The sequence below is a fragment of the Dermochelys coriacea genome, chromosome 4 (genome assembly GCF_009764565.3).
Source record: "Dermochelys coriacea isolate rDerCor1 chromosome 4, rDerCor1.pri.v4, whole genome shotgun sequence".
In the NCBI taxonomy this organism is placed as follows: Eukaryota; Metazoa; Chordata; order Testudines; family Dermochelyidae; genus Dermochelys; species Dermochelys coriacea.
The window spans coordinates 28165045-28741760 of NC_050071.1; the positions used below are offsets into that span (position 1 = coordinate 28165045).

General features: G+C 43.8%; 11 protein-coding genes and 5 long non-coding RNA genes across 42 annotated transcripts; 7 read left to right on the forward strand and 9 right to left on the reverse strand.

Annotated features, from left to right (window-relative positions):
- The first annotated feature begins 5308 nt into the window (after positions 1–5308).
- On the forward strand, positions 5309–12028 carry LOC122459976. 2 transcript variants are annotated; one of them, XR_006280973.1, is made up of 4 exons: positions 5309–5346; positions 6195–6285; positions 7851–7942; positions 11354–12028. It is a non-coding gene; the product is annotated as an uncharacterized LOC122459976 (long non-coding RNA). The 2 variants fall into 2 exon arrangements; XR_006280972.1 differs by having other exon boundaries at positions 5316–5351.
- A 6981-nt stretch (positions 12029–19009) lies between these two features.
- LOC119855225 lies at positions 19010–36067 on the forward strand. 2 transcript variants are annotated; one of them, XR_005292792.2, is made up of 5 exons: positions 19010–19147; positions 19341–19475; positions 23520–23609; positions 33652–33801; positions 35930–36067. It is a non-coding gene; the product is annotated as an uncharacterized LOC119855225 (long non-coding RNA). The 2 variants fall into 2 exon arrangements; XR_005292791.2 differs by lacking the exon at positions 19341–19475.
- On the reverse strand, positions 34541–55840 carry LOC119855224 (alcohol dehydrogenase 1-like). Its single transcript, XM_038400894.2, has 8 exons — positions 55669–55840; positions 45875–45976; positions 45273–45411; positions 37149–37236; positions 36822–37041; positions 36018–36281; positions 35433–35568; positions 34541–34714 (listed from the first exon to the last, which is right to left on the reverse strand). The coding sequence occupies exons 1-8, from the start codon at positions 55684–55686 to the stop codon at positions 34572–34574; spliced, it is 1110 nt and encodes a 369-aa protein (XP_038256822.2). The 5' UTR covers positions 55687–55840; the 3' UTR covers positions 34541–34571.
- On the forward strand, positions 41634–45277 carry LOC122459902. Its single transcript, XR_006280873.1, has 3 exons — positions 41634–41661; positions 42095–42200; positions 44467–45277. It is a non-coding gene; the product is annotated as an uncharacterized LOC122459902 (long non-coding RNA).
- Positions 55841–88854: 33014 nt separating the features above from the next.
- C4H4orf17 (chromosome 4 C4orf17 homolog) lies at positions 88855–113841 on the forward strand. The gene is made up of 8 exons (XM_038398077.2): positions 88855–89233; positions 105680–105892; positions 106000–106067; positions 107177–107344; positions 108732–108813; positions 111071–111242; positions 112450–112493; positions 113648–113841. The coding sequence occupies exons 1-8, from the start codon at positions 89080–89082 to the stop codon at positions 113839–113841; spliced, it is 1095 nt and encodes a 364-aa protein (XP_038254005.1). The 5' UTR covers positions 88855–89079.
- Positions 113842–118210: 4369 nt separating this feature from the next.
- Positions 118211–137446, reverse strand: TRMT10A (tRNA methyltransferase 10A). 2 transcript variants are annotated; one of them, XM_038399799.2, is made up of 8 exons: positions 137111–137446; positions 130946–131228; positions 129730–129892; positions 127343–127414; positions 126790–126864; positions 124966–125115; positions 123736–123841; positions 118211–119896 (listed from the first exon to the last, which is right to left on the reverse strand). In XM_038399799.2, exons 2-8 carry the CDS (start codon positions 131143–131145, stop codon positions 119727–119729), a joined length of 936 nt encoding a protein of 311 aa, XP_038255727.1. In that variant the 5' UTR covers positions 131146–131228; positions 137111–137446; the 3' UTR covers positions 118211–119726. The 2 variants fall into 2 exon arrangements, with proteins under 2 accessions (XP_038255727.1, XP_043368897.1); XM_043512962.1 differs by having other exon boundaries at positions 130946–131232; positions 137096–137241.
- Positions 137447–140237: 2791 nt separating this feature from the next.
- Positions 140238–158481, reverse strand: LOC122459788. The gene is made up of 5 exons (XR_006280707.1): positions 158230–158481; positions 157052–157095; positions 144337–144432; positions 142073–143293; positions 140238–140358 (listed from the first exon to the last, which is right to left on the reverse strand). It is a non-coding gene; the product is annotated as an uncharacterized LOC122459788 (long non-coding RNA).
- Positions 145564–183593, forward strand: LOC119854753 (microsomal triglyceride transfer protein). Of its 2 annotated transcripts, XM_038399798.2 has the most exons (18): positions 145567–145737; positions 151798–151985; positions 153110–153253; positions 155949–156056; positions 157019–157135; positions 158678–158817; positions 160384–160534; positions 164056–164213; positions 164944–165112; positions 166484–166591; positions 167760–167972; positions 169120–169331; positions 170446–170543; positions 170642–170763; positions 171262–171489; positions 178645–178769; positions 180679–180849; positions 181910–183593. In XM_038399798.2, the coding sequence occupies exons 1-18, from the start codon at positions 145677–145679 to the stop codon at positions 182076–182078; spliced, it is 2682 nt and encodes an 893-aa protein (XP_038255726.1). In that variant the 5' UTR covers positions 145567–145676; the 3' UTR covers positions 182079–183593. The 2 variants fall into 2 exon arrangements, with proteins under 2 accessions (XP_043368896.1, XP_038255726.1); XM_043512961.1 differs by lacking the exons at positions 180679–180849; positions 181910–183593 and adding an exon at positions 180334–180658 and having other exon boundaries at positions 145564–145737.
- Positions 183594–192284: 8691 nt separating this feature from the next.
- C4H4orf54 (chromosome 4 C4orf54 homolog) lies at positions 192285–282838 on the reverse strand. Of its 15 annotated transcripts, none has more exons than XM_043512510.1 (5): positions 211040–219907; positions 205585–205697; positions 200751–200855; positions 193611–193649; positions 192285–193207 (listed from the first exon to the last, which is right to left on the reverse strand). In XM_043512510.1, exon 1 carries the CDS (start codon positions 216015–216017, stop codon positions 211062–211064), a length of 4956 nt encoding a protein of 1651 aa, XP_043368445.1. In that variant the 5' UTR covers positions 216018–219907; the 3' UTR covers positions 192285–193207; positions 193611–193649; positions 200751–200855; positions 205585–205697; positions 211040–211061. The 15 variants fall into 15 exon arrangements, 14 of the variants coding, with proteins under 14 accessions (XP_043368445.1, XP_043368444.1, XP_043368450.1 ...); XM_043512515.1 differs by lacking the exons at positions 192285–193207; positions 193611–193649 and adding exons at positions 198619–198899; positions 201621–201701; XM_043512516.1 differs by lacking the exons at positions 192285–193207; positions 193611–193649 and adding exons at positions 198619–198899; positions 204548–204724.
- A 452-nt stretch (positions 282839–283290) lies between these two features.
- DAPP1 (dual adaptor of phosphotyrosine and 3-phosphoinositides 1) lies at positions 283291–331640 on the forward strand. Its single transcript, XM_038398786.2, has 9 exons — positions 283291–286758; positions 307266–307388; positions 311157–311290; positions 321170–321300; positions 324409–324456; positions 326871–326933; positions 328176–328261; positions 328929–329016; positions 331050–331640. Exons 1-9 carry the CDS (start codon positions 286274–286276, stop codon positions 331098–331100), a joined length of 1209 nt encoding a protein of 402 aa, XP_038254714.2. The 5' UTR covers positions 283291–286273; the 3' UTR covers positions 331101–331640.
- A 2471-nt stretch (positions 331641–334111) lies between these two features.
- Positions 334112–342658, reverse strand: LAMTOR3 (late endosomal/lysosomal adaptor, MAPK and MTOR activator 3). Of its 4 annotated transcripts, none has more exons than XM_043512518.1 (7): positions 342542–342658; positions 339908–339964; positions 338956–338990; positions 338042–338100; positions 336937–337070; positions 335776–335839; positions 334112–334635 (listed from the first exon to the last, which is right to left on the reverse strand). In XM_043512518.1, the coding sequence occupies exons 2-7, from the start codon at positions 339914–339916 to the stop codon at positions 334562–334564; spliced, it is 375 nt and encodes a 124-aa protein (XP_043368453.1). In that variant the 5' UTR covers positions 339917–339964; positions 342542–342658; the 3' UTR covers positions 334112–334561. The 4 variants fall into 4 exon arrangements, with proteins under 4 accessions (XP_043368453.1, XP_038254715.1, XP_038254716.1 ...); XM_038398787.2 differs by having other exon boundaries at positions 342400–342553; XM_038398788.2 differs by lacking the exon at positions 342542–342658 and adding an exon at positions 342348–342496.
- A 10608-nt stretch (positions 342659–353266) lies between these two features.
- Positions 353267–386497, reverse strand: DNAJB14 (DnaJ heat shock protein family (Hsp40) member B14). Of its 4 annotated transcripts, none has more exons than XM_038399240.2 (8): positions 385762–386497; positions 376655–376829; positions 367690–367835; positions 364742–364927; positions 364253–364347; positions 362516–362625; positions 361393–361565; positions 353267–356584 (listed from the first exon to the last, which is right to left on the reverse strand). In XM_038399240.2, the coding sequence occupies exons 1-8, from the start codon at positions 385892–385894 to the stop codon at positions 356460–356462; spliced, it is 1143 nt and encodes a 380-aa protein (XP_038255168.1). In that variant the 5' UTR covers positions 385895–386497; the 3' UTR covers positions 353267–356459. The 4 variants fall into 4 exon arrangements, with proteins under 4 accessions (XP_038255168.1, XP_043368772.1, XP_038255172.1 ...); XM_043512837.1 differs by having other exon boundaries at positions 361389–361565; positions 385762–386316; XM_038399244.2 differs by lacking the exon at positions 376655–376829 and having other exon boundaries at positions 385762–386141.
- Positions 386498–393221: 6724 nt separating this feature from the next.
- LOC119855207 (histone H2A.Z) lies at positions 393222–406161 on the reverse strand. Of its 2 annotated transcripts, XM_038400858.2 has the most exons (6): positions 406114–406161; positions 396842–396955; positions 395534–395611; positions 394780–394893; positions 393811–393940; positions 393222–393637 (listed from the first exon to the last, which is right to left on the reverse strand). In XM_038400858.2, exons 1-6 carry the CDS (start codon positions 406156–406158, stop codon positions 393576–393578), a joined length of 543 nt encoding a protein of 180 aa, XP_038256786.1. In that variant the 5' UTR covers positions 406159–406161; the 3' UTR covers positions 393222–393575. The 2 variants fall into 2 exon arrangements, with proteins under 2 accessions (XP_038256786.1, XP_038256787.1); XM_038400859.2 differs by lacking the exons at positions 396842–396955; positions 406114–406161 and adding an exon at positions 396007–396196.
- Positions 406162–413229: 7068 nt separating this feature from the next.
- Positions 413230–427133, reverse strand: LOC122459952. The gene is made up of 4 exons (XR_006280944.1): positions 426694–427133; positions 422801–422803; positions 417850–417855; positions 413230–413241 (listed from the first exon to the last, which is right to left on the reverse strand). It is a non-coding gene; the product is annotated as an uncharacterized LOC122459952 (long non-coding RNA).
- LOC119855284 (secretory immunoglobulin A-binding protein EsiB-like) lies at positions 417994–434164 on the forward strand. Its single transcript, XM_038401045.2, has 5 exons — positions 417994–418515; positions 428779–428920; positions 429099–429144; positions 430777–430863; positions 432114–434164. The coding sequence occupies exons 1-5, from the start codon at positions 418393–418395 to the stop codon at positions 432208–432210; spliced, it is 495 nt and encodes a 164-aa protein (XP_038256973.1). The 5' UTR covers positions 417994–418392; the 3' UTR covers positions 432211–434164.
- Positions 434165–482197: 48033 nt separating this feature from the next.
- Positions 482198–486441, reverse strand: DDIT4L (DNA damage inducible transcript 4 like). Of its 2 annotated transcripts, none has more exons than XM_038401043.2 (3): positions 486283–486441; positions 485823–485960; positions 482198–484821 (listed from the first exon to the last, which is right to left on the reverse strand). In XM_038401043.2, the coding sequence occupies exons 2-3, from the start codon at positions 485908–485910 to the stop codon at positions 484334–484336; spliced, it is 576 nt and encodes a 191-aa protein (XP_038256971.1). In that variant the 5' UTR covers positions 485911–485960; positions 486283–486441; the 3' UTR covers positions 482198–484333. The 2 variants fall into 2 exon arrangements, with proteins under 2 accessions (XP_038256971.1, XP_038256972.1); XM_038401044.2 differs by lacking the exon at positions 486283–486441 and adding an exon at positions 486063–486210.
- Between the last annotated feature and the right edge of the window lie 90275 nt (positions 486442–576716).

The following is a 576716-nucleotide window of genomic DNA, read 5'->3' on the forward strand; positions in this document are numbered from 1 at the left end:
AAATTCCCACCATGCCGCTTTCTCCATCCTGCAATACCTTCACATCCTGTTACTGTCACACCATCACTTCCAGTCCTGTGTGGCATATTGCACTCTGCCATCTGGCAGACAGAAGCTCGGACCCTACTGAGGTTTACACAACTCATGGGGGTTGTTAATACAGGACACAGGATTCTTCTGTATCTGCAGACCTTGGAGTATTGCTACAACTGGGATTGAGATGAGGAATCTTAATAACTGGATGCTTATGGAAATAGTGGGAAAAATGCTAGGTTGTCATCCTTCATGGAGCAGCTCCACAGTGGACCACCACTTGTGGACTGAAGAAAAAGAGCACCGATCATATTGTAAAGCAGGTTTGGGATGACAAGTAGTGGCCACAGAACTTTTGGAGTCACCAGACCACAGTGGAGATGTGTGCAGAACTCAACCCCAACCTCCAGCACAGGGACACCAGAATCAGAGTTGCACTAATAGTAGAAAAGTGAGTGATGGTTGCCTGCTGGAAGCTTGTAATGCTGGATTGCTATCAGTCTGTGGGCGATCAGTTTTGAGCTGGAAAAGTCCACAGTAGGGGCTATTGTCATCCAAGTGTTTAAGGGCATTAACTACTGCAAGTTGCAGTCCTGCGTAGGAGGAGCTAATGTACAGGAAAAAAAGTGAATGGATTTGCCAGAATGGCATTCCCTAATAGTGGTAGAACAACACATGGCATGAATATCCCTATTCTAGCCCCAGCCCACCTTGCCACCGGGTATCACTAGAAAGGGATACTTTTCCATGGTTAAGGGATAGTGTTTTTTCCCATGGAAAAAACATTAATTGCTCACTGGGGATGCTTCATTAGTATCATTGGGGGCTAGAAAGGGAAATGTGTGTGGTGCTTGCATTTTTAAGAACACAGGATTTTTCAAAAAGTTGCAAACAGGTAGTTCTTCCCTGACTAGTGGATTACCATTGAGGATATAAAAGTGCCAGTGCTCCTTATTCCCCTGGCTAATAAAGCCATACACTGGCCACCTTGAGAGCTCCAAGAAAAGATTCAACTACTGGCTCATCAGGTACAAAATGACTGTTAAGTGGGCATTTGGTTGATTAAAGGACACTGGATAGGATCTTTCCATGAAAAAGAATCCCCCTAGTTATCGGTGCCTGTGGTGCACTGCATAAAATCTGGGGGGGGGGGAGAAGAAAACCTGCTGCCAGGACTGAGGAGGACCAATTGTCTGCTGAATTTGAGTACTCAGACACAAGTGATAGTAGAAGAGGTAGCCATGAAGCTATATAGCTGAGGCAGGGAGGCCTTAAATGACCATTTTAAGTCAGCCACAGTAGTGTTGTCTATTAAATATAGATGGGTCTTTGCCTCCCACTATGAAAGTGGTCCCCAAATGGTGCGGTGTGCCCCCCAGGGCATGGGAGGGTACAGCAGGGGGGGTGCAGTGGGGCTAGTGCCAGCCCCTATGAGGGGTGGAGAGGGAGCACCACCTGGCCCCGCTTTGGCCCCAGCTTTGCTCTAGCCCTGCGGCTGTGGCCCCAGCTGGGGCTCTGCTCCTGTCCCCCAGCTTGGGTCATGGTGGGAGCCTTTCCTGGCCCCCCTCCCCCATGTGTGGCCCCAGCCTTGGCCCCCTTATACCTGTCTGTGCCCCCCCACCCTGGACCCACTTGCAGCCCTGGCTTGGGGGGCTCAGACAAGGGTAAAGGGGGTGTGTGACCCTAAAGAGTTTGGGGACTACTGAATTCTCTATTAGAGTACACCAAGCACTACAGACTCCAGTTCCCAAAAAAATAGAACTTGATTGCATGCAAAGTAGGGAACAAATTAAAGTGTGACACACAGTTAGACAAATAACTTTTATCAGCCCTGTAACAGGGTGAACCACACTTTAAAATCCCAAGTGAAAATGGAAGCAAGCAGTGAACATTTATGCCCATGTATCAAAAACTACAATATAGTTGTGTGCATGTGTGCGCGCGCACACACACACACACACTGTGATTTTTACGTATGTGTAGCTATTCTCCTGTTTGGTATGGAGTAGTGTGGACTCTATAGTGCCAAGTTGGGGGGGAGGGAAGAGAATATATGAAGGGACATGCCCTCACCTTGGTATAGGAGGATGCTAATGAGCTCCCCTGGGCCTGTTCCATGTTAATGAGATGCACTTGCAAGGCTTACTCAGCCTGAAGGGGAAGGGGCTTAAAAAGAGGGAACTTACGACAGGACAGGAAGAGGGTTCTTCCCAGGCACTACTGGCAGCAGAGAAGACAGCCCTGAGGTGCACCCCTCCTGTAGCTGCCCTGACCGATGGTGAAGCAAAACGCCCCAGAAAGAGGGGGAAGATGGTAAATCCCACAAAGGAGCAATATACTCAGACCTGAGCACTTAGAGCTGACTCTAGGGGCTGCCTCAGAGACTGGTCCTTGTTTCAGCCAGACCCTCCCCTCCTGCACAGGGAAAGGAAGAACAGGAGCCAACCCCTGGCTTGGTGGTGGTAGCCCACAGGGAGCTTCCCCAAAGGCTGCCAACTGCAGGAGAAAAGGGAGTACATGATGGACTGGGGGAAAATCCAGGGAGCCATCCTCTGACAGGGAAATATGTTGGAAAGGCTCCTGAGTCTTGGGTCTTTGGGTATGTAGGTCAACAAAGCTCTGCAGCATTTCCATTTGTTGCCTGAGCAAACCTGTTACATTTCCCACTGTCCTTCTCAGTCCTTCTGCCTCTCCTGCAGCAGCTACTCCCCCTGTTCTCAGTCAGATAGCTCTCCAAGCCCCATGCTCATGGACTGAGGCCAGAGTATTGGAAGATCTCACAGAACAAATCCTCCCTAGTTTTTGCCTTTCTCCTCCTGGAGAGAGAGTCATTCAGTAGGCATGGAGGTAGCACTGTTCAAGGCCAGCATGCCAGAAGTTATTGATTAAAATAGACAGATGCACTATTAGATTGACTGTCAGGAGGGACCAGAGAAAAATAAGTCTCAAAATGCCCTTATTCCCACAAATAATTTTAAGAAATACGTGACACTAGGTTTGAAACATCATCTTGTTACAGTGCTGCTCTGCAGCTCAAACCATGTTGAATACAGCCTAGCAGAGAGGAGGTGGTGTTTTTCCGTGACATGGAAGCTACAACGGTTCCATGTCCTTTCCTGGTGTGGGTAGAGGGAAAGTGCAGTGAATACGGGCATTATTTTCACAGGCACTGGTGATTTTGCCCCTCTTGAGGGTGGCAAAGGCACAGAGACCCTAGCTGGGGTCTTGTAGCCCCCAGGCCCACATGCCACCATCCTGTTTACTGCAATGGTGCCAGCCTAACCCATTGCAGAGAGGCATGGGCAGGTGTTCCATTGCAGTGCAAAAGATACCCCACACCACAAAAAAACCCAAAACAAAACACTGCTATCTTAGAAATCTTGAGACTTCTCCATGGAGTTCTCAAGGCAATAGGGACATTCCTATTCAGATAGGCAAACTACTCTACATGGCCCCTACCACCTAGTGCAACAAGCAAAAGAAATTAAAAGCAGATGCTGACTACCTCTGTTCCACCTCTACCAGAGTACAGGCCACTGATCTGTGAATGGACTCTCCTACTATGCTCTGAATTTATTCCCCTAGCCTTTTATTTTGTGACATTATACCAGCAAACCAAACTCAAAACCTTTTCCTCTAAGCCTGCAGATGGAATGAGTGCAATTTTTAAATGGGGAGGAAGAGGGTGGTTGGGGGTGGGGAAAGGGACAGAAAGATGAGGTTTCAGGGAAACAAAGCAAACACCCACCCCACACACACACACACAGAGTAAGGAATAATGCATGTACACACTTAGCCAAGCTCACTTCCCCTTCCTGAGTGAGCATGTCTGCAGTCACTTGGCAAGATTAGCTTGACTGGCAGAGTTGCCATAGTTCTTGGCTTGCAGCATGGTTGCAGTCCCTGGCCACATCATCTTCCTCCTCCTCACTGTCCACAGCAGGGGTCTCCACAATGGGTTCCTCCAAAAAGTGTCTACAGTTGCTTGCAGGGTGCTGGGGCGGCAGGGTCCATTGCCAAGCATGGCATGCATTTCATTGTAAAAGCTGCTTGTCTGAGGGGCAACATCCAATTTCTGGTTCCTTTCTCTTCACCTTGTGGCAGGTCTGGTGAGGTTCCTTCGCTTTTATGTGGCACTGCTGTTCCATCTCGTGTGTTCCCATTGCAGCATCTCCTGTGCCATCTGCACCTAGATGTTGATTGTTTCTACAGCTATGCTTGCACAGCCTTTCCTCCCCACCATGCGAGGAGGTTCATGGCATCTTGCCTGCTCCAGGCAGCCCTGTGTCCAGTAGCTCGGTCCGACAGTGTGTAGAGCTGGCATGGTCAGACGCACGCCACAAAGGTGAGCTGCCAGGTGTGCTCAAAGTGGGCAGTCAGGAAAAAGGCATTTAAAAAAATACACTGGGTTCAAAAGAGGTGGGGGAGCAGACTTCTACTCTGTGGCCCCTGAGCAGTGGGGTTCAATTGTGACTGAATTGTGGGGCCTGGATCACTGTGGGATAGCTGCTGGAGGATAATGAAGTTGACAACCATGCAGTGTCTACACTCACATTGTCTACCAAAAGTAGGTTTGCTGTGGCTTGCTGTTGCTCAGGAGATGGTGTTATTTTGTTGCTATAATGGAGCTTACTTTAGTGGGAGACTAATTTGGTGTTGACACAAGTTATGCAACAGACCATGCATAAGACATACAGGAATGTTACCTGCAGAACGTCAGTGCATGCACAATTTTATTTGAGAATCCAGTGAGAATTCCTGCTTTTCAGCCACATCCAGCACATTTACTGGCATGAGCAATCCTGGCATTTCTATCTTTTTTGGCTGGATTGCAATGGTTTTGCATTAACTGAACTTTTAGCTTCATTAGAGATCCACAGTAACCCCCATTCTGCACAGTGCACTTGCCAAAAAAACACCTAGTACTAAAATGTTGGTCAAGTACTGATAGGAATACTAACAGTGCTAGTGTTTCAGTGATTAAGGCACTAGACTGGGAGTCTAGGGTGACCAAAGGGCAAGTATGAAAAATTGGGATGGGGTGTGTGTGTGGGGGAGAAGAGAATAGGTGCCTATAAGAAAGAGCCCCCAAAAATCAGGACTGTCCCTCATAGGTGCTGACTTCTACTGGTGCCAGTGGGTGCTTGGCCCCCCTCTGCCCCTGCCTGAAATCCCTGCCTCCTCCTGCTGAGCATGCCATGTTTCCACTCCTCCCCCCCGGAGCTTGCTACAGCTGTTTGGCAGCAGCAAGCACTGGGAGGTAGGTAGAGGAGCAGGGACATGGCATGCTCAGGGAAGGAAGTGGAGGAGGTGGTGAGGTGAGGCAGAGTGGGGAGCTTGGCTGCCGGTGGGTGCGGAGCACCCACTAATTTCTCCCTGTGGGTGCTCCAGCCCCAGAGCACCTACAGAATTGGTGCCTATGCTGTCCCTATAAAATCAGGACTTCTGGTCATCCTATGCAAGTCAGGAGACCTGGGTCTGGTGCACATCTCTACCACTCACCTGCTGTGTAATCTTAAAATCACTCACCACCCTATCCTCAGTTTCCCCATCTGTAAAATAAGGATAGGGATTTTTTTTTGTAAAGTTCCTTGAGAGCATGCATAAGCAAAACATCCAGCAACTGCTCAAATATCCATCAGTGATAGCCTCTGACCAGAGGCTGATTAAGAGATTAGGATTTCTTAAACATTTAGGCAACCAGAAATCTTTAAAAAAAAGAACCCTCCTTGCCAAGACATGATATGTCAAAGAGCATACAGTACATCCACAATACAGAATCCTTCAGAGGATAGAAACAACATGAGCAAGAACACAAACTTCATGAGCTCTTGGAGGAGGAAACTACACCTCCTCGGTAGAGAGTGCTTTACCTGCCTCCCAGATAACTGCAGCCTTGCATTTAATAACCTGTGAAAAAAAAATTAAATTATACTTGTGCAAGAGCCTGTAGTCACTAAAAATGACCAGGAATAAATACAAAAATAATGGCATAACATTAATTTCCACTTTGCTGCTCATATGCATCTTTCTAATTTCAGGAATCCAGAACATTTTATTCCAAGCAAAGTTGTCCCTGCTGAGTGACTTTCCCCCTTCTATAGGTTGAGTTTCCTTCGGCTAAGCCGTATTCTGCTACTTATGCTCATTTTGCTTCACAGGGCATTGCCATGGAAAACATTTTCTTCCTAGTATGATCATGCAAAGACCCCAGCTACAGTGGGAGCAGAGCTGCCTGCCTTCTAGAGACTGGTAAGAACTGAAAAATACTGGAGTTTTAAACTGATGCCCTCAAGAGTCAACATTACAGCCGTTAGTCCTGCAAGCCAAATCACAAAATAAAACTGACTAATGCTCAGAAGCAATGTTTGTATTTCTGGAAATGGTTTTTAAAAGGTTCTATTTACACTTGCGTTTGCCTCCCACTTCCCCTCAGCTTGGAATCCCCTTGCTTCAAGGATTTAAAAAGAAATTGTAGCTACTGCTTCAAATATTTGGGGACCAAAGTCTAGCTTCTGTTACTGCAGCTAATGAAATTGCTATACAGACTGAAATAGGGAATGGGGGCAAGAATGGTTGGTCTGATCTAGAACACCCTCAGAAATTGTTGGTGCAAAAATTTCAACTTGAACCTGAACCTTACTGTATTGTTTTGTTAGAAACTAGGAAAAAAGAAGGAGCTAAGATAAAACATCCAAGGGGCAAACAAGGTAAAAGTAGAATAAAAAGACCAATTTAGAGAGACAGTGAGGAAAACTGCTACCAAAGCAGTTTAGTTTTTAAAAATGAATCAACTTTGGCATGGAAGAGATGGAAAATTGTATTGAACTTTTCAGTCCTGTATGGGCAAGAGACTCATGGATTTGATATAGTTTTGCAATGCCAAAAATGGCTTGACCAGCTCCATGAGATTTGCAAAGGAAATGATTAACACTGCATTTTATCTGCTCAGTCATAAGATACATCACTGTCCTTTTCCCCAGGTTGCAGATTGCATGAAAGCCACTATACAGTGGCCACAGCTTTCAAGTTTATTTCAGGTATGCAGTCAAGTGCAATTGCACTTGAAGATAAAAGGAAGTGTTTTCAGAAGAGCAAATATAAGGGCTCTGTTCAACTGGAATGAGAAAGCTTTTGTTCATGCTATTGCACTGTTTCTTCCCCCCTACTCCCCAAATGCCATGCTGACCCAGGGACCTATCCCCTGGCTTTCCGCAAGTCAGCTCCAGAGCTCTTTCCTCCCCCCTCGCCACCTACATCTCTCTCCCTACAGCCAATTTCAAAACCCCAGAACCTCCCCACGGTTCAGCTCCCACCTACTAATCTGTCCCAGGCTCCAATGGCAGCCACCCAGTGCTATAGTCTACTCCTCCCCACTGCCAGGTTCTCCCCCACTACCCCTCTGGATATCCAGAATTCATGTTCTCTTGGCTACAGATACCTATTTGTATATTATAAGATTATAATAGACCCTCAAAATCCCGAATAAGTTTTTACATTCCTAACTGAACCGAGCCCTTCACACCTCAGTCAACCCCACTCTAGGCTGAGGAAGGGACGGGGAAAAAAGCAATGCAATAGCTAGACCACCTATTTGCACGTGGCTATAGGTAGTTTAAAAATATTTGAAGAATGGGATTTTTCTAGCTAGAAGTGTACCTTATGAGTAAAGGACAGAAAGCCTGCCTGGAAAATGGAACCTTATGACCAAGCCAGCTGTTTGACCTTTGAACAAACAGATAGTATTTTCTTATCTTTTAGAACTTTAGTATAAATATTGTATAGAGTTTATAAGTGTGCCCTGCTTATTTTTCCAGAAGTTTGTGTCTCAGCCTCTGTTGGAAAGCTGTCCCAGCTGTGCAGAGACTGCTTCTTTCCACTGAAGAGTCTGACTTTGGCAGGAACCTAGGTACTAATACAGGACTAGATATATTCCCTCATGCTCTCAGTGTGTAACGTATGCTAGGCCAGCCATAGATGGGTCATTCAAACATTGTTCAAATTTTTAGTGCAGAAGGAGAGCACTCTGGGTATTTAGGTGGAGCAAAAAACTCCTTGTGCAGACAAGTTCCACAGAACTTACATAATTACTATCAAGTTGAGTGGTAGCACATTTTATCTTGGTTCAACGGTCTTATTTAAAATGATGGATGAATGGAACCCCAGGCTGGCAGTGGGCTGAGCAGGGCTGGTGGCTGGGACCCCAGCTGTCAGACAGGACCCCAGACTGGCAGGAGCCTGAGCGGCTCAGCCCGCTGCTGGCGCTGCTCAACCCACAGCCAGCCTGGATGGACTCTGCCCAGCAGGGGCTGCGCCACTTAGCCTGAGTGCCCACTGCTGGGCTAGGGTTCTGTCTGCAGCCCCGGGATTCTGTCTCCTGGCCCCTGCCAGCTGGAGTCCTGGCTGCTGGCCCCGCTCAGCCCACGGCCAGTCTGGGGTTCTGTCTGCTGACCCCTGTAAAAGTAAAGTGTATTACTAGCATGTGAAACCTTAAATTGCAGTAAATAAATGAAGACTTCACACACCACTTCTCAAAGGTGGCCAGCCTGATCTAGATCATCCCTGACAGGTGTTTGTCCAACCTGCTCTTAAAAATCCCCAATGAAGAAGTTTCCACAACCTCCCTAGGCAATTTATTCCAGTGGTTAACCACCCTGACAGTTAGGAAGTTTTTTCTAATGTCCAAACTAAACCGCCCTTGCTGCAATTTAAGCCCATTGCTTCTTGGGCAATCAGGATGGATTTGATTTAAATCCTGAGTCAGGAAGACTTGATTTAATCATGGTTTTTTACACAAGTGTATTTTTGTTGGTTGTTATAACCTTAATACATATTCTTCACAACTCAGATGTAGGTGTCATTTTTAGAAGATTATAATTTAAATGATTTATTTTGAGAACTTTTCAAATTAGTTTTATAGCTATATCAGAAAAAAATGAATGATTGGTTATTTCATTTACCAAATGTAGCTGAAGCAGATATTTATGAAGTCATTGGGAGATTTAACCATCATTCATATTTGGAGGATTTTCTTGCCATGCTGTATTAGGAGGAGACCACCACACAGACATTTAAGTTTTAGTTAACTAAAAACCACTGTTTAGTACTCTGGATTTCTCTTCAAACTTTTTTTTTGGGGGGGGTTAAAATAAGGGGTATGTCCCTCGCTTCTCACGTTTATTTCCAGACTTCTCCTTGTCTAGATCTATTCTGCCCCCAACAATCTGTTCATTGAACTTTTTGAAATGTTGCACTTTTAGAGAGGTAAGGGATTGACTCAGTGTACACAAATTTGCAGAGGGACAATAGAGTTGAGGTCTGTTATTTCTCCTCTATATATTTATTTTATAACGTTTTTGCTGTTAACAAGCATGTTACCTCTGGAGACAAATCCAGAGTTTGAGAACTGCAAAACTAAGCATCTCTGAGGGCATCTTCTAGACCGATCACTGAGCTTCATTGGATAGATAGAAAGATGAACCTGAATAATCTATACAGAATCTATACTCATTTACAAAAACGAGTCTTAAACATTACATGAATATATTGTCATACTATAGACTTTATAATCCCTATTCCATGATGAGATATCTTAATTGATCTAAAGAGTTTTAATTATAAAATGCTTCAAGGAAAAATCTGTGTGTGTGTGTGTATATATATATACACACACACACACACACACACACACTTTAATTAAATGATTTTTTTTTTTAATCTACCCTGTCTCCTATCCTCAGGTTAAGGATAATTTTTCTTCCCTCCTTGTTGTATGTCCCCTCTCAGTCTTCTCTTTTCCAGACTAAAGAAACCCAATTCCCACCCCCACCCCCAGTCTTTCCTCATAGGACACATTTTCTGTGTTTTAATCATTTGTTTCTCCTTTTCTGGACTTTCTCCACATTGTTCCTGAAATGTGGTGCCCAGAACTGGACAATACTCCAGTTGAGGCCTAATCAGCACAGAGTAGAGTGGAAGAATTACTTGTGTCTTGCTTACAACACTCCTGCTAATACATCCCAGAATGATGTTCGCTTTTTTGGCAGAGTGACACTGTGGACTTTTATTCAGCTTGTGAGCCACTATGACCCCCAGATCCCTTTCTGCAGTACTCCTTCCTAGGCAGTCATTTCCCATTTTGAAGGTGTGCAACTGATTGTTCCTTTTTAAGTGGAGTACTTTGCATTTGTCCTTATTGAATCTCATCATATTTACTTCAGGCCATTTCTCCAGTTTGTTCAAATCATTTTGAATTTTAATCCTCCAAAGGACTTGCAACCCCCCCCCCCCAGCTTGGTATCATCTGCAAACTTTATTATCTAAATCAGTAAAGATATTGATCAGAACCGATCCCTGTGGGACCCCAGTTATGCTCTTCCAGCCTGATTGAACCACTGATAATTACTCTGGAAATGATTTTCCAACCTAGTATGCACCCATCTTATGGTAGCTCCATGTAGGTTGGATTTCCCTAGTTTATGAGGGATACTGTTTATAATGTATCAGTTACCTAAAACCCAAAAGGAGGATGTATTAAAAAGACTACAGATAAAGTAATCTTTATCCAATTATGCACAAAGGTATACAAGACCTAAGTGAACATGGACCCAAACCAGAGAAGACACTGGACCTGAAACGAAAGGATGGGACTAGGACCAGATCAAGGGATCAGACGAGGTCATGACTATCGTAGAAGGACTTCCCAGTGCCTCACAACATGGTAACTTGGGTCCATTTACCAGTTCCATCTTGTCTGTAAGAAATGTCAAGATGCTATCAGTGACAATAGTTCTGTCTGAAATTGTATAAAATAAGGTGAAAGTTGATTCAGCCTAAATTGAGTTCCCAGCTTTTACAGCCAACAGCATTGAGCCAAATGACTCATGAAAATGACTTTTACAGATAAAGTGGCTCAGTAAAAAAAAAAAAAAAAAAAAAAAAAAATCTTAGCTGATTACATCAAAAGGCAAAGTGCCAGATCTGCAGCTGAGACTGGTTTAGGCTTGTTGCAACTGAGCACTTTTCTGTTCCTACCCCTGCTTTGATGTGTAGGCCATCTTTTTTGTCTTACCATATGGAATAGCATTTGAGTTTAGCGCCTCCTTCCATACTTGTGCCAATTGGCAGCATGGATGGGTGTAAGGGACATAAACATGAGATCTGGTACTTGTAGTCTTCCACCCCCATTCCCACTACATACTGACCTTTTTCTGCCTGACCTTTACCCAATCTGTAAAGCTCCCTGTGCCCCCCCATTTTCACCAGTAGTAGCATGTTGCACTGACCATATCAGAACTGCTTTCTGCCCTGCTCTTCACAGGTGACAATGGATCTTGCTCTGAGAGCAGCCACTTGGCCCACCAACCACATCCAAGTTGGATTACACTGTCCTCTACAGCTTCTCCTGGAATGGCAGGAACAGTCATCTGTACCAAGAAATTTCACTGAGCTGGAGCAGCAGATTCCAGCTAAGGACCAGAACGAACAGAGCACTGATTTTGTAAGCAAGTAGTTTAAATGGGGTGAAGCTTGGGGGCATGCAAGACAAATCAGGCTCCTGAAAGGGGTACAGTAGTCTGGAAATGTTGAGAGCCACTGACCTGGAAAGAGGGCGTCTTCCGCACCATTCAACTATAAAAATGGGAGGTCTGACCCTCAAATGACGAGTCAGTTAATTGCATAGACTATTACTACACTATTAAGGCCTTAACTTGCCTAGCATTGTTGAATCCACAGTATTGCTCACAGCACAATTTTGAGTGGGAGCCCTAGATGGCCACTCAAAATTGTGGCAAAGCAATAATGAAACCTTATTATGCAAAATTAGTTTTCCACGATTTCTCATGTCTTTTCTACAAGCCAGAGAATTTTGAGTTATCCCACAAGTGCAGCCTTATGTACTATAAAAGTGCATCAAATGAGGTCTTGTATGCAAGCCTATGATACACTGGTGATTAATATTTAGGATGTGAGGAATTATGGATAATCATGGATATGCTTTATACTAATTTACCGGCAGCCATCTTTCTGTTGCCAGTCTGAGCTTTATGTAAGCCCCACCTGTTCTCTCATAGGAGGGAGCTTGCTTCCAATTAGTGACCTCCTCAGAGCCTAAATCGCCCCACTATTTGCTGCTTAATTGGACCTGCCTGGCCTAAGTCAATCCTCAGAGGTCCCATGTGGGGAGTAAGTCACATTACAGGGTCAAAAAGTCAATGGAGTTATCCATGACTTAAGGGATCTAAGGGGCCTGGTCTCTCTCTCTCTCAAAAAAAAAAAAATCCACAGAACATTGGGTCCTTCAATCAAGGAGGTTGAAGTGTTTGGGAAGTGAATGCAGTGGATAAACCTGCTTCAGGGAAGATTTTAAGTTGCTGAAGTTAAATTTGTCTTAGAAGTACATTTTTACTTTTGTTTGTCACCCTTTCTAGCTTTTCTCCTTATACTTGGAGTCAAACCTTTGACCTAGTCTTCAGTGCACTTAATTTACTATAAAGCAATTTAGTGCTGTGATCAAGTTGAGTTATTGTTAACCACAATTAATAAGGTATTGCTACCATCTCTTTAAACGAGCAGCAAGCTTAATTTCTGTGAGTGTTCCAAGAGAAGGTGGGCCACTGTAGGGAAACATCTCTGGGGAACTGAGGAGTAGGGGGTTCTGTTTGTTGGTGTCCAGGCAAGGTTTGGACTGGCAGAGTCCTGAAGAGTTTCCTAACAGGACAAACAGGTGCATCAGAGATCTGTCACTCAACTCACCAGTGGCAAAACTCACTTGTTGAGAGAGGTAACATAGTAACTCAATTCTAGGAACCGTGGCATATTGTCACATTGGCAGCTGGTTTGGGGAAAATTCAGAAGTAATAAATGGGTGGTGGAAGGTAGGGGGTGACCTGCATGCTTGTTTGCTGGCCATTAGCATCCAGGTTGGGAGCATAGCATTTACAGCCCCCAGAGATGCAGCACAAGAGTTCACAACCCCTTACTGCTCTGAACCCCCAGAACATCAGACCTCCACCAATATTCCCTCTTGCTCTGGTGATCCATTCAAAATTTTAATATCTAGGGTATTTGAAGTACCATGCACTGTCTCCCTGGATGTGTCTCACATTGCTACATGTTTGAGAGTTTGAACTGTAGGGCTGAAGCCATAGACTTGTCATACCCCATCTCCCTACCCGAGTCCTTCAACTTTCCCTCCTCTCTCCAGGCCCCACTCTGGTCCAACCCAAAAATGGTCCCCAAGCAACACAGTTATAAGTCAATGATTTTATTGATATCTTACAATTATTACAAGTATTATAGCTGAAGCTATGTCAAAAAGACAGACATGAATAGTTGGGCATCTGTACCCATGCATTTTTTGGCCAGCAATGGCCTCAAGCCACAAAAAGGCCCCACTACTTTAAGTGTAAGAGGGCTAAGACCTTACACTGCATTTACAGGGCAGTCATTTTGACTCACATGGGAAAGGTGACCCAAACCCTTCTTAAAAGGTGGTCATTAGACCAAGGGTATGAAAAAAGGCCAGGGCCAAGAGTGGGGAAAGGGAAGAGACCTACATTCTCTCAGTAGCCAGGGGGTCATTTTGCCCAGCAGTTACCTGGGACCCAAGACCAAGAGAAGCTAGACTGGGGGGGTTTAGTGGGTTGGCAGTGTCTCTCCCACTTAGTGGGAGGCCACTCCACCCCTGGGACATCACCTCTTACCAGGAATTCAAGGTTAGGTCCTTAGGTGGGACAGTACAGTCCAACCATCTCAAGGAGCCCAGGCCCATAGGCAGGGCACAGCAAAACAAATAGGATGCTAAATACTAGACTGACTAGCAGACAAACCCAGGCTTCTGAGCTTAAGGGCTGCCACCCCAGGGTGGGACTGGCAGCAGGGTATAGGGAGACCCAGGCCCACCCTATTCCACCAGGTCTCAGCCCAGGGCTCTAACCATGACAGTGTTCCACCACTAGGTCAGCAGGGAGCCAACCAAAACACATTGACCAGCATTCAAGCAGCCACTGAACTATAGTCAGCTCTCCCTGGGCTGCTACTTACTCTCCCCCAATAAGTACTTGCAGATCAGAGTTATCCTTCAGCTCCTCAAGGCATACAGCAAGCAGCAACCCCAGCAGCTCTTCTCTGGAGTCAGTCTCATCCTCAGGCAGGGCACAGTGCAGCTGGAGCTTCAGGCTCAAGAACAGCCTGAAGATACCTGCTCTTTTCCCTAGCTCAGGCTGAACTACATTAGAGGCTCCACCTTTTATTCTTCCTGTCCCACCTCTTAGGTTCCTCCAGGAAGGCTGAGCCCAGCCTGGCTCTGCCCACCAGGGATCAGAGAGTGGTCCCTCCCCCTCCAGCTCAGTGGGAGGCTACTCCATCTCAGTATGGGGGGCGGGGAACTGAACCCTTGTTGCGCAGAGAGGTCAATCACACAGGGCATTTAAAAGGTGTGAAACAGAAAGAGACTGGAGCCCATATTTAAGCATGATCCTTGAGCTACCGATATGTAATGGATACCCAAATCATTTGTTTGGAGGTGAAGGACATTGATCACTATTTACGGGGAGGTCCTTCTACATGGCACTTCTAGCGGGCTTAAACCCACTGAAACAAGTGTTTAGGACCCGAGCCCTTGTTACAGGGGAGCAGAGGCATACATGCAGTGTGTCTCCATCCTTTCTCCGGGGCTTTTTCTTCCCTTCTCTTTTCCTGCCATTTCTTTGGTGCTTCTGTGGTCTTGGCTGTTTGTTGGGTCACCCTCATAGTTATATAAGTATGGTAAAATTATAATCAAGTAGTAGTAAAAATAAAGATAGATATAAGAGTTATATAGGTATTGTAAAAGGTTATGAATATCAGTTCCATGCTGTACTATTATGCTGAATTTCACTCTGTAACAAATGCAAGGCCAAAGTGCTAATTATCTCAGGCCGGTACAAGGACTGAGTTAATAGGCTATGCAAGGAGATGATAAGAATGGCACCGGTACAGGACAAAGAGTCTGTGCTGGAGAGTGATACGAACTCTGAGAAAACAATGATGTTCTTTGAAGCAACACCCTGATGCTCTTCCTCCCCCGCAGGGTCCCCTTATCATGCCTATGTAAATCTTTGTAACCAAAGACGGAAAAACAATGGGATGAAACTTGTTAAACCCAAAAGAGTCATGAGACTGTGTTTTTAAGTCAAAGAATGAATAATGAGTGCATGGAATGAAATGGCTGAAGCAGGTAAATAATTGGTTAGTAAATGGTGCCAACCTAATCCTAAGAATTACAACCTTGGTATCGATGGGCCGAAGAGTATGCAGAGTGGAGATAACTGGATGACTCCCGGAGGGCGAACCGGAATCCACCCAAAACGCATCAAGGAAGAACAAGAAGATAACACCTAGCTGACATGGAGCCATCATGGATGTACCATCTGCTGATTGATGGTCATCTCAATTGTAAATTCAGCACGATGAAGCAATTTCCATAGACTTGTATTGAACCAGAGACCTATAAAGATTGGAGCCCGGTACTGTGTTCTTTGAGTCTGGTTCTGCGACCACCCTCCAGGAGCATCGGATGCGCATCTGACAACGACTCGGCTCCACTCTCGTGTCCAGGCCACCTGGTCAGTGACTTGGCACGAACAACGTCTAGGCTGGTAACTATAACCACCTCTGTGCAGAACGTGTGCGAATGTCTGTGTGTGTGAATGGATCTATATAGAAATTGCATATAGTAATGTTTTGTTGTATTTACAATAAACATGGCGGTTTTTTTGCCTTATCCCTCTTATAAGATCCTATTGGTATTATTTTATTAGTGTAACATGTTTTGTCTTTAGAGTTGCTAGAAAGAGAGCAAGAGAGAAAGACAGAAGATTAGGTGTGGACTGAGTGGATATCATGATTACAAGGTCAATTTAGATTAATCTGACAAGCCTCTCCTGCCTCCTTGAACCCAAACTCCTAATCTTCCGTACCCATCTGTGTACCCTGGGGGAGCAGACTGGCTGGGGCCGGGGGGGAAGCTGCTGGGCTGGAGATCTGCTCCTGCCATCTGCTTTGGGGGTAGAGACCCCCCAACTCTCTGCAATACCTGCCCAGATGGGTTAATCTATAAATTGCGGGGGGCCTGAGACCACTGCACTCTCCTATTGTTCCCCACCCACTCCTCTCTGCCAGGGGCTCTCTGTGCCTCACTTCATCCATCCCTCATGCTGAGACCGCCACCCATCCTGGGGAGCCCCTCCTCTGGCTTGGAGTCAGTCCCCCCCACACACACACAAATCATTGTGGTCTGATCCACTTCTCTGCCCTCCCACACCCAGGGCTGGGAGTCAGTTCTCTCCACATCGCAGGCTGAGACCCCCACTCCTCCCCGCCCTGTGTTCATTCTCCCAGTCTTCCAGCCCTCCCCTGGGACTGTGCCCCTGTCCCCATGCTGGCCCCCGGCTATCCGTCATAGCTGAAGTGGGTCAGGACTCTGATCATGGTGTCAGCACCGTCACCGATCAGCCAGGGGAAACCAGGCTCTCTGCACATCTGGATGGGATGCAGGCCCCACCCCCATTCAGGTCCCTCAGCACCATCATGTTCTGGGGGGACACAGAGAGAGACAGGAGTCTGGACACATGGGTCCCATTCCCTACCACCTCCACTCCCAGGGGCTGGGAGCTGCAGAGCCCCGAGAGGAGTCATTCCAGATGCCCGGGTCCCATTCCCTCCCCCCATCCCCAGGAGCTCCAGAGCCCGCGCGGAGCTCTCCTGGATGTCTGGGTCCCATTCCCTCCTCATGGGGCGGGCAGCACTGTCGTCCCTCTCCCAGGAGAGCTGCCTTGGACACCTGGGTGGCTGGGTCTGTTTCCTTTGCTGTACCCCCCACCCCCACCCCTGGGCCTAGCAGCACTGTGGTTCTGCCATTAGGGGCATCCTCCCGGATGCCTGGGTCCCATTCCATCCCTGTGGAGGCTGGGGCTGGAGGAACATGGTATGGGGGTCAGAGAGATCATAGGGAAAAGGGCATGGGAAGGGTCATAAAGGGTGGCGGAGATATATGGGATTAGGGCGCATAGGGGGCTTGGCGGAGTGGAGGAGGAAGAGGCTGAGGGGGTTATAGCGTGGAGGGGGCTCTTGGGGTTTGGAGGTACTGGGAGGAGAAGTAGGTGTGGAGGGGGGTCTGGGGAAGGGAGAGGGCACTGAGGCATTGCTGGATGGGGTGGGGTGGGGGAGCAGCAGAGGCACCAGGGGGCACTGGGGATGGCAGCAGGGAGCACTACAGGGGTCACTGGGCAACCCACTTGTGCTGGATGCCTGGAATCTGGCAGCAAAGAGCCCCCTGGCAAAGTCCCCAGCTTCTCCAGCCTCCTCATACCCAAACTGGCACCAACTGGTGACTGACACCATGCCTGACCTTCCAGGAGAACAGGGTCACAGCCAGTCCAGAGCATGACATCTGCATGGGTGCCAGCTCCGATCCGGCCCTAGGGCAGGGAGGCAGACTTGTTGGCTCGGGAGTGTGTGTGTATGGGGAGGGAAATAGGACCTGGGGCCTTTCCTCTGTAGGGGACATCAGCTCCAATCCAGACCCCAAGCAGGGGGACTAGCTGGCTCAAGGGGGTGGGGAATGGGACACGGCACCCTGACACCAAGGGATGCTTTGGGGAGAATTTACTGATACACAAAGATGATCCTCTCCTTGTAGGTCCTGTACCCAAGTCTCTGGGTCCCCAACTGGGTTGTACCTGCCCTGGGAAAGAGCTGTGAATGTCACCTCATTCACCCCCTGCCTTTCCCCACCCGAGCCAGGGATAGCGCCCAGCTCCCCTGCTCTCTAGCCCACTAGACCCATTCCCCCTTTGAGAACCAGGAAAAGAAACCGGGCATCCTGGCTGGGTCCGGTACCTGGTCAGTTCCTTCGCTAGGGCCAGGACAGCGTCTCCCGTGGTGTCTCGGACCTGCTGCACCATGGCAATGTCACAGAGCAGCAGGATCTGCAGAGACGCACACTGAGCTGGGGGGCGTGGGCAGCCAGGCAGCATGTTCGCTTCATCAGCGCCTGTTCCCCGGGTAGAGCCCATGACAGACGCACCCCCCACATCCTCCAGAGCCAGGCTGGTCCCTAAAACTCTCCTGTGGAGTCAGGCTGGTCTCAGAACCACTCCCCAGCAAACTGCCCTCCCCCAGCCCACGCCTCAACCAGTGTACTTATCACCCGCGCATTGGCCACTTGGCCTCTCCAAAGCTGTGCACATTAAAGGCACAGACCTTGAAGGCGGCCCAGGCAAGGTGCCTCCTGAGCAGGAACAGGAGCAGGGCGGGAGAGTGCTATAGGAGGGAGAGCCTCAGGCAAGCAGGAGAGGGCCTTATGGGTCAGTGCCTAGGCAGGGAGGGTACAGGAGAACAGCGATCTGGCTCATTGTTGAGTAGGCGGCTGGGACATGGGTGTTTTTGACTGGCAGCTCCCAGGACATTAAGGGGAGAGAACAGCCTGGGCTGTGCTAGAGCCCCTCTTCCCACCCCTATCCCTGTTCAGGCCCTGGGAGTCCTGGTATCTAGCCCCCCACTAGACTCCAATACTCTCCCAGTGCTGGGGATAGAACGTGAGCATCCTGCTTTACATTTCTCCGCCATGAGCTGCGGTGCATTATCCAGCTCTGGCCAGGTTTAAATCAAGATGGGATGTTTTCCTAAGAGATCTGCTCTGGTTCAAGCAGGGATTAATTCAGGGCCTGAGTCAGACAGCGGGACAGATGAGATGATCACAGGGATCCCTTCCGGCTTTGGAATCTACGAGACCCTTGAGCTGTCAGCAGAGGCCCAGGGCAGCTCATTGTAAGGGCTGACACCATAGTCATCATCAGCTGTGGATGACTTGGTAGGAGGAGGAGCCAGGCTGTTCTCCAGGTGGACAGGGAGTTTCACCACCTGCAGCTTATCAGTGGGTAAAGCAGGGTCAGGAAGTTTATTTAAGGACCGGATCTAGGCCGGGCTCCCTCTTATGGGGAGGGCTGTGACAGAGAATCTCCTTCAGAAACTGCTCCAGCTTGCAGCTAGTTTGGGGTTTTCCAAACCCGACTCCCCTCTGCTGGAGGGTGGCAACAGTCTTCTCATTTCCAGCCTCAGCTGATCCCTGGTGAGTTTATCCCTATTGGCTTTTGGGACAGCATTGTCCTGTAGCTTCACTCGCTCTTTCCCATCCCTGGTGTACTTACAGGGAGCAACCACATCCCTGGTTTTAGGCCAAACAAGCCAAACTCTTACAGTCTCCTCTCGGAAGAGTCGCGGGCTGTTTCCCTGAACATTGTAGTTGTCTTGCTCTGTTTTAGTTAGGATTCCAGAGGAGGCCTGGTCCACAGCATTAAAATGTCTCAATAGCTCCTGGAAATACGTGGCTTGGTACGTCAGCTGAGCATCACCTGACAATGCCAAGAGGAGGATGCCCCTGTGGACTCTAAAAAGGGGTGAGCAGAGACAGGGAGGAGGTGGGGGAGCCATATGGGCTTTGCTTGTTTTATCTGAATAGCTGTGACTCATGTGTGTGGTGAGAGTAAAAGTTACTGTGATTAAACTCCTCTTACTTTGCCTGCTGTGCAGTCCCCAAAGGGTTAAATTATAAACCAGAGTGCTCACGGGGATCCCCATATAAACAGCCCCCGCACCCTACCCCAGAGGTGGCTGCATCTCAGCACCGGGCAGGGGGGGGTCCCTGTATAAACAGCTCCTGCACCCCCACCCCAGAGGTATGAGGATTCATACCCACCCCAGAATATGTCTGTATTAACTGTTGTTATGCTGGAAGGTGATAATGGCTCTTTGATCTATAGACAATCGCAGACCTGAGTGTGTGAAGAGCTTTTCTTTCCAGCTAAGCAGAAGGAGCAATTAAATGCCCCTTTGTGTAGAGATAGCTGTGAGCAATGGGAAGCCACCACCCGAGACACTGGGACGCATAGTACAGCCGATCAGAAGCTCAGGGGTGTCTCTGGGATTAGTTGTGGATGCAGGGGCTGAGGGATCAGCTGTGTTCTTGGTAGAAAGTTAAAAGACAGTAGAGGAAGCCAGGCCCCCGGAAGGAAGCAGAGAAACAGCTCCTTTGGGCATGGGGCGGGCTGGAGAAGCAGGCTTGGGTTTCGGAGCAAGGAAAGGGCCTGGGTGGTTTGATTCCCTCGAGGAACAGGACTGTGTGTTCTCCATGAGTAACTTGGATTGTGCCAGATGGAAATAGTTCAGCATAGTCCTGAGTAACAGAAAACCACAGAGGCCAAAGGAGTTACCATAATGTTGCTGATCATGATTATAATCCTCATAATTCCCTGCCGCCCCCCTGGCGCTACCATAATGCTGCTGACAGTGTGCACTCTAAAAAGGGGAGGCAGTTACAGTAATGCAGCTGATAATGTCTACTTCATACTGGGGCACCTCCCAGGTGCTATGATAATGTCGGGGCATGCAAAAGGGGGGACAAGCAGAGGCACGCCCCCTCCCCAATAATTGTCGGGGACACTGAACTCTTCCTGGGGTTGCGGTGGCAGGGAGAGCGAGCTCCTGTTGGACCAGGGTGGGGGGAAGAGCATGCTCCTGCCAGAGTGGTGGGGTGGGGGGCACACAGTGCTCCAACAAAAGGGATCAAAGTTAAATTTCTGTGCATGTCCCTGGATAATGTGCACTTTGTTCTGGGACAGGTGCTCCCATACCAGGGGGTTCCTCCAGGCACTATAAAAAAAAGGGGAGCCCGTGGGCGCAATTGTAGTGCTGCAGCTAATGTGCGCTTCATAATGGCCTGCCTCTCCTCCAAGGTGGTGCTGATAATGGGTACATCATAGGTTCTCTTCCTTGGTTTTGAGCTTCTATGTGCTCCCATAATACTGCTAATCATGCCCATGCCATAAGTGAGCCCTGATTTTGGTCAGCGCTACCGGAGCCCACACAACAATGATCCCAAGCGGCCCAGCTGCACTGGCTCCTGGCTGTCGCTGCCCTCTCCCCCTTCAGCTCTTTCTCTCTCATTGCTGCTCTCAGATCAGCACCCTACAGTTCCCGGGGAGTAGGAGTCACATCACCAGACGAACACAGCCCGCCTGGATGGTATTACTGCTGGAGTCACTAGAGCAGAAAGGGTTCAAGGATGCAGTGAAGCGTCGCTCCCTCAGAAAGCCCAGCAGCTGTTTGCCTCTGGTCTGGATTCTGCTTTTGATTCCTTCTGCGTAACCCCACTTCAGACTGGATATCCCCCACCCCGTCTCTCCCCATTGGGTCATTCTAGTTTCACGGGTGTCTAATCGGAGCACCACCCACCGCCGTATAGCCGGGTCTCTCCACGAGCTGTTCAGGGACCCGAGCGCTTTGCTAAATTGTAACAACATGTTCGGAACCCTGTTGGCGTTTCCATAGTTTTGGGGGTGTTTTTTAATTCACAGAAATAATTCTGCATGAAGAGAGACACTGAGACCAAGGCTAATCTCCTTCCCGGCAAAGCGGTGTCGCATGCCAGAGGAGAGGGCGGCCCTTATTTAAGGGCAAGGGGGTGAGGAGGAGCAAAGACCAGGTTTACTTCAGCAGTGAATGTACCAACCATTTAAGGCCAATGTCCCAGGGTGGCCAGCTTCTTGAAGAGATGCCAGGGTCTGGTCTATCCACGATGAGCTTTTTAAAGAAGGAACCCGCCTGTAATTAACCGCCCATGTGGACGGTGGGCAGTGTAGATAATTTATAGTGTTGAGTGCTTGGCTATGCTTTGGTTTGTTATGAAATATATAGAAGAGCCCAAATAATATAATCAGGTTTATTGCAGAAAGTCAATAATGGTATAGTAAAGGCTGAAAAGTTCAATAAGATACCGTGACAGAAGGCACCCCTGTATTCACGCCCGACACACGATTGTAAAAATCTTTGTACAAAATATGCCTGCTTGGGGTACCATGTGAAAAATAAACCTTGCTCGTCAATAATATCACAGTAAAATGTATGTAGCAACATTATATGTCAAGTTATGAACCTAAGCCAAAATCAATACTATGTGTTTACTGGATATGTCTGGAGAGCGGGCAAACCTGTTTCTCAAACACAAAAGACAAGTTGATATCCCAGGCAGGTGTCATCATCTATCAAGTGCCGTACTAGATTAATGCAGGGGCTTTAGGGGCTGCAGTCCGGGGCCCCGAAGGCCTGCCAGCTGGATGCAGCCCACTGCTTCTTTTCATCCGGCATGCGGAAGTCTCCACGCCGTGGGCCGGACTCTAGTCCCCGAGCCTTGGCGCCCCCACTCAGGCCTGGAGTTGCGAGCACCGGCTCACCAATGTGCCCCTTCAGAACCTAGATGAGGGACGTTCAGGGAATCTCTGTGTGCTGCCCCCAGCACTGGCTCCGCATGTCCCATTGGCCGGGTACCCCAGGAGCAGCCCGAGGTAAGCACCTCCTGGCCGGAGCCTACACCCCAATCCCCTGCCCCAGCCCTGAGCCCACTCCCCCACTCAAAACCCCCAGGGACTCCACAAAATCTAATAGCCCCGGGCCCACAGGAGAGTTAATCGGTCCCTGATTAAGCGGTCATTCTTTGACAAGGAAGCAGGGCAGGAACACACAGATCTGATCTTAGCAAACAACAGTATGAAACCTTTCTCCCACCAAACTCCGTGTCTCCTTGCTCTCAGCTGGAAAGAGATTTTAACCAGGGGTCACGCTCAGGAACATGATTTCCAAAGGGTGACTGAGCTGTAAAAGAGGGGCAAAAACATCCCAAGTTATCTCTTCTTGTCCATCTCTCTCTTTCATCTAAGATGACAAAAAGAAAACAGCTATTGGACATAGGGAGCAGATCTTGCCCTGTAATTTGGTCAGCGATGCTATGGAAAATCTGTGGTAAGAATTTCATCTTGAACCATGTCTAGTTTAAGTTGAGAACTAGGAAGCATTTTATGTTTGTCTTGTAACCATTTCTGACTATAACTTGTACTTTTTAAAAAATCTCTCGTTGTAGTTAAATAAACTTCTTTTGTTCTTTAATCACATTTCATCCAGCATTGTGAATTTTGTGGGGAACACCATTTAAGGTGCCCACACAGAGGCAATGGACCGAATATATTTGGACAGTACAGGACAGACATTTCTGTGGGGAAGACCAGGAGTGCGTCGGGATCACCGCATACATAGTAATGGAGGCTGCCAGAAGCCAGAGAGTGGCCGGTGTTTGCTAACAGGCCGCCGGGGTCAGAATTGCTGGACCAGGGCCGTGGCGATACAAAGACGTTCAGTGTGACCTGCAAGTTGTTTGGCTGTTTGTGAGTGGCCCTGCTTGGAAGCGACAGCAGCAATTGTGAGGCACCCCACGTTGCAGGGGAGGTTGTGTATTTCTAGGATGATTTTACAAGTTGTAAAACTCTTCACGTCACTAAAATCCAGCCCATCCATTGGTTCCAATTCTTCCACTTGTTACTCCTGGGGGAATTCTGCACCACTGTATGTGCACAGAATTTATGTCCCTCACAAATTTCTTTGCTTCCCCACAGAAAAATGACTCTTTGATAAGGAAGCCACAAGAGCGGTCATGCAACCTTCCCCAGCAGTATGTTTTGGTGTCCAGGGCAACCGACAGAGAGGTAAATCGTTGTGGGGCAGGGAGCGGGACTGGGGAAGACCTGGCTGATAGCTCTTACCATGTGCCGGGCTCAGCTGCTAGTCCCATCTGAGCTGGGGAGCATGGGGTATCTGGGGTCATGTGAGACCCACCCCCAGATTTCTCCCCCAACTGCAGGAAGTGCTGCACGCACATTTCCCCACTACCCACCCACCCCCACACTTCCTGCACCCATTGCTCTTCAACTGCAGGAGGAGGGATCATTGTAGAGGGAGCTGCTCCCCCATCTGTCCAACCCCATGCTTCCAGACCCTCTCATACCCAGACCCTCCTGCTGAGCCTCACCCCCCCGCACCCAGAACCCCCCTGACGAGCCCCACTTACCCAGCATCTGCACCCCTCCACTGATTCCCCCACACTCAGACCCCCCGTGCCACCTTTCCAAGGTCTATCAGACCCCCCTTCTGCTGAGCCCCAACCATGTTTCACTTGGACACCCCCTCACCCCGCAGAGTCCCATTACCGTTGCACCCAGAACCCTCCAACAAGCCCCTGTGCATCCAGGCCCGCAACCTCCCCTCCCCCCCCCCCCAGCAGCCAGATCCCCTGCTGAGCCGCCTGTACCCAGATTGCCCCACCCAGAACCCTCTCAACCCACACCTGGATTCCCTCCCGACTAAGTCCCTCTAGACTTGGATCCTGCCTTGCTGAGCCTGCCTGCCCACTGCTGGTGCACCTAGCAAGGCGGGGCAGGGCCCTGGGCTGTATCTGGGCCGGGCCCTGTCCTTGCACTGTGTCAGGATTGGGTGCAGCCTCACCACTGAGTCCCAGGGGGGAGCTGCACAGTGATCTCCAACCTCTATGAAGCCAGTGGCCTGTGCTCCCCAATGCCATGCTGGAGTCTCCACATTTATTTGACAAATAAAATTTGCAGAATTGAGCAGAATTTTAAAATATTGTGCACAGAATTTTTTTTCTTTTGGTGCAGAATGCTCTCAGGAGTAACTTGTTCTGTACCTTTCGTTCTCTGTGTTTGGGATACTAGCATTCCAGGTACTGACCCCAGAAGGTACCTCTGTAATTTGTACCGGGGCAAAATAGAAATGCATTTGGATTTTTGACAAGTGACCTATCTGCTTATGTCACAGGCCAAGCAGTTCTATCGCAACATGTAGCTTACCTCCTTTGCATTGCCTGGGCGTTCAGTTCGGCCTGCCTTCTGGTTACAACACAGAGCCATGCCAGGGCTGCTGCATCTCACTTCCTGGGACCAGGGGGTTACTTGTTTGATGGGTTAAGAAAGGGCTCGGTGGCTAGCCACAAATCCCCGCATTGACTCATTGCCACCGGTCTGGTGTCTGTGACACAAGAATATGTTCATGACAACTGGCAAGGGGGGTGCAGAGGTGTTTTGGGCCAAGGTGCTCAAAGCACCACAGGCCTGGCAGGAGTACTCTGAGAAAAACGAGGCTTACACGCAGCTGTGAGTTATTGGCTTTATTGAAGGTTAGTGATTTACCTGCAATGGGGACTTTAAGCGTTGCAGTTATGGAGGTGGGGAACCCAGCACACCGGAGCTTTGCCTGGGATGGAGTCCAACGGAGGGGCAGGCAGTCAGCATTAATAAGCATTACGCAAAAACAGCTTATGAATATAAAGTTAGGTGCTTTTTAAAGGGAGGATTTTTACTATTTGGCGAAGGGCCATGCAAAGCAGCTGTGTTCTTTAAGAACTATTTTTTACAATAACAAAGCAGCTGTGTCCTTTAAAAACTAACTTTATTTTAAAATAACGAAACAGCTATTTATGTTCCAGAATAACCTTTTGGCTCAAGAAAGCGGAAGTTTTTTGGCTAGGCTGTAACAAAGTTTTTCGCAGTCCCTTACAGTTTTTTTTTTTTTTTGCTTTTTTGAGCGATGCTAAGGACCATGAGGATGCAGTGTGGAGGAAAAACTGCACACAGCACTGGGAGACTAGGCCACGACCGCAAATGCAGCAAAAATATAAGCCAATAAGGCCAATAAGTAGGCCTTGAACAAGATGGGCAGCCCAACCCCATCACGTGAAGAGCCAGGACCAAAGCCAGGTGTTTTTTTGCTGTTGGTGGATTTTTATCGCCAACTGATGGAGTCGTCGTAAATTGGCCTTAATGGAGGGCCTGGTGTTTGTTACATTAAAGCAGCACATACCAACAAACTCCTGGCACGGATGGCTGTGTCGGAGTAACAAGTAATTAATAGCTAGCTTTTTTTGCAGCATTTTTTGGCGTACTTTGCTTAACTTGTGTGAAAAGAGTGCGAGGACTGTAGAGGTTAGGATGATGGCTTTTGTGACAGCACACGCAAGGTGTTTTACAGCCTAATAATTATGCACTATTAACCCAGGAATGCCAATTAACGAAAAAGCAAGGGCTGGAGCTTCGGCCTTGGAGATTAATGTTACGTTGGCTTTACAGGTGGAGTTAAGAGGGATGGTGTCTCTCCAGTGGCGAGCAGAGACTTGTGAAGGATAAGGAAAAATAAGGGGGGGCCACATGGCCAAGGGCGCAGGGGCCCCCTGAACTATTGGCCGGAATGAAAGAATAAGCGGTTCTGCCACATAAGAGAAACCATCCTGTGGGCAATTTTATATGCTTGTATGCAAATGAAACCTTAGTGCATTTATGATAGGTTAATTTTATATTGGTGTGCTTTGCTTTAACGTGCTTGGTATTTATAAAGAATATACAAAAGAAGGCAACAGTTACATTGGCTAGATGAAATGAATATATAGACGCGTTTAGATTATATTGGGTGGGATTTAAAGCATTCAAATTTATATATGTAATAGTTTTATTAATTGTTTTTAGTAAGGAATAGTGCTGGACGAGGATTAGGTCGGTGCAGACACCGATGAAACAGGTTTTTATTACAGCACCTACGGCATATGTACGCGGTAAGCAAAACAATGTTGCATTAACAGCACTTTGGGCTAACACCAACTAGGCATTATGGAGGAGGTGGCAGCTCCTTTAGTGGTGAGGCTCATAAGGAGCGCCGTGACAAGCGGGAGAGTAAGACCATGCGAGGATAGGTGGGGTTTTTTTTTTGGGGAGTATGTATGCCTGTTTTTCCCCCGTGGTAAGGACTACGGCGGCTTGCGATTTTCGCTGTGGTACCGTCTACTGCTCGTTAGCCAATACGTGCTACTTGGTCTTGCTCGGGGCGCTGGTTTCTAGGCCTGCGGGAGATAAAGGAAACAGGTTACACAGGGCTTTTCCTTGCTTCCATTGCAGTGGCTTTGTTGCAGCGCTGATGCAAGAGAGGGCGCCCACCGAGCGGTTTGAATTTAACCAATACGGGGGATAAAATCGTAAGCCTGAAATCAATGATGTGATGAAAAATAAGCATGGTGGCTCACACTGGAGCTGCGACTGGGCGGACCAGGGGTTTACCTCCTGTCTGGGCTGCAGGGCATAAGGGTGTGGTACGTAAAAGGTAATTACGCCTTGCGCGGGATTGATCACACCTGGCGCCTGTATGAGACTCACCCGTAGGTGGGCATGTACAGCAGGGGGAAAGACCAGACACTGGAAGGGCGTCTGGCCACCCAACGAACGATTCTTGAGTAGCCAGACAGCCTGCTCCAGCACCCCAGACCATCCGCAGAGCGTATGGGTGGGGGTGAGGCAAAGGATTTGATTTTTTAAGAGCTTGTTAAGGCGCTTAATAAGGCCGCTCGCTGTAGGCGTATATGGAAGATGGTAGTGCCAGTTCACTGCCACGTCTGCGGCCTAGGTCCATACAGCCTGGGCCATAAAGTGGGTTTTTTGGTTGCTTTGTAGAGTGCGTGGAGTTTTATAGCGGGAGCACAGTTGCTGTAGCGCAGCCAACGTAGTAGCTGCGGCCGTAGCGGCGCTGGGATATACAAATAGCAGGCCAGTATACGTATTCACAGCCGTAAAGGCATATTGCCAGCGCTGCTCTTGAGGCAAGGGGCCAATATAGTTTATTTGCTAATTTTGATAGGGACCTGCAGCCTGAGCAATTTTGCCAGTTGGTCCCGGGAGGGCAATGGGCGCCAAGCGGGAGCAAACCGGACAACTGGCACGAACCGTCCGACAGACCGCTAAGGGCAGGGAGGCGCCTTGGCGGAGGGCCATGATTTGCATTGCTTGGGCTTCTTTGTGGCTTTTTTTAATATGGTATTGTTTTGCTAGCTGCAGGACCTCCCCCCGTGCCATGGCGTTGGCCGCCGCATTTTAGTGGGCCTCGGAGGTTTTAGCCTTTGTGTGGGTGTTTACATGTCGCACGGCCAGAGGGGCCCGTTGGGCATAGCGCAGGAGCTGCTGCCAGAACGCTGCTCCCCACAGGAGTCGGCCTGCAAGTTCCCAACCCTTTACCTCCCACGCAGTTATTTAGGTCCGGAGGCCCTTGTATAATATCCAGCTGTTTGTATAAAGGTAAACCCGTGGTGGGGCGCCCGCAATTGCTAGGGTGGCGGTCTGCAATTCAGCCCACTGGCTGGAGCCGGCCGTCCCCCAAGCCATTGCCACGACATCTGCATAGGGGGCATAGGCTATGGCCCGCCATTGCCTGGCTCCCTGCGCTGTATAGGAGGCTGACCCGTCTGTGAACCATGCATGTTCCTGCTCCTCAGTGGACAGTTGGTTCACCGAGGGGGCCTCCTTTATTGGAGAGGCGGACACGGGGTCTTTTACTGGGGGCAGCTTTTCCGTGAGGGAGGGCACATGCTCGAACGTGACGGCCCCCAGTAACAGGGCATGTGGGGTAGAAAGGGAGGGCCGGTCCAGCAGCATGCGCTGTTGCAGGTAATGCTTCCACTTAAAGTGGGTTGCGCTTTGTGCAACCCCTGTCTGCGTTTGGACTGATTTTGCCCATACCCAGTGCCCCAGGGGAATGGGCATGCGCACGATGACCAGGGTGGGGCCCGTTACGCGCTCAGTATTCTGCAACGCCTAGATGACTGCCAGGATCTGCTTTTTTAGGGGGGTGTATTTGGGTTTAGCCCCTTTTAACGTATGGGACCAGAACCCGATTGGTTTCTTTTGCTGAGCCCCTACCTGCTGCCATAGCCCCCAAGAAGCCACATTTGTCACCGTGGTGACGTCGAGCTCGAAGGGGATCCCAGGCTGTGGAGCGTGGAGCCGAGCATGAGTGAGCAGGGCCTTTTTACACAGGTCAAAGGCAGTTTGATGGCTCCACGGCCATTGCCTTTCGTACTAAGGCCTGCAAAGGCCGCATCAGGAAGGCTAGATGAGGAATGAAGGCACGCCAGAACCCAAGTAGACCGAGGAAAGCATGCAACTTCTTTTTTGTTTGGGGTGGTGGATAACCCTGCACCATTTGTTGCACCTTTTGAGGAATTTGCCGATTTGGTCCCACCCACAAAATACCTAGATAGACTACCGTTTGAGCGGGCCTCTGTATTTTTTTTGCGGGTTTAGAGTTTATTCGCGCGGTTTTAAGCCATTAACAACTGCATGTAACGCATTTGCCACCAGTTCACGGGAGGGGCTGGATACCATCACGTCGTTAATGTAATGGTAACAACGGGTTATGTTTGGCAGCCGTATTTGGGCAAGGTCATCACTCACCAACTGGTGGCAAATAGTTGGGGAGTGCTTCCAGCCCTGTGGCAGAACAAGAAAGTATATTGGTGGGCCTGCCACGAAAAGGCAAACTGCTCCTGACTCTCAGGGGCGATGGCGATAGAAAAGAAGGCATTTGCCAGGTCAATTACGGTGTGCCAGGGCAAGGCAGCTGCTGCGATGTGCTCGATCAGAGTCACCATATCCGGCACGACCGCTGTTAGCGGAGGGGTGACCCTGTTTAACTTACGATAGTTTACTGTTGTATGCTAAGTCCCATCCGGTTTTCGCACTGGCCAAAGGGGGCTATTGTACGGGCTTAAGATGGGCCAAATAATTTTGGCCTTTAACAACGAGCTGATTGTTTGGATGGTTTTTTATTTTTAGGGAGGCGATACTGTTGTTTAGATACTACAGCAATTGGGAGAGGCAACACCACGGGCTCCCAACGAGGGGAGCCCCATAGCATTGTCAAGGCTTGTACCTTCCATACCCGAGGTGCACTTACATACCAGGGATGTTCAAACGCGAAGAGGCCGTACTAGGTATCCACAGAGCGACCCCGCAGGACGTCGATGCCCAGTATGTATTTTCCAATAGCGACCACCAAAACAGTGACCCGGAACGGGGGAGCCTTCCCCAGGGTTAGAGTGACAGTAATCTCATATGCCAGGATCTCCACTCCTCCAAGGCCTTTAATGACAGTGGCTCAGCCCTGGGTCTGTGCGGAGTACAAGATGGTGACCTTAGCGCCCGTATTTATTAACGCCAACACGTGTTGGACTTTTTTCCTTGGCCAGCGAATTGCTAGGGGTACATAGGGGCATTGGTCCTCCGCCTCCCTGCCGTGTGTGGCTGCCGCGACGCATGGAACGGAGGACCTGCCACGCCCTCAATATGGGCGTGGCAGTTTCCACTCGGCTGGCGGAGCAGAGGGCTCCGCGAGCTTGGTTCGCTCCACACTCTTCTCCCCTTTTTCTCCGGCACTACGTTTGGTGGGGGGCAGCTGCATCCACCGCTTGAATAAGTCCGCCGTTGGCTTTTCATTGATTTTCTTGCAAGGGACACCAGCCTGCAAGAGATCTAGCCACAAGGTCTTCCGGGGCACCCGCAACTCCCCTTTCTCCTGTCCCCGACCTTGCTGTCCCTTTGCAGCTCGTTTGGCTCTTGGCCTAGCACCCACCAAGGTGGCCTCCAGTTGCATAAGGGTGGCTGCCAAGTCTCCCACACGCCCATTCTTTGCCATGACGACGGCGAGGACGGAAGGTTTTAACTTATTAGGGGCTAGGCGTAACACTGTGGCTTTAATTTATTTTGTTACCGGTACATTGTTTGTCCCCATCTCCCCGCCCGTGGAGGCAGCCCAGGCCATTCCCAATTGATGGAGGGTTTGCACCCCTTCCGGAACGGTCTTCCAGGGGCGCACCTGTGCCTCCAACTATCCCACCGAGGGGTAGGCCGCCTCCACTGCAACCGCCAGCCAGCGGTACAAAGAGGGGCTTTTGATGTCTTGCCTTCTGGCCTGCGGCCACGGTGGCTTTGCCAATTGTGCACGTACCTGAGAGTCTTGCGATAGGACCCTCAACTGTTGAAATTCATAAGAAAGCAACAAAACCGTATTACCTGCATTGTCCCAGACCCTCACGAGCCACTGCAGGACGCTCTCCCCGGGCTCCTGTCGGAACGTCTTCACAATTTTCTGCAACTCACTCGTTTTAAACATGCGGACAACTTCTGGTTGTAGGGCGCCTCCTTGCACCCGCAACTCCCGGACCGGGCACGCCAGAGCCACGGCAGGGGACTCCTGCCCCCCCCTCGTCCGAGGAGTCCCAAATATTCCCATCCCAAATCTCAGGGTCCCAGGAGGGGGCAGCGGTCACCACACGCATCTGGGCGATGGTGACCGGCTGCTGCCCGTGCCTGAGGCACCTTTTATTCGCTACCCGGCCAACCAACACTTCGCAGCGTCGTTTCAGCTCCTGGGCACGCTCCGCCTGGGAGGTGACAACTTCTTGATCCACTGCCCGGGCCTCCGCCTGCGCCGTGCATTCCTGAGTCTTCCCTTCCAGTGCCCGCTGTAAGTGGAGCACCTCCTCGTCCTGGGCCCGGACGGCGGTCAGCAGGAGCCACCCTAGCTCCCCCATCGCCCACTGCTCCACCCCAGAGCGCCGGTTCGCTCGCAGCCAGTGTAATCCCTCAACCAGCTGCACGGGCGTGACCCCCGCAGCCTGTTGAAACTCCGGCCAATCCGCCAGGGCAGCCCACCCGGCCATAATCCGCGCCACCGGCCCCCAGCGCTCCGTCGAGGGCCATCCTGGTATGCGCTGTAGGGACAGCGACGGCTTCCCCACTTCCCCTACCTTCGGCCAAAGCGGCATCGCTTCTCAGAGGACCCTGCTCGCTGCGCCAAATGTTTGGGGCCAAGGTGCTCGAAGCACCACAGGCCTGTTAGGAGTACTCTGAGAAAAACGAGGCTTACACACAGCTCTGAGTTATTGGCTTTATTGAAGGTTAGTGACTCACCTGCAACGGGGACTCTAAGCGTTGCAGTTACGGAGGGGGCAGACAGTCAGCATTAATAAGCATTACACAAAAACAGCTCATGAATATAAAGTTAGGTGCTTTTTAAAGGGGGGCTTTTTACTATTTGGCGAAGGGCCATGCAAAGCAGCTGTGTTCTTTAAGAACTATTTTTTACAATAACAAAGCAGCTGTGTCCTTTAAAAACTAACTTTATTTTAAAATAACAAAACAGCTATTTATGTTCCAGAATAACCTTTTGGCTCGAGAAAGCTGAAGTTCCCTGGCTAGGCCATAACAAAGTCTTTTGTAGTCCCGTACAAGAGGGGTTACAGAAACCTCCTGAATTTGCTATGAACGTTCTGGTTCTCCCAAAGCATGTCAGGACTTCTCGCCTGAATGCTGGGGACACGCTAGTTATTAATATTGTGGTGAAATGTTGTATAGATACCATGTAAGGAGTTGTATGTACATATACTGAAAATATGTGTTTAAACGCTGAAAGGTGTATGTCTCTGTTGGGATGTAAATGTGGCATTGTAACATAACAGAATGCATGCCTGTTTACATACAAAGTCTATGTAATAAAGAGATGTGAACTCTACAGAAAAGGAGCACACCAGCGAAAGCAAGCCCTAGGGGATTATCCTGCCTTGGAGTAGAGACAATGAAAGTCGGGGGTATACATAGAAGGCACGGAAGACAGCCCTGCACCTGGGCAAGCGACTAGACAGCGTGGGTTGCAGGCAGCCTCCTTTGAAAATGCTGCAGCCGACTTTGGGTGAGAGAAACGTCTTCAGCCAGGAGGTTAACGTGCTAGCTTGTGTCTAGGAAATGTGCTATGATTTTGCTGGTTTCGGTAATGCCTTGTCACCTCTGTTCCTCGTAAGGGTATTCTCATGGTCTGTGGTTAAGCCAAGTGCTGGTCCTGAGTTGAATCTTACAAGCCAGAACATACTGTTTATTGGGGAAAGTGTTCAGGGGCACTGCAGTGGGTGTGCACCTAACCCTGCGTGTAACTAGAAGCTTGGGGGTGGGTGTCAGGGAGCGGCTCGGCAGCAAGACTTCCTCATGCGAAGAGCAGGGGTGGGGGTGGTGGTCAGGCGCCCGCCTGACCCAGGGGAGTGTGGGGGTGCAGGTGCGGGTCCCCGCTCTCGGGGTGTCAGAAAGCCCCCGCCCACTTGTCTTCTGTGCAGCGCGCACCCAGCACGTTGCCCGTCTCCACCTTGTGGCGTCACCTCAAGGAGAAGACGGATGGCTGGGTTCTCCTGACCGCGTGTGCTTTGCACGAGTTCAGGGGTTGTGGAAACAGAGAGGGGACAGGCGCTCGGTTACCGCCGGCCCCATCTGCGGCTGTGCGCGGCTTCCTCCCTCAGGTCGCGGTTGGGCGGGCGGGGGCACAGGCGCAGTTGTCTTTTTTGGTCTGGGTCCGGGCCCTGCTTGGCTCCCTGACCGGCCGCCGGGCTGTGCGGTCCCGGCACTCAGCCGGTCTGGCCGGCGCATGCGCATTTGCGTACAGCGGTCCAGTGGGCGCCTTCCCAGCCAATGGGGAGGCGCGGGCGGGGTACAAAGCCGGAAGCGGCTCCCGCGCCAGAGAGCGGCGGCGGCTCCAGCATCCGGAGCAGGGAAGAGGCTGGCGCGGCGCGGCGCGTGTCCGGCTGCCGGGCCGCTCCCTGCGCTACAGGCCCCGGCCTTTGAGGGGCGAGGCTGTACTGGCGGCGGCGCTACTACAAGTAGAGCAGAGCTAACTTGTTGGGTATTTTTATATATACATGTAGGGTGGGACTGAAGTTGGTGCTGCTGTTCCTCCGTTTCTGACGTATCAAAGTATAGCTTGTGTGTGTGTGTATGTGCCTCGCTACGCTAGTCCAGTTGTATTTAAGACGACTGCTGCTCCTGCCTTTCACTGCTAAACACGAAAGTCTAATCAGATTCTGGTTCCAATTTCTTTCAGGTATCCTTGCGGGGGTGGAGAGGCCAGCTGAAGACCAAATGATGGGGGGGGGTCTCCCAGGGGTTTCCTGTCATGTGCTGCAGTTGGTTCGTGAATTGGAAGTCAAATATAGTGCGAGTTCAAAACACCCAATTGACTCTGCTTTAAAAGGTGTTTTTTTTTATTTTTTTTTTGGTTTTATGCCAGAGGGGCTGCCTGGAGGAAGGAGCATTATTAAATGGAAAGAAGCACTTGGACCTGCTTAAACTTGGGAGCAGTACATTATGGGCAGCTATTGGGGGTGGTGGTGTTGTAAGTTCAGACAACTCTCCCAGAGCATTACCACCTGTCTGAAATGGTTTCTTGGTTATAAGTCATTTGAAGCCGCTCACTTAAAAAGGCTTTACTTCTCAGCGTTGCTAGAAATAGAACCTTATGGTAGTAAACGTGAATATATATTAACTCACCCACAAAAAAACATTAACTGAGAGTTATGATCTCTCAAGGACTTCATTTCTGGATTAAAAACAAACTGGACCAATGTCCAGTGACTTGGTTACCATTCTCAGTCATTAATTAATGCCATACATTGCAATTCTGACAACATAAAGAAATCGCCAATGGAGGGACCTTTCTTTGTAGGATACCCTGGTAGGAAGCAGATTCATTTCATTCTTATTCATGCTGATCCTAAAACACCAGGATAGTGCGAATACTGAAAGAGATAAAAGTCAGGTTAATAACTGATGTTCTAAACATCAGTCTGCAATTGCTAACATTTCACAATACCCACTGCCCACCCCCAACATGGTATTGGCGAAGGAACAATATAGTCCTAACACTGGCTATAACCTCAACTTGGGGGTGGGGGGAGAATATTAATGGAACACTTGTCAGAGCTTGGCTTTGGTATTTACAAGATGAATAAATAAGTGAATGAGTCACCTCTTCCCTGCCCGCAGTAGATCAAATCCTTCATTGATTTTATCGAAAGGCAAAGTGTGGGTTATTAAGGCATCCAGGTTGAATTTTTTCCCCATGTAGTCTGCAACTAGTTTAGGGACAGAATCTTTGCTCTTCCAGCCTGAAAGACAGAAGATAGATAATGTACAATCACCTACTGCCACTGAAATAACAAATGTGAAAAAATAATTTAATGTTGCTGAATATTAACTTGTCAATGTACATTTACTCATGGTAATGCCATGTGCAAACTAATAGGACTCTCTTTTTTTTTAAACAATACTAAGTTGAAAGTATGTTTCGTTCAAATGTCGGCAAATTAATCTTCATAGAATCCAGCCTGTTTCTTTCCTGCCATACAATCCTTCCCCCACTCAATATCATTCTGTTTGACTTTAACTGTGCATCCCTAAGTTTGCAAGCATATATACAAAGTTCAGAATAGCAAATTACTAGGCAATAGTGCGTATACAAGGTTGGTCATTTTAGAATTCAAGTGTGCCATTTTGATAAGTTATTTTGTTTTGACAACTTAGAACTAATGTTTAAGATCCTCAAGGAATTTTACGCAACCTGAATCTTATTTCTATTGGTATGATTTTTCAGATGTACCAACCCTGCCCCCCTGCCAATTCCTATCTCTCTCTACTTTTGCTTCCTGTCTAGTAAGTCTAGCTTAGCTGCCGCCTTAACAAAAGACATCTATAAAAGACAGGGATAAGGACTTAATACTTTACCTTTCAAACACTTTAACAATTTTTCCTTTCTACAGCATGAGTAAGCCAGTGTGCAATATGGATTTAGGCACCTAATTTAGCCAGTTGTTCTCATGTCCATACCTCCAAAAATAGACCCCTTCCAGGTGCGGCCAGTGAAGAGCAGCATAGGATTGTAGGAGATCTGTGATGCTGTCGGAGGCACTCCTACAATCACACTCATTCCGTAGTTCTTGTGGCAGGATGCCAGGGCAGCTGTCTGATTCAAAACAAAATCAGACAAAAACAGTGATCTACTGGCAACATTATGAAATCATCTTCCACTCCAGGCTGTTAATTGGTTCTGTGACTGAAAATATTGTAAAGTCCTTTTGATATCAATGGTATCCGCCCATCTGCCATCTTGAGTTGAGGAGGGACAAAAAGCCTGGTGGAATCAAATATTGATAGGTAAGGGGAGCCAAAGAGGGTAGTGCTGCCTCCTTGGCATCATTCATCACCATTAACACCCAACCTGCAAAGGCTTCTCCATGAAGGATCTGGGTGTGTGCAGATGCCTTCATGCTTCTGCAGATTGGCAAGAGTTGCTTATGGAGTTACATGCTATAATTTTCTTGTAGGAGGCACTCAGCACTTCAAATTGGGTCCCTAGTGAATGGACACAAGTTGATGAACATCATCATCATCTTACATCTTTTGATCACATACCATGGTATCAGTGCGTCCAATGACTTCAAAGGAATAGTCCACACCACTGCCACCAGTCAGCTCCATCAGCACATCTTCAATGGGCTTTGTGAAGTCCTGAGGGTTGATGCACTCGGTGGCTCCTAACTCTTTAGCCTTGGCAAATTTGTCCTTGTTGATGTCAACCCCAATGATCCGGGAAGCACCAGCGGCTTTACAGCCCATGACAACGGAGAGGCCAACTCCTCCCAGACCGAAGACAGCACAGGTAGAACCACGTTCCACCTGCATAATCATAAAATCATCAGATTCTCTTCCATTACATGAGTTATCTTGTAAATATTTCCATTTTAGGCTCTGCTTGTATTGGATACAACACTTGTAAATTGGATGAAAGCATTTTTGCTATTCAAAGTAAAGGTTCCCATTATTGGATTACAACTGGATAAAACCTACCAAAGCATATGTTTGAGAATAAGTTTTTGTTAGAGATGTTCTCAATTTGGGGGTGTTCAGGTCAGGGCTTTGGGCTCAGCCTATTCTGGAGATGAGGCCAGCTGTAAAATCAGATAAAATCATGTGGATTTGGATTCGTAACCCTTCATGACATGAAAGCTGTTGCCACAGAAAACTGTCGAGCCCTGAAGGCTTCACAGATCGGGAGGCACAAAGAGGTGATATTTCTTTGTCATGGTGAAACAGCATGTCAGCAGCAAAGCCAGTTCTCCTGACTCTCAGGCTGAGCCCTTTTTACTGGACTATACAAATAATCAGCACTATCCCAATAACAGAGTTTGTCCTTTAAACACACATGCTAATCCTCACCTTGGCACTGTTGAGGGCAGCCCCGTAACCAGTGGAAAATCCACAGCCGATCAGACACACTTTTTCCGGAGGAGCAACTGCATCAATTTTGGCAACTGATGTCTCGTGCACCACTGTATATTCAGTGAAGGTGCTTGTACTAATAAATTGATGAATCGGTTTTCCTTTGCAGGTAAACCTAGTGGTGCCATCCTTCATTAATCCACAAGCTGAATCAAGGCTATTCAAAAGACAACCAAAAATAAAGGTAAATTTGATAGTTTAAACATGGGCCAGTTTTGCATGAATGATGTCAAAGCATGGGCCCCGAGCCCCCCAGAGACTCACTCATTTTTAGTGCACAGATTGCCCTTGGAGCTTATGCAAGAGCTACACTCTCCACACTGTGGAACAAAGAGCGGGATGACTTTGTCGCCTAGAAATAGAGCAGAGCAGTTATGAAACAAACAGATGGTATCTATCTGCTACTGTGGATGTGCTGGATACAAGGTGTGTGACAAAGCTTTGTTGCCTGTTCATAATTTTTGATGCTGTTTATGAACAATTTAATGACTCATCTACCACATTTCCCCTTTCTGAGCCCTCCTCCTCTGAGTACACTAAGAAGGGATTCCAGAGGAGGAGTCACATATCCAATATTGGGCAATATAAAGTCTAGCTGCTAAAAATAAAAAAAAAATTGTTGTTTTGTTTAAGATGAATCTAGTTATTAATTCCCTCCCAAAACTGTTTAACTCCAAAATGCAACCACTACATTCTGTTGTGACATGAGTCATGGTATGGAAAAGGTTGAGAACTACGGGTGTGGGGGCTTAGAGGTGCTAAATTAAATAGACCTTATAGGGTCTTTTTTAACTCCATACAAAAGACCTGCATTAATAAGAAATGAAGAATTCATTGACCGTGTCCCTGCCTTCACCCATGCAGTCTACTACATTTGAAACCCATTCTCCCTAACCCAGTATGATTTCTTCCCTCCAGTCCCTGCTTCAAGCACTTCCTACATAAAAACTTCAGTGCTCAAAACACATTGATTTCTGTCCCATCCTCATCATCTTGCATTATTTCTTTGTGTATAGTCTGTAAATTCTTCGGGGCAGGAACTTGGTCTTCATACCTATAGAATGTACAGAACCTAGTACGATGTTGGTATTTTATAGATATTATAATAAATAGATGGAGGCAACAGGCCTTTTGGACATTCTCTGAAGCTCTGGGACAGATGGTAATAAGGGTTGGATAATATACCATAGCGTGCGGGGCCTGGGACATAGGCACCGAGTTTCTAATCTGCCAGGGGGTGGATGCGTGCGTGCCCTGCCCCCCACTCCACCCCTTCCCCCAAGGCCCCACCTCTTCCCGCCCTGCCCCTTTCCTGCCAAATTCCTCCCCCTCCCCCTAGTGCACTGCACCCTCGCTCTTCTCTTCATCGCCTGCTGGTAGGGGGCTGCTGGCCTTCTCACCCCACTCGCCTGCCCACCTCTATCAAAGCATGGAGCCCAGGGTGGTCATCTGCAGAAAGGGATTGGGGGGGGGGCGGGATCACAGTGGAGACCTCAACTGGAGTATTGTGTCCAGTTTTGGGTGCTACATTTTGGGAAAGATATGGACAAATTGGAAAAAGTCCAATAAGAGAAACAAAAATGATTAAAGGTTTATTTAGTCTGGAGAAGAGAAGACTGAAAGGAGACATGATAACAGTTTCCAAGCACAGAAAAGGTTGTTACAAGAAGGAGGGAGAAAAAAATGTTTTCATTAACCTCTGAGGATAGGACAAGAAGCAATGGGCTTAAATTGCATCAAGGGCTGTTTAGGTTGGACAATAGAAAAACTTCCTGTCAGGATGGCTAAGCACTGGAATAAATTGCCTAAGCAGATTGTGGAATCTCCGTCATTGGAGATTTTAAAGAGCAGGTTGGACAAACACCTGTCAGGGATGGTCTAAATAATACTTAGTCCTGCCTTGAGTGCAGGGGTTTGGACTACATTTACTAGGCCCTCCACATCCAACTATTATACACATCAGATTAATGGACTATTTGCCCATCACTACCACCCAATGTACAGGGAGTTGATGGATCCAAGATGAACATACCAACACAGATCAGGCCCTAGACTAATACTCCCTTTTGATAGCCTTTCTATAACATTCCCTACCCATTTACTGTTCCGTCATTATTTTGTCCAGACACATGGCAGTATACTCCAAAATTTCAAAAGGTAATCAACCTCTTGCTTTACCAAACTCTCTTAAGGCAAACTTCTTTAGATCATTTAATCACTCATCCTTTCTGCATCTCCACTAAATATATATATTCACCAGACAATCTCAATTAGCAACCAAACAATTCACTCTGATATTTTGTTTAAGTCAAAAGTTCTTGGGCAAACATCAACAAAGAATATCTTAAAGCTTACTGTGGCATTATTGAAGAAAAACCATTCTGGACACTATTGGCTGCCTTTCCAGTAAGTCAGGAGGAAAGGCACTATCTTTAGATGAGCTAATTGATCTCATGGATCTTAATGGATCTTAGGGATAATGGTAGCCTGACAAATGGGAAGGAGGATATAGAGGTAGATATTACCATATCAGAGGTAGAAGCGAAACTGAAACAGCTTAATGGGACTAAATCGGGGGGCCCAGATAATCTTCATCCAAGAATATTAAAGGAATTGGCGCCTGAAATTGCAAGCCCATTAGCAAGAATTTTTAATGAATCTGTAAACTCCGGAGTAGTACCGAATGATTGGAGAATTGCTAATATAGTTCCTATTTTTAAGAAAGGAAAAAAAAAGTGATCCGGGTAACTACAGGCCAATTAGTTTGACATCTGTAGTATGCAAGGTCCTGGAAAAAATTTTGAAGGAGAAATTAGTTAAGGACATTGAAGTCAATGGTAAATGGGACAAAATACAACATGGTTTTACAAAAGGTAGATCGTGCCAAACCAACCTAATCTCCTTTTTTGAAAAAGTAACAGACTTTTTAGATAAAGGAAATGCAGTGGATCTAATTTACCTAGATTTCAGTAAGGCATTTGATACCGTGCCACATGGGGAATTATTAGTTAAATTGGAGAAGATGGGGATCAATATGAACATCAAAAGGTGGATAAGGAATTGGTTAAAGGGGAGACTGCAACGGGTCCTACTGAAAGGCGAACTGTCAGGTTGGAGGGAGGTTACCAGTGGAGTTCCTCAGGGATCGGTTTTGGGACCAATCTTATTTAATCTTTTTATTACTGACCTTGGCACAAAAAGTGGGAGTGTGCTAATAAAGTTTGCAGATGATACAAAGCTGGGAGGTATTGCCAATTCGGAGAAGGATCGGGATATTATACAGGAGGATCTGAATGACCTTGTAAACTGGAGTAATAGTAATAGGATGAAATTTAATAGTGAGAAGTGTAAGGTTATGCATTTAGGGATTAATAACAAGAATTTTAGCTATAAATTGGGGACGCATCAATTAGAAGTAACGGAAGAGGAGAAGGACCTTGGAGTATTGGTTGATCATAGGATGACTATGAGCTGCCAATGTGATATGGCTGTGAAAAAAGCTAATGCGGTTTTGGGATGCATCAGGAGAGGCATTTCCAGTAGGGATAAGGAGGTTTTAGTACCGTTATACAAGGCACTGGTGAGACCTCACCTAGAATACTGTGTGCAGTTCTGGTCTCCCATGTTTAAAAAGGATGAATTCAAACTGGAGCAGGTACAGAGAAGGGCTACTAGGATGATCCGAGGAATGGAAAACTTGTCTTATGAAAGGAGACTTAAGGAGCTTGGCTTGTTTAGCCTAACTAAAAGAAGGTTGAGGGGAGATATGATTGCTCTCTATAAATATATCAGAGGGATAAATATAGGAGAGGGAGAGGAATTATTTAAGCTCAGCACCAATGTGGACACAAGAACAAATGGGTATAAACTGGCCACCAGGAAGTTTAGACTTGAAATCAGACCAAGGTTTCTAACCATCAGAGGAGTGAAGTTTTGGAATAGCCTTCCAAGGGAAGCAGTGGGGGCAAAAGATCTATCTGGTTTTAAGATTCTACTCGATAAGTTTATGGAGGAGATGGTATGATGGGATAATGGGATTTTGGTAAGTAATTGATCTTTAAATATTCATGGTAAATAGGCCAAATCCCCTGAGATGGGATATTAGATGGATGGGATCTGAGTTACTATAGAAAATTCTTTCCTGGGTATCTGGCTGGTGAATCTTGCCCATATGCTCAGGGTTTAGCTGATTGCCATATTTGGGGTTGGGAAGGAATTTTCCTCCAGGGCAGATTGGAGAGGCCCTGGAGGTTTTTCGCCTTCCTCTGTAGCATGGGGCATGGTTGACTTGAGGGAGGCTTCTCTGCTCCTTGAAGTCTTTGAACCATGATTTAAGGACTTCAGTGGCTCAGACATGGGTGGGGTTTTTCATAGGAGTGGGTGGGTGAGATTCTGTGGCCTGCGCTGTGCAGGAGGTCGGACTAGATGATCAGAATGGTCCCTTCTGACCTTAGTATCTATGAATCTATGAATTTATGAATTGATTAGCAGCTGCTAGAGACAGCAAATATTGCATCATCAGGTCCCTTTTGTCAGAAGGAAGCCTTTAAAATGCATCAGATATATATGGGTCCATATTTCCATACTTCCTGATCTAATCGTTAACATTAATTGTACTTTTACATCTTAAAAATGTTCACTAATCTTTGTCTGAAATTCAAGTATTTTTCATGTTTCTAGTCTATACCATGGAACCCATTACAAGAGTTTAATTTGAAGATTTAAAAAACATGAGCATCTGCTTACTTTGCGGAGACGAACAGGGCAAAATCTACATGTGTGTCTCTGGAGTTTTTACATATAAAAACCTAATGCCTTAAAATTGTAGCGAAAGCATTTTTAAATGGGCTACTTCTAATATAATCAAATGTTACCATCTTTTCCAGCAGCTCTGCTTTTGCCAGCCTTAATTCTGGTGTATTGTTGTTGATCTATCTCTGTGTAAAGATATTAATCATTTATAGTACCTTTGAGAATTGATGAGGGATATAAAGAGAACAGACTGTATGATTACAGTCTGATTTGACAAAACAAACTTTATAGGCCTGTTAAATTTTCTTGTAGTTATGTAATATGCTTACAAAGGAAAAAACAAACAAACTACCCACAGCACAAAGGAAGAAAGCTAACAGACCACTGTAGAAAGCGAAGACACTCCCAGAAAGGAATGCCCAAACACCCATTTTAACATCTTATTACACATTTTTCAGAACTTCAAATTCAACAACCAGCACAAACAATCCAAGATGAAACTAAGCTTCTACTCCATTTTTCATTTTACTGAAACTTATTCAAGAACAGAAGATAGTCACAAATGTATCCTTATCAAAATTAAAGTTCTTAATATCAGTTTAACTATGCTACCATAGAACCATAATAAGGGTAGTTAATTACATGTAGATTAGAACATCTGGTTTCATCTTTTTCCAGCTCAGGGAACCTTCTATTATGCTTCACGGATATTTGATGAGGGTATCTGTTTGTCTTTCTGATCAATCAAATTAAAATTCAGCAGCTTCAGACTGACTCACAAATTTACCTTCAATACTTAGAAATGTTCAACAGGTCTTTCTTAACTGTCTGGTAGGTTAGGAGCTCATAGTCACCAATAAGGGTAGTTAAATTACATGAGGATCTGAATTCTTGGTTTTCTCTTTCCAACTCAGTAAACGTTCCCTTGAACAACAGAGATACTTGATGAAAAGGTCTCTGTGTCATGTCATTACAATTCAACAGCTTTAGACTGTTGCACAAATTTGCCTTTAACAATGAAGAAAACCCTGTGCTATGAATTTACTTTAACAATGATATGGGCAAGTTTGGACCTTAGTTATAATCATACCTTCGTACTAAAGAAATGTGAGACCCTCTGCAGAATAAAACCTTACATTCTTAATGCAACTGCAACTACCACAGTACTATAATCCTGGCAAAGTCAGGTCGGAACCTGTACCTGAATTGCTGACAAGGAGTGGAACACAAATCTAGCTCATTGGTGGAGAACTACACAATAGAACTCTAGCAAATAACATTAGGATTAGACACTATTTTACTGCAGTATCTGACAAAAGATTAAAAACTTGCCTCCCCCACCTAGCCCAGTCTCAGCAAACGTCAAAAGATATCAGAGGATCATTTGGATAAACACATGCCGCATAATACCGAACTTTAAATGGAGGCTGTCGGGGCTTTCTAGTGCCCGGCCACCAACTCTTGCTGGTGGCCGCTCTGACAGTTTTTCCTATAATACTTAATTAACTTGAAGAGAAACAAATAAATATGCACATCTAAATCCTTGTAATTTATTTATTGTTAGCTCGTAAGTCTGCTGCTGTGAAAAGTTATTTTTGTACGTTTTTTAATATCACGTTTCACAGCCTCCCAGCTAGCTAACAAGTCTCTCTGCTGTGAAAAGTGTTACTATCCCTTTTCACAGCAGACTTACTCAGCCCCAGCAAGCCTAGTGACAAATAAAGCCCTGGATGGGGAGGTGGATGGATAGGCAGCAGGGGCCAGGTGCGATGAGGGGGGAGGCAGTGGGGAGCCAGAGCCTGAAGCATAGGGCACCAGGAGGGAGCCTGAAGCCCTGTGGCGAGAGCCTGCGACCCAATCATCCCAAGGCTGAAACCCGAGCCCCACCACCCCTGGGAAGGTGGGGAACTCACAACTCCAGGGTTGTGCCCCAGGTATCTCCAGAGGGTGGCAAGGGCCAACCCCTACTGGCAGTCCCAGCAACCAACAGTGGGGCAGCTGCTCCCCCCTCCCCCCCACAATCACTGCCCAGGAGGCTGAGGCTGTGGCCGCAAGAAAAGCCCCCCCAGTGGCCGCATTTGAGAAATGCTGATCTAGGGAAAGAAATCATAGGGAATTAGAAGCTGGAGACAGCAGAAAGCAACCAGTTTTAGATAACTGTGACCTGGACTTAGTAATAAGACTGCTGAAAGAAACTTGCCAGTTTTTGTTGTTACAACCTGATGGAATAGGAGATCGATAGATCTCGTTGCCAGCTGCCCTCTGAACTGCAGTTAGCGCAGACACTTTCCTTTCTTCCTTTGTCTCACAGTCCACCCCACAGGTCTGTGTGCCCAAAGCATCAACAAAATTCCAAAGTAAAAAGTTGTTCTGATGATTTGCCCAAAGGTACAGCCTAGGACTCCACTGAAATCACATGGTAGTTAGAATTCAAAGTATTATGTTTATATCAATTCTCTAGTTGTCACACACTCTATGCCAGGCTCAAAAGAAAAGAAGAAAAGAAAACGTGTTTCTTTGCAGCCAAAACTTGTCCAACAGTTTGCATGCTTATCTGAAGCTTATCCAAAGCAATTTGATCTGGAAATCTGATGGGAATAAGCTTTCTCAGAAGATTTCCTGTCCTTTCTAATTCCAGTAAGAATACAATAGATGCTTTTGCATTACTGAAGCACTTACATTGCCAGGATAGCCAGGAGGTACAGAGACATTGGGGTGGGGGGAGAGAGAATAAGTAAATATTTTAATCTTTAAAAATGGTTTGGATTCAATTCAAGATTCAGATACCGATCTGGTTCATTTAATATTTTATCTTAAACACTCCGTGCAGCCCTCCTCACAGTTCAGAGTCACTGGGAAAAGAGTACAAGCATTGGTGTCTCATCTTGCAGTGTGCAGAGGAAGTTGAGACCCTCCTCCTGGGTTTTATATTTACCAGCTCTATGGCACAGAGAATATGGTGAAAGAACTCTAAATAAATACAATAAACAATGAAATGGTGTTCTTTGAGAGAACAGGCACAGGAACTAAATCTTTTGTTTGGAAGCTGAATTAAGTACATGAATTAAGACACTTTCTGTGCCAGTGTCACTTAATGCTAAGTGTGAAATAAAGTGTGAATTTCAGTATCATCAAAGTCTGATGACCTGGGCCCTGATTGAGCAAGGTATCTGAGCACATGCCTAACAAAATAGTCACACTGAAGTAAATGGCATTATTTATATGCACAAAGGTAGGCACATGTTAAAATTCCTTGCTGAACGGAAACCCTAACGAGGATCTGAATTCAAAATGGTAGCTCACATTTCGTTCCCTTTGAGTGAAATACAAATAAGCACCTCTTTTGAATGCTGTGGAATGGGGAGCACTTTACAGTCGCATAAAACTAGAAGTGAACAGGCAAACATTTTTGAAATAGGAAAAGATCATTTGGGAGTATAGCAAGAAAGACTTAAACAACACATTTCCCCTCCAAAATATCCTTGACAAGGCCCTGTGAAAGTTGAATGTTGGACTACTTGTTTCCTCTGCAATAAAAGAGTTCATACATGTGAGTGTCTTTGATATTGGAGCAGGGTGTGTGAATGCTAGATGAGAACTATTTATCATTGGTTAGTGCTTGATGCTTTCTTATACCTGGTTTCACATAAGTCACCCCTTCTCCAACGCTCTCTACAACACCAGCTGCTTCATGGCCAAGAATTATGGGAAAAGGCACAGCTAATGCACCACTCATAACATGGTCATCCGAGCGACAGATCCCTGTGGCCAAAATCTGCAGGGAAAGCAAGGAATATTTCAATATGTAAGGAACCAATTTTTCAGATTTTACCCGTGTGATATGATATAGAAGTGAAGATGTATTTTGTATTCAGAGAAGTGAGTATAACCAGACATGATCCCTAAGACTGCTTATTTATCACAGCCATGACTCATGACAGAAATCATAACTTTTAGTGTTTTTGCACCACAAGTTATGGCCTTTGTCATCTGCCACACAAGACTCTTTCACCAACAGAAGTTGGTCCAACAGAAGATATTACCTCACCCAGCTTGTCTCTCTAATATTCTGGAACCAACACAGCAGTTTTAAATAGCCTGTGTAATTCAATATGAGTTCATCCGAGTAGTAAGCACTCTGGTGATAATATTTGTAAGATCGAGCCCTACAATTCTATAGCACGAACATAACCGGCACCGCTACAGTATGTAATTTACAAAGTTCATCTTTTTCCTACCTTAATGCGAACTTCTTGTGCCTTTGGCGGGGCAACTTCCACCTCCTCAATGGAAAATGGTTTCTTAGGCTCCCAGGCAACAGCTGCTTTGCATTTAATGACCTATGAAAACAGCAAGGAAAACAAAATGGCATTTGTGTATGTAGCATCTTCCGCAAGGTGCGGCTCAAGCCTCCTCCCTGGCACTTTGTACTTAGAGTGGCTTCTCCCCTCAACTCACCAGGGTTGGGTCTTGGGTTCTTTTTCTGACATGCCTCCACCCAAGGTGACTCTTCACCTTGTCCCTTGGGAAAATGAATAATGCTACCACTGCTGGTAAGCAGTATAAAACCTATGTAACCCCTTGGGGTTTAGAAAGTATGGCCGCTTTAAAACCTTGTCCTGAGGCAGAGGAAGTGCTATTGTTCCAAGAAGAGGAAGTGCTGGTTGTCCAAGGGGGAGAGGGTTGAAAGAGAGGACAGGGACATGTGGGTGTCTGTACAGCAAGCAGACCCTCATATAGAGAAGCAGCTGAGAACCAGCCTGAAGCCTGCGAGAGACAAAGCAGCTGATTTGGGACATCCCAGGATGGAAGCCAGGAGGAGCACCATGCCAGTAAGGAATCACCTCAGAAGGACAAAGCAGAGCTGCACCTAGTATCACTGTCACTCAGACAGACTGTATAGGGCCATGAGTACTGAGGCTTATGAGAATACACTGAGAATATGGAGAAAGGTCCGCCAGTTAAGTGGGAGGGTTGTCGCTCTGTGGAGAGAGCTAGAAGAGGGCACTGGAGGGGTTGTTGGGGAAAGTTTACTGGTGCTGAAGATGCCAGGAACAACCAAGCTTCACTGCTGGACTGGAACTCTGCCAAGTATTCCTGAACTCTGAGTCTGGACACAGTGCTCAGCATCTGTCCTTTTACGTTGTGATAGCACTGGGCTCCTGGATCTTTGTATTGGATATAATCGTTTTCCTTCTCCCCCTATATTTTCCTCCATTCATCCTCCTGTAAATAAATATTTCCCTTTCCTATATTCATTGTACTATTCCACTGTGTGCATCTGTGTGTTTTTAGTGTGCGTGGGGGAAGGGGTTAGAACAAGTGCCCCTGGTGGGGAAGGGAGTTTCCCTGCTGCATTCCTGCAGGCCCCTAATCTTGGCCAGAGCCCGCCGCATGAAGTCTTGGCCACGAGGGCACTACAGTTACACCCAATACACAACACATTAATACAAACCCCAGCAAAGGAATGACACACCCCAAAACAACAATACAACAAAAGAGGACTTTATTAGCTGGAAAATAGGATCTGGGGAAGAAAAAGGTTAGGGTTAACTAAGTATTAAAACATCAGCAAATCAATCAATTATCCACCTCCCAACACTCAAATCTTCGCAACCCTTAAGTCCTTTCCTGGCACCTTCCCCAGCAGATGGTATGCTAGAGATGAATCTGGGGACATGCGCAGCAGCACTGTGAACATTGGCTGGCTTAAACAAAAAGAGTCCTCTCGTCTTTTAAGTTCAGTACAGTTACGTGTCTCTGAATCATACTGGTTTTCTAAATTATATGACCAAAGGCTTAACTACTTGGTCATCTGTCTGTCCATTAGTTGCAATGAGTGGCTGTGGTTAGTTTGGAATTTTTGAGTCATCATCTTCTGCATCCACCATCTGGAGAGTTTTCTGTGTTGATTGTTCTTTCTGAGGAACAAATGGCAGACATTGATTGGTTCTGCTGAACTCTCCGCTGTCAGTCTTGTGTTCTAAAAGTGTTCTTTTGGCCTTTTCATCCAATTTGGCTACTCCCTTCATTTCTGGACGCTTGGGAGATAAATTCTTTTCCGAACCTGAAATAGTAGCTCTGAGTTGTCTTCCCTTCTGGACTTGTGCTGGACTATTTTCAGTAGCCACTATTGGTGTTAATGTGTAACTCAGAAGAGCAAGGAATGGCTCTTCCTGCTGTAGGATTTTCTTGGCTGTCTATACAGATTTCTCAGCCTTTCTATTTGCTTATGGATAATATAGGCTGCTAGTAATAGGATCAAAATTATATTTTGTTTGGAACAACTTAAATTCTGCAGCAGTGAATTGTGGTCTGTGTCTATCACTAGTTGCTCACCAAAGTGAGCAAAAGCTCACTTCACTTTCTCGATAACACTGTGACGTGGTAGGTCTTTCAAGTACATTATTTCTATATACGTGAAAAATAGTCCACGATGACGAGGTAATGATGTCCTCTGAATTCGTATAAATCTGCAGCTAGTCTCTTCCAACATCTGTCTGGTAAATGTCATTTAAGTCCTTGCTGATGCCCAGCCACCACACTGACTGGTTGGCCCGTTCACAACATTTAGTTATTCCTTGATGTTCTTCATGGATGAGGTTTAGGATTTCTCCTCTCATTTCATTTGGAATTGCAATGCAAATCCCTTTAATTATGAGTCCACTTGACTCACTTACTTGTACACGCACTGCAAAGTAATCTCATCACTTCCTTAGTGTCCTTTAGATACTTGAGTCAGCTGCCCCTAATGTAACTTAGAACTTCCTGAAGTTGTATGTCTGTCAAGATTGCTTTTTGTATCTGGAATAGTCTCTCTTCTGACACTGGCCTATATGTGTCCACAGCAGCCACGTATGCTTCTACACCTTCTTTGAGCTCATGGGCAGTTGAGTGTGATGCTGGGTTCCATGACTGAGTGTCTGCTACTACCAATTTTTTCCCAGAAACGTACTTAGCAATTGGATTAAATCTCATTAACCTTAGCAACAGATGGCATTTCAACAGTGCTTGATCCAGATCTTTTCCGTTAATGAGGGTTACAAGTGGTTTATTGTCTGTTATCAGTGTAAACAAATCAAGTTTGCACAGAGATCTGTAAAAGTTCTCATGTGCTTGCCAGGTACTCCTTTTCAATCTGTGCATATCATTTTTCTGTTTCTGTGAGTGTGCAAGAGCAAAATGCAACTGGCTTTCATTCAGAACCATGTTGTTGCAACAATGCACTACCTAGGCCATAGCTGCTTGTATACAGACTGACCATTGTGGGTTTATTAACATTGTTGTACTTGAGAATGGAAGCTGTTGAGATTCTTTTTTCTTTTTGAAGGTAATTTCTTGATTTGGCCCCATGATGGGGAATACCTACCCCACACTGGGCTGGAGGGAGTTAATCCCATGCTATGGGCTGAGGAAGCCATGCCCCTTCACGCCTGCTGGGCATGCTCTGACTGGAACCTCAGTATAAGAGGGAGCAGCTCAGCTCAGTCTGGGCTGACTGCTGACAAGGGTAGATGTGTACCACAGGCTCCTTCTGGGAGAGTGCCAGAGCCACCAGACGCCAGCCAGGTTGGTTCCTCTACTGAACCCCAGTCAACTGCTGAGGCCGATGGAGGGAAGGCAGTTATTGCCGAGGGATCCCCCGGCATTGGGAGAAGGGGTAAGAAGGAAGGTATCAGTTCCCTAAGGCCCTAGGTTGGATGGAACCCAGTGGAGAAGGGAGGGTCCCGGTCTCCCTGCCCTGTCCAACCCACCATGGACACCGCCACCATACAGGGAGGTGAATTGGGCCACCGCCTTACTGTCCTGAACCCTGGGACAGCCCTACTGACTCTGGCCATTGGACCATGCTACCCTGGGAAGGAGAGCAGCTACTTAGACTTTAGCCACTAAGCTTATGGTCCTGAAGCCCAGGCTTGCCTTAAGGAACTTGGGCCACCTGGCCATACTGCCCTAAGGGGCTGATGGGGTATATCTGCCCCTTAACAGGCCACCATAACCAATTTCAGTGGTTTTGTCACTGTAGAAAGGTTTTGTAGGTATCTACCAATGTAATTTATCATCCCCAGTACACATCTCAGTTCTGGTATATTAGTTGGTGCAGTCAATTAAGAACATAAGAACGGCCATACTGGGTCAGACCAAAGATCCATCAAGCCCAGCATCCTGTCCTCTGACAGTGACTAATGGCAGGTGCCCCAAAGGGGATGAACGGACAGGTTATCATCAAGTGATCCATGCCCTGTCACCCAATCCCAGCTTCTGGCAAACAGAGGCTAGGGACACCATTCCTGCCCATCCTGGATAATAGCCATTGATGGACCTATCTTCCATGAATCTATCTAGCAATTCTCTAATTGCTTGTACTTTCTCAGGACTCGGATTGATTTCATCTTTCTTTGTCGATCCCAAAAACTCGATTTGGTGCAGGTGAAAAATGCTTTTTTCATTGTTGAGTTTTAATCCAGATGGACTGATCAAGGCTTAGGACTTTGAGGGTTTTGTGTTCTTCCATCCAAGATCCATGCGTCGTCCATGAAAACTAGAACCCCATTTATGTTAGTTACCAATTCTGCCATCTTTCTTTGGAAATTTTCAAGTGCACTGGTGGTCTGAAAAGTTAATCTTCAAAAGTAAAATCTCCCAAAGGATGTGATAAATGGAGCATTTTCTCAGCTAAAGGAATTTGCCAGAATCTACTCAAGGTATCCAGCTCAGAGAACACTGTAGCTCCTTTCACTTTGGGGAGGAAGTCATCCAGTGGTGGGAGGATACATTTTTCTCTTGTAGCTGCTTCATTAAGTCATTTAAGATCCACACAGATTCATATTTTTTTCTTTTATTTTAATAACTGGTACCATTGAAACACAACATGCTGTTGGGTCAGAGATTTTCTCAATCATACCAATCCATTCCATTCTCTTTAATTCAGTTTCCACTTTATGAAGTAATAGAATCGGAATCCTGTGAGGTGTGTGCACGCTGTATGGGTCAGCATTGTCTCTTGAGGTTATTTGTACTGCAGATCCTTTCTAAAGTCCAATATTTACAAATATTCCATCGAGTTCCTCCACCCATCTCACTAGGCCCAGCATGGCTGCTGGCGTGTAATCATGGCTGAGAAGGCTGCCGGCGTATGATCCATTGATCACATACATTCTGAATGCATAACTTTTGTCTTAGGACTCATCACAGCTGTGTCAGGTGACTTCAGCTCTGGGAGGGGTTAAAGATGATTGTTTCAATAGAAACAGAAGGAAACAACAAAAACAGCTTGGAATAATGGTGACCAAGCTACCAAATAGCACCTAGAAGGGGGGAATAATTAAAAAAAAAAAAAAAAAGTCCTAAAAGAAAACAATCCTAAAAAAAGCAAACAAACGTTTCAGGTAGAGCTGGTGGAAGTTTTTCAAACAAAAAGGTATTTGAAAAACATATATTTAAATTTTTTTGTGCAAAAAATTGTCAATAGTTCAAATATTTCATAAAAAGTGTAAAAAAAATTGAAAAATTGAATGCAAATATTAAATTTACAATTTATTGTTTATCTATTTTCATAAAATGTTACCATTTTAGGGGAAAATTGAAATTAATATTGCAAAAAAAATTGAAAAAATAGTTCCATTTTGAAAGGAAAACAAGTTCAATGGTTTGAATTTTTCCCACACACTACTTTTAGATTTTTCTATCAGGTTTAGTTTCAAGTTTTGATCTAGCTAATAAGGAAAGACTGGTGGGGCTCAGGAAGTGCCATCATATAGCTGTGGTGCAGCTGAGTGCCATACACCTACTGAATGGCTGCTCTTCTCATGCTGGTCTATCAGGAGGACTTTCCAGGCTCCATTTTGCTGACCCTGACGCTACTGAATGGCTAACACATGTGTGATGTCTACCTCAGCCCTTTAACATTTTTCTTTTTTGTTTTGTTTTTTTAATTTGTTTTTCATCTTTATTGTACCTCTTGTGCATTCACTAATAATGAAGCTTCTAGTATCTGCAGTAGATGTGAGTATTTAGTGGAGATACATTAATGTTAAACTATTTTAATGTATGTGCAGTATGTTGAACCATTATAAAGAATGACTGAAGTGGAATGTTTCCCAAGATAACGTATTTTCCTAAAATAAGACCTTCAAGTTAAATCCAGGATTCTTGCTCCTTGAAATATATTTATATTTTAAATTAATTGCATTTACAGGGGTCACTGAATTGCTTATCTGCTGACATATCCAGAACCACATTTCTATAAATGATGAAAATTCATTTGAAAGAAAAATTGACAACCCTCCTCCCCCCGCAAAAAAAGCTTTCCTTTTTAAATTTAATCATTGTCTCTTGTTGGACTTTTAAAAGTGGAGTACTTTAACAGTTTATTCCATTGTAAAAGATTCTACCTGTAGGTGTGACTTTTAAAATGGGAAATGCCACTGGAACCAGGAATCGTTCTCAAAATTATAGCGAGTTTAACAAAAAGGGGAAAAAAACTAGTTTAATTAACACTTTCAAAATGTCAAACTTGTTTTAATTTGAAAGGTTTTGAAATGGATTCTTTGTTTTTATTAAAATCTGTCACAATTTTTTTTAATTTCTGAAGTGTTTACCCAAAGCATTATTCAAATCATCATTAAAAAGTTTATGGAAATTTATCATTTGCTGAAAAGGGGGTTTTCGGCAAATGAAAAATTTTGACTACTACTTTGACACTTCCTATTAAAAAGTCTAAATATCAGAAAGAGATGACATTTTTGAGTGAAAAAAGAACGTTGTCAAAAGATTACATGGAATTTTTTTTAAAAGAACTTTTCAATGAAAAACTTGGTTTGGAAATAGTTACTAGCACCACTAAAAGTAAAATGGACTTTTTAAGCATGCCCACTATAAAAGCTAGCTCAAATAATTATAGAAAACACCACAACATTCAAAAATAAGCAACTTCAGCCCCGATCTCACAAAGATTTAAGCACGTGCTTAACTTTACACACTGTGACTGCTCTCATTGAGTGCACTGGGACGACTCACATGGCACTATATTGCCATTGACATCAGTGGCAGCAGGATCAAGCCTGCAGTCCACCAAGTTAAGCACACACATGTTTTTGCAGGACTGGGCCTTTATATGTAATGCTGCCAAGCTCATGCCAAGGCCTCCCCGAATCCTGACAAATGCACAGCTGAAAACCAGACTGGCTCAGCTGTATGTTAGTGTTGTTAAAAGAGATGTTAAGTTTATAAGAATGTTTTTAGACCTGATGAAATGTTTGCAGGATGTATTGATCTCACTTATAACCTCCATATCCCATGGTATAAAGTTATATTGAGTGTTTGCATTGTAAATCTCCTGCGCAACTCAAACTGAAAAGAAGCATCAATTAATGTAAAGTGCTGGTCTTTCACACAAGAAGGCCCATTGAAACCAAATAAGCTGCTGTGAAACATCAAAAGGCCAAAGACTTTGTTGATTGTGTCCCCTCTCACACATACACCCATGAAGAAGAGTTGAGCAAAAACACTTGTCCCATGAGTTTGAACTCAAAGATATAAAAATCCCTGACCAGAAGGAACTGCATCACTATATTGCTTGGCATTCAGAGAAGGCAATGTTTCTAAACATAAGCTTAGGATCCTCAAGCTGCTTAGCTTGGAGTAGCTCTCAAGAGCATAGAATGCTTGCATCTCACAGCAGCTTCTATTATCTTTTGGAACCTAAGATGTTAACTGATTTGTTCACCTGCTTTAACCTCGTAAATAACATTTCTTTTTTTAGTTAATAAATCTGTCTTTGGTTTATTATAGCATTGGCTATAAGTATTGTCTTTTGGCGTGAGATCTAAGGTGCAATTGACCTCGGGTAAGTGACTGGCCCTTTGGAACTGGGAGTAACCTGAATATTGCTTGTGATTTTTTTTTTTTAAAGTGTAAGGGACTATCTATCACAAAGGCAAGAGTTCCCGAGTGGCAATACAGACTGGGTTACGCCAGGAGACTACTTTGACTCCATGGTTAGGTTGCTGTAGTGCTTGGAGTTCACACTTCTTGGCTGGTGAAATCTAAGTGTAGCACTCCCAACCAATTTGGGGTTTGAGCCCTTCTTCTTTACAGTCCGCCCTGAGGTTGTCACTCATGCTAGTCAGCTATTCCAGCCAGCTTGACAAATGCAAAAGGATTTTATCATCAGAGCAGTGAGAAAATACCAATTTTTGCTTAACAAAAATACAATAGAAGAACATTTCCAATTAGTAATAAATCCTATTATCTGAACAAAAAAAATTAAGTTTGACAAAATAATAGCTGAGTGCAACAAAATAGTCCAGCCCCAGCACATTGACTCAAGATGGGAATGACTGTAATCCTTTATAGGGACAGACTTAATAAAAATGCTCCAAGAGGTCTGCAAATTCATGTCAGACATAAAGATGTCCAACATCAATTTACAGCGGAGATCAAAGATCACATTTTAAAGAGATACAGGACACGAGTGGGGGGGGGGGAAGCAAGCTTGTACATTTTGGTCTTACATAGTATTCCATTTACCATGTGGCGATACGGATTTAACAATCTGTAAAGGGCAAAGTCCTGCATAGTTTATGAATAGAAATGTAGCCCAAACCTCCAAACTATGAATTACGAATTCCTAATGCAAACAAATATATCTGAACCCAATTCTTTCTGTATAAGTACATAAGGCTCCCTCTGAAGAAGTCCCACTGAGTCCAGTGGAAGCCCTAGGCGTGCATTCACCCATTGGATGATTGTAGGAACCATTACAACTCCCAGCACAAGCTGGGGGTCACACAGTCAGATGCTTCAGAACATCTCCTACTTTCTACAAGTCTTGGGGCAAAATTTCTGTTGCAATGTTTTTTTTTCCACCAAATGCATCCGATGAAGTGAGCTGTAGCTCACGAAAGCTTATGCTCAAATAAATTTGTTAGTCTCTAAGGTGCCACAAGTACTCCTTTTCTTTTTGCGAATACAGACTAACACGGCTGCTACTCTGAAACCTGTTGCAATGTAGTAACCGTTCTTTATATACAATCTGGCCGGACATAGAACAAAATAATATAGTCTCAACAGAACTTTCTTAATGAGTGTTTCAGTGATGTATATTCTTCCTTTAGGTGTTTCATCTAGCAGGGCTCATGTTCATCTATCAAAATCCAGTATTCTTATATCAAGGTTTTTTAGTCCCTTTTATTAAATGTAGGAAACCAAATCTATCCATGACATCTACAACAGCATGGAAACTACAAGAGCCTAGTAGAGGTGTAAATACTCATTTTTATTTATCTTTGGTGAAATTATAAATTTTACAAATTAAATATTGAACAGGAAAATATTCAATAAATTATTTTGATCAGTAGATAATATTTACACATTAAGTTTCCCAAAGCAACCATAATTTAGCCCTATTTTGCATATGGTATATATTGCAGTATTTGTTGTTCATTGTCGTTTATTTAAGATACGTATTCAACGTGGTTAAGTTACAAGTGCTGTGCAAACTTTGGTTCTGAATGGACATTTCCACAGCTACATTAGCAAACTTAAGACTACATAAATTTGGTCTTGATTTTTTGTATTTAATTTTTTTAAAAAGGAAGATAAAATAGAAAAACACTATCTATATGCCCACAGCTTAAAGCGCGTTGGGATCTTACATTTAGATCTTTCGTCCTGAATCATTTAATAAGTGCTTAAAAAAAATGAACCTGAAATGTATTCAGCTAAACAACCAGATATGAAATAAATGCACAAACGACAGGATTTCATTTTGATTTTGCTGCTATGCCTTGATAGGGTGTGTTCGAAAAGCAAAGTTCTGCATTTAAACTTTGTTGCTCATTTTCAGCACAGTGCTTATATTCTTGGGCAGCGCAACAAACACTCCATACCATGTTTATGCCAAACATTATTTAAGAGTTTTATGAATTATTAAAATATTAAGAGTCACAAATTTAAAAACAGCAATTCTGTACCAGTTTCTTTATCATCTGCAATGAGGAGAGCTTTCTAAAATAAATTGCTTGCTTACTTTGCCTGAAGTGCTCATGCTGTCTGTCTTTTTCACAGCTTGCTAACGCTAGTTTCTTGCTCCAGAAGTTTAGTCGGCTGTCGAGGATTCCTCTTGCTGATAGTCTGTCCTGCTGGATAAATAGATTAAAAGTTGTTCCTGCAATTTGCTGCGATGAATACGTTACTTGGGGCCTTTTAACCAAGCCTATTTGTGCCCTAACCCCACCCCTCAAACATCCAAAGCACTGAACAGAAAAACTAAACCACTCCTCTAATGAAAATCTACTCTCCGCTGAACTTTTGTAACATTAAACAATTAGAAGTGGGCTGACCTGATAGTATACTGTCTTATTACAGTGCATTTATAAAGTGCCACAAACATACATGGCGATTTACAATAAATAGGGCATGCCAGATAAAGAACAGTGTGCTTGTTCTTATGAGTGGGAGGCAGATGTAAGCCCAGTGAAGTACCAGGCATATAGCTGCACAGGGGAAATCAGAATTCAGATCTCTAGCACCTTTCTCACTCCTGGTCTAGCAAAGGCTTTAATAAGCAGCAACAAGGCAACAACACACTCCTCTCCTTACAGAGATGCAGTGAGCTGGGAAAAGGAAAGCAGGGATTGCTCTCAGGCAACCCAGTCTGACTCCCAGGGTGGTACTGACGAGTACCAAAGGAATCATCGCCAGGCCTTGTCAGCCAGGAGGGGGTCACATAAGTATTTCAAGTGGCTAATAAAGAGTATCTGTCTGGGGAGTGCAATTATGTTGAGTCCGTTTTCCTTTACTGCTTGCCTTGGACTAGTTTGACTAGACCTGCAGAAATCAAGCCCTGTGGAGAAAAGGAATGTCTACAAAACTCTCGATAATGGCTAAAGCAGCAGTCGTGGCACTCCTGTTGCCATTACAAAATATCATCTGATTGTTTCACTGTTATTTTGTTCTCCCTCTTGCTATCTCACGTCATATGCAAATCCCATAAGATCTTTGGGGCAGGAACTGTCTATCACGTGTGTACACTTCTTAATACAATGTGGCCCTGATCCCTGATTGGGGCCTGTAGGTACCATTGTGACACCGACAATAATAATCCTTTACTATACAAGTGGTGGGCCCCCCACCGGAGTAGACCTTTTAAATCATATCAACTCTTGCAGTACAGCCACCTACTCCCTTGCTTTGTAAACCGTAGTTGCTGTCGCTGTCCAGTGGCAAAGATTGGACTTCTTAAAGTTCAAACTGTAAGTTATCAAATTACCCAGGGTTTAAAGCGTTCCTACTTCTAAGGCTCCTGGCCAACTACTAAGAGGTCAGTTAGTTGTAATGTTTGTCATAGATTGCTGTCTACCTTCTATGAAAAGAATGCTGTGTATAAAGGATATGGGGGCAGAGTTAAGGTTGTTTGGAGTTCCTTAATAAAGGTGTGTGAATAATGGATTTTTTGGTTCACTGACAAGTCTGGCGGGAGGAGGAGGGAATCATTTGGAGTCAACCCAGAAATATTCTTCTGATTTTTCCGCAAACTTGTTTCAACTTCTTTGATTTGTTTTTTCAGGTTGAACAAATTTTGTTTGAACCAAAACAAAATGTTTTGTTTCAGTTTTGACCATTTTTAACTGGTTTTGATTTTTAAAATAAAAAGGAAACTTCAAAACCAAAAAAGTTGTTTCAAGCCAAAATACTGAAATGTTTTATTTCAACATTTTTGGAGGTTTGGGTTTTTTTACTTGAACAATTTGGCATTACTTTGTGGAATGTTTCAATGTCACCAAATTTCTATTTTTCCCTGGGGGGAAAAAAAAATCAGCCAAAAAATTTCACCCAGCACTACTCCTTATCATACATACCAGTAGCTACATAATCAGTACTCCTCAACTATTTTTGTGAGTGTCTCCCTTAGCATGGGTATACCCCTGTGTTCCCAGCTGCCATCATTTTTTCTTCCTTGTCTTGTTATTTACTTCCTCTGTATTTCTATCTATTTCTATTTTGATTTCCTCCTCACCATATTTTTCTTCCTCTTCCTTCTCCTCCTGCATTCATGGCTGATCTGAACTTCACAGAAAACAAAGAAAAAACTTTGACAATCTACAATCTGAGCCCTACAACTATGTCCTTGTAATGTCAGCATTGTCAGCACATGAAAATCAAACCATGCCCTCTGCTGTCTCCCTGACATTCATTAACTTATGGTATGGCCACTGAGGAAATAGCAGCAAAGTTCACTATCATGATGATAAACATAAATCAATGATTTAGCCAAAGGTGCTTTGAACTGTTAGGACTTTCTAACTACCCAAAAGTAATTCAGAACGCTCAATAACTCTGTTCAGTAATCCCATAGTTTCTATCTTCACATTTCAGGAACAACTTTGTGATACAAGTGAACAAGTGGAAAAGTTGGTTCCCTAATTTTTTTAAAAAAATAGAATCTAATCACACCCGAACGAGTTTGTGACAGAAGTGGAGTAATCATGTAATATCTAAGATGAATGAGATGCAATAATTTTATCAACAATGCAACCTAATCAATGAAGGAAAGTAACTGTCTAATTATGGTTTATTAGCATTTCCTATATGACAACATCAGCCCAACTTAATAGTGGGCTGTGGAAAGAGCAAACAAGAAAGCAACACAATAGATCTAGATAAAAAGCCTCAGGTACAGACTTGAAAGACAATGGGGCAAGAAGTTAGCTTCAAAGATCCCCCGCTCCAAAATGTTGCAAGCCCTGTTTAGCCAATGTTGGGAATGAAGAGATCAAAAGAACAATTAAAACACACTCCTCAAGAGAAGAAGGGGAAGGTCACTGATCAGAAGCTGCCTAGGGAAACAGGCTGACCCTGAGAAACTCTGTGGAAGAAGAGTAAAGAAGTTTGGCCTTCCCAGATCCAAGCAATGGATTAGAGAAAATCTAGATATGTGTATAGTCTGTTTTATTGTTTTAAGATAGAACAAAAAAATTTGAGAGAACACCTTAATAAATAATACTTTGCTTTAAGGAGGTCATTTGGTCACTATATTGACCACTGGGGAGAACAGAACTGCAGGCAGCAAAGATAAATCAGGCCTGAGGAGCTAATCATGGATTTAATAATTTTATTAAGATGATGTTAAAATAAAAAGAAAACTGTGCAGAGTTTAAGCATAGAACTTTCTGGTTATCATGGAATAAGGTACAGATTATCAAGGGGTGTGAAGTTTGGTTTAGGATCGGGTGGCGTAAGGAATACATAATCCGCAATATCTCTGATTGGGGTAAAAGGTTAACGGGTCAAAGTTCAGACATTGAGATATGGGGGCATGTTGTTCATATAATGGCTGTGTTCAGGTGTGGAGTACGAGTGGATACGATGATGAGGATGGAATTACCCTTATTTGGTGAGATTTAAATGTTCAGTGAGCTTATGGTTCCAGTTCATATGGTCCAACAGAAAAAGTCTCTTGGTCCCTTTCTCCTAGTTGATCCTCGATGTCGTTCCAGCTCACACCTCCTGGTGCTGTCGGTGGCCAGTGATGCGTTCGATGTAGATGTCCCTGGGCCATCGGATGGTGTCCAAGACCATGAGGTGCCGCATGAGCCATGCGTAGTGTCTACCGATCCCACAGGTCCGCAGCACACGCTCATTGCAGGGGTCCCAAGCGCCCAGGGCTCCGGCGATCAGGGCGTCCATCTGCACCTCGTAGCCCTTCGGTCTCAGGGTGTTGGCCAGGGGAGCGTATTTTTCCAGCTTACGAGCTCAGGCTTTGCGGAAGGCCGGGGTCCTGTTCTCAAAGGAGACCGTGACGTCGACGAGGATGATCTTTTTCTGGGCCTCATCGCTGACTACCACATTAGGTCGCAACTGGCTGTCAGTACCGGGGATGGTACAGTTTACAGAGACCTCCCGCAGGCGCGGTGCGATGGCTTTCACCAGGCAGTTCTGGATGGCGTTGTGGCCCAGCTGCCAGGCTCTGGAGTGGGGCTTGCAGCTGCACAGAACATGGGGCAGGGTCTTGCTGGAGTAGCCGCACTTCCTGCAACGCTTGTCTCAGTTCCCATGGTGGACGGCTCCGTTGAGTGGAACGCAGTTAAGCTGGGCACGGTGGAAGAACCGCCAGTTGGCGAAACAGGTGAAGTCGCCCCCGGCGAGGAAGTGGTTGCTGGCATCCCACTTGCTGGTCAGTTCAAAGGCTTTACCCTGGTCTGGTTTATGCTTCAGGGTTTCCATATACAGTGAGTGTGTAGCTGCGTTCAGGGTCCTCGCCAGCATGCCCCTGGTGCTCAGGGTGACTATGGTGTTGCCGTCGGACCTGATCTGCGGCACCAGGACTCCCAGCTCCTGGTGCTCCTCGCACTGCTCCCAGTGGCAGCTGATGCGCTTCCCCAGGCGACACGTGACATTGCGAGCGTGGGACCACAGCGAAGCAGTGTCGCGCCCGTCCCGTCTGAATTCACCATCCAGGGAACCGCTCAGGAAGATGGCGGTGTCTTGGTTGGAGGGGGCTCTGCCGATCCGCTTCTTTGTGGCGTCATGGAGGGCGTTTGCTGCGATGTTCCTTACCATGGCATCAGGACACGTCAGCAGGTGGAAGGCATGGGTGTTCACCATGATGTCACACCGGTCGCTCACGTGGGGGATGTTGGCACCGCCTGCAACCCAGGTCTGGTCTGAGTGAGAGAAATATTCGATTCCACCCCAAGAGATGCGACAGCCCAAAACCTGGGCCTTAATGAAGAAGATTTTAAGAGTCAAGGAAGGGTGCAAGGGGCAGCAGTTAACCCAGCAGTGCTGTTAGTACATGGTCAAGTACCTTTCATCATGGTGCAGTTTGGATTCATGTTGGCTCAGCAAATCTACCCATGCTGAGTGCAAAACAGTTTAGCCAAACTAAAAGAAGGTTGAGGGGAGATATGATTGCTCTCTATAAATATATCAGAGGGATAAATACAAGAGAGGGAGAGGAATTATTTAAGCTCAGCACCAATGTGGACACAAGAACAAATGGGTATAAACTGGCCACCAGGAAGTTTAGACTTGAAATTAGATGAAGGTTTCTAACCATCAGAGGAGTGAAGTTTTGGAATAGCCTTCCAAGGGAAGCAGTGGGGGCAAAAGATCTATCTGGCTTTAAGATTCTACTCAATAAGTTTATGGAGGAGATGGTATGATGGGATAATGTGATTTTGGTAATTAATTGATCTTTAAATATTCAGGGTAAATAGGCCTAATCCCCTGAGATGGGATATTAGATGGATGGGATCTGAGTTACTATAGAAAATTCTTTCCTGGGTATCTGGCTGGTGAATCTTGCCCATATGCTCAGGGTTTAGCTGATCACCATATTTGGGGTCGGGAAGGAATTTTCCTCCAGGGCAGATTGGAGAGGCCCTGGAGGTTTTTCGCCTTCCTCTGTAGCATGGGGCACGGGTCACTTGAGGGAGGATTCTCTGCTCCTTGAAGTCTTTAAACCACGATTTGAGGACTTCAATAGCTCAGACATAGGTGAGGTTTTTCGTAGGAGTGGGTGGGTGAGATTCTGTGGCCTGTGTTGTGCAGGACGTCGGACTAGATGGTCATAATTGTCCCTTCTGACCTTAGTATCTATGAATCTATAAATGCCTCAAGTGATCTCAAATATAAATATTATGTAACAAGAACAGAGGTGTTATTGTGTTTAATTTTTAATTCTATGGTTTTTTTTTAAAAAGCAGTTTGGTCCTTTGGGGCACTGATGAGGTGGAGGGGACTCGCACAAGCCCCTTGGTAACAGCTGGCATTTGGACTTGTGAAAAAGAAGCTGACTGTAGGGGGGTTATTTAAAAGAATGTACTTAACACTATTCCTTGCACAGCATCTTGAAAATGTGAATTGATACAAACCAGTTCCTAAAACTGTAAGGAGGACTATGCAGCTGTGCTCCATGTCCACAGCAGGAAGGTGGGGCTACTGAACATATTTATGTAAAATAAGTCAGCTTAGTTTGTGGTGCACCCCAACACATTATGTCAATAGCCCCGCCTGAAGTCCTTAGGCCAGGCTCAGGCAGAGACATGTGAGCATCAGGGACAGAAGTTGGTTACATTTGGGTGCAAGTGATAAAAAGAGAGTTTGTAACCTGCCCCCAAATTCTAAGCTGGCTTTGCTTGTTAAAATATTCAGTTCTCTCTGCAGACATCTGCTGCAACAGGTGTCCCCACCAGCACAGCTAGGTGACCATGGCAGACACTCCACATTGTCCCTAGGGCTTGCACCAGCTGCTCCAGCATCACACCAGGGAAAGACAAACGGAAACTGCTACTCTCTCCAGCTGAGCCCTATAGCCAACTCTCCTCCAGCTGCCTTTCCTCCCAGACCCAGCTTGGAGTGTGAAGACAAGTCCTGGGAGGAAGGCTTACAGCCCATTCCCCCCAGGAGAGACCCAGTCTCATATCCTGCACACACCAGGTGAGGGAGAGCTCCAGCAGTCAATCAGGAGTAAATGTGGTTTTTAAAATGTTCCTATTTAATACTACATTGTTAAAGCTAAGACTGCCATAAACCAAACATAGTTTTCAAGTTCATGCCTCTAGTTCAGTAAAAGATGGAATGGTATATCAGCAGATAGTTAGTCCACTGACAACAGAATAACTCTCTAACCAGGCTAATAGTACCCTTTCAGTGTTAATTGGAACTCTCTGCAATTTAGCAAGGCTACTCCTTTTAACAACTATTATAATACTAATAACATTAAACCTATCCATTACCATATTCACATTTCTGCCACCTCTTCACTGGGTCTTTACATTACACATTACTGTATTTAAATAGACATCTGCACCAATGGCCTTCTCATGAGATCAATGTAAATAGCATTTTAATAAAGCATTCAAAATTCTCAAAAACTCTCTTTAAAAACCATGCTAAAACCAAAACATAGCTGCAACATCCTTACTAAAATCAATTTTTCCATCGGACTATCTCCACCATCTCTAACTTTTACTCATGCAAACAAACAACTCCCTATACTCTTCTACACTTAGCCTAACAACCTAATTTCTACTTAGGCCTGGTCTAACCTGTGAGAGTAAGTCGACCTAAGTTATGCAACTGCAACTATGTTATTCATGCAGCTGAAATCAACGTAGCTTGGGTCAAAGGGAGAAACTCTCCCGTCAACTTACCTTATGCGTCTCATTCTGCTGGAGTACTGGAGTCAATGGGAGAGCGATCTGCAGTCGATTTAGTGGATCTTCACTAGACCTACTAAAAATCGACCCCCAGTCCATCAATTGCCACATCATCGATCCCTGATAAGTGTAGACATACCCTTAGTTCTTAATGTAACTTATTTTTTGCTACACAGGTGAAAGTTTCCCACCTCAAGAACCAAAGGGGAACACCATTCCCCAACAGATGACCCAACTCATCACCAGATGGGAATCTGCTCCCCATGTGACCAACCTTCCCATGGCCTGCAATGGCAGGACATCCTGCCTGCCTGCGGAATGAGGGATGCAGAGATAAAGGGCTGGAATGTAGAAGAACTAGGGGTCATCAAATGAAATTAATATGCAGCAGGTTTAAAACAAACAAAAGGAAGGATTTCTTCACACAATGCACGGTCAACCTGTGGAACTCCTTGCAAGAGAACGTTGTGATGGCCAAGACTATAACAGGGTTAAAAAAGAATTAGATACATTCCTGGAGGATATGTCCATCAATGGCTATTGGCCAGGATGGTCAGCGATGGTGTCCCTAACCTCCGTTTGCCAGAAGCTGCTAATGGGCGACCAGGGATGGATCACTTGATGATTACCGGTTCTGTTCATTCCCTCTGGGGCACCTGGTATTGGCCACTGTCGCAAGACAGGATACTGGGCTAGATGGACCTTTGGTCTGACCCAGTATGGCTGTTCTTATATTCTTAAGGATTGACAGATTTGGAAGGGAGCAGGGAAGGAAACTGGTGTGTTTTGAGGAAGTGAAGGCATGGTCAAAGGAGATAGAACACTTAGAGGACGCTCCTTGTTAAAATATTGGCAGCACATCACAGGATGCTATAGCACACATCATTTACATAAAACAAAAGTCTTAATGACTAAGAACTCACACAAATAATTCCCCCTTCAGCCGGAACAGCCCCCCCTCCCCCAAATTACCTATCATCTCAAATCAACACGATGACACAATTTACTTTCCTCTGAAAACCTGGGAAAAAATCTTCACTGACAACTGTGAGAAGTTGCTTTGAGTCCTTGTAAAGATTTAGAAAATCTGATCAGGCACCATATCTAGGGGCTGGCGGTTTCTGGCAAACCCTGCAATGAGATGGGCAGCTTCTTGCTCTACAGCAGCCTCCTTAAGAATACTGTCTCATTTCCTTTTCCCTGGCCTTTACATCTCTTCCCCCACTTCCCTCTTCCTCAGACCCTCTGTCTGTTTTTCCAGTTAACTCTTCTCCGAGTCCCTTCATCTTTCTTAGTGCAAAGACACTTACATCCATAGTATGATTTTGCAGGGATTAAAAGTGCTTCCTTGCAGTAACTTGTCCCTGGGTTCTAATTTAGTTAGGACTGGTGCCTCCAACAGATTGCCTCTTCTTTAAGAACCAGTTTATTTAGGAAGAAGGTGGGAAGGATAAAGAATTAGTCTAAACCCTACACAACCAATGAAGCAAATCAGTGACTAATGTGAACAAATTACAACAGCTACTCAGGTTTCAGAGTAGCAGCCGTGTTAGTCTGTATTCACAAAAAGAAAATGCATCCGATGAAGTGAGCTGTAGCTCACGAAAGCTTATGCTCTAATAAATTTGTTAGTTTCTAAGGTGCCACAAGTACTCCTTTTCTTTTAGCAGCTACTGAGGGAGCCGTCTACCCAGCTCCTCTAAATAATGCCATGTGGAGGCAGCAGGGCTAGGCATAAGTCAGGGAGGGTCAGTCATGCATAACCCAACTCAGGTCCCCCTAAGAGCAGTGTGTCTCCATGTCCTCCAGTCTGAAGGTAGATGCCTTAGGTAGCTTCTGTGATAGATTGAACCCCCCCTTCTGGGATGCCACCTGCTCCACTAATCTGGGCTCCCTCTCCCTGTTTTGCTGAATTAGGCTCTCCAGCCTATGGCAGCGCATGCACGCGCACACACACACACTCTCACACACATACACACGCACGCATGCACACACCAGCTGTAGAATCACACAGAGTCTGCAAACAGCTCTCTATGAGAAGGTTCAGCTAGGAAATCGCCCAGCACTCAAGTGCAGCTCTGCTCTGGAAACTACACCCAAAATAATATTGTCTTGCACTGTAGAGAAATCTATAGTGTATGCTCATAAATTTGCCTCCTCCCTCAATATGGAGGAAGATATGCATATGTAAAACTTCTTACCCCTCTCCCCCCATTAGAAATTGCACAAACTGGGTTTAATAATAAACAAAAACAAGTTTATTAACTGTAAAAGGCAGATTTTAAGTGATTGTAAGGGATAGCAAACAGAACAAGGCAGATTATTAAGCAATAAAACAAAACATGCATATGGAGCTTAAGATCTTAAAGAGACTGGTTTCAAGAAATAATTTCTCACCCTAAATGTTGTTTTAGGCAACTTGCAAAGTTTCTGTAGCTTAGAGTTTCAGGTATTTCTCTTTACAGAGACTCCTCTGTCTCAGTCTGGATTCAGCATTTGCCTTTCCCACCACTCAGTTCCTTTGTCTCTTCAGATACTTTCAGCAGTCTTTCTTCTTGGGCAGGAAGGCAAGAGAGAAGGGTCCTGTTTGCCTTACTCCCAGCTTTAAATAAAATTTACATAAGGCGGGAATCTTCTGTTTCCCAGCTTTGACCTTCCCCTCCTTCTAGTGGAAAATTACTAGAGGTTCAAGATGGTGTTTAGTACCAGGTGACAGGACCACCTGACCTAGTAGTGTCACAGGTGTGTCCCAGGACACCTCTCAGGAAGCAGAAAGATTAGTATCATCAAAGTCTTATTGTTTTTTCCTAATGGCCCATCAAAGCTGATGGCCTGTTGTCTGGTGGGTGTCTCCCAAATACACACACAGTTGTAATTGTTACATAGTCAATATTCCTAACTTTAGATACAGAAATGATACAAGCATACAAATTGGATAATCTCATTCAGTAAATTTTAACCTTTCTGATGATACCTTACAAGACCCATCTTGCATAAAATAGATCTTCGACCACATTCATATCATAATATTTCTGTGAAGACTATGGAGTGTCACGCCACAGCCTCATCCCTTTTCTTGACATTAGCTTTTCCAAACAGGGACGCACTGGCAAAAAGAGATGGGATCCCATAAGGAGCTTCCTTTGTGAAGGTCTGCATTGCAATTAAAAACCCACGGTTGGTCCATGCCAGCTGACTTGGGCTTGGACTAAGGGGCTGTTTAACTTCAGCATAGATGTTGAGGCCTGGCCTGCAACCCAAGCTCTGGGACCCTCCCACCTTGCAGGGTCCTAGAGCCCACGCTGCAGCCCAAGCCTGAACATCTACATCTCAGTTAAACAGCCCCTAGCTCTAGCCCAAATCAGCTCGCAGATATTTAATTGCGGTGTAGACATATCATACTCCACTGCAGTGAGGCACCAGCTAAGAGCAGAAGAAACCTGCATTATGTTTCTCTTATGGCCTCTTCTCTCAACTGTGCTCCTCACATTTGTGTGAATCTTACTAGTTTGATTATACTACACTCTCCTGAAACACTCCTTTTTAGGTGTTTGGTTGCTTGCGATTAAAAACCAGAGACAAAATATAGACATGCCTGCCACATAACCACCCTATCAGCCTCCCACCATTTTTGTCCAAGGGAACACACAGTACCAGATTTACAACTTCTAATTTTCTTTGACAGCACGTTCATTTCAGCATATCCAAGGTAAATTTAGCAATATCTGTAAAAAGGAAGAGTGCGCATGCTAAAGATACTTACAATGGCATCTGACCGTGTGTGCAGGTAATCAAAGGTGAACGTTCTCTGCCCTCACCCCTCTGACAGACAGCAGCACGTCTTCCCCTCCCCAGTCGCATCTCATCAGTTCTCAGAGTAGCAGCCGTGTTAGTCTGTATTCGCAAAAAGAAAAGGAGTACTTGTGGCACCTTAGAGACTAACAAATTTAGGTTTCAGAGTAGCAGCCGTGTTAGTCTTTATTCGCAAAAAGAAAAGGAGTACTTGTGGCACCTTAGAGACTAACAAATTTATTAGAGCATAAGCTTTCGTGAGCTACAGCTCACTTCATCGGATGCATTTGGTGGAAAAAACAGAGGAGAGATTTATATACACACACACAGAGAACATGAAACAATGGGTTTATCATACACACTGTAAGGAGAGTGATCACTTAAGATAAGCCATCACCAGCAGCAGGGGGGGGGAAAGGAGGAAAACCTTTCATGGTGACAAGCAAGGTAGGCTAATTCCAGCAGTTAACAAGAATATCAGAGGAACAGTGGGGGGTGGGGTGGGAGGGAGAAATACCATGGGGAAATAGTTTTACTTTGTGTAATGACTCATCCATTCCCAGTCTCTATTCAAGCCTAAGTTAATTGTATCCAGTTTGCAAATTAATTCCAATTCAGCAGTCTCTCGTTGGAGTCTGTTTTTGAAGCTTTTTTGTTGAAGTATAGCCACTCTTAGGTCTGTGATCGAGTGACCAGAGAGATTGAAGTGTTCTCCAACTGGTTTTTGAATGTTATAATTCTTGACATCTGATTTGTGAATTTAGTTGAGCATAAGCTTTCGTGAGCTACAGCTCACTTCATCAGATGCATTTGGTGGAAAATACAGAGGGGAGATTTATATACACACACAGAGAATATGAAACAATGGGTTTTATCATACACACTGTAAGGAGAGTGATCACTTAAGATGAGCCATCACCAGCAGCGGGGGGGAAAGGAGGAAAACCTTTCATGGTGACAAGCAAGGTAGGCTATTTCCAGCAGTAAACAAGAACATCTGTGGAACAGTGGTTTACCCACTTCCTGGGTTTATGCTGTTTGTGTTTAATAAACTTGCATATTTCTTCCAAGATAGAAATTCTTGTGGCTCAAAAAAGGGTTGCTCTTCAGTAATGGTTTTAGGGATTTTTTTTTTTAAATTTAATCTGAAGAACAAGGACCCTACTCTACAAGGCAAGGACAGGAATCCTCAGACACAAGTGATTAGCCATATATTGAAAGTGTGGCCTCTATTCTTAAAGTCAGGTACTAACTTTCAATTATCTTCTCCTACAACCTACTTAGGCCCAAAAAGTTCAGGTTTGGGTTCCCAAAGACAGTGATGGATAGATAAACCTCCAAGAACTCTGAAGTTCACCCACTCTTAGTTTGAGGTGGTATATAAACTGGCTCCTTCCTACCTTTCGCCTCTAATTGCACCAAAGTGCACGTGGCAACATGTTTGCTTATTAGAATGAAGCTCAGGGAGGATATTAAGCAGAAGGTAGACTTCAGGACTTAAATTGAAGCCATGCCAAATTTAAGATGTTGTTTAAAATAGGACAGACTGAGTATGACAGATTATGCAAGTTTTGACAAGACAGTGGAGCTGAATTAAATAAGCACGGAATGGTGAGCATTCATTTTGCGAACATGTAAACAAACAAAACAGTTAACAATGTCTAAAAAGAGCCCAACTGTTCCTCTATGTACTATATACTTGATTACCAGGTGGGAGGTTTATGAGGGAAGCATTTTACTGCTTGTGAACTCAAAAGAATCCATTTTGTATTATCAAAGTGAATCATTTTATTTTAAGAGGTCAGGTAATCAGAGGCAGGATCAAAGCTGATTGTACAGAAATATCCACTTATAAATATCCACTTTATACATAAAGAATTTGAAATTATCTGGACTGAATTGGACAGACAAACCACAGAAGAAAAACAAGGACTCTAAAGAGGAAAGCAGTGTTGAATGAAGCATGAAAGCCTTTAACTGTAAAAGAGTTTAAAAAATAATATTGTTGCGATGCCGACAGGCCAGATGCCAGCTCATGCAAGGTCCCGTGTCTCAAACTGGACACTAACAGATATGTAGCTGGACTCTGTTTGGGTCACTTGGCGGTTAATATTAATAAAATGGGTATTAGAATTCTAAGAAAGTGTTTAGATTTTAGAGTCTAGTGAATGCTTGTGAGTTGCAACAGGCATTATTTTTACTTGTAATATCTGTATTCCATATTGAAATGGAATATTTGAATGGCTGTGGTATGAGCCTCTGTGACGGTATGAATTGCCATACAGGTGAGGGACATTAGTGTGAAGAGTTGCTTTTCTACAGAAATTGTTATGCCCTCCTTCCCAAAAGAGGAGACCCATCGATCCCACACAGCTATGGTTGGATTTTACAACAGGAAACTCCTTACATCTGCATTGAGAAGAGGTCAACAAAAGAACGAATGACTCAGCATTCTGCTTGACTCCTTGTGAAGATGAGTCATGCAGGTGGACTCCTCCCATCAGCCAAGTTTACAGATCACAGCACATGGCAGGAGGGGGATAAAAATTCCAAACCAAAGGAACTAAGGATCATTTTGCTGCTTGGATTCAGGAAAGAAAGGCAGCAAGATGTTTCAAGACATAAGCAACAGATCCCCAGCTTCTTAGCCTGGGTTAGCCATATAGTACAATAGAGCTTGCTGATTGTAGAAGCCTATTTTACCTGTTTAAACCTAAGACTGTAACTTATTCATGTGTCTATGTTTGCTTGCTTAAATCTTGTAAATAACATTCTAATTTCCTTTTCCTATTTAATAAATTTTCATACAGCTTAGTATAGTGTGAAACCTAAAGCACAATTAACCTGACCAGTGACTTTGGGTTAGGAATAACCTGAATATTGCTGTGATTCTTGATGCCAGGGGCCACCTATTACAGAGATATGCTCACCTGGGTGACCAGACAGATTGGAGAATTGAGACTCTGTGTTAAGGCTGTTGAAATACCTTGAGAAGTTTGCCCTTGGTTGATAAAATCTAGGTTTCAACTTCACAACCCATTTGGGATTTGTGCCTCGTTTTTCAATGTTTGTTTGGACTTCCTCCAAGACCTCTTTCCTCTCGGCTTCCCAAGAAGTCAGTTTGACTCCAGCCTTCCCTTACTTCAGTATTTTTATTTGGCATGCTACACCAAATTAAACTTAAACACAGCGGGAATGAATGCAGGGGACATCATAGCTCCCAAAAAGAAAAGGAGTACTTGTGGCACCTTAGAGACTAACAAATTTAAGGTGCCACAAGTACACCTTTCCTTTTTGCGAATACAGACTAACACGGCTGCTACTCTGAAACATAGCTCCCAAGTTACACAGAATTCCTCTCCCTTTATATACATCTCATTGCATTTACTACGCATTACATCAGTCATTTTTGGCTTGGAGACTTTGCAAGAACCAATCCCTGTGCAGCGTGCACTGCCCATGGTTTGACTTCCTCATCTCTACATTCCTAACTTATTTTGTTCCTCGGTATCTAGTTCAGTGCTTTTCAACTTGTGGTCTGCAGACCATCTCTAAGATTTCCGCACCTCCATTTGAAATTTTTTAGGGATCTGCAAATGAAAAAAGGTTGAAAAGCACTGGTCTAGTTCATAGTAAATAGTTCCTTGGGTCTTCTCCCTCTTATGTTAGTTTGTTGACATTCTGTCCCTTTAGCCTACTGATCTTAGACTTAGGGAAGTAAACAGAAAGTTTGTGCTGTCTTCCAAGAAATAAGGCCTCCCTCCACTTGTTCATTTTTCATGTCAGGCCAGGCCACAGCTGTAAGTGTGCCCTGAGGTTGGTACTCAAGCTCCTGCATCACCACCGGAAGCATCAATTATATTTATTTTACTTTTAGAAACTTTCAGTGTCAGCCACAACATCCACAAGGAAGAAAAAAAAAGTCTAACTTACATTCTTTGAGATGAGAAGACGATGGAAAGGGATAGAAGTATGAGCTGGTATTTTTATTATTTGTTTCCAGTAGTGCCCACAATGTGGTAGGTGCTGTACTTTCAGAAGTTTCATTTTGCTACTATCCAGCCTCTTAGCAGAGATATGACGTTTATGGCTTGACCCTAGCAGGATTAGTTTGTAGGGAGGGAGGGACGATTTGCTTAAAGTTTATTTCTACATTCCAATCACTGTATAGTCCTTCTCAAAAACAGATGTACTTATTAACTCTAATTTGTCTAAAGATTCCCCTATGGACATAAGCTGAGAGTTTCTAGTAGTACAAGCCAACATCAACAAACTGAACAATAGAATCACATGATTTTAGTAAGATTACCTAATGAGTTGCAGATTGGAGCTATAGAAAATACCCAAGCAAAAAACTTTAGTCACCAGGAGTTCAACAAGAACAAACTTATCACCTCAGCCAAAAAATAAATTAAGAGGATGTTATAATTTTCTGAACACCTCCACCAATATTAAAATGTTTGGAAATTCCAAGATAAGGTTGCATGTAACAAAATCCCCAAATATGTAAAAGCACCTTTAAAGGTCACCCAAATCATCTTAACTCAGTCGCCTATGTCGCACAAACCTGAGAACCAGAACCTCTGAGACAACCTTATATACCATCATACAGGTTTCTCTCTCTTGATTAGAAAAATGAGACTATTAAACTTTGAATCATGATGAAGGTATGTGATAGCTACCAGAAACCTACCTCTTTGTGGTCATCTGCATCCGATCATGCACTCAGACAAGGATGGGTATGATACACATATTGTAAAATTATTAAGTATATAATCATCCATCTAATGATATTTGTTTGATAACACCTTTAAGTAACTGCTACCTGATCTTCCTTAATACCAGGGAAAGACATTTCTATTTGTTAAGCACTACAGGAGGGGTGACAGTCAGAGGCTAAAGCAGTTTCAAAGAGGTGACAGTGCCAATAACTATTAGGTTTCAGAGTAGCAACCGTGTTAGTCTGTATTCGCAAAAAGAAAAGGAGTACTTGTGGCACCTTAGAGACTAACAAATTTATTAGAGCATAAGCTTTCGTGAGTTACAGCTCACTTCCACCAAATGCATCCGATGAAGTGAACTGTAGCTCATGAAAGCTTATGCTCCAATAAATTTGTTAGTCTTTAAGGTGCCACAAGTACTCCTTTTCTTTTTGCGAATAACCATTAGGAAAGTCTGAAAAAAGTGAACAGAGACGTTTCTAAATACAATGTCTAAGTTTTTGTGCAACTCTGCACATGTTTTCCAGAAAAAAACCCTATCCTGGAAAGAGATGCTATATGGCTAGGGGAATTTGAGGCTGGTTGGTTTATGTTTAGAGAAATTAAAAAGCAAGAGGTCGAGAAACAGACTTATAACAGAGATCTAGATTCAGCCTCACATTGCACCCCTGTGTCAGTACTTCCACCACTAAAATCACCCAAGACACCTATTGGTCTTCTCGTCAGCTGGAATGACAGATGCTCAGCACCTCCCAGGAGCACGCTCAAACTTGTTTTGTTGTTTCTCAGATTATAAACTGTAGGGGAAAGTTTATCGGTCGTCTTTTTCCTGTACATTACAGAGCACACCCTCAGCACTCAGTAAATACAAACATGCACACATAAAGGGCCTGCCTTGTTATTCTAGATAATTTTATGCAGTTTCTTGAATATATAAAAATAAAATTTAAAGAACCTTCTAGAAATTGTGCAGAAAACTGCAGTCAGCTCATGTTGTTGATTAACCTTTTAAACTTGTAACTCAGAAGAGATTCTCCTGTTTTGGCCAAACCAGCCCCTGATACTTGCAAGAGACAGCTGAACTTTAAGGGGCGGGGGGAATTTGAGGCTCTATTCTGCTATCAGTATGAACGTAAATTCCTGGTAAATATTAATGAGAGCATCTGGAGACTATCAGACAAACCCCAAATATGTAATACCTCGCAGAAAAAAGTATACAGTAAAACACGTCAGAAGAGTGAACAAACATAAAGCACTTTCCCTAGATAGCTTTTGGAACAAGTTACAGTATTGTACAAACTGATTTATATAACCTTGCTGAAAGCTAAGTGGGCAAAATCTTCATCCCCACTCCAGCTCTTTAAACAGAGTAAAAAGGCTGGAGCGTTGTCCAGGAGCTCTAAAAGCACATTTCCAGCCCTCCAAGATGTCTAAATTATGCCAGGAACCTCTTCAGCTCCTGGAGCAGCCCAGAATCAGAAGGCGGCTTAAAGCCACCTTATCCTCCACCTTTAGAGCTATGGAGTTCTGCGCTACGCCTCTTGGCGACACAGCATAGAATCTCACCCAGTGACTCAGTTGCCATCTAATGACTGTTCAATAACCTGTGTCGAATGAGTCGACTGTCTCAGTCCCAATCCTGAGAATTAAGGACAATTCAAAAACCACCGCCCCAGGTACAACTATTTGGCACTCTTGCAGATAGACCTATCAACCTGGTCAAGAACTGGGAATGGGTTTGGAGACTGAACTTCCTTCAGACTCCTGAAGATGGTCCTTCTGAGCAATGGATGAGAAACTTCCTTTGGCACTTAACTCTGCAGTACTGTTTGAGAGGCTGAATAGAATAATTAATTTCCAGAGCTTTCAGTTAAGCAGCTTTCACTGTTTCTAAAATCACTTTATAAAACAAATGCAGTTGCAAAATTAGATAAACAGAAATATCATCCAACATCTGAAAGCTTCGCCCCCGCCCACCAACCCGCCCCCCCCCATCGATCATTTCATATTGGCAAAGATCTAGTAGAATGAGCACAGGGCTGGGAGCTTGAAACTAGAGTTCCAGTCCCCTTTTGTCTTACTAATACATTGAAATTTTATAGTATTTTTCAAACATTTAGATATGCTTTTCATACCCTACACCAAGTCCCAACAAGTTCAACACATTCAAACATGGAAGGGTTATAAACTTTTCCTCAAGTTGGCTTTTATCCATCATCTCTATTTGCTTTTTGTCATTGTGTGTACAGTGTACATATTTGTCAATTCAATTTACATAACCACTTACGTATAGATAAAAATGCTTTAAGTCAGCAAACCACGAATGTGATCCAGAAACAAAGTATTTCCTAGAATGTGTAAAAGTAGCATGATTTTTGCTCCTTGGACTAGAGCCAGATGTTCTCTCTTTAAATCTCCTCCTGCATCTTTGTTCGCGAACAGCCTCTCTGCCTGAGCGGTAGGGAGCAGGCTGTGCCAGGGCACTCTGTACTATTGGCATGGCATGGAGTGCTGCTCACTATGCCTCTCTCTCTACAGCACTATCGACATAGGTCAGGGGTTATGGGGACCCTATGGACTCATCCATTTATGGATCCAAAGGCCAATAGCCCATGCACTGCATTCATGCTAGGGTTCTGTTTAGCCCTATGACAATTCCATTTTTGTCCCTTTTTACGATGCCAACTTGGAACTGAAACAGTTTGCCTCCACCTATCACATCAGGCAGGAAACCTTTGGTCCCAACAGAACAATGAATCTGACCACACTACATATTAAAAAACAAACAAACAAACAAAAAAAAAAGACCTGTGCTGATCTTATAATGCTAAGTATGGTATACTTAATTTTTGCCAGGTTCATTTCCTTTGACAAAAAACAACAAGATTTATTTAAAATATAATATATATATATATATATATATATATATATATTGCTTCTCCAGCCAACTGGGAAGAGTTCAGTTTGTTGAAATCACCCAATTGCCTGGCTTCTTTCAGTTAAATTTTATTTAAAAAGTTTTAAAGGGTGCTAATTACTAGAGATGAGCTTTCATGCTGGCTATTGTTATAACCAAGATTGAATGAAACCTTTAATGCTCTGAAATGTTTGCCTACATTCTCCTCAGCCTCTGAGTACTCGTTGGTAAATGAAGCAGAAATGCTGGATATCTCACAAGGAAACACTCTTGAAATTTATAATTTATCCAGACACAAGGTGGATAAGTAATATATATTTATTGGACTAATTTCTGGTGGTGAAAGAGATATGCTTTCAAGCTTACACAGAGCTCCTCTTCAGGTCCAGGACAGGTACTTAGAGATTATGTCTACACTGCAATTAAATACCTATGACTATCCTGTGACAGCAGACTCAGGCTCAGTAAGAGGCTATTTAATTGTGGTGTAGATGCTTTGGGCTCTGGCTGGATCTGGAATGTCTATAAGGCAATTAAACATCCCCTTATCCCTGTGAGCTTGAGTCAGCTGACATGTGCGAGCTCTGGGTTTTTAAATGCAGTGTAAGATGTTGCCCAGCATGAGTTAAGTTATCAAAATGTGACCCCATAGAAATTAAAACCTTGGAAGTCAGCACTTCTATCCTTTACCCATCTCCATCTATTCTTCCTGTCTCTGTTTACATACCCTGGCAACTATTCAAAATTCAACATTTGACACAATAATGCAAATTGTTTTATTGCAGAACTCAGAGCAGAAACAAAACCATGCAATAAACTCAAATATTGTGCATACTATATAAGCTTTTAGTGGTGGCCACTATAACCCTTTTGTAGATTCAACTTGGCTATTGCTTAGTTTGCTGTATAGCTGCTATCGGTAAATCATAGGTTATCAAGTGAAAAAACGGAACTCTATTTTTGTCGCTACCACATTAATGGCAACCCCTCCTCCAAAAAAACAACAACACCCCACCACCAAACAAGAACAGTTTGAAGCCTTTGAGCATTATTCTGATTCAGATAGCCAGGAGTTGGAGCAAGACTGCAGTAAGGTATTTTGTTATAATTGTTTCTTTGGAGATTATATAATATATTGAAGAAATTTGAACTGAATAGTAATAAGGAATCGTGCCACCTATTTGCCAGCCCATTGAACTATACTTGAATTCTGAGAATTTTCAGCTGCATGTTACCTTTTACTTGTAAAGATGATGTACATTCCTTGAGCCTGGTCATTCATGTTCTCTCTCTCTCTCTCTCTCTCTCTCACACACACACACAGAGTTTATTTAGGTGTAAACCTACATTCTCATGCCAGTGCTGAAGCCTTTCCCAAAAAAGATCAATAAAGTGTACATCCATAACATGTAGTACAGAAGATCTGCCTTTGAATTTCCTTGTGTAGTGACAATCTTAAGTAAATCTACACTACAGTGCTACATCGGTGCAGCTGCATGGTGCTACAGGACTGAGAGCATTCTCCCATTGGCATAATTACTCCACTTCCACAAGACGCGGAAGCTACTATGTCAGTGGGAGAGCATCTCCTGATCACATAGCACTGGTGTGGACAGCGCTTAAGTTGATGTAACATGCATCATCCGGGAGTGTGTGTCTTTTTCACACCCCTGAGCAACATAGGTTGGCATCGACTTAAACTGTAGTGTGGACCAGTCCCACCTCTCCCCTGGTAAAACCAGACAATTCAGCATCAGCCCATACTTCACATTCTCCCTTCCCTCCTCACAGCAGTCTCTTGCCTCAGATGGCTTTTTCTGTGTAGAGAGGAACTCAGTAGAGATGCTTCCAATTCCCATTGATTTCTCTATGATCACATCTGCTCTTACTCATGATTGTTCACTTTCACATAGCTCTTGTTCTGTGGCACTGGTCACATATTAGTTCAGCTCTCCTCCCTCACATTTCTGAAGGAGTTACTCAGCATTGTTGGTTCCCACCAGACAGTCTGTTCCATTTAGCCAACCTGCATCTATATATGGTGGGTTCTTCCTGAAAGAAGTGCTGTGATAAATGAAACGGGGGGGGGAAAGGGGGGCGGGGAAGAAGAAGGTAACTCCTTTTAGGGACAATCAGCCAGCTAGCTATAAAATCCCTGTTAGTAGCTGTTCTCTACTTTCCTTACCTGTAAAGAGTTAACAAGTCCATAAGTAAAAGGAAGGGAGGGGCATCTGACCAAAAGAGCCAATGGGGAAGTCTAGAACTTTTTAAAATTGGGAAAAAACTTCCCCTTTGTCTGTCTGTGTTGTTCTCCCGGAGAGCAGAGACAGGGCTGGAACTAAGCTGTAAAAAACTTTGGGTCAGGTATGAAAAATCATCAGATCATACCTAGAAACTCCTTATTTAAAACCCCAGATATGTGAGGAGACCAGGAAATGTCTAGGAAGACATGATTAGGTTTATTTCTTTAAGGCTTGTGGATTCCTCTGTGCGAACCCCAAATGCTTTTGTTTTGCTTGTCACCTTTAAGCTGGACCTCAAGAAAACCATTCTTGATGCTTAATTATTGTATTTGCTCTTCTTAAATCTAACAATAGCCTAAGTTTCCAGATGTATTTTCTTTTTTTGTTTTTAATAAAATTTACCTTTTTTAAAAACAGGATTGGATTTTTGTATCCTAAGAGGTTTGTGCACATGTTGTTTAATTAGCTGGTGGCAACAGCTCATTTCCTTTGTTTTCTTTCTCAGCTCATAGGTGGGGTGAAAGGGCCTGAGGGTACCCTTCAGGAAGGCATTCCCAAGTGCACCTTCCTGGGTTCCCAAAGAGGTTTTTGCACTTGGTGGTGGCAGCATCTACCCATCCAAGGTCAGAGAAAAGCTGTAACCTTGGGAGTTTTAATACTGGTCACTCCAAGCTTGTATTATTTTTAGAATCCTTGCGGCCCCCACCTTCTGCACTCAAAGCGCCAGAGTGGGGAATCAGCCTTGACAAGTGCTATGGCTTATAATGGCCTTATAGGGAAACAGTAACAACAGGCACTTTCAAGTGGCAGCAGGATACCTTTGAGCTCTCTTGGACAGCAATAGCACCAGCTTTAGTAAGTTCTATCCAGCCCCTTTTCTTAGAGCTCATATTTCATTGACTGACAAAATCACACATACTCAAAAACCAGCATGTCTCTTAGTTTCTCCAGGAGCAAGTCTTAAAGGTGTTTTAAAAAAAAAGTCTTCTTTCCTTCTACTTGCCTCATTTCCTTCTCTGCTCTGGCATCCTTTACTATGTGTGTAGTATAGGAGCTATTTTCCAGGGTGATGAGAGTACTTATTATTGTGGAAAAAGTATTGCAGAACGATGGGTTCTTCCATTCTTGAAGTTTCCCATAAAATTCATTTTGCGTGCACATCATGAAATCACAGGGCTTGGAAAATCTACCCCGAAGATATTGCTGTGCATCGAAACACGCTGTGTTTCCAGTCTCCAAAGAAATCAGCTATTTCTCATTCAGTCGTGGGGTATGTCATTTCCCCCTGCAATGGAAAAGATGATATAGCATAATGCTATACAATAGAAAAACAACTTCTGTACCTACCATTAGCAGAGATAAAAGCTACTGTGCCTCAGGATAACCACCTGGTGTATTCCTTAGTTGGGGGACATTACAGCTGTGTGCAACTAGAAGATGTCATAAAAGATACACAGAACACTAGAGAGAAAAGATTCTAGAACTCAGACTTTCAGCAGGTCACAGGACACCTGTCTGCCTGTTACTAAGATGAGCAGTGTACCATAACCACCAAAGAGCCAGAAAGGATAAAAAAGCAAAAGGAATAAGTGAAGTTTTAGAGAGTCAAAAATATCTAATACAACAGAGGAAAGCTTCACCTGCTGTAGAATAAAGCGAGAGGTTCTATTGACCTGGCATTCTGCTGAAAAACCAATCCTCTTGAAAGATTTTCCTCGTCAGGTATTTTGAATTTCTTTATATTAAACCATTTTAGAAAGTTTCAGATGTAGATGCATCCAATGAAGTGAGCTGTAGCTCACAAAAGCTTATGCTCAAATAAATGTGTTAGTCTCTAAGATGCCACAAGTACTCCATTTCTTTTTGGGGATACAGACTAACACGGTTGCTACTCTTAAACCCGTCCGATGTAGATGGATAAGTGTTTATTTAAAATCACCTTTTCCCCCCCTAAATGTTATTGACAAGGTACAGATGAAAACCTGTTATTCTAAGAGACTCATCCAGATAGAAAATTACTGTTGGAGTAAATATTATACATATGTACACACTCTCACACCCAGTTCTCTCTCTAGACAAAGCTAGCATTAAACATTGCAAAATATAATAAGTAAAAGTTTGCAAACATATTATTTATATAGCATAATTAATACTGAGAAGATTTTAAATAATAGAAGACATGATCTTACACTTATTTTGGGGGGGGTGTCTTTTGTTTGCCTCATCAAAAGAAAATATATATTAAATGGTATCAAAAACCCCTTACATTACTTTATTATATTGTTAGACAACATCATTTGATCTATATCCCTGGTAAGAAATAGACAAAAAACATTACCTAAAAAACATGCAAGAGAGACTATTAAAATAGACTTGGGAGAAAGCAGGTATGTTTCATCCAATGATTTTATAGATAAGTTTTGTAAAAAGGATTAAGATAAAGACATGACAGATTGCATAATGACAAACATTATGCCCCTTGGAAAGCAATGACCTTATAAAGCTTTCGGATTTAAAAAAAAAAAGTCTAACCAGAAGTTACTAATTAATAAAACAACAATTCATTGACTAAAACAAAAGCACTCAACACGTTTCAGAAATAAGACATTTCATGATTTAAGCCAGGGGTTCTCATCCTTTTTCTTTCTAAGACTCCTCCCGCAACATGCTATAAAAACTCCATGGCCCCTCTGTGCCACAGTAACTAGTTTTCTGCACAGAAAAGACAGGGCCGGAGTTAGGGGGTAGCAAGCAGAACAGTTGTTTGGGACCCCATGCTGCAGGGGCCCCCGCAAAGCTACATTGCTCAGGCTTCATCTCCGGGTGGCAGGGCCCCTTGCAGTGGGGGCTTTGGCTTTCTACCCTGGGTCCTAATCCCAGCGAGTGTAATGCTGGCCCTGCTTGGCGTCCTCCCTGAAACCTGCTCTTGGCCCCCCACTGATTTAAGTTATTCTTCCCCTAGGCTACTAAGTATTCACGATCCAAAATGATAAATCCACTCTACAAATCAAATCTTCAGGATTTTGAATAGATTACTTTATAATAAGAGAGAAAAGTCTTTTACACTCCAGGAGCAGAGGAGGATGACTGTTGTAAAGCTTGTACCAGAGCCATTGGACAGTATTCTTTATACCAGTAGGAAAATCCATAACTGGGCATTTTTGTAGTTCTAATAACTACTTTTCTATCTCATCAAGATATCTAATGGTCTCATTTTTAAATATGTAGAACAATTAACTTTGCTGCTGCCCTATTGTGTTACTTGATTATATTTAAAGTCAGAGGAGTTGAAAGCTAGGATGACATGCTATTATGATGTAGCCATGTGAAAGAGCTTATTGGTATTTACAGTAGTCTTGTTCCATTCTTGACAAAAGTTACTGGATAAAAATATGCTTGGACAGATTACATTCCAGTTGAAAACGTCTCCTGTGTGGATTAGTACACACTTAAGATAGAAAAATGCTCCATAAGGCATGCTTGTTTGTATTTTTTGTTCTTTTTGTGACTTACTTGAGCAAAGCTTTCAGTCACTAAGCCAGGTTTCAGAGTAGCAGTCGTGTTGGTCTGTATTCGCAAAAAGAAAAGGAGTACTTGTGGCACCTTAGAGACTAACAAATTTATTTGAGCATAAACTTTCGTGAGCTTCAGCTCACTTCATCGTGAGCTCACAAAAACTTATGCTCAAATAAATTTGTTAATCTCTAAGGTGCCAAAAGTACTCCTTTTCTTTTAGTCACTAAGCCCTCATCCTATTATGGGAGAGGGGAAAACTGGACTTGCTAACCATTTCTAGCTCTGGAAAAAAGACACATCAGATTAAGAACATGTGTCATCTTGTATGGGCATTGTAAGATTCAGAGTAAAAAAAATCTTTCTTGGAATATATAAATTAGTAAACCACTCGGCTGCTTTGAATTGTGCTATGGTGCTAGACGTGCCATTGCACAATTTTACTGCAACTGGATTGTCTTTTTTTAAGTCTTCATATGGAGATTAGCCTCAAATCATACACTTAGACAAGTTCAGTACACTATTCATCAGGGATGAACACAGAAAGCTGCAGCTTCATATTTTACATAGTAAATTTGAAGGAAAGCATTTTTTTAAACTAGTGTGCAAATTTATAATTTTTGCAAGAATAAAAATCATAGGGACTACTTACCTCATTTAGATCAGGGGTAAATTAGTAGAATTACACCCATGTGAAATTGCTGTAAAGGGAGATGAAAATCAGGCCCACAAAAGCTACATTAAAAGATTTCAGTGTTAATCTCAACTGTTGGAGAAGATCATCATGAGTCAGATGCCTGTACAATCAAATCTAAAAGAGCACATTTTCAGTAATGCAATAATTAAGTTGATTTTAGCCCTGTGGAAATAATCTGGATATGTGATTGAATGTTAATTCACAAATAATGGAATAAAATCTAGTATTATCTATCACTTTCCTTTTCCCCCTCCCCTTTCTGCTTTTCTGTTAATTTTTCTCCTTCACTTATTAGTTGTGGTCTCTACTGAGGTATTTTAGATAATCTCAGACATTTTACATGAAGAAAAATGTTACAGAACCATTCCACAAGATGGTTTCTGCCCTGCGTAATTTAAAAGATTGCATCTTTCCTAGTGCACCAACCTGGCAGTTCTGATCAGCTGGGACACTCAGGCTAACAGTCCCTAGATTTGTTTGTCTGGGGATAGGATGATCACCATAGAAGGCCTTCAACTCTGGAATTCACTTTCCCTTGTTATCAGACAGAACCCTGAGTTTGTTGACCCTCTGGGCATGTTGCAAAATCTATGTATTCACTCGTGCTTTCCTCAAGGGGATAGGTAGGGTAGGAGAACAACATTTCAAGTGGGGTCTTCCTCAAAAGTGTTCTGCTTTAGTTGATAATATGTGTGAAATCTCCCTGGAAAATATTCTTTCCTCACACACACACACACACAAAAATCAATCAAGTACATGTATTTTCCCCTCCTCACATAAAATTGTCCCATTAGTTCCATACTCGCCCTGTTCCCAAACAATCCGCCATCCAGGCAGTAGCTCTTGACCCATCATACTCATTCCAGAATAAGAGTGTGTCCACACAGGAACATATAGTGGTATAATGGCCTTGTATAGGCAAGCAAAGGAGAACAAGTGTCTTCAGAGCAAATTGGAAGCTTCATAAAACTTAGTGCTGTGTAACTACTTAACATTTGGTTTGTAACACTATTTTAATGTTCTATACAATACATTTTCATCTTATAGCTGTCATCTTATAGCTGTCCCTGCACAATATTTGGTTAAGGTTGATTGCAAAAAAGATAGAAGCTTTTGCTTTGATGCAGTACAACACATCATGGGTTTGGAGGCTTTTTCTTGCAATCAAATCACAGTAATCAAATTAACGACGGTGCAGTTTAACAGGGAGACCTACTGAAATGAAATTGGCTAGCATGCAATTTAGGGCCCAGTTTAACTCCCCTTTAAGTCCATGAGAGTTGGCTCAGGCACCCATTAAGACAAACATTAAGCAATAAGTAACCTTCTGCCCAGAGCATGCCCCATATAGCTGTTTAAAAAACAAAACAAACAAACAAAAACCATTAAATTCCTTTGGATTTAATGTTGCTATTTCACAGGCAACTGTCTCCTTATGGAAGTTCCATTTTAATCAATGGATGTCAAGACCGGAAATGCATCCTAGACCGTTATGTAAGCGAGGCAAGCGTCTGTCCTGTGCAATCTTTTGGCTCGATGAAAGAGGCAGAGTGTTTAGACAGTTACAACAGAGTTTTAATGAATTAAATATTGAAAAACCCTTGCTCTAGTGGATGCTTGCAAGAGGCCAGCATCCCCAGCATTGCACAGGAAGCATATGAAACTGGAATTTGACTCTTGGTCACAGAAACTGCTATTTATACCCATTGGGCACCGATCAGATCACTGTGCAAGTGAACTGAGGTGAAGTTTGTTCAATTTACTCAAATATTCTTAAGGTGCTGCATTAGAGCTGGAAGTCCCAAATATATCGTATCCAAGGTGATAAATTCAGGGCTGAGAGCGAGAGACAGACAGTGTGAGAGTATTATTATGGGGAAGAAATAAGCTGAAGGTAGTGAGTCATAAAGATATCTAAAGCGAGGTAGTGAGTCGTAAATATATTCACTGTACTATCTGAGTTTTAAGCAATAGCAAACTGTAGAATGGTATTTTACCATCCAATCACAATACCATCTACTATTAATAAATATATCAAAATCCTAAGGAAAGGTGGCATTCCACACCCATTACTGCCTGCCCTCTTCTTCCCACACACAACTCAACAACAAATCCAGTCTCCCCTCTCCATCATTTCCTCCTATAAAGAAGTGTCCCTCTTTCTGCAAAGGTGTGTGCAGGAATGAATGGTGGACATGTGGGCAGAGACTTTGCATGTATAGAAGAGCAGTTCAGTGCTGGCTAGTGGTAACTGACCAAAGAGGTTCCAAGACTATTATGACATCTCCTAGAAGTGGAGCCTTAGGGTGTGTCTACACTACGAAATTAGGTCGAATTTATAGAAGTCGGTTTTGTAAAAAGCATTTTTATACAGTCGATTGTGTGTGTGTGTCCACACAAATGCTCTAAGTGCATGTAATCGGCGGAGTGTGTCCACAGTACTGAGGCAACCGTCGACTTCCAGAGCATTGCACTGTGGGTGGCTATCCCACAGTTCCTGCAGTCTCTGCTGCCCATTTGAATTCTGGGTAGAAATCCCAGTGCCTGATGGGGCTAAAACATTGTCACGGGTGGTTCTGGGTACATATCATCAGGTCCCCGTTCCCTCCCTCCCTCCCTCCCTCCATGAAAGCAAGGGCAGACAATTGTTTTGCGCCTTTTTTCTTGAGTTACCTGTACAGACGCCATACCACGGCAAGCATGGAGCCTGCTCAGCTAACCATCACCGAATGTCTCCTGGGTGCTGGCAGACGTGATACTGCATTGCTACACAGCAGCAGTTTATTGCCTTTTGACAGCAGATAGTGCAGTATGACTGGTAGCCGTCGTCGACCTAGTCCTGGGTGCTCTTTTAACTGGGAGCCTGGGCAAACGTGGGAGTGACTCAGCCAGGTCATTTCCCTTGTTTCGTCTCATGGCGATTGAGTCCTACCGGCAATGCACTGTCTTTTAATCTGCAGCTAGCAGAAGACGATGGCCGGTAGTCATACTGCCGTCTTCTGCTGAGCACCCAGGAGATGACGATGGCTAGTGGTCGTACTGCACAGTCTGCTGCCAGCAAGATGTATAAAGATAGATGAAGTGGCTCAAAACAAGAAATAGACCAGATATGTTTTGTATTTATTTTCTCCTCCCTCCTTCCCTCTGTGAAATCAACGGCCTGCTAAACCCAGTTTTAAGTTCTATCCTTGAGGTTTTGAGTTCTATCCTTGAAGGGGCCATTCAGTTTCTCGCAAAGTCACCCCCTTTGTTGATTTTAATTCCCTGTAAGCCAATCCTGTAAGCCATGTCATCAGTAGGCCCTCCCTCAGGGCAATGGAAGACAATCATTCCACGCCGTTTTTCTGTGCAGCCGCCATACCACAGCAAGCATGGAGCCCGCTCAGATCACTTTGGCAATTAGGAGCACATTAAACACCACACGCATTACCCGGCAGTATATACAGCACCAGAGCCTGGCAAAGTGATACCGGGCGAGTAGGCAACGTCAGCGCGGTGATGAGGACATGGACACAGACTTCTCTCAAAGCACGGACCCTGCCAATGTGGGCATCATGGTGCTAATGGGGCAGGCTCATGCGGTGGAACACTGATTCTGGGCCAGGGAAACAAGTTCAGACTGGTGGCACCACATAATGTTGCGGGTCTGGGATGATTCCCAGTGGCTGCGAAAGTTTTGCATGCGTAAGGGCACTTTCATGGAACTTTGTGACTTGCTTTCCCCTGCCCTGAAGCGCAAGAATACCAAGAGGAGAGCAGCCCTGACAGTTGAGAAGTGAGTGGCAATAGCCCTGTGGAAGCTTGTAACGCCAGACAGCTACCGGTCAGTTGGGAATCAATTTGGAGTGGGCAAATCTACTGTGGGGGCTGCTGTGATGCAAGTAGCCAACGCAATCAAAGATCTGCTGATATCAAGGGTAGTGACCCTGGGAAATGTGCAGGTCATAGTGGATGGCTTTGCTGCAATGAGATTCCCTAACTGTGGTGGGGCAATAGACGGAACCTATCTTGGCACCGGAGCACCAAGCCAGTGAGTACATAAACAGTAAGGGGTACTTTTCAATAGTGATGCAAGCACCGGTGGATAACAAGGGACGTTTCACCAACATCAACTTGGGATGGCCGGGAAAGGTACACGACGCTCGCATTTTCAGGAACTCTAGTCTGTTTCAAAAGCTGCAGGAAGGGACTTTCTTCCCAGACCAGAAAATAACTGTTGGGGATGTTGAAATGCCTATAGTTATCCTTGGGGACCCAGCCTACCCCTTAATGCCATGGCTCATGAAGCCATACACACACAGGCAGCCTGGAGAGTAGTCAGGAGCTGTTCAACTACAGGCTGAGCAAGTGCAGAATGGTGGTAGAATGTGCATTTGGACGTTTAAAAGCATGCTGGCGCAGTTTACTGACTCAGTTAGACCTCAGTGAAACCAATATTCCCATTGTTATTACTGCTTGCTGTGCGCTCCACAATATCTGTGAGAGTAAGGGGGAGACGTTTATGGCGGGGTGGGAGGTTGAGGCAAATCGCCTGGCTGCTGGTTATGCACAGCCAGACACCAGGGCGGTTAGAAGAGCACAGGAGGGCACGGTGCACATCAGAGAAGCTTTGAAAACCAGTTTTATGACTGACCAGGCTACCGTGTGAAAGTTCTGTTTGTTTCTCCTTGATGAAACCCCCTGCCCCTTGGTTCACTCTACTTCCCTGTAAACTAACCACCTCCCCTCCTCCCTTCGATCACTGCTTGCAGAGGCAATAAAGTCATTGTTGCTTCACATTCATGCATTCTTTATTAATTCAATCACACAAATAGGGGGATAACTACCAAGGTAGCCCGAGAGCAGTGGTGGAGGAGAGAAGCACCGGGAGGGGTGGTGAAGGAGGGAAGGACAAGGCCACACAGCACTTTCAATAAGTTTTAAACTTTTAATGTCAGCCTTCTGTTGCTAATCCCCTGGGGTAGAGTGGCTGGGTGGCCAGAAGCCCCACCATCGCATTCTTGGTTGTCTGGGTGAGGAGGCTATGGAACTTGCGGAAGAGGGCGGTTGGTTACACAGGGGCTGTAGCGGCGGTTTGTGCTCCTGCTGACTTTCCTGCAGCTCAACCATACACTGGAGCATATTAGTTTGATCCTCCAGCAGCCTCAGCATTGAATCCTGCCTCCTCTCATCACGCTGCCGCCATCTTTTAGCTTCAGTCCTCTCTTCAGCCCGCCACTTACTCTCTTCAGCCTGCCCCCTCTCCTCCTGGTTATTTTGTGCTTTCTTGCACTCTGACATTGTCTGCCTCCACGCATTAGTCTGTGCTCTGTCAGTGTGGGAGGACAGCATGAGCTCAGAGAACATTTCATCGTGAGTGCGTTTTTTTCACCTTCTAATCTTCACTAGCCCCTGGGAAGGAGAAGATCCTGTGATCCTTGAAACGCATGCAGCTGGTGGAGAAAAAAAAGGGACAGTGGTATTTAAAAAGACACATTTTATAGAACAATAGGTACACTCTTCCACGGTAAACCTTGCTGTTAACATTACATACATAGCACATGTGCTTTCATTCCAAGGTTGCATTTTGCCTCCCCTCAGCGCATGGCTAGCCCCTCCCCATGGTTAAAAGTGTGGAACATTTTTGTTCAGCCACAGGCAAACAGCCCAGCAGGAACGGGCACCTCTGAATATCCCCTTAAGAAAAGCACCCTATTTCAACCAGGTGACCATGAATGAGATCACTCTCCTGAGGATAACACAGAGATAAAGAACGGATGTTGTTTGAACGCCAGCAAACATGCACTGCAATGCTTTGTTCTACAGTGATTCTCAAGTACGTGCTACTGGCCTGGAGTGGTAAAGTGTCCTACCATGGTGGATGGAATAAGGCTGCCCTCCCCAGAAACCTTTTGCAAAGGTTTTGAGAGTATATCCAGGAGAGCCATGAATGCCAGGGCAAATTAATCATTAAACATGCTTGCTTTTAAACCATGTATAGTAGTTTAAAAAGGTACACTCACCAGAGGTCCCTTCTCCGCCTGGTGGGTCTGGGAGGCAGCCTTGGGTGGGTTCCGGGAGTACTGGCTCCAGGTCCAGGGTGAGAAACTGTTCCTGGCTGTTGGGAAAACGGGTTTCTCCGCTTGCTTGCTGTGAACTATCTACAACCTCCTCCTCATCATCATCTTCCTTGTCCCCAAAACCTGCTTCCATGTTGCCTCCATCTCCATTGAAGGAGTCAAACAACATGGCTTGGGTAGTGGTGGCTGAACCCCCTAAAATGGCATGCAGCTCATCATAAAAGCGGCATGTTTTGGGCTCTGACCAGGAGTGGCCGTTCGCCTCTCTGGTTTTCTGGTAGGCTTGCCTCAGCTCCTTAAGTTTCACGCGGCACTGCTCCGAGTCCCTGTTATGGCCTCTGTCCTTTGTGCCCTGGGAGATTTTCACAAATGTTTTGGCATTTCAAAATCTGGAACGTAGTTCTGATAGCACGGATTCCTTTCCCCATACAGCAATCAGATCCCGTACCTCCCATTCGGTCCATGCTGGAGCTCTTTTGCAATTCTGGGACTCCATCATGGTCACCTGCAGCTTGCCATGCTGGCTAAACAGGAAATTGAAATTCAAAAGTTCACAGGCCTTTTCCTGTCTATCTGGCCATTGCATCTGAGTTGAGAGTGCTGTCCAGAGCTGTCAAGGTTCCTTCCCCACTCTGAATTCTAGGGTACGGATGTGGGGACCTGCATGAAAAGCTCCTAAGCTTACTTTTACCAGCTTAGGTTAAAACTTCCCCAAGGTACAAACTATTTTTACCTTTTGCCTTTGGACTTTCGCTGCCACCACCAAACGTCTAACCTGTATTATTATTATTAGGAAAGAGTCCGTTTGGAAACATCTTTCCCCCCAAAATCCTCCCAAACATTAACTCCCCCCTTTCTGGGGAAGGTTTGATAAAAATCCTCACCAATTTGGATAAATGACCACAGACCCAAACCCTTGGATCTTAAGAACAATGAAAAAGCATTCAGTTTCTTAAAAGAAGAATTTTAATAGAAGAAAAAGTAAAAAGAATCACCTCTATAAAATCAGGATGGTAAATACCTTGCAGGATAATTAGATTCAAAACATAGAGAATCCCTCTAGGCAAAATCTTAAGTTACAAAAAGACACAAAAACAGGAATATCCATTCCATTCAGCACAGCTTATTTTCTCAGCCATTTAAACAAACAGAATCTAACGCATATCTAACTAGATCACTTACTAAGTTCTAAGACTCCAATTCTGTTCTGTCCCCGGCAAAAGCATCACACAGACAGACCCAGACCCTTTGTTTCTCCCCCGCTCCAGCTTTGAAAGTATCTTGTCTCTTCATTGGTAATTGTGGTCAGGTGCCAGCAAGGTTATCCTAGCTTCTTAACCCTTTACAGGTGAAAGGGTTTTTCCTCTGGCTAGGAGGGATTTTAAAGGTGTTTACCCTTCCCTTTATATTTATGACAAGAGCGGTCACAATGGAGCACTCTGGGATAGCTCCCGCAGGCCAGTACCATCTAATTGTGTTCATAGTATCCCAAATTCAACCCAGCAAGGCCGATTTCAGCGCTAATCCCCTTGTTGAGGGTGAAGTAAGGAAATCGATTTTAAGAGCCCTTTAAGTCGAAAAAAAGGGCTTCGTCATGTGGATGGGTGCAGGGTTAAATTGATTTAATGCTGCTAAATTCGACCTCAACTTCTAGTGTAGACCAGGTGTTCTGGGCCAAGGTGTTCGAAGCACCACAGGCCTGACAGGAGTACTCTGAAAAAACGAGGCTTACACACAGCTGTGAGTTATTGGCTTTACTGTAAGTTAGTGACCCACCCGCAATGGGGACTCCCAGGTTGCAGTCACGGAGGTGGGGAACCCAGCACACCGGAGCTCTGACTGGTATGGAGTCCGATGGAGGGGCAGACGGCCAGCATTAATAAGCATTAAACAAAAACAGCTCATGAATATAGAATTAGGTACTTTCCAAAAGGCGTTTTCTGCTACCTGGCAAAGGGCCATGTGAAGCAATTGTAACCGGCCGATGGCCAGTTCTAGCTGGGTTTCTATGTCCTACAATAACCTATCAGCACGAGAAAGCATAAGTTCCCTAGCTAGACCGTAACAAAGTCTTCTGCAGTCCCCTACATCAGGGCTTAGACAGTCTCCGATTGAGCCTGTGCCTGCTTAAGGTGCCCCAGAAGGAATGTTGAAGAGACAGTAACAAAATGTAAAACAGTCACAAGAAAAACCAGTAGCAATTCAAGTGTTCTGCTCCCTTCATGTCCATGACTATTGTTATTCTGTACTTCCAGCATTTGCCCGCTGCTGATGAGACACTGTCAGAACCCGGTACCCCAAGAGTCGCTGTGGGGAGAATAGCAAAGTTACATCATGAATATCAATTTCAAACAACAGCCTCAGCCTCAGTTCAACTACAGAGTAATAACACAGGGAAGTCTGAGTGATACTCCTTTTGGAAAAGCAAGTGGAACTTATTTTCTCTCCAGACACATCCCACATCCCAGGGCAGTCTGCCATATTCAAGGTAAAGCATCCTCCTAGAGACACAACCACATCCGGCCTGATTCTCCTGAAAAGAAAATGTGTGTGTTTTAGGTCTTTCTTTAAAAAAAAAAAAATTACTCAGCAGCAAACATGAAAAATCTTTCACGTTTGTTTCCAGTTTCACAAGAAAAAACGTACCCCAAGTGTAACTGTAGGTGCCAGAATGAGAGGAAAGGAGATGGAGAGAGGAGGAGATACTGAAAGTCAGATCATCTAAAAATGTCTCAGACTGGGTTTGCAGGCCTGGCATTTAGAATTTGGTCCTGCAATTGGAACTTAATTAACAAATCTGTGGATACTGATTCATGAACCATATTAGAACCTAACATTCTTCTATAGTACTTGAGAGACGATACAACTAACATGAGTCAGCTTTTCTTTTCTTTTTTAAAATCCCTACAGTCAAAAGGATGGTATGGTCCGACTCTGAATTAGAGCTGGGTCAGAAAATTTCAGCACAAAAGGAAATTATTTTTTTTAAATGTTGCAATGCTCCCCCACCTGCTTTTCTGACCAGCTCCATTGTTGAACACACACTTGTGGAATAAAAAGGTGTCATTTTTCCATAATCCCTTCTTCAAAGATAGCCTTGTTTAGAGTGAGAGTCTGTCATCAATTAACAGTGTACTAAACTGCTAAGCCACAACTGACATTCTAGGGCACCTACTTTCCATTTAGAAAGTTACCCACTTTAACAGCGAAGGTTAATTTAAGGGAGAGATTTTCAAAGGCACAAATGACAATTAGGTGCCTGTCTCCCATTGTCCCTACTAACGAAATTGCTTTCTTTTAATAGGGCAAAACCACCCAGGCTCTACTAGCACCTGCTGGAGAGGAATGTGCCCCTGCATGTTCCATAGCACAGGTAGAAAGGCATTGAGGTCTCCTATAGTGCAGTAATGAAGACCCAGGCCCTTTTGGGCGGCAGAATGCAATCTACCCTATCTTGTCATTCCAAGACATGTTCAAAATCCTGGGATTCCTTCCTCCAGACACCCGAATGGATGGAAATGGCTAAGTCTTCACTGTAGAGTTAATCCTGGCTCTTATCTGGGTTTTAACCCAAACCTCTCTACTGTCCACACAGAAAAACCTTTTACCCAGACTCTTAGGTGCTTTAAGCCAGGGTTAGTTTACCCAGCTGGGGGGTACAGATTAGAGCCCAGGATCCACTTTAACTGAGGATGAAACCCACCAGTTTTGCAGTGAACACGCAGGATAAAATCACTTGAGTACTGATAGTCTTCCAGTGCCTTCTCACACTTACCCCTGCCCCCAGCAAGACAGGCAAGTTCTCTCACAACTGACTGGGAAACAATCCTAGAGTATCTCAGTACAAAGAACCATGGGATTTGCCTCAGAAGTCCTAGTGACAGTAGGGGGGCAGCACAAGTGAGGATGCAGTAACTCAAGTATGGCTTAGCAAGGGGGATGCTCAAACCCCGGCTGGGCTAACCTGGGTGCCAGTCAGGGTATGTCTACACCGCAATAACAAAAAAACCCCACACACACCCCCCAAAACGGCAGTGAGTCTCATAGCCTGGTTTCAGAGTAGCAGCCATGTTAGTCTGTATTCGCAAAAAGAAAAAGGAGGACTTGTGGCACCTTAGAGACTAACAAGCTTATTTGAGCATAAGCTTTCGTGAGCTACAGCTCACTTCATCAGATGCATTTGGTGGAAAATACAGAGAGGAGATTGATATACACACACAGAGAACATGAAACAATGGGTTTTATCCTACACACTGTAAGGAGAGCGATCACTTAAGATGAGCCATCACCAGCAGCAGGGGGGGAGGGAGGAAAACCTTTCATGGTGACAAGCAAGGTAGGCTATTTCCAGCAGTTAACAAGAACATCTAAGGAACAGTGGGGGGGGGGGAGAAATAACATGGGGAAATAGTTTTACTTTGTGTAATGACTCATCCATTCCCAGTCTCTATTCAAGCCTAAGTTAATTGTATCCAGTTTGCGAATTAATTCCAATTCAGCAGTCTCTCCTTGGAGTCTGTTTTTGAAGCTTTTTTGTTGAAGAATAGCCACCCTCAGGTTTGTAATCGAGTGACCAGAGAGATTGAAGTGTTCTCCAACTGGTTTTTGAATGTTATAATTCTTGACGTCTGATTTGTGTCCATTTATTCTTTTACGTAGAGACTGTCCAGTTTGACCAATGTACATGGCAGAGGGGCATTGCTGGCACATGATGGCATATATCACATTGGTAGATGCGCAGGTGAACGAGCTTCTGATAGTGTGGCTGATGTGATTAGACCCTATGACGGTGTCCCCTGAATAGATATGTGGGCAGAGTTGGCAACGGGCTTTGTTGCAAGGATAGGTTCCTGGGTTAATGGTTCTGTTGTGTGGTGGCTGGTGAGTCTTTGCTTCAGATTGGGGGGCTGTCTGTAAGCAAGGACTGGCCTGTCTCCCAAGATCTGTGAGAGTGATGGGTCGTCCTTCAGGATGGGTTGTAGATCCTTGATGATGCGTTGGAGAGGTTTTAGTTGGGGGCTGAAGGTGATGGCTAGTGGCGTTCTGTTATTTTCTTTGTTGGGCCTGTCCTGTAGTAGGTGACTTCTGGGTATTCTTCTGGCTCTGTAATCTGTTTCTTCACTTCAGCAGGTGGGTATTGTAGTTGTAGGAATGCATGAGAGAGATCTTGTAGGTGTTTGTCTCTGTCTGAGAAGTTGGAGCAAATGCGGTTATATCGTAGAGCTTGGCTGTAGACAATGGATCGAGTGGTATGATCTGGATGAAAGCTAGAGGCATGTAGGTAGGAATAGAGGTCAGTAGGTTTCCGATATAGGGTGGTGTTTATGTGACCATCGCTTATTAGCACCGTAGTGTCCAGGAAGTGGATCTCTTGTGTGGACTGATCCAGGCTGAGGTTGATGGTGGGATGGAAATTGTTGAAATTATGGTGGAATTCCTCAAGGGCTTCTTTTCCATGGGTCCAGATGATGAAGATGTCATCAATGTAGCGCAAGTAGAGTAGGGGCATTAGGGGACGAGAGCTGAGGAAGCGTAGCCTGGGTTATCTGACTCAGGCTTGCACAATGGGGCTAAAAATAACAGTGTAGATATTCCGGTTAGGCTGGTCCCTGGACTCTGAGACCCTCCCTCCTCACGAGGTTTCAGAGCGTGGGCTCCAGCCGGAGCAGAAATGACTGTGTTATTTTATATTCAAGTAATCCGCTCATAATTCATAGCTAGCAATTTAACAATAGTCTTTATTGGATACATAGTTAATATATATACAGAGCATCTTAGCTCAGGTCAGCCTAACCTCTAACCTAAAACCCACAGCCTCTTCCAGCTGTCAGCTCCCACACCTTGGAAATTCTAGCCATTCTCTTAAAGCCACAGTAACACCACGTCTCACTTCCTTAGCACAAATGTATTTGTATATATAACAGAATTTTCTAAACAGCTTTTTATAAATCTTTGAAAAGGTCTCCTTTGACTTTATTGCAGTCAATGATAGGAGATCATATTGTGGTGGGTATAGATGTTATCAGTGTAAGAAAGAGACTGTTAGAGGAGTCAGATCTAAATCTGGAAAAAGCAATGAGAATTTGCCAGACTGCCTTCTCCATCTGTCAGTTCCCACACCCTGAAGATTCTGTTCATTCCCTTAAAGCCACAGTAACACCACCACATCTATACTGCTATTTTGAGCCCTGTAGCACAAGCCTTGAGAGCCCATCAGTTGACCCAGGCTCTGCGGCTATGGCTTTTTTTTTTTTTTGCAGCATAGACATACCCTCACTGTGCAGTGAAGACCTACTCTGACTTTGAACATTTGATGCTACAACTCCATTCAGAGAACAAAAATTAAAAGGCAACTCCTGTAACTATGCCTGCATATGCAGACTAAGGACCAATTTCTGCTCTCAGTTATACATGTGTAAATCTGAAGTTCATTCCATTGTGTTCTGTACAAGGCAAATTTACAACATTGTAATTGACAGCAGAATCTGGACCTATTTCACCTTCCTAGTGTGTTTTACTATTCTCTCTGAAGAAGAAAACATTTTCATTTTTTTAAAAGCAGTTACCAAGCTCAACTCAAATGTAAATGAGCAGGCAACAATAAATGGTAGCTGCGAGGACCCACCAGCAATAGTCTAGATGTAACATGATTACCGTGGAACTGTAGGCTCTGAGAAATCCGATTTAGGCTATGTCCACACTATCACGTTAGGTCGACCTAAGCTACGCAACTCCAGCTACGTGAATAACGTAGCTGGAGTCGACATAGTTTCAGTCAACTACTGCAGGGTCCACACTACGCTGGGTCGACGGGAGACATTCTCTCGTCGACTTACCTTAGTCTTCTCGTTCGGGGTAGAGTACTGGCGTTAACTGGGGAGTGATCTGCAGTCAATTTGGCGGGTCTTCACTGGACCAACTGAATCAGCCTGGGTGAATTGATCCCTGGAGCGTCAATCTGGGGGATAGTGTAGACACAGCCTTAGGAAGCACATCTCCTCCCACCTTGTATTTGGCACAGCCCTGCACAGCATATTGAGAAAAAATCCCCTTATATAACTACCAACATGTTATAGCTTCTCGCCATCACTTAAATAACTCTCACCCTCCCCAGTAGTAGCCATATGTTTCAGTATAGTTTGTAAAGCCAGCTCAATGGTCTAGATATAGTGCGCTACACACTGCCCCACATGAGCCCTGGGTGTGATTATCATTCCTACTCCTTTCTTTCCTGAATCAGCAGATACAAGGACGGAAGCCCCTAAAGGCCCTGAGAAAGGAACGGCTCCATGTCACTTAGCAAATGAACAAAATGGCCCTGAAATTTGGGTCCAGATATAAAACTTCCTTAAAATTCAGGGGCAGCTGTTTCTGGGGGTTTTTTTTACAGTCCTTACCATTTGCTGGGCTCTGGAAGGAGTCCCTATGCAATCCCCCTCCTCCAGAAATATAGTGGTGGTCATGATGCAGGGTCCTGGGAAAGGCTGACTGTGACTGATGGAGCTATCTGGATATTCAGTTTAGAATTCTGTATCAAACTTCCCACTTTTGTGTAATTTCTGTATAAATACACTGTGTTGGTGGTATGGGGGGAGTGGTGGGAATGCTCACACATGGCCAAGTACCTATTGCCAAGGTATATTGTGAGTCACTAAGGGAAACAAAAACCAGTCTCAAATTGGTTATTAGAGAAGCATTAAGATTAGTGGATGTAGGACTGGAGGGAGTAATTATGGAGCACTTGGCTTACATATCTTTTGCAATGAGGACTGAAGGGTGAAGCAGCTCAAACTGGTTTTGAAAGATACAAGAAATAGTGTTACCTATTATGTATCTGGAATGGAGGCTTTTGAAAGAATAAGAGGAACCCAATTGCCTTTGGCCTGGTCTACACTACGAAGTTAGGGTGACAAAAGTCACCTTGTGTTGACCGATTTGTGCATGCATCTGTCCAGTGGTCCTGGGAGTGGCTCAAGGTAGGAGTATCAACCGCAGGGCAGACTGTTAGGGAACAGGGCACAAACCCCAAATTGGTTGTGAGTTCCTTACTCAGATTTCACCAACCAATTATCAAGTGTGGACTCCTCAGGCACTATAACAGCCTTAACATGGAGTCACAGACAGTCCCCTGGGGTATTCCAATCTATTTTGACACCGAGGTGAGCATACTTTGGTGAAAGGTCACAGCAATATTTAGGTTACTCCCAGTCCCAAAGGATCAGTCACTTACCCTTGGTCAATTGTACCTTAGATCTCACGACAAAGACAACACTTGTAGCCAATCCTATAGTGAACTATATAAAGATTTATTAACAAGGAAAAGGAAACGAGAGTTATTTACAAGGTTAAAGCAGGTAAACACATATACACATAAAAGAGTTCCAGTCTTAAGTTTCAAAAGGTAATAGAAGCTACTATAATAGGCAAGCTCTAGATGTCCTTTAGTGCTAACCCACGCCCAGCACTGGGGATCGTTTGCTTATGCTTTGTCATTCTTGTTCCTCAGAGTCCAAGCAGCATGAAAGATACGGTTTCTCCTTGTTAGCACTTTTTATTCCTTCCCCCTTTCTGCTTCAAGTTGAGCAGTTGGGAGGAATTCAGTTGCACGTTTCCTCTTCCTGGGAGATTTCAGGAAGAGAAGCAAACAACAAAGTCTTTGGTCCTTTAATGTTCTGCAGCGGTTTGTCTGGTGTTGATGGGCCTTCTTTCGTTGGCCAGGAGAGAACATCTTCTGTGGCAAACTAGTATTTCACACTTGGTAATGCTTTTCTCCTGACTGGTGATTTACAGATACAGAGCAAACACTTAAACTTTACCTTATAACATGGGATACAGATATTATAAGTGAGATTAGTGCATGCAGCAACTTACAAGCATTCCATAAAGTCCAACACAACACATTTTATAACTCTAATACCTATTTTAACACTACCACCACACAGGTGAGCCAAATTGGCTTGAGCAATGTATTTGTCAGTGTTCAGTTGAAGCCTATGAGCCTTGGGATGGGCTGGTCTGCCATCATCAGAGTGTCCACACAAATTTGTCTCTGGCCAACCTAACTGCACCATTATGGTGACAAATTAAAACCACCTCCCCAAACGGCATGGAACCGTGCAATGCATGGGCAGTGCAAACATAGACACTTCCTGACCTGTATCTACCCTAACAGTCCTCCAACGGCTGCCTCACAATGCCCTGCGACAGTGACCACTCTGGTCACAATTGTAAACTCCACTGCCCAGGGGACATGAAGCCCAGAAACCACAACCCTCTTTTTAGCCCCCCTCCCCACTCCGTCCCCATGTATTTTTGAAACATCTTTTCCTGGTTACCTACCTTGGTGAGCGCAACTAGCAGCTCTCCGGTGTGCGCAGCTGCCCAATGACTATGCTGGCTCCAGGCACGAGACACACTCCTGCCTGGAGTAGACAGGAGATATTGGATTTCCTGGGCCAGTGGGAAGAAGAGGCTGTGCAAGCACAGCTATGGACCAGTCACAGAGACATGGACATCTATGAAAAAATTCCCTGGGGATTCAGGGAAGGGGTATGACAGGGATCAGTAGTAGTGCCCCGTGAAAGTCAAGGAACTGTGGCAGGCATACCACAAGGCCAGGGAGAGCAACAATTGATTTGGTGCTGAGCTGCAGACCTGCCACTTTTATGAGTGGCATGCCATACTTTAATGGAAACCTCATCAGCACCCCGCAGACCACTCTGAATACCTCAGAGGAGCTCGAGACAGACCACCTGCCATGAACGGGAAGGAAGAGGGAGATGCGGTAGGGGGTTCCAGCCATGACTATTTGAGACTCCAACACAATCTAGCCAATCCCGCCAGGGGAGTTCAGACAAGCCTGATGAAGGGAAAGGGACTTCGGGTAAGCATCTGCATGGCTTTTTCCTTTAAAATTTAAATTTAAAGATGGCGCTCAGCCCATCCCCAAGCACTCAAGACACAGGTATCAACTTTTCATAGATCCATAGTTATTACAGAGCACTCCCACGTCAGTCACAACAGCATTCTTAAAATTCCCACCAGGAGGAGGATTTCCCCCCCCATATATCATGCACACATACTGCAAATTATATTTTAAATATATTCTGAGGTTTATTTTTTTTAAATTGGTATTTCCAAGTGTCTTTGTGGTGCCTGCCATGGTTCCTCTGCTTTCGCATGGCACTGCTGCTGATCTCTGTCATACTCCTTTCACCTGTGCAATTTTTTCATAGATATCCCCGTTATTGAAAAGTGCCATTGTGTTGCCAGAGCACTGGTATCCAGTTTCTAGAAAAAGGAAACTGGTCCTGTTCTTCTCTTGTGCATTATCAGCACCTTACGGATTGAGGTGAATGTATAGTGCATGCGCCAATTCCTCCTGTAATTCACTGTGATCACTTTAATAAGTTTGAGTTTAGTTCAGCAACAGCCATTCTGTTCTTTCTCGGAGCAATGACAGGGTTAACCAGGGGCCAGCCAGTCTTCAGAAAGGAAAGTTTATATTCAGAACAAAAGCATGACACAGAAAACATGCCATAAAACAACAAACAGCTTACATGCTCACTACCAAGTAACACCTATCAACCACACAGAACCCTAGTAGGTCTCAAAGTCCTTTAAACCCACTGGTGGGGTTTGTCCTTCTAGGTCACAGTGTCCTATTAATTCTTGCATCAAATGAGAGTGAACCCGCCTCTGTATCAGGCTGGATTTTATACAATTCTCAGTTCTTTGTTTGCTGGGCCCCTTGAGCCTGGTCAAATCAGTAGATGCAATTCCCCCTAGGGTGTGTTACTTCTCCAGACATGTGTATCTGTCTAGAGCAGAGGTTCTCAAACTCTGGTCCATGGATCACCAGTGGTCCGTGAGCTCCATTCAAGTGATCTGCGGATAGTTCCCTCTAAGGTGCGCACCTGGGCGGCCTCACACAAGAGAATGAAAGGCCACCCACCCAATGAGTGGAGCCGCGCAGGTCTGGCTCCACTAATTAGGTAGCTGGACCCTGGAGAAGACACACATGTAAGGTGAGGTGGTGGCCTTGGGGGGAATAGGGGATAGGTGGGAGGGGGCAGTGGAGTGAGAAGAGGGAGTAGGGGGAATTTAGGACATGCAGGGCTGAGGCGGCCAGGGAAAGAGGCGACTTTCCACAGCTCCAGGGCTGCGGCTGCCAGGGAGAGATGGCCCTCCTTCACAGCCCCAGCTCGGGGGCTGCTGTGGCAGGGGAGAGAGGAAGAGATTTCTCCTCCCCCCCCGGCCTACTTCCCAGCCCCAGCTCATGGGCTGCTGTGGCGGGGGAGAGAGGGCACACCCATCACATTAGAAAGGTAAGAGTATCGATATTAAAATATAAGTTGTGTAATTTTTTTTGTTCTACAAATAAAAGCAATTAAGGTTTTTTTATGTAGTGCTTTTATACAAAGTGGTTTACAATAATTAGCTAACAGTACAAACAACATTTGGAAAGATCATTAAGTGGTCCACCGAGACCCTCAGCAATTTTCAAGTGGTCCACGAAAAAAAAGTTTGAGAACCACTGGTCTACAGATTTGCAATAAATTAACCTCAGTGATTTTAATTCCTGATAGTTCATTCATGCTAGATGATTTCCCCACAGTCTTGATTTGTCTTTGATTGTCTGGTTTAAAAAAAAAAAAGAATCAATCCATTCACATCTGGGAGGTAACCATACAAAGGGTAAAGCAGTAGGAATGGAAACAGGCACACATTTTTCATAAGAAAATATATGAGAAGTTTCCCAGTTCTCCACAAAATAAGCCTACTGTTTTTGCTGTAATCTTGATAAAAAGTGTGCTTACTTTTTTAATTTATTTTTTACTATGGAAAAATATTTTTCATTCTTTGGTAATTAAAAACCCTAGCTGAAGGGACTTGCTCCTACATTTACTTGACAGTCACCTTCTGGCAGAGAACAAACATGGGAAATTTCAGCCCAAAAGACACACATTTCGGAATGTTGTAAGTTTAACACATGGAATTAAAATGAAAACTGCTCTGAAGCCCTAAAATCTATAAGGCCCTGATCTTGAAAATAATTACAGACTTGCTCAACTTTAATCACACGCATAGTCCCAGTGAAGTCAACTTTGAAGTGTGCATGGGTTTAAAAGATTGGGAGATCAGCTGCATTAGGGACACACAGGAGGAAGACAATAAGACTAGTGTGGTCTTGATCTCCAAGTTACCTTATGTAGCGGTGACTCCACATTCCCAGTCCCGAATTTTCCCAAAACTGTCTGACCTGAGGGGGCCAGGCTTCTTCTGAAACACTCAGAGAAATAATAAGATTTGTTTGCTGCTTTGAAGAGATAAAAGCATATGGCAGCTTATTAACTTTACTGGGATAAATACACACCCAAGCACAGCACTGAGTTGGTTTATTGCAAAGATAAAATATATTTATTAACAAAAGGGCACAGGGTTAAGTGATACCAAGTAGAAGGAATAAAGTTAGAAAGGGTTACAAAGAAAAGTAAAAATACACACATTCTAATGGCTAAGACCTAACTTAATAAGCTAGTCTTTGTTCAAGGTCCTTACCATTCTTCCTTTTCCAGAGACATCAATCCCCATGGTTGAAGGACTACCTTTCTCAGCTTGCAAAAGCACTGGCCCCTTGTGTCTGTCCAGTAATAGATGCCAAGATGGCTTCTCCTCTCTATATATATCTTCCTGAACTTACTGTTTTGTTCCAAGGCTCAGGTCACCTCATGCTGTTCTTCTCTTCCTGTGGACTTCCCATCCCCCTGCTGATTTGTACATAAATGAAGCTTCCCATTATTGGTCACACCTTGCTTAATTTCACTGGAGACAGGTAGATAGGAATTCTCTGAATCTGCACAGAGATAAGCAGGGCACACAAGTTGTTGAAATAAGTTTATAAAAGAAAAACAGATGTGCCCGATGGCAGCTGAAAGATAAAAAAATAGACCCATTAATTAGAAAGCCCTATACTGTAACTGTTGCATCCCTCATCCAAGGAGAGGAGGCCTGCAGGCAGGCCCATGGTTAATACTTAGCTGTCTATTAACATTTGCTATCTATTAATCCCTGTTAAGTAAATTTGAATTGCTCTATCGGACAGTTGTCCTGAGGGGAAAGACATGACATCATCATCATCACTTGATTACCAGTTGACTACCTCTGCCCTCTACTGGAATAGATCATATCTATTATCCAAATGTTTAAACGTTAGTTCCCTCTGCCAGCTGTGTTAGTAGTAGCTTCTTTAGCTACATAAGCAGAGACTTGGTTTGAAGGGTCACAAGCTGAACTGTGGAAAACCTGCTGATTTAGGTTTGTCTGTTTTGGGGGGGGAACTATAACAGGTGGTTTCTGTTTAACCAGGCTTGGCCTCGAAGGGCTATACTTGGGGTTTTGGTTTCATACCAACTTAAAAACATAAGGGAATCCAGAGCAAATCTCAGTGGGTTGTAAGGGCTTGTCTACATGAGGGGAAAAGTCTGCAGTAGCTAGCGCGGAATATCTAGTGCATACCTAGTGCACCCTCTGCATTAGCTCACAGTGTGGACACACTTATTTCTCACCTTCATTCACAGTAGCTTAATGATTTAGGAGTACATTAAGCTAAGCCACCCAAGAGCACTCAGTGTGCTTTAAATTCACTCCCTAGCTTACTGTGCACTAACTTTCCCATGCAGACAAGCTCCAAGAGTGGCCTGCTAAGAGAAACTGCCCAGAGCAACACACAGAACTATTAGAGATGCAGAGAAAACTTGCACAGAGCCTGCCAATCCTGCCAGCATTATCAAGCAATATAAATATAAATACCTCCTTTCTTCACCTGGAAAGGGCTGGATGCAAAACTTATCAAAGCATCTCTTTCAAGCATCAGTTAGAAGGGTCATTTCTCAAAGGACATGAGGTGTCCACTCCCCACAAGGGCTGTGCACACACCTTCTGCAGCATTCTTGGTCTCTGCCAGAGCAGGTTGCGAGGGGCCAAGCAGAGGACCCAGAGTCATGATTAAGGCCTATTCGATTAGCATAAGAGTCATGGAGATGATGGCACTCTCCTTTCTGTGCAGCACATATTCTGGACTGTGTACATTCTCCTTTTCACAGGCACTAAATTCACTCCACACAAAAATCAATGAGTTTTGACAGCTGCAGTGGCACAGGAGCTAGCAAACAGAGCTGTAAACCGGGGAGTTTGTACTGTGGTGCTTGTTTGGGGTTTGTTTTTGCTGGGGGGGGGGGGTGGTTTGGTGTGGTTTGTGTTTCCCAGATTAACAGGACTTAGGTGGGAAGGCTATGACAGATACGGAGGCAGCAGTGGGAGTGACTCGTGTAGTGGAAGACACGATGAGGATGACTGGATGTGGAAGCTGTGGTATGTACATGATCCTGGAGGGGGGACCTGATAAGAGTTTATTCTGCATGAAATGCCGCCTGATAGAGCTGATGGAGGAAAAGATCCGAGGTCTGGAGATGCAGGTGGAAAGTCTGGTTGAGTTTAGGAAGGGGTTTGAGCAGATGATGGAGCAAAGACATGAGGTATCTGAAGGGAAAAGCTCAGACTTACAGATGGAAGCAGGGCTGGGGAATTTTGAGGGGAGACTGGGTGAGGAAAGTGGTCAGTGGAAGCATGTGACTAAAAGAACGAGGCAGAGGAAAAGACGGGCTAGTGAAGGAGAAATAGAGCTTAGGAACAGGTTTGCAGAGTTGGAAAACGAAGAAGGGGCTCAGCAGGTAGTTGCTGAAGGTGGAAGGGCAAGGAAGAAGAGAAGAGAGGTAGTCCTATAGGAAAAGGGGAAGAGTCAAGGGAGATTACACCAAATATGAGCCCCAGGAGGATACAGGATGGGTTGAAGAGGATTATAAGGGAAAATAGGAATGGAAAGAACTTACAGCCAGAGGGAACAGGGGAGAGACTGGAGAATAGCACCGTCACCAGGAAAAGGCAGGTCTATGTGATCGGGGACTCTTTATTGAGAAGAATAGACAGGCCTGTAACTAGAGCTGATCCAGAGAATAGAAGGGTGTGCTGTCTTCCAGGTGCTAAGATACGGGATGTAGACCTGAGGTGGAAAAGGATCCTAAAAGGAGCGGGAAAGAATCCCCTCATTATCCTGCATGTGGGAACAAATGATACGGCTAGATTCTTGCTGGAAAGTATTAAGGGAGACTATGCTAGGCTGGGGAAGACGCTTAAGGAAATCGAGGCTCAGGTGATCTTCAGTGGGATTCTGCCTGTTCCTACAGAAGGGCAACAAAGGTGTGACAAGATTATGACTATCAACAGATGGCTTAGGCAGTGGTGCTATAAGGAGGGCTTTGAGATGTATGGCCACTGGGAAGCATTCATGGACAGAGGACAGTTCTCTCGGGATGGACTTCATCTGAGTAGGGAAGGAAATAGACTTCTAGGGTGGAGGCTGGCACAACTGATAAAGAGAGCTTTAAACTAGGAATTTGGGGGAGAAGGTTCGGAGATGTACAGGTAATCTCCACGCCAGATTTTAGCATTGAGAGGGAAGAGGATGAAGTAAGAAAAGATACAGCCGTGGGTAGGAGAATGTATATAAGGAGCAAGGGCAGTGTGGATACCGGTCTAATAGGTTATACTGGCTGTAGAATGACTGTGCCTAATAGGGTACAAAATGTGAGCGAGGCCAAACAGCAAAAATTAAGATGTTTGTACACCAATGCGAGGAGCCTAGGTAACAAAATGGAGGAACTAGAGCTACTGGTGCAGGAAGTGAAACCAGATATTATAGGGATAACAGAAACATGGTGGAATAGTAGTCATGACTGGACTACAGGTATTGAAGGGTATGTGCTCTTTAGGAAAGACAGAAATAAAGGTAAAGGTGGTGGAGTAGCATTGTATATCCATGATGAGGTAGAATGTAAAGAAATAAGAAGCGATGCAATGGATAAGACAGAGTCCGTCTGGGCAAAAATTACATTGGGGAAGAAAACTAGTAGAGCCTCTCCTACAATAGTGCTTGGGGTGTGCTATAGACCGCCGGGATCTAATTTGGATATGGACAGAGCCCTTTTTAATAAAGTAAATATTAATGGAAACTGCGTGATAATGGGAGACTTTAACTTCCCAGATATAGACTGGAGGACCAGTGCTAGTAATAATAATAGGGCTCAGATTTTCCTAGATGCGATAGCTGATGGATTCCTTCATCAAGTAGTTGCTGAACCCACGAGAGGGGATGCCATTTTAGATTTGGTTTTGGTGAGTAGTGAGGACCTCATAGAAGAAATGGTTGTAGGGGATAATCTTGGTATAAGTGATCATGAGCTAATTCAGTTCAAACTGAACGGAAGGATTAACAAAAATAAATCTGCAACTAGGGTTTTTGATTTCAAAAGGGCTGACTTTCAAAAATTAAGGAAATTAGTTAGGGAAGTGGATTGGACTGAAAAACTTATGGATCTAAAGGTAGAGGAGGCCTGGGATTACTTTAAATCAAAGTTGCAGAAGCTATCGGAAGCCTGTATCCCAAGAAAGGGGAAAAACTTCATAGGCAGGAGTTGTAGACCAAGCTGGATGAGCAAGCATCTTAGAGAGGTGATTAAGAAGAAGCAGAAAGCATACAGGGAGTGGAAGACTAGAGGAATCAGCAAGGAAAGCTACCTTATTGAGGTCAGACTATGTAGGGATAAAGTGAGACAGGCTAAAAGTCGAGTAGAGTTGGACCTTGCAAAGGGAATTAAAACCAATAGTAAAAAGTTCTATAGCCATATAAATTAGAAGAAAACTAAGAAAGAAGTGGGGCCGCTAAACACTGAGGATGGAATGGAGGTTAAAGATAATCTAGGCACGGCCCAATATCTAAACAAATACTTTGCCTCAGTCTTTAATAAGGCTAAAGAGGGTCTTGGGGATAATGGTAGTATGACAAATGGGAATGAGAATATGGAGGTAGAAGCGAAACTCAAACATCTTAATGGGACTAAATCGGGGGGCCCAGATAATCTCCATCCAAGAATATTAAAGGAATTGGCACCTGAAATTGCAAGCCCATTAGCAAGAATTTTTAATGAATCTGTAAACTCAGGAGTTGTACCGAATGATTGGAGAATTGCTAATATAGTTCCTATTTTTAAGAAAGAAAAAAAGTGATCCGGGTAACTACAGGCCAGTTTGACATCTGTAGTATGCAAGGTCCTGGAAAAAATTTTGAAGGAGAAATTAGTTAAGGACATTGAAGTCAATGGTAAATGGGACAAAATACAACATGGTTTTACAGAAGGTAGATCATGCCAAACCAACCTGATCTCCTTCTTTGAGAAAGTAACAGATTTTTTAGACAAAGGAAACGCAGTGGATCTAATCTACCTAGATTTCAGTAAGGCGTTTGATACCGTGCCACATGGGGAATTATTAGTTAAATTGGAAAAGATGGGGATCAATATGAACATCAAAAGGTGGATAAGGAATTGGTTAAAGGAGAGACTACAACAGGTCCTACTGAAAGGAGAACTGTCAGGCTGGAGGAAGTTCAGTGGAGTTCCTCAGGGATCAGTTTTGGGACTAATCTTTTTATTACTGACCTCGGCACAAAAAGTGGGAGTGTGCTCATAAAGTTTGCAGATGATACAAAGCTGGGAGGTATTGCCAATTCAGAGAAGGATCGGGATATTATACAGGAGGATCTGGATGACCTTGTAAACTGGAGTAATAGTAATAGGATGAAATTTAATAGTGAGAAGTTTAAGGTTATGCATTTAGGGATTAATAACAAGAATTTTAGTTATAAGCCGAGGATGCATCAATTAGAAGTAACGGAAGAGGAGAAGGACCTTGGAGTATTGGTTGATCATAGGATGACTATGAGCTGCCAATGTGATATGGCTGTGAAAAAAGCTAATGCGGTTGTGGGATGCATCAGGAGAGGTATTTCCAGTAGGGATAAGGAGGTTTTAGTACCATTATACAAGACACTGGTGAGACCTCACCTGGAATACTGTGTGCAGTTCTGGTCTCCCATGCTTAAAAAGGATGAATTCATACTGGAGCAGGTACAGAGAAGGGCTATTAGGATGATCCGAGGAATGGAAAACTTGTCTTATGAAAGGAGACTTAAGGAGCTTGGCTTGTTTAGCCTAACTAAAAGAAGGTTGAGGGGAGATATGATTGCTCTCTAGAAATATATCAGAGGGATAAATACAGGAGAGGGAGAGGAATTATTTAAGCTCAGCACCAATGTGGACACAAGAACAAATGGGTATAAACTGGCCACCAGGAAGTTTAGACTTGAAATTAGACGAAGGTTTCTAACCATCAGAGGAGTGAAGTTTTGGAATAGTCTTCCAAGGGAAGCAGTGGAGGCAAAAGATCTATCTGGTTTTAGGATTCTACTTGATAAGTTTATGGAGGAGATGGTATGATGGGATAATGTGATTTTGGTAATTAATTGATCTTTAAATATTCAGGGTAAATAGGCCTAATCCCCTGAGATGGGATAGTAGATGGATGGGATCTGAGTTACTACAGAAAATTCTTTCCTGGGTATCTGGCTGGTGAATCTTGCCCATATGCTCAGGATTTAGCTGATCGCCATATTTGGGGTCGGGAAGGAATTTTCCTCCAGGGCAGATTGGAAGAGGCCCTGGAGGTTTTTCGCCTTCCTCTGTAGCATGGGGCACGGGTCTCTTGAGGGAGGATTCTCTACTCCTTGAAGTCTTTAAACTGCGATTTGAGGACTTCAATAGCTCAGACATAGGTGAGGTTTTTCATAGGAGTGGGTGGGTGAGATTCTGTGGCCTGTGTTGTGCAGGAGGTTGGACTTGATGATCAGAATGGTCCCTTCTGACCTTAGTATCTATGAGCTGCAGCCTCCACCCACCCAGCAGAGGCCCTAACCCTGAGCTGGTCTGCAGAAGATTGTTTATGGTGATAAAGTTTGCATCTGTATTCTCCTCTCCTCCAGGGTTAAATAATGCACCTATCTGCGTTGTGAGAGATGCAGGGAGTCTTTCAAGACCACACCAGGCTGCCAGCAAAATCCTAAACCCACAGCGAGAATATGATCAGCAACATAGGTTAAGTGGGCAAGGCATGGGCACGCCATCTTCTAGCAGCATTACACTAAGCCTCCAGGCTTATCCACACATTGGGAAAGGTCCATCAAGACCAAGTTCACGTGAGTAGCCATGATTTTGCCAACTCCACAGACGGGTTAAAATTGAATTTTATTGTCTTGATTTCAAGATAAGCTAACTGAAAACATATTTCTGTATTAATTTCCAGAGCCTGGGAGAGAAGAAATGGCTGAGTTCTCTAAAAGGACAAGAGACTCCCTTGCTTTACTGAGAAAGGTAAAGAAAGATTTGCAGTTATTCATAGCAGCTCTGTGCCCTCAGCACCTAGGTACTGTACATCCACTCATAGCTCTCATACTGCCAGGGAGAGCAACTGTACATCACAGACTGTGGCCTTTAAAATATTACAAGGACCCAAAATAAGGGATCACAAACATCAAGCAAGTAGAGGAGGGAACTTTTAAATGATGTGGTTTCATCTCTAATATATAACTTCTAATGTCTAACTTTTCATTCTTCAGCATTTTTATGTCAATAATTTAAACTAATTAAGAGTCTGAGCATGTGCTGCATTATATACAAGAGGTCAGTTTTTTTTTTTTTTCCCCAGCCATGCTCAATAATCCGCTACAGTTAACAATTCAATTTGTTATACTTTGCACTTAGAGCACCTTTCTTCTAAGATCCCCAAAGCACTTTACAAACACAACATCCTGTTAAGTGCAATATTACATCCATTTTTTTTCACCGATTGGTAAACTGAAATACAGAGAAGTTAAGTGACTCACCCAACACTATATAGGGTCAGAGCTGGGAACACAACCCAGGAGTCCTGATCCCCTGTCACCAGTTCACTTAAAGTGTTTTTTCAACTCCCTGCTTTTTCCAGAGTTTATAACTCTCCCATAACAGGTACTTGAAGGCAAAACTTTGCCGACAATGACTCACATCCACAGATTTTCTTTTTGAATAAGAAAAATCCAGATTTAAGGATTATGACCTATATCCACAGAGCTCTTTAGGGGTCTAAACCACAGTTTTAGGCACCTAAGTCCAAATCTTAGGCACCACTCTGATCCACAAAATCCCTGCTTGGCTGCCTCAACTTACTCAACAAAGTCCCTTTGTGGATCTGGGTCTATGGCATCAACATCTGGACATATTGGGGCACTGCACCTATTGTGACCAGGGATTGGAGACGAAATTAAAGTATTTCTCCTTTTTTGTGGTCCTGTTGCATGGAATCCCTAACAGTTTTAGCGATGGTTTCTGCTCCCATTGAAGTCAATGGTAAAATAATCATTGGCTTCTAGGAACCCAAGATTGGGTACTTCTTCTTTAAGCCTTTAATTGCTGAATCCTTGCATACCTTACTTTCTACTTAGGAAGATCCTTTGAAAAAACAACCAACTCGTCCTCTGACTGCAGCTGGCCATGAGATCCATCCTTCTTCTCTTACCCATCCCTCTTCTCCAGCCTGTTTTATGCATTACAAGCCAGAAGTCAGAGAGAATATAAACTATGTTCCAAACTATCTGGATCAGGAAATAAAAGTAAGATATAAGTGGTAACCTTTTGTGTTATGTTTCAGAATAGCAGCCATGTTGGTCTGTATCTGCAAAAAGAAAAGGAGTACTTGTCGCACCTTAGAGACTAAGAAATTTATTAGAGCATAAGCTTTCGTGAGCCGCAGCTCACAAAAGCTTATGCTCCAATAAATTTGTTAGTCTCTAAGGTGCCACAAGTACTCCTTTTCCTTTTGTGTTATGTTTCCATTTCCCAGAAGGGGGCGTATGGAGGTTTCAATTCTTGCTGCCTGTATCTAGCTGACCTGTTAATTTGTATTCAGAGGTTATTTTGGGAGTTCCTAGGGAGCTGCCCCTGCCAGACTGGAAGCCTCAGACAGTATTCCTATTGGAAATGTCAGAAATGGATGGAGCAGAGTAGTAGTTACCTGATCTGCAATCAGTGCTCTCTGCAATGCCATGTACATGGCATACTCCCCAAAGCTCCAGTTCCCCTGCAGTGCTGTATAGACGGTGCTCTCCTCATTGCACAGTATGAATGTCTGTCTACTAGGGCTGCACAAAACTGTGCAATTTCATTCGTTCAAATTCATTGCACAACTAAAATTTTGCACAGTTTCACAACTGAACTGAAACAGGCAGAAATTGTAAACAGTTTAGTGCTATAGGGCTGTCAACTAACTGCAGTTAACACAAGCGATTAACGCAAAACAAATTAACTAGATTAAAAATACTTGTGATTAATCGCAGTGTTAAACAAGAGAATACCAATTTAAATTTATTATAAATATTTTGGGATGCTTTTCTACATTTTTAAATGTATTGATTTCAATTACAACACAGAATACAAAGTGTGTAGTACTCACTTTATATTATTTTGATAAATATTTGCTCTGTAAAAAAAGAAAAAATTGTATTTTTCAGTTCACCTCATAAGTATTGTAGTGCCATCTCTTTATTGTGAAAGTGTAACTTACAAACGTAGATTTTTTTTTTAAACATAATTGCATTCAAAAACAAAACAGGGTAAAACTTTAGCCCCTAGAAGTCGAACCATGAAGGGGCATATGAATGTTTAGCATATCAGGCATGTAAATACCATGCAATGCTGGTTACAGCAGTGCCACAGGAATGTCTGTTCTCACTTTCAGGTGATACTGTAAATAAAAAGTGGGCAGCATTATCTCCTGTAAATAGAAACTTGTTTGTCTTACCGATTGGCTGAAAAAAGCAGGACTGAGTGGACTTGTAAATTGGTATTCTATTATCGTTTAACAGTGTGATTAAAACTGCAATTAATTTAGACTTCTTTAAATCTCGCAGTTATTTTTTTAATCGTTTGACTGACCTACTATAAAACTGTCTGGCATATTTGCACCCATTTTTAGTCATAATTGTACTGCCTTTCTTCCAGGTCTTGGAAAAACTCCGTGACATTCTACAGACAGACTCCCTTGCAGAGATCCAAGAGTGGCTGTCAAGGGCAAGTATAAGAGGTAAAATGTGCGTGTGTATTAAAATAATAATTGACATATCATAGTAACCTAGATAGCTGCATTACTGTCCTTTCTTATGGTCTCACCAAATGCAACCCCACAGGTGTCAGGCCTTTACATCTTGTGGGTGGAACTCCACATTCCACACACTCTCAGACCAGGACTTGGGTTACAGCTCCCTGGTTTCTAACTGTGACTAATTCAGCAAGTCCAACTGGGGTTACGCTCTGCAAGGATTTCTCTTTGGGAGCCTAAGACAGCACACATTTGCAATGAGACAGACACAGCTTCTTCAAAACAGAACATCATTTCTTTTGCTTAAAAGGTACACAGTGCTTAGAGAAACAGACTTAAAACAACAAAGACCTAAATGCATTTTCCCTTCCTTAAGCTTAGCCACTCTATCCATAGTGTAGGAGCGTCTGGCTTCCTTCACATCTCTTACATGGGAGAAACACCCTAACCTGCTTGCGGCCTTCTTCCTCTGGCTCTGAGTGAGTTCTCCCATCTGTCAGCTTTTCCATTGACACATCCTGACCAGCTTCCATCAGCTCACCCCTCAGAAAAAATTCTGCCAGAGGCACTTTTTTAAACCAGTGAGGGTCTTTTGATCTGAGGCTTAGCCTTGGGAAGAGTAAACCATCCTAGCCTGAATTGAGCCAGCCAGGCAAATTCTCCACCAACTGGTAGTCCAGTCATTATTATTTTCACTTTCTTGAAGATGGGTATGGGAGAGACTGTCTTATTTGTATCATTGTTTCACTTCTCCTGTTCATTTCTGCAACCATCCCTTTACAGACTCATTTGATTTAGCTTTATGCATTCAGTAAGGAAGCAATACAAAATTGAACAGGGAAACTGAGTCACGCAATATAAACAACACACATTTCCCCAGTTAATCAAGGTCATTTTTCTGCTTTCCCTTACACTCATGCAATACCTTTGGAGTTCCTACTGAATTGAATTAGTGAGACTGCAAAGATGAACATGAGGGCAGAATCTGGTTAAGTGTGGTTGGACTAGGGATAGCAGTTTTGATGACTAGGGTATCATTGACAGCATGCCCTTCCCACAGCAGTCTTGGTTGAATTATTCTTTTTGAAAGGTACATCCTTCCTAAGAAGGATCATATCTCAATAATGGCAGTTGAAGTTGATCTGTAAGTGGGGAAAGGCCCCTGAAACATACTGCTCAAAGCAAAAAACCACACCAGCGGGAAAGTGTGTATATTACATTGCTACAGTACCGATTCACAAGTGCTCAAAGCACTCATTCTTTGGCTTTAGCCTCAGCACTTGCTTAACGCACACTGTTATGCCAGCACAATGACTACCAGTCATGTGTTGTTACTACTCACGGATAGTTATCATAGGGTATGGACGATCATAATACCATCCAACTTCTTTATTTAGCCAACGCTGCTATAAATTGATTTAATTCTGCTTTTAGGGACTTCTCACCTGGAAGTGCCCACTCAGGGAACTTGGCTAGGAATGCTAGCTAGACATAGGCCTAAATCAGAGGTGCAAACTTTTTGGTAGAAAATATAATTAATGAGCCTCCCCAGGCATTATTCCATTACATTTCCAGATCTATCCTGAAAAGGTTAGGTCTCCAACAGGCATGCTACACTCAGCTTAGCGGAGTCAGTGATCTCTAGTGGTGTTCCAAATTCAAGTTAATAAACAGACTAATCAACTCGGCTTTGGTGCTGGGCAGTATGGCTCCAGTTATCAAAGGGGCTTGAATGAGCAAGATGCCCAATGGCTATTGGAAGGGAGAGAGTTATGTAAGCTATGAGTTTAAAGAAACAAAATAGCAAGTGGTATAGTTTTTCAACTCTGCTAAACATTTCAACCCACTTCATATTTTTGTAGAAAAATTCTACCTAACCAATTTGGAGGCAGATATGAACTTTGCCCATCCTCTTCTCCCTACAGTGTTAAAGTTGGATATACAGTGGAAACCTCACAATCTTAACCACAGAGCAACTACTGTCATTGTATAACTGGAAATCCCTTTCCAGCATTTTTAACTGAAAAAAATCCAACAATTATAGTTTGTTAATAAAAACAGTCTAGCAGTCATGAACTATAAAAAAATGAAGCTGTGCATATTTACATACAATTCAGATTTCTATTAGAAGTTATCCAATTGATTTAATATAGCCTTTAATGAAATTTTCCATTTTCTTCAATTTCTTTTTAAAGCAACCTCTTTCAAAGAAAGTTTTTTCTGATGGTTTTTGGTGTTTCAGAGAAAGAGTTTGTATCAAATTTGATTCGCTCAGAGATGACTAGCAGGGACTTGCTGAATTATCGGCAAAATACACCAAAAGAAAGTGCAGTGGAGAACTTGAATGTCCATGATACAATGAAGTCTTCCCATGTCCCTTGGACAGAACCAAGGGAAGAAGTGAAAAAGTTCAGGTAAAGTCTGTTTTAATATTGGTAGAATCAGGGATTTATTAAACTCAAAAAGTTAGGAGTTCATGTTCATTGTAGGAGAAGGATTAAAATTTTGAATGATTTTCTGAAACTTACCTAGAGCGCTGATGTCTGCAAATTTAAGCTGCAAATCTTGAGAGAACAATTTTTCTCTCTTCTAGTCCTGGCAGAAATATTGCCAAGAACAGAAGTATTGAAATGTTACCACAGAGGCGGATTCTGATATCAATTAGAAATAAAAGCCTAGGCCTGCAAACACTTACGAATGTGCTTAAAATGTATGCATTGGGGTAGCTCCACTGAAGGCTGACTGCTCACAGGTGAAGTTACTTTTGTGCCTATTTGCAAGATTGGGGCCTAAAATAGTAAACAAAAAGAACTCACAATTGGTCAGGCATTTCACAATTGCCCCAAAACATTCAATTTGAATTTGGCTCACTCCATGCTAATTAGAATGGAGAAAACACGTTTTCATATTGAGCAGAGTTGGTTTTTTTTTGTTTTAAAAGCTTAAAAGGGTTTGTAACTTTTTCATGCTTTGGCAAGGTACTATATGAAGCTCTGCAAGAGATATTTGAAATGTTCCTATTTCAAAACTCACCTAAATCGAGATCATTTACCTGGGGCAAAGGATTATTCTGCTGCTAAATCCTGAAAGTCTTTTTTTCTCATTGTTGCCCACAGTCATCAGTAACAAATAAATGAGGTGTTGGGGAAGAGATATGACTTTTACTACCAGAGGTGAGCCTGGGCTATGAATCTTCAGTGTGTAATATGTTCTGTACATATGTTGCTGACTAGGCCTGTAGACCTAGGAGCTGTTTTGTTTGTATTATTCAATTGTTCTTTAAAGAAATTAACTCACCAAGTCAGACTGGTTTTTGGAAGAAACTTTTCATGCAGAAAAGTCAGAGAATTTAGAATAGAAATGAAGAATGGAATTATATTTAAAAATGTTAATGGTGAAAACCTTGGTTTTGTGATTGAAGCTTGTCAGCTAGAGCTTGAATAGAAAATGTTGCTAGCTAGAAGAGATTTCATTCTTGGGTACACAATTATACAACTGGAGCAGTGCCAAACTTTACAGGTGCCAAAGAACCCTTTAAGCCATTGCTGCATACTGCAGCTCACAAAAAATCTTTGCTGTTTCTTTTTTTATGGCTTTATAAGCTCTCCCTGTTCTATTCAGGCCTTCAAGTAAAGCATCAGAAGCAAGTAAAGGAACGGAACAAGGTAGGTGATGGAAATTCTAAATTCTAAGACGCTATACAGCTAGAAACGTAGTCAATGCCATAGTGCAGATGTATTGCACTTTGAGATTTTGTATGCAAGATCCTTGAAAATTTTAAACAGTTTAGAGTCTATTTCTACACCAGAATGAAGAGAATTCAATGGCAGTATGAAAAATACAGCAATATGTAAAGTTCATTGGGAGTTAGATTTCTGAGAATCTCTGCTTTTTATTACCACCACTGATTCAGCCTATCTAGGCAGAACATTCATGTATCACTTTCCCCAGAGACTATACCACAGTAACAAAGCAGTACAAAGTATACTTATTTGCAGCTGCTGACAATCACTTCAACTACCACCATGAGGTTTGACCTTTCTGTAAAAATTCTCCTGATTTCTTCCTCCAAACAGTCAAAACCTCCTGCTATTCTTCAGACATATGCCAAACTCTTCCTGTCAACTAGTTTTTGGATTCCACTTTGCCTTTCACCATCGACCAGCACATCTTCCTCGTTGTCCCTAGCCATCCCTCACCCTCTAAATAAAACACGCTTTCCTAGTTAGTCTCCCTCAGCTATCAAAGACACACTTGCAGCCTTTACCCAGACAGCTTCACCTCCCTCAGACCATCATCTTCCATGTGTCCTACATCAGGAGTGCAGTAAAGGTTAACAAAACAGCACAAGCTGAGAAACCCCCAACAGTCTCAATAAGGAAACTACCCCTTCTACAAGAAAGTGGCAGTCTGAGTTGTTTATGGGATCATGAGATTGTGCTAGCAGTAACCTGTATTAGCACACTAGGATATCGTCAGTTTGACCCAAAAAACAGGGGGAGAGGGGGTACACTCTCTTTACACTGGTTCAAAAGTACGACTGCACTATCATTCTACAGTGAGTGAAAGTACATAGTTTATAATAGCTGTGGGAGGAGACTTTACATGGGAAAGATGAGAAGGGAAACCAGGGAAGGAATTTTGTAATTTCTCAGAGACCAACAATTTTATCTTATCAAAGAGTCATCCAGTTGGAGACCCTCCATGCTACTATTTTCATACTACTACCAGAAAAGTGGTAAAAGCCAAAACAAACATTGAAAAACAAAGCCTAAGCTTAGTGTGGTATAGAGCTTTATTGTTCAAAAATATTTTCCAGAAAGGGGGAGAGATGGTCATTTATCCTCAAGAGGGGAAAGATTTACAATCCCAATTTCCGAAAATGTACACAGAGGAAGGTCCTCCAGCTCCCAAGGAACGAGCCACAGTCCTTCCTTAGCGCTCCGACAGAAGCCCCACCTCCGCTACAGCAAGTTACCCATTGATCAGAGACATCTTACTGCCAGAGAATAACTTCCTCTTCAAAGCTTCTGAAACAGCACAATTGTTCCCTTCAAGTATTACCATATGTACTATTAGCAACAATAATTAAAAGCATACCTAAAGCTGGCTCCCCCTTTAAAAACAAACAAACTTGTGTTAATTTCATTTAGTCCCTAAGTGTTTCATCAAAAACTACTGAAAAGTACATACAGAACGACTTCTCCGGAAACTTTTGGATATGCTCTTCATTCAAAATGCCTATACAAGTAAGGTTAAGAGAACTGTAAATAAAACAAGTTTCATCTACCCTGCAAGACTCTTAATACAGGCACTTCATCTTTAAGGAAACCTAAATTTGCTATTAACTTGGAACATCAAGTGAAGAGAATATCCACTGATGTTATGCTTTCTAGCCTCTCTGAAATGATGCACTGTACAGCAACTGGGCAGTACTATATTACATCTTGATGATTACAACTTTAGCTGTGGGTGGAGTTGTAACCCACAGAACTAATCTTTTTCTCTGCATTCTAGAGTAGAGCATATGACAGGATAGCAACTTGATCAAAAAACTCAGACAACAAGTTTAAGTTTGGCAGCTGACTTGCCCCTAACAAGTATGTGCACGTATACACACATTTGTGCACAGGAGTCAGGCCCACAAATAGACACATTGTGTGTGGATACACCAACTGCTCATGTAATTATAGAGGTACATGGGCACATGTATGTTTTGCAGGGTGCAAGTCATGCACCAGGTTTTGAAAAGCTGACCCTAAATTTTCAATCCTAGTTCACTAGAAAAGACATGACTGCAGGTAGAATGACATACTCTTTTTTCAGAAAACAAGCAATTATCTAGATCAATTCCTCTCACAATAGCTGAGAAGTGTCATGTATTTAACACTGGGGGTGGGGGGAAAGGGGAATGCGGGGAAAGAAAGGACAGACAAAAATGCCCAACAAAACCAACTAAATAAACCCAAGATCACAGAAATGGTGGCAAGCACAGCTTATTTAAAACTGGAACCATTTATTGAAATCTTACCTTAACCCATCCTTTTTGGCATGTTTGGATAAGAGAGGTCACACCTGTTTTTGGTTATGCAAAAAACAAACCCCAATCAATCAAGTTTTGCAAAACAAAATAAAAAACGTGACCCCTACTTTTTGGCCAAATACAGTTTATAGTTCCACAGTAAGATTATTCAGCTATGTCTCGGGACATGCTCCTTCATGAAGTGTGGCAATTTTGGAAAATTTTACTAATGCTGTGCCATGCCATTTCAGGGAAATTTAAGCTGATAACTAACAATATTTCGAATTCCCTTCTGCAAGTTCTCATCCTGACCGAAAATCATTTCTATCTGTTATTATAGCATGGTGCCCATTCATACTTGTCAGAGCAAAAAAGAGTGCATTAAGAACTAAGCAGCAACCTCAGCTCTAAGATCTTGTGTAGTCATATTGTGAACATGCAAATCCTGTCAGTTCACTATAAAAGATCTAGGCCAGAGGTTCTCAACCTTTGGGCTGCGGCCCCCTGGTTAACAAAACTGAATGGTTACATGATGCTATCGCTTGCTCCTTGTTTGCACCTACTAAGTCACATTGAAAAGAAAGGACATAATTTAAAATACTTTAAATTAATACTAATTTTCCATGTAAGCAATTGCTATTGTTGCTCCAGCAGCATTATTCTACAGTGAATGGGAGGATAGGTGTCTTGAATGTGACAGTTGATCCATGCAGCTCACTACTGTTAAGATGCAGTACATACCAGGAAAAAGTTTGAGTACCATGAACTAAAGGACAATAGGGCAAGTTAAGGATGCAGGGAAAACAACTGACGTCTCTTGATTGAATTGATACATTATTTCATTACTTACCTTTGTTCTTTAAATTAAATGATACCAAGTCAGTTTGAAGAACAAGCCCAATCTAACCGAGTATGAGAGTCCTTACTGAACAAATGATGGCAACAATGCTAATGTGTCCTTTCAACAGCATGCTTAACTTTCCTCTGAAACTGCTTGTGGTAGCTTATTGAGCAAATATATTAGAGAGGGAAGTGTGTTGGTTTACAAAGACAACTACAATCAACAACATTTTCTAAGAGTTTTTTCCCCAATACCATCTGTAACTTACTGCATTTGCATAATGACACAAAGCTAGTCTCCCCCCATTCTCTCTCACTGAAGATAAGTTGCAAGATATGTACACTCACACGTTTAGCATAAGTGCTCCAATAAATATATTTAACAGGTCAAATAGTCCTTTAACATATTAGTGACAAGCCATTGCACATAATCTAATTTTTGATTGATCCTAATAAAAATGCTTTATGATTAAATTTTCCTAAGCTAAATAAAGTGTGCACATCTTCCAATTCCCCCTTTCACTCCATGCCCTTGAGCACCTGCTCTTTTAGTTACTTAGCTTCCCTTCAAAAAGACAGTACACAGCAGTGATGGAGACTCCCATGACTATTCTTGTGAGGTTGTCACATTTCATCCTACTGTAATAAAATGAGATGGCCTATCTTCAAACTATCACTGTCCCTGACACTAACAGTTGAGTCTGCAGTCTTCAGGATCCTATCTGCTGTGATTGAAACGGCTCAAATTTAAAAATTTTATTAAAGCTAATGTTAAAAAAATTATATAATAAATAGGTTAAGAAAAGAGTATCTGTACATCTGTTCATAGTGCTTAGATTATCCACAAATACAAAGCTTGTTTTTAAAAGTCATATGATACATAGAGTACATAATCAGCAATAACCCAACTTTAGGTCAATAGATTTAACAATACCATTTAGATATTAGAATCCAAATACAGTACTCAGCTACATCACTCATGAAAAGTTGTACAGAGATTTGGTTGCGGAAAACAAAATATATCAATGAGTGGAGATTGTCCCGCAGTAATTGAGAATTTTGCTACATTAGTTTAAAACACTCACATTCACATCAAGCATTTTTAAACACTTCATGAAGTGCTCAGGTTGCAATTTATACTCCATCGCTCTTGGAAGCTATTCCCATGTTATTGGAAACTTGGCTGATTTATTAAACGTACAATCTTTGCGATGCACAACACACACAAATAGCTATGAGTTATGTACTCTTTACTGTCCTTACTAAAGGACAAGTTTTCAAGAGCTTCACTCTTCAAAAACGTGAGCGCAGAGCTCTGCCGGCTGGGTAGAAGTTCAACGTAATTTCAATAAACCGTTAAGAGGGAAGCAGATAAAGAGTAATAAATAAGTAGGAATAATGTTGAATACTATTAAGTGGACTATAAACAGTGAATTAAAGTTAAATTTTATGTCAAAATGAATGTGGGAGATATAGTGTCCTGTGATAAACACCACCTAAATATCTGGAGAAAGGGGAAAAAAACAACAAAAACAAAAAGACTGATTACCTTTTGCCACCACTCTTGATATTGCCTCAGAGAGGCATCAGGATTGCACAACTCAACTGATATTACTTATGGTATAACATCAACAATATACTCAGCCTTCGAAAAGAAACAAAACCAAGATGTCCCTGCCCCAAAGTGCATGTCGTTTAAAATACTGACAAAGGAGAAGATATGATGCATCGGGAGAGAGAGGAACGAGTCAAGTTAAACTGATCCGGCTCATGTGTAGATCATGGCGCCTTACAACTGCCAACCGAGCTGAAAAATTAGGTTGCTTGTCTTAAAAAGTGCAAATTTGAAGTTAATGGGAAGTTGAGAGTCACATCTCCTCTCCAAAATGAATCACTTTGCCCATGACAGAAGTCCTGAATGTTTCATTTTGTGTTGCTCTGTTTCATTGATCAAGAGAATCCTACTTGCAAATGACCGATTTGCACATTATGCAACTCATTATTTAAAAAAAATGGTAATGAGGAGTGCTTTATAACCACTTTCAAATCATTATATTTGACACAGTAAGACATGGTGATATGTTAGTGGGGGAAAAAAAAAAAAAAAAAAGAGAGAAACCAAATGAGAGGCAGTGGCTAACACACACTAGAGAGGAAAACGTAAGTGTGTAATATGTTGAAACAAAGACATGAATATATTTCAAAGTTATCCGCAGAAGATGATGTAAAGTGTCCATTTCAGAGCTTCTTTGGGTTAAAAAAAATGAATTCTTGCTTAATATGTAATCACACCAGTAAAGAGACAAGAGAATATATTTTGTTGTTAAAGAACAAAAAACGTAACTTCCACCATACCAAAAAGTAGTTCTGGTCAATAGAACAATGCAGAAGAACTACCTTTTAGAGTTGTGGAATTAAATTCCACATGAATAAATTGCAGCATTTAATTTTAATGTGCTCAAATCTGAGAAGGAAACAAGACACGTGGTAGAATTAGAGAATCTTAACTGAAACTTCAAATGCTTAGATCAGATTTAATGAATACTATGTGCAGCAGTATGCAATACCTCAATTGTAATATATACACTTTGTACCTTTGCTATTTTATACATTTGTTTATTAACAGAGGAAACTGGTACTGGCATTTCATTTCTTTGGCTCTTCAAACAAAACAAGACAATGCTTTTGTCCCAAAGTTTCTCCCGGTTCAGAGACAAAATTTAACATATTTCTCTTGGCATATCTACACAATAAACCCACCACAGTATTTTATTTGAGCAACAAACTGTTGTCCACGAACTAAGGCAGATGAATCTTCACTGTAGTTTATCAGATGGCTGCCTAAAGAGTTCTCAAAATTAATTTATATTAAAAGAAGCATTAAAAATGACCACACTGAACATGTCAAATCATAATTTGCTTGTTGCCAACCCTGTAAAACTATAGGCCACATATACATCTACACATATTCCAGTTCAACTCCCAGTCTGAAAGTGGTGACAGTGGAGGGAGGACAGGATCTGGATACACAGCTAGTTACATCTATATTACCTGTTCAAAACCAGCCCACGCCACAAGTGACCAGAAGTTGCTATCATCCAAAAGCTCTTGGGGAGTCTACTGATGATTGCAGAATTGCTCTCAGTAGATACTTGTCCACATCCCAAAAGCTACCCTATAACTGGCTCCCTTCTGGATAGTCCCTGCAGAAAGGGATGAGAGAATGGCTCCTCTAGTGTGAAAGGACACCTTCTGCCCCGCAAGGCTGTCTTTTGGCCTGCTTCAGGAGTATTGAAATGGCTATTTTAAAAATTTAGTTAGAACAGAGAGCTTCAGTTCAACAGGTAAGAAGAGTAACTCTTTTTGAAATACTCACAGCCCTGCCAGAGAAGGCAGGTGTGCTGTGATGGAGGATGTTTTTTAAAAAATTATGTCTTAAAGTGTCCAAAGCAGGCCCAGAGCACAGTTCTTGGCTCCCAATGTTTTTTCAGCGACTATAAGACCATTCTTTGTTCAGAAAAGCCCCCAATGACAGTGAAGTTATGCACACTTTGCAACAGGCAATGCCAGAAGGAGCTTTCAGATTCATTAACCTTTGACACTCATTGCTTTCAAGACATAATATAGGATAGGAGTGGGTAAAGAATAATAATAAAATATCAAGGGTACATACACAAAATAGGGACAGTTACTAACACATTAATTATTAGCTTCCATCACAAGCTTCAAGAAAATAAAATAAAACTGTTCTGTATGTATAAAATAAAATATTTCAAAAGGAAAATAAATATTAGCTTCCATAACAAAATAAGTTCTGCATTTGCCATTAATTTACTTTATAAAAAGCTAAAAAAAAGGAAGTATTTTCAAGGTAAAAATAACATTTATCTTTACCACTCCTTTCCAAGCGTAGCCATTTAAACAATTAAATACCACTAGTTAGATAGATGAAACCTCTGAGAACAATCTAACTCATGTCTTATTTCTATCCCTTGTGACACATGCACTTTACATTCCTGCCCACTTCCACAGTTGCTTAGTCGCTGTCTGAGCTATTATCTTCACCAGCTTCTTTTTCACGCAGCTCACATTTGGATGAGTCATTGGCTTCGCCCAGAGGACTGGCCCCTTTCCGCGGTGGCAAGATGCTGAAAAATGCTTCCTTCCAGTTTCTCTTCTCCAGATAAGAGAGGATTATCTCAAACACTGCAACCAAGAGAGACTCCAGCTCTTCAATAGTGAAGTAACTGAATTTCTGACAGGAACAGAGACTAATTTTTAAAGAACACACATTTAAAAACAAAAGCCAACTGTTGCAAGGATCTTACCTCTTCCCGCAACAATGTGAAGTAAATAAAGCCCTCCAGATTACACAAAAAATGCAGTACTGCTGCAGCAGTCAGTTCTTGTATGAGCTTTCCCTCTGCCCCCAAAATAAGTATGCTTTGAAAATTATTTAGAACAGCCTTACAAAGTCATGGAGATACACCCAACCCAGGCATACAATGTACTTGCTTCCTTTTACTACACTAAAGAATGGTGAAGAAAAGATAATTACCCAAACAAAAATAGTTGTCATCTCTTCCACCCACCCACTCACCGCACTCTGACAATGGAAAAATGGGACCACCACAGTTATGCCACACTGATTTAGTTGTATTTGTTTTTAAATAAAAGGACACAAGTTAATGTAGGCCCTAAATTTGACCTGCCTTGTTATAATATTTTATAATTATTCTATATGTAGTATGCTTGAACTTCTTAGTGCTTTATAAGCAGTTAAATCCTCACAATGATCCTCCAAACAGACAAGTAAATATCTACATTTTACAGAGAGGGAAATGGAGGAAAGTTGCTTAACTTCTGCCTAATGCTGAAAGGTACACAGCATCCAAGCCAGCAGTTCCTAGCTCACAGTCTTGATAGAGAGAGTGGTCTCAATACAGCTGCCAGAACTAGAAAGAATATTCAGACGTGGAGGGAAATTTCAAACAACATTTTCCAATATTACAAAGTACTAGTCTTAGAATGTTGCATTTAACTGAAGGAAACAAAGTTACTTATCCATATAATCATCTTTCGACTATGCCCAATACTGCATTTTAGATCCAAAAGATGAGAATCTTTTAAATCGTAAACCAAGTACAGTAAAAGCTGTTTTACCTGGCACTTCACCAACCAGAAAGCTCTACAAACCAGTATTTCTGATCTTCACTGAAATTCTGGTTTATAGTACAATTGGCGTGGAGCTGGCAGGGGGTTGGGGTACAGGAGGGGCTGTGGAGCACAGACTCTGGGAGGGAGTTTGGGTGCGGGAGGGAGTACCAGATCCATGGGCTGCTCACCTTGGGCAGCTCCCCGCAAGCGGCCACCTGTCCCAGCTGCTTCTAGGCAGAAGTGCAGCAGGTTGCTCTGTGTGCTGCCCCTGCCCCGAGCACTATCAACGCAACTCCCATTGGCTGGGAATCTGTGCACTGCCCCCCTCCCATGCCCCAGAGCCCACGCTAAAAATCCTCCATGAGATCTAATTATATCCCAAATGTAAATTTAACAATGTTCTTGTCCATCTTCCACCACCTGGGGGTTCTATTTAATTAAAATGCTTGAGAGAATGGTAACCCTACTAAAATGTTTATGGTATGGATCTATCCCTCTTCATGCCCCCCTGAGACAGTAGGAAGAGTGCCCAGCCTGTGGGACCTGGTACTATAACTTTCATTTCCAAGAACAGCAGAGTTAGAACCAAACAGGTGTTTCACTGTGCAATAGCACATAGTGAAATAAATGCAAATATATATTTATAGTAAAAAAAAAACCCACAAAAATATCCCTTACATTATACATACAGATACAGAATGGGGTGGCCCAATTCTGCCATCCTTATTCATGTCAAGTTGTACTTTGCATGCAAGTATTCCTGTTAAAATTGGGCCAAATAATATTAAGGTTGCAAAATGTGCAAGGGATTGAATTACAATAGTTAAAGGCACCCAACATGTTGAATTTCCTGTTTTTTGTGCCTAAAATCCTCAACAAGGATATTGCATTAACATTGGATTTTAATAGAAGTATTTTACGTGTTTAGTGCTTTTCAATTATTGTTCTCAAAATGCTTTACAATGGCAAATAAACATAAAAAAAATCCCATTTTACAGATAGATACAAAAAGAGTCAGAGAGGCTAAGAGACTTGCCCAAAAACACACAGTGGATCAGCAGAAGAGTCAGGAATAGAACTGCGATCTGACTCCCAGCCTAGAAGATAGCTCCCAGAAATTATACTAGAGCAGGGGTGGGCAAACTTTTTGGCCCAAGTGCCACATCTGTGTAGGGAAATTGTATGGCGGGCCATGAATGCTCACAAAACTGGGGATTGGGGTGTGGGAGGGGGTGAGGGCTTTGGGGTGGGGCCAGAAATGAGGAGTTCAGGATGTGGGAGGGGACTCTGGGCTGAGGCAGAGGGTTGGAGTGCAGGGAAGGTGAGGGCTCTGGCTGGTGGGCCTGAGGGGTTCAGAAGGTGGGAGAAGGATCAGGAGTAGTGCAGGAGGTTGGAGCATGGGAGTGGGTCCGGGGTGCAGGCTCTGGGGGGTGCTTACCTCAAGCAGCTCCCAGAAGCAGCGGCATGTCCCTCCTCCGGCTCCTATGTGGAGACACAGCCAGGTGGCTGTGTGCGCTACCCTGTCCATGGGCGCCACCCCTGCAGCTCCCATTGGCTGTGGTTCCCGGCTAATGGGAGCTGTGGGGGCAGCGCTTGAGGCGGGGGCAGCATGTGGAGCCCCCTGGCTGCCCCTGTGCGTAGGACCAGGAGAGGGGACATGCTGCTGCTTCTGGGAGCCGCACAGAGCGGGTCAAGGCCCGGAACCTGCTCCCTGGTGGGAGCTCGAGGGCCAGATTAAAACATCTGGAGGGCAGATGCAGCCCTGGGCCGTAGTTTGCCCACCCCTGTACTAGAGGTCAGTATATGACTGTTGCAGGAGAACTACCATAATGGACCCAACTAATATCCTGCAGTTTTTTATGGATAATATGTGGAACCCTGTTCTCTACCTTGTGATACAAAATTTAAAGCTACAGTTGTGTGTGTGTGAAAGGTTTCCAATATTTGGGTTTTGGTAATACTTAAGCTTAATCATTAACTAGTGACTTAAGATTCAAAAGTTATAGCTGATTCTCTGCTAAATTTATGATGCTCATCCAATCTCAGAATTGCCAGTGGATGTACATGCCATTGCATACATCATCCTCATCTGATAATATTTAAGAGAATAAATACTTTTAGCAACAACAATAAAACCAAACTTAGACATTTTCAATAAAATAAGAGAAGGTAGAAGAAATTCAAATGGTGCAAAATAAAGACACACAAAATAGTAAAACCAAATTTAAAAAAGGTTGAGCAGCAACCATATTGCATATGCTTATATTTAAATCTAACTAATTATTTAAAGGTCGCAGGTGTCCTGAAAGAAACTGAAAGACTAAGGGCTTTTTTTAAAAAAAAAAAAGATTAGGTAGAGAGCGTGGTTGTATAGCTCAATCTAACAGACTCCGAAAACCAAGTACACACATTCTGGGCTCTTGCTAAATGCCAATGCAAAAGAATCAGGGAGAGGAAACAGAATATTGCTACTAGCAAGTTGAATAAATTGTGCAACTATCCACCACGAAATCAATGCACACCAAAACTGTGAAACAGTGGCAGTTTTTCATCCCTTGCATTTATCTTTTAAAGGGAATAGAAACACAAAGGTAAATCCTAATATTCTGGTCCTTTGACCGTTTTCAAGGAGGGAATTTAGCCACTGTGGATAGGATTTTCAAGAGTGGCATGTTTTCCATAGGACAACTCAATGGGACTTAAGTTCCTAAGTCACTCAGGCACGGTTGGAAAAAAAATCTCACTTTTATAAAGATTAAAGGCATCCAGCCTACTGAAATAAGAATTAGGTCTTTATACTCTGACGTACTTTTGAAGATTCATATAATTTGATATTGCTGACACATTCTGTAACATTTTCATTTTTATTTTTCAAACTCCTGACTTACCATGATTAACTGCCAGTACTTTCCGGCTGTTCATTTTCACAAAATTTCCAAGAGGAAGCTGCGCATGACCAATTCCCTGTTCTAGTGCTTTTTTGTAAGTAATCCCCTGCAGCAAAGACACCCCCCAAAAAAGTTAACCAAGAATCACGATTTTTGATCAGACTGTACAATACAAATGAGCTTTCTACCACTGGGAAAGAAAGACAAAATGAATATGATAATTACTGTTTTCAGGCAGGGATTTTGCAAGCAGCGTCATACTGTTGCAACTCAAGACAAAGTGGGAAGTACAGTCTGTTTTAAGGGAGTGTTTGTGTTGAACACAGTAAGAAATAATACAAATTATTCAGATTTGTATCTTGTTTAGCAAACACTCAAACTCAGTTTTACCTGAGCTGTTTGTTTGTTTATTTTTTTTAAAAGAGATGCCACAGAGTAGTGTTTTTTTGTTTTCTTTTAAATTCCAGTACTACTTTAATGCTTATGAAAAAGTAAGGAATTGGTACTGCAGGGACTACATTCGGCAAGCAAATAGAGCCCCATTTAGTTCTCAGCCTTTGACAGTAGCTCAATCTGCTTTGTTCTGAAGAATCAATTGCCAAGACAAAATTTATCCCCCCAAATTTTTTTATGACCCATGAACTATTAAATAGGTTAAAGGGCATTAGTTCAGTACACTATCCAAAGGAAATAATTTTTAATAGTGCTCTAACCCTTCCAGTAACAGTCTAACTGACATGCCAATTGCACAGAGTACAATGTCATGTCCAGGCATGGAACTAGAACCCAGAGGCAAATGTGTTCCTTGATTAGGCCATACTGACAAACCAAGTTATTAAAGAAGGATGTCCAAGATCCATTACATGTACAATCATGACAATTTCATTTACACATGCAAGTGAATAACTGAATACACATAATCCAAAGATCTCTTTCAGAAAATCTGGCCTTCAGTGGGTACAACAGAAGATCAAATCTATAATGATCCATGTTTAAATTTAAAGTAAAAGATAAAATCAAAACATACATTTAAAAAAAAACAAATCAGCAAAAAGTCACTACATACAACCACCTCTAGAACAACGTTTTGGTTTTTAAGAGTTTTATTGCACAAAATCAACCAATATGTTTTTTAAATAAGTATCCGTTTTTGCTGATTTGCATGTGCTCAGTAATAACATTGAATTAGATGCGGAAAGAACAGCTTTAAAGAAAGTAATATCTGTCTACCTTGTGGTGATTGTGATCCACCAGACCTCCAATTACATAGGCTTTAGTCTCATCTAGTTCATTCAGCACGTCAGGGGAGTCTGATGTAAGATACACAAGGTCTTCCTTCTTCATTAGTTCATTATAATGCTCTGATGAAACATGGATATCCTTTGAGATACAAAGAAGTTCAAAGGTTACACATGCTATTGAATAATGCTTGGCCAGGCTAAACACCAGCAGAAGTACCCATGGAGCAGCGTGTCCATGCTGCCCATGCCAAATCAAATACAGTTTTGTCCCATATCCACTGTACTGCTTTCCAAGTACTGAACCCACAGTTCCCAGCACAGCTCTCTGAAGCAGTGGCTTGTGAGAAGTTTAAGGCCTTCTGCAATTCCTCTGGACTCTCAGAAGAGGTCAAACACTTGTGACTCCCTGCGGACCTAAATCACTTCCAAGACCTTTTTTCGAAAGGGAAGCCAGAATAAATGAATCATAGAATATCAGGGTTGGAAGGGACCTCAGGAAGTCATCTAGTCCAACCCTGTGCTCAAAGCAGGACCAATCCCCAATTTTTGCCCCAGGTCCCTAAATGGCCCCCTCAAGGATTGAGCTCACAACCCTGGGTTTAGCAGGCCAGTGATCAAACCACTAAGCTATCCCTCCCCCCAATGCTCAGCTATTGCTTGGCAAGAAAGGTTTCTGCTGCAGCTTTTAAAAAGCAGTTACCAGGACTTGTGTGATGGAACTGGTCTATAATTTATGAATACAGTTTGTTGACCAAGTTACTGTATGAATATATTGGGTTAGTTTAATAGGTGCTGTAAGAAAAATCAAGCAGGAAGGAAAGAATAGCTCAAGATATGCCACTTCTCTGCAAACGCTCAAGTGTTGTTAAGAAAGAATGCCAGGATAGGAAAAAGATCACGTACAGATTTATCACATGGTTTAAAAATGATCACTTTCAAGAAAGGGAGTAGTTGTGTGGGTGAATCAGACCCAGCAGACTAGACAGACACCCCTAGTGGGGGATATCTGAAGAAGTTAGGGCCACCCAGACTACCATCAGGGAACGGTAAGCCTCTAGGTAAGACAGACATACATGTAGATCATATGTTATTTTAAAATCATTTTATAGCCCCAAACTAACAGGCCAGTCATGGGTGTTTTATTGCAGTGTAGACATACCCAAAGAGATTTGCTCAAGGTCACACAACATTTGACAGAGCTGAGTAAGGAATTCTGACTTCCTCCTAGGCAATCCTTCCTCATGCAGATAATTAAAACAACATAGGAACATTATTAAAGAAAAAAGAGTTACAAGGATAAGAAACCCAGTATGTCAGCAATCTTACTGAATGTGCCATTCTTGACAATACTGGCGTTATTTTCTGAAGCCAGGCAAGATAGTATGGGCCAGCTCCCTAGCACTTCACCTCTGGAAACCAGAATCTAGTCTGGATCAAGGCATAACAGATGTATTTAGTTTCACGGTTAGTCAATACAATCTGACAATAAAAAGCCAGGAATAGCAAGAATCAAGGAGTGGAAGCATTACAAGTCAGCACAGAGATGCATCAGCAATATTAACTGAAGAAATGCCAACTTATACAAAGCTAGTCTCATGTCAGAACAGTCACTCATATGAATACTAAATTCACTCAAAGTCACTTGAAGTCATTAAGAGCTAAACTAACACCACTTTTTTGATGTCTTGATAAAATATAGTACATGGAAAAGATACAAGCCAAAGAAACTGTAGTAATCTTTGAATGAATATTAAGACTGTATTTTTCTTGGGAAATTTCAGAGTCACAGAATTGCTTAATTTTCTGTCATTACCTTCCAGTTGACCCATCCTTTGTCATTTTCATCCATGTTGTTCTTCAGCTGGCCTCCATGACTGGTCAAGTAAAACTTAAGAGGGATACAAAAAAAAAAGTGCAAAATACCCAAATTCAAGATGCTGATTTGTCACCACAAATGCTTTATCAGACAAGCTTTTTATTCTGAAGTGTTAACTAAAACTCACTTTCATTAATTTACCAGAGGAATCTGGCACTAAGAATATTTTTTTAATGGTCAGTACAAAGGGTTAAGGACTAATCATTTTTTGCCTTATGGCCTGCAGAAAGAAAAGTGCACATCCAAAAGCTATTTATACTGACATTCACATGCCTTTTCATCTATGTAGGTATTTTTATGGTGGTCACTATCAGGAAGGTAGTGTTAGCATTCCTTTAATACAGGAATGACAGAAATATGATCAAATTAAGTTATTTTTTTCATTTTACTAAAATTATACTCTCTTTTGGGCAAGGACTGCCTCTTCTACATGCTCTGTACTTCACTAAGCATGGCCAGTGCTCAAATATAGACAGTTGTTGTAACATACCAGTACAGGATGTAATGCTTTACGGTTTTCTGCATAACATCTCTGAATTTGCTTGTGAAGCTTCTTGACATCCTGTATGTAACACAATTTGTTTTTATACAGTCCTTCAGACAGATCACCACAAAATGCTTTACCAAGAGTCAGTCAGAAGCTAGAGAGAGAGAAAGGAAGCTTTTAACCAGCAAAATAGATTCCTGAGCAGGAGAGCATCAGACCCTTCCAGAGAAAAGGAGAATGACAGCTGTAAGGGAATTATGTACACACACAAATATATGCATCTCCCATAGAGTACATATTTAACCACTATTACAATAATTGTGACTCGAGCCACATTATTATTCAGTCACTCATTGACTTATTACATAGAACATACAATCTGTAACTCAATAATAATAAGTGTAACTACTTCCAGGAACAGAATAGACCCCTTTATCATGCATATTTTAACTATAAAAACACCCTTTCACACCCACACAACACACCCCAGGGAAATTTACTTTTTTTTTTTTGTTATTATTTCAAACAAATCATGGATATGAAGTTCATCAATACAATGTTTTTATGTAACTGAAATAAAAACAATGTTTAGACTATCCAACAAAGGACAAACAAAAAACAAACAATGACCTCCCTTTAACCAACCATACCATGAAACAATCAAACACTCCAGACCTTCCACCTATAATCCGTCAGCTTCCATAAATACCTGAGAAAAACTACGGGCTTTGCATGCAAAGGAAGGAAGTGCATTCGAGAGTCTAGAAACTTTTATAGAAAATGCCCTACCAGCAGCAACCTCTCATGTATCTCAAAGGAGTACCTCTGATCTCACTCGTGACAGTATGACAAAGAGAAATGCCTCAGGTAACTGGGTTCCAACCCATTTAGGACTTTAATAGGTTCATACAATCACTTTGAACTCTACCCAGAAACCTACTGGACAACAGTGACACTGAGTACTAGTGTTATATGCTCCCTGTATTACACTCTAGCTGCCTATGTATTTTGCGCTAGTTTGAATTTGAGTGTTTCAACGTGCAGCCTCACCAGTGTAATTTAGTTTAGTCTTGGTTTAGTCTTGACTCATTACTCAGACTGTAAATTCTTCAGGGTAGAGACCGTCCTTAGGGTCTGTATTTGTACAGCACCTACCACAATAGGGTCCTGGTCCATGACAGGGCTCCTAAGTGCTATAATAATACAAATAATAGAGACAGATTATGATAGAAAGGCTTGCATCAAAAAAGAAAAGGGCACACTCTTCCTGCCAGATGTAGGTAAAAAAAAATATGCCTTTTTGTCTACAGCTGCTGTGTAGTCAACAAGTGGTACAGTAAAACTCAAATGTCACTAGGACCATCCCTAGAGGGGTGCAGGGCCCGGGACATAGGTGCCAAGTTTCTATCTGCCAGGGGGTTCTTCCCCTGGCTCTGCCCAGGCCCCGTCCCCACTCCACCCCTTTCCCCCGAGGCCCCATCTGCCCTCTTCCACCCCCTCCCCAGAGCATGCTGAGCCCTCGCTCCCCACCCCGCCAGCGCCTCCAGACGCTGAAAGGGCCATAGACACTGGGAGGGAGGAAGAGCCGCTGATCAGCGGGGCCCGCAGGTGGGCAGGAAGCGCTGGAGGGGTTGGGGGAGGTTGGTAGGGGGGCTCCTCTTCGCTCCTCCGCCTCACTTCCCCACGAAGTGCGAAGCCCAGGGCAGTTGCCTCAATTTGCTATACCCTAGGGACGGCTCTGGATGCCACCTGGCTTACAAATGGTGGAGACATTCCCTTGGAGTATAGGGGGTGCCGTTTCTACTTCTCCTTATTCCATACCCCTACCCACCAAAATCATTCCAATCTTTTCTTTATTATCCAGAAGCCAGTTCAACTTCATCCATTCTGAGATTTCATAAAAACTCTAAATTACTTGTTCTATTGGCCCATACAGCTCTGATGTGACTGAAACAGAGCTGAGTATCACCATAATACTGAACATGCTGTATACTATGTGTTCTCACTAACTCTGCTAGGGGCCTCAAACATATGTGGAACGGGGGGGGAGGAAAGAGAGGAAAGACCTCTGCAGTACCCCTCAGAAGAGCTCTTGGAGCATGAGAAAATTTAGTGGCTGATACCAGGGACAAGGTTCTACTTTCTATTCTGGAATCAAGTCAATTTACAAGAACTGATCTCCAGGAAGATGACTGCTATTTTTTAGCAAGTTTACATAGCAGTACTATTTTGAAATCTGACAGATTTAAGAAACAAACATATAAGCTATCCCTCCTGCACCAAGACAAAGATTATTTCATTTTCATCTGCCCATAAATTCTTCCACTCTCAGATCATGCCATATTGGTATCAGAGAATCCATTTGCTTCCAATAGCAAAATTTCATTTACCTTTAATACCATCAAGTTGTCAAAACTGCAGTCTATAATAAGACGAAGAGTACTAGGAACAACATCCCTACGTATACGCTTCCTGTCACTCCCTTCATTGTTAGATTCCAACTGATACTGACGCTCCAGTTTTCTTTTCTGGCGTTTCTCTTTTCGTCTCTGCCTAAAAAATTATAAACAGTTGAAAAATAAGGATTGCTAGGTCTGTACAGCTGGTTAGATGTTCTGCATGGTGCAGATGTTAGGAGATTAAATATACTTTATCGAAAAGTTCAAATAAGAGATAGTGTGAGGCTGCCCCGGTTTCTTGGGTAGTAGTGTAGCAATGGAGACAAGCTCAGAAACAACCCATGGCTCATTTTTCTCTGTTTGTAGAATAGTGAGAAAACCTGTAATACTAGGTGTGCGATCCAGAGCTAACACACACCACTGGAAAGCATCCCATCTATTTAAAGGGGACTTGGATCAGGTCCTATACAACCACTGTGGACAAAAGAGCCAGTTAGGGGTCTCAGTGAAACAATATATGTTACACTCCAGATTCTAACATATCTTTTCAGTGGTTTAGGAAGTATGCTACAGTGTGAGAGATGGGAAGGTCAGCCCAAGATCAAGGCAGGAAACTAAGGCTCAAGAATTTCATTCTGAATAGCCACTGTCTTGGGAAGGTACCAATTGGGGTAACACCAGGGGTTCAGCTTGATCTAGAAGAGCCCATGCTTTGATACCCCTTTCCTTATCCCCAAAACAAATTCCTACCATCACGTCATACTAAAAGATAAGAAACCACTCTGATTGTGACAGCATCCTGTATTATCAAAAAGAGGAGACTCTCACTGATTCCTGGTTCTAGCCTCGCTCATCAGGCTACAGGGGCTGGCAGTAATAGAGGGGCAGCACCCTCAGCCAGTTCAGAAAGTAGAAATAATCTCTCTCTTTGCTCAGAAACCACCATTTTGGCCAATTAGTGCAGAGTATTGGCAGGTTTACCCTCCTGACATCCTCAATCTGCTGAGAAACAGTCGCTGAATCACAGACCATCATCTAAAATAATTTCTCCCTGGTGCTCTAACAGAGAAGCCCAGCATGTTTCACATACATCACATTTGAACCAACACTGACTTTAATTCTCTTAAAATTCTGCTCACATACATAATCATTAAAATTAAATACTGGATTGGAATCAGCAACATAGGAGACATAATTCAAATCACACCTGCGTAAATCTCTTTGCTCTTCCCATTGTTTCTGCTTCATTAGCTTCTTCATTTGTCTCTTTGACATAACTCCAATGCTCTCTGCCTTGTCCGATTCTGGCTCCCCTTTCTTGACTTGATTGTCATTTGAATTAATCTTTTCTTCCACATCAGGAAGGTCTGTGGGTAATGGATTTTCTGCTGGCATTTCTGATGACATTTGCTTTCCGATGGCTTTAGTGGATCTTGTCTAAAGAAGCTTGAATTTGTAGAGTAAGTCTTTTTTTTCCTCCAAGACTGTTTCTGCAAGAAATAGAAGACAGAATAGTTCAGAAATACCTACTTCAGATTAGTATCACCTTAAACCTACTGTAAATGGGGGAGGGGGCAACGACAAACAAGAACCGTAGACAGGCTTTTCCCCAATTCTAAGCCTTGGTCTGTGCCTCAACAAGCAACTAATGCACAAGAGCAAGTAGTAACAAATATAACTGTAGTATTCAATACTTTTCTAGAAAATCAGCTCTCAGCAACAGATGACATACTACGTATTTAAAGATTTATTTTAAACCCAGAGGGGGACACAGATTGACAGAGCCAGAAGAGTACCCAGAAGTCACCTACTACAGGACAGGCCCAACAAAGAAAACAACAGAACGCCACTAGCCATCACCTTCAGCCCCCAACTAAAACCTCTCCAACGCATCATCAAGGATCTACAACCTATCCTGAAGGACGAGCCATCGCTCTCTCAGATCTTGGGAGATAGACCAGTCCTTGCTTACAAACAGCCCCCCAATCTGAAGCAAATACTCACCAGCAACCACACACCACACAACAGAACCACTAACCCAGGAACCTATCCTTGCAACAAAGCCCGTTGCCAACTCTGTCCACATATCTATTCAGGGGATACCATCATAGGGCCTAATCACATCAGCCACACTATCAGAGGCTCGTTCACCTGCGCATCTACCAATGTGATATATGCCATCATGTGCCAGCAATGCCCCTCTGCCATGTACATTGGCCAAACTGGACAGTCTCTACGTAAAAGAATGAATGGACACAAATCAGACGTCAAGAATTATAACATTCAAAAACCAGTTGGAGAACACTTCAATCTCTCTGGTCACTCGATCACAGACCTAAGAGTGGCTATACTTCAACAAAAAAGCTTCAAAAACAGACTCCAAGGAGAGACTGCTGAATTGGAATTAATTTGCAAACTGGATACAATTAACTTAGGCTTGAATAGAGACTGGGAATGGATGAGTCATTACACAAAGTAAAACTATTTCCCCATGTTTCAGAGTAGCAGCCGTGTTAGTCTGTATTCGCAAAAAGAAAAGGAGTACTTGTGGCACCTTAGAGACTAACAAATTTATTAGAGCATAAGCTTTCGTGAGCTACAGCTCACTTCATCGGATGCATTTTTTTTCCACCAAATGCATCCGATGAAGTGAGCTGTAGCTCACGAAAGCTTATGCTCTAATAAATTCGTTAGTCTCTAAGGTGCCACAAGTACTCCTTTTCTATTTCCCCATGGTATTTCTCCTCCCCACCCCACCCCCCACTGTTCCTCTGATATTCTTGTTAACTGCTGGAATTAGCCTACCTGCTTGTCACCATGGAAGGTTTTCCTCCTTTCCCCCCCCCTGCTGTTGGTGATGGCTTATCTTAAGTGATCACTCTCCTTACAGTAAAAAGAAAAGGAGTACCGGTGGCACCTTAGAGACTAACAAATTTATTAGAGCATAAGCTTTCGTGAGCTACAGCTCACTTCATCGGATGCATTTGGTGGAAAAAACAGAGGAGAGATTTATATACACACACACAGAGAACATGAAACAATGGGTTTATCATACACACTGTAAGGAGAGTGATCACTTAAGATAAGCCATCACCAGCGGGGGGGGGGGGGGGGGGGAAAAGCTTTCATGGTGACAAGCAAGGTAGGCTAATTCCAGCAGTTAACAAGAATATCAGAGGAACAGTGGGGGGTGGGGTGGGAGGGAGAAATACCATGGGGAAATAGTTTTACTTTGTGTAATGACTCATCCATTCCCAGTCTCTATTCAAGCCTAAATTAATTGTATCCAGTTTGCAAATTAATTCCAATTCAGCAGTCTCTCCTTGGAGTCTGTTTTTGAAGCTTTTTTTGTTGAAGTATAGCCACTCTAAGATCTGTGATCGAGTGACCAGAGAGATTGAAGTGTTCTCCAACTGGTTTTTGAATGTTATAATTCTTGACGTCTGATTTATGTCTATTCATTCTTTTACGTAGAGACTGTCCAGTTTGGCCAATGTACATGGCAGAGGGGCATTGCTGGCACATGATGGCATATATCACATTGGTAGATGCGCAGGTGAACGAGCCTCTGATAGTGTGGCTGATGTGATTAGGCCCTATGATGGTATCCCCTGAATAGATATGTGGACAGAGTTGGCAACGGGCTTTGTTGCAAGGATAGGTTCCTGGGTTAGTGGTTCTGTTGTGTGGTGTGTGGTTGCTGGTGAGTATTTGCTTCAGATTGGGGGGCTGTCTGTAAGCAAGGACTGGTCTGTCTCCCAAGATCTGTGAGAGTGATGGCTCGTCCTTCAGGATAGGTTGTAGATCCTTGATGATGCGTTGGAGAGGTTTTAGTTGGGGGCTGAAGGTGATGGCTAGTGGCGTTCTGTTGTTTTCTTTGTTGGGCCTGTCCTGTAGTAGGTGACTTCTGGGTACTCTTCTGGCTCTGTCAATCTGTTTCTTCACTTCAGCAGGTGGGTATTGTAGTTGTAGGAATGCATGAGAGAGATCTTGTAGGTGTTTGTCTCTGTCTGAGGGGTTGGAGCAAATGCGGTTATATCGTAGCGCTTGGCTGTAGACAATGGATCGAGTGGTATGATCTGGATGAAAGCTAGAGGCATGTAGGTAGGAATAGCGGTCAGTAGGTTTCCGATATAGGGTGGTGGTTATGTGACCATCGCTTATTAGCACCGTAGTGTCCAGGAAGTGGATCTCTTGTGTGGACTGGTCCAGGCTGAGGTTGATGGTGGGATGGAAATTGTTGAAATCATGGTGGAATTCCTCAAGAGCTTCTTTTCCATGGGTCCAGATGATGAAGATGTCATCAATGTAGCGCAAGTAGAGTAGGGGCATTAGGGGACGAGAGCTGAGGAAGCGTTGTTCTAAGTCAGCCATAAAAATGTTGGCATACTGTGGGGCCATGCGGGTACCCATCGCAGTGCCGCTGATTTGAAGGTATACATTGTCACCAAATGTGAAATAGTTATGGGTCAGGACAAAGTCACAAAGTTCTGCCACCAGGTTAGCTGTGACAGTATCGGGGATACTGTTCCTGACGGCTTGTAGTCCATCTTTGTGTGGAATGTTGGTGTAGAGGGCTTCTACATCCATAGTGGCTAGGATGGTGTTTTTAGGAAGATCACCAATGGACTGTAGTTTCCTCAGGAAATCGGTGGTGTCTCGAAGATAGCTGGGAGTGCTGGTAACGAAGGGCCTGAGGAGGGAGTCTACATAGCCAGACAATCCTGCTGTCAGGGTGCCAATGCCTGAGATGATGGGGCGTCCAGGATTTCCAGGTTTATGGATCTTGGGTAGCAGATAGAATACCCCAGGTCGGGGCTCCAGGGGTGTGTCTGTGCGGATTTGTTCTTGTGCTTTTTCAGGGAGTTTCTTGAGCAAATGCTGTAGTTTCTTTTGGTAACTCTCAGTGGGATCAGAGGGTAATGGCTTGTAGAAAGTGGTGTTGGAGAGCTGCCTAGTAGCCTCTTGTTCATACTCCGACCTATTCATGATGACGACAGCACCTCCTTTGTCAGCCTTTTTGATTATGATGTCAGAGTTGTTTCTGAGGCTGTGGATGGCACTGTGTTCTGCATGGCTGAGGTTATGGGGTAAGCGATGCTGCTTTTCCACAATTTCAGCTCGTGCACGTCGGCGGAAGCAGTCTATGTAGAAATCCAGGCTGCTGTTTCGACCTTCAGGAGGAGTCCACCCACAATCCTTCTTTTTGTAGTGTTGGCAGGAAGGTCTCTGTAGGTTAATATGTTGGTCAGAGGTGTGTTGGAAATATTCCTTGAGTCTGAGACGTCGAAAATAGGATTCTAGGTCACCACAGAACTGTATCATGTTCATGGGGGTGGAGGGGCAAAAGGAGAGGCCCCGAGATAGGACAGATTCTTCTGCTGGGCTAAGAGTATAGTTGGATAGATTAACAATATTGCTGGGTGGGTTACGGGAACCATTGTTGTGGCCCCTTGTGGCATGTAGTAGTTTAGATAGCTTAGTGTCCTTTTTCTTTTGTAGAGAAGCAAAGTGTGTTTTGTAAATGGCTTGTCTAGTTTTTGTAAAGTCCAGCCACGAGGAAGTTTGTGTGGAAGGTTGGTTCTTTATGAGAGCTCATTCTTAATCTTTCCCTGTTTGCTGTAGAGGATGTTGATCAGGTGGTTCCGCAGTTTCTTTGAGAGTGTGTGGCACAAGCTGTCAGCATAGTCTGTGTGGTATGTAGATTGTAATGGATTTTTTACCTTCAGTCCTTTCGGTATGATGTCATCTGTTTGCATTTGGAGAGGAAGATGATGTCTGTCTGTATCTGTGCGAGTTTTTTCATGAAGTTGACAGATTTCCACTCTATACGGCTAAATTCAGTGCCTTGCATAATCACAGGTTGTGTTAGTCTGTATTCGCAAAAAGAAAAGGAGTACTTGTGGCACCTTAGAGACTAACAAATTTATTAGAGCATAAGCTTTCGTGAGCTACAGCTCACTTCATCGGATGCATTTGGTGGAAAAAACAGAGGGGAGATTTATATACACACACACACACAGAGAACATGAAACAATGGGTTTATCATACACACTGTAAGGAGAGTGATCACTTAAGATAAGCCATCACTTATCTTAAGTGATCACTCTCCTTACAGTGTGTATGATAAACCCATTGTTTCATGTTCTCTGTGTGTGTGTGTGTATATAAATCTCCCCTCTGTTTTTTCCACCAAATGCATCCGATGAAGTGAGCTGTAGCTCACGAAAGCTTATGCTCTAATAAATTTGTTAGTCTCTAAGGTGCCACAAGTACTCCTTTTCTTTTTGCGAATACAGACTAACACGGCTGCTACTCTGAAGCCTAAATATGCTATGTTATGATTTGATTCATTTAAGTTCTGTGACCACCTATCAAAATTGAGTTCAAAATGACTCCCAAATGCATGTGCAGGAGAAAGAATATCAGGAGGACAGAATTCTGAAAGCATGACTCAGATGTTTGCTTGTTTGTTTTTACATAAAGTTCTTTGTTGTTTAGACAGCCTATTTACTGCAGATTTCCCAAAGCTATCACGTTCAATACACACTTTTACCTCTTCATTTTTTTAAAAAAAAGAATTAAACGTAGTTGCATATAGTTCTTAGTGGGAAGTCCCTCATAATTTTTTTGGTTTTCCAATCCCGTTATCTTATTTTTTTTTTTAAGTGTTTTTCTTTTCCCCTAACCTGTTGCTGTGTAAATCCTGCAGACAAATAGAGGCCTACACCAGACCCACAGTATAGGGGAAAAGAGTTAAATTAACTACCACGCATACACAGTACCCTGAAAGGCACAAAGTAAAACAGAACGAAGTAGAGAACGTTTTTCTACTCTTTCAGTTATCCTAACGTCAGAGATTAATTATAAACAGAAGTTAAAATTAATTCAGACTCAAGTTTGATTTTAAGAGACCCGGGTGGTGGGGGGCGGGGCGGGGCGGGGCGGGCAAGAGAGATTTTAAAAAGACAGAAAATCTTCTCTGGCTCTGGGGAACGCATTGGCTGCTTAGTGAAGGGGCGAACCAGAGACAGAGCTCAGCTCCTGGCGCAGGAGGTGGGGCACCAGCCGTTTCGGATCGAAGGCCGCACCCAGGGCTGAGCCCCAGGCCAGGGGAGCGCGCCACAGCGCCAGCAGGGGAAAGGCGCCGCCGAGCTCCTGCAGCCCGACTGGGGACAGTCGCTGTTCTTCCCACCGCGGCGACCAGGGAGCCCCCGCACCGCTCTGCGGAGAGCGCGGGGCCCCCCGGCCCGGGAGCCCGCAGGCCGAGCGGCTGCCGGGGCTGATGACTCGTGCTGGGGGAATCCCGTCCCGCCCCCTGGCTCAGCGCTGACTCACGAGCACCCACAGGGGCCGGGCGCCCCGCACTTACCCGCGCGCGACTGCAGCGGGGCTCCCGCCTCCAACGGCCAGGACCGTTTCCAAAGCCCGCCCCCCACTCAGCCGCGGCACCGGCGACTCGCGCAGTAACCGGAACCGCGTCGCCCAGCTGACGTCATCGGCCCGCGCCGCCGCCTGCGGGTCTATCGCGGCGGGGCGGGCCAGCTGCAGCGTCGGAGGGGAGCCAGTACACACACCCGGGGCAACGGCCTCGCCCCCGGCCGCCCCTGAGGTGCGGCCCCGGGTGGGGGGGGGCGCGTGTTCTGCAGACCTAGCCGGGGTGAATCTCCCCCGACTGTCTGGTTTGCCGCAGGCGCCTAGGGCCCCTCTCCAGAGACGACACACAGGGCCACCGCGAGAAGAGCCCCAGCCTTCGCGGCTTGTGAATTAAACCTCCCCCCTCCCCCCCCCCCCCCGCGCGCCCCGCGCCTCAGGAGGCAGCGCCCCCGCTCTGCCCGCAGCGCGCGCGCCCAGCCTGGCCCCGGGGCCGAGAGTCGGGCCTGGCCCCGGGGCCGAGCCGACCTGCGGCAGCCTGCAAGGTGGAGGCCCAACAACTGGAACAGCTCCGAGCTGACACCAGCACAAACCAGGCTGGCCAATCTACAGCGAAACAATTCCCATAGTCATCGCCAGCGTCACCCCTGTCCTCACAGGAAGCTCCCCAATACAGTGAAGGAGGTTTCAGAGTAGCAGCCGTGTTAGTCTGTATTCGCAAAAAGAAAAGGAGGACTTGTGGCACCTTAGAGACTAAAATTTATTAGAGCATAAGCTTTTGTGAGCTACAGCTCACTTCAAATGCATCCGATGAAGTGAGCTGTAGCTCACGAAAGCTTATGCTCTAATAAATTTGTTAGTCTCTAAGGTGCCACAAGTACTCCTTTTCTTTTTGACCACGGAGTGTTTCTGAAACCCCTTTTTATGAAACTCATGTCTCTCATGATGACGCTATGTGGGGGGAGAAATGTCTAAGAATATCATGCCATTGTTATTGGCAGAATTTGAAAACCTATTTAAAATGACAGTTGGCAGCATAAGAAGAGAGATGTACTCATCATTTAGCTTGTTATGTACCCTGGGACTGTTACATAAATTAACATGTTTTACAATACCACTCCTTTTCCTAATGTAGAAAAAGCCTTAATCATCTTTCCTCAAAAGCAGGGTGGGGGGTCTCTTGATTCAGGGGCTTAGTAACTGGACAGGAAGCCTTTCACATTTACTATATAGGTTATTTTTCTACCAGATTAAAATGGCGAACAACAACTATTACCTTCTAATGGTTGATGGGTGGTTTAAGTGTAATACAGCCATAGGGAAGTTGATCCTGCCATTGTCGAGCCTGTAATTGTTTTGTGGATAGTTGGAGATTTTCAAATGGCAGTTTTGTCACTGACATTTCCTGCATGCTAGTTATTTGAAGTGTGCTTCTGCTCTAAGAAGTCAACTGTTCTGCGTGCCCCCCTGCCTAAGTCTAGAGGAGAATGAAAAGATAGCAGCAACTCTCTCTCAGTTATACCACTATCACAAACAAATTACTGAAAAGTCAATAGCTGTGTCCTGCTATTTTGGGGATGCCATCCCAGTAATGGAAAATTTATCTACACGCTTACCCGAAGTTTCTTCCTCTGCATCTGGTTCACCTGTGCTTGACTGGCAGGACTGACTGGACTGCAGTGGACTCAAAAACAAGTCCTGTTTTGCTGCGCAGCTGGATCCCCCAGTTGCCTGTGCCCCATCTTCCTCTTCCACCTCCTCCTCCTCCTTCTCACTGTTCATGGCAGGGGCTTGGGACTCGGGCTCCTCCGAGATATCCACAGTGATGTGTGTGGACTGGTAGTGGAGTCTCCTCCAAGATGGCATGCAGCTTGTTTTAAGAGTGGTAGATCTGCAGCTTGGCACTGTATTGATTGTTGGCATCCCTGAGCTGCCCTTCTGGTATGCCTGCCGCAACTTCTTGGCTTTCATGCAGTGCTGCTGCTGGTGCCTATTGCACCCCTTCTCGTGCATCACCCAAGCAATCTGCTCAGAGATGTCCACATTTCTACAGCTTGTTCGGAGCTTTACCTGCATAGCATCTTCTCCCCATGCACCCAGGAGATCCACTATCTCCTGTGTACTTCAGACATGATTGCTTCATTGGGCAGTTGCATTCAACAATGGAGAGCTGCTAGGTGTGCTTGCCAAGCTGGGCAGTCAGGAAAAGGAATTTTTAAAATTCACATTTAAGGAGGAGGGGTTGAGCTTCCGCTCTATGGGGCCTCTGGGCAGTGGAGTTCACAATGGTGACCACAGCGGTCAGTTTGGGGTATTGTGGGACAGCTGCTAGAGGACTGTTAGGGTCAACACCGTGTCTATACTTGTGCTGTATTGACCATAGTACATTGACCATGGCTCGATGTCATTCATGGAGGTGGTGTTACTATGTTGGCATAACAGGGCACTTACATCGTTGGGAGACAAATTTTAGTATAGACATATGCATGATGAGGTCAACACAAGGCACCCTTATGTCAACATAACTTTGTAGTGTAGACCAGCTCTAAGGCCAGAACTGGGCACTGCAATTGCAATTTAGACTTCACTCCTACAAATATTTATGCTTATGAGTAGTCCCACTGAAGTCAAGCAGACTACTCACAAGCATAAGTGTTTGGAGGAGGTAAGTTAACAATTCTGTTGAGAATGGGCAAGAAATAATAGACTTCAGTTTATTCTCTCTTAGCTGTGTTGGCTCTACAGGCCCAAGAGGAGTGAAAAGTAAAGAAAACGTTTTTATCTGCTGGTTTTAGTGACCTGACTGAGTGCACACGGGGTAAGAAAGTGTTCAATTTATAAAAAGAAAAGGAGTACTTGTGGCACCTTAGAGACTAACAAATTTATTAGAGCATAAGCTTTCGTGAGCTACAGCTCACTTCATCGGATGCATCCGATGAAGTGAGCTGTAGCTCACGAAAGCTTATGCTCTAATAAATTTGTTAGTCTCTAAGGTGCCACAAGTACTCCTTTTCTTTTTGCGAATACAGACTAACACGGCTGCTACTCTGAAACCTGTCGTTCTTCAGAGAAGAACCATAGTTTTAAAAAATCAATTACATAGCCATTTCACCCCTTTAAAAAGTGTTACACTATTCACATTTCACATTCAACTGGCATTATCACTTAAGTCTAAAGACTGCAGTGCCATTGCCCAATTGGAGTTGAAGTACACTATGCACTTCTTATCTTTCCCAACCAGACAATCTGCTGGAAGAATAGGAGTACTTGTGGCACCTTAGAGACTAACAAATTTATTAGAGCATAAGCTTTCGTGAGCTACAGCTCACTTCATCGGATGCATTTGGTGAAAAAACAGAGGGGAGATTTATATACACACACAGAGAACATGAAACAATGGGTTTATCATACACACTGTGAGGAGAGTGATCACTTAAGATAAGCCATCACCAGCAGCAGGGGGGGGGAAAGGAGGAAAACCTTTCATGGTGACAAGCAAGGTATTTCCAGCAGTTAACAAGAATATCTGAGGAACGGTGGAGTGGGGGGGAGAAATAACATGGGGAAATAGTTTTACTTTGTGTAATGACTCATCCATTCCCAGTCTCTATTCAAGCCTAAGTTAATTGTATCCAGTTTGCAAATTAATTCCAATTCAGCAGTCTCTCCTTGGAGTCTGTTTTTGAAGCTTTTTTGTTGAAGGATAGCCACTCTTAGGTCTGTAATCGAGTGACCAGAGAGATTGAAGTGTACTCCAACTGGTTTTTGAATGTTATAATTCTTGACGTCTGATTTGTGTCCATTCATTCTTTTACATAGAGACTGTCCAGTTTGGCCAATGTACATGGCAGAGGGGCATTGCTGGCACATGATGGCATATATCACATTGGTAGATGCGCAGGTGAACGAGCCTCTGATAGTGTGGCTGATGTGATTAGGCCCTATGATGGTATCCCCTGAATAGATATGTGGACAGAGTTGGCAATGGGCTTTGTTGCAAGGATAGGTCACATATCTATTCAGGGGACACCATCATAGGGCCTAATCACATCAGCCACACTATCAGAGGCTCGTTCACCTGCGCAGCTACCAATGTGATATATGCCATCATGTGCCAGCAATGCCCCTCTGCCATGTACATTGGCCAAACTGGACAGTCTCTATGTAAAAGAATGAATGGACACAAATCAGACGTCAAGAATTATAACATTCAAAAACCAGTTGGAGAACACTTCAGTCTCTCTGGTCACTCGATTACAGACCTAAGAGTGGCTATCCTTCAACAAAAAAGCTTCAAAAACAGACTCCAAGGAGAGACTGCTGAATTGGAATTAATTTGCAAACTGGATACAATTAACTTAGGCTTGAATAGAGACTGGGAATGGATGAGTCATTACACAAAGTAAAACTATTTCCCCATGTTATTTCTCCCCCCCACGCCACCCCCCACAGTTCCTCAGATATTCTTAGAGCATAAGCTTTCGTGAGCTACAGATCACTTCATCGGATGCATCCGATGAAGTGAGCTGTAGCTCACGAAAGCTTATGCTCTAATAAATTTGTTAGTCTCTAAGGTGCCACAAGTACTCCTTTTCTTTTTGCGAATACAGACTAACACAGCTGCTACTATGAAACCTGTCAGATATTCTTGTTAACTGCTGGAAATAGCCTACCTTGCTTGTCACCATGAAAGGTTTTCCTCCTTCCCCCCCCCCCTGCTGCTGCTGATGGCTTATCTTAAGTGATCACTCTCTGTACAGTGTGTATGATAAACCCATTGTTTCATGTTCTCTGTGTGTGTATATAAATCTCCCCTCTGTTTTTTCCACCAAATGCATCCGATGAAGTGAGCTGTAGCTCACGAAAGCTTATGCTCTAATAAATTTGTTAGTCTCTAAGGTGCCACAAGTACTCCTTTTCTTTTTGCAAATACAGACTAACACGGCTGCTACTCTGAAACCTGCTGGAAGAATGCCGCAGTAGAACTGGAGATTATTCTGGAGTTCAGAGTGTGTGAAATGTGACATAAATACACTTTCGTGACAGTATAGATGGTGACACTTTCCCAGCTCCGTTACTGAGACATGCGAAGGCAGCAAACACATCAGTCTGTGGAACCATAGTATCTTTTTCATGTATATTAATGCTTATCTCAAGTTTCATTGGTTCCAGATATACACTGCGTTTCAGTCACAGTGTTGGTTTCAGATTTATTTCTGCTATATTAGAAGTCACAAAACACTGTGGTATCCATGGTAAGACATTTACCTTTAGCTGGTACACAAATTCCTCCATATGTAGAAATTTTAATATTTGATTTTCTTGGGGCCCCATATATCTGGATTACTATAAAAAAACACCTGGATTTACATTTGCTTATGCTAGTGTCTATTTTAAACCTCACCATATTTCTATTTATATCTAGATTTACATACTAGAATCACACAAGTTCAATTACATCACAGTCTCAATAAAGAATCCTTCATTTTCACTTGGTCATTAAAGGGCTGCAGTTTGGTTGCTGACAAAGCCCATTTGTTTTCGTTTGGTTCTCTTTCTTTCTTTTTGTGTTTTGTTTAAAAAAAAAACAGTAGCATTCAACTCTTTTTTTTCTTAGGAGCGTGAAGATCCTCAAATGTTTTGATTAGCAAAACATTCTCCTCCCCGCTACACACACTTTCTGATTTTCCAGGATGGCAGCATTTTGGATCCAAACCTATGTTTCTTTAAATGGCAGTAGTAGGGCAATGAAACTATTCTGGTCTAAAATCTGTCACAATGCCAGTGGTGATAGGGTACACTGATGACCCAAACAGTTGCAAATAGCTCAAAATCAGTGCTAGACTAAGTATTCTGATAGAGTTCAATGTGAACCTTGAAGATGTTCATTTAAAAAGTGAGTTTGCGTGAACAAAAGTACACTGAATACAAAAAGTATCAACAACAAAATCAAAAAATAAATTAAGCAAAAATGTAAGAGGCAAACTAAACACAGGAGCAACAAAAAACCAGCAGCCCAATGATATTATGCAATAATAAGAACATCTATAGAGAAGGTGATGTTGCAAGGCAAGTTGCAAAACAATGAGAGAGAAACAAAATTAACTGGAGACAGGTTTGTACACAGAAACCAGTCTCTGGGTAAGGTTTGATAGCAGAGGTTCTTCTATGTTATCTCACGCTGAGAACAACAAAACAGAAAAGTACAAACCATACGGGGTGTGTAGCCATATTTCCTCAGAGCTTCGTACCCTGGATTCTGGTTGACATAACCACCTACTTTCACTCCTCTGAAGCATTGTCTATAAAATTACCCATTGTAACACCCTTTGCCATCAAGGTGTATAGCTAAATCAGTGTGGTTTGTTCTTGGCAACCCTTGCAACTACAACATGTTCAGTCAAACTAGTTCATTATTATGACAACAAGTAATTCACCGAATGCAGACATGGTTTTAGAGTGACCCCCTTCTTTTAAGATTTTGATTGGGATAGATTAGGGAAAAATTAAAATTTCACTCCATCTTTTGTGAAGAACAGCAAGATTATTTCACTGAACTCAAATGAGCAAAAGGAGTGTCATAAGTTTTATTAGGTAATAAGTTTATTGTTTGGACTCTGGAATATAGGTGACAACAGTAGTACTTTAACCCTGGAACAAATGCCAGCAGGGCTTAACTGAGGTGTACATTAAATGGCCAGTCCTGTACTCACTGAGTTCAGCTGTAAATACTTCCACTGATTTCAGTGGGTGCAGGATTTACCCCTAAAAGTCAGTTCTGATGTTAATTCCCTTGACCTCAGTGGATTTACTCCTGATTTGTACCCAGTATAATTGAGATTAGAATTAAGCCCTCTGTTTTTGAGTAGAACACACACACACACTATCTACCAATAGAGGTACAGTGTCCAGATCCTTGGCTTGTGTAAATTGCCATAGCTCCATTGACTTCACAGGATATAAACTGATTTACACCATCTGACGATTTGGCTCCTAATGTTTTAAGTGTTTAAAAGACACTCTTCTTTACTTTATTTTGAGGATGGACAAGATGTATGAAATATATTTCTTGATTAAATTCCAAAGATGTAAAAAATATGCAAAAAGCTGATAAGGCATTTCCACAGAAAAAACAACAGACATAACTCTCCTTTGGAGACAAAATTCCTCAACATTTCCAGCCCAGATTCTACATCTCCATGCTCTCACCAGCCATAAAATTACCTGTGCAAGGTGACAGATTATTCAGTTTCCAAAGAGTACAGCAGTTTGCAAAGTTCTATGCTTTCCAAGCAATAGAGAACACACCGGGAATATCAGCTGCAATCGAGAAATAGGCATATGTTATGCAACTCTTGTAATGCAAGAGTATATCACATAGAAGGTATAATATAAATTAAAGCTACCACAGGAAACATATAACCAGCTGGCAGCCTTGCACCAGACTTGCAAAGAAAGCTCCACTCAAACCTATTTCAAATTTGTACCCTAGGAAACAATTTCTGCCTTCAGTTACATACATGAAATATTGTTGATTGCACTGGATTTGCTCAGGTGTAACTAAAGGCAGAATTTGACTCTAAACATCAAAATAAACGTTTATATTCCCTACAAGGGAAAGGCCCATGTAGGGACTAGGAAACATTAGAAATTGAAAATCAGTTTCCACCTATCTTCTAAGCCACGGGTTCTCAAACTGGGGGTCAGGACCCCTCAGGGGGTTGTGAGGTTTTTACATGCAAGCAGTCAGCCTCCACCCCAAACCCCGCTTTGCATCCAGCATTTCTAATGGTGTTAAATATATAAAAAAAGTGTTTTTCATTTATAAGGGGGGGTCGCAATCAGAGGCTTGGTATGTGATGGGGCCATCAGTACAAAAGTTTGAGAATCACTGTTCTAAGCTGAGATGAGTGGTTGTCCTCTTTCAGAATGTGAAGTAGGCTTGACCCTCCAAAGCCACTAGTGTACTGAAAATCTGCAGGGAAATCTGGGATCTTGGGAAATCCATCGAACATTAGGACTCTTGTAAGGAGAACCAGTCCTACTCTTTGGCCCCACATTCCTTAAGGAAATGTGTTGCTATGGTCTCCACATAAGCCTCTGTCTGCCTCAATCTTCCCACCCTTGCATTGGGGTTGAGGAGTGTTTCATGCCACAGATGTGGAAGTAACATAAGGCCATCATTATCTTGGTTTAAGCCTGGTGGTTTAAGGGAGGCAATGGCTCATTCCACTCACCCTCTCGAAAATAGAGCATTGACTCTGCAGACTTGGGGAAGAGGAGATTGTACAGGCTGAATCTGATTAGTATTCAAAAATGAAAACTGAGGTGAACAATAAAATAGGTAAAAGCCCCAATTACCTCAGTTGTTAATGATTAACTGGAAGACCATCAATGAACTTAGTACCCGCGTGTGGAATTTGGAATCTGACCTTTACTACATCTAGATAAACACAGTTGCAGATTCAGAGGCTCTTTTTGCAAACTTCACTCCCATCTGAAGAGTTCACTTCTTGGTAGCTTTAACATTTAATGCTATAGTTAAGAGCTCAGAAGAGTCAAACATGATTCTTCTTACTGTGCTTTTCCTCTGCATCTTTTCCACATACTCCGCCTCTGTTAAAGGTAGGTCTCAGCTGGTTTTTTTTATTAATCTTTTGTGGTAGCAGTGATGAATGTACAGTGGATATTTTTTACATAAGAAAGGAAGATCTTATACTAAAGAGGTTCTCGAGGAGTAGAATTTTTAAATGGATTTACTAAATGAAAATAAATACGCAGCACAAGCACTTGTAATGTTAGTTTCACCCTAGTTTATAGAAGGCAAAGGGGTCAAGGGCATGTGGCACTGGCCTAGAAGTCAGAAGACCTGGCTTCTAGTCTTGGCATTACCAGTGACCTGGGGCAAGTCATTTTACCTCTTCGCTTCCCAGTTGTTAAATGGGGCTAATACTACTTATCCTCCTTTGTAAAGCATTTTGAGATCTACAGATTTAAAAATGCCATATAAGAGCAAAGTACTACTATAATTTCCATTTTAGGCTCAATCCTGCAAGGGGTTGAACACTGACCCTGATCCAGCAAAGCACACAAAAGTAGTTCCTTTGACTTCAAGGGCGCTACTCACATTCTTAAAGTTAAGCACTTGTTTAAGAGCTTTGATGGATCAGAGCCAGAGTGCTCAGCTCTAAATAACTGAGCCCTATGTGCTTTTTCCAGCTTCCATTAAAATCAATAAAAAGACTCCCATTAACTTGAACGAGAGTTGGAGCTGGATCTGCTCTCAGGGTGAAATTCTGTGTGCCCACATAAAATGGTTTTATGCAGGTCTCCTGCACAAGAGTCAGGGGTACAAAATCCATACAAGGGACTCCTCTGCAGCCCCTCTGCACGCTTCAGTGTCACCAGCCTATGGGATAGAAGTTGTCCTCACACAATGCCTATGGGGGGATATTCTGCCACTGTTTGTAAATGATGGATTAAATTTACAAGACTTTTAGGCCAAAGCAATCAACATTTTGGGTGAAAATGATGCAAGAGCATTCTGTTCTATGAGTCTGTACTTTGAGGGCCATATTCTTAAACCTCAAATAAATGGTAACTAATATAGTTTTATGCAGATACCCTACATCCATATTAATTAACCGTCCAATATTAGGCCACGCTGTAGGGTAGCCTGTGGAATGGGCTAGTTGTTACTGCCCCTCCCTGTCCCTCATATAGAGAATCTAGGCCATTGGATCTGTGCAAGCACAGACCAAGTGCTGCTCCTCCAGCTCACTGCCAGGTGGGCCCCATTGTGCTCTTCCACACCAGTAAATGTGGAACCAGCACAGAGCCCACCTCCTCAGTTTGCAATGGGTGCAGAGGCTCCCTGTGCATCTTCTCTGCTCACCTTTTCCCTCACAGGAGTGGCAAAGCACAGACAGGGCTCATCAGACAATCCCTCTACCAGTAGGTGAATTCACCATGCTGCCAAAACGATCTTATTATATAACTACTCAACTAACATGCTGTACCTCTAGTATTTGCTATTCTCAGCTTCTGAGATAATGTTATTTTAGCCAAGCTACCCCAATGTAAAGTAATATGGAATAAAAATACTTAGCACTTTACATCTCCAACATGCTGTACAAACATTAACTCATTCAGTAGTTCTCAAAACAGCCCCGGGAGAAATCATTATTTCCATTGCACAGATGGGGAAGCTGAAACTCAGAGAGGTTAAGTGATTTTCCCAAGGCCAGAGGGCGAATCAACAGCAGAGCTGGGATTAGAATTCAGTTCTTGGCTCTCAGTCCACCAGACTGTGCTGCCTCTTTAAAATACTTATGGAGTATTCTTTACATTCAGGTCAGTCGGATAATTGCACACGATACATTTCTAGCTTTGGCTACATTTTTAAAATGTTTTCAAATAAATAGATGGCTTTCGTTTTTTTTAAAGGTATCCAATATCATAAGAACTGGCAAATGTAATTTATGGTCTTAGAGCCAGTTAGTGGTTAGCAATGCACATGTGCATGCCAAATGTATTAATAAAAGGCACAGGATTTGACAGCTGTCTCTGCTCATGCAGTGTAACCTTCTGTATTATACACTATCATAATTTAATTATAGAATTGGCATGTTACCCTTAATGACAGACGCTTAACATTACTAGTCCAACTACGTGTTATGCACCCCACCTTGAAAGCGACACAGTTCACACAGGCATTTCTGACCCCAACACAGCATAGCAGAATGCTGTCTCTGGGTCCAGTCCTGGTCCCCTTTAAGTCAGTGAGGGTTTTGCCATTGACTGCAATGGAAATAGGATCAAAGGAATAAACATCACAACGTTATGTAGGACTGACAGTACAGTATAGATCTCCGAAAGGCAGCATAATACTAAGTCTCTCATTTTTGAGAGAGGTTTCTATTGGCTAGGAACAGAAATGCAGCATAACCTTCTATATTATACATCATCATGATTTAATTATTTACCTAAACAGTACTGCTATTTTTCTTACGATGGAAATAGTATGTGTATTTTGTAAAAGCTAGCTTGGGTATTGGTTTTGCGCATAACATCATGCAGTCCACATAAAACACAGCTGCTAATATCTTTTTTGCCTGTTAATCTAGCCACGTTACCCTCCTGCCCCTTTAATTTCTGCTGGCTTCCCCTTTTCTACTGCAATAAGTTCATGCTTCTCATGATTGCCCCCTTCCCTACTTGCCCTCCCTAGTCTCTTAGTCTTATCACATCTTCCCACCACAACTCCTCTTCGGCCTTGTGACCTGTGTGTCTGCTTCTCCAACAACTGTCTGTACTTTCTTCCATGCTGCCTCCTATGCATGGAATGCCCTTGCAAAGCTGGTGCATAAAGCCATTCTCCTCCCCACATTTCAGTCCCTCCCAGACACTCATTGCTTCCATGACTACCAGGAGAAACTAGCTGGTGAAGTTGTTTGCGTATCTATTTCCTGCATGAGTGAACTGCTCCTCTGGATGTGGAGGGTATCCAGAGTAGGGCGGGGAGGGCACAAAGGGAATATTAAATGAAAACTATTATAGAAAAATACACATGGGCTGAATTGTGGAGGAAGGGTGGGGAAAGGGGATTGTAGGGAGCTTAAATTTAAGAAAAATGTAAAAAGAGAACAAACAATCCTATGCTGTGACTAACAAGACCAATCTATCGTCACCCTGATTATTTTACTCACATATCCTTTCCCCCACCCTTCATGTCTTTGCCTTTTTAGAGTGAATGCCCTCAGGGGTAAGTACAGCATCATCTTTTGTGGTTAGAAAGCACCTAGCACACTGCACTACCCCACTCTCAATAAATATTAAATACTCAACAGTGTAATTGGTACTAAGTTACAGTACACTTAAAACAAGTCATGGGACTTCAGCAAAGATTTATTTCCAGGAATTGGGGTCTGTTGCTGATAGGTGTTGACAAGCTTTTATGCCACTGATGTTGATGGGAGCAGAGGGTGCTCAGCACGTCACAGGAAGCACTCGCAGACCCTTACAGGAGCAGGCCCTTTATTTTTAAAGCACTTATTTTTAAAGAAAACCTCTGGCCTACAAGGAAGTGCTTCCCAGCATCATTACTGTAGCCAGAAAACGAGACGACAGCCCCAACTTTCAGCTCTAGGTAGTAGTTCTCAACATCAGGGACTGCAAAATCTCAGGGCCAGATCCTCAGCTGGTGCAAATCAGTGTTGTTCTATTGAACTTCTATGGTGCTATGCCAATTTACAGTGGCTAAAGATCTGGCTCTTTGAGGGTACAGCCTCCCTTCGAGAAGTATGTTTCGGTTCCCTTCGACTCTACCTTAGCATGCTATTGACTATCACATCTGAAAAAATTTGACCAAAAAAAGGGAGTGGAAAGTGCCTTGAGAGATTTTTTTTTTTTAACTTATGAAATTAACTTGATTTTTAAAAAAAGAAATCCATCCTGTCATGGTGGATCTCCAACACGCATCTAATCAAAGGAAGAATTTAAACTTTTACCTGCCATTTGAACAAACAAATACTTTGCATTTTTTCTTGATTAGATGTATTGAAACTTTTATTTGGCCAAGTCATATCAAATGGTGCAAGACATTATACAAATTGGGAAACCCTGGTACTGTCAATTCTCTGACAGGAACACAGAACACACTGACTGAGTTCCAGTGGTTTGAGAATCTGTCTGAGGTGGTGTGGTGGATTTTCCTTTTCTGTGTTTGCCAAGAGACTTACTCATCCCTCCTGTAGAAAACAATGCTACCTTGTCTGGTTGAACTGTGTTGCAGAGATTTGAATGCAGCTTCTTCAGTTTAAATGTCTGATCCTGCACCCACTGAAGTCCATGGCAAGGCTCCCATTGGTGTAGGATTGGAGCCGAGTAAGACTCTGCTCTTTAGTTACAAATAGAACATCCAAATAGAAAAAACAAATAGTTTTTTCCACCAAATGCATCCGATGAAGTGAGCTGTAGCTCACGAAAGCTTATGCTCTAATAAATTTGTTAGTCTCTAAGGTGCCACAAGTACTCCTTTTCTTTTTGTAAATAGAACATCAAATCATTATAACAAAGTAATTTGGAGGGCAAGGGGGAGGAGGGATCTCATTTTTGTTGTTAGTTTACTTTGTGCCTTTGGCAGCCAGAGGCGCTGAAACTGGGGGTGCTGCCCCACCCCTAGGCTTGAAGTGGTTTCTGTTATATCCAGGGTTTACAGTTTGGTTCAATGGCTCTTAACACCCCCACAATACAAATTGTTCCAGCACCCCTGTTGGCAGCAATTTGTATGTAGTCAGTCAGTTTCACGTCCCATCTCCACCACCAGCCTCTATAGGATGAGTGAATTAGTCAATACTCCCTTGTACACAAGAGACCTTTATAACCATTAACAAGAGAGGAGAAAAACCCTTGTAAACATTTATTTAAAGGGAATTTTATACATTTATTTCAGGGCATAGTATTTAAAGGATTTGCTACAAGAAATTTTTTTTTTTAAAGTCAGTTAAAAAATTCCAATTGATAGCATTCTCTTAACAACAAACACTTTAAGGGTCAAATGGTATAACTGTTCCACGTGCTGCAATTAAAGTGAGTGAAACCTCCCTGCAGTGAGACTCTCAAATCAGGCCCGTAGAGCCAAAGCTAGCTCCCACTTCTGAGGCTGGAGAGGGATCCTCGACAGTGGAACTGGGGTGTGATGTGTCCCGCTGCCGTAGCAGTGCAGAGGAGAAGGGGGGAAGGGAGGAGGGAATAGGGCATTGGGCACTCTGGGCAAGGTTAGCTGAGATGGTGGAAAAAACCCTTGAGCCTTGTCTACACACTCCAGCTTCCGCTTACATAAGCAATAGCAGAGCTGAACTGTGGGGGAATAATGTGTGTCATTTTTGCTGGTGCAGAAGCGCTGGAAGTATCAATGGGAGCACACCTATGGCAGGGGGTGCCCTAAATTAGATGCCTAATTTGAAAGCTGCGTCTGTGATTTTATTTTATTTATTTATTGGGGTGGGGGGATGTGTCTTTTAAAATACATTGTGTGGTCTAAGTGTAACAAAATCAAGTGATAACTCCCAGAGACATGTATTTTATTTGAAGAAAATGGGTTTACTGCTCTGAGTGAAAAAAGCAACCCCGCTGCTTTCTACTGATCTTCATTACTTTCATTTGTGTCATCCCTTGGATGGAGTCTCAATACAGTGACTACAGGCAAGGTCCTGAAAGATGAGGAGTGATTCCTAATATAGGGTGAGTGCCTTCAACTTCCATTAACTCCCATGGGAGATCAGGGCACTCAGCACTTCTCAGGTTGCCAAACAGATTGCTTTCTAGTGATAGAAAATTCTTTATATTCTGAGCTCACTCTGCATTCATTTTTAAAAAAAAAATCTATCCAAAGGGAAGAATTGGAACTTAAGCCAAATCTTCTAATATCTCTGTGTAAAGTTATAAAGATTTTTATGGACATTCTTGTCTAATTGCCAAACTCACAAAAGCAGTCCCATCAAAGTCAATGCAACTCAGTAAAGGTTGCAGGATCAGACATTGAATCCCTTGTTAGAGAAAAGGTCTTTAGTTCTTCTAAAGCTGATTCTACATGTTTGAGAGAGAAAATGATAGATCATTTGGGTCTGTGGTGATTGCTAAAATGATGCCATGTGCATTTTTCATCTCATTTTTTCCACACAGGGCACACTACAGGACCAAGAATAAATAATGATAAGCTATACAAATTCACCTATTCAACAGAAGTGCTTATCGATAGGGTTAAAGGATTACCAGAGGATAGCGCGGGCTACCGGATTTCATCCGGTGTGGATGTCAACTTAGTATGGAGAAACCCCAACAATGATGATGACCAGTTGATCAAAATTATGGTAGGAGTTTTCAAAAACATATAAAAGCAGACAAATTACTTTAAGAACCCACCTTTTTCAGTAGTCTAATTCCCGTTGTGTGCTGCTTTGTGACATATATGGTAAATTAAAGGGTTTATGAAAATTGGGATGAATTACTCAAACAAAGAGATTGTTATACATCTACAAGCCAGAAATCTGTCACCTGCTGAAACAATGTATCTGAGGCAAAGGCCAGGCCCTGCACGGTTCTGAGCACCTCCTGTTGCTACAGAGAACATCCACGTGAGGACAAGATCATCTAATAGGTCCATTCCACCTCTAAGTTTTGACTCTATGACAAGTCCTCCATTATGTCTATGTAATATATGTAATATTTTGGCACCATGTAATGTTTTGTTTACTGGAGTGGTTATATTTTGCTGGAGTGATGCTCAGATTCTAAACAAAACTCCATCCAAACTAAAAATAAAGAGTTTTCCAAGATCTGTCTGTTTATACAAAAAAAGATCCAACTGCCTTATCGAATAGCCATTATGTATGACCCTGTTGTAAACATTATTAAGAGTCACAAATATTCTAGTAAATTCTGTTTAACTGTCAGCATAGGCAGATTGATCTTGAAGAAATGTTTCCTGTTGGGGTACAATTCTTTTTAGAAGATGAGCATATCAACATGCCATCCTATCTGAGTTCCATGAACAAAAATTAGTTTGTAGGTTCAGTAGCTGCCTACAGAATATAAATTCACTGTTTGGTACCAAAACATTATAGGCCAGATTAACACAACAGCTCTGCACCCAACAGCTTCCATTTAGGCACTGACATGAGCTGGCCAGATTGTCAGACTTGCTCAGCATCCAGCAGCACTTATTGAGAACAATGAGATTTGCTAGGTACTTTTAAAAATCTAGCCATTTCAGTTAGGTGCCTTCATCTGATCTGAGCTGTTCTGAAAAAAAATCTTTCTTCAGTGGTGGGTTCTGATTCTCTTTTGAAAATCTGCCCTACATCTGTCTCTCAGATACCATGGAAGGCAAATAACAGAATGAAAAGACCTTTTAGGTGATTTTATCCATTCATCCTCCTGCCAATGCACGATTGCTCCCTATGTTTTTTTTTTTTTTTTGCTTTTACTTTTCTAGCTAAAAGATGTTAAGATTGAACATGTGAATGAACGTCCAGCAGCAAAAAACATCTTTAAAGGGAAACACTCAGAGAATATAATTGGAAAAGAATATCTGTCAGCTTTACAAAGGCCTGTAGTTCTCCAATGGACCCGTGGAAAGGTAAGTCCCTGTCTTTTAAAGTTCATGCATATTCCTTGGGGAAGCCCTGAACAAGTCATTTCTTGTTGGCATGAAAACATTTAGTAATTTGTTGTCTCTTCAGAGTTACTAATACACCATCCTGTCTTATTTTTGTACATGAAATATATTCATTTTGGGCTAGACTACGACTTGCCCTTATTTGGGTGCATTGTGGTGAGAACATAAGGAACCTTATCAGCTCCTGGCTTCTTGTGTTATGAGAGTGCTCTATGTCTGTATATATGTAAATTGTTCATTGGGAAGGTGCCAGGAGATGTCACTCAAGAATATGTAGCATAGTTCCGAGGTAGGACCAATAAAACTGGCTTTTTTTTTTGCATTGCAGATAGCTTCCTCTGTGCAGCTCTTTACACCAGCTCTTACTACCTAGCAAAGGGGCCAGCCAAAACTAGTCCCTGCTTTCTCTGTGCACATCTGGGGACATGCAATTATATCTGGGGATATGCAAAGAGGGCCAGGAGAAAGCAAAGCCATGGCTGCACCCACTCCAGCCCACAGACCTGCTGGGCATAGCACAGCAGAGAGAGCAGGCCATGGCATCCCAGAGGAACAGAGAAGGGAAGGTAGATTGGGGAGTTATCAGTATACTGGCAGTAACTGAAGCTGCAAAACTGAATGATATTGTGCAATGATAAGGGATGAAATCCTTGTTCTACTGAAATCAATAGAAGTTTTGTCACTGATTTCACTGGGGCCAGGATTTCACCCAAGAGGTAGAGGGAGAAGAGATATTATTTACCATGAAGGTAGACAATACTGAGTCTAGTCTGGAGCAATGTTAATCATTCCAGTGAGTACTTGAGTATATCCATACTGGCTATAGCAGTGTTAGTGCAAATTATTATAGTCAGATAAGTTCATCAGGTAGGATATCCAAAACCCTGAATCTTCAATGATTTCAATGAGATGTAGGCTCCCGACTGCCTAATTCATTTTTGAAAATGTGGCCTAGGTTGTAAGTCACGTGTTTATGAAAATTTTATCTGAGATCACCATCCAACACAGCACTCGTGTCAGATCATCATGTAGAGAGCCTCCACTGGTTACAAAATAATTAGATACAATATCCTGAGACTGAAAATCTGAAATCTTCTGTGTTGTTCCTGTACTGTGGGTTTTTCATCAAGAATCAGGGGGAAAAAAAGTGTTTCCTCTCCCACTGGCAATGGGCTGGATTGTCATTTTACAACTTGTCCCCAGTAAAGGGCAGCACATAGCTACACTGCCACAGGAACAGCTCAGAGAACCCGTTGTGACTCAGAGAGAGCTCCCATTTACTCAGGGGAAGGAATAAGTTACTTGAGTATGACTAACTTAGTTTCATGGAGCAGCTTAGTTTCCTTTCATGGAGCAGCCTAGTTTCCGCACTGTGTCCAGCCAACTACTCTGGCCAATGATGGGAAGGGTGGAGCCAAGATTACTCTCACTCTCTCTCTATTCCCTTCCCACCCACTGGCTCACAGCAGAATGTATCAGGGAAGTAGCCCCTGCTCTCCCAACTGCAGCCAGTGACAAACCTGCCTTGTGCTGAGCTGAGGGGTCACTCCTTTTCAGCCCTCTGCAAACTTGACTAAGGGCTGTGACAATCTAACCCCAAAAGATCTTCACCTACTGCTGTAAACAGATTCTGAGCACATACACTGGCTGTCAGTTTGGCCTTCCCGGATGCAGATGCCACTGGGCCTGCTCAGTAAGTTTCAAATTTAGCCTTGTCATTAGTTTTACAAAACATAAAAAGGAACAGGATGGCACTGGCTCTCCACTGTATGCATCTCTAAACCATGACTAAAGTATCAGAATAGCACAATCTGAATACCTCTGCTCCCAATACACTGCAAATATGTTGGCAGATGCAACTCTCCTACTAGAGGCTGAGATGTTGTTTTCCATATAGCGCTTTCTATAATCTCTTTTTCTTGCCAACTAGTATGTTACTCTATCCCCGTCACAATGACAAGATCTCCTCTTCCATGCCTGTTCCCTCTAATGCTGCAACACTGCACAGATAACATTGATTACATTTAGTTTCTAGGAAGACGGGCAGTATAAAAGCTCCTTAAATGCAGATTGAAGGTGCAAAGTCTTGTGTTACTAGAGAAAAAGCTCAGACAGGACAGTCTTCCCTTGTGGTTCAAAGATTGGCGCATGCTTGACACGTCATTTAAGTCTCTCCAACTCTGATTTAGTTATGATTCATTCTGACATATTGTAACTGGTGGTTAAAGTGCAATGGGTACTAGATGTATGCGGGGAGGGAATGGGGTGCGAAGGGAGGGATTACTATGGGATGTGATAGTTTTGGCCACATCTTTGAGAGAATAATGCTGTAGAGGACGCATTTTAACCTGCATGTAAGAGTGAACCACTTGTGATCTTATATTTAGTTTTCCATTTCTCTTCTAAATTCTCTCTCATTAGCACACAGGAATTCCTCTCAAGTGAGGTCTTTTTAGTTTTTGCAGGAGGCTTCAGTTATGGGCTGGATCCTGCAGTCAGTGGGGTTTTGCTTAAGAAAAAACTACAGGATAAAGTCAAATAAGCTCAGTTTCCTGAGCTGAACTCTAGAAACTGGAAGGAAGTTTGCAGGGGATCACGTGGTGTTTCTCTGATTTAATCAGATGTATAGATTTACTGTTTGTTTTTGTTTCCACAGGTTAAAAACTTCTACTCCTATAAAAATGAACCTGCAGTTATTCAAAATCTCAAGAGAGGTCTGGCTAGTCTATTTCAGATACAGCTGCACTCTGGTGCTGCCAGGGAGGTACTGTACTACAACAGCAATATAGAGATAATCAGATTGATAGAGTCCAGTTTGATAGAGTCCTGAATGCATGTATGTGGTTCCCATTGACTTCACAAGTATTTAAAGGTCAGGACAGAATTTGGCCTTTTGTTTAAACTTGAACTTGTGATTGAAAAGTTCATTGGTGGAGCCTTTGGTTACACTGTGTTTGGCTACATTCAAAGTTGCAGACGTTTAACTTCATAAGATTTAAAAACTAATTTAGTGAAACCAGAGCTACCCCTGTGTGGACATACTTAATTTGATTTAAAAGTCTCTTGTTTCAATTTTATTTAATTCACTAAAGAATCAACTTAAACTAAATCAACATAAGTGAGGTTTAAATAGAATTAAGAGGGTTAGCAATGGTTTAAGTACATCGGTTTAAAATAATACATTGAGCTAAGCTCATGAAACTTGGAACATGGACAAGGCCGGAGTCTTGCCAAAATTCACTCCAGCACAGGCAAATGCAGTGCCATCATCATCAACTGTTTAGAAAATTCACATTTGTTAAATTAATGTTTACTTTGCTTCATATGCCGCTAATAAAAAATAATTTCTGCCCATCCAAGAGAAAGTACTTTTTGCATAAGTTAAAAACAAACAAAAATAAAACTAGCAGCCTCTCTTACCCCCCCAAACTAGAAAATAATGAATCCAAAATGAAAATCAACCTCAGACAGTACACCACCTCTCACACAAGTACCCAAGAGTTAAGAAAACATGATCTTTGGAGTGCACCCTACAGCACAACAGATTAATTCGAGTAATTGCCCCTGGACATGTTGTTAAGACTCCTGCAGGTTGCAAATACTGCAAGTCTGCCATCCAGTAAAGACAGTGTACGTGTATGAGAGGGAAAAAACAAACCTCAAAAACATGACAACAAATGAGAAATGGGTGACACTGAAAATAGTTTTTCTTTTTCCTTTTTCAAGGTGGATGTCTCTGGGAAATGCAATGCTACTTACCATGCTCGAGAAAGTCAAGTGACTAAAATTAAAGCCCTGGGCACCTGTGAAATCGAAAAGACAGGATTTACAAGCCATAATGAGGTACAGTGTGGTTCATTTTTGAAAAAATAAATAAAAGAATCAGCATGTCAGATTCTAACATGTCAGCATGTCTAAAATTAAAAGAGCCAGTTCTGAGCCACAGTTTATTTGACGTTTGCCCATATGTAGTGGTAGATATGTGTGACCAATGGAAGTCATTTTAATGTTTATTATTTGTTTTACCTTAAAATACATTCTGATTATATCCTCTTTACTTACTCTCATTTATTCCCTTCCTTGCATTGTAGAGCGCATGCTACAGCTGCATGTTTCATGCAGGAGACTTCCTAGTATATGCTTTACCGCAAAATACTGTGTGCATTACCAACAAATGAAAACGTGGGGGTAGATCCTCAACCGTGTAAAATGCCATAGTTCAACTGAAGTCAATGGAATTAGAACATGTATACATGCTGGTGATCTGATCCAGGATGTATTTTACTTGCAGTGTCTATGGAGACTTCCAGGATGTCCGGTCTTCTTTGTGGTTTTAATTAATATGTGTTTCTTTCTATGTGGGTAAAGTTTCTATATATTTGCAATGCTAGTAATAATTGTAAACCCTTCCCCAGCTATTATATATGTGTTTAGTACATACTGCAGATGTAGGGCCATATCCCGATATGGCACTTTGGTGGCATAGGGAGGTAGTAAATTTGGCCTAACTGCACAGCTGGTTCCCCTGGCATGACAAAGGAGGTATGGTATGGATGTGGCCACAAAGCATCTGTGCCCTAGTGATCCATGGCTAGCATAAATGCCCCCTTTGGGCTCTTACTACTGAGTGAAACTTAGAGCCATGCTAAGGGTACTCAGGCTAACCCAAGAGCCCAAACTAATCCTTGTCCGCTGTAGAGATCCATAAAGCACAAAGGTGGTATACAGCCATCTTTGCCCTACTCCTTCTTGGCTCCTGCACCGAGGGCAGTGCGGCTGGGCCTAAGCATTGAGCGCCTAGTATTTCAAGCTTACCACAAAGAATTCAAGTTGTTTATGAACAGGTCATTAGAGTAGATAGCTAGTTTCTTTTCCACAATATGTTCTAGATATGGAAGGCCAACAATGTTGGGCCAGATCCTGCAACACCAACTCACATGCGGAAATCTGACTCCTAGGAGTTGTCCCACTGATTTTCTCGAGAATCTTGTTTTCTGGTGGTTGCCTTTAAAAAAAAAAAGAAAAAACCTTGATCTACGAATTATTGAGTGTCTTTTCAGCAATATTCAATTCCCTAGCCCCCCGTTTCTCTCCCCACCACCCTCTGTGAGGAAGGGAAGCATTATTGCAATTTGCCAATGAAAAATTTGAGAGGCATAATGGTGAAGTGATTGGCTCATGGTTACAGATAAGGAGCTCATGTCAGAAATGAAATGAGAACTCTGGAGATCTTGGCTCCCAGTCCTGGTCTTAGATCTCTTTCCTACATCGGTGGGACGGGCCCAGTCCCACATTCCTCAACAGGTCCTTAGTTCAATTAGAGTTTTGCCTTGGGTTTGGACTGTAGGATATGGCCTTATTTTCTTGTTTGTTATTATTTTTCAGCTTTTAGATGTCAGTACAAAAGTCACATCTGCTACAATTTATGTCCTAGAAGACAGCTTTATTAAATCTGTGAGAGCAGAAGAGAATCATGTTTTGTCTCTGAATTTCCGGCAAACAACAAATGCCAAAATAGTTTCCAAGTAAGGTGGCTAATTTGATTTAACTGTTAAATCCAACTAATAATGGCTGGGTAGAAATAATTAATTATATGTATTTTAGATGTTTACTTAACCTTATAATTAAAAATAGAAAACCATTGACTAGTGTATATATTTAGTGTATGTAACTATACTTTGCAGTCACTTCTGTCATCATTCTCTCTCCGTCACTATTTCCTATTGTTTGTTATACACACTTGTGGTGTCTTGTCTTAAATTAGGGCTCATGTCTGCAAACACGTGTATTTTATTCATGCATGCAGTGCCATTGACTGCAATGAGACTGCTTGTGTGAGTAAAGTGTCTGCATGATCATGGCCTAAGACCATAAACTCTTCAGAAAGGATTTCTGTCCAACCTATATGTTTGTGGAGTACCTAGTTCAATGGGGTGCAAATGTACTATCATGCCGCAAATAATAAATAATGAAATAATAATAGTTGGAGCTGGTCAGACCATTTTGAAAAATTCAGAGTGTCCATGAATTTTTTTTTTTTAAAGAGTGCTGATTTTTTTGGCTAATGATATTTTTTCAGTTTTTGATCACATTCTTAATGGAGGTATTAAGCCATAACAACATTCTATTTTGGAGTCATTCCATTTCTGCATCCTCTCATTTCTTTAGTAGAATTTTTAACAGACATTGACCCAAGCTGCAAGATGCAGCTCCACATCTAGACTTCCAGCATCTGAAAGTTCAGAGGTGTTTGGATCATGGCCTGTTATACAGATCGGGATGAACTGCAAAATTTGGAACAATGTCTGAGTCCAGACACCCAAATCCCCACCAGAGTTTGGAGGCATTCATATTCAGTGAATTGGTTCAGGAACATTTTTAGGGTTTGTCTACTAAGACTTAGTGTGCAGCAAACCAAGGTGCGAATGTACAGCTCACTAGCCTGCTGCACACAAAGTCACCATGTGGACCCTGCTGCTGCACACTGAAAGATCCACAGTGAGCATTGACATACTGCTGTTTGGGTGGCAGGGTCCATGTGGACAGTTAGTGCACAACCAGCTAGTGCACGGTAGATTTGCATCGCAGCTTGCAGTGCACTAAGTCTCCATATAGACAAGCCCTTAGCATTATGGTATAAGCATAACATGGTTTCAAGAAAGCAGGGCATTTGCCATTTCAGTAGTCAGAAGTTTCTTATACAGAAGCACATGAAATATTTCAGAGTAAAGACCCTGCTTTAAATTATCTGGCAGTAAGCTATTTTTACACCTACAAGTTCTGGAAGGCTGTTTCCCATATGTTATGGAGCTGAATCCCAGAAAATAGCCTAATATTTGGACACCTTATTAATTAGACAGATCAATTTCCTCCATTTTCTTACAGCAACACCTGCACTAGTGTTAAATCCTCCTGATAGCTTAAAATGGAAAAAAGATTTAGAGTGGTTTCCTATAACTTCCCAAATGAGAAATTCATTGATTCTATGATTCACATTAATGGGATAATATATTTCTTTCTCTACATGATTCATTTATTTCTTCAAAACACATTCCGATTTAACAGTGTTTTTTCAATGTGTGGCTGTGCAGGCAGAAATTGGAACTGAAGTCAACAGAAGCTGGCCCTGGCGTGATTGCTGGGAAGCAGGTTGCCAGCGTTATCAAGACTTTGGACCCTAATTATATAGCAGTTCCACTAGTGGCAGAGCCAGTCAAGACTGAATGCAAAAACTGTCCCTCAGTAAGTAAACACACTGTTAGAGACTTAAATTCAAGGAGGTGAGTAGAACCACCTTGAAAGAAATTTCTATCCAACAAATATGCCAAAGAAAGATGTGTAATATATCATTATAAATGCCACAGGAATTCCCCCCAACTTCTGAACATTATGGTAGTGCTGTAGTGAGTCAACATCCAAGCATGAGTTGAGTTTTGCACTTAAAGTGGAATTAAACCCTTTTGTTTTCTATGAATAATATCATGTATCTCCCTCTAAACTTACAGCACATATTCTTAACAATAGTTAATGAAGTTTCTGAGAACTTACAAGTAAATTCTTAAATTTATTAATTAGAATCACTTTAAAATAAAATGGGCCTTTTTATATATATTTTTTTGAAAGTCTAACCTTTCTTCCCACTCCCTCGAGCAAAACAATCTTGCTTTTTGAGATATGACTTACACACTAGCAAAATCTAAGATAAAAGCTACTTTAAAAAAGTGTATTGATATTGTCAACAAATATTTTAACTGATATTATGAAAACTGATTTTTTTTCAGTGAACTGATACCCTAGAATTTAGAAGTTATGATTCTAAAAACTTTTTGATGTGAAAGGTATGGCTCCAATTCAGCAAGATACTGAAGTATGTGCATCATTTTAAGCACTTTTATTGGTCTATTCATGCAGTTAAAATACCTTTCTGTCCGGCAGCCTGTGTAAATTATTTGGCAGTAAAAACATGCTGTAATGTTGTGTTTTTTCCTAGAGTGTGTATAGCTGCACAGAAGTTAAAAAAAACATAAGTTGGGGAAATCTGAAACAGAAGGGATATCGCATGAGTAGTAAAGAAGTTCTGAAGGGGTGGGTACATCAATGGGAGGCAAACAGCTGAGAAAGAGAGGTGCCCTCCTTCCCCATGGGGTTCTGCTTATGAATGTTTACACTGAACAGTTTCTCACTTCTTATTGTGAGAGCTGAGGTCAAATTGTCTGGATCTCAGTTTGTCATAATAGTTGTTCAGATAATTTCCAGGCCAAATTAAAAATTATTGGGTATCTTTACAGAGCACTGCATGAGGAATGAGGCATGACATTCTCACAATAAACCTAGGGGAATGCTGACAATGGAGTCCTGCTTTCCTGCTGTATTCTACTGTAACTGCTATACAAAGACTGGGTCTATAAATAGAACACTACATCCAGAACAGCACATCATAATATTTAGTACTTCCATGTCATAATATACATTAATACCATACATTAGTGTGCCACACACCTTTACATTGTCAAAGGCCTTCACAAACATTACCTAGCTCACTTAGGTGTGGTTAGGATTAGTAACCATTATCTCCATTTTACAAGTAGGAAACCTAGATACAGAGAAAGGAAGGCCAACATTTTTAAACTTGGAAGCTTAAAGTTAAGCATGTAAATCCATATTTAGGCACCTCACATAAGTCGCTTGATTTTCAGAAGTGCTGAGCAATCATTGTTCTTATATAAATGGGTGCTCAACATTTCTGGGAATCAAACCATTTATTAAGATGGCTACTTTAGTCACGCACATTTGAAAATTTTGGCTTAAGGAACTTTCCTCAGACTAAAGAATAAATCAGCGTCAGAGTTGAAATTTGAAGCTGCTTCTCATGTAGTTTAACTATTAACTTGTCAACACATAAAAATAGTAACTGCATTATAATTTTTCTTTACCCATTTTACATGATTTCTAACTGCAACAGGTGAAGCATTTCCTGGCAATTAATGACCAGATGAATTCGAGACCCCAAGTTCTTGGGGCCTAGCCTCCTCAAACTGGTCAGCTGCCGGAAGATGCAAAAGAATCATTATAGCTGGATGAATGTTAAAAGATGATTTAGAGTAATCTAGTGTAATGCAAAAGACATTGACTGTCTAGAGCACACCAACCAAAGTGTGTCACTCACCACAAAAATCCATTTATCTGTGATGTATATCTATTCATTTTCAGCTTACAATGGCAATATTGACCTTAATGCTGGGCATCAGTGACCAGCTGAGATTAACAGCCCCAGGCCATCTGTGCCCCAGGCCATCAATTCCTCCCAGATGGTCATTAATCCCCAGGAAATATCCAGTGCCTCTGTCATTGTTGCCTAATTACTGTCTGTTACAGTTCATGGAAATTACACTCTCTACCACTGAAATGATATTTCTGTTTGCAGGCAGGTTCAAGTGCTCTAGTTTAATACAAACCCTATGAAGATAGAATATTTTAGCAAAGATTGAACTGGTATTGATGTGATTTCCCGCTTTGGAGAACTGCAATAAACACTGCTGCAAAGAACAGATGAGTTTTCACCAAGGAATGTCCTAGATAATACTAGATAACAGAAGTGGAGGCAGGTGATAGAACAGAGAAAAGGTCAAAATACCTGTACAGATTTCTTACAAAGGGTGTCCGAAAGAAAGTAACCCTCTCAACCTCTAGATTTCTTAATGTGGAACATGGGCTTCTAAAATACAGCAATGGGAAGTCTGGAAATGTATAAAATTGATGCAGAGAGCTTAGCTGGATTGAAAAAAGGGATTGGATATTTATGTCACTAACAGGAACATCCAGAGGTACAATAGTAAGGATTTAAAAAAAAGAGAGAGAGAGGATGACAACAATTGGATGGGATATAAATCCTCACAATTCAAGACACAAACTAATCTCTAACCACAGAAGGAAGGAAGAAACTTTTCTTTTGGACATATTATCCCACAATTGCTACTGCAGGGTTTCATGCCCCTCCTGCTCAAGTATCTTGTACTTCCCACCTTTGTGCACAGGACACTTGACTAGAGGAACCATTGGTCTGATTTAGTATGGCAATTCTTGTGTACCTGTAGTGCTGGTGCATCACTTTTGACTGACTCTTTATCTTGGCCTAAATTTCACCCCCTTTCCCTTCCACAACTGTTGTGCAGCATGCTGTGTCCCACTTGATTGCTATCCACCACAGCAGAGGTAGATGTATTTCAGTGGTATAGTTTGTGGAGCACTTTAAAGATACTTTGGGATGAACTGCTATATACATGTAAAATATTAATGATTCAACAACTGAAAGCATGCAAAAGTATCCTGTTTCCAATACTCTGCTAACTACCATTTTATAGAGGAGCCACAAATTGCTACCCCTCTTCACCATACACAACTGTAGAAGACAGAAAAGGGAAAGTCTTACGGGGGCATATGCAAAGGCTTCTTAAAAAAGTGCCACCTTCTAAAAATAATTTCATTGTGGCATTTCACATTTCTTTCTATAGTGAAGTTTCAGGAAAACTAGAGCCAAATCATATGAACACTATATTTACAGAGGCTGCTGAGACCCGGAAAAGTTTTAAGGAACACATGGTACCATAGCAGAGGCATATTAAGTGATATCTATCTAAGGAATCTCCAGTTTATGAGATTTCAACTAGTATAAACTATACTCAACATATCTATCATGGGACTGATTTCTGAGAATTGAGACCAGTGCGCAAGATTTGACATCAATTTGTTTAATTATTTTGCAGATTTCTGAGCACTGGCAGGCTATCAGGAAACAATTGGAACCTGAAAACCTTTCCAAAGCTGAAGCAACAAGAAGTTTTTTGTCCTTTATTCAGAACCTCAGGGAAGCTACAAAAGAGGAGATACTTCAAATTCTTAGAAGTGAAAGAAATGCAGTACTGTAAGTCACCAAGAGCAACCTTTTATGGTCTAATAAAGGGTTTACAAAACAGAAAAAATGTGGGGTGGGTACACAGGAGGGAGTAATTCATACACATACATGTGTAGTCATATTAGGGATATGCTAGACCTGTAATAGTTAACACTTTTCTGTCTACACGGAAGGGGAAGTTTTTGTATGGTAGTGTTTGCTTCTGAAATAACATGTTCTTGCAGTTTATTATTCAGCCCCTAGATGCCTCTGGCAACTGTATAGCATCCCAGACTGTGTGGTCTCTGGTAAACAACAGAATCAAAGCTGGAACTCAAGCTGAGTGGAAACCCCTTCACCTGCAGTTATAGCTCTTTTCTTTTTGCAGACACACTTTTCCTTTTTCAGATTTAAACTTGTGGATTTTAAAACACTCGGAACACTTCTAAGTCATACTCACTTTTGTCATACTCTTCCTCTGTATTGACATAAAACAAAATATAATCTACGTGTATGGATACCCCTTGCTGTCCTTCAACTATCTTGCTCTGGAAGATTTCAGGAGCACTGGTTTTGCTAAAAATGTAAATGCTGAAAGCAGTAGCAGCCAAAAAGAGTAATAAATTTTACCTGTGATTTACTTGCCATGATAAGACCTGTCAATAGCCCAACCTCTTCATTTCTGTAAATAGCAGTGTCTTTTCAATACATTGCCTAACACACTTCAATAACGTGTTAATTTCCACTCCTCCCTTTACAGTCCTCAGCTGGTGGATGCTGTAACCTCTGCTCAGACCCCAGCCTCACTGGAGGCCATGCTGGAGTTCCTGGACTTTAAGAATGGAAGCAGCTCTGTTCTGCAGGAGCGGTTCCTATACGCCTGTGGATTTGCTTCCCACCCCAATGAGTTGCTACTGAAATCTTTAATTGTAAGCCAAAATGGCAGAAAAAACACAAGCTAATTTATTACTCAAAGAGCCTAAGCCATGCTGAGAGGGGAGGGAAGGGGCGTTGTCCAAGCACCTCACAACTTTGAGGTGTGCACATTCTGCTGCAGGTTATGGCTCATACAGTACCCACAATGCATAGGATTTCAGATGCAGAACCTATATCTACTTTGTAAAATGTCACCTCTGCTTACACCATAGAAAACCTATTACATAACAGTATGCAGATACATCCCCAGTTCTCCTAGAGTGGGGTGGGCAAACTTTTTGGCCCGAGGGCCACATCTGGGTATAGAAATTATATGGCGGGCCATGAATGCTCATGAAATTGGGGTTGGGGTGCGCGAGGGGGTGAGGGCTCTGGCTGGGGGTGCGGGCTCTGGGGTGGGGCCAGAAATGAGGCATTCAGGGTGCAGGAGGGGAGTCTGAGGTAGGGCAGTGAGGGTGGAGTGTGGGGAGTGCGGGCTCTGGAGTGGGGCTGGGGATAAGGGGTTTGGGGTGTAAGAAGGTGCTCCAGCCTGGGACTGAGGGGTTTGGAGGGTGGGAGGGGGATCAGGGCTGGGGCACAGGGTTGGAGTGTTGGGGGGTGGCTCAGGGTTGCAGGCTGAGGGCAGCACTTACCTCAAGTGGCCCCAGAAGCAGTGGCATGTCCCCCATCCGGCTCCTACATGGAGGTGCAGCCAAACAGCTCTGTTGCATGCTGCCCAGTCCACAGGTGCCACCCCTAAAGCTCCCATTGGCTGTGGTTCCCGGCCAATGGGAGCTGTGGGGGTGGCACTTGGGGTGGGGGCAGTGTGCAAAGCAGAGCCTGCACCTGCCCCTTTGCATAGGAGCAGGAGGAGGGACATGCTGCTGCTTCCAACAGCTGCATAGAGTGGCCCTCAACCCTGCTCCCAGGCTGGAGCGGGGAAAGCCCCAGACCTCGCTCCCCACCAGGAACTCAAGGGACGGATTAAAACAGCTGGCAGGCCATAGTTTGCCCACCCCAGTCCTAGAGACTACCAGATCAAGCAACATTTTACACATTGTTCTTGTTAGTATACCAATTCAGAGATGAAATATATAAGAGCTAAGTATTTCTATTATCTGTTGATATCAGGCTTTAAACATCAGCTTCATAAGGAACTGCTGGGCCAGATATTCTGAATGAAACTTAAAAGGAAAAAAACTACATTTGGTTATTACACCCGACAGCAGAGCAGTACTCTGCTGAGTACAAGTGCGATCCTGTGAGGCAGTGAGCACCCTCCTCTCCTAGGGAAGTCAACAGGAGTGAAGGGCTCTCAGCACATTGCAGGATTTGTACCATTTTATTTAGATGTGAAGGCTAACAGTGTTCCCTTTCAATACCAGAATAGATTCCAGGGCCAGATTGGAAATAGTGAAATCAGAGAAACTGTTACCATCATCGTTGGTGCACTCATCAAAAAGCTGTGTGACAAAGGAGGCTGCAAACTTCCAGTAAGTATTTGCTGTTTTTATACTGGCCAAATTCTGACATTGGATGCACATGCACAACCCCTGCTGAAAGTATTGGGAGACTCATTAGGGTGACCAGAGAGCAAGTGTGAAAAATTGGGATGGGGGTTGGAGCCTATATAAGACAAAGCCCCAAATATCGGGACTGTTCCTATAAAATCGGGACACCTGGTCACCCTTAAACTCATGCAATCATCCCTCAGAATTTGCCCTCAGGTTTTAAACATAGCTTACAGACACCTACCTTTAATGTGATGGACAGACTTCCTTTAGAACAGGTTTTATTTTGTGCCCTGGGGGTCAGATTCTGGTCTCAGTTACATCTGTTGGGAATGCAGATAACTCTAACAACTCCTGATTTACACTAGGGTAACTAACATCAGACCTCTCTCTAATCCCAAATGCCTGTATGTTCCGAGCCTGGCAGTAGACATGGTGCTTTTGTCTGGTTTTGCAGAAGTTTTTGGTATCCCCTGAAAACTTTGTGCAGTCAGGGTCTACCTAAAACATGGAAACAACTTAGATTACAAATTCACTTGAGCAGGAATATTGGTCCAAGTGCTGGACTGTATCTAATCTGTGCTCAGGGAGCTCCTAGGACTGATTCTATGCCATTCTATGGGTCGTGACAAGAAGTATAGCACCCTGAGGGAAAAGGAACCCTCAACTGGCCAGATCTGCTGGATGTATGACTCCTTTGCACTGCTGAAGAGCATCCAGCCAGCACCCAAGGATTTACACCTTTTATTTTTCTGTTAAGTGCCATGCATTCCTATACCACTGTGTGAATAGGCAAGAAAGAACATTTCCCGTGTCATTTTTTTCTGTCACAATTATTTAAATTGTGTCTGTTGGCCTCAGCAGTGGAGTCTGTAAGTTCCTTGAACCAACACGTGCATGCTGAGTGAGTGGCATGTTTAGGGCTCATGCATCGGGGCATGCCTGTAGATTCAAAGAAGTTTTCAGTATGCAGCTGAAAAGTCGTAACTTTGCTAAATGTGACCAACTATGTTTTCAACCAGACAAAAGTTTCAGGACCCAGTACTGCGGCTCCTACTCACATGGGCATTGACCACGCTTAGCACCTTGCAGGAAGTGCTTAGCACCTCGGAGGATCAAGTCTTAAATGTGGCATCTATTTTCTTTTCAGGCTGTTGTGCGAGCTAAGAAGCTGCTCCTAGGAGGATTAGACAGGGCAAAGAAAGAGGATGATGTGAAGATGTACCTGCTGGCAATGAAGAACGCCCTTCTGCCTGAAGCAATTCCACTGCTGCTAAAATATGCTGAGTCAGGAGAAGGGCCCATCAGTAACATTGCTGCCACTGCTCTGCAGAGATATGGCATCTCTTTCATCACCAGTGAGGTGAGAAGATTTACTGCAAGGAAAAAGTACAAGAGAGGACATTTAAAATCAAATGTAAATTAAGTGGAGCCCATTCTTCATGTCTCACCCCATTTCAATTTACACTAGATATTTTTTCTTTCAATAAATGGTCTTTTATACCCTCTCATGGTGTAGCCAGAAAACTGTTCATGGGAGTTCTACACCTCTCTCTCTTCCCATTGAGCAGTAACTAGAATTAATCTGTGGCTCTAGAGTCACATGCAATAATTATGGTACAGCATGTGGAGATCCTGGCTCTGATCTGAACTCCATTCACAGACGTGCTCACTTTGCTGTGTGGCACACAAGAGACGTTAGAGGGAATGCTGAACATGTGAATCAGAGTAAACAGGATCCTTCCTTGCCCCCCAAGTAGCTAAGGAAAATGGATGGCAAGGAGGAGAGAGAGGTATCTCTGTCTTCCTTCCCAGCAGCCAGGAAAGGGATAGGTTAAGAGGAATACTGAGAGATTATGGCAAATGGAACTACAGAAGATTACCCCAGAGCGAGATCCAGACATCATTGCATTGCACTGTGTACTTCTGTTGCTGTTCTGCACCAACCACTGCTGACCTTGCGTTGCCATGATGCAATTTCACAACGCAACCATCTCAGTCCATCAGCAGGCCATGACTGCTTCGCTCTCTCTCACTCCATTAGTTAGGAAGTAGCTCTGCAGCCCTTCATGGTAAGATGCCTCAATAGCAGACAATCCTTAGCTTGTGGGAAATGTATGATTATTTTTAAGAAACCTCTTCTCTTAACCATTTACAGAAATCTCCTTAGCCATTGTCAGCATTGTATTAATTCTCCTCCACTATGTTCTGGCCAACAATCTTGCTGTCAGTGCTAATGTGTAAGGCTGCGTATGAGCTATTGTTGAGAACATAATGGTTGTGCCATTTCCTTGCACAATCACTGTACTACTAGTGTTTAATGTGTAAAGTGACACAGGGAGCATAAAAAGCACTATATTAAAACATACTTGAATATATTAGCTATGGACCTAGGCAGCATTCAGGCTATGTGTTTGCATCTCTGACTTCATAAATTAGTATGATTCCAAGCTGTACATTTTCTATGGATACCTGTGATTTATTAGGTGAATATTCTGTTTTCTGATTAGGTGAAGGAAACCATGAACAGAATTTATCACCAGAATCATAAAATTTATGAAAAGACCCTCAGAACCACTGCAGCTGCCATCATATTCAGCAGTAACCCATCCTACATGGAAGTGAAAAACCTCTTGCTTTCTATTGGAGAACTGCCATTGGAAATGAACAAGTACATGCTCTCATTAGTCCAAGATATACTTCATTTTGAAATGCCTGCAAGGTACATTATGTTTAATATACGTGTATATATATATATACACACACACACACACAAATGTACAGGCATACACAGATATAAACCAACAGTTTTTTACTCATTGCTCTCCATACTAATGTGACATGGGATAAAAACAAAGGGTATTCAGTTAATAGCTAAATAACGTGTAGTTTTAAAGAGATCATAAGTGGGCACATGCTCATCTTTCTATTTTTGGCTACTGTCATTTTAAAATAAATCCATATATTCCAGTGGCAGACACTGAATGCCTGACAGGAGATTTTCAAAGGCACAAATGGTGCCTAGCTCCCTGCTGATTTTTGATGAGTTAGGTGCTTTCCTGCCAATTGTGCCTTTGAAAATCTGCCCACCTGGTCTTCATTCTTGATGTTCGATGGAGCTTATGTTTTGTGTTTCCAGAAAGTGAAGCTCTTTGAAAAGTTGCAGCATTAAAAGAAAATCATTGAAATATTTTTCATTCTAGACTGTTAGTTTTCAAATAAAACCATTTTAATTGGTAACCTTCTTACAACCAAACCCAGATCTGTGGCCAAGACCTTATAAAAGTATCTCAACAATTAAGCCAGGTATTTAACAAAAAATCTTCCAGTCGTAATCTTTTACATTTCTGTTATTGAATATCAATTTATATAGACAGATTAAAAATCTTACATTCAAAAGAACATTGAAGGTGCAAAGTGAAGCACCAAAAAGTCAGATACCACCTGTTCTGTGGATAGGAACTTTACTCCCCAGGGGTTTGTCCATCTAGGACCTTAAAATTCTTTCAAGAAAGAAAGGAAATAAACAACATTGGGTGGAATTTTCAAAAGTGCCTAAGCGATTCAATGGGACTTGTGCTCCTAAATCTCTTAGGCAGTTTCTGAAATACCATTTCTTATCCCTTATCTATTTATCTTCAGGTTTTAGGAACTGATGATCCAAAGCCCAGTGAAGTCAATTAAAAGACTCCCGTTGACTTCAGTAGGCTTTGAGTCAGGCATAGAGTAGTTTGTGCAAAGCTAAATCTTCTCTTTCCCAATAGACTGACAGTCTTAATGTTCTCATGGAAGACAGTGTAGTAGCAAATTATTTCTGTTTTTTTTAAATAATGCAGCAAAATGATTCGTAAAGTTCTGAAGGACATGGTTGTTCATAACTATGATCGTTTCTCCAAGACTGGGTCTTCTTCTGCCTATTCTGGCTATGTGACACGTATGTAACCAGAAAAATAGCTTTTTAAGCCTGTTTATATTGCCGGTCACTTGACTTAGTTGCAATTTAGTTAATATTTGGTGTCTTTGTCTATTAAGGTAGTCCTGATGCATCATCCACATACAGCCTTGACATCCTCTACTCAGGCTCTGGGATTTTAAGAAGTAGTAACATGAACATCTTTCTTTTCAATAAAAATGCTCAACTTCATGCCAGCCAGGTAACTGCCATGCACTATGTAAACACTGAGCTAGCATATGGGCCTGTTCCTGCAGCCTTTAAACTAATGCATCTCCCATTGAAAACCATGGGGGTTTGTGCATTTAAGGACTATTGGGTCAGGTAGAGAATATGCCAATAACAGAAAAAAACTGCTGACAATGAGGCAAATGTATTATACAAAAGAAAGGCAATTCCTTATATAACAGATCCAAAGTTTTACTTCTAGGGAAAGACTATATAGTCTACCTGCTAGGCGCAAATTCCACCCACATCTAATTAATGGCAATAGCTGCTATGAGACTACTTTACTGTCTGTTTCTCCTACTGCTTTGAAACACTGTTATATTTTGATCAGATGCTTTTTTCACCGAAAGTAAAATTTTAAAAAAATTAAGTTAACTTTAAATTTCAACTCTTGTGTACTACAAATCTTGTAACGTTTAAAATTCCAGATTGGGTGCTTTGTCATGGATAGTGTCTCACTTTTGCCTTTTAGGTTGTGATTGAAGCTCAAGGCCTAGAAGCCATAATAGCTGCATCTGCTGATGAAGGCGAGGAAAACCTGGAGTCCTTTGCTGGCATGTCAGCAATCTTGTTTGATGTTCAACTCAGGCCTGTTACCTTTTTCCAGGGGTATGGAGATTTAATGTCTAAAATGTTCTCGGCAACTGGAGATCCTATGAATGTGGTGAAAGGACTTATCCTTCTGACAGATTACTCACAGGTACTAATATCTCATTCTAAACTTTTTCTGTCTCTCGGGCGGACACACACACACACACACACACACACACACACACTCTCTTAGTCCTGCTCCTCCAGACACATTAAATTAATCTGACTGTTTGCTCCACTTATTTGATACTGAAAAGTCTATAGGACTTTGCTTACTTTTCAATCAAAAGGGAAATAATATATTGCATTAAATCAGAAGACAGGAAACAGCCTGGATAGAAGAAAAAGAGTTAAGATAAAGGCTGCAAATACATATCACTCTAAAAAACCACTTTACTACTATAAAAAACAAACCAGTTCCCTGCGCAAAAACCCTGCAGTTTCCCAACATATACTCTCTAGCCAGTTATTTTGTAATGTACAGTTCCTATTATAGTGGTGGGGTCACCAACAGCCATCTGTTTTTATAGCTCAGAAGTTGTCCAGTGATCTGAGACCCATCTTGTTCATCTTGTCAAATGCTCAGCTAAGTTACCCAGGCTTGCATGCACCATGTGATCTTCCTTAACTGTTCACTTTACAAGCTTAGTGCTAGCATTGTTCAGAATTTACTGTGAATGCACAGAGTGCAATTTTCAAAGGCTCATAAGTCGGTGACATCAAAATGATCTGTCATCGAAAGTCTAAAAGGCTCTTCTCAGTAAACATTCTTCCCTCAACCAAATTGGCACCAGCGATGCTAAAAAAAAAAAAAAGTTACAAGGTTTTTTCTTTGTGTGTGATGGGGCGAGTGTTTTTCACTGTCCTTGTACAAGCCACTGAGTTATATTTGGTCAAACTTTCCCAAACAACTCCTCTTCAAGTGGAAATCACCAAAGGTGAATGGTTCAGACATTATAACCATCTGAAAACAGGGATTTAAAGTTGAAGCTATTATACAACTTTAGATGTAGTTGTCACTCCTGTGCTGACGATAGCACTGCAGATAATCTTTGCATCTTTAACCAACACTATATGCACTAAACCTAGCTTCAGATGTCGAACAACCATGCATCTGAGTAGCACAAATCTATACACTTAACCTAGAGCGAAGAGGCAGCACGTGGACTGTTTTTTATGTTCTGCTCAAACACAGATATGTGGAACTGGGAGATCTACTGGTAGAACTCAACCTATAGAAGAACTGTAGGCTCCAATTTTATCCCAAAGCAGTATTGTATTGGATTACTGGGCAAGCATGGTACAAACAGCTCCCAGTGCAAAAGTTCAGAGAGGCTCCAGCCGTGGAGCTTCTCACTTCATAGAATCTCATTTATCTCCCTTACTTTTTGGTGGAGGAGAATGTCAAACTGTTCAAAGACAGTCTGACTAACATTGTACCCTTAACAGTACCAACCAGAAATGATCCTGAGCACCAAGTCTTCTCAGGAGAGGATTGGCATTTTCATTTGAAATCAAGCACAGCCACTTTTAAATGGTTCTGTCAGCTAAGAGTTTCACATCCAGTGCACAAACTGTGAAATAAAGTTCACTGAGAAAACTGGTTGGGTTCTAACAAGATTACATGCCAGAGGTCCAGCTAACAGAGAGCGTGTCAGTGACTTATTTTACAAACCTGGCAGGTGGGAAACATGATCAGACCTTTATGTTCTCAAGCTCAGATCACATAAGGGCGGTGTTTCCAGAACTAAATCTTTCCAACTGCTGTGCATGCACAAAGCTCCCTAAATATTCTGGCAGAATCACTTGGCTAGGCACCCTGAGAACTCTGCCAGCCAGTGGATTCTGGACTCCTTAACTTCAGACAACCTAGTAAGAGTGCAGAGCACACCAGTGTTGGAACTGCATGCCATCCCTCACAACAGCAGGGCATATCATTTTAGGTCAGTCACTGAAATTCAGGAAGCCTTGGCAATGGAAGCTCTGTAACAGCACAGTGAGCAGATGGGATCACTCTCTGCTTTCTCTTCTGTGTCACTGACAGCACAGTTGCTGCAAGCAAGCTAGGTTCCAGGTAGCAGATGCCTCAATTGATCCTTCCTAGCCAGGAAATCACTGGTTCCTTTTAAGCCCCATCCACACAGGATCCTCAACTGGTTTACAACACTGTTCAAAAAAAAAAAAAAAAAGAAAGCTTCAGGCTAAACTTTTTTTTTGCCTCAGTACAGCTGGTCAGTGTGTATGGCACTGACTGAGATTAGTTTTAACAATCATGTTTAAGATTAGAAACAGCCTTAACATTGGTTTGCTACTTCCATATAAGCGTTATACTATACTGCGTTATAAACATTTTCACCTGAAGTGCCTTTGAACTGTGCTTAGAACTAGAACTCTATCAGGAAACAATGTAAACAGAAGTGTAGATGGAGCCTTAATTGAATGGTAAGAATGGCATTTAAGAATCTAGATCTGAGAGAGGAAAAGAGTCACTCCCTGCACTTGTGCTGATGCCATTTCACCAATAGCCATGATTCACGTAGCTTCTTACCCATAGTTTTTGCTTCCCTGGTTTTTGTTTCCTTGGCCAGCATGGAGAGTGGCACACAACTGTATGGCTTTATAAAAGAGTTTAAAAAACCATCCTGGCCAATAGTATGGCTTTATAAAAGAGTTTATAACATTATTCATCCTTCTCTACAGTGCCCAGTTACCTGCTAGCCCCACCCACAGTGAGTCATGGTTTGGGGCAATATTGTTTCAGCACAGACAGGAACAAATGTGTAACAGTAAAGGATGTAGATAGCACAGTTGCTATCCTATTTATAGGAGGATGACTTGAAAGCTGAAAGGAGGAATTTAAAACTGGCCAATTAAACTTTTGAAAATTAATTTCAGAATATTCTATTTTACAGGGACTCTTGAAACAGTATATTCTGGGGGTTTTTTTAAAGTCCTTCAGAACTGTTATAAAGGGCTTTCTGCTCTTTTGTTCATCTTTATATGGATCACTTCAAGTAGTAATTGCTCCTCTGCTAACTGACTAAACAGGTGAAAAGTGAAACTGACTATACACAAAGTGTTGTCAAATATACAACATAAAAATACCTGGAAAAATAGTTTTCTTTCACTAGCTCCTTTCAGCTGTAGTAGTCATTACTATAGTCAACAGCATTCTCAGACAGATGTGAATTCTAAGTTGATGATGTCCCTTTACACTACTGCTCCTGCCCACTACCCATGATGCAGTGTTTTTGTGAGAGAGGATATTCCAAAAATCCACAAACAAATATCCCCAGGGTGCACTATGCATCTATTACCACCTTTCCCAACTTGGTTCAAAGGTTAAGAGTGACAGTGTGGCAAATCATAGTCCCCTTCATAAAAGAAACGCCTCTCATAGAATTATTTTTGAGCCCCCAAAGACACCTGCATTAATGCTCCTGGATGTAGGAACAATATTTCTTCTTGGTATCGCACCTGCCAGAAGAGCAGAGAAACTAAATATTTTATGAGGTCCAAGCAGCCATTTGAAAACCAGACCCCCCAAAATAAGTGCCTTTTTCAGCCCTGCTGTTTGTGTTCCATTCCAGGAGTGTAGTACGTAGTGGGGCTTTATTGAAATGTGGTCTATTTCAGCATTTTGAATCAGTGCCAAGACATTGATCCCAGTTTTTCATATCATGTCTTCTGTTACAAAGGACGCTGTTAAGCTTTAAATAGAAAGGCAAAGGAAAGGAGCGCCTCTAAAAGGCCAACTCCATTGACTTTAATCGGATTTGCACATGTTTAACTGAGGATAGAATTCAGCCCTGGAGCAAGTAATGGATGATCAGGTCAACTTTGTCTTCAAGTCTCATAAAAACATTAAACAAAGAGACATGGGTGTTCATAATATATTCTTTGAATTTTAATGGCAAGTTTTAACTTAACTATTGCAGCCTCTGATGTCCTAAATAATCATATCCACAGTAACTGTTAAATTTAATAATTCAGTCTTTGCAAATTGATTCCTCATTCAAATACTTAAGTGCAATTTGACATGCATCTCAAAAAATCTGCTGCCCTGTTTGTGCACAAATGACTTTCAGAATGCATGCTATTACACGCTCACATACATTCAGTTATAGTCCAATCTGGTTCTAATTTTTAAAAGAGAGGCATGGAATGTCTCCAGATCCAAATAAGCCAGGCATTTTTAATTAGCTACCATGGGTGAAATCTGGGACCATTAAAATCAATGGCAAAATTCCCTTTCATTTCAGGGGGGCCAGGATTTCACACGACTTTAACTAGATAACAAGAAAACAGGACAACAACATGTGATCCGGCTAGTGAGGGGCATCCTTGTTTATAAGCTACATCCAAGCCCACTGCATTCTTAGATTAAATCTCCAGCCCACTCCAGTTGCAACTGACTGCCAAGTGACAAGCCGATTGAACTCTGCTACACAGAATGATTCAGACCTTAAAAGGTGAAGTAACCAGATACAGTCACCACATTTCTCCAGGCTCCATACACTGTGAGGGGGAGGTTTTAAGACCCTCCCCCCATCAACCTCTTTAAGCACCAGCCCCTGCTGATTGAGTTGGGGAGGGAACCTACAAGCTTGCTCCGCAGGAGACAGCAGGGCTGCTGAGCAGCTAGCAAGGGAAGGACATAGAGAGATCCCTCTGTCCAACCTAGGAATGCAAGGATGGTAGAAGCATCAAGCACTCCTGCATGCTGCAGTAATACAGGGAACAATATAGAAGCAGAGATACTGGCAGAGGGAGGGACCCAGGTGGGGAGGAGGGAGGACAAGTATCCCCATCCCAAAGAGCCCTGGTCACAGGGGAAACGGAGAAAGAGAGCAGCAGATTTCACTAAGAATAGACACCAGCTTGTGTGTACATCCTCCACTGACCAGCCCCTCACACACACACACCACTAGCACTGCTCAGTGTGAGGGAATTCATCTCACTAGGACAACAGGGGTGAAAGATGGGCTGGCCAGCCACAGGCGCCTCTTCCCTCAACAGTGAGGGGAGACAGGCCCTCTGCCTGAATGGAGGGGAATGGGAAGCCAGGTCCCATTGTATTGAAAGTGGCTGCTCCCATTCTCATTTCTCCTGTGACTGTTCTCCGGGCAGAGTGCCCATCTGCCCATGCCCCACACCTGCTATTTTCTTCAGGTGCAAAGGGAACATAGGCTCCTGCCCCCACCATTAGTGCTGGTGTTTTTGGAGGAGGGTGTAGCTTGATCCTGCTTCTTCAAGCCTCAGAAAGAATGGAGGAGGCTATGGTCTTTATACCCAACCCAGTGGATTCTGACTATGTCTACACTGCAATAAAACACCTGCGGCTAGCCTGTGTTAGCTGACTAAAGCTCATGGGGCTTGGGCTGTGGGGCTATAAAATTGCAGTGTAGACATTCGGGCTGCAATTTTATAACTCCACAGCCCGAGCCAACTGATGTGGGCCAGCCACAGGTGAGTTATTGCAGTGTAGACGTTCCTTCAGATGCCTGGCTGCTGCTTTCTGCTGCCACAAGGGAGGCCTAGGCTGCCTGTCAGACATCACTAGCCAGAGAGAGGTGTTCTGAGGGCCATTTTTAAAAATTAAAAATTTTACTGGGCAATCACTATCTTCTCCCAAGTGAGGCTCAGAGTGCTGCTTTAATTCACTAATTCTACATCAGGTAGAAAATCATCCTTTTTAGAGCTCAAAAGACCAGCAAAACCATTTTTTGCTGGAAAATGCAAGTCCCTCAAAATCAGCCTGCTTTGCAAAATCCCTATTGATTTCACCCACATTTTGTTCTGGTGAAAACAAAACCATTTGACAATATCAAAATGTCCCATTTTGACATTTTTCAGAATAAACCTTTTGGGGTTGTTTTTTTTGTGAAATATTTTAATGTATTTTTTTAAAAAGTATAAAACAAAACAAAACATTTTGATGGATCCAACTCCCCCCCCCGCCACCCAAATTTACCTTATTGGAGAATTTTGAAATTTTTGTGTTTCATTCCAATTCAAAATGAAGCCCAAATTTAAAAATCCTTCATGAAATGTAATTATCCTCTGCACAGCTCTAATCATCTTAACTCTACAGAAGGTGAACTGAGGAGAGAGAGATTAAAAATCTTATCCAAAGTCCACTGAAGTCAATTAGAGTCTTTTTATTGATTTCAGTGGGCTCTGGATCAGGCCCTAGGGGACTTGACCAAGGCCACAGAGGGAGTCAGTGTCAGAGCCAGGGTTAGATGTGGGGGTTCCTGTCTCCCTGGTCTGTGCTCAGTGCACTAAGCGGTACCTCTCTCTCCACCAGTGGTGTTCCATGGACCTTAGCTTGATTTACTGATTAGTGCCAGCCACTGACACTGCGAAGTTGGGGGTGGGAGTGGGGGGATTATGGCCTAAATCACCCTTTTTCAAACTGAAATATACTTTTAAAAAAATGAATTAGACTGTCTAGTTTTCAGGTGAGTGGGGCAGTTATATAAGGCAAATCAGATTACCCAGTGGTGTGAACTTTAAAAACTTGGCTGACTCTCAAAATTCAAACTTAATGAGCTGCTGTGAGGCTGAGCGATTATCACTTCCGAAACTGACTCCAGGCAATGCATTTCCAGTCCAGCTGTAAAGGTTTCAAGCAACCATAAGCATGCCCAATGCTGGCAAAAAGTGCACTGACAGCAAAATATCAAAGGCAATTTGTATTTGTGGTAGCCACCTGATTGTTCAGATCAAATCCTTCCACTACGGTTCTGTATCATTCTCGATGGTCCTGCTGGCAACAGTGAGTATTTTATTGCCATTATGGGGCAAGATTCTGCACTGGGTACTCCCAACTGGCAGGGTCCTCCAAGACAAACTAAGAGTGAGAGTAAACCAGAATTCCTCTGTGGTTTTCCTGGGAAGTGCAGGCCTGTGTGGTAGCTCTGTCACACTTTGCAAGAAGGGGGCAGGATGCTCCCTGTTCTGCACCTGACCAGTAATGCTGTATCGTGGGTGGAGGGGGAGGAAGGACACGCTTGGGATCCCAATCTCATCTCCTTTTCATGAGAGCAAGAGGCTATGCTCCACAGTGCAGGGGCAAGAGCAGAGGCTATGCTCCACAGTGAAGTTCTGTCCATCCCCATCCACAAGGATGGAAGAGGATAGAGGGAGCTCCATGTGCTTTCTCCCCACTTGAACAGTCCTCAAAGAAAAAAGAAAACGAGCACTATTTTGATCTGCATTTAGCAAAATGGAGTGTGATCTGTGCTTTTTATGCTTTCAGGTCATTCAGTTACAGTCTGGGCTGAAGGCCAGTGCAGAGTTCCAGGGTGGTCTGGCCATTGACATTTCAGGTGGAATGGAGTTCAGTCTTTGGTACAGAGAATCCAAAACCAGTGTTAAGAACCGGTGAGATACTTACGGTGCACGCTGTAACCTTATACTCTGAAATACGAAAAATGTAAAATGAGCTGGTCTATTTTGAGGCTTTCAATACAGAAGCAACCTTGCATTTTCTTTAAAATTAAGGGACAGTTATATTAAACGCCTTTTAAAATTAGATTCGCATTTCAGGGGGAAAATAATGTGGCAATATGTATGTTGTCTGTTTGAAAATGCCAGTGAAAGAAAAGATATAAAAACAAATCACCTTTAACCTGTTACAGAAAATCGGAATGAATGTTATTGCTTCAAAGGCTACATTCTGCCCTCTTTTAGACTGAGACAGCTCCACCAGTCTCCATGAGATTATATCAGTGGATCTGAGAACTGAACTTGACCCCAGGTCTTCAAAGTGCTATAAATACACTGGGTAAATTTTTCCAAGGCACCTACATGATTTAGGAACCTATGTCCCATTTTCAAAAATGACAGGTACTTAAGCCTCATTGAAAGTCAGTGGGAGTTAGGCCCTTAGGTGCCTAAATTACTTTTGAAAATGTTACCTCCCTAATTAATTAGTTAATTCTCACCTGTGAAATAATTACCATCACTTTAAAGTGAGGAAAAGAGGCAAAGAGATCAAGTAATTTACCCAATATACAGCAAATCAGTGTCAGAATAAGGATTAAAATGCAGGAGTTCCTTGCTTCCAAACTCATGTCTAACCTGATAGATTATGCTGCCTCTTTAGAACTTGAGAGTGGATTTGATATTACTGGATCTGTAGCTTGAAGCAGTACTGCAGAAGTGACTCACTCAATCTTGACCAGAAGTAAGGATGTGGCCTCTCTTGGGAGAATTACATCTTTAGCCCTCTGAATGGAAACTGGAATTATGAGATGCTGGTCTCTAAAGGGGGTAGAAAAGGTGTCTGCCCATGCAAGGTGCCAAGCATCTCCTGTAGGATGCTGAACACCCTCATATTGTGTTGACTTCCATGGGCATTTTGGATGTATGAGAAATGCATGATGAAGCCCAGAAGGGATGGTGTTTGAGAGAAGAGGGAAAATGGGCAAGGTTGTAAATGTTAACTTATGATTTACTGAACAAGATCTAAACACAGCTTGCTTTCGGGTGGTGTTTTACATTCATGAAATTAATAATGACTGTCATCAATAATAGATTTAGGCTCACCTTACTGATTTTACCAGCTTTGAATGGCAAGGATCCCTCTCCTAGATAGTGAGTGAAGCTTACCCATCCATATAGTATGGTTCTTGACTGGAGACCAATAAAGCAATTACAAAATAGATGTCAGCACTCTCAAAGACAACCCCGAAACAGAGACTTCCTAGTGTAAGTGGGTGCATCTCCACTGGTCCCATTTCCACCAGGTCTGAGTTTCACTTCCCGGCAATGATGTTTTGTAAGTTCTTAAAGCCCTGGACAGCTTTGTCAAAAATGCCAGTGAGCAAAGACTTTGGGTCTGATTTGCTATAGACACCTGGTATGGTCATTTGCACCAGAACAAAGTGAGTATAAAATACTACCAAATCAACAGGATAGTATTTTACATCTCTCTTTTTCTCAGGTCGATAACTAAAGGAGGCCCTTTGAGAAATCAACCCTGGACATCACAACAGCCTACATACCATGCTTTTGCAGCAAGCGCTAGTCATAAAGGATGCATGTTCCAAAAAGCGTATAATTCACCCAACATTAATGGTTGTTTTCTTCTCTCTGCGTGTGTGTGTGCGTGCACATGTGCACAATCCCCAGTGGTGTCAACTGAAGTTCTCTAGCTACACTTACATAAGAACAAACTCTAAGAGAATAGTCAGTATTATACTGTCAAGTGTTAGGACTATTTGCAGTTTAACCTCCTGTTTGTTTCTGAGCCCTGTTAATAATAAATTCTAATATCTGAATCTACTAGGGGAGCCATGGTGGTAGCTGGTAACATCTTTGTCGATTCCTTCTTTGTGAAGGCTGGTATGGAAACCAGTTTTGAAATAGAGGCAACACTAAACTTCATCTCCACAGTGCAGTTTTCAGAATATCCATTTTTAGTTTGCATGCAGATGGACAAAATTGAATCTCCATTCAGGTAAGAAATAAAAACACTATCTGAGATTTCTAATTAACCATTTGGGGACTCCAAAACTTTTTTCCCTTCCATGTGTTCTGTGTTCACAAACATGAGGGATTAAAAACAGAGACTAGATTTTAGCATAGTACAAGCAAGTGCAGTGCAAGATCACTCTCACACACAAATGTCTCTGCTAATGCCATTCACCCCAATGTACAACATGCCAGAAATATGGATAAATGTTTAGTAGAGACTTTGACAACCACCACTGCACTTGTTATGATTTCTCATTTTTGTTAGATTTTCCACCCAGCTTTTAGAAGTAAAAACCAAGTGAAATAACCTACTAAATTATCCTAACATGTCATCATTATAGATGGTGAAAAAACCTGAGAGTCAAACAAAGAAGCACCACCAGCAATGTCTATTCTCTGTTCATTAGGCCAATGACGGTGCAAGTGCTTAGCTGTAAAGGACTTGAACCTGCAAGGTTGCCTTTATGACATACTGCTTCCTGATGCTTGTGAAATGAGCCAGAATATTTAGTGCTCAGCTCAATTATAATGCTCTATAATAGATACAGTACTTCAATATGTTTGGAAATATTTTTTGGACTACAGTCAATTTTCCACCTTGAAATTTAAAATAACTATACAATAAAGTAAAAGATGTTTTCCAATGGCCAAGTGGTAGCACTGCATTCCCATGTAAGAGGCCTAGGTTTGCTTTTCGGTCTTGGTCCAGATCTGCTAAGAATTGAGAATGGTCTGGTGACACCATTCTCTGTCCCTGTGAGAAAGGCTTCCATTCAGTGCTTCTTGGCCAGAGGGAAATGTGTACAATGATTGGCCCAATAGATGGGAATTTCCTAAAGCTCTCCCAGGAATCCCATCTCTCTGAAAATATGGTATTAATTGTACTGATAGATATGCATGCTGATTATATATACAAACCACTAGTCCCAATTGAAACCAATCAATCAGGCATGGATGTGGTATGCCCCTACCTAGATTCACATGTGTGGGTGCAGATTTTATATCAGTTTTGCTATACTAGATAACAATGTTGTGCTTTGCAGGCAATATGTGACTAAATATGAAAGCCTGCCATCTGGCAAACTGTACACCTCTCGGAAAGGAAAAGTCAAACTGCTGGCAGGTTCTGAATACCCTCTCCATCAAGAGAACTCCAACATGTGCAGAAAGGTTTTCAGCACTCAGTCGGACTCCTCTGACAGCTGGTTTTGAAATGGGCACCTGTTCTTTCATTTTACTGAATCCATGGCCCCCTGAGTGACTTAGGCGTCCATGTACTGTACTAGCTCAGCCCCTGGTCCTGCACTGTTGAAATCAATGGGAAGTTTGTCATTGAATTCCAACAGGCCCAGGATCAAACTCTTATGTGCAGAGTGTTTACATATTTACGTATATTTAAGACTTTTGTAAAAAGCTAAGAAAAAAACAAAAACAAAACAATTTGGAGGCAACCCATTCACTCCCCCTCAGGAGGTATGATTTGCAATTTTTTTTTTCAATAGCAGAAAGACATTCATATTTTTTTCAAAGTGGGAATACAGAAGCCCATGCTTCTGATTTTCAGTAAGAACAATTATGCTGTAGAAAGAATGATTATTTATAAATACATTTAGAGGCAGCCATTTGTTAAAAAACTAACCAGTTCTCATTTAAATACACAGCAGCAGCATTCTAAGAAGAACCATTAATTCTTGGTTGCTTACGGCTGTCTGTCTGTTTAATCAAAAGCAGGGTGTATTTTTACAATTTTTTTAGAGCCTTAGTCTTATAAGTATTATCTGTTTTTTTTATGGAGTGCTATGGTTAGACATGTTTGATTAAAAATTTAGGATGACATTTTCAAGAGTGCTCCGCATTTGCCTAACTCTTCTCTCACTGACATAAATTGAAAATGCCTATTGACTTCAATGGAAGCAAAGTTAAGCCAATGCTGATCATGTTTGAAGAGCCCACTCTGAAACTTCATGTAACTATGGGGCATCAAAGCACGCACATTTCTAGAGATGAGCACTCACTGTAGCAACAGTGTGAAATATGATTAGTTTTAAAGTCTTGAAAATGAGTTGTGAATGCACCACCTAGCAGGTCCTGTAACGACAGAGAAAATTCTAGTATTCTCCTCTATGGGAGATGACTTATTTAGACTAAAAGAGGAGCCTAAGTTATCATTACTCACACAAGTAGTTCTATTGAAATCAACAGTACTATTCAGGGCAGTAAGGATCATTTGTGTGAGTAAGGGTTTTAGAGGATCAGGACCAACCTTGGCTGGAAAAAACCCTGTATTTATTAATCATTTTGCAGTTATTACAATGTAATAAACAAACAAATATCTCCCATCACTGAACACATTACTTTCCCATTTTTTTTGATCCCTCAAGTGATCCACATTATTTGTAATTCCATGCGACAGGGTGTCTAGTGTAAGTGCTGGGCTCAAATAACCTAGGATAAGTTGCATTTCAGAAAATGAAATCTGGCAGAAAAAGCTTTTGGATTGTCTCACATATGCACACCCCCAACCCCAAAATCCTTATCCTGATATAAAACTGCCAGTCTGTTCAACGCAAACAGCTAATCTGTTTGTTTTAGGACTATAAACTGGAACTTATGGGTTGATTACTGTATTTCCCAAATACACCTTTGATGCAAAAGCACATTTTTTGCCAGAGCCTAAAAATAAAATGGGGCAAAATAAAATAAACAAAAATCCTTCTTTCACTCTTGGTTTTGGTTTGTTATTTTTGTGTTTTGGGTCGTTTTATTCTCTAAGGGGTGGTACTTGGGGGACACTCACCTCTTCAGTTCCTTCTGCTTCTGCTGCTGCATGCAGTACGGCAGGCCCTTTCCTGCTCCTGGCACCCTTTGTAGATTGTCAGCCTTGCTTGGCGGGTCTTCAGTTGCTCAGTCCTCCAGCCAGGTGTCACAATCAAAATGCACCCCTTCCAGGGTAGCAAAGCATCCAACTAGCTACCCTCATGAGGGTCTTCAGCCCTAGCTCTTGGGCTTTCAAATTCAGCCCCTCGCTCGGGCTTCCAAACAAGCCCTGTTCTCTTCTTGGGGTTTATACCACTTTGCCAGTAGTGGAAATCGGGCCTGCCAACTACTCCTGATTCCAATCCAGGGACCTTATAAATAGCAGCCATGTACTGCTCACTTAAATTCCTTATTGCTACTTTCCTGGGACTCTTCCCACCTGCCCCTTTATCTTCACCCCTCGCCTCAGTTAAAGTTCTTAGGTCCTCTCTCCCAGCCTAAGCAAACACAGCCAGAACCAAACTCTGGTTAATTTTCAAGTCTTTTCTCCAAAGAGGAGCACTGTTCCCCACCCCTCTGATCCTGATGGCCCTGCAGCTCCTTTTATCTCAGCCTCTGGGTGTTTCCATGAGCCTTCTCTAGGCAGGCCCAGACGACTCACCTTTGCTGCTCCTTTCCTGGGGTGGGGGGTAGTAGGACCATCGGGCCTCCAGCAGATGTCCACAAAAGCCAGGTGCATCCCATCACAGGGAGAAATGCTGCCCTTCTGTCCATAGCCAAGTAGTCTCTCCCTGAAGTGGAACTGGTGAGATTCTGTGATGCAAAGGAGGAGCATTACTGGAGAAGGAAGGGCAGATAAAGAATGTACACTCTATGTATGGAACTCAACTCTGCACCTAAGAGATAATCAAGCCAAAATCCTGTTTCACCCCCCACAGAAGCCATTTGGGCCTCTTGCACAGCCACATAATCCACTATGCCCTACAAGATCCACTAGGCCCTATTCTGAGGGTGGGGAATCATACCTCTCCCGCGATGCAGAATGCTGAAAGCCTGTCTTCATTCCTTACCAGCAAAGACATTATAAGGCTTGCATTGGGATGTCACAGTTATTATAGCGATAATGTCACACTGGAAACACAGATATATCACTTCATTCAGGATTCAAACAGAAAGATAAGTTAGTTTGTGAATGGGAACAATCTTCAACACCAGCATGAGAAATCTTGAAAGATACTAGCAAAATCAATTACAATTGGTATGAATGTTATTTTCCCAGTATGCTAATGTCAACTGGAACTTGACTTGAGCTGAATTCAATTTGAACAGATGCAAATCACATTCCTGTGCTACATACTGAATATCTGGTGATAATTTTTTAAAAGTTGCAAGTAAAGTCAAATTAGCGGAAAAAAAACCAAACACAACCCACAGGTATTCATAATAAGGGTTGTGACCAGCTTCCATTTTATAGCCCTGTTTTAGTTCCATTACATCTTTGGCTTGGAAAATTGGTTTGGTCTGAAAATTGGCATGGTTACTCTGAAGGTCAAGAAGATGGAGTCTGGAAAGTTTAAAGAAATTTTGTGAAACTATTTTACACTGTAAGTTTGTGGCAGTGCTGGAAACAGAGATCTTATCTCTGGAGTCGTAGCCCCATCCCTAATCCACTAGAACACAAAACCTTTTATATCAGTGGTTTCCAACCTTTTTCATTTGCGGACCCCTACGAATTTTCAAATATAGGTGTGGACCCCTTTGGAAATCTTAGACATAATCTGTGGACCCCCAGAGGTCTGCAGACCACAGGTTGAAAACCACAGCCTTAAACAAATTGCTTCAACCAGTTGTGTAATTGGGATATTAAATGTACTCACCTTTGTAAAGTGGTTAGCAATCCAGAGATGAAAATGCACTATGTGGTCAGTGGAGTAATTTTGCCAGCAAAGCTGTGGGGGAGACAGATCCTTGCTGTACCGTGAGACTCCTCAGGGTCTCCCAGTCATACACACTCCCTCTTTCTTTCCTGCAACTCCCTACCAATAAGGCTCTGAATACCTCCTCCCCAAACATTCTTTCTCTCTTCCACCAAACCCCCACTCCCAAACCTACTGCTTCCCACATACCCAAGACTCTCCCAAGCTGTCTCCCAGCTCAGCTTCCCTTCTCAAGGCTCTCTCCAAGTCTGTGCCCTCCTGCCAGCTCTTCTGCCTCCAGTGTCTCTTCTGAGACTTCCCACCCACAGCTCCCCTCCCACAAGGTACCCCTTTAAGCCTGGGTCTTTTTCTTAAGACCGCCACTGGGGTTGTGTCTCCTCACAAGTCCCCTCCCCAAGGGCTCCCTCAAGTCTTGGACCCCCAACTCAAAACATCCCTTGAAGCTGTGTCCTTTCCCCAACTCCCCTCCCAAACGTCCCCTAGAGCATGGATTCCTGCCCCCAAACACCCCCAGCTATAAAAGAGCTAGGTATTAATCATGAATATTGTGACTCCACAAGATCCCACCCCCAATACTGTGTACAGTCCAGTGCCCATCCGCTACAGTTCCAATTCCCCTATCAGGCCTGAACCTCCTTCACAGAGGAAGAGCTGCTAAGACTCAGTGTCTTCTCCAGAACCAACAGGGACAGAACGACCCCTGAGAGCAAGAGGCTGTAGCTGCTTCTTTACTCAGCTGATCAACTGGTAAGGTGCAGTGAAAGTTCTGAGCTGCACTAAGCTACAGCCTCTGACTACTCCCTCCTCTTCCACCTGCTCTCCCCTCCAACTAGGGCTGAAAATTGGTTGTAAGTAGTATAGTGTCATTTCCTCCCCAAGCTCAAAGTTGAGATGGAAATGTCCCTTGTCCCTCCCTTAAAATGACACCCGTGACTATGACCTAGTACAGGCATTCTCAGTCTGGGTATCACAACCCTTCCTGCCCTTCCCATATTGCTAAGAGGGAGGAGGATCCCAGGTAGATCAGAGGAGGACCTCATGAAGTTTCGGAATGTCCAAAGGGAGTCTCAGTATGGAAAAGGTTGAGGACCTAGTATATTAGGCATTAGTGGCAGCACCACACGAGGTAGGTCTGACACTTAAGTTGTTATAATTTTACCACTTTTAACCAGGAATCAGAATGTAGTTTGGCTGTGTTGCGTATGCATGGCTAAATTAGCTACCCAGTGAAACAGCATCCTGGCAGGTGTGACTGAATGAGACAGTGCTCTGCAAGAGCTAATATTATTGTGGCCAGTGTTGCTCACTCCTTGAACTTAATTATCTTGTGAATCATCCATCCCATTTATTCAAAATTTACTACACTGGGTCTTTATGTCCTACCAAAAAAACCCCAAAAACAAAAAAAATCCAAACCCCGAGATATTAAAAAACCCCATTAAATTCCCAAACACAAAATTTCAGCGTAATGACTTGTTTAGGTTGCTAAATGATTATACAAAGATACTATCAAATCATTTATAAAACCCAAGCAACTAAATGCAAATAAATTAATAATATATATACACATTAATGATGCAGCTTAAGCAGCCTCAAATGCAAATCCATACAGGACACATCCCATAAATCACTGACATTATTATTATTATTATTATACATTTTTCCTATTAAATCATCTCTTCAGCATTTCTCAAGAAACCATCATTATAAATGTTAATTGCAAAGAAATTGTCCTGTCAACTGATAAATATTTTAACTGATAAAGTTCCATAATTTACAGTATTCCATAAAGGAAAATATTTAGATACCAATATCAAGATTAAAATAATATATTAAAATCCCAATAATCCAGGGGGCAGAGTTAAGGCTTTTGTGTTGTGACGAGAAAAGCTTTTCTTTTATAAGAATAATGCATTTATTACGTGGACAGTGTAAGTTTTAGGTTGTGCTTACCTACTCACTTCCCTGGTTTTAAGTGCTTTGATTTTGTAAATGATGCGTCAGGTAACTACACTGCTATATTAGCAATCTTAATTGTTTTTAGGTAACGGGTTTTTTATTTCAATGTCTTCTTATTGCTATTTATTATTATATGCAGTGTTATAGCCATGGTGGTCCCAGACCTGAAGAAGAGCTCTGAGTAAGCTCGAAAACTTGTCTCTCACCAACACAAGTTAGTTCAATAAAAGCTATTACCTCACCCACCTTGTCTCTCTACTATTTGTGTATTGCAGCACCTACAGATCAAATATGAGATCAGAGTGCTGTTGTGCTATGTATTCACACAAAGACACACACACACACACACACATACTGTGATCAGCACAGGCAGACACCACCACCCACTTAGAGTGCCACTGACTTCTCAATGCAGGCTAGGAGCCTTAAGTGCTCCAGGCCATACTGGATGTCTGCGGCAGGTGTCCCAGACCAATGCCTAAACTACATGACCAGCCTCCCTCTCAAATGTATAATATACAACTGTTAAGAACTTTTCCCATGCCCAGAGTTGGGGCACACGCTTGTAGGATTGGGCCCTTTGTATGGAAATGTAGCATAACACATGTCCTTTAAAAAAAAAAAAAGTAACACTATTATAAAATGTTTTACGATTGTACAGGATCACCTCACTATTGCCACACAGTTGGAGAGCAAGGTACCCCAAACTACAATAACGCTAAGTTTTTCTATCCTCCATAAGAACATGCACAAGTTTGTTTACCACGAGTAAGTGAGTCCCCCAAAGACACACATATGATTGGGCTTTTTAAAAAAAATTACTCATCTTGCACTAGCATAGACTGAGAAAATCTATGTAACTGCATTATTAAAAATAAGTCCTTTCAGATGGAACAACTGTCTCACTAGGTCAAGTTTTAGACTTCAACAACTTGGAGAGTGTCCCTTGAAATTAAATCAAATGGAGCTGTCAGCAAAAGAAAGCCTCTGAGGCCAGAGTTACTCCAAAAGTGATAAATGTCCTAATGGATACTACATGGTATCATTCCAGTGCACTTGTTTCTGAAGATATTTTACCCTAACAGCTGGACATAATGGGAATTCCTAAAGGGTTTTAGCCCAACAGCTGGGTAATAGAAAGTAATGGCTTACTTACACTGACTCCATAGTTACAGAAACAACAAAACTGACAATCTTCTAAAAATAAGGTGAACATAATACACTGCCTAAGCCCGCATGTGAAATAAAAACATACTTAGTTACAATCAAAGCAAACATTTTCTACACTTATCAAATAATTTGGGGCTAGAAGATGATTTTTTAATTAGCTTATTTTTATTAAGCCTTTGAAATAGTTACAAATCATCATTTTTCCAAATGACAAAATGTGGAAGTTAATAATACATTATTTCCTCTACGCAGAATTGTATGCATGAAGTATCAATTACTATTAAGGAAAGTCCACAAAAGAGACAACTATAAACACAGCTAGTCAGGAAAAAAAACAACAAACCATGATTAAATAGATTTTTTTAAACCATCTCCTTAACATTCGAGTCTATATTTAAAAGCTATTTCTCATATAAAAACAAACACCTTGATAAAGGCTTTTCACCCCAGGCCTGATAGTACCTTCATGTACACATGGTGGAATACCAAAAAAAACCATTAGTTTGGCAGGCACAGTTTCTTTAGAGGGAAACTCTACATTGCATGAAATGAACATTTTAAAGGCCATGTGAACTGCTTAAAAAAATCAGGTGATCTACTACTTTTTGGTGTATGTCACATCACAAATATACACATAAAACAAATTAATATATTATTATACAGAAATAAAAATGTTTTTCAAGGAAGTTCTCTATTGAGGCAATAGGGTAACTCTTCCTCATGTGACCAGAGTCTCCACTGATATAAATTAGCATAGCTCCACTGATCGGATTTCACTGGGCCAGATCTTAAAGTGGTATAAAATTGCATAGCTCTACTGATGTCAATAAGCTATGCCAATGAACCCCAGCCGAGCGTCTAGCCCAGGAGTAGAAAGCCTAGAATTTCCCTGGCATTGTCTGGTGGAAATGTCATGTTGTGCAAGCTTATTTGAAACAAGAGGGCACGCAAGTGATGGTTAGAACCTGGGGTTAGGGGTCAAGACTTGTGGGTCTATTTCTGGCTCTGCCATTGATTCAGTGTGTGGCTGACATAAATGTAAAACGTGTCCCTTAGTTTTCAAAGCTGTCAACTAATTACAGATGCCCAGCTTGAAATTTGAGACACGTAGGGTTTGATTTTCAGTGGTGCTGAGAGGCCACAGCTCCCATGGAAATCAGCTGAAGTTGCAGGTGATCTATACCTCTGGGGAAAAAAATCAGAGCTTAGCTGTATCAAGTTGGCCACCTAAGAGTAGTGGACTTAAAAAAAAAAGAAAAGGTCTAATTAGCCCAATAAAGACCAAATAATGCCATTATTTGCATCCATGCAACCCAAAGACGTGAGTTTTCAGAAGGGAGGTGAATTAAGTGAGATTGAACAGATGTAAATGAAGGCAGAATTTAAACATCAATCTCTCAGAAGTCTTGTGCACGCCTCTCACGGTCTCTTTTCTTCTTTATATTCTTAAATCCCTCTCCTTTTAATGGACAGTTGGCATCGTTGTCGCTCGTTCTACAGTTAGCAAGATTACTGAGCTGCCTTTCCAAAGACCAGCTCCACGTTTTCTATGTAAATCAGCTAACCAGAAGCACCCAAACTACACTACCATCACCTCCCCGGCACACCCCCCACTCCTCCATGGCTTCAATTCTGTTGTTTTACTTCTCACAATTCCAAATGAAGCATCTTTCATTTCAAGGTGAAAATTTTGAAGCTACTTTCAAGTAAATGAATTTAAGCAGCTCAAGAATTGCGTAAGTTACTTCAAGTGCAATTTTGAAAAATACACAGGTGGTTCACACTGAGATCTCTTTCTTTTTTCAAATAAACTTTTCTTTCTAATAGATCTTTTTATGGATCAGCCCTAATGGCACCACTCTTTCACCAACACTAAATTCACTTTAATAAGATATATAGATAGATAGATAGATAGATAGATAGATAGATAGATAGATAGATAGATAGATAGATAGATAGATTTATACAATTTTTGCTTATTTCTCTATCTAGTCATTGGAATCCTTATTAACTGATCATTTGAAATTAATCAGTGACAGATAGAAATTCATTATGACTGATTCATTACGATTGATGGGAATCGGTCTAAACATTATTACTTTTATAATTATTGTGTATGCAATGCCAAAATGGTGCACAGTGCAATACAGTGCAATACAGACAAGTAAATGATAAATGTCCCTGTCGCAAAGAGCTAACAGTATAAATTCTGTCCTCACTGACATAAATGTAAAAACAGGAGTTACACAGTGAAAATCAATAGAGTTACGTAGGTGTAAAAACAGTATGAGCACAGAATAGACTTCAGTTAAAAATTCTCAATCTGGGGGTCAGTAAGAGGTCCAGATGGTGTTACAACCACCCCCTTTTCCTTTATGGTTAGCTAGGAGCAGGATCACAAATCCTTTTTCCTGTGATATATACATGTTTTTTTAAATTTAAGTGATTTTAGTGTTGGTGAAAGATGCTAGATTAACACACCTATAGCCATGCAAAAAAAAACAATTAAAAACACTTAGCCAAATTTTCCAAGTAATACATTATTACCTACGAAGTCAATTGTAACTTGCTGAAAGCATGTGATATATAGAGATCAAATCTGCTTTCACTAATCCCTCAACACACAGTGCTTTTCAGGATCCATAAACGCTTATTATAACATGTGTATTGCAAGATCCGTGTATCTTAGAAGGCAGGAGGATTCGCACAGATTGTAAAAAAATAAAAACAAAAAAAAAGCAGTATGGCTGATTTAGGCCCCAGTTCAGCTAGTTACTTAAGCATGTGCCAAACTTTAACCACGTGAGTTGCCCCATTGATGTCAATGGGGATCTGAATGAACATAGGGATTTGCCCATGCATAACATATTGTAGGATCAAGGCCTACTTTGGTAATTAGGTGATAGATGCCTTAGACCAGGGGTTGGCAAACTTTTTGGGCCGAGGACCACATCTGGGTGGGGAAATTGTATGCAGGGCCGGCACAGGGGGGTTGGGGTGCGGGAGGGGGTGCGGAATGCAGGAATGGGCTCAGGGCATGGGATTGGGGCAGAGGAGGGGTGCAAGGTATAGGAGGGGGCTCAGGGAAGGGGTGCAGAGGGGTGTGGACTGCAGGAGGGAGCTCAGGGCAGTGGGCTGGGGTGCAGGAGGGGTGCGGAGTGTGACAGGGGGCTCAGGGCAGGGAGTTGGGGTGCAGGAGGAGTGCAAGGTGCAGGGAGTTGGGGGGCAAACTTACCTAAAGCAGCTCCGGGGTGCAGCAGCGCGCACCAGGGCCAGAGCAGGCCCTCTGCCTGCCTGTCCTGGCCCCAGGCAGTGCCGCTCCGGGAAGCGACCGGCACCACCTCCCTGCGCAGCCCCCGGGGGGGGGGGAGCACAGGGCTCCAGCGCTGCCCTTGCTGCGCCTCCAGGTACCTCCCCCAAAGCTCCCACTGGCCGTGGTTCCTGTTCCTGGCCAATGGGAGCTGCAGGGGCAGTCCCTGGAGGCAAGGGCAACGGACAGAGCCCTCTGCTCCCCAGTCGCAGGGACATGGTGCCGGCCGCTTCTGAGAGTGGTGCGGGGCCTGCGGCACCACGGGGGGCAATCCCTTGGGCCGGATCCAGCCTGCAGGCCATAGTTTGCCCACCCGTGCCTTAGACATATTAGAACTAGGTGGATTAGATATATAGGTCTTGTCAGACAAATTATTTACTCAATTATGATAATCCAGTTTTTTGGCAGTTATAAAATATATTGCTTCCAAAACCATACAATACTTCCTTGCTTACATTATGCCCTGATTGTTTGCTTGGAACAGACATCAGGCAGTTACCTCCTATTTCATTTCTGGTTTCATTTTTATCCTTTTGACAGACAGGTATAACACCTCTATATTTTCAGTCGTTCAGTACCTCTGTCACCATCTTCATTTGTTAAGAAATTATTCAGAGATTCCAGGATTTCCTCTACTAGTCCCTCAAAAATCACAGATACATTTCATCAGGGTCTATACTTTGTATAAATCTGTTTTTAATTTTGCCAGAAATTCTTGAATTTTTGTTCCATCACATTCTCCAGGTATAAGATTCTATGCTCTACAATCTCATTTGGCTGGAAAATTGTGCTCTTTGGGAATGATTGGAAGATCAGTCAAGTGCAACTTATACTTCCAATCTTTCTTTAGTAGAGACTTCAATTTAAAAGAGTTTCAAATTTTAAATTATTTTAAGATGAGGTAGAGAAAGTATTGTACAGTTTTCATTGAAATTGCTCTAAGATTTCCAGAAACTTTCTCCAGGAGAAATCTCAGGGCTTCTTCTCAATCTAAACATCTCTGAATAGTCTGTGCCTTTGTACAGCTGCACACTTGCTCCTTTTGAGCAGAGTCTGTGGCTCTAATCTCTCTTGATTCTTCTCCTACAGCTCAGGCCATTCTGTCTCCCCTATGGTGGCTCTTGGTGTAAACCCTGTCAGACTCCCTCAGGACTTTGTCCTGGAACCACAAAGGGACTTCAGCATTACAACACCCAGCATCATGATGCCTAGAAAATCATAGGAACAACACTGTGATCCACAAAGCCTGAGTTAGGTGCCTAGGGTGCCTGTACAATGAATGGAAAGAGATAAGCACCTTAGAATGGGATCCACAAAAGCCAGTATGCTAAGTGGGGAACCACCTATGCTAGCCAATGGGAGATCCCAATGAAAGGGGGTCTGAGCTCAGCCCTCTCACGGAGACAGTTCCCCAAGTCCAGGCTACAGGAAGGCACCTTTCTCTGTTTAGTGATCCATGAATGGGAAACCTTCTCCGGGAGTAGGCAGCTTAGAGGCCTAAGCTATTCTTGTAGGAATGAATTAGACACCTGTCTCACTCCACACAAATCCGGCTGCAGGAGATGGTGGTGCCCATGATATACCTAGTAGCCCAGTGGTTAGAGCACTCACCTGACATATGAGAAACCCAGGTTTAGCTCCCCTTTCTACCTGGAAGGAAAAAAGAATCTGAATAAGGGTCTCACACTTAACATTAGAACGGCCCTACTGGGTCAGACCAAAGGTCCATCTAGCCCAGTATCCTGTCTTCCAACAGTGGCCAATGCAGGTGCCCCAGAGGGAACGAACAGAGCAGTAATCATCGAGTGATGCAGCCCCTGTCGCCAATGCTCAGCTTCTGGCAAACAGAGGCTAAGGGCCCCATCCCTGCGCACCCTGGCTAATAGCCATTGATGTACCTATCCACCATGAACTTATCTAGTTTTTTTTAACCCTGTTATACTTCTCAGGGAGGTGCTCAAACCACTGAGCTATGGGTATTCTTATGTGGGGCACCCTTCATCTCTCCTGCTAAAGTTGTTTCACTGGAGATAAATAATGAAAGAGTGATTTGAGCAGGGGGACTAGCCTGGGGGTCTCCCACTCCCCAAATAGGAGCCCTAGCCACTGGACTATAAAGTCATTCTCACTCCCTCTCTGGCCAATGACTGCGCCACTGCTGCTATATTAAATAGTCATTGGCCAGAGAGGGAGTGAGAATGCCTATCAGATCAGGCTATGCACTCAAGATCATGGGCGAGCACTCATCTTCTGTCGATCCATGGATTATTCTGGGGCTTAGGCAGGAGATAGGCATCCAGATGCCCAGAGCAAGGCAGCAGTGTATATGCCCAGAGGCAAAAACGTAGGTGCCTACAGCATTCGGCAGGAGGTTTGTGGATCACAGTGAAGCCTAAAACTGGGACTTGGGTTTAGATGTTAAATCCCCCCCCGCCACTCTATATGATCCCTGCGCAACCTTGTCTGTGGCTCACATGGCTCCAAGCAGTTATTTCTGTAACAAAGATTCACAAATTTCTCTGTCCATCCTGACCTTCCCCCTTCAATCCAGACACATATCTGTTTTTTTTAAGTATGAGGTGGGATATCTCGCACAAGCTGGCTAATACTGAACTAACTTTTCTTCACTGGTCCTCTCCCTGCCTTCTCCATCACTATTCTATTCAAGTTGTTATACAAGTTCATCACCAGAGGATCTGAGCACCAGTGCATTAAATGACATGACTAAGATCACATCTGGTTTCTTCTTGCTCTAATCTTCTCTCCAGGGGGAGAATTGTGTGCGCAATGGAGTGTTTTGGTGACGGTGGGAGATTCTTGTTTTCAGTTAACACCATTTTCCCCAGCAGCCAGGGTGACAACTCTGCTTTTTCCTCCCTATGCATCCATGTTGTCACCAAATTTCACTGGTTATTTTCTCCACATTTAAAAAAAAAATCTGACCCTGCCTTTCTGTCCCTCTGGATAAAATGTTTGTCCATTCCTTGATTATCTACTAGCCTTGAAATGCAAATCTCTCCCCTCTTTGATATCCCTGATTCCCATTCTCACTCCTCTCCAATCTCTCCAAGTTGCTGTAATTAAAATAAACTTCTGTGCCTGATGTTAGGACAGCATCATCCCTCTTTTAAACCTTCAACCAGCTTCTTCTCACTTTCCATATTAAACTTGAGTTTCTCATCTTCAGCACTCTGCAGGACTCCCTTTGTTTATAGCTCTGATTTCTTTTTTTGTCTTAAATCCCCCTCTGAGTGCTTCTTCTCTCAATAACTCCGGCTTCACTACTCCCCTGAAATCCTCCTCCCATTTTCATCTTCATACCCTCTTCCATCCTGCCGTATATGTTTGGAACCCCTTCCCATTCTTGGTAGGTGGACAAGGATACAACCATTACTTTGTTCAAATTACCTAAAACTTATTCCTTCCACAAAGCTCTCCCATACTAACCTAAAAATGTTGTCACCTTCCCCACTAAACAAGAAAAGATGGTTCACTCGAAGACAGAACCATTTCCCTAGGCCTTCCAATACATTGTACCTCAGCTTTGTGCTGTCAGCTTAGATTTTAAACTGTTTAGGGCAGGGACCATATCTTTCCTTGTGTCTCTTACAAAAGCACTCTGCCTGTTATTGGCATTTAACAAACACCACACTAAAATGTCCCATGGTTTAATCCAAATGCCGGTTAGGACTCAAAATTCCCAAGAACCCAAAACGTGAAAGATTAATATTTTAATCAACAAGCCACCTGGACCAAAAGTCACCATTAAATTGTACTTGTTCCAAGAAAGAAACAGTGCTGCTATTTTTCATTCTTTTAATGTGAATCTTGTAATATGAGATATTTGACTTAAAGTCCCAGATCCTGGAGACAACTGATTAGGTGAGAATATCAGCTTTCATTAAAAAAAAAATGGTTTCAAGCCCCCATGGTTACAAGAAAAGTTTGAAAATATGACCCATGTGCACCCTAAAACAAAACAAAAAGGAAAATAAAAATACCTTTTTTTAAATAAAGTCTCATGAATTTTAAACTAGCCTAATAATTTTTTGGTTCCTGACTCATTTTTTAACATTTGGGTTGGCAATACTGGAAAACTGCCCAACTTCCTTTGGGATATGCTGAACACAATGGAAGATTTAGCCCACTGATAATTCAAGCAATACCGCTATATGCCAGCAAACTGATATGACTTATGATCCTGGCCCAAAATTAGACAACTGCAACAACAGAGAATGACTGGAAAATAATTATGAATTTCACTAATCTGTGTATATAAAGAGGATATGTCATAAAGAGAGAAACTGACATGGTTCTTGTGATATCCAAAATCATATGTCAAATTTAATCAAAAACAATTTAAGGGATTTTTTGGGGGATGAGGGGAAAGGGGTTGAAGCGATTTTTTTTAATCACCTGCCTTTCAACTGTATTATGGTTTGAGATAAACCTACTCATTACTAGTTAATCTGGAATGATTTTAGAAAACAACCTTCTAAAACTCCATTGCTAACTTTCTAATAACTGTTTAAATTTACCACATGCTGCTGCTGGGTGACCTGCATAAAACCAGGCTGTCATCTTGTCTCTTGCCCTCTCAATTCAAAACGTACTTCCTTTATCATTCAGTGAAAGACATTTAAGGGATTGGGAGGTTTTTGTAAATGGGCTGCTTTAAGCGAGATATCGTTGTTACTTATTTCCTTTGATAGAAATACGCACAATTATTATCCCTTACCCTCTCCCATTCTAATTCTGTACGTGCCTGCCACTTTTTCAATTACACAGTCATTCTTTCATTCAGACACAGTTTACTTGCTATATGTAAGAACAGGTTTGGGCTTGATTTCCTTTCAAACTAGTGTAACTTCACAGATGTCAATGCAGCTACACCAGTAAAAAACAGGTGGGAGAAGACAATTCAGCCCGTTAGCTTTTTTTAAAAAATTCAAGGTAGGAAGCATTTGTACTTTAAAAGCTCTCCTAAAAGGCAAATGTTTAAAGAAGAGCACTGTAGCTGCTTGACAAAGAGTGATGTAGCATGCTAAACAGGAACAAGCAGAGAGCCCCAAATTTGCCAGGTGCCCAGTGCCCTGAACACCTATGAAAACCAATGTACCCCTCACCGGACTAGGGCCGTGGAGCATATCATACACTCTAGCTCCTTTAAAGGGGGACTTGGAGCACTGTATGTTTACACTGCAATTAGATACCCATGGCTGGCACGTGCCAGCTGACTCAGGCTTAGGGGCTGTTTAATCGTGGTGTAGACGTCTGGGCTCGGGCTGCAGCCTGAGCTCTGGAACCCTCCTGCCTTCTGGGGTCCTAGAGCCTTGACTCTAGGCCAAGCCAGAACATCTACACTGCAATTAAACAGCCTCTTAGTCAGAGCCCTGTGAGCCTCGGCCAACCAGGGGTTTTTAATTGCGGTGTAGACATAGCCTTAGACCTCAATCTCTCTCCTACAGAAGTTAATGGGACAATGCCAACTGACTTCAATGGGAGCTGAATCAGGCTCCTGATGACATACAGCAGGAGTTTTAGAATCCTGCGGTGCCCATGAAAGAATAAGAGTCTTTTCGCTGCTCATTTAGGGCCTGATCCAGTATTCATTGAAGTCAATGGCAAAGTTCACACAGACATTAATGGTTCAGGATAAGGACCTTATTAGCTTGGCTCTGTGGAAACCTAGGCAGAGTTTTTCTAAGGCCATCAGTCAGTGCTTTTCATACTCTATTATAATGGAGTATTTTATCTTAGGACCTGATCGGGCACAACTGAAGTCAATTGGAGTTTTGTTACGGACTTCAATGGGCACCAGAGATCTGCCCCTTGCTGTTCTCCTGATTACTTAAATAAATAAATAGCACAGTATTTTCTACTTGATTTATATCCGGATCAAAAACCAGGGAAGTGCCTCAACGGACCAAATTTTGCCCTGACTTATGCCACTTACACCTCTTCTAAAGTCAGTGGGATTGTATAGAAAATAACTGGCCCAAAATAATACTGTTCGCACCAAATATCTTTTCCACTGAAAAAAAAAACAAAAACGTTTTTTTCAATGCAGAAGGAGCCTCAGACTGCTGATGGGGAGAAATGACATCTTGTAGCATAGGAGCCTTTGCAGCACCTTGCAGAATTGGGTCCATAGGGATGCTGGATACTTTGCTGTAGAGCAGATTTTCTCCAACTTATACTGCAAATCACTTCATAAGAAAATGATCCTTTCATAGATCCCACCTATCTGATGCCCCCAATAATTATGTGGCTCTCAAAATATCTGAACCTGTGGACTACAAGGAAAGTAGACAGCTGGTTGGCCCATGAACCACATTATTGGAACCAATGCTGTAAAGTCGCACCCTAATTCAAATCACTGAGGAGTTCAGACAGGACAATCATGTTCTGAATTTGCTTATTCCTATGTAGCTTTTATATTCTTACACAGCATTTTGAGATACAAATTAAAAGTTCTTTTGAAAAGTACATTTTGGGGCTTGCTACATAGTGTAAACTTTCCTTTGGTTATTTGGTATTTTACATGTTAAGTAATGTCATGGTATTATTATGGACAAATGCATTCAATTTCACAAAAACAAGGTCAAACAGTTTATGCTTGTTTGCAGTGTGTCTTTTACTGGAAAATACATTTCATTTGTCATAACATTCAAAAAAAAACATACGCTTGCCAATGAATTACAAACTTTGGTATTCAACGGTTTCAAACAATCCATTCTCACATGATTCACATCTAATGAAATTTTCTCTTTGTGCAACACACAGTTAGTGCAATTCTCAGAGCTGTTTTGTTGTATTTTTTGTCCTTAAATTCCAAGCTCACAGCATTCTGTAACGTGATCACTTCAGACTTCAGCTAGGAACTTGCCACAATGTTGTCTAGGTTGAAAGCAATTTAAAGAGTCAAATTCTCTCCATTTATACATCTTCTCTTTTTCCACTGGCAGTAATCCATTGTCATTACAAAACCTTCACAACACTCTGACTTTATCATTTAGTGTAACCCACTATGATCTAATCAAACATACCACTCACATTCTCTTCAACAATCATTGTCTTTACTTCATATTTGTGCTGTTCAATGTCTTAATACTGATGCATCTTCCCCCTCCCCCCCGCAAAAAAAAAAAAAAAAAAGGATCATCTTCCACATCAAGCATGTTTTAAAGTATTGTATGCATTCTCAGGTAGCCACGAGTTTATGGTAACTTCTAAGAAAAGGAATGACACTTTGGCCATCACCACTACATAGTAAACTCATCTTCAAATGCAGACAGAAATAAACACACAACCCATAAATATATTTTAAATTAATTATTCACCAAAGGGAATATATATCAATAATTCTAAGAGAGTGAAATTTACCCCCCCTGCGCTGCAGATTAACACAAGGTCTATGCCTCTCGAGTCCCATTTAAGCCTTCAAGCAGGACGTGATTCAAAATCCACTGAAATCAACAGGACTTTTTATGTTGACGTCAGAGGGCTTTGGATCGGGCCCACAGAGCTTATGTGAACTTGAGCAGTGCCTGGGTTTTGTGCTGATTCTCTACAGGGGGTGAATTTCACCCATAAGGGACTATGACCACAATATGAAACATACAATACTAGCAGCTTGTGAACCCTGACGCAGAGGGCTTGATTCTAATCCAAGATATGTGGTTATACATAACCACATTAGCTTGATAAATTCACCATTGGGTATGCATGCATAAGCACCACATTGCAAGATTTTTCTAGCTATTCTTTGCAGCAATGTATGCCTGTATATTTCATGTTAGACTCAAGCCTGGAATACTACTTGTATACAGATAATGTTAAGGATCTGGGGCTCCATCTGGCAGGATGCTGAGAGTTCTGGCTCCTACGAGGCAAAGCACTGAAGCACATGCTTAACTTTAAACATGTCAGTAGTTCCACTGAAGTCAGTGGAGCTCGTCAAGTGCTTAAGGGTAAGGACATACTCAAGTGCTTTGCTGGATCAGGACCAAAGCATACAACACCTCGCATAACTGACCCTTTAAGCAAACATGTAGTCTGTTTAGTATTAAACAGACAAAATTAAGCAAACACTGTTTCAATCTTAATGTCAAACATTCTACTGAAGAGATTTCCCCTGAGAAAACAGATAATTGTTGATACTGATTCATGTTACTGCTTTAATTTTTTACAGGCAGTTTAACAAAAACAATTACTACAAATATTTTTTTTCCAACAACATATGTTGAAATACAGGGCACCTTTTTTTTCTTTCAAGTACACAGGGCAAAACTGTAAACCCTAAGAGTTTTGTGTGTGCAAACCTACGTCTTGTAAACTGTAATGTGAAACTCCTCTCTGAGCACCGTTATAGAAAAAGGTATGATGTCGCTAATATTTTTAAATGCAGATGCTAGTATTATAGTGTACCATACACATATTTGTGTGACTATGGTCAATCTACTTTGGTATCTATACTGTCCTGCAGTCTGAAGTACTGTCTGTTTCATATAACACAGAAATCCTATTTGTACCATATATAGACTTTTATCATTATCATTTATGAAAACAGCAAAGATGCATTCAATTTCTTTAAGAGGCACTTGAACAGAAAAGCAAAATTCTGATAAAAATGTAAAGCTTATAAATCTAGGCAGTATTATTGAGGAACACAGGGATGAACTTTACATGCTATATATTCTAGCTGTGCACTTGGAAATTCTTAAAGTGTTAAAACATTATTTCTTTCACCTGATTTCCACAATGATGTAGGTAAATGAGAACAGCATATGTTAAATCACTCACTATCTGTATACTTGCAGTGCATTTCATCCTGAGGATAATTTCAATTTGTGCCTGCAAACAAATAAATTCTGGTGAAATAAAATCACATGTGTACTTCAAGACAATTGTAGCTGATTTTTTTTATATTTTATACCTCATCAGTGGAAATAAAACTGTAAATTAAATCCTAAGATTTTCCTTAAATGTGACAAACACTCAAATAGACAAATGTATTAAAATAAAACATTATTTAAGCAGGTTTTTTGCTTGTTTGTTTTTACTTCAAGAAAGGTCATTTTTAAAACTTTCATATTAGTCTCAACATTTTTATATAAAGTTTAGGTTCTTATTCACTGAAAACTCCCATTGACTTCACTGGCAGTTTTGCCAGAGTAAAGAATGCAAGGTACAGCCCAAAATGATTTGGACAGAACCATCTACTCCTGTACTGCCTTTATTATATCACTGGTAATTATTAAAGTGGGGATTATTATATCACTGGTAATTATTAAAGTGGGGATTTTAGGGCTCAAACTAGCTGAAAGAGGCATATGTCGCTTCTGATCCATAAAAGCAGTGTGAACCTTCTGGGTTCTGTGCTTCCTAACTTGAATTTTTCTTCTTCTGTGGAAATGTACTCTTTTCAATAGCTGCAGAACACTTCAGTAGGTATTAGCTATATCACACCTATCTCCAGAGTAGGGTCTATGACTATCATGTCATATAAGGAAATAAGAGGATTTCTCAGAGCATGCTCAGGGAACACTATATAGAGAACTGAAACTCCCAAACACCTGCACACACCTATTTCGCATAATTCAGATTCCCTATTCCTACCTAAATGATAAGCCATTGTGCTGTGCGCTGGAGTGTTATTGCGGGCTATCTGTGACACTTGTGTTTGGAGCAACTCAAGCACTGTGGATTGTTAGAGCACACAGTTGAATGAAAGTCAAAGACCTGATCTATACTTAAAAGTTACGACAGCATAGCTATGTCAATCAGAGGTGTGAAAAAGCCCACACCTCTGACAGACGATGCTGTGCCAACAAAACCCCCAGAATAGACACAGCTATGTGGACAGAAGAAGGCTTCTGTCAACTTCGCTAACGTCATTCAGGGAGGTGATGTTCCTACACCGACGGAAAAAACTTGGTTGGCGTAGACTATTTCTACACTAGAAGGCTATGCCAGCATAGCTATGCTGACACTGAGAGTGTCTAGACTACAGAGCCTAAGTCTCTCTCCTGCAAATTGCTAGTTTCCCCAAGAAGAGGGACCACTTCCACAGACATCTTAAAGGAATGAGTTCTCTAGGGAATGAACTTGGAGAAGTTCTGCATTTGAGTTCTTGCTAGGCTGACAGGTCCATTCTTAAAAGTCAGTCCAAGTGAGTCGCTCATGTCACCATTGGCCTATTCATCTGAAAGAAATTCTCCTAGGAAAATCCCTGAGCAAGTTCAATGGAATCCCCAACCACATTTTCAGGAGTCTAATTTCCATATACTATATGGCAGGGATTTATTGTGTGGCAGGGATGCACGTTTCATTCTGTGGACCAGTTTGTGAGAGAGAGATTTTCTCATAGCATCTCTCCTCCCAATCTCCTATTGTTTCAATTTGAAAACATTTTGTTGTAGAGACCATTTGTGATCCATGGACTGTAGTGCAGGAACTATTACTGTATGGCCCTCAGGCCATGCAGAGTCACAGCTCTTGTTGGCTAGTTTCACAAATGAACCTGTGAGCTACAGAAAAGAATGAAGAGAGCAGCAATTAAACAAATGGACATGGGGAAAATAGGTTCAGAACCACGAAGTCATTTTTAAAACTTTAAACATGTACTACAGTGGAGCAGTCGCCAAACCATAGTTATGGTTACATTATATATAGGTAGGACATCAGAGGAAAAAACTCCAAAGCTTGTGAAGCAGAACTATTTTGACCTACAGCTGGAATAATTCCAACTTACTGAATGGCCACAGGTAGTTGGAGAGGATGACGGTTACAAAGGAAGCAAGAATCAGGCATTCTGGGAGGCAAATTTATTTGCATGAGCTTCCCAGCTATCTATCAGCTCCACAATTTTTGGCAACTGAGCTGTTAGATTTTATTTTATTAGGGCTTCAATGGAAGGCAGATCTTACTTCTGAATAGGTCAGTGTTTCACAGAGTCAAAAGCCAGAGCCTTTCCAGGCTTGCATGGTCAGAAGGCTCCAGATATTTTCTTCTGCAGAAAGTCATAAATAAGAAATTTGGGTATTAAATATATTGTATTTTTGAACAGGTTTCCTCCATTGATCAAATTCAACTGCAGTATGTTTAAATATGGAAAACAATATTTTATATTAAAATATGTCAAATGACTTTAAATGAATTTAGGGACAAATCCCACATTCCTTACTTATAGCCTGATCCTATTTCCCCTGAAGTCAATAGCAGTTTAGCCACTGACTTCAATGGGAGCAAGACTGGGTTATTTCTCCTTACTCTGGGAAAACCCCTTTGAAATTAATGGGAATTTTACTTAAGGAAGGACTGAGTAAAGAAGAAGGCAAGATCTGACTTGTTGAATTTTGACAACCTGTCAACTTTTTTTTAAGATGGTTACATTTATAAGTATTCAAAACCAAATATCCTCCTTTACTCAACTGAAGAACCTGAAACAAATCTCGCCCAAGCTCTTGTCTATACAAACACTAAAAGTTCCCTAAGATGCTTTGACCTACTCCCATTTCAAAACAGGATAGATCAAAGAGCACAATGGAAACTTTAGTCTGCAGCAATAGTCTCCACACGAACACTTAACGTACGACAGGCTAGCACAAGGTAGATTTCCCAGCTTGCCATGAACTAAATATTCGTATAGATATATACCTTCAAATAAAAAGTTTGCTTTCTCTTACACTTGAGAAGTCTCAAGCCTTTCTGATGTTTTAAAGTTACACTCATTTTTAGTTCTTACTAACCAGTAAAGCAAAACTTTATTTCATATCTTTCATATAAAGATAAATAGGTTATAGTTCTAAACATCTAGCTAACTAGCCGTGAGTATTTTAGAACAGCACATAATATAAAAGAGTTTTCTAAAAGTAAAAAAGATAAAGATAATTACCTTTAAAAAATGACAATTTAGCAAAAGAGTATTTTCATGTTTGTGTTCTAAAGAACTGAAAGTTTATTTGATCTCAAAATTGGTTCTGAGGCTCCTCAAACATTCATTTTCTAAAATCTATGATTTATGAACAATTTAGGACTTCTGGGTACCAAAGCTTTGGAATCTAAGAATATTACTGACCAGCAACTGAAACTACTGTGTATGTAGTTAGAACTGGCAAAGATAAGGTTGTCCCCTACAATACTTGGGTGTTTTGGTTTAAATTTCTACCATATTCTCTGAACAGCACAGCATTTTACTAAAAAACAAAATGTTATTTTTCTTTCATACACAAATCAAGACCAGGTACAGATTGGAGGTTGTTTACAGTTAACAACAGACTGTTTGTAAGATGAGGGCAAATTTTGGAACCAATATGAGAAAACTGCGTATCTGGATAAACTCTATACACACACATATTCTTTTTATTTTTATTTTTAAATGGCATCAATGGAAGACATGCTGTGCCCTTGAGAAAGCTTTAAATTAGCTACTATAGGCCCCATCTTGCATTCCTTGCCCTCCCATTGATTTGAATGGGAACTTTGTGAGGGCATTCAATACACGAGCTGGTCATTGATTAAAATCAAATGTAACGTAGACCTACCATCATGTGAACAGTTCTCTTTTAATAAGACAAATTCATCATCAGTATAACTCCATCAGCTTCAGCAGAGTTATAACAGGCCCATTTCTGACTAGCCATATATTGTATTTTTCACCCATCAGAAAGAAATAATTTCTTAAGCAAATATATTGTTAATTTGGGCCTCAGATAAGTCTGCTGTATAATGGACACAAAAGAACACAACACTGAATAAACAACATTACAAAGTTCTTTTGTAGTGTGGATCACTGAGATTAAATAAATTTTGAACAAAGTTACAAAGTTTTAACAAAAGATTGCAGTCTTAAAGAGAAATAAATGCTATCCTCTCCTTTAAAATTGGGGTCTAAAAAGATTACATTCAATTTCTGGCTGCCTAGTATTTAAAAACTGCCATGATTAAGGCAACTTGTTATGTCAAACACAGTACAAAAGAGCAAATAAAAAATGACAGCAATCAAAACAAGTTTTGTGATAGTTTCACAACCAAGTTTGAAGCCATGCCAAAAATACACACTAACGATAACCTAAAGACTACATATCCATATGATTGCTATTCAAAGTGCACACCTATAATGTTATAAATTAGAGGCCTGGTCCTGCTCTCACTGAAGTCTATGGCAAGACTCCCATTGACTTCAATGGGAGAAGATTTAGGGCCTCTGTTTTGTAAATTATACAGCTACATTATATATTCATAACAAATTCCGAGTACCTGTAAAAAGATACATTTTGATCCAAACTTAAAATCATGTCACATTTACACACTTGTTTTTACAAGAACAGCAGAGTAGTATTAACACTACTCAGTAAGTTGTTTTGTTTTTTTTTGTAAAGGTAAAAGAAACGGAAGTATGTGAACAATTTTAGCATTTTCACTTTGCCATAAGAGTAGAGGTATGTATAATGTCTGCTTGGCTTCAGTATAAAAAGGAACAATTTTACAGAAAATAATGCAATAATCCAGCCTGCTTTGCATAATTAAATGTATACATACACCAAAAATGGGGGTATTGAGGAGAAAACAAGAAACTTACACACTTGTTTTGTATGAAGCAAAAAAAGAGAAACTGTGGAAGCAGTTTTTAAGGATGAATGCCTAGTGTTACCACGTTTCAGATTAAAGGAGGATAATTCTTCTTCCTTGTTCCTGTAAAAATACACCAATAAAAGAAATTAAGTTTTTAGAACATTGTACAGGTTTACATTAGAAATTCTTAAATTAAATTAATCACTAATTTAAGTACTCGATAGTATTGCAGAACAATTAATAACATTTCACTTCATTATTACAATAATATTACTGCCAATTTCTTAATCTGTTGCCAATATCAAATAATAGTGTCTAGAAGATTCAATGCTTTGCTGAATTGTGATCTCACAGCTTTTGCTAGATCAGGGCTAGATCAGGCACCTTGCACAGTTGAACTCTAAATGCAGAACTTTTAAGTGTAGGTTGATTTCTTAGGCTTAATAAAGTGCATCATCATGTGCACGGAATAGTTCCATAATTAAAGAAAGTCAGACTTTTAAAAATGTGACCATTTCATTTGGTAATTAAAAGTGCTTACATGGGTAGAGAAAACACAACTCATTTATAGACTGAGCAGTTATAAGCCAGGTTTCGACTCACATCAAAGATATATAACCAAGTTAAAACCCTCTAAGAATATTAAATGTAAACAGGCCTGCTGAAGGGGTGGGGGGAAGGGAGCAAAGGGGCAATTGTACAGGAGCTGCCATGCTAGTGATCTCTGGGAGTCCCAGGTATGGGCAGTGGGTGAACCCCCAGCTCGGGGAGGCTAGCCCCTGGTCCAGACCATCCTTTCTGCCTGAGTGAGGCCCCACCTTTCTCACTGGAGTTTCACCCCCCCCCACACACCTCCCAGGCCACCCAGGTGCTGCCAGCCCCGGAACAGTTTTACTTTTCTTTAAATCTATTTAAATCTTTAAATCTTTAAATTCTTTAAATCTTTTAAAGAGTCCAATCCAGCAATGAACTGTATACAAGCAGGCAGAACTCCATGACCTCATGCAGGTGCATTGGGTCCACCCATAACAAATTCATTGCAAGACAGGAGCTTTTGTTCACGATAATCTCACAGGAACTTGAAATCAAACGGCTCTCCTTCCAATGTCGGTCTTTTCTATGTAGCAAACAGGTTTTCCCCACCTCATCCCACCCAGCATGTATTCCAAAGGAGATGAAAATATTAATTTTTATTTACCTATTTGTATGTGCACCAGCATAACTAATGCCAGGGAAGCAGGGAGCTTTAATTAACTGCTGCTATAGAAATAGAGGAACCCTAACAACTAAGAACTATTTTATCAGCAAGCTCACAAAAGGGGTCATTCATTTTTGGGGGGTGGAATAAATAGCAGGCTATATCTGAGGGATAAAGCAATGTATTTCTTGATATATGCTATATACTAAGAATCTAAAAAATATTCAGCAAGGTTGCACTTTAACCAGATAGCTGACTAAGGGCCCAGTAGTGCATGCAAACACTTTCTACCAGGTCTACTCGTATTGAAGTTAACAGAACTACGCACAGTAGCAAACACACACAACAGGAACAAACATTTGCAAGATCAGGCCCTAAAATAAGACAATCACAACTAACAGGAACATACAAAGAAACAAGACAAAGTGAATCAAGTCACATTGACCCTCTCAAAGATACCAGTTTCTGGTATCTATCAGTCCTTGGCTCAGTGACACAGTTAGCAGAGGAGGATCTGAGGAAGAAGGAAAATGATATGCTAGCAGAGAGAGGGAGAGAAAGAGATGGGAAGAAAGAAAAATAAGGAATGGAAAAAGGGAATCAAGAACACTCATACACAAGCTTTTAGGTTAGTAAATTATGTTATTTCTCTGTGAGAAGAGAAGCTAAAAAGAAAACGCCTGAAAATCCATGGCTAGCTCATGAGATTTGGCACTTATTTCAGTTCACTTTAGGCTCTGTAAAAAAGTTCTGCACTCAAACACTTTACAAATGGAATTGGAAGCAGAGTGAAATTAATTAGCAATGAACAGTCCTAGTAGGTTTCAGATGCAGAACTATTGAGTGCACTACTACTGTGTCTACTGTCCTGGGCTGGGCAGGGAAAACAAAAACAGAAAAGTAAAAGAAAAGTAGACAAATCAAAGAGAAAGGAAAGGAAAGTAAGAGAAAGAGAGGGAGGGAGAGAGAGAAAATGAGAAAAGCGAAAGAGGTAAAAGTGGAAGAAGAGAGAAAATAAACATAAAAAGATGCAGGGAAAGATACACAGAAAAAGGATGATAGTAGGAGACACAATGAAAGAACAGGGAAGTGGAAAATGAGGTCAACATTCAGAAAGGAGAACAGGGCAACAGTTTATGGTTGCAATATTGTCTCACAATTTTTTCACTGAAAATAATTTAGGTGAACAAAGCTTGAAGATTAACTAAAATGTGTCTTGTGGTATGTGACTAAGTAATAAAAACTATTTCTTTCAGTTAGTTTTTTGCTTTAAGTCAGGTGTTGAGAAAAAAGCATCCCATGCTGTATCACCTGTCTGATGTTTACCTCAGTTCCACATCCTTAAGGATAGATACCTTTCTTCCCATTTTAGAAGAAAAACCAAGTAGATGAAATTTTAGGCCTAACCAATTTAACAGCATTCTTTTGAGTATAAAAAACTCCAGTGAGTTGCTGTGAACTCCTGAATTATTTTATGTATCAAATTTACTATCAGACATTTTGTGTCGCCCATATTTTGAGCATATGATGTATCTTTCATGCTGCACTCATAGGAATAAATGTTCAGTGTGATGCAAAGGGAAATGGATGCAATATGCCCATCACTATCAAGGGGCATATGGACTACTGTGCTCAAAGCATATCCTTCGGTCAGAAACATTTGTTTAGATAACCAAATAGATAACTAAACAAATAGTAGAATAACCCACTAAATTTGGACACAAATAACATGAGAAAAAAGGTGAACTTTTTGCTTCTCAGAGTAATAAAAAAAGACATTTGAAAAATGTATTCTTTTCTTTTGTACAGTTACAATTACAATACTGTGCCCCTAATATAACATATACAAACACGTCTTTTTTTTTAAATAACTCATATCTGCACAGTAATCTAAGGAATAAATTACTCTCCACAATCCTTTGCACCAGTGACTTGAGATCTTTTCTAAAGAGGAAAGAGGTGAAACAAAGGAGAGGAAAAGATGTGTACCATTTTCCCAGATGAAAAATTCATGCTAGGATTAGCTAGATTAGCATTAGATAATGGTCAACCTAAACAATGGATTGTGACTCCACCAAGTGATGTTTGGCTACCTCTTGGTGAATCCAATAATTAACACTGGAAAAAATTCAATTTAAATGTAGAACAAAATAAAATGATTTACAAACAATTACAAACAAAGGAATGCTGGATGCACAAGGCACCTAACCTAAGGCAAGTTTTAGTCAACTGGAGACCAATTATTCAATTCTTGTAATTTTTTGTACTCCCATGGATTAAAACACAAAAAAGGACCCAAATAAATAAATAAATAAAAGAACTAGATTAGTTCATGGAGAATAGGTCCATCAATAGGTATTAGCCAGGACAGGCAGGGATGGTGTCCCTAGCCTCTGTTTGCAAGAGGCTGGGAATGAGCGACAGGGAATGGATCACTTGATGATTACCTGTTCTGTTCATTCCCTCTGGGGCACCTGGCATTAGCCACTGTCAGAAGACAGAATATTGGGCTAGATGGACCTTTGGTCTGACCCAGTATGGCCATTCTTATGACAACACAAAACAGGGGAAAGAAAAAATTAGAAACAAATGTGGGACTAAACAAAGCAGATAGCAAATCAGGGCTAAACCTAAAACTTTGGGAATTTATTAAAAAGATTGACAAGAGCACTGTGCACAACTGTCACACATATTCTTGGTAAAGTAAAGATTCCCAACTGTTTTTCTGTTACTTTCTAGAGCCAAACAAACACCACAAATCCCAAACTCAATTGCTTAATATTTACATTTGTTTTGTAATGAAATGTAAACTGGCCTTTGATAATGATGTTCATTGTTTTTTTTAGAATTGCCACCCATCCCCACAATTAAAAGGCTAAGCTGTTTTGCAGCCTGACTTCTGCATTTGTTGAACACTGTACTCAGTCCCATCTTCCCTCTTGTGTGATACATCTAACCTCCCTGAACATTCAAGCAATGTCTACATCGAAGGTTTGCCCTGGTTACAGTCATCTGTGGCCAGACACTGGTGTGACTGCACAGAGGCAAACTCTTCAGAATAGATAGGTTAAGCTGTGATTTTCCCTGGTATAACATTACCCATGCTTGAAATGGAGACAAATTGAAGTTGTGCGAAAAACAGTTTGTAGCGACTGTCTGCTTACACTAGAGGTTTGCATCGATACAGCTATGCTGACGGCTGGCCAATAATTACTGAAATTCTCAGTGTAAACAAAACCTCTATCCCGTGACTGTGCTCCTTTTAGTGCCATTTCATGCAATTGGCATGGTCTTCAAAAGAACCTCCCCACTAAAGGGAAGTGAAATGGAGTTGGTCTCTTTCAGACCAAATATTCCCGCATCCCCACTGAGTAGGAGAAATGCACTAGAGTGGTCTATTTTTCTTTTTCTTCCTACCTCTCTTGAAAATAAGCAGGAAGGTGACCCAATACTCCTTCTCTGGAACACAGAAAAAGGAATGCTAACTTGTGTCCCTCTCCCACTGGGGAGTGAGAAAAGGGAGGTTCACCTTTGCGTGTGACCCTCCTTAACTTATTGAAGGAGAAATTAAGGTGGGAAAGCCTTTCAAACCCAGCTATTGCTTCCCCTGCCACCAAGAGATGGATGGCTTTTTTCACTAGAAAGCTATGACCCTCATCTTGAAACTGAGACCAAGTAACCAGATGATAATATTGAGTGTGTTTACGTATAGACACATTTTAGAAACAGTTTTAAGAAGAAAAGGAGTACTTGTGGCACCTTAGAGACTAACAAATTTATTAGAGCATAAGCTTTCGTGAGCTACAGCTCACTTCATCGGATGCATTTGGTGGAATTTACAAAAACTAAGGGTCCTAAGAAAACCAGATCCTGCAAACACTAACCAACAAAGAAGGGAGGAGAGGGAGAAGAGAAAAAATAAATAAACGTCCATTGTCATGGAAAATAGGTTTCAAATTAGGCAAGCGTTTTAAGGAATAGCCAAAAGGAAAAGGGAGCACAAACCAGCCGTGCCAGGGAAGATTAATAAAGATCTATACAAACACCATTTTCTCCCACTTTGTTGCCTACACCAGATTGCATCAAGTGACATTTAAAAAAAAAAAAAAAAAATCTTTGGGGACATTTGTAAAAAATTGTCCTAAAGCTGAAATACTTACCCACCTCTGAGATTAAGTATTATTTTATTATACCTAGTGGATGCTTAATTTTGATTTCAAATTGCTCCCACCACATGCATTTTTAAGAGCACAAACCAACCCACCAGCAGCCTCTTTGGTTTATCATCATCTGTGCTCCACCACGAACCTCATGGTGGTACCATCAAAGGAGGGCGGGGCAATTATCCTTGGCCCCATTTGCTGGGATGTGATGCTGATGACCGGCTTCCCCTCTGCCCCCCTGAGCTGGGCAGGGGCGCCTGAGGGCTGGGATTTACCCGTGGCGATATAATAAGGACTTTCCACAAAAGTGGCCTCTGCTCCTCCTCCTCCTCCCCCCGCCAGCGCTGCCCCTGGGCTGCTAGTCTCGGCGGGGGCGCTGACGTCGCTGCCCGGGAGGGAGAGCTGGGTCTGCAGGGCATTCGCTGGCAGCATGGTGGTGGGCAGGAAGCCAGGGTAGATCATGTAGGTGGCCCCATACGCCCCCGGGTTGAGCGCTAGCGGGGAGATGGGGAAGGGCATCGGCGCCACGGCCGGCTGCGGGGGCACGGGCACGGGCACGGGCACCTCCACGTACTGCCCGGTCTCGGGGTCAAAGAGCCTCTTCTTGAGGGGCTGCTGCACGGGCGCGTCCACCAGGTAGTACTGCCCGGTGCTCAGGTCCAGCAGCACCTTGCGCTGCGTGGGCGGGAAGGGCTCGGCGGCCGAGGGCGGCGAGAAGCAGAGCAGCGGCGGGGGCTGCGCCCCGTGCAGGGCGGCCATGGGCAGCGGCTGCTGGTAGATGGCGGCGGGCGGCAGCTCCGGGGCGGCCGCGGGGCCGGGCTGCTGCTGCTGCTGCTGCTGCTGCTTGGGGCTCTTGGCGGCGCTGAAGGGCTGCAGGGCGGCGGCGGCGGCCGAGGCCGAGAGCGGGCCCGGGGGGTGGCCGCCCCCTCCCGCGGCCGGCGGCTCCTTGAGCGGCAGGGCCAGGTAGTTCCCGCAGTCGGGCCCGGCCGCGGCCTTCTCGGCCTCGCCGGGCCCCTTCCCTTCGGCGGCGGCGGCGGGGGCCGAGGCCGAGGCCGGGGAGAGCTTGAGGGAGCGCGGCCCCGACCCGGCCGGGCCCTTCAGGCTGCGGAGCGGCGAGGCCGCGGCGGGCAGCTTGGCCGGGGCGGCCGCCGCCTTCTGCGCGGAGCTGACGGTGAAGACGCTGCTTCGCGGCGGCTGCGGGCCCGGGGCTCTGTCCGCCGCGGCCGCCTCCCCCCGCGGCCCGGGCCGTTCCCGTTCCCGTTCCCGTTCCCGCGCCGGGCTCTCGAACGCGGCCGCCCTGGCCGAGACCTTGTCGGGCTTGGGGCCGGAGCCCGGCAGGGGCTGGCGCTCGGGGGCGGCCGGGGCCGGGCTCCTCTCCTCGGCGGGCGCCCGGCCGCCCCGCTCCTCGCTGGCGATGAGGGAGAGCACGTGGCTGTGGGCGATGGGCCGCGGGTCGCTCTTGCGCTTCCACTCGCGCTTGCTGAAGCTGTACAGCTCCTCCATGCTGCGCACCGCCGCCGTCAGCTTCTCCAGCGCGTTGCGGCTCGGCGGCGCCTTGGCTTCCCCCCGCGGCTCCTCGTCCGCTCCCTTGCCTCTCTCAGGGGGGGCGGGCGCGGGAGCGGCGGGGGGCGGCGGCGGCTGCCGCCAGGGGGCGGAGGCTTTGGACACGATCTGCAGCACGGCGGGCAAGCGAGGGTCGCTCTTGTTGGGGGCGATGGTGGCCACGGGCAGCCTCCCCGAGGTCCTGTGCACCAGGATCGTCCCCTCCGGCGTGGCAGGCAGCACCTTGCCCCCTGCTGGGGCTTTGGCCGCCGTCTCGCCCGGCCTCTTGTCCTCCCTGCTGTTACGGACCGCCTGGCAGGTGATCACCATGGGAGACGGAGCCCTGGAGATCCCCGCTATGGCCGGCTGCCTCGGTTTCTGCTCCGCGCTGCCCTGATCCGAGAGCGCGCTGCTCCGGTCGCTGCCGGTGTCGCCCGAGTCGTGGCCGTAGGCGCTCTTGATCAGTTTCCTGACGTCCCTCACCTGGTGAAGGGGGCCGGGGACTTTAGGCTTGTTGTCTCTTATATCGCGCACCAAGAATTGCGGCACCTTGTCCAGGCCGTCCGCTTTGAATGCCTTCTGCGGCTGGCCTCGGGGCTCCTCCGCTGCCTTGAAAAGGGTGGGTGCGGTAGCGGCTAGTTTGGGGGTGAGCAGCTTAGCCAGGTCAAAGGGGTGATCCTTGCTTGGCTGCACGCTGCCCAGGCTGATCTTGATCTCGGGGGCTCTGGGCTTGACGGGGGTGCCAGCCCGAGCCGCGTAGGTGGCTGTGGAGTACTGTGTCACCTGCGGGCCAGGCTGCTTGTCCTTGGGGGTGCGCTGAATGTTTGGGACGAAGAGACGCGACATTTTAGTGGACTTGCTGGCTGAGATCTCCCCCAGATCGGCCCGCCAGTCGTATTTGGCGGAGGAGAACTGAAGCTTCCCGATGGGAGCTCGCTCTTCTTTCTTCTTCCCTGCCTCTTTCTCTTTCCAGGATCTGAACGCGCTGTTCTGGCTGCGGAGGAAGGTCGCCTTGATCGCCTCCGAGGCGCTCTTCTTAATTTCACACGCGTCCTCCAATCGCGTTTCCGAAAGGGGTCGGTCTAGGCGAGGGGTAGACGCCTTGGAGGTCGGCGACTTGCTGTCAGAAAACTCCCCCGGGTCCTCTGCTGTCACAATCGTGTAGTCGGAGCTGCCCTCGGAATACCTGGAGTTCTGCCTCTGCATGCCCCCGTCTTTCAGCTTCTCCCTGGCCGAGCCCTCCTGCTCCTTGCCAGGCAAGGACGCGGCCAGCCTTGTGTACGAAGTGTCTGTGATCTCCCCCCTCTCCATTTTGAACTCGTGCTCCCGCTGCATTTTCTTCGAGATGACGTTCTTGAGGAGGCTGGAGGCGAATTTCGATTTATTCGGGGTGCCCTCCGGGACTTCTGCCGCGGCCAGCCCGGTTTGTTTGCTAGCCTCCTGGCCGGGCTCCCTGGGCAGCGTTTCTGGAAGCTCCTCTGCGCAACCTGCCCCAGCGGCAGCATGTTCAGGACGTTTCGCAGGTCTGGGGACACCAGCATTGATATTGCTGCTAAAATTCAGCGTCTCCAACAAAGTTACAACCCGGGAGCCCGACTGGATCCGCTTCTCGAAGCACGCTGGCGTTTCCACGTGGGTTATTTCCCCATCGAGCTTGCTGACCACGAACTCTAGGGCTTTCGTCTGCGATTTATTGGAGCGAATGTAGAACTGGTCACGGCATGTTTTCGCCCCAGCGCTTCTGTGCCAGGCGGTGGGTTCGGCGCTGCTCTTGAACAGGTTCTGCTCCGGTTTCTGCCCGAGATTGCCGCACTTCAGGTCTAAATAAGTGGACCATCGGTTGATCCCGAGCGCCTGGTCCGAAAGGGACGCGGAGGACTCCCTGGAGCTGAAGTTCAGCGTGTCAAAGTAGGGGTAAGCCAAGCTCCGGAAAGCTCGGGCCGTCAGGTTTCGCACTTCTTTATCCGCATCATCCAGCTCGCTGACCGCGCTGGAGGCACCGCTGGAATATCCCCCCACTTCCTTCGCCCTTATGGCTCCACACCGCGTTTGCAAACGCGCGGGGACGGCAATAAATTTTTTTGCCTGGTCATGAATCGCGTCTTGTTTGAAACTGGTCTTGCGTTCGGGAGCTGTGGAGACACGGAGGCTCATGTCGCCTTCATGCTTGGCAGCGTAAATAATGTTTTGCTTCTCAGGCAGGTTGCTAAGCTCATTTATAGCCCTGGAAGTCGGTTTGATTGATAGGAGAATGTGGCCTGCAGCTGGGTTCTCACTCATGTGGCTGGGGTTCTTGGACTGGCTTTCTTCCGAGCTGGCGCATTTGTCTGTGCTGGGGGTATCGTTTTCAGAGTTGATGCTGACTATCTCCGTGCTGCTGGTATTCTCGATGCTGTCAGTCTGGTTATTGGCATCGCTGGTCGTGCTGAGATAACAGCTATTGTCCTCTTCCGTCTGCGTGTCCCCGAGGGTCTCGTCGCTCCCAAAGGAGGCGTAATCCACGAAGGAGTAGATCACATTGTTGTCCTCAAAGTCCCACCTGGAGGCCAGGCCAAAGTCAAAGTCCATGTCGTGGTCCACCTCGCTGAGCTGGATTTCGTGCGTGGTAATGTAATGCGCCTCCTCGTTAGCAGGGCTGTTCTTGCCGCAGTAGGTGGGCTGGGAAGGCCCCCGGCTGCCTCCTCTGGGGTTAACCAAGCAGCTTGCTTTGCAGTCCGCGTCCTCGTCCTCGTCACTTTCGTACCCAAAGGAAGAGGAGGAGGTTTTGCCCTCGGTCACGGTGTCATCCGTTTTGGGGAACGCGCTTGCCTTGTTCACCGGGGATGGGCAAGAGGAGGACCACTCCGCGCAGCCGCTCGGGGAAAGCGGCTTGTGGGGGAGTCCAGGCGAAGTGTTTCCATTCGAGCCTCCCGAGTTGGAGCCAGCGCTGCATCCCTCCGCTTCATTACCCTTCCTCCCCGGGCTGGCCCCTGGCTTAGATTCGCGGGCCAGGGATGCTGGATTTCCCCTTTCCGAGCTGCGAACGGCGCTGAGCTCACAAGCTCCGTTGTTAGGGCTGAGAAAGGCCACTTTTCCTCCGCTCCCTGCCAAAGTCAGCTTTAGGGTCCGGGGGCTGGCTTCCCTTCCCCCGGGGAAATCCTGAATCTCCACAGAGGTCGAGTCCTTGGCGGTGAATGGCTCTGCAGGGCGGCGCTTCGTTCTGCTGCCCTTCGCTCCCGCTCCCCCCTTTTGGCTAGTGCTTTGCTCGCCGGGCGATTTTGAGAGGGCTTCCATGCTTATCCCGTCAGCATGTGGCCGAGGGCGAAGGGGACAGGCGGAGAGATGGATCCGGGACTGCAAAGCCGGCGGACACACACGTGTCTCTTGCAAGGTCGTTCCCAGCTTCGCTCTTCGCCGTTCAGTGGCCGCGGTGGACCCAGGAGAGTGTCCCGGCGCTGGCTGCTGCTGCTGTTCCCGCGGCCGCTGCCAGTGGCTTGTTCCGCAGCTCCTGAGTACAGTTGTTGGTTTGGCACTGAGCGCTGTCAGTCTGAATGCCATTGGTAACAGAAGCAGCAGCAAGGACAGCAGCTGCAGCCCGACCCCCAGCCATCCAGAAACGAAGAGAAAGCATATGGCAATTCTTCCATTTCTCCTTGTGCTACGGGGGAGGGTTGCCTCATTCCACGGTCATTATTGCGGGGCCCTTAGCCAGCCCCGTTTATGAATTGGCACTGGGGCGGACGCAGGGAGAAGACAGAGAAGCAGATGTTCTGTTACTAAAAAAGTTGCTTTCTAAAGCACACGTTTCACAGACTATTTGCATGGGTGTTGCCCTGACACTGAACTAAGGATTTTCAGAAGTTAGGCGCGTTGCTTCTCCTTGAGGATAAACTTAAGCAAACCGGTTAGGTTCAGTTAACTTTCCAACGGGCGCTCTTCATCTTATGGGTTTCATGTGTATTTAAAACGTGCCCACTTGTTCATTGCAAAGGTATCCAAAGCTGTTCTTCCAAGAGCTTTTATCTTACTCTAGCCAGGCAGCAAGATTCATGATCAATCATTGTCCTCCCAGAGTATTTAAACACCTGTGTTTGTGGATATTTGAGCAGTCCTTGCGGTTCTGTAAAGAATATTTATGATGAAATGTGAAAACGTTATTTTAGCTTGATCTGATGCTCTGAATAACATCAGAATAGCGCTTTAGATGCCAAGTGATAGTCAAATTTAACCGGTTTAAAGTCGCGGGGGGGGGCATTCTGTTATGCTCTTGAACTTCTAAAATCAATGGCAAGAAAATTAAAATCCTATTAAACACAGATCCGTTCGATGATTTAGTCAAATCATATTTCAAACACATTACAGCACAGGAGACGCAAATGGTAAGGTATAACAAATAGTTTACCCTTTATAAGCCAGAGAAGTAAAACAAGTCTCGTTGTACTGGATCTTCATAGGCATATTTTGATCGATTCGGGAAGAGGGGTCACAGCTAATCCGATGCAAACTGATCCAGCTTCTCTTAGCCACTTTGCTCGAGGTAAAGGCTCTGCTGTGCGGTTTTGTGAGAACAGTGCCACTGGCCAGGTCAAAACTATTAACTAAACATAGACTATGCTGTCATTTATGCCGATTGAATAAAGTACTATTTAAAACGTTCGCATTTGTGTATAACGAAAATAACACGATCAGCCATCACTTACTAGAATCACACCCCCACCAACACAGAATGTTGTTACTCATCTTTCCAGTTTCAAATATTTAGAGCAGGGACTGAGTATTTGTCTCATTGGAAGAAACCTGAAAGGGGGATACGTACCTATGTGGAATGCAAAAAGGCACAGAAAACGTGCAAGTTTTTACCTACAATTATTTGCACTCCCCTCCAGCATTTAGTTTACTATAGGTAGAGAAGATTGCTTACGTGGAAGACTAACTTGATTCTTTTGGATGGACAACGTCTCAACAGAATTTCTCCAATCGGTTGGCTCTCTAAATGCCACACTCTTACAGAAACTTTGGTGATCTAGCAAAATGATCCTTCAAGGAGATGCTCCACTAAAAACGCTATGTATCAGGTAGGCACTATTAAAATAAAAAAATCCTGTTCAGATCTGTATATCTTCAGTATCTGATAGCAGATCTCTCAAAGGAAGTTGTTTTGTCACCAAATTTTGCCTGGTCTTCCTTATAGAAAATGGAAATGTAATTAATGGTAAGATGCTTAATGGAGGAAGCATAAGGGTAAGCTATAACTAGGGAATAAGCCAATTTTTAAAAGGAAGTGGAATCAAAACCTTAGCCTCTGGGAAGAGGCAGATAAATTAATGGAACAAACTGACCTGCTGCAGGTCCCTTCAACTGCCAGCTATTCCCCCTAGAGATCATTTTGAGCCAGTTGAGAACCCTGTCCTGCACACGACTGGTATGCATTACTCCCATTAATATTAGTAGGAGGCCAGGCACAGAAACGGAACAGTTTGTGGCAGAGTAGATTTTACAGTTGACTGAGAAAGGTCCATAGCTGGAATCCTGGCAGAGGTTGCAAACTCGACTCACTGAGTAATTATTAAATAGTAAAAATAAAAAATATATCCATCTGGTGTTAAGGTAGTGAGGATTTTTTAAAATGGGATCTTAACTTTGTGTCCTCCCCTCTTTATAGTTATTGAAATTTACAGGGGAAAAGACTTTCAAGGGCCATTTTCCATAAAACACAAATTTAGACAGGAAATACTAAGGTAAGATCACACTTTATAAATGGAAATGCAGAGATAGGATCAGCCCGGCAACCTTAATTCTGTCTCTCATAGATCAGTAATTGGTTAAATGATAGCAAAGAAAGGATAGAAATAAGTTTTCAGAATGGAGAGAGGTAAATAGCGGTGTCTCTCAGGGGTCTGTTCAACATATTAAAAATGATCTGAAAAAACGGGTAAGCAGTGAGGTGGCAGAATTTGCAGATGATACAAAACTATTCAAGACGGTTAAGTCCAAAGCAGACTGTGAAGAGTTACAAAGGGATCTCACAAAACTGGGTGCCTGGACAACAAAATGGCAGATGAGATTCAACTTTGATAAATGCAACATAATTAATGCACACTGGAAAATATAATCCCAAATATATAGATAAAATGATGTGGTCTAAATTAGCTGTTACCATTTAAGAAAGAGATCTTGGAGTCATTGTGGGTAGTTCTCTGAAAACATCCACTCAATGTGAAGTGGCAGGCAAAAAAAAAAGCTAACAATGTTGGAAACATCATAGGACATTAGGAATATCGTATTTCCTCTGTATCAATCTATGGTATGCCCACATCTTGAATACTGCGTGCAGATGTGGTCGCTCTATCTCAAAAAAGAAATATTGGAATTAGGGCTGTTGATTAATCACAGTTAACTCACACGATTAACTTAGCCAATAGTTAAGAGAAACAAGTTTGTTTACATTTACAGGAGATAATGCTGCCCACTGCTTAATTACCTCACCTGAAAGTGAGAACAGGTGCTTGCATGGCACTGTTGTAAGTTGGCATCGCAAGATATTTACATGCCAGAGGACATGCTTCCATGTTGATGACGCTTGTTAAAAAAATAATGCGTTGATTATATTTGTGACTGAACTCCTTGGGGGAGAATTGTAGGTCTCCTGCTCTGTTTTACCTGAATTCTGCCATATATTTCTTATTATAGCAGTCTCAGATGATGACCCAGCACATGTTGTTCATTTTAAGAACACTTTCACTGCAAATTTGACAAAATGTAAAGAAGGTACCAATGTGAAATTTCTAAAGATAACTAAAGCACTTGACCCAAGATTTAAGAATCTGCCTTCCAAAATCAGAGAGATGAGGTGTGGATCATGCTTTCAGAAATCTAAAAAGAGCAACACTCTGTTGCAAAAACTACAGAACCCAAATGACCAAAAAAGAAAATCAACCATCTGCTCCTGGCATCTGACTCAGATTATGAAAATGAACGTGTCAGTCCGCACAGCTTTGGATCATTCTCGAGCAGAACCCATCATCAGCATGGACGTATGTCCTCGGGAATGGTGGTTGAAGTATGAAGGGACGTATGAATCTTTAGCGCATCTGGCATGTAAATATTTTGCAACGCTGGCTACCACAGTGCCATGCAAACGCCTGTTCTCGCTTTCAGGTGACATTGTAAACAAGAAGCAGGCAGCATTATCTTCTGAAAATGTAAACAAACTTGTTTGTCTGTGCAGTTGGCTGAACAAGAAATAAGACTAATTTGTAGGCTCTAAAGTTTTACATTGTTTTATTTTTGAATGCAGGGGTTTTTTGGTACAGAATTCTACATTTTGTAAGTTCAACTTTCATGATAAAGAGATTGCACTACAGTACTTGTATGAGGTGAATTAAAAATACTATGTATTTTGATTTTTACAGTGCAAATATTTGTCATAAAAATAAATATAAAGTGAGCACTGTACAATTTGTTGTCTATGTTGTAATTGAAATAAATACATCCAAAAATATTTAAATAAATGGTATTCTATTATTACAAGCACAATTAATGGCAATTAATGTTTTAATTGCTTGATAGCCCAAATTGGAATGGGAAAAAACACAAAAAAGGGCCAAAAAATGAGTAGGGGTCGGGAACAGCTTCCATCTGAGGAGAGATTAATAAGACAGACTTTTCAGCTTGGAAAAGAGAAGACTAAGGAGGAATGATTAAGGGCTATAAAATCATGACTAGTGTGGAGAAAGTCAATAAGGAAGTGTCATTTACTTCTCATAACACAAGTACTAGGGGTTACCAAATGAAGCAGCAGGTTTAAAACAAAAGGGGAAGTTTCAGAGTAGCAGCCGTGTTAGTCTGTATCTGCAAAAAGAAAAGGAGGACTCGTGACAGCATAGAGACTAACAAATTGATTTGAGCATAAACTTTCGTGAGCTACAGCTCACTTCGTCGGAAGTATTTCTTCACACAATGCACAGTCAACCTGTGGGTCTTTGCCAGAGGATGTGGTGAAAACCAAGACTGTAATAGGGTTCAAAAAAGAACTAGATACATTCTCACAGAATAGGTGCATCAATGTTATTAGCCAAGATGGGCAGGGACATTGTCCCTAGCCTCTGTTTGCCAGAAGCTGGGAATGGGCAACAGAGGATGGATCATGGACTTTAAGGTCAGAAGGGACCATTATGATAGTCTAGTCTGACTTCCTGCACAATGCAGGCCACAGAATCTCACCCACCCACTCCTGTAACAAACTCCTGACCTATGTCTGAGCTACTGAAGTCCTCAAATCGTGGCTTAAAGTGACCCATGCCCCATGCTGCAGAGGAAGGCGAAAAACCCCCATGGCTTCTGCCAATCTGCTCTGGAGGAAAATTCCTTCCCGACCCCAAATATGGCGATCAGCTAGACCCTGAGCATGTGGGCAAGACTTACCAGCCAGACACCCAGGAAAGAATTCTCTGTAGTAACTCAGATCCCATCCTATCTAGTGTCCCATCACAGGCCATTGGGCATATTAACCGCTAATAGTCAAAGATCAAAGAATTGCCGAAATTATACCCCATCCCATCATACCATCCCCTCCATAAATTTATAAAGCTTAGTCTTGAAGCCAGATATGTCTTTTGCCTCCACTGCTCCCCTTGGAAGGCTATTCCAGAACTTCACTCCTCTAATGGTTAGAAACCTTCATCTAATTTCAAGTCTAAACTTCCTGATGGCCAGCTTATACCCATTTGTTCTTGTGTCCACATTGGTACTGAGCTTAAATAATTCCTCTCCCTCCCTGGTATTTATCCCTCTTATATATTTATAGAGAGCAATCATATCTCCCCATAGCCTTGTTTTGGTTAGGCTAAACAAGCCAAGCTCTTTGAGTCTCCTTTCATAAGACAGGTTTCAGAGTAGCAGCCTTGTTAGTCTGTATCCGCAAAAAGAAAAGGAGTACTTGTGGCACCTTAGAGTCTCTAGGTGCCACAAGTACTCCTTTTCTTTTTTCATAAGACAGGTTTTCCATTCCTCGGATCATCCTAGTAGTCCTTCTCTGTACCTGTTCCAGTTTGAATTCATCCTTCTTAAACATGGGAGACCCGAACTGCACACAATATTCCAGATGAGGTCTCACCAGTGCCTGGTATAACAGTACTAACACCTCCTTATCTCTACTGGAAATACCTTGCCTGATGCATCCCAAGACCACATTAGCTTTTTTCACAGCCATATCACAGTGGCAACTCATAGTCATCCTGTGATCAACCAATACTTCGAGGTCCTTCTCCTCCTCTGTTACTTCCAAGTGATGCGTCCCCAGTTTATAACAAAAATTCTTGTTCTTAATCCCTAAATGCATGACCTTGCACTTTTCACTATTAAATTTCATCCTATTACTATTACTCCAGTTTACAAGGTCATCCAGATCTTCTTGTATGATATCCCAGTCTGTCTCTGAATTGGCAATACCTCCCAGCTTCGCGCCATCCACAAATTTTATTAGTGCATTTCCACTTTTTGTGCCAAGGTCAGTAATAAAAAGATTAAATAAGATTGGTCCCAAAACTGATCCCTGAGGAACTCCACTAGTAACCCCCTTTCAGCCTGGCAGTTCACCTTTCAGTGTGATCCATTGTAGTCTCCCCTTTAACCAGTTCCTTATCCACCTTTCAATTTTCATACTGATCCCCATCTTTTCCAATTTAGCTAATAATTCCCCATGTGGAACCGTATCAAATGCCTTACTGAAATCAAGGTAAATTAGATCCACTGCATTTCTTTTGTCTAAAAAATCTGTTACCTTCTCAAAGAAGGAGATCAGGTTGGTTTGGCACGATCTACCTTTTGTAAAACCATGTTGTATTTTGTCCCAATTACCATTGACTCAATGTCCTTAACTACTTTCTCCTTTAAATTTTTTTCCAAGACCTTGCATACTACAGATGTCAAACTAACAGGCCTGTAGTTACCCGGATCACTTTTTTCCCCTTTCTTAATAATAGAAACTATGTTAGCAATTCTTCAGTCATACAGTACAACCCCTGAGTTTACAGATTCATTAAAAATTCTTGCTAATGGGCTTGCAATTTCATGTGCCAGTTCCTTTAATATTCTTGGATGAAGATTATCTGGTCCCCCCGATTTAGTCCCATTAAGCTGTTCGAGTTTGGCCTATACCTTGGATGTGGTAATATCTACCTCCATATCCTCATTCCCATTTGTCATCCTACCATTGTCCCTGAGATCCTCATTAGCCTCATTGAAGACTGAGGCAAAGTATTTGTTTAGATATTGGGCCATGCCTAAATTATCCTTAACCTCCACTCCATCCTCAGTGTTTAGTGGTCCCACTTCTTCTTTCTTTGTTTTCTTCTTATTTATATGGCTATAGAATCTTTTACTATTGGTTTTAATTCCCTTTGCAAGGTCCAACTCTACATGGCTTTTGGCCTTTCTCACTTTATCCCTACATGTTCTGACCTCAATGAGGTAGCTTTCCTTGCTGATCCCCCCCATCTTCTACTCCTTATAGGCTTTTTGCTTTTTCTTAATCACCTCTCTGAGATGCTTGCTCATCCAGCTTGGTCTACAACTCCTGCCTTTGAGTTTTTCCCCCTATCTTGGGATGCAGGCTTCTGATAATTTTTGCAACCTTGACTTGAAGTAATTCCAGGCTCCTCCGCCTTTAGATCCACAAGTTCTTCACTCCAATCCACTTCCCTAACTAATTTCCTTAATTTTTTTAAGTTAGCCCTTTTAAAATCAAAAACCCTAGTCACAGATCTATTTTTGTTTATCCTTCCATTTAGTTTGAACTGAATTAGCTCATGATCACTTGAACCAAGGTTGTCCCCTACAACCATTTCTTCTATGAGGTCCTCACTACTCACCAAAACCAAATCTAAAATGGCATCCCCTCTTGTCGGTTCAGCAACTACGTGGTGAAGGATTCCATCAACTATCGCATCCAGGAAAATCTGAGCCCTATTATTATTATTAGCACTTGTCCTGCAATCTATATCTGGGAAGTTAAAGTCTCCCATGATCACACAATTCCCATTAAAAACATTAAAGAGGTCTCTATCCATATCCACATCGGATCCTGGCGATCATTAGCACACCCCAAGCATTGTCCCAGGGGAGGCTCTAGTAGCTTTCTTCTCCAATGTGATTTTTGCCCAGACAGACTCTGTCTTATCCATTCCATCACTTCTTATTTCTTTACAGTCTACCTCATCATTGATATACAATGCTACTCCACCACGTTTGCCTTTATTTTTGTCTTTCCGAAACAGCACATACCCTTCAATACCTGTAGTCCAGTCATGACTACTATTCCACCATGTTTCTGTTATCCCTATAATATCTGGTTTCACTTCCTGCACCGGTAGCTCTAGTTCCTCCATTTTGTTACCTAGGCTCCTCGCATTAGTGTACAAACATCTTAATTTTTGCCATTTGGCTTCGCTCACATTCTATACCCAATTAGGCACAGTCATTCTACCGCCAATATTACCTGTTAGATTGCTATGTACACTGCCCTTCCGCCTTATGTCCATTCTCCTACCCACAACCGTATCCTTTCTTACTTCATTTCTTCCCTCTCAATGTTAAAATCCAGCATGGAGATTACCTGGACATCTCCCAACCATCTCCCCCAAATTCCTACTTTACTCGATTACCTGTTCTGCTCATTCCTTCTGAAGTGGCTGGCCTTACCATGAGGCAAACTGAGGTGGCCACCTCAGGTGCCAGACTATGTGGGGGGGGGGGAGGGAGAGGGGAGGCATCACCAGGACCCAGAGTATAGAAAATTGTGTCTGCTATTGGTGCACATGTAGTCTTTCTGCTCTAGATGCACAGAGATGGTGGAGCGCTGTGCTGGAGGAAGGAGGGCACAAGAGACATAACAGGCAAGCAGGAGAAAGGTGAGAGGGAATAACAGAAAGCAGCAGGAGCTGCAGGGAGGGAGAGGAGGAGGAGCCTCTTATGTATCTCCCTACCACCCCCAGGAGCCTGAACTGATTAACACCAGCTTCTCCGGGAGCTTCCTGCTGCTTCCCTGAACCCACTTAAGGAGAACTGGCAGTCAATTGAAGTAGTAGGAGACAATTAGGCCCTTAAGACGTTGATATCTTCCCTCACTCAGGCCCTGCTACCAGCCTGCGTATTTGTCCCCTTCAAATGAGTGTTGAGAGCCACCATAGCTGGCACAGAACAGCAGTCATGAGGGAAAGAAGAAAACGCCCCTCTGGGGCAGCAGTCAGAAAAAGAAAGAAAGCAAAGGAAGCTTTTCTATCTAAGCAGGAAGGAGCTCTCCTGAGATACATAGACACAAATGTTCACGCTGAGCCTTCCAGCCCCACTGAGGATGTGAGTGGTGAGGAGATGCCTGATCTTCCCGTTATTCAGAGTGCAGGTGACCTGGCAGCTACTGCAGCATCCATATCTCCATCTCAAATGGATGTAACCATTCCTGAAGCAAGTGTAGATCAGAGAAGGGTGTGGTGGAGGCGCAAGAAACAGCTGCTGCTGAGTTTAATTCCTTAAGGCTAGATGATCCAGGACTGTGGACCCACTTGAGCAGTAGCCTGAGGGACTTCCTTGTACTACATGGGCCACAACAAGTGAAAAACTTCATATTCCCGAAAGACAATGAAAATAGAATATTCCATCCAACACATTAGGGATGTGAAATCCCCAATGGTGAAAAAGTGGAGAGGCCATGGCTTATGTACTCAAAAACCCAGAATGCTGCATACTGTTTTTGTTGCAAACTCTTCCAGTCTAATGTTCCAGCCACATTGGGTTCTACATGAACAAAGGTCTGGAAAAATCTGGCTAGAAATCTGACATGCCATGAGAAGGCAGCAAATCACCAGAGAGCATTCCATAGGTGGAAAGAGCTTGAGATGAGACTAAGGTTAAAAGCCACCATAGATGATCAGCATCAAGAGAAGATTGCATTGGAGTTTCTTTACTGGCAAAATATTCTGAAAAGGCTCATTGCCATTGTGAGAATGCTTGTTACCCATAACCTAGCACTGCGTGGCACTTCAAATCAGCTGTATGTGCCAAACAATGGAAATGTCCTTAAAATTGTGGAGCTGATGGCTGAGTTTGATGCTGTACTCTTGAAGCATCTAAGAAAAGTCACCACCCAAGAAATGTACACACAGCACTACCTCGGAAAAACAATTCAAAATGAGATCATACAGTTCCTGGCAACAAAAGTCAAACAGAAGATTGTGGCAGATCTGAAGTCAGCAACATATTACTCTTTTATTCTGGACTGCACACCTGACATCAGCCATACAGAACAAATGACTTTAATGGTACATTTTGTAACAACAACAGAACCTAGGGAAAATGTCCCTGCAATGGTGACTGTCAGAGAGCATTTTCTAGAATTTATTGACATTGATGATACTACAGGAGCATGACAAATGTGCTTCTTAAAAAGCTGGAAGATATGTGAATTGTGATAGCTGACATGAGAGGTCAGGGCTACGATAATGGTGCCAACATGAGAGGAAAGAACAGAGGAGTGCAGACACGGATCTGAGAGTTAAACCCTCGAGCTTTTTTTGTCCCATGCAGTTCTCATTCGTTAAACTTGGTGGTCAGTTATGCAGCATCAGCTTCTAGTGAGGCTGCTGACTTTTTTAATGTAATTCAAAGCATCAACTCATCAACTGCATCAATTCATCGATGGCAAATTTTGAAGCAACATCTGGGAATATCCTCTCTGACACTGAAACCACTGAGTGCCACACGATGGGAAAGTCTAGTGGAGGCGATAAAGCCTATCAAACACCAAATTGGGAAGATAGATGATGCCATAGTTGCCATTATGGAGGATAATGCTATGACAGGAACTGTTCGTGGGAAAACAGTGGCAGAGGGAAATGGAATCACCAAAAACATACATAACTTCAAATTTCTGTGTGGCTTAGTGTTGTGGCATGACATACTGTTTGAAATAAATGTTGTAAGCAAGAGAGACTCCAAGGTGTTAACCATGATATATCTGGAGCAATGGAACAACTGGACAAAGCAAAGTCATATCTACAGTCTTACCAGTCAGATGAGGGATTTCAAAACCTTCTGAAGAGTGCACAGAAGTTGGCAGACGAACTTCACACTGAAGCTATTTTCCCACCCATTCAAGAATACAAGAGTCACTGAAGAAGACATTTTGATTACGAGGCATGGGATAATTCCATAAGAGACCCCAAACAACAATTCAAAGTTGAATTCTTTAACCAGGTGATAGATTGTGCAATACCGTCAGTTGAAGAACATTTCATGCAGCTCAAAGAACACAGCAGTATATTTGGGATGTTGTATGATATTCCAAAACTCCTCACTATACCTAAAGAAGACCTACACCAGCAATGCAGGGCACTAGAGACAATGTTGACACATGATGACATCCGCGATATTGATGTGAGTGATTTAGGTGATGAACTGAAAGCTCTTTCAAGTTACATTTCAGCAAGATCAACTCCAAAGGCTGTTCTGGAATATATGTGCACAAATAAGATGACCACCCTCTTCCAAATGTTTTTGTTGCTCTGCGCATACTTCTAACACTTCCTGTAACAGCTGCCAGTGGAGAATGCAGCTTCTCCAAGCTAAAGTTAATAAAAACACATCTTTGCTCCACAATGACACAGGAAAGGCTGGTCGGCCTTGCAACCATCTCAATAGAGCATGAGCTGGCCCAGACTGTGGACCTTCAAGAAGCAGTTCAAATCTTTGCAACCAAGAAGGCATGGAAAGCACCACTTTGATTATTCAAACAGATAAAAATGCCAGTGTTTACTATGCAGACAAGAAAAGTTACATTTTGCTGTTCAGGTGTTTGAAAGTTAAGTAAAAAGAAAAGGAGTTCTTGTGGCACCTGAGAGACTAACAAATTTATTTGAGCATAAGCTTTCGTGAGCTACAGCTCACTTCATCGGATGCATCCGATGAAGTGAGCTGTAGCTCACGAAAGCTTATGCTCAAATAAATTTGTTAGTCTCTCAGGTGCCACAAGTACTCCTTTTCTTTTTGCGAATACAGACTAACACAGCTGCTACTCTGAAACCTGAAAGTTAAGTGTTATTTAAAATTTTTGAAGAAGGCATTTTAAGTTGTTAGTTCTCTTTTATTGGGGTAGGTAGCAGAGCAGTACCATGAAAGGAGTAGAACAGGAAGAAGGTAGGATTGAGAACTTTCAAAGTTTTGGCCCAAGTGAGGTGGCATAGGGGTGTCATTTGAGCTCCCTGCCTCAGGTGCCAAAAGGTTGTGGGCTGGCCCTGTTGGCTACTGTCGGAAGACAGGATACTGGGCTAGATGGACCATTGGTCTAATTCAGTATGGCCATTCTTATGTTCTTATGACACACAAGAACTGATAACTAGGACATATGTATTGTTTGAAGATAAGTGGGCTACCTCCTCTTGTTGCTAGACACATAGTGCACGTCCATTTAAATAGTACAGTACTGTATATTTAGATCGTGCCACATGGAACTATTGCTACCTTCTATAATGCCGTAAGCCGTCATCACAAAAAAGCCATATTGTTACATATCTTAACCACATTCTGTCAGGATAACTCTGTCAGGATAATTCCTGAAAAGTAGAGAAGTTTCAGAAGTAAAAGTGTTGTCATTCTGTGAGATATAGCATAGACAAGTAGAGATTATAGCTGGAGTGCTAAACCTGCTACCAACCAGGCCAAAAATTAGGTTGCTTACAATGTGAGTGCAGGGGAATCACGTTTAGCTATCACAAATGCACATACAAAACTAAAGCTATGTTCTTATCAGTTCCTTGGCTACTCAGACAATGCACAAATAAAGTGGTTTCAAGATGCCTGCTGCTCTGACTGCAAACCTTTCCAAGTACATATTAAATCAAATTAATAAGGCTCTTTCATCAATATATCTCCACTGCGGAAACAAAGTAGAAGTTGTCAGGATGGAAGGGTTGTGTGGCGTAGGCAAAGTGGTGCAGGCAGGTTGCTGGAGAACAGGCAGAGTTGAGGCTGTTCAGATGCCCTTAATTCTGCATTTCCATACTCTCATTTTCTTTTAAAGTAACCTTGACTTTAAATTTGCAGGTTTTGTAGCATTTGGTTTTTATAGTTCTCATTTAAGGTTTTTTATACATTAAACAACTGATGGATATTTACCATCTTAACTCCAATTTAATGAAATTATTTCTTTGGGATTGTAATTGTTGCTTGATCATTTGTTCTATTATTAAACTGTAAAATGATGGCATATAACATGTATATTCAGGGTAAGCCTTTCAAGGTCAGACCATGTACCCACACAGTATGGGATTCACTGGAGATAGAATATACAGAATACCTTCTTAGAAAGAGTCTTAAGAAATGCTCTTTTCACATTCAATGTACAGTAATACAAACGGTAGTACTTAGAGGTTAAACAGTTCACTAACTGTGATAATTACCGTACCAGTGAAACACCTATAAATAGATATGCAATTTTAAGTGCTAGTTATAACTAAAGCAGAATTTCTTGGGGAGAAAGTGTTCAGATTACGTTACAGGATGGATTTTCAATCAGTTAGAATAGGGAACAGAGCCAGTCACACTGCTGGGTCTAATTCAATAATCAGCCAAAAAGGATACCCACATATGGGAGTCAGCGCGGAACATTCACTTCTCAGGTCACCTGGGGCTGAGATCATGTGGGCTGGGGGCGGTATTTCAGCCTCTGGGGAGGAGAAAGGAAATGCATCATAATTCCACACTCCTTAGCAGCTGGTTATGAAGAGCTATTCCAGTGTTCAGGAAGGGCGACTGTGATATTTACAATTTCAATGCAGGACGGGCTTATAAATGGCAAAAGGTGGGCTTGGAATGAAGGGGTGGATGAAAAAGTTTAGGACCAACACAGACACACATGATAATATTCTGAGTCTATACCTGAGGGAAGTAAACCATGTAAGGATGTGTCAATGCTTTGATGCCCTGGGATGCTTGGGGGGAGATAGGGATGAGGAATAGAAAATGAAGGCAGCACCAAAAATTCACCCTAAGAAATTCCAACCTAAGAAAATTTGCATTTATAGCATTTCAGTTATTTCTATTTTTTTAAAAAAATCTGCCATCTCTCACCCTATTATGATGGTCTTAGAACTACTCATTTCAACATGTCCAGTATTTACTGCAGGGCACGAAACGTGCCACAAAGTGCTTGTGAACATCTGAATACAATGCATTTTACAAAGCCTGCACACCATGCTAGGGAATTTGGTAATAGTCCTAGGAATGGTTAGATTATACAAAGCAGCCCCCTAGTGTTGAAATACTATATCGTTCTAAAACAACGAGGAATCCTTGTGGCACCTTAGAGACTAACAAATTTATTTGGAAACGAAGGGGGTTTTTTTTGCTGATACAGACTAACACGGCTACCACTTTGAAATATATTGTTCTAGCTTCTTTATGACTGGTAGAGGAGGGCATGTTTTTAAAGAGTAAATGCCTCCTTTTTTATCTTTTATTTATCCTTTGTCAGGATTTTCTGACCTATTTTGACCATCATCTGGGGAGATCTATAATGATTCTTTCTGCCTTTGTAAAACACTTTGAGAGCCATGGTTGAAAAGTGTTATATAAGAACTAGGTACTATATTATACAAACACATACAGACACATGCACTTTACAAAGGTGGAATATATGCGTGTATGTATTATACACAGGTGTGAGATCCTGAGGGTTAAATATAGTTAGGATTCCCATGTTTTATTTATTTAATTAAATCGGTCTACACATTTTCTTTTAATCGAAGAAAAATGTGTTTAGAGGTAGGAGAGGGTTAAATTAACCTGGAAATACTGGATTTAACAAAAATCAGCAGGGAATAAATATAATCCATGGAGAGTTTAACAATATTTCTGCTCCCCCCTCCCCCCATTATTTACCTCCCTCAACTCAATAATGCTGCCAGTTTAGGGTACTGAACAACAGGAGACCACCTAGGACTGCTCCTTCATAGCTCAAGGAAATCAGCCAGCTATGGATCCTCTTCCTATGCATGAACAAAGAAATTTGGAACAGTTCTTCTATTCCCACAGGGGCCTGAGGTCTGAGGAAATTCTCTTGTCAGAACTGGCAGTGGTCCCAAGATGAAGTATGCTTATCTCAAAGGGTAGGGTTACCATATGTCTGTATTTTCCCAGACATGTCCAACTTTTTGGTTCTTAAATCACCGTCCAGGAGGAATTTTTAAATATCTAAAAAGTCCAGGATTTTGCCATTATTATTTTTCCCCAAAGAAGAGTTGATCATTCAAGAAAGAGAGTGAATGTTGATCATTCGAGAAAGAAAGTGAATGTTGATCACTCGAGAGAGTGCCCGCTTTTCCCCCCTAGCTCCCAGCGCTTGTGCTGCAAAACAGCTGTTTTGTGTGGCTGGGAGGGAGGGGGGCGGAGGGGAACGTGGTGCGCTCAGAGGAGGAGGCGAGGCCATGGCAGGGATTTGGGGAAGGGGTCCAATGGGGCAGGGAGGGGGTGGAGTTGGGGCGGGATCTTTGGAGAAGGGGTTGGAATGGGGGCGGGGAAGGGGTGGAGTTGGGGCAGGGCTGGGGGAGGGGTGCGAGCAAATACCCCCCCATGTCCTCTTTTTTGAATGTTCAAATATGTAACCCTATCATAGGAGCAAGGACATTGGAAACAATGCTACTTAACTAAGGGAGGAGTGGTTCCTTTCGCTCCACAGAATAAGGCAAAGTGGCTGTCAGGCCATGAAGCTCCTTTACTTCTTCACAGGACACCAAGGCAGTGGCAGAATCAGATTTTTCAGTTTAAACTAAAATGGTAAAGGTGTAGAAACACCATATGAGCAACAGTAATCTGTTGAAACCAAAAACCTTAAATAAAGTGGCTTTCATTAAATTATTCTGGATTTACGCTGGTGTAATCAAGCAGAAACTGATTCTTAGAAGCACATTCTGGAAAAGCATGGTTAAAGAGTTTGATGCAACATAGCCCTTGCTCCTAGAATTGTGTGTTGCATATACAGGCCCTAATTGTATATTGTGTAGCATGCAGGTAGACAGCTGCGACCACAAGAAGCTCCACTGAAGTCAATAAGGCTCCATATGTAGGTGTAAAAGTCTCCCCCCATGCTACACCATGCAGATCAGGGCCACGGTTGCAATTTATAGATGTGGTCACTTACTTGAATTTGGGAGAACCCTGGTATAACTAGGCACAATTGAATGAGTTAATGCAGAGCTTCAGTATTCACTGGAATTCGTTAGTTTCTATGGATTTAGACAGGTTTCAGAGTAGCAGGCGTGTTAGTCTGTATTCGCAAAAAGAAAAGGAGTACTTGTGGCACCTTAGAGACTAACAAATTTATTAGAGCATAAGCTCTCGTGAGCTACAGCTCATGATGTATCCGATGAAGTGAGCTGTAGCTCACGAAAGCTTATGCTCTAATAAATTTGTTAGTCTCTAAGGTGCCACAAGTACTCCTTTTCTTTTTATGGATTTAGAGTTTCAGTTAATAGAAATGTTTTACAATTTAAGCACTGTGGGCCCCTATGCTCTCCTAGCCCTACCACTGCACAGTGGGAAAGGGAGCAAAGTTACTGGGCTCTGAGCAGAAGAAAAATAGCTACTGAGGATATTTCCCCCATTGTGTAGCCAGTATTCCCACTCCTGAAAAAAGTAATCTTTTGTGGCCAGGTGCTGGGAGAGGAGTTGGGGAGAGCTGCAATAATTGGTGTGCACTGCTACAGAATTGCAGAGACTTAGTAAAACTCACAAAATAATGCTGCATGAGGCAGCATTGCTTTCTTTGTGCACACTGGTAATTCCTCCCCTTTCAGAGGAATCACAGAGTGCTGCCTCGGGCCAGCTGTAAATCACAGCACAGGTAATGCTGTGCTGACTTCAGTGGGGCTCCAGGCAGGCAAAAAGGCCTACCCACATGGAGCATCTTGCAATCTGGGCCTTAAAAAGGGGAACAGGAAAGGAGCAGAGAAGAAGAGTGTGACCAGCTGCGATCTATGGCACATGGATCCTTGGACTCAGTTTAATGTCTTTGTCTTTATCGTGACTGGTATGCACCACAGCGCCAAGTCTTATGGATCAATAAAGAGAGAATGGATTCAGTAGATATTTTAAAGCAATTTTTTCACTCCACATGCTTTAGCTTGGAGCTAATGGGCCTTCAAGTTTTACTAGTTGCATAAACTGACAGGAAAAAGGGAATGTTCTTCCTCCATCCCATACATAAGAGAACCTTGCCCTTTGAAGGATACACTGCAGCTCAGCTGGGAAAGTGCACTGTCTCAGATGGACTTCTTTGCTGATTGCAGATTGACCCCTAAACTGTCTCCCAGGTCAAACTAGCACAGCCTATCTATAGTCTTTAAAAGTTCAGCAAATATTAGTCAAAAAATGTGATTAACTTTAAGAGGCTGACAGTTTTATAACATAATTTAATATTTCATAGCTACCAGTTATAAGGAGACTGCAGGAAGAACTGACTTTGCTTACATTGTGCAGCTGCTTTCCCAAATCTGGAAGATGATGAGCTAGTGTGTTCCTGTCCTTAGAAGTCTACATATTTGCAATGGCACATTACGTTTGACAGTGGTCACTAAGGGCTGAATCAGAGCACAACATGAGCAGCCAGCATGTGTGCTAAGGATCTCCATCGGAGCCAGGCACAAGGACTTTTTCCCATATGCAAAAGAGTGGCTTCATAGGTCTTTCTGAAAATCAGAGTCTGCACTAGCTCCAGTGACTCTATTGTACTCCATAAAATGGGGGACAATGGCCAGTAATTCTTCACAGCAGAGGATCCATCAGCCCCTGCTCTTCCCTTGGCCCATCATTGCCCAGACTCAACTCTCCTTACTTATGCAACAGTGTTTCATGTAGCTGTACTCCAAGCCACATACATACAGGTGTGCACAGGTTCACCAAATTCTGGCCCCACACCCATGCAGGGAATTACAACAATTCACTGCCTCTGGGCAGCCATGGGAAAAGGCCTGAAACCATTAGGAGAAAAAACTATCAATGGGCCAAAACCAGAACCTCAAATCCAATCTCTTCCAATATTTGGGGTGAGGTGAGAGTTGGATTTTAATCTTGAGATTGGAAGTTTTGCCACTGTTCAAGTCACAGGTCAGATCCAAAGCTGGAGGGGGCCTATTTTCCAACTGTGGTTCAAATGTGTGCCCTTGAGCCTTCAGTCCAAGATGACGGAAGTGCCATGAAAACAGTTGCTCTAGTGACTTTTTGGGAGTTGCGGGGGGGAGGTCATTTCAGGCCAAAAGATATTGGCAGTGGTGAACCTGAACCCAAACTCTAGCCTGAAACTAATCCATACCCCAACACTTCTTCCTCAGCTCATTTCTATTTATGACAGGCAAAACATCTGGTCCGATTCATGTTCTTACATGTTTATTCTGAATGTGTGTACACATGAGTAGAAATAGAAGCAAGGCAATTCTTCTTCATTCATGTAAATCTCCAGGAGACTATACAACAGAGGGAAATTAAACAATTTTAATCCTATCTACAGTATACAATGATAAGAGGGTAATTAGGTAATTTAAGGCTTCTGTCCAGTCCTACTAGAGTCAACAATGTATATAATAAGATTCCAGGATTATCACCTGAGTGTCACTCTGGAGCCTAGGATGGCTGTTGAGTCAGTGTGAAGTGATGGAAACTGCTACAAGCCTGGTTGAGAGCTCTTTTTTGTTTAGAATATCACCAGGTTCAATCATCGCTGGTATTCGCTGTCTGTTACCACCCAGTTTTTAAGTTCTCAGCCATTTTGACTTTTCCAATTATACCCATTAGACAGCATGGGCTTTCAGCTACCACTACTACCAGTATGATACACTGTCACCCACATGTCTAAGGGTTGCAGAATAGGGTCCTTAACAAGTAGTTTTACATAGTTCACAAAAAAACAGTCAAATGTTTGATATCACCCCACTCTTGTACTTTATTTTAAATACTTTATGAATTTAGGGCCCAATCGTGGTACCATCAAAATCAGTTCTCTGATATCTATATTAGCAGAATAGCTTCAACTGCTATTTTTCCCTTTAAAATTATCAGTGAATTTAATATTTTATGAAAGGTGTCAGACAGGCAGGCCCTGGACACTGAACTTACCCACAGAACAAATGCCACATAGTAGGCAATAGTAGGACAGGCTTCCCCCACACCATCTTGGCAGAGGCCGTAGCCTTATTCTTGTAGTTCAGTCTTCAGCCCCATTCATTTCTTGGTCTCTTGGATACACTTGCCAATGCGGCGCCCAGCTAGTGCCAACTTTAATGTGGACAAACTAAACTAGATTGAAACCACAGATTTTTTTAAATGTATCCTACAATGTAACTGTCAACAAAAGTAGCCAGGTGCTGCAAAGTTCTATTAAAACTTAGAGAAATCAAATGACTTCCCTCAGAAAAATTCGCCCAAAACAGCCATATCCTCCTGCCCCACATATAATGTCAAAAGCCACCCAAAACCTAATGGGACCTTGGTTAGATTTGACCTATTAGTTACCTAGACATAAAAGACCCTAAGAGCCCATACCAAGCCCAAGTTATCCTGTCTCAAGCCAAATGCTTCTATTTGAGTCACTGCAGGGAGAAGTTATATAAAAAACAGTAGTTGGCTTTTGCTCTGCACTAATAAAAATAGACTAGCAGACCTTTCAGAAAGAAGGATGACTCCTTTCCCTTTTCATGCTGATATTTTGATACATTATGATATCTATATGGCTAGAGATCATAGTTCTTCAAGAAGGTTTATTTGTTAAAACACTCCTTTCTACACCATTTGCAAAACCAACTCCGCAGCAGAGCATTGGCACATGGCATGAGACCCTGAAAGTGACTAAAAAGACCAGGAAAGGAGGCTGTTCCAGTAATCAATGTGGAATACAAAGAAAGCCCAAATAAGAGATTTGGCTGCGGGGATGAAAAGAAATTATGGATCTTGGCGATATTGAGAAGGAAGAAGCAGCAGGATTTGGTGACCTGAACATGGTGCAAAAGACGTCTCTTTCACAGGATGTTTCGAAAGGGCTGATGGTGTTCTTCCCAGAGTGACACAGGGGTACAAAGGAGCCTTTTTCTTTTTTGTAGGTGTCAGGGGAGCAGAGCTGCTTTTGAATAATCATTTGAATGCTGCTGGTTTTGGTGGGGGGTGATGTTTGTTTGGATTTTTATTTTTTGTAATGTTAATTATGTGTCCAGGCACCTAGAGCTTTGTATAGACATCTTTTCATTACTTAAAAAAAATAAGTATGTAAAGATTTGGCGATAGCTTGCATATGTGGAGCAAGGGAGAAGGAGTTAACTCCCATGTTGTGGGTTTGAGCTACAGGAAGGACCACTGACAGAAGTGGGAGAACCGGAGAAGGTTTATGAGGGATGATTACAAGTTCTGTTTTGGCCACGTTTAATGGAGTCCTGAACCGGATTCAATCTCTGGGTGCTACTGGACTCTATTAAAACACACACACACACACACACACACACACACACACACACACACTGCACAAGGGCCAGGTGGTATGTCCCCCTTACAGCAAATTCTGGATTTTCAGAGCTGTCACTTTATTTTGTTTTAAGACAGTGTTCTCTTTTGGTCATATAGGGCCTGATTTTCAGACGTGCTGAGCTTCCAACTGAAGTCCACACCTCTAGAAATCATTCCCCAATTTGCTTCAGAAGGTAACAGAAGCTGAGAGAGATCCCCTGTTTCCTTTCAGCCTCTAAGTTTGCTTGAGAGATTTAGGGGCCTCGTTTAATCAATCATCTTGCAAATTTAAAACCTCTGTGGTTTTTCTCCTGGAAGCCCTCTCAATCCTCCCTTTCCCTGCAAATGAGATGCTCTTCCAGGAAAAGGAACCAGAGAGTTGGATGGATTTCAAGACCCTAACCTGAGTGTTTGAGTTTAAAGAATTTAAAAGCTTTCACTTGGCCCTTAGAATGGAAGACTACATTTCCTTCCAGGATGAGAAAGGATCATGTTCTGGCTGTTGCATCACACTCCTTAATGTCTCTTTGGCCTTTGCCTTAATCAGGTCACATTGATCACCTTAGAAGGTCTTCAGACCCAGTCAAGTCCAAGTGATGAATGTTAACCTTCAACTTTTCAAGATTTTCCTTGTTGGCTGTTGAAATGCTTTCATAAAAACACAAGTACTCAGGTTTCTTAGACATGGTTCAGCTCATTTGCAGATATACTCAACATCTGTTCATACATTTATGCAATGCTCAGTGGCTCACATGAATTAAGAGTTAAATACCTGCTGTCCTAGGCTTAACTTAATTTTTCATATAGCAAGCTAAACTGGGTCTTTTGTGCCACTGATATGAAAGAATATTTAGGTGGCTATCTGTGCTTCATCAGCAACAATGAATGTGAACCAGACAGTGCAGTATAAACGGATTGCAAGTGCAGGCAACAACTTATTTATAAACACACACTTCTATACATAACTGCTTTCACGGGAATTGTCCCATCAAAAATGGGACTGTTGATACACACAAGTAACTTTACTCACGTGTGTTTTTTCTGGATGGGGTGATATGTGCTGACCTGGACATGACTGCTATTTGTATTGCATTACTGTGTGATTAAAAACTCATTGCAGATATGTATGGTCATTAGAGCTGTGCAAAGCACTTGAAACAAAACACAAAACCATGTTGCTTGCATGTTTTCATATTGTTAGCCAGGCTGAGAAAACCTGAGCTGATTTATGATTTCCAATTAAAATCAGGTGAAACTCATCATTTTTAGAAATGGGCTTAAAGAAGAAAGTTTAGAAAAGTCTGGGTTTGGATCTAAAGGTTGAGGTGTTTGGAATGAGGATTTTGGTTCAGGTCTGTCTCTACCCATTTAGCATGGTCTCATCATACCATTCAGATGTTTTGACTGAGTTTTGCTGTAAGTTTTTGTATTTATTCAAACCTAGAAATTTAAAGCAAAATTCAAGGTGTTAAGCCAACCAAACTGAAATCAAAGAAAGTATTTCCACCAATTCATGTGAATGTAAACAGTTGAGTTTTGCATGGCTCTACTAATCACTGGATGAATATAATCTACTTAGGGATTTCTATTGCTTTTGCCTTGTCACACTGCTGTTTGCTTGCTTTAAAAATAACAATGCAGGTGTCCAGATTAGGTATTATGTTGAACAAGAATGCACAGATCGTATGTGACCAACAGCAGTACAAAAGGATTTTGAATGCAGGCAACACTTCGTTTACATCCAACAGTTTCTAGGGACTGAAAGTGTGAATGTGCCTACGGCATCTAAACAATAGATTAATAGCGTTGGCCTGCCACAATGAAACATGAAATTGCTGCACTCTGGACAGTAGCCAACATTTGCCTGAAGTTATTTTGTTTGCCAAGTTCAACGAGTATGTTAGAAAGATCACACGAAAAGCAATCCTGGTTTATTATGCAAACCTTTCTGCCACAGGGGCCTATGTTTGGTCACAGTAGCTGAAGTTCGTGCAGTGAACGTCTTGTGGGTATTTCTCCCTTGGCCTGCACTGAGGGCCAGCCAAAGTACTTTTCACCACATGGTGATGAAAAGGAGGCTCAAACAGCTCTCAAAGCAAAGCCTCTATCTGACTGGACCTTTCTATATATAGGGCAGTGCAATAAACACCCTTGTGAACTGTGTGCAATCTGCCTGCCTGGAACTAAGGTTATACACACACATAAGCCCATTTCATGAGTTACCATCAGTAGCTAAAAGTGAGGATATATATATTATAAGCAATTATAAATCACATCAACTGCTATCTGACAGCAAATTACTTTAGTTAGCCTGAGATGGGAACTGTCCCAAAATAAAAAATCCCTGACAAAGAACTTTAAACAAAAACAAGAGTGAGATTTCTAAACTTAGTTGTAAAATGAGTTGTAAAGGTCAGGTTCACAAGGAGATCATGCCAAATCTCTAATGACTTGACATGTTTATGATGCTGAAAAATAATATCTTGGCAGAAGGTAACTGGGTAATATGAGAGGGGGGATTTGTTTAATTGGACTGCATATTCTTTTTTAATTTCAAATTTAGTTCTTGATCCTGCCAAACCTCACTCTGATGAGAAATCCTTGCTCCTGTAAGTAGTCCCATTGTGATCAGTGGAACTACTCTGCTAAGTAAAGGCTACTCACATGAATAAGGCATTGCCATAACTGGATCCTTATTTTTTAACTTTATTTTCAAAATCTGGTAATTTTTTCCTGCAGTATAGATAAAAGCAACCATCACATTTTAAGGTAAGGTCTTACACACAGTGTCTATATAATGCACTAAGGTATACACAGACAGAACTTCCAAGCTGCACAGTTAACCTTTTTTAAGGACAGGAAATGCAAAAGGCCAAAAATCTGCATAGTCATCTAGCCTGTGGCCAAAATCAGATTTGAATGCAGGGCCCAAAAGATGAATGACTAGTGTATGAAACCATTGCTGCAACTAGCACCTCTTCACTCTGTCCCCTAAATAATTTAGGGCCTATTCTGCATCACTGAATTCTATGAAATGCTTTCCACCTTTACTTGGATGGGAGTAGGCTTGGGCCATCTTTAAACATATATTTTATAAATATGCTCTATGGTGACACCATTCTTGATACCAATAAATGATTCTTTTGTTCAGATGCTTGTTTTTTTTCCAAAGTCCTTCCTCTCCACACACAAACAGGCAAGTGAAGGTCTAAGCATCAAGTGGTGCTTGGTCATATAGTTCCAGCTGTGATGTCCTTGTGCAGCTGTGGCACAGACAGCATGCAGCCTCCTTTTTAATCTCTCTAACATTTCAGCACAAGCGGCAGTATCAGGCTTTTGACTAATGAACCTAGTGGTTGTGGCTCTGAATAGTGCTTGGAACAAAAAGCTTTGAAAGGTGGCTGTCCCATTCCAAGACACCCTTTCATCTCTTTGTTGGCTGCACGATCAGCTTCATTGCTGCACTAACTTGGGAAAGGAAAAACAGGGCAGTTTCAATACAGCCTTTCTTCTCAAACTGGTGTGTGAAAGTTCCTCCTCTGCCTTGGTGGGTCCTGCGCTTTTTGGCAATTTGCTCATGGCAGAGCTTCACGGCAGCCCTCAGTTTGGTCTCTTCTGCTAGAGGCTCAGCTAACCTCGTCACTGGCCAGCATGGCGGAAATGGAGAACAATCTCCACAGTCTGTTATCCCACCTAGTGGGTCGGGGTCAGGCCAGATCCCTTTCCAAATTAGACCTTCCCTTCTGGTGTTGCTCACAGACCAGGTCAACTCCTCCTGTATTCGATCAGGAGTTGGAGGAGATGGGGGGAACCCGGGCCCGCACTCTACACCGGGTTCCAGCCCAGGGCCTTCTCACTGCCTGCTCCTTGCACACCCTCCACTAACTGATGGGAGGTCTTTTTTAAACCAGGGGTCCTGATTAGTCTGCCTGCCATAATTGATTTAGTATGTTCCTAATTGGCTCCAGGTGTCTTAATTAGCTTGCCTGTCTTAATTGGTTCTAGCAGGTTCCTGATTGCTCTAGCGCTGCCCCTGCTCTGGTCACTCAGGGAACAGAAAACTATTCATACAGTGGCCAGTACATTTGCCTTCTACCAGACTCCTGTACCCCACTGGTCTGGGTCTGTCACTGGTGCTATTCCTCAAATTGCACTTGCCTTGCCGCTACCTATTGATACATCAAGGTAAGACTGGAATGAAGAGACAACAAACTGCTAACACAGTAATATTTATCCAGGGTTTACAGTTTGGTTCAATGGCTCTCAGCACCCATACTATACAAATTGTTCCAGTACCCCTGCTGTGAAAGCAAGCCTATCTCCCTCCCTACGCTTCAGAACCTAAGCCGCAACTTCAAAGCATCCTCTACAGAGCTATTTTTAGAGCACTAGTGTGAGCCCACTAGCCCAAGTCTGTCAACCCTGGCTGGGAGGCTTGCTTCCATGGGCTGTGTAGACACACTCACTGGCAGCCAGAGAGAAGCACAGGACATTGTCAATGAAGAATCCCTTTTATATTCATTACAATTTCTTCTGTACTGTGACATGCTAGAGAAGCATTTCTAATAAGAATTCACCCAAACCTCTTTCCGGACCTTCCATCCTTTGTTTAGAAGATTGCAGGGGGGGAAGGGGGAGAAAAAGTTTGGTCAATTTCCTTTTGAAGTAATTTTTCATTTTTGTATCCTCTGCATTTCCTGATGCCAGCCAGAACTGGAGAGATACATGGAACGTATGTGGAAAAGAGAAAACAGGTGGTCTGCCTTTATAAAGCTTCCAGCCCAACTTCTGAGATACAAGAGCTTCAAAATAAGCTTTGCATAAGAATCTGTCAATTTGGATGCTTGTCTGCCCAACAAAAGGTTCCAAAAGAAGTTTACCAACCACAAAGTTTTAGGAATGTTGAATTCCAGAGCATTATTGTGGGAGGGACAGTGATCAACTTCCTGAAGAAGTGACTGATAAAATAGCTGCTTTGTTTTCTATTTACAAGGAAAATAAAAGAAAGTTTCCAGAGGGATTCCCTACCATACCCATAGTCATCTTTTACGCTTTTGCAGAGGTAAATGAAGTTCCGTAGCAGGACTGGAAATCCCTGTGACACATGGCCAGAAAGGGTAAAGCATCCTGCAGGATAAATGACTAGAGTCAACCCATCAGAGACATGTTAGAAAATTATGTGAATGGTAATTAGGGCCACTCCATGATAGATAGGCTAGAACTTTGAAATGCAAACCTGTATTGTTAGAGAATTGGAGGTGGTACTAATTGTATGTGTGTACTTATATCTTGTCAGATGTTAGCCATGTAAACAGATAGTTCCTGTCTGTCACTATAGCTATTGATTCAGAGATCAAAAGGAAATATTAACATTTAAATGAACTGTAAACATAGTAATATCACTGTATTCACCTCTCTCTGAAATGTATAGCAAATCACCTGAGAATGGTGAAAAACGGGCAATTGTTTTATGTTAATCCGTATAGCTAATTACCGGTAATGCTTAGGAAACAGACCTTCTTAAAAGTCTCCATAATTGCCTATTGTTTACCTGAGGACACCGAGCTGTCAAAGAAGGCCTGGAACTGTATAAAGATGCCTTGGGTCCTGATCCTTTTTATCTCAGACCAGCTTGATACTTCATGCAGGGGAAGCTTAAGTCATAAGGCTGAGATCTCCAGTCCTGAGCTGGATCACCCTGAATATGGACATTGGACTATAACTTGTGGACCAATTCTCAAAGAACTCTTTGCAACTACAAAGCTCACCATCTCTACTGTAAAAAGAAAAGGAGTACTTGTGGCACCTTAGAGATTAACAAATTTATTAGAGCATAAGCTTTCGTGAGCTACAGCTCACTTCATCGGATGCATTCACATCTCTACTGTGAATCTGATCTCAGAAACTGTACCCAATATTTTCTCTCTTTTCTTTTTAAAGAAATTTTAGTTTAATTAATAAGGATTGGCTGTAAGCGTACATTTGGTTAAGATCTGAAATATTCATTAACCTGGGAGATAATGTGTCCGATCCTTTGGGATTGGTATAATTTTTTGATACGATGAATAAGATTTTCAGTAATCCTCATCATATTTGACTTGGGTGTCTGGGTGGATTCCCAAGGTTTGGTTGCTTTAAGGGAACTGTGTTGGTGGCTTCTGGGTAATCAGTATGGTATTATAGAAGATTTACCAAACCAGCACAAAACATTTAAGTATTGAACTATCCACCAGCTTTGAGGATAGTCTGCCCCATTCTTTGCAGTTCACCCTAATTGAGTAACTCCAGTGTGGCTCCCTGGGACCCCAGTCACCCACCCATATCTGGTAAAAAAAAAAAATCTGCAAGATAGAGAGAGTGAGGATCCCAGTTAGGACAGAGTTACCTAAGAAAACATTACAGCTGCTTAAAGAAATGTTAAATGCAACAGTCTGTCCTTCAGGCTGCTTTTATAAATGACAGTAAATCCTATTAAAACGTTAGAATGATTCTGTATGGAAAAGTGCAGTCATATAAGAGATTAATGTCTAATACTTCCTCCTACACTCTAATGCTATATTTAGCTTGAAAGATGTTCCCAAAATTAATTTAACTGCTTATACATGTCAGTGCTCCAGTGAAAAAAATATTATTTTACAAGTGTTCTTCTATTGCACATAATTGCCTCATTACACAAAGGCTTCTTCAGTAAAGGCCTGATTCTGGAAGGTGCAAAGTCAATAGGAATTGAGGATATTCAGAACCCCTTAGTACCGGGGCCCGAAGCAAGTTAATTTTTGAATCTGGCAAAAAAAATCACATAATAGAAATGTATAGAAATTTTCCAACAATGACCTGTCAAAGCTGGTGTCTGTCCATAGGAAAAGCAAATCACTGTTATTAAATATCATCGCCACACTGAGCTAATATCCCTGTACATCTACTGCAGCCATGTTGGAGGTGAATATGGGGAGGTGGCAATGATAAAAAGATCTTGAATAAAATCAAGGGGGCAGCAGGCAAGAAAGTTTTAACTAACAGTATATCCTCTTGTCTAAGGAGCAGATGCAAAGGGAATACAACAGAGAATGGTGTTGCATCTTTTTTTCATTACAGATCAGGAGAGAATTAAAAGATTATTATAAAAATGGAGACAACCTAAAAGCAGTCCCTATTTTCATTAAATAACCATATAAGGGTAGGGAGACAATATATCCTATCAAATGCTTTTTAAAAATAGTGACAATTTATCAGATGAAACAAACAGGGAATCAAGTAACTCCAGCCGCTAATATAAACGAACAGCTTCTCAAGTTAGGATCTGATATGGCTAAATCATCGATCATTTAGCTAGACTAACATAACAAGTAGTCTGTATGTAGGAGAAACCTGGGACTTATCAACTATAAGATTAAATTCTCTCCCTTTACCTAGAAAGGGTGGTCATTCAAGGTTACAGCAGAGGTAACTGAAGGAGCAGTGTGCAAAAACTTTCATGGCAGCTGCCTTAGTCTGTTAGGCAGGCTTTCTGCTCCAGAGCAGATGGCTTTGAAGCTGGCACAAAAGCCAACCAAGCAAGACAAACATATGTACAAAAGTGCTCTCTTCCGCACCCCCTTCCACCCCAAATACATTAGTGTTCTCTCAGTACATAAAATACTAGACTTTTCCCAGAAACATCTTTGGGTACTAGCATAGGGGAGGTTTTTCACATTCTGTCTTTTAGAGGATTTTGTTCCAAAGCTGTGTTACTCAGGAATGGCTTGATAAATGAACCTCTAAAAATTCTGTACCATCATGACATAGTTTGAAAAGAATTTAGGCACTTGTATACACAGAGCAGCCAGTTTTCATCATATTTTGCACAGTCTTTATTTCCAGATGGTGTAACCTAGTATTATGGGACATAGAGTATTAGAGTAACTATTTCATTACAAACATTTACATTAAAAGAACATTAAAACTGCAAATCAAAGCACACAAAAATCAGGCAACAACAAAGTTAAAGTTGTATTCAATCTGTCCCTTTGAATATATAAAAGAGAGGGGCTAGTATTGTTTGAATGGGAAATTATTCCATTTTGATATTGGATTTATTCACAGAACACAGTAATGTTTGTTAGAAGTTTTCTCCATCTATATAAGTCTGCTGCTGTTCTAGTGCTGGGAAATCCCCCAGATATGAATATTAATAACAGCTGACATTGTATGGCAAACCACTTCTTGACTGACCAGCTGGATACGTTAACTCATCAGAATATGGATTATCTAATCTTTCATAAGGAAGTACAATGAGACAAATACAAAACATTCTTTGTGTCAAGAAAGCATAACAATGTACCAGACAGGTTATTGTAAATGTAACTACATTTACACATTACAAACAACAAGCCAGGCAGTTTGTTATGTGTATAGAAATTTAACATTTTAACTTGTTGATGGGTCAGATAAAGAGAAAGTAGGATTTAAAAAAAGTTAACATGCTCACTTTCTGATGTAAAATATAAGACAAAGTTTTCAAAGCTAGATTCCTAAAGCCATTCATATTCATATTTAGGCATCTAAACATAAGTGGCCAGACTCTGAGGTGCTGAGCACCCACAAATCTCATTGAAGTCATGATGGTGCTATGCCAATTTACTGCAGCAAAGGATCTGACCCATTTACTTCAATGGAGTTAGTTCTGTTTTACCAATATTAAAGCAGAATCAGGCCCCTAACTGTCTGCTAAATATTTTGCTGACTAAGTGTGTCCAACTTTTTCTGTGATGAGTAAACAGGAGAAATGGGAGATAATATTCCTTTATAGACAAGTTGGCAATTCCCATAAGGAAAGGAGAACTTCAGTTTCCAAACAACAAGAATGGAGAAACCCTTGGCAAGATTCACATTGATTAGCAGTGTTTTAACAGCTCACTGGTTTTAAGTTCAGTACACCATCATAATTCCCCTCAATTTGAAACTGTGAGGGACATCCCCATAAAACATGGGTAGGTAGAGTGAGAAGCTCAAAATCCAATACCCTCTAAAACCTAGTATCCTCCACATGGAAGTACATCTTTGTTAATATTGATGTGCTAGCTGGACTGGCTATATATAAAGGTATTACATGGCGCTCAAACAGCTGTTTCTGGAAGGATACTATACATCTTTTATGGTACTTGGCAGAAATATCTATTAGATAGTAAGTCAGAGCGTTGGAAATAACTGTAATTAAGAAACTTGGGGGCTGAAATGAAAGGGCAGAATTGTCAAGGTTCCCTAAAGAATCTATCAGTCCTAGAGCTAATTGCAGTTTTAAGTCACACAAAGCACAGCGCTTTGATCACATACAGTTAAAAGACCAGGGTGGTGTGGTGCCAAGAATTTCATGTTAGCACATCAAGCACTGTGGATACTCTTAGGTACATGCTAAAGTCTTGACCCTATAGTTTACAGTACTGTCAACCACAAGCATTTAAAAATCATGTGCCTGGCCCCTAAAAATCATGAGATTTTTTAAAAATAGTAGAGTGGGGGTCCTTTTAGTTGTTCTCGGATGTTTGAGCCTTGTAAGTTGAAATTTTCATCCTTTTCTCTGCAACTGTGAAGGATAGAAATATATTTTTAATATGAAAGCTGAGATTTGCATCTAGTCACAGATTCCAGGGGCTTTAAGAAAAACACCAATTATGGTGAGATTCACTCAGAGTTGGCCATATTGACTTATAACTCATCTGTGTTGCTCATACAGTGGTCGCCATTAAAAATATATATAAACATTTACTTACCGTTAGAATGGAATGATGTCTGAGATCCACAGGGCTATCCCTACCCTAAGTATACATTTGACCAAAGGTCCAAGTTTTTGTGAAAATGTTTGTTTAGCTGCAAAATACTCACAAAGCAAGTATGGGTAATGACCATAGGTCTCGTCATTGGTAAGTTTTTTCTGCAAGGTGCTGACATTACAGTCCTTTTAATGCCTGCAAGGATGCTGCAAACTGTTTGAGGGATTCTCCTGATTTCTGAGCTCACTAGCTGAAAATAAAATCCTGTGGTGACTGGGCTCAAAGTACCCAATTTTTTCCCTTATGCTGTTAGCCTATTCATATTTGCTGGTTGAGGTTCATACATTGCACATACATCCTGGCTCTCCCGATTATGACACAGAACAGCTTACACAGATATTTGTAACATCCTGTGGCCTGAACACCAGCAAAACGCTGCTAAACTACACCCACCAGGACTAAGGTACTATACAAGGATCCCTTGGTACTGCCAAGAAGTGGGACTGTAGTTGCAAGATTAAGCCAACTGTGCAGAGTTTCCACCTATATAACTGCCACCTGAGACTTTATCCTCATGTCATTAGATTGTGATATCACATTGTGCTCTCGTGTAGTGATTCAGTGTTACAGCATGATGACATTATGCCAGTCCTCAATGCATTTTCAGGGCTTTTTCAATGGCCTACCCTGTTTGCAGTGGTACATTCTTATCAAAGCAGAGCTATCGTCATATTAAAATAAGGTGGGGGTGGGGGGGACAAACAAACTAACCTCTTCTGGCTCAGAACTAATAAAAATCATAGAATCATAGAAGATTTGTGTTGGAAGAGACCTCAGGAGGTCATCTAGTCCAACCCTCTACTCAAAGAAGGACCAACCCCAACTAAATCATTCCAGGCAGGGTTTTGTCAAGGCAGGCCTTAAAACCCCCTAAGGATGGAGATTCCACCACCTCCCTAGGAACCCATTCCAGTGCTTCAGCCCCTCCTTGTGAAATAGTTTTTCCTAATATCTAACCTAGACCTCCGCCACTGCAACTTGAGACCATTGCTTCTTGTTCTGTCATCTGCCACCACTGAGAACAGCCTAGCTCCATCCTCTTTGGAATCCCCCTTCAGGTAGTTGAAGTCTGCTATCAAATCCCCCCCCCCTTCTCTTTTGCAGACTAAATAAGCCGAGTTCCCTCAGCTCCTCCTCATAAGTCATGTGCCCCACCCCCATAATCATTTTAATTGCCCTCCGCTGGACTGTCTCCAATTTGTCCACATTCTTTCTGTACTTGGGGGGCTCAAAACTGGATGCAATACTCCAGATGTGGCCTCACCAATGCCAAATAGAGGGGAATAATAATTTCCCTCGATCTGCTGGCAATGCTCCTACTAATGCAGCCCAATATGCCGTTAGCCTTCTTGGCAACAAGGGCACACTGTTGACTCATGTCCAGCTTCTGGTCCACTGTAATTCCCAGGTCCTTTTCTGCAGAACTGCTGCTTAGTCAGTCGGTCCCCAGCCTGTAGAAGTGCATGGGATTTTTCCACCCTAAGTGCACAACTCTGCACTTGTCCTTGTTGAACCTCATCAGATTTCTTTTAGTCCAATCCTCCAATTTGTCTAGGTCACTCTGGACCCTATCCCTGCCCTCCAGTTTATCTACCTCTCCCCACAGCTTAGTGTCATCCGCGAACTTGCTGAGGGTGCAATCCATCCCATCATCCAGATCATTAATGAAGATGTTGAACAAAATCAACCCCAGGACTGACCCCTGGGGCACTCTGCTTGATACAGGCTGCCAACTAGACACTGAGCCTGGTCACCACAGGATTTTTCTTTCAGCTAGTGAGCTCAGAAATCAGGAGAATCCCTCAAACAGTTTGCAGCATCCTTGCAGGCATTAAAAGGACTGTGTAACGTCAGCACCTTGCAGAAAAAAATTACCAATGACTAGACCTATGGTCATTACTCATACTTGCTTTGTGAGTATTTTGCAGCTAAACAAACATTTTCACAAAAACTTGGACGTTTGGTCAAATGTATACTTAGGGTAGGGATAGCCCTGTGGATCTCAGACTTCATTCCATTCTAACGGTAGGTAAATGTTTATATATATTTTTAATGGCGACCACTGTATGAGCAACACAGATGAGTTATAAGTCGATATTGCCAACTCTGAGTGAAAGATTTCAGGCTGAGTATTTCTTCCCCTGTGATAGTCTTAAGATCTAGCCAGCTTTCTATCCACCTTATAGTCCATTCATCCAATCCATACTTCTTTAACTTGCTGGCAAGAATACTGTGGGAGATCGTAACAAAAGTTTTGCTAAAGTCAAGGTATATCACATCCACCACTTTCCCCATATCCACAGAGCCAGTTATCTCATCATAGAAGCCAATACAGCAGTGCACAGACAATCCAGGAAGTTTTTGGAGAGTGTTGGGGACAACTTCCTGGTACAAGTGCTGGAGGAACCAACTAGGCGCTGTTCTTCTCTTGATCTGCTGCTCACAAACAGGGAAGAATTGGTAGGTGAAGTAGAAGTGGGTGGCAACCTGGGCAGCAGTGACCATGAGATGGTTGAGTTCAGGATCCTGACAAAAGGAAGAAAGGAGAACAGCAGAATATGGACCATGGTCTTCAGAAAATCAGACCGTAACTCCCTCAGGGAACTGATGGGCAGGATCCCCTGGAAGGCTAATATGAGGAGGAAAGAAATCCAGGAGAGCTGGCTGTGAGTTCAATCCTTGAGGGGGCCATTTAGGGATCTGGGGCAAAAATTGGGGATTGGTCCTGCTTTGAGCAGGCGATTGGACTAGATGACTTCCTGAGGTCCCTTCCAACCCTGATAGTCTATTATTCTATTTTAGAGAAGCCTTATTGAGGATGCAGGAACAAACCATCCTAAAGTGCAGAAAGAATAACAAATATGGAGAGTGACCAGCTTGGCTTAACAGAGAAATCTTTCATGAGCTTAAACTCAGAAAGACAGCTTACAAGAAGTGGAAACTTGGTCAGATGACTAGGGAGGAGCATAAAGACATTGCTCAAGCATACAGGGGCGTAATCAGGAAGGCCAAAGCACAATTGGAGTTGCAGCTAGCAAGGGATGTTAAGGCTAACAAGAAAGGTTTCTACAGGTATGTGAAGGTCAGGGAAAGTGTGGGACCCCTACCAAATGGGGAAGGCATCTTAATGACAGATGATGTGGAAAAAGCTGAAGTACTCAATGCTTTTTTTGCCTCAGTCTTCACAGACAAGGTCAGCTCCCAGACTGCTGCACTGGGCAGAACAGTATGGGGAGGAGGTGAACAGCCCTCAATGGTGAAAGAACAGATTAAGGACTATTTAGAAAAGCTGGACATGCACAAGTCCATGGGGCCTTATGCAATGCATCCAAGGCTGCTGAGGGAGCTGACTGATGTGATTGCAGAGCCATTGGCCATTATTTTTGAAAACTCGTGGCAATTGAGGGAGGTCCCGGACAATTGGAAAAAGGCAAATATAGTGCACTTCTTTAAAAACGTGAAGGAGGAGAACCTGGGGAACTACAGACAGATCAGCTTCACCTCAGGCCCGGAAAAATCATGGAGCAGGTCCTCAAGGAATCCATTTTGAAGCACTTGGAGGAGAGAAAGGTGATCAGGAACAGTTATGTGGATGTGTGCACTTTCCTTCAGAACACACAGGACAACTTGCTCCTGCTTCACTTTCACCAATGGGAACTGACTGACACAATTGTGATCTCACAAACATTTCTATTTCTGCTAATAGGAGCTATATGCTAAACTTCCTGAGTAACTCCAAGATCAGTCTCATCTCTGAGTAATGCCCTCTTCCATGGGTATAACCCAGGCAGACGGACACTTATCCCTAAGGTGGGAAGTCTAACAGGAATTGCACTGTAGCAAGACACAGCCTCAAAGCAGGCAACAATGGTCGTGGAGAGGGCCTGAGTAGGAAAGCCAAGCAATGTGCTGATTCAATGCATCCCTCAGGCAGCCTCCACAGACAGGATTCCTATGGAGCCACAGACGCCTTGAAAAATCTTCTCTCCTTGAGGGAGTTCAGCATTGCAAATAGCCACCGCTCTCCTCTGGGGGTGAATACATACTGGGGCACAACTGCTCCTTGTGGTAGCAGATATGAATCAAGCCAAGAAAAGGTGCTGAGCTCCTTCTTCATATATTAAAAAAGAGAATATTGCCCTTGGACAAAGCTGTTCTTAAAGAGAGAGGAGAAAAGATTTCTTGATGAGAAAGACATCTTTTCTTGGAGAGTACATTCAAACTGTATAATTGGAAAACTATTTCAATGTATTTAAGCCCAGTTTAATCTCAAAGATAAATTAATGTGACATGTTAATACCGAATCATATGTACTATAGTCATAAAGCATTGTATGGTGTCAAGGTTTTGTTATATAACTAGGAGCAAAGAGTGCAAAATTAACAGCATTAACACCACTGAGGAAGCATGAAGAATTTAAGCTAGTCATATGACAGACCTTTCAGGAAGGATGTCAAAATGAAGTAATAAAAACCTAATATGTGTGAAGCTTATGGATCTTTTTATACGGAGATCTAGCTCTCTTCACAATATAGCCATCCAAGACTCTTAAGACTGTCACAGGGGAAGAAAGACACAGCCTGAAAACTTTCACTGCTCATGATTTAACCAGTTAATTTAATACAATAAGCTTAGTTTGCATGTTTTATTTTATTTGCCCAGTAATCTGCTTTGATCTGTTTGCTATCCCTTATGATCACTTAAAATCTACCTTTTGTAGTCAATAAACTTGTTTTTTGTTTATTCTAAAAGCAGTTTGTGTCATTCATAACTGGGGGCAGCAAAAAGCTTTGCATATCTTCCTCCACATTGAGGGAGGAGACAGATTTCATGAGTTTACGCTGTATAGATCTCGATGCAGCGCAAGACAATATAATTTTCGGTTTGCATTCCAAAGGAGGTGTGCACTTAAGGGCTGAGCAATCCCCAAGCTGAGTCTTCCCACACAGAGCTGATCACTGTCTGTGTGTCTTTCTGCAGCTGGGTGTGTCCCTACCTGTGTGTGTGTGTGTGCTGGAGTAGGCTTGAGAACCTGGCATAGCAGGGCAGAGTGAGGTAGCCTGAGCTGGTGGAATGGGTGGGCTCAGTGGGACCCCAGTATATCAAGTTGCACCACAGAGTGTGGGGGGGGGGCAACTGTCACACATGCATTCACTAAACTTTTACCCTTTCATGTGTCACAAGCAGCATTTATATTTAGGGGTCTACCAAATTCGCGGCCATAAGCGTGGGAGTTTTTCTATCCCAGACATGGGAATGCACAGCGGCCTCTTGAAGAAGCATGCCCACAAAGCTCTGCCACCTGTCTGAGTTTTCACCCCTCTGAATTCATGTCCCTCTGACTGCTTGTGTGCAGCATCCTATCAAACTTCTGCCCCCTCTGACTGCTGGGTTGCTAATTTAAAGCTCTTGTAACATTATTCAACAAGTGTGGAAGCTGCTACCAGTTCTTTGGACAATATTTCTTCTCTCAAATCACAGAACCCCAGGACAACTGGGACTATCACAAACATCCCCTGGAGTGTAAGACACTGCTGCTACTGAGTGTGTAAAAGCAGTCACAGTCCCCTTCCTGTTACCATTACCTTCACTTGAAAACTACTTCCATACCTAAATCAATAAGCGTCTAAGTGATGGCTCCAATATACTGTATTGCAGTCAGTGAAAGGTGGTTGTTCAGACCAATCAGCTTTTTACTGGGTTCTGTACAGCCCACATCCATCTTCCTCACCTCTGCCATTCTGCTTATCTGTATTCAGTGGCCAAAATTCTTCCCTCAGATGCCAAGATCCTATTAAAGTCAATGGGATCCACTGATTGATTCCAGGGTTCATTTGGTCCTGACTGTCATACGAGCAACCAAGATTAAATCAAATCTACATTGATTAAAACAAGCGGCTTAAAAAAAGACTGGTGAAAATAGCATTTATAAGGAAGCAAACAGAGAGGCTACCAGCATGAACACTTACATTAAATACCAAAGCAAAACAATACTAGGTTTTGCAAGATTTCCTCAACAAAACTTTTTTTATCCTTCTGGCATATGTAACAGAATGATAAGTTATCAGTCTTCCTCATGTTTCCTCCCTGAGATGGCTGCATAGCTGCACTTCGCTGCATCTAATCCTCAAGTCTTTCTAAAAATAAGTGCATCGTTATTCATACAGTATGAATACAGGATATTACAAAGCTTTTGCTTTACTTGCGAAATATTACTGTTTTTCCACAGTTGAGCACACATCCTCCTCACCTCCTGGGGAAAAAAGGGAAGGGCACTGAGTTGGCTTTGTACAATATCCTGGACTGCTCTCTTAGAGCATATACGTTTTGGAGGATTTAGTTGTAAAAACAATGAACACACACCTCCACAGGTAGCTAAAGGCCCTTTTCATTCCAAGTTCCACTTTACGTGAAAGCAGATTGGGGTTTGAGAAAGAGGATCTCCTGGCATTGTTTTGGTTTGCCCAATTGTTTTGGATTTTAAAAAATAATTTATCATCAAATTGTCTTCTCATCCTGTGTATGCAATGGGAGTATCTACTGCTTGCCCACCTTTGTGAAGTGCTTTGAGATCTTCTTAGGAAAGTCATGAAAATCAATTGCTACAAGCATAGTAGACAACCCCTTGTACATGCAAGTTTGTATTTTAACCCTTAATTTTATGCCTCTGTTCAGCAGCTATTCCATGCACAGAGAATTCCAAATGGGGGACACAGGGCTTCAGGGCTTGGATTCCTCTGCGTATGATATCACCCTCTTCATGCCAACGTATAGCTATCAACTGCTGTCTGTGCCTTTCTATTTGAACTCCATGGAAAAATGATACACTGCTCTTTAAATATCACGCAAATTCCATCCCTGCAAAATTAAGAGAGACCATGGTCTAGAGGAATGAATGCATGGAACTGGGAACTCCTGAATTATAATCCTGTCTCTGCCACTGATTTGCTCTGTGGTCTTGGGCAAGCTTCTTCACCTCTCTTCCTCAGTTTCCCCATCTGGGGAAATGCAAATAATACTTACTAACTTCCCTTTCAGGGGGTATTATAAGCATTAGTTAGGCCCCACCTACACTAAGGTAAATCCATATTTAGTAATTTCTTAAATGTGGACATGGCCTTAGGGCTAATGTTTGCACAGCCAACATCACCATCAACTTTTGTCTCTTCCTTGGTCTTTTGGCTTCTTTCCTTGAGCTCACCCACTGCATCCTGTTAGTAACACAACTCCTTGGGACTGGACACCTTCATACAAGCCCCTTGACTGAGACTGCATGAGAGGTCTAGGTTTCAGAAACTCTTTACCCCTCAACACCTCCTGTTAGAGGTTAGAGGGTTTTCCTTCTTTGAGGGTAGTCTGTGTAAAATAACCCAGAAAACAAAACCAAAGAAATGGTTTGCCTAAAAATCTCTAGATTTACCCTTTTCCTCAGGGAAACCAGATTAGCCTTTCTGATCTAAACTACCAAGAAAAAAAGAGAAGTCAATAGCTTTCATCGCTTGAAAGTAATCCTCTCCCCTCTGACCATGGCATTGCTAGTCTGAGTGTCACCCTCACTCGACCTACCTATTAAGCATATCCACCACTTCTTCCCAAATACATGTTCTCCAGCTCCCCTATACACACAAATGTTCGGGCTCAGGCAGGAGCCTGGGTTCTGGACCCTGTGAGGTGGGACGGTCCAAGAGCACAGGCTGCAGCTCAAGCCCAAACATCTACACCGCAGCCAAACAGCCCCTTAGCTCAAGTCCTGCAAGCCTGAATCAGCTGGCACAGGTCAGCGATGGGTGTCTAATTGCAGTGTAGATATACCCATATACGGTCAATAAAAAGGGAAATCCTTATTTTCCTTCTAGAAATGGTGAGTATTGTAGAGCCCCACTCCACATCAGAAACAACTACACCTAAGATTTTTAATGTACAAATTGTATACGGAACCCACAGATTTATATGTGTTTATAATTTTTCTGAAATATATGTTGTCTTTGCTGATTTTACAGCTGAGACGGAGCAGCTCTTCCATGATTCACAAATATTGAGTGCTATTTAAATATAGACTGGACAAAGTTCTCGATGGGTCTAATGCAGACCCGAAGTTTGCCCTTTTCCGATCTGCCTCTAACTCCTCAACTCCATCCTTTGCCCATTTCCAGTCATTCCTCATTCAGTTCTCTCGCTTCTTTACACTCCTTTATTTACCTGCTCTCTACGAAATCTGACTTCTAAGTGTCTGCCACATGAGTCTAAGTATCTGCAGCATGCCCTTGTTTCCCCATGTTGGGAAAAAAAACAAATGAACAAGTTTTCCCTCAATCTTATTTGCATCTCCAGCTATGGACCTGTTTCTCTCCTTTCATTAGCCTCTAAAATCCTGGAACGAGCGGGGCTATATATTCCAGCTGCTAGTTGTCTTCTCCTTTAGCGTTCCTTGCTCCTTCCATCTTCCTGGTCTGACTAGAGCCAGAAGAATATAATTTTTTTTTCTGAAATGTGGAGTTTTAAAGACAGCAAAAAATGTTCATGGAAAATTTCAATATCATTACAATTTTTCATTTTTGAAGATATTTCAGGGTTTTTTTTTAAGTTTTGTTTGAAATGGCCAAAAAACAAACAAAAAGTGTCACTTTATTCTTTTTTAAAACTTTTGTTTTAACTTTTACTTCCTCTTTTTCAAACGAGAAAAAGTTAATAAAATAAAATAAAGGGGCAGGGGGAGTTAAAAAGGGAGAGATAGGAAGGGAACCCCCCAAAATTCTATTCTTTTTCTAAACGTAACGAAAACTTCCATTTCATTTAAAAAGTAGTTTAGAATGTTGTGGGTTTTTTTAAAAAAATGTGGGGGGGGGAGGATCAAATTTTAACCAGCGACCAGAACGGCACTTCTCCATTTTTACTCTTATCTGGCTGCAATACTCTAATCTTCTGTTTCAGAGTAGCAGCCGTGTTAGTCTGTATTCGCAAAAAGAAAAGGAGTAGGTGCCACAAGTACTCCTTTTCTAATCTTCTGTGTCTCTGTAGTTTACTAGTTTTCATTTTACCATGCTTCAATACCCCTTTTGGTAAATCTTGGCCCTACCCTCTCCTCCTAGCTTTACATATCTCAGGGTTCTGTCCTTAGCCTCCATTTCCTTCTCCCTATTTTTATGTAACCCCCAAAATTCTCCCCCAGTTTCAGTTATCACCTCTGTTCTGAGAATTCCCAAAGCACCCTCCTGTCCAGTCTCACATATTAGTATTATTTATTTGTATTACAGCATTGTCTAGCAATCCCAGACTGCATTGTACATACTTGTAACCAAAAGATGGTCCCTGCTCCAAAAAGCTTACAATCTAGGACCCCAATCCTGCAAAGATTTATCCACAGGCTTAATTTTACTACTGAGTAGCCTCATGGAATCAATGGATTTATAAGGGATTGCAGGATCTGAGTCTGTGTGTGACTAATATTAGCAATAGAGCTGGTTGAGATTTGATTTTTTTTTTTGACAATGACATTTTTCACAGAAATGCTTTTCTCCATCATTTTCCAGTGGAAAAAATGTTTGTTTCTTTTTAAGAAAAAATGTTTTCTCCCCTACCAAAATGATTTTTTTTGGTCAGAAGGTGAAATATTTCATGCACAATTTTGAACAACATGAAAAATCATTAATTTTTATCCCAGGAAACATGCCTATCTTATTTCTGTCCAGTTATAGTTAGCGGGGTTGTGGGAACGGAAGCTTTTTGGCTCCCTCTTTGGGTGATGTAAGAAAATTGAAGGCCTTTTCCTTTCTGCAGACCACCTAATCTGCACACGCTGTTCTGTCTACCACAGTGGGTATGAAAGGAAAATTGAGGAGCTCCCGAATTTGCAATCTTAGGTGAGACCAAGAAATGAGTTGGCATGGAGACTGAATCCTTCCCTATAGGTCAGGGTTCAGGCACAACAGTGGAGCAGTGTGGGGAAAGTTTGCAGTGCCACCACCTGTGCTGTAACAGCTCTAATTATTTCATTCTCCAGGGCTATCAGCCAGGTACTTTTCACCAGCAGTGAACTTACATTTAAGAAAGAAAATATGAGAGCCTTTGAATAATAAATCACCCTATTCCCTTCCCTGCAAATGTGGTCCTGGAAGCTCTGGATTGCTTGCTATAGAGGAGTGACTTATATTGGACTGGTCCAGACACCACAAAGTTTTATAATGCAATGGAGATCACATATAAGAACAGACCATTATAGCCAGAGTTCATTGTATTATTTTAAAAGACAAAATAAATCACCATCTAATTCACAAAACAAGACAGAAGATTCTCCTTTTCACTACTCCTAGCCATTTCTCATCACCTTACACAGCTCTGAATGCATGTGAAATTCTTTGGAAGCTCAGAGCAATACAGTACACAAACCACAGATGTGAAATCAATAACAGGTTTGACAAATGTTTATACATGCTAGATTTTTTATATTGATTTTTCCCAGTTTACTGGACAGCAGGATGGGAAACCTAGCTGCCATATCATAACTCTGCTCACAGCACAACTGCTAGTTGAAATCCTGTCTGTTTTTTCCACTCTAAAATATATATATATATATATATATATATATTTACCAGTGGCAAGAAAAAGGAGGTGGCTTCATGCCAGTCAGACAAAAGCGTTGCCAAGAAAGACAATTCCTTCCCCCACACTCCCTCTGGTCTCAGATATCATGTGATATCCCCAGTTGTAGTAGTATAAATCTTATCTTTAAATTTAGGTGATAGGCCATCCCAGCAACTTATCTGGGCAGCCTGAAAGAATTTCACACATGAGAGATAGGGGGTTCAGGATTTTCACTCAGGAGACTAGTCTTTAAGTAGAGCCTGGGACAGTTTGCAGTTTTCTTTCACATCCTCCATAGCAACCAGCTGCAGATGGTCACCTGCTGTCTCAAAAGTAGTTTCTTTTCCCACCTTCTTTACAGTTATTGAATATATAAAGCCAAATTTTCAAAATCATCTTCAAAGCTGCTCCAGAAAGTGTTTCATTTGTACACACAAAATTTGCCTTTGTGGGTGCAAACCAACATGTGAGAGCTCAGAATTTATCGTTAGAAATGCATTTGCCCAACTTGTTTGCAAAGAGAATTCTCCCCAGACAACAATGAGGACATGGGCAACATTTGTGCCTGCATTTTTGGAGGACGTTTCAAAATTTGGAATATATATCTTTTTAATAATTAACTTTGCTAAAAAAATAACACCAACTCCTTTGTTACATTGAATAATTGTTCACAAAACTATTAAGAACAAAAAATCCAACAGAGCCTTGCGTGCTCAGTGATAGTGGAGGACAGCGTTTCAGTTTTTTAGCCAAGTCATTAAAGGAAATAATGAAACCTCCGGAATTCTCATGTTTGACAGCTTGAGTGTTAAAACTTTCACAAAACAACACTTGAGTCTTTAGTATTTATTTCCTTTGGGGACATATATATTGAGAACCTTGAAGCAGATATTTAACCAAAATCTTTACCAATAGAAAGTATAGGGGATCATGGGGCCTGGGGAGAGTTTGGGTTTTTCTTCAGTTCTATTATAAATTTTACATAATGTACATGCTCACTCCTTAGCCAGGGTTTCTCACGACAAAATTTTGGTGGCCTCAGAGTACGGCCACCAACTGTTGCTTGTGGACAATCTGACAATTTTTCCTAAAATATTTAAATAACTTGAAGAGAAACAAATAAATACGCACATCAAAATCCTTGTAATTTATTTATTGCTAGCTCATAAGTCTGCTGCTGTGAAAAGTGATTTTTGTACGTTTGTTAGTATCACTTTTTTCACAGCCTCCCAGCTAGCTAACAAGTCTCTCTGCTGTGAAAAGGGATATTAACACTTTTCACAGCAGACTTACTCAGCCCCGGCAAGCCTGGGGACAAATTAAGTCCTGGATGGGGAGGTGGATGGATAGGCAGCAGGGGCCAGGGACAATGAGAGGTGGGGAAGGCAGTGGGGAGCCAGAGACTGAAGCCTGAGAAATGGGGCCCCAGGAAGGAGCTTGAAGCCCGGGGCCATAGCCTGAAGCCCTGCAGCCAGGAGATGGGGCCTTGAGGCCATGGGATGGGGCCAGAGCCCGAAGCCTGAAGCCCCGTGGCCGGAACCTGCCACCCCACACCATCCCAGGGCTGAAGCCCGAGCCCCACCATCCCTGGGAAGGTGGGGAACACACAGGCAGCCTGCTCCTTCAGGGTTGTGCCCCAGGTGTCTCCAGAGCGGGGCACGGGCCAACCCCTGCTGGCAATCCCAACAACCAACATCAAGGTGGCACATCCAGAAGCAACAGGGAGGTGCAGCTGCTTTGCCCCCCAATCACTGTCCAGGAGGCTGTAGCCACAAGAAAAGCCGGCGGTGGCCGCATTTGAGAAACACTGTGCAACTATACAGTATTAGCATTCAAGGACTTCTAAGTATTTAAAAAATATCAGTTCCAAGTCCCAGACATGAAACTACAGAATGCATAAATGATTCATAGATACTAAGGTCAGAAGGGACCATTCCGATTATCCAGTCTGACCTCCTGCACAGCGCAGGCCACAGAGTCTCACCCACCCGCTCCTATGAAAAACCTCACCCATGTCTGAGCTATTGAAGTCCTTAAATCATGGTTCAAAGACTTCAAGGAGCAGAGGAGCCTCCCTCAAGTCAACCATGCCCCATGCTACAGAGGAAGGCGAAAAACCTCCAGGGCCTCTCCAATCTGCCCTGGAGGAAAATTCCTTCCCGACCCCAAATATGGCAATCAGCTAAACCCTGAGCATATGGGCAAGATTCACCAGCCAGATACTTCAGAAAATTCTTTCCTGGGTAACTCAGATCCCATTCATCTAATATCCCAGGTGATTTGGCCTATTTACCCTGAATATTTAAAGATCAATTACTTACCAAAATCCCATTGTCCCATCATACCATCTCCTCCATAAACTTATCAAGTAGAATCTTAAAACCAGATAGATCTTTTGCCCCCACTGCTTCCCTTGGAAGGCTATTCCAAAACTTCACTCCTCTGATGGTTAAAAACCTTCGTCTGATTTCAAGTCTAAACTTCCTGGTGGCCAGTTTATACCCATTTGTTCTTGTGTCCACATTGGTGCTGAACTGAAATAATTCCTCTGCCTCTCCTGTATTTATCCCTCTGATATATTTATAGAGAGCAATCATATCTCCCCCAACCTTCTTTTAGTTAGGCTAAACAAGCCAAGCTCCTTAAGTCTCCTTTCATAAGACAAGTTTTCCATTCCTCGGATCATCCTAGTAGCCCTTCTCTGTACCTGCTCCAGCTTGAATTCATCCTTTTTAAACATGGGAGACCAGAACTGCACACAGTATTCTAGGTGAGGTCTCACCAGTGCCTTGTATAACGGTACTAAAACCTCCTTATCCCTACTGGAAAGGCCTCTCCTGATGCATCCCAAATGATAAAGAATCCTGCAGAAATTAGTGGGCCACAAAATTCCTGTCTGACCATGGCTCTATCACTTACTCATCCTGCACCTCAGTTTCCCAATTTGTGAGGGGAAAGATGGTTTTGAGGCTAGAGCACAGTGCTGGAAGTCAGGACTTGGGTTTTGCGGACTTGATACTAACTGGCTTTGAATTCTTGACTACATAATTTAACCTCTCCCTCTGTATCTCAGCTTCTCTGTTTGGAAGCCATCACCTCATGGACTGCTGTGAGGGTTCATTCATGTTTATAAAGCCCTCTGTCATTCTTGGGTTTACAGAGCTATGTGAGTGCAAAGTATTGTTATCAGTTGAGTCTATTAGACTGTTGCTGGGAACAACGCTACAGCTAAAAGAACAGATTCAGCCCAAGTTTATCCTATCTTTCTTCAGTGTAAACCTAGACACAAAGACCCAAGACAGGAAGTTCAGCAAGGGAAGAACTTGCAATAGCAGGAAACAGAGCTTCCCAGAGGAGGGGAGGTTGTGGCTTCTGTCCAATCATATTTACACCACATTCAGATATTTCAGTGAAGAGCGTGCTCTGTAATCTAGTCATACACACTCATCATTATAGTGTCTGGCGAGCATAATATAAATACATTTAGGCAGACAGATAGCCAGGGAAGCCCAAAGAGTGAGCAGAGTTGCCAGGAAGTGCAAGCGGCCAAAGTAGCTGAGGGATATCCTGATTCAGTGCATCCCCTTCAGCAGCCCCAGCAGTAGGGCTTTGATAGAGCTCAGGCCTAAAACTAAAGCTGCCCTTCCCACCCCACCAGAAACAGACAGGCAGAAGGGCTGGGGGCAACAGCACATTTCGTCCATTGAGGCAAATCCATCCTGAGGCAGAAGTAGCCAAAGCTTCAGAGACTCTGGCCCCATTTGAACAAACCTGGATCGTAACTCTTTGAATTACTACCTAAAATATAATACAAACATATATAATAGGATAATTCTTATACAGTGATTTTCATCCACAGAGCTGTACAAACAAAGCAGATATCACAATCCCCTTCTTACAGATGGGGAAACTCAGGCATGTAGAGGCAAAGTGACTTGGTGACTAAGGTCACCCAGCCAGCCAAAGATTAAAAGATAGAATTAAAACCCTGGCCAATACTCTGTCCACTAGGTCACACTGCTTTTCATACAAGATCTCAAGGTTCTTTAAAAAGGTAGGTAAGTATCATTACCCCTTTTTACAGGTGGGGAAACTGAGGCATAGAAAGATGAAGTGGTTTACACAGGAGTCCACCGGGAACTGACGACAGAGCCCAGGAATAGAACCTAGCTCTCCAACTTCCACTTGAGTGCCCTGTCCACCACACTATGCTGCCTCCCAAAGGGCCTCATCCAATGCGCACTGAAGTCAACAAGGGTCTTTCCATTGATTTAGGATCGGCCCTACATATTGAAGTTAGTGGTAGTTTGAAAGAAGCTGAACCTACAGTACAGATTCCTTTCACTCCCATATACAAATGACCATTTTCTTATCACCAGACTTTGAAGGAAACCATGAGCATGAAAACATTCAGGAAAAAAGAGTGTGCAAGTAAGCTGCTACTCTGGTTTTTCATTTTTATTTGAAGGGAATATAAGATTCAAAACAGATTCACAAGAAACTCCTCTCCAAATAGGATAATTTTAGTCGAGGTCATTGGGACCTGCAGGCCTGTCTAGACATTTACACTTACAAAGAGATCAGTTACCTTTGGTTACTGTAGTGGAGCAGATGTCTAAACAAGACTGCTGTTAGTCAAACTGATTTAGACTCACGCCATCATTCTATCCAGCCTGCTTGGTTTTGTAGGCACGTAACAGGCATCAGAGAACCTTCCTTCCAGCTGGTTTAGTGACACTTAAATTTGAGTAAAGGTCTTTGCCAATGGAGATCTTTTTTTTAGTAATTTTCTGTCTTCTAGAATATTTGTTGGGGGAAACAAATGGTGGATATGGAAGTCATCTGAATTGCTGTAATTTTCCTGAGAAGCTTCACTCTGGATCTCTTCAGAACTATATAATCCCCACATACTCTGTTTCAATAACACTTCAGTGTGGCAGACTAAAAATTCTGTAGCAGTTTTAGGTCATGTTTTCAAGGTTATTTTTCACAGCCTGGGGAGTTGGACTGCTTATTTGTAAATGAAGGCTTAGATTTTGAAGCACAATTTTGCAGCAAGGGTGGGATTTTGTGGGCATGGAATTGATGAGCACATAGGCCTACTTCCTGAACAAAACCGGCTTTATTATTATTATTTATAATCATTAGACAAGCTTAGGTCTGTCTGCACTTCAGAAATAACCATGTTTAAACACAGGTGTGGCCAAACAGTGTTATAATTAGCGTGGATTTTCTTGCCTGCGTAGATGGACAAAGATATGTTATAATCATATTTTAAACACTGCTAGATACTTACATGCTGAAACATGGTTCTCAAACATAGTTATAACATGGGTTAATTTCTTCTGCTGCTCAAAGGAGGCAAAATTACACCAAGTTATAGCACAATCTGGCCACAAATATAATTCCTAATCATATTTAAAGATTTTTTTCATAGTGCAATCAAGGCTGACTTAGATAAAGAGAGGGTGCAGTATTGCTCTTAAATCTAACAGAGAACATTGGGCTGGATAATGTGACCAGCCGAGAACCCAACTCCCAGAAGGACTTCGAACCAAAGTGTGAGGGCACTCAGCAACTCACAAGGAATGGGACATTGACTCTACTAACACTTGGGATAGATCTCAAAGCTATGCAGGCCTTTCAGGCAGTACACATTGGCCTGGCTCATACAATAGTTTGGTGATGACTCTCTCTGTTAATTTGGGTGAACATTATTCACGAATTGTTTATTGGTACAGCGCTGAGGTAAACTCCAATAGGGGCTGGTTTTGTATACATCCTTTTACTTGTTTGTGTGTAAAAGCTGCTGCCTGTTCAAAGGATTCACTGAGACATACGTCTGAAATTTTAGATCTAAGGAGACAACCTGCCCCCAGTCACAGTTAGCTCTTGACTGACCCTTTTCACACTCTATTGCACTTTCCAAATAGTTCTGCAGATACAAGAACTCTATCCACAATTTCTTACTGAAGGCAATACACAATATGTTCCCCATGTTCCCTCAACTTTACAACAGATTTCAATGTAACTAACTGGGAATTTTGATAGATGTTCTACAGTAAAATGCCAACACTGGCAAAATTTCTCTTCAAGGAAAAATGTATGTTCACTAAAGAAATATCTTGCTGGGCTTACTGGGCTGAGCATCAGAAATAAAATACTGAGACTCCTGAAACCACCGGTTCAGATCATCAGTGGGTTGACTCAGCCTTCATTCTTCTCAGGTGATAGAGTTCTCTGCAATTTACCCTTTGTGGAATCCTACAGATGAGACCTTAAAGTCCAAGAGTCTATCTGCTCTATGTGAACTTTAAAGACCCCAGGGTGCTTTTTGTAACAGCAATGTACGAACTCCTCTTGGATAAATTTTCCCTTCTCTTTCCTCCCACATTACCATTGTTTACCAGTTGCCTGCTTCTCTGACGCTCTATCTCAGAGGTGGGCACATCTATACAATTTTAAAGAATTATGCAATGCTGAGGCATTTAAAGGTTCTACAGATATGATAAGGTATTTCCTGAAGTCAAAGAGCTGTGTTTGCCAGCAGAAGAGCTAACATTCTCCCTGAATCTGATCTGAAAGTGTTCAGGAAAATATTATAATTTTTTATGAATTTGTATATTGTGGTAGCACCTGGAGGCCAACCAAATAGGGGCCCCATTGTGATGCACAAACGTGTAGTAAATTACAGTCCTTGCTGTGAAAAGCAGTTTTCACCCTTGCTCCCCACCACAAAGTGAAACCTGGTGGTTGTTTTACAGAGAACTGGCAGAGACTGGAGGCTGGGTTGTTTCTCATACCCGTTATAGCACACTGACAAAGAGCCAGAGTCAAACTGACATTTTCATTCTTGGCATTAAACAGAATGCACACCCCAGTCCAACTACACTAAATTTCTTCAGGCGCTTCTGAGAGTGCATCCCTATTTATGCACCAGCAAGCCACCTCCAACTTACTTTAGATTTGCAAGTCTCTTTTTTTACAAATATGTTTAAAATATATATTTACTATTTAAACAGCTTAATATCACCTGTGAAATATGTCATATATTAAATGCTGCCCAACTCCTGTGGACCCATGCTGTTTGTTACGTCCAGATTGGATTACTGTAAATTCTTCATTTGTGGCATTGCCAGGAACACTCTTATATGACTTGGGATCCATCCAGAATGTGGCAGCCAGAATAACCCCTGCCACCTGAAGCAAACAGAAAATTTTGCTGTATCCCCAGTTCCTTATACTGGCTCTCCACTTCAGCTCAGACTGATTTTAAAACTAGACTTTCAATTTACAAGGCTTCAGTTTATTCAAATCCTTCTCAAAATTCCTACTAAATCAATGTCAAAACAGCCCTATATTTCAACGATATAGGATCAGATCTAAACAGTTCACTGAGCTCACTTTGCGATTCAGATTTATGCTGAAGTATATAAAGTTCCTAAATCACAATAATAGTTTTCATTCCTGTAACATGTTTCTTCTGAAGACTCAAAGTACTGGGCAAATTACTTAATTAAACCTCATGACATGTCTGAGGCAGGTAGGAATCATAAGGGAGACAGATTTGTCTTGTGAGTGGAGAAGGGAATTAACAGGTAAAATTCTATTCCCAGCTAGGCTACTTACTATTTGACTTTGGACAAATCACTCATTCTCACTGTGCTGGAGTTCATCCATCTCCAAAATGCATGTAACATTCACCCACCTCACTAGCACCTTGTGCAAACTAGTTAATGTCTATAAACTATTTTGAGATCCTGAGCTGAGACATATTGTAACCAAATAAAACAAGGTGGACAGCATGGATGCTACAGATATGTCCTGAAGAGACAAAAGTCATCTCTGCTAGCCTAAATGTGACTTGCCTCTACAGTTTGTATGTGTGTTCATTACTAGTGCCCTGTTCCCGAGACTTTGGGGGTGATGAGATATTAGTAGGATCCTATGTTACTTACAGGAATAATGTTTGTCAAAGAAGATTTTGTGCATGAAGCTCTTACAATATTTGAAATAAAAGTATCCATGTCTAGTTTATACACTAGCTGAGGAAATCTACTTGACTATGAGTATAACATCTACAATTACTCTGATCAGCTCTGGCAGAAGTGAAAATCTCTGGTTTTTCATGGTTTGCCAAGATTTGGGTAGCTATTGATATGGGCGTGGTTTCCAGGATGCGTAAGCTCCTTATGTATGGACGGAACTCTCTACAAAATATAGCCTGTAAACTTTTGGTAAGTATTCTGCTTTTTTTGTACCTAGGTTCTTGGGCTACTGAATACTTTTGAACCTGAGCTTGTCAAATTTGCATTCATTTTGTCAAATTTTAAAATCCATAAAAATAAAGATTTCTAGGGAAGTGCTTACTTCTAATTAGTGGTAAACTGTCAACAACTTCTGATTTGTTTGTCCTAGGTTTTGGATTTTGATGGAACATACAGCTATCCTTTGTTTATACAAGTCCAATTTTCAAAACAAACACTGCACGTTACATGTCAACTTCAATAACTGGGAAAGTGCTGAAAATAAAGATAGTCAGTAAAAGAAGCTGAGTTCCAAATTTAGCTGTTCTGTCTCAAAATGCACCAGGACTTGTACAGATAGCAAACTCTCCTGGCTAATACATACACAAATCCATTCTCTGAGTCTCATAAAAGCAACCCTTAATTCCCTGAAGCCAAATCAGGATCCATCATGAGCCCAGCTTATTCCAGTTCCCCTTAGAGTATCATGTCTGTTTGTGTCTAGAATCTTCAGCTTCTCAATCGTTCCGTATCCTTCAGCTCCCAACCCTCAGTGCTTTATTCTAATCACATGCAGATGAAGCAATACTTCACTGGTGAATCTATAGGGCTGCGGAATAGTCCTCTTTAAAGTCAATTTTATTTCTTATTGCATAGGAATACTTCTAGCTGAGTTATGATGAAGACCTTGTCTACACTGAGGATTTCAGTTATTAGCATTGCTGTATACAGTCATGGTTTAGAGCAGCTTTGCCTATCTACACTAGTGGTTGCACCAATGCAATTACACTAGTTGCTGTAACTTGAGCAAACCCACTCTGTAGACACAGAAACCTGTAAACAGTTTTAAACAGAACAATAAAGAGATAAAACCCACTCCATTTTATGTTAATATAACCATGACTGCTACATTGCAAGTGGAATTAACTATATTCATCCCTTGTGAACTAAGTGACTTTAATTCCATTCCCAGGGATGACTCTGGGACCATAAAATGAAGCCATTACAAAAAGCAGCATTTTTACTAACCAAAGCAGAGCTACTCTGCTGTGTCAGAGCAATGGTGACAAGGGCACATCAAAACCAAGCCTCCTGAGCTCTCACAGTCTTATCTGAATCAGTTTGGGGATTTGTAAAATTGGATTTTTGTTGATCTGAACTGGTTTTGAAGGTCTAATTATAACGTTTGTGAAGAGGAGCGAGATCACTACTATGAAAGGCGCTACATAAAAATAAAGGACTTGATGGACTGACATGCTGGCAGAGACCCAACATTTATATCACATGGGACCTGAGTGCAGCTGTTGTAGTCTGTGTTACAATAAATAACCATGAGAAGGTACGTGGTCACAATAGATCTTCTGGCGGGAATACCACCTGCTGTGCCACTTGGTTACACAAATATATACAAATTATACAGGAAAAGCAAAAAGTTGCAACAATTACATACTTTCAGTTTAAAACATGTTTACTATTAGCAGCGTATATAGCTCATGTGCTTAGAAAGAATTGTATCAGGATACATCACGTTTGCCTACCTCTCCCACTCCACCCGCTATTCAAATAATGCCTCTGAGATTGCTTATATGTGTCCCTCTGCTCAACAAAAAACAGTACACTTGCTTCCTTCATTTTCATTTAATGGGAGTTTTAACATTAACTGGCAAAGCACATTGTACACAGTAACGAAATGCATACTTCCTGCCTCTTCTCTTCAAAAGCAAAATCTATAGCAACTGCCAAGTAATAGACATGCCAGGATCATGCCGTGTAATTCTCACAGATGGCTGTCCCAGGTAAGACTATACCTCTAGAGAGGATCTTTATTTATAACTAGCAGCCTGATAGGTGGTCAGTACAGAGTGTTAATGTGACAAAATACTGGGTTTTTAGAATCACCAAAATGCCTCAACTCAAATGGAAGATGAAACTGCCGATGGCATGTAAATACATCATTCATATCACTTGCTGCTGAAGGACAGAGAGAAAAGGATCAATCGAGATACACGGCATGCAATGCATTAAACATAAATCGAGTTGAATAAAGCCTATGAAATATTTACAGTGAAACATTGGCATGCTGTATAAGATTAGGAACTTTTTCTTTTTAGAAGACTTTCATGCCAGAGGGCATTTGTAACTTTAAATAAGCAACTGGCAATGAACCGAGCTGTCAACACCACTTTGGAAAATGCCTTGTGTCCATAAATCTTGCTTGGTGCCTTCTGGGTTTCAGTTACACAGATGTAAGCAGCACGTTAACCCATGTCCCTCCAGAAGTGAGGAGGCATTTAAGCCAAATATCATTGTCCTCAGAAAGAAATTTACATACTTTTTTTTACTCAGCTTATGAACAGTACTCTTTCATAGAACATTGTAATATAATGTAAACCATTGAATGCTGCAGGATGTTACATTTGTTTACAAACCATAACTTTATTTAGGAAAAAGAATCCATAATCAGTCAGCATCAATTGCTTATGCAATTTGTCCCAGAGTTAAAAGTTTAATAAGCCAATGTGGCATAAAAAGAAGGGGGCAGCCGGGAAGGTAAGGTCCGGAGAGCTGGGGTGAGGGGCATATGGATGGTAACTGCAACAGCAGAGTTAATTAACCTACACCTATGATCATCCCCATGCTAGAGACAATTATATATTTACTAAACTATTCTGATATTAAAGAGAAGCTTCCTTTTCCCTTATTTATCTCTAGGTCCCTCAGAATACTCCACTTAATGTACTTATTTTAGGATTATGGTCTGATTCTGTGCTGTTCCACATGGGTGACTCCTATTGACTTCATGGGAATTGCTCATGTAAAGAGGCTGCAGAATCAAATCGCAAGACTCTAATTTGTTCTTTTGGCAAAACTAAATGAAGTTTCTCAAGCAGGCATGTGAAACTGTTCATAGCTTTACTTGATTTCTAGTTTAACAGTTTTACTCCATGAATTGCAACACTCTCAGGGCTAGTCTAGAGAGACATTAAGTTCACAGCAAGCTGGGACGTAAATATTATCCTGTACTAACCTGCTGTGTACTAAGTGTCTGTGTGGACTCTGCTGCTGTGCACTATAAATTACCTCATCAGTGTGCTTTAATCTACTCCTGTATCTAACCATTTAAAAGTCTAAACATGCATTTTATTTTCCTAGCAATTTTGTGTCTTTTTATCTTGCAAACAGATTTTTCCACTCAGTAATGCTGCTAGAGCTTGACATTAACAATCCATTTTTGTTTACTTTTTCAGGGGCTGGAGGGCGAGTGCCTTAAAGCTAGCTTGGCAAAATTCAATCTTTTAACATAAAAAAATAAACTATTTTATCTGTCAAAATTATCAATTTAAATTTTCACAATGACAGGAAATTATTGGGGGGTCAGACAATTATTCAATGACAGTAGACATTCAGATTCCAAAAGTTAAAGCTTTATAACCATTAAAACACAAATTGTAAGCATCATATATCAAATATACAAAGTAAATAACTTTAAAGCAAGCTCTAATAAGTTCTAAAGCAGAATTTTCTTACTTTGCCTATCAATTATCATTGATGGAAACATTTTTTTTTCATTGGTTTGTCTGTGTACAGTGAAAGTGATGTTTACCAACATTTACCCATAGATATTGTGACAGGGTCAGGCCAGATGGCTATAGGAGAGTAATCCTATTGGGATCCGGGGTCCAATTAAAAGGTCCGGCGGGCCTGGGGTAGAGGGTGGGTGGGGCGTGCCCTCGTGCAGGACCCGGTCGAGATAAACCCAAGCAGCGGGCGGCAAAGCGGCCTTCACCTCCTGAAGTACGCGCAGGGGAGTACAAGGTCTGGAGAGCCCCATGCGCTAAGCGAGCATCAGGGGATCCAGCCAGTCTCCCCGGTCGTAGTCCAGGAGATCTCCGACCCTGGTGACTTCTGCCAGGACCAACCTCCGGTGCACCACGGGGGACTCCGCCACCTGCACACGGAGCTGGGGGTTGTGTAGCAGGGGCTCTGCGAGGAGATCTGTCCCCTCGGTGGCCGCCACAGACCTGGTCACTGCGAACAGTTTCCAGGTCCGGAGGAGGTCCTGGTAGAAGACTGGCAGCTCGGAAAGGTCTCAGGGAAGACCTCTCAGATGGAGATAAAGAAGCTGCCGGTCGTATCTGAGCCCTTGGAAGTGGCACAAGAAGGCATGCGCTAGTATGCTCCACTCCGGACTACCTGCACCATAAAAGAGCCTCTGCAGGGCCTGGAGGCAGAAGACATGGACCTGAGTAAGCGGACATTTCAGGCCCTGCCCTCCCTCCTCCAGGGGTAGACGGAGAACCCCTTCAGGGACCCAGTGCAGTCCTGACCAGAAGAACTCCAGAATCCATGTCCGGAGGTTGGCCAGGAACCCCGGGGCCGGGACCAGGGTGTTGAGCCGGTACCAGAGCATGGACAGGATTAGTTGATTAAGCACCAGCGCTCCCCCTCAAAGGGAGAGAGACCGGAGTAGTCCTGTCCATTTCAGGAGCCTCTCTGTCACACCGCCCTCTAAATTCTGCCAGTTCTCTGGCGGAGAGGGATGCGTGGCAGAAAGGTAAACGCCGAGATAGAGCAGCGGACCCATGCTCCACCGGATGGCCTGAAGCACGGGTGGGAGGGAGCTCGCCTGCCACCAGTCCCCTACCACTAAGCCAGAGCTCTTGACCCAGTTGACACGGGTGGAGGAGGCTGCCGAATAGATAGCCTGGCAAGCCTCCACCCGCGCCAAGTTGCCCGGGTCCTGGACCATGAGGAGCACGTCATCAGCGTATGCCGACAGGACCAGCCGCAGCTCCGGCTCCTGCAGCACCAACCCTGTCAACCTCCTTCTGAGAAGACAGAGGAAGGTCTCGATCGCCAGAGCGTACAGCTGGCCCAAGAGGGGGCACCCCTGCTGTACTCCTCGCCCGAAGCTGACCGGTTCGGTCAGGGTCCAGATGAGCCCGACCAGACACTCTGCGGAGGCGTACAGCACCCGGAGAAAACTCACAAACCTGGGTCCGAAGCCAAACGCTTGCAGAATGCTCAGGAGATACCGTGATCCATCCTGTCGAACGCCTTCTCTTGATCCAAGGACAGGAGGGCGAACAACAGACCATCCCTACACCCGAGTTCCAAAAGGTCCCGGACCAGATATAGGTTGTCGAAGATGCTGTGGCCCGGGACGGTGTAGGTCTGGTCTGGGTGGACCATGTCTGCCAGCACAGACCCTAGCCACAGCGAGATTGCTTTTGCCACGACTTTGTAGTCCGTGCTGAGGAGTGAGACAGGACACCAATTTCGTAAATCGCGGAGGTCCTCCTTCTTCAGCAATAAGGCGAGCACGGCTCGCCTGCACGAAAGAGGGAGGACCCCACTCTGCAAAGACTCGGCCCAGACGATGACTAGGTCTGGGTCGAGGATGGCCCAGAATACGCGGTAGAACTCCACGGTCATCCCGTCCATGCCCGGAGATTTATTGGTGGGCATGCGACGGAGGGCTTCCGAGAACTCGGCCAGAGTGAGAGGCAGCTCTAGCCGGTCTCGGTCGCCCGCACTGACCATCGGGAGCTCCTCCCAGAACACTCTGCAAGCGTTAGGATTGGTCGGATCCAGGGAGAAAAGGCTTGCGTAGAAGGCTCTCGCCCTCCCGCGGATCTCCACCGGATCCGGAGGGGGGGTGCCATCTTCTGCCAGAAGGCAGATGACATGTTTCTTGGCCCAATGGTCCTCGAGGGCCCGGAGCTCCTCCTGCTTCTCCCGGCATGCTCCGCAGAGGGGCGGATCCTCAGGGCTGGTGGCCAGACACCTCTCCAGCTTTAAGACCTCCCCTTCCAACTGCTCTTTTGCCGTATCCCTCCGTCAGCTGGCGCCCCTGGTGTAGTCATGGCAGAAGAGCTGGGCACGCACCTTCCCTAGGTCCCACCACTGCCGCGCCGAGGGAAAGGCACGCCGCTACCCTTGCCAGGCCAGCCAGAACTCCCGGAAGGACGCCACAAAGCCCGCATCCTCCAGCAAGCTGTTGTTGAAATGCCAATAGGCTGGTCCCGGCCTCTCTGCACAGAGGGAGGCTGTCACGGTGGCTAAATGATGGTCAGAAAATGGGGCTGGCCGGATGCTGGAGGAGTGGGCTCGTGAAAGATGGAAGCATGATAAATAAATGCGGTCCAACTGGGAGTGGCTCAACCGATGGGCCTCCACCCAGACAAAGGTGAACGTGGAAGCGTCATCCGGGTGGTGGTCGCACCAGACGTCCACCAGGGAGTGGTGTTCATCTATCTCCTGGAGGACGGTGGCTGTGGCTGTGCTCTGCTCGGTCCCCGAGCGGTCCTGTTCCTTGAGGGTGATGTTAAAGTCCCCTCCCAGGACCAGGCACTCATGAGGATCCAAGGTGCCAAGGAAGGCGAACGCCTGCTGATAGAATTGCAGCCGCTCCGGGCTCGCTGCCGGGGCATAGATGTTAACGAGGTTGACTACGAGCCCCTCCATGCAGACCCAGAGGTGCAGCAGGCGGCCCGGCACAGCCTCGGCAACGCCCAGCACCTTGGGCCGTAGGTCGGGGGAGAACAGGGTCGCCACTCCAGCCGTACGAACTGTGAGATGGCTAAAGTAGACCCTATCCCCCCAATCCAGCCGCCAGCTGTCTTCGGCGGTCAGCTCTGTATGGGTCTCCTGCAGGAAAACCACAGAGTACCCTCCCCCCGAAGGAAGAAGAGCACATGGGACCTGCGGAGACCTATCCTATAGCTGCGGGTGTTCAATGTTACGATGGTAAGAGGTGCCATTAGGAGGGCTGGGGGGGATCCTTGCCGGCAGGGACGCTCGCGGCTCCCGACGGGCTGCGCAGCAGTCCGTGACCTACCCCGTAGGTGAGTAAGGAGTCACGGAAGAGGCAGATCCGCTGGTAGGCCGCGGCACCCTGCCTCCCGGTCCTTTTACCCTCCTCCATGATGGCCCTTGCGGCCCGGAGGATTTGATAAAAGTCCTCCCGTTGCTGGAGAGCAAGCTGTACTTTGTTGTGGGAGCCACGGACGTCTTCTAAAAACTCCTGCAACTCCTCTTGCAGCGCATGGGGGTCTGGGGTTACGGTCTCCTGGTTACTCCACGACGGGGCCCTTGGTACAGCCCTGTGGCCCACCGAGACAGGCAGACAGGGTGCGGACCCCCGACAAGGCTCCTGATGGGTTGGCGCCACTAGGCCTGCCTAGAACCCTGGGGCAATGGGGGCGGTGGAAGGAGGATAGCAGCCCCTAGTGAGTTGGGACGGATAAACACAAAGGCTGTTCCCTAGGGGTCATCTATTGGAAAAGGGAAGGAGACAGCCCCAGGGGCGGCAATAACATCTCGGGAGGTGGACGGGATAGGGACAGGGCAGGGGCAGGGTTAGAGGCGAGATTTTGGGCGGGGAGAGGGCTCTCAGTGATGCCGGCCACAGGCTCTATGATGGATTTGGCAGCCACGGCATCAGGAGGTAGACTCTCTTCTGTAGGGCCCCCTCCCGGGAAGGAGGTTGAATGCTCCTCACCAACGAGAGATGCCCCTGGTGGCTCGGGTCCCAGCCGCGTGGCACTGGCCGTTGCCTCAACAGGCTCGGTGGCCCTCAGCTGGGTACCATCTGCAGCCAGGTTGATGGAGGAGTCCAGGGGCTCCTCGGAGGTGGGAGCGGAAGCAACGGTTAGGGGGAGGGAGCATGGGGAAAGGGGGGCTGGAGTGAAGTCGCCCAGATTGAGACCCGCTGGCATAGGATCGTCCTCCCCCTGGGTGACTGGGGTCAGACCCAGGGCCTCGATCTCCTCATATATGAATGGGAAATCATTTTCTGCCACTCCGGGATTCTCCCCGCTGGCACCTGACGCGACAGTCGCCTCGGGGCACACTGAGGTTTCAGATGGCGCCAGGGCGGGGGGGCTCCCTTGGGGGCCTCAGAGGGGAGGGACTCCCGTGGAGGGGAGATACTGCCTTCCAGTGCTGCCACGTCTTCCCCAGCTGGCTCCGGTGGATGAAACACGCCCATGGGTAAAGCGGAAGGTTCGGCATCAGTGCACCCCTTCCTGGTCTTCTGGGGGGCCTCCGCATCCGATGGGAGGAGCGGAGCTCGAGCCTTCCACTTGCCCCGCTTCCCCTGGACTAGGACCCAGCTCTCCATAGCATCATCTGGGGGCTGGCTAGCAGGGGTCACGTCAGGGGGCAGAGGCGATGGCTCAGGGACTCGAGGGGATAACTGTGGGGCAGCACAAGGGAGGGAAGATTCCCCTTGGGGCGGACCCTCTCCCATGCCCGGCAGTGTCCCTGCCACACCCTCCTCCACAGGCCCCGCCAGATTGCAAGCAGCGGGGGCAGGGCTCTCCCGCTCGTCTGGGCATAATTGGGGAGGTGCCCCTTGGACTGGGAAGGAGGAGAGGTGGTTTCGGGCGCCGGGCAGCCAGGGGCACCAGCAATGACAGGGCTGGTGCCCTGCCAGGGCTCGGGGGTCATGGATGCCCCTCCTTGCTGGGCCAAGGGGCAGTCCCTCCGGACGTGCCCCATCGCCCGGCAGAGGTAGCACCAGGCCTCTCCCGTGGAGTAGTGCACCCGGTAATGGGCCCTCTCGTAGGGGACTAGGAAGGACCCCTCGAACGCCTCTCCGTCACGTGCCGCCGGCGGCAGTTGAAGCTGCACTTGCCGGCAGAACAAGAGGACGTGACGGAGGGTGGGGTCTTTGCAGCCCAATGGGGTCTTTGCAGGCTGATGACAGAGATAGGCTTCCCCAGGGTAGAGAGGGCGGGTAACAGGGTGGCATTGGGAAGAAAGGGAGGGACGGAGGTCAGGACCAGGCTGACGTCCAGGTCCTCTAGCGGCTCCCGGGGGACGAACACGCCGCCTGGTGCCAGGCCTTTCTCCACCGCCTCCTGGGTGGCAGCCTCCGATGCTAAGACGACGACGATGACCTTCCCATACATTTTGGAGGCCGCCACAATGGCTGTGGGCCCCACTATCCACGCCAACGCCCGCATGTAGGTCTCCACGTGGGGCGAGGCGGGCACCAGGAGGCAACGGACGCTGTGCTTCCTGGTCATGGTGGGAAAGGGGCCCTGGCCGCTATAGATGGTAGCGGAGGCGGTGGGCGGGAGAGATGACATAGCGGCAGGCAGGGGGGCCTGGGGCCAGGACACCCACAGAGCTGGTGGAGGGAACAGCAGGGAAGGACGCCGCGGCCAGTGACAGGGCCGCGGCAGTGGGAGCAGCCCCTGCCATGAAGTGCCTGGTCTTTTTAGTGGGGCCCTTCCCCTTCTTCTTCCCCTGGCCCTTCCCGCCGGCTGGGGGGGCTCCCCCCGAATCTGAGGGGGTGAGAGACATGGCAGCAGCGGAGGTCACCCCCGTGCCCGTCGTTGCTGGCGCCCCAGCGGGGATGGTGGCAGATGGTTCGGCGGTGGAGGTAGAAGCTTGGGGGTGTGATGGAGGGGCAGGCGGGGGAGGGGTAGCTGGGGCTGCTGGAGGGGCTCCACCCATCTCGGCCCCCGCCATCGTGAGCAGGGAGGTAAGGAAAGACACCAGAATAAGGAGGGGAAAGGGGAAGCAGGTTGACCACTCTTCCCCGCTAGGCTGCAGGCAGGGGAGCAGAGCGCCAAAAGGGGTGGGCTGGACCTGGGGGCAATCAGGGGTTAGTCGCCACAACAGGGTGAAATTCCAGCTCCTCTTGCTGCACTAAGGGAGGGGGAGGGATACAACAGCATTGGGGGTACAGCAAAGAGGGTTGAAACCAAAATGGGGAGTTGCACAAGTGCATGGGAGGAGACATGGGCACACAGAGCAAGGGGCTAAGTGGGTTGGAGGTAGGGCAGGGAAACCAAGGGGCTAGCTTCAGAGGCTGGGGCGGGGCAAACAAACAAAGGCTGCAGAAGGAAATGGGCGGGGCAGGCAAACAAACTGAAGCTAGTAATGGGGGGCTGGGGCATAAGGGGGGGAAAAAACTGCAAAGGGCAAATGGGGCAGGTTGCAAGGGCAAAGCTGTGTGGTAGGCAGTCGGCGGGGGGGAGAGACGTGCGCTTGCACAAAGTCTGTTTAGGCTGGTTGCTGCTTCTGGGCCAAAGGGTGGAATCAGGGTGTGGCAAGCCAAGCAAGCAGCTGAGTCCAGAGGCAGGAGCTGAGGCAGATGGTATACAGCCAGTGGGGGTGGTGGAGGGGGCAGCGATGGTGGTAGTAGTGGTGGGGGTTGGGGGGACACACAGATGGATCAGGGGGCAGCTCCAAGCCACACCCTCTGTGTCCCTGGAAACATGGTCAAGACCCCCACCAGAAGAGCACAGTTTGAAAGTTACTCAGTCTTAAGGCCCCCTCCATGGTGGTCTGCAAAGTCTCTAGGTGCTCCCCCACTGGCAGATGGTCCTCTCCTTCTCCTCCTCAGGGCTTCAGCAGCTCCGGGCAGCAGACTCTACAGTAGCAGCAGCTCCAGAAACTCCAAGTGGTGGTCCAGGCAGGCAGAAAGGACCCCTCTCAGGTGGTGGTGGTGGTGGCGTCCACAGCAGCAAGAGCTGAGGTCCCTCACTCTCCCCCTCTGGGGAGCAGGCCAGCAGGCCCCCCCCCCCCCAAGGGTCTGCAGTTGGAGCAGTAGCAGCACCCGAGGGTGGGGAGTCCAGCAGCCAGCCAGCAACCAGGTAGCAGAGAAAGGGTGTGGGTGTTGTCTGGCCTAGCCAGGGGAGCAGCTAGAGTAGCAGTAGCCATACTGGAATCCAGGAAGTGGGCGGGCGAAGCCCGTCCGCTGCTAAAGGATCCTCTCTCAGCCTAAGGGGGGGGGATCCACAGGACCTGGAAAGCCAAATAATTACGGGGGACAACTAATGAACAAAGGGACAAACGAAGGGAACCGGACAGGGACCCCGAGCAGAGAACCCCGGACAGCGCCCACTGCTCCTCGAAGGTGTCAAGGGAGTCAGCAGACACCGCCCAGAGGAACTCTGCCCGGAGGCGTGAACGGACGGAGGATTGGAAATAGGCCCCAAAGTCACAGGAGACTCCATCAGCCAATCTCCTCACCCTGGTTTTATAGATGGCCACTTTAGCCAGGGCCAGGAGGAGGTTGACCAGGAGGTCCTATGACTTGGTGGGGCCACGGACAGGGAGTGCATAAATAAGAAGGTGAGGGGAAAAGTGCAACCAGAATCTTAACAGAATATTCGTGAGGAGCCAGAATAGGGGCTGCAGCCTGGCACACTCTAGGTAGATATGCGCTAGGGTTTCCCTCACGCCACAAAAGGGGCAGGTGTCCGGGATTGGCGTAAACCGCGCCAAGTACACGCCCGTGCTCACGGCCCCGTGAAGGAGCCGCCAACTGATATCCACGGCGGGTCTCGGAACCAGTGTAGAATAGAGGCCGGTCCACCAGGGCTCCTCACCCTCTAAGGGTGGCAGTAGGTCCCACCACTTTGTATCTGGGCGGGACGCAAGGGTGAAGACGTGAAGGGTGTGGAGCATGAGCGTGTAGAGATGTTTCCTTGGCGCGGTCTGAAAACGTACCGGCTGCAGCTTGTGTAGTCGGCGCACGGTGAAGGGGCAGGGGGGCTGGTCGGGTCCACAGAGCAGGGGCCCGATGAAAAGTTCTGGCGGGCCTGGCGTGGAGGGTGGGCAGGGCACGCCCTCCCTTAGGACCCGGTCGAGGAAAACCCGAGCAGCGGGCGGCAATGCGGCCCTCACCTCCTGAAGTATGCGCAGGGGAGTACAAGGTCTGGAGAGCCCCATGCGCTAAGCGAGCGTCAGGGGATCCAGCCAGTCTCCCCGGTCGTAGTCCAGGAGGTCTCCGACCCTGGTGACTTCTGCCAGGACCAACCTCCGGCGCACCGCAGGGGACTCCGCCACCTGCACACGGAACTGGGGGTTGTGTAGCAGGGGCTCCGTGAGGAGATCTTCCCCCACGGAGGCCGCCACGGACCTAGTTACTGCGAACAGTTTCCAGGTCCGGAGGAGGTCCTGGTAGAAGACTGGCAGCTCGGAGAGGTCTCGGGGAAGACCTCTCGGATGGAGATAAAGGAGCTGTCAGTCATATTGGAGCCCCCGGAGGCGGCGCAGGCAAGCGTGCGCCAATACGCTCCACGCCAGACTACCTGCACCATAAAGGAGCCTCTGCAGGCCCTGGAGGTGGAAGACACGGACCTGAGCGCGAAAACACTTCAGGCCCTGCCCTCCCTCCTCCGGGGGTAGATGGAGAACCCCTGCAGAGACCCAGTGCAGTCCTGACCAGAAGAACTCCAGAATCAATGTCCGGAGGCTGGCCAGGAAATCCGGGGCCGGGACCAGGGTGTTGAGCCGGTGCCAGAGCATGGACAGGACTAGTTGATTAAGCACCAGTGCCCTCCCTCGAAGGGAGAGACACTGGAGTAGTCCTGTCCATCTCCGGAGCCGCTCTACCACCCTGCCCTCTAAACCCTGCCAGTTCTCCAGCAGAGACGGATGCGTGGCAGAAAGATAAATGCCGAGATAGAGCAGCGGACCTGCGCTCCACCAGATGGCCTGAAGCGCGGATGGGAGGGAGCTCACCTGCCACCAGTCCCCTACCACCAAGCCAGAGCTCTTGACCCAGTTGACCCGGGCGGAGGAGGCTGCCGAGTAAACGGCCTGGCAAGCCTCCACCCGAGCCAAGTTGCCTGGGTCCTGGATCACAAGGAGCACGTCATCAGCGTACGCCGACACGACCAGCTGCAGCTCCGGCTCCCGCAGTGCCAACCCCATCAACCTCCTATGGAGGAGACAGAGGAAGGGCTCGATTGCCAGAGCGTACAGCTAGCCCGAGAGGGGACACCCCTGCTGTACTCCTCGCCCGAAGCTGACCGGTTCGGTCAGGGTCCAGCTGAGCCTGACCAGACACTCTGCGGAGGCATACAGCACCTGGAGAAAACCCACAAACTGAGGGTTTGGTCTGAAGCCAAACGCTCACAGAGTGCTTAGGAGATACCCGTGATCTACCCTGTTGAACGCCTTCTCCTGGTCCAGGGACAGACCGTCCCTACACCCGAGTTCCAAAAGGTCCCGGACCAGATACAGGTTGTGAAAGATCGTGCAGCCTGGGACGGTGTAGGTCTGGTCTGGCTGGATCACGTTCGCCAGCACGGACCCTAGCCGCAGAGAGATGGCTTTCGCTACGACCTTGTAGTCCGTGCTGAGGAGTGAGATGGGATGCCAATTCTGTAAATCGCGGAGGTCCCCCTTCTTCGGCAATAAGGCGAGCATATCTTGCTTGCACGAAAGAGGGAGGACCCCCGCTCTGCAAAGACTCGGCCCAGACGGTGACTAGATCCGGGCCGAGGACGTCCCAGAACACGCGGTAGAACTCCACGGTCAGCCCGTCCATGCCCGGAGATTTATTAGTGGGCATGTGGCAAAGGGCTTCCAAGAACTCTGCCAGAGTGAGAGGCAGCTCTAGCCGGTCTCGGTCGCCCATGCTGACCGTCGGGAGTCTGTCCCAGAGCACTCTGCAAGCGTTAGGATCGGTCAGATCCAGGGAGAAAAGGCGTGCGTAGAAGGCCCTGGCCCTCCAGCACATCTCCGCCGGATCTGTGAGGCGGGTGCCGTCCTCCGCGAGGAGGCAGGTGACATGCTTCTTAGCCCCCCTCTTTTTCTCCAGGGCGTAGAAGAAGCGGGAGCCGCAATCCATCTCCCAAAGGAGGCGGATGCGGGATCGAACAAAGGCACCTTGCGCCTGGTGGTCCTCTAGGGCCCGGAGCTCCTCCCACTTCCCCCGGCATGCCCCGCAGAGGGATGGATCCTCGGGGCTGGCGGTGAGATGCCTCTCCAGCTCTAAGACCTCCCGTTCCATCTGCCTTATCGCTGCATCCCTCCGTCGGCTGGCGCCCCGGGTGTAGTCGCGGCAGAAGAGCCGGACGTGCACTTTCCTCAGGTCCCACCACCGCCGCGCCGAGTGAAAGGCACGCCGCTGCCCTCACCAGGCCAGCCAGAACTCCCGGAAGGACACCACGAAGCCCACATCCTCCAACAAGCTGTTGTTAAAGTGCCAATAGGCTGGCACCGACCTCTCCGCGCAGAGGGAGTCCGTCACAGTGGTGGTGATCGGAGGTGGTGATCGGAGAACGGGGCTGGCCGAATGCTGGAGGAGTGGGCCCGTGAAAGGTGGAAACATGATAAGTAGATGCGGTCCAACCGGGAATGGTGCGACCAATGGACCTCCACCCGGACAAAGGTGAACGTCGAGACGTCGTCCAGGTGGTGGTCACGCCAGACGTCCACCAGGGAGTGATGGTGGACTATCCCCTGGAGAACATCTGCGGTGGCCGGGCACTGCTCGGTTCCCGAGCGGTCCCGCTCCTCGAGGGTTGTATTAAAGTCCCCGCCCAGGAACAGGCACTCGCGAGTATCCAAGGTGCCGAGGAAGGTGGACGCCTGCTGAAAGAAATGCAGCCGCTCTAGGCCCGACGTTGGGGCATAGATGTTGACAAGATTAACCACAAGTCCCTCCATACGGACCCGGAGGTGCAGCAGGCGGCCCGGCACAGCCTCGGTGACCCCCAGCATCTCGGGCCATAGGTCGGGGGAGAACAGGGTCGCCGCTCCAGCCATACAAGCTGTGAGATGGCTAAAGTAGACCCTGCCCCCCCAATCCAGCTGTATGGGTCTCCTGCAGGAAAACCACAGAGTACCTCCCCTCCCGAAGAAAGGAGAGCACCTGGGACCTGCGGAGACCCATCCTACAGGGCATTCAACATTGCGATGGTAAGAGGTGTCATAAGGAGGGCTGGGGGGGATCCTCGCCGGGAGGGATGCTCACGGCTCCCGATGGACCATGCAACATTCCGTAACCTACCCCGTAGGTGAGTAAGGAGTCATGGAAGATGCGGACCCGCCGGTAGGCCGCCACGCTCTGCTTCCTGGTCCTTTTGCCCTCCCCCATGAGGGTCCTCGCGGCCCAGAGGATAAGATGGAAATCCCCCCCATTGCTGGAGAGCAAGCTGCACCTTGTTACGGGAGCCACGAATGTCCTCGAGGAACTCCCGCAGCTCCTCTCGCAGCGTATGGGGGCCCGGGTCACTAGCCCCCGGCTTTGCTCCAGAGGGACCACCGACACAGCCCCGTGGCCCACCAAGACGGGCAGGCAAGGGGCGCACCCCCGACATGGAGCCCGATGGGCTGGCACCACATGACCCCCCTCAAACCCCAGCTCAATTGCGGGTGGTGGAGGGAAGATAGCAGCCCCCGGTGAGTCGGGACTGGGAAATACAGAGGCCGCTCCCTGGGGACTATCCTCTGGGGGCAAGGAGGTGGTGGCCCCAGGGGCGGCAATGATATCACGGGAGGTGGAGGGGACGAGGGCAGGGATCCAGAGTAAGAGCAGGACAGGGGTTGGAAGGAGAGGCAGGGAAAGGGGCAAGGGCAGGATCCTGGGCTCCAGGAGTCACGCAGCTGGAGATTGGCCCCCTTGGTGGAGCTCAAGGGACTGGGGGGTGGGAAGGGGGCCCTCCATGATGCCGGGCTCTGGCACCATGGCCGGCAGAGTAGCCACAGCATCTCCAGTGGGGTCCCTGTCTGGGAAGGAGGTTGGTTGCCCCATGCCCACAAGGGACAGCCTGTAGGTCCCAGGTCCCAGCTGCATGGCACCGGCCGTCGCCTCAATGGGCTCGGCGGCCGACAACAGGGTGCCCCCGCAGCTGGAGGAACCCAGGCAACCCTCAGGGGCGGGAGAGAAGCAACAATTAGGGAGGAGGAGCATGGTGAAGGGGGGGGCCGGGGTGAGGTCGTTCAGATTGAGGCCCGCTGGCAGAGGGTCGTCCTCCCCCTGGGTGACCGGGGTCAGACCCAGGGCCTCGATCTCCTCGTAGATGGAGGGGAGCTCCCCTTCCACCACCCCGGAGGTCTTCCCGCCAATGCCCGAAGTGACGCTCGCCTCGAGGCTCATAGGGGCTCCGGATGGTAACGGGGCAGGAGGGGCTCCATCAGCGACCTTGAAAGGAAGGGGCTCCTATGGAGGGACGGTACTGCCCTCCTGTGCTGCCACGCCTTTCCCAGCCGGCACTGGGGGATGGAACGCGCCCGTGGGCAAGACAGAGGGCTTGGTCTTCCGGGGGGCTTCTGCATCGGTGGAAGGGAGCGGAGCTCGAGCCTTCCACTTGCCCCGCTTCCCCTGGACAAGGGTCCAGTCCTCCATGGCATCATCAGGGGGCTGGTTAACAGGGGTTGGGTCGGGAGGCAGGGGCGATGGCTCAGGGACTGTGGGAGGCAGTGGTGGAGCAGCATGAGGGAGGGAAGAATCCACCTGGGGCGGGCCCTCTGCCACACTCGGTGGTATCCCTGCCGCACCCTCCTCTAGATGCCCCCCCGGACTGCAGGCAGCAGAGGCGGGGCTCTCCCGCTCGTCTGGGCGTGCTAGCGGGAGCGCCCCTTGGGCCCGAGCGGGAGCAGTGGTGGACTGAGTGGGAGGAGGGGCAGCTTCGGGTGCCGGGCAATCAGGGGCGCCGGCAATGACAGGGCCGGCGCCCCGCCGGGGCTCCCGGATGCCCCTCCTTGCTGGGCCAAGGGGCAGTCCCTCCAGACGTGCCCCATCGCCCGGCAGAGGTAGCACCGGGCCTCCCCCGTGGAATAGTGCACCTGGTAATGGGCCCCCTGGTAGAGGACCAAAAAGGACCCCTCGAGCGCCTCTCCGTCACGCGCCGCCGACGGCAGTTGAAGCTGCACTTGCCGCAGAACGGCAGAACGAGAGGACGTGACGGAGGGCGGGGTCCTTGCAGCCCAGTGAGAGAGGGCTCAGAAAGGAAAGGGGCTTCCCCAGGGGCGAAAGAGCGGGTAATAGGGCGGCATTGGAGAGGAAGGGAGGGACTGAGGTCAGGACGAGGCAGACGCCCAAGTTGTCCAGCGGCTCCAGGGGGACGAACATGCTCCCCACTGCCAGGCCCTTCTCCACCGCCTCCTGGGCGGCCGCCTCCGATGCTAAAAAGAAGACAACTTTCCCGTACATTTTGGAGGCCACCACAATGGCCATGGGCCCCACCACCCTCGCCAACGCCCGCACGTACGTCTCCAGTGGGGTGAGGTGGGCACCAGGAGGCAACGGATGCCATGCTTCCTGGTCATGGTGGGAAAGGGGCCCCGGCCACTATAGATGGTAGCGGAGGCGGTGGGCGGGAGAGAGGAAGTAGCGGCAGGTGGGGGGGCTGCTGCCACCTGGGCATATGCCCTGGGGGCCGAGGGAGGGATACCCACAGAGCTGGTGGAGGGAGCAGCGGGTAGGGACGCTGCGGCAGGTGGCGGGGCTGCGGCAGTGGGGGCAGCCCCTGCCATGAAGGGCCTGGTCTTTTTGGCGGGGCCCTTCCCCTTCTTCTTCCCCTGGCCCTTCCTGCCGGCTGGGGGGGCTCCCCCAGAATCAGAGGGGGCAAGAGGCATGGCAGCAGCGGAGGTCACCCCGGTTCACTTATGAAGCTGAGCATATAGTGGGGAAAGAGGAGGGATACAACCAAACTATGCCTTCATCATCAAAACAGTACCTTATTGTGTTGTTTCTGTTGATGATGTTTATACATTTGACTATGCTTCAGGCTGACCAGTGAGCTGGGACATTGCTGTTTCCTACCTGTCTCCTCCATGAAGTAATGGCTCGTGGCAGCAGCTTTTGTACCTGGGAATCAGGAACGAACCCTGACCCTAGAGCCTGTGGTATTCTGGGAAATGTAGTTTAGCAGTCACTGGCCTTTCTGTTCCCAGTGTGTCTATAATTGGTTCAAGTGAAAAATGTGATTTTAAGAATTATTAGATGTAGCTGATTAGAGTGACAATCAATTGGCACAATATGCAAGTTTGTTTTTTTTCTGTATGAAGAGAAATTCACATGCCAAGTAGGAGGAAGCAACTTCTCTAAAATGAGCTGAGCTTGACAGCTAGGGAACATTCACCTACCAAGATGCACTGCTGCAGAGAACACAAGAGCTTATAAACGCCTGCCTCAAGCTATGAGCATTGAGCTATGAGCTTTTATGCTGATTTGTGATGCAGTTGGTAAAGCCCTTAAAAAGGCTTGTGATGGTTTGTTGTTTGGATTTTATTAAATTTCTTCTTTTAGTATTTTTTCAAATAAAGAGAAATTTTGATTTGCACCTTTGTTTTTCTCACAATGAGATAACCCAGACATGGAGAAAAAATAAAGAAAATAAATAAAAAGGTCATTTCAACCATCTCTGCAAACTTTGATAGAAGCAAGGCAGCTGATAGGATAGGAAAGAAAAAAAAATCAAGCTCAAAAGGACAATGGAGATGTCAAAAATATCTATGATTGCCTGAAAGAAATGTACGGATTACAGTTCCAGGCTCCCAAAAGAAATGTTATCTAGTGAACTTTTTAATGGATAAAAAAGCTACAAAGATGCACTGGGAAAAAGCCTCTCCCACTGTGACCAATATCACTGGGAAGCTAACAAGCAAGCTCATTTGAACCAGCCAAAATGATATCTGGGGCAGAATTTGTTTTGATGTGAGATGTATAGTCAATGAGAGAAGGTGGCACATTGCAGGCAGAGAGAGCAAGAGTTAGAGGCGCAACCAGCAAACAATTCCTGCCTAACCTGTGAAAAATCTTACAGAACATTAGCCATCACTGAGTTCACGAAAGTTCTTTCCTTCTAAATTGATTAATCTGTAACACAAAGAGCAACAAAGAAGTAGACTTTCACTGCAAATCAAATAAATTGTTCTAGACTAGTTTCATTTTAGTGCATATTTTATTTTTGAGAAATCAGTGCCAAGACAAAGAGCATGACCTTTTCAGACACATGATATTTTGCTTTCACAAGCAAACAGCAACCGTTAGGTGGATGTTTGCATATCTTTAATGTACAGCTTCTTTAAATGGCAAAGCAAGCCCTGATGTGAAATAAAAGGAAGGTTGACTAAAGATGTAAGGATAAAGTCCCAAATCAACAAATGAGCAAGGCAGTCTAATAATAGGACACAGAGTGGGGCTCTGCAGAACCACCACTCAAAAATACAAAGGTCTGGTTAGTTTAACCAGGATACATTGGTAAATTCATGAGGTTTGGGAACTGTTTAAGTCTGGTATGGGGAGAAGAAAGAGGAAGGAAGTGTGGTGCTCTAGAGTCACTGAATATGTAAATGTGCTTAGTTGTCAACATGACATATTTTTTTTCCAAGGGATAATCCTCTAAATAAAATGGGATTCTGAGCGGAATATCCAACTATCGGAGGCTTGTGCCTGAATCTATTTTGAATTTTTGGTTATATGTAACATAATATTAATAGCTTCACTTTTAAAATCAAGTTCTGCTCTAGAATTTAATTCAGAGAAGTTCTCTGGCCTGTGTTATACAGGAGGTCATACAGGAGGTCTAGATGATCACAGTGGTCCCTTGTGGCCTATAATCTATGCATCTTTAATTAGCAGGGCACCAGGCTATTCTTGCCAACCTTTCATGTTTGACCAATACACAATAACAGCATGTGTTATTCATGTTACTGTATATATCAGAAAAGTACATATCAGTTCTGCTCACTCCTTTTAAGTATATACCACTCACTCAACAATGGGCATAAGGTGCAAATTTCAGACTGAGTGTATTACATTAAAGTATTTGCTACAAGCAATTTTTGGTTCGGTCATGCATTTGAAATTTGTGTTAAACTTGTAAGCTATCACTTAACATTTTCTGGGGGTTTCCTAGTCCTGCTTGTAGGCTAAGGGGCTCTGTAGAGAAGTGTACAATCTGAGTCTATCAGCAGTCAGTTTGCAAGGAACCAGCCTGCAGCAAGGTGGATTGAGTTATGCCTCTCTGCCTTAAGAAGCAGCCTGCTTTCCCCCCCCCTCTGTTTTTGGTTCTTGTATGTAAAAGTTCTGTATTTGAAGAAGTAAAGTACTATTGCAATTCAGCCTCCCAGAAAGAGTATTTTATGCTTTTTGCTATTTTCTCTGTTTCTATAACATGAACATAACAGGTTCATTGAAACATTTTCACGTTAACGAAGTGGCTTAACAAAGACAAGAATTTGCCAGCATCTGCACAATCAAAGTGTATAAAATAAGCGCATGAATAAAAACAGTTTAAAAAGCATTGAAAAAATACCTGCCCAGAAAATTCAGCAGAAACATTACCTTAAACGCATATAAAAAGATGCACAAAATGCAGCCACTACATTGTAAAAATCGTAAGAACATCCACCAAAACTAACAACAGCTTTGCAAAAAGAATAAACACCAACAATGGGGAAATGTCAAAGGTTCTGGGACTTGATTAAACATCTGGTAGTTGACGTTTTTCTGAAGCTATGAAAACCGCATCCTGTGAGGCTCAGTCCTCACACAACTCCCCTCGCCCTGTGGCTCTCACTATTTGATATTATCTTCTTGAGATGGATGAGGCCTGATGGTCTACTAAGCCCACTGGGCCACTGACAGCTTCAGGAGGTAGTCAGCAGGCCTGCCCCTTTCTGTGCAGACTTCAGAGGATAAATCCCAAGACAAATCTGCTAATAGATATGTGTGGAATTGTGTGTGGAGAAGAGACTTCAGCCTTGAGAAAATATACTGTTGATAGGTATGAATGGGGAAGGTAAGGAGATAGCAGTAACAGGAAAAAAGATTCCTCCCTTTGTGCATCACTGGACATACACATCACACAAATGGAGCAGTAATGATGGGCAGGAAGGAGATGAATCCAGACTATTTCCATCTCCCACCTCTTCCCCCCCAACCACCTCACAGGACTTATTTACATTAGGAAAATTTAAACTTGTAATTCATCACTGGAACAGCTACATAAGAATGGCCATCCTGGGTCAGACCAAAGGTCCATCTAGCCAGTATCCTGTCTTCCAACAGTGGCCAATGCCAGGTGGCCCAGAGGGAATGAATGGAACAGGCGATCATCAAGTCTCCTGTCGCCCATTCTCCACGGGTGATAGTAACAGTAGATGATGTAGCATACAGAGGCCTCAGGTGTTTTTACCACCACATCATACACCCAAGCTCTGAGTGACATGATGGCTGGCATTACCCCCAGGGGTGCCACATTGGTGGTGAATTACATGTTCCAATTCCCCAATAAGCAGCTAGAGTGTGTCAGGAGCAGGTTATCAAGCTGAACCATTGTCAAAGACAATGCAGCTTGCATACATCCCCTGCACACTTGTCACTCATGGAAGGATTTTGTGTTGCTGAGGCACAGTTGCTTTGAGAGCTCCCCCGACTCCCTATGGCCAAAGCCTCCCCAAAATCCCCCCACAAATGCAGAGCGCCCTGCACAATCCAGCAGGGTGAGAGGAACAGGCAGGGGGAGAGAGGGAGAAGCCAGCGAACAGAGCAGGCCGGGGCCCCTTCTGAGCGTGGGCCCAGCTCCATGGCGCCACTGTAAACCCCGCACCCTCCAGGGGTCAGCAACCTTTCAGAAGTGGTGGGCCCAGTCTTCCTCTATTCACTCTAATGGAAGGTTTCGCGTGCCAGTAGTACATTTTACCGTTTGCAGACGGTCTCTTTCTGTAAGTCGATAATATATACCGGAACTATTCTTGTATGCAGAGTAAATGAGCTTTTTAAACTGTTCAAGACGCTTCATTTAAAATTAAATTAAAATGCAGAGCCCCCGGACCGGGGCAGTGTGAGCGCCACGGACAATGGCCATGCGTGCCATAGGTTGCCCACCCCTGGCTTACTCAGTTCCAGGTCTCCAAGGGGGCGCTGTCACAGAAGATGAGGAGGCAGAGAAAAGGCTGTTTGGAGGCGGGGAATTGCCTTGCCACAAGCCTTCCTCCTCCTCCTCCTCCTCCTCCTCTCAGCTCGAGCCACCCGCACCTTCCACACAATGCCGCGCGCGCCGGCTGCGTTCCCCGGGGGCCAGCTCTTCCCTCCCTGCCGGCGCCTCGGGCAGGGTGGTTAGGTGCAGGGAGGGACCCGCTCTCACTTCCTCCTTGGGCTCGCTTGCCATGCAGCGGCAGCAGCGGGTTGCTGCGCGTGTGGAGCGCCTCCCCCGCGGCCGCTGAGCGGGAGCCGGGGCAGGGAGCCCCCCCCCCGCCACCCCTTTGCCTTCCCTTCCCCGCGCGCGCGGCGGGGCGCGAGCAGCAGGTGGTGCGGATGGGAAAAGCAGAGCCGGGAGGAGGCGCGAGGATGAGCCGAGGCACGGGGGGCCTCCCCGCGGAGCAAGAAGGGGACGTGCTAAAGGAGCTGCAGAGCCTCGGGTAAGGGGCAGCACGGCCCTGGGCTTTCCCTGCGCCGCGCGCGGTGGGGTCAAGCCAGTGTTTGAAGCCCTCCCCCCCAGGAATCGCATGGCTGGTACCTAGCTGCAGGTCACTCCTCCCTCCTGCTGGCCTGTCGCCTCCTTCCCCTCCCGGCTCGGAAGCCAGAGGGGAAAGCAGGGATCGCTCTGCATTGTGTGGATGGTGAGCAATCACAGGAATGCCCGGGGCTGCTTCCACCCTGGCAGCTGCGGGCGGGCGGGTGGGTTTGGAGCCTCCAGGCCAAGACAACGGTTGTGATGGTTGTCCCCCTCCTTCCCCACCAGGAATGAGGAAGTTGTTGTCACCAGCTCTGTGCGTCTGCCTGTGTGCGGATCTCAGTGCAGCTGGGTGGATGTGTGGTGTCAGCGTGAAGGGGTCATTGCAAGGGTCTGTTTGAGAATTGGAGGACTTGTGGCACCTTAGAGACTAACAAATTTGTTTGAGCGTAAGCTTTCAGCTCACTTCATTGGATGCATGCAGTGGAAAAGTACTCCTTTTCTTTTTGCAAATACAGACTAACACGGCTGCTACTCTGAAACCTGTTTGAGAATTATTTTTCTTTTTTTGAAAAGAGGATGATCTGTTAAATCACCCAAAATGTGAATTTAAAAAATGCAGAAAAGCCTGCAAGACACTTAAAGTTTCCGATTAAAGAGGGACATTTCAGCAGCTGTTAGGATTTGAGTTTGTCTGCTGTTGCTGAATAGTCTTTGAGAGTTAGCATTTTTTCAGAACATTGTAACAGAATTATGATTTATTTATTTGAATGCACAGTTGTAAAAATAAGGGGTGAGGAAAGAAAAACACCAACAACCCAGTAATATGAAGGTTCTGCATGACTATTTGCTTGTGTTTGGTACCTTTGCTATTATCATTATGAACTGGGAGATAATGAAGAGTTAAAGTGTGTCCTTATGCTTGATCAGAAATGTACTAAAATGGTAGTAGCTGGCAAATTACATAGACCAAATGCTTGTTCTGCAACTACACCAGAGCCTCCAATTAACTTCAGAGTAAGCTCTGTGTGTGCATCCAAAGGCAGAATTTGGCCTCCCTCCATATGGCCAAATTCTGTGCTGACTTGCACCCTTTGCAATTCCTTTCATTTCTAACGATGTTGCATGGGGTGCCATTGACCACAGCATTTGGAACATCTTCCTGCAGTTTGGTTTTATTCACCAAAATAACTCTTGCTGAAACACAAAATCCAGCCAAAGCCTTTTCACCAGGCGGGGTTGCTCCCCAAATTCCTATCCAAAGACTGCATAGCCTATGTCATCTCTAGAACGTCACTCCTCTCTCCTTAATACCTGATTGAGTTAGCAAAACATCTGCAACAGGGAGTTCAGCAAAACAAGCATAACATTTTTCCCACTAGATCATCATCTGCTTGGTTTGGTTTGGTTTCAGTCAAACACACCCAGCTTCTTACACAGTACTTCTTAAAATGTGTCACAAATTGGGTGCCCAGAAATGGAGTCACTCAAAATTACTAGCCACTGTTGAAAATGTTAGCCACACACACACACACACACACAAAAGTTTAAACTGTGGGCCAGTTCGTTACGCATAGGGTGATCAGATGTCCCATTTTTAAAGGGACAGTCCCATTTTTTGGGACTTTTTCTTATATAGGCACCTATTACTCCCCATGCCCTGTCCCGTTTTTTCACAGTTGCTATCTGGTCACCCTACTTACGCACTGCTGGTAATTGGTTGAGTGCATTTTGTAAGATCTGCCTACAGTGCTTTCATCATGCCAAGACAGTGAAACTGACTAGGCTTGCATCAGTTTCAGGCTGGCTGTGTTGCTCTAGGCAAAAGCTGTGGATGGGAGCAACAGCACAGATGGGATTGAGGAGGGGGAGAGGAGGCAAAGAAGGAAGGAGAAAACCACAAATAAAATCCCAGAAGCAGAAAGGCTGAGAGGGCATCTATAATTTCCAGGGAAGCTGGTGAAGATTAGAAGACTCACAAAAGAAAAAAAATGTTTAATGTAAGGGTGGAGATTATGTGTCTGTTTCTTTTGATGACAAGTTTAATTAATGAAGAAAGTAAATTTGACACTCTGAAGAAACTCCGAATTAAAACCTCCTCCCAACAGATATTTCCCCCACCCCCATTTGAAAGTGTAGAGGCAGGAAGATCTACTCATGGCAAAAGTGAAATGAAAGCACTGAGTAGTGGTTCCCACAGCAACTGTAACTTATTTCTCTTTTTCATTTGTAATATTACTGGTCATGAAGGTAAAGGTAGGCTTTAGCCATATGCAAATAGGCTGAGTTGCAGCTGCTGTGAGAATCATTACCTGACTTATTACATTCTCATTACCTGACTTATTTATTTAGACCCCGATCCAGTAAGTTAGTCTGAGCAAGCAGAGACCTGGGCCCACATGGAGCCCCACTGACTTCAGTAAAAAGAAAAGGAGTACTTGTGGCACCTTAGAGACTAACAAATTTATTTGAGCATCAGCTTTCGTGAACTACAGCTCAGCTGTAGCTCACGAAAGCTTATGCTCAAATAAATTTGTTAGTCGCTAAGGTGCCACAAGTACTCCTTTTCTTTCTGTGAATACAGACTAACATGGCTGCTACTCTGAAAACTGACTTCAGTGGGGATCCATCCTCAGAGACAACCTTGCAGGATTACAGGTTTAAATTTTCAACCGTGACATAGCAGATCAGGACACACAGGTGAATGAAACACAGATGCAGGGATGGATTGAAAAAGAGAAGGGCTGCAACTTTATTTATTTTAATTTTAATGGGAGGGACTCCACCCCCACCAATATTAGGCATCTACTTGGGCGCAAGTGCAATGTTAAAAGGCTCCTTGCAAAATAACCAATATTCAGGGTTGGTCCCCTTCAGTCTAACTGCTAGGATTCCGCCCATCTCTGAATCCTCTCACCCTCCCCTAATGAGGGGGAACGAGGGTATACAGGAAGGGTACCTCAGTCTGAGAAGACAAAGTCTCCTCTTTTTTCTCCCAATTAATAGGATCCACAAGTTATCTCACTGGCTCCTTGAAGCCTCTCACCTACAGTGGACATGGGGATCCATCCACATAGACCATCTCGCAAGATCACAGCCTTAAATTCTAACCTATAATGCAGGCTTTTTCGGTTAACATCAGTCTTTAGGATAAGGACAAATGACTACCCATACATTTCTGCAGTCCCTAGTGCAACAAGACTTGGAACCTTATTGGAGCCTCTCAGCATTACTTTAATATAAGTAATGTAATTTTTTACAATTGAAATTCTTTAAAGAAAAAAATAGTGAGTGATCATATGCTGAAAGAAATGACTGTGCATTTATTCCAACGTGTAATATGAGAATCAAACGGAAAAATAACTAAGGGAAAAAATAAAAGGAAAGATGCTGGGACTTTTGTAATACATTGGATTGGACCTGGCCTATATTAGAAAAGTTGGATCAGTGTAACAATTTAAAAATCAATCTAGTTACACCAGTGCAAACCCCTGCTATAGATACATCTAAACCAGTTTAATTCCATAACCCTTTTTTGTTTCCTTATGGTGTATAAAGGAAGCCTGAATGGTTGGTTGACTTTTTGTTCATTTTCTTGAAATGTTTTTGTCTGCTTGTTGTTATTGAGATTTAATCAGGAATGTAAGTTCTGGTGTTCCCTTGAGTTGCTGGAGGCCTTGTTGGGGGTACTATGAGATGTTTATTGTGAGTTTTGTCACACCTTAATTGAAGAGGTGGAAGGGTTAGATTGAATTGAAACAAAAAGGAGGAAGGTCAAGAGGAGAAAAAGTGAAGTTTTAACTGTTCCTTTCGGTCAAGTGCCAGTCTGCTCTTTCAGCAGTGATTTGTGGCCTTTCAGCTATTTGTAATCCACTTTTTACTATAAAAGCTAAAACTGAGTTGTTCATTATTCCACTTGTTTTTTTAATAGAAGAAAGTGAATTGAAACTGGTTGTTAGGCCATAAACTGCTATTGAAAAGGCAGCTAGACATTTGGGCCACAGGACAGGGGAGACAAGAACACAAATATCCCAGGAACTTTGGAAAAATAATAATGTTAGAAGGCAATTTTTAAAAAATTAATATAGTTAGAATAGTTTAGAACAGGTAATTGTAATCTTTTCCGTACTATTTTGTATCAGCTTTTGCATAGAAACTAGTTTTCATAGTGGAAGGATTCACACTGTGTAAAGACCACATAAATAATGTGTTTTTTAAATTAACTGTAAAGTCAATGAGCCGCAGCTAATAGTACAAAATCATTATAGGTTACTGGCAAACTTTTTGGGTTGTTGAAGGCACCTGGATGCACTTGGGACCAAGCAATAGCGGCTTATTGCTAAAATGAAAACCATTAGGCATGAAGCACATTACACTTCCAAAAGAGGTGTGCAGTTCATGTGCCAGTGAAGAAACTGCACCAGACATACCTTCTGCTTCACTGTATAGAAACAAAGAAATTGGAGAGGTTTTGAAGAAGTAGCCATCAGAAATGGGAATCCATTTCAACTGAAGTGTGAGGAGAAAAAAAATTCTTCATGTTTGAGGCAAAGGAGAGAGGTTACAGGAAATGCCTCGTGTCACCCTGCCACCAAATCAGAAGTGGACAGGAATGTAAAATGACTGCAATAACTAGAACTCATGCACCCCATGGTGAAATCCTTCTCTAGACACCCAGAGTAATGCAGTAACTTCAAGTACTGTGTGCACTAATTTTGACAACAGTTGTTTGTATTCTTGTTGTGTCAAAACATTGAAACCAACGTTTGCAAAACACACCTTTTCCCTCCTGCCTCTGACATAACTCAAAAACATATATCACTCAAAATGTCAACAACCAGAAGGTAAGATTTTTCCCTGAAAATTATAAACAGAGAATCTCAAGCAAAGTAAATCCAGTTCTTTGGGGTCTGACTGCAGATTTTCCTCAGATTGGGTTATTTTTCTCCAGAATGTCAGTTTTCTTTCAAGAGAGATATTTTTAGTCTTTCTGATAGGCAAACTTCCCAATCAAATCAAAACCAGAACCTAGCCTCGCCTCACTCTCTCCTTTCTTTTGTTTAGCCACCATACAGTTTTGGAGAACCCCACCACCACAAGAAGTTTTTCCTCTTCGCATTCTCTTCCCTTTGGCCACCCAGTCTTGGAGAGGGGGTGATGGAAGGATGATGACCAGTATAGGCAGAACATGTTTGGAGCTCTTTGGATAGCCAAGAGTTTTTGGGGTCAGATAATCATGAGTCAAGTGTGGAAACTCAAATACTGCTAACACAAGGAAGGTGTTTGGTGCACTGAGAAGGTATCTGGCAAAAGGAGTGAAAAGGAAAAAGCTGGAACATCCTGAATAGCCTAAGCTCTGGTCTACACTACGAGTTTAGGTCGAATTTAGCAGCGTTAGATCAATTTAACCCTGCACCCGTCCACACAACGAAGCCATTTTTTTTCAACTTAATGGGCTCTTAAAATCGATTTCTGTACTCCTCCCTGACAAGGGGTTTAGCGCTGAAATCGACATCGCTGGGACTGGAGTCATCAGTTAAAACTCACTTCCCTGAAATTACTAAAAAGATTAAAAGGGAAGCACTGAAATTCACCAAGAGATACACAGAGGTGTCTGCAAAAGATTGTTAGCGAGACTTCTTACTGACAAAGGAGGAAATAAGGCAATTTTTAAAAATTCTGTATTTGGTTGCTCCTAGGATCTACTTAGTTATAGTGTTTATAGCTGTTTCTGTTCATATATATGCTAACTTCTATTTGTATTGTGATTAGAAACACATTTGATGCAATCATGGGGCAGAGGGGAATTCCATCCTCTTGTAATTCACATATTTGTGCAAGAGATTAGAATGTGGATCAGCTTGTTATCTGAGAAGGAAGAGGCCAGTTCTGCAATGTAATTTCAATAAGTATGAGTTGCAGTGCTACTGGTTTATTTTCTGTTTTTTCTGGTATGGAGGTGACAGCAACATTGTGTAATATTATTTTTGAAGTGTTTTTTCTGTACATGCCAAGCATTTCTTTTTTGTAATGTGTATACAGTTCATCTCTTGTTTTTCTACACTGATGGGTTTTGTACATACTTAAATAGTACGCTATGCTATACTGAACAACACATTTCTTTAGGTAGAAAGAGGGAGGAAACGAGACCACATTCAGGCCTTTATACTGTATTGATACATATTTATTATGTACTCTGACAGAGTGATGAGCACAGGATAAATGCGTAGGGTCCTCTTCTGTCCTCCTGTATCTATCTGTTTAACTAAGGTCAGAATTAGACCCTTATGGAAATAGATTATTAGATTAGAAAGCTGATGAGGATCTGAAGATGAAGAAAAGGAAATTGGAGACACACAGAAATAGATAATCAGTTGAGAGAAGGGGAAGAGAAAATGGAAGCGAGAGTGGAAGAGATTAAAGAATACAGCTAGAAAAGACATAAGCCTTTAAGGTTGGAAAAATTAGTTTCAGTTACTCATGTTCCTACATTTTCTTATTTTTTCTGTAGCAAAACAAAGTAATGGAGGAGGATCTGACCTTAAAGTCTGGTTTTGTTCTGCAAAGTAGGCCCCTTCTTACCCAGTAGTTCTGCTCCCTGTGGATATTAGTTTCTGTTTACTGACTAAAATAATTTTCGGCTATCCTTTACTCATTTTAGCCTTACAGAGGGAGAGGGAGTTTGATGCTATTTCTGTTCACACTCCATCAGCAAAATTATTAGCTATGTCCTAACTGCAGAATCCTTACTGTTAGTGACATGTGAGGCAGAAAGAACCCAGGTTGACTCAGATGCCAGATGGAGTTTCCAGGGTTAGCAGGTAGAAAAAGATATTTTTTAAAAACTAGTAATTCAGCATAATTGATCTGGATATCAATGAGACAATAAATATAGGAACCAGTGATGCCATATTGCAAAATCACTTTTCAGAGAAGTGGTCTACTTTTTGTCTGATCCAATGCCCACTGAAGTCTTAAAATCATAAAAATCTTTCCTATTGACTTCAGTGGGCTTTGGATCTGGCTCTTTCTGTCTGGGAACATGCATAATTCCATGGGCAATAGAAAGGTAAGAGAGGTGTCACTTGATTTGCAAAAATCTACAGAATCATAATTGGGTATCATTCAAAATCCCTTTATCCCACAAGGACAGTGGTACCAAACACGACAAACCTAGAACAATTATGCAGGCAGGTTAAGAGCAGGTTAGACAAACACCTGTCAGGAATGGACTAGATAATCTTAGTCCTGCCACAAGTGCAGGGGACTGAACTAGATGACCTCTCGAGGTCCTTTCCAGTTTTATGATTCTATGCAGATATATATTCATAGATACTAAGGTCAGAAGGGACCATTCTGATCATCTAGTCCGACCTCCTGGACAGCGCAGGCCACAGAATCTCACTCACCCACTCCTACGAAAAACCTCACCTATGTCTGATTTCAGAGTAGCAGCCGTGTTAGTCTGTATTCTCAAAAAGAAAAGGAGTACTTGTGGCACCTTAGAGACTAACAAATTTATTAGAGCATAAGCTTTCGTGAGCTACAGCTCACTTCATCGGATGCATTTGGTGGAAAAAACAGAGTAGAGATTTATATACACACACACAGAGAACATGAAACAATGGGTTTATCATACACACTGTAAGAGACTAACAAATTTATTAGAGCATAAGCTTTCGTGAGCTACAGCTCACTTCATCGGATGCATTTGGTGGAAAAAACAGAGTAGAGATTTATATACACACACACAGAGAACATGAAACAATGGGTTTATCATACACACATACACTCTCCTTACAGTGTGTATGATAAACCCATTGTTTCATGTTCTCTGTGTGTGTGTATATAAATCTCTACTCTGTTTTTTCCACCAAATGCATCCGATGAAGTGAGCTGTAGCTCACGAAAGCTTATGCTCTAATAAATTTGTTAGTCTCTAAGGTGCCACAAGTACACCTATGTCTGAGCTATTGAAGTCCTCAAATCGTGGTTTAAAGACTTCAAGGACCAGAGAAGCCTCCCTCAAGTGACCCGTGCCCCATATTCAAGAAAATGTTTAAAAATAGGGTTTTTTAATTATACTTAAGACAGGCATGTCAAACATGCAGCTCTCACACAGCTAAAATGTGACCCTTGACTGACAATACTGTGTTACCAGTTAATGCTCAGAACCCGATACCCAATTAATTTTTTGATGTTACAGATTACTATAAGTGGAAGCAGTGCTTCAAGTTGATTTACTATCATTGGCAAAAAAAAGAAGTACTGGTAGTTCAGTGGTATTGATTATCAGCTTTGTTTATTACGTCAAAAGAGTTGTAATGAAGCACTGGTTAAGACATCAGCATCTCCTGAAATTACTGGAATCCATCTGCAAATGGTATGCACATTGGTACATAAGTACAGTAGAGCCTCAGAGTTATGAACACCAGAGTTATGAACTAACCAATCACACACCTCATTTGGAACCAGACATACGCAATCAGGCGGCAGCAGATACAACAAAAAAACAGTACCGTACTGTGTTAAACGTAAACTACTAAAAAATAAAGAGAAAGGAGTATTTTTCTTCTGCCTAGTAAAGTTTCAAAGCTGTATTAAGTCAATGTTCAGTAGTAAACTTTTGAAAGAACAACCATAATGTATTGTTCAGTTTACGAGCAACCTCCATTCCTGAGGTGTTCGGAACGCTGAGGTTCTACTGTACATTACATAATGTAATTCAGCGTCTTCTGTGAAGAGCAGACTGATGTCTTTGAAGTCATTTTCCAAAGTGTACAGGACTTGCCAAACCAGTTCCACTCACCCAGCATACATTCCACTCTCTATGACCTACTCTGCATCCTGGAGCGCTGCAATACCACGGAACGGATCAAGCAATTTCATCAGGTTGAATTGATGACAAAGCCAACTTTTGGAGTGGTGTGGCAATACCTGAAGATGGTTGAGCTTCTGTTGCTTTTTATTCAATTTGTCAGGACTGCTAATTGGAATTTGCACCTTGCAGCGTTGGAAGACTTCATGAAATACTTTTTTGCTTTAGATGAACTATTCTGCGATGATTGCCTGGTACCTCACTGAAATAAGAGGTGTAGAAAAGTCTGACCTGAACATATGGGAAGAATTTCAAAAAAGGAAATTGGGTTGTTAAAAGGTCGACAGTTCCCTTCTGTGCTCTTAGCTCAGATGAAGCCTTAGAACATGAAAACAGAGCAATGAAGGTCATTGTGGGTTGGTGGGCATAATGCAGCATCCAAGTGCTCTCTGCTGGTTTTCTCTGACAGCTCCAGAACTCCACTGAATTTGGAATGAAACATTAATCATGACTGGGATGACCTGACCAGGGGTGGGCAAACTTTTTGCCCGGAGGGCCTCATCAGGGTTGCAAAACTTTATGGAGGGCCAGGTAGGGAGGGCTGTGCCTCCCCAAACAGCCTGGACCCCGCCCCCTATCTGCCCCCTCCCACTTCCTGCCCCCTGACTGCCCCCCTCAGAACTCCCGACCCATCCAACCTCCCCTGCGCTCCTTGTCCCCTGCCCCCCCCGGGACCCCTGCCCCAACCATCCCCTGGGACACCACCCCCATCCAGCCCCCCCTGCTCCCAATCCCCTGACTGCCCCGACCCCTATCCACACCCCTGCCCCGACTGCCCCCCGGGACCCCAACCCCTATCCAACCCCCTTTCTCCCCAGGCTTCTTGCATATGGCCCTTCACAGTCCAACTTTCTCTAACACAGCTTCCTCTGGCCAATCCTCTTTTCACCCCGGCACAGTCACTTTTCACCCCGTCTTCTCTAACCACTTTCCAACTGCCCACTGCAGGCAGATTCTGAGCTCGAGCTGCCCTCTCCTGGGCTCTGTCTCCCCAGGACAGCACTCTGTGCTGCTGTACCACAGCTGCCGCAGGTGCTAGTGCCAAGGCCCGGGTAACTATGGTAACATGTGCCAAGATTTGGCTGAACACTTGGTTAGGAGGCTGAAGAGAAAATACTAGATCTGTGACAAAGTCCATCTCGTGTAGGACACGTACGCAGAGGAATCAATTAAAAATATTACCAGAAAGAAGAGACCAAGAAGCATTGCAAGCAGGTGCTTGGGGCGGCAGTTAGAAAGGGGCGGCAGTTCCTCAGGCCGTGGTGGCAATTCGGCGGCAGCTTCTCTGTTCCGCCCGCCGCAGCAGCAAATTGGTGGCAGCTTCTCCCTTTTGCCGTCCACGGCGGCAGTTTTTTTTCACTGCTTGGGGTGGCAAAAACTGTAGAGCCGGCCCTGGAAGAGACTCCTTGGTTTTGTACCTTTCCACTACAAAATCGTTGACTCCACAAACACCTGCGGTGTCACAATGAAGAAGCTACGGTCTCATGCTCGCACAAAGGATGAGTTGACTGCATATCTTGCAGGAAAAATGCTCCAGCATGTGAAGAATTGCCCAGAGAATTTTGTCATTGCATGGCCGAATGAAATTGCTGCCTCTTACTGTTCAATGGAGTTTCTTCGTAGTTCCCATGAGGAGGCTAACATTAAAATTATGTTGTATGCCATCAATGCCACAGAGAGATGATACTAAATTCCGGATTATTGCACATGACACAGATTTCTAGTGCTCTCTGTGAGACAGTACCCAAGATTTCGGCCAGATTCTGTTTTTGTGCCTGCAGTTGGGGGACAGCACTGCTGTTTATCCCTCAGAGATGTGTTCCTATCAGTTGGACTGTTAGAAGCTGCCAGACTGCCAGGTTTCCATTTCCTTTCAGGATGACACACTACTGGCAGGTTGGCTAGAAAGACCAAATTATCCCACTGGAAGGCATTTCTTTCAGTCTCTGAAGACTCTCTCTCCTCACTCTGAAGGTGCTCAGAATGGCTGAGACAGTTGCTGAGGAGGTCATAAATGCACTGGAGACATTCATATGCTGAGTTTACTGTTTGAAGACCGATATTATGACACTTGCAGAGCTATGTTGGTGAATGGTTTCCAACAAGCAGGCATATAGAGAAAAATTACCACTGACAAGGTATGCATTTATTCCAGCTATCAAGAGGGCAACTTATCAAGCAATGGAATGGCTCCAGAAAGGGGAGGACAGCTTTGGATGTGCTCAATCAATCAGGCATGGATGGGTCTTGGAGGATGGACTGACCGCACCAGCTGCGGGTGAAATACCATATGCTCCCCAATTAATCCTTCAAATAATCTAATGCTCAGGTGCAAAGACCAAATGTTCCGCCCGCAAATGTTTGGCCAACAGCCTGCCTTGTAGTGTGGCACGGAGAAGGATTGATGTGATAATGTGCCCTAGATGGAAATGACACAGATGATGGCTTTGATGAATAAATGTTTTCAGTCCTACATGGCAAGCTTCCCTAGGATTACCAAAGGTCAATGTCTTTTTGGTGTGAGCAGCGCATCTCTATGTTAAAGTACAATTTTAAAATGTTGATTTTAAAATCATTTTCTCAAATATACATCTACATAATTGTTCTAGATTTGTCATATTTGGTACCATTGTGTTTGTGGGAGAAAGGGCTTTCGAATGATACCCAACTGGACCCAGTTCTGATGACACTGTATTATCAAAATTTCCACCAACTGGAGGACCTGGAGCTGGGAGCCAGAGGATGGGTGAGTGGGACAGTGAGTCCCCCCGCCACATTGCAGATACCATCGAAATGATGGTTCTGTAGATCTTTACAAATCAAATGACAGCTCCCTTATCTTTCTGTCACTAACGTGCCCAGAGAATGAGATTTTACTACACTGTGCTGCCAGGCTCTTTACACTAGGGACGGAAAGAATCTTCAGGCTGGTAAGATCTTGGGGATAGGAAAGAATCTTGGGTCAGTCTTGGTGTAGGTGGGGGATAGGAGGAGGACACCTCCACACAATGTCATTTTCAATTCAAATTCTCTTTTATAGAGTATAGCTGTGAAAATTCATCTGATTGGGAGAGGGGGGGAAGATCCCTGATGGGGAGCCATGTGTAACCCACATCCCCTCAGTGCAGTGCTCTGTTCCCTTCACAGGGTAGCTGGGCCACCTATAGAGATTCATAAGCCTCAACTAACAAAGGCTCTTTTAGTTTAGGGAAGAGGCTCATGCATTAAGATCTAGAGGTTCCAGGTTCACTCCCTGTTGCCAATGACCCATTAATAGGTGCAATATTACATTCACTTGCTGCTTCACAAAATGAAATGAGGAAGCGACCCAAGTGAATAGTGATTGGTGTTGCTAAGAAGACGCTGCCTAAATTCTTATTATGTGGGTGTTCTGATTTACCACTAGTTTCTCTCCATTAAGTCTTATCACTGAGGTAGATATTCTGCTCAAGACACAAAAAACGTGATGGGGTACAGACAAGCCTGTTCTTTCAAAAAAATGTTATCTGAGACAAGTATCATTCCTGAGAAATTTAAAAAAAATAATTGGAAGAAAAGCTTCTTCTCATATTTGTCTCATATTCCCATCAGTGCCTGTCACCATGCTAAGTACATATGAATATTGTAAAATAAGAGGCCATAAGACTAACACATTGTCTACACTGGGATTTTAACCACCACTGCAGTTGCATCAATGCAAACTCCTAGCACAGACACAATTTGTGCTGTTGCACAGCTTACCCTGTTCTACAACAGGAGTTTGCACTGGTGGCTAAAAGCCAAGTGTAGATAAGACTTTAGAACAAGGCTGAGCTCTGTTCTTGCCTTTCAGGGGAGCTCTCTCTTGTCATCTTTTATGAGAACAGCAGCTCCAGTAAAGCCTATCCTATCACTAATTTAATCGGTCAGTAAAACAGTAGGGTAACAGAAGGTGACTAATTCCTGAAAGTTATTCTCCTCTGAAGCAAGAGAAGTCAGTGCTATGTACATACTAAAAAAAAAAAAAAAAAAAAAAAAAAAAAGCCGGCATCAGACCAGCACCATCCTTGGCCAGAATCAAAAATAAATGTTGTTCCCTCCCTGAATGAGCAGGGAAAATCCTCTATCAGAGGATGAGCCTCCAATAGTAAATTCATTAAAAGCGCTCTTAGACATTCACATACTGTACCATGGTTAGGAGCATTGGATAAAGAGATGAGGTTACCAAAGGTAACAAGTAATTGAAGCAACAAACAGATGAAAACAAGAATGTCCTTCTGGCAGAGGCGAAAAAATGAAGTTCTGTATCACAGAAGCTGAGTGATGAATAGTGGAGAGCCCAGACTAAAAAATAAAGCAAGAATCAAGAAATTGAAAATTAACTGAAAAGCTGAGGTTTTGCTGGGAGAAATGAGATCTTTTGGAGAAACAGTAACATCCAATAATGTACATTTATTAGACCTCCTGGAAGACTTCCAAGGCCAAAGAGTCAGGGTGAACATGCCCAGGAGAGGCACTAATTCAGCACAGCTTCTGGACAGGGGAGGGGCCTGTGTAGATAAGGTTGTAATTTAAAGCGGCTTTCCCCAAATGGAGGATGGTGATGGGACTGTTACTTGGGTTTCCTTGGGGATCATGCCGTGGTTGGACACAGTGGTCCCATGAGAGCATATGTGTTTGTGTGTGCACATGCCAATTAAGCCTAAAATAAATTTCTGGAGCAACGTATTAACATTACCAGGACTCAGTGTAAGTTCGTTTGTCTGAGAGCCTGTCTCTTTAGTTATGTTTCCAAGAAATTACTTTTGTGGAAATGATGAGACAAATAAATAAGATTGCATGGTCCCTCATTCCTCCTCTCTGCAAACAACCTTCCTTCTCTCCTCATATTGTACGTAGGATTTAGCACAGACAAAGGGGAACTCATTGTAAAAATATTAGCACCACATAAATGAATGGCAGTGGAGATAGCTATGGCACTAGAAGGCCTTAATCTCTCTCTTCACACAAAGCCCTCCAAAGAAGCCAAAGCAGGCTGTGTGTCCCTGGCTGACCTTCAGTACAATACGTCTTCAGTGTGTAGAGCTCTGTTTCTGGAACATTACTCATAGAATTAAATTATTTATTCTGAGTAAAGTAGGGAAGTTATTTTTGGAAGGACCTTCCCAAAATCACTTTGATGACTCTCAGAAGTGTACAGAATCCAAACCACGGTGCAAATTCAAACAAATATTACATAAGATGGCTTTCAGTGTATTCAAAGAAAGCAAATTATTGGAATTACATGTGGCTGAACTTCGTGATGCAATCAAAGAGACAGATACTTTAACAGTGAACAGTCCTTTCATTTTATATCATACTAGCAGCAATATTAATTTCCTCCTCATAACATTAGCAATACTTGTTTTAAATTACCAGTGAAGACTATAAATTGCCTTCTCCATCTGCCCATTGTTTCCCTCTCGGCTTGGCCCAATCCCTTCTGAATTTAAGAAGCCACTGAGCTGTATGGAATTCCCTAATCCAAACAGTTGTCTGCTTCAGGCATCGCGTAGAATGAAAACAGAGAGTAAGTTAAAATTGACCACCCAGGGTAAAGTTCTTTTGATCCAAGTCTCCAAGCTGGGTGTGCTATATTCACACCCAAAAGTATTATTTATCGTCAATGTGTGAATAACAGGTGTACTGTAGTATGCAGATATGTTTAGAATGGATTGTTTATTCACATAAGAACGGCTATACTGCGTCATCAGTGGTCTACTTCACCCAGTATTGTGTCTTCTGATAGTGGCCAGTGCAAGCTGCTTCAGAGGGAGTGAACAGAACAGAGAAATTATAGAGTGATCTATCCCCTGTCATCCAGGCCCAGCTTCTAGCAGACAGAGGTTTAGGGACACCCAGGGCATGGGGTTCCATCCCTGCCCATCTTGGCTAATAGCCATTGATAGACCTATCTTCCATGAACTTATCTAATTCTTTTTTTAACCCAGTTATACATAACCATGACTATTTTATACTGCTTTTCTTCAGTCAAATTTAAGGGGGCTGGTTAACAGTTTATTTCCAAATGGGGTTTTCCTGAAGATGCACAAATCAAGCTGAAAGTTATTTGTATTGTCAATAAATTATGGCTCTGGGTGGCTCCTCGGGTTAATTCAGGATGCTTTAATGAGCTTTGTGTGTGGTTAAACTTGTGCAGAAGTAGACGAGTTTACTGTGAGAGACAGTAAAAAGATGTCTGGATCCTGTTTCAATACTGTATCAACAACTATCATTGACTGTCTGCACAGTGCCTAGCACAATGGGACAAGTGAGGCTCCTAGGCAGTACTGCAGTAGAACTAAATTAAGAACAATATAAAAATGTGGAGTGTCACTGGGTTTAATACGTCTTCGTTATATATTTAACATTAAAATATTTCTACGGATTGTTAAACCGAGGTTAGTGCAGGTCGGAAACTGATCTGTAACCCTTTTACAGGGGGACAGCCCCATGGCTCGTGTCACACATGAACTCCCTTTGCAAGCAGGTGACCCGCACTAGCAACAATGCCAAGTGTAATTAAAAACGTTTTTTGTCAAATACATTTCATAGCAGATTTGTACTGAGATGAATTCTGACCTTTTGAACATCTACACTGCTGACTTGAGGAAAACAGTTACTATGACTGAGAGCAAACCATCTCTTTATATGCATAAATGGCCATTTACAGACTTTCCTGGTGATAGTTGCATGAAAATATTTGATTTGTCTGCAGGCTTTCACCAAAATAAAATAAAAACGGTTGTCCCTAAATATATTCATAGATCAAAGAAAACAGATTTTGAGTGACCATTTCAAGGATCAGTCAACTGGAAATAAAAATTTCCAGATTACTGAGACCTTTCATTGTGTCAGAGAGCAAAAAGAAGAAATTTATTTTACTAAGTCTGACACAGTTGCTTTGGTAGCAGCAGCTAATTGATATTGCCACATCCATTTATACTTTCTTTATGAGCTGACCAGGATTTCAGGGATTTTTGCTTGTGTGGGGGCTTTCTTGGCATACAAACACCCTGCAAAATAACCCCTCAACCTAAAAGCCAAAATACATACAGTCAAAGGTGTGGTTTCAGAGTAGCAGCCGTGTTAGTCTGTATTCGCAAAAAGAAAAGGAGTACTTGTGGCACCTTAGAGACTAACAAATTTATTAGAGCATAAGCTTTCGTGAGCTACAGCTCACTTCATCGGATGCATTTGGTGTGAGATCATTTTGAACAAAAACTAGAAACCCCATTTTATGAATGTTAAATTTTTCTATTTAATTTTCCATATTTTTAAAAAGGTCCCATTTCATCAAAACTATTTCAATATTTGTGCTCGAAAAGAAACTGTGTTTGAAAGTGAAAATGGCTTTTTAGTCAAAATACTTCTATTTTTAAATCTCAGAAAGAAGGCCTTCTGAAACTTCTCATTTCTTTTGAAGGAACAATAGTGTACATGAACAACTTCAAGTTTAACATGGCTTCAATGTGAAAATAAATATTTTCTGGAAATTTTAGGGGGAAAACCTGTGTTTCTTAATCACAGAATGAAGTGAGGAAACATTTTATATGAAATTTCACAAAAAAACATTGCCCTTTCTTCCACCTCTAGAACTGGGTACGTGTTTATACTGGTCTCATCTCCATGGTATTGGAACAACACAGATCTGACCTTTGACTGTTAGTTATTCTGGGGCTTGGTTACAAAGCCCATTTTGACTAACAGGTGTTTTAAAGGATGATACTTTGATCTTTAAATGTACATTATGTTTTATTGCATACTGTGTAGTGTGTAGGTGGTTCTCTGAGCAGGTCCTAAACCCAAACAATCTTGGTAGTGTTAAGTTTCTATCTGCATTAGGTTTCATTCAAGTCTTGTCTTCTATAGAGCTTAAAATTGTGAAGCCTTTTTTAATAAGGAGACATAGTGACTAATTGGCCTTTGCTTCTTCAATAGGCTTCAAACAGCAATCTTAAATTATCATTAAAACTTCATAGGAAGTGTCCATTTAAATACTGAATTGAAGTGAGGAATGAGGAGAAAAGGGGGACACACTGTTACCATGTGTCAGGTTAGGGACTGCTGTATCATGAATGCCAGGAAATGCTGTGGTCCAGCTTCTGCTTTCAGTTACATTGGTCTAAATGCATTGTTGGTGTAGCTGAGAGCAGAAATTTCCCAATAACTTTTCTTATATATACACACAGAGCAAAGAAAGGAAAAACAAAAACAAGAGCCCTGCTAAACTCAGATTTCCTTAGGTTTCAAAACAAAATGCTAACTCAATTCATGCCTAGCATGTCCTCTAATTCACAATTGTCTCTTAAGACACCCACAGTATCACTAGTAATTTATTTATTAGCAGGAGTACAGTTTCACTTGCCAGGGTTTATGGACTGGCTGCCTCCTGAGAGCCCCCTTGTGGCTAGGATGGCTCTGCAGTACCCTGCTTCATTCCCTCTCACCAGGGATCCTCAAATTCCACAGACTTCTTTCTCTTCAACACCCCTCCTTAGGGCCTGGGTTTATTAACATCAAAGTTCAGAACAAAACTCAAAGTCTGCAAAGTTCAACTCAATTCCCTGCTTTTAGCAGACCACTCCCAGACCTTCTGAGCTGGGGTGTGTGGGGGGGGGGGGCGGGGAGGGTGTCTTTTCTTCTCCCCTGGAATCTGCTGTTGGCAGCTCTTCCCAAATCCCAGGCTTCTGTCTTGCCTGGTGCTCACAGCCCTCCCTAGCTGGTCAAGAGTCCTCTGCGGGAGCCTCCTGCTCACTGCCACTCTTCTACAGTCCCTGTCACAGCTTCCTCTCTCTGTTTCCCTATGTTTATAGAGACCTGCTGCCCTCTATCAGATACATGTGAAGCTGTTAATGAGGCACAGGTGGTCTGGACCCAGTTCCCTCTTACAGGGCCCATTGTACCATGTGACTGTCAGATATTGTATTCTCTCCTCTCCCACTCATTTTTAGACTCTTTATACAGGGACAGGGCCTTTAGCTGGGTTTGGTAGTCTGGCCTGTGTGGTCGGTGCTCTTTTTGGTATCCAGTCTGCTGTTAAGTTGTACCAGGACAATTTCTATGAGATCTTCCCATTTATTCAATGCCCCTTTTCATTCTGATTTACTCTATTCTGTGTTACCTTCCTCCAGAAATTTAAGACAGGTTACCTACATCCCACAAATAGTGCTCAGAACTTTGCAGGACTCAGTCCTGGCTATAGAAGGACTAAACATTTTTAGATGAAATTTTAGATTTCACTCCCTTCCCCTCTGCTGCAAAAAGTTATACTTCCTCCACTGAAGATTTTAATCGAGACAGTTCTGTTTGTCTGCAGTTTGTTTAGTGCAGGGGTTCTCAAATTGGGGGTCGGGACCCCCAGGGGGTCGTGAGCTGTCAGCCTCCACTCCAAACCCTGCTTTTCCTCCAGCATTTATAATGATGTTAAATATATAAAAAAGTATTTTTAATGTATGGGGGTGAGGGGGGCACTCAGAGGCTTGCTATGTGAAAGGGGACACCAGTACAAAAGTTTGAGAACCACTGGTTTAGTGATATGGATGAACGGTGTTGCTGAGATGATGCATTAATGTACAGGGTTTTTCTTAACACCCTTGTGTTTTTGGTTACAATTGTATGTGCTGCATGAGACATTTTGCCCAAAAGAAGAAGTGTACCAGAGAAAAAACATTTCAGGAAATACAGATTTAGAGGATGGTAGACAGAGCTTAAAAAGGGTAAAGAAATGTCTTCCACCTAAATCAATGTCTCTTGCAGGAGGGAAGGAAAAATATTATAGAAAGTTAAACTCAGATTTTTGTAGAAACTACAACAATCAATGAACTGTGAATAAGTATTTAGAGGGACACTGTCAACCTGAGGTATTTAAAAAAAAATTAAAATTCATTTTCTGAGAGAGCACCTTTTAAACCGTCTACCTGGATTTTTTTAAATGGGTTTTTCTGCTTGCCTATTGATGTCCGACAGTGTCTTTTCACTTAGTCTCTATACACAAAGTGCTGTCAAATGCATAAAGTGCACAAACTGAAAAAATATAATAAAGAGTCATTTGTGGTTCCCTTTCAGTGTAAATAATCTTCAGCATTACTTGAGTCAAAAGAGTGGGAGGCACACAATACAATACTATTATTAGCTTTTCCATCAGAGGATCTTCCCTCCTTAATATCTATTCTGAAAGACTGTTTCTCATAATGTATCTAATGTAAACCTGATTTACATAATCTAGTGCATTAAATGTTGTCTGGCTCCACACTTCCTTTATTCTTCTATGGCCCTGGCCCAATACAGGGAAATGTTGTGAAAAATATAGTGGCTCCCACTGGCTCAGCCCCACCAGAGTGATATTGGGAGTCCCAGCATAAAGCAGCTGCTGCTGAGCTTTCTAAGTGAACAAGATACTGAGCAGAATTGTATGACATAGGGCTTAAAATTCTAGCAGCTCATCACATCAGGGCTCCCAACGTTGTGAACACCTGTGGAGCTACACAGGTGGCAGATTGGCTTGTGATTTTATATACTATTTGTATCCAGCCTTAACCTCTTGTTAATGTAAATAAATCCAATCAGGGTGCATATCTCACCACCTGTGTTTTCATTGTCCAATGCTGAATGCTTATTGATGCCTTTAGAGTATAACCATTGCTTTTATGAGAGGAGACTTGGCTTGTTTAGCCTAGCAAAAAGGCTGAGAGGAGATATGATAGCTTTTAATAGACAGATCAAGGGGTACACATCAGAGAGGTGAAGAGCTATTTAAGCTAAAGGACAATGTTGGCACAAGAAGCACTGGAATGGTTCAGTTACGGTACAGTGGCTTAAAGTGACACATCATTACAATCCCCCTTTCTGAAGGTGGATGTTCACAGTCCTGGTGAGACTGTAACTATTGGTGAAAACAGCAGTAACTTTTGGGCGGATTTCCAATCAGAAATCGACCTAGACTTGAAGGAAGTGTGCTACAGAAACCAGAGTACTCACAAGCTCCTGCCCTGCCCTGATTTGGGTCTGTCCCCCACAATGCTCCTGTTTACTATGGTGTCTGGAGGTCCAGTTTGCAGTACTATCAGGAGACTAAGTTGAGAGAACTCGGATTTTTTACCCCATAATATGCCACAATTTGCTACCCCCTGCACCATTCAATGGAAGGAAACAAGTGCCTTTATAGTCAGAACTTTTGAGAGTTTCAAACAAAGTCTGAACCAGTTCCTTGGAAGATCTAACTGAAGGAGAAGTTTGGATATTTAAAACCATCCCCTTTTTGAGATATAACTGAACAAAATAGTTAGACTCCGCCCCCCCAACCCTGCAAAGTCAGAATTGTGTTAATTTTTTACTGAGCCAGTTTTTTTCAGACTTCCCAAAGAGAGTCTCCTCTTGAAAATTTCCAGGCCAAAAGGAGTTGTCCTGCAAAATGTGTGTGTGTGTGTGTGTGTGTGTGTGTGTGTGTGTGTGTGTAATATTCAGGGTTATAATAGAGAGCTGATTGCAGTCCCAACTATGGAGTTATTACTGCTTCACAGCTCACTACATGTCAACCAGAATTGAGTGAAGCTTTAACCTTTATGTCTTGCTAGGTGGTACCACGATAATCTCACCCGCCATGCAGCAGAGGCTCTTCTTCTTTCCAATGGATGTGATGGAAGCTATCTCTTAAGGAAGAGTAATGAAAGGAATGACTTGTATTCTCTCTCAGTAAGGTACAATATGAGGGGAAAGCTGAATTAACTTACATGACTTCACGTTACTACTAATTTTAAGCATCCTTCACTTACCACCATGTTTATTTGCAATAGTAATGCACTTTATTAAATGGTAACAATCACATTAATAGTTTCTGTGATCTGGTGATCAAAAAAAGGTTTGAAACATCCCAACACCTAATATTTGTGCCCAACTTCAGAGGTCCATAAGAGTTCATCTTGTTGAGAGATACTTCGTTTCATGAACTGCTTTAAAATTAAACATTGTACAATCACTCAAAACCCTCTATAATGGTAAAATCAATTAGATTAGCAGCCATAATAATAAAGGGAGGCAGACTGAAGTGAGCAGAAAGACTCCATGGTGAAAAGTTGCTGACCCCTGGTCTGGAGTCATAATATATTGCACTTTGAAACCAAGGTCAGTTGCACTTGTGAAGCCCAGTTTCACAGTGGTGCAGAGCATCAACACCAGTGGTTTTCATCAGTGTATAGACACCAGCACAAATATCTTCAGTACAGACATGTTCCCAGACAGTGAGCTTTGTGGGGCAAGGGAAGCCTTAAAAACAAACCCACAAACCCTCATCTATACAGTGCCTAGCACAATGGGACCTCTAGGAACTACTACAACACAAACAATAAGTATTGATAACAGGTGCCTAGTGTAAAAATCATGAAAAGGAAAATTCTTAGAAACAAACATTTATTTCTTAATTTTTAAAGAATATAATTTCTCAGTGGCCTGATTATTTTTACACTAGCAGAAAGAATTAAGCACTATTTGAACTAAGACTCTGCCACTGGCAATTTCTCAAACAAAATCCAGGCCAGTTTTGCATGACAATCTGAAAGTTATATATAGTAAACCAGAAAATGTATTTAAAAGAGTTACTACTTGCAATAACTACAAATATTTAATTTATTCTTAAAACAACTGATAAAAAGAAAATTGCTCCTTAAGGCTCATTTTATATCTTCAAGACTGAGGTTCATGCTGGAAGGGTTTATTCATCCTTGAAAATTGTGTAGTGAATATTGATACAGTGTCATTGGTTTGTTACTTTGTTAGTTGAAATAAAAATCACAGGTTGGGATCCTGGGCCCTGATTCTTTACTCCGTTACATCACTTTTATGCTGGTTTATCTCTGTTGAAGTCAGTGGAGTCACTCCAGCACAAGAGTGGTGAGTGGAGTAAAGAATATTAAGTTTCACAGACAGCTCAGATTGCCCAGATCTTTTAGATGCCCAGTGATAGTCCCTTCAGAGATGCATGTGATAACAACTTATTATGAAGGGACATGGAGCATCCAGCCAGAGTACATGCTTTCCTAGTTATCCAACTGTTGTGGGGTAGCTGATTGCATTGTGAAGGAGAGGAAGAAATGCACAAAACAAACATCTAGTAAATTCCCTCTGAGGGAATGTATGTCCAGTTATTTAGAAGATGAAATCAGAGTAAGTCTTTGAGTGATAGATTCTATTTTTTTTAATTACTCAGCTTTTTTTTAATTCTTATATAAGGCATCCAAAGATGACACTTCAGATGTATGAAAATAGGTTTCATGTGAAAAATTAGTATCCAAAACTCAGGGTCAATGAGCATAATTAAATTTAGTCCTCAGAGTGCTTTACGGTCTGGTATAAATGTTTGCTTCCATCTTTGGATGCTGTAGATCAGAAGATACCTCAGTAGAACTAACTTTTTTAATACAAAAAATGGCTTGCCAAAGGAAATGAAAATTTTTAGCTGTAATGTATTTCCCTTGACTATTTTTTTTATTTTTCAGCCAAATGAATTGAAAAAGTTTGATTCAAATACAAATTTTCATTTCATTCCATTATACTGTCCCCCTTCTCTTTTCCCCACAGAAATAAAGGGAGGGTGAGGGAAAAGGGAGGAAAAGTGACAATTTTCAGTTGAAACAAAAATTTGGTGAATTGAAAGATATTTTCAAACAAAATGAAAAATGCTTGTTTAATTCTAAATTATGTCCTGGATGTTTTGATGAAGCTAATAAAAAAATGTTCATTAAAAATGAAAAGTTTTAATTTTGTTAAGATATTTTTCATGGAACATACATAACATTTTCCAGCCAGCTCTATATCTTAGTGTATAGCTGATCTACTCTCCTGAATATCTTCAATCTGTCCTTTCACATGCACACGCATGCCCTGACTTTATAAGTCATCGTTAATGGCTTGCTTCAGTATGAAACTATGCTCGGATATCCCTTAATGTTTTAATAGACATTTGCAGTGTGAAGCTAGTGAGTGGTTAAATTCACTTTATTTCCTGTGAAATTAGATGAAGAGATGAAAAACATGGCCGCACTGTAGCAAGAAGCCACAACAGCATATATACTAGTATGCTATTGGCACATGTCTTGCCTGCATTATGTGATGGGAGGCTGAAGACAGAAGGTGTTTTCAGCCTCAAGAGCGGTGCTCTAAGGCCTATGAATGCACACTCTAGAGTGGCCAGCTGTGCTTAGAACATGGCTCTTTAACATAATTAAATATAATTAATAAGACCCATTAAAATATATCAGGGATTGTAAGCATCCACTATGAAAAGTAGTTCCTACTAAATGATGAGAAAATAATAGGAGTTCATAACTCTCCCCTTTCTCCACTATTTTTAATATATTTGTTTCTTGTTTTTTTCATAACCTTTTCTTTTAAAGATTCTCTGGATTACCTTGGGTGCTATTGTTAACAAGATCCACTTTAACAGAAGAGAAATGCCTGCTCCAATGCCTCTTATATGAATTGCTTCACTGCCGTATGTATGAATAACATCCAGTGAGGAAGTCAGGACTTGTATAGCTCTTTGTACATCAACAAGTTCTCCTGAATGGCACTGTACTGATAAAGATAAGACTCTCTTCCTGTGTGCATTTGTTTAGTGCCAAGCACAACAGACCCCCTATCCTGATTGGAGCCTTTGGTGATGAAAGTAAATAGTAGGCCAAAAATTCTCAAACCCGGATGCCTAAAATTAAACTCTAAATATAGATTTAGACACTTACATAAAGAAGGCCTGATTTTGAAAAGGAACTGAGCACCTGTAACACAAAGTGACTTCACTGTGAGATTAGGGAGACTTCTGAAAAAAAAAAAATCAGGCCACTGTTAAAAGTGCCTAATTTTGAAAATGTTATCCAATAAATAAAATGTGTACACTGAACAAAGAGATTATATCTTAAGAATTAGCAGTATGCAGTTCGACCGTCTTCTCGGCGCTTCACCAGGGCCATGACCGACCCCGGCAGGGCAGATCCGAGGACCTCACTAAACCATCCAATCAATAGTAGCGACGGGCGGTGTGTACAAAGGGCAGTATTGCTACTAACTCGACAGGCATCCTGGTGGGTAGAGCAGGAGGCTAGGAGAAAGGACTCTTGGGTACACTCTGTTATTGGCTCCCAGTGTGACCTTGGACAGGTCACTTAAGCTTTCTGTGTTTTCATTACCCCATCTGTAAAACAGTGATACTACTTACCCTACCTCATAGTGGTGTTGCAACTCTTAATAGGCCTGGCTTCCAGAGGTGTCAAGCACCTACAACTCCAGCTGGAGTGAATGGGAGCTCTGAAAATGCTGTGTCTTTGAAAAATCAGTCCCAACGTTCATAAAGCTTCAAGATCTAAACATGGTTGGTGCTGTGTAAGCACAAAGCAATAAGTGTTTACATTTTCCTCCAGAGACATTTCTTAATTTGCAAACTTTACGTATTTGGACAATTCTCTTTTTCCTTTTAGAGCAAGAGATTCTGTGAAACATTTCCATGTGGAGCACATGGGGTCTTCATTCAAGTTTGGCTTTAATGAATTTCCCAGCTTGAAGGAGTTAGTCATGCATTTTGCAAACCAGCCTTTAATTGGAAGCGAGACAGGTAAACAATGTGTGTAATATGTGTGAGTGTGGAGATGGCTTTAGGGAACCCACTTCATATTTACACCAGACAGTCATTTTTACTCAAAACCTGCCCAGATGTACCTCTTCAGATATTATTTTGTGTGTGCCAATGTTAAACGTACCAGAGGTTTAGGTTTAGGGATGCCTTCTGCTTAATCTAAACACAAACCAAAGTAAGTAGGTTGTGATTTTACCAGCCTGGGACACAAGCCCATTTTGGTGTCAGGGGACAGCCAGTAACAGGGTCTTGTCTCCAATCCCTGAGGCAGAGCCTTTTCTTGGATCCACCCTGGAGAAAGGAGAGAACCGTAGCGGTTTTAGGGAGCCATGTGGTAGAACTTTGTATCCATTAGAGTCAGCTAGTGCCAGAAACAGGATAGAGCAGTTTGATGTGACCCACAACTCTAGAAATTGCTCTCAGCAGTAAAGTCAATAGAGTTAGTTTTGATTTATTCCAGTGTTACTGAGAAAAGAATTGATTGCTGAGAACAGAGGATGGTCACATGATGATGATTACCAGTGAAATACCCTGTGCTAATTATGCACTTGTCTAACAAGGTGATGTAGTGTATGATTGTTTTAACCTAAGAAGTTTCTGTTGCCTCGTCTTTGCTGCAAACACAATCTTAGCTCAGGGGATGCATTTGAGAATATGCATATGCTGAGGAGCATAGGACCCTTAATCTCCTCTCCCTCCATCTTTTTATTTTACTAGATTAAGAAATACAGGGTTAAAAACTACAATTTTATGACTGTCCCAAAATAACATTTAAACATCTTCTCAGAAGAGGAGGCATGGAGGGAGGAGGCTGAAAGTAGAGGAAGGAGAGAGCTATGAAAGAGTTTATTTCCTCTACTTCCCAGCCCAGAAATCCACATTGGTTTCCTCACCTCACCTGTAGCTTACATGCCCTATACCTCACCATTAACAAGTGATTTCCTCCGCTGAGGCAGAGCAGCCTGCTTGTTGACTTGCTCTGCCCTGAAATAGGGATTTTTTTTTAAAAAATATTTGCTTAATCAGTATGTTATTTAACACAAGAGGAGCACAGACCATTTCAACAGACAGCTGCTTCTTGAATGGGGTCCAGGAGAAGGAGAAAGACTCTTTTTACCACCAGATCATAGACCAACTCACTTGTAGGAATGAAATTTAAAACGCTGAGTTCAAATTTCTAGTACTAATTCTGAGAGAAAGAGAGGTGCTAAAAGTATAGGGTAGGTCTAGGTGCCAGGCACTCCTGAGTTCTAATCCTAGATTTGGCACTGTCGCTTCTGTGGCCTTGGGCCAATCTTTCTTGTTGTGGTTTTCTTAACTCTAAAAAAGGTTAAGACTTACCTACCTCCACAGTGGAAATTGCTAGGATTAATGAACATTTGTAAGGCAGAAAACTGTTAATAACTTGGGTGTGCAAAAAATATGCAAATAATTTGTATGTGCAGTAGTGGTATTTGTACATGTAAATAATCAGATAGATGCCTAAATGATTACCTCCAGGTGCAATTACTGTGATGGCATATACATCAATAAGTATGCACTCAAGCACTTCTGTATATTTGGGATCTAAGTATTAATCCAATCACAGGGTTAAAAAGGTTTATTTTAAAAATGCAACTATACTATGAACCATGCTTCAAAGTACTAGTTCATAGGAACTGTTTTGGTTTAAAGTGTAAGATGAAAATGTTTCAATCTAAATATTTTGGGCTATGAGAAGATTCTTATCTGAAGTCAGAAATATACCAGCAAGTTTAACCTTTCAAATATTTTAGATGACATGTAGAAAATTATGATTTTTCCTTCCTTCACTCCATGTGTTACATCCATTAGTAAATAAGGATTTGGTGCTATATGATCTCTGCAAGCTGGATCCTTAGTGCTGAATGATGTGCTTGGCAGTTGGCTTAAGGCCCCCTAATCAGATTCTGCTAGCTCTGTGAAACCCGTCTCATCAGTCTAAATCAGACAGAGCTATAAGCTGGAAATGGGTATTAAAGTATCTCGCCAACAAGCTTGTTCCCTTTCCACTTTTCTTGCCTATATGCAGCAATATACAGGAAGACAGAGCACCAATGCTGTTTTCACATCCTGATGTCCAACCCCTTGAGCACTACCATAATAAACATGATTAATAATAATAGCTGCCTGTGGGGTAATGTCTAATTTAATGGGGCAGGAGCAGTAAGTTGTCTGTTCAAGCACAACCTTTTAAAAGAATTATAATACTTAGCTGTTATCCATAAGAAGGTAAATGTCATTAGGCCAAAAGAGGTGAAGTATCTGGCCCGAGGTCAGAAAACATATCAGTGGCAGAGCTGGGAACAGAATCCGGTTCTGGCTCTCAGTCCATGCTCTCACTCAGTGATAGATAATGTGAGAATTTTGGCTCAGGCACTAGTGGACAGTATTTGTATAATCAATGGGTTTCTTTTTTTTTTAAATACTGGCATGGAATGTTATATGGTAAAACTGGCAGCTCAGCAATATGACGGAACAAACGAGGAACCTGAATTAATTTATTCTCTGGCTGGTTTATAAACAAAGGACTTCACAAGCACATACTATCACCAACAGAGAAATAGAAATCATCTCTAAAGGCACCCCATTCAATTTTCATTTTGCTACATTAAAAAGTACAGTTAGTGTGTGCTCTGAAAGGTTGTAGAGGTGCAGAAAAAAAATTCAAACAAACTCATGGTTCTCAAGCCTAAGTTCCATGTTACTGGGAAAGGAGGGTATAACTTAGTGGAGCTTGTCAACATTTTTTCAACAAAAAGTTTATTTATTTAAAAATAGACAACTTTTGAAAATGTAAACTTTTGTGATCAATTGTCATTATCAGAAATTTTCACAAAAGAAGTCTAATTCAAAAATTTCCATTTACCAAAACTCAGGTTTTCAGTAAATGAAAATGTTTTCATTTATTAAAAAAATAAAAATCACTAAATGAAAATCGTTTGATGTTTTAGACAAACCTTTTGCAAAAAGTTGTGAAAAATATATTTTTTAAATGAAAAATGGGTTAATTTCAACCCATTTAGAATGGAAACATGAAATATTTTATTGTACTCATTTTTTGAGCAGCTCTAGTGACTTGTCTACAACACTAATGATTGTTTTGTGCTCACTTTTAAACACTGTGTGTTTTTAATGTAGTTCCAGTGATTAGGGCATCACACTGAGTCAGGAGAGTTTATTTCTCCTCCCACTCTATCACCGTCTCACTGTGAAACCTTAGCCAAGTCATTTAGATGCTCTGTGCCTCAGTTACCTATCTGTCAGATGAGGAGACTACGAACCCAAGCTTTGTAAAGCACTTGGAGATCTATGGATGAAAAATTGTAAAAGGCCCTGAGATAGGATTGGGGGTGCAGGCTCCGGGTGGGGCCAGAAATGTGGGGTTCAGGGTACAGAAGAGGATTTCCGGGCTAGGGCAGGGGGTTAGGGTACGGAGGAAGGTGACGACTCCAGCTCACGGTGCAGGCTCTGGGATGGGGCCAGGGATGAGAGGTTTGGGGTGCAGGAGGGGTCTCTGGGCTGGGGCTGAGGGGTTGAGAGTGTGGGAGGGGTTGAGAGTGTGGGAGGGGGTGAGGGCTCTGGCTGGGAGTGTGGGCTCTGGGGTGGGGCCAGGGATGCAGGGGCGGCTCTACCAATTTTGCCGCCCCAAGCAGTCGCTGCCAAATTGCCACCCTGCCGTGCCTGGAAGAGCGGCGGAGCAGCTGCTGAATTGCCGCTGCGGGACACGGACTGCCGCCCCATTCTGAATGCCCCCCAAGCACCTGCTTGGAAAGCTGGTGCCTGGAGCCGGCCCAGCAGGGATGAGAGGTTTGGGGTGCAGGAGGGGGCTCCGGGCTGGGGCTGAGGGGTTCGGAGTGTGGAAGGTAGTGAAAGCTCTGGCTGGGAGTGTGGGTGCTAGGGTGGGCCTGGGGTTGAGAGGTTTGGGGTGAATGAGGGGGCTCTGAGCTGGGGCTGAGGAGTTTGGGAGCTCAGGGCTGGGGCAGGGTATTGGGGGGATGTGGGGTGCAGGGTTTGCAAGGGAGTTTGGGTTTGGGAGGGGACTCCAAGATGGGGCACGGGGTTGGGGTGCGGGAGGGGGTTCAGGGTACAGGGTCCCGGTGGCGCTTACCATGGCTCCTAGGAAGCAGTCGACAGGTCCTAGCAGCCCCTAGATGCATGGGTGGCCAGAGAGGCTCCGTGTGCTGCCCTTGCACCTGCAGGCAGTGCCCCCGCAGCTCCCGTTGGTCAGCACTAGGGGTGGCAACAGTGCACGGAGCCTCCCTGGCTACCCATGTGCCTGGTGACTGCTTCTGGGAGCCATGTAGAGCCAGGGCAGGTAGGGAACCTGTTTTAGCCCAGGCCCCCGCTGCGCTGCCGACCAGACTTTTAATGGTCTGGTGGGCGGTGCTGACTGGAGCCACCAGGGTCTAAAAATGGACACCTGGCAACCCTACCCTGAGATCCTTCCAAGTGATGCATGTGGGTGCAGGGGTACTTTCGTGCTGGATTCTAAGCGTTAGAATTCTAACTAGCCTTATTTCTGTCTAGAGCTTTATTAGTCATTGCAAATAGCTATACACATTAATGTTGGTTTTACTTCAGTGTTCCAATGTGCACACTTCTTCCCTTACTTCAGATAATGCAAAAATTCAAACAAACAAAAATGTGACTCAGACTAGTATTTGCTGTGAGACAGTTTCTTGAATAGACAATTGACTGGTATAAAAGCTCACTTCAGTAGCAAGGGTAGAAGCAATACACTGTCACATTTCTGTCTTCTTGCCAAACAAACATAGTCAAAAGATTATTTTTTTTCTATTTGTTTGCTTTCTTTACCAGTTCTCAGCTAATGGTTTTTAATAACCATGTGTAAGCTTTGAGTCATTAACCAGACAGAAAAACCAAATTGTGGCTTTAATCAGCTTAAATTTCCAAGAATATGGTCACATACTGATATTTTCCTGTTCTGTTAGTTTTCAGAATATCCCTATTTGTTGGAAAGCAGAAATATATACCAATCTTCCCCCCTCCCCCCCAAAAAAACCCCAACCCTAAAACCACACACACACACACCACAAAAATGTCTTGCTACGGATTAAACTGGACATTTCTGTTTCTTATTTATTTACTGAATGACACTACATAAAATATTCCTTATGGAAAAATCCTACAGAACTTAATAGAAAATAATATCATTTTTATAGAATGTTTAAACTATTGTATGCTATTCTGCCGCAAGTATATAATTGTCTACGGAACTTAATACACAGGATATCGCTCTCTCTTCAGTTCTATAGGCTTATTTTGAGTAATTGCTAATAGAGGCCTCTTGGTTCCATGCTTATTAAATGTAAAAGAAATTTTCCATAGAGCTAGGGAGAATTAAACTGACTATGACCCTTGACCTACACCACATAGCTCAAGTTAAGCATATCACATTTACATGCTTCCCTGTTTCTATGATCACATGTCAGCTATTTACTTCAAATATTATTTTCCTCTATCCCCTCTTTCAAAATACAACTCATCTGCAGAATTTAATACATTATTAACAATCCTTTGGAAAGTTTATTTTGTATTGTCTCTTTGATCTCCTTTTTCAGCTAGGCTTGTGAGCTTTGTAGTATTAGAAAATGCATATGGGTAGTGAAGAAGGTTGTATCTGAAGCACCAGTCTAATTTTAGAGATCTCCTTTGCTAGTGTTTTGCTGCCATCATAAACTCTCCGCTGTTTAATCAGAGCTCCATGAAGGTTAGTCTGATGGACATGCGGATAACGTACCTGATGACACTTGTATAAGACTTCCTCTTATCAAGCAGTGATATAGCGAGCAAGAATATTATTAATAGCTTGTTTCAGAAAAGGTGATACTTCTACCCTAAAAACAAAGTTAAATGTTATGACATTTTAACCAAGTCATAGTGCTAACTGGAACAAACTGACCAACAACAGAATAATATGTTCTTGTTTTATTAAGGTAGTGTGACCCACTGGCTAGATTACCAAACTAGGAGTCAAGGAACCTGGTTTCTCTTCCTAACTTTACTATTGATTCAGTGTGTGATGGTGCTTCATTTCCCTATCTCTACAATGGGGATAATAATGCTTACTCACCTTTATGAAGTGCTTTGAGATATATATATAGGTAAAAATTCTAAATGTATTATTATGTCTTATATTTATATAGCAGCATGAGGTTGTGCCACCTACTCAGGAGTAAGAGAAGAGAATGGAAGCTCCTTTTCTGATTACCAAAGGTTACTGGTCTCTTTAGCTGAGCTCAGTAAATTCTTTAGATACAGGGGTTCCTATAGCCTACTGGAGTAAGCTCATACAAATAGAGGCATGTTTGATTCATCAATAGTGGATCCTGCTATATCTTAGTTTTTTCATTACTTTGAGGGAAGGTGGCAGGTTCTATCTGGGATACCTGTAGCCTTATTAACTACCAGATCAGCTACTTGGTGAAGGGGTTTAAATAATTATGTGAGCTGAGTCTGTGTGAGAAGCTTGGAGTGTGGCTTAAAAATCACCCTCAAAGGAACTGCTCTGCCTGCAAAGGAAAGGAAAAAAACAAGAAAAACTAAACATGAGCCAAATACTGACCAGCTAGAAGGAAGAGAGATACAGCCAGCTGCAATCCACTCGTGGCCACCATGGGCCCCTGAGGGGCGCAGCTGGTTCTTTCCCCTGGTTTTAAAGGGTTGGCTATTAGAGGAGAGAATTCTGGGAATGGACCTTATAAAATGAATGAACCAAGTGTGGAGAAGGACACATATAACTAGATGTACTAAAAGAAGATAGTGTAGTTTAAATAAAGAAGACAAGTTAGGTTATTAACTTCCAGAAGATTAGGGATTTTAGTGTGATACACCAATGAAGTTGGGTTGTTTACATGTTGTAGATATTCATGTTCTTCTGTTCTGTTAGGTTTGAATAATAAAAATCTGGATTTATTTTTGTTTCATTACTGTTTTCCTGTTTTTAAGTTTTACTTTATCACTTTGCAAGTGGACAGACTGTAGCTGAGTCAGAATATTGCCAAAAACAACAGCCGTAACACCCCTCTTCTTTAACACCACACCCACAAACACAAAACCCATCAGCTGATCACTACTGCTCAGGGCTGCCATTGTATCTCTCTTAGGATGGCTCTCTTAAGCCTTGATACTCTGAAGATTTAAGTATATGCTTAACTCTATATACTAAGTAAACCTATTGATTTAAATGGGACTAACTGTAGTGCATAAAATTAGGCCAGGTCTATTTTTATAAACATTGCCAATTTAGTATTGTTAGGCAAGGGTTTAATTTTTGTACACAATGTTTGTGCCAGCAAACTAGACACAGTTATACTAGCAAAAAAAGGGCGTTAGCTGGTACAGCTTGTTTTGCTTGGGAACTGGTACAACCTATAGTAAAATACTCTGTTGCCAGAATAAGATACAGCTATGTTAGGAGGATTGCCTATATAGGAATACCACTAAACCTTTTCTAGTGTAGATGGGATCTTGTGGTTTCGGGGATTGTGTCTTTAAGGGCTGAGCTTCCTAGATAGTCTGGATGCTGTGAAGCTCTTGTTGTTATGCCCAGCCAGATGGAACTGGACACAGAATAAAGAGATCGCTTGTAAGCATCTTAAGCAGAGCAACCCCTGTCCCCCAAGACCTGAAGCATGGGCATAAGTGTCTGCAGGATTGGGGCCCTAGGTAGAGGCAGTGTCCCTTAGTACCCTAGCCAGGTCACTCGTTCAGCTGACAGCATTACCTCTTCCTACAGCACTTTGGGTTTTTCTTGTGGATCTCCAATCCAAGTCCTTATTAGTCTTAACATTGCTTAGCTTGTGAGAACCGATGATCACAAACTCAAGAGGACATGACTAGTCAAGTTTCAATCATGGAAATTAAATAACAGATATTTTAACATATGCTAAATGGAGGGAAGGCCTCAAAAAGGTCATTTTCATGTACTTTGTTTCTCTTTCACAAATAGAAAATGAGTGTTTAAAAAAACAAACAAACCAACAACCACCCTGCCTTTTAGGTAGTACCTCATACATTCTATAGCCAAGATTGTATTTGCTGAGGAAGTTCTATAAAAATAGAAGTTGTAAATCTTCTCTAATAGCAAACATGAAGCATTTACAGTAGAAAGCACTTAGGGTGACCAGATGTCTCGATTTTATAGGGACAGTCCCGATGTTTGGGGCTTTTCGTTATATAGGTGCCTATTATCCCTCACGTCCTGTCCCGATTTTTCACACTTTCTATCTGGTCACCCTAAAAGCACTTTTCATCCATAGAGTAATTATCAAAGGTGGGTCAGCTTTATTATTCCCAGTGTTATTATTGCAGATGGGAAAATGAAAGCCTAGGGAGATGAAGTGATTTGACCAATGCCACACAATAGCTCAGTGGCACATCCAGGCAGATAACAACAGTCTCCTGGTACTTGATCACGGGTCCCATCTACTGGACCATTCTCTTCATTGTGCATAAAAGACTGAAGTGAACATCTCTTCATCTTTGCACTAGACTTAAAAACTTTGGGTTCTTACATCCACAACTCTGAGTTCGGGTGCTTAAAAAGGCACAATGTATTTATATACAACTATGAAAAAATTGAGGATACTGGGTATAGATACATAATTCCATCTCTTCTAATGAGAAGGATATTTATCCATGTCAGAGATTTATGTGAGGTAAGAAATGGCTTCCAATTGTGAAACACAGATTAGGTGCTTGATAATCAAGAAAGCTGCATGTTGTGTGTCTACTCCAATTATCCTAATAATGATGATTTCATGAACAAAAGCAGATTCAAACTACAGCTCTAAAGGGAACAAAGGAAACATATTTCTCTTGCCTCATGCAGGTGTGAAAGTTCTGTGGTGCTGCCTTCTTGGCTTTTCCACTCATATCAAATTAGGAAGAGGTTTATGTGAATATCTGCTTGAAGGCAGATTCAAAAAGTCAGGCCTGGTCTGCACTTAAAACTTATGGCTATGTCAGTCAGGGGGGTGACAAAAACAACACTACCTACTGTAATAGCTGTGCTGACAAAACCTCAGTGTAGACTCAGCTATGCCAAGACAAAAGGGCTTCTTAGCTGATGTCATTTGGGTGGGTGGGGGGTTAAACCAGCAGAACTCCTCCTTCTGTTGGTGCTGCAGCTACTTGAGGGGCCTATGTTGGTATGGGTATGTCAACATAGCTATGCTGGCATCAGCTCTATAGTGTAGACACAACCATGGCACCTGCTTGAAGGAATAGAAGAGAAGAGGTGCAGTTGGGCATGTATAGGAAAGCAGAGGTTTTCAGACACAGCAGAGGGGCAGGATTTGGGTAACCCACACAGGAGATCCTGACTCCACATGCACAGTGGAACAGAGGTTCATGACTTCTTGGGAGCAGGGCAGGGTAGAGTCAAGGGTGAAGGATCCACTCGAGTCAGGTGGAACTGCTGCTACACAGATCCATTAGTCACTGCCCATAGCCCTTCTGCAGTTTGTGGGGAAGGATTCTTTTCCCCTGTGGAAAACCTTATGTACAGTCCAGTTACTTAGGCTGTGCACTTTGAAAATGATTTGCCTAATTTAATCAATAATTTAAGTGTCATTTATGACATGATTGTCCTCTGACCTGTGTGTGGCCAAAATCCCACTCTTGTCTTGGGAACCTGAGAACACAGGAGTGCTCCAGAACTCCCTGGGATATTGTTCATGACTCCTGTGCATTCTTAGATTAAAGAAGGGAAATATGTCTTACAATCACACACACACACACACACAGAGCTGGGACAATCATTCTGTATTATCCACTTTGCCAGGTCACTCACTAGTGCTATCTTTTATTCAGGCACCTTAATTGTACTGAAACATCCGTATCCCCGGAAAGTGGAAGAACCTTCTATTTATGAGTCTGTCCGGGTTCACACTGCAATGCAGACAGGAAAAACTGAAAATGATCTTGTCCTGAATGCGCCTTCAGTAAGTTACTTTTCTATTATTAAGAGTCTGAGTGTAATGCAGCCAGCCAAGTGAGTCCTAGAGCATCTACCCTTTTAAAAATGGTTATAGCCAAGAAAATAATCCTGCCAGTACATAGTCTTGTGATGAATAAGAACCTTTCCACCATTCTTCTCAGGAGATCAGCAATGCTGAGCATTAGAAAATGTTAATAAGCGAGCTGTCATATGCAAATCTTTCCATCTGAACTAAAATTATTTTTGACTCTTGAAGAACCAAAGAGTTCCACCCCATCCCTTTAGGATATTAACTTTAAAAGGTTTTGAAACTAGTCAGTTTTTACAAAAAAATCATAGCCAGAATGATTTAATGATGAAATACATCCTAGAATACTCAAGGAGCTGACTGAGGAGATATCTGACCCATTAGTGATTACCTCTGAAAACTCATGGAAAATGGGAGAGATTCCAGAGAACTGAAAGAGGGCAAATATAGTGCCCATCTATAAAAAGGGGAATAAGGACAACCCGGGAATTATAGACCAGTCAGCTTAACTTCAGTATCCAGAAAGACAAAAGAGCAAATAATCTGGCAATCAATTTGCAAACACCTGGAAGATAATAAGGTGATAAGTAACAGTCAGCATGGGTTTATCAATAATAAATCATGTCAAACCAACCTAATAGCTTTGACAGAGTAACAAGCCTTGTGGATAGGAGGTATATCTATGTGGTAGATGAGGTATATCTTGACTTCAGTAAGGCTTTTGACATTGTCTCACATGACCCTCTCATTAACAAACTTGGGAAATATAGCCTAGATGGAGCTACTGTAAGGTCAGTGCATTACTGGTTGGAAAACTATTACCAGGGAGGCTATGTCTACACTATGGGGCTATGTTGCCATAACTTATGTCACTCTGTGGTGTGAAAAAAAAACACCCCCCAAGTGACATAAATTACACGACATAAGCGCTCATGAGCACAGAGCTACGTCAATGGGAGAGCTTCTCCCGGTGACACAGCTTCTGCTGCTCACAGAGGTGTTTTATTATACTGATGGGAGAGCTCTCTCCCGTTGGCATAGAGCGTCTTCACCAGACATGTTGCAGGAGCGCAACTGTATCAGTATAGCTGTGCCGCTACAGTGCTGTACGTATAGACATGGCCAGAGTAGTTATCAATGATTCACAGTCAAGCGGGAAAGGCATATTGGATGGAGTCCTGCAGGGATGGGTGCTAGGTCCAGTTCTGTTCAGTATCTTCATAAATGATTTAGAGAATGGCATAGAGAGTACACTTAAAAAGTTTGCAGACAATACAAAGCTGGGAGCGGTTACAAGTGCTTTGGAGGATAGGATTAAAATTCAAAATGATCTGGACAAACTGGAGAAGTGGTCTGAAGTAAATAGCATGAAATTCAATAAGGACAAATGCAAAGTTCTCTACTTAGGAAGGAGCAATCAGTTGCACACATACAAAATGAGAAATGACTGCCTAGGAAGGAGTACTGTGGAAAGGGATCTGGGGGTCATAGTGGACCACAAGGTAAATATGAGTGAACAGTGTAACGCTTGCCAAAAAAAAAAAAAAAAGCAAGCAAATATAATTCTGGGATGTATCAGCAGAAGTATTGTAAGCAAGACACGGGAAGTAATTCTACCACTCTACTCCACGCTGATATGGCCTCATCTGGAGTATTGTGTCCAGATCTGGGCACCACATTTCAGGAAAGATGTGGACAAATTGGAAAAAATCTAGAGGAGAGCAACAAAAATGATTAAAGGTCTAGAAAGCATCATCTATGATGAAAGATTGAAAACATTGGGTTTGTTTAGCCTGGAGAAGAGAAGACTGAAGGGGGACATGATAACAGTTTTCACTACATAAAAGGTTGTTACAAGGAGGAGGGTGAAAAATTGTTATCGTTAACCTCTGAGGATAGGACAAGAAGCAATGGTCTTAAACTGCAGCAAGGGAGGTTTAGGTTGGACATTAGGAAAAACTTTCTAATTGTCAGGATGGTTAAGCACTGGAACAAATTGCCTGGGAAGGTTTGTGGAATCTCTGTCATTGGAAATTTTTAAAAACAGGTTAGACAAATACCTGTCAGGAATGGTCTAGATGACAGGTTTCAGAGTAACAACCGTGTTAGTCTGTATTTACAAAAAGAAAAGGAGTACTTCATGCATCCGATGAAGTGAGCTGTAGCTCACGAAAGCTTATGCTCAAATAAATTTGTTAGTCTCTAAGGTGCCACAAGTACTCCTTTTCTTTTTAGGAATGGTCTAGTTATTAGTCCTGTCTTGAGTGCAGGGGACTGGACTAGATGACCTATTGAGGTCCCTTCCAGTCCTGCATTTCTATGATTCCGTGATTTCCAGATGTCTCTGGTGAAGATGATGAAATGTCAGGCCTTTTTTGAAGTTTCAAGGGGCGCATCCAAGAAGTTTAAGCACCCACATCATTAATCATTTTTGAAAATCAAGGCCAAAATTGTGCCTCCAACATTCTGACTGTTGTCAAATGCATGTTTTTGCCTAACTGGAACAAAAATTCCCTAGCGCATGATTCTGTGTTATGCTATGTTCTGTTCGTACTCTGCTCATCTTTAGTTGGAAGGGCTTTTGTCACATACAGAGAATACTTAACCAAAGCAAATTAAAATCTGTCCCAGTTCTTTGGTTTTTTTTAATGTTTCCAGAACAGTTTACATGGATAATCCCATTGGCTGGTAAGATCTATTACAGTACTTAAGTATTATGACATGTGGCATCTAGGTAAATGAAGTAAAATGACTTAATTGCTGAGTATATTTTACTGAATATGGGTCATTATATACTTGGAGAACTCTGTGAATAGATTCTGGCCTACTCATATTCACAATTACCCCCTGGTGTAAGAGGGTACCACTCCTTTGAAGTCAATGGAATGACGTTTGGGGGAATTTGGCCCACACTGTGGGGACAGTGCAGAAGCTGCATGAGCACAAGGATAAGATGAGTGGTTGTGGGAGGTATCTGGAGAAGAATGAGCTATAGTTTGATTTTGTTTTGCTCATAATAAAAAGGAGCAAAATATAAACACAGCTGAGTCTTTAATTTTGATCCCTTTCCTTCTTTCTTTGCAGCTTGGTACAAAAGAAGGATACTTGATAAAACAAGGCAAAATAGTAAAGGTAAGAAAAACTTCGCAGTTTTTATACTCCTCTCTTTCATCCCATGCCTATAGAAAGAAATGAAAATTGAGGAGGAAGAGAAAAGCCCAGGTTTAACTTAGCATCTCTGTGGTTTAATATCCTATATATAGTGAAATGGGAAATAAATCATTACTGAGAAAAATAGAAACAAACTCTGGCAAGTGAAGTGTAAAAGTATAATTGGGCAGCTCAAAAAAGAATATGAAGAGCAGCTAGCAAATGACACAAAAATTAACAGCAAATTTTGTTTTAAGTACATCAGGAGCAGGATGCCTGGCAAACAATTGGTGGGGCCACTGGGCAATTGAGGTGCTAAAGGAACACTCAAAAAAGACCAGGCCGTTGTGGAGAAGCTAGATCCAGTGGATATAGTGTATTTGGACTTTTAGAAAAATTTTGACAGGGTCCCTCACCAAAGGCTCTTAAGCAAACTAAGTAGTCATGGGATAAGAGGGAAGGTCCTCTCATGGCTCAGTAACTGGTTAAAAGAAGGCTAGGAATAAAAGGTTAGTTTTAACAATGGAAAGAGGTAAACAGCAGGGTCCACCAAGGATCTGTATTGGGACTGGTGCTGTTCTACATATTCATAAATTATCTGGAAAAAGAGGGTAAATAATGAGGTGGGAAAGTTTGCAGATGATACAAAATTACTCAGGATAGTTAAGCAGACTCTGAAGAGTTGCAAAGGGATCTCACAAAACTGGATGAGTGGGCAAGAAAATGGCAGATGAAATGCAATGTTGATAAGCTGAAAGTAATGCACATTGGGAAAACATAATCCCTACTAAACATATAAAATGATGGGGTCTCAATTAGCTGTTACCACTCAAGAAAGAGATGTTGGCTTCTTTGTGGATAGTTTTCTGAAAACACCTGCTCAATGTACAGTGGCAGTCCAAAAAGCTAATAGAATGTTTGGAACTATTAGGAAAGAAATAGATAAAAAGATTGAAAATATCATAATGCTACTATATAAAATCATGATAAGCCCAGGCCTTGAACACTGCACACAGTTCTGGACATATCCGCTCAAAAAAGATACGTTAAAACTGGAAAAAGTACAGTGAAGGGCAACAAAAATGATTAGGGGTATGGAACAATTTCCATCTGAGGAGAGATTAAAAAGACTGGGACTGTTCAGTTTGGAAAAGAGACGCCTGAGGGGGATGTGATACTGGTCAGTAAAATCAAGAATGGTGTGGAGGCAATTAATAAGGATGTGTTATCTACCCCTTTACATAACACACAAACCAGGGGTTACACAATGAAATCAATAGGCCATGGTTTAAAACAAACCTAAGGAAGTACTTCTTCACACAATGCACTATCAACCTGTGAAACTCATCGCCAGGGGATGTTGTGAAGGCCAAAAGTATAACTGCGTTCAAAAAAGAATTAGAAAAGTTCATGGAGGATAGGTCCCTAGCCAAGATGGTCAGGGATGCAACCCTCTCCTCTGGGTGTCCCTAAGCCTCTGACTGCTAGAAGCGAGGATTGGATGATGAGGAATGGATCACTTGATAAATTGCCCTGTTCTGATCGCTCCTGTTGAAGCATCTGGCACAGGCCACTATCAGAGACAGGATATTGAGCTAGATGGACCATTGGTCTGACCCAGTATGGCCGTTCTTATGTCTTTGATCCCTTTCTGTCAGTCAGTTGCTCAAAGGTCCATTTAATTGGTTTGACATTAAATGCTGTAATATATACACATCTGTTTCATTGATTTTTTAAAAGCTCTCTATCAGTCTGATCCTCTGTATCTCCTGACTTCAGTCCTACTCATGTAAGGTGCTGAGCACTTTCAGCTTCCATCATTGAGGCTGTTCAGAGAACCTCACAATAGCAGATCCCTTAATATAATATACCAATCTGGACCCTAACGTCTATCAGTACCACGCAACCTGTGACCCAGTCTCAAGGTCTGGGCTTCCCTAGGAACTTTGATCTGAGAGGCAGATACTGTGCCTTTTCAGGCCAGCAGCCATGGGCAAGTCATCTAACCTCTCTGAACCTCAATTTTCCCATCTGTAAAATGGTGATAAAACTTATTCTTCTTTGTAAAGAACTTTGTGATCCTTCAGCAGAAAGTGTATGGTAGCGATTAATATTATAACAAATCTTAGTCTTTTCATGGTCAAGGTCTTCATTTTAATGCATCTAATTCCCATTCTATTTTATATAATATCTATATTATCTTTTTGGATGCCAGTCTAGTTTAGTAAAGGACACTTCCTGTTACAGGAAAGTGTTATTCTGATTATACATAGAGCCTCTGATCTTTAAGAAACAAAATGGTTTCAAGGAAAAGGTTGCTTGATTTTGACTGCTGTATTTTTTTTTGCTTTGTTTTAAAATTCTCAAACCATTTGCTTTCTTTCTTGATTTCTCAGAATTGGAAAATGAGGTGGTTTACACTGCATAGGAATGAACTTAAATATTTCAAAGACCAGATGGTGAGTAGCAAATTGTAATTTGACATGGTTTAAAATGAGCAGATCTCAAATAGGGCCTGATCCTGAGAGCATTCAAATCCTTTGGAATTCAGTGGGAGTTGTAGGTGCCCTAACATTTCTCAGGCTGAATGCAATAGACATCAATTCCAGTATTTAAATCCCTGCCATGCCACGTTCCCCTGACCTCACATTTTTCTCAGATGTCATGATTCCACTTGTGGAACTCATGCATGTTTTTTAGCCATCACATGCCAGGTGATGACAGGTTGATCTTGCTCCTGGTGAAGTCAATAGTAGTTTTGTCATTGACTTTAGAGAATAATTATAAATATTATAACCTAGTAGATGTTTAATGTCTTGGCCATAACCCAATACAAAGCTGTTCTTTACAGTATATTCTAAATTGCTTTATTTAATCTTGTTTAAAGGACAGAAGTGGTATTGGGGACTGTGCCTTCAAGGGCTGAGTTTCTGAGAGAGAGCCTGGGCAGCAGGCTGTGAAGTTCTTGTTCTTATGTACAGCCAGTTAGAACCAGACACAGAATAAAGCAGATCTTTTACAAGCCCTTAATCACTGAGTGATCACTGAACACTTTCACTTGAGGATGCTGTTCCACAACCTCACTGAATTATTAATGGGATATTTTTCCTGATATTCAGGGTTTATTTTCCTTTCCTTAGTTTCACCCCATTATTCTGAGTTACACAATGCCTTTTCTCCCCTTTTGGTATTCCTGCTTTCTAAGCATTTACTCTCTGTTGCTCTGTTTTACATTACTTTGCCCCAGATGTAACAGCGTGGATAACCCTTTCCCTGCCATCATGGGATATATAGCCACCAACATACCCTCTTCACCAGAAGTCCCACTTTAGTGGGAAGCTATATGAAAAGCCTTGCTATTTTGGTAGCAGAGTCATTAGTCAGCTATATCCTTGTAAGTGTGCCCCAAACCTGTTCTCTTCCAGCTGCCAGTACATGCTGTCATCAGCCCAACTCTAAATTTAAAGGTATTTTCCTGTTCCTTGTATTCATCCAAATTCTGCTCTCAGATATATCACTGTAAATTTGGATAGACTCTACTGCGTTACTCTGCATTTACTACTCCAACATAACTGAGAGCAGAATCTGGCTCCTTGTCACCGTTAGTGCATGGAAAGAAAGTGAAGCCTTGGGAGTGAGGTCAGCTACTGTCTTTCTTCCAGTTTCACACACTCTCATTTTAAAAATATGTTATTTTGAAGTCCACAGAACCAATTCGGGCACTAGACTTAACGGAATGCTCAGCAGTGCAATTTGATTACTCACAGGAACGAGTAAACTGTTTCTGGTAAGTTGCAGTCCAAATTAACCCTTGATTCTTTTGCCTAGCTTTTCTGAAAGCCGTAATATACTCAGGAAACACTGATTTGCTATTGCCAGCTACTCCTGACAGTCACCCAGTGATAATGGGTGAGCATTATAGAATCTCTCCCACTCTTTATTTTATCCATGTATCTCAACCAGCTCCCTTGATCAGTTCCACAAAGCTCTGTAAGAGTCAATGCTGGAGATAGTACTCTTGCTTGAGCTATGGGGTTCATTCATTATTGATTCCCACTTCCACTCAGAAAACTAAATTCAGCCCCAGGGTAGGCAGGTGGAACGCATACTGAGGTGAGACCACCACCAGTGAATTTAAACCTGGTTATTTTTGTGGTGTGTGCACTAAAGCCAACCCCAGAACAATTCTGCAAAACACAATTCATTTGTCAATGCTGGCCAGGCACAATGTATTAACAAGACTCTCACTATCAAGAACTGGATTAAAAAATAGTTCTGGCTAAACAGCTGAAACCGGACTGTAGGTAGGACCTGAGACATTAGCCACACAATTTAGCATCACTCCAACATCTGAAGTCTGAACAAAAACTGGTCGGTGCCAATGTGGGAGGAAGCACCGCTGTGGGAGGAAATACTGATTATTGGAATGGATTAAGGTTATGTTTTCTTTACAGTTTAGTATTCCCGCTAAGGACATATTACCTATGTGCAAAGACTGGCATAGAAGCTGATGAGTGGATTAAGATACTGCGATGGAAATTGGTAAGGAAATGGTGTGTTAAATGGCAGTGTGGGGAGAAGGCTAATCCCTAGGATTTAGCACACCAAAAGATCAGACAAGCATTTGTTGGCTCTTTCCTGTATTTACATGTCTAACAGATAGATGTATTTACCGTAACAATGCATTAATCCAACTATGATTACATTGCCATGCCCTTGTTGAAACTATATAGTCTTCTCCATTTTGAATTACCTTAGAACAAGTTGTCATCCTAGATATTTTTAATTTTCAATTCTTAAATTATGGATTTATTTCCAGTGCTACAGAAATCTCATTGTGGAGTTGGTTTGAGATTCTCTGCACAATGGGGTATTCTCCTTCCTAGTGTGTGTATGCCATCGATATGTACACTTAGCAATTTTTTTATTTGTAAAAATGCTCCACTCAAAAGGATTCTGAGTGCGTATATAAAATACATTAAACAGTAATATCCAACGGAGTGTTGTCAACTCTCATGGTTTTATCATTAATCTCATGATTCTTGGTATTTTTCTTAAACACCTGGCATCATGGTATGTGAAATTCTGTTTTCATGGGAAGGAAAAGTGACTTTCTAGCCATCATGGTAGCAGAGAAAAGCTTGAAAACATGAAACCTAAAGGCTCAAAAAATTAGAAGGACCATAAAAAGAACCCACATTCTTATATTTTTTTTAAATTGATGATTTTAGGGACCCAACTCATGAGGATTTTTGTCTGGCTAGGGTTGGCGATGCTGTGAACAAATTGAGAAAGTATTGCTCCCACTCAGTTAAAATTTCAGTGAGCCAGTCTGAACCTTCAAAGATTAGCATGCAACTTCTATTGACTTCAGTGAGTTGCATGCTTGGAATCTATTCCACTACATGTATAACACATTATGAAACCTGTACATATGAACTTTGTGAAGCCTGTAAAGTGAATAAGACTGCTTTTTATGAGGTATACATTTAGGGGTAAAAGTAAGCCGGTACGGAGTACTGGTAAAAAGTGTCCGCTACAGCTGACTTTAAAGCGCTGCCACGGCAAAGAACCCTGTTTAAAGCGCTGCTGGGCAGCGCTTTAACGTCATTGTCCCTTTTGACACCCCCCTCCCCTGGGCTGCCGACGGGAGAGGAGGGAGCAAAAGGAGCAGCTGCCCCTAACCTCGGGCCCTTTAAATCACTGCTGGAGCCCTGGGTGGTGCAGGCCAGGCAGAGCTGATGGGCTGGCTGGAGGACGCTGACCCCCAGCCCTGCCCCTTCTGCCTGAGGCCCCGCCCCTTCCAGGGGGGCTGGAGCCAGCCCCCTGTACTGGTAAGAGTTCAATTTTACTTTCACCCCTGTATACATTCCATAATGGTAAGTACATTACATGACATTTGTCACCACCACATTGATCTCTCTGCTATCCTTTTTCTATCTTGCCTATTTAGTCTGTAAACTCTTTGGTGCAGGACCTGTCTACTACTGTTTTTATGCAGTGCCTGGTACAATGTGGCTCACTGTTCTTGATTGGTCCCTAGGCACTATTTTAATAAACATGATTAATAATAAATATTAAGGCATATATACAGCATAGTTCCTTTAAAAGTGCATCTGCCATACAGGAAGGGCATGTTAGGTTTTTTCCCCAGGGTCTTGTTTGTTGGAATTCCCCTGCATGTCTGTAAATCCCCAACAGGGACGACTAACTAGACTTGATCTACAGTTTAAAATCATTGCATTAAGAGATGCACACACAAAACTGGTTAAGCATTTTGTATGTGCATATTCTACAGTACTGTTGTCTTGAGTGCCTTCTGTGTTCATAGTCTTGTACAGAACACAGAAAGAGACTCGGCCCGTGCACCAAGGGAATTTTTTACCTAGACTGTAGATAATACAGGACTACACAGACAGCATACGTTGGGTGATCAGATGTGAGTCAAGAAGACAGGGCAACTTGCTCAAAAATCAACAGCTAGTATTTTATCTCTGCCCAATTTTTATTTTCTTTGATATTTCTTTTTAACTAGCCACATATATGAATAAGTAATAGATTGTCTTTTGTTTCAGTCACAAGTAAGAAAACAACAGGACCAGCGTGACGCCACCTCTCCTCTGTAGTTATGCCTCTAAATAATTTAGTCAGCGAGAGTCAGCCTTCAGCAATGAGTGTCACTTCACATGAGAGCGGTTTCAGCACATGCGTTACCTACAGTGTACGTCTATGTACTTGCATATATAAGATTAATGCTTCAGAATGTGAAGTGTTATCAGTGAAAACCATTGCATCCTAACAATGCTGGTTCCCTACCCAATCCTATGTTCCTATTCGGTTCACTTATGCATCACAAAAGTGTTCAGTATTTGAAACTTTCGGTATAGTAGTAAAGCACGCTCAGTTAGCTTAATTGAGCTTCTGTAATAAATGCATAACTAACTACTAGCAACAGCTGTTCTGCCTGGGTTAGCCCACTCATTTGAAATCGGCTTTTTTCTGGAAACTTTAAATATTTGTTTTGCATTGTGTTTTAAGGGTTTAAATCCTAGAGGAAAATTATGTCTTTAGAGTGGATTTTTTTCATTGTGAAACTGACTAGAGTATATTTTTGTAATTAATGTGAGTCCCTATTACATGGAAAATATAAACTTAATATTTTTAAAGTCCAGTGTCAAAGTGGATGATGAATAATACTAGGTTTTGATTAAAGATATTAGCATCTGGTCTGGTTCTACATTTTGGCAGTGGTAGTTGCAAGTGTGTAGATTGCTGCTCTCTTTCTGTTAAATAGAATGTATGTTAGAGACATGTACAATATTGAGAGCATCCTTATTTATACATTGGGGTGATAAGGGCACAGGGCAGTTGGACCCCAGCGTCTCCATTCCCAGTACGCCCCATGAAGGAGTAGCCATACACACCCAGGGAATGAGGACAGAATGCTCTACAACCAGCAAAGCCCTTGGTCCCAGTTGGACCAAGAGCTTTTTAGTGGAATTCTAGCACAATCAAGTGCCTGTCACTTACCCACATGAAGACGATCATTAAATTTTATGCATTTCTGCTAGCCGCATCTGCTATCTTTATCTAAATGATCTTTTCCTTGGTTAGTATTGAGAGTATACAGGCAGAAGCTATTAATTTTAGTTGACTAGGTTTGTGTGTTTTAGGGGACAGGGGTGAGGGGATAAGACAAGTTATATTCTGGACATCAATTGTAAAACATTTGGCAGCTCTCTGGACAAAGAAAGAAGGGATCATGAATTTATTTTTAAATATCAAATTAGCTTGAGTTGTACCTGCTCAAAAATGTTTTACATTACACAAGGCCATGTTATGTTCTCCCACCATATAAACTGCTGTGGCATTAAAAAAAAAGCACACCAACCAGTTTAATTTTCCATAGCTGCCTCTCTTCACATAGAAAAGGCAGCTAAGCCTGGAAAAAGAAGGGACTCTATTATGATAGAGGAAGAATTCAGAGTTGTAATTACAGGAATAGTATTTTGTTGTAACTTAGATGTTCACATTATTTGATGAATTTTGTATAGATTAAATATTTTAAGATGTCTGAGTAAATACAGTTTCACCATACTATTAAAAAGGTACTATTTTAAAACTTAGATTGTGATGCCTGCAGTCAAGGAAGTTAGCAGAATGGTGTTCAAATGCAACAAAGTTTTATAAAGTAATGATTTGCATCTCCTTTTTCCTCCCAAAGAAATAACAAGGTAACTGCAATAGAGTAGAAATATCGGGTACAACCCTGTTGGTAAGCTAACAATCGTCACGCCTCTCTACTAATGGATGGAAAATCCTATGTGAAGTCAAATCATCTCACAATCAGAGCTTCTTCCCATGAGAACAGGCCAGTTACAGAATACTGGAAACAAAATGTATTATACACTACCTCTCTCAAACAAACCATCGCAAACTGAAGCCAGGTTAAAATACAGCTTGCTGCTTTTCAAATGGAGCTTCACACAGACAGGATGCTACACTGGTTGATCAGGGGTCTACACTGGCTGATAAATTTCTAGATGGAATTTGAAGTGTTTGCCTTATTGTATTAAAAATGCAGATGTTTTGGGACTAGATTATCTGAAAAACTGCCTCTTCCATGTGATACTTCAGCAGTTACAATTAGCACAAGCTGGAGCCTCTTGATTTAAGTGGAAGAGACAGCTGGCAAGGCAGTCTCTGTAAAGATTCTTCAACTGAAGAGTTCACAATCCCATAGACTAGAACCCAAATGTGTTCACGTTGGAAATATGCTGTAAAGCCTATCTTTTTCTTCTCAGGTAACTGAAGAGGCAGTGGGCTGAGGGATACAAGGTCTAACTGGTAAGATGGGATTTTTTGTTGTTGTTTGAGGCAGAAAGTGTCCCCACAGCCCATCCTCAATTTTGAGGTGGAATTTTAGTAATGGTTACCAAGGGAAATCCGTGCTATCTATTTTAAATCAGAAATCCCACACCAAACTCTGAAGTTTTGCTCTAAAAAAGGTATTATATGGCCCCCAAGTGTTTTTACTTCCAGAAAATCAACTTCTAGAGGTTGACATTTGACAGCAAATGATGTGAGTTTTTATAAAAATGTAGAAATTAAAAAATAAGACCCAGATGAGATTTACACAGGTTATTTTTCAGCCCATAAATTCTCCAAGTTGTTGTACATTTACAAAGCAACAAGGGAGACAGTTATCTGCATGAAAGAGTAGGTTTACCAGCAATATTTTAGAACAGTTATAAAAATGGATCAGGCTACAACATTTTTTAAAAAATATTGTTTTATTTAGACATTTACTTAGGAAAACCTAAACATAAATGAGCAGGTCAAGTGTTACCACTAACATAGCCACAAATACCAGAATAAAAGACAAACATGGGTATCACACCTAAACTGTACAAAAGAAATACAAGAAAGTGCAACACCGATTGGGCACTTGTACCCAGTAATAAGGAAAACACTTGAAGCTGTAACTTATATAGAAATAGCAGCATCCTTCTCCTATACCAAGGAAGCTCACATTCAGATTAGTAGTATTCCTTTACCAACGCATCACAATAAACAAACAAACAAGGGATAGGTATTGATTGTACTGCTAGGACTGCCAGGAAAAAGAGAATGTATGCTAGCACAAGCAATGAAGCATTCATTACAGGACAATGAAAATTAATTCTACTTCCCCACTATGTAGTGGTGGCTAGTCAGAGTTAGGTAAACCCTACTCAATGCTTCATTCCCTGTACAGCAAGGCAGCTGTGGGTCACTTATCTGGACCGACAGTACGCGGATACTGGTCAACTCTGTTAAACCTGATCCTTAGTAAGGGCTCCACTGGAGCCATTTGGTGGTCTCTCCAGTACTGCACAATATAAGACACATGGCGAAAGAGTCTGTCTACAACACACTAGTATCTCATTTCCGATTCAGCACTATGTACAAGTTTAATCTTATTGAGTACAATATGGGGAAGTGATATTTCCTCTCAAACATTTGTTATTTTGTGGGCTGAGAATTATTGAATCTTTATGTCCCATTGGGTAGCGAAGAGATGCTGCTCTTTGATGACACCATCAGGTTAAGAAACCTCTACAACCTGCCTCAACTCTTCAAACAAGGGAGCAAGCTCCTTCTCTAAGCTGATGATCAATCCTGTAACAATAAAGAAGAGATACAAAATAGTTACACTACACAGTATCCATGAAGCCTCTCTCCAAAGCAGTCAATAATAATGGAAGTGTTTATTAAAACAAAACTGATTTCACTTCAGCTTCTCATGCTGCAAGGAAGCAGCATATGAGAGCTAGTCACAGTGGCAACCAGCAATTGCCACTGTAATTCAGTGTCCTCTGGTCTCTTCCTCTTTGAAGCACAGATGGGGAATCAAATAAGAGCAAAATGGGGCAGGAAAGACCCCCAAAACAGGAACAGAGCCAATGCAAGCACAGTCTTCCTCTTTACTGGCACCTGCAGCATTGCTTCCACACCATGCAGGCTCTAGGGAGTATTGGGAGAATGTGTATGTTGGAAAGTCAGAACAATGACACTACAAGAGAGGATTTCCTCTGGAACAAGCGGAGAGCCAGATGGACATATTGGAGTGTCAAACTCAGAGTCCTGCATACCTATAGGGCATAATTTTGAGACAAGGTGTTGCACTGGTCAACAGAGGGCAAAATCTGGCCTGCAGATTCTTTGTTACATCATCTGTATCATCACTAGCAAAAAGTATTAAGCACTAATGTATGAAGCTGTTCAAGACATAAGACAAGACAGTACCTTCCCTGCAGACCTTAGCATCTAACAGACAAAAGTGAAGACTAGACACTGAAGGAGGACGGAATAACAGAGGTTTTTGTTTTCATGTTTGGTTCACTTTTTGTGGGCATTGAGGGAGAAGAAAGATTGTCAACTGTTTGTATCGTGGGGTCATTACCAGAGCATTTTCCAAATACGTGAGGTTCACATCCTGTTTAAGGTAATGCATTATTAGAACAGGTAGGAAAATTAATTGCTTCTAAGAAAGATAGGCATTTTTGAAAATTTTGCCAAACTGCTATTTTCAAAAGTTTCAAATATTAGCCCCCTTTGGGACTTACTTTTTTCCAATCAATCATGACACCCTTTTAATCAGATTCCATGCTGGTGACAAGCTAATATGCAGTTTTGTAATGAATAAACTGACCTAAGCTTATGTAACTCATATTTTTCAAATGAATTATTTTAAGTCTTATTGAAAACATATAATTCTAGTCATAACAGTTTAGGAAGTTACTGATAATGAAAACGTACCGGTATTGGCATTGCTGCTAGCAATGAAACTTACTACCAAAGGTAACCGATTGAACTGGACCACCTTAAAAACATAAAAACAAAAGTTCCTCAGAAACAAAAACAAACAAAAAAAATAAATATACTGCTTGTTAGAAAAACAGTGTGAAATCTGTTATACTCATTCCCTAATCCTGCAGTCCTTACTCATGCAACTGGTCCCATCAATTTAAATTATAAATAGGAATAAGGACTGGGTTTTATGTACAGGTTTTAAAGATTCAGAGTTCAAAGGTGCTAACAGAGATAGCCACAAAATGGGATTGCTGTCTCACAGATATGTACAGTATGTTACACATTGTGAAATCTAACCAATTTTAAAAGCTGTAGTGTATGTTATTTCCTCCCTCTTGTTACATGATTAAAAAAAAACTATTCAAGGGAAGGAGATATTATTGCCCAGATATTCATGAAGAATTCAGAAATGCTGAACATACAGTAGTAGGGTCAAAAGAATGTCAGGCCAATGCTGTCAGGGTCAAACAGCTACTTTTTTACATTTACTTTCCATCAAACAAAGCTGAATACAGCAATCTAAACAGTTAATGCAAACAAATGAAAAAAGCCTAACGCTCTTCTGTAAATTCTGCTCATCAATCCACTGTGAACTGAGCAGGAGTGTGAATCTGTTGAAGGGTGATGGATTTCAGTAGACACATGAAAAACAACACCAAAGTTTATAAACTGTGAATTGTTTTATGTAAATGTCCTTTAATTTAATGGTTACACAGTTTAAAAGTGGACAGAAGCCCCAGCTTGTTCAGCAGTATCACTGATCACATGTATATAAATATGAGCATTTTGTTTTTCAAAAGAAATATTTTTAAATTATCAGCAATAAACCACAAATTTAGAATGGTAGATATTAGAGACTTGCAACGACACCATCTGCTGGAGAACACACTGAGCTTGAAGTACTGCACTGAACCAGTAACTCGTTATTGATGCTGGAAAACAAAAGCTAATTTCAATGAATATTGCAAAAATTCGGCATAACCAGCTCTTACATATTTTAGGAAATAAAATACACATCTAAATATAATCAGTCCCCAGTGGAAAGCCAGCACAGTTAAAAAAAAAAAAAAAGTCATATAGGACTAGCTCTGGCCAATAGACCCTTACCTGGTATGTGTTGTAGTAACAGATGATACTCTTGTTTTTTGAAAGCCCTAGTTTGCTGCCCTGGTCTGTCGCAAGTGCAAAGGTGGACAAGAAACCAGGTCTAAGTGCATGCTCTGGAGCATTATCATTGGCAACTGGAACAAAACATATTTCACATTCCTATATGATATGGGTCAGGCATCCTGCATATGAGGCAACAGTAAACTAGATCAGATCTCATACATATCAAACTGCCCTTCCCTGCTTCCCACCTTCCCTCAGTAATGAATGCTTATTGATGTGCTTTGGAAGACGCATGTAAATGTTTTACTCTGTATATCTTTATAACTTCAGCAGCCACCTTTCCTAATATTCCGAGGATGGCTTATTTTCTATATGCTTGTTTACTGCGCCATGATCTCTGCTGATGCTGTTTTGTTTTATTGTGTCACTTGCAGTAGCATGCCAGACCCATTTGCATTTCACCCATATCATGCTTATGCCATATATCTGCCTTCAGATTCACACATACATTCAACTCCTACTGAGCATCATTAAATGAGATGGGACATAAAAACCATCTGCAGATGACTGAATCTTTAGATTCTTAACTTACACCACTGTGCCTGTAGCACTAGATGTCTCACACTAGTGCTGGAAAGTAAGGTAAGGATAGCACAATCCCAATGCAAACAAATTCAGAATTAAGTCGATAGCGGTTGGGTGCATCTATCCGTGGGTAGCATTCAGTCATATCAGTCTTAGGGGAAGACTTCTGCTCAACTAATCCTGGTGTTGTCTACCAATCTGAAAGCAGCTTTAAGATGTAAACTCCTTACATTATTCCAACTCTTTTCACTGATGACATGGTAAGGTGCCTACGGACTATGGTTTTAAACACGTACCTAGATGGAGGGCTCCCTTTAAGAAATAAATTTCTCTTGCTAAAATGTCCCAAATTTGAGCATGTCTGATTTAATGCTTAGATCAACCTCCAGTATTTTTAGTAAACTAAAAGCTAGACAGGAGGAAGAGTTCTCTCTCCAATAGGAAGCCACTTTTTTGTCTTTCAATTAAAGATGTCAATTACTGTATAGTAGATGTACAATCAGATGTTATGATTTACCTTTGATAACAGGCACACCATCTCTGTCTGACACTAAAATAGCATGAAGACCTTCAACACTAGAGAAAACAAAATAAAAAAAACTGTTGTTTTTACCATGTTTAAATATTGGCAGCGAGATTCATTTTTATTCAGCAAATACGTACCAAAGTGAAAACAGAAGTAGCAAGGAGAGATGTGATAGTGCAAGGAGTGCCCACCATTAAACTAGCTTTTGTTATGTGATCATCCAAGGGACCAAAGGCAGACTTGTACTAGAAACAGAATTGGAATTGGAAATCGTGGAGGTCCTTCAGCTTAAGTAAGGGGGCTGCTATTGGAAGTAGTCCTTAGTGCAGGTGTCACTGTATTTGCACACAGTCCCAGAACATGATTATTTAGTGCTGCTAATGACTGGCCTAGCCTAGCTTGCAGTTACCAGAAACTGTAAGTTACCAAGATGAACCAAGTCCTCAAAAAGCCAGTACAAAGTGTTGTTTGAATTTGAGAAGAATTATTCCAGGAACAGGAGCCTTTTTTTTTTAAAAACACTATTCCCTTAAAATGAAATGAAGAGAACTGTACTTCTTTTGGGGTGGACAGATGGAAAGGTTTGAGTTATTTTCACCTGAACTGACTTAACTCATTCAGAAATAACAGTGTTGAATAATTTTCAAGATAAATGTCTCTTTAATATTAAACTGGGTTACCAAAAGATAGGTTTTTGCAGCTAAATAAATATTATTCAGAGTATAGGAACCTACAGTGTAAAACGTAATAGATTCTTTTAAAAAAGCGTTCAGACAGTATGGACAGTCTGTTGGATTACTTTCACTAGAGTCTACTAAAATCCAGATAAATATTAACATACATTAATTGCGAAGCAGCACAGAGTGCAAAGTGAACACTTTACTGTAGCATGATAGCAGTGTTACCTTGGTAATTTTTTGTACAGAAACCTTTTCAGCTCCTGTAAAGGAACGTAAGAGGATGAAATAAGCTTTATTTTTCAAAATAATCCTATGTATGAAACTTTCACAATTTTATCCCAGTAGAAACCATTCATGTCATTTAAAAAATTCCTATTCCATTCTACCATAAAACACTTCTTTTAAATTGCACTGTGTGGAGTATTTTGAATTATAACTCTGACCAACTCCCTTCCCGCCCCCCTTCGGTGCTTGTAGACAAAAATAGTCTGGAGTTCCAGAATTTGCATATGTATAGTACTTGTATTACTTATTCCTTTACTTCTGTCACTCATTTCAGTGGCTCTGAAAATGGACATACAGGTATTTGTTAACTAACCAAAATGCATCCAATACATTTAGTGAAGTGGCAGCAAGCATATTGTTGTATTTCTCTGTCCTCCCCAAGTGTTTTAAATATAATGTTTCACGTTAACACACTAAACACGTAGCGCTTGAACATTTTAACATAATCGCTGCTACAAATGCATATCCCAAACACATGTGAACTTTGTTTTAGTGTCTTCCAAATATCACCACATTACAAGTTACTGAACAAAGAGCAGATTCTCTCTCCTTTTGCATAATCAGGTCATTCTCAATCAGTCCAGGCCTCTTCTCCTTTCCAAGTATTTATAGTCTTCTCAGGCCTTAGTCCTGCAAATACTTTTGCTCGTGCATAACTTTACTGACATCAGTAGTCCCACTGACCTTATTGAGGCTTCATAAGGGTGTGTCCATATGGATCAGTTTACAGGATTGGGGCTGTAAAATAAGCTTTTTTGGACAGGGCCTATAGTTTCTTCCTGTTTGGTAACTTTCACAAATAGTGAAACAACCCCCCAAAACAAACAAACAAAACCATATAATTACAAAGAAATACACATTTCTGTTTGAAAATATTTTTCAAAATACTTACGTCAGCCATGTTTAGAAACTTTTGGGAAAAAAATTATCAGATGTAGTGTCAAAGTTCCTGAAAAATAAGAGTCAACATTAGTCATGCACCGAAGCTTTTATGACCTCCCTCTCTCTCTCTCTCTCTCTTTTGCTTACTCTCACACAAAATTAAGAAGGTGGGAGAAGCATCCCTATTAATTTCCAGCATCCCACAGCTCCTTCTGGTGCCAATGTGAAGAGGAGAATGCTCACGCTACCCTGCCCAACAGAGTGAATTATTGGCATTAAACTGCTCTTAACAGAAACTGACTTACCACAAGCTACACACAAGCCCTTCCCCAGAGGCCCTTCCCCCACAAGCAGCCCTGTTGCAACTGTCCCACCCATCTCAGGAGGAAACATGGGTCAAAAGCTGCATAAACTATGTAGAGGGAGTCTCAGGGCAGATCTACACTTGGTGTAGTGCTGGTGTAGAGCTTCTACTGTCTACGTAGTTCATCCACCTCCGTGAGAAGTGGTAGCAGCTATGTCGGCAGGAGAAACTCTTGACACAGCTCTGTCTACACCGAGGGTTAGGTTGGTATAACTACATCTCTCAGGAATGTGGATTTTTCACACCCTTGAGCAACGTAGTTATACCGATGTAAGTTTGTAGTGTAGACCTGGCCTTGCTGATGGGGAGCTAAAGAGAGGAATGAGTGTAAGGTGAAGGTAGGTACACGTTATTCCTGGATACTCTCCACAATAAAACTGCATGACAGCCACTCTGCCAGCGAGTTTGTATGTTTCAATGGGATAACATGAGGCAGCCGTTAGTCTAGATATTTTCTGAGAGCTACCTCTTTCAAGCCTCTGCTATAATCACTGAACCACATCAGACAGACTGAGATATATGGATGAGTCAGTCAGCTTTAACTCAATCCAGATAAGAGAGATGTAATACTAGCACAGCAGAGGAAGTAAATAAAAGCACTGTCTGTGCCTTGGATTGAGTTCTCCCAGTGGTTTGTTACCAGAGCTTGCCATCCGGAATCTGTGTTTCTTTCTGGATGTCCAGATAGCAGGGGTGTTAGTGTTGCAAACCCTGCCCACTGACTCTTCAGTTGCCTAGGTACCCTGTTCCTTTGGTCATGAAGGCAGTCTGTCATCTGTGTCTTTGTCACCTTCCCCCTGGAAACACCCTCTGCATGGACTACTTCCAAAGGCAGTTTCAACTAGTGTAGACTGCTGTCAGCATTAGACGCAAGGCAAGGGTGATAACTGGCCCAGTCTACTCTGCACTGGTGAGGCCTCTGCTGGAGTACTGGGTCCAGTTTTGGGTACCACATTTTAGGAAATACGTGAACAAAATGGAGAGAGTCCAAAGAAGAGCAACAAAAACGACAGAAGGGTTAAAAAAACCTGATCTATGAGACAAGGTAAAAAACACTGGGGATGTTTAGTCTGAAGAGACTGAGTGGGGGAGCTAACAGTCATCAAATATGTAAAAGGCTGTTAGAAGGCGAGGGATTGCTTGTTCTCTGTGTCTATTTAAGAGTAGGTTTCAGAGTAGCAGTGCTAGTCTGTTTTCGCAAAAAGAAAAGGAGTACTTGTGGCACCTTAGAGACTAACAAATTTATTAGAGCATAAGCTTTCGTGAGCTACAGCTCACTTCATCGCGTCGGATGAAGTGAGCTGTAGCTCACGAAAGCTTATGCTCTAATAAATTTGTTAGTCTCTAAGGTGCCACAAGTCCTCCTTTTCTTTTTATTTAAGAGTAGGAGAAGAAGGAATGGGCCTAATCTGCCGCAAGTGAGATTTAGGTTAAATACTAGGAAAAACTTCCTAGCGACGAGGATAGCGGAGAACTGGACCAGCTTTCCAAGGGAGGCTGCGGAGTCCCCCAGGGCAGGTTTTCAGAACAGGTTGGACAAGCCCCTGTCACGGCTGGTCTAGCTTCGCTTGCTCCTGCAGGGGTGGAGGGTGGCGCTCAAATCCCGCCTTTCCCGGACTCCGGGAGGGAAGCCAGCCGGCAGGGGAGCAGCCGCCACCTGCTGCTATGGCAGGGCAAGGAGCGGGGCTGGCTGGCCGAGAACCCCGGCCCCTCCTTGGCTTGTACCCTGGCACCTGACAGGCCACCGGGCTCCCGCAGCTGTGCACGGGGCGGCCCAGGACAGGCTAGGCTGCGCCCTGGCCCAAGGCGGGTTGGAGCCGGAACTAGGGGCGCGGCCGCACCCCCTGACTTGAAGCGGTTTCCATCCTGTCCAGGGGTCACAGTCCGGTTCTCTGGCGCTCAGCACCCCCCAAACTGTCCCATCAGCCCTGCCACGGCGCTCCGAGTCCCCCAGCCCCTGGACGGAGGCTTCGGGGGGCGGAGAGGAGGCCGGCCGCAGGACCCCTCCCGCTCGACTCCCCGCAGCACGGGGTGGGGGGGTGTTAATACAGTAGGCCCTATCATAACAATTACCCCAACACACTACCTCCGCTTGAGGGGGGCGGGGCGGGGCGGGGCGGGGGTCCACCCTCCCTTACCCCAGGGTCCAACAGGCCGCCCGCTTCTTCCGGAATTCCTCACAGAAACACCCCAGCTGACAGCAGCAGCCGCCGCTTCCCCTTTAACCCTCGATCACATGATTCCCCACCCAAAAAACGATCGCTCCCGCGCCGCCCTCACTTCCGGTGTAGCGTCAGATCCGTCTCGCTGGTAGCTCATGCGCATGCCCACCCGTCCGCGCCTGCTCAATGAGCGCAGCAACGGGGCTGCGCTAGTGGGAGCGGGAGGGGACAAGCAAAGGGCGAAGCCACGGTGGCGTCTCCGCCTCCTTCCGCCCCACAGCAAATGTGAGGTCATGTGACCGCACCGGGCGGCGGGACCGCGGGGGCAATTGGGGCTCGGGGCCGCGGGCCCTGTGGTGGAGCTGGTGGTCTAGGGGCGCCTGCCCGCGGGCACAGAGCGGGGTGCTGGGCAGTGAGCCCCAGCATTAATTTTCAGGGGGATCTGTAAGCAGGGAGCTGCTGGCCCCGGCTTGGCAGGAATCCTGCGAAGGGCCGGGGGCTGCCCGTGAATCGCCTGCCCTAACCCATTGGTCGGGGGGGTGGGTTTCAGTGGGCACCCCGCCACCCCTTGTAACACGTAGTGGCCCTGACCCACACACACCTCGGCTAATTTTTTCAGCCAACATGGAAAAAAAAATAATGCTTTAACAGCAAAATAACTGGCACTCCCAAATCGTTTTCACATTCCCTAACCGGAGGGGGGGGGGGGACAGGCCAGTTGCAATTCAAAGGGCAATTTTCAAATGTCTTATCCATTATTCCTGTTGGAGGGGTTTCCACCTGCAGTGGGACTGAGCAACGAAGTTGCAGTTTTTTAAAGATAGTTCAGTAAAAATTAGTGACAGAGGAGCACCTGCTGTGTTTGCCATTATGTATACATAGAGGAGGTAAGCAGCATTTGTTCTAGAAAAGGAGTACTTGTGGCACCTTGTTAGTCTCTAAGGTGCCACAAGTCCTCCTTTTCTTTTTGCGAATACAGACTAACACGGCTGCTACTCTGAAACCTAGCATTTGTTCTAGTAAGTCACATTGCTGTACTTTTAAAAACAGTGATTAGAGTGAAGTTAAATGCTGTACTTGATGATTTTTATATAATTAAACAAGACTGGACATTTAGTATCCTTTTAGGAATTTCTCTCCAAGGTTTAAAAACCATTTTCTTCTTTTAGTTCTAGAAGGCATATTATCCAAGCGGGGGTTGTGTTCAAGTATGTCACTTTTGACAAGTTTAGACTTTTGCCATTTATATGCTCCTTCCCCGGAATGAAATATCTAGTCATCTTTTGAAAAAATCTTCCCCAAAATGAAGAATTTTAGTTTTACACCACTTTTCTGACTAGCTTATTTCCTTTAACACTGCAGTTTATTCATTTGTATATAAGGCAATTTATGTGCCATCTAATTATATAAGCTGTAGACATGCAATTGTATTACATCTCCACCTGGCTTGAATACTTTGTAAGGGATGAGGCAGATTCCCACCTCCACACCCAGAGGTGTGTGTATGTCCTGTAATTCTGCTACTCAATATCTTTTCAATTTGAAGAGGAATTCTGTTACTTAAAAAGTCATCATACGTATATAACCGTAGTAGATTAATACTAAAAATGGACATAAGATTTCAGATACATGTGTAACAAATACATAAACCCAAATAATTGCGAGCAGGATTAGCAGTGTAATCTTGGCCCCATTAAAATCAATAGGGATTTTGCCATTGACTGCAGTGTGGGGCATGGATTTCACTTTAAGTGAGTAGCTTAGGGTTGCAGATATAAATCACAGAACCTGTTTCAGGTCTGCCAAAGTCCAGAGCTCTTAATGTTTGCATGTATCACCGTCACCCAATGTCTCAACTACATTTAGAATAACCACAAACTAATAGATGGTACGGTATTGCTACTTTCACCTTCTAAATCATTTGTTAAAGGGATTTTGTTGCACCAGAATATTGCTTATGATTAGTAGTTGTTTTTCCCAGGGGAAATGAAAAATAGTTTACTGCAAGAAGGCAGTCTTCCTTTTGGTAATTAATGGCTGTGTCGAAAAGTCAATTTATAAAACAATTCAGCAGTATTTTCAAAATATTTAAGAATAATTTAAGATTAGACAACATTTTAGTAGCTAGAACACTTTGCCTTAAAAAGGAATAAGATAAAGTATGTTCCTAATCTTAGTTCTCAATATCTACATGAACTGATCACACAAAGAAATAGTTGTTCCTTTTAAATGCAAGCCACTGAATTTAAAACAGAACTAGAATGACTAGTCAACCTGGGGTTTTCTTTAACATGTAAAAAAAGTAAGATTTTTGCACATTTTCACACTGAAAATAATTTTATTTTGATATGTCTAATATTACATTAGATATAAATCAGACAAGTCTTTTTTTTAAACTTAACCTTTAAATCTTGAAAACGCTTTCAAATTAGACAAAATAAAATAAGATCTTCTTTGTTAAGATATTACCTTCATTTCACCGGATTTCTTTTGCAAGCCTTCCATTAAATTTATTAGGTGTCTTGAACATGATTTGCAAAAACTGTATAACCTCTCCCGCACTGTTTTTTTAAAAGTCTAAAGAACAAGCATTTAGAATTCCTTCAGATTTTTAAAGCCAGTGAGGGACTTTATATTCTCCAACATATACTTGTAAAATATAAAAAAGTCACAACTGAGCCAAACAGCCAATACCAGCAGCTGGTTCAGAAATGTCATTTGAAATGCAAGTCATTTCCAACCACATTTCAGTTTCTTCACATTGAGAAATACTTTTTACCTTGTCAGATTTCAGATTGCTGAGCAGAGCAAAAGGGTATAATTTTCTAAAAATGGACCCTGTAATGCAGGGTGGACAAACTACAGCCCAGGGGCCACAGCCGGACCTCCAGACGTTTTAATCTGGCCCTTGCGCTCCCGCTAGGAAGCGGAGTCTGGGGCTTGTCTCACTCCGCGCACCTCCCAGAAGCAGTGGCATGTCCCCGCTCTGGCTCCTACGTGTAGGGGCAGTCAAGAGGCTCCACATACTGCCCACGCAGCTCCCATTGGCCAAGAACCACAGCCAATGGGAGCTGCGGGGTGGTGCCTGTGGACAGAGCAGCATGCAGAGCTGCCTGGCCGTGCTTCCGAATAGGAGCTGGAGCGGGGACATGCCACTGCTTCTGGGAGCTGCTTGAGGTGAGTACCACTTGGCACCTGTATCCCTGCCTCAGCCCTGATCCCCCTCCCACCCTCTGAACCCCAGCCCGAAGCACCCTCCTGCACCCCCAAGCCCTCATCCCTAGCTCCACCCCAGAGCCATCACATACACCCCTGCACCCCAACCCCCTACCCCAGTCCTGAGCCCCACCCCACACCCTGAACTCCTCATTTCTGGCCTGCATCCCCAGCTGGAGCCCTCACCCCCTCCTGCACTCGACCCCCCAATTTCATGAACATTCATGGTCCGCCATACCATTTCCAGACCCAGATGTGGTCCTTGGGCCAAAAAGTTTGCCCATCCCTCTGTAATGGGAATTCTTACCCACATACTGGGGGGAGAAGAGGGAAAAAAAGCATTTAAAGATCAGTGACACCAGAACCCTCAAAATTGGATGGATAATTTTAATTCCTAATGGAAGCTCTACTCTGTGCAAACTTACAGTGGCACAATATTAAACTATCACAGGTTTGAGATATTAGCTGGAAAATAAATATATACACCTCTAAACACATGCACACACAGGATTCACAAGTCTAGTGGTCCCAAGACCAGCAAACCTTGGTATTGAGTGAAAAGGAATCATGTATGTGTCAGGGAAATTATACATGCAAAGAAGCTTTAAAAACCACATTTCACATAACCCTTAATATAAGGAATATTTATGTTTCTGTTCAACATGCTTAAAAAGGAAATTTAAACATATTGGAAAAAATTCATATCTTTAATAGTGAGTAACCAAACTGAAAAAGGAGCTTGAAACCTGAAGCTTTCCTTCAAGATTACAAAGTCATCTAAAAGATTATACCAAGAGGCCTCATTCTACCTACTTCCCCTTAAACACACAGACTAGATCTGCACGAAAGTTAAAAGATGGGTTTCTTTTTCCTTCTACAAGTTTTTCCCTATCAGTTCGTGCCCCCTCCCCTTCCTCTTCTACAGCTAAACTGATGGGATTAGAAATATAGATGCAGCCATCTATTCTGTTAAGTGCCCAAAACTGGACGGGCTGATCATTGTGTTCATTCATTCCTCTACCCCACTATGTGGAAAAAAACACATCTCTATGGCTTATGCAGATTTAATGGACGAAAGGGAATCTTGTGTTGGTTCATGATCATGAACCTAAATTTACTACGTGGTTAGTCAGTGGATTACAATCCACACAGTTCAAGTGGTAGGCTGACTCAGTTAGGGAAAAGGTGAAGATTCCGAATGATCAAAATGGAAAATTTGTCAATTAACAATAATCAAGCATTGTGGGAAGTTTATCCATTTTCATAAGATTATAAATGTTTCTGCTATGATGGTTAATACCCAAAAAGCAAATGGTTTAAAAAAAAATTTTTTTTTTTTTTTTTTAACAATGCCAACAACATTACTGTCAAGTTAACAGCAGAAGGTGAAAGACTGAAATGCTCAGAGATCTTATCAAGATAGTTCATGACTTACTTGCCCCTCCCCATTGAGGCCCATTTCCAGTAAATGCATTTTAATAGATATATAGGTGTATGCATATACTCGTATTTGCATGTGCATGCGTCATGACAATGGATCTGCATTATACTATACATGTATTACATACCATATTCAAAAAGGGAAATGAAGTTGTGTCATAATGCAAGATTGCCTGTATTTTTATAAGTACAAATAGTGGTTGTGAATATTCAGTATTTTGCTTGTTCAGATGGTTGTAACAAAGAACAATTTCAACCCCCTCCCCCAAGACCATAGGAGCAGATTTTCAAAGGTGCTCAGCATCCAATAGCTGTTATTTTACTAAACAGGAGCTGCTGGGTGTTGGGAACTTTTGAAAATCTTGACTGCTTTAAGGGCCTAAATAAAAGTTACGCTCTTTTGAAAAATCCAGCTCCACAACAGATTCGGAATACTTTTGAATATTTGGCCTTGTGTTAAAAACAAACAAACTACCAGTTCAGGCATAAAGAGATAAAAATCATTCTTGCAGAATATGAAAAAGGCAATTAGTTTTAATGGAAGTTGAGGACCCACCTTCTCCTACCAAAAATAATCAGAGGAACATAGGATAAGATAATGGATTTGGTGTACTACGGTAACTTCTAAAGAGATTTCCCAATGAAATAAGATCCCTGTAAAATCTTCAGCTACCTCATTAACAGATCATGGGAGCTTCTGGTATAATTAAAATGGCTACATGGGGGAAAAATGTGAACAGAGGTTTAAGATTAAACTGTTCTTTACTGTACGCCAAGAATGATTTAAAGACGGCTTTGCTAAGTTGTATGGGCCTGATACTGCAAATGGCTAATTCAACTTTTGTTCCCCCACCACACCCACACACACAGAGCCCCATTGAAGTCCCCAAAGAGCAACTCAATCTCTGTCACCTACTAACTAGATCGCATGCCCTGATTCTCATGGGTGACTTTAATTTTCCTGATATCTGCTGGGAGAGCAATACAGCGGTGCATAGACAATCCAGGAAGTTTTTGGAAAGCGTAGGGGACAATTTCCTGGTGCAAGTGCTAGGGGAGCCAACTAGGGGGAGCGCTTTTCTTGACCTGCTGCTCACAAACCGGGTAGAATTAGTGGGGGAAGCAAAAGTGGATGGGAATCTGGGAGGCAGTGACCATGAGTTGGTTGAGTTCAGGATCCTGACGCAGGGAAGAAAGGTAAGCAGCAGGATACGGACCCTGGACTTCAGGAAAGCAGACTTTGACTCCCTCAGGGAACAGATGGCCAGGATCCCCTGGGGGACTAACATGAAAGGGAAGGGAGTCCAGGAGAGCTGGCTGTATTTCAAGGAATCCCTGTTGAGGTTACAGGGACAAACCATCCCGATGAGTCGAAAGAATAGTAAATATGGCAGGCGACCAGCTTGGCTTAATGGTGAAATCCTAGCGGATCTTAAACATAAAAAAGAAGCTTACAAGAAGTGGAAGCTTGGACATATGACCAGGGAAGAGTATAAAAATATTGCTCGGGCATGTAGGAAAGATATCAGGAGGGCCAAATCGCACCTGGAGCTGCAGCTAGCAAGAGATGTCAAGAGTAACAAGAAGGGTTTCTTCAGGTATGTTGGCAACAAGAAGAAAGCCAAGGAAAGTGTGGGCCCCTTACTGAATGAGGGAGGCAAGCTAGTGACAGAGGATGTGGAAAAAGCTAATGTACTCAATGCTTTTTTTGCCTCTGTTTTCACTAACAAGGTCAGCTCCCAGACTGCTGTGCTGGGCAACACAAAATGGGGAAGAGATGGCCAGCCCTCTGTAGAGATAGAGGTGGTTAGGGACTATTTAGAAAAGCTGGACGTGCACAAGTCCATGGGGCCGGACGAATTGCATCCGAGAGTGCTGAAGGAATTGGCGGCTGTGATTGCAGAGCCCTTGGCCATTATCTTTGAAAACTCGTGGCGAACGGGGGAAGTCCCGGATGACTGGAAAAAGGCTAATGTAGTGCCCATCTTTAAAAAAGGGAAGAAGGAGGATCCTGGGAACTACAGGCCGGTCAGCCTCACCTCAGTCCCTGGAAAAATCATGGAGCAGGTCCTCAAAGAATCAATCCTGAAGCACTTAGAGGAGAGGAAAGTGATCAGGAACAGTCAGCATGGATTCACCAAGGGAAGGTCATGCCTGACTAATCTAATCGCCTTTTATGATGAGATTACTGGTTCTGTGGATGAAGGGAAAGCAGTGGATGTATTGTTTCTTGACTTTAGCAAAGCTTTTGACACGGTCTCCCACAGCATTCTTGTCAGCAAGTTAAGGAAGTATGGGCTGGATGAATGCACTATAAGGTGGGTAGAAAGCTGGCTAGATTGTCGGGCTCAACGGGTAGTGATCAATGGCTCCATGTCTAGTTGGCAGCCGGTGTCAAGTGGAGTGCCCCAGGGGTCGGTCCTGGGGCCCGTTTTGTTCAATATCTTCATAAATGATCTGGAGGATGGTGTGGATTGCACTCTCAGCAAATTTGCGGATGATACTAAACTGGGAGGAGTGGTAGATACGCTGGAGGGGAGGGATAGGATACAGAAGGACCTAGACAAATTGGAGGATTGGGCCAAAAGAAATCTAATGAGGTTCAATAAGGATAAATGCAGGGTCCTGCACTTAGGATGGAAGAATCCAATGCACCGCTACAGACTAGGGACCGAATGGCTCGGCAGCAGTTCTGCGGAAAAGGACTTAGGGGTGACAGTGGACGAGAAGCTGGATATGAGTCAGCAGTGTGCCCTTGTTGCCAAGAAGGCCAATGGCATTTTGGGATGTATAAGTAGGGGCATAGCGAGCAGATCGAGGGACGTGATCGTTCCCCTCTATTCGACACTGGTGAGGCCTCATCTGGAGTACTGTGTCCAGTTTTGGGCCCCACACTACAGGAAGGATATGGATAAATTGGAAAGAGTACAACGAAGGGCAACGAAAATGATTAGGGGTCTAGAGCACATGACTTATGAGGAGAGGCTGAGGGAGCTGGGATTGTTTAGTCTGCAGAAGAGAAGAATGAGGGGGGATTTGATAGCTGCTTTCAACTACCTGAAAGGGGGTTTCAAAGAGGATGGCTCTAGACTGTTCTCAATGGTAGCAGATGACAGAACGAGGAGTAATGGTCTCAAGTTGCAATGGGGGAGGTTTAGATTGGATATTAGGAAAAACTTTTTCACTAAGAGGGTGGTGAAACACTGGAATGCGTTACCTAGGGAGGTGGTAGAATCTCCTTCCTTAGAGGTTTTTAAGGTCAGGCTTGACAAAGCCCTAGCTGGGATGATTTAACTGGGACTTGGTCCTGCTTTGAGCAGGGGGTTGGACTAGATGACCTTCTGGGGTCCCTTCCAACCCTGATATTCTATGATTCTATGATTCTATGATTCTAACTCAAACACTCTCTCACTCTTTCTACAGGCATCATGTACCCAGTATCCCACAGCTTCAGGAAGTCCTTTAATTTGTCAGCATGTGTGGATAGACAGAACATACATACTCCGTCCATGGAATTAAATTATACTGTATTGTATTTAATAAATGATGTTTACCACTGAGTTCAATGAAATGGTATTTTGCCACTGATTTCAATGAAAGCAGCTTCACCAAGAGGGGGAAAAGTATTTGGCTATGTAAAATTGTTATTAAGCACTACATCTTCAGCAAAATTTCTTCCAAGGTCCTGAGAAATCTGAGCTCCACGTTTTCTGGTTTCTGCTAGAGTGACACCACAAGTACTACAAAGGACAGGAAAACGGGGTTTAAATAATGAAAGATTTTGATCACACCTACAATATATCTATGGAATGTGATGTTTGTTCCCTTTGGAAAAGAAACTGAGAAGGTTGCAATGCAGGCTCTTAAGCAATGTAAACTGTCACGGGATAAGAGGGAAGGTCCTCTCATGGATTGGTAACTGGTTAAAAGATAGAAAGCAAAAGGTAAGAATACATGGTCAGTTTCCAGAATGGAGAGAGGTAAGTAGTGGTGTCCTCCCAGGAGTCTGTACTGGGATCAGTCCTTTTCAACAAGTTAATAAATGATTCGGAAAAAGGGGTAAACAGTGAAGTGGCAAAATTTGCAGATGATACAAAGCTACTCCAGATAATTAATTCCAAAGAGTTACAAGCGTTACAAAGGGATCTCATAAAACTGCGTGATTGGGCAACAACATGGCAGATGAAATTCAGTGTTGATAAATGCAAAGTAATGCACATTAGAAAATGTAATCCCAACATATAAAATGATGGGGTCTAAATTAGCTGTTACCACTCAAAAAAAGAGATCTTGGAGTCATTGTGGATAGCTCTCTGAAAACATCCACTCAATGTGCAGCAGCAGTCAAAAAAGTGACCAGAATGTTGGGCATCATTAGGAAAGGCACAGAAAAGAAAACAAAGTATCATGTTGCCTCTATATAAATCCCTGTTATGCCCACATCTTGATTACTGTATGCAGATCTGATCGCCCCATCTCAAGAAAGATATATTGGAATTAGAAAAGATACATTAAAGGGCAACAAAAATGAGGAAAGATTAATAAGACTAGGACTTTTCAGCTTTGAAAAGAGACAACTAAGGGGGGATATGATAGAGCTCTATAAAATCATAAATGGTGTGGAGAAAGTAAATAAGGAAGTGTTATTTACTTCTCCTCATAACACAAGAACTAAAGGTCACCCAATGAAATTAAATAGGCAGCAGATTTAAAACAAACAAAAGGAAGTATTTCTTCACACAACGTATTCAACCTGTGGAACTCTTTGCCAGAGGATGTGGTGAAGGCCAAGACTACAACAGGGTTCAAAAAAGAACTAGATAAGTTCATGGAGGATAGGTCCATCAATGGCCATTAGCCAGGAGGGCAGGGATGGTGTCCCTCCTCTGTTTGCCATAAGCTGGGAATGGGAGAAGGGATGGATCACTTGATGAATTACCTGTACTGTTCATTCTCTCTAGGGCACCTGGCATTGGCCACTGTTGGAAGACAGGATACTGGGCTAGATGGACCTTTGGTCTGATCCCGTACGACCATTCTTATGATCGCTTTGGTGAATTAAATAAAAAGGGTGAAAGTTTCAGGTAATGATGCCTACCTTTGAGTTTCCATCAGTTTTTCATTTTACTATTGCATTTTCCTATGTATTCCTCTACTTGTTGCTATGTGAAAGACCCACACAGAGGACGCTGATTCTCCTGTAATAGCGAGTCAGTCAGTGAAACTACTACAAAATAAACAAACTTGAAAAATAGATATTGTTTTTCCCCTTCATCATAATAGCACTCTTACTTGTAACAACAACAGGACAAAAATTTCCAGAGGGAAGTTTTAAAGTTGACTCTGTCCCTTTAAAACAGGGGTCTCAAACACGCAGCCCGCGGAATTATTTCCTGCGGCCCATCATAGGCGCTGACTCCACTGGCAGCCAAACTCCCAGGCCCCCCTCCTCCCTGCTCCTCCGCCTACCTCCCAGCATTTCCTGCCGCCAAACAGTTGTTTGGCAGCACTTAGGACTTTCCAGGAGGGAGGGGGAGAAGCAGGGACGTGGCGCGCTCGGGAGGAGGCAGAGAAGAGGCAGGACTGGGGCAGGGATTTGGGGAAGGGGGTTGGAATAGGGGCAGGGAGGAGGCGGAGTTGGGGCAGGGACTTTGGGGAAGGGGTTGGAATGGGGGCTGGGAAGAGGCAGGGCAGGGGCGGGGCTAAATGAGGAGTCTGAGGTATGAAGTTCAGCATGTGATTCTTTGCTGTAAGTAGTTGGGAAAAATGTTTGTTAAAAGTGGCAACATATTTTGTATGTATAGTTACTTTAAAAAGTTCCTGCCATTACAGCTGTGTTGATAGACTGTTAATGTAGATCATCCTCAGTGTTACTGACCACATAAGGAATAGTTACAGGTGTTTATATTTTATTAAAACCCCTCTTCGCATTACAGTTTTTAAAAAGTTACTACACTGACTTTTAATAGCATACTATATTACTCTTCATTTTTGACTATACTTTTGTATCATTGTATGAAAAGGTTTCAGTGATGCAGCCCTCGGGCCAACGTACTAGTCCTCATGTGGCCCTTGTAGTGATCCGAGTTTGAGATCCTTGCTTTAAAATAAAGTGCTAACTATATTTTAATGGCTATAAACTTTGTCTTTTGTAATCTTACAAATAAGTTTTTTTTTTGTTTAAAAAAAAGTCCTAAATTCACTTTTAAGTTTGTTTTTAGGTAAACAAACAGAACTTCTACTGAAATGTTTACCAAATGTGCAAAATATATATTACCTTAAACTGGTAACAAATCAGGGTTCTCCACTGACTAAAACGTAGGTGTTATGTTGTGGGGATTTTTTTTAAAGGTCATCTTTGCAAAGGAAATAAATGGGCTTGTTTTTGCTTCTTTATTATATATCAAGTTAGCCTATAAGGATCTGTTTTGTTAAATGATTTTTCTCAGCTTGTTTTTCAGTTGAGAAATTCAGGTTCTGTGCAAGCTGGAAAACTCTATGGTGACTGGAGGACTAGTGAAGTGACTGACTCACAAGAGTCCAGAGTAAAATCTGAGCAGCTAAAAAGTGCAGGGATTTTTAGTCAGGCTGCTTAAAACTCTGGTTTGGTTTTATGATAATATTTAACTCACGACTAATTAACATTTTTGAGAGAGGATATTTATCCCTTCAATTAACATCTTGCTCACAAGAAACATAATTTGAGCTACCCAAAAGATCCTTCAGCAAAACCAAGGAAAAGGAGACTTGAAATTCCTGATAAAGTTTTTTTTTTTTAAAAAGTAAAAACCCCCAGACTTTTATTTTTAAAATACATTACAAAGAAGCAAAACAGGACACATGGCCAACTTTAAAAGAATCCTTGCAGATCACCTTTAAGTTAGGCAGGTATAGGAAGTAATACCCATGCTTCCCCAGTCCCCATACCCTGGTCTTAGTAAGAGACTGCAAATACTTAATCTATCAAGTGTTAAGCAGCATTTTTTCAACCAATCAAAACATGTTTTTTAAATGGAATATGCTTAGAAAGGTAATTATTTTTCTAATAATTTATAATTCAATGGAATGTAGCAGCCTAGTTCTAACTGTGCAGTAACTACAGGTTTATTGTAAGCAGCTTTATTAAAAATATTTCTTAACTGATTTCACAGCCCCAATATTTTATAAATACTCTATGAAATCATTTCCCTTTGTGTTCACTGAAAAAAGGCACCTACAAGCATACAGGCATATCTGTGAAGCAGGAGGCCAGTGCATTTGCTCAAGACCATTGAAAAAATTCCTCTATTATGACTATCTAGAGAATTTGACAAGTTCTTTGATGTTACGTTCTCCAAATCAGCATATTTATGATGCTTTCGGGATACTTTTAGAATTTAGGTAATCCACATTTGATGGCTTTCTTTACTTCTAAGGCAAACTGCAAACATTTGGATGATTTCTAAAATAAATAGATGAATGTGATACATCATTCCTCTCTCCTTGCCCCAAAACCTGACTAGTGGGGACATTCAGCACAGAAATCCTGCTTCGCTTCAGTTTTCAGCTCTTCGCTTTGAAGTTCACCTTTGATTTCTACTATGAACATTACGTCTTCCAAAAGAGGAAGAATGTTTTGGTTTGGCTATTAGCTTTGTACGTCACCAGCCAGCCTGTTCCATGTTACACCACCATATACAATACTGGGCACTTCCAGGGAGACACTTTAGAAAAGGTAAACACAAAAGGCTTAAGGTCCACTCAAATTAGCAGCATTTAATGTGGCTCTAAGGACTAATTATGCTCACAAAGTACACCTGTGTAAATCCAAAGTAAGCCCAATGAAGTTGAATAGGGCACTGACTTCAGTTAAGTAGCTACACTGTTATAATCAGAGAGCAGAATTTGCCTCCCCGCAATCTGATAAATTTAGAGAGAGAAATTCTCTAAAACAATGGACTGCCCTTATTACCAAACAGCCAACATTCACAAATGAAAGACAAAATATTTTGCTATGTTCCATTGACAAACAGTACAATGATGTAGAAATTTCACCTACTACACTCAAAGCACCTACTCATTTCTTTCTATCGGCATCAAATACCCTGTATCCAGCTTTTTCAGAATGCCCCTTTATTTGTGACAGCATGTGTGGATACATATAATTTACATGTTCAGTCCATGGAATTAAATTATACTTTATTGTATTTAATAGTTAAATGGTATGTTTTCTCATCTATCGGAAGACCATCCAGCAAGATTCTGGACTGAAACAACTTTATATCTTGTAACTTCCTCTTGTTCCTGTACTCGATCAAATTTGTGGGGCTCTGATCACAGCAGAATGTTACAAGGCAGCTAAGCATTTAATAGTTAATTGTCAGAAGTGTTAAAAGGCACAACGCTTGACTTGAGCAGTGATTTTCCTATTCCACTTGTGTTGAGTGAAAAGGAATCAGTTTTAAGATACTAGCTTGAAATGAGAAACTGCGAATCTCCCCAGAGGAGAGGGAGAAATTACTATTGCAGGTTTTCCCTCTACCTTTTCAGTGAAAAATAAGGAACCTGGGAATGCATGTTCAACATGCTTATGGACTTGTATACTACTGAAATACCAAAGGGCAGAGTTGCTGTAAATTACTCCAAGTACTAAAAGCAATGTTCATAACTTCTGTATAGCACTTTGCAAATATTTACTTTTAAAAGAGATTAGTGAAGCTCTTGGTTTTCTTAGTATTGGTCAGAAATTCTTAAAAACAACAACAGCTAACTGCTACTCTACACCAAATTAATTTATCCCAACATATATTTAGGAATATACACTGCTATATTTTAAAAATATCAAGTTCCTCTAAGCTGGTAAAGCCTGAAGATTTTACATAAAGTTAGAGATAAAGTGTTTAACATTTTTTGTTTAAACTACACACACTTGACATCTGAATAAGGAGTGATGTAGTCATACTATTTATTTCATCAGTGAAACAAAATGTTTTATGGAGCTAAATTTCTGAGATTTTAAATAGAAAGTCATTTAACTTGTATATACAGAAAGTGTTCTTTCCATAGATATTTACATGACAAATATGTTAGAGGAGAACCACTATGACTAAGTCTCTACAAGCATGGCATCCTTTCTGAGCTACTCTCTCTGCTGAAAGAATTCATGGAAACCTTTGAAGTAAAATCTAAACAATTAAAATATGTAAACTGACTTTGTTCTATATTTCATAGTAGGTAAAGAAGCCATTAAATGATATTTCATCATAGGGATTCTGGAAACAGCTACACAGTAGAGTTTTACATCCACCCTCTTTTCAACTTTCAGGATGAAACTAAATCTCTTCTCACTTGACAGGAGAGATATAATAGCGTACTTAACGATGCACGGGTAAAATTCTAGTTCATCCTCCTCGATAGATACTGGTGAGCCTTTCTAGTTCTTTGCAGTTGTCCATGGGCAAGGAGTCTGCTTTCTTTCGGAGGCGATCATCTCGGTACACTTTTGCTGCGTACAGCAAGTCTGTTTCTTAAAAAAGAAAGATTTTTAGGGTTAAAGTAGTAATTGCACGTGTATGCAGGACTCTCTCTCACTCAGAACTACCCCAAACATCTGACATCTAAATCCTCCTCACACCTTGCATCATTCTGTTTGCTGCTTCCAATTGATAATCATAGTGACATCAATGTGTCGTTTTATTGCAGGCTTCCCTCTGCTGGATTTCCATCAGCATTGCTTGCCAGTTTGAAGTGCAATGCTGGTAACAGACTTTCAGTGTTCTTATATTTCAATCCGTACTTTCTGATTTCAGAGAGATTCCCTATCCCCCATTACTTGCTTACTTACTGCACACCAATAAAGATATTGACCACTTCACCTCTGTGGTCAGTGATCTTCTGTGTGATCTTAATGATACACCTCTAGTTACCCTGGCAGTGTTCAAAATCCATTCTGAGAGTTAAATGTCTTTTAGACCTAGTTGTCCAGCTCACGAAATATGCCAGTTTATCAGGCATAAAATAATTCCCGTGTTCTGTTTTATAGGAGCTCCTGCATTGTGGAGTATCTGAATTGCATAACATCTCTTTTTTAGTCTCAGATTAAAATTCTAACTAATAAGTCATTAATTAAAGACAAACAGTTTTGGAAAGAAGTTTTTAAATAGCAAAGAATGACATCTAAAAAACCCACCATTGAACACTGAGCAGATATTTTCATAAATAAAATACAAAGCAGGAATAACTTATTACACATATAGAAACTCTAATTTTTAGGATTTGCTATTTGTTTGGTTTTTAAAAGCTATTTAGGAAGTTTTATTAGGTTTACAAAATCAATGCCTTGTAAACATCACAAACAAAATTATGATATTACTGCATAATGAGACAATCATCATCAAATCCCTCCAATTTAACAGGGCATTACCATATTACAGAGTGAGCCTCTTTACACCATCTAGGACATATTGTTTCCAAAGTCTTTATGAAATTGAGTGAAACTTCTGACTCTTCTCTTGTTCAGCTTCACTTCTGCTGTTGCAAGTATGTACTCTAGGGTATTTTATCTTTTCCTACCTTCCTTTCCCTGGGCTTCAGAATCTGCCAAAGTTTTTTAATCAGCTCATCATTATTTTCTACCTCTGTGGTATACTCTCGTATGTCTGAAATGTGCATTTCTATCCTAAGAAACTGGACTGTATTTTCCCCTCATTTAAAGTCTCTAACTATACAATACTGATTTTGGAAGCTGAATGAGAATTTAAACAGGAATCCCAATCTTTAGCAGAGCTTCGCCATCCTGACTGCCACTATTATCTCCCCTAGCTCTCTCCTCTTTTTTTAAAGCTTGGGCTAGAGCTGGTTGGAGAATATTGATGGAACCATATTCTACTGCATTCTACTGTCTAAACTGAAACACTTTGAAAAAATAAGTTCATTTCACTTTTAGTTCAGAAGAAACCCCTGAAAAAAGTTCTACTGTTGAAACATCACATTTCGACTTTTTGGAATGAAACATTTAGATTTTTCATTTTGAAATGATTATTTTGATTTTTTAAATTTTGTATTATATACTATACAAAACATTTAGATGGTCATAAAAAAACATTTCAATCAACCTGCAATGACTTTCTTCAGGAATTTTCCTTCACAGATCATTGTAAAGTTTTAGGCTTCCATTCTGATTCAGAATGAAGTCAAATTCCAAAACCTTGGAAGTGTTTGCAAAATTCATCGTCTGCACACAGCTCTAGTTAGGACAGAAAGGTTTTGGAAAAATTACAGCTTACCCCATTTGAGTACAAGCTGCAGATGCCCTCTGGCTTTTTTTCATAATTAAATCTTTCTGCTGATAGCAATGAAATGGCACAATGAGGACAGGTAAGAGGTCCAGGTAGAGAGAGCTGTACCCTATGTGCTCTCTGACCCCCCACAGCTCTGACTGATTCATAGATACTAAGGTCAGAAGGGACCATTCTGATCATCTAGTCCGACCTCCTGCACAGCACAGGCCACAGAATCTCACCCACCCACTCCTATGAAAAACCTCACCCATGTCTGAGCTATTGAAGTCCTTAAATCATGGTTCAAAGACTTCAAGGAGCAGAGAAGCCTCCCTCAAGTCAACCATGCCCCATGCTACAGAGGAAGGCGAAAAACCTCCAACTCTGTAACTGAAGTTCTTACAAATCAAATTGGATTTCCTGCTTCAGAGATTTTAGGCAATCCTTTAAGTCCAATGTTGTTTCTCCTTGATCTATTTTCCATATCATCCAATTTATGCTACATCTCTCTCTCTCTCACTTGTTTGTCCTAGGCCAGACATTTCTAGCACTGTGACTCAATATTCCACATCAGTAACTTCTTTCTTTACTGCTTGAATCTTGGATGTCTTATGTCTTGTAGTCAGACTCAAAGATCTACTCCCTAATGTTTGCCCTGGTTGGTGGTTGATTTTCTCTGACCCACTTATTCCTCCTTGTTTTGGGTGCTTTGTCTTCAAATTGAAGTCAGAGAGGCCTCCCCCATATTGCGAGCCTGAAGGACTTCTTAGCGAGGGTGGTTTTTTTTTTTTTTTTTTTTTTTAAATTTGGGGATGTTTTTGAATGGTCCTTCCTCTGCAACCGTGTGCTCTGCTTTCGGGGGGGGGGGGGGGGGATTAGCGGATATGGGGGATGAGGGATCAATAAAGGCAGATTACTTTGCTATCCCCTCAGAACTCAGACATACAGCAGCCATTTAGTTCAGCCACATGGTGATCCCCTACCTGGATTTGCTATTTTAAACCACATTATATGTGTGAGACTTCCATTAAATATTGAAATTGACATTGAAGAAAATAACCCGCCCAAAACCCATCCCCAACTCTGCTTTGATAGGGTATTTTTTAAATCAATTTTTGATTTAGAGAACTTCTACAGAATTCCTACCCTCCACATCCCTCCCCACCTTTTTTTTTTTTTTTTTTTTTGCAGCTTCTTGCATTGTGCAAAAACCCGCTGTAAAACAGAAACAAAGGGACTAAACAATAATATGGTATTACTTCACAAAAAGATCATGTTGCATCTATTATGAGATGGTACCTATGTACCCTTACTATCTTAGTACCCGAGCATGTCTTGTTTTTTTAGCAATTATTTTAAGGAGAAGTCACATCAACATTTAAGCTCAAATCTACAAATACATTTGTACGTTTCCTATTCTAAATAGCAAATGTATCCTGTAGAAAAATAGGGTTTAGTTGAAAGCCATTTTTTTAAGCAGGAAAATGTTATTTGACCACATTTTATGACAGCAAATTTCAAAATGAAAAAGTTTTCATTCCTAACTGTTTCTCCTTTCAGTTTAGATTTCAAAACAATTATTTTGCTTTTTACTTTTGGAAACTTCACCCACCCCCTCTCACCCTTATTTACTCCCCCCACCTTTTACTACTGAAAAAACAAGCATAAGGGGCAGTAGAGATTAACAAACCTCAGAAAGTGGGAAAAACTATTTTTCTCTCTGTCTTTTTTGTACTTTTCCCTTCAGGATGATGTTGGCTAGAAGTGTGGGGTTTTTTTAGCGTGAGAAGGTGGAGAATATATGCTTAAAAAAATGGAAAGTGAAAAAAGTAAAAATAAATTATTATTTGTGTTTAGTTTCCATTTTTCCATGTTTAAATAAGTGCGGAAGTGCACCCCCTCCTAGTTTCACACACTTTAAAAAATCTCTATTGCATCAGTGTTTCCAATGGGGGAAAAAAGGGGAATGTGAAGAGGGAGAGAGAGGGAAAAAAAAATCAGAATTCAAAACTCAAAATTTTAAATTTGATTTCAAAATTTCTCAAAAACTGTGAATGAAAAATGTTTGTTCAAAATCTTTCATGGGAAAAAATTATTTTGTCCAACTCTAGTATTAATGATTCTAAATTAATTAATTCTAAGCTTCACCTAAAGGATGTTAATTTATTTTGGAGGGACAAAAAAATAGGGATCCAACTTGTGTTTGTGTCTTTTGATTGATCCATGACCAGTGAGTGGAAGACTTCATGGTCTTGTAAACATCTGTACTGGTCCAAAGAATATCTAGTCCCTGTAAATTGTGAGATATTGGAAGTTAAAAAACAGGTCATTTTTCTTACTCACTTCAGTTTTGATGTGATTTTTTGCAGCCTGACCTTCACAATCTGACAATGTTTTATGTCGCTCACATGTATTAAAGGATTGGATTTGCGCTCTCTCTCTTCTAAAGAGTAGCTGGTTAAATTATATTTGAATTAATGTAGGTAAGAAAAAAATTAGTAGCCTAAACAACCTGATTTTTAAGATCTGATATTGCACAAGTTGCTAGTTCTTGGGAAGGGAGATAAAATGATAGAAAGTGAAACATTTAATTTGGACCCCAAAGATGTACATGACACTGAAATTTCAATGTGTCATTTTTAGTGTGGTCCAGGACTAAATATAGGAAGTTCAAGACCTCAGGTCAAAGTAAGTTTTCCTTCTTTCCCATTATTAATGTAGTCAAATTAATAAGTGTCATTCAATGCCAAAAATTTACAGCAATTCACTTTCTAAGAAATGGTCAGTTAACAGAACAAGGAATCTATCGTTTTGTAGGTGGCAGTTTCCTTCAGTCATCAAATAAAAACCTTGGGAATTAACACAGACTACTTGGTGTACTTTTAAAATGCAACAAATGTGAAAGACTGGCCTTTGTATTGATTCTTTCATGCAAATCACATGTAAACACTTTAGTAAAAATAGTCACTTCATTCTATTCTAATACAGAAATAAGCTTTTCATGGTAATGCATCTTTTTGAGAAGTGCCAAACATTACTCATTGGGTAAACTTACTTTGCTGCCTCTCCTTCCAACAGTTATTTCGAATGTTAGACACATAGTCCTCTTCCACACTCTTTTCCACCTTCTGTAATGACGCTCCTTTGTATTCATTTCTGAAGTCCTTGCTGACATAATAAATGACACCCAGGTTTTCTGTTTTCATTTTGATGGTCTGCCCTGTACCACTGTAAGAGACACATGTGTTATTTTTTTTTTTATATACACAATATGTATGTTTCAAATGTTGCCATTGGTTAGTAGCAATAAGGTTTCACTGAATACACTATTTCAAGGTACAGAAAAGTCAGAGTTGTAATGAAAAGCAGTGGGAGTGTCATGTTTAACAGAAAAAAATGTTTACATTCATATGAAAACAGAACTTCTTCCTTTTACCTCTCTCCATCTCCAAAAGTAATTTTAGTAAGTCATCTTTGTTTTAAAACATTATAAATAAATAAGTATAAAACAACCAACCAACACTGGAACCTGGCAAAACAAAAAATGAGGTTCCCAGCCTGCAGCATTTCACTCTAAAATGTTTTACTGCAGCCCTTGAGAAATCCACCTGCATACTGGCATATTGTGGATTAAAAACTCATGGTTTGTGCGTGCTCTGGAGGAGTGGTGCTTGTATCACAGGAGCTTAGTCTCAAAAGGGAAGAACATCTCTCTCCTATGGAGCTCAAATGCTGCAGGAGAAGGAGCTTCCTTCTATGAAGTTCAGCAGTTCTGCAAGAGAGTGAGAACCCTTCAAGCAGTGAGAGCAATTTACCTCCTGCATCATTTGTCAAAGGAGTTATTTCTTTCAAGAAAAAAAAAATGGAGTTTTAGATACCCTTCCATCTGAAATAGATACTAGTTTCAACACCTGTATTCCCTTCCAGACAGGCAGGGATAAAATATTGTAACAAAGTCTACTCTGGGGGAAAAGGGGGAATAGAGAATTTCTCCAGCTTTCATTATAATTCAGACCTTAACACCACAGGTCAGGAGGTTGTTTTTGTCAACTGCCTGACTTGATGCAAGTAGAAGATGACTCTGCAAAGCAGATGTTAAAAAGCCATGCAAAGGAATAAAAAGGCCATTTTAAAAATGGAGAAGTATTTTTTTAACAAATTTAATCAGCATTACTTACGATCTTGGGTACAAGGCATAAGGAGGATTAGAAACCATCAACTGGCTCAACAAAGAGACAAGGATCAATACAATAATAGGCATCAGCTGGATGAACACAGAAAAGCCTCCCTATGGAACAGAACAAATAAGATTTGGGCATTTCATAAAATCGGGATCAAGATAATATGCAAATTTGGCAGGGTTTAATCTGGGATTTGCTTTTTAAGATTGAACACTATACCAATAACCTAAAAATCCAAAAGACCAACTGCTTTGTAGACAAATTACAAATTTTAAGCACTGTCAGATATCCGTACCCCAAAATCATTTATAATTATTATTTGTACTCTAATAGTGCCCAAAGACCCCAATCAAATATTAGAACCCCATTTGTGCTGGACACTACACACACACACACACACACACACACAAGAAAAAGGCTTTCCCTATCCCAACAGTTTACAACCTAAGTATAAATGGCATTAGTTAGTTAACAGGAATGCAATACATATTGCATCATATAACACCGAAGAGATGCATTTAAAACTCCAGAGATGTAATTCAACGACCACTGAAGTCAATGAGTCTTTTCACTGATTTAATGGACTGGACCAGGTTTATATAGATGTCAAATAAGTAGCTAAATGCAGGTACACAGCACGCCACACTTAGGGCTATTCTGAAATTAGTCCAGAACAGCTATTCTTAAGTAACTGCATGTGTGAATGCTCTTAACTTAATCCATTTTTAAAGTAGTTTAGGATAAATGTGAATAAGGCACTCTTATTCCAGAACAAGAGTGTCCAAATATGAAGTTATTCTCAGGAGTAGCTATTGTGTTTTAAATTAACTTCCTACCTTAATATCAAGGTGAAAAAAGATTGGACTTTTTAAATTGGATTTTTTTTATTTTGTTATTTAAAATTATAAGTTCCTTTTTAAAAATAAACCCATTTAAAAATGAAATCTATATATTTTGTATTAAATTGAGGCCTAAACTTATTAAAATTTAGTTGTAAATGTGTAACATGTTTTGATAAGAGAAGTTTATATATCCAAAACATTTAGTGTTGTTTTAATAAATTATATAGCGGTTTTATGGTGTTAAATTAAATTCCAGTTACCATCCTAATTCAGCTAGACAAATCATGAGCAAAAATTATTTACATAGTACATAAGCGATGTATCAGTCACTATTTTTAACATAATAAATGTAAAATTAATAACCTGAAAACATTATGTTATATAATTGCTGAAATAAATGCCTATAGTTGTACCCTCCTAGGTAGCAAAAAGATGTACCACATCTAATGTAAAGACTCTTATTTAGCTGTAAATCAAAATATGTTAATAGTTATATCAACCAATGAGAATGCAACTTTCTTTAGAAAATAACTGAAGTACAGATGGAAAAGTTCATTAAAATTATTTAAATCAATGATTTCCACTTGGTGATTTAAATCAATCTGCCCTGCTCAATCCAAATTAATTTTCAAGTACATACAAGCTCTTAGTGACCAGAAACTAGCTTAAATCATTTAGGATGTTAGTTTGGGATCTTTTGTTCTGTTTACCGCACCTTATGCAAATCTTCATGTCTGTTTACCAAAGGAGCTAGGCTTTCCCTGTAAAAATATTTCACTTGCAAATTCAGGCGTTCCTACAGAGCAAAAGATTCCCCTGCAATCATGCCATGTATACGACTATAATCTTCTTTCTCTAGCAGTAGATTCAGGTCAAAACCACTCAAACATACATCACCCCTCTCCTCTTCTCTCTCATGTCCACTATGACGGTGTTGATTAGGATGACTGTAGCCAGCTCGACCATTAGAAAATGAATGCACACTACCTATAAAAAGAAGCATCAACAGTCAAGAAACACCTGTTATAAACACACAAGTTGTGTAAGAAACTAAAATGCCTTGATGACTATAGACTGGGGAATTAATATACAGAGTGAGACATTTAAAATAGCTCATATTTAAACTTCTTATATTTTGAAATTTGCATTAAATAAACTAGGTCTTATTTTTGAAAACTTACAATATTTATGAATTTATGATTTCATGTACTCTTGAGGTCACCACAGCAATCAGAAAAGGAAATTGTAGCAATATACAGAGGAAAAATTGCTTATAGTAGATTAGGAAAATAATAGTTTTGATTAAATATTCTAAAAATCATCATATGAACTCAGTGGTGCAGCTCTGATAAATACCTATGAAATATTAATGAGTAAATACCTGATGGAAACGCTCCTCCAAAGAACATATTGAATAAATCCTCTGGAGTAATATCAGCCTCACAACCTCTGTGGAAATTAAATCTACCATTGCCAGGGTGATTGCATGCTTGCTCTTCACTGCCTGTAAGGTCATATTGCTTTCGTTTTTCTGGATTGCTCAGCACAGCATATGCATTTCCAATCTCTGAAACAGGGAACACGGAGTGCTCACACAAATGAACAATAAGAGCTGTTCTGTAATTACAGTTGTAATTTCAGTCAAGAACTTGCTGAAGATTAGCATCATTCATAGGTGATACTGTACATTACAAAATCAAGTGCAGTGGAACAGGGTGTCCAGAAACATCTTAGGTTTCCTACTCCCTCCAAGGCTCTGTATCATGGTAAAGTAGCTATAGAAGGCTGGACAGTTACGTTTATATCTTCAAAGGAATCTCTTCATCTGCTGAAATATTTCCCCCTCGTTGCAATTTAAAAAACATAGCTTTAATGTGAACTCAAAAGTCAGGTAATTGCAAGATTTGGCTTGATGCAACAACATTAGCTCTACCATGCAGCGACTTCTGTATATTTTATGGGTTACATTAATAGGCATAATATATTAAGATTTACATTCAATAAGAGAAAGAAATAGAAAATACTACACATGCAATATGAGAGTTAATATTAGTGAATCAACCTTAACTTTTGAAATTATCTGACCTGTGTGTGCTTGATCTTGGTTACTGAGGTGCAGCTAGAGCCATATTTTTTTACACTGTCATGTGACACTGCTAGCAGTGCTGCTTTTAAATGACAGACCAAGCTACAAGAGATTACACAGAAATCCTGCTATAGGACACACACTTCAAATACAGTTATCAGGGTTACTCTGCCTCATGGTAAAGATGGTGGTGAGAGTTTGACATCCTCAGTAGTGGAGAGAAATTAGAAAGAAGTCAGTCAGCTCATAACAAATACACATGAAGAAAACTTATTGCAAAAAAATGTTTTAGACAAGGTATTTTTTAAAGAACTTTTGCCTATGTTGTGCCACGAACGATCACAAACTGCTAATAACTGATCACAGCAATTCAAAAAGTTGTGTTTTTTTTATAAACAGAATTTAGAGGAAATAAAAAGACAACCTGATCAATGTTCTTAAAATAAAAAGAATAAGCCCTTGGACAACTTAGTAAAATATGTGGTCTGGCAGTATTCCAGAGACTGATCAAATGATACTTCTGAAATGTTAAGAAAAATACACACTTCTATTAAAGCAGTCGAGACTCCAACATTCCCCAGCACCATGTTCAACCCATACACTGAAGTAACATGCATTTGCTGAAGAACCAGAAGACAAGTAATTTAGTTTAAAATATGCAACCTGAATGAAGAGTGAAATAGTGAAATTTGATTTTGGAAATCTTGAAGTTAATACATCAGATCCTCGTTAGAACGTGGGGTTCGGGATCCATGAGTTAACCGCGTTATAACAGGGGTCGTGTTATCATGGATCCCAATTTAAATATTTAAATTTGGGATCCATCACTGTGCCCACGCTATATGCAAATCCGCGCTCTAGCGATGTGCGCTCTAGTGAGGGTCCGCTGTACTTGAAAGTATTATTAGTCACAAGGTGAAAAAATGTAAAACAATTTTTAAATTTGACAGTGACTTTTTAAAACAAATACAATTTATAGAATAAAGTTTAGCTATCAAAAACACGTGTAACTATATTAAGACAATTAGCAGCAATTAGATTACTCATAGCAATCAAGTTATTTCCCATCTTAAACCCTTAATGTGTCATAATTAGTACTCTTGGGCAAGTCTACACAGAAAGTTTTGTTCAGGGCTTAAACTAGAAATAAGAGCCTTGGTAGTGTTTTGATTTGTTCCATCACCAAAAGACCATGTAAAATGAAAAAAAAATACTATAGTTAGATTTCACTTGAGGAAAAACAATTATTTCGGAAAAGTTCACATTTTCCTTCAAGTATTCATGCAATATTAAAGGATGCTTTTTTGCCAAAACCTTTCCCATCAGCAATTTAGCCTGATCCAGGAGAAACCTTGGCAGTCCTAGCTGTCTGGATATTAAATTGAGCTAAGAATTGGTCAAAAGGCAGTAGGAATTTGGTCCATTTTGAACAATTCTGTTTTTGTCTGAAAAAAAAAAAAAGTTATACACACAAAACTCTAAGAAAAAGGTAATATCATATCATGTGACTGAGTGAAAACTGCACTTCGATGCAAACTGCTTTTTTTTTTAAACCTCCAATAGCAAAGGCACAATCAAATTTATACCTCATCAAACTGCACTGGCATTAAACCAAGCATGAACTTTCTTGATGTGATTTTGCATAGTCAGTCTAGATGCTTGGAATGGCAAATGTCAATGTTTACACTGAAAAACAAATTACTTGTGTTCATAAGATAAATTAATTATATTAATTAATATGTTATTATAAACCTTTTGTTGCCAATATAGATATATACTAAATAATGCAAATTCGTCTCTCATTTTGTGTTCTTTTAAGTCAGGATGCTACAAGATAGAAATATCTGAAAACATGGTTTTGTAACAGCTACCACCAATAAGTACTGTTCTTACTACAAATGCCCCACGGACCAAAAGCACTGGTAAATATGTAAATGTTATGATGGCATAGTATGCAAAAACATGTAAAATGTCTTCATATTAAATTAACCATTTTTATTTACATGCATACACTGAAATGTCCCTTAGTTTATACATACGACCAATCATTTTCCAAAAAAGTAATTATTTAAGGGTCCTTTTTGACCTACACAACAAACTGTTGCTTGGTCCATTCTATGTGGATAAGATTAATCAGTACTAAACCACTGTGCTTTAACACAGCTAGTTCTGTACAGTAGATGGGCCCCTTATAGTCTAGAAGACTTTCTCCACGTACAAAGTTTAATTATAAAAACTTTTACTTTTAAAAGCATCTGTTGCTCCAGGTGCATGGTTTTTGTCTGGATGAAATTTCAAAGCAAGCTTTCGATAAGCCTTCTTCAAGTCTTCTTCACCTGCATCTTTTGACACTCTGAGTACTTCATAATAATTTTTACTTTTCTTTATACTGCAGAAAAGAGTAAGCAAAAAGATTTCAAATATCTAAACACAATACAGTTGAATATAACTGAAAACAGAAGTCACAGCAGATATCAAAATTAGCATATTTATATAACTAAAGATATTCTATAAATTAATTTATAAAAATTGCACCTTCTTGCACAAAGGTTATTTTGCTATGTACACATTATTTAGTGTACTCAGAGATTATTCTTTTTAATCCTTTTTATGCTATGAAGCTAATACAACTGTAAGAGAGGGAACTGGATTCTGTTCTAGCTTGCACAACTTCCACAGAATCAGATCATCTTTTTTGCTAATGCTACCATCAATCAGAAATAACCCAATTTGACTGAGCAGGATGGGTAGTCAGAAAAATATGTTTTTATATATAAACAGAAGATCTGATTTGGATATCCATTGACAGAAAATATCAATTGCCACCTCACAATACCATTCCAAAAATCATTTTTCAGAGAAGAAATGCGCTTAAGCAATTACATGAGATATTTTGATAGACAGGCATACATGTGGATCCCAGAAACCTATTTTACTTCTATAAACTGCTTGCATAAATCCAAAGAAATAATAAATAAAATAGCACTAATCCTATATTCGGATGACCTAGAATGCTTAAGATTGCATTAACTCTACGGAAAGCCTTAACAATTTTGATACTTAAAACTTTGTTTCATCCTGATAGGAACTGTAATATCAGGACAATGATGTAATAATTTGCTGCATTTTAAAACACCCAGAAATGAGGTGGAGACAGAAGCCACAGGGGACAGACAGCACCCTAAATCCACGGGAACAGGAAGGTTTGATCAAAAGCAGGGCATTAATTTTAAATCCAAACTGAATTATGGGATAGAGAGTTCAAAAACATAAGTAAAGTATTTTGGAACTGCAGGATTCTCCCCTATAACTAAACTAAGGGTTTGCCAATGTTGCAGTACATTGGCATTTGGTGAAAACCGGAAGAAAATATTTGGTGCAAGCAAAAAACAGAAAAGTTAATGCCCAGAAATTAAACAATAAAGCATCCAAGGGGCCTCCTGACTAGTAGGCAGCAAGATGGCTAACACTACCTTCAGACTAAGGGGTTGCCTTTCGGGGTTTTATACCACTATAAATGTATGGGAATAAGATAAGCACCTTCATACTGGTCTGTAAGTGTATCCACACAAGGAGTTTGTATCACTTTAAATATGCCAGTTTCTAAAGTGATAATGCCATAGTGCTCCAAAAGCTGTGTGAAGACCAATCACCAAAGTTGAATAGGTAAAAAGGTAAGCAGGTCTTTGGCTGGCTCATGAAATGAAGAAATTTTATACAGCAATGGGAATTCTACAAGTAAAAGTATGCTAGCCTAAGAAGTCAGGTCAGACCATTTTACATGGTATTGTTAAAATCACAGATTGATCAAGTGGTGTTTCATTCAAGGGATCATTTTTCCTGTGTTTAAGTAACTGAGTCTGTGCTTAGGCATGATGACCACAAGAGCATTTGCCTTAATTTCTGAATTCATTGTTTCCTTTAAAGTCTTCAGTACCTGGATTACTTTTATTATGAACACAACTTGAAAAACATGCATTGGTGCACTATATGGTAATGAATGACCATGAATTAACAGTGTTTGTTAGTGTTAAAAAAATTAAAAACATTTGAACACTCTAATGCCATCCAACTAATACTACTCACCCCAAAAAACCTTTACAGCATACAAAAAATTCTGATAGAATTAAGACAACACACAGGTTTAATTGTTTAAAAACATTTAGCTTCAATTCACACCAATTGTCTATGAAGTAAACAGACAGAGAAATTAAAAACTATACATTGCCAACAGCAAAACATTTGTCCCAAACCAAAGATGTCTGTAATAGCACGTCAATTGTTTCACAAGTAACTTACTATTAACCTTAACGAGAAAGACTATCTAAACAACACTTCACATCATTAAAAAACTAACAGATGTACAATTCATGTTCCTCAGAATTCTGGCTGTCATGCCAAGAGAGGAAGGGTGGTGAGGTGAAGGGTGGGATTGCTTTTCTGAGAGATTTCATGGAGTTCTTTGATGGAGTTTGAGGATATCACAGCTGACACTCCCCCACAGGACAGTTTTAAATCAGGTGGACTTTGATGCCTGTCCAATTTATAACTGCTGCAGGAACTTTTTCATAAAGCCTAGCAGGGTTTTCCTCTGTCACTTTTCCCTTGAATACCAAATATTGCAGCTTCTAGCTTGCACTGTTCAGAACAGTGGTGCTCAATCAGGGGTATGCGTACCCCAGACGGTATACAGTGGTCTTCCAGGGGGAGCATCAACTCATTTAGATATTTGCCTAGTTTTACAACATGTTACATAAAAAGCATTAGCAAAGTCAGTCCAAATCTAAAATTTCATACAGATGACTGTATATACTATATACTATGTTCTATAAACTATACACTGAAATGTAAGTACAATATTTATATTCCATTGATTTTATAATTTATGGTAAAAATAAAAAGTAAGCACTTTCAGTAACAGCATGCTGTTGCTTACAAAATAAGACAAAGTAGTTTTTAAATGAGGTGTAACTTGGTGGCATGCAAGACAAATCAGCCTCCTGAAGGAGTCCAGCAGTTTGGAAAGGTTGAGAGCCACTGGTTTAGAAGTCAACATGACTGCTGAAAACTTCACATTTCTAACAACCTAATTAAATAAATGTTCCAATTTCTTTGTTTGTTTTTTGGTTTTAATCCATGATGAACACTCATACTTCCATTTTCAGTTAGTTTTTTGACCTAAGCAGTGACAATAATTTGAGACATTATCTGTTTAAACCCTTTTATCTATGTTCTTGTTCATCATCTACACTAAGACTGCAAAATGGTCTCTCTTTTCACTGAGTTTGCAGAAGCAGATGAAGAAAGATTGGATCGGACTTCAATAGGGCCACATGACTTGCAGTCTTTTCGGTATAGTTTTGGATCAATGGAAATGTGTTCAGGCAATTTTTTGGCTTACTTTCTAAATTCAAGTAAACTGCAATTACAGTAAATTTTAATCTTGTCTGGTAAAATTCTTGTTGCTATTATCTCATCATTCTCACAGACTGGCATAGTTCCAATTCAGAATAAGGACTCTTCCTCCAAGCCTTCCTCTTGTACGAATAAAAGAACACAAGACAAGGCAAGAGATGTAATACTTCAACTAATTCTTCACAAGAATGTATCTCAACCACAGCAACATTTCTAATCATAGTAGGAAATTTTAGATATTGTGCAATTTACTTGTGCTAAGGTTTTATATTATTTTTTAAGAATATAAGACCTGGAACACCTTATGCATTTTAAATTGCTTTATTAAAAAAAAAATGTAAAATATAACATTTCTGTGTTTCTTAGACTCCTCTTCTGGGGCTGCCAGAGACAGCTGCATACCCACAGTTGACAGCACTGAAAGGAACAGGAAGGATGGATTAACATGTTTCACAACTAATTCCTCGTTAAAGGGGTTTTAAAAAGTGTATAAAAACAGTTCAGAATACATGTGTTCTGTGGATCTCTGGTAGTCCACAGAACCATTTCAGGTGTTCTGCAGTGCTGCTTCTAGCGGAATGGCAAAGAATGTATCCACCTGTGATACTGGCAAACGAGCTAACCTGTGTATGACCCATAACAACTTAACAAGAGGCATTACAATTGTATCAGGACAATTCACTTGTATGTGAATATCAAACAGATGTACTAGACAAGCAATCACTAACCCGTTCATTTGTAGTAACAGAAATCAAGGGTAGATGCTAAATGTGTTTGCCTGTGTACCTGTATCCTGTTAGAAGTTTACCATTGTAACCAAATTAGCTTTTAGATTCTAAATATTTTCATGCCTTACATTATGTATAAGAATGTCCAGTTAACTTTAAGATCAAAGATGTGAGATACTGCAGAAACTAATATTATCTACATTGTCTTCAGCTTATCTATCCCTTTCATGCTGAATGACCGGATGTTGCCTTCTAGTGTAATTAGATTATGGTGTATACCCAGGGAAATGTTAACTTCAAAGTGGTGGGTCAGTGCATGCTCAACAAAGAGGAATCCTCAGTCATATGCTGTGCTCAAAGCACCTGACAGCCCGCTTTTCGGGTCTGATCCTGCATCTCTTGTCTGCTGAACTTTAAACAGGGAAAGTTTAAGCCATGGGACTGAGATCTTCCAAGTAGTTATTTGGAATACCCTGAAAAATGCAAGGAAAGGCTAACGGAGTTTACATAAAATGCATTTGGATTATAAGCTTTTGGGATGATTCCAGAGAGACTTTTGCAAGCCAGCAGACTCATCCATCACTGCTACAAATCTGATGTAAGGACCTTGCAAAAATTTGTAATGTATATAATCTTTTAGCAATTCAATAACTTTCTTCTCTTTTTCTCTCAATAAATCTTTAGTTAGTTTATTAAGGATTGGCTGACAGCGTGACATTTGATACTCATATTGACCTGGGGGGTAAAAGTCCGATCCTTTGGGATTAGTAGAACCTCACATATGGTGAATTGGGTTTTCAGTAACCTCTAGTTATATTATACCAGTTTGCCTAGATGGGAGCCAAGGCCTGCATTGCCTAAAGGGGACTGTGTTTGGCTTCTTGTTAACCAGTGTGGTGGTGCAGAAGCTCTTTGATACTGGTTTGGTGACTACAGAACAAACCACCAATTTTGGGGTATTGTATGCCCTGTTTCTTGCAGTCTGCTCTGAGTGTGGCACTCTCAGTGTGGCCCATCCCAGGCACCCGGTCACACCACCTTCAAGCAATTCTCGTTCCTAAAAGTTGTAACCCTGTCCAGGACCCTATTATAGTTTGTGTGTGTGTGTGTGTGTGTGTGTGTGTGTGTGTCTTAAATAAACTAAAACAAGGGTGGAGGGGAAAAATCAAGCTTCTCCCACTTCTGTGTGGCTGCTTCCTGTCTTTGTTATGCTTGTTTTCTGTAAATTCAGCTGTGATCAAGAAGCAAACTCTTTGCTTCTGTAATAAAATAGAGCTTTTGAGGTGGAGATAGCATTAAAACAGGAGGGAGCTGATTTGATCTGTCCTGCATTTGGCTCTTATACTACCTCCTATGTAGTCCTATACTACTATGTACATTTTGAACAAGATGATCCCTATTAGCAGGAAAGATACACATATTTTAAAAAAATAACTTATTTTCAAATACATTTCAGTTCATGAGAGAAGTGCTCAGTATGTGAGTTGTCAAACTTCTGCACTGAACAAATAATATTCTTTTAAACTCTTCTTACTATTCATAGCATATCACTCAGTACTTAGGCAATCAAGAGAGGTATTGCATCTTACACTTCTCCCCATTGAGCAACTTGTTTGCACTAATATGCAATGCTCTATAGCTATGGTGGCTATGAACCACGTCCCTTGTGTATATGGAAGAAATTTAAAAAACAGCACATCAGTGTTTGTTTATATTTGTATCTACCAACAATACTAGCGCAACACTGATGAAAACCAATGCAGTAAACCCATTTATTGAGTTGTTCTACTCCAGACTTGTCTCCACTGTGTATCTTAAATCTATTGTTGTAACAAGCAAATTTAGGACAGTTTGATCAGGACAGGAATTCTAATGCAGAATGTTCCATTACAGGGATCTCAAAGGAAAGGTCCCCTCTATTCTAAGGGCATGTCTGTGCTGATGAAAACAAACAAAACCCTGTAGGAAAACCACAAATCCACTGAAGCTGGATCCTGAATATCTTCTCTCAGTATCCATTAGCTTATCAATATGTATCCAAATGCTGCAGGAGGGCAGCTGGGGCAACAGAAAGAAGATGGGCTATACTTCAAATAAGTATTTTAAACATCCAAAACAGTTTTAATTACATAGTCAGATTCATGAAAAAATAAACAAAATTGAGAACAGATTACAATTTTGGGATTTACCTCACACAAAATGGAAAAATGTGGAAAAAACCCCCATCTGACGAAGGAATTCATTCACCAATTTCCATATAAAACTAATTTAATTTCTACTAATATATAAATTAATGCCATCAAAATATATAAAATACTGAAGCATATTAATCCTGTCTTTACTCACACAATAGTTCTCTATCCTTTACTCAAATCTACCACATCTGAATAACTATTTGAGATTGTTAATCCAGTAGTAAGGATTTCTTTTAATCAGTCAATTTGGGGGTAGTACTGTATGACTGGAGAATAGCTATCATCATACCTAAACTTAAGAAAGGGGACAAAAACAATTCAGGCAATTACAAATCTGTTAGTCTAATCTCAGTAGTAATCAAGACTTTGGAACAAATTATGAAGAAAAGAATAATTACATCCCTTTTTCTGTTTACCTCCATGACTGTAATGTAACGTGCTCATAAAAGGTAGATCATGCCAAACTAACTTGATTTCCTTCTTTGAGAAAAATAACTGATATTTTTAGATACGGGAAATCGGCAGATCTAATATACTTGGACTTCTGTAAAACATTTGACACGATATTGCATGGGAAATTACTAGTTAAATTAGAAAAGATGGGAATAGTACAACAATTGTAAAGTAGATATGGAACTGGCTAATGGACAGAAGGCAATGGACTGGGCTGAAAGGTAACTATCAGATTGGAAGGTTATTAGTGGAGTTCCCCAAAAATCAGTTTTGGGACCAATCGTATTCAATATTTTATTAATGACCGAGTCACCTAAAGTAGGAATGTGCTAATGAAATTTGCTGATGATACAAAGTTGGGGAGCACTGGCAATTCAAAGGAGGATCCACATATTATACAGGAATATCTGGATGACCTTGTAGAATAACAGAAATGGGATGAAATTCAATAGTACAAGGTGTAAGATCATGCACTTAGTGTCTAATAATAAGAATTTCTGCTCCAAGGGTGGGGCTCATCAGATGGAAGGAAGCAATAGAGAAGAGACCTGGGTGTGTTGTTTGATCATGATAAGCCACCAATGTGATGTGGCTGCAAAAAGGCAAATGCAATCATAGGATGCATCAGGCAAGGCATTTCCAGTAGAGATAGAGAAATATTAAAGCCATTGTACGTGGTACTGGTAAGAGCTCATTTGGAATACTGTGTACAATTCTCATTACCCATGTTCAAGACTGAAAAATGTAAATTAGAACAGATGCAGAGAAGCACTACCTAAGAAGATCAGGGGAATAGAAGGCCTATCTTATGAGAGGACTTGTAAGAGCTTGATTTGTTTAACTTAGCAAAAAGAAGGCTAAGAGAGGATATGAATGATTGCTTTCTATAAATACATTGGGGAGGGTGAAAGGGTAAACAGCTATTTAAGCTAAAGGACAATGCTGATACAACAACAAATGGCTATAAATTGGTCATGAACAAATGCAGGCTGAAAATTAGACGGTTTCTAAATAGCAGAGGAACGAGGTTCTGGAACAGCCTCCCAATAGGAGTTGTGGGCACGAACAATTAATTAGTTTTAAGGGACAGCTGGACACATTTATGAGTGGGATTGTATGATGCGGTTGCTTGCAATGATATGAGGCAGGGCCTGGCAGCCCTGGGGTCCCTTCTGATTTATGTCTTATGTTCTTAAAGGTTACGCTTCAAGTGCCTGATGTCAGAATTATTAACGGGTGACTCAAGGTGACATGCTGTGACCATTGAATGTTGGCAGCACCCATATACACTGAGTTCGAGTCTTGCCCTTGGCAGCTTTCTCCGTACAGTAGAACCTCAGAGTTACGAACACCTCCAGAATGGAGGTTGTTCACAACTCTGAAACGTTTGTAACCCTGAATAAAATGTTATGGTTGTTTTTTCAAAAGTTTACAACTGAACATTGACTTAATACAGCTTTGAAATTTTACTATGCAGAAGAAAAATGCTGTTTTTAACCATCTTAATTTAAATGAAACAAGAACAGAAACAGTTTCCTTATCTCATCTAAGCTTTTTTTGTAAATGTTCCCTTTATTTTTTTAGTAGTTTACGTTTAACAGTACTATACTATATTTTTCTAACTGCGAGTTTACGTTTAACAGTACTATACTATATTTTTCTAACTGCGTACTAATTTCTAAAAATCAAGAATTGCTCAAGCTACAAGGAAAATTTTAAAATGATACTCTAATCTAAAGGAATTTTTCATCTTGACAGAATGAAAATCAAGGTGCAACCTTAACTATGCTGGCTCTACTCTTCCACTATAATATTGCTGCGCTACATGAGGCCCAGGGGTAGAATCAGTAGTCCAAGCTGAGGTCACTTAGTCAAGAGGTTCCTTAGACACAGCTCCCTCCAATAAGGAGCTGTTTTTAATATTCAAATTAATCAAAAAATCTATCCATGTGCATAGTGTGATTGTCTTGAAAATTTTAATGTTAGTTGTGAATGTATTCATACTTTTCCTCACAGTTCTAACCCCTGGATTTTTAGTTTCACTTTGAAGAAGTATATTTTAGACACCTTATAAATATCTAAGATAGAAACACTGCCTTGAAGGTTTCACATCAGGACTTCCACAGTCACTGTCATTTTGCCATGACAGCTCCTCAATAACAACCTTGGATTTTTTAACCAGTAGGGATATTTGCAATGTAGATTTGTACAATACTCTCACAAGGAATGAACATATATCTCAATTTGTGTTATTCAAAAAAAAAAAAATTAAAGGTCTCCATTCAGTGCCAGCATCTCTACTCTAAAGATGAGCTAGATCTAGGAGATGCTTCTTTAGATTCTTTACCTCGAAGCTTAAGTGAATAATATCCACATGCATATGATACAAGGGGTGATGTGTTTATGTAAGTTGATACCTGAGTACTCCTTCCACTTGATCTTTGGTGTAGCCTTTCCCACTTTCACCTGCAGCAGACGCATTGCTGTCCTTTGTACTACTGGGTTTACTTTGATCATTGCCATTTGCTGGCTTTTGGCAGTACGGACCACTCCCAGCAGCACTTCCATTCTTCATAATTGCTTCCAACAAAACTGTAGAGACAATATAACCATAACATCATAATACACATTGCAGATGAAAGAGCCCTATTACGGTAGGGGCTCTGAAACTTTTTCATTCTGTGGAACACATCTTAAGAGATTGTCTTATGGATCCCCCCCCTCACCTGGTCCACAACCCTTTCTATTCACAAACACAAAATTCTTGAAGCAACTATAGCAAGCAACTGCTTACAAGGGAAAGCATTTAGAAATTGGTAACTGGTCGACTCGTGCCCCCAGTCTCCCCTCATTCTTCTTCTTTTCTAATGTAGCAATGTAGAGTAGTGGAGACAGCTAGGCTGGTTCCTCACTTTCCAGCTGCTTTTACAAGTATTTATCCCCCTCTTTGCAATGAAAACCCTAAATGCCTGAATAAGTACCTGGAAATAGAAAGGAAGAATCAGCTCTCCACACACCATCAGCAGTACACAGAGTCTGAGAACTACTGAAATAGGTTCTTTAGTGTTTAGTTTATCTCCTAAGGACCATTGCAGGACTGGCCCAACAACAGATATGAAGGTACTTGTACAGAAATCTTGGGCTTAATTCTTGGCCCTTTTTCCTGGATCAAGGGCTGGAAGTGCTATACAAGGCAAAGTGCTGAGACGCAAGGAGCAGAAGTGTGTCATGTTACAACAGCAGATTAAGAAATGGTTCTTGGAGGATACAAAGTGAGTCTCATCCCATCTTCTTTATATAGAAGGACAGTAATCTCAAGTTTCAGAGTAGCAGCCGTGTTAGTCTGTATTCGCAAAAAGAAAAGGAGTACTTGTGGCACCTTAGAGACTAACCAATTTATTAGAGCATAAGCTTTCGTGAGCTACAGCTCACTTCATCGGATGCATTTGGTGGAAAAAACTTTTCCACCAAATGCATCCGATGAAGTGAGCTGTAGCTCACGAAAGCTTATGCTCTAATAAATTGGTTAGTCTCTAAGGTGCCACAAGTACTCCTTTTCTTTTTAGTAATCTTAAGAAAAGCAATATAACAAGAAGGGTACATTCTGGACAGTGAGGACATGTGAAAGTAGTACATATCCCCAGAACTCTGAAAGGAATACAAAAGACACCCTTCATTTCCAATAAAGAGGAAGCAATTCACAGAAACAGAGGTCATCGGGCACTGACGTTTCTATGGTCTGTTTACAAAGACAGTATATGGAGGGCTTGAAAAATAGTAAATCCATTCACCTATTTGCTAGTATTGTAATGAGTAGGAAGCTTTCCCTGACTAGTGTGGGGTTTAAACAATCAATTTCTGCAGAAGAATAAACATTTTTCTTTATAATATTAAGTTTCTAACACTTATGGCTGAGATACCCTGTCAAATGTGAACTGAACACAAACCAATGGACTGTTGTCTTCCTGAGTCTGCAAACAGCTCCTATGTTTCTGCTGCTGATTAGAAATGACAAGCAGGAGCAGAGTGAAATAACAAGACTGATCAATTTCTCTTCTTACAGAGACAAAGTGGGTGAGGTAATATCTTTAATTGGATCAACTTCTGTTAGTGAGAGAGATGAGCTTTCAATCTTACACAAACCTCTTCAGCTCATCTCTCTCACCAACAGAAGTTGGTCCAATAAAATATATTGCCTCACCCACCTTGTCTCTCTTATATCCTGAGACTGACACAACTACAGCAATGCTGCATACAATTTCTCTGCTGTAATTTGGAACTCTGGGCAGGAGTGAAATTCCATAATCATGTGATCTATTTTGATCAGTAGTTATCTCTATGCCACTGGAGGATCACTTATACCTTGGACTTTAGAAATGCTTTGTGCTTGCAGGGTGGCATAAAGCAGCCACAAAGCAAGGCAGAATCTGGGCCTATGTCTTTTGAGGAGGCCAAGATACCTGATTGTATCTATAGATATTGCTTGTACTTTTTACTGAAGGAAACAAACCTTTACTGATCTACATCTAACTTCTCAATTAACTTACTTTCCAAAAGTGACACCTCTTCTACTGGGAAATTTGAAGAATGTTTGCAGAAATGAAGATGGGAATCTGGAAGAAGCTTGCTAAAATATGGTTTAAGCATAATCTTCAACAGTTAATTCCATTGTATCTTTACATGCCACAAAGGAGACATACTAATATTGAAGATTCTAATCATTATATCTAATTATAAAGAGGCATACATCACAAAAAAACAAAAAGTGTTAAATAATAAAGAATTAAACTGCTGTCCTGAATGGTTGTGTTGCTGACTGCTGTTAAGTAGCTGTGGCTAATCACGCCACAAGATGTGCATTTCAGTGGAGGATAAGAGAATCTCTGTGAATACAAAAGAAACCAGCTAGCTCACTCCGATGACTAGAAGACCCATTGCAGGTTACTTTATTTTGAAAATTAGCAAATAAATGAACCGATGTGATAAAAAATAGTAATGCACTTCACTTATTCTGAAGGGGGGTGTTTAGATTTAATTATAACCATATTGGATAGCATACCAGAAGTCAAAAATATGAGATTGCATTACAATACCACTTGCCATTAAATCAATGAGAAGTAGGATGATACACAGGGATTTTAGTGAGAATTATCGAAGTGAGATAAGAGAAGTTCTACTGCAATTGATAAATCTATATGTTTGTTTTGGAATCCTTTGGGAATAAAGTTCCTATATAAATAAAATATAATTAAATCTTTATAAATTAAATACCATTAATAACTGAAAGGTGCTCAGATACTACAGTGACGAGACAAGCAAAGACAGAAATGGACCACATCGTAGTTCTTATGCCTTTGTCACTTCCAGGCTGGAAAGTTGTAATGTCCTCTATTTAGGGGTATCCTTGAAAGTCACTCTGACTCTTCAGCTACCAAGAACATGGCTGTTCACGTCTAACCTGGGTTGGGCCAACATCAGTACAGTTTTGCGTCCCACATTCTGCACTAGCTCCCAATCAATTTAAAAGTGAAATTCAGAGTATTGATTATTGACTGAAGACCTACCCTACAGCTGTCTCCAAAACTGAACTCATGACACTAGTGGTAGGGCATACTCATACTGGGCCCTTAAATATCCTTCCCTCCTTTTTAAATTCCAACAGAGCTCAAATTTGCCAATTTTTGAGATGCAGTGAAAGATGCACTGTGACTTGTTCCAATTTTGGTTTCATGTAGTCAATGGGTATTTATCCCATCAATATATGGGGAGCAACTTTATCCTAACTTAAGGGGCTAATTTAGAAGCCAGAGATATGGAAAAGTCACTTTATAGAACAAGATGGCAGACTACATAGGGAGATATTAAGTTTCATACACTATCAACACCACAATGCTTTATAAATTCCTGAAGAAAAAGTTTCCACTCACTTTTTAAGCTTGTTGGAGTTTTACATTGTTAAATAACTCTGTTTTCTCTAAGAGGTTGAGAAGAGAGAACTAGAACCCCTAGGGTTCAAAAAAGAACTAGATAAGTTCATGGTCCAGAAATGGTTATTAGCCAGGATGGACAGGGATGCAAAACCATGCTCTAAAGCATCCGTAGCCTCTGTTTGCCAGAAGCTGGGAATGGGCGATAGGGGATGGATCACTTGGTGATTACCTGTTCTGTTCATGCCCTCTGAAGAACCTGGCATTGGACATGTCCGAAGACAGGATACTGGGCTAGATGGATCATTGGTCTGACCCAGTATGGCCATCCTTACATTCTTAAAACCTTCTGTACATCCTTTTTGTAAAGTCTGCCACAACACACAGTGGTGGCTTGGATGACCTAGTGGTAAAAAACATCTAAGGCCTGTCTACACTAACATTTTCTCATTATTACCACAGAGGGAGCTGCACTAGTGTGACAGCGGGAAATCTCCTAAAAAACAGTAGTGTAGACATACTTAAAAGCCCCAAATACTTCTCAATAGTTTCCAGATCTTCTAAGATTCTAGAGCATCCACTTGATGGTCCAAATATAATTAAGAATATAAATAGTATATTCCATACAAAAAAACCCAAACTCTTCAAAAGAACATTATTAAGGTTTCAAATCAATCACTCGCATTAGGAAGAGCCAGAACGTTGCCCATGAAACCTTAATTTTGCCTGCTTGCGTATGTGTATATTATCTTTAAATTACGTGATAACATACTATTTTTCCCACAGGACCCCTGCTTCATTCACTGGAAAGAAGGGATGGTACACTGATAATGAGGCAGCTATTCCATATTTCATTTTATCCTCATCATTCAATATGTGATTCCATTCCTTATCTACTGCACATCATCCAAATCCTGACCTGAATATAATTGTTTTTTTTTTTTAATTTTACTCAAAGGCTTATCTATTGCACTCATCAGTGTAATAGCACCTCACAAATTTTTTTCAACACCTTGGTGAGATAGAGAGATATTATCCCTATTTTATAGATAGGAAATAATCACAGAACGATTAAAACCTAAATTTGGAAGAGCCCACTAATTTTTGAGTACCCAGTTTAAGACACTTAGGGTATGTCTACACCACAATCTAAGCCCATGCATGAGCCCCCCTTGCATCTACACTGCCATTGTGCTAACCCAGGACTCGGACCCAGGACCTTACAGGGCTGGAGGGTCTGAGCCCTAAGACTTTGCAGTGTAGATGCAGCCCAGCTTGACTGAGGTCCCAGGAGTCATCTGGAAATATCACACAATTCCCTGGGACAACTTCCTTAGTTCTCTCTAACCCAACATTCTGCAATCCACTCTACTGAAAATGGAAGCCACGCCTCCTTTGCAAAGCAGCAACTCAGGTCAGCATCAACCCATTTTCTTCTGATTAGAGAGCTGCAAGCACATTATTAGAGAGCCTTCTGGGTTTGCAATGGAGAGTGAACCAATCAAGCATTTTGTTAAGTGACCTGCTTCCTAACAATCTGCAGGGCAGCAGTAAAGTGCACGACAGTCCGCGAACTACCCCTCTCTGCAGGCATCGCCCCCGCAGCTCTCATTGGCCACAGTTTGGTTCCCACCCAATGGGAGCTGTGGAGGTGGTGCTTGCAGGCAAGAGCAGCACACAGAGACCCTCTTCCCTCCCTCCCCACAGGGCCGCACTGGCCGTTTCCAAGAGCCGCATGGGGCCAGGGCAGGCAAAGAGCCTGCCTTAGCAGCAGCCCTGCTGCACCACCAGAGATCGCGATGGTGACCACTGCCATAGGGACTGTGAAATGTACAAAATTATTAACTCTAGTTGGTAGCAAGAGGCAAGACTGAAACTCAGTCTCCGGGCTTCCAGCCCAATATTCCTTTTTATAGACAAAGGCCATCCAACTAAGCCATGGCAAGTGTTTTGGATCATCACAGGCTTTTGGTAGTACTTAAGACATACAGGCAAAGTGGAAGAGGTGCAAAGCATGTGACCTATCAATTCTGCATAGGGCTCTGGTCAGAGATAAGGAGGCAATGGATTTCCCTTGTCCTAATGATCCCTAATATATCTCTCTTTTATTTCAGAAGAAGCAATCTACTGTAATTTTAAAAAACAATAGATGTTGTGAGCCCTTACTTTTTGCTTGCTCACAAAATTTAACAGGTAGGCCCAGGAGGAGGGAATGTGTTTGGTAAATATATACTTGATATTACGGTAGGAACCTGGAGCATCACCCTAGAGTGCAATTTTAATTTGAAATATTCTATGCTGCAGTATTTAATTTTGTGTGGAAATCTTCATTTCTGTGAAAAGAATAAAAAGAAACTTACTTATCCTTTGAAGAAAATAAAGGGAATTTCAGTGGAGACTGGAAACTCAACAAGTCATTGCATGCACCAACATCTAGAATAAACTTTTGGCATAGCACGACTAGAAGACCCTAAGACCTTGTCTACACTGCCACTTTACAGCACTGAAACTTTCTCACTCAGGGGTGTGAAAAAACATCCCCCTGAGGGATGCAAGTTTCAGTGCTGTAAAGCAGCAGTGTAGACAGTGCTCCCAGCGCTGGGAGCTACTCCCCTCATGGGGGTGGTGTTTTTTTTGTTTTTTTTCCCCCCCACAGTGCTGGGAGACCTCTCTCCCAGCGCTGGTGCTGTGAGTACACAGCCATGTTAAAACGTTGCTGCAGCAGCGCTTTACCGTTGGTAGTGAAGACATACCCTTAGATACGCAATGACCATGCCGATAATGAAATTTAAAACCATGCTATTGCTTCCTCTAAAGAACCATCTTTTAAACAATTGCTAGAAAGATACACACTGTAATATGAAAAAGCATTAGTAACTGGCCAAAGACTAGTACAGACCCAGTTCACAATGGAGTAGAGCAACTTGTACTAGTGCAGTGAATCCTGGTGTAAAGCACATCTGCAGTAATGGTTTGGCCCAATTCAGCCATGTTGGTGGCTAAAAGTGCAAACAATAACCCACAATAAATTCTTTCAACAAGAGAACTAGGGATGTAAATACCATTTAAAAAGTTAGCCGTTTAAATTATTAAAAATATGTCATTTAAAGAGAGGTTCTCAACCTTTTTTCTTTCTGAGCCCCCCCCCCCCCAACATGCTATTAAAACTCTATGGCCCATCTGTGCCACAACACACTATTTTTTTGCATATAAAAGCCAGAGTTGGCATTAGGGGGAAGCAAGCAGGGCAACTGCATGGGGCCCTACACCATGGGGGGGCCCCGTGAAGCTAAGCTGCTCAGGCTTTGGCTTCAGCCCCGGGTGGTGGGGTCAGGGCAGCGTGGGCTTTCTGACCTGGGTTCTAAAGAGTCTAATGCCAGTCCTCTTTGGCGGACCCCCTGAAACCCGCTCATGGACCCCCAGGGGGCCTCAGACCACTGATTGAGAACTGCTGACTTAAACAGTTAACCGATCAACCAGCTGGGGCCACTCTAGCCAGCGCAGGGACCCTGGGGCTGGCCAGCCAGCCTGCGGTTAATGCGGGTTAACCGATAAAACTAATGCTTACTGGTTAACTTTTTACATCCCTAAAGAGAGCATGGTAAATCAAAGTCATGTTCCTTCCAACTGTTTTAGCTAAGTGTTTTAGTGAAGTGCTTCTCTGAATTTCAACTAGCTCTTCAAGCCTTTTAGAGTATGTCTACACAACAACTAGGCACCGGCAGCTGGCACAGTCCATATCTAGCTGCTGTGTAGAAATACTCTTTGGCACCTTGTATGAAATAGCAGTCTATGACCCAGTGCAGTAGAACAAAGCTGAACTGAAGGTAAAAAAATCCATTACAATCTACATACCACACAGACTATGCTGACAGCTTGTGCCACACACTCTCAAAGAAACTGCGGAACCACCTGATCAACATCCTCTACAGCGAACAGGGAAAGATTAAGAATGAGCTCCCAAAACTGGATACTCTCATAAAAAACCAACCTTCCACACAAACTTCCTCGTGGCTGGACTTTACAAAAACTAGACAAGCCATTTACAACACACACTTTGCTTACAATCCTTGCTTACAGACAGCTCCCAAACCTGGAGCAAATACTCACCAGCAATCACACACCACACAACAGAACCACTAACCCAGGAACCTATCCTTGCAACAAAGCCCGTTGCCAAACTGTGTCCACATATCTATTCAGGGGACACCATCAGAGGGCCTAATCACATCAGCCACACCATCAGAGGCTCGTTCACCTGCGCATCTACCAATGTGATATATGTCGTCATGTGCCAGCAATGCCCCTCTGCCAAGTACATTGGTCAAACTGGACAGTCTCTACGTAAAAGAATAAATGGACACAAATCAAACGTCAAGAATTATAGCATTCAAAAACCAGTCGGAGAACACTTCAATCTCTCTGGTCATTTGATTACATACCTAAGAGTGGCTATTCTTCAACAAAAAAAAACTTCAAAAACAGACTCCAAGGAGAAACTGCTAATTAATTCCAATTCAGCAAACTGGATACAATTAACTTAGGCTTGAATAGAGACTGGGAGTGGATGGGTCATTACACAAAGTAAAACTATTTCCCCATGTTATTTCCCCCAACCCCCACTGTTCCTCAGATGTTCTTATCAACTGCTGGAAATGGCCCACCTTGATTATTACTACAAAAGGTTTTCTTCCTCCCCTCCCCCCCCCGCTGGTAATAGCTCACCTTAAGTGATCACTCTCCTTACAGTGTGTACGATAACACACATTGTTTCATGTTCTCTGTGTATATAAATCATCTCCCCATTGTATTTTCCACTGAATGCATCCAATGAAGTGAGCTGTAGCTCACGAAAGCTTATGCTCAAATAAATTTGTTAGTCTCTAAGGTGCCACAAGTACTCCTTTTCTTTTGGCGAATACAGACTAACATGGCTGCTACTCTGAAAGCTGAACTTGTGCTTGTCTAGGGCAATTCCTGATTCCAGTCAAAGGATTCAATTCCCAACTCCACTTTCTCCTTTTAAATACCCAAACAGTCAATCTCCCAAAAGTTAAACCTCTTACTATTTGGTTTCCCTGTTACATCTCTAGAGCCAGACCAGTCTGAATATTGCTGAACAAACAAACTAATCGTTTTGGGTTCACTTCTAGGTCTCTCGCCTTGGCCTGCATCTGTATACACACACGTGCTCTACGCACATGTGAACTTTTTTGTGCGCATCACTCGAAGTCTGAGGTAAGCGATTTCACAGGCACAAAGTCCACTGACGTGTTCGACTCACCAGGGTACATCTGTGTTCATGGGGCACTGGGCACAGCCACAAAGAGGCCACACTGGGTGAAGGTGGCCCAGAGATCACTAGTGTCTCCCCTCCGGGGGTCAGGCCCTACCCAAGGCCGCCCAGAGGTGTTACGTTTGGCAAACCTAGAGGAGAGGAGGCAACAAGCAGGCGGGATGGGGCCTCAGAGACCACCTAGGCCGAGGAGAGCTAGTCTGGGCGTTCGCCAAAGGCTGGGGGGCTCGGCCCTCGGGGGTGGCAGGCGGGCGGCGGTGGGTCGCGGGGCGGTCAGCCGGGGAGGGGATCCGGGCCTCACCTCGGGCGGTCTCGGTCGGGTAGAGCTTCTGGGCCTTGTGGAGGAAGCGCAGCGCCCGGTCGCGGTTGGCGGCCTCCAGCGCCTCCCGGGCGATCTCGATGCATTTCTCGGCCTCGTCCCGGTTCCCCTCCATGGGCTTCTCCTTGCGCCGCCTCCGCCCGCCGCAGCGCAGAGAGAAGGGGCCGGAAGCCAGAGCGGAGCCGGGGGGGGGGGAGGGGATGAGTGTTGGGGGGGCGGGCTCTTCCTCACTCCGCACGAGCCATCCCGGGGCGCCGCATCCTCCCCGCCGCTACGGCAACCCCGGCGCGCGGCTCCGACCGGCTGGGCCGCCGGCTGCTTCCGGGCCAAACTGCGCGACGGCGGCGAGCGGGCGCTGTGGCTGGGCGCGCGTGCGCACTGCGCCGCCAGACGCAGCCCGGGGTTGGGGCTGGGGCTGGGGCTGGAGGTGGCAGAGCGTGTCCCGTGCCTGGCGAGGGTTCGCGTCCTCCGGCGCACGGGCCCCCGAACGCCTCCCGGCCCGGGTGCATCCTGCTGCCTCCCCCTCCAGCAACCGTGCGGGGCTGCTAGAGAAATCACGCCGGGACGCTCCCCCCGGCGGTAGCGTGGCGAGCACTGGGCAGACGGCCGCTAGGAGGGGCCTCGGGTGGCAGGAGGAGAGGCGGGGGAGTAAGTGGCTCTAAGCGGGGTGGCACGCGCTCACAGCGCCCCATGAACTCTCAGTGCGCTGGATCAGAGGCAGCGCTTGCCTTCGAAGGCAACAACTTGTACCGCCGCCGTGGCACGTACCTCCTAAACAAACCACAGCGAGAGCTAGGGCCGATGGCAAGCTGCAGGCGTGGGGGTGTTGTAAAGCACAGGCGGAGACTAATGACTGAATCTCGTTTAAGTGTTTGATGGCCGCACTTCTGCCCAGCGAGTGCCACCGTTTACAAGAGAAAAGGAGTACTTGTGGCACCTTAGAGACTAACAAATTTATTAGAGCATAAGCTTTCGTGAGCTACAGCTCACTTCATCGGATGCATTTGGTGGAAAAAACAGAGGAGAGATTTATATACACACACACAGAGAACATGAAACAATGGGTTTATCATACACACTGTAAGGAGAGTGATCACTTAAGATAAGCCATCACCAACAGCAGGGGGGGGAAGGAGGAAAACCTTTCATGGTGACAAGCAGGTAGGCTAATTCCAGCAGTTAACAAGAATATCAGAGGAACAGTGGGGGGTGGGGGGGGAGGGAGAAAGACCATGGGGAAATAGTTTTACTTTGTGTAATGACTCATCCATTCCCAGTCTCTATTCAAGCCTAAGTTAATTGTATCCAGTTTGCAAATTAATTCCAATTCAGCAGTCTCTCGTTGGAGTCTGTTTTTGAAGCTTTTTTGTTGAAGTATAGCCACTCTTAGGTCTGTGATCGAGTGACCAGAGAGATTGAAGTGTTCTCCAACTGGTTTTTGAATGTTATAATTCTTGACGTCTGATTTGTGTCCATTCATTCTTTTACGTAGAGACTGTCCAGTTTGGCCAATGTACATGGCAGAGGGGCATTGCTGGCACATGATGGCATATATCACATTGGTAGATGCACAGGTGAACGAGCCTCTGATGGTGTGGCTGATGTGATTAGGCCCTATGATGGTATCCCCTGAATAGATATGTGGACAGAGTTGGCAACGGGCTTTGTTGCAAGGATAGGTTCCTGGGTTAGTGGTTCTGTTGTGTGGTGTGTGGTTGCTGGTGAGTATTTGCTTCAGATTGGGGGGCTGTCTGTAAGCAAGGACTGGTCTGTCTCCCAAGATCTGAGAGAGCGATGGCTCGTCCTTCAGGATAGGTTGTAGATCCTTGATGATGCGTTGGAGGGGTTTTAGTTGGGGGCTGAAGGTGATGGCTAGTGGCGTTCTGTTGTTTTCTTTGTTGGGCCTGTCCTGTAGTAGGTGACTTCTGGGTACTCTTCTGGCTCTGTCAATCTGTTTCTTCACTTCAGCAGGTGGGTACTGTAGTTGTAGGAATGCATGATAGAGATCTTGTAGGTGTTTGTCTCTGTCTGAGGGGTTGGAGCAAATGCGGTTATATCGTAGCGCTTGGCTGTAGACAATGGATCGAGTGGTATGATCTGGATGAAAGCTAGAGGCATGTAGGTAGGAATAGCGGTCAGTAGGTTTCCGATATAGGGTGGTGTTTATGTGACCATCGCTTATTAGCACCGTAGTGTCCAGGAAGTGGATCTCTTGTGTGGACTGGTCCAGGCTGAGGTTGATGGTGGGATGGAAATTGTTGAAATCATGGTGGAATTCCTCAAGAGCTTCTTTTCCATGGGTCCAGATGATGAAGATGTCATCAATGTAGCGCAAGTAGAGTAGGGGCATTAGGGAACGAGAGCTGAGGAAGCGTTGTTCTAAGTCAGCCATAAAAATGTTGGCATACTGTGGGGCCATGCGGGTACCCATCGCAGTGCCGCTGATTTGAAGGTATACATTGTCACCAAATGTGAAATAGTTATGGGTCAGGACAAAGTCACAAAGTTCTGCCACCAGGTTAGCCGTGACAGTATCGGGGATACTGTTCCTGACGGCTTGTAGTCCATCTTTGTGTGGAATGTTGGTGTAGAGGGCTTCTACATCCATAGTGGCTAGGATGGTGTTTTTAGGAAGATCACCAATGGACTGTAGTTTCCTCAGGAAATCGGTGGTGTCTCGAAGATAGCTGGGAGTGCTGGTAACGAAGGGCCTGAGGAGGGAGTCTACATAGCCAGACAATCCTGCTGTCAGGGTGCCAATGCCTGAGATGATGGGGCGTCCAGGATTTCCAGGTTTATGGATCTTGGGTAGCAGATAGAATACCCCAGGTCCTGGCTCCAGGGGTGTGTCTGTGCGGATTTGTTCTTGTGCTTTTTCAGGGAGTTTCTTGAGCAAATGCTGTAGTTTCTTTTGGTAACTCTCAGTGGGATCAGAGGGTAATGGCTTGTAGAAAGTGGTGTTGGAGAGCTGTCTAGTAGCCTCTTGTTCATACTCTGACCTATTCATGATGACGACAGCACCTCCTTTGTCAGCCTTTTTGATTATGATGTCAGAGTTGTTTCTGAGGCTGTGGATGGCACTGTGTTCTGCATGGCTGAGGTTATGGGGTAAGCGATGCTGCTTTTCCACAATTTCAGCTCGTGCACGTCGGCGGAAGCAGTCTATGTAGAAATCCAGGCTGCTGTTTCGACCTTCAGGAGGAGTCCACCGAGAATCCTTCTTTTTGTAGTGTTGGCAGGAAGGTCTCTGTGGGTTAATATGTTGGTCAGAGGTGTGTTGGAAATATTCCTTCAGTCTGAGACGTCGAAAATAGGATTCTAGGTCACCACAGAACTGTATCATGTTCGTGGGGGTGGAGGGGCAAAAGGAGAGGCCCCGAGATAGGACAGATTCTTCCGCTGGGCTAAGAGTATAGTTGGATAGATTAACAATATTGCTGGGTGGGTTACGGGAACCACTGTTGTGGCCCCTTGTGGCATATTCTCTACAAAAGAAAAAGGACACTAAGCTATCTAAACTACTATATGCCACAAGGGGCCACAACAGTGGTTCCCGTAACCCACCCAGCAATATTGTTAATCTATCCAACTATACTCTTAGCCCAGCGGAAGAATCTGTCCTATCTCGGGGCCTCTCCTTTTGCCCCTCCACCCCCACGAACATGATACAGTTCTGTGGTGACCTAGAATCCTATTTTCGACGTCTCAGACTCAAGGAATATTTCCAACACACCTCTGACCAACATATTAACCCACAGAGACCTTCCTGCCAACACTACAAAAAGAAGGATTCTCGGTGGACTCCTCCTGAAGGTCGAAACAGCAGCCTGGATTTCTACATAGACTGCTTCCGCCGACGTGCACGAGCTGAAATTGTGGAAAAGCAGCATCGCTTACCCCATAACCTCAGCCATGCAGAACACAGTGCCATCCACAGCCTCAGAAACAACTCTGACATCATAATCAAAAAGGCTGACAAAGGAGGTGCTGTCGTCATCATGAATAGGTCAGAGTATGAACAAGAGGCTACTAGACAGCTCTCCAACACCACTTTCTACAAGCCATTACCCTCTGATCCCACTGAGAGTTACCAAAAGAAACTACAGCATTTGCTCAAGAAACTCCCTGAAAAAGCACAAGAACAAATCCGCACAGACACACCCCTGGAGCCAGGACCTGGGGTATTCTATCTGCTACCCAAGATCCATAAACCTGGAAATCCTGGACGCCCCATCATCTCAGGCATTGGCACCCTGACAGCAGGATTGTCTGGCTATGTAGACTCCCTCCTCAGGCCCTTCGTTACCAGCACTCCCAGCTATCTTCGAGACACCACCGATTTCCTGAGGAAACTACAGTCCATTGGTGATCTTCCTAAAAACACCATCCTAGCCACTATGGATGTAGAAGCCCTCTACACCAACATTCCACACAAAGATGGACTACAAGCCGTCAGGAACAGTATCCCCGATACTGTCACGGCTAACCTGGTGGCAGAACTTTGTGACTTTGTCCTGACCCATAACTATTTCACATTTGGGGACAATGTATACCTTCAAATCAGCGGCACTGCGATGGGTACCCGCATGGCCCCACAGTATGCCAACATTTTTATGGCTGACTTAGAACAACGCTTCCTCAGCTCTCGTTCCCTAATGCCCCTACTCTACTTGCGCTACATTGATGACATCTTCATCATCTGGACCCATGGAAAAGAAGCTCTTGAGGAATTCCACCATGATTTCAACAATTTCCATCCCACCATCAACCTCAGCCTGGACCAGTCCACACAAGAGATCCACTTCCTGGACACTACGGTGCTAATAAGCGATGGTCACATAAACACCACCCTATATCGGAAACCTACTGACCGCTATTCCTACCTACATGCCTCTAGCTTTCATCCAGATCATACCACTCGATCCATTGTCTACAGCCAAGCGCTACGATATAACCGCATTTGCTCCAACCCCTCAGACAGAGACAAACACCTACAAGATCTCTATCATGCATTCCTACAACTACAGTACCCACCTGCTGAAGTGAAGAAACAGATTGACAGAGCCAGAAGAGTACCCAGAAGTCACCTACTACAGGACAGGCCCAACAAAGAAAACAACAGAACGCCACTAGCCATCACCTTCAGCCCCCAACTAAAACCCCTCCAACGCATCATCAAGGATCTACAACCTATCCTGAAGGACGAGCCATCGCTCTCTCAGATCTTGGGAGACAGACCAGTCCTTGCTTACAGACAGCCCCCCAATCTGAAGCAAATACTCACCAGCAACCACACACCACACAACAGAACCACTAACCCAGGAACCTATCCTTGCAACAAAGCCCGTTGCCAACTCTGTCCACATATCTATTCAGGGGATACCATCATAGGGCCTAATCACATCAGCCACACCATCAGAGGCTCGTTCACCTGTGCATCTACCAATGTGATATATGCCATCATGTGCCAGCAATGCCCCTCTGCCATGTACATTGGCCAAACTGGACAGTCTCTACGTAAAAGAATGAATGGACACAAATCAGACGTCAAGAATTATAACATTCAAAAACCAGTTGGAGAACACTTCAATCTCTCTGGTCACTCGATCACAGACCTAAGAGTGGCTATACTTCAACAAAAAAGCTTCAAAAACAGACTCCAACGAGAGACTGCTGAATTGGAATTAATTTGCAAACTGGATACAATTAACTTAGGCTTGAATAGAGACTGGGAATGGATGAGTCATTACACAAAGTAAAACTATTTCCCCATGGTATTTCTCCCTCCCACCCCACCCCCCACTGTTCCTCTGATATTCTTGTTAACTGCTGGAATTAGCCTACCTGCTTGTCACCATGAAAGGTTTTCCTCCTTCCCCCCCCTGCTGTTGGTGATGGCTTATCTTAAGTGATCACTCTCCTTACAGTGTGTATGATAAACCCATTGTTTCATGTTCTCTGTGTGTGTGTATATAAATCTCTCCTCTGTTTTTTCCACCAAATGCATCCGATGAAGTGAGCTGTAGCTCACGAAAGCTTATGCTCTAATAAATTTGTTAGTCTCTAAGGTGCCACAAGTACTCCTTTTCTTTTTGCGAATACAGACTAACACGGCTGCTACTCTGAAACCGTTTACAAGAGACTATGACTAACCCACATCTATAAAGGTTAACTAATTATGGAAACCTTTCAGATGGCTTGGGCCGTTTTCCTATCGACAGACATTAGCAGCAGAAGTACTTCGTTTCCCCCCATTCTTAGACTGGGGGAAAGGGGCACACAGCAGTTCTTTAAAATGGTAACCAAGGCATCCTTTAACCTTAAACTGTTCTTTCCTTCTTCCTCCCCTGAAATCATTCACTTGATGCTAAAAAAGAAAAGGAGTACTTGTGGCACCTTAGAGACTAACAAATTTATTAGAGCATAAGCTTTCGTGAGCTACAGCTCACTTCATCGGATGCATTGATGCTACGCTCTATGCATGGAGAAGAGACTAACTTACAAGAGCGATGCACCTCATTTTAAAAGAGTGAAGTACGAGGTTGTAGCTTAGTAGGTATCTAGTCAATTTCAAGAATTGGGTCAAACTATTTTACAGTGTGGAAGCTAGAATATGCTACAGGAGTTAGAAGTTGCCATAACGTTAGAGTGGCAGATTATCTTCACAAAGCACAATCAGGTCTTTATCCTATAGGCTCAAGTGACCTTCTCAATCCCAGGAAACTGATCCTCTGCTGAATGCTACTTATGTCCTAGTAGAGAGAGACTAGAGTATTTTGCAGCAGCACTCTTAAGTGCTGTAAAATTTGCTCTCCAGAATTCATCTTAACTTCCACTGCTGCATCTGCAGGGATTCATACCACAGAAACCTGCTGCAATTTCATTTGTGGTGGCAATACAGACCCTACTTAGAACAAGTTTCCTGTACTCTGTAATTGATCATTTTCACCTGTATGTGGAAGCTCAGACCACACTTTAGAGGCACCATTTGTTATTTGCTGATATTAACTGAGTTCATATAAAAAGTGAGAACAAGCATTAGAAATCTTTACTGATGGGGGCAGTCTAGCAAGAGGTTATTTTTTATTTTAAAGGCTTGGGGGCCATTTATACAGGCCTGTACCAAAGATAGTAAGCTGAGGGAGCACCCTGGAATACAGATTAATTCCCCCCAAATCAGTATGTGGCATGGAGCTTGATATGTCCCATTAAACAGCTTCAAGTTGCTATCTACATTGCTTGATTAGTTCAGATCATAAGGGATCGCTAAGTATGATCAGAATTGAAGCAGAATGACATTCTGCCAACAGAGCTTGCTTGAATCAAATTAAGGCATTTTACAATTTATAGCAGCAGTAGGATAAACATTGCTTTGGTCAAGAACTGGGTCCGATCAGTCTTAAGAGCTGCTATCGAAGTTTGGCAATAGTGAATACACAGACTAGTATTGATATAACATTTATTGAACACTTCCACTCTAGTGGATCAAGAGTCTGTACAAAACCAAACATTTCCTTTAACTTCTGCTTCACATTAAAATCAAACAGATCTAAAACAGTCAGCTCAATCAAAAACCTCTACAGATACAACAGCTTCTTTGAAGCCATGGTAACACTTAAATATGGTTAAGACTTCAATGCAGAAATTTGGTTTGTTAGAATGCTCAGTGAGCTTTAGCTTCTCAAAGTTATAAAAAGGCAAAATTGTGTTTCACAGATACAGTCCACTGGAATCACCAACACTGGACAACTGTTAAGTAGTAAGAGTCCTGAGATAACAAGGAATACTGGTATCCTTTAGACAGTTTTCTGTTGTCCTTTCTTTCCAATAAGAGATTTGTGGATATGTGGTATTACACCTAAGGAAAAAAAAAGACAAGATTAAGGCAAGGTTAAATTGGATTTTCCCTGTACTATTTGAAACAGACAGTATTGTATTTGTGTATTATGATGTTTGTAAAAAGCAATCCATGGCAAGAAAGCTATTTGACTTTAAGTTTAGTTTGAACAGTACTGAGTTACAGCTACATACCACCACCAGCAATTGTTGCTTTAATGAGAGAGTCCAATTCTTCATCTCCTCTTATTGCAAGCTGCAAGTGACGGGGAGTGATACGCTTCACTTTTAAGTCTTTGGATGCATTTCCTGCCAGCTCAAGAACCTGCAGACAAAAGCACTTTCAGTGCCTACCCATCATGCACAGATTACAATAGTTAGTATTTCCGAAACAATATCTGGCAGGCACTGTAGGCTAGGCTACATAGAGTGTTATCAGGGCCTTGTGCAACTACGCTCTGTAGCATGCACCATTAAGTAGTGTTAACTGACTGCCTTGCAAGATTCTCTTGTGGAAGGGATGAAAATGAAGAGTGACAGCTTATAGTTGAGGATACTCATTCTCCAACAAAAAATGCAGAGTTCTGTGGCATCTTGGGAAAAAATGGCAAGTCCCAAAATTTCAGTCAGGGAGTCCATGCCCCCCCATGTGACATGACTGGGGTAGCTCACATCTTAAAGCCAGTTTCAGATCTGCTGATGAGGCCTTGTCTACATTTTAAATGCTACAGCAGCACAGCTACAGTGCTGTCACTGCAGCATTTCAAGTGTAGACATTACCTACACAAACAGGAGGGGTTCTCCCATCAGCATAGGTAATCCACCTCCTGGAGAAGTAGCAGCTAGATCAACAGAAGACCTTTCACTGAGCTAGCATTATGTACACCACAGAATAGACTGGCTTAACTACATTGCTCAGGGGTGTGGATTCTTCACTCCCTTGAGCAACATAGCTGTCTCAACCTTTTTAGTGGAGACCAGGCCTCGGACATTAGTTTACATTTTTACTAACTAAAGTGAATTTGTAAAACAAAAGATTGAAGTAGAGGTTCTAGAGCACAACTCTACAGCAAATTCCATGATCACAGAATTGCAGAATACAAGGAGCCCTGGTCATTATGCAGCTCCAGCAGTGTCAGCTGTCTTGCACATCATCAACTTCACCTCAGCTGTCAGGTACTCCAGGATGGCAGCACTGTATACAGCAGCTGTGGCTCCCACACGTCCATGACTGGTAGTCCTAGATTTCAAATGTCGGTGGATGCGGCCAACAGGGAACTGCAAGAGATCAGAATAGATAAGACTGTTGCAGACATCACTGGTATAAGAGTGCCTGTAAAGCTGCAATCCTTACACCTCTTGCTTGTGTATAACATCCAGGCAGGAAAAAAAAAAAGACCAAGCTGATGTTGGATATATGGCACAAGTATGTCTGCATTCAAGGTAGCAGTTTGTGTGTGCTTCTTGCAGGATCTCCATCTCATCTGAGATTATACTGGCATGGCTATCCCATCACCCCCTGTATAATGAGGCCCATGGCTGCTGCTATTTATAGCATACTTTCCGTCCCACCTCCCAAGCAAAGCTTGCTGGAGGCCTATCTCAGACAAACCCAGTCATCTGAGGGGCAAGAGTCAGCCTCTCACAAAAGAGAGATTAGGTTACATAATTAGATTTAAACAAGGACACTAGAGGTTCTGCCCAGAAAGCATAAAAACTTGGCACTTGTCTCATGAGGAAAATGAGCTGAAGTTAATCATATCACATGTGAGGAGCTGGGGCTTTTAAGATAAACCCCCAGGTATCACAAGATTTGCAATAAGAGGCACGTTCCCCTGTAACTCTGGAGGGCCCGCAAGCAAACCCCTCCCAGTTCGGGGCGGGTGTGCTACAAGTTGACAGTTGGTCCCGTCCTCACCTGCAGGCCGGCTCTCTGTGAGCGAGACACTGCCTTCGTCTTGGTCTTTCCAGAGTCTTTCCCAGCTTTACCGCCAGCCTAACGCAAAGAGAGACTGTGAGCAGCAGCACATGCCCCGCGCATGCGCCTCCAACCTCTGGCCAGCGCCGATGCGCGCGCGTCTTATTCCTCCACACTCGGAGACACGAACGGCTTTCCGAGCGCATGCGCCCCAACCACTCTGTCCCCCCCCCCCCACCCTCCGGCGGCGGCACTAGTGCGCGTGCACCACCCTCTCCTCCCTCCCCCCACGCGACGGGTTTAGCACTAACTAGCACCTCCCACTCGTGCAACCGCTGCCACCCACTCGTTAACCTCTTGTGCTTCTACCCCTCCCGCCGCCACCGCCGCCCGTTCACCTCAGCTTCTCCATCGCCGCCCCAAGGCGACGCAGCCGCACGCCCTACCGAGGCCGGTTTCCGCGGCTCCCTTACCATTATACGCTTTGTTGCGGGTCCACACCGGGATAGGAGAAAGCGAGCGTCCTACACACACCAAGTGTATCCAACTACACCACCTCTCCTGCACCCGCCGCGATTCAAACTACGCCCGCTCCCGCCTTCCGCGAGCACTTTATAACCGCCGAACGTGCCCACATCCGGGAACCCGGATCCCACGACTAGCCAATCACCGCAGAGTGGAGAGGGGCCTGAGCTGAGGCGCCAGGACCAATCATATGCCAGCGATGGGGAGGGGCTGGCAGTGTTGATTGACTGACAGGAGCGGGCAACCTGCTACTCCCGTCCTCAATAGAGACTCCACCCACATTTAGAGTGACGTCACTCCGCCGGAGTCTCGGGCGTGGTAAGTGCGCGGTTCATGTTCCATCAACACCAGTTCGTGGGGGAAGCTGGGGCCTCTGCCCCGTGCCTGCCTCCAGCCATTCCCCCCCCCGCCGGGTTTATCTCAGCCCAGGGAGTGCATGCTGGTGCGGGTGGCAGCGGTGCCAAACTCTGGCGTTCAGAAAGCATGAGTCACTCCCCGCTTGGTGCTGGCTTTAAAAATCAGGAGCATCGGGAGGGGTCATTTTCCTTGGGGCTTGAGCCTGGTGACTGCTCACAGGTCATGTTTTAGGTTTCTGCCCCTGAACAGGGCAGCTAGAAACAGCTTTTAAGAAATAAAAGACAATGAAAGTCTCATGTAATCATGTAATTCCAAGGGCCAGCACTTTAAAGAAGATACCAGCTATTGCAAGAGTTGGCCATGCTACATTTCTTCGCTACCACAAGAGGGTTTGTTGCAGTAACTGCCCAGCTGCTGTCTGCTTACCCTAGATTCAGGCCTGAGGCTGGATTTCTTTAAGACATTCCCATTTCTTCCAAAGTGTCTCAGGACAGTTTCCTGTTGTAGCCACTGGGTACCACGGCCATAAGGGCTCCAGTCCTGTGTTGAGGGGGCAAGGATGGTGTTTCCAATGGAGTTAACTTAACGTTAATAAGGATTCTTGCTGCTCACCCTTCTCAAGCTCAAACCTTTGACCGTTTATTGCAGCCTATGTGTAGGTCGACACAAGAAGTCCCCCAAACTTTCAGTGAAAATTTGGCAATCTAAACTCAGCTAAAACCCCATGTAGATATTTTTCCAGGAGCTAGAAAAAAAAAAAAAAAGCTTTCCTAGACAGATTTTTCCATAACTCCATTAGGCATCTTGCAGTATTCTTTGCATGACCTGGTATGAACCACTGTCAGGATAGGAGACCAAAGACATTACTGTTTGATCCGGTATGGCAATTACTATGTACCTAAGTCAGCTGTCAAAATTGGAATATGTAGATTCATAGATACTAAGGTCAGAAGGGACCATTCTGATCATCTAGTCTGACCTCCTGCACAGCACAGGCCACAGAATCTCACCCACCCACTCGGATGAAAAACCTTACCTATGTCTGAGCTATTGAAGTCCTTAAATCATGGTTTAAAGACTTCAAGGAGCAGAGAAGCCTCCCTCAGGTCAACCATGCCCCATGCTACAGAGGAAGGCGAAAAACCTCCAGGGCCTCTCCAATCTGCCCTGGAGGAAAATTCCTTCCCGACCCCAAATATGGCAATCAGCTAAACCCTGAGCATATGGGCAAGATTCACCAGCCAGATACTACAGAAAATTCTTTCCTGGGTAACTCAGATCCCATCCATTTAATATCCCATCTCAGGGGATTAGTCCTATTTACCCTGAATATTTAAAGATCAATTACTTACCAAAATCCCATTATCCCATCATACCATCTCCTCCATAAACTTATCAAGTAGAATCTTAAAACCAGATAGATCTTTTGCCCCCACTGCTTCCCTTGGAAGGCTATTCCAAAACTTCACTCCTCTGATGGTTAAAAACCTTCGTCTGATTTCAAGTCTAAACTTCCTGGTGGCCAGTTTATACCCATTTGTTCTTGTGTCCACATTGATGCTGAGCTTAAATAATTCCTCTCCCTCTCCTGTATTTATTCCTCTGATATATTTCTAGAGAGCAATCATATCTCCCCATAACCTTCTTTTAGTTAGGCTAAACAAGCCAAGCTCCTTAAGTCTCCTTTCATAAGACAAGTTTTCCATTCCTCGGATCATCCTAGTAGCCCTTCTCTGTACCTGCTCCAGTTTGAATTCATCCTTTTTGAACATGGGAGACCAGAACTGCACACAGTATTCTAGGTGAGGTCTAACCAGTGCCTTGTATAATGGTACTAAAACCTCCTTATCCCTACTGGAAATGCCTCTCCTGATGCATCCCAAAACCGCATTAGCTTTTTTCACGGCCATATCACATTGGCAGCTCATAGTCATCCTATGATCAGCCAATACTCCAAGGTCCTTCTCCTCTTCTGTTACTTCTAATTGATGCGTCCCCAACTTATAACTAAAATTCTTGTTATTAATCCCTAAATGCATAACCTTACACTTCTCACAATTAAATTTCATCCTATTACTATTACTCCAGTTTACAAGGTCATCCAGATCCTCCTGTATAATATCCCGATCGTTCTCCGAATTGGCAATACCTCCCAGCTTTGTATCATCTGCAAACTTTATTAGCACACTCCCACTTTTTGTGCCAAGGTCAGTAATAAAAAGATTAAATAAGATTGGTCCCAAAACCGATCCCTGAGGAACTCCACTGGTAACCTCCCTCCAGCCTGACAGTTCGCCTTTCAGTAGGACCAGTTGCAGTCTCCCCTTTAACCAATTCCTTATCCACCTTTTGCTGTTCATACTGATCCCCATCTTCTCCAATTTAACTAATAATTCCCCATGTGGCACGGTATCAAACGCCTTACTGAAATCTAGGTAAATTAGATCCACTGCATTTCCTTTATCTAAAAAATCTGTTACCTTTTCAAAAAAGGAGATTAGGTTGGTTTGGCACGATCTACCTTTTGTAAAACCATGTTGTATTTTGTCCCATTTACCATTGACTTCAATGTCCTTAACTAATTTCTCCTTCAAAATTTTTTCCAGGACCTTGCATACTACAGATGTCAAACTAACTGGCCTGTAGTTACCCGGATCACTTTTTTTTCCTTTCTTAAAAATAGGAACTATATTAGCAATTCTCCAATCATTCGGTACTACTCCTGAGTTTACAGATTCATTAAAAATTCTTGTAAATGGGCTTGCAATTTCAGGTGCCAATTCCTTTAATATTCTTGGATGAAGATTATCTGGGCCCCCCGATTTGGTCCCATTAAGCTGTTTCAGTTTCGCTTCTACCTCAGATATGGTAATATCTACCTCCATATCCTCATTCCCATTTGTCGTGCTACCATTATCCCTAAGATCCTCTTTAGCCTTATTAAAGACTGAGGCAAAGTATTTGTTTAGATATCGGGCCATGCCTAGATTATCTTTAACCTCCACTCCATCCTCAGTGTTAAGCGGCCCACTTCTTCTTTCTTAGTTTTCTTCTTATTTATATGGCTATAGAACCTTTTACTATTTGGTTTTAATTCCCTTTGCAAGGTCCAACTCTACTCGACTTTTAGCCTGTCTCACTTTATCCCTACATGTTCCGACCTCAATTAGGTAGCTTTCCTTGCTGATCCCTCCCATCTTCCACTCCCTGTATGCTTTCTGCTTCTTAATCACCTCTCTAAGATGCTTGCTCATCCAGCTTGGTCTACAACTCCTTCCTATGAATTTTTTCCCTTTTCTTGGGATACAGGCTTCCGATAGCTTCTGCAGCTTTGATTTAAAGTAATCCCAGGCCTCCTCTACCTTTAGATCCATAAATTCTTCAGTCCAATCCACTTCCCTAACTAATTTCCTTAATTTTTGAAAGTCAGCCCTTTTGAAATCAAAAACCCTAGTTGCAGATTTATTCTTGTTAATCCTTCCATTTAGTTTGAACTGAATAGCTCATGATCACTTGAGCCAAGATTGTCCCCTACAACCATTTCTTCTATGAGGTCCTCGCTACTCACCAAAATTAAATCTAAAATGGCATCCCCTCTTGTTGGTTCAGCAATTACTTGATGAAGGAATCCATCAGCTATCGCATCTAGGAAAATCTGAGCCCTTATCCACTATCCTGTAGTGGCAGGATATTCTCTGTGAAGCACCCTTGATTTATTAATTCATTTCCCATCCTACTAGATAGGTGTGCTGAGAAACTGAAATCCTTATACAGGATTATTTACCTCAAAGTTTGATTGTTCAGAATTTAAAAAAGAACTTACATTTTGAAGTTCTTCATAAAAAGAAAACCATGGAGCCCCTGTCTCAGAGGTAGTTACCATGGCTGGCTATCCTGGATGCTCAGGCTGTCAAGGGACCATGAGCTTGGGAGCCAGCACTCCCAGGGTCCTCAGTCCACCAGGCAGCATGCAGAAAACCTGCAGGATTCCATTAGAACCCGGCCTGCTTTTCATCTGACCTTCATCAAAATTGTACCATCTCTGCAGAATGTTTAAAATTTTGACAAAATCAGTATTCTGATGGGAAAGTCAACCAGTTCTATTTATCAGTGCAAGATAAGGTCATTTTCAGACTTTAGCCTGAGAGAGGAGAATACTGGAATTTGCTGAAGTAATGATCTGGGGGAAAGGCAGGGGTCACTAACTTTGGTCAAAAGCGGTAGTATATTTTTATGTACATGCACCCCAAAGAATTAGTGATGGGTGGGTTTTTATAAGTCACAATCTAAATACCAGAGCTTCTTATTTTTGTAAGAAGTTACTCTACATGGATCCTGAACGTACTTTGCTCAGTGAAAGTTGCAATTATCTGACCATGTAAACACAGGTGGCATTTCTAGGTATTACAGCACTTTATAATACATTCTATTTTAGAGGAAGAAGACTATTTAATGGTTGTGTTAAGTATCTCTGGTGACAAGGAGGCACATTTTTTAAAGGTATTTGGATGTCTAAAGAGGAGCACTCAATTTCCACTGATGTCAATGGGCATTGAGCACCCAGGTACTTTTGAGAATCCTTCCAGGCCCATGTCTGCCTTTTTAGATACCTAGGGTTAGAGCCACAGCTGAACTTTTATGTATGCCCTGCCATACAGTGGAATTCTCTGCCACTAGTGAGGCATCCAGTGTATGGGAAGAGTCAAGTACCTATGAATGGGATTCACAGAAAAGCCAGTAATCTGAACAAGAGTTGCTTAAACTCTCCAGAAGGATAAGTCAAGGGTCAGGGCCTAAATTCTTCAGAGGAGTTAAATGCCTGTCTTGGCTCAGGATTTACACCCACGAATCCTCTTCTGGAGTGAGGTTCCTAAGGCAGGTCAGCCCTTTCTTGTGTCAACATCCATGTCCATTAGAGCCAATAACTCAGTGGTTAGGGCACTTACCTGGGATGATAGAGACCTGTTTTCAAATCCCTGCTCTATCTGATTTGGAGCAGAGACTTGAACTTTGTCTCCTATATAATGGATGAGTGCCCTAATCACTGGGCTATTGGGCAGAGAAAGTCCAAGTATGAAAATGACTTGGTAGCCAACCTGGTGGTTGGAACACTCACCTGTAAGTGAGACACCCAATATCCAGTCCTCTTGCTCCAGTGATTTGTTTTTAAAAGGTTGCCTATCCACATTGGACAGCTTTAATGGGAGAGGCTGAGGGAGCCCCATATCAGAATACCCCATTGTCCAGCAGTTAGCCCAGGTCAAATCCCTTCTCACCCTGCTGGGAGTGTGTGGGGAGCCTTGAAGTGCAGGTCTTCCACATCCTGGATGGGAAACCTAGCAACTGGACTAAAAGTTATGAGGGAGGTCATGCCCCTCACAGGCCTCTTGCTAGAGCACCAAAAGAAGGTTTGCAGCAGAGAATCCCACAGGGAGAAGGCAGCACCTCCCTGCAGCCTGGGTTTTAGCATCTAGCTCTAAGAGAGGGGTGGGGCTTAGCACACTTTCCCTCTCAGCTTGGCATCTCCTATGGCTATTGTAGCAGCAGAGCTGCCTAGAACGCTTGCTCTTCTCCCCATCCATCCCACAGGGAGCCTAGGCACCTAACTCAGGCTTTGTGAATGCCAGTGATTGTCTAATAGCCTAGAAGTTAAGTGTTGTGAAGCTGAATATCACTATGCCAAAGTTTCTTTGTAAATCTAGTCCATAGTGCAATGAGCCTGGCTGATGAGGTTCCAAAATATGGATAGAAAAGGTCACACTGACACTGCAAGAATAATCCATGCTTAAGTAAACTATTTAAGTGTTTAGTAACCAGTTCCTTCCCCACTCATTGCATATAGATGGACTATGTTATAGCAGGAGCCCCACAATTGTAATTTCACTATAGGCAGAACCAAAAAACAAAAATGTAAGATGTGGCTGCCATGTTCCAGAAGTGTGTAGTCTGCATCAGCACATCTGAGCCCCACCTCAGTGAGGTGCGTGTTTCAAATTCCAGTTGCAACGAGTTATTTGCAAGCTTGTTGGGTTTTTTTTTTAGAAGGGGAAAAAACAAAAACCAAGCGAAGATCTTCATGCAACATTGATGTTGTACAGTTAGGTACTTGAAACCTAACTTGCATTTCCGATAACTCAAACTTTAATCCTGCCTTTTTGTATTATGTTAGTTTTAATGGGCTCCACATCCTCTTTCTCAGATACAATAAATTATTTCTAACACTACTTTGCATTTACATAGACTGATCTCTAGATGAAAAGTCTGGACAGACAGAACACATTTGCGAGATAGGCAATTGTGACATTACTGATGTAACCTATGACTATATAAATCATTGTTGCAACCACTGTTGTATATTTGCAGCAAATATTGTACAAAGGTTGTCTGTAAGGTGTCTATGGAAAGGGTAGGATTTGCTGATTATGATTATGCTGTCTGTATATGTGCACCATTTTTGTAGTTAAAGTTATGAATACTGCCTATGTACTTGTATCTCAATGTGTTTTGATTCTAAGAAGCCTTAGTAAAGCATTTGGTCAGCTTCTTGAGAAAGGAATTTGCAGATTAAGTGCACAATCACGAAACAGTTAACGGACAATGGACCTTGGGAGACTCCAATCCACATAAGTCATCTTTCTGGGAACGTTCAAGATAGCATGTGAAGAATGGCTGCCACCTGTAAAGAACTGAGTCATGCATGGACATGTGACTTGCCCATGTGACTCCAAACTCCATTTTCCACAGTATGAACAAAGAGGTGTCCTTACACCTGGAAGAGGCTATAAAAGGCAACTGCCTCACCTCCATCTTGTCTTCAATCCTGCTTCTTGCCTCTGGAGGAACTTTGCTACAAACTGAAGCTCTGAACAAAGGACTGAATGATCCATCCCAGCTGTGGATGTACTCTAGATACTTGATTTGAACCTGCTGTTTATTCTATCACTGCTACAAGCCTGAACCAAGAACTTTGCCATTACTGTATATAATTAATTCCCTTTAACCAATTCTAGCTCTTATCTATATTTCTCTTTTATGAATAAACCTTTAGATTCTAAAGGATTGGTAACAGCGTGATTTGTGGGCAAGATCTGATTGGAATATTGACCTGGGTCTGGGGTTTGGTCCTTTGGGATTGGGAGAACCTTTTTCCTTGCACTGGGGTATTGGTTTTCATAACCATTCATCCTCATAATGAGTGGAATTGGTGGGGATACTGGGAAACTGGAGTGTCTAATGGAGTTACTTGTGTGACTTATGGTTAGCCAGTGGGGTAAAACCAAAGTCTTCTCTGTTTGGCTGGTTTGGTTTGCCATGGTGTGCAAAGGAACCCCAGCCTTGGGCTGCAACTGCCCAGCTTTAAGCAATTTCTCCTGAACTGGTACTTTCAGTTGGGTCCCACCAGAACCAGCATCATTACAGCAAGTATCACCATTTTAAACAAGTAAAGGGACAAATACATTTATGGCCTGATTTTCAAGAGAGACACTAAACACCCTTGTCTAAGGGTTTGTCTACACACGGAGATATTCAGGAACTGGTTAAACTAAATGTGTACAAGGCATTCTTGTTCCCAAATAAGAGTGTACAACTTCAGGGCTGGTCCTGAATAGTTATTTGCCTTAAAAAAAAAAAATCAGTCTGTGTGAGAGCTTATGAATAGAATCTAAGTGTGACTCAGACTCCTGCTTTAATAAACGTAAGCCCTTCCTTCTACAAAGGAGGAGTACATGTATTTAATAAGTTTGTATTGCATTAGTTCCGAGAGCCCCAATCAAAATTAGTGCCACCATCATGCTAAGAAAGGCAGAAACTCATAGGGAAACATGTCTAGGAGATACTGAGAAGGGAGTACCAGGCTTTTGTGGTGCTGATTTTCTTCAACTTTAGAGTTAAGATATAGTTCTTTCTGCAGCCAGAGCCCTTCCCCATTTCTCCAAGTGTAGCAACAAGCTGGGCAGGTTGTTCAGATACTGTAGCACTTCTGAGCTGGAGCGTTGTGTATATGGGAGAGCTGTACATCCTAATATTCTGGATTTGGAGTGGGGGAGATTCTGAACGGTGGAGAGATTAGGTACAAGTTGTTTCCAACCTGGAAGCATAGGTATGCTGAGCAAATGGGGGATTGGTTGGAAGAAGCTTCGGGTGGGTCTAAATTGGGATTGGAACAAATTGGTTTTCTGCATGTAGTGGGAATGGGATCAACTTGTGAATGAAGATTTGGGTGGACTGGTGGTAGCAGCAAGGAGGCAGTCAGGGGATAGTATGGGACTATGAAAGAACATTAATGGGAGAATTACTGTTTGCCCTCAGTCTATGCTTTAGATTAGAAATATTCCAATTCCAAAAGGGGAGGAGATAAGTAAAAATACCCTCTTCTCAGTTGCCTGCTATCCTTCCTTATCCTCCACCATAATTCTTCCCTGTAATTCCCCCCTGCATTATCTCTCAGTTTTTTTCTTCCCTTGTCATTTTTGGCCATATTCAGCCTGCTGGGGACAGAAGAAGGTGAGACAAGGGGAACCTTGCTAACTGAAGCCCAGTTATTTTGGGCAGCAGCCACTACTCATCATTAATGTTATACAGGAAGTCACACTTCATGCTGTTTCAGCATGGTAGTCCAAACTGTGTATGGAATCATATTCTAGGCTTTTGTGATAGAGCTAGATTTATCCAATCATACTATATCAGAATGAGAGATCTGGGTGCAAAACATGAATACAATAGCAGGATCCAGTGAAAAAATTAGAAACAGCAACATGCTTTTCCAAACACCATTTTGGAAATTCACTTCCACATCACTGCTTACTAGAACTCTTAAGTATTACTAATTATTGCACCTCTGCAGAAAGCTAGAGCTGAGGCTACTCAGATAAGCATTTTTTCGGCAGTATGTTAGCATGGATTAGTATATTTTAGATTTGTTTAGCCAAATGATTTGGGTATGGAGTTACAAATATGAGATGCCTCAAAGGATTAGTTCCTCCCTTTTCCCTACACGGTGATTGGGAATTGGGCTCCATAGGAATAGTACAACTGGCATAGTAAAAGGTAACTTGTTTTCTTCCTACAAGTCTGGGCTAGGAAGTATAGGAGAGAGCTCTGTAAGAAAAGACCTGAAGAAACAAAAATAGTTCTACCACAGACAGGCTGTCTTCCCTTCTTCCACCCCCCCCCCCATTCCTCCCCCCACTCCTCTGGTGTCTTACATAGCTACTTCAGCTACAAACTTTTCATTTTCAGTTGATCTGATTTATTATCTTGAACAGATTTAGTTAATTGTGTGTTATCACTCAACTCCATTTAAGCCTAATATACCATTTTTCCTTACTGACAGGAGACATGTTTAAACCAAAAAGGAGTATCCACACAAAATTTTGTATCAGTTTAGATTAAAAGAATTTTTACCTAAAAAAAAAAAAAAAAAAGTGTAATTCTGTATGGACAAAGCCTAAGCTAGCCAACAAGTCTCTTATTGAGTATGCCTATACAAGCCTAGTGCATTATTCACAAAAGTACTGTTAGTGCTACCATAATACAAAAAGCTAGGATACATTGAAAAAAGAACTAGCAATATCCTAATGGTGAAGGCCAAACTACTTAGATAAACAAAGAGTAAGAGACAGTTTGTAAACAAAAATGTTGCACAAGAACAAAAGAAGTCCAAACACTATATATTATATGACATAAGATTACCGTACCACATCCATGTTCTTGCAGGCACGCACTTCTAAAACCTCTCTCATTTCACAACACTAGAACAATTGGCTTGACTCCCTTTTTATAATGAGTCTACACTGCCTCATGGGAGCCGAGTTATTCAGCTGTTTCAAGGGGATGGCTGAATGATAGGTGTTGATTGGTCACATAATAATTACAAGAGATCCCTTTAAGGAGACAAAATATTCCTTAAAAATTAAAGGTTCATGGGGAAAGAGATAAAGTAATGAATGCTGAGTCTAAGGTTCCCAAACTGGGGTTCATGAAATGTTACAGGGGGTTCTCAGGAAAAAATTCCCTAATGGCGGCCAGAGCTCTCCCTAGGGACCCTGGGCAGCAACGGGCCAGCAGCCCGGAGCCCCTGGACTTCCAAGGGCTAAGCAGATCAAAGCAAGCATATCTATCACAGTGAGGAGATTTAAACTTCAAGACTCCTTATAAGAAATGGAAAGGGAGGTGGATAATTTTTGCTGTTTTTAAAATTAAATAGGCAGCTAGTATTGTTTTTAAAATGACTATGGAGAACAGGTTTAAGCTTTGTTGTAACGTGTGTTGTTTGCCTGGACTGCTCAAGACCTGAATGCTTGTGTAGGAGGAACTCTTTGAGTTGGCTTCTTAAATACCTTCATGCTTTTTCACATCTGATACTCCTTGATGAAACATAGGAGTCTTGTCTTATAACAGGCTTATTCAAAGCGATACAAGCTACGAAAGTGAGATCTTGGAAGAGTGTTGCCGTTTTCATAATGTAATAAAAATACTGTAATGATCAATAATAAATAGTGTGTAATAAGCATGAAACAAATTTTATATTTCCAAGATCACTGCTTTTATAATTTATACTCAGGCAAAGGAGAAAATCCATGGAAATATTCATTTTTAGGAGGGGGTTCGCGAGACTTGACATTTTAGTGAAAGGGGTTCACGGGTTGTTAAAGTTTGGTAACCACTGTTCTAAGGGCTTGTCTATATGAAAACAAATTGTGATAAGATGAGGTTTAAATCTAGCCTGTAATGCACTGTGTTTGTGTGGACCCTGCTGCTGCACACAGAAGGTTTTTTAGTGTGCTTTAACGTATTTCTGTTTCAAAGCGGGTAGATTAAAGCATATTAGGAAACTTTTAGTGCATGGCAGGAAGGTCCACACAGACATTTAGTACACACCAGGCTAGTGGAAGGCAGATTTACACCCCACTTTGCCGTGAACTAAGTGTTTGTACAGACAAGCTCTAAGAGATGGTAGCAGCTGTAAAGAAAAGGGATTAGAGCTGATAACTGGGGTTGTGTAATGATATTGATATCTATCAAAGACAATGGGGCAACCTGTCTATAGGCATCTGTGTCCAGGCTGTGAAGCCTGCTTGCTTTTATTATGGACAGGGCTGGTAGCATTGCCTATTATTAAGGTTGCCTGACGCTTCCCACTATGAGACCGTTTCCATATTAGCTAAGCTGCTTTGTGCATTAACATGTCTTCTTGTTGTTAGCACAATATTATTATTTATATCTTTGTAGCACCTAGAAACCCCAGCTGAGAAGAGGGCCAGCTGCATTTTACTGGGTGTTATACAAATACCTAGCGAGAGACAGGCCCCGTCCCAAAATCTTACAGTGTAAATAGACAAGGGTAAGAGAAATAATTGTTATGTCCACTTTATGGCTGGGACACTGAGGCACAGAGAGATTGGTTGATTGATATGGCTAATGTTTCAGAGGAAGGCTGAACACAGATCTCCTCACTGCTAGTGCAGGGCCTCAACCAGAAGAATATTCTTCCTCTCTAAGGAGGAAACTCACGTTATCTTGTTTCTGTACGTTTCTGACCTACACTCGTATCTTTTCTGAAGACATATGGTTTCTAGCCATGAGACATATTGTGTTCATGCTACAGTAAGTCCCTTTATTAAGGAAGCATTATTTCATTATTATTTAATTTGTATCTTCTGTCTGCATATCCCATAGGCCCATATCCTCAAAGGTATTGAGGTTCCTAACTCTCACAGCTTTCAATACTTTTGAAGTACTTTTGGCCGAGGCCCCTCTACACCATAAGGTCAACCAGGCAGGGAGTAGGGAGAAATCTGGTCTCTCACCCTCCTTTCACTGAAAACAGATAAAACATGTTGGTCTTGTAGTCGAGAGGGAAACAAACTGCATTTTAACTTCCATTCCTGATTTGTGCTTCTACCTTGCAAAGTTCAAAACCGTAGCATGGTTGATCTTGCCTGCACTGCCAGACTGAAGCATATTTTAAACTTGTTGAGAGACTATGTATTGTAACAGTTCCCCTGACATGGTTGAATTTGCAGTATAGACAGAACCTTTGTCAAATGATAGGGCTTTGCATTAGTTAACATTCCCTGCTGACTCATACAGCTGAGTTCAGGAAGAGCATATGTCCTCTGCTGGCACTCTTGTATCATGTGTGATGGTGCATGGAAAAAATAGTTGATTTTAACCGATATATTTATTAGCTTGGCATCAACAAACAGTTCTTTAAGAATCTGCAGTAAATCTTGACTATGGCATTGTGCTGCATATTATTTGTCAGAGAGGCACAAACTCCCCTTTTGACTATAGTCACATGTTGATTGTATTCCCTTATAGCTCCTATTAATAGTATCATAAAGACTGGTTGGCATAGATTTTTATTTTCTCCTTCCTCAGTGCAGTTGAGGAAAGAAACTACTTATAGAATAGGAAAGGATTGTAAGTGGAGGATTTGTTCTATAAGACTAAATGGGAACTATATTTGCTACAGACTCTATCAAATCATTAAGACTTCCTTACAATTCTGCCCTCATCAGGCACAGAGGCTCTTCCTCCCCACTCTCCTTTCCTTAGTGAACGCCTCAATTTCCCCCTTAATATTTACCCAGGGCTTCATGCTTGGGACTCAGTTATTAATTGTGCTTGAGTTCCAAAGCAGTAGGGAGAATCAAATCTGGTTTCTCAGAGACATTCTTGAGACTCTCGGATCACTCGGCCTGAACAACAGGGATCCTGTCTTAATTACCCCTATTTACAATGGTACAATCTATTTTTAGTATATTGGCTAAACCCCCAGTGAGGCAAAAATTGAATACGATTTTGTCAGAGAGAACTTGTGAACAGTTCAGGTGAGAAAACAGATAGACAAATTGTTACGGTGTAAGGTAGTCATGGCTGCCATTAAGTGTGTCTTTGATGTATAGATCCGTCACCTACTTGGTTAAAGCTGATGTGTGCACTAACCACCCTTCATTCAGGCTAAACAGAAGGAGCAATTAAATGCTCCTATGTGTAGTGATAGATAGTTGACACTGTGTAGGAAGCCATCATCCACAGCACTGGGCTGTATAGCTAGGCCAATCACAAGCTAAGCCATGTGGGTTTAAGGGTTTCTCTGAGGACTGACTGCAAATGCAGAGGCAGTAGAGAGGATTGACTGTGCATGAGACAGGCAGAAAGCAATTAGATAGCCAAAAGGAAGCGACAGAGGAAAGGGTAGGTAAGACCTTGGGGCGAACTGGAGAGACAGAGCTTCTTACAGATACAGAAATGCAGACCTGGATTTCTGAAGAAGGAAACTGTCTCCTGCTGTTTGTTTCTACTGTGTTCAGGGAAATAGGGTTTTGTCTACATTCTTTGTAAATAAACAGGACTGCACCAAAGAAAAACCTGACACATACACTCAAATTTTCCTCCTACCAAAGACAAGGCCCCAAATCTTGGCAAAATACTTGAGTGAAACACAGGCAATACCCTCTTCTTCAGAAATTTCATCAGTGCTTATGGGCTATGCAAATTCAGGCCTGGTGCTGTGCAGGCATGGTCTGTACTTGACCTAATAAAATCGTTACAGTTGGATTGTATAGTGGCTTTCAGTTTACTCTGAATGCATTTTATTTTGTTTTTATGACTTCACTAATTTGGTATAGTAGAGATTGAAAACACAAGGGTCAATTCTTTCACTAGTCAATTACAATAATCCTCCTTCAATTGATCTATTTACCACACAATTAATTTGAGATAAAGGCAAGCAAAGATTAAACAGAAGAAAGAAATTAAGAACAGGTCAATGAGTTCCATCTCTGGTTTTCAGTCAAGCTCTTTTGTTCTCCCGGTCTTTCGCTCCAGCTCTCCCAGATGTTGATAGCTGGCAGATTCCTATTAATTCCTCAGGTTCACAGGCATCCATTCCTCCTTCAGCAACAATGGCAGGCAGCTGTAGAGACAATTGGGAAGTACCTCTCGTTCATAAGTCAGTTCAGAAATATTTAAGTATTGTCTTTCAGTTTAAGTTGAATAAATTCTCCAACTCTAGTTCTTTTATTCAAAGGTAAAAAGGAGGGGAAAAAAGTAGAGACGATAGGCCCTTGCTGTGGGGAAAAAATGGGAGTGGACAGAAAGAGGGAAATTCCACCTGACTGTGACTGTACTTGACTCTTCACCAAACTGCTCCTTCATGGAAAGAGGGAATGGGTTCCATCACGGCACATTGTGAGGATGGAAGGGTGAAGGTCATGAGAATCTCACCCCACCCTTGGAACCAATCAGGAGAGAAAAATCCAGGATGGATTTTTTCTTCCATTAGTACCTCCTGCTTGTTTTATTGCAAAAAGGAGAGGATCCAGGTTCTAGTGACTCAGCCCTGGTCTACACTAGGCGTTGAGGTCGAATTTAGCAGCGTTAAATCGATGTAACCCTGCACCCGTCCACATGACGAAGCCCTTTTATTCGACTTAAAGGGCTCTTAAAATTGATTTCCTTACTCCACCCCCAACAAGGGGATTAGCGCTGAAATCGGTTTTGCTGGGTCGAATTTGGGGTACTGTGGACGCAATTAGATGATATTGGCCTCCGGGAGCTATCTCAGAGTGCTCCATTGTGACCGCTCTGGACAGCACTCTCAACTCAGATGCACTGACCAGGTAGACAGGAAAAGGCCCGCGAACTTTTGAATTTCAATTTCAATTTCCTGTTTGGCCAGTGTGGCAAGCTGCAGGTGACCATGCAGAGCTCATCAGCAGAGGTGACCACGATGGAGTCCCAGAATCGCAAAAGAGCTCCAGCATGGACCGAACGGGAGGTACGGGATCTGATCACTATATGGGGAGAGGAATCCATACTATCAGAACTACGTTCCAATTTTCGAAATGCCAAAACATTTGTGAAAATCTCCAAAGGCATGAAGGACAGAGGCCATAACAGGGACCAGAAGCAGTGCCGCGTGAAATTAAGGAGCTGAGGCAAGCCTACCAGAAAACCAGAGAGGCAAATGGCTGCTCCGGGTCAGAGCCCCAAACATGCCGCTTCTATGATGAGCTGCATGCCATTTTAGGGGGTTCAGCCACCACTACCCCAGCCATGTGGTTTGACTCCTTCAGTGGAGATGGAGGCAACACGGAAGCAGGTTTTGGGGACGAGGAAGACGATGATGAGGAGATTGTAGATAGCTCACAGCAAACAAGCGGAGAAACCGTTTTCCCGACAGCCAGGAACTGTTTCTCACCCTGGACCTGGAGCCAGTACCCCTGAACCCACCCAAGGCTGCCTCCTGGACCCACCAGGCAGAGAAGGGACCTCTGGTGAGTGTACCTTTTTAAAAAACTATACAAGATTTAAAAGCAAGCACGTTTAATGATTAATTTGCCCTGGCATTCGTGGCTCTCCTGGATATACTTCCAAAGCCTTTGCAAACTGTTTCTGGGGAGGGCAGCCTTATTCCATCCACCATAGTAGGACACTTTATCACTCCAGGCCAGTAGCACATACTCGGGAATCACTGTAGAACAAACCATTGCAGTGTATGTTTGCTGGCGTTCAAACAACATCCATTCTTTATCTCTCTGTATTATCCTCAGGAGAGTGATATCATTCATGGTCACCTGGTTGAAATAGGGTGCTTTTCTTAAGGGGACATTCAGAGGTGCCCATTCCTGCTGGGCTGTTTGCCTGTGGCTGAACAGAAATGTTCCCCGCTGTTAGCCACGCGGTGGGGGGAGGCAAAATGCGACCTTGTAACGAAAGCACATGTGCTATGTTAACAGCAAGGTTTACCGTGAAAGAGTGTACCCATTGTTCTATAAAATGTCTTTTCAAATACCACTGTCCCTTTTTTTTTCTCCACCAGCTGTATGTGTTTCAAGGATCACCGGATCTTCTCCTTCTCAGAGGCTAGCGAAGATTAGAAGGCAAAAAAAACGCACTCACAATGAAATGTTCTCTGAGCTCATGCTGTCCTCCCACACTGACAGAGCACAGACGAATGCATGGAGGCAGACAATGTCAGAGTGCAGGAAAGCTCAAAATGACCGGGAGGAGAGGTGGTGGGCTGAAGAGAGTAAGTGGCGGGCTGAAGAGAGGGCTGAAGCTGAAAGGTGGCGGCAGCATGATGAGAGGAGGCAGGATTCAATGCTGAGGCTGCTGGAGGATCAAACTAATATGCTGCAGCGTATGGTTGAGCTGCAGGAAAGGCAGCAGGAGCACAGACCACCACTACAGCCTCTTTGTAACCAACCACCCTCCTCCCCAAGTTCCATAGCCTCTTCACCCAGACGCTCAAGAACGTGGTGGTGGGGGCCTCCGGCCACTCAGCCACTCCACCCCAGAGTATTGCCCAAGTAACAGAAGGCTTGCATTCAATAAGTTTTAAACTTTTAAAGTGCTGTGTGGCCTTGTCCTTCCCTCCTCCACCACCTCTCCTGGGCTACCTTGGTAATTATCCCCCTATTTGTGTGATGAATTAATAAAGAATGCATGAATGTGAAGCAACAATGACTTTATTGCCTCTGCAAGCGGTGATCAAAGGGAGCTGGGGAGGGTGGTTAGCTTACAGGGAAGTAGAGTGAACCAAGGGGTGGGGAGTTTCATCAAGGAGAAAAACAGAACTTTCACACCGTAGCCTGGCCAGTCATGAAACTGGTTTTCAAAGCTTCTCTGATGCGCACCACACCCTCCTGTGCTCTTCTAACCGCCCTGGTGTCTGGATGTGTATAACCAGCAGCCAGGTGATTTGCCTTAATCTCCCACTCTGCCATAAACATCTCCCCCTTACTCTCACAGATATTGTAGAGCTCACAGCAAGCAGTAATTACAGTGGGAATATTGGTTTCGCTGAGATCTAACTGAGTCAGTAAACTGCACCAGCGCACTTTTAAACATCCAAATGCACATTCTACCACCATTCTGCACTTGCTTAGCCTGTAGTTGAACAGCTCCTGACTACTCTCCAGGCTGCCTGTGTGTGTATGGCTTCATGAGCCATGGCATTAAGGGGTAGGCTGGGTCTCCAAGGATAACTATAGGCATTTCAACATCCCCAACAGTTATTTTCTGGTCTGGGAAGAAAGTCCCTTCCTGCAGCTTTTGAAACAGATCAGAGTTCCTGAAGATGCGAGCGTCATGTACCTTTCCCGGCCATCCCACATTGATGTTGGTGAAACGTCCCTTGTGATCCACCAGTGCTTGCAGCACTATTGAAAAGTACCCCTTACTGTTTATGTACTCGCTGTCTTGGTGCTCCGGTGCCAAGATAGGAATATGGGTTCCATCTATGGCCCACCACAGTTAGGGAATCCCATTGCAGCAAAGCCATCCACTATGACCTGCACATTTCCCAGGGTCACTACCCTTGATATCGGCAGATCTTTGATTGCGTTGGCTACTTGCATCACAACAGCCCCCACAGTAGATTTGCCCACTCCAAATTGATTCCCGACTGACCGATAGCTGTCTGGCGTTGCAAGTTTCCAGAGGGCTATTGCCACTCGCTTCTCAACTGTGAGGGCTGCTCTCATCTTGGTATTCTTGCGCCTCAGGGCAGAGGAAACAAGTCACAAAGTTCCATGAAAGTGCCCTTATGCATGCGAAAGTTTCACAGCCACTGGGAATTGTCCCAGACCTGCAACACTATTCAGTCCCACCAGTCTGTGCTTGTTTCCCGAGCCCAGAATCAGCGTTCCACCGCATGAACCTGCCCCATTAACACCATGATGCCCACATTGGCGGGGCCCGTGCTTTGAGAGAAGTCTGTGTCCATGTTCTCATCACTCTCGTCACCGCGCTGACGTCGCCTACTCACCCAGTTTCGCTTTGCCAGGTTCTGGTGCTGCATATACTGCTGGATAATGCGTGTGGTGTTTAATATGCTCCTAATTGCCAAAGCGATCTGAGCGGGCTCCATGCTTGCCGTGGTATGACGTCTGCACAGAAAAAAGGCACGGAACGATTGTCTGCTGTTGCCCTGATGGAGGGAGGGACAACTGATGACATGGCTTACAGGGTTGGCTTACAGGGAATTAAAATCAACAAAGGGGGTGGCTTTGTGAGAAACTGAATGGCCACCTCAAGGATCCACTTCCTGGACACTACGGTGCTAATAAGCGATGGTCACATAAACACCACCCTATATCGGAAACCTACTGACCGCTATTCCTACCTACATGCCTCTAGCTTTCATCCAGATCATACCACTCGATCCATTGTCTACAGCCAAGCGCCACGATATAACCGCATTTGCTCCAACCCCTCAGACAGAGACAAACATCTACAAGATCTCTATCATGCATTCCTACAACTACAATACCCACCTGCTGAAGTGAAAAACGGATTGACAGAGCCAGAAGAGTACCCAGAAGTCACCTACTACAGGACAGGCCAAACAAAGAAAATAACAGAACGCCACTAGCCATCACCTTCAGCCCCCAACTAAAACCTCTCCAACGCATCATCAAGGATCTACAACCTATCCTGAAGGACGACCCATCACTCTCACAGATCTTGGGAGACAGGCCAGTCCTTGCTTACAGACAGCCCCCCAATCTGAAGCAAATACTCACCAGCAACCACACACCACACAACAGAACCACTAACCCAGGAACCTATCCTTGCAACAAAGCCCGTTGCCAACTCTGTCCACATATCTATTCAGGGGATACTATCATAGGGCCTAATCACATCAGCCACACTATCAGAGGCTCGTTCACCTGCGCATCTACCAATGTGATATATGCCATCATGTGCCAGCAATGCCCCTCTGCCATGTACATTGGCCAAACCGGACAGTCTCTACATAAAAGAATGAATGGACACAAATCAGACGTCAAGAATTATAACATTCAAAAACCAGTTGGAGAACACTTCAATCTCTCTGGTCACTCGATCACAGACCTAAGAGTGGCTATCCTTCAACAAAAAAGCTTCAAAAACAGACTCCAACGAGAGACTGCTGAATTGGAATTAATTTGCAAACTGGATACAATTAATTTAGGCTTGAATAGAGACTGGGAATGGATGAGTCATTACACAAAGTAAAAGTATTTCCCCATGGTATTTCTCCCCCCCACCCCACCCCCCACTGTTCCTCTGATATTCTTGTTAACTGCTGGAATTAACCTACCTTGCTTGTCACCATGAAAGGTTTTCCTCCTTTCCCCCCCTGCTGCTGGTGATGGCTTATCTTAAGCGATCACTCTCCTTACAGTGTGTATGATAAACCCATTGTTTCATGTTCTCTGTGTGTGTGTATATATAAATCTCTCCTCGTTTTTTCCACCAAATGCTTCCGATGAAGTGAGCTGTAGCTCACGAAAGCTTATGCTCTAATAAATTTGTTAGTCTCTAAGGTGCCACAAGTACTCCTTTTCTTTTCACCTCAAGGATAGAACTCAAAACTGGGTTTAGCAGGCCATTGATTTCACAGAGGGAGGAGAAAATGAATACAAAACAAATCTGGTCTATTTCTTGTTTTGAGCCACTTCATCTATCTTTATACATCATGCTGGCAGCAGACCGTGCAGTACGACTGCTAGCCATTGTCACCTCCTGGGTGCTCGGTAGAAGATGGTGCAGTATGACTACTGGCCATCGTCTTCTGCTAGCTGCAGATTAAAAGACAGTGCACTGCTGGTAGGACTCAATCGCCATGAGACAAAACAAGGGAAATGACCTGGCTCAGTCACTCCCATGTTTGCCCAGGCACCCGGTTAAAAGAGCACCCAGGACTACGTCGATGACGGCTGCCAGGCATACTGCACTGTCTGCTGCCAAAAGGCAATAAACTGCTGCTGTGTAGCAATGCAGTACCACATCTGCCAGCACCCAGGAGACATACGGTGACGGTTAGCTGAGCGGGCTCCATGCTTGCCGTGGTATGGCGTCTGCACAGATAACTCAAGAAAAAAGGCGCAAAACGATTGTCTGCCCTTGCTTTTACAGAGGAAGGGAGGGAACGGGGGCCTGACGATATGTACCCAGAACCCCCCGCGACAATGTTTTAGCCCCATCAGGCACTGGGATTTCTACCCAGAATTCAAATGGGCGGTGGAGACTGCGGGATCCGTGGGATAGCTACCCACAGTGCAAAGCTCCGGAAGTCAACAGTTGCCTCGGTACTGTGGACACAGTCCGCCGACTACATGCACGTAGAGCATTTGTGTGGGGACACACACACTCGACTGTATAAAAACGCTTTCTACAAAACAGACTTCTATAAATTCGACCTAATTTCGTAGTGTAGACATACCCTAAGAAGCTGCTCAAGAGTTGTTTGAATATGTAAATCTCTTACACCTGCCATTTGTTTCTAGTGCCAATATCCTGAGTTACTTAATACCTGTCTTTCCCCTCCACCTAGGACGACATTTACAAAATCAAGATCACAGCTGGTCTAAGAAAAGTGTAGAACTGGTACCAACATAAATTACACATCAGATATTAAAACATTAAATAAATATTATGTACACTTAATTTAGCCACCTATAAGAAAGGACTACAAACACCAAGGTATGTTCTATATAACAATGAGAATATTTATTTCACTAACGTAGGCTAAGCATCAGAATATAAATAGTTAGTGTATATCTCTACAAGTGGCTATAGTAATAACATTCAGATTATTAAGGAAATAGGATACAATTTTGTTGTTAAATCCTTAAAAATAGCATAATCAGTTTCAAATACTAGTATCAACATCTTTACACACTTTTAGAGGCAAGAACCAATTTTGTCAAAAAGTGTGGGAGAAGCTCCTGAAATTCCACTGTTCTTGAAATGAACAAAATGAATTGGCCACTTGGTGGCAGCATAATTTAAGAAATGAAAATAGGTACCCAAAATGTGAAATATGCAACCCTTATTTCTGTAGGAGTTTTAGGCTGTCTTCACTGCCTAAGTGAAGTGTTTTGTTTTGTTTTTTCATTTACGGTGACGTAACTAACTCTTGATAGTTATCGCACTGTAAAATCCTAGCAGAGACAAGGTGCCTGTTGTTTTTACTACAAAGTAGCCAGGCAAAGTCGGCATTATACCCCTGCCCATGGTTGGCCTCACCTAGTTTACCTCACACTAAAACTACAGTGCCTTATCTCTGCTAGGATTTTACAGCAGGATAGCTAATATGTTTTAGTTATTCCACAGTAAAACACAACTTCTGTTAGAAATGAAAAGAGAGCCTTACCACTATTGCAAGTCCCCAGATGGTGTTAAGAATGTTATGCGTCTCTTTATCCATTATATAAAAACAGTTAGTTCTTGAAGAACTGCTCATGGATTTTGGCCTCTGACTTCCAACTCCCTCACTAATAAAAAATTTCTATCCCTTAGCCTGTTATTTTTTCATATGACCTATAGCTCTCTCTGACCTTTCTCATCTGCAGGTACTACTTGTATGACATACTGGATCCTCGGGATAAGGCCAGTGTCTTTATATTGTTTTGAATTGCACTCAGCACAACAGGTTGCTAAGCCTGATTAGGGCCTCTAGACACTATTACATAATAATGATACTAAACATTTTTATTTGGATATTGCAGCGCCATACATTGTGAATCATTTAATATGCTCTTGCACAATAAGCAGTGGAGAAAACCTAATTGTGTTGCTGTATTGTATTTAAGCTTTTTATTTTCTTTATCAAGTTTGCCAGATACCAAGACTTACTTGTTCTGATTGACAGGCTTGCATTATCAGGGAGAATTCTGAGGGAAATTGGGGACCTTTGGCACTGAGATGGTTAAATGCACACTGTTCAGTCTGTTTCTTTGTATCACTGGTGAGGGATATATATCCATTTTCCTTATCACAGTGAGGCAGCTGGGTGATCTGTACCAGGAGAGAGAACAATAGAGTATAAATAGATAAATCAGGAGAGAGAACAATAGAATATAACCAGAAATAGAGGAGAATTGGTATTGGGTAGGGATTGAAGATGGGAGCAGATCATGCTTAATTAAAGCAAGATTGTTCGACGCAGGTTTGAGAGAGAGACGTGGAGGAACATGAAACCCACGGTACAACGGAAACAGAAAGGAAGGACCCAGGCAGGTGGTGCTGAGACAGGAGGGATGATCCTTTCCCAGAGGACTAAGAAACCAACTCATTCCAAGTGGAATAAATGGGAGGTGAGTGCGCAGCCCCAGAACGTGGGATGGGTGGTAGGATTGTCATCACCTGGGAATCAGATGATGTACTATGTTCCAGTCAGATAAATTCTCAACAGATTTGAGTCTGTGCAAATGCTATTGAAATGGCAGTTTACAAAATGCCCCCATTTGTTTCCGTTATGTTGTACTGTATCTGCATTTGTATCAGCAAACTCTTTTCATTGCTGTTGTGCATGAACAGTAAAATCCCTTATAGTCAGATCTGATATAGGGTCAACTCCTGCAATGAGCGGAGCACCTTGAGAGGTGGGAAGTGAGGGCACTGTGGATATCACATGAGGCACTTAGTGCCTCCTAGGATCAGGACTTTACAGAGCTTCTAATACAATCTTTATCAAATTTGAATCCTATCTTTTTTCATGTACATTCTTTCTCAGCATTATGACATCACAGATACTGGATTGTGACATCTCTGAAGTCATATATAAAGTGCCCTAGGCCACTTCTGTTTGTGTAAACAGTGTACTGGAGCTCTCAGTGATAGTTAAGACAATATAAATAAAGTAGCGGAGAAGTTTGCTAACATACAACAGTCTTCTTTAAGAATTTACTGGAGCATGGCAAAGGCTGTTTATGCACCCTTTGAACTTTGGCTCTTGGCTCCGGGTGCAATTTATGTGAAATAACCTTATGCTACGACAGAGTTGAGATGCAGAGAGATGGCTGAAGCACTGCTGCAATGACTGAAAAAGTTCTGTAGAAGTGGCGTGGTATGAGAGTCAGAGACAAGTAGTCCAGATGGCAGAGGTTAAGGAAAGACCAACCACTTCCCTCACTCAAATAGCAAATTAAGGCAGTATCCTTGGAGAACTAGATTCCAGGTTTCAAGTTAGGAGGGAGCCTCTAAATTGGGGACCACAGCCTGGACTTTTCATGTATGCTACCCTACTGTGGGAGCAGCTGCTGCCACTGTATCATATTGCATTGGAATGAATTGGAGACAATTTTTTATTTCAGAAGGTGGAGAAAGCTACCAGGGGAGAGGCTGTTCTAGATTTGATTTTGACAAATAGGGAGGAAGTGGTTGAGAATTTGAAAGTGGAAGGCAGCTTGGGTGAAAGTGACCATGAAATGATAGAGTTCATGATTCTAAGGAACAGTAAGAGAACAGCAAAATAAGGACAATGGATTTCAAGAAGACAGACTTTAGCAAACTCGGGGAGTTAGTAGATAAGATCCAATGGGAAGCAAGTCTCGGGGGAAAAACAACTGAAGACAGTTGGCAGTTTTTCAAAGAGCCATTATTAAGGGCACAAGAGCAAACTATCCCACTGCGTAGGAAAGGCAGGAAGTATGGCAAGAGACATCCGCTGGCTTAACCAGGAGCTCTTTAATGATCTAAAAGATCAAAAAAGAATCCTACAAAAAGTGGCAACTAGGTCAAATGACAAAGGATGAATATAAACAATTAACACAAGTATGTAAGGCAAAATTAGAAAGGCCAAGGCACAAAACAAGATCAAACTAGCTCGAGACATAAAAGGTAACAAGAAAACATTTTACAAGTATATTACGAGCAAGAGGAAGACCAAGGACAGAGTAGGACGTTAATGTGTGTGTGGGGGGGAGGGAAATAATAACGAAGTGTGGAAATGGCAGAGGTGCTTAATGACTTCTTTGTTTTGGTTTTCACAAAGAAGGTTGGTGGTGACTGGATGTCTAACATAGTTAATGCCAGTGAAAATGAGGTACGATCAAAGGCTAAAATAGGAAAACAAGAAGTTAAAATTACTTAGACAAATTAGATGTCTTAAAGTCACCAGGGCTTGATGAAATGCATCCTAGAATACTCAAAGAGCTGACTGAGGAGATATCTGAGCCATTAGCAATTATCTTTGAAAAGTCATGGAAGATGGGAGAGATTCCAGAAGACTGGAAAAGGGAAAATATAGTGCCAATCTATAAAAAGGGACAACCCGGGGAATTACAGACCAGTCAGCTTAACTTCTGTACCTGGAAAGATAATGGAGCAAATAATTAAGCAATCAGTTTGCAAAAATCTAGAAGATAGTAAGGTGATAAGTAACAGTCAGCATGGATTTGTCAAGAACAAATCATGTCAAACCAACCTGATAGCTTTCTTTGACAGGGTACCTGGGAAGTGGTAGATGTGGTATATCTTGACTTTAGTAAAGCTTTTAATGCTGTCTTCCATGACCTTCTCATAAACAAATGAAGGAAATACAACCTAGATGGAGCTACTATAAGGTGGGTACTGGTTGGAAAACTGGTTGGAAAACCATTCCCCGAGAGTAGTTATCAGTGGTTCACAGTCATGCTGGAAGGGCACATAAAGTGGGGTCCCACAGGGATCGGTTCTGAGTCCGGTTCTATTCAATATCTTCATCAGTGATTTAGATAATGGCATAGAGAGTACACTTATAATGTTTGCAATGATACCCAGCTGGAAGGGGTTGCAAGTGCTTTGGAGGATAGGGTTAAAATTCAAAATGATCTAGACAAACTGGAGAAATGGTCTGCAATAAAGAGGATGAGATTCAATAAGGACAAATGCAAAGTACTCCATTTAGGAAGGAATAATCAGTTCCAAACATACAAAATGGGAGATGACTGCCTAGGAAGGAGTACTGCGGAAAGGGGTCCGGGGGTCATAGTGTACCACAAGCTAAATATGAGTCAACAGTGTTACACTGTGGGGGGGGGAGCCTACATGATTCTTGGTTGTATTCACAGGAGTGTTGTAAGCAAGACATGAGAAGTAATTCTTCCACTATACTCCATGCTGATTAGGCCTCAACTAGAGTATTGTGTCCTGTTCTGGGTGCCAAATTTCAGGAAAGATGAGGAGAAAGTCCAGAGAAGAGCAACAAAAATGATTAAAGGTCTAGAAAACTTGACCTATGAGAAAAGAGTGGAAAAAATTGGGTTTGTTTAGTCTGGAAAAGAGAAGACTGAGAGGGAACATAACAGTTTTAAACTACATAAAAGGTTGTTACAAGGAGGAGGGAGAAGACTTGTTCTTAACCTCTAAGGATAGGACAAGAAGCAATGGGCTTAAATTGCAGCAAGGGAAGTTTAGGTTGGACATTAGGAAAAAGTTCCAAACTGTCAGGATGGTTAAACACTGGAATAAATGGCCTAGGGAGGTTGCAGAATCTCCGTCATTGGAGATTTTTTAAGAGCAGGTTAGACAAACACCTGTCAGGGATGGTCTAGATAATACTTAATCCTGCCATGAGGGCAGGGGACTGGACTACATGACCTTTCGAGGTCCCTTCCAGTCCTATGTTTCTATGATTGTGGTTCTTTCTGTTTCAGTGCTGAACAAACTAGTTGGTGCTGAGTTTCCTCTCAATTTAATAGTTGTGTATTGGTAAAAAAAAGATTGTTTAGTTGCACATAACACAGCTGTAGCCAGTTTCTGCTCACAGGCTACATGGATCTGAATCAGGAGTAAACTCTCAATGGAGTTGCTGTGAATTGAGAGTGGTATAAAGGAGAGCAGAATCTGGTACCTAGACACATCTGGAAATAAATGTAAATAAAATAAAAATACCAGAGGGAAAAATACAGGGAAATGAGCAACAGATTGTTCAACAGAAAGACAAGGAAGTATTTTGGAGCCACCGATCCTTGTCCCCCTGGCATTTAGGAGGGTACAAATAGGCCTTGCACATTTCCTGACTCTAGGGCCAATATAACTGTATTCCCTTGCTTTCTCCCATAGAAGCTTTTAGTATCAAGGGCAGCTGGCATTAAATAACTTCTTGTTTTCTTCACCTGTTTCATCTAAGTGTTATCTGAGTCCCAACTCTGACTTCACAAATACATGTTTCAGCAGGGCTAACAGTTTGTGCCAGTTGTGGGTATTATCAACTGAATCTGAGGGGAGATGAGGGGATCTCATCCCACTCCTTGTTTCTGTTAAAAGCAAGGTTCCATTTTATAACTGCTCCTCTGCAGTGCCAACTGCTTCTTGGGACAGGATGATGACTCTCCCCTGTTAGTGGTTATCTTTAACAACTGTATGCAGCACAATGAACTATCATGGTTTTGTTTAAAAGGTTGAATTGGCCCTTTCTAAGGTGAGGCAGCCTGCTAGATCTTTGAATTCTCTGTAAAATATAGAGCTTTCTTCCTGTTTGCTTTATATAAATTAGCAGCAGCCACCTGCAAACCTGCTGATAAGCTAGCTCATTGGTGACCTGCACAAAAGGCTGATGAAAAGGTCTGAGCTAGCCTGTCATTTCCCATCCGGAAAAGAACAAAAAAAACAGCTAACCATCTACTTCAACATAGAGAAATCTATCTATCCACGCCCGGGAGTACAAATAAGCAGCGTCATTAGAAAGTGGTGAAAAACTTGGCAATGTCTCTCAATATCTCACTCTTATGCTGCCAGATGAGTTGCACACATCTGGATTTGGAGTTTTGTAGGACCATTCAACTGAGGTCACTTGTGGGACATTCCTTCAGACTTCTTGAGTCCCCTCCCAAGTGTCTTATGCAAGGAAGCTTACAAGCTTGCTTTACCATCAATTGCTGGCCTTATCTGAGCATTTGCCATGGTGATTATTTGTGTGTAAGTTGCTATGTTCCTCCAGAGAGTTTGAAGGAGGAGGTTTTCAAGTGACTGTTTCCTCCTACAAGTCTCAAGATGCATTCTTTAATATGTGCTGCATGCAAGAAAAGTCTGTAAGAGTAAAACATTAACTACTGCCACCTTCTTTCAGTGACTTTTCTGGAGGACAGTCCTAAAATCATCAAAGAAAACTTGATGAAACATAGTAACAATGATTTCTTGCCCTCAGCCCTGCAATCTGCAGAATGATTATTCTGCATGATCTTTCCCAAAGAGTGGTCCATCATCTCCTCTCCTTGGAAAGATGTTCAGCAATAAACAGGATCAATCTAGGATGTCGTCTTAAAAAAATTGCCATGGTATCACCACAGATTTACCCATGCATTATTTGTGCCTCTGCAATTGGCTGGAATGTCTAGGTATGTTACAAGGTTCTTGGAGAACTTTTTTCTGAAGCATTGGTCACTGCCTGAAGAGGATACCATACTAGTTGGACTGGTGGTCTAATCCAGGGCAGCAAATCCTATGTTCCTAAATTTGTCAGCCAGACATCTGAATACTGGGAGATGTTTGCTCCGTCATCACTTGCCTGTGGCTAATTTGATTCTCAGCTTTAATATGACCCAGTTAGAGATGGGCCTGAATCAGGAGCCACATTTTGGGAGACATTGATACTGAGCATCAGCTGGCTTTACTAAGAATTATGGCTGCTCAGCACCAAAGATTTAACCCAAGAACTCTGGGTCCAAAGCTCCCTCATCCTGAATCTTTCAGGACAATTAAGATGCAGATCATGATCTGAATATCACAGGATAGATCTGTGTCTACAATGGGCTGAACCTGAACAATGAGTCCGAGTGCTCTTGAACTTTGAGGAGGTTTGGATTTAGACCTAATCTTTGCAATTACAGTCCATCTCTACAATATGCTGTAAAGTGCCACTGCAACCTGGTCTCTCGCCTAGTGAATATGGCACAGATGATCCTGGTTGCTTCTGCCACTCTCTCTCTATCCAATCTTCCTATCACTGTTGAATCTAAACACTATTCTAAATACTAGTTAAGAGGTTTCTTCTGTAATTTAAAGAAGATTAATTTCTGTCAATCTTGCCTACCAGTGACCCCACAACTGGATGCAATGACTAGCTGAGATTCCAATCCAATAATCCCTTACATCTACAACCCATAATCCTTTGAGAATAATACATTACAAACACCAATGTATTTTATAGCAAATACTTAGTAAAATATCATTTGCAAAATACAAACAAGAATAAATAAATATTTTAGGAGTCCTGTGGATAGGCCCCTAGACTAAGAGACAGGATACCTTAAATTCTATTCCTGGCTGTGCTGCACGACCTTGGCCAAGTTACTTCATCTCTCCAGGGCTGTGTTTCCCCATTGTGACAAAGCTCTGTCCTTGCCTCCGTGGGTCCTGCTTTTCCTGGTGGATTTCGCTAGCCTCAGAGGCTCGCTGTGACCCTCCACGTAACCCTTCCCTCTCTAGAGACAAGGGTCACAGTCTACTGAGCCATTTTCATCATAAGCCAGCGAGGGAAGTGAGGAGAAATTATCCTTCCTTGAATAGTCTCTGTTGTCTCCCAGTCTCAGTGATTAATCAGGGGGCAAAGGTGTGAGGGGGGAGCCCGGGCCCACCCTCTATTCCGGGCTCCAGCCCAGGGACCCTAATAGTATCAGCTATGGTAGCTGACCTTTTAGATACATGACATGTACAATTCCCTGGGCTATTTCCCCCACAGCAGCCCTTACTTTCTCAAGCTCCACTTCACCCTTACCTCAGGGCCTCCTTCCTTGTGCCTGATATGGTGTGTACTACTCAGCCTCTCCAACAGCACAACTTCCTCCCACAGCTCCTGACATTCCCCTAGAATACCCACCTGAGTAACTGGAAGGCTTTTAACTAATTTCAGCCAGCCCCTAATTGGCTTCAGGTGTCCCAATCAACCTAGCCTTCTCCCTGCCTTCTGGAAAGTTCTTAATTGGCCTCAAGTGTCTTAATTGACCTGTAGCAGCTGCCATTTCACTTATCCTGGTACCAGGGATTTGTTTAGCCTGGAGCTAATATATCTATCTACCACTATTTTTCTATAGCCATCTGGCCTTGCCCTGTCACACCATGTATGAAATGGGATAACAATTACCCCCTTTGCAAAGTGCTTTGTCTTGTAGATGAAAAATGCCATATAAACAGCTAAGCATTAATTACAGTGAAGAACTGATCTTATGACTTTATCTTTAGATCATCACTAATTCTATTGGTAGTCAAAAGTATCAATATTGCGGAATTTGAAATATTCTTATAAAAGAACAAAGTTATGTACAAGGTGTCTATGTTGCATGGCCAGAAAGGGTTAAACATCTTGCAGGATGAATGACTCAAATTCAGCCCTATTAGACATCTTGGGAGGTAATGTTTGTGTTTTTGCATATTTACATATATATGGGTAATAGTCAACAATGTAATCAAAGGTCCCTGTCTGTACTGTATTCTGGTAATTCAGAGATCCAAAGAACATCCTAGCATTTACATGAATTGTAAATGCAGGGTATCTCTGTATTCATCTCTCTTTGAAATGTATAGCAAATCACCTGTGAATGGTGGAGGAATAAGCCAATTGCCTTATGTTAAATCATATAGCTAAGTACCGGTGATGGACTTCCTTCGAAGTCATCCTAATTACCTTTAGTTCCCAGAGGGACTCCAACTTGTCAAAGAAGACATGAAATTGTATAAAAGATCCTTGGGTCCTGATCATCTCAGATCTGCTTAAGCTTCATCAGGGGAAGTTTGAATCACAAGATGAGATCCCAGTTATGCTGGTACGCTCTGAATACGATATTGGACATTGGACTATAATCTATGAATTAAATTCTAAAAACTCTTTGCAACTACAAAGCTCACCGTCTCTGCTATGTATCTGAACCTCAAGAATTAAACTCATGTCTGTATGTATATCGATCTTTTAACCATACTCTCTCTCTTTTCTTTTTTAATACATTGTAGTTAACATTTAGTTAATAAGAATTGGCTGTATGGTGTATTTGGGTAAGATCTGGAATATTCATTAACCTGGGAGGTAATGTGTCTGATCCTTTGGGATTGGTAGAACCTTTTATTTTATATGATGAAATAAGATTTTCAGAAATCTTCATCATATTTGACTTGGGTACCTGGATGGAGGCCTGAGGCTGGGTACTTTTAAGGGACCAGTGTTATTGACTTCTGAATAACCAGGGAAGTAATTAAGAAGCTGTTTTATACTAGCTTGGTAAATCTAAGTATTGAATTATCCGCCAGCTTTGAAGTTTGTCTGCCTCATTCTTTGCAGTTCACCCTAACTGAGTTGTTACCTGGGGTTCTTTCAACCCAAAGCTCTTGGTAACTTTTACTCTGTGCAAGGTAGTGTCAGGAAATAAATCAGGGGAGACACGGCTGTCCGACCAATAGATGGCTGGCACAGACAGAACAACACAAGAGTGCTTTCACTTAAAGCTAAACTTTACTTAGTCTCAAGCACTAACACATGTCCGCAAAAGGTTAGTAATACACCTCCAACCCTTGATAATTACCAAAACTGAGTGTGGCTCTCGAGTGGCACAGCGGCAGGCTTCCAGTGGCCAAATCTTCCGTCTGCCAGTGGGGACTGCACGATGTATCCAGAGGGAGAGTCCAAAAAGAGTCCAACTACTTCAAACTTTTCCCCCTTATTTATACATTAGTTATAGAATGACATGTCCCTTAAAGAAAACTTGTTAAGTAAGCAGTTTCAATAGTCAAGCAAGAGGTTTCTTCTGATTATCGATTAACCAGGTGTGGGTTGTTCCAGAGTTTTTAGCCTTGAGGCCCCAATAAACATTCATGGGGCACATCCTGTTCTTCGAAAATGCATGCATCAGCCACTTCAACAGAATTCTTATCAGGAAGGACGGGGGGTCAAGCTGCCCTGTCTGTGGCACCCAAAACTCCCCCCACTCCTGCCTTGGTCAAACTGAGAGTGCTGAATGGCCAATTTACAGCCTGCTGACTTGGCTGCTTTTAGCAATAAGCCATAGTGGTTTCAGGCACTTTACTGGTTTGCCAAAGTCTCCCCGTACAGAATGACCTCAGCTGGCCATCACAGAGACCCCGGTCACAGTGTCAACTACGGCTCAGCTACAAACATCGTTTATATCAACCTGCAAACATATTTAGCAATTTGTTAAATATTTGCAGCTATCACTCTTCTAAAAGAAAGAGGTCTTCTTCATGGTACAATTCATGACAGTGATCAGCACCCATGACATCACATACCATTGAAAGCATGCTAACATCAACAGAGCTGACACCGTTAATTAAATTTACAGACCTTGCTGCTTCATCAAGTCCCTTTATAAGTCCAGGTTATGTCTGTGTAGGGCAAATGCCTCTCAGTGGATATGTTTGTGCCCCACACCGCTTTGGGGCCACAGTCTGCTTACAAACCCCATTCCTTTTTTGGGGGGCATGGTTCTTGCACCATCAGTGCAAACTTGAGTTTTCATCTGTAAATCCCTATTATCACAAACTACTGGTGAGCCTGTTTTTGAAGCTTTTTATTTGGCACTAACAAATAACAGGCCTGACTCTGATTTGATATCTGCTTTACACTGGTGTAACTCCACTAATATAAGCAAAGTTACTCCTTATTTAAGCAGTGTAGTTGAAAAGAGAATCGACCCAGTGTTACTCCACTGCCAAATTAAAGAGTTTCAAAAGTTTGCCCACTGTAGCATGTGAAACTATAAATCCTTTCATCACAAAGTTTATAAAGAGTGCTGTCAGACCCATACAGAGTAAACACAGTTACCTGTGACGCAACTGACATGGCTGTGAACCCATCCACCTGGAGACAAATAGTCATTCTCACAAACCTTCTTAATGAATTGCTCACCCCGATCTGCTGCCAACTAATGAATTCATCTCACAAAAGAACCATTAGACAATGGAATTATTTTAATTTGCTATAGCAGAGCCAAAAGTTACTTGTCTACACATAGGGTTGCCAACTCTGACTGAAGCTATTCCGGGAGATTTTTTTCCCCCCAACATGATGTAATGTCATTTTTAAAAAATATCCTATTAAAATCTTCTGGATTGCTTTCAGTAGTCAGCTGGAGATCTGTGCAGATTCCTGGAGACTCCAGGCCAATCCTGTCTACACATCACAGCAAAGCGCGCTAGAGAGGTGTGATTTCTAACGTGCATCAGTATGTTGTCCACTAACTGGCATGCACTAAACATTCCTTAGTGCACAAAAACACTATGTGAACATTCATTAGGGAACTTCTAGTGCCCACCATCAGCATCTACATGGGCTGCTTAGTGGGCAATGCTTTGGTGCACTTTAGAAATCACACCCCTCTAGTGCACATTGCCACACACTGTATAGACAAGGTAGGGGCCTGGTCCAGTATCACTTGCAGTCTATGGAGTCATTCTGTAGGCTCTAATGGATGTTGGATCAGGTTCTGTATCCATTGCACAAGGCTAAATTACATTTTCCGCTATTGCGTGAAGCTTCCCTAGCTTTGCTATTTGGAAAGCAGCACACTAAGATGCTTTCAATGAAATATTTGCTGTAATAGCTCCCGTTTTAATGTCTTCCTCTATCATGACTCTTTCCTTATCCTTTACAGTTGCTGGCTATGATTGTCCCCGTTCTCCTTCTGCTTTACATCTTACTGTGCTATGAGAACTTCCATTTCCACGTGGCTCATATGTATGCTCACCTGGGGTACCCCAATGCCCAACACATTGTGGGGCAGAGATATCTTCAAGGTAACATTTCTCCAAGTCTGCGAGTAACTCGGCTTCAGAATATGTGTGTGTGTACAAATAGAGAACTTGTGAATGTATTACACAATACGTTACCTTGTGGACAGATGTTGGCCCCCATATTGTACATTTTAACTGAAATTCTCTTCATTTCTTTGCCATGTCTTTGTCTCACATCCAGGAGCTGGTGTAGAAAAGAATGAGGAGATGGCCATGCATTGGTTCAGGTGAGATGGAGTCAAAGATTACTGAAGTGGCAACCTCCCACACTGGTCCCCAGGGTGAAGGTCCACAGGTGTCTTTAGAAGATTTTCTGCAGGAGTGGATTAGGGAAGAAAAGCAAACTATTTTTTTTCCTGGTACTGTAGTTTGTTTCCAAATTGCTCTAATTTATGAGACAGCAATATAGTCTAACTTGGACACTGACTCCCTCTGTGACTTTGGGCAAGACGCTTCACCTCTGTCTGATTTCCCCCATCTGTTATTTCTATTTTTAAAAAACACAGCAGGTGCTCAAATACTAAGGTGATGGGGGCCATATAAGTACCTACAAAGAGAGATTCTAGAGGCCTCTGAGTGCTGCTCCTGCTGTGATGGACAAGACACAGGACACTAGAAGAGCAGGCCAGCAGTGGAGGAAAAAAAATGTACAGGCTCAGGAGCATTTAGGGACATCAGCAGCATACAATTCCCCCCACCCCCCGTTAATTTATTGGTGATGAAAGCTTTCTGCTGTGAGAGTGAGGTAACTGTCCCTCTACAAAAGATGTTTATGCCATGATCAGACAGTATTAAAATGGTTCAGAGGAGATTTTGCTTAGAGCCATCTCAAACACAAGGTTTTAAACATTTTACTTTGAGCTCCGTTGTTCTGCTAGCACAGATAGGGCCATGGGAACTGTAGAATGGATGGAAGAGTAGCCCAGTTAATGGAAAGTGAAACAGTAACTTTGGGAGACAGTTTTCAGGCCACAGACTGCAATAACTGCTTGTTGAACCTGCAGATTGGATCAGACTTTATATATACACCTAAGTCCATTGTAGTATTGACATCAGTGGTCTTTGAATCAGATCCATAGTTCCCTACCTACTTCTGAAGATGGTTATGTAGGCAGCAAACCTGCAGTGAACAGATACACACCTTCAGGAATTATAAGTAGTCTGTGGTGGTATCTGCACGTCTAGGAACAATTACATGTGTTTTCATTAGAGCAACACCCAAACTAATCCAAAAAGAGTAAGTAGTAGGTACCATAAAAATATCAACATACACTCTGCTGCAGCAGCTGCCTTTACTATGGCATTTGAAGTATTAGCTATGCTTAAGACCAAATTCTGCCCTCATATCTGTATGTACTACTCCCTTTGAAGTTAACAGGAGTGGAGCACACAGCTGAAGGAAGAATTTGGTCCTTAGTGTGGAAATTGCCACAGCAAGTGAAACTACAGCTGGTGATAAATGTTGATTTTTACTCCCTGTAACTTCACCAATGAACTGAGACACCCAATTTTGATTCCTGCTGCAAACACTCACTCACTTTTGGACACAGAAGATGGTGAAAACAGACTGTCAGCAGCAGTGCTTTAAAGGGTGAAAAATCCTATTTCTAACAGATGCCCTAATCTGGGAGAGCACTTAAATGTGTTTGTAAGGCCATCCCTAATGAGGAAAAACACAAGCTTAAGTGCTTTCTTGAATTGGGGTCTCACTTTAAATACGAACCTCACTTAAGAATGTAAGTTTACTCATGCATTCTCATTGTTTGCTCTTTTCCTGGGTTAGTTCATTCACACGGAGGATCCTCTCAGGGTTTCCTTCTTTTCCCTTTCCTCTTATATTCCTTTTTCTTGTCTTTCAGGGAAGCTGCAGAGCAGGGCCATCCCCATTCCTCCTTTAACCTGGCTGTGGGAAAGCTGAAGAACATGAGCATGTCATTTGACAAAGGGTAACATTTTCCTTTTGCTGAATCCTAGTTCCTTCCAATATCACGATCAATAGGAGAGTTTACATTAGCATTTTTGTTGAAACTACCCGCCATTGCACTGTGAGTCATGCAGCACCTCCAGTAACAGAAAAGTTGGAAGAGTTAGTGTAGACCTGCTGCTTTTTTAAAACCAGGATTAGATGATATGGCAGTTAAAATGCCCATAGCCGGTCTACATTAATACTGCTGCCAGTAGAACTGTGCTGATGATGGTACTATAGTGTGGAAAAGTTAAGTTAAGAAAGTTAAGAAAAAAAGTTAAGAAAAAAAATACTAGTGTAGACAAGGCCAATGAGGAGAAAAATGAGAGTCAAATTTTCAGATAGGCAGAATTGTCCTTCTAGTGTCAAAGCACTCTCTTTGGGCCTGATCCAAAAGCCACTGAAAGTCAATAGAAAGACTCCCCTTGACATCAACGAGCTTTGGATGAAGCCCTTTGAGAAAATGTTGTGCTTCTCTCTCTCTCTCTCTCTCTCTCTCTCTCTTTGTGTGAAGTGTTTTCTTTATATAACAAAGATTTGGGAGCACTTAAGCTGTATGAAATGTTCAGAATGAGATCAGTAACCCAGAGAAAACTTGCCTGGCTTGGTGTTTTGTACATTCACTGTGTATGAACAGGAGTCCAGTTTTGATTGAGTCTAGGTTAACTGAAGGTTTCAGATCTAAGTCAACTAATGAGTTTCACAGCAGATTTGACTGAGTTTTTGTTTCTTGGTTTGGAGTTTTTTTGATTCATTCAAACCTGAAACTCAAAATAAATCTTGGGGAGTGCAAAATCAAGTGACCTGAAACTGGAAAAAAAAAATGGATTTGAACAAAGCCATATGATCTGAAACTGCTGTGTCATAAATCTCTTCCCCATGTTTCTCTTTCAACAACACTGCATTAGAGTAGGTGGAGTTATGTACTCAGGTGTATGAAAAGTGTATTTAGAGTCATCAGTGATACACATTCAGCCCAGCTATAACGCCTGAGTTAGAAGGCACAACAAAGCATAGCTCCAAAGACTTCGGGAGAAGTAGGGAGGAAATTAGGGCATTGTCCTTTTGTGATGTTGAGAATTAACTCTTGGGAAGTTCTTCAGTGTTACAGTGATGGGTGCTGTTATAAAAGCCTGAATATATAGAGAGGCAGTGAGAGCTAATTCATTCCTATCTGTGTACTTTTGTTTTTAAAATTTCTTCTCTTGATAATGACTGTATATTCTTTAGGGAAGTGGAAAATCTCCTCAGTGTGGCTGCAGGTCATGGGCTCCAAGAAGCTCAGGAACTTTTAGACATCATCATCAGGAACAGAAATCTTCCTTGATGGACCCCAGAAGAGATGACAGCACTCTCACCTTTCTAGTCTTTTTACTTGGGTACTGTAGCACATCTTTTCTTCTTTGTCTTTGATCAATTTTTGGTCATTTACTTTTGGAAACCTTAGATGGGACACTACATTTGTCTTGCACTGGATCACTGTACTTAGAAAGAATGGCATTTTGTATTGTATGATGCAGGAAGAAATACCATTATATCCAGTCATCTTGATTTAACATGACAGAACTTCGTCTTGAATCCAACTTGATCACCACTCAGCACAGATTTGTTCATGCCACAGTCTTACAACAAGTTGCTGTTCAATTTTATCATAGTACAATAGCAATATAGCTCTGGGGATGGGGAAAGGTAATAAAAGTGATCAGCATATAAATAGCTTTCCTTTTGTTTGTAGCTCACTACATTTGTACAGTGCAGGGGTCTGGATAGGGTGAAAGGTGTGGAGGGGGAAAATCAGCAATGGACATACAAATGCCAATGATAAAGAACCTCTGTTAGACTACATGGATTGTAATGAGAAAGTTAGCTTACTGTCTGTCTTCACTGCAAAATCACTTTCAGGTAGCAATGATGTTAAGTAGCATGTTCATCTACTGATATTGTTAGATCTGTCTATTGGTTTAGGGTTTGAGACTGAGCTGGTTGTTAGAGGTGTTTTGTTATGTGTTTATGTATTGTAAACTGATCATAGCTTAAACTATATGGTAATAAACAAACATGGCATATTTTACCATGCAGTTTATAATAGAAATTATAATGGTTTAATAGAAATATAATAGCAACTTCATTTAGTAGCCATCATTGCTTAACAGCTACCTCTTTGTAATGTAAAGGGCAGGGGAAAATAATTAAATTTAACAGAAGCAGCCTTCATTTTCAAGGTGCCTTCAGTTTAATGAAACAGGGAGTAATTGCTTGTAATAGAATGTACAGTTTCTAAACAAAGATAGAGGGCATTTTGCTATCAAACTTATTTTCCCCATGGGATGTGCCAGTCTGTTCTGGTTTGTTTTGTTTTGTTCTGGTCATCACCGTTCAGGTTATTTGTTGCAGAACATGAAGTAACTGTTTTTTCTGAGAGTGTTGGGGACTAGATAACTGCACTGTCAAGCCTGAGGGCTAAGAGTTGCAGAAGGAGAAGCAAGAGAAAACAAGGCTGAACAAAGGGTACGTCTTAGTCCCCGTCAGCTGCTTTTCTACTGCGACCTTGTAATCAAAGATGGAAAGGATTCTAGCTGAGGAGTTCAATCGTCCTGTGACATTCTATACTTTGGGGGAAGTGTACTGTAATCCCTATATTCCTCATTTTCATATAATCGTGTTCTTACATATTAAGCATGCCTTGTAAAGTATCAGGGGAAAGGCTATGATCTGCTGAAAGTCATTTCTCTATCCATTTATGTGTATCATTAATGCATATGAAGTTATAAGAATTGTGTAGTGTGGTTGTCACTAAAACATGCTATAAGTTGGGGAAATCAGCTAGATATTAGCTCCCCAGAGGCAACAGCAAGGAAAGTCACCATGGTGGATGTGCCCCACCAGGCGGAATGTCGACAACCATCACAGCCATTGTCCAGCAAGGGAGCTACAATGCAGTGACTCACCTGCCTGAGGCCACACCAGGGGATTTGCTCAACCTTGCTTGGAGAGACCCGACTCTGAACATTTGCCATGCTTTCTCTCTCTCACACCACCATCTACAGACATCATCACCGCCAAGTGACTGAAGCACTGATCAGAGGGGAGAGCCTGGCTGAAGAGCAGCCAGCCTGTGGTGAGAACCATCTAAGTTTGTAAGGGCATTGAAAGTGTTAAGATCAGCTTAGAATGCGTTTTGCTTTTATTTCATTTGACCAAATCTGACTTGTTAAGCTTTGACTTATAATCACTTAAAATCTATCTTTATAGTTAATAAATTTGTTTGTTTATTCTACCTGAAGCAGTGCGTTTGGTTTGAAGCGTGTCAGATATTCCCCTTGGGAGAACAAGCCTGGTACATATCAATTTATTTGTTAAGTTGATGAACTTTTATAAGCTTGCAACGTCCAGCGGGCATAACTGGACACTGCAAGACAGAGGTTCCTAGGGTTGTGTCTGGGACCGGCGATACTGGCTAGTGGCATTTGCTTGCAAGTAGCTGGGAGCAGCTTACCTGCCAGAGTCTGTGCATGAACAGAGCAGGAGTGGGGGTTCTCACAGAAGAGCAGGGTAAGGTTGGCTCCCAGAGTCAAGGATTGGAGAGGTCTAGCAGGTCACTGGTCCAGATAACACCAGAGGGGAACGTCACACCTCCATGTTCCTTGGCTCAAGCATTTATACCATCTCATGCCTAGTCCTGGGCCCAAGTAAAATGTTTTGCCCTAAGAATAAGGAAGTTGAAGATATGTGTATGGCAGCGTCCATATTTCTATATATAAAACCATCTTTGTCATGTTTATGACCAAAATCAGTCCCCCAAAACTGCAAACATTTGCATAGTCCTACTGGGGACTAGAGCCCAACAAAGTAGTTGGATGTAAACAATTCATTTCCCCCTTCCCCCACTACATTTGGAAGCTGACTTTTCTCTGTATTGCACTTTGTGTAGTCATACACACCTGTGTAAAGGGGGCATGAAATGCAACCAGATTTTGTAACATGCCCCATGTCAACAGTTTTTAACCCCCTCCCCAACCTGCTTTAGCTCCAGCACTGCAATCCTTTCCTTTTATTTGAAAACTAGATCTGTGCTATATATAAACAGCATGTTGTCAAACAGTGACCTACCAATAAAATACAATAAACACCATCTTTTCCAGTCATACAGTGTTTCCCACGAGATTGTTCTTTTTCTATAGCTGTGAGCATAGAAAGCAGAAAACAGAGGGATAAAGAAGGGTAGGAATGGCTCAGGGTCAGGAATTGTATTCATCCTCTATGCTGCCTTGACTTATAGATGTCAGAGCACAAGTAAAGCTGCCTCACTTCTGGGTGAGCTCAGATCTGTCCTGATTTTAATGATCCTCTTAGGTTAAATATCTCCTGTAGTGTTACAACTGATGCTTAATGGAAAAATCTATCACAGCTGTGACACTTCTCCTAGGTTCCCTCTCATGTTGTGAGACCGCCTTGTGCTACAGTAGCTAATATTAAGCTGCAGAAATCACCCCAGCTAAGACTCTAAGATGCTGTAGTGTAGCAACATCAAAAAAAGTGCTTCTTGCATTGAGTGTGTATCTGTGGGGGATGGAATGGCTCATCTGGTCCTGTATTTGTTAATAAAGTGATAGAATGGTCCTGGGTTCAGATAATGGGTAAGGCAGTTCTGTATGAACTTACATTATTTCAAAATTGTTAGCTGTAAACATCAGGTCAGAGAAGTGTTCTTTCAGCAGCACTTTCAGGAGCAAAGAATCTGTAGGAAGTGAGATTATTCTTAAGGGTGAATCTGTTCTCTGTGTCCCTAACCCTAACCCTATTAAGCACTTGCCCAAGCAAGTGCTGGGGATCATTGGATCCAGCTGGATGGTATCCAGTGATTGGGTCAGATGATTGCCAGCCAGGGGATATAAATGAGGGCTCCAGAGTCACCAGGAAGCCTGAGACCAGGAGAGGGCTAGAAGAATGGTCCCCTGTGACAGCAGATATTACATATATAATCACCACTATCTGCTGGGTGACACTGGAGAGAACCAGGGACACATTTCCTTTCTTCAGCTCATCTACAGACACATTTGTGTAGTCTTTAGAGATTTTTATTCCCCCATCATATTCAGCTACAATTAGCATCTGGTGCCTGTATCCAATCACCAGCTGACACGGATGTACCGGTGAAGAAGCCACAGGAAAAAAGACATTCCAGCAATACAGCAGCTGGGAGAGTTATAACTTGAGGGACAAGGAACTAGGTAAATGGAAAGGGAATTAGAAATCGAAGTGTAACGGTTTGATACTGGGGTGTGGCAGGGTTGGCTGCTCCACACTTTGAACCACCTTCAACAACCTGGACACTTGTGCATTTGTAAGCAGCACTGTATTATTTATTGAGTCCCCTCCACCAGTTCAGCCTTGTGCAGCAACATGTAATTGGAAGTAAACTCCCCTGAGACGGAGAGGGAAAGCTACCCTCATCTTGAGATCCTGTCTCCACTTGCCCCTGCCAGCCTTCTCTTTTGCATGTCTTTCTGTCCTTTAACTGTTCCCAGCTGATGAATTGATTGCTTTCATTAGCTCACCAATCCCATAGAATCATGGAATATCAAGGTTGGAAGGGACCTCAGGAGGTCATCTAGTCCAACCCCCTGCTCAAAGCAGGACCAATTCCCAACTAAATCATCCCAGCCAGGGCTTTGTCAAGCCTGACCTTAAAAACCTCTAAGGAAGGAGATTCCACCACCTCCCTAGGTAACCCATTCCAGTGCTTCACCACCCTCCTAGTGAAAAAGTTTTTCCTAATATCCAATCTAAACCTCCCCCACTGCAATTTGAGACCATTACTCCTTGTTCTGTCATCTGGAACCACTGAGAACAGTCTAGATCCATACTCTTTGGATCCCCCTTTCAGGTAATTGAAAGCAGCTATCAAATCCCCCCCCACCCCCATTATTCTTTTCTGCAGACTAAATAATCCCAGTTCCCTCAGCCTCTCCTCAAAAGTCATGTGTTCCAGTCCCCTAATCATTTTTGTTGCCCTCCGCTGGACTCTTTCCAATTTTTCCACATCCTTCTTGTAGTGTGGGGCCCAAAACTGGAAACAGTACTCCAGATGAGGCTGTGCTGAATAGAGGGGAATGATCACGTCCCTCAATTTGCTGGCAATGCACCTACTTATACGGCCCAAAATGCCATTAGCCTTCTTGGTGACGAGGGAACACTGTTGACTCATATCCAGCTTCTCGTCCACTGTAACCCATAGATCCTTTTCTGAAGAACTGCTGCCTCGCCACTCAGTCTCTATTCTGTAGCAGTGCAGACTAGGGACCTAATTAAGCAGAATTTGAATTAAATATACGGGGTGTGTGTATGTGTGTGGGGGGGTGGTAGTTAGTATTTTAGTGACCAGAATGCTGGGTCAGTTCTATGGTCCTAGTACTCTGTCACATGGGGAAGTGCCTACGCTGTGCTTAGCAATGCGGGTAGGGTGGGGATGAGGAGACAGGGAACTAAAATAAATGGCCTAGGAAACTGTAGGAGACAGCCTGAGAGACATGGTTTAGGTAACAAAACTACAAGACAGGGCAAAATTAACTGATCATTACTATCATCCTTGGAAATGGTGCCCCCTGAAGGTTGGGGTTCTGGTCCAGCACAGCAGCAGTATAGACAAAGGCCTTCACATTGAACGAGCAGGGAGAACAAATCCCTCTCTCATCCTGAACAGACATAACTCATGAGAATCCCTCCAAATGTCTCCACCAAAAATATCTGAGGTGTAAGACATGCTCACCTCCTTGTAGGCACCATGATGGTGAAGATATTTGATGTTTCAAAGGTTTGGAGGAGAAAGCAATCCTCCAAAGTAACACAAGGGGCTGCCAACTCCTCCCTCCACATGTGGAGCGGGTGCTGCTTCTGCCATAGATGCAAATCCTGTCCAAACAGGGCAGCCCTACATGAGTACAGTACTCCTCTCTGTGGAAGCCTCTCTCCCACCTCAAAAGTGTGGAGCCAGTTATGTGGGAATGGGGTTGGGGGAGAGAGAGGATGGGATGTCCAGTCAAACCAGCCAAGAGGTAAGAAAAGCTCCTCACAAAGAATAATTATTTCTATATCTCATGCAAGAAGATAGGCTATAAAATCAGTAATGGTCAAAGTTAGAGATGGAAAAGATATATTATAACATCCAGACTCCATACAAAGGACAATGTGTGTCTGGTGCAATGACTGGAGAAACTTTAAGTGATTCAAGCCATAAGGCTTCCTTTGGGAGAGTATTCTATTGTCCAGCTTCACTGCTAAGAAGCTTTGTCCTGACACTCATCTTATATGCTTCCTTTCTTAAATTCATTAAATTACATTCCTAGTTATATCCCCTCTGCCCTCTTAAACCATCCCTCTACCTCCCTGGTACTTATATTCCTTCAAATAGGACACAGTTATGTCCCATTTTACCCGTCATTTAGTGAAGGGAGACACTTCCTCTGTTTCTTGCAGGCTTCCAGGATGCTCCTGACAGTGTTCCTGTGCAGACAGGATCAACTAATGCCCACTTGGTCACAGGCTCCAGGGTGAGGATTCATCTCGGTCATTGAATGGGCCTCTGAAAAGAAACTGTTTAGAGGACAAGTAGGGAATTAAAGAAACATTGTAAAAGGGGCCAAAGAGAGTTAGGCACACAATTCCTATTGAAAAACAATGCACGTGAATGTCTAACTCCTTTAGTGAAATAGGAAAGTCCCAGGCTTTGCCTAAGACAACAGGATCATGCCCTGAAATTGAACATGTAACTTGTGAAAGGTTACCAGGGGTCAGGTTGTTACCCATGACATGGCCACTGAAGATGAGAAGGACAGCAAGAAATAGCTGCTTCTGATTGGGAGACATTGTTAATGTCCAAATCACAAAACTAGTTTAAGTCCTTTTAGTCTGATCTCTTCTTTCACTGCCTCTCATTTCCAGATTCCTCCTCCATTTTTTTTTTTTTGTCTCTTTCTCCTTTTCTACAGTTTTGGTTTCTCTTTCAGTTCAGCCATCTTTCCCAATTTTCCAAGCATTGGAGACAGTGCTGTAAAGGAAAAAAGATTCATAAATTTGAGATTAAGATTCCAGTGTAGAAGTGTAGAACGTTATAGCAGGCCAAAGGAAAGGCCAAAGTTTGTTTATCATTTAATATATTTTGCCTACCAGTTTTCTAACTTTTACATTGCTGTTTGTAAAGGAAATGGGCAACAAAATTTATTTGTAATTTATTTTAAGAGGTCACTGTCAATGTAAAAGTTATGTACTTAAAAAAAAATCTTACCTTATTAGTAACAACTCCTTAAGCATTAATGCTCCTGAAAGCATTATGCATATAATTATTTCTGTTTCTGTCATTAGATGCTAGTCTCTTCTATATTTCTTTTTGGTTGTAATAAAAACTGTATTACACTAATAAAGTCTCTGAAACAATTAAAAACTTTCATCTATTGTTCATTATTTCTAGTGCTGCAAGAGTATATTTTAATTTGACAAAACCCTGTTCTCATTGACAATTTATGCAGTCATATTTCTCCTATTATTAGTGCTGGTGTGTATGTATATATATATATTTTCAATTCTTCTGTCAACTGAGATGAATTTTTCACCAGGTTGAATAATACCCATTATTATTTTAGGGTTTAGTAGGCTGCAACCCTGAGCCAGCTCCCAGATGACCGTTTAAATTATTTCCACCCAGCTCTTCCCAGACTGTCAGCAAAGTCTCTCAGATAAACAAAACTTGAAACAAAAACCTTCACAACAAAATGTTCGTTTCTCTATAGGCACCTCTGCTGGGATGCAGTTTTTCAATGTTCCTCCACAGTTTAGAGATGGAAGCAGAGTCAAACAATTCAGTCTCATTCTCCCTGGAATGTAGAGGTTGGCAAGTAACCCTCTTCCTACCAGTGTCTCCCCCCATTATGACGGAAGAGGAAAATTGTATGCTGCACTCCTTCCTAGAATGTGTCCTCTTTGGCTGAGAAGGAGAAGAGCCCTGCCTCACCCTAAACTGGTCCTAGATGCTAAAGAAAACAGTAGCCTGGGCTTTTTCCAGACACCGTTACCCTGTGACCTCTTCTTCTCTCTCAGCGTATTCCTCTGCTGTTCTCTGGGTCTCTGTCTGCCCCAGAACTCCTGAAACAGGTTAGCCTGCCCCCCAGGACATCCCCCTCTGGCCTTTAAGGGTCAATGTATCCTGTTACAAAAGGGGATTTTCAAAGGCACCTAAGGGTGCATCTCACTAGGGAAAAGGGAGTGTTTTTATTGCATGTAAGCTAACAAGTGGTAGCTAACATGATGTAAAACCTAGTGAAGACAAGGCAGTTTGTAGTTTTCACATGTGTTAGCAGGTCAAGTTAAGGACTATGGAGGAACCTTATACCTGTGGGAGCATTATATTATAAGGCATAACAACCTCATTTCTGGCATTTCTCACACATGAGAGCAAGTCACCGAGACCAGCTGTGGTAGGATAGAGAGGTTGAGATCTCCTAGAGCAGTGGGCACAGATGTGGAAGAGAAGGGGAGCCGGCAGCTTATTTCCATTGCACTTCCCAAAGAAGACAGTGAGAGCTGCGCACTGGGCATGTGGAGGTGCAGGTTTGGTGATGGAGTGGGGGAAAGCTGCTGATGGTACTGTGGTATCTGGGAGAAAGGATGAAGGAGGTGGTGATGGGGGAAGCTTGGGTGACAGAGTATGTGGGTGCTTGACAGCTAGGGTGGGTGGCAATGCCTGGGCTGGGAGGGCATGTCCCTCCCCACCATTTATCCTGTTGTTGCCTCCCTGCTCTTCCCAGCTGCTGTTCCATGGTGGCTATAAGCCAATGGGGAGCAGGGAGCATTGAGGCAGAAAGCAGCTGCCACCTGGACACCTAGTGGCTGGGAGGAATCACTGCATGAGAATCCAGCTGTGCAGCAGGCAGATGTGAGGAAGTGGTGGAGCCTCTGACGTTCTGAGTGTCACATGAGATTAGGGTGACCAGATGCCCTGATATTAAGGACTTCGTCTTATATAGGCAACTATACCCTCCCCCCGCCCCTGAAAAAAAGTGTCCCGATTTTTCACACTTGCTAGAGGAGATGTGTGACATTTGGCGGGTCCGCTAAGAAATCAAAGAGAATGAAATCCTCCATACTGCTATCTGTGGCATGCCCAAGGCCACTGGAGAACTATAATGCATTCCTGTGGGAGCTTGAGTTCCAAAGCGTATGACAGGAGGACACAATTCCTAGGACCTACTTCTGACGCACAGTAGTTACAAAACAGCAATACATCAGGAAGCTAGGATAGGAGGAATACTACAACAAGAATGTCCCATGGTTATCCCCATTATATCCCCAAACAGAAAGTGGCTGGCAAAATGTTAAGGTAACAGCATGCCATCCACAACCAGGTCATATGTCATACCTACTCTGGGGACCACTCCTATAGAAGCTCTGGGACATGTCTAAACGAAACGAAGGGAGACAGTAGCTCTTTCTTGTGAGCTTACAAAATGCTTCTGACAGTGCTCCTGTGCTGACAGCACTAACACAATGTCCCATTCGGTCACAGGCATCGGGGGAGGATTCATCTTGATCACTCTGCAGAAGGAACCATTTTAAGGGCAAGTAGCTGTGTGATGAAAAAACCATTGAGTTAAAGAGGTAGCATTTACGGACAGGTTAGTTTGTGCTGGTTGGGTTTGGATGCAATTGTGTTTTATTTTCATTTTATTTTTTTATAAAGAGGAGATGGAACAGTAGCCAGTGGAGTCAGTTAGTACTGGGTATTAGCCTTTGGTAAACCTGACCCAGGTGAGCTCCATGTCAAGGAACTGGCACCAGGCAATAAAGACCAGTGTCTTTTCAGTACAACTTTTTGTTCCACCTTTATTACCAGAGGTTGCCTAGAATTCACTAAATTCTAGCCACAATGGGTTTTAAATTAGACTAGAAGCTGTCTGGGGCAGGGGCCATGACTTCTTGTATGTTTATACAGTGCGCAGTACAGTGGGCCCCCGATCCAGATTGCAGCCTTTGACTACCACATGACAAATAAAGATAACAAGTTATGCAGCAATGTCAATAGCCAGGGACTCAGCACAGACATTATTTTAAACTATATTTCATTTCGTATTGCTGTGCTCAGCAGTACAAATGTTAAGAGAAGTGTGAGTGCTTATAAATCAAAGGTGATCATCTGGCCTTATGGTTCTTGTCATGCTGTGGAGGAAATGTAGGACAAGCGCTCAGGTACTAGAGTTGGGTGAAATTTTTCATCCAAAACTTTTTTTCAGCAACAAATGCAGACTCAGTAACACTGAAATGTTTTGTCAATTTGTGTATGTTCCACCAAACTGTTTCAGATGCTCCCCATCAAAAAATCCCAAAACAGCAAAATATTTTGCTTTGACATTGTCAAATTAAACATTTAGATTTTTCAGTTTGAAACAACTTTTTGTTTCAAAATTTCCTTCAATTTTATTTACAATGCAATCAACCAAAAACATTGTAAACTGGTCAAAATCAATACAAAATGTTTCATTTTTGTCAAAACCAAATGTTTTGTTTGATCCAAAGCAACTTTGTTTAAAAAGAAAACAAAAAACTTTTTGGTTTGCCAAAAATTTTGAAAAATTTAATTTTGATTTAACCCCAAATTATTATTTCTTTCCCTATTTTTCAGCATTGCCAGCAAACTGAAAAATCCATTATTTGCATAGCTCTACTCCATACCCCATTGTACAGTCCTCTGAAGTGCGCCCTGAATTGTTGTACTGTCCTGTTCCCATAGTGGTGACCTGCACCCTGGATTTATCTTGCAGCTGCCAATCCCCTTATCATTGGCATCAACTCTGCATTGTCAATTAAAAAGATTGTTTCCCAGCACACAGCTCTAATTATAATCTAACTCAGTTTATCTGAAGTACATTTTGGTAGCATTTCCATTATGCAAATATAAATTTATTATCCACTCATTATGTTTTGACTACAGTGTTGCTAATTAGAGGCAATTTACCTGCCTAAAAAAAAAAAAAAAAAATCCTTTCCTCTCCACGCACTTTCATGAACTTGAAAACTGTATAGAACGCACATAGAGCACAGCATCAGCGAAGAAAACCTGCAGTTAACAGCTCCGGTTTAATCACCTTAATTGACTTTCATTATGTAGAAAGCCACTTATAAAGTGCAAATTATTCTGATTGACTTCAGTTTGGTGACAGGAATGTGAAAGATAAGGGGCAGTTTATTCTGATCACATTTGTAATGCTATTATAGCCCAAATGTTACATAAATTTGATGCAGTTGCCTACCTTGATTAACCCAGTTACAGGATTTCCCTTTGTAACTGTATTTGACTATGGAGAAAAACTGCTTCAAAACTGGGGTAGTTTTGAAACTGGACTATTTTCAGAATTTAGGCCTATATGCATGGAACAAGAACAAGAACTCCACAGTTGCCTTGAAGTGGAGTCTGGGCATCCTCTGTTGCTCCCAGGCCTGCTCAACTACACCAGTAGGGGCACAGAGGAAGCAGGGAAAGCACCAACAAAAGCTGTAGGATGTCTTCCCCTGGATCCGGGCCCAGCAGTGTGGAATAACTCACCTGACAACCTTCCTTAAAGCTACCGCCCCTGCACTGCCAGCAGCCCACACCTTAGCAATGTGACCTGGGTTGGGAAGGGAAGCAGAGAGATCCCAGAGTGCACAGAGGAGCTAATGCCTCTTTAGGCTACATTAAGCGTATGCTGAATTCGCTCTAGTTTTTCTGCAGTTCTTGGCAGGGAGCATAATGCTTAGCACAGCTCAGCTCCAGCTCCTGTGCTCACTTCTTGGCCTAGACCCATTTTTCCAAATCACCAAAGGGCAAAAAGGGGATTTTTTCCTGCCGAGGAGAAAGGTAGCTATGTGAGAGTGTGTTGGGAGCCACTATAGCGTCAGTGGTCGCAAAGGTCTTAATCCCTAGAAATCTTTCACTGATGTCTACATAGGAAAGAGACTAATCTTTTAAAAGAGAGATGTTCAAACGGACCAGGAACTGATGATGGCCATCTGCTTTTCCTTCTGCTAAGTGATTACCATGCCATCTTGCAGTAATTTTGTTAACTTTTCTTTCTTAGATGATCATTTACTTAAATCCCTTTTAGATATTATTAAGAAAAACAAAACTAAACTCCACGGCACTCAATCATTTCTTCTCCTGTGGATTTTGTTGCTGTATGACAATATATGCTGTTCCTATCACATGTACAGGGGTGAGAGAGCAATCCTACTCTGTTAGTGCTGGTGGCACGAAGATTTTGCATCTAGAGATGCCTCTTTTCACCCCTAACCACCACCTTTCATTCATGTGCTATTCTTTTAGCACTTCAAAAATATACTTTACCCAAGAGTTTAGCAGTGCTCAGAGTTCCCCACAAATATGTCCACCTCTAATTCTCAAAAGAGAGAGAAAAATCAAACAAAGTTTGTTGCTAATATTAAAAGAATATTAAACACATCTTGGAACAGGCTTCTGCAAACTTAACATTCAAGTACATGATTCTGCATACTAGGAGCACTAGGGGTCCCTAGTAGGCTTTCAAAAGTTTGGTGAGGGAGGGGGGGGGAAACCAAAAAAACCCCAAAAAAACAGTTTTCTTGAACTTCTGTTCAGAATAAATCCCAGTACCCCACTCTCCTCTCATGCTAAGCTCTGTTGATACCAGGGGCGAAAAACAACAACATTAACGTTCCGATGTAAAGGGAAGAAAGAAACCACAGTGTTGTGCCCATAGGTATGTAGGATTCTCAGGGAGTGGGTTTACTTTCTATCTAGAACCAAGTATTCAAAGCTTTTTGTCAATTTAATTCATATTTTGATGTAGGGTGTGTTTTTTTTTTAATGAATTCCTGCTGGAAATTTTATCTTTAATTTGTTGAGTGAGTTCAATGTTCACGTTACTGAGAGACTTAACAGCTCTGGCTATAATCCAGCCTGGCGCAGGCAGACTCAGAGAACTAAATCTAAAACACCCTTTCTATTTCAGGCCTGCGTTTCTGCTGGATAGAAGTGGTGGTTTTGTGACATCACAAGCATGAGGGAGAAGAGAAAAGACTCTGATGAGATCAGAGAACTCATTTGTACTTGTGATTTGAGTCATCAGACAGCCGTCAAATAGCCAAAATGCATGACATTGCAGGACCAACTATCCCTTGGACAACTGCAATGTGTTTTCACTGGAAAAGTTTCCCAGTAGCAACACCACTCACTTTATAAATAACAGACTAATAAACCAGAGATGGGCCGGGGACACTGCAGGTCTGAGTTTCCTCTCGGGCCAGTTTTACACCTTCATAGCTTTGCTGACTTCAGCAGAGTCACTCCTCATTTATATTGTTGTAAACCAGAGGAGAATAGGCCCAAAGTTAGGAACCATGTCTATTTTAGGGTTAGGCTAAAGTTCAGGATGCAAGGCTAATCCATTCTAAAAGAAATGTATGGGTTCAGACTGAACAGCTTCCATATCTCACAAGCTACTCTTGTGAGATTTCAGCATGTTGAACAGTGGAAACCTTGGGCAACTGGCAGTTTGGTTTTTGTATGTGCAAATTTTGGCTGAAATACAGTGAAAATGACCGTTCCTACAAAATGTTGGCCACATCTGTGCCAGGAAATGATTTTCTTCCCATTTCCATCAATCCTTTTAGATTGGATCTAACTCAGAAACAAAAATCTTATGGTTCAGTTTTGTGGATTCTAATTGAATCCTCTTCAAATTTGAAGGAGCTCAGATTCAAGGTTCTGGCTTAACTCCAAAAAAAAGAAGCAAGGAGGTTGGGGGAGGGGCATAAGATACTTATGAACAATTATACTATTTAAGGCTAGATTGTGGCTTTGCTCAGAAAGGCACATTCCCCCGCTCCACCTTTGCTCCAGGCAGAGAGCAATGAGAGTAATTTGCTTTTGGTCCATACAAGCAGCAAGTTCCTCTAATCTCTGTTTGAGTCAGCCCAGCTGGGCTGGCCAGCACATTGTGGGAGCAGAGCCAAGCCTCTATCCCTTTCCCAGCTCTTGAGGGGTTAGCAACTACACTTATTCCTCGACACACAGGCCCAGGTAGCCCCAACAGGGATATAAGAAAGGCTACATGTATATTGTTTTCCTTTATGTCCCAACATGGGCATGTAGTCGAAGGAATACTTAGTGTCCAGAAATTTGACAATTAAATCTTATTTGGGCCATCCACTAAGTTTACACTTCAGCTATAAACAATGAAAAGATCACTTCCTCTGTGTAGTCAACATAACATTTCCATAAGCCACCAAATCCTGTCAGCATTGTGGTGCATCCTCTCAGAGCCCAGCTGCCTGAGTGAAAAAAGAAGCAAACCATTCTGCTTTTGTCCAAGTTGCAGTCCTTTCACTTCTCATTAAAATTTGTTTTCTAATTAATGCTATTCGCAACAGAGTTTTATGTCATTTGATATCAAAGTGTTTGGGATATCATTCGGCATGCAAGGAGGGCAATGATTTCCATTTCTCTAATTAATACAACTTGGACTTTATTCATAATTTCCCCCTGTATCTTTTAATAGATGTACAAAGCCAGAGCCTATGGATATCCCATCTTTGACTTTCCTCGGTAAGGTCCTGAGGAATATGCCCCACATTTCTGGTCAAAACTTTGGTATACCAAAGGAGAAATGACCCCTGAGAATTCATTCCAGATTTACATGAAGCTCAGCGCATGCAGGGACAGAACTTAAAAAGTTTAGCCAGTGCTATGTGAATGCTAATACAGAGTGAAATTCACTCCTTTGCAAAGGGTCAGCAATAATAGGCTTTTGCATTGGATAAGTGCCACTTATGCAATACTTAAATCCCAAAGTAGAGTTTAAGTCTGATTCTGTCTGTTGGCACAGAAGTGAATTTCACCCAGAGTGCAGACATGCTCCATAAAGTTTATATTTTATGTACCTCACTATTGAATCTCAGTACCTTCATTTAAACAGCTCCCCAGAAACAGGGGACATAGAATCTATCCTCCTGAAGCTAAAACTGATGCACTTTGATAAGCATTTTAAGTTTAAAGGGTTGTCATTTCAATTCTGAGTATCTGACAGCTCTATAATTCATCTCTTTGCCATCATTGAGCAGTATGTAATGCCCCTACATCAGTTCCCCAAAGAGCTTTTTGCTTTTTTTTGTTTTAAAGTATAATGATATATCATTAGTATTTTTAAAATGCTCTAAAGGGCAGATGCTAAATGAATATTGCATTTACGCTTTATTAGTGTGCTTGCATAGTGCTTTCCAGCAGGCCTTCCAAACTGGTATTTAGCACTTTTTGGGAAAAAAAAATTTTTTTGCCTCACTTATACAGTCGTTACTGCCAGAACTCAGGCTTAACAAAATAACAATTTTCATTTGCAAATCCTTTTGAATTTGTAATGGCATTTTGTTAATGATGCAAATGACAGAATGGACACCATAGACTTAAGGGCTCCACAAAAATAATTCATGCTGAGAAAAATCCGTATTTTATTTTTTAATCGTATTTCTTGTTAGCTTATTAAAAATTTGGTCTCCATTAGAAATGTCAAAGAACAATGTAAAATTGGGCAGGATGATTCTATCTAAAGGCCAGAATGTAGCTCTAGGCACAGCCATGAGCAACGGCTGCACCACTACAGGAGGCAGTGTGACTTACCTACTGGTAACACTTCTGTCCCTGCTTCCTCCTTGCTCCTAGGGTACTAATTGACTGTTGGCTTACACCAGCAGATAATTATTACAGCCCTACACTGGCTCAACCATTCTGGCCAGTGAAGAGGGGAGCGGAGCCAAGTCTGCGCCTGTTCCCTACCTTTCTTTCCTCACTTGCTCCAAGGAGGAAGTACAGCCCTGTTCATGCCTATGTACCTAGACCATGTTGACTGAGTTGAGATGTAAGGGAGGATGGTGTTTCTTTCTGCCCTGCACATGTAGTCTGTCACCTTTTAGCCCTAACTTAATACAAACATGATATGGTTGTTGATCTGATGGTACAGAACATTTCCATTAAATGCTAGCATCCTATTTCCCAAACTGAAAATTTTAGAACCTCTTTTGAGTTTGTTTTCTGTGTAGTCACAAAACGATCATTTGTCTTTAAGATGGAAGCAATGCTATACATTAAAATATTAACCTAATGAGCCAGATCCGGCCTTGGGCTGGCAAGACAAAGGAACAAGGATTAGCAGAGATGCTGGGAGCATCTCTTCTGCAAATAGAATCCTGATGACACAGGGCAGGAATCCTTAAGGTAGGGGTAGGGGTGCACTTTCCTACTCCTTTAAGAGTCTAGGGTCTGGTATCTTGTTGCTGCCCAGTCCTTGCTGCTGATGGAGTGTAATCATTCACAACTGCACTCACAGATACCAATTTCAGGCCAGATCCTTGTCTGGTGTAAATGGCCACAGCTCCATTTACTTCAATGTTTCACTGAATGTCCCTTTACACCAGCTCAGGGTCTAGCTGGTCATATTTGTATTACTTCACCTTTATCTTATCACTTGGAGAGCAATATGAAGACACCATGTTGTAGATAAATATTCCAATTCTTTTGTAACTTCTAAATAACCTCAGTCAGGGCCAGGTAATTTTGAAATTCAAACAGCCAGCTAGTACACAAGTTAAAAGCTTTGCTCTTATTGCCATTAGGGAGACATCGCTTATCTCCTTCAAACTGCTAAAAGATAGTGGTATAGTGTTATATAAAGAGTCAGATCCTCGTCCACTACAATTTCCCACTCAGTTATAATGTACTGAGGTATTCTAAATTGTGATGATCCTAGGGGCATTCCCAGAGTCAACAAAGTATATGAGATACATTAACAAAGTCAATGTGATCCATTTCCATCTGTTGTGTACATACACTCTGTAGCCAAAATCTTTATGAATAGTTGCAAAAAAAAGAAAACAAACAAACAAACAAAAAAACAAACTAACAACAAAGCACAAGCAGAATAGCCACTTTTCAAAGTCAGGTATTTTAATTATCTATATTATTTTTCCTTCAAAACCCCAGAAGTGAACAGTGTCTGTAACATGGGGTTTAAATTTGAAATCAGAGCCAGTTTTTCCACTATTTGAGACAACTGCCCCTCCAAAATGGATCAGAGAGATTACATTAATATATAATTTAGAGCTAATCATCCTTTTTATGTTCACCACATAAAAAGGGAAACATACACAACCTTTCCTCCTATCTAAGTATCTCTAAGTATTACGAGTAATTGTCTGTTTTCTCAGTTTGATCTTTATTAAGAAGAGACCTGACAAAATTGTAATGCAACTACAAAAGCTGGATGGACAACATGCGGAAAGACAAACACATGTAATGGATCTTGCTCCTTTTGCAGGAAGAGTTAAAGACAATTGCTTTGAAATTGATTGAGAAACTGCCTTGGAGCGGTCTATGCAGGAAAAACACCCAACTCTTTACCTAGCAAAGTGTAACAAGTGCAGATCTACTGGTCCTTACTGGGAGATGGTGGAGATGGGATCAAAAAGGATTTAAACTTATTCTGTGCTGCCATTTAAAAGTGGACAACGCTATAGCTGTTGCCTCAGGATGAGGGTCACTGTTTGGCATATGCTTTTGCACTGTGGCAGAAGAAGAGGATGACTTCAACTTCGAAACGTTAGGATCATCCACAGCTTAAGAGAGAATGAATAATTCTAGCAATCTGGTAAAAATTTCGACAGCCTTTCAAGGTTTCTACCTTCAGTTAAAATACATTTCTCCAAGCTTTATCTGCCAGAGCTTACCTAGAAAATTGCCTTCCAGTCTGAACACTGGCAAATAAGATCCCAGCTTGGAAGCATCTTTTCATTTATTCTAACTGATTCACTATATATGAACCCGATGAGATAAGGATGGAGGACCTGCTCCTGACCTGACTTCCAGTCCCTCAAGTTCATCTGCCTGCAAGTTGTTAGGCTATAGGAGGCACATCACATCTGATATTAAACTATGCTTGATCTTAGCCTAAAAGCTCATAAGTGTTAATTTATAGAAGGGAAAATCCATGTAATTTCACCTATTTATTGGTAATCTTCAAAAGCGTTTTAAAAAAAAACCTCAGTGAGGTTTGTCTTCTTTAATGTACTGTACATACACAAGTATGGAGAGGAGAGTATATTGTCCTCTCATTGTGCTGCAGGGTTCTACATACATTTATGCTGTAATTTGGTACTCACATGCTGCACTATATTGAAGTTCTTTCCATACTGAGTTTAAACTTCTTGTCTTGACTTCTGTTTTCTACCTTGTTGGTTGGCCAGTTCCTCTTCTATTCCCTTTGGGCCTGATCCATCACCTACTGAAGTCAATGGAAGGTCTACCCCATAGACTTCAAAAGGGCTTTAGATGAGGCCCTGTGTCTTCCTCACGAATTGCATTTTTGTATCTATTTCATGGGGCCCCATTTCTCCCTCTCCCTTGGCCCAATCTAAAAGCCATTTTTTGGGAGTCTTTCCATTGAGTTCGCAGGGCACTGGATCAGGTCTCTCCATGATTGCAAAGCATTCTTTCTCCTTGCCTTTTCTAGTCAGGTTTGCCCATCTGATCTCTCCTCTAGTGCCATTTGCTTCTCCTCTCTAGCCACGTAATGCCTGGTGGCCAAGCACCAATCTAGAGCAACAGTCAAGTGTGTGTGGGGGTCAAGTAGCCAGGAGGTCGATCAGTATGAGGCAGTCCAGGACAACGGTCAGAGTTCTCGCAGGGGTCAGTAGCTGGAAGATTCATCCAAGGGACTGGGTCAGCAGTTTAGGGCGGCGAGGTCAAGTGAGGCCGCAAGGCAGCATAGGGAGAAAACAGCAGCAATGGTCTATTTCTCAGACAGCTTCTTCTTCCTGGTGGGGTCTTCACAGGTACCCACCAAGCATGCAGTCTGTCCAGCCAATCTGGGGCCTGGGGCTGTGGGCCTTTAGCACTACGGCTGATGGCCAGGAGCAGTGGTTGATGGCACAGCAGCTAAGGCTGCCAGTTTAAGGACCTAGCAGGTGTGTGTTCGATACTAGAGTCCTGACAAGTCCTTCCTTATTTTCTTGAAAAGAAAAGGAGTACTTGTGGCACCTTAGAGACTAACAAATTTATTAGAGCATAAGCTTTTGTGAGCTACAGCTCACTCCAAATGCATCCGATGAAGTGAGCTGTAGCTCACGAAAGCTTATGCTCTAATAAATTTGTTAGTCTCTAAGGTGCCACAAGTACTCCTTTTCTTTTTGCGAATACAGACTAACACGGCTGCTACTCTGAAACTTATTTTCTTGGAAACTTCTACCACTAATATTTGTTTCACATCCTATTTGTTGTTTCCTTCATCCCTCCTTCTTCCTTGCTCATCGTCACCATTTTCCGTGTTTGTCTCATTTAGATTGCACGCATTTTGGGGGTGGGACAATATCTGCTTCTGTCAAGTGTCATGAAAACTGGTGACTAAAGTGCAGCTAAATAAATAATTATAAACAGTTTACAGATATTTAAATATTTGATCAAATAAAAGAGCAGTAATAGTATTCTCACCCATGGACGGACAGATGCCCTACATGTCTCTGATTTCTATGATTTCTCAGTAATCATAGTACTTATGGGCATTCACATGGGCTGACTGGTCATCCTGGGATCTTTCTTTCCAGGGGATGTGATGCGTGGCAGACCACCTTTCTAGATGATTTTAGAATATCTGCAGTCCATGAAACCCTATTCAGCTTAAATTCACCTCCATGGCTACTTTTCTTCCAAGAGAATAGTAGGTTGTTACAGAAGCTTGAATGGGATACCCAAATTTTGAATGAACAGGAGCTGCTTTGGCAATTTTCAGGAACTGAAGGGTTGCTCCTATTTTGCATATGGATTTACATAACATTTTTATCTTCACAAATACAAACACACAACCATGTTTTCTTTGTTGTGTGCAAGGAAGCTTGCAATTGAAGAGCTCTCATACAGAACTATGACAGTGCATTCTACACTGGCTGTATTGCTAGAATGGTTCTCTCTAAGTCCTTCCGCTGCTACTTTGAATTCAGTCAATGGTCAAAACCTATACGTTTTTGAACAAAAATCACGATCCATACTCAGATTTAAAATGATAAGGTATCAAAGAACCACCTTAACGTACTTATAAATAATTGGAGAACCATCTCAAGAGGAACCTCTTGCAGGAAGGTTCTGACACCAGGAAAGCTCTATAGATCATCTCCAATATAGTTAAATGGCATACTGTGTTGGGGTCCTTTAGACAAGACTTTAGTAATAGTCCCATCTATATGAGGTGGCCATTAAAGGTGCCAGATAATGGTCATAACAATAGAGGTGGTGTGTGTGTGTGTGTGTGTGTGTGTGTGTGTGTGTGTGTGTGTGTGTGTGTGTGTGAGAGAGAGAGAGAGAGAGAGAGAGTTCCCTCCTTGTTATTGTTATATTAGATATAGCAAGATGATTGATGCTGCCCACCCTCCCAGAGGTGGCTACATTTCAGTGGTCACCACTGTTTATGTAATTTGTGAAACCCTTTACCATGAAAGACACAACATATAAAACGTAAGATATTATTGCATTTGCCCTTCAGTAACTTTGCTGCATACCATCGTAATATTTATATTACTGCAATACAGTGCTCTATGCTAGGCATTGTTTTGAGCATTGTAATTGCCCATCTGATATAGCAGTTCTATCTCAATTTTCATAATCTCTGAATATACAGTTCCACCTTAATTGTCTGAAGCTCAGTTATCCAAAACTTCCTATTATACAAAATAGGGTCACAAACACAAACATCTATTCAGCACATTGAAAATTTCACGGATCATCTAAAATCACAATTATCCAAACGTATTCAATCCTCTCTCTTCTCCACTGGCATTCAAATAATTGAGGCTTATTTTTATTGGCCAGTTCAAAAAATAAAGTGGACCCAATATACACAACATGGGAGTGGTTGCTTGAAATATACATTATTTGGGAAATTATATGAAATTCAAACATAAAATATATAAAGTTGTTCTTTAGAAGAAATGTTGATTTTATTATTGTTTCATTGTGTTAGACAGCATGAAGGAAAAGGTTATAAAAACTGGAGCATTGAAGATCAGTGCATTTCAATAGATGCAGCTCCAAGGATAAGAGATGAAAATCCTAACCATACAGCAAGAAATGTCTCAGTAATACAAGGGCATGTCACATCCTGTATCTCGATCCTCCATTCTGTGGGAAGGGAAGCAACAAAGCTGAAATAGTGAAGAAATTACAAAAATGGAAAATGAGAGCAACATAAATATTGTAGGTTTCAGAGTAGCAGCCGTGTTAGTCTGTATTCACAAAAAGAAAAGGAGTACTTGTGGCACCTTAGAGACTAACAAATTTATTAGAGCATAAGCTTTCGTGAGCTACAGCTCACTTCATCGAAGTGAGCTGTAGCTCACGAAAGCTTATGCTCTAATAAATTTGTTAGTCTCTAAGGTGCCACAAGTACTCCTTTTCTTTTTATAAATATTGTAGGCACAAGAAGTACAATGCTTTCTATCCAGTATCAGCCACCATTTTGTTAAGATAGCTCCAAGCAAGAGAATGCATATCAGCAATACAATACAAGATAAATGCTGTTTGTAATATCTCATCAAGCTCAGGGTTAACACTGTAGTAAAACATCAATACAACATTATTACTGCCAAGATATACCCGCATATCATTTGCGCAAAGTCTCTTGTGGATTAAGCATCTCAATAAAGTAATCCAGTGACAAAAAGTCACTGCAGTAGTTGCAGTCAATTGTGCCACAAAAAAGCAAACACAAAATATATCATGCTAAAGGAATGGCTTAGTGGCTGTAACTAACCTGGAACTGAACTGTTTCACCCATGTGAAGCATCATAACCATAGCTGGTGGAAACTTTTTTCCCTTCGATTTATCTTCATGGTCTAAGAGCAGAGTCCTTGACACTTTACAAACACAGAATAAGGAAAAGGTCTATGCCCAGAGGATCTTATAATAAGCAAATTAAGGCAGAGAAAATGCAAACTATCAGAGATCGGATAGGAGGATCAGAGCAGACAGAACTAGTCTTCATTGGAAATGGAAGGATGGTGGGGATGTGAGATTTAAGGAAAAGCTTGAGGGAGGCCACTAGAGTTACAAGAAGCTAATTGCCCTACAGACGACCCCCTCTGACCTTTGAAGAGCAGAACACTTATGTCAAAGAGATAATCCAAAAGCAGTGGCATGGGAAGGACAGTATTCATATAAATAAAAAAAAAGACAACCATACACACAAATAGGAAACAATGAAATAACGCAAGGTACAAAACAAACCCCCAGAAATACCCAACACCCCCAAAACAAACAAAGAAACAGCCTACCTCCTGACTTGTGTTTGCACAGGAGGAATCCCATCTTGTGAGATGTTGAGCATCCTTCCTGTAAATGATTGACTCCAATGGCAGTTGAGACCCAGTATCTTCTGGGAGAAGCTCAGCTCCTCACAGGCTTGAGCCCATTTTGTGTTTTTTGAAATGACTGAAGTTTGCTAGGAGTGCACATATTTTTATTCTATTGTTTTATATTTGTATTTTAAAAGATTGTTTCCTCAGTTTAATTTTATTTAATTGTAGCAGCTCGAGTCTATCTTCATCTCTAATGTGCCTAGCATAGTATTATCTAGGTGCTGGGCAAGTATTACAAGAAAGAGATGTGCAAAAGGGCAGGCAAATTCGACACCCTACTCTTGGTTTATTTGTGGTGCTGCCTATAGTTTGCATGCAGTAGGATTTCCTTCTGCCCTAGTTCTTTGGGTAGTGCTAGGCCAGGAGGTAGGCCTTATAAGGGAAACTGAGGATGATGAAAATAGGACTCTTCCGTTTTCCTTTGGGAAGAGTGTGCCAGAGCCTATTGCATAGAAGGTTTTGCCCCTGCACTTCCAGCTGAGTCTATATCTAGGCTCTGCTGGGCACAAAAGGGTAGATGCCATAGCTCTGTGGAGAGGGGTCCCTGAGACTGTACAGACTGTCCCCTCTAAGGGATCTGGGTTCCAGTTCAGCAAAATACATGCTTAACTTTAAGCACCATACGTAAGCCCAGCCCGAAACAAATGTGTAAATCCCATAGAATGTTGGGAAAATTTTAGACAATGATGCTGGTGCTAAAAGGGCTTTGGGGTCATTCTCGACTCTAGTGTTCACAACCATGAACAGCCAATAGCAGTTACCAAAAGTGACTTTTTCCATCTCTGGCTAACGGAGGCCAAACATGCTGCTGGTGTAGGAAGCCTGGAGAAGACTGAAGTTGCTTAAAGGAAAGGAAACTACCCAACAAGCAGCGTAACACCTGGGGGGTTTCTACTGCTTTTAGACCAGCTGATCTTAAGCTGATGCATAGCTTGCTGGCCCCATCATAACCCCTTGTGCAGCATTGAATGTTCCACAACACAACAGGAAAATGTAATGCTAAAACAGCTCTTAACAAACCACACTTTTCTTCTTCTGCCACTCACCCCATTCATTTTTTTACATGGAAAGGGAAGACTGGGGCCAAGCAAAACAGAAGGTGGGGAAGGGAGATGAAGACTGATTGAAATGGCTTACACTCTTATTTCATTGTGAAGTCCAAGCACACAAGATAAAGATCATTGCAAACTGACCTCAGAAGGTTTCAGCTTACATATTATAAGATAAAAACTTGAGTTAATGCAGGCAACAGAAGCGGTTAAAAATAGAAAAAAAGAAAAATCAAAATTAAGGCCTGAATTCTGCAAACACTTTGCACGGGCTTACCTTAAAGTACATGAGTGGTCCTACTGAAGTCAATGGGAGTACTGTCTCATACACTTAAAGTTAAGCACATGCATAAGTGTTTGCAGGATTGGCACCTAAATAAGGAAAAGATCTCCACAAAGATCTGGAACAAACTAATTCAATGGTAGTTCTTGGTCACAGTTTTCTCACAAAACTTTCCAATTTGTCACTAGCATTTGGTTTCAGTTATGAGCTTGAGCTGATAAAAAATGGTCAGGTTTCATGAAAATGATATATGAGACTTCCCCTCTCACACCCAACCCCACTTAATACATCATACATCTTGGCTTGGAATAATACAGCCTCATCAAATTGAAGGTTGGAGAAATCCTATTTTAATGAAATTAATCTCCTGTGATGAGCCTGGGTTACTTTGCCTAGGGTCAGGTAATATGTGAGCTCAATGACCCTAGAAATAACTCTTGTTCTTTCAGACTTTGGTGATTACTCTTTCATTGTCCCAGGGTTGTTGAATACAATTATTGAAGTTCAACATTTCCTGGGAATTAAACATTTGAGGCTACCCATTGGCTCACCACCTAATAGGAATAACGACGATAGATTTAATTATTTCAAGAAAAGAGTCAAATGTCAAATTCAAAATAGCTCTGAGTATTGTCTGCATGTTAATATGTAGCTATTTATTCTTCCATCCTCTCTGATGCTCCTCCAGTTACAACTTTCATGTACATTTGCCAAAGTCTATTTTTCTGCCAGTGAGAGCATTGCCCTTCACCAAGACACCAGCAAAAGATGCCCAGGTGATAGGAGACCGTGCAATAACATACATAGATTAGATACAGAAAGTCTTTGAACTTTCCCTCTAGGACTTTTTCTAAAAAAAGAATATTCTCACTGGGAACTAAACTCAGCTTCCAGAAATTTAGCATGTGCTTCTAGTGTAGTGTCTCTGTAGGAATCAAATGTGGCTTCTAAAGCCAAAGTAGCCTTAAATATAGGTCAAAATGGTCAAAAATAGCCTCTGAAGCCCAGCTTGAGATACTTTTGGCCTGATTTTTATAGCTCCTGGGCACTTATAGCTTCTGTTGACTTTAACTGGAACTAAGGACGCACATTACTTCTGAAAAGCAGGCCCTTGGGGTCTCAAATTGGGTGTCCAAAAACTCTAATTCCGAGCACTTTTCCTGAGGGGAACAGCAAATATATAAAGTTAGGTTCTGGCTGGCCTAAAAACATTGGCTTTGGGACTAGAGATGCTGCAGTAATGAAAGAGCCAAGTTTGGAAGTGATGATGAGGCTAGTTGTAACAGAGATATTATGGCTTTATATTTGGTTGTGGTGAGAAGGCTGAGCCAATTCTGACGGGGTACCGCCTCCCATGCCAGTTGAGGCCCTGATCCTGCTCTCCCTGACCTCAGTAAAAGCAGAATTGAGGCTTACATTATGGGTACAGAATGTCAAGGCAGCACCTGGCCTGCTCATCTTTTCTCTTTGACTAAAGGCAAGAAGCATCATTAGAAAGGAAGTTAGAGAAATGGAGTAATTTTGGGGGGAAGTGAAGAAAGATCTCCTGTACCGCGTGGGTACAAATGCAGGAGCAAGAGATACAACAACTTCTGGTGCCATGAAAACATCAAAAAGCCATATTGAATCTCACCCACAGTCACCTGTTTGGAGGACACATAGGGGTGGAGAAAACCCAGGCACAGATCCTGTGGAGGTTCTTCTGGCCAGGAGTACATGAAGATGTCTGGCGATACTGCACCTCTTGTCTGGAGTGTCAGTTACATAGCCCTCACCCGCACTTCTTGGCTCCTTTGATACCTCTTCCAATAATAGAGATTCCTTTTGAACGGATAGCCATGGATCTGGTAGGGCCCCTAGAGAAGACTGCTCGGGGCAACCAACATGTGCTTGTTGTACTGGACTATGCAACCCAGTACCCGGAAGCTGTTCCCCTGCGCAACACAGTCCAATTGTTCTAGTGCCTAAACCTGACGGTACCATGAGATTCTGTAATGACTTTCGCTGACTGAATGAAATATCCATTATTACTTGGGAATAAAAGGAATTGGGCCAGCTTCTTTCTTAATAATATTGATTGTGACAATGCTCTGTCCTTGCCTCCGTGGGTCCCGTGTTTCCTGGCAGATTTCGCTAGTCTTAGAGGCTCACTGTGACCCTCCACGTAACCCTTCTTTCTCAAGAGACAAGGGTCACAGTCTACTGAGCCATTTTCATCATAAGCCAGTGAGGGAGGTGAGGAGAAGTTATCCTTCCTTGCACAGTCTCTGTTGTCTCCCAGTCTCAGTGATTAAACAGGTGGCAAAGGTGTGGGGGGGGGGAGCCCAAGCCCACCCTCTACTCCAGGCTCCAGCCCAGGGCCCTAATAGTATCAGCTATGGTAGCTGACCTTTTAGAAACCATGACATGTACAATTCCTTGGGCTACTTCCCCCATAGCAGCCCTCACTTCCTCAAGCTCCACTTCACCCTTATCTCAGGGCCTCCTTCCTTGTGCCTGATATGGTGTGTACTACTCAGTTTCTCCAACAGCACAACTTCCTCCCACAGCTCCTGACATGCACACCCACCTGACTGACTGGGAGGCTTTTAACTAGTTTCAGCCAGCCCCTGATTGGCTTCAGGTGTCCCAATCAACCTAGCCTTCTCCCTGCCTTCTGGAAAGTTCTTAATTGACCCCAGGTGTCTTAATTGACCTGGAGCAGCTGCCATTTCACTTATCCTGTTACCAGGGATTTGTTTAGCCTGGAGCTAATATATCTATTTCCCACTACTCTTCCATAGCCATCTGGCCTTGCCCCATCACATGATGTAAAAATCAAAATAACGCCATGGAGTTACTCTTGATTTTCGCTGTGGTAAATCAAAGGAGAAAATGGCTCTTTACCACTAATCTGGGCCCTCTCTCTAACCCTATTTCCTCTGTTGTGGAAAAAAAGTGTCATGTGTAACACACAAACGACAATGCCATCTGGGACTCTGCTGATTTTTCGGAACCTTTGACAAACCACATTTTGCCATCCTGGAGTACTTCCAAGACAGTGCCTTTCAAAATAATGGAACAGCCCAGGCTTTAAGACAGCATTTTCCATCTGCTACTGTGTGTATTTACAAAACAGCTACAGGGAACCGTGGAGAAGATCAGAGGTCTAATGACTGATATTTAGAGCTTTTTGAGATTATAAGCATTTGAAAAGGGGGAATTGCATTGAAAGAGAGTATATACTTCAGATAAGGGGTAGCTTGTCTCTTTATCATTAGAACCACTTATCTCTCAGTACACACACACAGTTAGTTTAGTGCTGAGAGGCAATGGGCAAATTTTCTAAAACGATTGGGTTTTTTTTAAAGTATATATATATATATGAATGAATCACAAAATTATGTAGCATTGAACAACACAACAAATGAGGAAAGCTTCTAGTATAACTGCACTTACAACAATTAGGAAGGGCTGCTTTTTTGAGACTTGGCTTTTAGCACACAACTTCAAGTTAAGGCTGAATCTGAGCAACCAACCCACTTCAGCACACCACAGATTATCAGAAGGGGAAAAACAAGGAATCTTCTAGGTATGTTTTATACGAGGCACATAAATGTCAAGCACTAAGGAAAGATTTTGATATAAAAACAAACACAGACTCAAATCCAGATGTTGCAGTTAGGATCGAATCAGATATAAACAAGCAGAATAACTCGGGGGTGGGGGGGAGAAAAAGTCAGTCAGCAAGATCTTTTCCTTAAAGACTATCACTAAAATAAAATAAATTAACCTAACCAGAAAGTAAACACAAAATAGTCCCAACTTGAAGCTCAACAGTACAATAATCTCTGGGTGGGGATCCTTTCCTCCTCAAAGGTGTTCTCTCCCCCTCCATCTGTAAAGCAGCCATTATTACAGGAGTTCACCAGATCACCCATGCAAGAGCAGAGGAAAGCTCAGCTGGAATTATTCACCAGGAACCAAGTAGTGCCCTACACATTCTCACACAAACAAGGACTATCTCTTCCTATGTGTTTGTACAGCATCAAGCATAATGACGCCTGATTGCAGCTGGAGCATCTTAGTGCTATTGTAATACAATCAATAAATAATAGTTTTCACAATAGCACAGTTACAGGAAAGGCTGTAACCCGCTTTGCATTGTAAGTTCTATTTTTAGCACCTAAGTGTTTTGGGGAAATAACTGGGGTTTCAAAGCATGCGATGAAAACCATTTACAAGCTTTAGTTAAGTCAAGATTTCACAGATTAAACCTCTTTTTAAGTTCAGGAATCTCCCTATCTATCAATGACTAAAAAAATGATTAAAAAATATGTAGGCCAAGATCTGCTGGTGCAGCTGTGGTGTGTTCTGTGCAAGACTGGAAGGAATGGTCCACAAATGGCTTTTTAGCTCAGCTGATCCTAAGCCCAGTTAGGGGCTGGCTAGTCTGGTCTCCAGGATACGTCAGAGCAGAATCATGGCTACTCGAAACTAAGCCCCGTTGCACATGACCCTAAAGGGCTATTCCAATAGTCAGGAATTACTGGGGCCTCAGCCATGCCCCTTTCACTGAGATTGGGAAGGCAGGTGTAGGAACCATTATGATCATTGTCTCTATACCCACACCAAGAATCCTCTGGGTAGGGAGAATCCTATCCAGAGTAGATGGTAGATGTGCCAGATTTATGGCTACCATCTGGCCTCTAATATATAATTTAACCACATGCAATTTATGAGTGGGTCTCAGACAGTCCATGAAGCTTCTCCTATCTCACTGGTGGAACTTCCTGCTCATCAGAGCCCAGCCCAGGACTCTTTTAGGACCACTAAACTAAAATGAAAACGTAAGAACTTCCCTGTAAACTGCTTTGGCTCCTTCATGCCTTTCTTTGTCAGGAGTTTGCTGTTAAGTGAACTGCAATGAGCTTTATGATGTTGAATTGGATTGGTAGTGAACAAACAGAAGGACAGAACTGAACTGCAAAGTGACCTGGACAGATTAGAGCTGTGGGGGCTTCAGACAAGCAGAGGAGTTTCAGAGCCAATAAAAACAGTCTTACATCCAGGGAGAAGAAATAACAGCAAACATAAAAAATGGGGAAAGTAACAAAGCGGCCTCATTCAAGTATTTTCCCTCATCTCACTAATACTGGCCTAATATTAATTTTTCATGCAATCAAGTATTCTAATTGCCACAGGGGAGGTATGAACTTGGCATTGGGAGGTTAGAAAGGTCAATCGTCTGTGGAAGGATCTATGGGGGCCACAATATTGAAATCTTACAATATTTTTTCTTTAATAGTGTATAAGGGCAATTATGAAAAAAAATGTAGATTGTTATTTGTAACACACTGGTCAATGCATCTGTGTCACAGCTGTCTACTGGATGTATTCAGAACTGCATAAGTGTATGTATAGTATTTGTTACTGCAGGGTAGCATCAAGCCAAATAGTTCCAGATTGTGGCATTTCTCATACACTATTGCTAGTTTGTTGGCTAGACTCCACTGGAATCCCCTGGATCAACATATTTTAGGCGGTTGTCAGTAGGAAGCCCCTCTCCTGCAAACTTTAGGTACACCACAACCTTCTCTAGCTGTACTCTGTACAAGTTTAACAAAAAGTCCTGTGTGAAATGTTCTGTGCATTTGCAGTATGCTATTTTCAAGGGCCGTAATTCAGTCAGACCAACTTTCACTCAAAGGCACTTTTTCCTCAATGAGGGATAGTTCCATGAGAAATTTCAACTTTCTGCCATCACCCTAGTTGGGTAGCCCAAAAATAGAGAGGCAAGAATTTTTTAAAATCTGAACATCGTGGGGAAGTATTTTTTCCCCACTCTTCTCATTCTCAAAACAAAACAACAACAATTGAATCATCTTTGGTTCAAGCTGCCCCAATGCTTTGGCTTTGTGCACAATCTAAGTTTAGAAAATGTGAGTCCAAAAGGTAAGAGTTTTAGAAAGTTCTGAGTAACTGAAAGCATGGGGTTAACATGGAAACTTTACAAAATTTTATCTGTACAGACTGCTCCTGCTCTATTGAGTGTTAATATTCCTTGCCAGTCTTAAAGGAGAATCTCCAAATTTTGATGTGCTTAAATTCTGTAGCTATGATGTCCTTTCATAACTGTTTTTGTAAGTGTAGCATAATTGAACAACCAAAGTTAACACTTTGAGATCTAAATTAATCATCTTGAAAATAGCACAACCAGATTCAGATTACACTGTGTTGTGATCATTCTAGCCAGGTATTCCTAATGACAAAAAATGTTAAAAAACCCTACAGGTTTGCATCAAAGGCAGAGAAGGAAGAGACAAAGCAAATCTTGGGGGGGAAGGGATATGATCGAACTAAAACTGATTTTCTTCATCTTTACCGTGTGTGTATTTTGCTGCTGAGTTAATAACAGTAGGTCTTGAAATCCATGCACATTGTAAATGTCTCTTTTGTACACATGTACAAACACATACTGCATTTTATACCATCTGTATTTAGTAATATTCAATACATCTACAAACAAACAAAGTTATTGATAACAAAATTAAGACTGGGAACATTTGAAGGATAGTGAAATGGAGAAATCCCAAAGATTCAAAGAGCTGCTGGGAATCTGAATATTGGGCAGAGAGCACTGTTGTGAGTTGTGCCAAATTTAGCCCCCATGAGTAAATGTGAATTGCTCCTAGCAGTCATGAATCATTGCTATGATGACATTTGTGTCCCTTTACTAATATGCAGCAAGAAATCACTACTAAAAGCTTCTGCTTGAGAATGCATCCTAAAAGCCAATTTCACATTAAGGATAAAGTGACAGCACAATTATTTGCTGCATTGCCTTTTGTAGCAAGCAAGCGTACCTTCAGTCCCTTTCAGCCAATAAAGCATCAATACGTGCATTTCTTATTATACACAGGTGCAGAATCTCTGTCCAAATAGCTGCTGCACAATCAAATTCCACCAACCACTTGTACTATTAAAAATGCAAGGATTGGATAATGTTTTAAAAATGTCCAAACATATAACCTGGGAATCCTGCCCCCACCTTTCTCTACCACACACATGACATTTCTGACGCTTCTGGAATGGTTGTTTAGTGTCTCTTCATATCTCAGTAGTTGCAAATTTCTCTATGATCTTTCACTTACCAATCATTTAATTAAGCTACAGCAAAAAGTCACTTTAACAAAATTAGGATAAATGCTGTTAAAGCTTAAAACGGACTGGATCTCTTTACTGCCAATTTTGTTTTTAAATGAATAGTTAGCCATCAAAGTCTTCATTGTGACTACTTTGGAAGAGTGTCCTGGACTTAATACTGAAAGCCATTGAAAAATGAGAGTTTACTCAATCAAAAGACTGTCAACCCATTTTGCAGAATGCTATTTATTCATTTGTGGCTTGCTCGGTAATGCTGTTAACTTAAAAAAAACCCACCTAGATTTCAAAGATATGAGTCATCTACAATGCTACCTTATTCTCATTTATTTTCCAGAATGCCTGTCCACTGCGTTGTAACTCACACTCCATAGGACCTTTATTAAATATTTCCAAGCCAAGTGTGAGTGTTTCTGCACAAATCTACTTTTAAAATGGTAAGAGGGACTGGATCACAGATGCTGCCAAGCAAGAGCTGAGTCCAGCAAATACCAGTTTGAAACTGTATGCCAGACGAATTTCACTTTAGTGCCCCAGTTCCGCAAAGCATTTAAGCACCTGTTTACGTGCTTTGCTAAATGAGGATGGGCTGTTGAAACAGGGCCTGATATCTGACTAGCATCTTTATTTCATTTGCTCATAAGCTGCTTGCAAAAATAAAAGGAACAACTGTACTATACCCCTTTTTGGAAGAATAAATGAGGCAGACATTTTTTCCTAATGTGAGGGTGAACTATGATGCTAAACTCTTTTCTTCCTGAAGTTCTGCTTGCTAGGTATGATTCAGAACGTCTCTTTTTTCGAATGGATGGAAAACTGCAGTGTAATGAATGAAAAGGCTATTGTAAGAACTACATCTAAAAATCGCAGAGTAAATCACAGCAGATTGGGTTTTTTGAATCATAAAAATTGGTCCCCTTTGAAGCTCCATGATCCAAGGAATGAACCTTTGTTGAGCTTGAGAGATCTTCAGGATCTACTGCCCCCTGTCCAAACAGTTTTTAATGCTGTAGAAATTTAGGGCCAGATCCATTGCTGCTGTAAATTGGCACCGCTTCACTGAAGTTAGTGGAGTTACCCCAGTTTACACCAACTGAGGATTTGGCATTTACATTTTATCAAACACAATCTGAAATGTTTGCTTTGGTGGAGTTTTATCGACTTTAAACAAAATTTGTAGCCCTCATTATGATTTTTAATTGCATATGTTTTGCTACATCACATATGGTTAATTATGAAATTGTTGAATTAAGGAAACAATCTGAGCTTCAGTTGGGATTCTGAAACATAATTATGAGACAACCACCACACAACTTGGAATTCAGACAGCACACTCTATGCTTCCACTGGTTATTTTAAGTGTCATATATAAGCACTTCTTGAGTGATCTGGGTACTCAGCCTCAGACCTTCTGCTTCACTATTCTTCTGAGCAGCAAATGATTTAAGGACGGAGAAGTCCTTAATGAATGCTAAATGTGAGCCCTCTGCTTTCACCAGTCGCCAGGAAAAAGAATTGTGCCATATTTACAGATAATCCCAGCTATTAAATACTTTCCTTAAACGGAACCAAGTTTATTAAAGTGCTAAGGACTCAAGCCATGCAGTGTGTCTTTCCAAAAGATTAAACACTTGGCTGTGGCTATCACCCTTGCTCTTCAGAAGCCCCTTTTCTAAGACATGCCTGTAAGCAGGATACTCAAGCAGGATACTCTGTGGCACATCATCTGCCAGTCTCAGAGATCAGCTGTTAGCTGTGACCACGAACAGGGAAATAAAGCAACTGAGGAGAGATTTGAAACTAGGTTGAAAACCTAAGATTTGTCATAAACTATCCATGATACACATTTCTACAATTCCAGAGTCAAAGATTTTACAGAATGCAAGGGGGCTGGCTTTCAGACTATTCCATGGATGTGCAATTTATACCATTGAACATCTTGGGTAAACACTGCCTCATGACGAAACTGTGCCAGCAAAGTAAAAATGTACGTATAATTGCTGCATCATGAAAAGATTCGCAAAAAGTATACTGGAAACATGCAGGTGTAATTGTAATGCTTGATCCTGTGTGTTATCGAGGGCCCCCAGGTCAATCATCACTCTGATCCTGGAAGGTGAGTGAGCTCAGCATTTACCAGGAGGGGCTCTGCACCTCACAAGATCAAGCCCTGTATTTGTGGAAAGGGAAGAGCATTGGCATAATCTGGCTTCCTCACAGAGTTCATTTATAATCATATTGATTTCCAATCAAATTAATACTTCCTACGAGTGTCTAGTAGCTCTTACAAGGTCTTCAGATATGAGAAGAAATGTTTCATTTGCACAAAACTATGAGACAGACAAATACTGGTTAAGCACTATCTTCTTTTCCACCACTCACCAATATCAAGGCCTTCCGGAAATGTACTAATAGCCACATACAAGGACCAATAAAGATTGCTCACAAATTTAGTTCATGTTTTTTTAGGATCAAAATCTTTGTAATTTGACTTGCTATTAAAATGATTAGTAAGGCCCTACCAAATGAAAAACGCATCACAGACGGTGAAAACTGGTCTTCCCCTGTGAAATCTGGTCTTTTACCCTACACTGTACCGATTTCATAGGGGATACCAGAGTTTCTCAAATTGAGGGTCCTGACCCCAAGGGAGTTGTGGGGGGGGGAGAAGGAGGATCTACAAGGCTATTTTAGGGGAGTTGTGGTATTGCCACCGTCACTTCTGTGCTGCCTCAGAGCTAGCTGACTGGAGAGCGGCAGCTGTTGGCCGGGCGCCGAGCTCTGAAGGCAGCGCCCTGCCAACAGCAGCAGCAGCACAGAAGTAAGGGTGGCAATACCATAGCGTGACATCCTTCCTTCTGCACTGCTGCCTTCAGAGCTGGGCGGCCAGAGGGTGGCGGCTGCTGACTGAGGACCCAGCTCTGCAGGCAGCAATGCAGAAGTCAGGGATTACCAGGCAATACCACACCATGCCATCCTTCCTTCTGCTAATGGCGGCTCTGCCTTCAGAGCTGGGCTCCCGACCAGCAGCCGCCGCTTTCCAGCTGTCCAGCTCTGAAGGCAGAGCCACTGCCTGCAGCAGCACAGAAGTAAGGATAGCAGTTCTGCAACCCCCCCCACAATAACCTTGTGATGCCCCCGCACAACTCCTTTTTGGGTCAGGACCCCTACAATTACATCACCATGAAATTTTAGATTTAAATAGCTGAAATCATGAAATGTATTAATTTTAAAAATCCAATGACTGTGAAATTGACCAAAATGGACAGTGAATTTGGTAGGGCCCTAATGACTAGGATACAATGCTCCACCCATTTTTAGGATGGCTAGGTTTGCAGAACAGAATCTAGTTTTCAACTCCATGTTGCAGTCAACAAATGTACATTGGGAACTCACTCATCCTCCTAACTGTGTAGAGTGGCTCTAATTGTTGTGTAAGGTGGTTGCAGAAAAGTCACCCTCCAGACTGGAATGCTCTGTGATCACTCAGCTGAATAGAGAGCTCCAGGCTCCCATTAACAGCAAGCGCTGATTTCTCATGTGTCAGATGTATATAAAATAAAATAATTTCATTGTTCTCCTCACTGCAGTGAGAACAACATATTCACAACCTGTCAGTAATGGAGTTCTTCAAATCAGCACACAACTGCTCTCTGACAAAATTCAAGATACAGACCAAAATTATCCTGTTTCTCATATAATGACGGAGCCTTTGACACCAATGTTTTTTTCATATTCTGTTAGAATGGCAACATATTACCACCAAGTGTTCAGTAATGAACCCTGGTTGAGCATGAAGACCTTTCAACTTCCTGATTATCAGTACCCATAAATTATAAAAAGCATATGCCCTTGTTGTCCTTAGATTCATTTATAAAATGAGAATGCATTGGTGAATATTCTGACACCCAAGAATATCTTCTTGTTTCTACCATAAATGGATATTTTAGATTGTACATAAACCTGTCTTTTCAGAAATACCTTATTCTTCTGTCCTGGAGCTGGACAATGCTTATATGAAAATCACAACTGCTGCTATGATATTTAAGTCACCTGGCCAAATATCAAGGACATGGTGCAGGTGGTGAGTGAAACGACATCTATCCACCATGACATCCAGCAACATGCCTGCTGGAAGGTCATTAGACGCTTTCTTGATCTAACTTGCTGAGTCAAAACAATCATTGCAAAAAAGCCACGTAAACATTTGAACTAACTTGTGTCTGTGCCTGCAAGGGTGCACAGCAGGTTGGAAGAAGAAAGGCAACAAAAAGCACAGGTTCTTCTCAGTCTTTCCATTCCCAGCCTATAAGATCATGGGGTTCTAGTACTGGCATTTGAAACCTCTTACGGGGCAAGAGGGGTGGGCCATAATCCTGCAACTCCACACTGCCCAGCAGAATTGGCCCATGAGAGGAAACCACACAGTGCACCTTGTGACAAGAGACAATACATACTCCATGAGGAGCTGCTGGGAACAGCATCTCTTTGCATCCCATCCCTTCTTGGCCACAGTCTAGCTCTTTATGAGCACCTGAGAGTATGTCACGCCACTGACTTACCTGTTTTTGGTAATACCTCTAGAATAACCATACCTGTGAGAATCTGCAGGGTTAGAATCTGGGTCCGCTGATCCCTGGGTGACTGCCACATTCACAGCACCTTCCAACAGCTCTGGTGCAGCAGCAATCGATGGACTGTGGGCTCAAGCACCACAGAATGTGCCACCCACAAAGGGCCTGCTTGGTAGCACTCCCGGGTCCCTGATTGGTCCAGTGCACTACTTAAGCCTGGTGGGGACACCAGGAAGTTATCTGTATAACTCGGCAGATCCCCAGCTGGCTGCTACAGTAGACCCTACTCCTTCGCCTTGCTACTGGTTCCTGGCTTCTGATTCCATGTCTGGTTCCTGGCCTCCAACTCTGGCTCCATGCGCTCGGCCTGACAATAGCTCTCAAATGGGACATCACTCATTTTAGTCCTTAAGTCCCCCTCACTTTTATTGTTGACAGTTATTTACATCATTAATAAAGACCCATGAAAATGTGGTTATAAAGTTCTTTACACTAAATGAATGAATCTTAAGGAGCTTGGCTTGTTTAGCCTAACTAAAAGAAGGTTGAGCGGAGATATGATTGCTCTCTATAAATATATCAGAGGGATAAATACAGGAGAGGAATTATTTAACCTCAGCACCAATGTGGACACAAGAACAAATGGGTATAAACTGGCCACCAGGAAGTTTAGACTTGAAATCAGACCAAGGTTTTTAACCATCAGAGGAGTGAAGTTTTGGAATAACCTTCCAAGGGAAGCAGTGGGGGCAAAAGATCTATCTGGTTTTAAGATTCTACTTGATAAGTTTATGGAGGAGATGGTATGATGGGATAATGGGATTTTGGTAAGTAATTGATCTTTAAATATTCAGGGTAAATAGGACTAATCCCCTGAGATGGGATATTAGATGGATGAGATCTGAGTTACTATAGAAAATTCTTTCCTGGGTATCTGGCTGGTGAATCTTGCCCATATGCTCAGGGTTTAGCTGATTGCCATATTTGGGTCGGGAAGGAATTTTCCTCCAGGGCAGATTGGAGAGGCCCTCGAGGTTTTTCGCCTTCCTCTGTAGCATGGGGCATGGTTGACTTGAGGGAGGCTTCTCTGCTCCTTGAAGTCTTTGAACCATAATTTAAGGACTTCAGTAGCTCAGACATGGGTGAGGTTTTTCATAGGAGTGGGTGGGTGAGATTCTGTGGCCTGCGCTGTGCAGGAGGTCGGACTAGATGATCAGAATGGTCCCTTCTGACCTTAGTATCTATGAATCTATGAATCCCACAGAATATTGAGTTTCCCACATGAATAAATCGTTTGTGTCACTCGGTTTGGGTCTTTGTCCAACATTTCCCCCACATTTGGGCCTTGGCAGATTGAGAGGTATGAGAATGACATGAGTCATGCAGGAGATAGCATACTATAAGCCAGTATAAGAATATGCATAAGACAAACCTTGGTTTTTCCACCCAAAACTCAGGGCTACTGAGCCAAAGCCCATTGAAATTAATCTTTCCTGCTTTGGAGCAGTCCCTCAGAGAGGCAAGTGTACCCTGATAGTGGCACTAAAAAGGGAGATGTAATAAGCGGACAGAGAGGAAGAAACTGGTGCCAAGGTACCCTGGTGCCTGGGCCCTATATGTGCCATATTTAGTTAATTAGTTGCAAATTGTTCAAAGGTCTGCATCAGCGTAGCATGTGAGCACCTCACAGATATCTGTGCAGTTGACATGAATTAAATTGATGGAGAGGCAACTGATTGAATAGAAGAAACTGGAACTCAAGTAGTTCAGTCAAATGGTATTCTGGGCATGTACAACTTTAGTGAAGGGGGACTCAGGGTCATCTGCACCCACAATGCCAATTAAAATCAATGGAAATTGCAGGGTTTCAGAACTTCTGAAAATTGGCATATAGAATGTGGCATACAGAATAAGCACCTTGAGAAGTATGGATGAAATGTGTTATATAAGGATATTATTATAATATAGTGGAGTCAATAAGATAAACTTCTGCAGGGTAGCACAGTATGGAGACATGAATATTTTTCAAAAGGACTTAAGCGACTCAGGTGCCCAAGTCCCCTTGAAATTCAAGGAGAGTTGGGCTTTTTGAAAACCCCCAACCCCAAGCGCATTAAAAGCATTTTGGTGTGACTATTGTGTCTTTTGTTGCATTTTTGTTGCATTTGTACAGCACCTCCTTCAATGGAAGCCTGATCCTGAATTGGATCCTTAGGCACTGTTACAATACAAACAAACAATAATAATTCAATTTACTTTCTAGGTATTTTTAATGCATTGTATCTATTTACCAGCTTATCTTTCTCCTGTTGCACATAAAATTACTCAGAAAGCTAAAAAGGGCACTGAAGAACTTATGGTTAGACCCTACTCCCATCGAAGTTAATGGGACCTTTCCCACAGAACATGATCAGCCTCATTCTTAGCCTGCAGCTAAAAAGAAAAGGGAGGTCAAAATTATTCAACACCATCTTAGCCCCCCTTCGCTTCTGCTTCATAGCATAGTAGATTTTTAAAAGTCAAATAGCGAACTATTCCCACAGGCATCCCATTTGCTCATCTAAAATAATGGAAATGCTGGTTTTGAACATAATTGCAGCCAAGTGCAGCTTGGGCAGCAGCAGTCCCTGCTTCTCAGAGCATGCAGTACAGTAACTCCTCAGTTAACGTTGTAGTTATGTTCCTGAAAAATGCAACTTTAAGCAAAATGATATTAAGCGAATCCAATTTCCTCATAAGAATTAATGTAAATAGAAGGGGTTCGGTTCCAGGGAAATTTTTTTCACCAGACAAAAATAGATAGGATTAGATTGTGCACGCGCGTGCACACACACACACACACACACACACACACACAGAATAAGTTTTAAACAATTTAATACTGTACACAGCAATGATGATTGTGAAGCTTGGTTGAGGTGGTGAAGTCAGATGGTGGAAGAGGGTGGGATATTTCCCCAGGGAATGCCTTACTGCTAAATGATGAATTAGCATTTGGCTGAGCCCTCAAGGGTTAACACTTTGTTAATGTAGCCTCACACTCTACAAGGCAGCACAAATGGAGGGAGGGGAGACAGCATGGCAGACAGACACAGAGACACACATCCTGTGTGTGGGAGAGAGAGAGAGATGTGCATTGCCCCTTTAAGTATGCTGACACTAAGTACATTGCCTTTTCAAGTAGATCAGCAAGTTGAGACTGCAGCTGAGGCTAGCAAGCTCCCTCTGTCTGGAGCCCACCCTGCTCTATATGGAGAAGAGGTAAGCGGGGGGCAGGAGTAGGGGGGAGAGGGACACTGTATTAGCCCTCCAATTCCCCCCTCCCCTGCCCAGCAAGCAGGAGGCTCCTGGGAGCAGCTCCAAGGCAGAGGGCAGGAACAGCACAGGGCAGTATGGGGAGGGACAGCTGAACTGCTGACAATTGGTAGCCTGCTGGGCGGCTGCTGCACAGGAAACTTAGGGGAGCAGGGAGCTGATAGGGAGCTGCTGGTCTACCCTGGTTCCAAGCCCCCACCAGGTAGCTCCAACGGGCTGCAAGCAGTGGACAAAGCAGGTGGCTGCCAAAAGTTATAAGGGAGCATTGTACAACTTTAAACAAGCATGTTCCCTAATTGATCAGCAACGAAACAAAGTTAACCAGGATGACTTTAAGTGAGGAGTTACTGTATATGGTTTTAGCAGAGTACTGCTTTCACTTTATCTAATGCGACCTTGAGCCTCCAAAATTATTTAAATTGATGGTGTGTGGCCACACCATGCTGATTGTCTTGATGGAGTGCATCCTCACTAGCAATGCCAGCATCGATGCACAAAGCAGTGCATCATGGGTAGTTATCCCAAAGTGCAACTTGCTGCAGTATATTTTCGGAAGTTTTTGCAATGCCTCATGGAACCAAAACATTGCCACAGGGAAGAATGGGAACATTGCGTCAGCATCCCATGATGCACTGTGCTCAACAGCAAATAACCCAGTGATTTTTGCATGTACAAAAACCGCTGCACATACACCATAACCCCAGAAGCATGGAGCCTGCTCAGCTGTGCACTCTTGCTGTGAGCATCTCAAACACCTTGCGCCTTCTCCTGCAGTATTTACAGAGCCGAAGTAGGGTATGTCCCGCAAACAGCCCTGCAGCAAGCCATTGAAAAAAATAATTCGCAGTTGCTGCTAGCAATCACAGAGCAGCAGCAGTCTTTTGAGCGCCGTTTCTGGTCCCGTGAAACAAGCACGGACTGGTGAGACCGCATCGTTTTGCAGGTATGGGATGATGAGTAATGGCTGCAGAACTTTTGAATGCAGAAGGCCACCTTCCAGGAACTTTGTGCAAAGCTTTCCCCTGCCCTGCAATTTAGCAGGATGAAAACGAGAGCGGCTCTGACATTAGAGAAGCGAGCGGTGATCACTAGTTGGAAGCTTGCAACCACCAGACAGTTACCGGTCAGTGGGGAATCAATTTGGAGTGGGTAAATTGGCTCCAGGGTTAAAATTATTTCCTAGCTCTCGGGGAGAATGGATCCACCACTCGCCTGTCTCCAATTCTCCTCTTCCTCCTCTTCTTCATCCACCATATCATCCTCCTTGTTATCCTTAGACTCACACACCTGTGAGGTGTCCACATTGCTTGTGGGGGTGCTGGTAGAGTCACCCCCAAGAATAGCATGCAGCTCATTGTAGAACCGGCATGCGTGGGGTTCAGCACCAGAATGACTGTTCGCCTCCCTTGCCTTCTGGTACGCTTGGCGGAGTTCTTTTATTTTCACACAGCACTGCTGTGTGTCCCTCATGTAGCCTTTCTCCTCCATTCCACGAGCAATCTTTGCATAGATGTCAGTGTTTCTTCCGCTGGATCGGAGCTCTGCCTGCACAGACTCTTCTCCCCACACAGCGATGAGATCCACCATCTCATGTACAGGCCAGGCTGGAGCACGTTTGGGGTGTACAGTCTCCATGATCAGCTGTGCTCAAGCTGGCATGCTCCCAATGCTGATCAAACAGGAAATGGGAAATCAAAAATTCCCAGGGCTTTAGCAGGGGAGGGGCTGTTTCCTCTGTACCTGGCTGCAGTGCAGCAGAGTTGAGAATGATCTCCAGAGGGGTCACAGATGAACATTGTGGGATGCCACCTGGAAGCCAATTAAGTCAAATTACACAATATGTGTCTGCACTACCTCGCAGTCGACCCATGGAAATTGAATTAAGCACTACACGTCTCGTAGAGGTGGGTGACAGAAGTTGACATTAGACGCAATTTAGTTCGGAGTAAAGGACCCGGTAGTGTAGACACATACATAAGGCGACTTAAGGCGGCTTCCTTCAACCTAACTTTTTAGTGTAGACCAGGTCTGAGACTCAGAGCCCGCCTGGGATAGATTTAAATACCCAGGGCAGGCACAAATCAAGGGAACTGACAAGTACTACTGTGACAATGTTAAAGGAAGAATCACTTTCTTCTAACACTCAACAATGGAATGTTCTGTATTATCCCTGAAGCCACTCTGTCTTCCTCCGCTTCTCTGTAAAGTTTCTACTTAGAATCTTCCCTGGATTCCTTGCTTGCCTGCCTTTCTGTTGCAGACACAAATGCTCAGGAATATGCTGTTAGACTGAGCAGAAAACATTTCCTAGCTCAGCAGTCATCTTTGAAGTATACTCATGAGTTTCAGAAATGTGGGTGTGAGAAAAATAAAAATGATCTAGGGAGAACAGCACAGACTGGCTTGCTCAGGTTGTGGGGAACAAGGGAAGCAGAAAAATAGTCCAACAGTACAGATACTCCGGCTTCAGGTGGAATTCTTGGCCTGGGGGAACTGAATCTTGTCCTGGCGTAGGAAGGAACTCTGCTCTCTAAATCACAGGTTTCAGAGTAGCAGCCGTGTTAGTCTGTATTCGCAAAAAGAAAAGGAGTACTTGTGGCACCTTAGAGACTAACAAACGAGAGACTGCTGAATTGGAATTAATTTGCAAACTGGATACAATTAACTTAGGCTTGAATAGAGACTGGGAATGGATGAGTCATTACACAAAGTAAAACTATTTCCCCATGGTATTTCTCCCTCCCACCCCACCCCCCACTGTTCCTCTGATATTCTTGTTAACTGCTGGAATTAGCCTACCTGCTTGTCACCATGAAAGGTTTTCCTCCTTTCCCCCCCCTGCTGTTGGTGATGGCTTATCTTAAGTGATCACTCTCCTTACAGTGTGTATGATAAACCCATTGTTTCATGTTCTCTGTGTGTGTGTATATAAATCTCTCCTCTGTTTTTTCCACCAAATGCATCCGATGAAGTGAGCTGTAGCTCACGAAAGCTTATGCTCTAATAAATTTGTTAGTCTCTAAGGTGCCACAAGTACTCCTTTTCTTTTTGCTCTCTAAATGATCTCTTCCATCTCTAATTAGTATGATCCTAATACTGACAGAATAGCATCCTCTGTCCTCATAAATTGAAAAAAAAGTGTGCAGCTCTTGGATGCTACATGGAGACATGCCGGACATTATGGCCATGTGCAGGACAGTCAAAGTTCTCTGCCAGTGTTCACAATGCAGCAAAGAACTTTTGTTCCATTGTGGTGATTTGCCTGAGTAAGGAAGGAGATTTGGGCCAGTTTTCCCACAAAGTGATCCTGCTCCACTGTTGTGTTTTGTCATTGATTTGAAAGGGGACAGGATGGAGACCCAAATACTGTAAATGGATAAAATAACTATTTTATGTCTCTTTAAAAGTTAACGCAGAACAATGGTTGCTTCTGGCAGGAGTGCCAGTAATGGTAATGAACAAATCATTGACTAAATGTCTGAAAGCAGTCAATGCCCTGCACACAAATGATTCTGGGAATTCTTTTAATGATCTACTGTGAAATGCCCCATGAATACAACAGATTATTCTTAAGCATCACAATGGCACATATAAACTTTCAGTGTACAAGCTACAGATTGCTTTGCCCGTGTCCCTGGAGCAATTACCAACTGTATTTCTTTTAAAGAAAAGGAGTACTTGTGGCACCTTAGAGACTAACAAATTTATTAGAGCATAAGCTTTCGTGAGCTACAGCTCACTTCATCGGATGCATTTGGTGGAAAAAACAGAGGAGAGATTTATATACACACACACAGAGAACATCACATAAACACCACCCTATATCGGAAACCTACTGACCGCTATTCCTACCTACATGCCTCTAGCTTTCATCCAGATCATACCACTCGATCCATTGTCTACAGCCAAGCGCTACGATATAACCGCATTTGCTCCAACCCCTCAGACAGAGACAAACACCTACAAGATCTCTATCATGCATTCCTACAACTACAATACCCACCTGCTGAAGTGAAGAAACAGATTGAGAGAGCCAGAAGAGTACCCAGAAGTCACCTACTACAGGACAGGCCCAACAAAGAAAACAACAGAACGCCACTAGCCATCACCTTCAGCCCCCAACTAAAACCTCTCCAACGCATCATCAAGGATCTACAACCTATCCTGAAGGACGAGCCATCGCTCTCTCAGATCTTGGGAGATAGACCAGTCCTTGCTTACAGACAGCCCCCCAATCTGAAGCAAATACTCACCAGCAACCACACACCACACAACAGAACCACTAACCCAGGAACCTATCCTTGCAACAAAGCCCGTTGCCAACTCTGTCCACATATCTATTCAGGGGATACCATCATAGGGCCTAATCACATCAGCCACACTCTCAGAGGCTCGTTCACCTGCGCATCTACCAATGTGATATATGCCATCATGTGCCAGCAATGCCCCTCTGCCATGTACATTGGCCAAACTGGACAGTCTCTACGTAAAAGAATGAATGGACACAAATCAGACGTCAAGAATTATAACATTCAAAAACCAGTTGGAGAACACTTCAATCTCTCTGGTCACTCGATCACAGACCTAAGAGTGGCTATACTTCAACAAAAAAGCTTCAAAACAGACTCCAAGGAGAGACTGCTGAATTGGAATTAATTTGCAAACTGGATACAATTAACTTAGGCTTGAATAGAGACTGGGAATGGATGAGTCATTACACAAAGTAAAACTATTTCCCCATGGTATTTCTCCCCCCCACCCCACCCCCCACTGTTCCTCTGATATTCTTGTTAACTGCTGGAATTAGCCTACCTGCTTGTCACCATGAAAGGTTTTCCTCCTTCCCCCCCCTGCTGTTGGTGATGGCTTATCTTAAGTGATCACTCTCCTTACAGTGTGTATGATAAACCCATTGTTTCATGTTCTCTGTGTGTGTGTATATAAATCTCTCCTCTGTTTTTTCCACCAAATGCATCCGATGAAGTGAGCTGTAGCTCACGAAAGCTTATGCTCTAATAAATTTGTTAGTCTCTAAGGTGCCACAAGTACTCCTTTTCTTTTCGCGAATACAGACTAACACGGCTGCTACTCTGAAACCTGTATTTCTTTTGTTTGCAATTTGCCCTAATCACAATTTTTAATCTGGGGACAAAACAACTTTAACATGCTTCATGCAGAAAACTGGACTTTTTGTGATTTGCCACCAGCCTTCCCTCCCCATTGCATTTCCTTGGTGACAAGGAAGAACATATATTTGTTTGGAAAGAAAGAGAGAAAGCAAGTAAGCAAGCCAGTTCTCACAAAAATTCTAGATACATATTTTGTTCAACAATAGTGTAATAGTTCATATTAAACTTTCTGATAATATATTTTACAGATATTAACATTATTAACCCTCATCTTCAGACATCTGTTGGGCTGGACCTGCAATTCAAAACACTGGATTTGTCCTTAAAAGAAGGGGCATGTCCCTGAAAGAGTTAATGGAGAAGAGGTATTTGTTTTAGCATTATTTCATTATAGGTTTGTAATGCAGCGCAAGCAGTTGGCAGACGCAATAAATGGAATGGTTTTCGACATTCTTTTCAGGATAAACTGCCTTAGGCACCTAATCGTTAGAATACATGGAATCATGACTTCTACTTTTGGTTCAGCCACTGACCCAACATGTGATTTTAGGCAGGTCATTTAGGACCCAATGCTATGAGGTGCTGGGCAGTCTTGACATTGTGACCTTTGAGGGTGCTCTGGTGGGACCAAACCCTCAACCTCTCTGAGCCTTAGTTTCCACATCCACAAAATGAGTGCAATGGCATTTAACCTACCTCACAGATGTGTTGTTGGATTTAATGTTGGGATGCTTTGAGATCACTGGATAAAAGCTACTGTAGGAAACCAAACTATGGAATGGTCCAGGGTGTTCGGATCACACCCTATCATATATTACACTAACAAAACTAAAACGTATCTCAAATAAACCAAAAGCTCTTTACAAACTATGCATGTAAAGCACCTCTGAAATGCACCTACCTCTGGGAGATAGACAGCTACCCGGTGGACAACTAGTGCAGTGTGCAACAAAATACTTTGGGAAGTCAAAAGGAAAAACATGTAATGGGAGCTTTAACATCCATACAGAGGGATGCTGTAGCTCCAGAGATTTCCAGACTTGAGCCTCAGGCCTACAAAATATCTCCTCTAAAGTGGATTAGAGATCTGGAATAGTTCTTTTACATCAGAAAGTGGAGGAAGCATGTCAAAAATAACTAATTGGTAATGAGTGTTAGGCATGAGCATACCATGTTGCAGTGGTATAGAAGAGAGAACCATGAAATAAAACTAAGTAATTATGGCACCACACTATGAATGAGACAACACTCGTACCTTAAGTGATACCTTTTATAGTGAAGGAACACTGAAGTTGCCATATTGGAACTAGTCATTGGTCTGAATGAATAATAAGAAAATGCCAAACTCCCCGAAGAGATCTGGAAGGAATGCCAGCGTCTGACATGGCCTGAAAGATGTTATTACAAGAACTGCTCAGCCTACCCTTTTGTGGCAATGTGAGGGAGATTACATTTAGAGGAGGCTCATCTGTGAACATACAGAGATGGGTGTACATGGAATCATGAAGGTAAGGAGCATCCTCTCTTTTAGCAAACAGAGCCATATCTCCATTGCCCATTAAAGAGAAACAGTAGAGCTGTTTGCCATCCTGACTGAAGGTGTGTTGAGGCATGAAGGAAAAGGGCATACACATGTGTGTGGGTGTGTGTGGAATATGATCTGGAGCTTTGGAGATTTCTCTTTGGACAGAGAACAGAAACTGCCAGCAATGATAGTCGCCTTGGAGTAGAGCAAAACTCATACTGTACATGCAGCTGCTGCAGTTCTCTTTTCTTTTGTAACTTGTCCAACACAACGCTATTAGCCTCAGTTAGAAGGTTGCAGATGCCAACAGGAAAAAGAGACTCTCTCGTCTCAGATCAACCTTTCTTTAAAAAGGTCCACCAGTGACAGGCGCACTGGATTCCTTGCCCGAAAGGCAATGTCCTACTAAAAACAGCCTGCTCTTTACAACAGCCCTTTAACAGGATGGTGGGAGAAATCCAATCCAGGATTATAAAGTAAGCAATCTTATGCTGCAGCCAGAAACAAAATTATAACATGGGCACCAGGAGACAGTGAGTAAATAGATTGCATCTTTTGTTTCTTTCTCCACTGCTGGCTCACTGGAGCAAAGCCTGCAGTCCTTACAGATTAGTAAATAAAATAAATAAGAGTCTTGGAGGTTGTTGCTTTGTGTACTCTGTATTTTTAAAAGAAATCAATCAGCCTACCCTTTATTCATACTTAGCACTAGCCCAGATACATATTTCTGCCGTGCTACATAGCTAAATGAGAGCCTTTGTGTGCATGGGAGGTGGGGAGGGGGAAGAGGATGATGGATTGCAATTTGTCAATGTCTTTCTATACTGGTGGTTGAAACTTATGCCTTTCAATGCTTAGCAGTTCCTAGTGATTGATGGGATTGTTTACTACTTTTCCCTTTGGTCTGAAGGATCCTGAGTGGGTTTTCTGCCAGCACATGTGAAGGGTTTGGCTTAGTCCCAAGGCAAAAAGCTCTGCAGCCCAAGTTTTGTTTACACCACTGTAACCCTAGGGCATTTGGGGATTTTAATAACTTTCAAACAGATATATTTCTGTTGGCAGAAAACAGAATACTGAAGCCACATCCGGGTTTATTAAAACCTGTACTGCGTGTACAAACTATAAAACAGACCACCTTATTGAAAAATAGTTTTGAAAATAGAAATGTTGTTTCCGTCCATCAGGTTCCTGTTTACACAGTTGTATTTGCTGAGTGATGTAAAAAAAATGCACGACTAATCTCACAGTATTAATAACCCAATTACTGCTAGAGAACAAACATTACATGGAATGAACTGGAAAGGATAATAAATCTAGATGCAGCAAGTCTCTACACACTGCTTGCCCACTGATACAACTAAGAAAATAACATAGGAATGCACATTGATAATTGTGCGCACACACACACACACAGGTAATGTTCTCATTATTGGATAAGGTTCTTCGCATCTGGCTTAATTGCAAACTTTGGCTGTCACACAAAAGGAAACTTCCTGGCACTTTTGCTGCACTATCATGTGCAGCAGCTGTGACCTGGCCATAGCCCGAGTTAAGGCAAATGTTAAAGAAAATGGTTCCATTCTTCGAGCCATGTGACTTTTAACTCAAACTGTGTTGTTTTGGATGCTTGACAATGTTTGTAACCTCTGCTGTATTGTTTTTACTTCCTCATGACATTCATGAAAACAAGATATTTATATTGCATTGAATTTTTCTTGGTAAAACAGGTTATAAACAAATTATAGACAACAATGGCAATTGGGTTAGAGATATGGGCAGCAGCTACTTGCCAGTAGGCTGGTTAGTACAGAACTGGGTATAGAGAAGACATTAGGGCTGTATTCAGACCTAATATAAAGCAAGCACATGTCCCATTGATTTCAATGGTGGAGAGGAGGAACTGGGAGCCAAGGGCCCCCTGGATGCCCAGGAGGGAGGCAAGGAGAGTAGGCGGGACGCTCTGAAGTGCATGAATGTGAATATAACTGTGCAGGGGTAGAACTGAGTGATTTAGTTTGAGGGTCTAAAGAGATTTATTCAGAAGGATGTAACAGATTATTGACAGTGTAGAATGTATTTGGGGGGGAAGGTGAGGATAGAACTGTTGGGATGGAGGCAGTGTCTACTCAGGTTCTTATACTGAGGCCCTCCCTGTGCTATCTAGTTGCCTTCTAACGCATTAAGCAACATAGATAATGGACACTTCCTAGGTGCCCAGGACTGAGAGTCAGCTTGTTATCCTATGCCTCCAGTGAGGGAGACACACAGACAGACTTGCTTGTACATTACTGGGTGTCAGCTCCATGCCACCCCCAGTCTGTTTGCCACCCAAATGATCTCCTCTGGGCAATGCTAGCTCTCACTTGTTTTTGCAGGTTAGCAATAGGTGCTGCACCTCAATCCCTAAGCCCCCTTTGAAGCATTTCTCTATGATATCCAGCCTATCACCGGTTATGCATAGAAATACCAGGTCTTCTCTTGCCAAGGGGAAGCTATACACACCAGCCTAGTTGATTCAACTGAGGATAAGCTCCTGTATAACAGCACAGCACTGGGATGGACAGTGATTATGGTTGTTATATTCCTTAGCTCCTGTCAGGGCTAGAGGAGATGGCAAGAGATGTGTGAAGATGCATTCAAGAAAATTGTGTGGCTAGGGGAAGAGGTGAGGTAAAGTTTTAGGACACAGCTATTTTTCCCCACTCAGACTAAGTTCTCAAGCACGTAGGAAAACGTCCCTGAGTCCAAGCCCTGCTTCTTGCTCTTCTTTCAGATCCTTAAGGAAGGAGAGGAGAGAATAATCTGTGCCTCCAGCAAAGCACCAGCCACAGAGCTAGACCACCACATTTAAGGCACTTTTAGAACTGCCATACCTCTATGCTATTTTTGGTCATCACTGGAGCTAACAGGCTCTTTCCAATTTATTTAAAAAAAAAAAAAGTGTATAGTATAGTGGTCAAGACAGTATGCAAAAGGGTGATGGTTCCATTATCTCTTCCTGAGACTGGGAAATCAATTCTAGCTTGATTTTAAGAATTAAAATGATTACTTAAATATTTATATCAAATGGTGGGTCATTTGTCAACCATTAAAGACAAGCCAGGTCCAGTGAGAGACATGGGGAGTTGGTATAGTTATCTGGTCCTAGGATATGAGAGAGACATGGTGGGTGAGGTAATATCTTTTATTGGACCAACTTCTATTGGTGAAAACTTGTCTTTCAAGCTAAAGAAGAGCTCTGTGCAAGTTCAAAAGCTTGTTAGACCAACTTCCTCTGGTGAAAGAGAAAAGATATTAACTTGCCTACCTTGTCTCTCTAGTATTATGGAGGGGGGTGAGGGGGCGGGAGAACAGAAGAAAAGGAAAGAGGACTGCCACCGACCATCAGTAAGAGAAAGTTAAACACCCTAATAAAGTAGGACATTCGAGATCAGCAGCAATAATGCAGTCAGGCAAACTCTGGTTAAGTAGCTAAATCTGAAATATATTTGATAGTTGTATAAACTATTTAACTGCTTAAATGAATTATTTTTTATACAGGGCAACTGCCTCCAGCATATACCCCCTATAAGCAAAGAATACTTGCTTCAGAACATTACAGTGAACAGATTCCCCCCACTGCCCCAATACAAAGTGATACTTTAGTCCCCACGAACAGTGGAAGTTTTAAAAGGTAACCAGCATAATTAAAAGCAGTTTATCACAGTGGAATTTAGTCAAAATAGCAGGTTTAGACACCCTGCTCTATCAATCACCAGGTCCCATAAAAAAAGTTTAAAGTTTTCATCTAGTAGTGCTACACTCATACTCTCTAATGGACCCCTCTGTACTAGTCTAGTCCAGTAGAGAGGAATCCATTATTTTAAAAAGACCCACATGTTTGTGAAAGATAGAGGACTTACTACACTGGAGCTTCTACCCTGAACAGGGAAAATGCTTTCAGCATTAGCTCCTCCCCACCCTAGAAGAGCCAGCTGATTTCCATGCCTAGTCGATTCCTGGTCACCGAGACTTACCACCAGGGTGTCTGTTGCCAGGGTGGTTTGCTGAAGGCACCGGTCATCTACAAATGGCTAGAACATACGTGGGAGCTGTATTTGTGGAGGACAGACACTACGTTTACTAGACAAGTTGGTAGGCTTCTTCCATTCTCACTGGCTCTAGTAACATTCAAGGTAGTGCTTACATAAAGGATCAAAAAAGTTTAACATGTCCACCTCATTTGAGTTTGAGCCATTATAAATAGTTATTTGTGTAGTTGATTAAGGAAGCATTTGATATTTGCAGTAGTGGACATCACCACAAGCCAACCTGGAAAGAATATTGTATGATATGTGCCAAGCGCAGAGAGCACAGGAAGGCATTTTATATTGTATAATAATGAATACTGAACCCCTCACTCATCTCACAACCCCTCAGATACTCATCCCTCCCTTCTAATGAAGCTCATCACCATTGTATAAAGGGTTAACACCCTTACTGCAGACATCCTCTTGGCAAACATGTCTGCTGTTCTTGCAGTGGGGGTGAGTGGTAGCCATTTTGGCCTTTGCAGTGAGGAAAGGAGATTAGTGGCAATTGAAGGAAAGACGGAGCACTGCCCAACCAGATGCTTAACGAAAGTCAGGACAAATAGCTTCAACATTCTTTCATCGTTTCCTTATATTCCCTTGTCTACCTCTATCCACCTGTTGCTTGTTTTATGCTTTACCACATAAGCTCTTTGGGACAGGAACTGTGCAGCACTGACCACAGTGGGGTTCCAGGCCATGACTGGGGTTCCTGGGAACTACCATAGTATGAATACTGTTAGAGAAGAATGATCTCAAAGACAACCTAAATTTGAAAGTTAAAAATATAACTTTTATTGTCAGGATAGACAAACCCATTTTCTTGCACAGGAATCAGTTTCAAGAACAGTGCCAGTAAATAATTGCTATCTTGAAGTTCAAAAGGCAAGCCAAAGAACAGTTCAGGGGGAGGGGGACCTAACATCTATACATCAGTGCAGAGAGATCCAACAATACAAAGTGACACCACCATTTAAGGCATTAAAATTAAAAACATTAAAAGCAGTACAAAGTGCAGAACAAGTCAGTTTACAATGGTCCAATTCTGATAAGTTAAAGGCTTAATAGCTGTGTGGTGCAGTAACTTCCAAACGTTAGAAGAGTGCAGTTCTGTAATCCACTTAAACCGATTACACTGTATACCAAATATGCAACTTGATGGAGAACACACACATTTCCCCCTTCTTCACCCACACACTTGGTAAGTGTCAAATTATGCCACAAGTGTCTCATACATGTGGATATTACTTAAGTACTTGCAAGATAAGTCTTCAAGAGAATGACTACAAGGAGCCAAGACACTTGGTATGTGTCTGCCAAGGTACTTTCCCCTCTATTATTATCCATTGATAGTCATCTTCCGAGAAACCTAAGTGCCAGCAACCAAGACATGGTGGATCTTTCAGCTTTTTCTCCCCCTCAGAAGAGCGGCACATAGCCAGAGAACTGTTAGTGAGAAGCATGGCAGGGAAAATAGACTAAAAGATTAGGCAAGCCTCTACCCCCTCACCCCCATATTGCATAGTGTTGCTATATGCTCCTGGCTGGATATGAAAGACGTTGCTTCAGTTACAGACAGTGACAGTCACATTTTTTCTTTTCATGGTCTTTTGAAAATTCCTGTGTTTTATCTAGGCCAACTGGTCAGCTTGTTTGAGCATGGAGAGAGGAGTTAATTTTCAGCAGAAGTGGTGTGACATTGAAATGGGAGTCTCTCGGGAAGATGAGGGGGAAAGTCATTCGAGCAGCAACATAAGCATCAGCTTGAACACTAGCTAAACTTTAGCTACCTCAGAGAATGAAGGGGGCAGGGTCATGAAAGGGAAAAACTGCCAGGCCATTCCAGAACCAAAAAGTGGGGCCACTATGGTGGTATGGAGAATTGAAACCCCCACAACGTGTCCTCTGAAGAGTTTGAGCTACCATGCCAGAACAGAAAAATCCTCCAGACTTTGGAGAGGAGCTAGCGAGAGAACTAAAGTGTTTCTTGGTTCCACTTAGAGGAAGGGGTGTGGCAAGGGAATAGTAGGATTCAGTTTTCTGCCAAGAAAAAGAGGGCATCTCTGAGTGCAGACATATTCCATTTTCAAAACTAGGCATGGAGGTAGGCAAGTGTTTCCAAGACAATGATTTAGCATTTCTGCTTCAGAAGTTACCTTGCATTTAATTCCATGTTTGCTGCTCAAATTGCATTGGTTTTCCAGTTTTTAAAAAGCAAATATTCCAACACAACTGACTTTTGTTTTGACAAATCATTTGCCCCCCTAACACTTCAAAAGTTTAAAAGTGCACATTGCTGAGATTGCAGTGCGAATTGGCATAGTCTTAAGATTGAGCAAAATTATGTTTGCTACATAACCCCTAGGAAAAATTGTGAAATATTTACTTTTGCACCAGGTTGATCAGCCTGCTACCTTTTAAGAGGCAAGATCTATTTCTTCGTTTGGGTGGCAGAGTTTGACACTACATTTAATTAGCTGAACAATACTTTAACAAGAGCTCTAGAGTTTTCTGTGAAACTTTTTGGAACTATAAACCTATGCTGGTAGAGTTATTTCCATGGCATAAGAACTTTCTATAGAAAAATGGTCAGTAACAATTCCTAGGCTGACCACAGGACAGGTCAACTAGATGCTAACCACAAGTTTCAAGTAAAACGTTAGCTTTGTTCCTGCCTTTTTTACGCACCCAGCAAAGGCAGGCAGTTAGCTGCACTGGGAATGTCTTATGCCAACCTGAAGGCTTACACATTGGGGTGTTTGCACAGCCCATACAGAGCACAATGGTTGCTGTGCACGAAATCAAATTGTAAAAGCAAGGTACCTCTTAAAAATTCAGGATATCAAACTCCACTTAGAAATTTTAGTTAGTAACCACAGGCTCAGTTTTAAACATGCAACAAGATTTCTAGCATTCTTCAATGACTGTCTCAATCAAGGAGTAAAGTTTTTTTTTAATAAGCCGAAACCCAGGACTCAGAATCAGAGTACGTTTGCTGCCAGACGCGAAACAAGCTCGGGTAAAGAAAAAGTCCCTGAAACTGGGCCATGAGCAACAGTCCTGCTTGAACACAAGTGTCAGTTCGAAAGTAGGAACAACACTGGGGTCATAGATAAGATTATCCAGTTTTTTACATACATTTCCAATTTCTAAATTGACATGGATAATGCAACCTCTCAAGCCACAGGGCTCAGTTGAAGAAAGCCGCAATACATCTTGAGCTATTCTCTTGGTTAGTTTTTCTGGTATCAGAACCTTTGAGCAGCGAAGTTTGGTCTGTTTTGATTTGGATAGGCAGTTCTCCAACATTTTAACTAAACTCTGACAGGTTCTCTCCTCAAACACCACCTCATTAAGGTTGGGTTCAGGCACAACGTAATCCCAGTAGTCAAAGTCTGCAGGGGAATTAATTATGAGAAGACATGAGGAGGAAAAAGACATAGTAACATACCAGTAACTGGCAAGAGGCAGCCAACAAACCTACCTGTTAATTTTCCTGAAGTATTAACTAGGGATAGTCAGCAAGTCAGCATGAGCGTACTACAGTGTCAGTGTAGTGTGGTTTCTTACATGAAAGAAAATTAAAACTATGTGTATTTTATGTGTGTGCTGCCAACAGCAGTCTGTGGTCAGTCTAAGTACAGTTATACTTCTGTTGATTATGCTGGTTATTACCGTAAACTTACTGAAGTCATTCTCCACTGGGGAGAGGACTTCACAGCCATTACTAATGTTTATTGCTGCAGGATGATAAAAAGCTAGCCCATTGAAAACATGAAGTTAGTCTGCTTAAAGGAGAAGTGATAGCTTTGCACTGGGTCATCTGCTTTCTAATATGATCAGTCTTTAGTGTGGCAGGCTGCCAAGGGCTGGGATTGTTTAATACATACATGGAATAAATTAACTTGCTCATCCTAGTAAGCTACTGAAGTATGTGAAGTATACTGCCAGTGCATAAGTAATATAACAGGTTTATATGCTGAGACAGTTAAACTGTTTCACTATAGATGGCAATAAATAGACTTGTGAGTCAGGATAAGCCACTGCAATTCTTGAAAAAAATCTGATTTCCACTCATTCTGAAAAGTTTATTATTAGGATCATCTTTGCAGCTACCTTATCTAGCCATGAAAATCATTTTAGTAACCCTAAAGTATTAGTCAGAGGTAGCACTACAAAATTCCACATCATCATTCCCCCCCCATTGTAATCATGTAATAATTCACAAGCATAACTTTTGCTCAGTTATCCCCCATTTATGAACATCCCTGCACTAGCACATAATAAGTTATAACACCACTGGGGGATGGACCCCTCCTTCCCCTTTGCAGCCTTACTTTTTAAAAGGGCAAGGGGGGGGGAAAAAGGAGGAGTTGAGAAGGTCAAAGGTACTCACCGCTTACGTTTGCGTGGTGAAAGCCTTGGTGTAGCAATTCTGAAAGGCATGCAGGGCTTTTACTGCTTAAATTGCTAGTTACAACCATTTTTCAAGCACAGGCTAACCTCCAACAGATCTTTACGCCCTCCTGGTTTACTGAAAGGGAAGCACAGGGGAGCATACTTACAAACAAAGCAAGTTATTAAGAGACACTACAGCAGCATCAGCCCCTAGCAGCTCTCGGGGAGGAACACTTGCCTGCTAAGAGATGAAAACAGGGGTCTCAGAGCCTAGCTACACAATCCAAGACACGCTGCCAGAACTCATCCCCTGAAATATATATATATATATATTTCCCCCCCTTGGGTCAAATGAACGCCTTCCCCCTTCCTACTGAAAGGAGGCACGGCTTTCAAGCAGATGAAGAACAAAGTCAGTTCCCCTATCAGGGGAATCAGCCCACATGATTTCATCTTACCTGCTCAAACTTCACAGAAGTACAATATTTATCTTGCAAACAGCTGCTGGCCGTTTCAGTGACAGGAAGTACACACCTCCCAAACAAATGCAAACCCACAAGGCCGGTCTAACAGCTGCCATTCATTAGCACCCCCCCGGGCTCAACCTGCGGCCAGGGCAGCAGCAGTTTATATGCCCTTCTCATCCCCCCTCCCGCACCTGTCCGTGCACCTCCCTCTCCCCACCCCGTTCCCGCTCCCTGTCGGTCCAAGAGGCTCCGGGGGGAGGGGGCAGGACTCATCTAGTCCCTCACGTGAAAGAGGAGACGCCGGCGCCGGGCGGGGGCAGGAGAGGGTGAGGTCTAGCCAGGCCCTGGGCCGCGGCAGGGTCAAAAAGATCCGGGGGCGCTGGGAGAGCGGGACGGCGGATCGCCTGCCGCGTGCCCCGCTCACCTAGCGGAGCGCGCAGAGGCATTGGCAGCGCTCGCCGCCGCCGCCCTGACCGTGCATTCGGCAGCCGCGTGCTTGGGGGGGGGGGGGGGGGGGGTTTGGTGTTGGTTTAAGTAGAATTTTTATTTCATTTGGTTTCCCCGGGTGCTTTGTGCGCGCTGCTGGAGTTTTAAATGAGCGTTTTGTGCACTCGCCCGCATTGCCCCGGTGTCCCCTTCGTTTCCTCTCCCAGTGCCCTCAGTTCTCTGTCATTGTAGAGGCAAAAAGAACAGGAGGACTTGTGGCACCTTAGAGACTAACAAATTTATTAGAGCATAAGCTTTCGTGAGCTACAGCTCACTTCATCGGATGCATTTGGTGGAAAAAACAGAGGAGAGATTTATATACACACACACAGAGAACATGAAACAATGGGTTTATCATACACACTGTAAGGAGAGTGATCACTTAAGATAAGCCATCACCAGCAGCGGGGGGGGGAAGGAGGAAAACCTTTCATGGTGACAAGCAAGGTAGGCTAATTCCAGCAGTTAACAAGAATATCAGAGGAACAGTGGGGGGTGGGGGGGGGGGAGAAATACCATGGGGAAATAGTTTTACTTTGTGTAATGACTCATCCATTCCCAGTCTCTATTCAAGCCTAAGTTAATTGTATCCAGTTTGCAAATTAATTCCAATTCAGCAGTCTCTCGTTGGAGTCTGTTTTTGAAGCTTTTTTGTTGAAGTATAGCCACTTTTAGGTCTGTGATCGAGTGACCAGAGAGATTGAAGTGTTCTCCAACTGGTTTTTGAATGTCATAATTCTTGACGTCTGATTTGTGTGTGTGTATATAAATCTCTCCTCTGTTTTTTCCACCAAATGCATCCGATGAAGTGAGCTGTAGCTCACGAAAGCTTATGCTCAAATAAATTTTAGTCTTTAGTCTTTAAGGTGCCACAAGTCCTCCTGTTCTTTTTGCGAATACAGACTAACACGGCGGCCACTCTGACAGCTGTCGTTGTAGAGGCAGACTCTTGAAGCATGTTTCTCCTGCAATGCAGAGGCATTTTCAAGCTGCAGCTTACTGGGCTAATATTGTATTATTAACGCAGCATGTTTTATTAATGCAGCAGCTGTTGTTTATGAATGAAGGGGTGGCTGCCCTATTACAGATGTACAATAATGCAAAAAGGATACACGGAGCCTGGTGTTGATCTCACATTGGAGTAAAACCAGCATAACTCTATTAAATTCCTCTGATTATTCCTAATTTACATCACTGTAAGATCAGGCTCAGGCCCATGGTATTACAGTTAATAATAATATGCACTTCTTTCGTGCTTTCAAAGGGGGGATTTCAAAGTGTTGTACAATCATGAATAAATGTGGCATCAAACTTCCAATGAGCTTCACTTGGGCAGAACTGGGGTATTAATTCTCAAATCATGCCTGCAAGTTAGTTATTACAGGAGCTAAACCGGGCTATAAACAGATACTTGGTGTAAAAAGAAAAGGAGTACTTGTGGCACCTTAGAGACTAACAAATTTATTTGAGCATTATTTGTTAGTCTCTAAGGTGCCACAAGTACTCATTTTCTTTTTGCGAATACTGACTAACACGGCTGCTACTCTGATATTTGGTGTACTGACTGATAAAAACTTGTATACCAACGGTTTGTACTGAAAATTACATCTCTGTTTGAGTGGATGAGGTGACTCTAGTTCATTTCTTTTGGAAGAGCTGTACCTCTAGTGTGTTTACTACAGCGCTGTAAATAGCTGCTGGTTCTTGGTAAGGGCCTTAACATTACTCAATGTACTCTCAAACACAGGGAGCAAATTAGAAGCTGAGTCTGCAGGCAGTTGGTTGGAACGTGGGGTTGGGGGTGCTGTTCTATATGAATTGGCCACTTTTAGCACTTATAGTAATCCACAAGGAAGTTGCGAGTGTATCACCTCAACCAACAGCTCCAAAATATGTTTACTGCAGTTTAGAGACAGGGAAGAGTTTTAAGGTGGGTGAAGGGGACAGCGACAATTTTTCCCTTATTCCCTGACCCTCCCTACCCAAATGGAAACAAACAGCATGCAGGAAAAAAATTGCAGATTGACTCAGGTTTTGCTCCATGTTTTTTGCTGCTCTTTAAAATATCATTGACAGCAAAAAACCCAAAGAAAAAACACCCCACTAAAAGCTATAAGGGCCAAGACATCCAGAGTCCAGGTATAAAACCCAGGCCAATACTTTGGGCCTTCTTCTCTATTGCTTTGTATCTTGTGCACACATTCTCATTTGGGTAGCATTTTGGACAGGTGTGAATGCCTACACAAGGCTGTGGAGAATCAGGCCTTTCAATTTTAACTCATGCCAGGAACTAAGACGACATCATCATGGTGGTTTAAATGTTGGCCCCAGCCATCACAAACATAAGGACATAAAACATAAGGACAGTCAAATTTTTGCTTAAATTTAGGTTTGGAAATGAAATTTACTTTAAGTTGGGGGAGGGGGGAGGGAGGCGAGTAGTGTATACTGCCCTACCATGAGCTGGCAGGACAGGTGATGTTGAGTCTATTTGTTTTCAGTTGCTACATTGCACTAAAAGAAGCAACAATACATTAGATAATTTCTTAACAATCACTACAGCCCTTGTTTACCACAGGTGTGTTATTTAACGGGTGGTTCGTCGAATCAAAAAAGAGCAGGGAAAGGTTCACAAGAGACTTTCTATTAAGCTGTGGTTCACTTTATGATGAAAATTTGGGAGCCCCTGCTCTAGTGGTCTTGCCTGCTAATAGCTAATGGAGATTCTCCTACAGTTCAGGGAGCAGAGCTGCTCTTTCAGAATCTTTCCACCCACTCCCCTTGCTATCAATTGTTCTAAATGCTAGCAGGGCAAATTCCTTGGTGGGAGTTTATCAGGGAAAACAAAAATGCAATAGGGGATTTTTAGAGCATTTTATTCGTGTGATTTGGTGAGTGTGTACTGGAGCTGGGGAAGGATTAAAATACAGATTGCTGACAAGTCAGAGTACAATGTTCTATGTCATCCTACTTTAAAAATGTTTCGTTTGCATGTAGGTCATTCATTCATTAATTAAAAGTTCTCATTCATCAAGAGTCATTTGGGTCGATTGCTGACGGGAGCAGATCCAAAAGATTATTAGTTTGTGGCTCATTAACCTGATGGATTATTGTTAATCTGGCAGCCACCTACGCACAGGAAAGAGTCTATTCTCCTTTCACAAGGGAGAATAGACCCTTCGTTCTCAGCACTAAAAACTCTCTATAACAATGTTTGTCAGAATAACTGCCACTGAGCAGTAAACTCATTTCTAAGAGAAAGAACTCAGTTGTCCTTGCGGCTTCCCAGCTGCACTACAAAGAAACGGACTGAAGAAAAATACTATAGTCTAAACAGATTTTATTAATATAAACATTTGTTCTGCCTCCCTTGTTCTAAGAGTGAAAACAAAACACTTGGGCAAACAGTCCTATTGCTATTTACATAAACACAGAAGAAAATTTGCTCCAATACTGCTCTGGCTGGAGGATGAATAGGCTCTAGTTTAAAGATAGAAAAACACCAGGAAAGAATTCCAGAACTTCCATGAAGGAACTGGCTGTTTTGCCTTTGAATAGAATCAAACCACAGAGAAAGGGATAAGGCAACTACCATATTATTAATTTAGAAATGGTGAGTATTAACAGAGGGTATTTCCCCTGCATCAGTTATACATGTGGGAAACACCCATTAATGCTAAGCGGAGTATCTATTCACACAACCACAAGTCTAATTTTGCTCTCACTCAAGTCCATGGGAATTTTGCAATTGATTTCAAATGCAATAAGATCAGGATCATTTTGAGTAATATGCATTTTTAGCCATGCAATAATTTACAAAGCAAAACTCTACTTTTTTGCTCCATTTGTAAATCCCCATTATATACCAACTGTCCATACTAGTTTCCATGCAGGAACCTGACCTTTCTAGCAATTGAACTGATGAGTATTAGTGCCCGAGACAGAAGAAGGGAGCAAAGTTCTTCAAAGAGCTGTTCTACTTGAGCTGATGGAAAATCTTCAAAGCTGCCCATTAGAGTAGGTGTTAATAATTAGTGTTAATAACTGATTTTTAGTTAAAAATAGTGACCTAGGATAGATCTTTATGTATTTAAGTGCTGTTTCAGGAATCCACATGCTTTGTGTGAGGTAAATGGATTTTTAAAATTAATTTAAATAATTAAAATAAACAGTGCCAAACACCACATGGCAAATTAATTGCTGGTGTAAGTAAATGCTGCTCCATTGACTTTACTGGAATTACACCTGCTTAAAATGGTGAATTTGTATCTCCCTCTATGCAATATAGTGTTAGATATGTTCATCTAATTGAGTCAAAATTAGAATTATCTGTAGGCCTTATTTATCTTATTATTTCCCTTTCATAACAGGAAAAGGGCATTCCAGGCAGTTTCTTAGAGATTACGGACCTTCTTGGGTGGCTGAGGTTAACGGGCATCATTTCTGACAATATGTTCAAGATGTGCAATAATCCTTACCAGAAACACTGCCTCAGGGTGTTTTATCACTTAATTACAGTCAACCCCTTCTGGCCAATGAAACGTGGCTTAGACATGCACCCTAAAATGAGTTACAGTACAAAACCAATCTTGCTAGAAAACATACATTTTTGATAGTGATCACAACTGCTTTATGATTCTGAGCTCAAAAGTGGTTACCATAGTGACTCCATACTTCAAAATAGTTTCTACCAAACAGTGAAAAACACCATACAATATCTGTCTTCATAGAAAGTAATTTAGGGCATGTGAATTTTCTGGTGTAAAGCCTGGAGTATAGAAAAAGCTTATATGTCAGGTATGAGCATTTATACTCTTTTGGCTACTGATTAAAGTAATTTGCATGCACTTTTTTTAAAAAAATGCACACTTTGCTTTGTCCTGATAGAAGTTTTTCTCATCTTGATTTTGCTGCACTCTTAAAAGACATTTGGACACCTAATAAGTATTTGCTGCATCTAATGTATTCTGTGACAGAATTATAGAGAGAAAGATTATGGAGACATTTTAGGTAATCTAATGTAATCTCTCCCTCTGCCCCCCACCAGTGAAGGACTGTTCACTGCAATTACTTTGTCCAATTTTGTGTTAAATTTCTCTAATGATCTACCACTGCCCGGAGAAGATTTTGAGAATAGTGTTCTAATGCCAACAGACTGTGCTGAAGTTTAAAGAAGAAGTTGGAATGCAACTGGTGAACTCCTGTCCCTACTGAAATTGTGGGAGTTTTGCCATTGTCTTCTCTGGGACTAGGATTTTATCCAGTGACCTTAATCTTAAACAACTGAATTTGTTAGTGATGTCTGAGAATTGATTACAGTTTAAAAAATAAAACAAAAACAATCCCAGGTGTTACTCACAAGATTATTGTGACATAATTATTTTTAATTGATGATAGGCTGCCTTCAATGTCCACTTTCGATACCTCCTCAGGGCACATGGCCTGATTTTATCCTCTGTTTATAACTACCCAAGTTTGAATTGACCAAGAATTCTAGGGGTAACACTCTGACCTTTATGAAAAGTGCCACAGGATGTTTAATAACCACAGGTAGTCAGGACCATAGTTTTACCCCTTAGCCTTATCCACCTCATTTTCTGTAAATTGTTGTAGCTCAGGTGAAGTCAATGGTGCTATAACAGTGTACACCAGCTGAGAATCTGGCCATTCACTAAGAAAGTGGTACCTCCAGTGTTACTGTCCTGTATAAACATCAGTTACTTTCTATTATATCTCTGTGAAATTTGTACTGTAAATGGGTATTAGCAGCCCTATTTTACAGATGGGAAAACTGAGGCAGAGAAACTCATGATTGCCCATGGCCACAGGGGGAGCCAAAGACAGAATGGAGAATGGAATTCAGGAGTTCCGAGCCTCCAACCATACCTCTAAACCTATCAAAACCCAAATCTGAGACAAAAAACCCTCAATGAGAGAGAGAGAGAAAAAATTATTCATGCAAGAAACCTAAAATGCTGGATGATTCATTCCGTTAGTGTAAATAACTGTTAACATAGGTGTGTATTTGGGAAATAACCTTGAACGGCAATCCTATTTACAGAACACATGTTCACGTGCATTTTGAGCCCCCCCACCCTTATTTTTTTTTTTTTTTTAAGTAGCACTACACTATTCACACCCCAAACACTGCATTATCAGTATTGTCGGATGTGGCATTTGGGCCAACCAATGTGTATTATTTATAAGGAGAATGGGTTACATTTCCTTCTCCGATTAAAGACCAAGAGAGATATCTTGACCTTATTAAAGTCAATGGCAAAACTCCCACCGACTTCAATGGAGCCAGGATTTCATCCCGGGACTTCTAATCTATGTGATTAAAAGTGTAGATATGTTAAAAGAAAAAGGAAAAATCCATTCTTGTTACAGGTACTCTAGTTTGTGCAAAACTACACACATAAAGCTGTTTGTAAAATCTGCCCGGGATCCCCGTTCTTTATCTACTGACATATGTGCATAATTCTTATATACCAGATAATAATTAAGCCTCTTATTAATGGTTGGATGGTTTGAAGAAGTTACTGAACATTAAACATAAAAATTCAAATCTTGAAAGGTACTGACATAAGAATTCATATGTCAGATAATAATATTTCACTCTCTTTTAATCTCCAGAGCTACTTATGCAGAGCACCAATTTGGATCAGGGAGCGGGAAAGACAGAGGCCTATACACTACAACAATTACTTCTGCTTAAGCACAATTAGATGACCCTCTTCTATCACGTTAGGATTTTTTTTGTGTCTTGGTCTCTCTGCTGCTGATTTTAGGAAATCTATGTTTTAGTTCTTTACTCAGACTTTCTATGGAAATTTTAACCAAGATAGTTGATTTAAAGATATTAAATAATTAATTTATCTCTGCAGTCTGGTCCAGTTTAATAACTTGCTTACACAGAACACTGAATTATTACAATTATTAAAAAGAATGAGCCTTTTGCAATCACTATAGTGAGAGTAGCAGAAGTTTGAGAATTAGAAATTGAACAAACATATATGAGTATTTCTGTCTCTCTCTCTCAGCATTCTGCAATGAGGCTGCCACCATATGAAGAGGGGTCAGGGGAAATGTTATAAAATAATTCCAGTGTTTGAATGGTGTGCAAAACAACATAGATTAAGGGGCAGAAAGGTCTAGTGTAATTCAATCATACAGGTGATTTTTCATGATCTGTCAGGAGGCAAGATATATTTGGCTTCTAGCAGTTTAGACATGAGAGAGAAAGTGATACAGTTTATAAAGTATATTTATACTCTGATGCATGAAAAGCACAACACATCTGCTTCTGTTCCTATTGAAATCCTATTGACAACACTCCCACTGATTTCAGTGGGTATGTCTATACTGCAAAAAACACCTGTGGCTGTGAATCTCCAAGCTTGAGTCTACAGACTCAGGCTTGTACTACGCCTGTAAAAATAGCCATGTAGATGCTCTTGCCTGCGCTCTGAAACCCAACCCACTTCCTATGCTTCAAAGCCTGTGCTCCAGCCCACACAGGAATGTCTACAGAGCTATTTTTACAGGTGTAGTGTGCCATATTTGGAGTTGGGAAGGAATTTTCCTCCAGGGCAGATAGGCAGAGGCCATGGGGTTTTTTCGCCTTCCTCTGCAGCGTGGGGCACAGGTCACTTGCTGGAGGATTCTCTATACCTTGAAGTCTTTAAACCACAATTTGAGGACTTCAAGAGCTCAGACATAGATTAGGGGTTTGTTACAGGAGTGGGTGGGTAAGATTCTGTGGCCTGCATTGTGCAGGAGGTCAGACTAAATGATCATAATGGTCCCTTCTGACCTTAAAGTCCATGATTCTATGATTTTTATCTCCATAGTGTGAGCGCTTTGAGGCTCGCTGCAGATGCTGCTTTGGGTTTTGTGCAATGTAGACATACCCAGTGAGTACAAGATGTGGCACAGATTTGTGAACCAGGAAAACTTACAAAAGTTGGTGAAAGAAAGGAAATAGAAATAGTATCTTACATTTATATGGAACATCTCATCCCAAAGGGTCCCATCAAAACTACAGTCTAAGTTTTTCTTATTTTTGCATTTTAAAGGTGGCAGGGAAAAGAGATTTAACATTTGTCAGTATTTTTCTTGTACATCACTTCTATGGTATGCTTCCTGGCAAGGCCGTATATTAAATGTAACACATACTGTAGCAGAAATTGAAGGTGAAATGCCAATGGGTAGCCCCCTAGCTCATTCAGGTAACAATGCAACCTGATTTAAAGTTGCCACCTGCGGTACATGGTGAATATGAGGGAGGACAGAAGGAAGGATGGGGTTGTAAAATCTATCCTGCATTCTGAGGGTAAGCATTAATGAGAGAACAGTGAAATAGCTGAGGAGTGAAGTATATTAGGGACCTGGGGAGAAAAGGGGACAGGAGGAAGCAATGAGAAAACAATCTGGGATTTAGAAAAGGAGGAGAGCCAGGTCTGCTACTACTCCCCAAAATATAAAGGAAATGGAAATAAAAGAGACATACCCAAAGAGAAATAGGAGAGATATGGAGGAATTAAAAAAGGAAATGAGGGAAGATGCCTCATATGGTAAATTTCCAAACCCATCTAAGTGACTTAGGACTCAAAGACTTATTTCCAAAAGTGACCTAGAGCTATTCCATGCTTTGGTTCTGGAATTTAGTTTTAAAATAAAAATGAGTAATAGTCAAGGAATTCCACTACTGGGGTCAGTAACAAGTTATGCAGTGTTTAGAAAAGAAAAAAAATACAATAGTAAAAGAACAAGGGCCAGATTCACCAAGCATCATGAAAGTGGTGCAAAACAGCGGAAGCATCCTGGTGACGCTGGTGGACATGAATAGGGTTAAATACTAACATACACATTTTAAATATCGAAAGAGGAGTTCTTCTTCCCACTACAGCTCCCGTACAATGCTGGAGCATACAGGAGAGTAGGAAAAACCAAGGGAGAATTCCTCCAGTGCAGGCATTGTGTAAAGCAGCCCTAGGCTGCTCTACAAGGTCCCTGCCAACCCACCGCACAAGCCCAGATGGGGACAGGAAGGGGGAACCCACAGCATGATGAGCATTCTCCTTGTCAGCAGCTATTGGCAGCTGGCTTTAACTGAGGATAGCCCTATCAAGGGGTGCCTAAATTATAATGAGGGGGTGGTACTGGATGCTGGAAAAGCCCAAAATTGCAAAGGCTCAGATAGTGGCTAAAAGCTATCTTTGTACACCCTTTCCCAGGACTCTGAGCTCTGAGTTGCACCTCTGTGAGGTGCACAATAGAATTTCAGCCAGATTATCTGAAAATACTTCAGGACCTGGTCCTGAGACATGCACCTGCAACTCCAATTGATTTAAATATATAGCCAGTATATGCTGGGCTGAATTTAGTCCTTTATCTGTAATCAATATTTGATTTTAGAGGATTATTTTATGTAAACACTTTGCTTTATAAATTGTAGTAGGAAGATGCTCAAGTACAGCTGTATTGAGTGACCAAAACTAACTTGCTTTAAAAGTGACCTTCACGGAGAAAAATTGAGCGTGTACCTTTTCTGCTTTTCTTAAGATGCAAAAAGAGAAAGAGGGTGTAAAGGTTTTTTCTTCCCCTTTTTTGTTAATACCTATTTTACTTCAGTGAATGACTAACATTTTGAATAAAGACAACCATTGTTAAAGTGTCAGTACCCATATTCCTTTAATTAACATGTTAGCATTCATAATAAACTTCCGTGAGATCTCCCAGAGGTCCTCCAGAAATGACAGGGAAGGTCAGTCTTGATGGTCCTGAAATTTCTACATTGAAAACAAACAAAAAAACCAACCAAACTTTTCAGTCTATCATACCATCGCAGAAAAAAGACAATCCAAGTTTTGAAAGTTCCTTTGCAGGATATTTTTAATCTACTGACATCTGGATTAGCAAAAAGATTTTTTTGTGCTGTGGGTGAAAACAAAATTGGCCATGAAAAAAATATAACCCTGACTGTTCAAAGAAGAAAGATGCAAGAAAGGTAGGGGCTGGGGAATCACATTTGAAATGAATGTTTTCATCCTATGAAAGTTAAGGGATTGATAGTGTTGGAAAATTAAGCCTTTGCCTATGAAGAAGTGAAATAGTATATTGAAAAGCAGCTAGAATTAATATACATATGTTAAAGGACTGCTTGCTGGTAACTCAGTCCATGTGAATTTTCTATATTCATTTTCCCCATTCTCTGGAAATCCATATTTGTTTTAGCTTAGTTCATTAATTGACATGTGAAATCTGTAACCTTTTATAAAGATTCAAGAGACAGGTTGTTGGAGTCAGGCTGGTTTGTTCAGGGATATACATGAAATCAGGGTAATTCTGCACGCAAAGTAAATGTGCAATGGCTCATCTAAGTTATTGGAACTTTTGGTCCGTAAACTTTTCCCCCATGACTCATCTTAAGGTAGGGGCCCTCAGGTGTGATCTGATACAAAAAATGCTGATGTCAGTGGAAAGACTCCTAGTGATTTCATTGGCCTTTAGATCAGTCCATATATGCCTTTAAGTGTGAAAAGGTATGCAAGGAATAGGGCCTAGGGTCAGAATAGAGAACTTGGGGCTTAGTGACAAATGGTCATTTACACCAAAAATCACAAAATGTTCAGGTTGCTTCCAGTACCAAGAGATCAGTCACTTACCCACATCAACTGGTACCCTAGGTCTTACACCAAAGATAACATCTTTAGCCAATCTAAAAGGTTTATTATCCATTGAAAAGAAAATGAGTTTTTAAAGGTTAAAGCAAGATAACATATGATTAACTATCTATGGTTCCTAAAAGGTAAGAAATGTAGTAATCAGTCCATTCAAAATATCTTTCAGGGCAGACCCAGGTTGAACCTGGGGATCTCTGCTTTAGCTTAGTGTCTCTGACCCTGTGAGAGTCCAAACATTAAAGAGATGAAAAATCCTCTTGTGACCTAATTTTCTCTTTTATATTTAGTCTTCCAGAGATGAGCTCTCTTGCAGGCAGCATTTCCAAGGTGTTATGGGGCCATTCACCAGTCCTTTGTATTGTGATGTTCCTTAGTGGCCCCTTTAATCTTCTTAGTGGCCCCTTAATCCTCTTTAATGGGCAGGGGGACAATTGCTATGTCTGGGTTCACAAGTTCAGAGCAAACATTTTCAAAATGATAAAGCATATTTCCTTATAGCCTGGACTACAGATATTACAAGCGAGATTAATACATGCAGCAATTTACAAGCATTTTATAGAGTCTAAACACTAAATACATTCTTATAAAACTAATACCTTTTCTGAACAAAATTTACATTTGGGTGAGCTGATTTGGTTTCCAGCTCCGAGTTTGTCAGTCCTTTGTTAGCACCTACAACGTTGGCCAATGCTGGCCCTTGGTTTACCAGCATCACAATATCTATGTTTATTTTAAAGATTTTTATCAATTTAAATTTTTCAGTTACAGGAAATTATGGGGGAAAAACAATTTCATAATAGTAGATGTTGAATTCAAAAATTAAAGCTTTATAAACCACTGAAAAATTGTCAAAAATCACATGCAAGAATATCTACTTTGTATATTTTGACATCAACCAATCATACCTGTTTTTATTATTCATTTGCTAGTCCATTTGTAACAAGCTTAATTCAGAAGTCTAAAGCACTGGATTTTGACTGTAATAAGTTCCCAAGCTGCATTTTTCTTACTTTCTCTATGTGTAAATTTTGATTATTGTGGATGAAAATATTTGTCGGTTTGCATGCATATTGTGATATTGATTACTGTTATAAATCTAATCCTTTCAAGCCTACTTATATTTAAACTGATTACTATGCTAATCAGACTGCTTAGCCTTATGCAAGAAGGAAAAGGTGTTGTTGCAAACGGTGAAATAAATACAATCTTTTCCAGAAGTGCATTTCTTGTATAATTGATGGAGTGTAATACGCAGATGAAGAAAAAAAAAAAAAAACTATCACAGCACATAGTAACTTTAAAATAAATAAGTTTAGGACATGAGGCCTCTGCACTTTTTGAATAAGACTCTAAACTGGAGAATTCTGTATCAAGGGAAGGACCAATGGGCTAAGAGATTCAGTAAAAACTTTTCCAGGCTTTTATGCTGTGGAAATTTGTGCAAGTCTGTATCATCCTGAAAAATTACTTTTTTCGTGTCTTAACTAGCTTCCAGAAAGGGGAACCAAATTAGGGCTTAGACATTTTTATGACTATTTATCTTTATTTAAAAAAAAAAGAAAAAGAAAAATTAAGGGTTTTTTGAACCAGGTAATTATAAAATGCTGAAGACTATAATTTGTATTTTTGAATGATTGTAGATTTCGTGCTCTGGCAGTGAGTTACCATGAATTCTCATTTAATGGTATGTTTCCAACTCAATGGCACAGATCCATTAGACAGTTATTTAGTAGTCATACAGACCTGGGGCTGAATTACTGAGCTGTTTTTTTGAGGCCAGACCCAATATTTTGATTTATGAACAGTGTATTTTTTTAAAAAGTACTTTCTCCCCTGAGGTTGGACAAAATCTTTTTATTGTCATCACTACTCCAGTCTTATTTTCTCTCTAATCTATGGTTTGGGTGAATTAATCATTTTCATAAAGGTCATGATCAGATTGTGGTATGCGTAACAGAACAAAGTGTAATCAACTTACTGAAACATGGTTTGTATTTACTTTTTGTCATGACTAGTTTTTTACATATGTTCTGCTTTTCACGTTACAGACCTATCCATTTATAGAATTGGTGGATAGCAGACTTATTCCCCTCAATGTCGGCAGGAGAAGCTTTCCCCCGGACATACTGGCGCTTAGGTAGATGTAACTTATGTCACTCACAGGGAATGGCTTATTCATAAACTGTAGTGCAGACAAGCCCTCAGTTTAAATAATTAAACAATTCAATGTAGGATTGAAAACAAACTACTTCCCACCAAAAAGAAGAAAAAAAATACTAAATGGGAGTGGGTGCCGATTTTTAATTTTCTATTTACATTAAAGTTTTGAAATGGTAGATTGCTATAAATAGTATGCAACAAAAATCGTTTGCTAGCTACTGAATATTAGCATTACAGTGCTGTGTGAAAAAAATATAGTGAATCAGCAACCACCAGCATTCATGTTTTTTTTATTTCAGTATCAATGGGAGCATTCCCCCCCATCCCCATCAACTTAAATGAGGACATGATTAGGAAATGTAGATGAGTTTGTTGCCCTGTAGCATAGCTGTTTGCAGTCTAGGAAGAGGAGGTCTAGAGCTGAATGAAACTTTCCTGATGGAACAGTTTTCCATCAGAAAATTCTGCTGGAACTTGTTGATTCCACTGAAAGTTTTGGTGGAAATCAGGTCAGCAAGCATGGTGGTCAGCCCGTTAGGCTCCCAAGTTCCCCAGTTCCACAGGTTGCCTGACTCCCTGACACAATCATTTGTTAAAACTACAAACTGCCCTGCCTTCACTAGGATTTTACCTCATATTAGTTACAAGATGTTATCTAATATAGAGGTAAGAACATACTTTGTTTTCCTACTGAAGAAGAGGCCTATGTCAATAGTGCAACTTTGGCACGACAGAGCAACTTCAAGGTAGCTCTAGGTCATACCAAGGCCTGGGCTGGTGGTGAGCACCAGGGAGCACTCAGCCTGCTAGTCCTAGCCAGAGTTGAGCTAAAAAGGTGGTCATCTGAAAGGAAATGATGACCCCTGCAAAGGGAGGGGCATAACAGCACTTCTCCAGATGATAGCATTAAACAAAGTCATATGGGTGCAAGAGGATCAGAAATGGGATCTCACAGTTCTTTTACTAAAGACTTCTGGAAAAAAAGATGCAGGCAGTTGTAGTTAGAGATACTAACAAGGAGCTAGTCTGGATGAAAGACAATTTTAAACTCCGAAGGGTGAGTGTTGGAGTATATCCTGGGGAGGTCACTCCTGAAGAGACCATGAGCAGCTTTAAGGTGGTTTACCAATAGTGAAAACCCTGTGCTACTACCTCTAGTATGGCCGGAGGGCTTGACTTACAAGGGATACACAACTTTGGGGGATACAATTCTTGGTCTCTTTGTGGAAACTACTACTATCGTTACCATCTAGAGGAGAATTATTCTTTTTGCTCAGGTCACAAAAACTGAAAGTCATTTTAGTGCTGAAGGTCTCCGATTCAAACCCCACTGATGACCCATACGAGGGACGTTCTACATTCACAAGAGAAGTACTATACTTATTTTAGGATGCATCTTGTTTGTTGATTTATCTAAGACTCCTACTTTCAGCATTTTGCAACAGAGACAGGAATCTCATATTCTATATAGCAAAGAATAGCTTTCATTCATTTACAGCCTAGTTCTGGAGCCCTTACATGACCACCCATGTGAACAAGATCATCAGGATCAAGCTTTTAATTTAAATGAAAAGCAGTTTTAAAAGATACACTGTTTATAGCAATTTAGAACTGAAAATGGCATCACTTTAGTTCAAATTCCAAGAGGGGCAGGTTTTAAATACATTCTGTTGTCTACTGTTACAGCTAATGAATCAGTTTCTTTGATAACATAATTATAGTGGAAACAATTTTCCCAGTATGTATCATATAAGAGATTTAAGGTCTTCTACTAGAGTTCCCCTCCACAATGCAAGATGCAATCACATAAGTGTAGTACATGGCATCCTAGCATACTGGCAATTTAAGGGATGACAATTAATTTCATGGTGAGAAAATTAAATCTTAACAAAAGATTTACTGTTTCCATTTTACATAAAATCACAATTTAATTTAGCAAATTCCAAGAAAATATTTCCATAGAGACATTTTATTTCCACTGGGATGGTATTTTCCCCAAGTCTTTGAAACGTTTAACACATTCAAGCATATAATCAGGATAAAGACAGAAGTATGGAGAAACAAATGAAGTTTTTAGATGCTCTCCCACAACCCATTAAATGTACTACAAAGTAAATTATTTTCCTATTAATGCCAAACAGTGAATATACCCCAAGGAATGGTAATTCACAGTAAATTAGTAGGTTTCAGAGTAGCAACCGTGTTAGTCTGTATTCGCAAAAAGAAAAGGAATACTTATGGCACCTTAGAGAGACTAACAAATTTATTTGAGCATAAACTTTCGTGAGCTACAGCTCACTTCATTGGATTAAATTAGTAGTTTAGTTTCACATAGAGGGGGCTTCTTTTTGGCCAGTATTTGACTGGTGCTGTGCATCTGCCATTATTTTTAGACAGGTTCCCCCATAGCTACTGAGATATTTATCACATTCATAATACATATCTGAGCTCTTAGCAATGCTTGGCACATTTCAAAGTGGGACAGAGGGATTCCCTTCTCTTTCAGGGTATCAAGAAACAGGGTACATAACAGCCAGTTTTCTTGGGGCAGATTGTCTTTCACCCATGTGCTAGAGTGCAGGGGCAGAAGGAGGCTGCCAAGTTTCTCATCCCAATCCAAGTCCTTGCACTTGCAGAAGTGTAATGGCCATCCCTCTATGCATCCCTGGGGTGCAAATCACCCCAAAGGGGATGGGTTAGGGGGCCATGGCCCTCTCAGCCCCTCTACCTCCCCAGGGCACTGGGGGAAGGTCAGCCAGCACCACATCAAGGGTACATCTCTTCCAGCAGCAACCGAATAGGAGAGAGACAAGCCTCACAAGGATGAGTCTGCCACTTGTCTATGTAGAGCATATTAATCCTTGGGTCTGATTCTGATTTTACGTACACAGGTTTACACCAGTGTAACTTCAGTGATGTCTGTAAAGTTACTGGTTTCAGAGTAGCAGCCGTGTTAGTCTCAATTCGCAAAAAGAAAAGGAGTACTTGTGGCACCTTAGAGACTAACAAATTTATTAGAGCATAAGCTTTCGTGAGCTACAGCTCACTTCATCGGATGCATTTGGTGGAAAAAGCAGAGGAGAGATTTATATATATACACACACACACACACACACACACACACACACACAGAGAACATGAAACAATGAGTTTATCATACACACTGTAAGGAGAGTGATCACTTAAGATGAGCCATCACCAGCAGTGGGGGGGGGGGGGGGAGGAGGAAAACCTTTCATGGTGACAGGCAAGGTAGGCTAATTCCAGCAGTTAACAAGAATATCAGAGGAACAGTGGGGGGGTGGGGTGGGAGGGAGAAATACCATGGGGAAATAGTTTTACTTTGTGTAATGACTCATCCATTCCCAGTCTCTATTCAAGCCTAAGTTAATTGTATCCAGTTTGCAAATTAATTCCAATTCAGCAGTCTCTCATTGGAGTCTGTTTTTGAAGCTTTTTTGTTGAAGTATAGCCACTCTTAGGTCTGTGATCGAGTGACCAGAGAGATTGAAGTGTTCTCCAACTGGTTTTTGAATGTTATAATTCTTGACGTCTGATTTGTGTCCATTCATTCTTTTACGTAGAGAGTGTCCAGTTTGGCCAATGTACATGGCAGAGGGGCATTGCTGGCACATGATGGCATATATCACATTGGTAGATGCGCAGGTGAACGAGCCTCTGATAGCGTGGCTGATGTGATTAGGCCCTATGATGGTATCCCCTGAATAGATATGTGGACAGAGTTGGCAACGGGCTTTGTTGCAAGGATAGGTTCCTGGGTTGGTGGTTCTGTTGTGTGGTGTGTGGTTGCTGGTGAGTATTTGCTTCAGATTGGGGGGCTGTCTGTAAGCAAGGACTGGCCTGTCTCCCAAGATCTGTCAGAGTGATGGGTCGTCCTTCAGGATAGGTTGTAGATCCTTGATGATGCGTTGGAGAGGTTTTAGTTGGGGGCTGAAGGTGATGGCTAGTGGCGTTCTGTTGTTTTCTTTGTTGGGCCTGTCCTGTAGTAGGTGACTTCTGGGTACTCTTCTGGCTCTGTCAATCTGTTTCTTCACTTCAGCAGGTGGGTATTGTAGTTATAGTAATGCATGTACATGTGTGTATATAAATCTCTCCTCTGCTTTTTCCACCAAATGCATCCGATGAAGTGAGCTGTAGCTCACGAAAGCTTATGCTCTAATAAATTTGTTAGTCTCTAAGGTGCCACAAGTACTCCTTTTCTTTTTGTAAAGTTACTGCTGATTGGGAAGACTGGGAATGGATGGGTCATTACAAAAAGTAAAACTATTCCCCCCCACCGTTCCTCAGACGTTCTTGTCAACTGCTGGAAATGGCCCACCTTGATTATCACTACAAAAGGTTCCCCCCCACCCCGCTCTCCTGCTCGTAATAGCTCACCTTACTTGATCACTCTCCTTACAGTGTGTATGGTAACACCCATTGTTTCATGTTCTCTGTGTATATAAAATCTCCCCATTGTATTTGCCACTGAATGCCTCCAATGAAGTGAGCTGTAGCTCACAAAAGCTTATGCTCAAATAAATTTGTTAGTCTCCAAGATGCCACAAGTCCTCCTTTTCTTTTTGTTGATTCACAGTAGTGTTAATTATGACTGAACTGTGAACTCTTATTTTGTAAAGTCAATCTGAGGGGGACACAAAACAAAATGCAGGATGTTCAATTCATATACCGTTAGGAAGATGAAGGGCTGTGGTGACTGGCACCAGTTGAATTTTTGGTGACTCGCGCATGACCAGCACGACTCAAACATGGAAAGAGTAATTCATTTACAAGTAAAATCTTGAATCTGAACCATTTAGACCACTGCATTGGGAAAGTAACAACCATTTTCCTTGCAGCAATGTAGTTACAGCACTAAAAGAAAGACCCATTGTATTTTTTTTTTTTGGATCCCTGAGTGGGCAGATAAGCGGGACTGAAAGCATGTCTGTTTATTGGCACTGCAGCAGAGAGAGAAAGATTACAAGGAAACAGCAACCGATGTAGAGCAGCAATCCATATGAGAAAGTCAATAGTGTCAAAGATGAAACTTTAATAAATTCTGTATCTTTCCTTATTTTTCTCCTGAGGAATTTGGGCTTTGGTGCTCTTGCTCCATTGTTATTACCTTTTGGGGTTTTCATATTCACTCTAGCATTGAATTGCTGGTGGTGAGTTTTAGGATTATTATTCTGCTTGGATGTATTTCTCTTGGATGTATGCTTCTCAGTCATATTCTCAATGGAATCAAGTGCATTATAGAGGATGGATCTAGACTGTTTTCAGTGGTAGCAGATGACAGAACGAGGAATAATGGTCTCAAGTTGCAGTGGGGGAGGTTTAGGTTGGATATTAGGAAAAACTTCTTCCACTAGGAGGGTGGTGAAACACTGGAATGAGTTACCTAGGGAAGTGGTGGAATCTCCTTCCTTAGAAGTTTTTAAGGTCTGGCTTGACAAAACCCTGGCTGGGATGATTCAGTTGGGGATTGGTCCTGCTTTGAGCAGGGGGTTGGATTAGATGACCTCCTGAGGTCCCTTCCAACCCTGATATTCTATAGAGATGGTCAACCCTCTCTTGTTCCGAGTTAGGCTAATCAAATGCTTTGGCTTTATTCCCATCTGGTATACACATCACTCCAGAAACTGCCCCAGATATCAAATTTACAAGCCCTTAGCTATTACTAGTGAGTCGTTTTTAAGAAGTGCATGCTACAATTTTCTTCACTTCCATAGCCCCCAAAACAAACTATAGCACAAAAGTTAAGTGACAGTCAGAATCTGACAGTAGAAATGAAATGGAAGCACCTTAAAAAACTTACTGTTCATTGGTGACAGAGTGGGGAGAAGGCTAAGGAGAGAAATTTCTCCCGTCCTAGGACATGGCAAGAGTAGGTAGATGTGGGAACTATTTATGGAGCCAAACCCTCAAAATTCATACATAGCTCTTACACCAGCAAAAAAAACTTCCAATGGCACTGGTGGAAGTTCATCCAGATTTAAAATTGAGTAGTGACCTTAAGATCTGATCCAGTGTCATTAGGTACTCAGATTCAGGGGTATGTGCTACAGAGTGCGACAGTATTTTGAACACATTACCTGATGTTAGCAAAGTCTTAGGATAGCAAACTAAACAGAGCCTACTGAACTATTAGAAACCAGATGAATGCCGTAAAAATTTCTGGATGCTTGTTGTTTGACACCTTTGCTATTTGCATATGTTGAACCAATGGGCTTTTATGAGCAGTTATTTATGTTCATTACAAATGGAAATGTGATAGGATGTGTAAGTCAAATGGAGACACCTTAGGCCTGACTTTGAAGTGCTGAGCACCTAGAGTTCTAACTTTGGATGCTCAGCGCCTTTGAAAATCAGGCCCAAGTTGGACTAAGGCACCCACAGTCAGTGAGTGCTTTTGAAAGTCTTGCTGCTTTCAGTGTCAAACAAGCAGCCAAACAGAGCCAGGACTTGAACTCACATCTCGTATCTTATCTAGCTTCAGGTTTTGTATAGTGACAGCTTAATAGCAGTGACTACGGGGGTGTTTTGTTTTGTTTTTTTTTCTTTTCTGGCTGTTGTAAAAGGCAGCTATATAATGCTGTTCAGTCAATACAGCATTCTTGTGAAGATTGAGATTTTTATTGTCTGTTAGGACAGGTGACTGCAGTTAGCAAATGACAGAATTTACTACTATGCAAAATGTATGCTTTTTCTCTCCAGGCATAAGAAATCCTGGATGATAAAATTCTGCCAAGGGGGTGTGCGGGGGAGAAGAGTGAAGAAACCTACAACTTCCCCAACTTAAATACAGTCCTGATTATCTGACTGGTACTGCAGGAGCTGGCTCACCAGGAAGAATTACAACAAAAGCATGTTACTCTTTTAGGGTGATCATGATTCTGCAGCAGAATCTTCAAGTTCAATATGACAGACTGAGTGCACCCAGCAGAGGGAAGAAATAAGTTACACAGTAACACTAACACACCTTGCAGCCAAGAACCACAACATGCTCTCCAGGTGTTAAGAGTCAGACTGTCCCCTCCCTTATACAGCTGCTCATTGGCCAGCCATAAAGAGCCCAATCGTGCAGTGGCTGGCAGCCACAACTGCATTCCTTTTGTTCTCCTGAATACAATTCCTGAGCCCCAGTCAGGCGATACAGGGAAAATGTTCTTATCCTCATTTTTACAGATGGAGAAATCAGGACAAAGTGAGGCTGTGCGATTTGCTTATGATCAGACAAGAACTAAAAGTAGAACCCAGTTTTGCTGGCTTGTCAGTTACTGGTTGTGCGTGCGCACGCATGCTCTCTCTGGGTGCTGCACTTGTTCTGGCCAGATAGCCTGTATAGCATGCTCCTTACTGAACTGCCCAAGACAACTCAGCACCAAAGGCACCTGGCCAGGTTGTTTGAAGCATGGTCCTACTGCCCTGGCTCAATGATTACAGGCACACTAACACACATAGTTATTGCAATGGACTTAGCTCAGTGAACGGCAGGATTTTCTGTCCCACCCCCGCCTGGACAAAGACACACTCCCTGTGACCCCTCTTTTATACCTTTGTTTATACAAACAAGTTACAGATTACTCCTCTGATGTGGTTAGTTATCACCCTTTACCTTATGCATCTTGGTTCAATTACAACATCTCTATCCATCAAGCTGTCATCCTGACCTTATCTTTAAGAGGGGCGTGTCCTATATTATCTTCATGGATCGTGCTTATACCATGCTTGGTATCAAGGTGTTCTGGTATTACCCTTCTGGAATGTGCTTACGTGAATACTTAGTACCTAGGAGTGCTTGTGTTTTTACAATCCCTGTTCTTGCCAAGTCCATGTATTGTCTGAATCTGCATGCAGGCATCTGCTTTGTAAAGCAGGGCAGGGTCTGACTTTAGTTTGGGCATTAAGCCTTACACCATGCCTCAGCACTCAGGCTCTCTCTGTCTTCTACACCTCTTGACCATACTGCATCTCTAGCTTCAGAGAGCTTGCTTTAGCCAGTTGATTTTTAAAAGCTGGGCCCAAAAAACTCATAACTAAACACCTCCCAAGAAAGTTCCAGTCCAAACTTTGCATTTTTGGAGCAAGACATTTCTCCATCCTGACTCACTGAACTTGTTGCCAGGGAAACCTTGTATTGCAAGCAGATGCATGAGTTAGTGATGGGGGAGAGGGGATGGGAGTGGATAGTGAGCCTATTTATTTTATGTTCATGTTCCCTGCGGAAGTGATTAATTTTGTAGAGTTCTGAACTGTGGTCTCAAAACACAAGGATGCAAATAAAGCCTGAATAAATATTAGCAAGGAAAAGCAGGGGCTTCTAAGAAGGGAGCAGAAGGGGGTGGTTAAAGTTCTAGACACAAAAGGAAAGTCAAAAAATAAGGGAATATGTCAAAACTGTTTCAAACATTAGTGAAGATTGCCAGCTGGATGCCACTGCTGCAGTGCTAATGCACTTCAAATGCAAGAGCCATGTTTGAGAGAGAGCTCAGGACACTGGCTTCTTTTGGTGTGATGGGGGTAGGGAGGTCACTCCCACTGATAGAAATATGCAGATTTGCTGCCCTAATGCTGCTTGAACCCTCCCTTCCTAAGTGTTGCTGTAGTACAGGTGTAACACTGGGGTAACGTAGTGACTCCCGTGGAGTTATTCCAGGGTTGCTGGGATGTAAGTGAGAACAGAATTGGGCTCCTTTTCAACCATACTGCCAGAACTAAAAATAAAGATTGATGGCGTTAAGGGCAACAGTAATTAAAGGCTGCTCAGATTCCTGCAACTAAAAGGTATCATTGCACTATCTCCGGTACCATTTGGATCCTTGCACAATATTTTACTATTTCCTTTTGATCCCCATCAACATTTGGCATTCAGAATAGTATGTTACATTGACAAACTTGTTTTCTTTTCAAATACCTTGATTGTAGGGTTACACAGCAGCGGTAATGTCCTTTAGGCATCTGGAAAAAATTTGATTTTAGATGAGGCAACAGCTTATTTTGAAGAAATAACTAGAAAATAGCACACACTCTGGACGAGTTTGGCCCAAAGGTAAAGTGGACTGAAGTCACTGCAGTGACACCAGGGATGAATTTATAGTTCCGACATACATTTTCCCTGCATGTTCCTACTAAGAATGAAACTAACACCATTTACTAAACTTGTGAGGGATGCCTAGAAACTGTATCACTTGGGTGACCTAGCACTTGTGGAAAAAAGGAAGGTGGTAATCATATCGATTTAATTTCCAACCTCACAAAACATGCTCAGAACTGCATGCCTTGAACTTATCAGGTTCATATGAATGCCTGCTGCTGCAACATGGTAAATATGATCTACTACAGTTGCATCAGGTGGCTCTCTTTATTTACTGTGTTCTCCTGGAATATAAATCCCTATAAATATTTTGGGTTATACTCACTTGTATAGAGTTTGTCCTTTAATCTTTTGGTATGGTCTCCAGCCCTCTGTTCCTGCAAGGTGCTAAGCAGCCTGCACTTCCACTGAAGTCAATGGGATTGTAGTCACAATCAGCCCTTTAGCTATTTAATTGGCATGTTTTCCTTTTGGATTTTTAGTTTGTATTTGCTTTGAAAAAAAAATCTTATTCATTCTGCCCCATAAATGAGATGTGTAAAGCTATATTATTAATATTCATGCTGTGCAGATACACTGTAAGCAAACCGCTCTTGCCCCAGATAGGGCTGATCCTGTCACAAGCCTGTAAGTAGTGGTGCGCAGAAATGGATTCGTATTGGTAGCTTTAACAACTGCAGAAACCCTAGGACATTAGCACCTGGTGGAGTCACTCAGGAATGACACTGATGGGGGACAAAAAATAAATGAATTAAAAAAACAAATAAAAAAACAGGCTGCTTCATAAGGCAGAGACAACTCACCTCACCTCACTCTAGGCTGGCTCTTTACTGACTGATGGCAGAAAACCCAGATATCATACTTCCCTACAGAGCCTCCAAACAGAACCAGGAAATCTCTTACACAGTTTCCAAGACACCACAGGATCTCTCTTGTTTTTTGAAAAAGAAACATGCCGAGGGATTGCCTGATAGCAAACTTATGCCCCTTCCGGCATGAGAGTTTAGGATTAAACTTCAAACTCCAATCCTGAGGGCATGTCTGCACTACAACGAGAAGGTAAGTCAACAACCAGCTGCCACAGTAATTAAGTTGGTCGTGCGTGTCCACACCACGCTCATTGTGGCAGTGGAGTGCATCCTCCCTAGCAGCGCGTGCATCAATGCACAGAGCAGTGCATCGTGGGTAGCTTTCCCACAGTGCAACTAGTTGCAGGGGTTTTTGGGAAGGGTTTGCAACGCCTTAGGGAACCAAAACATTGTCACGGGGGGAGTGGGGAAATGGGAACGTGGCTTCGGCCTCCCATGATGCAGTTTCCTCCCTCCCAATATCAACAGAAAACAACCAATACTTTCTCATGCCTTTTTCCAAAAGCCTAGCTTAGCTGCATGTATGCCATAACCTGAGAAGCATGAACCCCAATCAGCTGTGCACTCTTCTTGTGAGCATTACAGATACTGCAGGATAAGACACGAGCTATTTCCAGAACAGAGACAGGAATGGCAATGTGGAACATTGCAATGTCATTCAAGCAGACCTGCTGCAAGCCATAGAATGAAAATTCCCAGTTGCTGCTGGCACTTGTGCAGCAGCTGAACATGACGGAGCTGCATTTCTGACCCTGGGAAATGAGCACTGACTGGTGGGATTGCACAGTTATGCAGCTATGGTATGACATGCAGTGGTTACAGAATTGTTGAATGCAGAAGGCCACTTTCCAGAAAGATTGTGTAGAGCTTTCCCTAGCCCTGCAGCACAACCCTAAAATGAGACCTGCTCTGACAGTGGAGAAGCGAGTGGTGATCGCTCTGTGGAAGCTTGCAAACACCAGACTGCTACCAGTCACCAGAGAATCAATTTGGAGTTGGTAAATCCACGGTGGGAGCTGTTGTGATCCAAGTGTGCAGGGCCATTAATTGATTTCTATGAAGGGTAGTGATTGGACAATGTGTGAGACATAGTGGATGGTTTTGCCGTGATGGGCCAATAGATGGCATGCATATCCTTATCTTGGCACCAGACCACCTAGTACATAAACAATAAGGGATACTTTTCAATGGTATTGCAAGCACTGGTGGATCACAGGGGGCGATTCACTGACAACTTGGGATGGTCAGGAAAGATGCATGATATGGGAATCTTTAGGAACACAGGTCTGTTCAGAAAACTGTAATCAGGGACTTGCCTTCCAGATCACAAAATAACCACTGATGTTGAAATGCCAATAATGATCTTGGAAGACCCAGCCTACCCTTTTGCTCATGAAGCTGTACAGTGGCCATCTGGACAGCAGTAAGGAGCAGTTCAACAATAGGCTGAGCAAGTGCAGAATGGGGGTGGAATGTGCCTTTGGTCTTTTAAAGGGTCGCTGGCCGAGTTTTCTTACTAAGTTAGACCTCAGTGAAAGCAACATCTCCATTGTTATCACTGCGTCCTGTGCACGCCATAAGATCTGTGAGGCAAAGGGAGAGAAGTTTCTTCAGGGGTGGGGTGTGGAGTGGAGGCAGATGGTGACAGCTAATTTTGAACAGTCAGATACCAGGGCAATAAGGAGAGACCAGTAAGGAACTCCGTCTCCGGGAGGCTTTGAAAACCTGTTTCAGTAACGAACCACAGTAATGTGCATCACTTATTTGCATTGTACCACCCCCTCCATTGCATCAGTTTCCCTGTACCCCTCCCCACTTCCCTCAATCCCTCATGATCGGACTAAACAGAACATTTACTTTTGAAACATTGACTTCTATTGTACAAAGAAACAGCAGGAAAATAATTCAACTTTAGACAAAAGGTGTGATAAAATTGGAAGGGGAGAAACCAAGTCAGCTTTTCTGTGAAAGCACAGCAGTCTTGCCCATCAAAAGTTTTCAAATGGCAGCCTTTTGTTCTTAGTATCCTTTCTGGTGTTGAGCAGAAGGAATATTGAGCTCCCCCGCCCTGCACCTGGTACCTTTGGGGAAGGGAGATTGGAACAGGCAATGTGTGCAGTTAGAAGGAGTCTAGCCTCAAACAGCTTTCCTTGAAGTTCAGCCAGACTCCTCAACATGTCCGATTGGTCCTTCATAATCCTCAGCATCTCATCCTACCTGGAACACTCATGCTCATGGGATGCTCTCCATGTCCAGTTTTTCAGATATCCTCCAGGCTCTGAGCTCCATGTCAGATGTCCATGCACCTCTGTGGACTTCTTGCATTATACCATCTCTCCCAGCAGATTAAGTATGAATCCCCAAAAGAGCTCCGATTTTGACTCAGGCAACCCCCAAAAGCATCTGGGATATCCAGTGCTTCCTAGGGTTTGCCAACTTCTACAAGCAATTCATCCAGGGGTTCTCACAAGGGGCATTGCCAATTACCCAGCTTCTATGGAAGAATTCCACTTTCAACTGGACACCAGAAGCCCAATTGGCTTCTAATAGACTGAAGAAAGCATTTACTTCTTCCCCCATTCTAGTACACACAGTTCTATCTAGACCCTTTGCTGTCAAAACAGATGCTTCCAATTATGCAATTGGGGCAGTATTCTCTCAACAACAGGGACCTTCGAATGACCTTCACCCTTATGTCTTTTATTCTAGAAAATAGGCACCTGGGGAACAAAGTTACAAAATCTACAATAAGTTATTGGTCATCAAGGCTGCATTTCAGGAGTGGCACCATCATCAAGAAGGTGTACTTTCCAATCTAGGTGTTCACCAACCATAAAAACCTGGAACATCTCAACGGCCACAGCCCTCAACCAACATCATATATTGATCCCTCTTTTCTAGATTTAACTTCATCCTGACTTACTGGCCTGGAACTTGAAATGGCAAACCCAATGTGTCATCCCACAAGGAGAACTACCTAGATAAAGGGATAACCCTCCTGAATCTGCTACTGTGTTGATGTCTTGCCATTTTGTAAAACGCACTGACCAATAGTGATCTTTTGGCCCTTGTAAAGTCCTCTCTGGCCAACGATCAGCTTTCAGGGACATGGATGATAGCCAATTCTGACCCAAACTTCTCAGTCACAAATGGGTTACTTTATGTTCCCAATGGGCCACCCCATCTAGCTGTATTCCAGCTATGCCAGGATTCCCCTCTAGCAGGCTATTTCAGGTACTGGAAGACAACAAAGCTGCTCTCAAAACTTTGGTGGCCAAAACTATTTTCCTTGTCAAATCTTATATTGCTTCCCACAAGGTGTGTAGCCAGACAAAGACCCCCTGTGCCAGACCTCTAGGTGTCCTGATCCCCCCCATCCCAACCCTGGGTCTTTATATGGATTGACTTCAGCACAGACTTCCCCATGTCTCAGGACTGCACAGGTGTACTGGTCATCATTGACCTCCTCATGAAAATGGAACACTGTGTGCCTTGTCAGAAGATCCCCACTGCAGAAGCAACAGCTCACTTATTTTTTTTTTTTTTACTAGATCTTCAAGCTCCATGGGTTATATGAAATTGTGGTCCAAGATCCGATGCATCACCCACTTTTGGAGCAAATTGTTCAAATTCCTGGAAACCACCTGCTCATTTCCACTGCCTACCATCCCCAGATGAACAAACAGAACAGGTAAACCAAATTCTCCAACAATATCTTTGCTGCTTCAACCACCATTAAGATGTTTGGGTCCAGCTCTTGCCTTTCGCTGAGTTTGCTTATAGTAACTCCGATCACAAATCAACCCACCAAAAAGTCTCTTGTGCGCTAGTTAGGGCTTCCACCCATGATTTCATCCATCTGTACTGCAAGCCTCCCATGTCCCTGCAGCCTCCGATTTTGTTCAACACCTCTACTGCATTCAAGAGGAATTAAAAGCACATTTAAGCTCAGCCAAGAAGGACTACAAACAATATGCTGACCTTTAAATCGACAGGACCATCCTCCCATGCCAGTTGGAGACAGGCTATGGCAGGAAGAATGTGGCAAGACAGATTCTGAACTCTAAGCTCTGAGGACGACTCATGTACCTTGTGGACTGGGAAGAGTATGGCTCAGCTGACTGTTCATGGGAACCAGCTGGTAACATCATGCACCCGACCTCCTTTGTGAATTCCATCACTCACACCCTGACAAGCAGGGTCCAAAGACATTGAAAAAGGCATCCTTGCGTGATGGTGGTAGTAATGCAAGGTGATGAGTCACTCATGTGCTGGGCCCTGCGCTCCAGCTAGTCTGCAAGCCAGGAACTGGTCTCTACTCCCAGGGCAGGAGTAAGCCCCACAGAAGAAGCAGTAGCTTAGTCTGCTCAATATCACTCCAGGGTTTGGAATTCTCTCCCACCTGATGGTGGCAACAAGCTCCCTGAGAGTTACCCGACTCACTCCAACCTCAGTGTGGACTCCCCATTCTGACTCTGACCCCCATGCTCCAACCAGTAGGCCTGACCATCCCCATCATGGTTTAGATTCAAAGATACTAAGGTCAGAAGGGACCATTATGATCATCTAGTCCGACCTCCTGCACAACACAGGCCACAGAATCTCACCCACCCACTCCTGCGAAAAACCTCTCACCTATGTCTGAGCTATTGAAGTCCTCAAATTGTGGTTTAAAGACTTCAAGGAGCAGAGAATTCTCCAGCAAGTGCCCCATGCTACAGAGGAAGGCGAAAAACCTCCAGGGCCTCTTTGAATCTGCCCTGGAGGAAAATTCCTTCCCGACCCCACTGCTTCCCTTGGAAGGCTATTCCAAAACTTCACTCCTCTGATGGTTAGAAACCTTTGTCTAATTTCAAATCTAAACTTCCTGGTGGCCAGTTTATACCCATTTGTTCTTGTGTTCACATTGGTACGGAGCTTAAATAATTCCTCTCCCTCTCCGATATTTATCCCTTTGATATAGTTATAGAGAGCAATCATATCTCCCCTCAACCTTCTTTTAGTTAGGCTAAACAAGCCAAGCTCCTCAAGTCTCCTTTCATAAGACAAGTTTTCCATTCCTTGGATCATCCTAGTAGCCCTTCTCTGTAGCTGTTCGAGTTTGAATTCATCCTTCTTAAACATGGGAGACCAGAACTGCACACAGTATTCCAGGTGAGGTCTCACCAGAGCCTTGTACAACGGTACTAAAACCTCCTTATCTCTACTGAAAATACCTCGCCTGATGCATCCCAAGATCGCCATTTCATGGCCATATCACATTGGTGGCTCATAGTCATCCTATGATCAACCAATACTCCAAGGTCCTTCTCCTCATCCGTTACTTCTAATTGATGCGTCCCCAACTTATAACTAAAATTCTTGTTATTAATCCCTAAACGCAGGACCTTACACTTTTCACTATTAAATTTCATCCTATTACTATTACTCCAGTTTACAAGGTCATCCAAATCTTCCTGTATGATTTCCCGGTCCTTCTCTAAACTGGCAATACCTCTCAGCTTTGTATCATCCGTAAACTTTATTAGCACACTCCCACTTTTTGTGCCGAAGTCAGTAATAAAATGATTAAATAAGATTGGTCCCAAAACTGATCCCTGAGGAACTCCACTGGTAACCTCCCTCCAGCCTGACAGTTCACCTTTCAGTAGGACCCGCTGTAGTCTCCCTGTTAACCAATTCCTTATCCACCTTTCAATTTTCATATTGATCCCCATCTTCTCCAATTTAACTAATAATTCCCCATGTAGCACGGTATCAAATGCCTTACTGAAATCTAGGTAAATTAGATCCACTAAGTTTCCTTTGTCTAAAAAATCTGTTACTTTCTCAAAGAAGGAGATCAGGTTGGTTTGGCATGATCTACCTTTTGTAAGACCATGTTGTATTTTGTCCCATTTACCATTGACCTCAATGTCCTTAACTACTTTCTTCTTCAAAATTTTTTCAAAGACCTTGCATACTACAGATGTCAAACTAACAGGCCTGTAGTTATCCGGATCACTTTTTTTCCTGTTCTTAAAAATAGGAACTATGTTAGCAATTCTCCAATCATACAATAGAAGCCCTGAGTTTACAAATTCATTAAAAATTCTTGCTAATGGGCTTGCAATTTCATGTGCCAATTCCTTTAATATTCTTGGATGAAGATTATCTGCCCCCTCCCCCCCCCCCGATTTAGTCCCATTAAGCTGTTTGAGTTTCGCTTCTACCTCACATATGGTAGTATCTGCCTCCATAGCCTCATTCTCATTTGTCATGCTACCATTATCCCTAAAATCCTCTTTAGCCTTATTAAAGGCCGAGGCAAAGTATTTGTTTAGATATTGGGCCATGCCAAGATTATCCTTGACCTCCACTCCATCTTCAGTGTTTAGCGGTCCCACTTCTTTGTTTTCTTCTTATTTGTATGGCTATAGAACCTTTTACTATTGGTTTTAATTCCCTTTGCAAGGTCCAACTCTAGTTGACTTTTAGCCTGTCTCACTTTATCCCTACATGTTCTGACTTCAGTAAGGTAGCTTTCCTTGCTGATCCCTCCCATCTTCCATTCCCTGTATGCTTTCTGCCTTTTCTTAATCATCTCTCTGAGATGCTTGCTCATCCAGCTTGGTCTACAACTCCTGTCTATGAATTTTTTCCCCTTTCTTGGGATACAGGCTTCCGATAGCTTCTGCAGCTTTGATTTAAAGTAATCCCAGGCCTCCTCTGCCTTTAGATCCATGAGTTCTTCAGTCCAATCCACTTCCCTAACTAATTTCCTTAATTTTTGAATCAGCCCTTTTGAAATCAAAAACCCTAGTTGCAGATTTACTTTTGTTAATCCTTCCATTCAGTTTGAACTGAATTAGCTCATGATCACTTGAACCAAGATTGTCCCCTACAATCATTTCTTCTATGAGGTCCTCGCTACTCACCAAAACCAAATCTAAAATGGCATTCCCTCTAGTGGGTTCAGCAACTACTTGATGAAGGAATCCATCAGCTATCACATCTAGAAAAATCTGAGCCCTATTATTATTACTAGCACTCCTTTCTGATACCCAGCTTGACACACAGTAAGTGTTCATGTAGACATGCCCCTAAATATTCTGATGTTTGTTTTGATCTTTCGTATCATCCATTAGTGTCTAAATCCACACAGGTCAGATACAAAACTCCAGCACACTGAACTTAGCAGGTCCTAAATTAAGGGCATACTAACTGGGCACCTTCATAGTTCCTAGCTGGAAATGAGCCTGTTTTGGAGCCAAGTTTCTGATCTCAGTTACTTTGTTTTAACTGAGATCATAATCTGGTGTGAAATCCTGACCAAAGTCAATGAAAAACTCCCATTGATTTATGGGAGTCAGGGCCAGGGTTTCACCCCTGATTTTTTTTCTGCTGTCTAACATTGTTAACATAATAGAGGGTCTGTACACATTGTATTTCTGGGAAACTGAATTTAACAATTCCATTAAAACAAACTTTGTAGTGGTTTTAACATAAACCATTAAACTGGAGAGAACATTGGATTGTAAGTGAAGGAAGTATAGTTTGGGACTCAGTTCTCCTTCTATTCTAAGTCAGTGGTCAAGCTTCCAGTAGTCAAGCTTCTGTAGGACCATTACAGAGCCTAAGCAATGATGCATGTCTTTAAATGCTGACTACTCAGGTCATGACACTTCAGCTAAAAACAAAGTTTGAATTTCAGTGCAGATGGTAGCTAAATGCGCGGGAGGATTATATTGTATGCTTCCTGACGCAGTGTAGAGATCTTCTTACCATATCCAGTGCCACCAGCCTTGACCCCTCTTGCAGCATGTGTCAAGTAATCTGGCATCTCTTATTCTGCTTATAATAATTGTAAGTTGCTCTTATTTAGTGCTTTTCATTTTTAGACTCAAAGCGCTCTACAAAAGAGATCAGTATCATTACTGAGAGCTAGTAACAGATGACAAGAAGGCTGAGGCGTTTAATTCCTATTTTGCTTCAGTCTTCACTAGAGAGTTTAATGGTGACTAGATACTCAACACAATTAATATCAACAGGGAGGAAGGAACATAATCCAAAAACAGGGAAAGAATAGGTTAAAGAATATTTAGATAAATTAGATGTATTCAAGTCATCAAGGGCTGAATGAAATGCATCCTAGGGTACTTAAACTAGCTGAAGCAATCTCTGAACTATTAGCAATTATCTTTGAGAACTCATGGAAGATAGGGGAGGTCCCAGAGGGCTGGAGAAGGGCAAACATAGTACCTATCTTTAAAAGGGGGAACACAGAGGACCCAGGGAATTATAGGCCTCTCAGACTAACTTTAATAATTTGTTTGTGTCTTTCCAGGTACCAAAGAGTCAATTTGTAAGCACCTAGAGGATAATAGGATCATAAGGATTAGCCAGTATGGATTTGTTAAGAACAAATCATGCAAAATCAATCTAATTTCCTCCTTTGACAGGTTTACTGGACTAGTGGTTAGAGAGGAAGCAGTAGACATCATACACGACACAGACATCAATTCTGATTTTAGTAAGGCTTTTGACAGTTCAACATTACATTCCAATAAGCAAGTTAGGGAAATAAGGTATAAACTAAATGAAATTACTATAAGGCATGTGCATAACTGGTTGTGAAAACATGCTCAAAAGTAGTTATCAATGGCTTGCTGTCAAAGTGGGATGGCTTATCTAATTGGTCCTGCAGGGGTCAGTCCTGTGGCTGGTATTTGTCAATATTTCCATTAATGACTTGAATAATGGAGTGGAAAGTATGCTTCTAAAATTTGGGGACGTCACCAAGCTGGGAGGGATTGCAAGCACTTTGGAGAACAGGATTAGAATTCAAAACAGCCTTGACAAACTGGAGAATTGGTCTGAAATCAACAAGGTGAAGTTAAATAAAAGACAAGTATAGAGAACTTCTCTTGGGACAGAAAAAATCAAATGCACCAATACAAAATGAGGAATATATGGTTAGGCGGTAGTACTGCTGAAAAGGAACCAGGGGTTATAGCAGATGACAAGTTGAACATGAGTCAATGTGTATAGCTCTGGATGTATTAACAGGAGTGTCATACGTAAGAAACCTATAGCCAGTATTAAATAGAAATTAGGCTTTGGTTTAAAGGTATAGGAGTATGGGAAATTGAGCTTGCTAGCATGAGCAGAAGTGATAAATTGGAGACAATAAGGGAGGAAAAATAGACTTTACCAAGGTCATGACCCAGGGTTATGTTGATGCTATGTTTTGGTTATACATAATTTCAGAAAAGTGTTGAGTGTTTCTGAAAAGTGAGTATTTTTTAAAATGGTGTCTGTATTGATAGTCTAAGGAGGACATTGGTGCACATGTTAATTTAAATATGTATAGTATAGAGCCAAGAAGAAGATGGTGGAAATGTAATAATGTTCAAGGACAATTTCATGTTTATTAGTATTATAAAAAGGAGTAGTTTTGTTAAACTGGGGAGAGTGCCAATTAACATAAGCATACTGTTAGGTTCTAGGGTTATTAGGCTGTACTTCACTCTGTCATGGACTGATCACCCATTATATACTTTTATCTTAGAGTGTATCTTAGTGTAATATTGTGTAAGTGGTAATTGCAGGCCTGTTTGATTAACTAATCTTGTTTCCTTTTGAACAAAGTTCGGTTTTTTCATTCAAAATATCGCCTCGTGATCCTCTACTAAATACATTTTCTGTAGCTGATCTAGAGGCTCGAACCTGAAAACTAAGGTGGTTTTTATTCACCCTTATTTTAACAACTTAATATTAAATTGGGAACATTGCCCCATACATGTTACAAAAGGAAGGTAATTGTCCTACTCTACTCAGCTGGAGTACAGTTTCCAGTCCTCGGTGCCACACTTTAGAAAGACGTGGACAAACTGGAGAGTGTCCAAATCTATACCACAACCACTGCCTCAGAACACATTCAAATGCAAACATGGAAGCTTGATTATGCAATCCATACTCACATGCATAATTCCATTACGAGTCTGAGGGTAATTCTTGCAGGCTTTGTCCCATCAAGTCTTTCCCTTGACCTGCTTGGGCTTTGGATCATAACCTGTTAATCTCTCTCTAGTATATCAAAGCTAATTACAATTACTCTAAGATCCTGATCTTATGCACCATCAAGGTCAATGGGAGTTTTGCCATTGACTTCAAAGCCTTTACAGTGGGTGCGGTAAAATCCAAGTGGAGACAAGGCACATGTAGTTTTTAGCCTAGATGTGGCTAGTCAAAATAATCCTGGGGGGGAGGGGAGGGGAGAAGAATGGCATTACCTTTGTGTAGCAAGTTAAGGTTAAGAACTACACCTGCCTTGTCTCCATAGGATTTTACATCCAGATAGATATTGCACAGCAGCTTGTAGGACAGGGCCATGAGAAAGTGTTTTGCCTAAGCACATTTAGCCCTGTGGGGTAATCCTGTGACCTGGCTTTAAGAGACATTAAGCATTAGACTGATGACCAAGAGATTTTTTGGTCATCAGAAAGAGTAACATTTCTCCCTGGGTTAGATTCAGACACTTGCACAGAGCAGTTGACTTCGTATAACTTTATTACTAAAACCTTCTTGTTGAAGACAGTGGAATGGAACCTGCTAATGAAGTATTACTCACCAGCCACACTGGGGGAATGGAAAACAATGAACTGAATAGCTTATTAAAAAGTCAGAATTTTATCATACATTCTTACAATTACTATTGTAGATCTAGTCTTGGCAAAAATTCTATTCTATATTTAGTAGCACTTAGAATAACCAATTCATAGAGTCTGCTTTACACCCAAGCTGTAATCAATCCTTTGGGAGTGACCCCTTAATGTGCTGAATCAGAAAGATTCACACCGTTCCACAGGGGAAGCCTGTGGCCTCCATGACTCCAAAACTGGGCTTTTGGGTAGCAGAGATCTTTCCCTCTACTTGGCTCCTTGCAGTAAATCCAGCCAAGTCAAACTCCTGTGGGAGGCTTGTATTGCACCAATTCAGGGGGCAAAGCTATCAGTAAGATCTGGAGTGACACCACGCAGCCTTTTCTGAAACATGGTAACCATTTATCAGTCACCTGGCATAGACTCCAAGTCATTAATCTTGGCTTCTCTAGGCTAACCTAAGCTAAAGCCAGGGCTTCCTTGAGCCATGCTGTCTAGGAATCATTTGATTTCCTGTCCGTCAATCCCATGATAACCCCTGTTTCTGTGAGCTCAGTTCTTAGCACAGCCTCTCTTTGTTCTTCAGCTCAGGGCTTTTGCTGTACTTCCCTGCAAGGGAGGAGTGCAGGAGAGACTCTCCTTCCTCTTGGCTATTGGTTGCAAGTGAATCAAACATCTCATATCCGTTTACACCAGCGCAGAGCAATGCAAAACCAGGAGGGAAATTGAGGTATACGTAGGAATAAAAAATATTCCCAGAAACCCCACATTCCTCACACTCACCATTTCAGATGCAATACAGCACTTCCCATGCTGCAACAGCAAGTAATGATAATGAGAAGGAGGGCAGTGGAGTATTTAGGAGAAGGAGGGAGAGGGACAGGTGACAGGTATTCGTATCTTCCCCACTACCACCAATAGGCTAGAGATAAAAGCATTTAGATGTTGATTTTTACTTTTTTAAAAGAAAAAAGTGGAACAGTATTACTAGCATCACTCCTACTAAGATCTAAGACTCAGTTCTTGGAGCCCTTTGCAGCATCCCAATTCTGGGGCGAGCCAGTGTCTTGTCCAGCTTCCAGCATAAGTTGGAGCAGCCTTGTAGCTACTCTGATTTACTGGCCCTATGACCCAAGGGGCCATTTCAGCAGCCAGGGAGAGCAGCCACATAGAGAGGTGCCAACCATCCCCCTGTGCTAGGGGTTATGAAGGGGAGTGGTATAGAGTTGTTATACTGGCTCTATGCAACCCAGAGATTCCTTTTGGAAAATCATTACTTGGAGAATGCTTTCTTGAAGAGGTGAGCCTTGTGCTTGGATCTGAAGAGTCAAGTTCAGGCTCAGTCCAATTTCCTCTGGCATGGAATTTGAGTTATAGGCTCAAGCAGACAATTTTCTAATGTAGACCAGGCCTCAGCTTGAGATTTCCTAGTTCTTTTATCACAAGAAATTAGAGCCCTCCACCCCCAAAGAAGGGCCATTATTCTTTCCAAGACTTGAAGCACTGCTAACCTGCCAAATAAAGCACCATAGCACATATACATTGCAATAGCACATATACATTTGAACTATCAGTCTACTGTGCCTTTAGAGATGCACAGGAAAAAGTTTAGAGCAGCGAAGCAGTACTCCTGAACCCCTCTGCACCTTACAAGGTCTATAGGCATCAAGCCAATGGCTCCTGAACAAAGACATGGTGAAACAGGGATATAAAATACACAGAATCTAAGGCCAGATCTACACTATAAGGTTTTGTTGGCAGAGCTACGTCAGTCGGGGTGTGAAAAAACCCACATGCCCTAGCTGCCATAGCTATGCTGGCAACATCCCCAGCGTAGATACTGGGGTGCCATCCAGAATGCTTGTGTCAGCATAGCTAAAGGTGTTCAGGGAAGTGGTGGGACAGCGCTGGCAGGAAAACTTCTGTGGGAATATATTCGGTAACACTAAAGGGCGCTGTAGGCAGAGCTAGATCAGGCAAGCCTGTGGCGTGTAGACTAGCCCAAATGCTGAGATTTGGTGAACACTCACAGATCCCATCAGGCCATGGTTATGATATCCTGAGCACCTTCTTCTCCAGAGAGCCTGAAAAAATAGTGTCAACAGCCCCATTCACCTCAATGGAGAATTGAAGCCTAATTACAATAATTTAATGCTAATATTGCCAGCTATTTCACTGCTGATCATTTGAGCAGAAACATCAAGTTCATGTGGTTATCCATCCTTGATGGATGTACTGGCAGATACCAGGAAAAGGGCCATTTATTTTTGTTAAAGTTTACTGGGGTAGGGAATAAGGAATTCAACTCTATAAATGCAAAGGCAATTGTCTTCATGCCTAAAAGGGGAATGAAAAGATGCCGCTAGCCAATGCCAAAAGTCTCAGTTTCTTCCCCAGTGCCAAAACCCCAAATGTGCCTCCCATACCAACCCAAGTACCCAAAACCACAGATCTGGTTTCTATCCAGCAGCCAAAGCTTCCAATTTGTCCCTTGGAAACATCTAACATGTACTTACAAGTTTCATTTAAAAAAATGAATCTGTGGCCCAATGAAAGTTTGAGGGCAATGTAAAGTAAATTGAATTTAATTTCCCTTTGATTTAATTGTACTTATTTCATTTCACCAGTTTTTAATCCATAGCCTGCTTCATAGCATAGGCCTGGGTGACAGACACAAGCCATTTGTTCCAAGACCTCTTTAAACACTTGTCAGCAATATGTTTTGCAGTTAATTTGTGCCAGTATGTAACTGGAAGAAGGGTGATGAGACATTAAAAATTCTATACACCCCCTCCAAAGAAATTTGCCATCAAAGACGTTACCTCCAGGCTACTTGCAGGAATGTGCCTTGGAGATTTGGACAATATTTTTTCATTAATTTATAAAAGCATCACAGATGAGACCCTGTCAAACAAAGTGCCTTTCTCAGCATTGAAAGTGGAGCATAATTACTGTACAGTTTGTGTGAGGGGGCGGAAGCTCTCATTTGGAAAGACTTCAAAGTCTATCTTGAGGCAGTCAGGTTAGAGGCCGAGTAAATGCTGCAGTGTTCAGATACCCATTCACTACCCATTGATCACCAGAGTTTGAAATGAACTTTCAAAATCAAGTGAAAAATAATAATTACAAGCACTTTTAAATCTTTATCAGAGAGTATCAAATTATGGCACATCACAGTTAACTATACTAAGCACCATAACATTTCTCACTGTTCTCTTTCTGTACCCATTACATGATTTAAAGTGAGGTTAGTGTTTGTTTAAAAAGGTACAAATTGACAGCTTGGGGACAGAGGCCCAGATCCCAGAGTCGAAGGTATTTTGGTGCCTAAATCACTGAGAGTTAGGTGCCCAAATACCATTGAGGATCTAGATCAGAATTCCGCTGAACCCCAGTATTATTACAATACATACAGCAGTGTTGGTTTGCCAGTTTTGCTTGCATCTATTCCTGGAGATCTCAACACGACAATCTAATTCTGGATATGCCAGGACAATCCTGGAGGGTTGGCAACCCTACACTGGCCAGTGAGTCTGATCATGCATTATAGAAGCAATTGACTTCAGTCAGTGCAGCATCAAGGACAACAAGCCTCATATGTGCTGGAGCTTCTCTCAAATAACTGAAACACAGTTGTTTCAGTGAGGCCTTAAAACCAAGTTCCTGTCTCTTATCTGAGGAATTTTAAGATCCCATAGCACTTTTTGTAGGAGTTTGCCATAGTCTACTTAGCTGAAATTTTAGTTGCCGTTTTTGCTGTTCTATGCTATTTTCTCTAGAGGTAGCTACATTTCACAGAAGTAGTGGGATCCTTACAGTTAAGGCACCCTGCCCTCGTCAGCTTAGCTCCCTCTTGCAGGCCCCGTAAGTGTTCTTAAGGCTCACACCACCATTTTTCTGGGACTGGTTTAATATCAGATTAAGTTCACAGAGTCCTTTACTTCAAAATACTCCTCAATGAGTTCCCAACATAAAGCCCCAAATCATGATTCAGCAGTTCATATTTAGTTCCATTTCTTCTCCCATACTCGGAGCTCTTCCTCCAAGTCGATTCTGCCCAAAACTGCCAGTCCCCAGTCCTCCGCCTCCCTTCTCAGAAGACACTCTATTGCCCTACTCCAGAGCATTCCTCCCAATTGGCTGGAAGAAAGGGGAGCCCTGATCCTGGGTCCCTAATAGACTAGTGTGCTGGGTTTTTTCTCCCATCATCCAACTTTTAATTCCCCAGGACACCTTCCTCTCTTCCGCCATTTTCTTAGTCCAGACCACTGGGAATGGGATGCATTGACCTCTTTAAAAGGGGAAGGGTTCGATTTCCTTAACTTGTAGGGAGACTAAATCATGATCTTATTTTTGAGTCTCCAAATGTTGAAATGCATCATTTTAAATTGGGCAAACTATTTCACTGCATCAATTCTGTAAAGCCTTCCTCTCCAAACGTGCTACACAATCCGTTTGTGTGGCTTTTAGACTCTTAAACCTTTAATTCCATTTTAAAATTAAAGCACAAAGCATATTGGTTCAAGTACAGTGCAGATTTGGGACTTTTACCACCAGTCTTCTGACCATACAGACAGACACTTTAGAACTGAAAGATTGCAGGGAAAGAGCTTCAGACTCAGAACTCAAACTGTATTTAAAGGCCAGTCTTATTATTCAGGCCATTGGCAAGCAGTGGAATCATTAAGAAGTTCTCAAAGATCTCCTCAGCCAGAAACATGGTAATCATTTATTAGTCACCTTGCATACAGAATCTGAAAGTCGTTAGGTTAGCATAGAGACGTCAAGGTTAAGACATAGTCCATACTGACTAAAGCCGGGGCTCCCTTGAGCTATGCAGTCTAGGAACTATCTTGGTGTCTTGTCTGTCAATCCCATGTCTCTGAGCTTAGCCACCTAACACCTCTTGACTTTGTTCTCCAGCTCAGGGCCTTTGCCGTACTTCCCTGCAAGGGTGGAGTGCAGGAGGAGACTTCCTCTTGGCTGTTGGTTGCAAGGTGTGAATGTCCTAGTCACTGGGGTTTCCACCGCCTCTTCCAGATCCTCCATTCACATGTGTAGACCTTATTCAGTTTGTTAATGACTCTGGTCTACACCCTGCACAGAATTAATGGAGCTATGCCCATTTACACTAGCCTATTGACTTCAAGGACTTTAATCTTGGAATAACTTCTATCACTACACTTGTCTAAAGATTGGAATAGGAAGGGAGTTCACTGCACCAAATAAGAAGGGAGAGCCTTCTTTCTCAGCTTTATTCCTGATGTTATTACTTAGGAAGAATATTAATACAAGTGACAACTTTAGATCTGAAATTGATTAGTGCTATTTATACTGTGGTAGCACCTAGAGCCTTCATTTAGATATCAGGGACCCATTGCGCCATGATCCTGGCCAATCCCAAAGGGATGGGGCCTCCTTGCAAATAAGGACCTGGCCAGAGAGACCCAGATAATCTAGGGTAGTCTGGTTGAATATTCAGTTTCTCCATCACTGGCAATCTTGTTGTGCCTCAGAAGCCATTTGTGCCCATGTAATTGCCAGCCATGTAGTGGCATTCCTTGGTGCAGATGCTGTGGAATTCCATTTTAATATATCCATGCCAAGAAAGCCACCAAAACCAGATCAGTGCTGATGGAGGCAGTGGCTGGGTTCAGCCTCTAATATCCTCCCTCATGATCTTGTCCTGCCATTTAATATAGAGCAGCTGGTGAAGATGATAATCCAAAAAAGTCAAATCCAAGAGTCTTCAGCCTTCCTTGAACCCACACTTCACCGACATGCAAGAGTTAGCATAACGGGTTCTATAGACTTGCAGCAAGCAGCTGTCATGACATCCTCCGCAGAGGCTGCTGAAGTACCTGAAACATGGCAGTAACTGCCGATATGAGCGTCGGCATCTTCCCAGCATCCTCCATCACTGTCTATGATGCCATGCAAATAGGAGATAGTTGTCACCTGCTCAATGTCCTGTCCAGATTGGTTAATACAAGCTGGGTGTAATCGGGAGCTGAATGTTTCTTGATAGTAATGCCCAGGGACTTTGGTTTATTAATCCAGATAAAACTGACCAATACACACTGCTTCTTGCTTGAATTGGTCACCAGCTGTAGCAATACACCAAACCTACCCAGACAATGTCATCAGTGTATTTGAGGTCTAGGAGCAGGATGGAGTTGGTGGTGAGCTGAACAATTGCCTCCTCAAGCTTATCAGCCAACCAGTGCTGATCCTGAACGGAGATAGTACAGTCTTGCCAAACTCCTGTGGAGATAGGAAACCATGTCATGTATCTGCCATTGACCTTGAATGCTGCTCTCTGCTCCATTATAAAGGTCTTCTCTCAGTTATACCATCTTCCCAGGGATGCCGAGTCATCTCATCAGATCCCACCAACTCACTCAGCATGCTGAATAAAAGGCATGAAAGAAATCCATACCAAGTGCTGCACACAGCTATTAAATTCAGCCATCTTTTCAAAAACCTGTCTCAAGCTAAAAGCTCTGGACGACAGTGGAACCACCATGTCTAAAATGGCACTGAGGATCCTGGCCTTTGTCATGAAGTGCATTGTTGATTGGAGACATTAACATAGAAGCAAAGATTGGCACAGGGACAAACAGCAGTGCAATATCTCAGTTATATCACTCTTTTTGAACAGAGGTAGAACACAACCCTTCTTCCTGTCATCAGGGAGGATATTATGTCAGATGGCTTGGAAGAGCCAGGGAACAACAATACTCACTTGTCTTCAGGAACTCAAGTGTGATGTCAAAAACCCCTTGTGGTTTCCCAGACTTGGGAACAGTGATCTGGATCTCTTCTTGGTTGAAGGAAGGTGGCACTTTCAGAACTTCCTGCCCCTCTTCAAATGGAAGAGGGACTGCATGCAACAGACAATTGAGGAATATCTTTAAATGATCTTCCTATTGATGCAACTGATCCTGCAGGTGCCAAAGCTTCCATCCTGATTGTTTACTGGACAAACTGGGGCCACTTTCCTTTGCAAACATCAAAGCTGAATAAGGGATGCAAGGATAGTGTCAGGTGTCAGCCTGTTCTAAACTGGCTGCCTGAGTCTGCCAACAGGGTTCCTTACATGAAGACATTCCAAAGATGGACCCATTCAGCCTTTGCTTTTGCTCTTGACAAACTTTGAAGACTCAGCCTGTAGCCTTGTTCCCCCCCGTTAGCTCTGACCACACTGATCATCTCTTCAAACATCATCCATGGATCAGTGAAGGGCTGAGACCCCACCACTGAACAGGCAGTCAGCCAGCACTGATTAAAGAGTGCGGAGAGCCCTTGAACCAAACTGTAAACCCCATATATGATGGAAGCCACTTCAAGGCGGGGGTGCAACAGCACCTCTAGTTCCAACACCTATCGCACTGATGACATGAAACTGCTCCATTCCTCATCAAGTGGCAGAGAGAGACTGAAATCTTGCTCTCTATTCCTTCAATAGCTTTAAGCAGTTCAGAACTGAAAGCCACCTGATAGCTTGATTGTAATCAGAGCATTTGGGTGAATCACTACTTTCAGCCCAGAAACTGCCTGTCTTTGAAGATAGATGTGCATTTTTGTTAGAAGCTGATGGTCAGTTTTAAGTTCAACACCTTGGTGAACTTCTACATCCATGTCTGTTGACAGACAAGCAGTTCCAATGAAGCCATCTGGGCCGTACCAGGTCTCCGTGTGATTATTTATTGATTTGCTCCTCTGTCACCCAATCACATCACTGGCAGCTGCAAATTTCAGGAGTTTCATTAAGGATTGATTGCTGTTGCTTATAAGTTATTTGCAGCTGTGTTGTTGGCTTTGATGCCGATAGGACCATGCACTGTGATGACAGGAAGATGCTCACAGCTAGTATGGATTCTTGTGATTCAATATCCCCCCTCTAAGGGCACAGCTACTAGAGAGTTTACAGTGATGCAGCTGTGCTGCTGTAAGCTCTCGAATGGAGCCACTCTAAGTGGACGGGGGAGAGGTCTCCCATTGGCTTAACTACTCCAGCCCCTGCAAGTGACATAAGCTATGTTGGCAGGAGCTCTTGTCAGCACTTATGTCGGTGTAACTTATGCCAGTAGGGGGTAATTTATTCACCCCCTTAGCAGGGGTGCCTTTGGGGGCAGGAGGCACTGTAACAGCTTGAGTGCTACGTGATGAGTTCTGTGCTGCTCCCAGCTTCTGCCTTTGGGGCAGGGAGTTTATAAACAGAGACAGGGTGATTAAGGGTCATTAGATGATCCTGAAAGCATTGCCAGGCACTCCAGTTATAAGATAGGAAACAAAGGGTAGGAATAAATGGTGAGAATGGAGAGAGGTAAATAGTCATTTTCCCCAGGGTCTGTACTGGGACCAGTATGTTCAACATTTGAAAGCGATCTGGAAAGAGGGGTAAACAGTGAGATGGAAACATTTGCACAATAAGCTATTCATTAATCATCTGCCAACCGTGCAACACCCATCAGGCATTGTATGGAAGTACAGTGGCCACCCCTTGCTGGAGCAACATGTCAGAGTGGCCTGAGAACCAAAACATATGGTCCTCAGTTTTCTTTTCACCACTTTCTGGCCAGCGCACTTCAGATAAATATGTAGATATCCATGTTCAGGTTTTTTGATTGCTTGATGAGGATGGCTTTAGCTGTTTCAGTCTGAACGTTGCAGGCACCAATCTTAAAATGTAATCCTTCTGCCCATCAGAGTTGGCAGCAATAAGGCCCGGGTTCAGTATCTAGGGGTTCTATTCCAATAAGACATTGCAAAACCGGCCCGAGCCCCCACCCAGTGACCTGGGACAAACATATACCACCCCTGCTGGGCGCCTCAAAGAAGCAATACTTCCCCTCTCGCAAGCACAGCGTCTGAGTGTAGCAAAAAGCCTTTTAATAACAGAGAGAAACAATGTGGCATTATCAAAAAGAAGAGGAGTACTTGTGGCAACTTAGAGACTAACAAATTTATTAGAGCATAAGCTTTCATGAGCTACAGCTCACTTCATCGGATGCATTTGGTGGAAAAAAATGTGTTTGCTCTAATAAATTTGTTAGTCTCTAAGGTGCCACAAGTACTCCTTTTCTTTTTGCGAATACAGACTAACATGGCTGCTACTTTGAAATGTGGCATTATGTTGGGGAAACACCACCAACAGGATTCCTAACACAACACATGAGCAAAAAACCCACCCCAAGAAAATTGGGGCATGTCCTTTCCCTTTGGTTCTTGAGTTCAGCAACCCAAAATCACCCAAATTCCCAAAAGTCTCTGTCCCTGATCAGGGCAGCCCCAGAGTTTGAGCTTGTAGTAGTAGAGCCTCAGTGCTGATGCATCATTAGCCCAAAGTGAATTCAGCTCAGCAGCCTATAACTAGACTCCTAATAGAATCAAAATTAGCTCTGATATTCCACAGTGGAGAGAGGAGGAAGTGCAATTAGCATGTAAGGCCCTCACCAGGGGGCCCATACCACCAAGTATTAATACCTGTCCCCAGCCTCTCTCCATTCACTGGGGTTTGGAACCTATGACCCTTGCCTAGTAAGTGCTGCTTAGTTGATGGTGAGTCCCTCCATCATAACAAAAGGCCAAGTACATTTCCACTGTCCTTGATTCACATAATCAGGATAACAGTTTATTCCTGCCCCAATAACAGAGAAACTGGGGCTCCTACAGCAGCCAAAGTGACCATCTAGGCAGGGTGGGTGTGCCTATGCAAATGAGATCAGCCCCTGAAGTTCTTTTCCACAACCCACCGTGACTCACCACCAGATATCAGGGTAGAGCTCATCCTGACTCTGCTTACACTTACATTTGCCCCCACACAGGATACCAGACTGTTCCCACTATTCTAGGCACTGTACAAGTTAGTGCAATTGACTCTCGTCACACAGGTCAGTTTGGGACTGTGAAAAGAGATAACAGGTGGATCTTACTTACACCAATGTGATTTCACATTATTTTTCCCTTGTGTTCATTGCCTTCACTGGAGGTATCATCTACACCAATGTAACTTGGGACAGAATCAAGTCCTTCATATTTTAAATAAGCACATCAGATTTTCCTTTGTAACTATTGGGAAGTTGTTCAGTTTACCATTTTTGGTCCTTTTGATAAGAAGCAACAACTGGTAAGATGCATTATCTTATTGACTAGGCCTGGTTCTTCTAGTAGATTAAGTCCCAGAGTACGGAGTTATGTCTTGCCATCCCTTCCTGTCTTAGCACTAGATATGAGCTTGAACAAAGATGCAAGCACCTCTGAACCATGGGGAAATTTGGAGTCTGATCCAAACATTAAGGCTTGTCTCCATCTCTATAATGGGCCGGGGTAACACCTCTGTATCCAATAGCCCTGAACACTGGATAATGACCCCAAAATCCATGATTTGGGCCCCATCACTTCTTACAAACATTTGCTCACCTTTGGGAACAGAAGCTAGGATGGACAACTTTGAGAACTCTCATTCCTCCTGTATACTTAATTGCACCTCCTGCACTACTCAGCCATGACTCCAAGCTTCTAAAACTCTTTTTTGCTACCATTACCACTTGCCTTCTTTTTAAATCATAAATGCAAGACAATGTTTGTGAAATAAAGTCCTGATTGACTACTCACTCCCATTTACTTCAGTCTTTCCATCTACCTCAGTGGGCTCTCTCTGGATCAGGCTCTAGATATTCAGGCAACACATGAACAAATAAGGGAGCAAATGTTACATTGTACTCAAATCCCCTTGCTAAGGGTCCCCTGTTTACTTTTATTCTGGTTAAAAAACATTTATTGGCTTATGTGACAAAGCTCTGTCCTTGCCTCTGTGGGTCCTGCATTTCCTGGCGGATTTTGCTAGCCTCAGAGGCTCACTGTGACCCTCCACGTAACTCTTCTTTCTTTAGAGACAAGGGTCACAGTCTACTGAGCCATTTTCATCATAAGCCAGCGAGAGAGGTGAGGAGAAGTTATCCTTCCTTGCACAGTCTCTGTTGTCTCCCAGTCTCAGTGATTAAACAGGGGGCAAAGGTGCGGGGGGGAGCCCAAGCCCACCCTCTACTCCGGGCTCCAGCCCAGGGACCCTAATAATATCAGCTATGGTAGCTGACCTTTTAGAAACATGACATATACAACTCCCTGGACTACTTCCCCCACAGCAGCCCTCACTTCCTCAAACTCCACTTCACCCTTACCTCAGGGCCTCCTTCCTTGTGCCTGACATGGTGTGTACTACTCAGCCTCTCCAACAGCACAACTTCCTCCCACAACTTCTGACATGCACACCCACCTATGTAACTGGGAGGTTTTTAACTAGTTTCAGCCAGCCCCTGCTTCAGGTGTCCCAATCAACCTAGCCTTCTCCCTGCCTTCTGGAAAGTTCTTAATTGGCCACAGGTGTCTTAATTGACCTGGAGCAGCTTCCATTTCACTGATCCTGGTACCAGGGATTGGTGTAGCCTGGAGTGAATCTCTCTCTCCCCCCCCCCTCCCCACTGCTCTCCCATAGCCGTCTAGCTTAGAGGGAGATGGGAAGCTGCTACTCCTGCTGCTACGAGGCCCTAAGCTCTCCCTGCTGCTCCAGTTGCTCCCCTGGCTGGGCCAGACACCCCCACCCCGTTCTCTGCTACCTGCTTGCTGGACCCCCCACTCTTGGGTGCTGCTACTGCTCCAACTGCAGCCCCGGGGGGGCTGCTAGCCCACTCCCCAGAGAGGAGGAGTGAGGGACCCCAGCCACTGCTGTTGTGGACACCACCAACACCTGAGAGGGGTCCATTCTGCCTGCCTGGACCACCACCTGGAGCTCCTGGAGCTCCTGCTGCTGCTGTGGAGTCTGCTACCTGGAGCTACTGAAGCCCAAGGAGGAGAAGAAGAGGACCATCTACCAGTGGGGGAGCACCTAGAGACTTTGCAGACCACCGTGGAGGGGGCCCTAAGACTGAGTAATTTTTCAAACTGTGCTCTTGTGGTGGGGGTTTTGACTGTGTTTGTAGGGACACCGGGGGTGTGGCGTGGAGCTGCCCCCTGATCCATCTGTGTGTCCCCCCCAACCCCCACCACTATTACTACCACCGCTGCCCCCTCCACCACCCCCACTGGCTGTATACCATCTGCCTCAGCTCCTGCCTCTGGACTCAGCTGCTTGCTTGGCTTGCCACGCCCTATTTCCACCCTTTGGGCCAGAAGCAGCAGCAAGCTAAAAAAAGACTTGTGCAAGTGCACATGGGCACATGTGCCCCCCCTGGACTGCCTACCCCCCAGCTTTGCCCTTTACTACCTGCCCCATTTGCTACTTGCTTTGCCTCCTCTTTTGCTCCAGCCCCCCTTACTAGCTTCAGTTTGTTTGCCTGCCCCGCCCATTTCCTTCTGCAGCCTTTGTTTGTTTGCCCCGCCCCAGCCTCTGAAGCTAGCCCCTTGGTTTCCCTGTTCTACCCCCAGACCGCTTAGCCCCTCGCTCCGTGTGCCCATGCCCCCTCCCAGGCGCTTGTGCAATTCCCCTTTTTAGTTGCAACCCTCTTCACTGCACCCTCAATGTCGTTATATCCCCCCTCCCCTAGTGCACCAAGAGGAGCCGGAATTTCCACCTTGTGTCGGTGACTGACCCCTAACCCCTGATTGCCCCCCGTCCAGCCCACCCCTTTTGGCGCCCTCCTCCCCTGCCTGCAGCCTAGCGGGGAGGAGTGGTCGACCTGCTTCCCCTCTCCCCTCCTCCTTTTGGTGTCCCCCTTTCCTCCTTGCTCATGATGGCGGGGGATGAGACGGGTGAGACCTCTCCAGTAGCCCGAGCTCCCCCTCCCCCGCCTGCCCCTCTGTCACCCCCCCAAGCTTCTACGTCCGCTGCCAAACCATCTGCCATCGCCCCCGCTGGGGCACCAGCAGCGACGGGCACCGGGGTGACCTCCACTGCTGCCACGTCTATCACCCCCTCAGATTTGGGGGGAGTCCTCCCAGCCGGCGGGAAGGGCCAAGGGAAGAAGAAGGGGAAGGGCCCCGCTAAAAAGACCAGGCCCTCCATGGCAGGGGCTGCCCCCAATGCCCCGGCCCCATCTCCAGCTGGGGCGCCCCTCCCCGCTGTTCCCTCCACCAGCTCTGCAGGTGTCCCTCCCCCGGCCCCCAGAGCATACGCCCAGGTGGCGGCAGCCCCCCCGCCTGCCGCTACATCTTTTCTCCAGCCCACCGCCTCCACTACCATCTATAGCGGCCGGGGCCCCTTTCCCACCATGACTAGGAAGCACGGCGTCCGTTGCCTCCTGGTGCCCGCATCACCCCACGTGGAGACCTATGTGCGGGCGTTGGCGAGGGTAGTGGGGCCCACGGCCATTGTGGCGGCCTCCAAAATGTATGGCAAGGTCGTCTTCTTCTTAGCATCGGAGGCCGCCGCCCAGGAGGCGGTGGAGAAGGGCCTGGCGGTGGGGGGCGTGTTCGCCCCTTTAGAGCCGCTAGAGGACCTGGGCGTCCGCCTGGTCCTGACCTCCGTCCCTCCCTTTCTCTCCAATGCCGCCCTGTTACCCGCCTTTTCTACCTTGGGGAAGCCCATCTCTGTCATCAGCCCTCTCCCGTTGGGCTGCAAAGACCCCGCCCTCCGTCACGTCCTCTCGTTCCGCCGGCAAGTGCAGCTTCAACTGCCGCCGGCGGCACGCGACGGAGAGGCACTCGAGGGGTCTTTCCTAGTCCCCTACCAGGGGACCCATTACAGGGTGCATTATTCCACGGGGGAGGCCCGGTGCTACCTCTGCCGGGCGATGGGGCACGTCCGGAGGGACTGCCCCCTGGCCCGAGAAGGAGGGGCATCCAGGACAGCCGAGCCCCGGCAGGACACCGACCCCGTCATCGCCGACGCCCCTGGCTGCCCGGCACCCGAAACCGCCCCTCCTCCTTCCCAGTCCACCATTGCTCCCGCTCGGGCCCAAGGGGTACCTCCCCCACTATGCCCAAACGAGCGGGAGAACCCCGCCACCGCTGCTTGCAATCTGGCGAGGCCTGTGGAGGAGGGTGCGGCAGGGACACCGCCCTGCATGGGAGAGGGCCCGCCCCAAGGGGAATCTTCCCTCCCTTGTGCTGCCCCACCGTTACCCCCTCGAGTCCCTGAGCCATCGCCTCTGCCCCCTGACACAACCAATGCTAGCCAGCCCCCGGACGATGCCATGGAGGGCTGGGCCCTAGTCCAGGGGAAGCGGGGCAAGCGGAAGGCTCGAGCTCCGCTCCTCCCATCTGATGCGGAGGCCCCCCGGAAGACCAGGAAGGGGGGCACCGATGCCGAGCCTTCCGCTCTACCCACGGGTGTGTTCCACCCACCAGAGCCGGCTGGGGAAGACGTGGCAGCACTGGAAGGCGGTATCTCCCCTCCACGGGAGTCCCTCCCCTCCAAGACCCCCGAGGCGCCATCTGAAACCCCAGTGTGCCCCAAAGTAACCATCGCGTCAGGTGCCGGCGGGGAGAATCCTGGGGTAGCGGAAAATAATTTCCCCTCTATATATGAGGAGATCGAGGCCCTGGGTCTGACCCCGGTCACCCAGGGGGAGGACGATCCTATGCCAGCGGGCCTCGATCTGGGCGACTTCTTTCCAGCCCCCCTTTCCCCATACTCCCTCCCCCTAACCGTTGCTTCTGCTCCCACCTCCGAGGAGCCCCTGGACTCCTCCATCAACCCGGCTGCAGAAGGCACCCTGCTGAGAGCCACCGAGCCAGTTGAGGCGACGGCCAGTGCCACGCGGCTGGAACCTGAGTCACCAAGGGCATCCCTCGCTGGTGAGGAGCATTCGACCTCCTTTCCGGGAGAGGACCCTACAGAAGAAAGTCCACCTCCTGATGCCGTGGCTGCCAAATCCACCAGACAGCTTGCGCCCGGCATCGGTGAGAGCCCTCTCTCGACCCAGACTCTCACCTCTACCGCTGCCCCTGCCCTTCTCCCGCCCACCTCCCGAGATATTATTGCCACCCCTGGGACAGTCTCCTTCCCCTTTCCAACAGATGACTCCCAGGGAATGGCCTTTGTGTTTGCCCGTCCCGACCCACCAGGGGCTGCTATCCTCCCTCCGCCGCCCCCTATCGCCCCAGCATTCAGGTCAACCCATCAAGAGCCCCGTCGGGGGTCCGCACCCTGTCTGCCCGTCCCGCTGGGCCAGGGGGCTGTACCAAGGGCCCCATCGGGAAGCAACCAGACCATAACCCCAGCCCCCCATGCGCTGCGAGAGGAGTTGCGGGAGTTCCTAGAAGACGTCCGTGGCTCCCGCAACAAAGTCCAGCTTGCCCTCCAGCGATGGGGGGACTTTAATCAAATCCTCCGGGCCGCAAGGGCCCTCATGGGGGAGGGGAAAAGGACCGGGAGACAGGGCGCCGCGGCCTACCAGCGGGTCCGCCACTTCCGTGACTCCTTACTCACCTACGGGGTGGGTCACGGACTGCTACGCGGCCCGCCGGGAGCCACGAGCATCCCTGCCGGCGAGGATCCCCCCCAGCCCTCCTCATGGCACCCTTTACCATCGCAACATTGAACACCCGTGGCTGTAAGATGGGTCTCCGCAGGTCCCAGGTGCTCTCCTTCCTTCGAGAGGGGAGGTACTCTGTGGTTTTCCTGCAGGAGACCCATACGGATCCGACCGCCGAAGACAGCTGGCGGCTGGATTGGGGGGACAGGGTCTACTTTAGCCACCTCACAGTTCATACGGGTGGAGTGGCGACCCTGTTCTCCCCCGACCTACGGCCCGAGGTGCTGGGGGTCGCCGAGGCTGTGCCGGGTCGCCTGCTGCACCTCCGAGTCCAAATGGAGGGGCTCGTAGTCAACCTCGTCAACATCTATGCCCCAGCAGCGAGCCCGGAGCGGCTGCAATTCTATCAGCAGGCATCCGCCTTCCTCGGCACCTTGGATCCTCAGGAGTGCCTGGTCCTGGGAGGGGACTTTAACATCACCCTTGAGGAACGGGACCGCTCGGGAACCGAGAAGAGCCAGGCCGCCGTGGCCGTCCTCCAGGAGATAGTCGACACCACTCCCTGGTGGACGTCTGGCGCGACCACCACCCGGATGACGCTTCCACGTTCACCTTTGTCCGGGTGGAGGCCCATCGGTCGCGCCACTCCCGGTTGGACCGCATTTATTTATCACGCTTTCATCTTACACGAGCCCACTCCTCCAGCATCCGGCCGGCCCCATTTTCGGACCATCACATAGCCACCGTGACAGCCTCCCTCTGCGCGGAGAGGCCGGGGCCGGCCTATTGGCATTTTAACAACAGCTTGCTGGAGGATGCGGGCTTCGTGGCGTCCTTCCGGGAGTTCTGGCTGGCCTGGCGAGGGCAGCGGCGTGCCTTTCCCTCGGCACGGCGGTGGTGGGACGTAGGGAAGGTGCGCGCCCGGCTCTTCTGCCGTGACTACACCCGGGGCACCAGCCGACGGAGGGATGCAGCGATAGAGCAGTTGGAACGGGAGGTCTTAGAGCTGGAGAGGCGTCTGGCCGCCAGCCCCGAGGATCCACCCCTCTGCGGAGCGTGCCGGGAGAAGCGGGAGGAGCTCCGGAGCCTCGAGGACCATCGGGCCCGGGGTGCCTTTGTTCGATCCCGCATCCGTCTCCTTCGGGAGATGGATTGCGGCTCCCGCTTCTTCTATGCCCTGGAAAAAAAGAGGGGGGCTAAGAAACATATCATCTGCCTACTGACTGAGGATGGCACCCCCCTCACGGATCCGGTGGAGATGTGCGAGAGGGCGAGAGCCTTCTACGCAAGCCTTTTCTCCCCGGAGCCGACCGATCCTAACGCTTGCAGAGTGCTGTGGGAGGAGCTCCCGACGGTCAGCGTGGGCGACCGAGACCGGCTAGAGCTGCCTCTCACTCTGGCCGAGTTCTCGGAAGCCCTCCGTCGCATGCCCACCAATAAATCTCCGGGCATGGACGGGCTGACCGTGGAGTTCTACCGCGTGTTCTGGGACGTCCTGGGCCCAGACCTAGTCACCGTCTGGGCCGAGTCTTTGCAGAGCGGGGTCCTCCCTCTTTCGTGCAGGCGAGCCGTGCTGGCCTTATTGCCGAAGAAGGGGGACCTCCGCGATTTACGAAATTGGCGTCCCGTCTCGCTCCTCAGCACGGACTACAAAATCGTGGCAAAAGCCATCTCCCTGAGGCTAGGGTCCGTGCTGGCGGACGTGGTCCACCCAGACCAGACCTACACCGTCCCGGGCCGCAGTATCTTCGACAACCTATATCTGGTCCGGGACCTATTGGAACTTGGGTGTAGGGATGGTCTGTCGTTCGCCCTCCTGTCCTTAGATCAAGAGAAGGCGTTCGACAGGATGGATCACGGGTATCTCCTGAGCACTCTGCAGGTGTTTGGCTTCGGACCCAGATTTGTGAACTTTCTCCGGGTGCTGTACGCTTCCGCAGAGTGTCTGGTAAGACTCAACTGGACCCTGACCGAACCGGTCAACTTCGGGCGAGGAGTACGGCAGGGGTGCCCCCTCTCAGGCCAGCTCTACGCTCTGGCGATCGAACCCTTCCTCTGTCTCCTCCGAAGGAGGTTGACAGGGTTGGTGCTGAGGGAGCCGGAGCTGCGGCTGGTCCTGTCGGCATACGCTGATGACGTGCTCCTCATGGTCCAGGACCCGGGCGACTTGGTGCGAGTGGAGGCTTGCCAGGCCATCTATTCAGCAGCCTCCTCTGCGCGGGTCAACTGGGTCAAGAGCTCTGGCTTGGTGGTAGGGGACTGGCGGCAGGCGAGCCCCCGCCCACCCGCGCTTCAAGCCATCCGGTGGAGCACGGGTCCGCTGCTCTATCTGGGTGTTTACCTTTCTGCCACGCATCCCTCTCCGCCGGAGAACTGGCAGAATTTAGAGGGCGGGGTGATAGAGCGGCTCCGGAAATGGACAGGACTGCTCCGGTGCCTCTCCCTTCGAGGGAGAGCGTTAGTGCTTAATCAACTAGTCCTGTCCATGCTTTGGTACCGGCTCAACACCCTGGTCCCAGCCCCGGCTTTCCTGACCAACCTGCGGACATCGATTCTGGAGTTCTTTTGGTCAGGACTGCACTGGGTCCCTGCAGGGGTTCTCCATCTACCTGTGGAGGAGGGAGGGCAGGGCCTCAAATGTCTGCTTACTCAGGTCCATGTCTTCCGCCTCCAGACCCTGCAGAGGCTCCTTTATGGTGCAGGTAGTCCGGCGTGGAGCATACTGGCGCACGCCTTCCTGCGCCGCTTCCGAGGGCTCCGATACGACCGGCAGCTCCTTTATCTCCATCCGAGAGGTCTTCCGCGAGACCTCTCCGGGCTGCCGGTCTTCTACCAGGACCTCCTCCGGACCTGGAAACTCTTTACAACGAGCAGGTCCGTGGCGGCCACCGAGGGGGCAGATCTCCTCGCGGAGCCCCTGCTACACAACCCCCAGCTCCGTTTGCAGGTGGCGGAGTCCCGCTCGGTGCGCCAGAGGTTGGTCCTGGCAGAGGTCACAAGAGTCGGAGACCTCCTGGACTATGACCGGGGAGACTGGCTGGATCCCCTAACCTTCGCTCAGCGCATGGGGCTTTCCAGACCTTGTACTCCCCGATGCATACTTCAGGAGGTGAAGGCCGCTTTGCCGCCCGCTGCTCGGATTTATCTCGACCGGGTCCTGCACGAGGGCACGCCCCGCCCACCCACTACCCCAGGCCCGCCGGACCTTTTAATTGGACCCCTCCCCCGTGGACCCAATCGATCCCTTCACCCCTTCACTAGAAGCCGGCTGCACGAGATGCAGCCGGTCTGTTTTCAAACCGCGCCAAGAAAACATCTCTACACGCTCGTGTTCCACACCCTTCACGCCCGCACCCTCGTGTCCCGCCCCGATACAAAATGGCGGGACCTCCTGCCACTTTGGAGGGTGAAGAGCCCCGGTGGGCCAGCCTATATTCCATCTTAGTCCCAAAGCCCGCCGGGGATGTCAGTTGGCGGCTCCTTCACGGAGCCGTGAGCACGGGCGTGTACTTGGCGCGGTTCACCACAATCCCAGACACCTGCCCCTTTTGCGGCGTGAGGGATACCCTGGCACATGTCTACCTGGAGTTTGCCAGGCTGCAGCCCCTATTCCGGCTCCTCACCAATATCTTATTACGTTTTTGGTTGCACTTCTCCCCTCACCTTCTCATTTATGCACTCCCTATCCGTGGCCCCACAAAGCCCCGGGATCTCCTGGTCAACCTCCTCCTGGCCCTAGCTAAAATGGCCATCTACAAAACCAGAGTGAGGAGGTTGGCCGATGGAGTCTCCTGTGACTGTGGGGCCTATTTCCGATCCTCGGTCCGTTCACGTATCCGGGCAGAGTTCCTCTGGGCGGTGTCCTCTGACTCCCTTGACGCCTTTGAGGAGCAGTGGGCTCTGTCCGGGGTTCTCTGCTCGGTGTCCCCGTCCGGTTCCCTTCTTTTGACCCTTTGACCGCACTCCTGTCCCTGTTCTTTTATTAGTTGTCCCCCGGAATTATTTGGGTATCTAGGTCCTGTGGATCCCCCTTTTAGGCTGGGGGGGACCCTTTAGCAGTGGACGGGCTTCGCCCGCCCACTTCCCGGATCCCAATAAGACTGCTCTCCCATAGCCGTCTAGCTTAGAGGGAGGTGGGAAGCTGCTACTCCTGCTGCTACGAGGCCCTAAGCTCTCCCTGCTGCTCCAGTTGCTCCCCTGGCTGGGCCAGACACCCCCCTTCTCTGCTACTTGGCTACTGGACCCCCACTCTTGGGTGCTACTACTGCTGCAACTGCAGCCCTGGGGGGGGGGCTGCTGGCCCACTCCCCAGAGAGGAGAAGTGAGAGACCCCAGACACTGCTGTTGTGGACACCACCACCACCTGAGAGGGGTCCTTTCTGCCTGCCTGGACCACCACCTGGAGTTCCTGGAGCTGCTGCTGCTGCAGAGGCCGCTGCCTGGAGCTGCTGAAGCCCGAGGAGGAGAAGAAGAGGATCATCTGCCAGTGGGGCAGCACCTAGAGACTTTGCAGACCACCGTGGAGGGGACCTAAGACTGAGTAATTTCAAACTGTGCTCTTGTGGTGGGGGTTTTGACTGTGTTTGTAGGGACACGGGGGGTGTGGTGTGGAGCTGCCCCCGATCCATCTGTGTGTCCCCCCCAACCCCCACCACTGTTACCACCACCGCTGCCCCCTCCACCACCCCCACTGGCTGTATACCATCTGCCTCAGCTCCTGCCTCTGGACTCAGCTGCTTGCTTGGCTTGCCACGCCCTATTTCCACCCTTTGGGCCAGAAGCAGCAGCAAGCTAAAAAAGACTTGTGCAAGTGCACATGGGCACATGTGCCCCCCCCGGACTGCCTAACCCCCAGCTTTGCCCTTTACTACCTGCCCCATTTGCCACTTGCTTTGCCTCCTCTTTTGCTCCAGCCCCCCTTACTAGCTTCAGTTTGTTTGCCTGCCCCGCCCATTTCCTTCTGCAGCCTTTGTTTGTTTGCCCCGCCCCAGCCTCTGAAGCTAGCCCCTTGGTTTCCCTGTTCTACCCCCAGACCGCTTAGCCCCTCGCTCTGTGTGCCCATGCCCCCTCCCATGCGCTTGTGCAACTCCCCATTTCAGTTGCAACCCTCTTCACTGCACCTTCAATGTTGTTGAATCCCCCCCCGCATAGTGCACCAAGAGGAGCCGGAATTTCCACCTTGTGTCGGTGACTGACCCTTAGCCCCTGATTGCCCCCCGTCCAGCCCACCCCTTTTGGCGCCCTCCTCCCCTGCCTGCAGCCTAGCGGGGAGGAGTGGTCGACCTGCTTCCCCTCTCCCCTCCTCCTTTTGGTGTCCCCCTTTCCTCCTTGCTCATGATGGCGGGGGATGAGACGGGTGAGACCTCTCCAGTAGCCCGAGCTCTCCCTCCCCCGCCTACCCCTCCGTCACCCCCCCAAGCTTCTACGTCCGCTGCCAAACCATCTGCCATCGCCCCCGCTGGGGCACCAGCAGCGACGGGCACCGGGGTGACCTCCACTGCTGCCACGTCTATCACACCCTCAGATTTGGGGGGAGTCCTCCCAGCCGGCGGGAAGGGCCAGGGGAAGAAGAAGGGGAAGGGCCCCGCTAAAAAGACCAGGCCCTCCATGGCAGGGGCTGCCCCCGATGCCCCGGCCCCATCTCCAGCTGGGGGGCCCCTCCCCGCTGTTCCCTCCACCAGCTCTGCAGGTGTCCCTCCCCCGGCCCCCAGAGCATACGCCCAGGTGGCGGCAGCCCCCCCGCCTGCCGCTACATCATTTCTCCAGCCCCCCGCCTCCGCTACCATCTATAGCGGCCGGGGCCCCTTTCCCACCATGACCAGGAAGCACGGCGTCCGTTGCCTCCTGGTGCCCGCCTCGCCCCACGTGGAGACCTATGTGCGGGCATTGGCGAGGGTGGTGGGGCCCACGGCCATTGTGGCGGCCTCCAAAATGTATGGCAAGGTCGTCTTCTTCCTAGCATCGGAGGCCGCCGCCCAGGAGGCGGTGGAGAAGGGCCTGGCAGTGGGGGGCGTGTTCGTCCCCTTAAAGCCACTAGAGGACCTGGGCGTCCGCCTGGTTCTGACCTCCGTCCCTCCCTTTCTCTCCAATGCCGCCCTGTTACCCGCCCTTTCTACCTTGGGGAAGCCCATCTCTGTCATCAGCCCTCTCCCGTTGGGCTGCAAAGACCCCGCCCTCCGTCACGTCCTCTCCTTCCGCCGGCAAGTGCAGCTTCAACTGCCGCCGGCGGCGCGCGACGGAGAGGCACTCGAGGGGTCTTTCCTAGTCCCCTACCAGGGGACCCATTACAGGGTGCATTATTCCACGGGAGAGGCCCGGTGCTACCTCTGCCGGGCGATGGGGCACGTCCGGAGGGACTGCCCCCTGGCCCGAGAAGGAGGGGCATCCAGGACAGCCGAGCCCCGGCAGGACACCGACCCCGTCATCGCCGACGCCCCTGGCTGCCCGGCACCCGAAACCGCCCCTCCTCCTTCCCAGTCCACCATTGCTCCCGCTCGGGCCCAAGGGGTACCTCCCCCACTATGCCCAAACGAGCGGGAGAACCCCGCCACCGCTGCTTGCAATCTGGCGAGGCCTGTGGAGGAGGGTGCGGCAGGGACACCGCCATGCATGGGAGAGGGCCCGCCCCAAGGGGAATCTTCCCTCCCTTGTGCTGCCCCACCGTTACCCCCTCGAGTCCCTGAGCCATCGCCTCTGCCCCCTGACACAACCCCTGCTAGCCAGCCCCCGGATGATGCCATGGAGGGCTGGGCCCTAGTCAAGGGGAAGCGGGGCAAGCGGAAGGCTCGAGCTCCGCTCCTCCCATGTGACGCGGAGGCCCCCCGGAAGACCAGGAAGGGGGGCACCGATGCCGAGCCTTCCGCTCTACCCACGGGTGTGTTCCACCCACCAGAGCCGGCTGGGGAAGACGTGGCAGCACTGGAAGACGGTATCTCCCCTCCACGGGAGTCCCTCCCCTCCAAGACCCCCGAGGCACCATCTGAAACCCCAGTGTGCCCCGAAGTAACCATCGCGTCAGGTGCCGGCGGGGAGAATCCCGGGGTAGCGGAAAACAATTTCCCCTCTATATATGAGGAGATCGAGGCCCTGGGTCTGACCCCAGTCACCCAAGGGGAGGACGATCCTATGCCAGCGGGCCTCGATCTGGGCGACTTCTTTCCAGCCCCCTTTTCCCCATACCCCCTCCCCGTAACCGTTGCTTCTGCTCCCACCTCCGAGGACCCCTGGACTCCTCCATCAACCCGGCTGCAGAAGACACCCTGCGGAGAGCCACCGAGCCAGTTGAGGCGACGGCCAGTGCCATGCGGCTGGAACCTGAGCCACCAGGGGCATCCCTCGCTGGTGAGGAGCATTCAACCTCCTTTCCGGGAGAGGACCCTACAGAAGAAAGTCCACCTCCTGATGCCGTGGCTGCCAAATCCACCAGACAGCTTGCGCCCGGCATCGGTGAGAGCCCTCTCCCGACCCAGACTCTCACCTCTACCCCTGCCCCTGCCCTTCTCCCGCCCACCTCCCGAGATATTATTGCCACCCCTGGGACAGTCTCCTTCCCCTTTCCAACAGATGACTCCCAGGGAATGGCCTTTGTGTTTGCCCGTCCCGACCCACCAGGGGCTGCTATCCTCCCTCCGCCGCCCCCTATCGCCCCCAGCACTCAGGTCAACCCATCAAGAGCCCCGTCGGGGGTCCGCACCCTGTCTGCCCGTCCCGCTGGGCCAGGGGGCTGTACCAAGGGCCCCATCGGGAAGCAACCAGACCATAACCCCAGCCCCCCATGCGCTGCGAGAGGAGTTGCGGGAGTTCCTAGAAGACGTCCGTGGCTCCCGCAACAAAGTCCAGCTTGCCCTCCAGCGATGGGGGGACTTTAATCAAATCCTCCGGGCCGCAAGGGCCCTCATGGGGGAGGGGAAAAGGACCGGGAGACAGGGCGCCGCGGCCTACCAGCGGGTCCGCCACTTCCGTGACTCCTTACTCACCTACGGGGTGGGTCACGGACTGCTACGCGGCCCGCCGGGAGCCACGAGCATCCCTGCTGGCGAGGATCCCCCCCAGCCCTCCTCATGGCACCCTTTACCATCGCAACATTGAACACCCGTGGCTGTAAGATGGGTCTCCGCAGGTCCCAGGTGCTCTCCTTCCTTCGAGAGGGGAGGTACTCTGTGGTTTTCCTGCAGGAGACCCATACGGATCCGACCGCCGAAGACAGCTGGCGGCTGGATTGGGGGGACAGGGTCTACTTTAGCCACCTCACAGTTCATACGGGTGGAGTGGCGACCCTGTTCTCCCCCGACCTACGGCCCGAGGTGCTGGGGGTCGCCGAGGCTGTGCCGGGTCGCTTGCTGCACCTCCGGGTCCAAATGGAGGGGCTCGTAGTCAACCTCGTCAACATCTATGCCCCAGCAGCGAGCCCGGAGCGGCTGCATTTCTATCAGCAGGCATCCGCCTTCCTCGGCACCTTGGATCCTCAGGAGTGCCTGGTCCTGGGAGGGGACTTTAACATCACCCTTGAGGAACGGGACCGCTCGGGGACCGAGAAGAGCCCGGCCGCCGTCGCCGTCCTCCAGGAGATAGTCGAACACCACTCCCTGGTGGACGTCTGGCGCGACCACCACCCGGATGACACTTCCACGTTCACCTTTGTCGGGGTGGAGGCCCATCGGTCGCGCCACTCCCGGTTGGACCGCATTTATTTATCACGCTTTCATCTTACACGAGCCCACTCCTCCAGCATCCGGCCGGCCCCATTTTCTGACCATCACATAGCCACCGTGACAGCCTCCCTCTGCGCGGAGAGGCCGGGGCCGGCCTATTGGCATTTTAACAACAGCTTGCTGGAGGATGCGGGCTTCGTGGCGTCCTTCCGGGAGTTCTGGCTGGCCTGGCGAGGGCAGCGGCGTGCCTTTCCCTCGGCACGGCGGTGGTGGGACGTAGGGAAGGTGCGCGCTCGGCTCTTCTGCCGTGACTACACCCGGGGCACCAGCCGACGGAGGGATGCAGCGATAGAGCAGTTGGAACGGGAGGTCTTAGAGCTGGAGAAGCGTCTGGCCGCCAGCCCCGAGGATCCACCCCTCTGCGGAGCGTACCGGGAGAAGCGGGAGGAGCTCCGGAGCCTCGAGGACCATCGGGCCCGGGGTGCCTTTGTTCGATCCCGCATCCGTCTCCTTCGGGAGATGGATTGCGGCTCCCGCTTCTTCTATGCCCTGGAAAAAAAGAGGGGGGCTAAGAAACATATCATCTGCCTACTGACTGAGGATGGCACCCCCCTCACGGATCCGGTGGAGATGTGCGAGAGGGCGAGAGCCTTCTACGCAAGCCTTTTCTCCCCGGAGCCGACCGATCCTAACGCTTGCAGAGTGCTGTGGGAGGAGCTCCCGACGGTCAGCGTGGGCGACCGAGACCGGCTAGAGCTGCCTCTCACTCTGGCCGAGTTCTCGGAAGCCCTCCGTCGCATGCCCACCAATAAATCTCCGGGCATGGACGGGCTGACCGTGGAGTTCTACCGCGTGTTCTGGGACGTCCTGGGCCCAGACCTAGTCACCGTCTGGGCCGAGTCTTTGCAGAGCGGGGTCCTCCCTCTTTCGTGCAGGCGAGCCGTGCTCGCCTTATTGCCGAAGAAGGGGGACCTCCGCGATTTACGAAATTGGCGTCCCGTCTCGCTCCTCAGCACGGACTACAAAATCGTGGCAAAAGCCATCTCCCTGAGGCTAGGGTCCGTGCTGGCGGACGTGGTCCACCCAGACCAGACCTACACCGTCCCGGGCCGCAGTATCTTCGACAACCTATATCTGGTCCGGGACCTATTGGAACTTGGGTGTAGGGATGGTCTGTCGTTCGCCCTCCTGTCTTTAGATCAGGAGAAGGCGTTCGACAGGATGGATCACGGGTATCTATGAGCACTCTGCAGGCATTTGGCTTCGGACCCAGGTTTGTGAACTTTCTCCGGGTGCTGTACGCTTCCGCAGAGTGTCTGGTAAGACTCAACTGGACCCTGACCGAACCGGTCAACTTCGGGCGAGGAGTACGGCAGGGGTGCCCCCTCTCAGGCCAGCTCTACGCTCTGGCGATCGAGCCCTTCCTCTGTCTCCTCCGAAGGAGGTTGACAGGGTTGGTGCTGAGGGAGCCGGAGCTGCGGCTGGTCCTGTCGGCGTACGCTGATGACGTGCTCCTCATGGTCCAGGACCCGGGCGACTTGGTGCGAGTGGAGGCTTGCCAGGCCATCTATTCAGCAGCCTCCTCTGCGCGGGTCAACTGGGTCAAGAGCTCTGGCTTGGTGGTAGGGGACTGGCGGCAGGCGAGCCCCCGCCCACCCGCGCTTCAAGCCATCCGGTGGAGCACGGGTCCGCTGCTCTATCTGGGCGTTTACCTTTCTGCCACGCATCCCTCTCCGCCGGAGAACTGGCAGAATTTAGAGGGCGGGGTGATAGAGCGGCTCCGGAAATGGACAGGACTGCTCCGGTGCCTCTCCCTTCGAGGGAGAGCGTTAGTGCTTAATCAACTAGTCCTGTCCATGCTTTGGTACCGGCTCAACACCCTGGTCCCGGCCCCGGCTTTCCTGACCAACCTGCGGACATCGATTCTGGAGTTCTTTTGGTCAGGACTGCACTGGGTCCCTGCAGGGGTTCTCCATCTACCTGTGGAGGAGGGAGGGCAGGGCCTCAAATGTCTGCTTACTCAGGTCCATGTCTTCCGCCTCCAGACCCTGCAGAGGCTCCTTTATGGTGCAGGTAGTCCGGCGTGGAGCCTACTGGCGCACGCCTTCCTGCGCCGCTTCCGAGGGCTCCGATACGACCGACAGCTCCTTTATCTCCATCCGAGAGGTCTTCCGCGAGACCTCTCCGGGCTGCCGGTCTTCTACCAGGACCTCCTCCGGACCTGGAAACTCTTTACAACGAGCAGGTCCGTGGCGGCCACCGAGGGGGCAGATCTCCTCGCGGAGCCCCTGCTACACAACCCCCAGCTCCGTTTGCAGGTGGCGGAGTCCCGCTCGGTGCGCCAGAGGTTGGTCCTGGCAGAGGTCACAAGAGTCGGAGACCTCCTGGACTATGACCGGGGAGACTGGCTGGATCCCCTAACCTTCGCTCAGCGCATGGGGCTTTCCAGACCTTGTACTCCCCGATGCATACTTCAGGAGGTGAAGGCCGCTTGCCGCCCGCTGCTCGGGTTTATCTCGACCGGGTCCTGCACGAGGGCACGCCCCGCCCACCCACTACCCCAGGCCCGCCGGACCTTTTAATTGGACCCCTCCCCCGTGGACCCAACCGATCCCTTCACCCCTTCACTAGAAGCCGGCTGCACGAGATGCAGCCGGTCTGTTTTCAAACCGCGCCAAGAAAACATCTCTACACGCTCGTGTTCCACACCCTTCACGCCCGCACCCTCGTGTCCCGCCCCGATACAAAATGGCGGGACCTCCTGCCACCTTTGGAGGGTGCAGAGCCCCGGTGGGCCAGCCTATATTCCATCTTAGTCCCAAAGCCCGCCGGGGATGTCAGTTGGCGGCTCCTTCACGGAGCCGTGAGCACGGGCGTGTACTTGGCGCGGTTCACCACAATCCCAGACACCTGCCCCTTTTGCGGCATGAGGGATACCCTGGCACATGTCTACCTGGAGTGTGCCAGGCTGCAGCCCCTATTCCGGCTCCTCACCAATATCTTATTACGTTTTTGGTTGCACTTCTCCCCTCACCTTCTCATTTATGCACTCCCTATCCGTGGCCCCACAAAGTCCCGGGATCTCCTGGTCAACCTCCTCCTGGCCCTAGCTAAAATGGCCATCTACAAAACCAGAGTGAGGAGGTTGGCCGATGGAGTCTCCTGTGACTGTGGGGCCTATTTCCGATCCTCGGTCCGTTCACGTATCCGGGCAGAGTTCCTCTGGGCGGCGTCCTCTGACTCCCTTGACGCCTTTGAGGAGCAGTGGGCTCTGTCCGGGGTTCTCTGCTCGGTGTCCCCGTCCGGTTCCCTTCTTTTGACCCTTTGACCGCACTCCTGTCCCTGTTATTTTATTAGTTGTCCCCCGGAATTATTTGGGCATCTAGGTCCTGTGGATCCCCCTTTTAGGCTGGGGGGGATCCTTTAGCAGTGGACGGGCTTCGCCCGCCCACTTCCCGGATCCCAATAAGACTACTCTCCCATAGCCTTCTAGCTTAGAGGGAGGTGGGAAGCTGCTACTCCTGCTGCTAGGCCCTAAGCTCTCCCTGCTGCTCCAGCTGCTCCCCTGGCTGAGCCAGACACCCCCCATTCTCTGCTACTTGGCTGCTGGACCCCCCACTCTTGGGTGCTGCTACTGCTGCAACTGCAGCCCCGGGGGGGGGGGGGCTGCTAGCCCACTCCCCAGAGAGGAGGAGTGAGGGACCCCAGCTACTGCTGTTGTGGACACCACCACCACCACCACCACCACCTGAGAGGGGTCCTTTCTGCCTGCCTGGACCACCACCTGGAGTTCCTGGAGCTGCTGCTGCTGCAGAGGCCGCTGCCTGGAGCTGCTGAAGCCCGAGGAGGAGAAGAAGAGGATCATCTGCCAGTGGGGCAGCACCTAGAGACTTTGCAGACCACCGTGGAGGGGACCTAAGACTGAGTAATTTCAAACTGTGCTCTTGTGGTGGGGGTTTTGACTGTGTTTGTAGGGACACGGGGGGTGTGGCGTGGAGCTGCCCCCGATCCATCTGTGTGTCCCCCCCAACCCCCACCACTGTTACCACCACCGCTGCCCCCTCCACCACCCCCCACTGGCTGTATACCATCTGCCTCAGCTCCTGCCTCTGGACTCAGCTGCTTGCTTGGCTTGCCACGCCCTATTTCCACCCTTTGGGCCAGAAGCAGCAGCAAGCTAAAAAAGACTTGTGCAAGTGCACATGGGCACATGTGCCCCCCCGGACTGCCTAACCCCCAGCTTTGCCCTTTACTACCTGCCCCATTTGCCACTTGCTTTGCCTCCTCTTTTGCTCCAGCCCCCCTTACTAGCTTCAGTTTGTTTGCCTGCCCCGCCCATTTCCTTCTGCAGCCTTTGTTTGTTTGCCCCGCCCCAGCCTCTGAAGCTAGCCCCTTGGTTTCCCTGTTCTACCCCCAGACCGCTTAGCCCCTCGCTCCGTGTGCCCATGCCCCCTCCCATGCGCTTGTGCAACTCCCCATTTCAGTTGCAACCCTCTTCACTGCACCTTCAATGTTGTTGAATCCCCCCCCCCCATAGTGCACCAAGAGGAGCCGGAATTTCCACCTTGTGTCGGTGACTGACCCTTAGCCCCTGATTGCCCACCGTCCAGCCCACCCCTTTTGGCGCCCTCCTCCCCTGCCTGCAGCCTAGCGGGGAGGAGTGGTCGACCTGCTTCCCCTCTCCCCTCATCCTTTTGGTGTCCCCCTTTCCTCCTTGCTCATGATGGCGGGGGATGAGACGGGTGAGACCTCTCCAGTAGCCCGAGCTCTCCCTCCCCCGCCTACCCCTCCGTCACCCCCCCAAGCTTCTACGTCCGCTGCCAAACCATCTGCCATCGCCCCCGCTGGGGCACCAGCAGCGACGGGCACCGGGGTGACCTCCACTGCTGCCACGTCTATCACACCCTCAGATTTGGGGGGAGTCCTCCCAGCCGGCGGGAAGGGCCAGGGGGAAGAAGAAGGGGAAGGGCCCCCGCTAAAAAGACCAGGCCCTCCATGGCAGGGGCTGCCCCCGATGCCACGGCCCCATCTCCAGCTGGGGGGCCCCTCCCCGCTGTTCCCTCCACCAGCTCTGCAGGTGTCCCGCCCCCGGCCCCAGAGCATACGCCCAGGTGGCGGCAGCCCCCCTGCCTGCCGCTACATCATTTCTCCAGCCCCCCGCCTCCGCTACCATCTATAGCGGCCGGGGCCCCTTTCCCACCATGACCAGGAAGCACGGCGTCCGTTGCCTCCTGGTGCCCGCCTCGCCCCACGTGGAGACCTATGTGCGGGCATTGGCGAGGGTGGTGGGGCCCACGGCCATTGTGGCGGCCTCCAAAATGTATGGCAAGGTCGTCTTCTTCCTAGCATCGGAGGCCGCCGCCCAGGAGGCGGTGGAGAAGGGCCTGGCAGTGGGGGGCGTGTTCGTCCCCTTAAAGCCACTAGAGGACCTGGGCGTCCGCCTGGTTCTGACCTCCGTCCCTCCCTTTCTCTCCAATGCCGCCCTGTTACCCGCCCTTTCTACCTTGGGGAAGCCCATCTCTGTCATCAGCCCTCTCCCGTTGGGCTGCAAAGACCCCGCCCTCCGTCACGTCCTCTCCTTCCGCCGGCAAGTGCAGCTTCAACTGCCGCCGGCGGCACGCGACGGAGAGGCACTGGAGGGGTCATTCCTAGTCCCCTACCAGGGGACCCCTTACAGGGTGCATTATTCCACGGGGGAGGCCCGGTGCTACCTCTGCCGGGCGATGGGGCACGTCCGGAGGGACTGCCCCCTTGCCCGGGAAGAAGGGGCATCCAGGACACCCGAGCCCCAGCAGGACACCGGCCCCGTCATCACCGACGCCCCTGACTACCCGGCACCCGAAACCGCCCCTCCTCCTTCCCAGTCCACCATTGCTCCCGCTCGGGCCCAAGGGGTACCTCCCCCACTATGCCCAAACAAGCGGGAGAACCCCGCCCCCGCTGTTTGTAATCTGGCGGGGTCTGTGGAGGAGGGTGCGGCAGGGACAGCGCCAAGCATGGGAGAGGGCCCGCCCCAAGGGGAATCTTCCCTCCCTTGTGCTGCCCCACCGTTACCCCCTCGAGTCCCTGAGCCATCGCCTCTGCCCCCTGACACAACCCCTGCTAGCCAGCCCCCGGATGATGCCATGGAGGGCTGGGCCCTAGTCCAAGGGAAGCGGGGCAAGCGGAAGGCTCGAGCTCCGCTCCTCCCATGTGACGCGGAGGCCCCCCGGAAGACCAGGAAGGGGGGCACCGATGCTGAGCCTTCCGCTCTACCCATGGGTGTGTTCCACCCACCAGATCCGGCTGGGGAAGACGTGGCAGCACTGGAAGGCGGTATCTCCCCTCCACGTGAGTCCCTCCCCTCCAAGACCCCCGAGGCACCATCTGAAACCCCAGTGTGCCCCGAAGTAACCATCGCGTCAGGTGCCGACGGGGAGAATCCCGGGGTAGCGGAAAACAATTTCCCCTCTATATATGAGGAGATCGAGGCCCTGGGTCTGACCCCAGTCACCCAAGGGGAGGACGATCCTATGCCAGCGGGCCTCGATCTGGGCGACTTCTTTCCAGCCCCCTTTTCCCCATACCCCCTCCCCGTAACCGTTGCTTCTGCTCCCACCTCCGAGGAGCCCCTGGACTCCTCCATCAACCCGGCTGCAGAAGACACCCTGCTGAGAGCCACCGAGCCAGTTGAGGCGACGGCCAGTGCCATGCGGCTGGAACCTGAGCCACCAGGGGCATCCCTCGCTGGTGAGGAGCATTCGACCTCCTTTCCGGGAGAGGACCCTACAGAAGAAAGTCCACCTCCTGATGCCGTGGCTGCCAAATCCACCAGACAGCTTGCGCCCGGCATCGGTGAGAGCCCTCTCCTGACCCAGAATCTCACCTCTACCCCTGCCCCTGCCCTTCTCCCGCCCACCTCCCGAGATATTATTGCCACCCCTGGGACAGTCTCCTTCCCCTTTCCAACAGATGACTCCCAGGGAATGGCCTTTGTGTTTGCCCGTCCCGACCCACCAGGGGCTGCTATCCTCCCTCCGCCGCCCCCTATCGCCCCAGCACTCAGGTCAACCCATCAAGAGCCCCGTCGGGGGTCCGCACCCTGTCTGCCCGTCCCGCTGGGCCAGGGGGCTGTACCAAGGGCCCCATCGGGAAGCAACCAGACCATAACCCCAGCCCCCCATGCGCTGCGAGAGGAGTTGCGGGAGTTCCTAGAAGACGTCCGTGGCTCCCGCAACAAAGTCCAGCTTGCCCTCCAGCGATGGGGGGACTTTAATCAAATCCTCCGGGCCGCAAGGGCCCTCATGGGGGAGGGGAAAAGGACCGGGAGACAGGGCGCCGCGGCCTACCAGCGGGTCCGCCACTTCCGTGACTCCTTACTCACCTACGGGGTGGGTCAGGGACTGCTACGCGGCCCGCCGGGAGCCACGAGCATTCCTGCCGGCGAGGATTCCCCCCAGCCCTCCTCATGGCACCCTTTACCATCGCAACATTGAACACCCGTGGCTGTAAGATGGGTCTCCGCAGGTCCCAGGTGCTCTCCTTCCTTCGAGAGGGGAGGTACTCTGTGGTTTTCCTGCAGGAGACCCATACGGATCCGACCGCCGAAGACAGCTGGCGGCTGGATTGGGGGGACAGGGTCTACTTTAGCCACCTCACAGTTCATACGGGTGGAGTGGCGACCCTGTTCTCCCCCGACCTACGGCCCGAGGTGCTGGGGGTCGCCGAGGCTGTGCCGGGTCGCCTGCTGCACCTCCGGGTCCACATGGAGGGGCTCGTAGTCAACCTCGTCAACATCTATGCCCCAGCAGCGAGCCCGGAGCGGCTGCAATTCTATCAGCAGGCATCCGCCTTCCTCGGCACCTTGGATCCTCAGGAGTGCCTGGTCCTGGGAGGGGACTTTAACATCACCCTTGAGGAACGGGACTGCTCGGGAACCGAGAAGAGCCCGGCCGCCGTCGCCGTCCTCCAGGAGATAGTCGAACACCACTCCCTGGTGGACGTCTGGCGCGACCACCACCCGGATGACACTTCCACGTTCACCTTTGTCCGGGTGGAGGCCCATCGGTCGCGCCACTCCCGGTTGGACCGCATTTATTTATCACGCTTTCATCTTTCACGAGCCCACTCCTCCAGCATCCGGCCGGCCCCATTTTCTGACCATCACATAGCCACGGTGACAGCCTCCCTCTGCGCGGAGAGGCCGGGGCCGGCCTATTGGCATTTTAACAACAGCTTGCTGGAGGATGCGGGCTTCGTGGCGTCCTTCCGGGAGTTCTGGCTGGCCTGGCGAGGGCAGCGGCGTGCCTTTCCCTCGGCGCGGCGGTGGTGGGACATAGGGAAGGTGCGCGCCCGGCTCTTCTGCCGTGACTACACCCGGGGCACCAGCCGACAGAGGGATGCAGCGATAGAGCAGTTGGAACGGGAGGTCTTAGAGCTGGAGAGGCGTCTGGCCGCCAGCCCCGAGGATCCACCCCTCTGCGGAGCGTGCCGGGAGAAGCGGGAGGAGCTCCGGAGCCTCGAGGACCATCGGGCCCGGGGTGCCTTTGTTCGATCCCGCATCCGTATCCTTCGGGAGATGGATTGCAGCTCCCGCTTCTTCTACGCCTTGGAAAAAAAGAGGGGGGCTAAGAAACATATCATCTGCCTACTGACTGAGGATGGCACCCCCCTCACGGATCCGGTGGAGATGTGCGAGAGGGCGAGAGCCTTCTACGCAAGCCTTTTCTCCCCGGAGCCGACCGATCCTAACGCTTGCAGAGTGCTGTGGGAGGAGCTCCCGACGGTCAGCGTGGGCGACCGAGACCGGCTAGAGCTGCCTCTCACTCTGGCCGAGTTCTCGGAAGCCCTCCGTCGCATGCCCACCAATAAATCTCCGGGCATGGACGGGCTGACCGTGGAGTTCTACCGCGTGTTCTGGGACGTCCTGGGCCCAGACCTAGTCACCGTCTGGGCCGAGTCTTTGCAGAGCGGGGTCCTCCCTCTTTCGTGCAGGCGAGCCGTGCTCGCCTTATTGCCGAAGAAGGGGGACCTCCGCGATTTACGAAATTGGCGTCCCGTCTCGCTCCTCAGCACGGACTACAAAATCGTGGCAAAAGCCATCTCCCTGAGGCTAGGGTCCGTGCTGGCGGACGTGGTCCACCCAGACCAGACCTACACCGTCCCGGGCCGCAGTATCTTCGACAACCTATATCTGGTCCGGGACCTATTGGAACTTGGGTGTAGGGATGGTCTGTCGTTCGCCCTCCTGTCTTTAGATCAGGAGAAGGCGTTCGACAGGATGGATCACGGGTATCTACTGAGCACTCTGCAGGCATTTGGCTTCGGACCCAGGTTTGTGAACTTTCTCCGGGTGCTGTACGCTTCCGCAGAGTGTCTGGTAAGACTCAACTGGACCCTGACCGAACCGGTCAACTTCGGGCGAGGAGTACGGCAGGGGTGCCCCCTCTCAGGCCAGCTCTACGCTCTGGCGATCGAGCCCTTCCTCTGTCTCCTCCGAAGGAGGTTGACAGGGTTGGTGCTGAGGGAGCCGGAGCTGCGGCTGGTCCTGTCGGCGTACGCTGATGACGTGCTCCTCATGGTCCAGGACCCGGGCGACTTGGTGCGAGTGGAGGCTTGCCAGGCCATCTATTCAGCAGCCTCCTCTGCGCGGGTCAACTGGGTCAAGAGCTCTGGCTTGGTGGTAGGGGACTGGCGGCAGGCGAGCCCCCGCCCACCCGCGCTTCAAGCCATCCGGTGGAGCACGGGTCCGCTGCTCTATCTGGGCGTTTACCTTTCTGCCACGCATCCCTCTCCGCCGGAGAACTGGCAGAATTTAGAGGGCGGGGTGATAGAGCGGCTCCGGAAATGGACAGGACTGCTCCGGTGCCTCTCCCTTCGAGGGAGAGCGTTAGTGCTTAATCAACTAGTCCTGTCCATGCTTTGGTACCGGCTCAACACCCTGGTCCCGGCCCCGGCTTTCCTGACCAACCTGCGGACATCGATTCTGGAGTTCTTTTGGTCAGGACTGCACTGGGTCCCTGCAGGGGTTCTCCATCTACCTGTGGAGGAGGGAGGGCAGAGCCTCAAATGTCTGCTTACTCAGGTCCATGTCTTCCGCCTCCAGACCCTGCAGAGGCTCCTTTATGGTGCAGGTAGTCCGGCGTGGAGCATACTGGCGCACGCCTTCCTGCGCCGCTTCCGAGGGCTCCGATACGACCGACAGCTCCTTTATCTCCATCCGAGAGGTCTTCCGCGAGACCTCTCCGGGCTGCCGGTCTTCTACCAGGACCTCCTCCGGACCTGGAAACTCTTTACAACGAGCAGGTCCGTGGCGGCCACCGAGGGGGCAGATCTCCTCGCGGAGCCCCTGCTACACAACCCCCAGCTCCGTTTGCAGGTGGCGGAGTCCCGCTCGGTGCGCCAGAGGTTGGTCCTGGCAGAGGTCACAAGAGTCGGAGACCTCCTGGACTATGACCGGGGAGACTGGCTGGATCCCCTAACCTTCGCTCAGCGCATGGGGCTTTCCAGACCTTGTACTCCCCGATGCATACTTCAGGAGGTGAAGGCCGCTTTGCCGCCCGCTGCTCGGGTTTATCTCGACCGGGTCCTGCATGAGGGCACGCCCCGCCCACCCACTACCCCAGGCCCGCCGGACCTTTTAATTGGACCCCTCCCCCGTGGACCCAACCGATCCCTTCACCCCTTCACTAGAAGCCGGCTGCACGAGATGCAGCCGGTCTGTTTTCAAACCGCGCCAAGAAAACATCTCTACACGCTCGTGTTCCACACCCTTCACGCCCGCACCCTCGTGTCCCGCCCCGATACAAAATGGCGGGACCTCCTGCCACCTTGGGAAGGTGCAGAGCCCCGGTGGAGCAGCCTATATTCCATCTTAGTCCCAAAGCCCGCCGGGGATGTCAGTTGGCGGCTCCTTCACGGAGCCGTGAGCACGGGCGTGTACTTGGCGCGGTTCACCACAATCCCAGACACCTGCCCCTTTTGCGGCATGAGGGATACCCTGGCACATGTCTACCTGGAGTGTGCCAGGCTGCAGCCCCTATTCCGGCTCCTCACCAATATCTTATTACGTTTTTGGTTGCACTTCTCCCCTCACCTCTCATTTATGCACTCCCTATCCGTGGCCCCACAAAGTCCCGGGATCTCCTGGTCAACCTCCTCCTGGCCCTAGCTAAAATGGCCATCTACAAAACCAGAGTGAGGAGGTTGGCCGATGGAGTCTCCTGTGACTGTGGGGCCTATTTCCGATCCTCGGTCCGTTCACGTATCCGGGCAGAGTTCCTCTGGGCGGCGTCCTCTGACTCCCTTGACGCCTTTGAGGAGCAGTGGGCTCTGTCCGGGGTTCTCTGCTCGGTGTCCCCGTCCGGTTCCCTTCTTTTGACCCTTTGACCGCACTCCTGTCCCTGTTATTTTATTAGTTGTCCCCCGGAATTTCTTGGGTATCTAGGTCCTGTGGATCCCCCTTTTAGGCTGGGGGGGATCCTTTAGCAGTGGACGGGCTTTGCCCGCCCACTTCCCGGATGCCAATAAGACTGCTCTCCCATAGCCTTCTAGCTTGGAGGGAGGTGGGAAGCTGCTACTCCTGCTGCTACGAGGCCCTAAGCTCTCCCTGCTGCTCCAGCTGCTCCCCTGCCTGGGCCAGACACCCCCCATTCTCTGCTACTTGGGTGCTGGACCCCCCACTCTTGGGTGCTACTACTGCTGCAACTGCAGCCCTGAGGGGGGGGGGCTGCTAGCCCACTTCCCAGAGAGGAGGAGTGAGGGACCCCAGCCACTGCTGTTGTGGATACCACCACCACCACCACCACCACCTGAGAGGGGTCCTTTCTGCCTGCCTGGACCACCACCTGGAGTTCCTGGAGCTGCTGCTGCTGCAGAGGCCGCTGCCTGGAGCTGCTGAAGCCCGAGGAGGAGAAGAAGAGGATCATCTGCCAGTGGGGCAGCACCTAGAGACTTTGCAGACCACTGTGGAGGGGGCCTAAGACTGAGTAATTTTCAAACTGTGCTCTTGTGGTGGGGGTTTTGACTGTGTTTGTAGGGACACGGGGGGTGTGGCGTGGAGCTGCCCCCCGATCCATCTGTGTGTCCCCCCCAACCCCCACCACTACACCACCACCACTGCCCCCTCCGCCACCCCCACTGGCTGTATACCATCTGCCTCAGCTCCTGCCTCTGGACTCAGCTGCATGCTTGGTTTGCCACGCCCTATTTCTACCCTTTGGGCGAGAAGCAGCAACCAGCTAAAAAAGACTTGTGCAAGTGCACATGGGCACATATGCCCCCCCTGGACTGCCTACCCCCCAGCTTTGCCCTTTACCACCTGCCCCATTTGCCACTTGCTTTGCCTCCTCTTTTGCTCCAGCCCCCCTTACTAGCTTCAGTTTGTTTGCCTGCCCCGCCCATTTCCTTCTGCAGCCTTTGTTTGTTTGCCCCGCCCAAGCCTCTGAAGCTAGCCCCTTGGTTTCCCTGTTCTACCCCCAGACCGCTTAGCCCCTCGCTCCGTGTGCCCATGCCCCCGCCCATGCGCTTGTGCAATTCCCCTTTTTAGTTGCAACCCTCTTCACTGCACCCACAATGTTGTTATATCCCCCCCCTCCCCTAGTGCACCAAGAGGAGCCGGAATTCCACCTTGTGTCGGTGACTGACCCCTAACCCCTGATTGCCCCCCGTCCAGCCCACCCCTTTTGGCGCCCTCCTCCCCTGCCTGCAGCCTAGCGGGGAGGAGTGGTCGACCTGCTTCCCCTCTCCCCTCCTCCTTTTGGTGTCCCCCCTTTCCTCCTTGTTCATGATGGCGGGGGATGAGAAGGGTGAGATCTCTCCAGTAGCCCGAGCTCCCCCTCCCCCGTCTGCCCCTCCATCACCCCCCCAAGCTTCTACCTCCGCTGCCAAACCATCTGCCATCGCCCTCGCTGGGGCACCAGCAGCGACGGGCACCGGGGTGACCTCCACTGCTGCCACGTCTCTCACCCCCTCAGATTTGGGGGGAGTCCCCCCAGCCGGCGGGAAGGGCCAGGGGAAGAAGAAGGGGAAGGGCCCCGCTAAAAAGACCAGGCCCTCCATGGCAGGGGCTGCCCCCAATGCCCCGGCCCCATCTCCAGCTGGGGCGCCCCTCCCCGCTGTTCCCTCCACCAGCTCTGCAGGTGTCCCTCCCCAGGCCCCCAGAGCATACGCCCAGGTGGCGGCAGCCCCTTCGCCTGCCACTACGTCATTTCTCCAGCCCACCGCCTCCACTACCATCTATAGCGGCCGGGGCCCCTTTCCCACCATGACCAGGAAGCACGGCGTCCGTTGCCTCCTGGTGCCCGCCTCACCCCACGTGGAGACCTATGTGCGGGCGTTGGCGAGGGTGGTGGGGCCCACGGCCATTGTGGCGGCCTCCAAAATGTATGGCAAGGTCGTCTTCTTCTTAGCATCGGAGGCCGCCGCCCAGGAGGCGGTGGAGAAGGTCCTGGCGGTGGGGGGCGTGTTTGTCCCCTTAGAGCCGCTAGAGGACCTGGGCGTCCGCCTGGTCCTGACCTCCGTCCCTCCCTTTCTGCCCAATGCCGCCCTGTTACCCGCCCTTTCTACCTTGGGAAAGCCCATCTCTGTCATCAGCCCTCTCCCGTTGGGCTGCAAAGACCCCGCCCTCCGTCATGTCCTGTCCTTCCGCCGGCAAGTGCAGCTTCAACTGCCGCCGGCGGCGCGCGACGGAGAGGCACTGGAAGGGTCCTTCCTAGTCCCCTACCAGAGGGCCCGTTACAGGGTGCATTATTCCACGGGGGAGGCCCGGAGGAACTGCCCCCTGGCCCGGGAAGAAAGGCCATCCAGGACACCCGAGCCCCGGCAGGACACCGGCCCCGTCATCGCCGACGCCCCTGGCTGCCCGGCCCCCGAAACTGCCCCTCCTCCTTCCCAGTCCACCATTGCTCCCGCTCAGGCCCAAAGGGCACCTCCCCCACTATGCCCCGACGAGCGGGAGAACCCCTCCCCCGCTGTTTGCAATCTGGCGGGGCCTGTGAAGGAGGGTGCGGCAGGGACACCGCCCTGCATGGGAGAGGGCCCGCCCCAAGGGGAATCTTCCCTCCCTTGTGCTGCCCCACCATTACCCCCTCAAGTCCCTGAGCCATCGTCTCTGCCCTCTGACACAACCCCTGCTAGCCAGCCCCCGGATGATGCCATGGAGGGCTGGGCCCTAGTCCAGGGGAAGCGGGGCAAGTGAAGGCTCGAGCTCCGCTCCTCCCATCTGACGTGGAGGCCCCCCGGAAGACCAGGAAGGGGGGCACCGATGCCGAGCCTTCCGCTCTACCCACGGGTGTGTTCCACCCACCAGAGCCGGCTGGGGAAGACGTGGCAGCACTGGAAGGCGGTATCTCCCCTCCACGGGAGTCCCTCCCCTCCAAGACCCCCGAGGCACCATCTGAAACCCCAGTGTGCCCCGAAGTAACCATCGCGTCAGGTGCCGGCGGGGAGAATCCCGGGGTAGCGGAAAACAATTTCCCCTCTATATATGAGGAGATCGATGCCCTGGGTCTGACCCCGGTCCCCCAGGGGGAGGACGATCCTATGCCAGCGGGCCTCGATCTGGGCGACTTCATTCCAGCCCCCCTTTCCCCATACTCCCTCCCCCTAACCGTTGTTTCTGCTCCCACCTCCGAGGAGCCCCTGCACTCCTCCATCAACCCGGCTGCAGAGGGCACCCCACTGAGAGCCGCCGAGCCAGTTGAGGCGACGGCCAGTGCCACGCAGCTGGAACCTGAGCCACCCGGGGCATCCCTTGCTGGTGAGGAGCATTCGACCTCCTTTCCGGGAGAGGACCCTACAGAAGAAAGTCCACCTCCTGATGCCGTGGCTGCCAAATCCACCAGAGAGCTTGCGCTCGGCATCAGTGAGAGCCCTCTCCCGACCCAGACTCTCACCTCTCCCCCTGCCCTTATCCCGCCCACCTCCCGAGATATCATTGCCACCCCTGGGACTGTCTCCCTCCCCTTTCCAACAGATGACTCCCAGGGAATGGCCTTTGTGTTTGCCCGTCCCGACCCACCAGGGGCTGCTATCCTCCCCCCCGCCGCCCCTTATCGCCCCAGCATTCAGGTCAACCCATCAGGAGCCCCGTCGGGGATCCGCATCCTCTATGCCCGTCTCGCTGGGCCAGGGGGTTGTACCAAGGGCCCCATCGGGGAGCAACCAGACCATAACCCCAGCCCCCCATGCGCTGCGAGAGGAGTTGCGGGAGTTCCTAGAAGACATCTGTGGCTCCCGCAACTAAGTCCAGCTTGCCCTCCAGCGATGGGGGGACTTTAATCAAATCCTCCGGGCCGCAAGGGCCCTCATGGGGGAGGGGAAAAGGACCGGGAGACAGGGCGCCGCGGCCTACCAGCGGGTCCGCCACTTCCGTGACTCCTTACTCACCTACGGGGTGGGTCACGGACTGCTGCGCGGCCCGCCGGGAGCCACCAGCATCCCTGCCGGCGAGGATCCCCCCCAGCCCTCCTCATGGCACCCTTTACCATCGCAACATTGAACACCCGTGGCTGTAGGATGGGTCTCCGCAGGTCCCAGGTGCTCTCCTTCCTTCGGGAGGGGAGGTACTCTGTGGTTTTCCTGCAGGAGACCCATACGTATCCGACCGCTGAAGGCAGCTGGCGGCTGGATTGGGGGGACAGGGTCTACTTTAGCCACCTCACAGTTCATACGGGTGGAGTGGCGACCCTGTTCTCCCCCGACCTACGGCCCGAGGTGCTGGGGGTCGCCGAGGCTGTGCCGGGTCGCCTGCTGCACCTCCGGGTCTGCATGGAGGGGCTCGTAGTCAACCTCGTCAACATCTATGCCCAGCAGCGAGCCCGGAGCGGCTGCAATTCTATCAGCAGGCATCCGCCTTCCTCGGCACCTTGGATCCTCAGGAGTGCCTGGTCCTGGGAGGGGACTTTAACATCACCCTTGAGGAACGGGACCGCTCGGGGACCGAGCAGAGCCCGGCCGCCGTCGCTGTCCTCCAGGAGATAGTCGAACACCACTCCCTGGTGGACGTCTGGCGCGACCACCACCCGGATGACACTTCCACGTTCACCTTTGTCCGGGTGGAGGCCCATCGGTCGCGCCACTCCCGGTTGGACCGCATTTATTTATCACGCTTTCATCTTTCACGAGCCCACTCCTCCAGCATCCGGCCGGCCCCATTTTCTGACCATCACATAGCCACGGTGACAGCCTCCCTCTGCGCGGAGAGGCCGGGGCCGGCCTATTGGCATTTTAACAACAGCTTGCTGGAGGATGCGGGCTTCGTGGCGTCCTTCCGGGAGTTCTGGCTGGCCTGGCGAGGGCAGCGGCGTGCCTTTCCTTCGGCACCCCGGTGGTGGGACATAGGGAAGGTGCGCGCCCGGCTCTTCTGCCGTGACTACACCCGGGGCGCCAGCCGACAGAGGGATGCAGCGATAGAGCAGTTGGAACGGGAGGTCTTAGAGCTGGAGAGGCGTCTGGCCGCCAGCCCCGAGGATCCACCCCTTTGCGGAGCGTGCCGGGAAAAGCGGGAGGAGCTCCGGACCCTCGAGGACCATCGGGCCCGGGGTTCCTTTGTTCATCTCCCGAAGGAGACGGATGCGGGATCGGATTGCGGCTCCTGCTTCTTCTATGCCCTGGAAAAAAAGAGGGGGGCTAAGAAACATATCATCTGCCTACTGGCAGAAGATGGCACCCCCCTCACGGATCCGGTGGAGATGTGCGAGAGGGCGAGAGCCTTCTACGCAAGCCTATTCTCCCCGGATCCGACCGATCCTAACTCTTGCAGAGTGCTGTGGGAGGAGCTCCCGACGGTCAGCGTGGGTGACCGAGACCGGCTAGAGCTGCCTCTCACTCTGGCCGAGTTCTCGGAAGCCCTCCGTCGCATGCCCACCAATAAATCTCCGGGCATGGACGGGCTGACCGTGGAGTTCTACCGCGTGTTCTGGGACATCCTGGGCCCAGACCTAGTCACCGTCTGGGCCGAGTCTTTGCAGAGCGGGGTCCTCCCTCTTTCGTGCAGGCGAGCCGTGCTGGCCTTATTGCCGAAGAAGGGGGACCTCCGCGATTTACGAAATTGGCGACCCGTCTCGCTCCTCAGCACGGACTACAAAATCGTGGCAAAAGCCATCTCCCTGAGGCTAGGGTCCGTGCTGGCGGACGTGGTCCACCCAGACCAGACCTACACCGTCCCGGGCCGCAGCATCTTCGACAACCTATATCTGGTCCGGGACCTATTGGAACTTGGGTGTAGGGATAGTCTGTCGTTCGCCCTCCTGTCCTTAGATCAGGAGAAGGTGTTCGACAGGGTGGATCACGGATATCTCCTGAGCACTCTGCAAGCATTTGGCTTCGGACCCAGGTTTGTGAACTTTCTCCGGCTGCTGTACGCTACCGCAGAGTGTCTGGTAAGGCACAACTGGACCCTGACCGAACCGGTCAACTTCGGGCGAGGAGTACGGCAGGGGTGCCCCCTCTCAGGCCAGCTGTACGCTCTCGCAATCAAGCCCTTCCTCTGTCTCCTCCGAAGGAGGTTGACAGGGTTGGTGCTGCGGGAGCCGGAGCTGTGGCTGGTCCTGTTGGCGTACGCTGATGACGTGCTCCTCGTGGTCCAGGACCCGGGCGACTTGGCGCGGGTGGAGGCTTGCCAGGCCATCTATACGGCAGCCTCCTCTACGCGGGTCAACTGGGTCAAGAGGTCTGGCTTGGTGGTAGGGGACTGGCGGCAGGCGAGCTCCCTCTCACCCACGCTTCAGGCCATCCGGTGGAGCATGGGTCCGCTGCTCTATCTCGGCGTTTACCTTTCTGCCACGCATCCCTCTCCGCCAGAGAACTGGCAGAAAATAGAGGGCGGGGTGATAGAGCGGCTCTGGAAATGGACAGGACTACTCTGGTGCCTCTCCCTTCGAGGGAGAGCACTAGTGTTTAATCAACTAGTCCTGTCCATGCTCTGGTACCGGCTCAACATCCTGGTCCCGGCCCCGGGTTTCCTGGCCAACCTCCGGACATCGATTCTGGAGTTCTTTTGGTCAGGACTGCACTGGGTCCCTGCAGAGGTTCTCCATCTACCTGTGGAGGAAGGAGGGCAGGGCCTAAAATGTCTGCTTTCTCAGGTCCATGTCTTCCGCCTCCAGACCCTGCAGAGGCTCCTTTATGGTGCAGGTAGTCCGGCGTGGAGCATACTGGCGCACGCCTTCCTGCGCCGCTTCCGAGGGCTCCGATACGACTGGCAGCTCCTTTATCTTCATCCGAGAGATCTTCCGCGAGACCTCTCTGGGCTGCCGCTCTTCTACCAGGACCTCCTCCAGACCTGGAAACTCTTTTCAACGACCAGGTTCATGGTGGCCACCGAGGGGGCAGATCTCCTCGTGGAGCCCCTGCTACACAACCCCCAGCTCCGTATGCAGGTGGTGGAGTCCTGCTCGGTGTGCCAGAGGTTGATCCTGGCAGAGGCCACAAGAGTCGGAGACCTCCTGGACGATGACCGGGGAGACTGGCTGGATCCCCTGACGCTCGCTCAGCGCATGGGGCTTTCCAGACCTTGTACTCCCCGGCGCATACTTCAGGAGGTGAAGGCCGCTTTGCCGCCCGCTGCTCGGGTTTATCTCGACCGGGTCCTGCACGAGGGCATGCCCCGCCCACCCGCTACCCCAGGCCCGCCTGACCTTTTAATTGGACCCCTGCCCCGTGGACCCAACCGACCCCTTCACTAGAAGCCGGCTGCACGAGATGCAGCCAGTCTGCTTTCAAACCGCACCAAGAAAACATCTCTACACGCTCGTGCTCCACACCCTTCACGCCCTCACCCTCGTGTCCCGCCCCGATACAAAATGACAGGACCTCCTGCCACCTTTGGAGGGTGAGGAGCCCCGGTGGGCCAGCCTATATTCCACCTTAGTTCCAAGGCCCGTCAGGCATGTCAGTTGGCGGCTCCTTCACAGAGCCGTGAGCACGGGCATGTACTTGGCGCAGTTCACTTCAATCCCAGACACTTGCCCCTTTTGTGGCGTGAGGGATACCCTGGCACATGTATACCTGGAGTGTGCCAGGCTGCAGCCCCTATTCCGGCTCCTCACCAATATCTTATTACGTTTTTGGTTGTACTTCTCCCCTCACCTTCTCATTTATGCACTCCCTATCCATGGCCCCACAAAGTCACGGGATCTCCTGGTCAACCTCCTCCTGGCTCTAGCTAAAATGGCCATCTATAAAACCAGAGTGAGGAGGTTGGCCGATGGAGTCTCCTGTGACTGTGGGGCCTATTTCCTATCCTCGGTCCGTTCACGTATCCGGGCAGAGTTCCTCTGGGCGGCGTCCTCTCACTCCCTTGACGCCTTTGAGGAGCAGTGGGCGCTGTCCGGGGTTCTCTGCTCGATGTCCCTGTCCGGTTCCCTTCGTTTGACCCTTTGACCGCACTCCTGTCTCTGTTATTTCATTAGTTGTTCCCTGGAATTTTTTGGGTATATAGGTCCTGTGGATCCCACTTTTAGGCTGGGGGGGATCCTTTAGCAGTGGACAGGCTTCGCCTGCCCACTTTCCGGATCCCAATAAGACTACTCTTCCACAGCCATCTGGCCTTGCCCCGTCATACTTGTAATACTACTTAGATTAGTAGTAAAAAAACCCCAACCCTATCCTCTCCCTTTAAACTCTGTATAGAATAGATGACTGAATGTTCCTCTTACGGATCTAGAACCAATATGATGCTTCTTATAAGTCACACTTGCATCTGTTATAGGAGTTTCCTTCTCACCTGTTCTCTGAAACATGCTTCAAATAGCTGTTATTGGGCCAGGGCATAAACTCTTTTGTTTGTTTCCTGCCCCCATTTTGAGGCTTCCCAGACTACTCTTAGCAGAGCTCATAGGCATTACAGTGTCCAAACATGCAAACTCTGCTGCATATGAGACCTCATGGAAATTACATCTAAAACCTCATGTAAATCAAAATGCCTGCATTAGGTGCAGTGAATTGAATATCCTTCCCATACTTAAAGTCCTCCCTGCATCTCCTCCTTCCTGTGCCAGAGCTCCAGACTTCAGGTATCAGAATTCATGGCGATTAAAAACTTCTGCAAGTTGTACTTTGGAAAATAGAAAGGCCCAGCCTCCACTAGAATAAAGCCACGTGCATGAGACCTCAGATCTGTCAGTGTTGCCAAAAAAAAAAAATGGATCCTATAACTTAAAAAATTAACTTCCTAATTGCTCCAATATTTTGACATCACTAATCCTCACTGAGGACAAGAGAATCACACTTGGTGTTTCTAGCCCAAGCCATTTCTGAAAGGAGACTAAACCAATAAAAACCTGAACAGTTTTCAGAGCCTGATTTTTCCAAAAAAACCAGTCCTACTGCTTATAAATAAATCTGTCTGATTCTCCTGGATTCCTCCTAAAAAAGTTATGTTCTGGCACTTGAGAAATTTCACAGAAGTCTCAGTATTTGGAATATGCAAAAAACTCTTAACTCAAGCTTTCCTACAATACCCTGACTCTCAGTCCCCTCAATGCAACAGAAATCAAAACCAAAACAAACCCTGATCTTGCCTGATACCAGTAGGGAAGGAAGGGAGAGATATTGGCACTGTTCTTACCCTTGAGAAGCAGGCATTCAATGGAAATCTGTGCCACTGCAATAACCTCAGTCAGTTTAGTACTTTTTGGCAAAGTTAGTGGAGGGGGGTCAAGAACAGTAAGCTGGTCACAATCATTCCTATGGAGCAGTTACCATCCCTCCATAATACATCATGTACATGGGAACGGCTGTACAATACCCACAGTGCCTTTAGAATGTAAGCTCCCTGGGCAAGGACCAACTTTTTGTTCGAGCACAGAGCAGGTGGTACGTGCTGAATGAATGAGAGGGAAAGAGTGACGGTACTTGTGCAAAGTACTCAGAAGCAGAGCACTTCTGAATTTTAATTCTGTTGATGGACATCTTGAGCCTGTTTGGAGTACCAAATGGAGGACTGGATTTAGATTAACCAAGGTCTTGGCATGTAATTATGCATCAGGTTTTCTTGCTTTGCAGTGCTGGGCACTAAAGTTCTCAGCCTCTATGCTGTCAAGTAGCATTTACATAATTCTGCTGCAGCGAAGGATGCGCAAACAGGATCTCACCATATTGGATTTGTATTTGCAAAATGTAATAGGCTTCATTTTACATAATTTAACTGGCATAAAAACAAACCCAGTGTATAATGAAGCTGTGAAAGCAGAGACATTGGATTTATCAAAATTAAGATGGTGCTCTGAATCTGTACTTCCATCTCCATTTTATGTATATGCAGCAGCTAAAAACTGTAATTGATTCTGATTCACTTTTGCTGTTTTAAATCAGGGAATCCCCATGGACTTCAGTGGAGTTGCACCAACATAAAGCCAAAGTCCGTCATTGGCATCAAGCTTGTCAAGCTCTGCATACCCCAATGGACTTGACTTTACTATGTTCTTCCTCCTGGATGCTGTTTTCCAGGGTCAGTGACCTGTGGCTCTGATGGTCTGTGCAATGTTTCAAACCAATTAACTTGATTATGAACTGCAGCCTAAATCCTGGTTCTATTAGTGTCAGTGGCAAGACACCTATTGGCTTTAATTGGGCCAAGATTTGACTTTGTTGCTGTATTATGCAAAATTAAGGTCTAACAATTCATGTTCCACATAGCTGGGAAAGGGCACCAAAAAAAGGACCTGCTAAATTCTGCAGCTATTTCTACAACTGTAACATTATCTGAGAGACAGCAAGTTGCTAGATGCACTTTAGATCCCTTCTATATCTGTCACTTTGGCAGCATTTGAAGCTGATCACGAGAAGGGATGGGCAACAATCCACACTAGCAAAAATAGTTGCGAGAAGTGAAACAAAACCATTGCTTTCCACTTTCAAGGCTTCAGCACCTCAAATCCAACCTTCAACTCCTCTAAACGTCTCCAAAAACCACACACAATAAAACAAGCAACGCAAGACAGAGGAGCAACTTCCATTTTAGCCAGACATACAGCAAGTCATTTGTCTAGCAAAAGGCACTCCTATCACCCTATCTGGTACACTGTGCAGAGGATCCTCTTGATGTCATTACTCCATTTAATATGAGATAACTAAGTACATTAGGCAGTGTGGTGAGAAGCCAGTCCACAGACTGCCCAGCCAGGAAGATCCCCATTCCCACTGTCCTGTGAGCAATGAATCATTTAATACAGGGATCACAAATGACAAAGATATCACCAGCAGCTCACCCTATAAACATGACTAATCCCTCAATAGTTCATTTCCTGTTTTTGTTGCAAAGTAATTACTGTAAACCTATCATTTTAGCATTGTAGTTAAATCCAATGATTATTGTGTAGGCTTTTCACTGTAGTCTACTTTTACAAGCTCAGTATTAAAGATCATTAAAAAAACTGATTTACATGTGAGCTTTTGCACAATGTATTTTTTATTCTTGAATATGAACTGAACTTCCTCACTGTGCACATGCTGCATTTGCACCCTCTTTTGCTCTTGTAGGCCTATTCCTGTTATCCAAGCCCTGAGTCTATATATGCTATTCAAAGCAGGGGTTCTCAAACTTCACTGCACCGTGACCCCCTTCTTACAACAAAAGTTACTGCATGACCCCAGGAGGAGGGATTGAAACCTGAGCCTGCCTGAGTCTTGCTGGCAAAGGGGAAGGGGCCAAAGCTTGAGCCCTACCACCCGGGGGGCCCAAAAGCTGAAGCCCAAAAGTTTCAGCCCCAGACAATGAGCCTGTAACCTGAGCCCCACCACTCAGGGCTGAAGCCCTCAGGCGGAGGGGCTTGGGCTTCAGCCCCAGACCCCAGCAAATCTAAACCAGCCCCGGCGTCCCGACCCACAGTTTGAGAACCATTGCTACATTGATAAGTATCTCAGAATACACAGTTGACAACCTTGGAGCTAAAAACAATTTTAAAATATTTAAAGGGGGATGGGATCATGCGAGGTCCTACCAAGTAACTCAGCACTGCAATCCTTGCACTTGTTGACGTAATTCAAGGCACAAGTGTGACCCACATAGGGGAATAAAAAGGCATAAGGTGCCTCTCGCACTCCTACACAGCCTACTCATATTGCAGGTTGCTGTACATGCAAAGGAAAACAGCAAGCAGGGATGGGGAGAGGACAGAACTTTGGTTCTGCTATTGAATGGACCAGTCAATGCAGCTGAGTCATCATGGAAAGAGACGTAATCTGTGCTCGATATAGGGCTGGAGCAGATTACCTCCTTGCCCTCTGGAACAAGGGGGGAAATCAAGGCCAGTAAAGGACTTTTATGGCCTTTCTAGTCTAACCTTCTGCATAGCACAGTGTGTAGAATTTCACCCACTAATTCCTGCATTAAGCACAACAACATGTGGCTAAACTTGAGTTTATATTTTAGAAAGACATTGGCCTTGATTAAAAGACCCCCAGAGATGGATAATTTACTATATTCCTTGGCAATCTCTTCCAATTACTTTCACCATTAAAAATTTGCATCTCATTCCAGTTTCTTGGCTGCCTTCAGCTTCCAGTTATTGTTTTAGCTCTGTCAGATGACTCAAGAGCTCTCGGATATCTTCCTGCATAGGTACTTCTGTACACCCTATTCAATAGCCTCTTCAACTGCTCACCAATCAAGTGTATAGATGGAGCTCCACTAGTCTTAGGCAATGCCTATACTGCAGCTGGGAGTAAGCCTGCTAAAAATAGCAGTGTTGATATTCCAGCACTGACAGACCATCCACACTGCTATTTTAGTGCACTAGCACAAGTCCTGCTAGCGCCAGTCCGCCGACCGGTGCAAAAAGGCTCACTCCCAATGGCAGTGTAGACAAACCCTCATTGATTTTTAGTCTACAAAACATGAGTTACCATCTCATAGTTTTTAATCTGGCTGTCAAAGCCCAAACCAGACAGGTAAATCTTGCTGAGAGAGATGGCCAACTGCTCCAGCTCCCCCCAAGTCTCTCTGTTCTAAGGGAGGAGGAAGCTTATGGTCTACCCCCTTCCTAACATGCCCTGATGTGGAGGCCCACAAATTCCCTGAGTCCCAATAACAGCTTTGCAGGATTCCTTCTGGCTGACAGAAGAGGAGAGGCCTGGACCCATTCAATTCTTAGGGCTCTGGTTCCTCACCTGAGACACTTGCATTCTGGATTTTCTCTGACTGCCAGCTGCCACCCCAGGACCACTTCTTCTCTCATTGGTTGTTTCCTGTGTCTATGGGGTCTGACTTTGCAGGATAATCTCTGGAACAGACCGTATAACTCTGGAGACTGATCCACAGTCTTAAAGGTCCCACTTGTTGTGACCATTGGGCCTACAGATTCACCTGAATTGTGAGCATAATTGTAAAAAGTTCTTAAAATGTTACAATAACCTATAACAAATGTAAGTGAAAAAAGGTACAAAAGGGGACAGGCTCACTGAATTAATCTAAACAAAAAGGCCAAGTTGATATGATTCAAGGACTGTGCTGAAATTATGCTTGTTAAAAACAGAAGATGTGTAGGTCGCTTTCCCTCATGGTTGCCACTGCCACCATTTCCTCACACCCCAAGCCTTCATCATTCTGGTCCAGCAAGGTCTCCTTACCAGAATGGGCTACAAAGAGGGACCCAGATGACATCACCAGCCCAACCAGTGCTAGTTGAATCCCAACCACCAGCTAGGATGACAGCTATTACATTCTTTGATATTGTCTAAGACGCTGTCAAACAAGTTGCGGGGGGGGGGGGGGGGGAGGGTGACCTAAAATTCTCTCCAGCACCCGGAAAAGGGAACAAAAAAAGGTCAGAGGATGACGAACACTTCCCACAGGAGGCTGTTGAACTTGCTTGTTTCTTATAAGCGGAGCTAGATATGCACCTGGCCAAGCTCAGCCTTCCATTACTGGAAGTAGCTCTACTAACCAGTTGAGTTACGCCTGCTAAGGCCAGAGCTGGATGAACCTTTTATGTGTAATGCTTGGCTGAAACTTTAAGATCTTGTTTTGCAAGGGAAGCACAAGATAAATGTATTGTCAGCAAAAACTCCCAAATGAGCAAGAGGACATTCTAAAAATGAAGCAACAGTGGCATCTTTTTCCAATCGCCTCATGGAAACCAGCCATCTTCTAGGTAAAAACCGACAGCAGTGGTGGTGCTTCTAGTCAAATTCATCCCTCTATGTATGCATGAAGTCTGTGGCATTAATGAGGTTGCAATAGTAACAGAGGAGAATATGGCCCCATAGTTTAATATTTGGTTCTAATCATATACATTTCTCTATTAATTCTATTGAGGTTTCCTGTAAAAGACTTACATTAACTTTAGCGAGTCTGTTAGGGCACTTCTCCACAGACCTTCTCACCCACTATACTCTTCCATGGCATGCAGTTGCACATCAAGCAAGAAAATATATTGCGTCCCAGAAGAGTATTTTGTCAGCCATCAGGGAGCCTGCTTTGCACAGCAGGATACACAGAGACTCCTCATCATTTCAAGCCAGACTCTCAACATGTGAAAGTGAACCTACTATCCTCCAAGGCTGTGGCTAAAAACAGTTCCTTGAGAAAATCAACATGGCTGCCTCCCTCCGTCCCAAGAGAGGGAGACTAATAAGCCCATGGAATTTTGCAATCCAAGTACAGGGGTATCTGGGTGAAAATTAGTGGCCTGTGATGTACAGGTGGTTCAACTAGATGATCTAATGGTCTCTTCTGGCCTTGAACCCTATGAAAGTATGGAAAAGGCCTATAGACCATCAAGTCTGTTCCCATGCTAGTGGTAGATGCAGTCTCTGGAGAGAGGATGCATCAGATAGTCAAAATTAAGTATAGTAACATTTTATTAATGGCCAAAGAAAAAAATTCCTAACAATTGCTGTGCTGACTGTACTGCTGAAGTTTGAAGTTTAGACTCAAGAACAAATCATTGTGCATGGGGAAATACTTGAGGAATGTTATTATATATGGTGGAGCACCAGAGGGCTTCCAACCGGTCTAGCCAACTGGTGCAGCAATGACAGCAGCTACTAGCATCTTCGGATGTCAGTTACCCAACACTGGAAAAGCCATGTATTAAAGAATCACACTGCACTATTATCCTCCGTATTTCTTCTATTGTGAAATTTACACTGCTTATGAAAACCAGGCCTGATCCCAGAGTCAGCATGGAGCTTACAGTCATAGTGAAATAAAAACTTCTACTGCTTCTGAAATTTGCATCTTGGTTTATCACTTGCTTGTTTACCACAAACAGAGAGGGGAGATGTGTCTGCTGGCAGTTCATGATCAGTCCAATTATTAGAGAGGCCTACTAAAGCTGTGGAAAGCCTGGGGGAAGATAGGGAACCTGAACCCACATGCTGCAACACATGGGTCTTATTGCCAAATTTAATGCTGCTATTTTTATAGTCCCCCACCACCTTACAGCAAATTTACAATAATCGCCTGTCAGCCTCTCACTGGTCTCTGGTGTGAAGGATAAATCTCTGCAACTGGGGGCAAGGAATTATTTGTGCTTTGTACCAAAATGTATCAAATTAATTTTAAGATCTTGGATGGAAATAAAAAGTGCATCAGATTTTTTAAGTAGCTCAGCTATCATTAATGCCTCTCAGAAATCTACAGGAGAACTTATGGCAAATTCAAAAAGGATGATGCTATTTAAAGCCAGTATGTCCTTTAATCCCTGAAGTGCAGTGAAAGACAGGCAAGACAATTGTTGGTATGTAGACTCTTTATAAACCCAGTCGAGGGAAGAGACAGTAACATTCAGATATCATGTTCTTCATAACCCATCTCTATCTATATATTAAACATAGGTACAAAACAGCTTTGCCAAGTTGTGTATTGCTTTTGAGTGTTGCTAGGTTCACATTCTAACCTGACCCCTAAAATAACCTCTTGCTATTACATTGCATTGTATTTGATTAGGTAGCTGCTCAGCTAGATGTTCACTGCTTTAGATAAATCTGCTGTACTGTTCCCTGGACACTTAGCGCACAGTTCTGAACTTTTAAAAAAAGTATTACTCTGTTGACTTCAGTATCAATTAGCTATAACTTCACGGATGTAAGCAAGATCAGAATTAGGTCAGTAGGGTTTTTACCATCTGAAGTTCTTATCTCTGGTCTGCACATCCTGGAATCATGGATAGGACTCAATTTGCTCACAAACAGATCTTGCCACATGTAAGGGGACTGTTGCCCCCTTACTAACATTCAGTGGGGGTGTTTTAGTTGCTAGCTCCCAGTACTAAAAAGAGGGAAGGGTCGATGGGGAATCAGGACCCTGAGACTGACAGCCCCCAGGAACAATGGGGAGAGGCCAATGCTCCAGATCAGCCTGAAGGACAGGGTGAGGAGGCTAATCAGGGAGTCAGGAGGCCAGGGAGGTCCCGTCCTCTGTGTGAGCTGGAATTGCCTGGGTCAGACAGAGTGGGGCTGAGCTGAGGAGAAAGCAGGGGCCCAAGCTGAGCTGGGGGGCAGAGCTGTACCAGATCCAGAGGGACCAGAAAAGCAGCCCAGCGAGAGCAGGCCCTGTCCTGGGAGCAGAGCTGCAGCCCCAAAGCCAGAGGCACAGCCCAGAGAGAGCAGACTTGCCCTGGGAGCAGAGCTGCAGCAACCAGAGCCAGAGGGGCCAGAAAAGCAGCCCAGGAAGCAGGTCAGTGCTGGGAGCAGAGTCACAGAAGCAGCCTGCAGAGCAGACCTGTCCTAGGAGCAGAGCTGTAGCAACCAGAGGCAGAGGGGCTAAAGAAGCAGCCCAGGGAACTGGAGACAGAGCAGCAGCGCAGAGATAGAGTGGTGGAGCTGGGGCTGGAGCAGTCTGGAGCTGGGGAGACCAAGAGGGACCCTGGGCAGCAGGCCCAGTACAGGAGACGCCTCAGCCAAGGGGCTCTGCAGGCCAGGCTTGGATCATAACCCCGTCAGGGTGGGGGTGACACAGGGAAGAAGATCCTACCACTTAGAGCTTGTGGCCACCACCAGAGCAAGTGTCCAACCACAGCATCCCTGCAGCACAGCCAGGGCCTGAGAAGAAGGCCTGGGACTGGCAAGGAACAGACTGTGAACTGCTCTGACATTGCAGAGACACTGTTTGTGAAGTTCCTTGCCACAGAGCGGGTTGATGTGTTTCCTTTAACCTTTCCCATTTTTCCTTATTCTTTTTAAAATTAATTGTTGATTAAATAACTTGCATTTGCTTTAACTTGTATGTAATGGTCAGTGAGTCAGAGAAGTGCCCAGTGCAGAGAGAGTACCCCGGAGTGGGGACGCCCTAGCCCCTGTCCTAGGTGATCGCAGCAGGGTTGGGGGTCGAGCCCCCCAGGAATCCTGGCTCCAGCCTTGTTGGGGTTACGAGGACTCTGCCAGACAGGAGAGTGGAAGGGGAATCCTCAAGGGCCGAGAGGCCACTGGGTAAAGGAAGTGGGAGCAAGGACTCAGATCCTTTCACTAGCCCACTTCACCGGGGTAGTGCAGAAGCCAGGAAAGTTCCCCACAAGAGCGGGACTATTCCCCCGCTTACACACAGGTGGAACTCTGGACAGCTGGTGTTGCTTCTCTGATCACTTTTAAAGTTTAACTTGTCTACCAATGCACCCTCTGTTCCCTGCATAAACAAAAACCCAACATTTTCTCTGTCGTTCATTTTATGGTCTGTTCTTATATGTTTCCTCCTATTAGACAATCATTCATAACAAACAGATCATGCATCTAATTCTGTGGTAATCATGCCTAAAGGGTTCTCAGTTCCTAAGAAACCAGAACAATAAGAAAGCTAAAAACAAAAGCAATGAAGCTTCAAGAATCAGAAATACCAATAGCTCACCTCCACCCGCAGACATATAATATGGTTGTAGCAGCAGCCCTTGAATTCCAGTCCCATGTCACTTCTACAGGTCCTCTCTTATTTTGTGTGTTAGAACGTTTGTGGAAAGTTCCCATTGACTTCTATGCAAGACACATTCCCAGCACAACCACTGTACCATAACACTGAACTGAGACAAAGCCAAGCAAAAAACAGAACATAAACCAGAAGGATATGACAAATATAAGCCCTGACCCTGTTATAGAGTCCTGAGCCCACAAGACTTCCATGGATTTCAGTGACAGTTCTGCACAGATAGCTTTTGAAAAACTGGGTCTATAATACTCTATATGGAGGAGAACAATCCAGTGCCATGGAGCTTATACAATTAGAAGTCAACAAATCAGGTTTTTGCTGTACTCATACAAAGTACCTTTAAATGCCCCCCCCCCCCAAAAAAAAATTAGTCAAGGAGCATCTAGTCCATGAAGATTTTTTTTATATTACTTGGCTTAATTTTGACAGCAAGTAATTTTATACATTAAACAATTGAATGACTGATAACAGAAGTAATCAAAGTGCTACATCTCTTGGCAAATCAACAGGATCTCCTCTGATGTTCTTCCACTAATGTCCCCCACATACACATGAGGACACTCTTGATATGGCAATATACATGGATAGGGCCCTACCAAATTCACAGCCATGAAAAACACATCACGGACCATGAAATCTGGTCTTGTGCATGCTTTTACCCTATGCTATCCAGATTTCATGGGAGAGACCAGCATTTCTCAAATTGGGGGTCCTGACCCAAAAGGGAGTTGCAGTGGGGTCACAAAGTTATTTTAAGGGAAGTTGCGATATTGCCACCCTTACTTCTGTGCTGCTTTCAGAGCTGGGTGGCTGGAAAGCGGCAGCTGTTGGCCAGGTGCCCAGCTCTGAAGGCAGTGCCCTGCCAGCAGCAGTGCAGAAGTAAGAGGGGCAATACCATACTGTACCACCCTTACTTCTATGCTGCTGCCTTCTGGGTGGCCAGAGAGCGGCGGCTGCCGATTGAGGGCCCAGTTCTGCAGACAGCAGCGCAGAAGTAAGGGTGGCAATACCACACCATGCCGTCCTTCCTTCTGCGCTGCTGTTAGTGACAGCTCTGCCTTCAGAGCTGGGATCCTAGCCAGCGGCTGCTGCTCTCCAGTTGCCCAGCTCCGAAGGCAGAACTACCACCAGCAGCAGCGCAGAAGTAAGGATAGCAGTACCACAAGCCCCCCCTGCACAATAATCTTTCAACCCCCTCCCCCACAAGTCCTTTTTGGGCCAGGGCCCCCTACAATTACAACATCATGAGATTTCAGATTTAAATAGATGAAATCATAAAATTTATGCTTTTTAAAAATCTTATGACTGTGAAACTGACCAAAATGGACCGTGAATTTTGTAGGGCCCTATACACAGATGATGTCGTTTGATACATGCACATACTTCTCTAGAACTGCCGTAATTTAAGCTGGGCTACTCATGTTAAAGACAATTCTAGTGATCACATCTGCTATGATACTGTGCCATTGCTATTGAGCTGCTGATGGGGCAGCCCCTTTTTAATCACATATGCACAATACTGTCATGACCTCTCATTAACTCTGCTGACAGGGACAGTACTAGGAAATACCACCATGAAACATATTACTTGCTTTTTTTAATATTAAGAATTAACACTTTCATGGAGCATTGGCACATAATATATTGACTTAATTTTTGTTAATTTATTCTTTTCTATTAAGCAGAACCCCAGGGTAGATGCTGTTGGGAAAAAAAATCAAGTAACAAAAGATAGTGCTACAGTATTCCTATCAACAGACATTCATAATATCAAAATCCCTATGGATTCCTGAAAGAACTATTTACCGAGAACAGTTTTGAAGCCTGATTGGGAAAGCATGGTTTGGAGGGTGCTTCTACCACAGAACAGCAATCAGCTTTTGGATAAACTTTGGCTACAAGTCAAAAATCATAAAACTGTCTGAAAAAAAAATCATCCAACTCCAGAAATTTTCTTTTGGATCAGCATCCAAGCCTGGAGCTTTAAACTCAATTGAAAAATACTTTCACAAAGATCAATAGTTCTGCGAACCAAAAGGCATGCAGTTGTTGTAAAGGTGAATAAGCCCACTAGTCATCTTTCATTTTGGTAATTGTCCAGTTACTATAAATACTAAAAAGGGAACCATAGTACAAACATATAATAAAGGCAACATTCAATTTTATCAAACCCTGAACTTCAGCTAACGTCATTAGACTGGGCTCCCACACCCTAGATTCCTTTACTACAAATAGTGCTCACACAGCACTTGTGGGAAGTTCAACACCTACTGCTCTATTTACAGTGTGAACAGTGGCTCCCCACAGCTCAAGATTCTTACCTTCTCTCTCCCTAGGCACAGGGTGGGTGAACAGAGATCTCACCTCCCTAAGATCTTGGGCTTCTCTAGTCATTCCTTCCAGCCTTTCCTATTCCCTACCCCTGTTAGCTGTTCTCAGCTGATGAGCTGAGCCACCCCATTAATTGGTTAATCATTCACTTTTTAATCAATTATCTCCCTATTTTGGCACATGTGTGGATGCTTACCCAGTTTCCAGAGTGGTGACAGCCTATGAGTAGCTTAAGGCTGGCTCACCACTCTGTCACAGGGAGAAGTTTGATAGTCATTTTTGCTTTAGAGCTGATGAGGATTGAACAGAGGACATCAGATGTTAACTTCTATAAGCATCCAAGGTAGTCTGGACCTAAAGTCTACAGAAAGGTCTCTGGTTTCTGTGGCACTCTTATTTAGCAGACTGGCAATTCTGTGGCTGGTTCATTTAATTTTTTTTTCAAAAGCCAAATTTAAATCAAATATGTAATAAATAATAGAAGAAATACTGATATTAAATTTAATTTCATACCAATTCAGTTCATTCCACATGCAAGGGCTGTACCGAGAAGTGAGTGAAATTGGAAGGCTGGACAGTCCGGTCTGGGATATCTGTGTATTTTGATACTAAAGGATGGAGTTTGGGACTGTTGGGTGACAATAATTGCTGGATATGTCTGCTAAAATCACTGACAGTTAAATAATTAGTGTGATTTTTAAACTCTAAAACTTAATGCTGAGAGTGAGAGTTGTAAGTGGCCTGATTCTTTTTTTAAAAAGGTGACTAGTCCCCACAACTCCCATTGATTTCAGTTACAATTGTAAGGGCACAGACCCCCTGAAAAATACTAAAGGGAACTTAGCATATGCTAAGAGTGCAGGATCAAGACCTAATTGTTCATGTAGGTAGAGCTGGGAGGCAGCATGGTCTAAGTGACTAGGGCACAAGATTGTAAGGAGATTTAGGGCTTGTCTACACTTAAAACACATGACTGCGGTGCAATTTTGTCACTGTAATGCTTCAGTGAAGACACTACCTACACCAATGGGAGGGGTTCTCCTGTCAGCCTAGGTACTCCACCTCCCTGAGAGGTAAAAGTTCCCCTCTTGGCCTAGAGTGGTCTACATCAGGGGGTAGGTCCGTTTAACTGTGTCACACAGGGGTATGGATTTTTTGTGCTCCTGAGCAATGTAGTTATAGTGCCCTAATTTCCTAGTGTAGGTCAGGCCTTTAGATTCTATTTTAGACATTGTGTG

Bases quoted from the DNA above. Each gene is read 5' to 3' on its own strand.
- DNAJB14 (XM_038399240.2), bottom strand. From the start codon at position 385,894: ATGGAGGGGAACCGGGACGAGGCCGAGAAATGCATCGAGATCGCCCGG. The intron at 367,836-376,654 runs GTATCAACTTAC...TCTTTTCTGCAG, and splicing joins CAAGTGGAAGGAGTACTCAG to TATAAAGAAAAGTAAAAATT. The intron at 364,348-364,741 runs GTATTTACTCAT...TTCTTTTTATAG, and splicing joins TGGAGGAGCGTTTCCATCAG to GTAGTGTGCATTCATTTTCT.
- DAPP1 (XM_038398786.2), top strand. From the start codon at position 286,274: ATGAGGAGGCAGAGAAAAGGCTGTTTGGAGGCGGGGAATTGCCTTGCC. The intron at 307,389-311,156 runs GTACAATATGAG...TTTTCCTTTTAG, and splicing joins TTGTATTCTCTCTCAGTAAG to AGCAAGAGATTCTGTGAAAC. The intron at 324,457-326,870 runs GTAAGAAAAACT...TTGATTTCTCAG, and splicing joins AACAAGGCAAAATAGTAAAG to AATTGGAAAATGAGGTGGTT.
- TRMT10A (XM_038399799.2), bottom strand. From the start codon at position 131,145: ATGTCATCAGAAATGCCAGCAGAAAATCCATTACCCACAGACCTTCCT. The intron at 129,893-130,945 runs GTGTGATTTGAA...ATAATTTTTTAG, and splicing joins GAGCAAAGAGATTTACGCAG to GCAGAGACGAAAAGAGAAAC. The intron at 119,897-123,735 runs GTAAGTCAGGAG...TCTTGGTTGCAG, and splicing joins AGTACTGGCAGTTAATCATG to TGTTTGAGATAATCCTCTCT.
- LOC119854753 (XM_038399798.2), top strand. From the start codon at position 145,677: ATGATTCTTCTTACTGTGCTTTTCCTCTGCATCTTTTCCACATACTCC. The intron at 170,544-170,641 runs GTATGTAACCAG...TTGTCTATTAAG, and splicing joins CTATTCTGGCTATGTGACAC to GTAGTCCTGATGCATCATCC. The intron at 171,490-178,644 runs GTACTAATATCT...TTATGCTTTCAG, and splicing joins TTCTGACAGATTACTCACAG to GTCATTCAGTTACAGTCTGG.
- LOC119855284 (XM_038401045.2), top strand. From the start codon at position 418,393: ATGAAACCCACGGTACAACGGAAACAGAAAGGAAGGACCCAGGCAGGT. The intron at 418,516-428,778 runs GTGAGTGCGCAG...TATCCTTTACAG, and splicing joins CCAAGTGGAATAAATGGGAG to TTGCTGGCTATGATTGTCCC. The intron at 428,921-429,098 runs GTAACATTTCTC...TCTCACATCCAG, and splicing joins GGGGCAGAGATATCTTCAAG to GAGCTGGTGTAGAAAAGAAT.
- LOC119855207 (XM_038400858.2), bottom strand. From the start codon at position 406,158: ATGAGAGAGGTTTTAGAAGTGCGTGCCTGCAAGAACATGGATGTG. The intron at 395,612-396,841 runs GTAAGCAGACAG...TCTTTGCGTTAG, and splicing joins GCCTCAGGCCTGAATCTAGG to GCTGGCGGTAAAGCTGGGAA. The intron at 393,638-393,810 runs GTATGTAGCTGT...TTTTTTCCTTAG, and splicing joins AGCAACAATTGCTGGTGGTG to GTGTAATACCACATATCCAC.
- LOC119855224 (XM_038400894.2), bottom strand. The intron at 37,042-37,148 runs GTGAGTCTCTGG...TCTTTTGAATAG, and splicing joins AATCTGTGCACTAAAAATGA to CCTTGATTCAGCTTGTGGAT. The intron at 36,282-36,821 runs GTGAGGATTAGC...ATGATTATGCAG, and splicing joins CTGCCCTCAACAGTGCCAAG to GTGGAACGTGGTTCTACCTG.
- C4H4orf54 (XM_043512510.1), bottom strand. From the start codon at position 216,017: ATGGCATTCAGACTGACAGCGCTCAGTGCCAAACCAACAACTGTACTC.
- C4H4orf17 (XM_038398077.2), top strand. From the start codon at position 89,080: ATGAATATCAATTTCAAACAACAGCCTCAGCCTCAGTTCAACTACAGA. The intron at 89,234-105,679 runs GTAAAGCATCCT...CCTCTCCTCCAG, and splicing joins GGCAGTCTGCCATATTCAAG to GGTTAAATAATGCACCTATC. The intron at 111,243-112,449 runs GTAAAGTCTGTT...TGTTCTATTCAG, and splicing joins GAAGAAGTGAAAAAGTTCAG to GCCTTCAAGTAAAGCATCAG.
- DDIT4L (XM_038401043.2), bottom strand. From the start codon at position 485,910: ATGGTTGTAACTAGCAATTTAAGCAGTAAAAGCCCTGCATGCCTTTCA. The intron at 484,822-485,822 runs GTGAGTACCTTT...ATTCCCCTGCAG, and splicing joins TCACCACGCAAACGTAAGCG to ACTTTGACTACTGGGATTAC.
- LAMTOR3 (XM_043512518.1), bottom strand. The intron at 337,071-338,041 runs GTAAATCATAAC...GTTTTGTTCCAG, and splicing joins TGGTGTGCCTGTTATCAAAG to TTGCCAATGATAATGCTCCA. The intron at 335,840-336,936 runs GTAAGGGTCTAT...TATGTTTTTAAG, and splicing joins GTTACTACAACACATACCAG to GTGGTCCAGTTCAATCGGTT.